Source organism: Paramormyrops kingsleyae, chromosome 21 (assembly GCF_048594095.1).
Source record: "Paramormyrops kingsleyae isolate MSU_618 chromosome 21, PKINGS_0.4, whole genome shotgun sequence".
In the NCBI taxonomy this organism is placed as follows: Eukaryota; Metazoa; Chordata; class Actinopteri; order Osteoglossiformes; family Mormyridae; genus Paramormyrops; species Paramormyrops kingsleyae.
Window position 1 is genome coordinate 19,030,938 of NC_132817.1, and position 547,231 is coordinate 19,578,168.

Below are 547,231 nucleotides of genomic sequence, written 5' to 3' on the forward strand. Positions count from 1 at the left end.
CCCACAGACACAAACCAAAATCACATGGAACGCCTCCCCAGAAGAGTGACAGGTGTTATAGCTGCAAAGTGGGGACTCCACTTTGATGCCTATTGATTTAAAAAGGGACATCAAAAGTTCTTGTAGATGTAATGGCCAGGTGTCCCAATACATTTGTCCATATACTGTGTATATACAGTATAACCCTATTGTGTGTTATATAGCCTAATCGGGAAAATTAACAGTAGGTTAAGCAATGTATAGTCACCTCATTAACATGCTGCATATCAAATCAGTATTCAGTAGCAAAATCTTTGCCGTCTTGTGGCAGTGAGTAAATGACCTCATAGACACTTTAAATGTTATTAGTGTTGCTGCTGTGACAACGCAAAACAATGTGTCAAATTTTATCTATCGCTGTACCTAATATCACCGATTCATGTGCCACCTTAAGGTCAAATGACATTGGATCATAAATAGGAAATTAGAGGAATAGACTGCATTTATCCATTAATATTTTCACGCAAAAGTAACTAGTGACACACTCATTGAAATTTCAGTACTAACTGCGTTATTTGGAAAGGTAATTAGTTACATTACTCGTTACCACCATAAGTAGTGCAATTACAGTAATGCACTACTGTCGGAACGTAATAGTAATGTTACCACCAAAACTGACAACAAGCCTCTGTGTTGGCTTGTTGTGTCACATATGATTTCAAATTATCATGGTGTTGAAGTCCAGGCCTTAACTCTGATGCACTGTTTCAGTAATTATACACAGGGACTGCAGCCAAGAAACTGGAGTTACAATAACGATAAATTCTGGGTAATCAATATCGAGTTACATCAAAGACTTTGGTGAACCGCAAGTCAGTCTCCAAAATACTATTCATTGCTGATCAGTTTCAAGTTACAAGATTCAATATTTGATTGTCACGTACACAATCACACACTGTACTGTGTAGTGAAATGCATTCCCACCTGCTTCCTGGATTGTTCTTGAAATTGGGCTTGATTATTAAAACACCCACAAGCATATTACACTTAAACAATTTATTTTTGCAACTGCGCAATTATACAAACATATACATAATTTATCAATAGGCCGTTTCTCACGGTTAAGACGAGAGTCCGCTCATCTGCGAGATGGCCTAATTGTCAGGAGTAGATTTGATGCTGTTGTCAATGAGAGTCTTGTCCACCGTTTCGTAATGAAACCAGGGCCCGTCCCCTCTGTGACGCATGTGTTTGCGAACTTCCAGCTGTGTCAACCTAAAGAAAAACAGACGAATGGATCATGAAGAGAACAGACCCCTAAGCAAACCTGAAGATCTTCACTTTTAAAGTCAACAAAACACAATGCACGTTATTCATTTTTAGTGCCTCTGCGGTCACACACCTCATGTCAGCCTTCTCAGCCTCAATCTGGATCAGCGCCATCATTTTCTCATAGTCCTTCTCGGGGGGGTCGTAGAAGGTCCGAGCGATCCAGCGTGTGATTGGGTGCTGGAGAGGTGAATTGACACATGGCCAAATCAGAATTCACATACACAAGCATCCTCTCTGGGCTATATAATAGATACATCTATAGCAAAACTGACTCAATAAAAATGAACACAACAAATATGCCTAATCTGAATTACGGAGACATTTTTTTTTTATTTTGTTTATCATAAAAGTATATCTTACTTCAAACTTGCAAGCAACAAGGTTTTGATTTTTTTTTTTTTTTTTTACTTTTTTTAGTAGTGGGACATGGAAGCTAAAATACAAATATTTTTTTTTAACTTAAGTGTCAGACATACCTTATAATATTCCCAATGCTCAGGAACATAGCCCTCTGGAATCTCAGCTAGCTCAGCCTCCCCTTAAAAACGATTTATAAAATCACGAATGCAATTACTGCCACATGCAATACAAGTTAAATATAAAGAAGGTTCAGACTAATTGGATTAATTATTAATTAAAACTTACCAATGAAAATATTTACATATGCAACGATTGCTGCAACTGGAATTCCAGTGAGTAAAATGTAGTATTTCTATAAAACACGAAAATATGCAGACATCTATGTTATACACATATTATAACTTCACATTATACATACATTACACATTACTTGTACATCACTTTGGACAAAAGCGTCTAATAAATACATTTAAATGTAAAATTACTCAAAACATTACTGATTAAGTTTTGCTTTAAAAACCTGCCTCTTCTTAAACAGCATACAAACATCAAGATGACAAGCATGTATACAGTAGACCCACTTTACGGTAAATATTTTATTTATAATCTTGAAATTCGTCTTTAAGTGCTCGCAGAATGTAATATCCTTCCCCAGATAACAATTACATCATAGCCAGAGAAGCAATTTTAATACTTGCCAAAAGGTGGAGGAATCGCCTATCGTAATAATCAGTTGGCTTGATGACAAACATCTGTTTTCCATGGCTCCCAAAACGCACCGCTACTGCAAATCAAACACTTCGAATTGTTTTCAATTCTCCGTATCAGAACAGACACATTTTCATGCATAGATACATAGACAGACAGACAGGTAGATAGCATAATCGCAAGGCACTTCATCATAGCAAATGTATGGCATTTGATTTCAGTTACGACTGAACAAGTATGAAATGTAAAAAAAAGTAAATCAAACAGGTGTTGCATAATTCTTGGCTGCATATTACGCGTAAAACTACATGACCTGTTTAGTCAATAGTAGCTAACTGATCATTGAGTTCAGTGCTTCCAAGGTCAAGGCCCAAAGTAATTTAAATCCTAAAAAATAACTACATACACACAGAGGATACATATGACTTATACCTTTATCGCGCTCCCTCACAGTCCTAGTAAGCAAACCGCTTTTTGTAATTCCAGGTTTGAAGGGGTTTATTTTGGCCGCAATAGCGGCTGCAGACCGGAGGACGCTCATGCCCACCATTGCTACGGAGGGCAAGGAAGCGGAAATAGCGTCACATTACACTATAATTGACGAAACAAGTCGCCATATTTCTTAAGGGGGGAAAATCACGTGACAAAACTGTTTTATGTGTTTAAATGTACGATTCGTTTTTTTAGTTTGTATATCAATACAAAAAACTGTCTTTAATAAAATATTTCTTCTGGAGGGAAATAATTTCGTTTAAACAATTACCACCGTAATCACTACCCGTTACGGTGGTAGTGACGTGTTATGAGTAAACAATAGAGCAAAATATTTTATTTCAAAATACAGAATACTTTTAAACAGCATAAGCAAATGAATGAAACAGAATTTCACTTTTAATAAATTGCTTTTACTTCTCAAAGAGCAAATGTCTAATTTTTACATACTAAACAAAATCTTATTTCACTTGAGCATTTTTGTATTTGGTACAATGTGGACCACCTCTTTCTATGTGTGTAAATTGCAATAAAGCATTTGTTGCAGGGATTAAATAGCTCCCAGACCGGAATATTGTTGTAGTGTCATAACTCATACCTGTAAAAATATACTATCTTTATAAATTAAGTTACCATCTGCTTGACAGACAGACTGGGCCTAGATACACGTCTACATGTTAACACAAATTTACTTTGCTTCTGGGACTTCATCTGATACTGAAAGTTAGAAAAAAGTTCTATCAAAAATAATGGTACATCCAATAGAACTTTAACAGCCACAAGTTATATCTGTATGAAAATAGCAAGAAACTATATGAATCATTTTGCAGGTGTATTCACCACAAAGGATTTCTAAATGAAATTACAAAAGCTGGAAATAATTTGTACAGAATATCATTTAAAAAAAAATCTACAAAACATCAATTGTTTTTCCTGAGTCCCCTGAAATCGTCTAGTTGGTGAGTTGTCTGGAAGGCTTTGTGGTATAAGATCATGGGCACTTTCGATCCACACACTGTTTGCCGCCCTCTTCGTATTCCTGCTTGGAAATCCACATTTGCTGGAAGGTCCCCTGTAGACGGAGAGGGGGGGGGGGCACACCATCACTGCCCTGAGAAACCTTTCCCCAGCAAAGCATAGGATTCATAATAACTAACCTTTACCAAAACCCAAGGTCTCTGTGCTAAAAATGTAATGAAACAACATATGGCAATAATGCGGGCATATGGTTAAACTATTTGCATGTCATAGTGGCATCTTACAGTATAGTTAGCGTGTCACCTAATCCATGACACACTGAACTACTTCAGGTTTTACAAACTGAAAGGCTCCTGGTTTCGGCTAATTAGTTCAGTTCTTCTTGTGCTTTGACTGGTTTGTTTGCTTGATTGAATGACTCATCCAGCCAGTTCATATGAACATTAGTGACATGCATGATTATAGGAGACTGACCAATCAGCACACAAGAAGATCTCAGTGCTTAAGTGAAAGCCAGGTCATTCTAATTAAACTGGTAGGTTACAAATCCTGTCCTAGCTCAGACTGTGCCCCATGACATGGATTAAGTGATCACGCTACGTAGAGGTGATTTTACCACGGAGGAACGCCCTGCTGGTCAGATGAAAATGTTATTTGAACTAACATCCATCCATCCATCCCCGCTTATGAAGGTCAATAAAATTAATTTAAATTGTAAAGCTATCAATGTGTAATAATTCATTAATTACTAATGTACTTATTATTTTACAAATGTATTTATCTGGATGAATGACTGGTTCTTCTGTGAGAGATAATGTCCAGCCAGGGTCTTTGCAGAAAGCGACATGAATGGGAATCTGAAAATGTCACCCGTGGCGGTGTGCACAGCGGGAGGTCCAGACTTCACAGGACAGGGCCGCGGTGCTTACCAGGGATGCCAGGATGGAGCCGCCAATCCATGCGCTGAAGCGCCGCTCTACTGTGGTGTTGTTCGCGATCAGCTTCAGGCGCATGCTCTGATTGCAGGGGCGAAATGACAGGCCCTGTGTTAAGTTTTATTGTCACATGAGCTCCGAGAAACACACAGTGTAATTCTTAGGCTACAGGAGAAAGGACAAACTGCAGTGTGATAATAAATTATTATTATTATTGTTGGGTCTTTCAGAAGACAGTGAACTTATTAACGAATTATGATGACATGCATTCAGTTCTCCGATTGAGAATCGAATGGACAGGAACCGGGTCTTGCACTCACTGGTGGTGTCTTCTGGGAAAGCTCTCTGTTGAGCCTGTCCGTGAAGCCCTGGATGAGCGTATTGCCGCCTGTGACTATTACACTGCCATAGAGGCCCTAGAAGATGGTGGAGGAGTGAAGTTTCATATCAGTTTCTGATACCATAACCAGCAGGACCGTACTGAATATTAAACAGAACCTTGTTACACTTGGTCACCTCCTTGGCCACTCACCGGTCTTATGTCAATGTCACACATCCCTACACTGGTGGTCACCACATGGCCCACGCCGAGCATGGTGTTCCCCGACAGACCCTGCAGGAAGGACGACAGGCTGGGTAATGACTTAAAAGGAGCGACATGGCGAGGCCGTGATCAGCCAGGGATTTCCTGGGGGGGGCTTACCTTGGCGTTTGAAGGGTCAAAGAGCCCTTCCGGGATTTTCAGCCTCTCGGCACCAAAGTCACAGTTATAGCCATTGGGAAGCTCATAGTGAACAGTCGGCATCTGGGCTGCCACTCTGTGAGGAAAGTCACATCCATGTTTGCATTTGTTCCTAAACACCCAGGACTTATTTACCACCAGTTCACTAAAACACAGCTCAGCCCAGGTAGCATTTCAGTACATCAAATAACATTTTATTAGAACAAATGGTGGAAAGTTCAGGTCCAGAAACTACAGATCCAGTCCAAGGTTTTGTTTCAACCAATCAGTTGAGTACTCTGTCACTGTGACTCTTTATACTCAACTGATTGGTTGGAACAAAACCTTGGACTGGATCTGTAGTTTTTGGACCTGAACTTTCCACTATTTGTTCTAATAAAATGTTATTTCCACCTATGGTAATATAATGTAAATTATCTCATGAGATTATTAAATGTTTTAGAACTATAATTAGAGGTAGAGCAATGCAAACAGCAACCCTGTACTAGATAAGCAACTGGATTCAGATGGATGGACAGACAAATGGATGAACAGCATATGTAATGAAAGTGGACTCACTGTTCATCATAAGGTGAATCAGAGACCTGCAAAACTGAGGCCTGGAAATCCTGGATCACAGTCTGGATGATCAGCCCAACCCAAACGCATGCGTGTCAATGAGAACACCCAAGAATTAGGCCAGCAAACCATCCAAGGTTGTAATTTATCATAAGCATGTACTGTGCCAATGTGGCATTAATGTTGACCAGAGCAAAATGTGCATGAGGTTCCCACTTACATTACACATGTAGTTGTGCCAGGAACGGGTGACTTGAGGTAGCCTCTCTTTCTTCTTCCAAAGAGGCAGGGTCCCTTCCCGTACTGCCTCCTGTGAGGAATGCAAAGGTTAACCGATTATTCTCAGAGCTGATGCAAGAATCCCACGTGGACAGAACAATCAAAACTTTAATCTTTATCGTCTGGCCTGATAAGATCCAACTGTCCCTTATTATGGGACATTTTTTCCCCTCCAAGCACCATTTTTAAAGCTTCCTATGCTTAAAAGAAGTCTTTTATTTTGCTCTTTTACCTGAGTGGGTTCTTTGTCTGCTTGATTTCCTGTCATTGTCACTCCCCTCTGCATCTATTTCCCCCTTCAAGTCTTTTTGGCCCCTAACGGTGGTGATGGCTAAATGTAGCTTCATGAACCATTTGCTGTATTTTTTGACGCCACCAGATGGTGTTCTTGGCTTCCTTTGAGCTCATGTTTTGAACAGACAGCACCATAGAGTGGGGAGAGAAAATACAGCAAGTGGTTCATGAAGCTTCTTTTGGCTACTTAACCAGAACCAAGCTTTCCCATAAGGTCATCCCCCTTTTTTTGTCTATCAAAACAAATCTGAAGTTGAACTTGTGGCCTAAATTTATCTACGCCAAGATGGCACAGTGCAGAAATCATGTAGCATACCTAGTACTATTCCCTTTTAAAAACAGCGCCCATGGGAAATTTGGGGATGTCCCTATATTTATGAATGAACTGGACTGCATTTTATCTGGTCTCACCTTGGAAGCGATCATGTAAGGCGGAATGATTTCAACATTTAGCTCCTGAAAGAGCTCCCGGCATTGCATGCTCATGAAATCCCCAGCAAGGGGCGACTTGACAATGCCTGAAAAAACAAACAAGCAATCTCACTCATTATTCATAACACTAAATGATGACCTCATACTAAGACACAGAAACAAAAAAAATTACAAATTTAATTTTGTACATTTCAAACATTTTGTTCTATCAGATGATTTTTCCTTGCAGTAAAATTCTTTCGTCTCTTTGCCCGTCCTTCATCCCATTCTTTAATTTCACTGCAGTTCTGACCCTGATGGATGAAAGACTGAAACTCAGCCCTTGAGGCTCCTCCGAGTAAATGGGCCTTAATTAGGTCCCAGACTTGTTTTTCCAGTGGGAAGGAGCACAGCGGAAACAGATATGGTATCTGCGCGGTTTCGCCTTTCTCATTAAGCACCCCGCTTCCCAGTTTCGTCCGCATTAACAGAGCCTGAAGGACAGACGTCTCAGATTCTCTTCGGAGTTAGAGCAACTGACGCCACCTAAAGATAGCCCATCATAAAAATGATGCGGAATTCCCAAGTTGTGACAATCCTGGAAAAGCATTACGCCTCAATGACATTCAGACTGTATTACTGACGGGCAAAAGAAAAGCAGAAAAATATCACCAGACTCCCCGTACTTCAGTAACCCTATAGGCACATCTTTAAAGGTGCAAAGTTGCATATCGATTAAGGCATCATAACGCCGATATTATAAGCAGAAAGGACACCGATGGTTTAAATATAAGTGAGGCCGGTCTGGAAACGAGATAGCCTATTAGGAGAAGGAGCTTGCCTTGTTGAAGGACATATCCGTCATGCACGGGAATGGCTGTTGTGTGAGTGGCCCCACTGTCCAGCACCAGGCCTGTGGATCGACCATTGGCGAATCTGAAGTATCGCAGATTAAGGAGCGACAACGTGGCTCGGACTTTAAGCACTAGTAGTTGCGCCAGAAAGACCTAGCTTTTAATTATGAAGAAGCAAATTCAAAACCTACCCCATCGGGGGGAGTGTGTGGCTCAGTGAGCTGGACTCTGTGTCTGTGATCGGAAGGTTGCTGGTTCAAAAGGCTGCCTGACCCTGCGCTGTCACCCCCAAGCCTGCTCTCACCTATATATGCAACTGTGCATCTCAGGGAAAGCAAGATGGAATAGGCCAAAATATGAAAAAGTATCACTATTCTATTATTCATCATAGTGTAAAACTTTGCTATCAGTGGTGGGGCCAAGTCAAAGATAATCATCATAACGATAATCATCATAACGATAATCATCATAACTGCCCAAATTCATCAACCTATAGAGTCATCAAACACTTCATAACCAAACAGCTTCATGTAGAGCCGTGTAGAACCGGACAGCTGGTCCACCGTAATCTGCCCAGTGGGTCAGGTGACATCATCACAAGGATACGAAGACAAGACTGCAGTTTTGCACAGGAAAAAAGCAGGGATGTTGTAATGCTCAAACATCAGCTCAGTCAGCTTCTCCCTCTTCGCTCTTGAGTTCCACTGTTTTGGGAACAAAAGAAGATAGCAAAAATGAGTCAAGCTAGTAAAGATACTAGGTTCGGCAGCATGATCACTGCCTGATATCAAAAACACTGTCATTTCTTCTATGTTTTGAATACTCACAGGAGCTTCTGACATGAGGACTGGATGTAGGCTGGGCTCGGACTTGAAATGCATCTTGTAAGTGTGATCTAAAATTGCTTGGAAACCATCCCAGTCATCAACTGTGGACAGAGAGAGAGAGAGAGAAACCAGTTATCAGTAAGTACTGTAACTCACATCGATACATGGTGCTTAGGATGATTCCCGGGACCAGAATGCTCTCCTGCAGGACTCGTTTCCCTAATTGCATCTTCATTCCATAATTTTCTTTTGTTGAATAAAAAGTTCTCTGCTCTTAGATGGTTTGTAATAACCTGAAAACCAACAGTCTGAGGACTGCAATAAGAATCTCACCAATAGTACCTATGAGAGCAGGCGCCAAATCTTCAAGTTCCCGCCCAATCAGCATGCTAGTGAGGTGACATGCATAGTTTGCATACAAACTAAAGAACCACCCCTACACTCTAACAAGCTAAGGATCGACACTTTGGAGGATCTTTGTGAAAGACAACATCCAGCAGTTTCTTGGAATATCACAACTGCAATAACTGGCAGGACAACGCAGTTTTGGGAAAAGCAGTCTCAAAGGATGCAAACTTACTGATGCCATTTTTCAGGGGGAACGCAACTTCCATGTTGTCTCTGGGAACCCACAGCTGGTTGGTGTCAATGTGGTAGATGGTGCCACCTGGTTTGCTTTGGTCTCCATCTGTTTCCATTGGGGTGCTGCCATCTTCTCGGTCTAACGTCATCCCAATCGCTGTGGGAAAATCAGCCTAAGGGTGCAAAACATCAGACACTACCTATCTTAATAGTTTGTAGCATTTTTAACATGATGAGGCCTTAAACAACAAATATAGATAAGTGATCGACTAACATTAACAAAAAGGAATGTAATTATCAGTACAGATATTATTTTTGTTTTACACATATCTGAGATTTTACACTATAACCTTTGGCTGGATAAAGGCCAGTTCATACCGTGAGCACTTTGGGTCACGCAAGGGGGTGAAATGACATCAGGGGTTGGCTGCGGACGGTGCGTGTGTAACCCAGATTTTTAAGTCTAGCGGACAACTGCACGTGTGCAATACAATTGACTAGGTATATCCAGTAGGTGGCATGTATATAAACTTTGTCCTGTCAATTTGTTCAGTTCAAAACAATAGACATCAGTAGTTCTGCAAGCCATGTCTCATTTATGTTTGTTCAAGATTAATGATATTTCCGAACTATGACTTGATTAGTATTGCTTTCTACACAAAAATCACATTTTATCACAAGAATCGAATTGCACTTTCAATGAGAAATGTGACTGGGCAGAGGTGAATAGTAAATATTAAACATATTTACTGTCTGTATTGTTTGTATGACAAAGCCCACATCTTAAGTAGTTTTACAAAAAAAAAAAGTTTTTATCGTTTTAAAAACCTTAGATGACCTGAAACTAGCTGTCATAAATCTTATCTCTTCCTACTTTTGCGTAAGCTTCATTTGGGCCAAGAAGACGACATCTGCCCCCGGCAGGTCTGGAGGAATATCCAGTACGCATGCGCCGACCGCGACCACCTGCATCCCCAGCCGGGCAGCGTACAAAAGGCGAAAGTAAAGTACGAACTAGGCTGAAGTGGAAAGGTTCATTCATTCATTTTGTTTTCTATGGAACAGTTTCAAGGGGATACATTTGGGTAGTGACTGTAGATACGTGTCTCTACCAATTTTATAGGAGTAGCGTGTGTGGGTTTTTTTTTGGGGGGGGGAGCGGGATGGTCGCTAACAATTTTGAAACCAAACCTACGCCCTTAAGTACTTATTACAAAGACGGTAAGTGTGAACCCAATGTTTTCCACTAAAATAATACCAAGCACATATAGTGTATTGCATACTGTCTTACCTTAGGGCAGTCCTCGCCTGCATAACCAGCCCTCACGCTGTATGATCCGATGTCAAACACCAGAGCTCCAACCTCATCTGTGGTTAGCAAGATAAATCACATTTCAGCGTATAACAACTCGATTATTAATACAAGATCACAGTTTTATAAAATTGTGTTCACAAAAGGCGTTACCAGTTACATGCGTTTATAAAACGTTTACTGGGCAATTATAAGTATCTGTCTGCATCAACAATATCTTCATAAACACATGCACATGTCAGACGAAGTGCAAAGTATCAGCGCATCTATCAAAAGCTACAGGTTTAGCACCATCCTTAACACTGATCACAATTGCCTCGTCGCATTTGTCTTTAACATTGTTTCTCGAATTGGTTTGTTTGAGAAAGTAGACGTAAGATATTTAGCCGGAAAACTCATAAGACTACCAGGAGCGATGGATGTGCAGGTAGTCGCAATGATTGCACACAACTGAAAAACACCTAATGTGGCCTCATATGTTCATAGCGAGCTTTACCTCACCTCCACCATACACTCCTCCGCTCATCCTCGCTGCTGACTGAGTGTTAATAAAACCAGAGAAGTTATTTAAACACTTATACGGCTACGCAAAGCTATACAACCCCCGGCCAACAAAAGGAAGTCCTGCCCTGAACTCATTCGCAAGGTGGTGCTACCTAACCCTGAACATCACGGCTAAACGCCGACGTCTGCTCATTGGACAGAAGTGTCGCTCCTTCCTGCTTGTGCGCGAACATGTGGGCGTGCCCTGAGGCGTTTCTACCAAGCTTGGTTGAGAAGCAGCACAGCGTTTTTCGTTCACTCATGATGTAGTGGCTGTCGTTGAGCATCAGTCTGAACTTAACAGACTGTCTTAACATTCAGTTATAGTTTGTAAGCCTCCCGTAAATGTAGATTATGATGACTAAATATTTTTTTTAAATCTTCAATATCATAATAAACTCCCATTAGCATTATTTCACCGAGGTAGAATGATAAAAATACTTTTTTTATTATTATCAACAAACCATAAAACAGTGTTAGTTAAAAGGTAAACCCGTCTTTTGTTGCAATGCGAAATAATGAGAAATGCAATTTAAATTGTGCATACCTTGCATGAAATATCAGACCCCTATGATTTATGTGGATATATGTTTGGGAAATGGATAGAAATGTAAGTGCATTATGCACTGAGTGCATATAAAGTGATGTTCTATAATATAACCAGTATTGACATTAAGGAATCATAACGACACATTTCCTGTCACTTTGAGAAATTTACAGTGACTCCCCCCACCCGCAACTTCACCGTCTTGTAGTGGATCAGCTGTCAGTTTGTTGCTGCTCCTCGTTGCGCCCTCTTTGCACCCACACGTTGGAAGAAGCGATGCCACGTCCCCCCGGCTTGCCCACAAAGGGACTACACTGGGATGGTTACTTTTCCAAATCCCCAGTCCAATGCTACTGGAGAAGGTTAGCGGTCACGTGTTTAGAGCGGATCAAACTTTCCGAATTTCGTGTAATGTAATATCTGTCTGTCACATTTATTCAAATTAGTCTCTAGTCAAAGGAATATAAAATCAATAAACAACAAGCATTATTATGGCGACTGTCATCACTTAGCCGAGTCTTATTTGATCGTAGTGTGACCTATGCGATAAAATAAATTTCTATTTGACTGCAGCAAATGCTCCGTTTGTGAAGTGTTGTACAGGTTTTCTGTAAGTACTCCATTTTTTCCTGCAGTCCAAAGACGCGAAGTTAGGTGAACTGGCGTTGCAAGATCTCTTGTCATGTGGGATTGTGTGTGTTTGTGCACTGTGAAGCATGCAATTTATAACTCCCTATCAAACTCCGTCAAGTGCTGGTAATGCTGTCTAATACGTCTACGAGGCATCCTCTGTGTCTGGTGACTAGACGTGCCAGCTACTTGCAAATCAAATCATTTACATAACCTGGTCTGCACGTGTGAAAAATTACATCCAAATCAGACCATTACTACTGGGTGCTTAACTTTTATGTCATTGGGTGTATTTAAATTGATGTCTATAGATGGCTCCTGGAGTTTTAATACATGTGCTCTGTGACGGACTGTCATCCACAGTGTCCTCTGCCTTTTGCTTCCTGGGTAGGTTGGATAGATCGTTATTTTTATGTCTTCATCGAGTTTAACAGATAACGCTAATGTGAAAATCCAGTTACGCTGGATTCTGTTTGAACATTCCAAGCAAATTCAACTGTTTCACAATGCTTTTTATATATTTTGGATAATGCAAAGTTTGTGGATATAAGTAATTATTGTTTTTTTTAATTATTTCTACTGCTGTGATTCTTTTTTTTACATTTCATATCTGATACTTTAAATATGAAAAAGAACTGATTGTTTTGTAAAACAAATCTGTTTATGAATAACCCAATATATAATTCAATATACTGTATATACATATATATGGTTCTGATATCTGAAATCTTGAAAGATATTTTAATTACTAAATTAAAAATAATAACCCTAACCATAAAATAGGTTATTTTAAAATAATATTCCCATGCCATTATCTAAATGTTTGTAAATGAGAGCTACAGAGCACTACGTGAATTATAGAACTTTAGGGCAAACGCTCAGTTCAAGTACAGCTGCTGAATGCTGGTTATTAGGTAAACATTTAATCAGCTGTAGTAGATTTATATCTAGCTGCTTAGGCTGACATTTTCTTCCAAAGCAACTTAAAATGTTGACCCCTTTATGGAACCGGACATTTTCCTGGGAGAGTTCAGCTTGAGTACCAAGGCCACTGAATTTGTGCCCAACCTTAATGCCAGTGGTTGCCATAATTAGGAAGGAGCAGGTACTGAGGATGGGAACTGGGCCAGCCAGTGCCAAAGGAACATGTAGGTATTGGATTCTCACCTTTGTGGGAGAGAGAGACAACTGGAGAGCTCAACAAACTACTGTCTTTAATCCCCTAAAATGAAAGTTCTGTGAGCAACAGCATCCTTTACGAAGAGTAGCCCACTTTTCTGTAGCTTGTCCTTCCTACATTCTTGACGTCTTTGTTGGGGTTTCCTAGGCAACAGAAAACCACCCAAGGGGATACATATGTTACATAAGAGTTTTTTTTTTTTTTTTTTTGCTATTTTGGCTTTCAGTGTGATTTCAGTTGTAAGCACATCACAGTTATTGATTTTAACAAAATGATATTATGTATAAGAAATCAAATAATTGCAAATAATGAATAATTAATTATACATGAATATATATATATATATATATATATATATATATATATATATATATATATATATTATTTATTTTTATTTTTATTTATTGTCCAGTGTTTGAGACTGGAAATTTCAGTTATATTTCTTAAGGTTGGGGTTAATGTGCACCCTTTGTTTGTGATTTTTTTTTAAGTACAATTGGGTTTGAGTTAGAAAGAATTATTAATATTATTTTTACATTTGTGTTAAAGAGCTGATTAAACACTTAATATAGTAAAGATGGCCAGTTCAAAATAAAAAGACTTATGGCAGTAATCTGCATGGAACATGGTTCCTGACACGAATGTGATGGGTTCTGGTGTGATGGTACCCTGGCCCGTTAAGTGTTCCATGTTCCTGTGGAACCATCCTATCTACAATCAATAGGAGCAGCTCAGTCCTGTAGCAACACCCAAGCTACAGGAAATCCAGGGATATCATTTTGATGCAGATATTATTATGAGACATAATCATGGAATTATTCATGTAGTGAAATCTCCACCCTTAGAGGGTCTCATTTTACAACGTGACATTTAAACAATGGAAAGTGTGCTTTGTGGACCTGAGCAAATTTAACAGCTGCGTGTGCCGCAAAGGTTATCGGACAGCGAGCAATGGCGAGACAATTTAGATGCATGCATATAGCTACTAAGCCGATATTTATAGCGTCCTCTGTGTCTGTTTTAAGAAACCAAGTTGTTTTGATTGTTTAAGAAATCTACCGGCAAGCTTGATTCAACTAACTCTTCCTGGCTACAGTTTAAATTTCACTGGCACAATATAATCAAAGTTGCTCAGTTATTGTCATTTCAAGGTTTGGAAGGTTACCAGAGTTTGGCCAGAGTTGTAGTTGCTTGGTTAATTTAGTCCTTTTTTATAGAAAGGAAGTCATCTAGCTATGCTCTAGATTCTAGTGCACCTTGACTTTCCCTAACCCTTGAAGGCATATTTAATTTGTCAGACTGTCATCAATATCAAATTTCACACATTGTTTTTTTTTATTGTTTAATAAATATTTAACTCTTTGAGTACATTTTAATAGTAGATACAGTCAAATACAAATAGCATAACCTATATATAGATCTATATCTGCCAAGATAGATAGATTTTTTTAAGACTGTTTAAGATACAATGTTTAACAAATTATCTTTTGTTAAATGAATTTAAAATTGCTAACCACTTGGACTAAAAATGGGTTAGTGTTTGTTTTGTGTTGTATTCAATGTTCATGTTTTTGTTAATGTAAATTTTCAATACATGCGGCCTACATTTACATTTATTTACATGCTAGATTCTCTCCAGCATAACAATGTGAATGATGTGTTGTTACCATGGTGACAATTAGCTGCATGTTGCTATGTAAAAGATTTTGGGTGATATTTTGTTAAGAGCATGATAAGCACAAAGGGAGAATGTTTTGTATGTCATTCATTACTGCAGAAAAAAAATGACCAAAGAAGTATTACTGTGTTACCAGAAGAAATGTTCTATAATATGTAGGTGTTATGGAAATTTGTAAATATGAAAACATAATACAATTTTAAAAGATGTGAATTGTTTTATTTATTTGACACTTCATGATGATGACATGATTTGACAAAAAGCTGAAAGTTTTGAACAACATTTACGTGGCAGCATTTAATAATTGTCTGCAACATATTAATGATTATAAAAAGGTTACCATGTTACAATGAATGAATAGGCCAGACCACAACCTCACAGTTGTTACTTTCTTAAATATGATTTCAGGTTGACAATGAGGTCCATTGAACCACTTTATTAAGCTGCTGAGCACAAGGCGTGCTCATCCTCTCCCAGTCTCCTGGGTTTATACTGTATGTAGGTTTGTATGTCATCTTGTTAATTATACATTGTTTGCCTCTAAGGTATTTTTAAGGAACAACCTTGGGAAAAAAAGTGGTTTAATTTCCAAACAAATTCTATCCAAACCCGTGCGGTTTTCAGTCAGAAAATGGGACAGGATTTTTTTTTTTGGCCTTACTGTCTGTGAATTAAAATAAAATGAGTCTCACCCCTGTGCCATTTGAAAAGGAAACCTGCGGATGTGTGACTTTCATCTTCTTCCCATTGATTGTGGGTCTTGCAGAGATAAGGGAAAGCCTTTCCCACTGTTCACATTAACAATTCAAGAGTTCCTAACAGAGTGAAAAAAAACCCTATTTTAAGGCCCCATTTGCTTACTAATCCTTCTAAAGCAGACAAGAGTCTGTCTGTTTCTTTCCAGTAAGTGATGTTTTTAAGGAACTTTATTGATTGTAAGTACTGATGTGGTAAACTGGTTTCAGTAATGATCCAAGGCAATTACCTCATAGTGGATTTCAAAATAAGTACTTATGAGTGGTGATAAAATATTTACATCCAAATGGGAAATATTCAATCATGTAACTCCATTTGAAATCATACAAATCACAGTACAGGAAGCTATTTGGTAAATGATTGTTTCCCTAAAAAATAACGGTAAAAAACATAATCAAGATCAAGCCAGAACACAACACGTCACATCAGCAGTGGAACCAGCGCCACGAGTGAAGGAATGATGCACAAGTTCATCTCTGATCGTAAAATGATATCTAGAGGTTGACAATGAAGGTATTGCAGATTCCGGAATTTCAGCGAGGGTTGATTTAGATGGCTGTCTGTTCTGACAGACTCGTGTTATTTTTAATTCATAAACCACAATCTTCCTCTAGGATGTGCAACCCATAGTGTTAATTAATATTACCTCCTGTCCTCTCAGCAGCTGGAGTTGCAAGAGGATAGCCTTCATTAACTTACTATACAAAGTTAAATAAAGTAGTGAACCACATAAGAATTCAAATGTTTATTGGCTTGCTCAAAAATGCAGTTTTAATTTCACAGGCACAATATACTGAAAGTGGCTCAGTAATTGCTATTTTAAGGTTTGGAAGGTTACTGTGTAAGTATTCAACAGAATGAAGTTAAATGGTACTATAAGGTGGTTTTCACAGTACATGGTACAGGGTAGGGTACAGTGCACTGTAGATCAATATTTTTTATTTATGAGAATAAAATAGCTTAGATACTGTAATTATGGATATTACTGAATAATCCGGCATATGTATAAAATCAGCTTTCATTACATTCCCATTTGCTGCGGTTCAGTGGTTATCACTTTTATCTCACACTTCCACCGCTGGGGGTTCAAATCCCACCTACCTCGAGTGTGTGGAATTTGCATGTGCTTCCCATGCTGCACAGGGTTTCTCCCGACATTTCAGAGTGTGTGTGTGTGTGTGTGTGTGCGCGCCATTGTGCCCTGTGATGGACTGGCATCCCGCCCAGGGTGTACCCCAGCCTTGCGCCCTATGCTGCCTGGGATAGGCTCCAACAACCCCGACCCAACAGGAACAGGGTGATTCAACAAAATGTGACATTTACATCGACAATTCACTGACGAATAACATAAGGATATAAGTCGACGGTCGTCCCCTTTAAATCATTTTCATTGTTGATGTTAGGGCAACACTGTTAGGATGTTCCATTACTCTGTAGGTGTGTGTGATTGCGAAATAACACTATTATTTTCGGTGTTTCTTGAAAACAAACATTTTAAATGCTAATCAAATGATACACTTTTTTATTAAAAAATGCAATACGTCTGAATATGCAAGCACTGTAATTTGTATTAAGCAGCTATTACGTACGTTTCCTGTTTTCCTGTTTGCTTTCGTTTCGATGAGGCGGCTGACAGACTATACCATGTATACAAGTAGGTTAAATAAATTTGTTTTAGAGGAATTATTGTACCTTCTGTTACAAAGACAATGAAAAAAATTAAACGAGCACATGTTGCTATTCCAGCTTTTGTGCTCATAAACCAACACTTAGTTTAAAGAGCAAACTGTTATTCTCGTAAAACGTCATGCTGGGGATGACACCCCTCGTACAAACTGTTGCCATGTTCCCAGTTTCTGTATGGGTGTGGTGATTTCGGGCGAAGACTAAGTCAAGTCCTCTTACTTTGCTGGCAGCACCTGTTAACCTGCAAGTTTCCCTCATAATATCTCCTGCAGTATATTTTTTTCAATTTTCTTTTTCGCGGACCATGTGTAGAATTTGAAAGTGGATATATAATCTACAAGTCGGAAAAGCAGAGAAAGGGGACTGTCCAAAGCACAGTTCAGGTACGTATCTTGCTAGGTAGCTAGCTAACGTGTTTCTTCGTCGTATCTTGATGTTATTCGGGCTTAGCTTATCTTTCACTTGATTATTGCCTGAATTGTATCGACTATGTTCACGTTAATTTCTGCTGCATTTCTATGGGCAAAGAGAACGTGATTGTGGGAGAAGTTTTCGGAAACATCTGGCCGTAACGTTGTCTTGCAGGCAATATTAGCTAAGTAAACTAGCTTAATCGTTCGCAGAAAACTAACTGATTGGCGGCTGGTGGAGTTACCACAGCTTCGTATTTCTCTTTGGTAGTGCTTGATGTCTTAATATTGTGATCGTTTTATGCGCTAGTTAGTCTTAAAAGAGTTAAAACAGAGCTGTCTGTCTTGTCAGACGGTAAAGTAAGTGGTCCAGTCTGGCTGTGGGTATTAGCACGTAGCCTACTAGTAGGTACTCAAGTGCATAAGTCGGAGCAGTTAATGAACTAAACTAGTCAGGCGCACTAGTTAGTTAACACTGCTCACCATAACACGACTTTCAAGGTTGCTGACAAATTCATTTTGCAATTTACTCAGTTTGCCACATTACTCTGGTGACGTTAAGTGGACTCCCTTGATATGCGTTACCTTGTTATTCGCCTTGTTTAGATATGTTACATATGTTATTTATGGTACGCATGTCTTATTGAAATTCCCTGTTATACGCGCCACGAGGTCATTTTCGTTCCCGTCTCAAGTCCACCTTGGATTTTGATTAGAGCAAAGCTTTTAATAGCAGTTTGCTATCATTGACGGTCTTTTAATTGATTGCAAAATCTTTTTGGAAACCAGAAAAACAATATTATTAACGGGTCACGCTACACAGTTCATTGTAATGTACTGCTTTGTACATGTCGATTAGTTGGTAGAGATACCCCAAATATGTTCACTTGTCTTTGCCATTAGCCGTTAATTCGACATGATGTAAATCACGACTTTTAAGTGTTTAAAACGTGTTTCATTAGTTCTTCATCCATGGGAAGAACTGGCGAAATTAAATTTATTTATTTGTTTATTAACGTTTACAATAAGGCTTCATATATATACACTTTTAACTTTTGATTAAATGTGAAATTGGCAGTTATTAACTGCTAATTGGCCAGGGAAACTGAAAATGATCTCCCAGGACAGCCTGAAGGTGAGTCCGAGATGGAATATTCACATTAGTTATTGCATAAGTAGGCTCTGGGGTAGTGAGGTGTTGACCAGAAAGTACTATGGAACAACCAAAGTTAAATTGCGTGGGCTCCAACAGTGAGTAATTTATGGACAAGTGCCTTCAAGGAAGGTTTCTTGTTAAATATGAGGAAATTTGTATAGGTGCCGCATAGTTTCACAAGGGGATAAGGTGATGTGTCTATCATTATTGGAATGTCCCAGCTGTACAGGATGTTTAAGGGTTTTTTAAAAACTTGTTTCTGGTTGCTAACTGATCTATAATGAAATGTGAATGGGAGGGTCTTTCCATGCCATAGTTGTGTGTGTGAGTGATCTAAGAATTTAATGGATTATAGTTGTCTTGCATTATTTTTGTCCCATGGACTGGGATTTTTGGAACGATTGTTTCAAACCTGCAAATAAATAGAATATGAAAATTGTCTTAATGCTAATGAGCAACCCATTTTTTATACAATAGCACAAACTGAATTTAAATCCATTTACGTTCCAGCATCATATATCACGTACTTAATGTAAATGTGATATTTGTAGATGAACAGAAGTGCAGACTTAATGGAAAACCTAAAAAAATATATTCTATTGGGGTTTTTGAACTATTTTTGTAAAACACTGTTAAGCTCTGCAGTCATCCCTTAAAATTCTAATGTAATTTGTTCCCTACTGGACCAAGTTGTGTAGCATTTCCCCAACGTTAATGAAGTAATGATAAACATAATAAATGGTGATTAAGTTAAATAGTTGACCGCTGTAATCTCATCTCACATGACTCTTCATCTGAAGGTGAGGTGAAATCAGACTGTTCCGGGACCAGGTTTGGTCTTGGCGTAAATGAGTGTGTTGGACTTTTCAGTCTTGTCACTCTGAGGATTGTGCTGCCCTCTGTTGTGAGTTCTAGGTGTACGCGTCTGCAGTTTGTTTCATTGACTAATTTCAATCATATAGCATATTCAGCGTTTCATATTTTCACATGGAAATTTGAATCGGTTTGAGTGCGTGGCAGCTCCCCTTCCCTCAAACCCAGATTCTGATTCAGCCCCTAGAGGTGTGGCACAGGTGTGAGGGGAGCAGGCAGATTGCAGTGAATGATTTGGTTTTTTCTGTGTTTCTCTCCGATGTTGGGGGGGGGGGGGGTGACTTGCTTCCTGTTTTCGCAGTGGTGCTTAAAGCAAAGGGCATCACATCTCTGAAGCTTCAACAGAAAGGAACAAAAACAGCATGACCCATTTGTGGAAGGTCACACCCAACCCCCCCCCCCACCCCGGGAGAACAGGGAGGAGTACAGTGTTACTGGGTAATGGGGAGCAATGTCTGTGGTGAATGGACCTGTTAGGGTGGCTTGCTTTTAGACTGTAAATGGATATGACAAGTAGCATCCTACTGCTGGATCCATGTGTAAGCACCTGAAGATGTTCAGTTTTAGGCACTGATGGGGAATTACTGGTTAACAAGTTTTTGTTTGGATTTTGTGTCTTATTATATACCCCTTAGATGGCTGCATGATAGTTAGTTTACTATTTTGGTTGTAGCTTGATAAATTTACCAATTACTAGCTATCTTGGAAATTTGGTTTTATTGATCATGCTTAAGTCATTTGCAAATTATTGACCATCCAAAGCAGTTGCCATAAACCGTCCATCTGTATGACCGTTCAGGATGTTTTTTGTGGTGGTGGATTATTTTATTGCCTTAGCTCATGCTTTTTATTTAGAGCTGTTTTTTTTTAAAACAAATATATCATGCTTGATGTTTTACTGGGCGAATTTGGGCTGCGCATTTGTCAAGGCTATGGTCGTATGACCTGCCCGCATCTGTCACAATAGAATCTGGCAGCGTGTGGCTCCTGGTGGCTTGTGCCAAACAGCACCGCCTCATGCCGCTCATGCCAGCTGTGTGTTGGGAGAGTGCAGCCTTCCTCATGTCGCAGCCGCCCATCTTATCTCCGCGGCATCTTCACAGGAAAGCACGTTTTCACCCTGTGAACTAACTTGTCAGTGCCATTTGTGTACAATACATCTTTAAAAAGTAGTTTTTGTGTGGGTGTAAAGTTAAAACACATTCGTTTTGGTATAAGGGTTTTTCGCTGGCATGGGCAGTTTTCCAGTGCCTTCACCAAAAGTCTTTCCAATGTGTAAGAGTGTGAAATGTGTGTTTGAGTAATACTGACCAGAGCATCATTTTTCTTTTTTTTTCTGAAGGGTTTTCATATGAACTTGACCCGTTCATTTAAAACTGTAATTTGATGGGTGGGGATGACATGCAGAAGACATGGAAAAAGCAGGCTAGAAAAAAATTACATGCCGTAATGGCAGCTGCTAGGAGCTGATTTGTGGAAAACACAACTTTTCAAGGCGCTTGTTTGGTCTTGGGAACATGGAGAAAATGCAGTGATTTTTTTTATTTTATTTAATTTTTTTGAGGAACAGGCCTCAGGTAATTTGAGAACTGCTGAAATGGTGATTCTATGATTGTTCTAAACGTACAGTCACGATGGATGAAAGTTTTTTTCATTTACGCAGTTATTTGAAATTCTTCTGTTAGAAGATCCTGAGGTGTAAAATATGTATTCTAATGAAGTAAATAGGGCAGTTGATGACTAATTAATGTTGTTGGCCATGAACTTTAGGCCGGCAGTGATGATTTTAGTCAGCTTGTGGGCTTGGCCCTACTGGCCTTCCGCTCGGAATCAGTTAAGCAGGAGAAAACCCCGCTTCAGTCTCAGAGCCCACAGCTGATGTCAGACAGGCTCCATAGGGAGGTGTGCGTCACTGGGAAGCCAGAGAGCGCACTGCCACACATTCCTCAACACCCCCCCTCCCCCGCCAGATGCCTTTGGGCCCAGGCTGACGACCCCAGTGCCCTCCCAGCTTTGGCAAGCTGCGGGAAGGTCAGTCGGCCCCCCTCGTCAGAAGAGGCAGCAAAAATAATGTCTACAGATGCCCGCTCAAACTCCATGAGTTATTTCCAGTAGTGTTCGATGTCTTTTAATATTGGCAAGCACTTGTCTGGCAGAAGAATGCCCCACCTACTAGCCTCTCTTTCTCCCCCTCGAGGCCTTGAATTTAGGTCACATGCTGTACATTCCTCCACTGTTAAAGCTAAAGGAACTGCTTCGTTTCCCACTTAATCTGAAACACAACTGACCAAAACACAGCCTTGATCCCTCGTGTGTTTTTTTTTGCCCCAAAGGTGAAAGTGACTTAGTTTATTGTCTTGAATGGTCACATTTTCATTGTATACAGAGAGCATCAAACAGTAGGATTCTGAGTATGGTGACTGAATGGAACATTAACTATTAGTTGGCTTTGTGATGCAATGTCTTGTTGATATGTTTAACCTTGTTTCCCTTTTCTTATGAACAGGGATGAAGAGCTGTGTGTCATGTCATAAATAGCTGAGCTTTTTGTTACCCTTTGTTAAAATGTCAGACAAACAGGATTGTTTCTGTTCCTTTGGGATGTTTTTGCTTGTCCCCTTCCTCTCCTCTGAAGTATCTGCCTCTCTGTGTCACAGGTGTCAGCTGGTTTGCGGACTGATCAAAACAGAAAGGGACAATGAGCGAACTGGAACAGTTACGACAGGAGGCGGAGCAACTGCGGAACCAAATCAAAGTAAGATGGGGGCGGGGGCGGTTCCGTGGAATAAACACCCGCCCCTCTGAAAGAGCATTGCAGATATTTAGTTCTGTTGCAAGATTGACACCATCTCCACCCATAATCTGTCTGTGGGATTGTCATGGAGTGGATCACCTAACACTCACAGTAGCATCCATTCCAGGCCACAAACGAACTTCGATCGCTCTATTGACCGACGTCTAAGCGAACTGTTTTTGGTTTTGTAGGTGATGAGCTCTGTTTCAAAATGTGATTATCTAGGGCAAATAACATCTTCTAATTAAATGAACATAGCTGCAGTTCATCATGCTTCGCGGATCGCTGCGCTGCGTGCCTCATGAGGGCAAACGTGACATGTCTGTGTGTCTCCGCCGGCTGCACGTCATGCCGACTGCCTGATGCACGTGGCAGGTCTGCTGCAGAACATCAGAAGCGATAACTGAGAAATTCTGGTCTCTTATAATGAGGACTTTCTTGCTGGGAGATAAATGCTGGGCGTTATTTAATCCGGGATTTTTTTCCTAGTAGTTCATTGACATGGCCAGTTTTCCAGTGCTATAACCTAATGCCTTTCTGGGTTACAAGAATAAAAAAATCTGTTGATATGCTGCTACTTGCTCTTCACACACTTCCTCTAGGATGTTTTCCTTTGTACTGCTGCTAATGATACGCTCATGGGAGTTTTACTTACGCAAAAATGTTCTGAGGGCTGTAGGAAAAATGTTTGGTTCAGAGATAGAACCAATCAGATTGTAGAGGAGGTGGGTCCAAGTAACTAGAGGAGGCGGGACCAATCAATTAGGAGTCTTGATCTCACCTCCTCTACAATCTGATCAGTTCAGAAAGAGAACCAATCATTTTTCATTCTGCCCTCAGAACATTTGTATAAGTAAAACTCCCATGATGCATTGCTGCATATCACCTATATGCAGAATTGGAACACGACTGAATTACTTGACGCTTGTTCTGTTAAAATAAAGGCTTTTAACATTTGTCATTCTGGGGACACTTGCATGCTTAACCCATTTCCCTCCTTCTCCAGGATGCACGGAAAGCTTGCAGTGATTCCACCCTCTCTCAGGTATGTGCGGGCCATGGAACTCGCTTTCTTTGGCTGGGGATTTGATGGGATCTGCAGCCGCCGATGTTTGAGCATTGGCAAAGGTGTGGGGCGCAGGGTCGCTCCGCGCCGGCCGGCTCCTGTGACACGACTACACTTAGAGCATGCTGAAATATTTAAAGGCATGTACTGGCCAGAGAGGCATCTCGAAGGAATGGCTAAATTTGAATTAATTATTGATTGGGAACGATGCCCCCTGGCATCTGGAGTGTGGTTTTACCAAAGCTTTGTTTCTCCTGCCTGCAGATCACCGCCGGTCTGGACTCAGTTGGGAGGATTCAGATGCGGACAAGGCGCACCCTTCGAGGTCACCTGGCCAAAATCTACGCCATGCACTGGGGCTCTGACTCCAGGTCAGTATGTCAGGTGACTTATAGTCTGATCTTGGAACTTGCGACTTCAAGCTTATTGGACGTTTTTAAACATGCTGCAAATAGGATAACAAATGATATCTCATTACACGCAGGCTACTATTTTCCATTCCACAAATAGCTGAAAGCAGACCATTCCAAAAACACACTTCAAGAGGATATGAGGGCCTCTCAGATAACTGGATGGGTTCTTGGAAAGGCTTGCAGTCCAGGCTTTGATATTCAGAATCTCCCACCATGGTGGGCGGTGCTGGCAGGCCTTTTCGGCCAATGAGGAACCTCGTGTTGTCTGTGAAACTCAACTGAAACCCTGACCCACGTTACAAAAGAGTTAATTACATGGCACCAGTGCCTTGTACGTGGCATAGTCGGTGTTTGTCATGTGAACTGAAATGCACCATGAGAAATGTGTTTGTGTGTCTGTCGAACCCTTAGGCTCCTCGTCAGCGCCTCTCAGGATGGAAAACTTATTATCTGGGACAGCTACACGACGAATAAGGTGGGGGTACCACTCGACATAGTTTGCCGTAGTCCACAGTAGCGAAAGCAGTACTGGATTTGGACAGATTCTGCAGCTCTCTTCAGTCTGACTATAATCTCCACACATTGGAGATTAATTAGCTATGAAAATGATGAAGTGTGTAGCTCTCACAAAGCCCTGCATATTAACTAGCCCCCCAGGTGTAGGATTTGGGACCTGCTTGATGCTTTGGCCAGCATCCACTCGGGTTGCATTTTTACATTTTACACACGTTCGAGGAAAGGCCCTGGTTTCTGGGTTCAGTTTTCGCAAGGCCTCGGGTGCGAGAGCCTCCCTCCAGAGTCCGGCTGGCCAACGCAGCCTGTTGGCTGTCCTCTAGGTTCACGCCATCCCACTGCGCTCCTCTTGGGTGATGACGTGTGCCTACGCGCCTTCCGGAAACTACGTGGCCTGCGGGGGCCTGGACAACATCTGCTCCATCTACAGCTTGAAGACGCGGGAGGGCAACGTGAGGGTCACGCGGGAGCTTCCAGGGCACACAGGTAACGGGCAGCGGGCCTCTTCAGTTCTGATGGATGATGATGATGATGATGGTGTTGTGGTGTGTAGGTATTGCCCTCTATAATTAGCTCATCTAGTCGAATCAATGTATTATGTTGCATTGCAGCATGGAATGCAAAGCTCTGTAATCTGCACAACCTTTAAGTAAATTTATCACGCATGTTTGGACCAGGTTTCTGCGTCTGACGGATGTGATGTGATTGGCTGATCCGTACGAGCTGTAATGGGCACTCGTTCAGATGAGCCAGTTTTAGCTGCCCGATGGGTGTCGCTTCCTGCCATGACGAGACTTAAGCGGCATTAAGGAAATGTAACAGTAGCAAATCCGTAAGCGCATTAGCGATATTGTAATTAAATTATAGGGCTTGGCACATTGTGAATGGTTTTTGCAGGATGTGAATGGGACGTTGTCCAGCTATGGGTTTGAGTGGCTGATAATCAGAACCATTAGCAGCTGGAGCTTCCAGAACCGATGCAGGAAAAATATGATAAAAATGTTCTTTTTCCGCGGATCAGTGCCCCGAAAGAATTTAATGACTTTCCTAATTATACCTTTGAAATAAAGTACTTTTTTCACTGAAGTAGTGCGTACCTACCATATATCCTGTTGTAATTCTTAGTGTTTATGTACAAGTAACATGACGGTCCTGCCTTGTGCGTTTTCAGGATATCTGTCCTGCTGCCGTTTTCTGGACGACAATCAGATAGTTACCAGCTCTGGGGACACCACCTGGTGAGTCTGGGTACTTCCCGCAAGGGGGACCTGTTTATGTTTCATAAGAGGAGACCGGTTTCTTACTATGCCTTGCTGACGACCTACCGCATTGTGCCCCGAAGTGCATTATGGGACATCGAGACGGGCCAGCAGTCGACCACCTTCACGGGCCACAGCGGCGACGTCATGAGCCTGTCCCTGAGCCCTGACTTTAAGACCTTCGTGTCGGGGGCCTGTGACGCCTCCGCCAAGCTGTGGGACGTCCGGGACGGCATGTGCAGGCAGTCTTTCATCGGCCACGTGTCCGACATCAACGCGGTGACTGTGAGTATGCCAGAAGATGGGGGGGGGGGGGATTCATGCCAGTCTATCATCACAGCCAGTCCCACATAATCATGTGGAGTGGGGGTTTGATTAGCCTGAACTGGAAATAGTGCCTGCAGCCTCTGTATTGGGACATCATGACTTATTCATGTGGAAACAAGTTACGCCGCTAGGTTGGAGAAGGTCTTTGGATTAACTGAGGACATAGTGCTGTCTCTGAAGGACCTTTCACCTCGGGCTCCTCCCCCAGTTCTTCCCCAACGGGAACGCCTTCGCCACGGGCTCGGACGACGCCACCTGCAGGCTGTTCGACCTGCGCGCGGACCAGGAGCTCATGATGTACTCCCACGACAACATCATCTGCGGCATCACCTCCGTGGCCTTCTCCAAGAGCGGGCGCCTCCTGCTGGCCGGATACGACGACTTCAACTGCAACGTCTGGGACACGCTGAAAGGAGAGCGTGCAGGTCAGTATCGGCGGCGGGGGGGGGGGGTCTGGTTCCTCATCCTCACCTTGGACAGTAGGCTTTTTTTTTTAACCAATGAGGTGGCTGTTTATTGTACACTCCTTTTCCTCCTCCAATGTCTTTGTCTAATGGCCGCCTTCTTGCCCCCTAGGTGTCCTGGCTGGTCACGATAACCGTGTCAGCTGTTTAGGGGTAACGGATGATGGAATGGCTGTTGCCACCGGCTCTTGGGACAGTTTCCTCAGAATCTGGAATTAACAGGACCGAGGGTGAGGGATTCGGGTGGGGGGGGGGGGGGGGGATGGCGTGGCAGCGGGGGGCGGGGTCAGTGGTCACTGCTCCAGGCCACAGCTGTGTGTCACGCTCTTTCTACCTGTCCAGGTGAACGTTTTTTTGTACTCCCGTATGACACAAAGCTTTCAGTATATAGTCCAGTCAGCTGAAGAGGTGATCTTCAGAGAGGCCCCATTGAGTTTTTTGTTTTGTTTTTTTTTGTTTTTGCAGGGGCAAGTTTAACATTGTTATTCAGCCACTCATTGTATGACGTGTACTGCATTGTATCGGCATATATGCCCCGCGTATATATGCACGTAGAATGCAGAGGTATTGTGCGAAATCCCAGTCGTCTGGTTCTTTTATTCCTGTCCATTTTCAATGTGCGTAATGTATTCAGTACTAGCCAATGCCAACCATTTGACATTCATATGCATTATAAAACATGCAAGCATACTAATGTTGCAGTGATTTTACGTGAAATATGATATTAATATCAGTATTAATATTATATTTGGTGGATATTTCCACAAAAAAGAAACTGTTTTCACTTGACCTGCAATGGTGCACTGTGGTTGTTAGACCGGTTCCCAGGGAGATTCTAATGCTTCTCGGTAATTTTCTCGTTAATTTTTATGTTGTGTTAAACTGACGCTGTTGGTTTTTTTTTTTTTTTTTTTTAACCTCCTCCCACCCCCCCTCGTCCTCACGTGTTTCGTATTTCATCTGTATTCCAGTATTGCCCATCCCTTTGTCTCAAAACGCCACTATGTTTGCGGAGCAGGATGGCGACCACACGGCCTCAGCCGCAGTTGAAGGTCATGTCATGCAGATGTTGCATTCAGAAGGAAAATCATCAGTGTTTTATGCAATAAAGCTTCTACAGCTGGAGGTTTGCCGTCCCCCCCCCCCCCCCCCTTAGTTATATCTGTCAGTCTGGTGTCTGGCTGAGAATCACCAAAAAACACCCAAGGCTATGACTGCCACCCCCTCTCCCCCCGAAAGGACATATTGTAGCTTGAGAGATGAAAATACCCATAATGCACTAGATACACTAACCTCTCTTGGGGGGGACTCCTTGGGGAGGCGAGTAGCGGGGGCAGCCTGGGGCTCACAGCCATATGCAGAATTTTTTTTAAATGACAGGACATGGCAATAATTCACACCAAATTAGAGCAGAAGATGGAAGGCACTATTTGGGAAAGTGTGCCAGCCTGTGGAGGGACCGTACATGTTTGACCCCCACCACCTATGAAAATACATGTTCTCAACGTGGCCTTGTGTGCAGGCCTGCATGCTGCGTACAGCAGGCCGCCTCTGGTAGAAACAGGTGGGTGCAGCAGAGAAGGCCTTGCTAACCGGGGGACCCTCGCTTCAGACATAGGCTCCTGTCGTAAGGCTTTGACAGAGATGCTGCCTTAAGGCCTTGTGTGCAGGCCTGCATGCTGCGTACAGCAGGCCGCCTCTGGTAGAAGCAGGCGGGTGCAGCAGAGAAGGCGTTGCTAACCAGGGGACCCTCACTTCAGACATAGGCTCCTGTCGTAAGGCTTTGACAGAGATGCTGCCTTAAGGCCTTGTGTGCAGGCCTGCATGCTGCGTACAGCAGGCCGCCTCTGGTAGAAGCAGGCGGGTGCAGCAGAGAAGGCGTTGCTAACCAGGGGACCCTCACTTCAGACATAGGCTCCTGTCCTAAGGCTTTGACAGAGATGCTGCCTTAAGGCCTTGTGTGCAGGCCTGCATGCTGCGTACAGCAGGCCGCCTCTGGTAGAAGCAGGCGGGTGCAGCAGAGAAGGCGTTGCTAACCAGGGGACCCTCACTTCAGACATAGGCTCCTGTCCTAAGGCCTTGCTGGAGACACCGCCTTAATTGCCTTTAACAGCCTGAATTCCAGAATAGTGGTGTCGCTGCTGGACTTGGGCAGAAATGCACACATTACACGGAACACTCACACATACACAAGCCTTGACTTTGGTAAACCATATATATGTGTACTCTGTATACTTGTACTGCAGTGTTAATGCCACTCTCTATACGTTGTGTGTGTTTACAGACAGTGCCGACTCACTTAAATGTACATGCCTTTCGGAGTCTGCGTCTGCCTAGTTTGTGACGTAATCGCTCGAAACCACACTCTGCCTTAATATGAGGTTCCCACGCCATCTGCTGTGTGCTCAGTTCACCACCTCAGGCCTGTAGCCTACCTGATCCTCGCACAACTCTGCCCTCTGCTGGCCATCTGTGAAGTTGCAGGTAACAGTCTTTGCAAAGTATTTTGCATGATCCATTAAAGTTGACAGGCCATGTAAACTATCGCCCCCCACCCCCCCCAGAAGAGATTTCCCTTGCTCAAATACAACCCTTACCTTTGTATTAACGGCAAGTCCTCAGTATATGTTGGTGTTAGGGAGTCATGGTGTTAATTGTGCCATATAAGATACAAGTGTATTCAGATTGACCTGGGGTGAGGTATTGAACTGTCAAACACTAAAGACATGGAGAGTGAGAGGATTATACAAGAACCATATTTGCCCGGAAGTAGTTGGCTTGTGGCAAAGAAGTGTTGGGCCATTTTGATATGTTAGTATCTTGCGTTAGGATTGTTCGCTGCAGTCAGGACGAATTTATTGTATTTATTGATTACACACAAGTCTTTACAGTCATAGTGATTCACTTGAGATTAGTTTTAGCTGTATTGCCCATTCTGCTTCTAATGAATGTTCCTGAAAGCAGAATATGGCATTCCACAAAGGATGTCAGTGACTCACGTTTGACAGTTCCGTGCTGAAAGTATTTTATTTTTTCTGTGATGTGGTATCTGTTTTTCTCAAAGTATGGTGTCCTTTCTTAAAGAAAAGACTCTAGTGTCCTTTTGGAATTCCTAAGCAGCGACTCAGCATTGCAGACTGCCGGGTCCCTTTCGTCTCAGCTTAGAAAAGTGCCACAATATCTGATGAAAGCGTAGCGTGAAGGTTACCTGCCGGCTCTCTCATGGTGCCTAACCGAATAACGTGCCTGGCCACAGCGCTGCTCACTTCTCCCTCTCCTTTTGTACCCCCCCACCCCGTATGCATCAGACATTTCAATTGACCATTTTGGTGTTCCACACCTGCCAGTTTGCGTTCGCTTTATTGATTTGTGGCTGGTTGTGCAAGTAACTTGCAATTGGAGGGCAGTGACCATATAGACATGGAAAGAGGGCATTTTACCATAACTATATTAAATCAACAAACGCCAAACAAGCTCCACATAATGATATTGTTGGTGCCACTAAAAGGTTCTCCCTGAGCAAGGAATGCTTTTGGTAAGCAGTAGTTCCAATGAGAAGATGCTTTTGCTTTTTGAATGAAACAGGCTGTCTGTCATTGAAGAGTTCTGCGTCAAATGCAACAGTGTTAGGCTTTAAGGAGAATTAATGGTTTTGATTTGAATTTGTCTTGCTAGGAGCTGGGGCACCTATTCTCTTTAACTTTCCTGTGTTCTCCACTTTTGATTTCTTTGTACACACACACACGCACGCACACACGCACACTAACATGCTCTCATAGAACTTCAGCTCCAGGCAGCAATAATCCTGCAATGTGGTCCAAGTAAATTTTAGATGTCATGTGATTTTTTTTGGGGGGGGGGAGGCCTGGCAAGTGAAAGGAAGATTTACATTTTGTCCCATTTCTGGCTTTACATAATTCCTTTTTTCTCCTTCACAAAACACATTGACACTTGACCTTTAGTAATAATCCTTTTTTTTTTTGCTTTTATATTTTCTGTTCTTTTTTCCCCTCCTTTCCTTTTATTTATTTTTATATTTGAGCCAGTCAAATCCAGGGACTTGGTGCCATGAGTTCTTACAATGCTGTTGTCAGTTTATAATCACTTGCTATGATTTTTTTTTTTTTTAAGTCTTCACACCAGTTTTTATTTTGTATTTGTACAGTGGGTCAGTGATACTGTATGTTGCTATGAATTGATATTGTAACCAATAAAATGCTTTTAACCAAGACTGTAGTGTCACTACGTAGTACGGGCTATTGAGTTTCACACACAAAGATCTGGTTTTTGACTGAGGCCTCATAGACTGCGCTGGATTCCACTATAATTCTGCTCGAAATTCTGGCAGTGTTCAGTTTGACGTTGATTGGGGGGGACCAATTTTAAAAACACTTTATTTATAGGTTAAATGTGGGACTTTACGTCGCACTGCTGAATTGTTTTCCATGGTACTTGTTGCTATGGTAATACTCCTGTAACAGTAGTAGCTGATGGTCTGGCATGTAAAATCTGAGGGCAAAAATGCAATGGACCTGTACCAGAGACTCAGCCTGCTTTGAACGTTTCAGCATAGTTTTGATGGCCAGCTGGACTCCTACAGTTAGGATTGCATGAAGTGGTTAGCACTGTTACCTCACACCTCTGGGACCTGGGTTCCATGTGTGGAGTTTGGATGTTCTTGCAGTTTATCATTTCAGCTTAGTGGTAGAAACTTCTTTTGATCATGGAAATGGAGGCATGAAACAGACAGCTGCTCATCACTGGACTTTTTAGGGCTGTCAGTTTTTAAAAATTAATTGCATACCTTGGCACTTGATTGTATATCCAATCGTTGCAAGATCTAAAAAAAAGTTTTTGTAGTCCACTTATTCAGTACAGAAATTTTAAAACAACAAAAAAAATGTTACATGGGTGAAAAACAGCTATGACAAACAATTCAATCCACAATGTCCACCAACAGACTAAATATCTAAAACATATTTGGCAATCATAAAAGGTCCATTTCTTACCTGAAAATAGTGTCACAATTTAAATGACATTAAGTTAACCAAGACTCTTGTTGGACTATGATGAAACTGCCCATCGTGACATTTGAAAAAATTGTCCAAAGGTTTAACAGTTGAATGATAGTCCAATTTCCTATAAGTGTGACAAATCATACCTTCCCAAAAATAAGGCTGACAAGTGATTTCTTTTCACTGAGCCAGTTGCTTAAACAGACAAACCGGTCAACACTTTCAGAATCCAGTACGGCTCTTTTCTCCTGTAGAGTTTGGCCTGACAGTGAGAAAAGTGTCTCGCTAGGGACAGCTGAAGCAGGGGACGCCAAGTATTTTTGGGCAAGATGTGACAAATCTTCATAGGCCCCAGAATGTTTTGCCCACCACTGCAATGGACAGTCCTCCATCTGAATGATGGGCTCCGCTCTGTAACGATCCAAAGATGTGCCAGCGGCTTCGTCCGCGTCATCCTCGGAGTCAGATCCATAAACCAGGAGGTATCGCTTCCTCTTAGGTGGTGGTGTCTGGAGAATTGTCTTCTGCAGTCTTTCCCGTATGCTCACCCAAACCTCATCCCGCTCCGATCTTGGTAAGCATTTCAAGTCTTTGAATCGAGGGTCAAGTGCCGTTGCTACCTTCAGCCAGGGTAAGTTGAGGGTGTCTTTTGTCCTTGACAGGTCAGCAGTGAAGCTTCCCTTAAATCTGATTACATAGTAAGGATCATCATCTGACACCTTCATCACGTGGAGCAGATGACACAGGGCAGGCAAGACCACGGAACAGGACACATACCATTCTCCGCCAAGAAGATCTGCAACATACCTGCAATGTAAGCACAAAATTCAAATGTGCACGGGATACCTAAAAATGGCAAGTCACGTTTGCAATATGCAACTGAAATGCAATTAAATGTATAAAACACAATTACAGTCCTAAAATGCAAACTGAAAAAACACTCACTAGATTTTTAAGGTACTGTCAGCATTAATAATATTGGTTATGAAATTCGAACTTACTTGCAGGGTTCAAGAAGTTTTTTCAGCACCTCAATTTTGTCAAATTCACCATCAGTCAGCATTTCTGCAGCGTTTTCTCGGGCGGCAGTAGTTGCTTGCAACGCATTCTTGTTTCTTAGCAGCTGTGTGATCATTGACAGAGTGGAGCTCCATCGCCCGGGCGCATCCGGAACGAGCGTCTCTTCTCGCTGTCCCATCTCACCCTGCTGCCTTCTTAGGTCAGCGGCATTAGCCAGACTCCGCTTGAAATGTCCAACCAACTTCCTACATTTTTCCAGCACACTCTGAACGCCACAGTCACGAAGAGCAGTTACGATGGAGCACTGCATACTGTGCGCAATGCATGGCATGTGTTCGTAGGGGATGAGACCGGCCGAAGCCCCCATATTGCCTACCGTTGATATTTTCCCGGTGATTTCCCACTGCGATGTGATGTCAGAAATTTTTTTAGCACAACCTTCCGCAAAACTCTCATCAACGAGCATCACTCCTAGTGGAAATGAATTTAACGCCCACGAACTGTCTATAAAGTGAGCCGATACACTGAGGTAGTCATGGTTAGTAACTGACGCCCAGCGATCACCCGTCAATGCCACCGCTTTTGCATTCCTAAGCTGCTCCAACTTGCTTGATTTTTGATTCGCGTATAAATCCTCAATCCGTGAAGCGATAGTTTCACGTGACGGCAACGTGTAGGTAACGTCGGAGCTGGCCAGTCTAATTGTATTAAGAAAGCCTTCATCCTCCACAATGCTCAAGGGTCTACAGTCACAAGCGATCCATCTCGATATTGCATCCGCTAATGCTTCTGCTTTAGCACAAGACACGGGCTGACTTGTCATGTATTCATGAATCGTACCCTGCCACGCACTGTCACTCGACCTGCCTGATTCTGCACCAGCGTGTTTTACTTTCAAGTGATAGTACAATGAAGCGATGCTCCTAGGATATTTGAATTCGGCCGCACAAATATTGCAGATTGCAATATTTTTGTCCTCTGTGCCATCAGGCAATCTTTTAAAATGATACGAAACGCGCACCAGTCTCTCTTTCCCTCTCCTCTCCCACCGTACATTACCACTCGATCTATCCGCTTCTCCACCAGCATGTTTTGCTTTCAGATGATAGGATAACGACGTTGTGCTTCTGTGGTATTTAAATTCGGCTGCACAAATATTGCATATTACAATACTTTTGTCCTTTGACCCATCTGGTAATTTTTTAAAACTGAAGGAGCCACGAAGTATTGTTTCTTTGCCTCTCCTCCCGCGGGAGCTGTCCGTTTCTGCTGGGGTGTGTCTTGCTTTTAAGTGGTATGACAGCGAAGTGGTGCTTCTGCGGTACTTGAATTCGGCATCGCAAATATTGCAAACCACGACACCTTTATCGTCTGAGCCGTCCGGCAGCTTTTTAAAACGAAATGAACCGAGCAACAGTGTTTCCTCGCTGTTCTCCCCCCGAAGCACACCGTCACCCGGCCTGTCAGTCTCCGTCCCTGCAGCGGCACGCGCCGTTTCCAAGTGACAGGATAACGACGGCGCGCTCCAGTCGCACTTCAACTCGGCAGCACAAATATCGCTAATTACGATGTTCTTATCTTCTGCGCAGTCTGGGAAATCTGCAAAACTAAACGAGCCAAGCAACAAGGTATCCCCGCCTTCCTCCTTAATCGCACCGTCTTTCGACCTGTCCGCTTCTCCACCGGCATGTTTCGTTTCCAAGTGACAGGTTAACGAAGTAATATTCCGGCCGTATTCAAATTCGGCAGCACAGAGATTGCAAATAACGACACCTTTATCATCAGAGCCATCTGGCGATCTTTTAAAGCTAAATGAACCAGGCAACATTTCCCTGCCTTCCTCTTCCTTAACAGCGCAGTCACTCGGCTTATCCGTTTCTGCACGGGCATGTTTCGCTCTCAAGTGATAAGATAACGAAGTCGTGCTCCTGTGGTACTTGAATTCGGCGGCACAAATATTGCATATTACAATATTTTTATCCTTTGAGCCGTCTGGCATTTTTTTAAAACTAAATGAACCAAGTAACAACACATCTTCGCTTTCCCCCTCCATCAGCCTCCTCTTAAGACGGCGAATGTTTAGGCCGCAGATGTGAATTCTGGGATTTCGCGCGTGAGGATCGATGCTCTCGCGCTGTTTACGTCCAGCGTAACGGGAATTTCGCTGCACTGCGACCGATTGCGCCCCTGTTACTGGTTTGGCGTATTGTTCTTCGTGGGGTCTTGCTAAAGATTTACTCGGAACATAGTTGCAATTGACTGCACAGCGCAGATGGTGGTGGGTGAATCTGTACAAATCAGTAAGAAAAGAAATAAAAGTTCTACGTCATATATCCCGGACGCGCTGGTCGTTGCCCCCCCTACTCCCAGACGTTCAAGTAATTGTAAAATATCAGTATAAAAAATTTAAAAATGCGGTAATAACACTATTCAGGGTATTACTTTCTGTGCGCAATGGTCATCAATTTCGCTGTCAGCAAGAGAAACGCACGCAGGGAAACTTTGTAGCGCTGGAAAGTAAACCATCTTGGTTCCATCGTATTTTGAGGATCACGTGATCGATGACACACACGCCATCCCCTCTTTCCACGTGGGATCCTACTAGAAGTGAAGCCGCGCGCGTTCTATTGGTTTTGAGCTGCTACTCTAGATAGAATGAAAAATTTTACTTCTTCCAGGGGGGAATACATGAAATTATTATTTTGTTCTTTTTTCTTGTTGTTCTTCCTTTTCTTCTAGATAAAAAAAGACCGCCAAGAGCGAATACATGAAATTTCAACCTGATAACACCAGGAACGAATACTATAAATCTAAATCTTTGTTCATACTATTCTCCCACAACGGTGCGTTAACGCAATCTAAGAAATTGATTTTAAAATTGATGGTAACGCATTAATGCCTTAACTTTGACAGCCCTAATGCTTTTCCTTTTACTTATTTGAATTTACATCTTATTCGATGTACCATTTGTATGCTTTAGTTAGTTTTAGAAGTTATTGAAAGAAGCATTTTGTGTCTATCACTGACTTACATATACGTAGCTGCCATTCAGGTAAAATCTGTTCAAGTTAGATTAGATTCGACTTAATAACCGGCAATTCACAAAATGTCACTATAATAATAATTCGTATAATGATAATATTCTATTAAAATACACTAATGGCATTGTTTTCAGATCGGCATGCTTTAGGAATCGCCCTTGTTTTCATCGCCGTCTCTCCTGTACATAAGACCATAAGAAATTTACAAACGAGAGGAGGCCGTTCGGCCCATCATGCTCGTTTGGGGAGAATTTAACTAGTAGCTCAGATTTGTTAAAACCTTATCTAGCTCTGATTTAAAGGAACCCAGGGTTTTGCTTGCACTACACTACCTGGAAGACTATTCCATACTCTAACTACACGCTGTGTAAAGAAGTGCTTCCTCAAATCTGTTTTAAAATGTTCTCCCAGTAATTTCCACTTATTGCCACGAGTTCCGTTCTGTAGTAGGCCTATCAAATATCCTATGGAAGCCCGTTTCTATGGAAGCCCGTTTCCGCCACCCGGAAGAGACTGTAGACCCTGAAATATGACTTATGAGGTCGGAATTCTGACTTTTTGTCTCAGAATTCTAAGTTTTTATTTCGTAATTCTCTCTTTTTATCTCAGAATTCTGAGATAAAATGTCAGAGTTCTGAGATAAAAAGTCAGAATTCCGACTTCTTAAGACATAATTCTGAGATGAATGTTTTTCTTTTTCTCCTCCGGGTGGCGGAAACGGGCTTCCATATCATTCCAACCATAATACTTTTATTATCCCGGAGGAAATAGTTTGTAGTTTTTGCATAGTTCATGCAACCGGGAGTTCACGTCTATTCAAGATAACCATTATTAGAACGATCATTCTCTTCCTTATGTTGTTAACTTACACAGGGAAATGCAGTTCTATATTTCGGTAGGCTATCTAGTGAGTTTAAGGCTACAGAACTTTAACACAGACATACTGTAGCTCCCAAAGTTCACAACAGTCATACAGGAAGTGGCTGTTACTCTGGCACTCTCTGAATTCTGCGGCTGCTATTGTAGACGCGTGTATCTGTATTGTCTGTAAGCATTGTGTCAGAGCACTCCAGCACTCTCTGGCACTGTGTATCCCAAACACAAGAAGTTTGTTCCTGCTGCCCTGTTTAAAGGGGGGGGGGAACAAAACTGAGAGAAAAGCTCCCATGATTCACTGCAAAGCCAGTCACCTTTCTAATCTAACAGAAAACAACCAGAGTTCCAGGCGTCAAAATCAGCAGAAATGATCATTGGCAAGTATTTTAGGTCCGGTGAGGGTTTAAACTTTAAATCCCTTTAAAAACTCTCTTTCCTGAGAGTATTTTGGTTAAATGTAAAACTGTATCCTGTTACATCTGAAAGGGATACAGATAACAGGCAGAGAAGTTGTGGCTTCTCACATCTCTTCTACTGTTTTATTGCCATCACAGAATGTGGTACCAGACATATGATTTGGACCACAGAAGGAAAAACGTGAAAAGGACTGATTGACAAGGTGAGTTCCCTCTTTATGCTTGTGGTCAAGAAAGAGTTTTGGATTCATTTAAAAGTTATTTATGTCCTGTGAAACTGTCAAGCTTTGATCAGAATACCTTGATCTCATGTGAGAGTATAAATACTCTGGGTGCCCAATCTAGCTTTAATAAGCATCCCTCTATCCACCAAAGTTGGAGATGATTTAAAAAAAAAATTTAGCACTGATGTTAATACAGGCTGGCGTTCATGTCAGCAACCATACGTTGAATATGTGGGATGTGGCAAAAAGGTTCAGGAAATGATTTGCTAAGCTGTGATCAGCTAACTGTCAGCCATTTCCTGGGCAGAATCTCCAGTGATCTATAATCGATAATGTGCCACATGAGACCCAGCTTAACCCCTCAATCTTTTGCCATTTGAGCTTAATCCTGAGTCATAATCATGTGGATGGGATTGTTGTCCTCCTCGAGGACCTTGAACTGATCCAAGACCTGCTGGATCCTGTATTTTTTCAGGTCCAGTCTGCACCAGGAACCCATACTCTCCTCATGCACTATGGTAGACTACTGGCTTTCTCTCCTGTCCTTGTTTTGGACCGGGCCAGCGTGTGAGTTTCCGGGGACTGCTGGTGACACTGTGGTCTCTTTAAGATTGAGAGGCAGGGTCAGGAATGTGAAACTGGCACGTGGTGGGACTGTCCATTTATTTATACACACTCCCGGTGTGACAGGAAGGAAGACCAGCAGTTTTGCTGCGGTATGTCCAGAGATTTCTGACAGTCGCTGTCCACATAAGCTTGGCAGAAGTTTCTCATGTCGCGTCAGCATTGTTGTTTAAAGAACCGATTACAGGCCGTTCCTCTTGTTTAGTGGAAGTTTGCCAACTTGCTAGACTTAGACTAGACGTTTTCTATGTTAGGCCTTGTCCTTATATGCTTGTTTGAGTGACTGCATGCATACTTTGTGACCTTCCTGTGACAAGCTATGTCATTATGCATTAAGTCGATTCAGGTTCCTGGGAACATTATTATACTGTTGTAAGGAATCTATTGCAAAGTCTGTCACAAACATAGTTTTGGCAAAATTATGAAAAGCAAAATGATGTAATACAGTGTAGGCATACACAGGCATTGAAAGGCAGCTCAGATACAAAACCAGTATACTTCTTCACCCCCCCCCCCTTTAATACTCCTTAAGTCCCTCCCCAACAAGCAATTTTTTATGCGTAGTGAGTGAATTTGCGTCATGTCATGGCTGCCAGACGAAACCTCAATTCTCTTCTGACTTTCTCCTGATCAAAACTTGCTGCCTATATTCAAATCCTTAGCCAAGTACACTGGGTCAGTATTAGCACCTTCCACTGTAACATCCAGAATATTCCCAGAAAGTACAACGAATATAAATACACTTCTGGCAACACTATGGGAATGTTTGCCCTGCAATAAACCCAGGATGTTAAATTTGTCAAATTTGAGCGTTCAGTCATTAAGCACCAACTTTGTTTTCTACCCAGGTCTTCGTTCTTTGCAAGGGTGTATTCAAGGGAACAACAGAGAGACCTGATCCCTTCAGAATACTCAAATTGTTTTCTTATTTGTTATCAATAAATGTCTGAATTTCATGCAAATCTACAGAATCAGGAATATGTTGCAGTAAACAGCTTCTACTCATTTCTTGCTGTCTATCTCCTTCAGATGGCCTCTAATGACCTTGACCCCTTAAACCCCCCTGGTAGCCCCCAGCCCGGTGACCTCATTGAGATCTTCAGACCAGCCTATCAGCACTGGGCTCTATACCTAGGTGATGGTTACATCATCAACCTAACACCAGTGGGTCAGTACCATTGAGCTGTTTGCGCTTTGTCATTCACGTCCACTGTCCCAATGCTCATGGGAGTTATACTTACACAAAAATGTTCTGAGGGCAGAACAAAAAATGATTGGTTCAGAGAGATGACCAATCAGATTGTAGAGGAGGTGGGTCCAAGCAACTAGAAGTGGGACCAATACATCTGATTGGTTGGTCCCACCTCTAGCTTGGACCCACCTCCTCTACAATCTGATTGGTTATCTCTCTGAACCAATCATTTGTCTTTCTGCCCTCAACATTTTTGTATAAGCAAAACTCCCACGAGCTGTCCCAGCATGTATTTCAGCCTAAAGCGCTCGATATTCTCTTCAGACGAGAGCCAGGCGGCGGCCATGTCCAGCGTCAAGTCCGTGTTTAGCCGCAAGGCTGTTGTCCGCATGCAGCTGCTGAAGGAGGTCATAGGGAGTGACTCGTACCGCGTGAACAACAAGTATGATGACAACCACACCCCTTTGCCCATTACTGAGATCATTGACCGAGCTCAGATGCTCATTGGCCGGGTGGTGTCATATGACCTGCTGGGCAGTAACTGCGAGCACTTTGTTACTTTACTTCGCTATGGGGAGGGAGTGTCTGAGCAGGTAATTGCTATTGTCTGCCACTTTCTTCCCTGTATCAAACAGCTGATGCCCCAGTGTGTAAGCGCATGTTTTTGATTTCGCCAGGCTTCACGAGCGATCGGCGCAATCACCTTGGTGACAGCCGCTGCCAGTACCCTCTCCATGCTAGGGCTCATCAACACCCGCTCACGAAGCAGGCCTTCCTGACACGCCCCCTGGCCCATGCCCCACCCACCCCGCTGGCCCATGCCCCACCCACCCCGCTGGCCCATGCCCCACCCACCCCGCTGGCCCGGCTGATCCCAGCATTTTTCCAAGGCAGTCTCTCTCAATCCGGTCCTCAGGGACCCACAGACGCTTCACGTTTTTGCTCCCTGCCAGCCAGCCACACTGGAATCCACCTCGAAGACCAGTTTGAGAAACACTGCTTTATGCTGCCGTTAAATCCAAGAAGTCAATCTGAAATCTACAAAAGGAGAAATATGTTTAAAATGGGGGAATCTCCGGCCAGAAGGTGGTGTATTGCTCCCTTCCAGCCAGAAGGTGGCGTATTGGTGAAGGACCTGGGCTCACAGTTGCAGCTGAGAGACTGAGACCACAGTGCTCATTCAGTGAGTAAATTTTAGTGTTGCACATTCAGATGTGTGATCATACTTTTAATATTACATTTTAAACTGCAATATAGGAGAGTCTCTCAGGGAGCGGTGAGGTGACCATCTCATCGGTGTGTGAACTGTACATATATTAATAAAACCAATTACCAATTATAGTTCCACTTCTACCTTGTTAATCATAAGGAATCAAATACAAAAAAGCTTCATAGAAAAGAAACAGCATCATGCTTCAGAGAAGTGATTTTTTTTTTTTGTAAAATGAATTTTGCATCATTAGATTAATGCACTGACAAGTCAAAAAAGATTAAATCTGCCAGGCGTTTGAGAGATATGAAATTGTGGTTTAAACACTATGGATTGTCCCTGGACCTGAAATACTTATTTTTTCCCCAGAAATTTGTAATTGCATGATAACAAACATACCTCATATTTTTAACAATTTATCTGTACTTTAGCTGTAAAGCAATGCAAATAAAGCGCATTTGGAGTGAAACGTGATATGTCTCTCTGTAAATGACAGAAACACTGTATGTGTTCTCTGGTGCGGAAGTGATTTTAAAATTGGTCAGTACAAATTAGCAACTTCATGTTATTAATTAGCATCAATATTGGTAACCAGTGTTAGTTTTACTCAGAATGAGCCCCTGAAATTTCCATTCTGTGCAAGTGCTTAATTACACCACTGGAGTACTTGGACTAATACACATGATCCTCTCTGTGTTTATGCCGTTAGGTGTTTCTGCAAACATTGCCATAAACCAGACTGCTGTATGTTCAAATGCAATATAAAAACAGACAAAAATATCTGCCATGATAAATTCTTTGCGCAGTCAAGAAAAAATCAGGGCATGCAACCACTTCAGAAAGTCACATTGAGAAATCTGAACTTCTGCTCTAAAGTACAAACGCTCTAAAGTACAAATGCAGTATGGGTTAAACATGGCCCACACCTCTAGTAGAGCACCTTACATAAGGTAAATAAAAACACACCAGTACTACTGAGACACGGTCTTGCATTAGCAAAAGACAGAGGTCAAAGGTTACAGTAAGTTCTGAAGTCTCTCTCCCAGTTCTTGTCTTTCTCCTTTTTCTTCCTCTCGGCCCTGCGGCTCAGTGTGGTCCCTCGCTCAGTGCGCCCCCTGCCAGGGGCCTGCTGCACAGCCCGCGTGTCCCCAGCCTCGAAATGTGTCACCCTGGCCCGAGGGCTCGGGCCATACCCCAGGCCTGCCTGGTCCCTCTTCAGCACGGTGCGGATGGGCCGCTTGGGGCCTGTCCCCCCGGGCCCCAGTCCGGCCCCCGGCTCCCATCCCTCCCGGAGCATCATGCGAAAGCCGGCGTTGGTGGGAGGCAGACAGTAGTGGGGCGTGGGGGGTGGCCGGCGCAGGCTGAACTGGTGCAGGGTGGAGCTGCAATGCCGGTCCTCGCTCTCGCTGTACTGGGTACCACAGTCTGAGCACCAGCGGGGCTCTGGGGGCGGGGCACTGCAGACAGGCAAAGACACACCCACCCACACTCATTAACCAATGAGCTGCACTGCTTGGACACCAACTGAATTCATGCACCCACCCATCCATTAAACTAGGGATTCCCAAGTCGGAGTTATGTTATACAGTCTTATGTTAAAAACAATATTAACAAATTCCCCATGTTTTACGCCTGTGACTGACCTGTCTGTCCTCTGCCTGTCTTCCTGGGCCCGAAACGTGTCCAGCTCCCACACCACCTCTGTGTGCCCAGCCTGATCGGCCAGATCCCGGGCATCCCGGCCCTGGATGTCCACCACGCCCACCCAGGCCGCCCCCTTATGGAGGAGGTACCTCACTGCGTCTAGGCGCCCAGCATAGCTGGCGCACATGATGGCGGTCCAGTAATAGGCATCGCAGAAGTTGACATTGCAGCCCTTCTTTCCTAGCAGCTCCCTGAGCCCCGCCAGGTCCCCCTCCTGGGCGCATCTCAGCAGCCGGTGTCCATCCCTCTCGGAGGGAGCGGCGGCTTGCGGACGCCGTCTTCTCGCTCTCCTCGCGGGCGCGTTTCCCGTGCCGCTGCTTCCGGTCTCCCCATCCCCGCCTTCCTCTATCAGGCTCTGGTAAAAACGTTTAGCCTCTTCCCCGGTTAGTGCATGCCCCTTGTCCGCCGGCTCCTTCACAGTGTCGCCCGCGGGCCACGCGGCATACGGCTCCTGCGCCCGAGTGAAGGTGATCATGGCCGAACGGGTAAGAACACACTGTCCCACTTCATGCTACAAAATTAGCCGCACAAGCCATCTGAAGGGAAAGGAGAAAATGCTGTTAGAAACTAAATGTTAGCCCATCGTCAACTAAAAAAAACTCAATACCGTAACCATAGTTGCCAACAGACGCATAAAGCGTCACCAAAACTACATATCTATCTTATCGAGCAATTTTTTCAAACTAATACTTGTAGATAAAAAAAGATGTGTGTAGGGCAACACCTTCCAGTTCTTAAAATGACTTTAATGACTGACAACGCTAAACACCATGTTGAAGCACTTTAAGGCTTTAAAATTTATAAATAGCGGGGCACATGCCTAGACTAAGTAGCCTACTTATGAATCTCGGTTTCCAACTTCTTCTTTATCTGCACACCATCAAGCTGATTTCAAGTATAAGCAACATTTCTCCATTTTCAAAAACCGAAATTTAGAATGCGATTAATTACCTTCTTTATACTGAAGAGCACCGCCATGATCTGTTTACCACCTTCCTCATCCCTTTCATTTATGAGGGTATAAGAGTCCGACTGAGCGCATTACTGCCACCAACAGCATCGGAGGACAAAAGGCAGGCGACGGTGGAACCTCATCACTATAGGATGGAGGAGAGGAATGTATGGGTGGGATATCAACAGGGAAAAAGAGTGGATTAACATCCTTCACATGTTGTGCTCGATCGTTCCCCCTTTTGTAGTGAGAACAATGAGGGGATCTGGCGGAAGGCCACGATGCACACGATGAAAACGGGTTGTTACTTATAGGTTGTGAAACGCCTGTTAATATCGATTGAAAAGTTCAAAACAGCAGCGATAAAACGCTTGTTACATTCTAAGTGTGAATCAGATGCACGGTAACACTTATTTTCACGAGAAAAATAAATGTCAATCTTTTTAAAACGTCTAGGTCTCGTTCAAATCTAAGGCTAAAATAGCGTGTGTGTGTGTTTGTATATATATATATATATATATGTATATGTCCAGCTCAGTCATATATGTATGTATATGTATATATATGTATGTATATATGTATATGTATATATGTATATGTATATATGTATATGTATATGTGTATATGTATATGTGTATATGTATGTATATATATGTATATGTATGTATGTATATATGTGTATGTATATATGTATGTATGTATATATATGTATATGTATATATATATATGTACATATATATGGTTAAAATAGTGTAAATAGTGTTGCACCACGGAGCTCAGATGACACTTGCCTCCAAATAATTGTATTAAGAAGATGTGCTTCATGCTGGGGTCGGTGCAAATGTAATGAAGTCGGTGAGGGGATATATTTCTATATATGTACTTGATGATGGGAGCTGCAGAAATGCAAAATCAAAGGGGATGCATAACACCGCCCCTGATCAATTTAACTTTTAATCCTATCGGGATAGGTGTACATGTTATAACGTGATACTGTTTCACGTTTTAACGTGATATTTTCACGTTATCACGCGATACGATTTCTCGTTTTAACGTATTGTTTTCACGTTATAATGTAATATTTTCACAATATAACGTGATAGTGACAATATATTTTTTTTATGTCGTGGCAGTAATACGCTTCCATAATAGACTATTTGAAAAGTGTTTCTTCGCCAAACCTTCACCTTCCAGTCCGAAAATCTGTTACTTCCCAAGTGGTTCATTTATAATGGTCAGAATTTTATTGATCAATAAGCAAATGTAAAGAAATACAAAACATACATTTGCAGATTAAAAATGAAACAAACTGCTTATTCAGGTAAAGGAAACATAGCTTTTAACATTAGCATTTTGTTTTACATTCCAGTTCTTCATTGTGTCTCTTACATTCTTTGACAGCTGCACCCCATCAAATAGGACTGTGCTATCCCAGACTGCTCCTCAACGCTGTTTGGTCTTGCTGGTGGGGGCGACTGACTTCTGGATGCACTACCGCTAGTCTGGCAGCTTGGCCAGTAAGGGGATCTGGAGATTCTGCATCAACCACAAGTGCCATGTCCACCCCATCGCTGTGGGTGAGCGATGAGCTCTGTGATTTCACACTGTTGGAGGCTTAGGAAAATTATATCTGCATCGACCTCATATGAAGATGGTCTAAAGATGTTTGTCTAAATTGCATGTGATGACATGTTCGGTTTCCTCACACGACCCAAAAAGACATTGCTTGGCAAGCTGACGTTGCTATTTCTTCCAGAATATGTGCATATCAGTATAAAAGTCACACCAGCGTATGTAAAATCAGAATCAGTAACATTTTCATTTTTAACAAAAAGGCTTCACAAAAGTATAAGAGAAAAATTCAAACATTACGATGATTTTTTTTTTAGTTAACGTGACACGTTAAAATATTTCATAGCCGTTCGTTTAAAGGATCGTCTGATCAGCAAAATATATTAGAAAAGATAAATTTAAGGGTTTAACTTGGTTTTATAAATCATTTACAGGCACAGGCTTACAGTTTGAATGGGAAGATATACACATATCATATACACTGATTGACAAACTTCTAAGGCGAGTCATAAGACGATTTCACATAGACATATAAGCCTGTTTTTTCAAGAGGCACAGATACACATGCTTGCATATAAATTTCTCTGTAGTCCTGTGGCAGTCCCCTGTTGTGTGTCGGTGTGTGACTTTAGCGGCTGATCTGGGGTCAGCATGCTCACACCGCGCAGGCATTCTGGCCGGGGTTCACCGTCAGGTTGCTTATGTGTCACCACCTCTGGTGACTCCACCCACTTATGTATTCACTGGGAACAAGGGAACGACAGTTCAGTTCAGCGACAGTTGAAGCTGATTGGCCTTTATCAGACCCCGAGCCCCTGAACAAACCTTTCTCTTGTAGAGATTAGTGGAATGTGTTCTATTGGGATTTGAGAACTAGTGTTTCTTAATACCTCCTATTAATAATCAGTTATGCATTCATGATGGATTAATAAAGAGTTTTCATATACATTTACATATACTGTAGTATGTATATTTGTTTGTCAAATCATTTCCCCTCAAGGATAAGTAGTCGATGTAAAGCAGGGGTGGGCAGTCTCACCCGCAAAGGGCCGGTGTGTGTGCAGGTTTTTGGGATAACCTGTAGGTCAGCTGTTCAAATCCAGGTGTGAGGACTCTTCAGCCAATCAGTCCTCTAATTAGTAATCTAATTAGGGAGCTGCAGTGAAAACCAGCATACACAGCGGCCCTTTCAGCTGTAAAGATATGAAAAGGGAAGTACTGACCGCATTCCTCTGGAAGCTCCAAAGGCACGTAGTTACGGCGGCAGAGATGGACAAATGCAGCTGCCAGCCTGCAGGGGGCCCTGTCCTGGTTACAGCGGCTCCTGTCGCACACAGCCAGGAACTGCAGCGGATCCACCTGAGCAGAGAGTAAGAAGAGTTAACAAGGAACTGGAATACCCTTCGAAAACAGACAAGCTGCATGCAAATGGAGGCAGGGGCTGAACGCAAACTGGGCCACAGTGCCGCCCTAAGAAGAGCTTATAGTTAACCAACTACAATTGTGTTTAATGATTGAATTATGGGCCTGATTGGTTCTATAATATTGCGCAGAGAGAAACAGGTGCTGCTTAAAGGGGCAGTTCACCCCCAAACTGAAAGGGGCGGAAGATCGTCTTGTATCGTCTGCGCAGTGATACGATTGGTGTGAGGAGTCTGGTAGAAGGAAATAGTTCCTACATTGAACTGCTCACTAAAAAGTCTGCGGATTATCTTGAGTAACTGGGCCGTGATTTCTGGCAAGAGGCATTGCTGTTGAATTATTCAAATGTATTTTTCTGGTGCCTTAACCACCACAGAAAGAATGCCATTCACTCCCATCATATTCGAGTGAAGCCCCACATTTCTAAGCCCAAAATCCACAAAACTAGAAAACTTCCAGCAGAACAATCTAGATGGAGAAACCCCCCCCTGAACCATATCTTTTTCAGTTTTGGGATGAACTGTTTCTTTAAGGTGTGATGCAGTGGGACGTACCACCTTGAAGCAGGCATTTAGGGGGGAGTCAGAGGCTGAGAACAGTGAGGCACAGCCTGGGGGGCTGGGGGCCAGCTTAGCATTGGTGGTGTTGGAGCAGGACCCCACCTTCCCAGGGTCACTGCGACACTGAGGGCGCACCTGCAGGCAAACCGCACATACACACGTCATGTTACAGCCGGGGGGAGTTTGTTGTTTCTCAGAAAGTCACTTAAGGGCCCCCTGCAGTATCTCCTAAATATGGAACGTGGTTATTTAATATTTACTGTGGTGGCCAACAGGGGGCGCCATGCAAATGTGTGGTTTCAAGTCAAGAGTCAAGATTTATTTGTCACATACATACAACATGCAGTGGAATGTATCTCTGTGTCACCCTTATGTGGCTGTGTAAAAATAGAAAGAAATAAAAATAGAAAAAGGTAAGAAGTAAAGTCGGAGTAAAAAAGAGAAATTACAATATATAAATACTAAGTAAGGAACCAAGTATATAATCTAAAATATACAGTGCAGATATTCGCAATATTTTAGTCATGATAAACACCACCGCTGGTCACACCTGTTCCGTACCCTACCTGCCAGCTCTGGATGAACTGCTCCTCACTGTCTGCTTGAGATCCATCAGGAAGCGTGAGGTCATTTCCTGCTTCGTTGTCATTGGTCCCCAGGAGACCCACAGAAGCCCCTGTATGAACATAAACATGTAGCACCCAGCAATTCCAGAAGCAACAGACCTGCTCTGGAAACACACAATATTAGCATTTCTTTCGCATAGCTGCGATGTGGCAAACCACTTTGGTGTTCCCATAAACGGTATGGCAGAGTAACAGAGAGCCAGAGATCAGAATTCCAGTTCCACGGCTGACGTAAGTTTTACCATGGTGCCAGCTGTCGAGAGTCAAACTGCAAACACCATGTGACTGGTCACATGACACCACTGCTCCATCCTGATTGGATACTTCAACAAGGTTGGAGTCTCTTCTGACTGTCACGCCATTGTCTGTGATCGATTTGTCTGTCACGCGGCAGTTGGTATGCACCTATGAAGGATAAATTAATCTCTCTCTTCTGATGTACAGTAATATACCTAAATCCATTAGGGTTACAAAATATCAGAAGTAGCTATTTATTGTACCAGGGATCATTCATTTAAAATTTGGAAAGAAAGGCACATTCATTGATTGGCCTGTGAGAGTTACCTGTCCACCGGACGGAATGCTGACAGTGACATTGCTCATTTCCACTAGAAGACTGCGCTGTGTCACTCCATTTGGGCTCAGCAACACAGTGAAGGAGCCACCAGCCGCATCACGGGCAACCAGCAGCGCGCAGCGAGGGGGCAGCTCGTACAGACGGCCGTCGAAGGACACCACAAACTGATCTGAGACCAGCAGAGCCTGGTCTGGGGAGCGGCAGAGAGAGGTTTACGGGGGCGAGGTGGAGAGAAGAGAAAAGCCTCGAATCACAGGAGTCAGATTTCTGCGCGAATCTCTAGGGTAGTAGAGATTAGTAAGATGATGGCCGCCAGGAAGATTTCACAATGTGCCCAATGCATGTCTACGTCTAGGAATGGGTAAAATGGGAAGGAAATGACAAGTTCTGCCAGGTACCCAGTATAAGGCCACTTTATTATTCCTACGAATAGTAAGTACTACTCACACATAGCAACACAAGTCAGCTGGCATCTTAGAATTTTAACGTTTCTGGCCAAAGGTACAAAAGAAGACCATCTAGAGACTTGAGTCTGAAACCATTGTATTGTCCTTAGCTGCCATGCCACCTGCTGGCCCAATTGCGCAATGAAGGGTGACTCACGGCCGAAGGGGCTCTCCATCATCTTCCTCTTGAGCCGATACAGTTCGGCGGCAGGCTGGAGGGAGGTCAGGGCCACCACAGGTCTCAGAAGCCACTCCTCCAGAAGGAACTCTACCAGTCCGGCCTCCCCAACGTCGGACCAGGTCACCCTGGGCAGCGGCACCTGGAGAGTCACCTCACAGTGGCTGGAGCAGCCGACACACACACACGCACACACACACACACACATGCACACACACGCACACACACATGCACACACGCACGCACACACGCATGCACACACACGCACACGCACGCACGCACACACACACACACACACACACACGCATATGTTAGTCAGCTCAGATTAGTGGTGTTATTCAGGTTTGTCCCCTGCATAATTATATAATTAACCACACATGCCCATTGTCAGAAAAAAGCAATTTGTACTTTTGCTTGTCAACCTTCAAGGGTCTGCCAATTGTTCCCTATAGCTGTAGGTAACTGTAGCTTTTAAGGTATAGAAATGGACTCCCAAGGTACAAACAACATTAATGTACCCCCAAGAGTCCACCTCCCCCCCGTTTGACCACCTGCTTCAAGTAGTCTTGTTGGAAGGACTATCTTGTTCGACAGTCAACCGACGTGGATAACAGATCCAGTAGAGAGATCCAGTAGAGAGATCCAGTAGAGTACCTGTGTGAGAGCCTGTAAAGTGAGGCCAGCCGTCTTCTGACCCCAGCCAATGCAACTGCCAGCCTGGATTCTACCCACAAAGCTGTCTGCTGGCTTGCCTGAAGGGCACACGTATAAACACAGAGAAGGATCAGAGAGAGCTCATTGTCCCTCCATTATCATCCAGGGACCGTGCACCTACGTTCTTCTTCACGACACCATCTTACCATGTCCAGCATGGAGGTGATGGTGCCCAGCACGGCCTTCGTCGCCCTCTGGTGGTGCTCCTCCAGAACTGCAGGCAGAATCTCTACCAGTCTCCGTGCCCAGAGGGCCGCTCCATCTCTCCAGGCCGTGTCGAATCGACGGCCCGTCACATCCTGGTAGGCCCCAGCCAAGGTGGCCAGTGGCCCTGTGACAAGACAAACACCAAGGAGGAAAGCAGCTTCCTGTTTTAGGTACTCAACTTCCTGCTAAGCACAAAATGCTCTTTCAATGTTCAGCTTATGTTGAGGCACGCTTGTCATTAAGAGCTTTTCATTTTTGTGTGCAAAGAGAAGCAACACAAATTATTCAACAGTATGATAAACAGAAAAGTGTGATTTCCAGATGAAAGACAAACAACACAGGGTCAGAAAGGAAAAAGGTACACATACATTGACCACCCATTTTCTGTAGCTGCTTATCCTACTCTGGGTCGCGGGGGGTCCGGAGCCTATCCCGGAGACTAAGGGTGCAAGGCAAGGAACAATCCAGGATGGGGTGCCAACACATCGCAGGGCACGCTCACACACCATCCACTCACACACACCATTCACTCACTGGAGTGAGGGCCGTTTAGCACAGTGATCAGCACTGCTGCCTCACAGCCCAGGGACCTGGGTTCAAATCCCCCATAGCTCCCTGTGTGTGGAGCCTGCACAGTCAGGTAGTCTGCACACTGCATGTGGACTCCCAGACACCCTCGCCACACACAGGGCCCCCCCTCAGTAGCCTAAGAAAACAGTACCAACCAACCCTTAATGAGAACTTACAGTGAAGCACCAGAATCTTCACAGACCAACAACCCAACTGGGCTCCCATCCAACCACTGGCCAGACACAGTCCTGCTTAGCTTCACACAGACTACCCAGTCCAAACTGCATGCACCACAGTTGCTCACAGTTTAAAAGACTGATCACTAAGAATATGAGCTGGAGCCTAAAGAAAGCAAATACATCAGTTACCTACAGGGGACAATAGGAGGGGGGTGGCCGGATAGCACAGTGATCAGCACTGCTGCCTCACAACCCAGGGACCCGGGTTCAAATCCCTCATAGCTCCCTGTGCGTGGAGCCTGCACAGTCAGGTAGTCTGCACACTGCATGTGGACTCCCAGACACCCTCACTGCACACAGGGCCCCCCCCAGTAGCCTAAGAAAACAGATGCCCACTACTTTTTCCAAAAGATACCAACCAACCCTTAATGAGACCTTACAGTGAAGCACCAGAATCTTCACAGACCAACAACCCAACTGGGCTCCCATCCAACCACTGGCAAGGCACAGTCCTGCTTAGCTTCACACAGACTACCCAGTCCAAACTGCATGCACCACAGTTGCTCACAGTTTAAAAGACTGATCACTAAGAATATGAGCTGGAGCCTAAAGAAAGCAAATACATCAGTTACCTACAGGGGACAATAGGAGGGGGGTGGCCGGATAGCACAGTGATCAGCACTGCTGCCTCACAACCCAGGGACCCGGGTTCAAATCCCTCATAGCTCCCTGTGCGTGGAGCCTGCACAGTCAGGTAGTCTGCACACTGCATGTGGACTCCCAGACACCCTCGCCACACACAGGGCCCCCCCCCCCAGTAGCCTAAGAAAACAGATGCCCACTACTTTTTCCAAAAGATACCAACCAACCCTTAATGAGACCTTACAGTGAAGCACCAGAATCTTCACAGACCAACAACCCAACTGGGCTCCCATCCAACCACTGGCAAGGCACAGTCCTGCTTAGCTTCACACAGACTACCCAGTGCAAACTGCAGGTACCACAGTTGCTCACAGCTTGAAAGACTGATCACTGAGAATATGAGCTGGAGCCTAAAGAAAGCAAATACATCAGTTACCTACAGGGGACAATAGGAGGGGGGTGGCCAGATAGCACAGTGATCAGCACTGCTGCCTCACAACCCAGGGACCCGGGTTCAAATCCCTCATAGCTCCCTGTGCGTGGAGCCTGCACAGTCAGGTACTCTGCACACTGCACACTGCATGTGGACTCCCAGACACCCTCGCCGCACACAGGGCCCCCCCCCAGTAGCCTAAGAAAACAGATGCCCACTACTTTTTCCAAAAGATACCAACCAACCCTTAATGAGACCTTACAGTGAAGCACCAGAATCTTCACAGACCAACAACCCAACTGGGCTCCCATCCAACCACTGGCCAGGCACAGTCCTGCTTAGCTTCACACAGACTACCCAGTGCAAACTGCAGGTACCACAGTTGCTCACAGCTTAAAAGACTGATCACTGAGAATATGAGCTGGAGCCTAAAGAAAGCAAATACATCAGTTACCTACAGGGGACAATAGGAGGGGGGTGGCCGGATAGCACAGTGATCAGCACTGCTGCCTCACAACCCAGGGACCCGGGTTCAAATCCCTCATAGCTCCCTGTGCGTGGAGCCTGCACAGTCAGGTAGTCTGCACACTGCATGTGGACTCCCAGACTCCCTCGCCACACACAGGGCCCCCCCCCCCAGTAGCCTAAGAAAACAGATGCCCACTACTTTTTCCAAAAGATACCAACCAACCCTTAATGAGACCTTACAGTGAAGCACCAGAATCTTCACAGACCAACAACCCAACTGGGCTCCCATCCAACCACTGGCAAGGCACAGTCCTGCTTAGCTTCACACAGACTACCCAGTGCAAACTGCAGGTACCACAGTTGCTCACAGCTTGAATGACTGATCACTGAGAGTATGAGCTGGAGCCTAAAGAAAGCAAATACATCAGTTACCTACAGGGGACAATAGGAGGGGGGTGGCCAGATAGCACAGTGATCAGCACTGCTGCCTCACGACCCGGGTTCAAATCCCTCATAGCTCCCTGTGCGTGGAGCCTGCACAGTCAGGTACTCTGCACACTGCATGTGGACTCCCAGACACCCTCGCCGCACACAGGCCCCCCCCCCAGTAGCCTAAGAAAACAGATGCCCACTACTTTTTCCAAAAGATACCAACCAACCCTTAATGAGACCTTACAGTGAAGCACCAGAATCTTCACAGACCAACAACCCAACCAGGCTCCCATCCAACCACTAGCCAGACACAATCATGCTTAGCTTCACACAGACTACCCAGTGCAAACTGCAGGTACCACAGTTGCTCACAGCTTGAATGACTGATCACTGAGAGTATGAGCTGGAGCCTAAAGAAAGCAAATACATCAGTTACCTACAGGGGACAATAGGAGGGGGGTGGCCGGATAGCACAGTGATCAGCACTGCTGCCTCACAACCCAGGGACCCGGGTTCAAATCCCTCATAGCTCCCTGTGCATGGAGCCTGCACAGTTAGGTAGTCTGCACACTGCATGTGGACTCCCAGACACCCTCGCCACACACAGGGCCCCCCCCCCAGTAGCCTAAGAAAACAGATGCCCACTACTTTTTCCAAAAGATACCAACCAACCCTTAATGAGACCTTACAGTGAAGCACCAGAATCTTCACAGACCAACAACCCAACTGGGCTCCCATCCAACCACTGGCCAGGCACAGTCCTGCTTAGCTTCACACAGACTACCCAGTGCAAACTGCAGGTACCACAGTTGCTCACAGCTTAAAAGACTGATCACTGAGAATATGAGCTGGAGCCTAAAGAAAGCAAATACATCAGTTACCTACAGGGGACAATAGAAGGGGGGTGGCTGGATAGCACAGTGATCAGCACTGCTGCCTCACAACCCAGGGACCCAGGTTCAAATCCCTCATAGCTCCCTGTGCGTGGAGCCTGCACAGTCAGGTACTCTGCACACTGCATGTGGACTCCCAGACACCCTCGCCGCACACAGGGCCCCCCCCAGTAGCCTAAGAAAACAGATGCCCACTACTTTTTCCAAAAGATACCAACCAACCCTTAATGAGACCTTACAGTGAAGCACCAGAATCTTCACAGACCAACAACCCAACTGGGCTCCCATCCAACCACTGGCAAGGCACAGTCCTGCTTAGCTTCACACAGACTACCCAGTCCAAACTGCATGCACCACAGTTGCTCACAGTTTAAAAGACTGATCACTAAGAATATGAGCTGGAGCCTAAAGAAAGCAAATACATCAGTTACCTACAGGGGACAATAGGAGGGGGGTGGCCAGATAGCACAGTGATCAGCACTGCTGCCTCACAACCCAGGGACCCGGGTTCAAATCCCTCATAGCTCCCTGTGCGTGGAGCCTGCACAGTCAGGTACTCTGCACACTGCATGTGGACTCCCAGACACCCTCGCCACACACAGGGCCCCCCCCCAGTAGCCTAAGAAAACAGATGCCCACTACTTTTTCCAAAAGATACCAACCAACCCTTAATGAGACCTTACAGTGAAGCACCAGAATCTTCACAGACCAACAACCCAACTGGGCTCCCATCCAACCACTGGCCAGGCACAGTCCTGCTTAGCTTCACACAGACTACCCAGTGCAAACTACAGGTACCACAGTTGCTCACAGCTTGAAAGACTGATCACTGAGAATATGAGCTGGAGCCTAAAGAAAGCAAATACATCAGTTACCTACAGGGGACAATAGGAGGGGGGTGGCCAGATAGCACAGTGATCAGCACTGCTGCCTCACAACCCAGGGACCCGGGTTCAAATCCCTCATAGCTCCCTGTGCGTGGAGCCTGCACAGTCAGGTACTCTGCACACTGCATGTGGACTCCCAGACACCCTCGCCGCACACAGGGCCCCCCCCCAGTAGCCTAAGAAAACAGATGCCCACTACTTTTTCCAAAAGATACCAACCAACCCTTAATGAGACCTTACAGTGAAGCACCAGAATCTTCACAGACCAACAACCCAACTGGGCTCCCATCCAACCACTGGCCAGGCACAGTCCTGCTTAGCTTCACACAGACTACCCAGTGCTAACTGCAGGTACCACAGTTGCTCACAGCTTGAATGACTGATCACTGAGAGTATGAGCTGGAGCCTAAAGAAAGCAAATACATCAGTTACCTACAGGGGACAATAGGAGGGGGGTGGCCAGATAGCACAGTGATCAGCACTGCTGCCTCACAACCCAGGGACCCGGGTTCAAATCCCTCATAGCTCCCTGTGCGTGGAGCCTGCACAGTCAGGTAGTCTGCACACTGCATGTGGACTCCCAGACACCCTCACCGCACACAGGGCCCCCCCCCAGTAGCCTAAGAAAACAGATGCCCACTACTTTTTCCAAAAGATACCAACCAACCCTTAATGAGACCTTACAGTGAAGCACCAGAATCTTCACAGACCAACAACCCAACTGGGCTCCCATCCAACCACTGGCCAGGCACAGTCCTGCTTAGCTTCACACAGACTACCCAGTGCAAACTGCAGGTACCACAGTTGCTCACAGCTTAAAAGACTGATCACTGAGAATATGAGCTGGAGCCTAAAGAAAGCAAATACATCAGTTACCTACAGGGGACAATAGGAGGGGGGTGGCCGGATAGCACAGTGATCAGCACTGCTGCCTCACAACCCAGGGACCCGGGTTCAAATCCCTCATAGCTCCCTGTGCGTGGAGCCTGCACAGTCAGGTACTCTGCACACTGCATGTGGACTCCCAGACACCCTCGCCGCACACAGGGCCCCCCCCAGTAGCCTAAGAAAACAGACGCCCACTACTTTTTCCAAAAGATACCAACCAACCCTTAATGAGACCTTACAGTGAAGCACCAGAATCTTCACAGACCAACAACCCAACTGGGCTCCCATCCAACCACTGGCAAGGCACAGTCCTGCTTAGCTTCACACAGACTACCCAGTGCAAACTGCAGGTACCACAGTTGCTCACAGCTTGAAAGACTGATCACTGAGAATATGAGCTGGAGCCTAAAGAAAGCAAATACATCAGTTACCTACAGGGGACAATAGGAGGGGGGTGGCCAGATAGCACAGTGATCAGCACTGCTGCCTCACAACCCAGGGACCCGGGTTCAAATCCCTCATAGCTCCCTGTGCGTGGAGCCTGCACAGTCAGGTACTCTGCACACTGCATGTGGACTCCCAGACACCCTCGCCGCACACAGGGCCCCCCCCCAGTAGCCTAAGAAAACAGATGCCCACTACTTTTTCCAAAAGATACCAACCAAACCTTAATGAGACCTTACAGTGAAGCACCAGAATCTTCACAGACCAACAACCCAACTGGGCTCCCATCCAACCACTGGCCAGGCACAGTCCTGCTTAGCTTCACACAGACTACCCAGTGCAAACTGCAGGTACCACAGTTGCTCACAGCTTAAAAGACTGATCACTGAGAATATGAGCTGGAGCCTAAAGAAAGCAAATACATCAGTTACCTACAGGGGACAATAGGAGGGGGGTGGCCGGATAGCACAGTGATCAGCACTGCTGCCTCACAACCCAGGGACCCGGGTTCAAATCCCTCATAGCTCCCTGTGCGTGGAGCCTGCACAGTCAGGTACTCTGCACACTGCATGTGGACTCCCAGACACCCTCGCCGCACACAGGGCCCCCCCCAGTAGCCTAAGAAAACAGACGCCCACTACTTTTTCCAAAAGATACCAACCAACCCTTAATGAGACCTTACAGTGAAGCACCAGAATCTTCACAGACCAACAACCCAACTGGGCTCCCATCCAACCACTGGCAAGGCACAGTCCTGCTTAGCTTCACACAGACTACCCAGTGCAAACTGCAGGTACCACAGTTGCTCACAGCTTGAAAGACTGATCACTGAGAATATGAGCTGGAGCCTAAAGAAAGCAAATACATCAGTTACCTACAGGGGACAATAGGAGGGGGGTGGCCAGATAGCACAGTGATCAGCACTGCTGCCTCACAACCCAGGGACCCGGGTTCAAATCCCTCATAGCTCCCTGTGCGTGGAGCCTGCACAGTCAGGTACTCTGCACACTGCATGTGGACTCCCAGACACCCTCGCCGCACACAGGGCCCCCCCCCAGTAGCCTAAGAAAACAGATGCCCACTACTTTTTCCAAAAGATACCAACCAAACCTTAATGAGACCTTACAGTGAAGCACCAGAATCTTCACAGACCAACAACCCAACTGGGCTCCCATCCAACCACTGGCCAGGCACAGTCCTGCTTAGCTTCACACAGACTACCCAGTGCAAACTGCAGGTACCACAGTTGCTCACAGCTTAAAAGACTGATCACTGAGAATATGAGCTGGAGCCTAAAGAAAGCAAATACATCAGTTACCTACAGGGGACAATAGGAGGGGGGTGGCCGGATAGCACAGTGATCAGCACTGCTGCCTCACAACCCAGGGACCCGGGTTCAAATCCCTCATAGCTCCCTGTGCGTGGAGCCTGCACAGTCAGGTACTCTGCACACTGCATGTGGACTCCCAGACACCCTCGCCGCACACAGGGCCCCCCCCCCAGTAGCCTAAGAAAACAGATGCCCACTACTTTTTCCAAAAGATACCAACCAACCCTTAATGAGACCTTACAGTGAAGCACCAGAATCTTCACAGACCAACAACCCAACTGGGCTCCCATCCAACCACTGGCAAGGCACAGTCCTGCTTAGCTTCACACAGACTACCCAGTCCAAACTGCATGCACCACAGTTGCTCACAGTTTAAAAGACTGATCACTAAGAATATGAGCTGGAGCCTAAAGAAAGCAAATACATCAGTTACCTACAGGGGACAATAGGAGGGGGGTGGCCGGATAGCACAGTGATCAGCACTGCTGCCTCACAACCCAGGGACCCGGGTTCAAATCCCTCATAGCTCCCTGTGCGTGGAGCCTGCACAGTCAGGTAGTCTGCACACTGCATGTGGACTCCCAGACACCCTCACCGCACACAGGGCCCCCCCCCCCAGTAGCCTAAGAAAACAGATGCCCACTACTTTTTCCAAAAGATACCAACCAACCCTTAATGAGACCTTACAGTGAAGCACCAGAATCTTCACAGACCAACAACCCAACCAGGCTCCCATCCAACCACTAGCCAGACACAATCATGCTTAGCTTCACACAGACTACCCAGTGCAAACTGCAGGTACCACAGTTGCTCACAGCTTGAAAGACTGATCACTGAGAATATGAGCTGGAGCCTAAAGAAAGCAAATACATCAGTTACCTACAGGGGACAATAGGAGGGGGGTGGCCAGATAGCACAGTGATCAGCACTGCTGCCTCACAACCCAGGGACCCGGGTTCAAATCCCTCATAGCTCCCTGTGCGTGGAGCCTGCACAGTCAGGTACTCTGCACACTGCATGTGGACTCCCAGACACCCTCGCCACACACAGGGCCCCCCCAGTAGCCTAAGAAAACAGATGCCCACTACTTTTTCCAAAAGATACCAACCAACCCTTAATGAGACCTTACAGTGAAGCACCAGAATCTTCACAGACCAACAACCCAACTGGGCTCCCATCCAACCACTGGCAAGGCACAGTCCTGCTTAGCTTCACACAGACTACCCAGTCCAAACTGCATGCACCACAGTTGCTCACAGTTTAAAAGACTGATCACTAAGAATATGAGCTGGAGCCTAAAGAAAGCAAATACATCAGTTACCTACAGGGGACAATAGGAGGGGGGTGGCCGGATAGCACAGTGATCAGCACTGCTGCCTCACAACCCAGGGACCCGGGTTCAAATCCCTCATAGCTCCCTGTGCGTGGAGCCTGCACAGTCAGGTAGTCTGCACACTGCATGTGGACTCCCAGACACCCTCACCGCACACAGGGCCCCCCCCCCCAGTAGCCTAAGAAAACAGATGCCCACTACTTTTTCCAAAAGATACCAACCAACCCTTAATGAGACCTTACAGTGAAGCACCAGAATCTTCACAGACCAACAACCCAACCAGGCTCCCATCCAACCACTAGCCAGACACAATCATGCTTAGCTTCACACAGACTACCCAGTGCAAACTGCAGGTACCACAGTTGCTCACAGCTTGAAAGACTGATCACTGAGAATATGAGCTGGAGCCTAAAGAAAGCAAATACATCAGGGGACAATAGGAGGGGGGTGGCCAGATAGCACAGTGATCAGCACTGCTGCCTCACAACCCAGGGACCCGGGTTCAAATCCCTCATAGCTCCCTGTGCGTGGAGCCTGCACAGTCAGGTAGTCTGCACACTGCATGTGGACTCCCAGACACCCTCACCGCACACAGGGCCCCCCCCCCCAGTAGCCTAAGAAAACAGATGCCCACTACTTTTTCCAAAAGATACCAACCAACCCTTAATGAGACCTTACAGTGAAGCACCAGAATCTTCACAGACCAACAACCCAACCAGGCTCCCATCCAACCACTAGCCAGACACAATCATGCTTAGCTTCACACAGACTACCCAGTGCAAACTGCAGGTACCACAGTTGCTCACAGCTTGAAAGACTGATCACTGAGAATATGAGCTGGAGCCTAAAGAAAGCAAATACATCAGTTACCTACAGGGGACAATAGGAGGGGGGTGGCCAGATAGCACAGTGATCAGCACTGCTGCCTCACAACCCAGGGACCCGGGTTCAAATCCCTCATAGCTCCCTGTGCGTGGAGCCTGCACAGTCAGGTAGTCTGCACACTGCATGTGGACTCCCAGACACCCTCACCGCACACAGGGCCCCCCCCCAGTAGCCTAAGAAAACAGATGCCCACTACTTTTTCCAAAAGATACCAACCAACCCTTAATGAGACCTTACAGTGAAGCACCAGAATCTTCACAGACCAACAACCCAACCAGGCTCCCATCCAACCACTAGCCAGACACAATCATGCTTAGCTTCACACAGACTACCCAGTCCAAACTGCATGCACCACAGTTGCTCACAGCTTAAAAGACTGATCACTGAGAATATGAGCTGGAGCCTAAAGAAAGCAAATACATCAGTTACCTACAAGGGACAATAGGAGGGGGGTGGCCAGATAGCACAGTGATCAGCACTGCTGCCTCACAACCCAGGGACCCAGGTTCAAATCCCTCATAGCTCCCTGTGCGTGGAGCCTGCACAGTCAGGTAGTCTGCACACTGCATGTGGACTCCCAGACACACACCAGTCACTCACACACACATACCTACAGGCAATTTGGTAACTCCAGTTAACATCAGCCTGTTTTTGACTGTGGGAGGAAACCAGAGTACCTGGAAGGAAACCCCACAATGACATGGGGAGAACATGCAAACGCCACACACAGAGCCGTGGCAGGGACTCAAACCCAGGCCCCAGAGGTGTGAGGTAACCCTGCTAACCACCCCACCATTGCACATACCTTATTCCCTCCTGACATTTACCTTTTAAATGTAATATAATTTGCCTCCAAAAAATTTCCTGGATCTGTACAGTATATGGGTGCCCTGGTTACCATCCCCCCCGATCTAGCAATGGTTGCCCTGGTTACCACCTCCCTTATGTACCGATGGTTGCCCTGGTTACCACCCCCTGATCTAGCAATGGTTTCCCTGGTTACTGCCCCCTGATCTAGCAATGGTTGCCCTGGTTACCACCTCCCTTATGTACCGATGGTTGCCCTGGTTACCACCCCCTGATCTAGCAATGGTTTCCCTGGTTACTGCCCCCTGATCTAGCAATGGTTGCCCTGGTTACCGCCTCCCTTATGTACCGATGGTTGCCCTGGTTACCCCCCCCCCCAGGTCTAGTGATGCATGCTCCGATCCCAGCTGTGGCCCTCCAGGCCTCCGAGCAGTGCCTTACTCTTCAGCTCCTGCTGGACCTGCAGGGACACTCGGTTCAGCATGCCCAGATAGCGTGGCACAGCGTCAGTGAAGGAGCGCCGTAAGGGGCCCCTCCTCCAGGCCCCCCAGATCCCCCCGGGCCCTTGCGTGAGCAGAGCCTCGGCCCTCTGGGTCACACGGAGGGGCCGCTCGCTCATTTCCTGAAGCAGCACGCTGTCCCGGGACTACAGGAACAAAGAATAGATCCCAATTACTTTCTCATAGTCCCACAACACCAACATATCTGTAGAGGATTGTCAAAGAGAAGGGAACCATTTTCAGGAAGGAAACTACTGTGAATAAAATAAGCAAAACCATTCTGAGACGGCTGAGGACCAGTGGAAGTAGTTCAGAACTTCATGCATAAATAAATGGGTTTAAATCAATAGTTATCAATTCATCATAGCTCAATAATCCTGCTCTCAGATCTCGATAAGCATTTAGAAGATTGAAGGGTGAAAAAATGAATAATCCTGTACCTGGTGCCTGAATTCCACAAGGAGGCGCTGTAGGATTCTTATTTTTTCCAGCAGCTTGTTCTTTATGTGGGACCCCAGAACTCGTACCCTGGCCTAGGCACACGTTACATGACCATTCAGAAAGGGCCCTACATTGTTACACGTGAGATACATTGGTGATGAGAGTTTATATTTAATATTAATATTTGCATGGTCAATAAATGTCAATAGAAATGAACTCAAGGCATAGAATCTTCAGCATGTCTCATCAGCCGTACCTCTGCCTCCTGTAGGCTCTCTGCACAGCCTTGGGCACCAGTTGTCAAGCTCTGATTGGCTGCCCTCACAGAGAAGGATGCCAGCCTATCCCGCTTGGCCATACCCTCTCTCCTTTGCACCTCCAGTGTCAAACGTCGTCTCCCCTCCAGACACAGTGCTATGGTCAAGTCATCGTCTAATGACGCTCCTTCATGCGCAAGTGTGAGCACACAGACGAAAAACGTTACGACTGTTACAAATAAAATGGGCAATACATTTTCAGTACCTAGAATCTGCTTGTTAAATCAGTACATGAGCTTACTCCAGCATTTCTTACCATCACTGTACCCCGCAGCAGTCTGCAAGCATCTTCCCTCTAGTGCCCCCTGCAGCCAGAGGCGGTCACTGCGGTCCAGTCTGGCTTGCACGAGAAGCCCTGCACCCCGGCGAGATGAGAATACACTGCCTCCCAGCTCGAGAGCTCCCTCACCCAGCTGCAACTGCAGCACATGTGCACAAACGTCAATGAACACATGCCTATACATAGACGCACAGAGAGTCATGCATTCAGGTATCTTGACATACATACATGCGTGTTCTGAGGGCCTGACTACATGCAGAGAGCTCCAAGGTGCGAAGCTTGGCAAACCCACCTCGGTATGCAGGGAGAGGTTGTTGCGTTGAGGGATGGAGTCGTTGGTGAGGACCAGGGTCAGGCTGCTGTGCCACGGCCGGCCGGATACAGACAGGCGGGTCTGGGTGTACAGCAGCTGCCTGCCTGTGCTGATGCGGTGGTATCCGGACACAGCCCACGCCTGGGACAGACACAGGGACACACAAAGACATGGTTCACCGAAATGAGAAAGTAGGGGGTTGCATTGCATTCTGGGATACGTGTGCGGGAATGAAAAGGGGTATTTTTCAATATGCTCTTCTATCCATTCTTGTGTCCTCATATACCAGTATGATGTCATCTTCCATCGCCGAAGTACAGATCCAATACACAAGTACAGAAGTACGGAGGACGGTAAAAAATCCCCAGATTGGAGGTTTGGAGGTCAGGTGACCATGATCACATGGGACTCACTGGGTGTGGAGGACACAGACCCAGGAGCAGGTGATGCTCCAGCTGATCCTGGCCATTAGTGTGGACCTGGGCAAGGAAGGTGTGGGACGAGCAGGGCAGGGGGGAGACGTTGTCGGCACCTCCCTCCAGCTGCAGTGTATGTACGCCCTTGGCTCCTCTCTGCACCAACACACACAAATAAAACAAAACATTTTATTTACATGACCTGAAGCCAACCTACCAAGTCATACTTTTGTAAGTATTGCAGGAGAGGGAATCACCTGGTACTTCATAGCCTGCGTGATCCTCTTGTTGGCCCATTTCAGCTCCGCTGCCTGGGAGTAAGAGCTGCCCTCCCGGGCCATGGTGGCACATCCTTCGATGTCCACCAGGGGGAGCACTGCCTGCATCTGAAACGCAGGAATTCGAATGAGTTCTAACTGCTGGAAAAGAATGACCTTTACAAGAAAACAATAAAGGAAGAATGACATAAGCATGAAAATATAGTTTAGCAGGTGCCAATGGGTATTTTTTAAGTCATGGCATGAATCATATTGCATATAGTTCTAGTGAACTAAAAAAAGTCTTATTTTATTTTATTTTTTCTAGAGAGAAGTTCTACGGAAATGAGGTACCTGGCCTGGTGACAGCAATAGGCAAGCCTGCCCTCTGCTGGAGCTTCCATGCAAGTGTCTGCTCATGGTCAGGGTCGCATTCACAGGTCGTCCGTCATTCCAGGAGAGCAGGGCCTACCAGCACCACACAGAGCACATGCCATTATTCCCAGTACCCAAAACCCCAAAAAAACTGCATTTATAAATCCTAATTTAATCCTGGTTCTGCTGGCGGAGGCTACACTGCGAGGCAGGTTGCTTCCAGGCTCAACGTTTCTGACAGCAGTACGCAAGAACAAGGCGAAACAGGAGACACTGGGAATGACCAGAAATCAGCCAGAGATGACCGTTAACTTATTCAGCAGTGCCTCATAAATCAGAGGACGACCTCAAGTGACCTTCAAGAGTGATGAGAAACATTAAGTGGTATGAAGTGCACTGCTAGGACAGTTCATAACAGGCTCCTAGAAACAGGACTAAAGACCCATAAAGCAAGAAAGAAGACCTTCATCAATGAGAAGCAGGGAAGAGCCAGGCTGCAGTTTGTATATTTTACACAGACGCATGCGCATAAATTGAGACATGGGTGAAACTGAAAATTCTACTGTGGTCTCTTAGTTTTTTTCCGGAGCTGTACAATGGACAGAATGCTTTAAATAGCTGAATATGACTTTTGCATCAGGGTTGCAGTCATGTGCCTTGATAATGGTTTCTGATTGGATGCGTCTCTCTGGGGTGGAGGCGTGTCTCTGGTGTATGTGATACCTGGTGGCTGCTCCCCTGTCCGTGGGCGAGGCTCTGCGAGCGCGTGTGAAGGTGGAGGTGCGACAGGGTCGGAGTAAAGGGCTGCCTCAGGTCCACTGTACCCTCCCAGAGCTCCTCTTCTCTGCTCCATGAGCACAGCACCCTCCCCTGTGGACAGACTTCGATGGCCTTCAAAACGCTATTTAAAGGTCATAAAACCCATGAAAAATACAACTAAACTGTCCACCCACAATATGTTGTTTCCGCTGACGTATGAACAGCCCTGAACTAACAAGAACAAAGTGAAACAAACAGTCCTAAACTAACAAGAATCATAAATTAACTGAACCGATTTTAACTCAGAACAATGGATTAAATGAACAGAGCAGAACTAATAAGAACAATAGACTGCACAGATAAAATGGAAGGCACTGTGATTTCAACAAGACTGACGTGCACATGCCTCACAAATTCGTTTGAGCCAAAGGAGAACATCTACGAGAGCATCCATTAGAATTGTCTCTCACCTTTTCATTTCTTTCCTGTCCTGTCCAGTCCAGAAGGACGCTGTCCAATCGTCGATGGGCTGAGCTATCTAACCGAACATCCAGACCGCACTCGTGAGGCAGGGAAGGAAACCCGTTGGACACCTGAACTGAAGCGACAATAAACATTCTGCTTTACTTGTGGTCTGTAGGTTTGTTTAGTCCCTACTCCATTAAGATGTTGTTCATCTGCAGGCTTCCATCCTTACCTTGCAGCTGATGGACACCCCTCTTGTATTCAGGGGGTGTGGCGTACTCTCCCGAGACTCTGATCATGTGACCTCCCCACACAACTTCCTGTTGCAGACTTCCTGTCCAGTTTCTACCCTTATACGTCATCCTCACCGCCATATTTCTGGGTATGGACCTCAGCTGCAGGCAAAGATGACCCGCTTAGGATCAATGGCCAGCTTAGGCTGGGGCCATTCTACGGTTTTTTAAGGTGGGGGGCATAAGAGGGACCATAATTCATGCAGATGGGGCAATATTATCATCATCCAATGGTATCTTGTGAATCGGTTAGTGACTGGGGAGGGGGCACTTGGAGGGCCAATCAGCACTGAGCTGGGGTCCAGTGCCCCTGTAGCTCCGCCCCCTGTATACACTGCTAACATGGCACGAAGAGGAGTTTTGTGAGAAAATGCAGGGATGATGGATGGCGCACCTCTGCAAACGAATGGTTCAGCTCCAGCGCCTGGCTGCATCCGGCCCCCGAGAGCACCAGCCGGCCTGCGGCACGAAGCTCCGAGCTGCCTGCTCGCACCTCAGCCAGGGCCTGCATGCCAGCACCGCTGTGATTCAGCTGTTTGGGGACAGGTGAGAAACGCCAGCGTCCTGGCCCACTGCTTTCCCGCTTTCTCTGGACACAGATTCTTCTGTTTTTGTCGCCAGTAACCAGACCAATGAGTCCAATACAGAGTCTTAAAATGCAGCTGATATGGCCTTAGAATGTGCGCTACATGAGTGGCTGAGTTTTGGTTTGCCCAGCTTGTTAAGCATGTGAAGCTCATGGGAGATTTGTTGGCACAAAAAGATTCTGTGGGCAGAAAGAAACATGATTGGTTCAGAGAGATAACCAATCAGATTATAGAGGAGGTGGGTCCGTGCAACCAGAGGAAGTGGGACCAACCAATAAGATGTCGTGGTCCTGCATCCTCTATTTGCTTGAACCCAACTCCTCTACAATCTGATTGGTTATCTATCTGGACCAATTGATCTTTATTCTGCCCTCACAACATTTTTGTGCAAGACAAATTCCTTGGAGCGAAGGGGAAGGGAGACCAAAAGTATTCCATTAAATAGTGGAAACTAACTAGTTCTGTGATTTTTTAAATTATAGTACCTGAGTTTTGGCTTCCAGCTGTGAAGGCAGGAAATCCTGCAGCGCAGGCATGTTCTGCTGCATCCTGATGTTCAGTTCCTTCCTGGAGCAAAGGATGGCACAAAAAAAAGGTGCTGAATCGAGGTCGAGAGCTTTCTTTGCGGGATTGTCAAGTCAGTCATCGATAGATGAGGCCAAAATAGACCGAGCCCCCGACCCTCTAACCCCCCTGTTACCTGGAGGACACGTCATGTCCGTGTGCCGTGAAAGCCAGCGAGGAGTTAGTCTTGGGGTTTACAGCCAGAGAGCAGCGCAGCTGAGAGTCAGTGAGCCTCCCCCAGGCCTTCACCTACACAGTATACATACGCAGATGGAACGCATACATACGCAGATAGTGCAGACACATATGCAGGCAGCATGCAAACATACATGCACAGACAGCACAAATGCAGACGGCACGCAAGCATATGCAGATAGTGCAGACACGTATGCAGGCAGCATGCAAACATACATGCACAGACAGCACAAATGCAGACGGCACGCAAGCATATGCAGATAGTGCAGACACGTATGCAGGCAGCATGCAAACATACATGCGCAGACAGCACAAATGCAGACGGCACGCAAGCATATGCAGATAGTGCAGACACGTATGCAGGCAGCATGCAAACATACATGCGCAGACAGCACAAATGCAGACGGCATGCAAGCATATGCAAATAGTGCAGGCAGCATGCATACATACATGCGCAGACAGCACACATACACATGCAGACAGTGCAGACACATACACGGACAGCACACACACATATGCAGGCAGCAGACATACACACACCAAAAGGCAAACAAACAGGGAAGGAGAGAAAAATTCATTTGTAATAATAATAATGCAATATAATAATCAATAACATTTATGATTAATTAATTAGTTAACTATGACGATTATTACAGGTAATATCTTAATCATGCTGTGGTCATGTGTCAGTAATTACCACTATTATTAATTATTGCTTTAAACTCTGACATCTAAAGTCTGTTTCCCGGAGTTCACATCACCTGTGTCCCCCACGCAGCTCACCTGAAGGGTGGGGGTGTCCCTCCCCCCGCCGATATGGAGGACAGCAGCCCTGACCTCGCGTCCTCCCGTCCCCCAGCCGGCCATCTCCCCGGCAACACGGACTCGCGTGCCATCACAGTAAACATCCACAGATACCTGCTTCTGACTGCCTGGGGGGGCGGGGTGCAATTTAGGGGAGTTAACCACTTACACCATCTCATCCAGGATGTACCCCACCCTTGTGCCCTGGATGAGACCCCATCCTTTGCCAGGAGAAGCTGATTGCAGTACTTTCCCATTTGGAAGTGTTCAAATGTCCCTTTAGCCTTAACAGCAGTCACACAACAACAGTGCTTATTTAATGCCTTATAACAATTAAATACAGATTTTAGTAGTCCACCATGTCCTTTTTAAAGCTTTTATCCATAGGACAAGCAGCAAATAAATAAAATAGTAAATAAATAAAATAAATAAATGACATAAAAATAAATGACAGATAAAAAAAAAGACAAACATAAAATAAATAAATAAAATTAAAATAAATTATCACCTCCTCCAGTTCACATCCACTAGCTCACATCCTTCAGCTCACATCCTTCAGCTCACATCCACCAGTTCCCATACGCCAGCTCACATCCACTATCTGACATCCTCCAGTTCACAACTACCAGCTCACATCCATCAGGTCACATCCACCTGCTCACATCACACCCTGCTACAACATGTTCCTTGTGTGGAATTACCTTGGTGGTGTGCGGTGAGGGCCGCACCCAGGCTGTGGGGAAGCCCTGGCAGAAGCTCCCGGGGGGCAGTGAGGGAGAACAGAAGGCCCAGGCGGCCCCTGGACAGGCTGACATTCAGTGCGGAGGCCAACAGCTTCTCCCCGTCCACAGAGAGCTGCACCCTGGACTGCAGCTGGGGGAAGTGCCCCTGCACAGAGCACAGTGCCTGCAGGGGGCAGCAAGGAGTCATGCTGGAGATTCTCATTGAAATGATGATTTTGTTATGGGCTAAGCAGGTGCTAATTGAAATGTCTGAATCACAATCATTACTATTATTTACTCATAAGATGATCTTCTTGGCCTCTTTACCCAACCAAAGTTCAACTCACAGCCTTCAAATATTTTGCCCACCATGCTGCCACTATTAGCAAAAAGTTACATTTTAGAACATCCAGTTAAGTAACAATTGGAAAAACAAGGTCAGTGTGGGTTAAGTCTTCTGTATTACATCAGTCACTGCCTAGCCTAGACCAACTGGAACCAAAAAATTAACCAATGAGGAGCGAGATGAATCTGCCACTGAGTCCTCTAGGACAGGAGTATAATTACAGACATCTGGTAACAAACCAGTGTTTGTTACAACATCACATAAAATTCCCAGCCAAGTCTCAGAAGCTCATTTCCTCCTGTCACCAGGACCAAGTGTCCTCTACATATTCATGCTGCATGTAGCTCCACGGCTGTAGATTCTTGCCACATACCTCCACAACCTTGGGAAGGCCTCGCTTCTCCAACCAGGGCCAGCCGTGCTGCAGTGATCCGGTCACTTTGGTGCCTTCAGACGTGTCCTTCAGCTCAGCTCCCAGGCTGGCCAGTTGTGCCCCAAGCTGGGAGAGCACCGATAGGTTCCTCACCTCCCCGAGGCCCAACTTGGCCTGAGGTCATAAGCAGAAAGAGCCAAGTTCTCTGACGCTGATTCAGGTCGACGAAAAGAGCGAAAGAAAAAACAGAGAATACTCTTGGCAGTTTTATTTACACAAAATTGTAAGAATGAAAGATGATTTCTTCAGAGAGACAACCAATGAGATTGTAGAGGAGGTGGGTCCAAGCTAGGAAGGAGGAGGCAGGAACAAGATCTAATTGAGATCTGAATCTTTTTTCATTCTGCCCTCAGAACAATTTTGTTATTTTGTTGTTGTTAGTAAAATTCCCGTGAGTGAGGAGAACCTGAATGCTGTTGTTCTTGGGTATCCCAAAGTCCCTCAGGGAGCCGACAGAGTGATTGAAGCAGTACATCAGTCTGACCCCTTCCTCTGTCTTCTCAATACTCAGATCTTCAGTGATCTGCAGGGATCCAAGTGGTTACATGTCAATGTGTTCTGAGTACAAGACAATATAACCGGCTGCATAAAATGGTTTCTCCATAACACCACACCTGTTGGCTGCCTAAGATGCAGCTGAGAGTCTTGTGGTAGGAATCACGCCCCCTGTCAGAGTTAAAAGACAGCTTTGCAGTGGGAGGGACCCCAGCAACCCGTAAGAGGGGCATGGAGTGGTTTAGCAGGGCCAGAACGTCCAGCTTGTTCTAGAACAAGAAAAACACAAGCATTGCATCTATAGCTCTCATGGATCCATTCCATTTCAATAACACTTATGTTAGCTGAAGTCACTTTATCTACTGATTATTCAGTTTAAGGATAGCCATTTGTAACAGCATGTCAGAACTGAACCTTGTGCTTTTACACATTTAATTCCATTTGCATACTTTCTGTGTTTACAGAGTTGCCAACTTCAGTCAACAGGCTGGCGTGAGATTTTCAATTCGAGTCCGCACACACACGCACACGCATTTACATATATGTAAGTTTTATTACCTAGTGAAACCTGTAGGGTTTGCAAACTACTGTAACGGTTTTGATGTAGCTAATTTTAGGTTTATAATGGAGTAATAGACTTGCTGAAAGATTTCTTGCATGAGCGTGAGACTCTGAAAGCGTGCGTGTCACGCCAGATGCATGAGAGTTGGCAACACTTGCTTTCATAACAATAACGATGCCAATTTGGTAATTGCTGGTAATCCTGAGACAGTGCAGTCATAGGAAATGTGAGAATGGAGGGACTCCAATACCCCAGCGGCTTTGGTGGTCAGAAGAGCCTGCAGTTTCCTATCATCTGCAAACAGGGACAGATGCGAGTCTGTGATCTCCTTGCTAATGGCCAAGGATCCAGATCCTTCGAGCCTGGATGGAGTGCCCAGCTCCTATGGGAGAAGCAGAGTGCCTTCCTGATCATTTTTGCAGAACTTTCATGGCTAAAGTGACCTTTCAGTGATGCTTAAGTGACTAGGAATTCCAAGTCTGAAGCCTGCATATCGTTTACACCACGAGGAACATGCTTTGAAAGGTGTGTGTGCATTTCTGGGCTTTGGGCCTCATTTTTGGACATGGTGGGACAGAGCCGGTTAGGGACGCTGGGTGGGGCCATACCCTCAGGATCGTGCAGTTGTTCTGCAGTAACATCAAACCCTCCAGCCGGCTGCCTCTCCGCAGGCCCCCGGAGACGGCCAGGGCACAGAGGTCCAGCCGCAGGGCTAGCTGGGCGTCGTAGCGCATCGGGGCTGCTGTCGCGACCACCAGCAGCCGGCCGAGCCGTGGCAGGGACCCCAGGGCGGGTAGGCTGTGCTGCAGCACGCCCTCAATGCGCAGCCTTGGGCGGCACTGCGCATGCAGCTCAAGGGATGCATGCTGGCCCTCCAGCAGCGCCTGCAGCTGCGCCTCCACTGCGCAACCGTCCATTAGCAGGGAGCCGTTAAACTGGGCCTGAGCGGGGAGGCCGAGGCCCTGTCGGGGGGGAGGGGCGTCACCATGGTTACCATCTTTATATTTAACCTTGCAATTCCAGTACTGACATGCGCAACGGGAGAAGACCAGTATAGATTAAAATTTCAGCACTGCAGAATTTTGAGATTATTTATATCAGGTTATTATTCCAGCAATTCCTTCAATATAAATGAAACACTGGCAGCTCTTGGCTTGCAAAACCGACTCAGAAACACCCGAGACACATAGAGTCAAAGGACGCAAAAGGGCGACATACATCTGTAAGTAGGTTTTCAGTGAAAATACTGTGTTTAAACTTTATCCTTTCATTGATCTATGTTTTCTTTTGTATGTATTACTAGTATTTTTTGATTTCTGTGTTTTTCACTATAAAGCGTCTTGAATAGTATGGGAAGGAAAATCTGACATTTTTGCAAAATTTGAAAAGCTTTGTGGGACACATGATTTGTCCCACTGGAGAGCTGCTTGTATATGAATTATTATAAGATAGTAATAATATACCAATATGGTTTGGGCCCATAACTCTTTTAATCCCTTTTAATCAATATTGCAGTAAAATGCACGTAAATGGCATTGAACTGCATGAAATATAAATGTAAATAATTTAAAAACTGAAATATGAAACTTGTACCTCCAGAAGTGGACACGCAGACTCAGCGGCCCAAACCCACTGGCTCTTCCCTCCAGGGCCCACATCTCTGCTGGCTCTGATCTGACAAGAGCCCACCTTCAGCAGGAGAGTCTCATTTCTCCCGGGGCCTCCGGGCACCAGCAGGGCCACCCTGCTCTCCGGGGGGAGGCCCCTGCCACGGAGCCGGGAGAAGGAGTGCGTCAGGGCGCCGGTGAAGCGCTGTGAGGGCTGACAGGCGTGGCCCAGCTCCAGGGACAGAGCCTCCCCGTCCACATGGAGGCTGGAGGAGAGAGCCGACCGGCAGGGGGAGAGCAAGACGAGGCCGGAGAGCTCCAGGGAGCCGGGGAGTCCGACATCCTGCAACACGGATCACACATCCATCTGAGACACAATCAGAGGTGGACATTTCAGGTCCAGAAAGTAAAAATCCAGACCACGATTTTGTTTCAACCAACCAGTTGAGTATTTCTGTGACTGTTACTCTTGATACTCAACTGGTTGGTTGAAACAAAATCTTGGTCTGGATTTTTACTTTCTCCACCTCAGGTCACAATGCAGGCTCTGCTTACAGCTTCCCTGCACACTTTCCACTTTAATATTCCCTACTTTTCCAGACTGCCCAAACAACCATCTTGCCCTGCCAGGAGACACCACTGGATGCGATTAGACACCAATGCTTCTATCCAAACAGCCCATGTTACAGCTTTACACATGTAACAGCTTTATACATGTAACAGCTTTACACATTACAGCTTTACACATGTAACAGCTTTACACATTACAGCTTTACACATGTAACAGCTTTACACGTTACAGCTTTACACATGTAACAGCTTTACACATGTTACAGCTTTACATGTTACAGCTTTACACATGTTACAGCTTTACACATGTAACAGCTTTACACATGTTACAGCTTTACACATGTAACAGCTTTACACGTTACAGCTTTACACATGTTACAGCTTTACACATGTAACAGCTTTACACATGTTACAGCTTTACACATGTAACAGCTTTACACGTTACAGCTTTACACGTTACAGCTTTACACATGTAACAGCTTTACACATGTTACAGCTTTACACATGTAACAGCTTTACACATATTTTATATTTTGATTTCCATTCATATTTGGGATCCTTAGCCAACTAATCACAATATTTGGGACTAGCAAGCCAAGCAGGTAAAAATCCTCTATTTTTCCATTGTGAGCATTCTAAATTGCAGTGTAGCCTACATCTATATTTCTTGTTGAAGGTTAATCGAGCGCAAACCCCACAGACCTCTCAGTCCTTAGTTGGGGATGGTGCTCTTAAATGTTTGTTCTATGCACATTCTGGCCAGCTCATATCAGTGACTTAATGAAAAATGTTAAATAAATTCAGACTTAATTCCAATTTCCAACTCAAATTCCAATTTGTTGAAAATTGTTGATCGTCTGAAAATGCCTAAATATTTACTTTCTTTCCTTCTTCCATACTTATCCCGATACCAAAAACCAAACCCCACACCTTTCCATTCTGTATAGGAACTCTAAGGGAAACATCTAAGTAACTGATGACATTTTATAATAATTCCCCCTGTCAGACACAAACCTGTCAGTATGACACTGATTACTCAGAAGTCACACAGACTGCTGGATGGAATAAATCCCGTTAATCCCAGATTCCAGACATTCCCACTGGCCTTTCATGCACACAGTGAAAAGAACTGTGACATCTGGACTTAAATACGAGGATTGAAGGCTGGTTAATCCCATTATTTTTCTTCCTGAAATGATACTCTTTCCTGATTCCTCCCTCTTACCGTAAACACAGTGGGGAGCAGCACAGCTGAGTACACAGGTCTGCATCCTCTATGTGTGTGTGTGTGTGTGTGTGTGTGCAAGCGGGTATACCTTACCTTATAGGGACACAATGTCCCCACAACATGATGAATACCTGTTTTTCTTCCCCCATAAGGGAGTACTCAGTGTCACCTTGGAAGCCACCTTTGAATAACCGGCCACATCATGCCATAGGAACCTTAAGCTGACCCCACGCTTACCCTTAGGGCTTGGCAGTGGTTGGTCCAGTTGGTGGCCCAGCTTGATCCAGTCTCCCCCGGTCCACTAATGGGTTCGGCCCCGAGCCGGGCCATGACCTCACACGGCCCCAGCACCACCGTCAGCAGCGCTGAGGGCCGCCCCCCCGAGTGGGCGGACAGGGTGAGGGTGCCACGCGGGGGCACACCCAGCAGCCGCAGCGGAGGCAGTGAGTGCCGGACGGCGGCCCGCAGGTGAAGCTGAGGGGAGCTCTCCATCGCTAGGCTCAGCTCCCCCCTCTCCCCGGGCCCCCCCTCCAGCAGGGCGTCCAAAAGCAGGCCGGGCCTGGAGGTGGTGAGGGACCCGTTCATGGAAAAGTGGCGAGGGATGGGAGTCTGTGGAAAGCGGGGAGGGCCGATGAGTGGCAACATGGGCACCAGCTGAGACAAAGCAGCTGATTTAGGCCATCAGAGCACACATGCAGAGCGATGCAATGCAGAGCAAGGCAGAGGATTGCAGCGCCAGGGAGAGCAATGCAGAGTGAGGCAGAGGAATACAGGGCGAGGCAGAGAAATGCAGAGTGAGGCAGAGGAATGCAGAGCGAGGCAGAGAAATGCAGGGCAAGGCAGAGGAATGCAGGGCGAGGCAGAGAAATGCAGAGTGAGGCAGAGGAATGCAGAGCGAGGCAGAGAAATGCAGACCCAGGGAGAGCAATGCAGAGTGAGGCAGATGAATGCAGAGTGAGGCAGATGAATGCAGAGCGAGGCAGAGCAATGCAGGGCGAGGCAGAGAAAGGCAGAGCGAGGCAGACAAAGGCAGAGCAATGCAGAGCGAGGCAGAGAAATGTAGAACGAGGCAGAGCAATGCAGAGCGAGGCCGAAGCAATGCAGAGTGAAGCAGGGCTACGCAGCGCGAGGCAAAGCAATGCAGAGCGATGGAACACACTACATAATTGGCATGCTGTACTGCCTTTAAAAGAGTGTTCAAAAAAACTTAGCAAAAAGAAAATTCTAATACACTGGTGCAGAACATCAATTTTTCTATAAATATATAAACTGTTAAATAAACTATACATCCACAGAGGTCAGATTATGCCCTGTGCTGCCTGTGATTGGCTCCAGAATGATAAGCGGATGAAAGAGGCGTAAATGGAGTAAATGGAGTAGATAAACTATATACAATGTGTAACTTGACTCATAGAAAATTATAGTACTCATTAGTACTCATTGAAGAGGAGTCATTTAGCATCAGGTAGCGGAATGAAAGGTTTTCTCGGGCTGAGTATCAATGAAAGGTGGGATTTCTGAGGGGGATTCTGGGAAACATGTCCAGGAGCTCCGCTTGTCCATGTTTCCGCTCTACCTTCTACCTGTAGCTTCTGACAGCCCCTCTGATGAATGCCCAGCTCCCAGGTCTTCCCGCAAAGGGCACCGCGAGCGGAGATGGCACAGTGCCCCCCGGTGAGCTCTGCGCTCCCCCGGCAGCGCCCAAGGTCCAGACGGAGGCTCGTGTCGTCCGGGATGCCGGCTGCCCTGAGCCGTGACAGGTTATGGCGGAGCCCGGCGTGGGCATGGGTGCGAGGCCCCCATGTGGTGGAGAAGTCAAACTGGGCGGAGCGAGAGGCCAAGGTCAAGTGGACCTTCCCGGATAATGAGGCCCGATCCATTCTGGCCGAGCTGTGGAGACCCAGCATCGGGGGTACAGCCTTCCGGAGAGACACCCAGTGGTGCCACAGAGTCCAGTCCAACTCCGCCCTGTTCTCCAACACCAGCAGGTTGGCTTGGGAGTGCAAGGAGTCCTGGTTCCTCTCCAGGTCCAGCGATGCCTGGACGCCATTCTCTCCTACCCTTCCCAGAACCACGGCAGTGGTCTGGACCCCCCTCGTCCCTTCCTGCACCCGCACGCATGCAACTCTGAGCCCCCAACAGTGAGCACGGGCTACCAGGCTGGTAGTGACACCGTTCCAGGTGGCAGCGACATCGGCCGAGAGGTAGCAATGCCGCACCGTGACGGTGCCTCGGCTCTCGGCCAAGCGGTGGCCCCCTGGGCCGGTGTATGAGGCCAGACCTCTCCACCCGAAAATAGGGGCCACTCTCAGCTCCCCAATCAGGTGGACCCTCTGTCCGCTCGCCAAGGCACTCAGTGAGCACCGCCAGGAGCCGGTGTGAGGTTCAAAAGCGGCGTGTAGCTGGGCCTCAGCTGGCACACCCAGGGAGCGCAGTGCGGCGGAGGAGTGGCTTGCGGAGACCGTCAGCTCCTTCCTCCTCCTGTCTCCGTAGCAACCCCCAGCCCTCAGCGACTGCCTCCCCAGGCTCAACTCCAGGTTAAGGCAGCGCCGCGGCACTCCCTGCTGACGAGAGGCTCGTACCTTGATGGGGAAACCCGCCACGACTCCAGAGCATCGGGCCGAGAGCTGAGCCGCCGCGGCGTGTCCACTGCAGTTCATCTGTAAAAACAACGGCCCCCAAATGAGTTTTATTTGGATAGAGCATGGAGTCACGGCCATTTTCACGTGTGATAACACAACCCCACGGCCCAGGGGCAAAGCAGGGCCAGACTCAAACAAATCCAAACAGAGAGAACATGCACATCACACATGCAAAATGGAAATAGTCAGAAGTAAGTGGCATTGCAAGCCATTTTGCTCTTATAATGATAGTATTTGAAAACTAATGCTGCCATTTGTGTTTTCATGTATTAAAAACACCACTAGAGGCGCCCAACTCACCTGAAACGACTCTGGCAGGACTCCATCCAGCCTCCTGATGTCGTGCCCCAGTGACACGGCGAGCCTGGCATTGCTGTCTGTTCTTCCCACTTCGATGTGCAGGTGTCCCCTCTGGTCTTGCACGAGGACGGTCAGCCCCGTGCTCACGACACGCGCTCCCACCTGCCAGGGAGTGCAGGCACGCTCCAAAACTAGACTGGACAGCTTTGTTTAACACCTGGCTTTAGGCATTTCGCTCCTTTCTGCCACGTTTAACTGAGCCAAGTTTAATTAGCTTGAAGCTCACTGTAAGTTTCCTCCCTTAATCGACTCATACACACATTTCTGAAAAAATTATGTGACACAGTGACAGTGAATACCATGGGCAGCTGACATTGTGAGAGTCTTGGAACTTGGCACTGGTGTGTGTGTGTGGGTGTTATGCATATATTATATATTATTTTGACTTTGTGGGGACCATTTTTCAGTCCTCAAAAGGGGAAACTTAAATGTCAAAAGTGTTTTGTTTGGTCATTTGTGGTTAAGGTTAGGGCTGGCTACTGTGGGTAGGTGTTATGGTTGTTATTGCAGGTATTTGGGTTTTGCCCATAGAAATGAATGGATGGTCCCCACAAAGATGGGTACATGTGTGTGTGTGTGTGTGTGCCTTTGGTTGCCCTGTGATGCACTGCCATGCCACCCAGACCTTGTCTTACAACTTTTCCTATTATTACTCTTAACATTATAGACATCATTAAAAAACATTATAGACATCAAATAGGCTGCACTACATTCATGTCCAAATTCAAGCCTTTTACATGGTAATGATGGATAAACACAACCTAGGCACAGGCAGCCAGGGCAGTATTACATGTACCTCACAGTGTCCAACGGCACTCATGGATGCAGGAACACCTCTCTCCAGCAGGGCGGCGCTGTGGTGTTGCAGCCTGGAGGACAGCTCCCATCGTGAGGACCCGTGTCCCCTCCTGATCCCATCCAGCTCCGCCTGGAGGGCCTCTGAGCCGGCCTGCAGTGCGGCTGCCATGGCAACTGCCCGCTCACCCCATGTCCAGCTCGCCTGCGCGCTCGCGTCAGACGGAATGCCTGTTTCCATGACGTCATAAATGTTTCACCGCATTTAAGGAAAAAGGTTGGAAACTCTACTGTGTTTACTTCAAATACTACAAAGGATAAACAGCAATCAGACATATCTGTATGTTACTATTTCATTAAAAATAATTTTATATTATTAAATTATTTTATTAGTACATGTTTTCAAATTTTAAGTATTTTTAATTAAATTTTATTTTTATTGTATTATAATTTTAATGTAGGACAAATCCCACAAAAGCAAAAACAACTAAAAAGGACTGAATGAACAAGGACTGAGTAAGAAAAGATGATGTAACTGTAAGTCTTTAGAGCCAAGTCAGCATCTCATTTACAAGGGATAAGGGGGCGGGCATGGTGGGGTGGGGAAGGTCGGGGCGGGGCTGTCTGTACCTTTGGCTGAGAGCTGGGGGGAGGTGTGTGACAGCAGAGCATGGAGACCCCCCCCATGCGGACCTCCCCTGCTGCCACTCACGTTGACGTTCACAGACTGCTCCCCAGCATGCATGTGTAGCCACACCCCCTCAAAGTCTGCCCCCGCCCCCGGCACGCCTCTCTTCGTCAGGTTCCGCCCCGTGGAGTCGGGTCCTGCCCGGCAGTTCAGCTCCAGGCCGTACGTGGCCTCACCCGCCATCACAGTCAGCCGACCTGGAACAGACACACAGCAGGCAGCGCCTGAGACCTTCCTGCCGCCCGGCTGCTGTGGCAGTTTTTTGAGAACCTACAAGAAGCTGGTAGGTGGAACACATGACTAATGTTATGGGCCCACATCCCAATCATAGCTCATGGGCTCCACTGGTCAGAAGGCAAAACAGATTTAGTGGAATTAGCATTTGCTTGCGTAAATTTGCATTGCAAATCCATTCCATTTCGCTATTCTGTAGTTCTTTTTTTAAGTAGGAGTTTGGAAAGTTTCAAGTTCAGAATTATTGGGAATGCTTCAATACATTACGATGTGCCATACTACTAAAAATGAATAATATAGAGATTATACCCTTTTTTCCTTCATATAATCCATTGGCAGAACACTGGTATTGGTGCATTTTGACCAATCAGATGGTGGTGATGCAGCCAGCTGGGTTTGTTCAGCCCTGCTAGTAACTAGGGCCATGTTACAGGTCGGGTATGGTTTGCATACTTTACAAGGGAAAACTACCAGCATGCGGTACCGCTCGGGTATAGCGTGGTTCTTGGTTGCAGTGGAAAAGCGACATACATGTAACACAAGTACAACACGTAGGAAAGATAGCAAAGTACTGACTGAAGTGTGACCTGAAGAACACCTGATTAATGTACTCGGCTGTTTATACTGCCGTACAGAGGAGAAACGCCGCAACTGCCTATGTTATCAAACAGATGTTTTATTTCATGACAAAATATCTTAGTGCAGCAATGTTCAGTTTTGAAGAAAAACCCATAATTTACTGACCTACTATACAGGCAAAAAACACGCTGAAGCCCTTCTAAGTTTTGCTTTTTCTGCGTTTTGCCTTCGTAGGGCGGTAAATCGGTTAAAATGAAAGTCACTTTTACTAAAATAAACAACAACAAACAAACAACAACAAACAAACAACAACGATAAACAACTGATTAACAACAACAATAACAATGATGATGATGATGATGATGATGATGAGGAAGCAGCCAGGTACCTTCAGTGCGCTGCTCCGTCTGCCTTAGGGTACCCTCCATACCCAGTGTCTGGGGAATCGCCACCAGGCTGGCCAGGGAGTGCTCCAGACCCCCGCTAACGGAGATCCCGAACCCGGCTCCATGCCCCACAGCCCCACTGAGCTGGGCCTGCATAGCTCCGCCTCCTTGCACCGCTGTGCATGCCGCTGACAGCCTACGCAGGTGGGGGTGTTCCACAAAGCAGGATTTCTGATTTAGCTGGGTTAACGTAAGCTTGAGGTCATGTTCGTCCAATAAGAGTTTAGGTAAGGAGCATTCCTACTGACAATCATGACATCTAGCATAAGTTAACCTAGCTAACTAAGAAATCCCGCTTTGTGTAACACCCCCAGGCCAGGATGTGGCCAACTGGAGCAGAGCAACAGAGAAATAAACCAATGAACTATGAACAGCATTAGCCTGAGTTCCCACCCTGGGTGCTACCCAGGACAGATGAAGTCACTGACCTGTCCTCAGAGACATTGGCTGACAGCTGCAGCTGGAGGTCCTGAAGAATGGGCAGCAGCTTCTGGTGCAGGATCGCCCGACCTTCCAGGAGCCTGGTGTCTCCTTCCAGGGTGTGGAGCAGGTCGGTTTCCAGCTTGAATCTCTCCTCCTCATCCGTCTTCACGGACACGGAGCTGGCCATGTGACCTTCTGCTGACAGCTCCGCCCTGGCGTGAGCCTGGGTGCAGATTGATGGTGGAGTCAACGAGGTGTGAAGAAGGTCCTTCTCCACAGCCTCAGGTGAGCGAGCAGCAGTGAGGCGCCCTTCGCTCAGAGCTCTGATAATAAGATCAGCTAATGATTGTATCAACAGGAAACAGTGGAAGAGAACAAGGCGTTAACCTGAACTTTGCGGGGAATTCTGGATGGATATGGGAGACTGAGTGATGAATACAGTCCTAATTCACTGGATGATCCATTCAGCTGCACAGAAAGCTGTAGAGTAATAACAGACTGATATTAAAGTCTTGTTTTCCCCACCCCATGGGCTGTGAATGAGTTTAACTTTCAGTGATGCGCTAGGCGGTGCCTGACTTACCTGGCATTCTTCCAGGGGGCTGATTATGGTCTTTCCTGTTGCCAGGTAATCAAACGTGTCATCATCGGCAGGCTTCCAGTATAGACCTCCCTCCAGACTAATAGATGGAGGGATCCGTAGCTAAAACAGACAGACAACATCCATTACAGGAGTGCTTTGCTTATCATTTGTGACAGCTGCTATTAACATAACGTGAATGAGTTTGGTCGTACCTGGAACGCGTGAGTGAAGTTGACCTGAAGGCCATAGCCTTGCTGTAGTGAGTCTGACACATTCCAGATACGTCCTAGAACAAGCAGCCGCTCCTTCTTATTAACCCGCATGGTTCCATGCACTTCCTGCTGTGTCTGTAATGAGAATAGACTGTTTCGACACGACATTGAATAACAATGCACTGTGTGGCGCCGGGCCTGTGATCTGAAACATATGCCATTCTAGACCCTAATTATGGAGGGGGCGGGGGGGTTTCAGCCAACGTATTTATTTTCTCAGCCCCCCTGGAAAATTATTATTCTAAATCCATTTAACGATTTTGCAACACATTTTTTTGGGAGCTAAATCCCCATGAGAGTAAAATCCTAATATCACCCCTGATCAGAAGGTCACCAATTCAAATCTCATCGTCGGCAGAATGATGTCACCACTGAGCCCCTGAGCAAGGCTCTTAGCTGCTAGGTGCTTCAGCAACAGTTTGACCCTTTTCTCTTAAATGTACATCACTTTGGGTAAAAGCATCTGTTAAGTAACTAAAAATGCAATCAGCAGCATCCCTGTAACAGGTAAATAGATCGTAGCAAAGGTCAGAGTTGATAAAGGTGATCCTGGGATTTGTGTCTGCATAATCATGAGCTCTCAGAACCCATAACATCGAAGCATCATCAACACAGACTTTCACAACGACTTAATGACAGTCATGGGTAAATGAAGCTTCATGAACCATTCGCTGTATTTTGTGACTCCACTAGATGGTGCTCTTGGGTTACAGCAAATGGTTCCTAAGTTTAATTTGGCCATCACTACTTAGTGATGCAAAGAATCATCACACAGCGTTTTATGGGGTCCAGATATGTGGCACATTTCCTGACCAAACAAACGTGTGTGTGATAGAAGCAGGCTGAGGTTTGGTTCTCACCTCATTGCTGTGAAGAGTCACACACAGCTCGGAGTCGTGGGGGATGACCTCAGAGCTGAAGGGGTGAGAGAGGGCGGAGCACACCTGGACCAGACACACATGCACACAAGCTCGGTTAGTACCTGGAACAGATCACCAGTCCACGTCCAGTTCTAAACTCCTCTGTTGTAACTTTGAGGGTAAGAATGCTTGGATGTCTTGCTGTGACTGAATTAAAGCGTCTTCACATAACAACACTTGCTATTGACGCTTAGGTTCTGATTCCCTCAGTATCACGCCTAGCCATCGCAGAAGGGCCGCGAAGCCCCGTGTAGCCGTAACCTGCCCCCGGCGCGTGACTCACGAAGGGCCTGGTCGCCTGGTAGCCCAGGGTGAGGACGTGGATGCACTCCTTACTCCGGCCGAGGTTGGCTCGGGACTCCAGGATGTAACGGGCCCGTTGTAAGTCCACGGTGAAGACCTCCTGCAGGAGCAGACTCTGCGGAAAGTGCAGGAAAGGCTGCCTGGGTGGGGGGAGAGGAGGTGTCAGGAATAGGGGTGAAGCCTGTCGCTCAGGGGATGGTGTCTCTGGTGCTTCCTGACAATGCTGAGCATGCCCGGTGACTGAAAGAGAGTAGGGCTTCCAACTCTGCAATAATCACATAAGGCTGTTCCATAAATATACAGCTTTTATTGAACTGAGCAGTAAAAAAGCTATTGCACAGCGACAAACTCACATTGCTGAACTCCCCCCACCAACCTGCTGATGGGTTCAGCATCAGTGCAGATCTATATTGATACGCTATTCAGAAAATCCCATCCTTTTTCGCTGCAATAATAATAAGCACTTTGTACCATACCATATATACCACTGTATAGATGAGCATTTTTCTTACTATTCATCACACATGTATATACTGTACAGCTATTTTTAGTACTTTTGTGCTATTTTACACTTTCGGATTAGATGACAAATTACCTTTTGTTGTCTCTGTACTTTAATGCCAATAACGTTAATTCTAATCTAATCTAAAGATCTGGGTTTTTTGGTGAGGGGGGGAGGGGGTGACAAAGCTTAACTAGACCTGAGTCGCAGAGTTCCTTGTTTCTGATACAGCTCCCTGCTCCGCTTCAGTTCCTCCACACCCCCCTCCAGCTCAAACTCCACTGCCGCACCCTGGGGCTCGATCAGAACCATCTTTATTGCCACCAGCCTCTTCCTCAGCCTCTGCAGCAGGGACAGAAGAAGACAAACCCATTTTGTAGCTCATCTGTTTTGTGTGTTACTGCTTATGTTAGTGATGTCACAGCCCTATAAATGTTGCAGAAAATTCCCATAAACGACCACTTGGGGTTGTTCCTAGTTAAGCTTCTTCCTTGGGTAAATATTCATGATTATACGATAACACAAACCTAGGAGACCTGGGTGTACAAATCCATAACTAAGAACATCCCACGTCAAAGCAATAGTTCCAGCATTCTGGGCTGTGCTTACCTTGTCCAGGGTGTTAAGGCTGGCAGAGAAGCTGACGTTGTGTCTGCCGTAGCTGGAGGCTAGCTGGAGGGCCTTCCTCTGCTTAGTCCCCTCCAGGGAGAGATCCCCCCTCAGCACTGGGGTCCAAGCTGAGCTCAGGCTGCCAGAGACCTTCAGGCCCTGCTTTCCCAAGAGGCCCCAACCGCTTGTCTGAAACACACCAGCAAAGGGAATCCATAGCCTGCTTCCTGCACTCCAATCAGCAGCCCTGGTGCCTCGGTGACTGATCCTTGACTCACTGTTCACTTTGGCGCTGAGCATTTGCCTGGAACGTACCTTGAGGTAGGTATCCGTGGGTGTGTGGAGATGCAGCCGGCCCTCCCGCTCCCGGCCTTTCTCCCGGTAGAAGCCCTCCAGCACCAGGCTCCGCAGCGTCATCCACTTGCGGGCCGTGACTTCGGTGCTGAACTGCAGAGCGCGGCGCTGAGGCTGGTTGAGCTTGTGCGCCATGTAGACGTACAGCCAGGGCGTGTCCATGTTGAAGGTGCCTGTTGGTCAGACCAGACATCTCATGACCTCATCAGAGGCAGCAAAGACCATTATATACTCTGTCCAGAGTTTTAAAAGGAAAGTCTGTTGTCCAAGTCTGAGCGATGCCATATCCTGTCTGTAGTTTCAAAATAGTTACAAAATTTAATTTATCTAGGTTGTCTTGCAGTTTGCGGGGTAAATGATCCCTAGGGGCTCGTAATGTAACATTTTATGTATTTCAAAACACTGGACCACTGAGAAGTTCGATACATTGTTGGAAACATTATTTTATACAGCTGTGCATAAGAAACCTTGTTTGAAAGCAAAAAGGAGTCATTAAAAAATGTTTAATGGGACAAAAAACAATCAAGCAAAGTCGGGTCTTTGCAGCAAAAATGTACAGCAATATGTCTATATATAGAAGTACAGTTAAGGTCCGGAACTTGCAGGGCCTTGCATCAGTGCAGTATCTGAGGGCTGATCTCATTACCTTCCCATTTCCACAAACGGTTCCTGGAGTAGTCGCGCCAATGGAGACCGGCCACCAGGGGGAGCTGGTCATTGTAGTTGACTTTCAGGTGGGTGCTGCTCTCTACTCCGTTCTGCCGTAGGTGCGAATGCAACAGTTGTGTCCTGTACTGTATGTGCTTCTCCAGAACCTGCAGGCTGAACTGGAAGTCGGGGGGGGGGCGAGGGAGACTCACTGAATCACCTCCATAGTCGGATCTAGTCAACTGCAAAAGTCCAGCTAGTTGGGCTGAATCTTAACTAAATGGGAAGACATGGAAGCTGTTGTTTACAGGAGATTTGAACCCCTTCTTACAAAATTATTCAGAATTTAAAATAAGTGGCTAGAACCATTCATGTGTGTACAAAACACCATGATTGTGCATTCACATTACTATCAACAGACAACGAACCTGAGTTTAAGCCTTGATCAGGCCAACATCCTTGCTAACATTTTTTTTTAACCTTTTCTAGGAACATTTACCGAATGTTATGATTAAGGTACAGAAATATTAAAGTGTCCAGTTTGTTGATGTTCCCAGAAAATTATCATAGTACTACAAGTACGACTAATACAAACACAAATAAACTGCATAATAGAACAGTGACTGATACCATCGCTTTACACCTCAAAGGTCACGGGCTCAAGGCTGGATGGCACATTGGCAGTATACACATACAGCACTTTTATACAATATTTTTCATCATTAATTGCATTAATAGGATGTCCAGGTAATAATCGTATCATGCTGACACTGACAGAACCTTTATCAAAATGTAAAACATGGAAATAACGTTCCATTAATGTTACATTAAGGATGTTCTCTACTGACTTCAAGAAGATCTTCACATAACATTGGCTAAAGTTCTGGGAATGTTCCCAGTGATGCCACCAGTGTGGATTCTGGGAAAGGCTGTACCTCCAGTAGGTAACTGGTGAGTGTGTGTCTGGACTCGTTCTTAAAGGACTGGCTAAGGAGGACACGCCGTTTATTGTTGATCTCATTCCAGTGCTTGCCGTAGCTAAGGTCCAGTGATGACTGGATCTGACCAGAGGCCTCCTCATGCTTCAGCAGGACCTGTGAGAGAGCAGCAGAAGGGCAGGGGAATCCATCACAAGGCTCCTGAAGATGCTTCTGAGTTCCAGTTTTCCCACATTTATCCGGTTCGTTGGACTCCACAATCTGATGAGGCCGACCGTGAAATCCTTAAGCTACCTGCGCCAAATCTTAATTAAACCAGTAGTACTGGACAGAAATTATTCTAATGAGACTTCAATCCACTGTAAGGTAAAGTTGGTAGAACCATCTGAGTGTGTACAGCATAGCATAGTTGTGCATGTGCATTACTGTCTACAGGATAATCTGCAGATGTGGTTATGCAGACCGACAGTAAGACTGACGCTGCCAGGAAAACACAGATCATTTTCCTAAATCTGGTGACTGGTTAATATTAATTGGGACCAAAACAAAAATTCAGAATGGGTTCCCCAAGTCCATTCTCTTTCTAAGGTACATCCTAAGAATTAGCTGCTGTAAATATGTATTTCTACCAAAAACAAACCCAAGCAAAAGGGAGTTTATCGGTGAAAAAGCAACAAAGTGCAAACGAAACGGAAGTTATCCTGAGCGTTCATGACAAAACCTGAGTGCCTCTGGGAGAGAAGCCGGGATGTGAATGTCATGCAAACCAGAGCCGTTCGGAAGGTGTCACCTTGTGGTTGAAAAATGTAGAGTGAGAGCAGTGAAACTCATGCTCTGCCATTAGCTGGTAGGCCTGGGTCACCTCCCCCGTGTTCCTCACGGTCTGGGCCATGTGACACTCTTTTTGTCGGCTTTGTGCATCTCCTGCTGAAGGGTTTAGACACCATTGCACTGGCTTCCATTGCATTTCATTATAAATCTTACAGTCATGTGACCCATCGGCCAACACAACAAGCTCTGTATAAGCAATTGGACACAGTTTCAATATGGAGCTCTGCCCAAGAGCTTATATAACTGCCATTCATTCAGCCATTCTTACCTCTAAGACCGTATCTGAGCTTCAAAGCAGAGTTCCACAGTGAGGCGCTGTTCTGTATTAGCCCAAATACTTGGGTCCCCACCAAGCCAGGAAGGAAGAATTCTGCATCCACAGAGTACTGCTTCTGCCCCTGATCCATCCTCCACTCTACTAGCGCTGTCAACAAAACCAGATTGCATAGTACCAACACCGACATGCCACAGGGATGCATTGCTAAGGGAAACTCTCAACTTTGGCCTGTTTGATACCAGAGAGCGAAGCCGTTTCCCGGAACACATTCTTCAGCATGGCCGCCAGGCTTATCTTCCTGCCCAGCCCACGGGTGAGGTTAGCAGAGAGGATGATGGGATGCATGTCGGCCGTCACTTTGGCTTCCAGGTGGGACAGCAGTCTCAGCTCCGTGGGTAGGGCCTGTACTTCTGTCAGCCCCTGCAACAACAAGTTGCACTATGGGTAATGCAGCCACGATGGTGAGTGATTTGACCCAGATATTTTAACAAAGACCTACAAAAGTCATGTTACAGCATTTTTATTCTAGCATCCATAAATCCTTCTTTTCCTTCATTGCATTTTCTGCGTTATAGATGCAGAGTGCTTCTCACCAATGTTTACCTTGATATAGTAATGGTGTACATTGTCGACCAAAAGTTCCACTTTCACAACACGCATACTTTTCACTCGATCAATTTTCCCTGCAAAAATATCACAAGAGACAGGTGTTGGTGCGCGATCTGTCAATCAAAAGGAACATGAGGACGGGCCGGTCGGTGTGGCTGACCTTGAATGTGGATGGTCTTGAGGGGGTGGCTGACTTTCAGGGCCAGCTGCTGGTTAATGGAGCTGAAGGTCAGGTCCAGGGACAGGTCTCTTGGGACAGTAGACTGCGGAGTTCCCAAGAAAACATGCAGATTGGCCTCCTTGGGAAACCAGGCACCCCTCTATAAGAAAACACAGCTTGTTTGACCATCGTACTTCCATGGAATACTCAAGTGAAGCTATATATAGTCAACAAAACCATATGATGATATTATAGAACAGAGAGACTATGTTAACTATGTTGGGAAATTCTCTTTGGCTCATCTTGCGCTCCATACAGTTGAGAAGAAGCTGGGGGGGAATCACAGTGAGGGGTCAGAAACTTTGTGGTGCTTAGGGAGCTGGGGGTCGAGGGCTTTGGACTTAGACCATTTGGGTGAGGCTGGGCTTGAACTGGTGACTTTTTGATCACAGGCACAGAGACTTAGGCTGCTGAGCAAAACCCCCCCCCCCCCCAAATACCACGTAATTATATCAATCATGTCACTGTTATACCAGATCTTTCCGCGCTTCCCCATGTTGTAGTTACATTAAGAGTAGTAACTATCCGGTGTACCTGCTGAAGCAGAGAGTAAGCAGCCTCCAGCAGGTACTGGTGCAGACCTTTGTCCCGCTTCACAAGCCTGAGGGACAGCTGAACCGGACCAGCAGGGGGCAGCACTAGCCCACTTGGAGATGAGGGGTAGGAGACCTGGGAGCAAAGCTGCCATCCCAGTAGCTTCCACCCTGGCAGGAGAAACCAGTCAAATTAACAGAAAATCTAAAACTAATAAACTATTAAAACAACCCCCCGTTTTAAACTAACCACAATTTAGAATATTCAGAATTTCCCACACTAGATCTATCTATGGGTCATGGGGAATCTGGAGCCGATCCCGGAAGCTACGGATACAAGACAGGAATCAACCCAGGATCACACACCAGTCACTCACACACCAGTCACTCACACACCAGTCACTCACACACCAGTCGCTCACACACCAGTCGCTCACACATTCACACCTATGAGCAATTTGGTAAGTCCAATTAACCTCAGTATGTTTTTCACATGGGTTCTCTTATCACTGCTATGCAGACGACACTCAGCTTATCCTTTCCTTTCCTCCCTCAGACACTCAAGTCTCCACTCGGATCTCTGCATGTCTGGCAGACACCTGATCTTGGATGACAGCTCATCAGATGAAGCTCAATCCTAGCAAAACTGAACCTACTGAACCAGAATCAGATTGATGAGACTTCAAAGCACTTATGTAAGTTGTTGTGGTTGGGGGCGTCTACAAAATGCTGTATATATAAATGTAAATGTAAATGTTTTTGGAGTGTGGGGGGAAACCAGTGGTAGCCAGAGGAAACCCCACGACCCTACACAGGACAAGCGGGTACAGAAAATGGATGGATGGATCTATCCATTATACTAACATATTTAATGGCACGTTTGTAGAATATTGTGCTTGATCTTGTGCAATTAAGAAGTAGGATAATGAACAGGACCCACATCTTCTACATGCGTACTCACAGTCTTGCGGGGTACAGATGCTCTTCTCTGTGTGGTCACGGGACCCTTTGACCTCCTCCCTGCTCTCACCACTTATACTGTACGTCCTGGAGCTGTGTAAAGAACCAAACACATCTTATATCAGTCGGAGTAAAAACAGATATAAAAAGACCTTTCATACGTCAAATGAGGGCTGGTTTTGTAGGGCAGCGTTTCCCAGTCCGGTCCTACGGGAGCCACAGACAGTCCATGTTTTTGCTCCCTCCCAGGAGTTGGGAGGTAGCAAAAATGTGGACCGTCTGGCAGGGATCTGGGAGGGAGCAAAAACATGGACCAACTGTGGGTCCCTGAGGACCTTATTTGGAATCTCTGGTGTAGAGGCATGTAGGTAATGGGATAGCTTTTGAATATTGGGCAGTTTGTGAATATTGGGTAGACTGGGTAGGTTTTATGTTGTTGCCACATATAAATACAGCTCCACTCACCTGAAGTGGATGATGTCCATCACCTCTTCAGGAGTGTTAAGTGACACCTTTAGGTCTTGGCCTCTCTGGAGCTGAACACCACCATCCAAGCTGGTGGAGGTCTGGAGGCCCATGGACCACTCCACCCCTGCCCGGCCACAAACTCCCTCCAGCCCCATCCGGGCTGAAATCCCTACATAGGCACTGAGGGAAATGGGGAGAGATGAGTCATGCTCAGACCCTTAGAGCAGATCAAAAGCACTGGGTGATAATCATGTAGGACACACCTTGGCTTGATGTAGCCAGCGATGGAGAAGTGTGACCAGCTTTTAAGGCTGGCGCTGCCCTTGAGCCGGAGGCTAAGCGATGCGGACATGTTGAGTGCCACCTTGATGGGCCACCCAGAGAGTGAGGGCAAAACCAGCTCCACTGTGGCCAACACAACCCTGCGGTGGATCCGCAGCTCCTGCCCCTACATGGAGAATCAGCGTGAGAGGTGCATCATATTTTATGGATCCTTATGTAGAGAGAGGGAATGGACTGGTATAGTTTAGAATTTTTGCAGTTAGATAATTTTACTCAAGAAATTCATTCAGGGGGTGACATGGTAGTGCAGTGGTTAGCAGTGTTGCCTCACACCTCTGGGATCTGGGTTCGAGTCTCCGCCTGGGTTACATGTGTGTGGCTCTTACTATTATTAATCGTGCATATCAACTTACAGGTTCATCCCATTTACATTGATTCTACCTCCAGCTCAGTGATGCCAATCATCCTCCTACCTTCATCAGCCTGACGGCCACTTCTGCGAGGTTGAGGGACATTTGCTTCACCTGAGCGTGGACGTCGTCGCAGGTGACGAAAGCCAGCTCATTTCCGAACACCTTGGCACTCAACCCGCAGCGCAGATCACCCTTGAGCAACTGACGTCCTGTGAACTGAAACATGCATCTTATCGATCCTCCCATTAATAACTCTGCACGTCATACATTGTACACTACAGTTCCACTGCTGTAACACAATACATTAACATGCAGTTTTTATTACTGATAACATATACATCAATAAATACCAACCATGCATTTATCATCATCATTAAAATGTCATATACTTTAGCGCAGGGTTAAACTACCTCCTCCCAATACACAGCGTTCTTTATTGCTGAATACCTTGTATATGTGTTTTGGGAGCTGGGAGGGAGCAAAAATGTGGACTGTCTGCTGGGTTCCCAAGGACTGGGTTTGAGAAACACTGCCTTAGTGTATAGTTTGAGCACAGAATTGAGTATTTCTACTTGAAGTGGATTCCAACGTATACACTAGATGATTAAATAAGTAACTGGAGCAACAGTGGAATAAAGTTCTGAAATCTCTAATAATTGGAAGTGTTTCCACAATTTTGGCCACTAGTATATGTATTTATTGAAAAAATTGCTGATCCTGAGATTTTACTCAGCATGTGTAATTCTACAGACTCTAGTCATCCTTCTGTCCAAGTATATGATTTTCATTGTCGATTGGAGTCTAAGCCTTCATGAACACTCACCATTGCTTTAGCCTGTCTAAGGCGACTTGAACCAGCACTCTCACAGCGTCCATCTTCCCCCTCCTCCTTGGGTCGGCCAGCATCCTCCATCGGCTCGCTGCTCCTCTTCTCCCTCATTGAGGCTTCCGCTGAGGTTCGAGGGCCAGAGTCTCCATCCGATGGGGGTGATTTGCGGCCAAACAACTCTTTAAGCATTGGCTCCATGTTTTCTGCACGAATGTCAATCTGAAAATGGAGAAAACAATAACCATCAAGACTCCCAAAGAGTCGATGACCATCACGGACCAGAAAACTAATCACATTTCCAAATGCAACTTCACATTGAGTTTTCCATTTTGATCATTAGCAAATTTCTTTCTTTTTCCTGTGTACAATTACCTCCAACAGGTTGAAGGCTCTCCCCAGGATGTGTATGGTCAGGTTGGCCATAGCAGAGCGAGGAATGAAGGAACTGGGTGAGAACACCAGTGCCCCCTCAACATTGGTAGCCCCAAACCCTGGGACACAGGAAAAGTTCCATCGGTCTCCGCATGTCACACTGCACCTATCAGGTTTAGCTTGCAATCAACGACCATGTTGCTGAAGCACAGATTCTTCATTAGTGCAGTTTTTCTGCCTGCAAAACAGCCTGATGTGTAAAGTCCTACAACTAAGTTAATCCAGAAATGAGAATGACCTGATAGCTTTGCTATAAAGCTTCTAGAATACATGGGGAGACTACAAGCCTTTATTGTGCACGTGCATTTACAAGAATTAGACTACACATCTCCGATGTCATGGCTGTGCATGCTCTATGGTGCAATGCGTTGCATGTGTATGTAAATTTTTGTCACCTGTGTCCATGGTGGCATCCATGTAGGACGAGTATTTCCAGGACTCCCCTTCAAACTCCTTACTGATGATATCATCAGGCAATGCTTCCATGAGGTCCTGCTTCAGAGGGTCGTCCGTTTTCTGTATCTGAGTCAGGTGGCTCCACACATAGGAACCCACTAGGAAAGACATTTGGCCCTTATTGATAGTTGCGTAATAATTCAAGGTGATGTTTCATAAAAAGGACTCATGTTGGGGTTGTGTAGTGGAGGTTCATTCCAAGGCTACTGGCCCCCTACAGTTGGCACAAACCTTGGCTAGACCTCTCATCCCTTAGTGTTGCTCTCACTTTGCGAAGCACATCCCGCTCTGGGCACCTCATCAGCTGCTGGTACGCTGCGATCCGGACCTCCACGTCTTCCTGGGGCGAGCGATATAGCCGCAGGAGTGCCTGCCTCTGAATGGAGAGGAGCCGCGATTGGCCACGTAGACCAAAGCTTCAGCTCTTAATTAACATCAGCTCTGACTGGTGGATATCTGAGAGCATTTGGACTGACCTCGGCACTGCAGGGGATGCGCCGATAGGCCTGGATGGCAGCGAGTCGCAGTTCTATGGGGACGGACTGGTTTTGGGCACATGCAGCCAGCTCTGGGACAAGGGTGGCTGCAGCTAAGCCTGCATTTCCCACTGCTTTTAGCACGTGGAGCTTCTGCTCATGGTGGAAACATCATGGAAGAGACACAATCACAATGCTCATTATCATCAGCTTTACGGATATCATCACTCTTACCTTCACCATCATCACGGTCATCAATCTGACCGTCAACGTGATCGTCATCACACCACTATCACCATAATCACCTCCATCATCATCATCATACCATTATCGTCATCATCATCAACATGATCATCATCACCAGTTTAACCATCAGTATGATCATCATCACACCATTATCATCAGCTCTATGGATATCATCACGATAATTATCTCCACCTCCATGAACATTATCATCATCATCACCAGCTTAACCATCAACATGATCATCATCACACCACTATCACCATCATTACTGAAATTAAAAGTAGGGAATAAACTGTATGTCACGCTTCCAAGTGTACCTCTGCGAGCTGTGGCTCTCCTCCCTCCCTGGGATGGTCCTCTAGCATCTCTTTCAGGATCTCCATCAGCTGCTGGACCTGAGGCATCTGGCTGCAGGGCGACGCGGCCGTCTGGCACAGCGTATTGACCAGCGCAGACACAGCCAGCAGAGCCCCTGAACGGGTCTCCGGGGACCGCAGCAGGGCCTGGGGGGCACAGCACAATGCCAGCCGCAGCCCAGCCTGCCCACTTAGACCTGGTTAAGCCGTCAGCACGTGCAGGACTAGCTAACCTAGCTAGATTCGGCAGGGACACTTCAAAGAACAGTATGTTGACAGAATCTTCATAGCGGATGTATTGACAAGGTTCCCAATATATTCACAGCTGCGACAAACATTCATTTGAGCTTTTTATACTGCTGACAAACTTCTATATTCTACATTGTAAAAAAATAAAGAAATACAGTTTCCTGGAAAGTTATTTATTTATACTTTACTTTTGCAGGTTTACTATGAATACTATGAAACACGATGATGATCTCAGTGGAGAACACCAATAAAATTCTAACTTCATTCTAACATAACATCCTGGGAAGAAATACTGTAACCACTCTAGCTGTTTTATCTTTACGTTTCTAGCCGTCGTACTTACGCTGGCGGCGGAGAGCATGTTGGGGGTGGGGCGGGGGATGAGGGCAAGGGAGGACAGGAAGGTGGACACCCGCTCGGGCTCCAGCTCGCCTCCCTGAAGGAGCTCTGTCATTAGGGAGACGCACGCCTCCGAGCCGCAGGCCGGCAAGGAGTCCGCCAGGGGCTGCCTGAGGTCGAGAGGTCAAGTGATAGCGTGTTGGTGGGCGGACAGGAAGAGGGTAAAACTGCTGGTACAACAACGATCCGAGAACAAAGGGCTAAAACTCCAAGCTCAGTGACAGATAGCTTAAGGGAAGTTAGTGATAAAAAACCTTTCAGAAATGTTAATGCAGATCCATTACCATAACCAGAACAGGGTCACATTTAGTACCAGTAAAGACAGGAGAAACCTTGAAGTTATGTAGTAAGTATTATCTTGTGAACAAAGAAAGAGATGGAGTGCTGTGACAGATGACCTGGCCCCCACAGTCCCCCCGACCTAAACCCTACAGAGCTGGTTTAGGATGAGCTGGATCGAAGAGTAAGAGCAAGGCAGCCAACTTGTGCCCATATTCAGCGGAAACTCCTTCAGGACTGTTGAAGGTGCAATACAGGTGGCTTTTTTGAAGAGATAATTCTGAGATATTGAACGCCTCTGTTGGTCATTGTAATATTTGATATCTACTTTATTGTATCAAGGGCTATTACAATAAGGTCAATAATGTAGCTAAAATGATGAAGCACAGGAAGCAGAAGGCAGAGAACATGCTGGATCGGGACCTAAAGGAGCACATGCACAAAACCACATTGTACGGGCAAATCAGAAACACCATCACGATAAGAGGAACCTCCAAAGGGGCCACTTCAGATGGACAGTGACAGAGCCAGGGACAGGAATCAGGCCCTCAGGACGGGGCAGTGACAGAGCCAGGGACAGGAATCAGGCCCTCAGGACGGGGCAGTGACAGAGCCAGGGACAGGAATCAGGCCCTCAGGACGGGGCAGTGACAGAGCCAGGGACAGGAATCAGGCCCTCAGGACGGGGCAGTGACAGAGCCAGGGACAGGAATCAGGCCCTCAGGACGGGGCAGTGACAGAGCCAGGGACAGGAATCAGGCCCTCAGGACGGGGCAGTGACAGAGCCAGGGACAGGAATCAGGCCCTCAGGACGGGGCAGTGACAGAGCCAGGGACAGGAGTCAGGCCCTCAGGACGGGGCAGTGACAGAGCCAGGGACAGGAATCAGGCCCTCAGGACGGGGCAGTGACAGAGCCAGGGACAGGAATCAGGCCCTCAGGACGGGGCAGTGACAGAGCCAGGGACAGGAATCAGGCCCTCAGGACGGGGCAGTGACAGAGCCAGGGACAGGAATCAGGCCCTCAGGACGGGGCTCATACAGCCACACTGCCACCCACTGTGACACCCATTAGCACAGATGCATGACCTAATTATACTCATTACAAATTGACAACCGTTTAAACTGACCTTTGACCCCAGAAGTGCACTTTTAGCTCTATTTGTGCCCTGGAGGGTCACTTCTGGGTGGACATGAAAGCGGGTTAGGGTTAGGGTTAGAGTTAGGGTTAACCCTAACCCGGGAACAGGGAGATCCTGTTTATACCTCCTCTGCTAGAGCGAGGCCTGTGCTTTGCCCAGTGCTGGGGGTTGGGAGAGGGCGGCTGCATCAAGCCCGTAACAGACCCCCTCTGTCCTCCTGTCGCCTGGAGGGAGAGGGCGGCTGCATCAAGCCCGTAACAGACCCCCTCTGTCCTCCTGTCGCCTGGAGGGAGAGGGCGGCTGCTGCACGCGCAGCACTGCGCGTTTTCCTGCGCTCGCTGGCCGCATCCATGAATTTCCCTTTAAGGCTGCTCATAGGAGCGGGGCCCTAAAAAAAGAACCAGTATTTCTATGGCGGGTTGGGAATGCCTCGCCCAGAACGACTGACCAGTCATCGCGACACTTGAAGGACGCCTCTTGCCAAAGGTCCTGCAGTTGCTGGTGGGAGAGGATTCTCAGCTGGAAGACCAGATGTAGGAACTGGTTCACCTGCTGGAAGGGGGTGGGGGTGTGGCGGTAATGCGTGTCAGCAAAGACCAACATAATGCAAACATAAGCAAGACCCCCGAGTAGCATACCTATATAGATTTAATAATAATTACTAATAAAGAAGTAATGAAGCTTCTGGGCTGGATTAGTACAATACGTCTGAGTCCTCAAAGTCTTAATGAGCTCACCTTGCCAGCAATCCCTACGGTACTGTCAGATGTCAAAGTTGCCAGCACCTCTGTTTTTTGAATGAAGTTCTCAAGAACTTTAACGCATGACTAAAGCAGCCAATCTGGACTAATACCCTCTAGGCAGGCTCCAGGCGGCGTGTTTGTTCAGGGGGAAGAGGCCCTCGGCCGGCCAAACCTACACATACAAGAGCTGGTCTCAACTGCGCCACCCCCCACGGCTGTAATGTCAACAGGGCGCGGGCCCTGACAGGCCCTGAGCTACTCATGGGGAAGGCCACACTCGAGGACTGGCTCAGCTTCTCTCCCGCTTCCAGGCGAGGCCTGCCAGATCTAAGGGAGGCTGTACGAGTTGAAGGTTACACTGACTAAACATCCTCTTTGTGTGCATAAGGCTTATATTTCACACACAAACACACTTTTCTCCTCAGTCCAGATCAAAGGCAGAAGATTTAAGAACAAACTTGAGTTTGTCCATATTTAATATGTGTACTTGTCTAATGTGAATGCATCTAATATCATGTGAGTTTAAACAGGTGGGTGACGTCTTTCCTGCAAAATCATGATATTTGGTGGTTATTTCATATATTTGAAAACTGACTAGCTATTATACATTTTGTTTCTGTCAGTCTAGGTTACTACTTACCTGCTGCTGGTCCAGTTTGGTAGTGCAGAGCCTCCTCACTGTGTCTGTGACGTCTTGCAATTCTGGAGGCTTGGCTTGCCCCGGTCCACTTGTCTCCTCTTCGAACCATAGGTCGCTGGTATATACCTGTGTGTCTAGGTGGGTGAGAGCAGGAGTACATGGTGAGGGGTCTTAATCCCCATGGAAACAGGACACAAACGGGTATGTGATTAAAGACCTCAGTCCCCATGGAAACCTCAATTTCCATGTAAATGGGACATAAACAGGTATGGGGTTAAAGGCCTCAATCACCATGTGCTTCAACCCCCATGGAAACGGGACGCAAGCATCTTCACCTGGACTCATCAATGCCACCTCCTGGACTCTCAGCAGGCTGAGGGTGGACGTCGACTGTACGAACGCGGCAGCTGGGCGCCCGGCCAGCGGGGTCAAACGCACGGTCTCCGTGCAGTTAACTTCCTCCATTGCTGCGTTGCCATGGCGCTGCACACATTGCACCTTGGAGTCCATGGCCTGCTCCTACCATGGGACGTGCACGGCATTGTTCAGGAGACATCTAGCCCAGCCTCAATAACCATGCGCTAACTGACCCTAAGGAACTTCCTGCTTTCTCATAGCATGTTAAAGCCATTCAGCGTACAGTGATTACACAACCAAGCAGCACATTGTTAAGCTACGCATTATAATCAGGTAGCCTACAATAAAATGACAATACATACCACACAATAAAGGAGACAGCCCATAATAAGCAGGAACTATCTGCTTCTATTATTCAGTCTAACAGCCCATTACAAACAGATACAGCACATTCAATACTATACTACTACACACTATAGTGAAAACATAGTACATCACTACACAAATTTTTATTCTACTGTTCTATTCTACTATTCTACTGTGACACAACCCCCCCAAAGCCCAAACGGGCCACCAGGAGGCAGTACTAACGCTGTCCAGAGACAGGGGGACAGAGTGGGGCCAGACGCCGGCCAGTCTGTGGTGAAGGCAGCGCCGAAGGTCTCGCGTTTTCACCATCGCAGGGCCCCTCCTCTCGTACCGGCTGCCGCAGGTGCCGTAAACGTCCGTCTGACCAACGAGCAAACCAGGCGATCACAACAACGGCTATTTATTCGACATCATGTGTTTATAAAAACACCAGCGGGAGGCGAAGGAAACAAACACAGCGGTAATTAATACGTTCTGTCTAACAACAAAATGGAGAATAAAGTAAAACTGTATAAAATCTATTTTTATATATAAAAACCGTCCAAATACAAGTAGCACAAAATCCCTCACAAAGAAACAACTACCACGTCATAGATTTACTTAATAAAAGTATATATCTGCAGTAAAAATCTGAATAAAATAAACAAGATAATAATATGGACCATGAAGGAACAGATAAAAATGAACGGTGCCACTTTACAATAAGGCTACCCATATAAAGGGTTTATGAATGGTTTATAAGCAGGTTATTAACTAGGTTATAACACTTTGTAAATCATTAATAGACAATTATAAACAAGTTACAACACTGTTTTCTTTTTATTAATGAGTTACTACCATTTACATGTGGCAAAGGGAGCCTTATTGTAAAGTGATACCAAATGAACATAGTTGTGGCAAACTATGGGGGGGGGGGGGGTGTATTGGCTTTTCGAACCCTCGACCTTACTTCCTTGACTGTTTCCTGGGGTTCTCCAGTATGGGAGGTCTGGAGCATGCTCAGTATGGCCCTCTTGATGTTCAGTGCCCAGGTCGCCTCCCCCTCCCGGGGACAGACGTGAGCGATCTTCCCGTCCTGGAGGGAGAACATCAGGGGGCTCCTCTCCAGCGCCTCCCTGGGAACACAAACAGCAGATGGGCCTCGGCCCCTGGGGGGGACCTGCGCGGCCCGCTGCCCCATCCAGGGTGTCCTAAATGTCAGCCATGTCACTTGTATATTATCTTTCAGGAGGCCTTTTTCTGTGTTTTACTCTCATCACAGCGTGGTATGAGGTTCAGGAGAGATCACATGTTCTTTCATCCTTCTATATGTCTTTTTGATTCCGTTTTGGTTTTTCGAAATTACAGCTGCCTTACAGCTGCCTTACAAAAAGGACCAATTTGACATGACTTCTGGCGCATATTGTGATTGCTGCTTTGGCCATTTACCTCTGTGACAGCGTTAACCCCCCCTGTCCCCAGTGTCATTTTCTGCAAGTGCGCTTGATCGCCGTGACAATACGTCCTTCCCAAAGAAGCCGAACCTGAGGCATTCTGACAAAACACATAATCCGGTCCTCTTCACTGCACCACTGGATAAACGGTTCTGCATTAACTTTACCGCAAACTTTTCATGCGCTGTGCTGAGTTGTCCCTCTGCAGAGAAACCTTCTTCATCTGTGAGTTCCTCAGCTACAGATAAAGCAAAAGGCGAAATAAGTCCCTAGCCTGAAATTAAAGGTGCAATCACTAGTTTTCAGCACTGCGATCACACGCCTTTCTGGCAGGCACAGTATGTCACAGAAAATCCTCATGACCCTGTAACATGAGCGCTTTATGTAATAGCCACAAAAATCTGTGGAAGAAAACTGTTAACATTGCTTTTTTTGTGAGGAGGGGATCACAGGCTCTGTCTGTGATCAGATGGTTTTCGGTTCAAATCCTGTCCTCAGCAGATGCCTTCATTTGGGCCTTGATCAAAGCCCTTAAACTCCAGGGGAACTAGGACCCTAAGCTTCGCTCTCAATTGTAAACATGTATGTGTCTGTCTCAGACGCAAAGCATGATGGGTTATGTCAAAAGAAACATTCCAATTGCTAAGGAACAATATAGCATTATCTCATGGAATTATTGCGTTTGGATGCAGAGAAGGAAGAATGTAAGGTCAGGACGGGTCTGACCTTCATGATGAACCGGCACTGGGGAAGCACGTCGATGTCGAGCAGGCAGTCGAGGGCCAGCCCGCTGCTTTCCGAGGCCGAGCTCGGCAGCGAGCTGGTCGTCACTGCGCTGTACCTGTAGGTGTACCTCATGCCTCGCTGGTAGCGCAGCTCAGAAGACACTGTAAGCAGGAACACACTGTACAGTCAGGTGCTGTATTTTAACATCACGCTGGAGTTTAGCATCACCGTCGTGTCATACACAGAATGGGCATTTGATTGACATGGAGTGGATCTGTGCACTGGGTCTGATATACTGGATCCTTGCTGGAACTGACACTGTCAATCACGAAAGACCTTACATAAACATTACTTCAGAATAGAGAAAAAAAATAATACTTAATAAAAAAATACTAAAAAAATAATAGTAATACCAAAAATACTAAAAAGTCTAGAAGACCAAATAATGATTTGGACCAATATAGTATATATGTAGAATTTTATGCATATTCATATATGTGCAATATATGGTTATATACCTGTGCATAGATGCGCGCATAATTTTTAATATGTATTTGGTAAAGCTTTACTTTAACTGTACTTTCATAATGCCTTTATAATGCATTCATAGAACATTCAGTGCACCTTCATAATGCATTCATAGAGCATTCATAAGCAACATGGAAGTCTACCTTAACATCATAGCATACATAACATATCCCTAACATCTTAACAGCTTTCATATGTATTGACATATGAAACATATGTAACAACCATTATATGAATTGAATGTTATACGAACCACTATACGAATTGAATATTATCATTCAGTGTTTGTTATTAATGTCATTTAAAACTGTTATGGTACGTATGGTACAGGTATACTTAAATGCTACTTATGAATTATGAGGGTGCACTGAATGTTCTATGAATGAGTAATATTCTACAGTTTATAGTAGATTAAATTTTGAAAAATAGCCTAAGGTATGTACTTGATTTCGCCGGTACAGGGAAAACTGTGTGTTTCTACAAAACATGATGACTGCTCAATAAAATGAAGACTGACATGACCATTTAAACTACGGCATTAATTTTTGTTTAACTTTAATGCTGACCATGTCCACATAGTATAGCCACAATACAACAGTCACGCACAGTCCCACAAAAAGTCCCATGCACTGCAGTTACTAGTAAGTGAGATAAAGCTCATCATTTATGTGCGATGAGTCTTATCATTTTAAATTTTCTAGGTGCTATGAATGAATAATGGACAGCTATTGCACCCTAAATTGCAGGGTAGGATACATTTAAATCATGCAGACAAATTTTGTACATGCACATGTGTAACAAGGAGCACAGAATTTAAACTGAATAACACAAAATATAAGCAGAACAGGAGTTTCCTCTCACCAGAGCAGCCGGCGTTGCAGGACCGGTCGGCCTCCCCAGGACTGCACACACCTGACAAAACACAACATCACAGCAGGACAGCCATTGCGGACAGCAATAACAAACCATCGGAACCTTAATGAGAGCCATCGACTTGCCCTCAGTCTTTTTCTCTATCTGTGTTTGCATAATGTGGGAATTTTTTCTTGTGACCAAATTTTTATTAGAGATTTTTTTTAAATAAAAAACAAGACGGAACAGAACAGAACAAACGCCCCCGACCATAATGTGGGAAATTAATACCTATGGATCTTTATTAGGGACAGTAAAATTATTATTATTATTATTCTATAATTCTACATTTTGTGACCTGGAACAGGACAAACGCTTACAGAAGATTGATGGATGGACAGATTATTGTTATTAATTTTGGATTTGTTGGTCTTTGTAGATGTAGATTTTTAATATATACATTCACAATCACTATCTTAGGAAAATACTTAAACAGCAAATGTCATGTAAATGGTAATTTGACATAGAATTGCTCCGCTGTACTTGATGCACTGGTCTGTGAGCAGTGTTATGCCAAACATGCCTATTTATTCAGGTTTTTTAAGCAAGACAGTAAGTGATCCGCAGAGACACAGCAAACGCAACGTGACAGGTACTCACCACTGAGGATACTGCTCAAGAAGGAGAGAAGTAGAAGTCCCATCAGTGACATAGCTATGGGAGTGTGGAGGCAGCTGTACCTTCGGTCTGCAGCTCCACATGAAAGCAGGCAGGGGAACAAGCGCCAATGGAAGCAGTGACTTGTGAATGGGCCTGCCTGTCTGCCACACCGACCTGAATCCAGCATGCTGCATGGGCCTCACCGGCCAATCAGGGGGCTCGGGAGCACCGAGGGAGCGGGTCAGCTGACCGAACAGTGAAGCTTCATCTGTGCCAATCAGGAGGCCCCTTAACCAGCATGAAAATGATTCTCAGTGTACTTTAAAGTCAAGTTTAAAGGGGATCTGCTTGATTCTTTCATGTTATTAAGAGACCCCCAACTTTGAAATGTACAAATCCTATAGCTTTGCATACAGATCATAAGGGAAATGTTTAATTTGAAGCATTTAATTAACTGTTATAATCATCATGTCATGACAGATAATGGCAATACCTATGCTGACTGTCACAACCCAGAATAAAATAAAACTGGTTACTGGTTATGTGCTAAAATGGGTGATTCAGATGAAGTGTAGCCACACAAACAGAGTTGCCAACTTTGGTCAGCTGGCTGGCTGGGGTGAGATTTTCTATTTGAGACCAGGCTGCACACGCATTTACATGTATGTAATAGTTTTGTTACCTTATAAATAATCTATAGGGTTTGCAAACTACTCCAATATTTTTGATGTAGCTAATTTTAGGTTAATAATGGAATAATGTAGATTTGCTGTACGATTTTGTGAGTGAAAGTGTGAAAGCATGAGCGACATGCCAGATGCGTGAACGTTGGCAGCCCTGCATCAGTACCCGCCGTCACTCTCATCAGGGCGCCATGCTTATCTGATACGGCTTTTGGTGATTCAGGGGAGTGCTGACACACTCAATTTACAAAATTACTGGCAGGGAAAAATAAACTTCAGCCAACTCTTACTGCACAACAAAAGATACGTCACGTAAGATTGTATCCAGGCTGACGAACATGACATTCAAGCAGAAATGTATTTTTATTGTTCTGTGTGTGTGTGTGTGTATATATATAGCTTAAATATATTACATATAAAATCTAAATACTCCATTTGCTTTTAGTGATGAAATAACCTCATACCACTTACCTGGAAATGAAGCATTATTACTTTATCAGTAACCAGTAAAAGTTACCTGAAATCTTCTGATGAAGTTGTTATGATCATTAGCAGCTGGGCTAAATATGAATATTGTTAGCAAAAGCAAATATTTATGTGAACGTTACCTTAAAAAGTGATGAATCAGAGTAGGACGGTGATTATGAGCTGTAGAAAAAGGTCTATATGCATAGTGCACTGACTACCTGCCAGAAAGTCAGGATTAATAGAGTGAAAATGCATCATTTTAACCACTATTGATGGTGACTCAAGGATTCTATTAGTTTGTGTTACAGATCATTCAAATGTAAAATTAGCCTGAATTAATAAAGTCGTATTAATATCGGTCACTTGGCGGGATAGTAAGATCTTTGTGGATGGCCCAGTGGTGTTACTGGAAAGGATGCTGGATGCTTCAAAAGCAAAATGATGGTTCTTTATGTTGTATTTACATACATTGGACTCAACTGACATATACAGTATGTCTGCAGAATGACCCCAATAATTAATCATAAACAGGACATACTATTCATATTATCATGCAAGTATCTTCTAACCACTTTTACTGGTCAAGTCTGGATCTTTTCTCTGGACACCAGGGTGGGGTAAACACTGCATGGGATGCCAGTGCAATGGTGAGCACATACATGCACACTACAGGCAATTTCACGATGCTAATCAGCCTAACTGTATGTTAGTGTTTCTCAACCCGGTCCTCTGGGACCCTCAGCCAGTCCATGTTTTTGCTCCCTGCCAGACAGTCTACGCTGTGAGCTGGGAGGGAGCAAAAACCAGACTGTCTGGGAGTCCCTGATGACTGGTTTGAGAAACACTGTATGTCATTCAACTGCATGAGGAAACCCATTTGACTCATGGAGAACATATCAACTCCGTACACAAGTTGCGGAGATAGGATTCAAACCCCCAAAGCTGAAATTGTGAGGAGACAGTGCTACACACCGAGTTACCCTACCAGTACACACACACACACACAAGCACATGTAGGGTAAACATATCCTTATGGGGACCGCTCATTCATTTCAATGGGAAAAATGCTAACGCTAACTATGACAACCTTAACCCCAGGAAACCGGTCCCCATAAGGGAAAAAAAACGGATATTTATCACGTTATGGGGACATTATGTCCCCATAAGGATAGGTAAACCCGCTCACACACACACACACACACACACTGTTGTGCCGAATGGGATAAAGGACTCAAGGGCAGGTGTGGCCGCAAAACAAAGAGGGGTTTTATTAAACTCACAAAAAATGAAACATGAAGTAAATAAACCAGACTGCGAAGGATCAAAACAAGAGGGAAGGAGGAAGGCAGGGCACAGGCAGCATGAGGGTTACGACGTCAATGTACCGGACCAGCGAGGACGAGACGAACAGGCACTTAAATACACAGATTAACATGGGGCAACAAGCTTCAGGTGTGACCTATTATGGGCACGTGAGGGAGGAGACAGAGCGGTCAGACGGACAGTGCAGGCAGCACGTGTCATTACTCGCAACTAGTCAGGAATATCACTGATTAAGAAGATTTGACCAAGAGACCAGATTCTATTACTCTCTCCTCAGATTGAAATTTGACTGGCAGAAAATGCACCTTCGGTCACAAAAAAAAGAAAAAGTTTCTTCATATTTTAGTATTTTTTTTGCCTGACTCTACAGGCGACTACAGAGAGTTGGCTTTCAGGACCAGGAAAAGCCACTGAACAGATATTTATTCAAGCACAGTTACAGGAAACATTTCTGTTCACAGAAAAAAAACACGAGGGAAAAAGTGCATGTAACTTAAACAAGAAAAAAATGTATCTGAGTGCCGAGTGCAAAGAGACTCAGAGAAAAGGCTGAAGTCAATCGGCACAGGGGCCCAAAGACGCTCAGACCAAGATTGTAGGCACCTCTCTGGAGTCACGGGCCCCAGCCACAAAACTGCCACCCAGCTACACCCACAAAACCAAAGCCAGTGGGAAAGGGGTGACATCAATAACTATCACTCAGTATAACACAGAAGGCGTGAGAATCAAAGGAATGGAGGCAAAAAGGTTCAAACGAGTAAAATGTGGAATGTTGGCATGGAGGAATGAAAATCCATAACTTCACCTGACCATATCGATGTTAAAAAACGGTGCAGCGGGCGGCATCTTCTTCCAAAAGATCTATTATAGTTGCACCTGACTGAAAGACATTCTTGCGTTTACCTTATTTTGCCAACAACTGTAAACGGCACTGAATCAAAAAAAAATTCGAATAATAATCACCAGATGGCGCTGACGGCTGTATTCATCCTCAACTTTCATGGTCCTCCAACGTAAATTGCATTACATTCAACAACACCCAGTTGTACGATCATATAAATCTGCATGCGTTCACATATTAAGATAATGTACCAATACTTAGTTGAATCAGATAATACTATTCCTATATTGTTATTAATAATGTTATAGCTATCATTGTTTCAGTAAATCACATTCTTTTGGATCAATTTGAAAAGATTGACTATCTGCAGTGGAACCTAACAGTTAAATTTGAAGGAAAAAAAATATAAACCTCAGGAGACTTTTAGCAGTTTTACATTTTAATTGTTATTATATTAGTTAAAAAATAATAATAACTGCCAAGTTAAACGTGGGATTAGTGCAGTTCTTGTAGTACTGTAATAATCGTCGGAAACAAAATTTGTTCCATTTCTCTGGCTTGAAAAGCTGAGATTCCCGTCGAAACCACGTTTTAAGCACGTTACAGAAAAACGGTAAATACAAAGCAGACGTTTTGCAAAAGTGTTCAGCCTTATCTGTCCAGAACATTCTGAAATACTTGCGTGTATTTTATCTTCTGGGGGAATGGCATGCGGCCAGCCCCGTCGCTCCGTTTTATCGTCCCCCCCCCGGAGAAAGTCTCCAGGGCGTGCCTCCACCTGCTCGGTCACGCCACGTAACATGAGACGGCAGCGGCGCGCGCGAGACGGCGTGAGACATCGCACACGTTAGCCATTAATTAATCACCCTGGAGAGACGCTCGGGGCGAGGGGGTGCTTACCTGTCTTTTGGCTCTCTCTAAAGAAAAGGAGAACTTAACGGAAAAGGACCACAACTCTCAGGTTGGTTTAAAAATATATGTATATTTGAGGAACCCATTTTGGCAACAGAATGCCCACTGGTACTGAGGCTGGTGATGACGTCAGGTTCGCCAAAAGGGGGCAGACAGGCCAGCTGTCTGCCGGTGGTGGCCTCTGTCACCCCCACCTCAGCCCAAGTAGGGTGGGGGTCAGTTCCTGCTGAAGCGCTTTCAAACACCACTGAAATTACTAAGCTGGTGGACAGGTCCTCCAGATGTGGACCTGGGCCCAGTGATCGTCCATGGATCGTCCTTTGGTCTTCCCTGGGATGTCCTCTGGAGTCTGTAGGCCAAACCCTTATGTGTCCTTGTACCTGGAAATAATGAAGAGGTGGCCAGGTCACAGAGGATGCCCCACACATACTGTATCTGGCTGAAATACAATAAGATTGAATGCAGGAAAAATGCAAAATATGAATTTTACTGATGGCGATAAAGATACCAGAGAAGGGTTCATGTCGGGTCACGTTACACACATGACAGATGAAATTAACACCGCTTCCGCATGCAAATATACCCCCCAGGGCGTAGTGCGTCACCACAACCTCTAACTGTTCTCTTGTCGGTTGCATTTTCAAACTTGTTCAGGTGACGGGACCAAATATGTGTACGTTAGGGAAAAGGAGGAGTGAGGAGCAGAAGGAGGTCACGTGACAAAAGGCAGCCGTTATGGAGCACGCCCTATTGCATGCTTTTCTTTAAATGATTTTCAACAATCGGTTGGAGGAATGAACTGCTCGCTACGGAAGAGGGGTGTGTTGACCTTCAGACATCTCTGGGGGGGGGGGGGGGGGTAGAGGCAGTGTTGTAATTATATACAACCTAGTTTCCAAAGAATTTGGGACGTTGTGTAAAATGTAAACAAAAATAGAATGCAATGATTTGCAAATCATATAAACCCATATTTAATTGAAAATAGAAGACTGCATATCAAATGTTGAAACTGGGAAGTGCTATTGTTTTATGACAAATATATGTTCAGTTTGAGTACTGTTTTTATTAATATTCTACGCAGAATCCCAGCAGAAACAGGGTTGTACATTGGACTCAACCGACATGTATCTGCAGAGTGATTTTAATAATACATCTTACCATTCATGCAACTTCTAAGCACTTCTACTGGTCAAGCCTTGAACTGATTGTTACTGAAGTTACTGAGGTGTTACCTATGCAGTCAGGGCCGCACAAAGGCATGGTTGTCCCCGTCTTGTGTGCCTATTATATTTCCTTTATATGTCAAGTAAAGTAAGTAGTATTTATTTATATAGTATACAGACGCTCCTCTACTTACGAATGAGATACGTTCCGAATGGCCGTTCGTAATTTGAATTATTTGTATGTCGTTATTCATATACATATACGTATATCATTTTAAGGGTATACACAAGTACTAAGAACTAGGATGCTGGGAGTACGCACGCTACGCTGCTGCGCGGCGGGAGTAGCGGCCAGAAGTCGTACTAGGCGGAACTGGCGCACAGAAAAAAAAAATTGATGTTGCGGACAGGAAACGGGAGCCCAGTGAACGTAATTTCGACTTACAGTCCTCTTCGTTCGTATGTCTGAAAGTTCGTAAATTGAAAGTTCGTAAGTAGAGGAGCGTCTGTATTTAAAATAAGCCCGAGCTGACCAAAGTATATCATTTGACAAAAAAAGTCTGATTCCCGTAAGGTTTCAACTGGTTTCAGGGGCACTTACTCTTCTGACAGGGAGAAATGGGGCAAGGCGCCCATGGAGCTGAGCTGCTCCTCCAAGGCCACGATGCGTAGCCCGATGTACCCCGAAGACAGCAGGAGTAGCACCACCCTGTGGGCGTGAGCAGAAGTGCTCCAGTCAGGCCAGACACACTCTGCATGTTCACTTTTCAGGTAACCAAACCCATCAGACAAACACAAACAATCCTCCCTGCCACAGTCCAACTCCTCCCGCTTCAGAACAATCCGGAAAATCAACATACTTATACGGACAATCTAGAAAGAAATCATCTCTAGAACTATTTCCAGTACATACAAAAAAGTATGTACAATATCATTCAACACATCTGTCTTTAGGTTTTAGCCCTTGTTTTCATTTCATGTACGTTGAATTGAGTTTAGTAAATTTACAATAACTGCATAACAGGATCACGTGTGGTAATACCTGATACTACCCGCATATAACTGGTAACTGTTGTTGGGCAGCATCATTAATAATCATGAGTGTTGCATTTTTCTTTGTGGGACCTTGCTTTTGGGGTTGACCAGTGAAAGTCGATAATGACAGTCCATAACCAAGGAAGCAGAGTAAATGACACTCACAGAATGAGGTAGATGAAGACGAGGACATTGAAGTTATTGGTCTCTCTCTGGACTAGAGCAGATTTTACCCTCTCAGTCATGGTCCAAACCCAGGAATTACCTGTCCAGGGAGGAATGTTAGAATCTATTAGTACCTTATTACACCAGTTACTGTAGTAACCTCATAAGACAGGTATTTATTTGGTGGTTTTGTAAAATACTTGCAGCCGTAAAAGTCATTCTTAATAAACAATTTGCAATTCTGAACCAAAGCAGCTACCCAAGTTTCAGTTTGCTTCCTGCCAATCACATAACCTTCATGAATTATTTTGTTTTCATAAACAGCTGCTTTGGTGTAGACAATAGGTTTACTCAGAAATGATTTGCAAGAGCTTTATTTACGCAACTGACAAAACTGGACTAATTTTTTTTAATTTGGTGTCACAGGTTTGCACCATCCCTCATTACTCAGACATTAATATTAAATGTGAAGTCTGACACTTAGTCTTGTTTGTATTCTGTGAGTATCTGGTGTTTCCATCTCTATAGTATAGCAAAGTATAGCAACACATTTGCTATAGCAACAGCACTACAAGCACATTGCATGGGTATTGTTTTGTGCGTGTTATTTGTGTACTATATTCTTTGCCTGAATGTTAGAGTAGCATAAGTTGTGTGTATGTGAGTGTTGGATGCCGTTTTTCTTCTACTCCTGAAAACCTGAGCTTGACTGTGCATTTGAAGGCACTTTCACTGTTCTTGCCTCTTTTCAAAGCTTCCGCGTTTTGTCATCATTTTGACAGAAAATATTCCAGAACTTAGCCTTTCTTACCATATTATGCCCTGTTTTTTTAGTTCAGCCGGAGAAGATAGACTAGTTTCACAGGAAGTGCATGGGAAATTCCCACAAGTAAAGCAGTACTGTGTCCACATGCATGTGTGCATGCTATGTACCTCTGCTGTCATCTGACGAGCTCACTTCCTGCTCCCGGCTGCTTTCGCTCCCATCTGACACCGTGTCTGAGGATGGAACCAAAACCATTACATGACAACAGTGCCGTGCGATTCCTGTCACAGAACACCTGACAGTGGAGACCAAGAAGGGAACATGGTCACTTATGTATCTGCATGCAGACCCACAGATTAACTACACAACAAATGCAAAGTGTTTTTAAAATGCTTTTTAAAGGAATCTATCATCTTTCACCACAGATTCTAGGGTGGTGTTTAAACATAAATAAAAATATAGTAAAAATATAGTTGCTCTCAAATTCATCCAGCAAGCACTGAAAATGAATATTATACATAAAACATAATTGTATATAGAAGCACTTTCTTTTTATTATTTTTCTGACATTATTTTTAGTTTTAAAATTTAACGGTAAATGCTATTCATCCAATTTTGCAAATGTGGGATTCCTTGAAAGTAGATCAAAATCATATTAAAAAATCCATCAAATCTAAATGTCTTAATCATTATTATTGTCATTGCTATTCCCCACAACCCTGTACTGTATAAGCTATTAGAAAATAGATTGATGGTTTTTCTTGGTGCTTTTGCTTCTGGGCGTGAGATGAGGCTGTATGTTTTGTGTGTGTTTTCATGTTGACTAGCAACTATCACATCCCTGAACTTCACCCAGGGATGCCAAGTTTAGTCAGCTGGCTGGAGTCTGAGACAAGTCTGCACACACATGTATATGTATGTAACAGGCTTATTACCGTGTAAATAGTCTGGTGGGTGGACAAATGGCAACACTTTTGTAATGGAATAATATAGATTTGTTGTACGGTTTTGTGCGTGAGAGTCTGAAAACGTGGGTGTCATGTCAGGTGTGTGACAGTTGGCAAATGCTGCTTTACCACTGACTCACCTCTGTCCAATCTGGTCAACCCCTGTTGGGAACTGGAGTTTTCCTCTTCCACAGGGAAAATATTGTCTTCTACTCCAGACAGACTGAGGGGCTGTGGAACACGTAGTGGGAGCCCATCAGTAGGTGAAATATCATTCATCTTCAATGGCTGCTAAAGTGCTATAAAAAATAAATAAAAACATTGACGGACACGGGCTGGCTTACCCCATCCCGGATGCTGTCAATGCTGTTCTCTGCAGACGACACCTGTGGGCTGTTGTTGTTACTCCCAGTCTACAGACCAAAAGAGACAAGGATGCTAGTGACCCATGATCAGAACAAACCAATGTCACAGAGACTGGGATACTAATGACCAGTGACTATAACAGCCTGTTGCTAAGTCACAGAAACTAGGATGCTAATGACCCGTGACAGTAACAGCCTGTTGCTAAGTCACAGAAACTAGGATGCTAATGACCAGTGACTATAACAGCCTGTTGCTAAGTCACAGAAACTAGGATGCTAATGACCCGTGACAGTAACAGCCTGTTGCTAAGTCACAGAGACTGGGATACTAGTGACCCGTGACAGTAACAGTCTGTTGCTAACTCATAAAGAGCAAAGACTGGATGCTAGTAACCTGTGATTAGTAGCCTGTTGCTAACTCACGGTGAGCAAAGACTGGAATACTTGTAACCTGTGATTATTAGCCCGTTGCTAAGTCACAGAGAGCAAAGAGTGAGATACTAGACCTGGCAGGGTAGCAAACTTTGGTCAGCTGGCTTGAGTGAGTTTTTCAATTCGAGACTAGTCTGCATTTACACTTATATGTATATAAGATTTTTATTACCTTGTAAATAGTCTGTAGGGTTTGAAAACTACCCAGATGCTTTTGGTGTTGCTAATTTTAGGTTTATAATAGAATAATATACATTTGCTATAAGATTCCTTGTGTTAGCATGAGAGTCTAAAAGCGTGAATGTTTTGCCAGATGCATGAGCGCTGGCAACTCTGAACCTGTAATTATTAGCTTGCTGCTAATAACCTGTAATTATTAGCCTGTTGCTAACTAAGTGAGAAGAGGGCCTGAGATGCTAGTTATTTTGGTGGGTTAATGCTCTGTCAAAGCAGTACACACCTCCAAATGAAGACACACAGAGCAGACCAGCTTGTAGCAGGATTCCCGGTTCCGCAGAGACACAAACAAGTACTGAGAATCACAAAGACAACAGGATTCAGTCAGCCATCAGTTTGTAGCATGTATCTAACATGAGTTCTGTAACTGTTACTTATGCTAGCACTCAATCTATTATGAGTCATCAGAATGGCCACAAAAACAGTCATTATTGCTATATTGTTCAGAGGGATTTGCTGTCGTATAAACAGAGACCTTCTCGCCATCCATGGTTCGAATGGACAAAGCGTTCGGCAACAGCAGGGCCGTGTTCTGCTTCTTCACACTCCCCACTGCAGCCACCGGAACCACCACCTTCGATTAATTAACGTGACAGACAATTCAGGAATTTAGGCGACTGGATGTCAAGGCTGGATATCTGGATTTTGCTCTGTCCATGATCAGATGACTGGATTACAACAAGTCAGAGTTCAAGGTTCTACCTTGGTGTCCTTGAGCAGCACTGATGAGTGGAAACACACATGGTTCTCAGACACATAGAGCTTGCCATGGTAGAGAACCTCCTTCAGTAGGGCACAGGTGAAGGCTGAACAAAATAAAAAGGCCAGCATTGTGTTTGCCATCAGAAAGCACATCGTAGCTGCTGCCCTTTGCACCTGACTATCACAGTCTGGGTTTAAGCTGTTCTATTTTAAGCCTTTGCGTGGTGGATGGAAAAACAGTGGCCTGTCGGTGGTCAGCTCACCTTGAATCAGGTTTTCATTTTCAGAGATGTCTCGAAACAGCTTGTGGAATGTTTTGCTGTGCTTTGTGATACTCTGTGAACAGAAAATGAAACATATGAATGAAGTTTGCACCAGGGCAGAGTTTTCAAATTAGAGGTACCACCTTCCCTTGAAATACAGCAGTGATAAGCAGGTGGCAACGTGTCAAAATTGTGACAATATTGTTCTTTATGAAGAGCCGGCTGTTAATCATTTAGTAGCAATTTAAACTGACATACATTGCGAGTGGAAGAACCGTCTGGCTTCTCATTGTGTGAGTCTGACTCCACTGTCAGAGACCTGTAGTAAGACAACACAGGTGTCTGCCATAAAGACTACGTTTCACATCATTTGGACCATTTTTTATTCAAAATAAAAGAAAATGGAAGAAAAAGGAAAAGACGTAGAGGTGGAAATTTCAGGTCCAGAGAACAAAAATCCAGACCAAGATTTTGTGTCAACCAAGCAATTGAGTACTATGTGATTGTGACTCTTTCTACCTCTATAACCTATGCATAACTGATTGGTTGAAACAAAATCTTGATTTTTATTTTCTGAATCTGAAATTTGCAACTCTGAATAGACATCAGGCTTCTGCAGTTCATTGACGTTTTTCATCAAAAGTAAAGCCAGAAACACCAAAATGAAGGAAGACTGATAGTATGCCCCAGAAAATCGTAGGCAAGGCAAGATATAGACAAAGTCTGTGAAGGTGACCCATGAGTGGAGCCCTCAAAGACCACTGACCTGCTGGGGAAAAACTTGGAAGAATTCTTGCTAAGGTCCTGAACACCCAGCTGGGATTCCTCTAGGCTACAGGTCTTCCTGGGTTCAAACACCTTCTTACTTTTGCTCTTCTTCAGCTTCCCGCCATCCACAGTGGAGCTGTAAAGAAATAAACACACGTCCATCTTGTCATCGTACACAGGATGGCCAGTTAATCCATGTCAGGGAGGACACTTTGAGCTAGGTCAGGATGTCTAAACTACCTTTTCAAAAAAGCACCTGGATTTTACTTAAGGACTGAATTCTTGCTGTTGCTGATTGGTTAGTCTCCTATGATCATGCATGTATTACCTAATGTCAGTTAATGCGAAACAGCTGGATGAGTCTTTCGAACAAGGAAACAAACCAGTCAAAGAACAAGAAGAACTGAAATATTTATCCAAGCATGGTAGCCTTTCAGTTTTAAACAGAGCTGGAAGTTCAGCCAGACAGTACAAATCCAGACCAGAGATTTTGTTTTAACTAACCAGTTGAGTACTCTCTGAATGTGACTCTTTATACTCGACTGGTTGGTTGAAACAAAAGCTTCGTCTAGATTTGTACATTCTGGACCTGAACTTTCCACCACTATTAAAGTACAAATCATACACCTTGTCATAGCTTCTGTGCCCTTCGCATTCAAAGGACACTTTTACAGCGCACCAGGTCCCGTATATTTGGTACAGCACTGTCAGCACTTTCCCTTTTCCATTGACCATGCACTATAATGCCCCTACAGTCTGAAGGTACGAAAAAATCTGATCTCAATGTAGTTGACTAGCGATGTAGCTGAAGAATTGTGCGTACATAACATGCGATGTTTTAATATTGCTCATCGTCCGGCCATATAATTTACTAGAGCCATTTTTTTAATTCAATACTTGGCCTTGTGTTGTGATGTCATTCAGCGCCGGTACCAGTTTTTATGGGGTGGAAAACCAACACCTTGAAGTACAAGAAGTATGGTAGCTAGTGTGGGGCAAAAGCGCCCTTATTCTACTCAGAGCTCTGGACCTCTGTACAGGTGGGAGGAGCTTTAGAGCTGGACCATACATCAGCTATCTCATGGTAAATGAACCAATAATACTGCTGCCATATCAATAAGTGCAGCCAATGAAAGTGAAGGACCGGCTGATCCCTTCATCCTTCTTCACTGTCCTTTACTGTTGAAGCCGCTGCAACTCACGACCTTCGATTGCACACCATCTCGCTGTCCTCTTGAGTCAGAGTGGGAACTCCTTGTCGGCATGGACAACCTGGCACTTCGAGCTGATGTTTCCCCTCACATGTCTCATCCTAGCACCGTGGAACCGTGCCCAGAATCAGGACTCTGGAGACGTCAGGTTAACTCCGCGAGCGGTTTGCCAACGTCATCGCCTTCAGATCATAGTAGATGCGTGCTTGTTAGGGGCCGTGTAATGAATGAGAAGGGTCTAGAGGGCAGCTAGGGTTACACTAGAGCTGAACAAGCGATAAGCCAAAACCCAAAAAGAGAACAGGAGAAGTGGCTGTAATGCGAGTGTATCGTAAAGCCGCCCCCTTTCCGGTAACAGGAAAGAAAGAGAGTTCTTTAAACAGCTAAAACTCCACATTTATCTTTAGTCCTTGTTTAAAAGGGAATATTTATAGACTCTTATCATCTCAAGTAGTCGCATTATCATTAGTAGTTATATATTAAATATGTCTTGTTGGTGAAGCCACATAATTACTTCAAAATCCAACAGATAGCTTTAAAATTTTTTTTTACAATTTTTATAAACTGAGAAAAAGAAATAAACAGACCATGCCAAGATAAATGTTTTCGCATATATTTCTCTCACCAGAAAGAAAAGCCATCACATGTGCATGCACACGCATGTTAGGAATTTTGTCGCACCTGGTAGGCCTACCTCCACCTTGCTCACCTGAAGACACGCTGTCCTTTACCCGACCAAAAACCTACGGCAGCAGACATCCTCATTTCACATCGGATCAGAGAAGCTCGTGTATTTTTCTCTTCAGCTACACGCCTTCAACTTCATGTTCAGAAGCGACCAGACTGGGCACTACCGTTTGGTCCTGACCCGAGACAAGTGTGAATCAATATGCTGCAGGAATGCCAGGGTGGATCAGAATCAAAAAGCTTGACCTGGTGACCAACTCTTTCTGGACTCCCCCCCCCCAAAAAAAAATCAGCTTCCAGGTATCGGTCTCTGCAGGGAGTGAGCGTGAGGTGAGATGGAACAGGATTTCACATCACCTACCGCTGTGACATAACGCCACCCTCCCAGCAGGAGTGGTTGGCTCGACACCTTTTGTATTCATTGTGAAACTCTCGAGTGTTGACATGCACAACAGGCTCCTCCCTGCTATCCACTGCGGGCCAAACAGTGTGAGTCATTTCTGACACAATGCAATGACGCCTGTGGCCACTCAGCAACACTGCAGAGGGTGATGGTAAGTGTAGTCCAATGTCATCAGTTTCTGGTTACGTTTGCTGAGCACTGAAATACATTTCCCATCATGCCTCTTGATTTCCAGCTTCTCCAGGGCCCATTAGCTTTGAAGGGAGAGGCGATGGGGGCGGGGGGGAAGTTACCTGAGCTCAGCAGAGCTAGACTAAAGGATCCGGATTGACTGGATCTACCAGCCTGCTTCTGGCTGGTGGGCGGAGCTGAAGCGCCTCACGTGTAAACGGTTGACAGAACAAAAACAAAACATTGATGCTGGATGGGGCCACGTACCGTCATGTGCTACTTCCTAGTCACTTAGAAACTTAAGGGACCTGAGTGATTTAATCTTTTCCTATACAGTGGCATCACAAACAAAGCATACATACCTGTAGCATGCAAATAATCTGCTTTTCTTCTTTATTCTGGACTGAACAAAAATATATATAATCCCTCCATTCATCTAAAAAATGTTATGTAAGCCTACCAGGTGTGAGACTATGATTAAATATTTAAAAATGGGCACACCCCTTTGCCTTAAAAATGAAAGGAATTATTTTCCAGGAGAGGAAATGAGGAAGGGAAACATGTGACCACAGTTCCATGAATCCCCGAATGCTTTGAAAGTGTGATCTCAGTCTGCTGGTGCCACTTTCTGTGGAACATATGCAAACTAACCTGCTCTCTTTCCTACCAAAGCAAATCAGTGAATCAGACTGGGTGAGAAAGGATAACAAGAGGCATGACCTTTCCTCTCTACTAATAACCTCTCTTTTAACCGAGGAAAAAATTTCCAAAACACACGCAGTCCACAGGATACATCATCAAGAAGATTTCTGTGGATGTAGTGAGTTTCGGAAATTTAACAGACGCTTTTCTTTGGATTACATGAGAACTGGGTGAATTGTGATTCCCAGTACAGTAACATGATGAGGAAGTCTGACTTTAGGTCATTGGTGGTCTCATCTCAAAAGCAACAAAAAATAGAGTGAGTGAGTTTTGGCAATTTGCAACCTGTGTGTCTGTCTGTCATTGCTGAATGGTGACAAACTGGATTGAATTTAATTCTAAGCAGTAAAGACCGGTCAAAAAATCATGATTATATAACAAACAAAGCACATTTTATCGGACTGATATTGTTGTTTAATTAAAATCATTAATAATACAAGTGACGCTAATTTAGATAATGTGACTAAACTGGAGAGGTGACCTGGATTTGTCCGGGTTGTCGGGCAATCATGGCCGTGCGGAGCTACTTACAAATTACTGTCCAAGGAGAATTTCCTGCAGATGACCCTCTGCTGACTCATGGCGCTCTTCCGTAACCGTGCAAAGTTTCCCTCTCCTCTCAATGCCTGTGTGTCTGTGCACTTCATTCACCTCCTTAAGAACTTTGAGGTTGTTGGCTGGAGGTTACAGAGGTGGAGACCCGCCCAGAGTTCCATCAGTTGTCCGTCAGGTTGCCACGTCGAGTTCCACCCTGGACCTCCACCCTGTGTTAGCAGGTTTCCAGCCCAGTGATGGAACTCCTGGGTGCGCTAACTCCTGATAAATGCTTTATCAGATGTGTGTGCCTTGCAAGATCTCCATCTGAAGAATGATATCGCGTTCAAAGTGCTCACTCATCTCGTGTCATGTGATGGCAGGAGGCCCAAAGAGCACTGTACCTGTTTCAAATCCATATTATATTCAATTATTATTTCTCCTTTTTATTTCTTTTCATATCCTTTGTAACAGTTGCACAGTCTATAGAGAGTTCAGGATACATTTCACTGCATGTTGTACCTGTATCACAGAGTGCATGTGACAATTAAAGAATCTTGAACCTTGAAACCAAGGAGAACATGACAGGCTGTGGTGAGCTTGGGAAGTGGCATATGGTAATGTTGGAGGGCATTATTAGGGGTATGACTGGTAACCTGAGCGGGTGATTGGCTGCTGCAGCAACCTTCCTGCTGCATGTAACAATCGATCATTCATTTGAAAGGGAAAAGAAAAATAAATGAAGGGAAAGAGAACATTCAACACAAAAAATTGCAATAACTGAGCCATTAGGTGTTATCTCGCAGTATATATGTGTAGACTGTTAGGGCACATGGAGTATTTTACCAGTAAGAATGGGCATGTTTTGTTGGGGTAGGTATTGGTGTAATGGAAAAGACATGGCAATGATATAGCAAATGTGTACGGGGAGTTAGAAATGAGAAAAAAGAAGGAAAAACTAAGAAAATGAACCAAACTGGTAAGAGAGAGAAAAGGGGAAGAGAAATGAGTGCTGGTCCCCAGTTGGCCAGCCGTTATCTGCAGTATCCTTGCATTTGAATCTTTAACCTTGACCGACTCCCCAAGGCAATCTCGAGTGTGCTGACTAGGCATCGTTTTCTCTCGAGTTGAACATTTCTCTGAAGAAGCACTCGGCCTGGTCCGTATGCCGGCCCCATTCCCTGTCTGGTTAACAAAAAGCTGCGCACCACACTTCAGTGGTCTGGTTTGTTCTTCTGAACTTGTTGTGTCCTGCAGTTAGCTTGTGGTTGACTGTCACCTGAAACCACAGCATACCAGCCCAGTCAATGCAACACCTTCCCTTCCATAATTAACACCTTTAATGTTTCTTCTGGGCTCATAATTCCAGGAACCTGCAGATGGGTGTTCTGGTTAATTCTAGTGTCAGGTTGTTCAATGAGGACCCCTCTTGTTGTGGGCAGTGTGGCAGTAGATCATGCCAGCAGTGACATCTCAGAGTGTCACGTAACGCAAAGTGCAGGACTGAAGAACTATATCATAAGGAAACAGGGACACAAGGCAGTACAGGAGAGCAGCTTCCTGTAATTTACACTATGAAAATGTTTTAAAAGTGCCATGTTGCTCACTGTCATTTTCCAATGAAAAAAAAAAACATTGCAGACAGGTAAAGTGGGTCCAGTATGGCGCTCAAATCACAGACATGCATGACCAGGCCGTTAAAATCAGGTCACACCTCAAATTTCTTGAAATATGAAAAGCGACGTGTATCGTGGCTGAAAACTGGTATCTCCGTGTCTCCTAGCAGGTCTGGTGGGTTCATCTCTGCCCCGTCGCCTCTCTTCATGGCTGATTTGGAGCATTGGCCCTGCCTCTCCAAGTTCCGCCATCTTGGTCCTCATGCTCTTTATGCATATAGGCCACATGGGGCTGGATGTCCTGCAGAAATGCTGTCTGCCTCCGGAAGAGCTCCCGAAAAGGAGGGGGGGAGGGTAGGGTGATAACGATAAAAGTTGTTGACAAGGGGGGGGGGGGGGGTCCCTGGATCCGAGAAACATCATCTGCTGTGTCCCCTTTTGTATCATAAATAAACTGAGGAATTTGCTTAAGTTATCACTTAGTCACAGTGCAGGATTGTCAGAGGAACATAAGCCCACTTTTGTTGGGAATGCAAAACCACCACTGTTGACCCCAGTGAAACCACTGATGTGAGATACTGGTTCAGCTTATTTTTCTCCTGTTCTTGAATGTACAGTCATTCCTAGTGGGTGAATTATGACAAAATGCTATTTTTAAAAACAGACGTGGTATTTCAAAACATGACCTACACAGTTTTCCCCCACGGACACAGATGAGTCTCCATGTGTGGACCAGGTTGGCAATCCCTCATTCCCAGGACTCCCCCACTGCGGAGGGTTTTTACACCAGCACGTGTCACCCACCCGCTTCTAGTCACTCCTCGTTCTGAGTGATGTGACACACTTAGACGATGGTGTTAGTCTGATGTTCGCTCATGATGAAATACTCAGCACATACCCCACATCTCACACAGGGGTGATGTGTGGTTAGGATGCTGTGTCAGATACCAGAAGGGTGCCAGTTATTAAACTGATTTCACCAGTGGGCCCTGGAGTAAAACCCTTAATGCCCAATTGGTCCAGTGTCTAACCCTGCCTTTTCAAATGAGTGTCACTTTGGATGAACAACCGAATGAATAATGTAAACTTAACAACCAGCCGATGTAATAAAGGGTCTGTGTCACTTTTAAAAGAAGGATCCCAGGACTTAAAGTCATTCAAAGGCAAGATGTGCTATAACCAACAGGCCCAGCAGGTTACAGGATCACGTTACAGTAGCAGGGGGTTGCTGGTTCGAGTTCTGCCTCCACCATTCCTGTGCTGTTTGTTCATGGTATCACGGGAAAACTGAGCCTCTTCTGTGTGTCATGAAATCAGGTGGAAAAATAATGATAATAGTAGTGTTCTTAATTAAGATATGGCTGCTGACAGCTTTCAGAGAGCGAGCGGGAAGATATGACACAGCACACAGTGAGCAAAAGTGGTGAGCGGGACACTTAAAACGTACTCGCTGCTCAGAAACGGGTTCCTGCTCTTTCAGATGGACACAAGGTGTGTGCTTACCGCAGTTGTGTGAACTAATTTTAAGTGTTTCCATATGTATTCTCACAAACTATATCTATCTTTGAGAAGTTCCATGCAGTACGTCCCATAACACCGACACACCTTACAACAGAGTCTAGGTGCACTCCTGTAAATCGCTTGTAGTAAATATGATGTATGTGGGACAGGACTAACCTAACCCTAACCCTAACCCTAATCTAACCTCACCGGATGTGCCCGCTTGTTATTCCCCTTGCCAACCACTTACAGTCATCTTTACTGTACTTCTCTGAAGGCTGATTATAAGTGAAAATTCATACACTGTAATAGTCAGTTAAATGCATGACAGTAACCTGATCGCCTAACTAATGGTCTGTGACAGCGACTGTGAAAATGTCAGGAAGGTACAGTGTCACAGTAATGGGCAACAAAGGAAACGCCCAACCGAATTCATATCCATTAAACCTCGGCAAATTAAACCTCAAGTTATAAAAATGTCAGTACCTCATGGATTTCACTTGAGTTCATTTTCCAAATTAAGAGGATGACTCCATTGCAGGTGTCACCTGCGATGTCATGCCCAACAATGACTACTAACTGAGAACAATTCACTGCACCTGTTTCAAAAGATCCATTTGAGCCTCTTCTGCTTTCAGCACGACACACGTGACCTGCTCTGCCCTTTACTCTGCTCTGCACTTACGGGTAATTTCTGGCACGGTGAACCTGGCACCAGATTTTCAACAATCTGACTAATATTCTCCTTTTCAGAAAAAGGAAGCAAAAGCTGAATTTTACCACCTTTAAACCACAGGTGCTCATACTGATTTCACAGAGACAGCATGCCCTGAAGCAGAGAGGGAACATTCACCATCGCAGAAGATTCTCCTGGTCTCGAACCTCTAGCATCACGTAAATGGTAACTGTGGCAATGCAAAGCCATCTCAATCCTACCTGGGGCAGTCCAGCGTAAGAGGTGGCTCCGGCGCGTCCACGGAGGCCTGCCGATGCCACGAGGCCCGAACCCTCTGCATGTTCGCCGGGGCCGCGAGGACGGAACATGCGACCCCTCCTGGTCCTCGCCGGTCAGGGGAGGGGAGGAAGGAGGAGGTCGGGGGGGCGTGTTAAGTCTCCCAGCTCTCGCAACTGGCACGGCATACAGGCGGGGTCTTGTAAGACTGCAGCCGTGCTCCGTGCCCACGCGATCAGCCCCATCAAGCCATGTTACCGTGGAAACAGCACAGCGTACTGCATTGAGTGGGAGAAGGGAAGGATTGAAATGCGACCCTCCTTGCTAAAACGCGCAGAAGTATAGGATAGGGGCAATGTCTCTGTACCCGTAATTCGGAAGATCATCGGTTTGTGCCTCAGCCTCGGTGGAATAGTCACGTGTCTGGGCCCTTGAGCACGGCCCTTAACCCCTAGCTCCAGGAGCGCTGCATGTTGGCTGACACTGTGCTGTAACCCCAAGAATTCCAGTGGACTTCTGCAAATGGCCAATGAAGGATTCATCATCATCTTTATTGACAGCAGTCATCTTTCCCAGTTGACAGGCAAGATTTGGGAAAGAACCATCACGACCACAGACTGCTCTTCAGGCCGTAAGATTAAACTAATATAATATTTCTCAGTACGGTCCGCGGGGACCCCCAGATCCACGTTTTTGTTCCCACCCGGCTCCCTTCGGGGGGGAACCGAGAAATGGGGCAAAGAGTAGATCAGAGCTCAGAGGAAGATTTATTATACAACCACCACAAAGTCGATTCCAATTTAATAAACATAATACATGTTAATATAATCATTTATACAATCAAATATATGATTGAGGCCTTTTAACTCCCACTATCCATGAATCCCCTTTTCATAAATTGAAATCAGTGTGGTAATACTGCTGTGACCTGGACAAGCGTAATGGGAAGCGGTTGGACAGACGGATGCGATGCAGCAGAGCGTTGCCGTTTGTGGCATTTCATGCAGCAGCTGTGACTACCACCTAGAGGCCAAAAGAAGAACTACAGCCAAAGAATTGCCTCACATCTTCCCAGAGAATTCCTTAATAGAGAATTTCACAGCATTGCACCCTACACCAGGACCGACAATATTAAACCATTTAAATACTGTACTTCTAATCAATGGGAACATGCACATCGACTAACCCTACTTAGTCACTGCCAGTTTAATAAGGCTTTGTCAGTCTGTTAAATACGCCATATGCATAGTTTTGTTTGAGATGTTCTAGAAATCCATGTCAGAAACGCTTTGCCATTTCATCCAGGCTTGCTGCCTCCCCTGCTGTATAAACAAGTTTGGAAGATGGGTTGGTGGATGGATAATCGTGAACGGCAATCGTTGCCACCATCCATATCCCCTTCCTGTACCCCAGTCCAGTCCTCAGTGACCTGCAGACGGTCCACATTTCTGGTCCCTCCCATCTCCCCACCGGATAGTTCACATGGACTGTCTGCAGGTCCCTGAGGTCAGGGTATGGGGGGGGGGGGTATCCCACACGGGACGAGGCCGGGATACATCCTGCATGGGATACCAGTGTTGCGATCCAACTCAAATACAATATACAGCAATGTGGTCTGCTCTTTGCCGCAAGCCATCACCTGGCTCAGTGATTCACTCATGAATACAAACCCCCCCCCCCCCCCCCCAAGATGGAATTTCCCAGCTGACCCTGCTGACCTTAGCTCAGCCCCTGTGGTCGTTCAGAGGATGGAGCAAGCCAGCTCCCAATTCCACTCTGAACAGATACTGCTATTTACGCCAAACCACTCAGCTCTTTAGGAACTTTTTCCATAACCCAGCACTTACAGCAAATGAGGACTTCAGCAATTACAAGAGCAGTTTTCATCAAGAGTCAAAATGGATGAAATCCACTCATACGTCCAGCTTGACTTAGGGGCCACTCCGAAAGGACCTGCAGCCCCTGTTTAAATTGCCAGTTGTCCTGAATAGGTTAAATAAGAAGCATCCTTTCTGCACGTAGCGGATACGAATGTGTCTCTGAAAAACACTCCAAAGATGCAGACATATCCGCAATGACGTACGATTGATTTTGTGTAGTTCAACATAAAACAATATAGGCTCATCAATATAATCAAGCTCAACAATGTAACTTATGCAGGAAAATTTTATATTAGCGGATTCAGACTCTAAATGCCATTTGGATTTTGTTCATTTGTCGATACAGGTAGTTACAGTAGTTTAATAAAAAAAACATAGCCACTTATACAATTCATCTACAGTCAGTTGTATCGCTACTGAACTCAAAGCATTTTCCTCAAATTAGGACAGAAAGACTTTGGTTGGCTTTCAAACCAAATTATCCCACTAACCACATTTCTGGCATAATAATCCAATGACAAGGATGCAGCCCCCCCCCCCCTCCCCCTCCTGAGATGATTTACTGTACAGTCATTTGCCACAGGCCTTCACGGAAAGGACATCATTTACAAGCACAGGCAGACTATATGACATCTACACAAACTATGCAATTATCCACAATATTTCTGCATTTTTCTCTCTGAAGCCATATTTCACCAACTTGTGTTAATTGGCTGCATCAGTGTTTTAGTTTTCGAGTGAAAGTCGGGAACTTTGTGTTTGATGGAGAGTCTATCAGTACCTGTCCTTCCCGAAGATCTTTATGGTTCTGGCTGCCCTGTCGTCTATTTTTCGCAGGATGGCCATCACTCGCATGCTGCTGTTGGCCACCATCCTCCCTGGAGCTCCTCTTCCCCCACCTCTGCCACACATAACCTCCCCATTCAGTCGCTGCATCGCGCGCTTCTCTGATGGTGCATGACGCTCCCAGTCTCTGTATATTAAATGAGCCTGAGATCGCTGACCAGTGGCAGGTGCAGTGTAGCTGAACCCAGACACTGGCACCGTGCTCTTTTCCTGAGCTATACCCTCTTTTACGTCACAAGTCAACCACATTGGTTGCTTTTGGGCAGTTGCAAAACCTTGGTTTTGACAGCTGGATCTTGTGAAGGAACCATTTTAGGGGCCAGGGGTTTGAGAGATATCCACAAGCCTTGGTGTTTCAAGCTACTTTGCATCTCCTCTTGACATCACCGAAATAAGTGCATTCACCAACAACCTCCAAAGGTAATTTTAAAGGGCTGACAGAATAATAACCAATAGCTGTTGCTTAAATCCGTCGGAGGAGCAGGCTGTACAGTAAGTGTTTCGGAGCTATCAGTCAAAGGAGAGAGTTGAGATTGAGATAATTTAAATACAAAAGTCTGATTATTTGGGGATGAATTAAATTTTGGAGTAGGACCTGTCTCCACCACACCCCCCCCCCCCCTATAAGAAATATGGAAATTTTATATTAAAATTAATTCTTTATTTTGACTGGGTTTAGTGCAATATGGTGAGCCGGGGACCTTCCATGACTTTCCTTCCTGTCTTGTCCTGTATCCCACTGCATGGGGTGAATGAAAGATTCACTCAACAGACAGTCAGGCCGTCTCATGCCACAGGTGCCCAGGAAGGCTGACGGATGGCAAAGCAGTCGGGATTAATGTTGAATATTTAGAAGTTTCCACGCACGAGCGTCCATGTAGGTGGGGCAGCTGAGCCCAGCATGCAGGCCAGCTTTCTCCCACGACCCCTTGTGCTTATGCAGAAGCTACTTTGCATCTCCTCTGCATGTCCGCCAGCAGATGTTAGCAGCATCAATGAGCTCTGAAACAGGACAGACTGTAGGTCAGTTAGGACAGAACATACTAAAATTACAGATGATTATTTTACTGTACATAATTAAGGTTATTAGGTACCTGAAAATATGTTTCCTAAACTATTTGTGGGTAGAATGTATAATCAATATTAAATTATTCATAATATAATTAATCTTTAAGGAGTTTACTTTTCATTATGGTCATTTGGTTGTTTCAAGAATAAAGGGGTGACATTTTGTTTATTTTAAATAATTTATTACTGTTCAACTGCTATTTTTAAGCGTATGTCTGGGTGCTTGCATTCTCTCTCGGTGCTTGTATCTGCTCGCGATTGCGTGGCTGTGTGTGTCTGTGGTTCAACTGACAAAATGGAGAAATGAGGAGTTTCTACTTTCATGTCGCAAATCTGGAAGCACACTGTGGCGCTTGGTTGTGGCTTCAACTGTCATTCACAGCGTAATCCCTTGTCTATTTCTGCTTCTGGTGTGACGTGTACTCAGTGCACAGCACAACGTTTAGCACAAACGCTCCCCAGGTTACAATAGCCCGTGTTACGATATTTACGATGGGTAAATGTTTTTCACTTTCAGTACATTATTCAATAGAGTGTATGAGATATTCAATGCTTTTTTTGTAAATTAGGCTTTGTGTTAATGATTTTGCACAACTGTAGGCTAATCTAAGTGTTCTAAGAATGTTTAAGGTCGGCTAGGCATTTTTGGCTTAGGGTATTTTCGCTTTATGATAGGTTTATTGTAACATAAGCCCATCGTAACCCAGGGAGAGGCTGTACATTATCTGGAGTCATATTACCCTGATATTACCCTCGTCTGATACTACATCTTGTGTTTAAAAGCCTAACAGATGGACTTCAGTAGATCCCTGGTAGCTAAACTGGAATGGAAGATTCAGTCTTGGTTCTCATGGAGATGATGTTAGCATAAGTGAGGCAGACAGATAAAACTGCACATCAGAAATAAAAATTGAGCAGTCACAGGTTTGTATGCGTGGTTTCTTGTTAAAATGAATAATGAGTATACTGCATGTAACATCGTAAATATTTCCGGGAATTTGTAATCATACTCCACAAGACAGTTTTTTTTTTCTTCTTGCATAGTAAGCTTGAGAACATTCTGAAGAAGAGAAGATGGAATATAGGGAGAGGATTCAATATGGCCTGGATACTAGGAGCATGAAGGCGACATGGATAGGGGTGAGAAGGTTCGAATGGTGGCGGCAGGGTGCATCAGTGTGACACGGTGCCCTCAGCCAAGCAAAGAAGCATCTTTAACGTCAGCAGTGAATTAAACACGATCTGGTTTCAGGGAGAAACCCAGCCAACAATTTTAGGTTTGCAGAACGTTTTCAGATCGTTACGAGTCCTGGTTCCTAAAACATTCAAAATGTCAATTTTTCTGGAAGTTCTAGGAATGTTGTCGAATGATGTGTCTACAAGGTTCACACAACATTCTAAGACCTATGAACTAAATCCATAGTCACTCACAGAATGGTATGAGGCTCTGTGGGTTAGCAACTGTACTTGCGATCATAAAGTTGCTGGTTCAAATCCCAGAGTTGTCAGACTTTATGACTGGACCCTTGACCAAAGCCTTTAACCTCGAATCACTACAGGGACTGTTAGACTGTGGATGAATGCAGATGAAGGTCACCACATTTGGCTGGATAGCAATTACCATGCAAAACCACAGAACTCGTTCGGTTCAGTCATACATCGGTAATATTCACGTTATGATCTCTTTACAAAACTGTGTAGAAACACTGCCATCTGGCGGACATTTTTCAGACAACATGTTTCATGGTCAAGTCCATGCTGTTTAAAAGGAGCTCATGCTAAGAAATAAACTAGCAGATAAAAAATTCTGACTGGTCTGCGTGCACACACAAAAAGCCAGTGCTTTTGTACGGATAAATACATGTTTCTACCGGGAGGAAATTTAATGTAAATAATGGAATGCAAGGAAGGAAGGAGTTTAAATAACTGACCCAGGAGTAACCCTTACCCAATTTCGGGAACTGCTAAGTATCTTCTAACAACTGACCTCGTAAATGGCCCTTAAGGTATTTTACATTATCAAGATGAGCAATTACAATGTCGTCTTCTTTTAAATAAATGCATGCACAGGAAGTGTGCCTTGCTTCCTAAAGCACTTCTTGTTTTCTCTAAATATTGCGGCAGTCAGCTTGGAATACTTCTGTACGAGGCTATGAAAAGATAAGCCTGCGTCACGACGAACTAGCAGTAGTGTAATTTAGTAACAATGATAATAATAAACCAGTCGCCCATCTTCCGAGCAGGTCTCCTGGGCGGGGAGAACTGGGGTTATGTGGCATGGCTGCACTTCTGCCTAAATTTAGTGCAAAATGAGGAAATGGATAATAAGGATAATGACAAGAAGAAGAAGAGGAAGAACAACTACAGAGAGCTGGACAGGGTGTTTCTGTCTCCCAGAAATCTGTTTAGTTTCAGCATTCAGCATTACTAACACCCAAGAACAGTGTCATGGGGCAGAAACCCAAGTCATGTGGGACCCTAAACAACATCACCAAATGGTACATTCCACAGAGAACGTCCATCAAGACCCCCCTGCCCCCCCAGGTCTAAATCCGGAGCATTCCATTCCAGTCCAGATAAGGAGAAGTATTGAGCAACCAGCCGGTCCTGAGAGGCACATCCACCCCCCCGACCCCCCATGCTCATAGAACCTCCCGAGCAACGTAACGCTGAATCAGACCTCCCCATTCATCAGTTTTGTTTTAGGGTATGACTTCTTCTCCAAATGACCACCATCCCTTTCCGTTTTGACCGGTAGAGCTTGTTTACCGGCACATCCTTCTCCCCGGTGCAACTGATGGAAGTGAACAATGGTAGATCAAGCCAAGATGGCCGATCAAGCCAAAATGGCGGCGTACCGCGTCCGGCCTCGCCAGGTCACTCCTGTGACTCTGCCCTGTGGGGGGGGGGGGGCACTTGGGCCCATTCATTGTACCTCCATACTGACGGTGCCAATTTTACACGGCACAGTGCTGGCAATCCTGGGAGTTGAACTTGACAGAGCACAGGATCTGAGCTATGCAGATTAGCATTCTGCTTTGGATTTGAAAGAAACAAAATGACATTCCCACAGGCTGGCTGAGTCACATGCCATATAAGGAGAAGCATTGAGCTGATGTTAAGGACCTAGACCTCGATCCCTCACCCCAAACTCCACTGAAGCTGCATCATCTTCTGTGGGTGATCACACAGAGCACCGGGCCATCATTTTACACATTCATCTTTTACTCAACGCATTCGATGAAACGGAGCCACCCACAAGCATTCCATTTCATTAATCATTTGTACAAAATGGAGCACGCTAGACTGCTTTGTGACATCAGGATGATTTGTCGCAGACAGTGTGGCAAAACATATTTTAGCCAAGCTGAAAGCATGGAGGAGGTGTAGACCAAACTATCAAAGATTAAAGCAGAGGCTGGCTGCCAAACATATCTTGTAACCTCGCATTTATCTTTGGATACAGATCTCCCGTTTTTCCCCCTGTGGTTAGAAACCGTGGCAGTCCGTATATTTTTAGGAGAAAAAAGGCCACGTTTCGGACAACGATAAAGGGAGTAGTTTACACACAGCTGTCTCCTGAGGTATACAGTAAAGTTTGTGTCATTTGCACACATGAGAGAACTAATTAAACACTGGGAGTGTTTATATGACCCTACAGCAGATAAATAAGTACAGGACTGTATAAACACCCTCAGTGTTAAATTAATAGTTCCAGTTGTGTTCATTGTAGTACGGGTGATGTTTATCGGGGGAGAAGCTAGGGTCTGCGGACCTGGGGGACTGGTGCTATTAGCATTGTTTAGCTGCATAAAGAATATCATTCACATCGTTATTAATTCTTTATTATTTTGTCTACTTATTGTTATAGCGCCCAGGGGGCACTGTAAAAGAGGGATGTTTAGGATGATTCTAAAATTCTGAACATAATTGTGTTGGTGTAGGTTGGGGGCCCAAAATCTACCAGTACCCCACCCCACCCTGACAACGATATTGCAAGAATTTCTCTGTATTCCCCGAAGAAATTGCAGGAAGTTTGTTACCCATTTCTGAGCTGCCAACTTTGCCAACTGACTGGTGTGAGATTTTCAATTAGATACAAGTCTGCACACGTATTTGCATGTATGTTTGCAGTTTTATTACCTTGGAAATAGTCTGTATGGTTTGCAGTCCTACTCCCATGCTTTTTATGAAGCTAATTATAGGTTTATAATGGAATAATATTGTATTGTTACAAGCTTTCTTGTGAGAGTGAGAGTCTGAAAGAGTGAGTGTCACTCCGGATGTGTGACAGTTGGCACCCCCGACATTCCAACGCGCACGGCAGGAAAACCGTCTGCTCACTATCTACCTTGTGGCTTTTGAAGTGCTCAGCGTGAGTATAATTATGTGGTTACCTACAAACTGCTACAAATGTTTACACTCCATACGCTTAGAGTGCAGCCTTGGGTTTTGTCACAGCGACAATGCACATAAATGCTTTAGAAGCGAAGGGGTGTGTCGTTCAAACCCTGCAAATAAACAGACTGAGCATTAATGTGAGATCAGCCATTTATTTCCTGAACATCATCACCGCTCCCATTTAAATACACACAACTGTTCCACCACTGGGTGTCTTCCATATGGTTTTTAACGTTAGACTGGTCAGTATAAACATACATTTAAAAACAATAACAAATACTCATGACTATGAATAAAATAATAAAACTTTATAAACAAATAGAATCTCTCGGCTCCTTCAGTTTGGGCCACTTTCACCATTAAACATGTGGTCCAATTACCAATAGAGCCTAGCTGATTGCTGCTTGTTCTACAGCTATACATGGAACGCTGACTCTTCTACCACAGAACCCTTGTTCCGTAGATACTTCAACCTGGAAGCACTCAGGAGCAACACTGCGGCAGAAGGAATATACAGCCTGAGGACGTCTTGGTCATGGTCAACAGAGCGTTAAGAGACGAAGTCCAGAATGAGGAACGTATCTCTGCAGCCTTCCCAGAAAAATTTGTAAAATTCCAGGCAATTGGTCCAAACATGGAACATCTAAGATTCAGATTAAACTCATGAAGTGGGTGGGAGACGGCCGGGGCCTGAGCGTTTCCTGGAATCCACAAAGGTATGTGACGCCCAGCATCTGCTCCTCATCTTTCCATCAGCCGTGACCCAGAATCCTGGCCCAGCTGTGCAGCCGTTGCAGGCTCCGCCCCCCCACACAGTCCCCAGACCAATCAGACGAAGCCTTTCTGAGGAAAGCTTGACTACCTGTGGCCATTACATGCCCTGGAAACCAGCCTTGTCTCGCTTGTTCCTCCAGAGCTTCTTCAAGAGCCACGCATGCAGATACAAATGTGCTGCTTCTGAGTCCAAAATACTGTCGCTTTCATTACGTTGCTAATCGATTGTCGAATTGTTTTGCCTGGAGGGGTGGATGTAACTTATACTGTACTTGATTAAACAGTAAGTTAATGAAGTAATTATAGTTTAGCGGCAGAGATTAATGGCAGTGTCCTCCTCAGAAGTGAGCAGGACAAATCCATTATGGTGCGACATGGTGATATTCGTCACATCCAGGCAGGGATCACTGTTAGATGTGTGAACTCTAAGGGCAGGAGAAGGTGACGAAGCGGGTACATGTCAAACTAGAGCCCTCTGGAACAGCAGCGGACCATCTTCAGCACGGCCTGCCGGACCAGGATGTAGACGGAGGGGTCCAGGATCTGGTTGCAGGAGGCAAAGCGGATCCAGAGTAGCAGGTGTTTATCCTGGACGGGCCGACCGGACAGGGCTGTGTGTGTGGTGAACACCTGGGAAGGGGGGGGGGGGTCAACCGCCAGCAAACAGACACACACAAACAAAGATGCGTGGAAAGATGCGTGTTGAAACATGTGGACGTACACGCAGACAGACAAACCCATGGTATGATGGTTAGCACTGTGGTGACCGGCAGTATACCCACACACATGCGACCAAGATGAGTCTGATCCGGATCCGGGCCAAATGTGCAGAAATCTCCGCAGATCTGTAAACCGGATCTGGCCCGGTGTCTTTTTGCAAAATGGACCAATACTGGCCTGAAACCGCTTTCTGGATTTGAAACAGATAAGGGCCCATGTGGGCCAGATTTACATTGAATGTTACCAAATCTGGCCCCTATTTGCACCAGAGTCAACAGTTAAATTCAGATGCAGTCCAAAATGGGGCAGTGAGAGGCTCTGTGGGTTAAGTCTTTGTGCTTATAAGCAGAAGCCCCCCCCCCCCCCCCCCCCCCACAGCAGAACAAGCTATGGAGAGCAAAATGTGGTGTGAGGAAAAGCAAACCATTATACCAGTACTTAGGCAAACCATTATACCAGTACTTAGGCAAATAAAGCATGTCTCTGCTCCAGAACCCTCCCTTAACCTATGCGGCCGGTGAGTGACTCAGCGGGCTCCAATGGCTCAGCTGAGGGAGAGCTAGATGGGGTAGTTGGAGAGATGTGTAGCTGTGCTTGTGGGCATAAAAGCATTTATTAAGGTGTGTGCTACAGCATCACAAGTTAGGATTCCGGAGCAGAATTTAAGTTGTTACTTGCACAGCTGGACTGGAATGCTTCTCTCCTGCCCCATCTTGCTTCCATAGCTTGGAGGTCAGACGACAGGCGGCGGGGGGGTTAAAGGCCTCACACAGGAACCCACAGACATGCAGCCATTCCATCAAGGCCAGGGCTCAAACCAGCAACCTTCCGCTCACAAGCACAGAGACTCAGCCCACTGAACCACTCACCGGACCCACATGTTAAGGTAAGATCCTGGAGCAGAACTGGTCAGCACTCAGTCTGGGGGACAAAAATGAACATTTGGCCCAGATCCGGATAAGACTCATCTTGCTATGTGGGAAGTCCCTTTAACTCCCAGCTGCCCCACGGATTGTCTGGCCCCCGCTTTCATGAAAATATATATTGCTTTGAATATTTAGCTCTTGCTAAATTTATGAAGTACACAAATAAAATGTACAAACGTACAAGCACATGGTCCCAGTATCTTCACACATGCATGCAAAGAAACACTTGCAGAAACTCACATGGAAAATGCACTGTTTTTGCAAACATCTTTGTGGGGGATTTTTATACTGACATGATATTGCGCAGTTAGAAGCTAAAGACACCTGAAATAAATTGCCATGTAATGGACACTCCACACTCTGATGAGTCACAAATGCTTCTCTGAGCTATGACTTCCTGTTACTGACTAAGCTGAATAGAATCTGAAGGTTCAGTTACCACCAGCTTTATTTTATTTATTTAGCAGAAGCTTTTATCTGAAGTGACACACAATTGAGATAGCAGGGTCGGCCACTTCTTGGAGCAGATGAGGGTTAAGGGCCTCCCTCAAGGGACCAACAGTAAAATCACTCTGCCGACCGCAGGATCTGAACCACTGACCTACCGATTACCGGCAGACTCAAAATAGCATGCAAAAAAAAGAAAGAAAAACCCTTAAACTTTTCACATAACTCCAGATTTTTTAAGGTCTTGGTATGAGCCACAAAGCACCCTAGAAACACCAGTTAGCTTAACTGCATATTCATGAACTGGAAGAGTAAACTTGGGTAACAGCAAGAACGTGCCACCTCTGCACACACAGAGCAGTGCTGGGATTTCAATCTCCAACCTTCCATTCCATTCATTGCAAATAACAAGAATCTGGTGTTTAAAACAAATTCCAGTACTGACAGAATTATTGTATCAGCACTGTTTAGTTCTGAGGTCTGTTTAATATTGTATCAGCATAAAAGCTTCAGAACTGTGAACATCCAGTCCATTGAAGATCTCCATTCCTGTTTGTGTATCTTCTGTAGCAGTAAAGCCTGTAGCTGTGAGACCATCAGTCTTCTTGTTTGATTTCCACTGACTCCAGGTAGGAGGCCAGCAGAGCCGAAACATCTGGATTATCTATGAGAAGATGACAGCTCTTTGACGGCAAGGTCTGCCGGCACAAATCCTACCCTCCTCCCCCAAATACTGTAAACAAACTCAGACACTATGTTACAGCTCTCCGTCGGAAAGCGTGTGAAGGTGGAAGCCCAGTGCAATAACCCAGGAACTGTTTACCCAAAGCAGGGAAAACAAGTCCATATTTCTCATGTGGATTTATAATAGATGAGCAATGACAGAATTGTGGCATGACATGGTGGCACTGTGGTTAAAGCTCTGGGACTGTGGTTCAAATCTCCGCTCCATGTGTGTGGCGTTTGCATGTTCTCATAAGATTTCCTCCAGGTCCCCCCCCAGTCCAAAAATATACTAAGGTTAAGTAGAGACTCCAAATTGCCCATAGGTGTGAATGGTGTTTGTTCCCTGCGATGGGTTGATGCCCCATCCTGGGTTATTCCCTGCCTTGAGCCAGTAGCTTCCAGCATAGGCTCCAGACCCCCACGGTACTTTATAGGACAAGCAGGTATAGAAAATGGATGCAAAATTTTATATAGTGAGCATATGTAAAGACTGCATGCCTCAGTTACATTGCTCAAAAGTGCTCAAACAGAACCAATTGCTGGGGAAATGTTTTCTTCTGGCCAAAACCAATCATTGATCGTATTAACAATAACAAAAAAAAACAGATATGCCATAACGTTCTGTGGAAAAAGTGCACCCTTGACTCTAATAGCTAATTGCCCCCTTTAGCAGAAGCAACCATAAGCAGGTGTTTCTTTTAACTGTGTACCAGTGTCTGACATCAGCTGGGAGAAAGTTTCTTCCCACTGCTCCATGCAGAATTCTTTGGGCTGTGTGCTGTTTGGGGGATTCTTGCACATAAATCCCATTTCAAATCCTCCACGGCATCTCAAAGACATTCACATCTGGGCTTTGACTTGGCAGTTCCAGAACCCTGCATTTCGTTATTTTCCTTGGTGGATTTGCTGGAATGTTTGGGGTCATTATCAAGTCGTAAGGTACACTATTGGTTGAGTTTCAATCTTCTGACAGATGGTGTCACAGTATCCCCAGGGACCTCTTGGTACATGAAGAATTGATAGTGGATTCTGTGATGGTCAGCTGCCCAGGCTCGGATGCAGCAAAGCAGCCCCAAACCATAGCATTACCACCACCATGTTTTACAGTTGGTATCGGGATTTTCTGGCCAAATGATGTGTTTGGCAATGTGGCCAAATAACTCTATCTTTGCCTCATCAGTCTAAAGCACATTGTTCCAGAAATCCAGGTCTTTGCATTGGTGTTCATGTGCAAACTCCTGCCATAATGTCCTTTCTGGCCAACAAAGGCTCCCTAATACAGGGGTAGGGAACCTAATCCAAGAGGCGGTGCAGGTTTTTCAATCAGCCAATAATAAAACAGAGGTTCTCAACTCCAGTCCCAGGGACCCACTGTTATTGGCTGATTGCGAGGTCATCCCAAAAACCCACACCGGCCCTGCATGGATCAGGTTCCCTTCCCCTGATCTAATCTTGTGTGCAGCCTCTGTCTAATGGTGGCCTCGTGCACTTTGATATCTACTGTGGCAAGAGCTAAATGAAGGTCCCCCTGAGGACATCTTGGGGTTCTTAGAGACGTGTCTCAGCATCTTGCTGTCATATTCGAGCACCTTACTGGCTCATTGGCCTTAGCCTCGGTGCCTGTGATTGGAAGGTCATCGGTTTGAGCGCAGCCTCGGGAGAATAGTCACGTCTGTGGGCCCTTGAGCAAGGCCCTTAACCCCCAGCGTCGTGGGGGCTGCTGCAGGTGGCTGCCCTTCGCTGCCAGCCTCGCTCTCGCCAGCACGTGTCTAATAGAGAGCAAGACGGGGCAGGAGAAAAGAGAATCTCCCCCACATGGGACCAATAAAGTGTCATTATTATAAACTCACACACTTACAGATCTGCCCTTTACTTTTTTCTTTTTGCTTTAGCATAGGTGGCATGATGTTAAATGTAGGTAAACCATCAAAATCATATGCTGTCTTTCTCTCTGTCCTCTATGCAGCTGGTTACTAATAGTGTGCATTTCCAGTTCCGAAACCAAATTTGCAGTTATCGTTGTTTCGATATGACCAAGTCACAAATGTCCATGAATCCAATAAGCCATGTTGACTGGGTAAATATGAATAAGAAGGATCCTGTTACATTGTATAATAGAATAATCTTATACATAATAGAAGATACATTGTGTGATAGAAGTGGGTGATATTATTGCCATAATGTTAGTTATTCTAGTTTCTAGTCTCTGTGGAGATTCTGAAGTACATTTATGGTCAGTAAAACAAAATCTACCAATCTTCCAAATGCTTATTCTGGTCAAGGTTCTAAGAGGGCCTGGAGTCCAGGCAGAATGAGGAACAAGGCACAGGTACACCAACCATTATAGGCAAGAACATGCAAACTCACACACTTATACAGGAATGGGATGGAATTTGAATACTGGAGGAGTGAATGTGTAAGGGAGCAGTACTGTCCCCTAAAGAATGCAGAACTTGAAAATGGTATAAAAATAATGCCTTTCACATACTCACCAGCAGGGGGCACCAGGAGACGGTTGCAATGATCATGATCCAGATAAGCTGAATCATCATCTCTACTTCAAGGTTTCGCCGGCGATGATTGGCATCCCGTCCACAGCAAATGCGTAGCAGCGTCATCACACTGACCGTGTTCAGGACGAAGGACGTGGCCAAAGATAAGAGTCCCACCAGGGAGTAGCCCAAAGAGATCATCAGGTCTGGGGTTTGGGAGCTCATGTTGAAGAAACACCAGGATCCTGGGCTCTGCAGGTGGTAACTGCCCAGCCCGATTACGGGCAGCAGGCTGACGGCGCCAGCAAACATCCACACCAGCAGCACGGTGAGCAGAACCCGGCCTTTGGACATGCGGGTGGAGCGGGAGAAGGGCCTCCAGATGCCCATGAAGCGCTCCACGGCCATGGCCGCCCCCAGGAGCAGCGGGCACAGGCCGTAGAAGACCATGGACATGCCCATGAAGTTGCAGAGGTGGCAGTGCGGGTCCACCTCAATCCAGTTGAAGCCCTTGGTGTGGTAGAAGGTAACGACGGGACTGGTCACCAGTAGACCTGTGAGGTCTGTCACCACCAGGCAAGAGAGGAAGATCAGAAAGGAGGAGCGGGAGCGACTGTGGGTCCGCCGGTACGCCCTGATCAGGACGATTAGGGCGATGAGGTTGGAGCTGAGGCCCACAGCAGTGAAGGTGGGGGACAAGTAAGGGGAGACGATAGAGTGGTTATAGTGGATGGGTGGTTGGTTTCTTGAGAAGCAAAGAGGAGTCGTCTCATTGCCATAAGAAGTCAACTCAACCATGATGTCAGCTGATGGGCTTTTAAAGTTCTCCAGATGATAAGAGCAGGATGAAGGATATGTATCACCCTACAAAAGACAAACATTGAGAAGCTCTGTAGTTCTGCAGACAAACTACTAGACTTTCCTCAATGATGGAATGCAGTTAGAAGATATTCCTGAGGAGGATCAAAACATAAAAACACCCTGAAGTGTAGAATGCCTGCCCCCACTTTAAAAAACATATGACTTTCATGGGGGGCAGCGTGTGGCTCAGTGGGCTAAGCCTCTGTGCCTGTAATCAGAAGGTCATGGGTTTACGCCCAACCTCAGCACATCTGCAGGTCGTTGAGCGAGGCCTTTAACCCCCAGCTCCCTGGGCGCTGCTATGGGGGGGGCTGCCCTTCGTGACCAGCTTGCTCTTATCTACAGCACGCAAGTTGGGGGGAGGCAAAAAGAGAATTTCCCCACAAAGATGAATAAAGTATCTATTATTATTATTATTGTGGGGAGCAAGATCTGCCTTCAGTTGCAAATGCAGCAGCTAATTTATAAGTTACTTATAAATATGAATGGTTACATGTCAGCACTCCGCGTTAGAGCTGTCAATCACTGCCCCATGTCAGTAAATAACACTAAGGTTTCTTTAGTATGGTTTCATAAAGCCAAAGAATACAGTACACCACTCTGCAAAAGTCTTACGCAGTCAAAGGAAATGTTTACGGCTATTTATCTGGATAGTGAATGTAGATTTGCTCAGTGAAAAAAGCACAATTTAACATTACAACATCTGCAAATTAACAGTAACACAATGAAAAGCTAACAAGAATTTCTGCTGCTCTCCAAAAATTTACTCTTGTTGGATAACTAGGTGAAAACTGCCTTGGTTCCCAAACCAAACCATGTATTTGTTACGTTTCTGAACCAGCTCAATTAATTAATGAATTAATGAATTTACTTATTTTTAAATACCTCAATGACGTATCAATCACCCAAATGAAGTATGTTCATGGTGGAGGACAAAAAAAAGCTTGGATGTATCAGATGGTTGCTACAAATACTGGGGTGACTTCAGAACTCAGCTTAGACACAATATCATAGTTTTGCACCAACATGAAGACCATATGAACATCGTTTTCTTTGTCAAGACTCTTGCACAGTGCTGCATGTTTGAAAACTGAACCATAAAGTCTAGGGGACCTTTTTGTAGTTGTTATTAAAACACTTTATGTAAAGTCATTTAATAATGAAAGTTTGTTAAATAATGTAACATCTGGATAGATGGTTTCTGTGTTTATTTAGCAACATTTTTAAACAGTTTATATTTGGTATGATGTTATTTCAGTGTTGCGTAACCATTATTCTGTCCACATGTATGGTACAATATGATACCATTGTTAGCCCTCTAAAAGGTTGTAAGAAATACGTCAGTGGTATTAAGAAATGATGTTTAACTCATGCGCTATTATTTGTAAACAATAACAATCTCGCTAGTATCACCGCACAACAGATTCCCACTGTGAAAAATACATATTTCAGAGTAAAATCTTATCATCTAGGAGAAATAAGCAAAACATAGTTCATATGGCAGAAAAAAATAAATAAAATGGGAAAAAAAGTCATTACCACGCAGAGAGAAAATAAACGAGAAGTCCTTGAGGACGGGATGAAAAATCTGAAGAATTCCACTAATTTTGCGATCTGTCATCAAAATAAACAAGCTTCCTCCTAATAGTCTTGTGAAAATCCCCACTTATTGTATTTTCCTCAGATTTCCATACATAGCTCATCTCCCAGTGATTCTGTGCTGCAACACTGCATGGTATCTTTCACAGAAGTCACATCCGAACGCTTAATGCAACACTGCATGGTGTCTTTCACAGAAGTCACATCCGAATGCTTAATACAACACCGCATGGTATCTTTCACAGAAGTCACATCCGTATGCGTAATGCAACACTGCATGGTATCTTTCACAGAAGTCACATCCGAATGCTTACTGGGCCGAGCTACTAAACGGACCAGAACTTAATTACATTCTCCGAGATGCTATCAAGCCACAAGGGCTAAGAAAAGCAGCCTGTGAAGCAGCATGAGTGTAACGACTCTTCCCAGGTGACCAGCAGCACCTTCAGAACTTCATCTTAAAGTGAAACAGAGATTTTACCACTATGTAGCTTTCAACAGTAATCTTACATTGACAGTGTGCTGTTTGTGTATTGATGGGGTAGCATTTGAAAGAAAACCGTTTTAATAAAAAAAATCTAATTTATAAGAAATGAAGAGTATGATGACGGCAGAATAGTAAACAGAGGAGGAGATTTTACCCTAGATTGCTCCCGTCTCAGGTTGGAGAGCTACGCTTTAGCCTTGGCAGGGTCTTCTGAAATGGCTTCAGCCAAAATTTCACCCCCCTCCTGTTTAGTGACAGAAACCAGCTGCGTCTCCAGTGGCACAGCAACACAAGCGGAAAACAGATGAGTGCTCCAGAATCCAATCCTTTTTTGACATTCATTAACCAAAGGGGTGGAGGGAAAAAAACATGTGGTATTGGCCTTGGGGACAGCGCTAAACATGGATGGTGACCGGCTGGTCCTGCAGACTTGACTCAACCGTGACTAAATCTTCTTGCCGCGTGCTTTACTTTGAGATATCGTTTCGTGATATCCTGCTCTGTCCTGACTTGCTTATGCCTTCGATTTCTGCACGTTAAGTTTTAGCCAGAAACACTGAGATTGAACGCATATGCTAAATTGTTTCAAACTGTTTCCAGGCTTATGGAAACTGCAGCATCTCGGCCGTCCAATGAGCTGGGATTAGAACATCCTGTCAGACAGTTTTAAATGGGCTGAAAAGTGTGAGTGACCTCAGAGTTTTTGGGCTTAAATAATGTTATGTGTCAGCAATCTGATGGAGTCTACAGGTCTGTATTGATAGCGTTAGCATCAGCGTTAGCATCAGCAGATCACAGGATTGTACCCATTGAGTCCATGACTGATAACCCAACACACTTAGCTCTTTTATCTACTTTGTCTCGATCCAAGCTGTTCCTATTAATCTGCCATGTTTACAGTTGGGTTTTGATCTCCACAGTTATTGTGCAACAGGGTGACCTACTCTACAATGCCCGTCACTTTGGAGTCATAAATGAGCTATGTTGGGAGTGTCAGCTCCCGACCAATCTCAAGCGTTGGAGTTCAAGTAAATCACCTCGATAGAAGGCAGGCATTGATTAGCACCACATCACAGCCAGATCTCAGAGCCATTTCTCATAATACCCCATCGTTTCAAATCGCCTTCTTGGCACAAACCAATAAATATTGATATGAAAGAAACAGATCTAAAGAGAGGTGTTTTGTCAGCTTTCATCGATTCTGGACTGACATCAGATGTCTCAAGTCAAGCTCAGTATCTGGGAGGCAGAGTCTGAATTCTCTAGTTAAGCGTCAAATTGACTCCCAACTTTGAGTCTCGTGCCAAGTCTGAAGTTGGAGGAACGGTGCTTCAGTTACTTCTCAAGGCCAAATGAACCCCAAGAAGGCCAACGGAAGCTGAAAGTCATTTTTTACAACAGTAGTTATTTATCATTGTCCTCAATATGTTACTGAGTGAGAATGTATAACTCAACTCTAATAAATAATTTCAGTAAATAGTCATAATATTGTATCCTGAGTTAGGCTATAAAATAGTAGATATCCATAAATACATTGTCATAAGTGCAAACAAAAAATTATGTTGTGTTTAAAGTGTAAGACATGTTTTTGTACAGAAAAGACGGCCCAATTTAATTCACCAAAAAAGAACTCTTCCAAAAAAGGCATTAGACGCAGTAAGACAATCTGACTTGGCCCAACCCATTAAATAAACTTTTAAAAATTCCCCAACAACCCAACACTATTGGGTTCTGACATACCCAGATTTGGCTGATCTATTAAAAGACTCATCTGGGATATAAACTTCATAAAGACAGGTTTTTATTTTATTGTTTCCTCAGATGCTTGGATCCGAAAAATGGCAAGTAAATTCATACTCTTACGTTACACTACTGCACTTATGTCCAATAACAAACGACAAACGATGTGCATCTTTATCAATACTCATTTAGCTACTTATATAAACTATACAGACTACTCATATATTCATGCAGCGTGTTTTGAGTTATGTGTTATTAGTGCACAATCTTACAAAACTATTCTATTGTATAAGTAAGGTTAATTTAATTCAATGAATTTGTAGATAGGCTAGTGACTGACATTTTGAAGGTGTTTAATTCCTTTGGTTAAATTTAGGGGAATGTAGTATTTTTTGCAGCCCCCCCCCCCCCCAAAAAAAAAAAAAAAACATGCAAAAAAAATGCAGTGTGTGGCTGGTAAGAATACTCAGTAAGCTTTGATGGGGACGGCAATCCCAAAAGCCTCACTGTGACTTTCTGGCCTGTTGGTGATGTGGGTGTGGTCTCTGCCCGTCCTGTGGAAGATCAAAGCTCAAGCTATGGCCAGCCACAGCGGAGACACGATTGGATAAGAGCCCACATTAGGTAGTCACTGTACCACGATGTAATCATCTAAGGCCGGGCACGTGCCAGGCCCGCGGGAGGGCACTCGCACCAAAGGTGGCAACATCAACCACGGCACCACACAGATCTCACAATTCTTCCGATCGTCTTCCAACTGCCTATCCTGCACGAGGCTGCGACAAACCCGCAAGTCATCCCAGGAAGCTCAGGGTCGGGGAAAACCCTGGACACCATGCCAGGGATTAGTTTACTGAGCAGTCTGAAGGTGAGCATTAATCAGAGGCGATTTAATGCACAGGCTCACCCAGGCTGAAGCACAGGGGCCTCTTATTGCTGCCAGCATCCCGGATGGCAGCTACATCATCAGAGAAAATAATAGCAGGACCCCGACCATGTTAAAGTGGCTCTGGCATTAATGTATTAGTTCTCGCGCCACTTTTGCTCCTGTGTCTGTCTTTGCTCAACATCACAAGAAGCCACTTTAGCATGCGATGCCAATCGACAAATCATACCTCCCCCTACAGTGCTTAAATGCACTTCACTAAAAATCCATTATTAAAATGCAGTTTTCAATTAGTCATTTTTGTATACACTCGATTGAATGTAATTCATACATTTTCCGAATGATTATAATTATTAGTGTGACACACATCCATTTACAATTTGTATAAAAACCATTAACACCCAGGTATAGATTTGTCACAGAAAAGCACATTGTATGCAAATGAGGGATTTTGTTGTTTATGCAGTTGGTTCATGAAATTTATATAATATACAATTTAGTGATTTAAATACAATTACTTATTAAGCTACAAAGCTGCTAGACTGGTAAGAAATTTACTGCAGACATATGTTTAGTTATTTTATGTGTTGCCATCAAAAAAAGCGAGTTTTTAAATTATAGTTAATTATAAACGAGTCATTATTGGTTGAACCAAATAACTATTTCCTGAATTAATTCCATACATATGGTTCAAAAAACGTTCAAAAGTCAATAAAATTCAAATAACTTGTCTGCTATGTCTTTAGTAATAAAGGATGCACATTCAGATTTGCACACACATACTCCTGCAAGTTGACAAAGTCCAGTAAAATCAGACTTTTACATCATAATGTATATTTATTTAAACCATAATGGTCAAACTACAGACATCTCCGGTTTCATGGGTACAGGATTTCTACAGCACTTAATATAATATAATGTAATACTTCTGCATATAACACTTTTGCAGAAGTAGATTCCATTAGCTTTTTGGAAATTGGTTAGACTCCTAATCATACTTACTATGGTTATCGTCATTCCCCTTAAAGTAATATCTACATTTTATTTTTTTGTGCGCGTGTGTGTGTGTTTTTAAGAAAAATTTAAAACACTGTTGTGCATTTCCTATGATTTACCAGAAAATACATAAGGTGCCGTCACATGAGGATTCTAACCTACACGTATTTAATTAAAATAGCTTGCCGTGTCTTGTACTCACACGTTACACTACTGCAGCCTGTACTGTGCTACTTTCTTTTTTAATTGTTTTATATCTCGCAGCTTTGCAAATACGACTGCTGTGTTTTACAGATCTGACTCTTTATGTCTGCATAATGGCGACACAGACACTGCCAAAGTGCTCAGGGTGAGTTATAACTCTCAATGTCACATGCTGGTTCAGCAGGAGACCCACATAAACCCAGTTTGGGACCAGATCAGCGATGTCCGTCCCTTTTTTCTGCAAATAGCTGTAGTACTAGCTGGAATAACTTTTGTAAGATAAACTGCACTTTGGTTTCCCCTCTCAGTGGTGCTCTGGGTGTCTTGTGCCCGTTTTGTTTTCAGTTGAAGGTCAAGGTTTAGATGCAGAAGTTTTACATTAAATAATGCAAACGCAATATTTACAAAACATGGTGAAATTCATTTCCTGTTATTCGATGGATGTGGGAGGACAATGAACGTTTGATTAACTAGCAAGAAAAGAAAAGGTGAGAGTTAGGGATAATTTACTTGTACGCTTGTACGGGAACTCCACAGTCCAGCTCACAGCAAGCGTTCTTCCTCTTTGAGAGGTACAGGATCCATCCATCTGTCCCCCATTAACCTCCTCACTCAGCTCCTTGACCAGACACTGGGTATCTTCTGTGTAGACCGCAGTGACCCTCTTCAGGTGGCCTCTAGGTGCTACAAGGTCCATCCAAACCACAGCTCTCCAGCTAATTTTCAGATAAGTCAGAAAACTGATGAGTCACACCTGATCTCATCTCCTTTGGAAAGGGCCAGTCAGTCTCAGCCCTGGTAGTGGCCCATCTCAGCATGTTTAGAACATCTTTGTCTTCAATGTCCCTCTTCTGAAATCATCCTGCTTCCAATACTGTGGTTTGTAGAGCCATAGTCCATCGCTGTGTATATTTATTTATTTTTGTATATTATTATATTATATATTTATTTTAGGAGTAGATCACCACTTTGAAAATGAAACAAACGGCCTATTTAGAGTTAAGGGCTAAATGAATTTTGGACCTGGTGCTAAACGTGACTGGTCCATCTGCAGAAGAACGGACTGAGACTGTGGGGGGGGTGGCTCCTGAGCAGGACGGCGGTGTCTTTCGCTGAGGGACGACTATCAGATGGAAAGAGTTTGACCCGTCCCGAGACACAGAGCTTGCTACAGAGGGGCGCCTCTTTGGATTAGAACTTACTCTCCATTTTAAGGCCAACTGACACAGAATGTAGATCCAGGGATCAAAGATCTGGTTGAGGCAGGCCAGGCGCAAGCAGAACAGCAGCAGGTTCTGGTCCCTGGCTTCCCCAAACACCGTGCTTTGCAGAATGAGTATCTGCACAAGGAAGGGAGATGTTTATCAGACAGGTGGACTCCCTCGTTCCTCCCTTGGAGGACCAGTTATGGTAAATCATAAAACCGAATAGCTGCTTTCAAACTTTTTGAGATGCAATCGAAATATGAAACATAAATTTCTGGCCCGTTCACAGATAGATTTTTTTTTTCCCAGTGTGCACAGGGGCATAGTTACAAGATCTGGGTCCCCAGATCAAATGTCCCCCATCCCCCTTGGGCTACAGTTACCACATTGATTCACAACATTTTGTTGATAATGTCCCGTTTAAATGCACCACAGGCAAAAGGTATTCAGTTGAGACCCACTTTACATTTACAATGCAGTCGTATAATAATTACTTATACTTGTTAGCTTAATGCTGCTTAATGCTGCCTCTAAATTATTCATATTAACCCTCGCAATAGTGTTACATTTCTGTGAATTACATCATATTCATTTTAATAGTTTCATTGTTTGATAGCATGTACACCTGTAGCTATGGCTGTTGCAAATTGCAAATGAATGTCGGTGTCTTTGGCTCAGAAAAGGCTGGTTAACGCCTGGTCGTTTGTACAAATATATAATAAAAAAGACTTTTTCATTATTTTCACCAATAATGATTTGGGAAGTTTTGAGGGGGGGGTGTTCGTAGATGTAAGTAATCTGAACGGTGGGGAAGGGGGGGGGGGCTTAGAAGATTTCACCAATGTGGGGGGGTCCCTTAGCAGATTTATTACAAATGACTGGTTACGATGGAGTTTTATCATGTTTTTTTCATTTACATTGACAAACTCACAATCACACTCACCAGAAAGGGGCACCAACAGACAGAAGTGATGACCATAATCCAGATGAGCTGCATCATCATCTCGACCTCATGGTTCCGCTGCCGTCGTGAAGTGTCCCGTCCACAGCAGATGCGTAGCAGCGTCATCACACTGACCGTGTTCAGGACGAAGGACGTGGCCAAAGATAAGAGTCCCACCAGGGAGTAGCCCAAGGAGATCATCAGGTCTGGGGTTTGGGAGCTCATGTTGAAGAAACACCAGGATCCTGGGCTCTGCAGGTGGTAACTGCCCAGCCCGATTACGGGCAGCAGGCTGACGGCACCAGCAAACACCCACACCAGCAGCACGGTGAGCAGAACCCGGCCTTTGGACATGCGGGTGGAGCGGGAGAAGGGCCTCCGGATGCCCATGAAGCGCTCCACGGCCATGGCCGCCCCCAGGAGCAGCGGGCACAGGCCGTAGAAGACCATGGACATGCCCATGAAGTTGCAGAGGTGGCAGTGCGGGTCCACCTCACTCCAGTTGAAGCCCTTGGTGTGGTAGGAGATAACGACGGGACTGGTCACCAGTAGACCTGTGAGGTCTGTCACCACCAGGCAAGAGAGGAAGATCAGAAAGGAGGAGCGGGAGCGACTGTGGGTCCGCCGGTACGCCCTGATCAGGACGATTAGGGCGATGAGGTTGGAGCTGAGGCCCACAGCAGTGAAGGTGGGGGCGAAGTGAGGTGAGGCGATAGAGTGGTTATAGTGGAGAGACCTGTTTACGGGAAAGCACACTGGATGGGAGGATCCGGCCATGATGCTAGTAGGTAGATTTTTGGGAAAACTTTCTTGCATCCCTCCAGAAGATGACTCTAGAGATACATATACTGATCAACATTTCATATTTAATAAAAAAAAATAATAATAAATTCTGTCCTTTAATAAATACTAATTTTTATTAACCGTGCAGAAATACTTTCTTCCTTGAAGATGAGCAAAATGTAGGGTGGAAAGACTTCACATCACACCAAAATCAGCCGCGAAAGTCCTGCTCTTTCCTGACTTACTTGATAAAGATTAGTTAACATAAACATAATTACTGAGGAAGAAACTACAGCTGTTATCATCGTAAACCAAATACAGTTTTAAAACAATTACGTTAAACACAAGTGCAACTAATTAGCGATAGCAGGAAGCTACAGATTGAACCTAAACACATTTGCTAGGTTGCCGGGCCACCTTAAAAACTAGTTTTTGGTACTTACTGTGCTCTTTCACAAATTTCTTGTGTTTTCCAAATGTCGACAGATGACAAATCGGATAAAAGGACGACCGTTGTGATGAATTAATTGTCTATTTCTCTGCCTCGCAGCGAATGAACGCTCAGCAGCATAACCCAACACCAGCAGAGACAGGGTCTGCAGTGATCCTTGCCTTTCTCCTGAAGCAACCAGTGAACGTCTCTGGCTATCTGAGAGAAGCACCGCCTGTAGAAGAGACCTTACTTTCTGGAGTCCTGGCCAAAAACAAAACTGTGATCCGTCTCCTGGCGTAGGTTTGGAATGCCGTAATATCCAGAAAATAAACAGGAAGTTGAATTAACTATAAGGAGCACTTTCATTTTTTTTTTTAAGCTAATTTTTTAAGCTTTTCAAAGAGATAATAAACGATTGGCTTCATAGGCAATACATATGTCATCTAAAAGACAATAATTGGTCCTCAATTAGTGTGTCCTCGCGCTCTGTCACTGAGTGGCATAGAAGTATTCTCCAATGACACCTGCATTTTATCTTGTTACATTTCCAGTCACTCTATTCTTTAACTTTGAAATAAATAAGGGAGACACTGAAAATAAAGCCAAAGCAGATGTTGACGCCACGTTGTTATTACGTGGGCTGAGCCGGTAGAGCACATGCTAAAGTGGAGCCCAGTAATACTTGTTACACTGTTTACATGAGTCTTAACTGAGAATGAACATATGAACATGTACACCCTTGTCAGGTTCCTAGTCATCATGAAGTATTAGCTCACACAAATATACACAGAGAGTGACTTTGTTCCGTGGATCAATAAAATATGTGCCCTTCTGGCATGATTTCCAGCCAGAGAAAAATACATAAATACTTAATAAAGCCAGGCTTTTCTGTTGCAATTCCAATGGTTTATTCTCCCAAACCTGTGTGAATATTTAGAAAAAAAAAGGGCCGGTTCATCTATTTTCTGAGCACAACTGTTCCTTTGTGTGTTATTTTAGATGCAGACCTATTTGCCATTGTCTCCACACACAAACCCCAAATGGAAAAGGAATGGAGTGATGGTGTGTTTTCTAAACTGGGACGGTAAACTGGTCAGTCAACACACAGGAAGTTCGTCAGCAGATTGTTTTGAGAGAAAAAAAAAAACATGTGCTATTAGGAAATGAACTGCTGCCTCGATAACACGAAAAGATTAAAATTAGCCGTAGTACCCGAGCCATGGCTTCGATAAGCAAATCAAGCCTTAGTGGAATTTTCAACCTTGATATTTTAAGTTGGGTTCATAGCCAAATATGGGAACTACACTCGTGGGATCAAAACCTTACAGCTTTTTTCCATGACAAGGATTATTCTGAAAACTTTGAGCATTAATGTTCAAGGAGTACATTTTTTCTTGCTTAGGTAGGACATCTAAGAGACGACCTTTATCTGATACAAATATACATACACCTTATTTCTGTCTATCTATTTGTCTGTCCGTCTGTCTGTCCATTGGTGTGTCAATGTCCTAAGTCCTGTCAAGTCTCTCTCCCTTCCTGTTTAATTTAATTATTTATTATCAATTTTTTTATTTTTTGTGTTGTTTTGAGGGGGGTGGGGTTGTGTGTGATTTTCTTTTTCTTTTTTTTTTTGTTGTTTTGTTTTGTTTTTGTCATGTCTTGTCAAGAGTATGTGGGTGGGTGAGGTACAACTTCACTAAAGTTTTGTAACTGAAACTGTCATTAAAAATAAAGTTGTCCTCCAAGAGGCTGGGCAAATAAAAAAATATATAATAAGAGACGTCTGAGGGCTCTTAACCCCAAATGCTCTGAGGATAGTAGCTCACCCTCGTCTCAGACCCCACGTTTACTGTGTAAGGAGGTCCATAAAGCTTCTATATAAATTTCAGGACCATATTCATCACCCTTCCTCCAAATTATTTACTTGCAGTCAATCTTGTCTATAGTTTTTCCTCTTTTATCTTATTGTAATTTATTGTTTTTATTTCTTATGTCTGTAAGGTGACCTTGGGTTCTTGAAAGGCGCCCTGAAATAAAATGTATTATTATTATTATTATTATTAAATAAACCACACTAACCACACCAGATAGTTGTCACTAGTGATGGTCAAATGAGGCTTCATGAACCACTTACTGTATTTTCTGACCCCAATATATGGTGCTGTCTGTTATGGTTATGGTGTTTAGCTTGCCTCAAAGCAAGCCATGAGCACCATCTAGTGGGGGCAAAAAATACAGCAAATGGTTCATGAGGCTTCATTTGGCTATCACTAGGTGTCACCAGGGGGCACCCAGGGTCGACAAGACACTCAACCATCATCTTGTCAAGGGCACGCTAAATAAAAATTCCTCAAAAAGCTTTTCATGAGTCAATTGAATAAAAAACTTGGAAAATTATGCTAAATGTATAAGCCACAACACTATACACTTTTAAGAACCATATGATAGCCTTTTGGCAGAGCATTGAGGGAAATGAGATAATCCTGTCTTCTGGTCCCTTGTATAATATTGGTAACAAAAGCTCAACAGGGGCCTGTATTATGAAGCAAGTTAGCCAGATAATTTGTTGGATTTAAGGTAGCCCAGCAAGAAATCCTCATAAGGATGTTTTACTTTTGGAAATTTTACTTACACATAAATGTTCTCAGGGCCGAATGAAAAGTGATTGGTTCAGTGAGGTAACCAATCAGATTGTCCATGCAACTGGAGCAAGGGAGACTAACCAATCAGATGTCTTGGTCCCGCCTCCTCTAGTTGCTTAGATCCACATCCTCATACAGTCCCATGAGCTTCATCAGACCCCCAAACTACAACACAAACATTATATTTATTTAGCAGAATGGACTGTTTTTATAAGGGGAGCTACTTCTACAAAGACCCGGGGGTAGGAGGATCTCCGGATTATTTTGCCAATCGATGGAAATTGGGAGTTAAACTAGAACTAGAACTATCAACTAGAACCGTTTTTGTGATCGATCTGTCAGTGATGACAGCCACCGGATTCTAAATCACAGCCACAGAACACACACAGAAACCTACTGCTCAAACATCCCTGCTGTTAAGGTCTTTAAGGTGCTCAGCAAAAACCCAGCTGACGCCAGCAGCAGCCATCCCCAAGCCTTGGTGTCCATAAAAGGAAAGCAGGCATTTCCTCAGTCTTCACAAAACACCCTCTTCTTGGTAACATGTCTTCCATGTTATTTTTACTGCCCAATCCAGTCTTTTGAGCAAAGTGTGCAAGCAGTTTATATACCTGAGACAAACGACTGCTTTGAGAATGCAGAGAGCTATTCAGCAAGGATAAACAGAGTGCAGAGAAATGCATTTTTGACATACAGGGTCAGAGATTGTATCTTTTTTTATTATAAGAGCCTAAAAAAGAGAGAGATGCTGTTTGACGGCTGGACCCAGACACAGTCTGGTTCGCATCCAAGCAATCAGTCAATGCCAGCTCCCACTGCACGCCAAAAGGGACAAGGCGTTAACGCTGGCCATAGTCTGTGGGGTTGGCAGATGACACGATCAGAGATTTCAACATCTTGGACCTCTTGCAGGAAACAATGAGGGAAAACAACTACAAACAAAATGTATAACCAAAAACGTCCAGGCGAATGGCAACGTCGCACGCAAATAGTTAGGCTTACAGGAAAATCTGCAACTGCAAACATATGTGTGGTTGGAATTATAAGACTAAACAAAAACCATCAATAATTCAGCCGAGATCCCCTATCAAGCGCAAAGATTTTGTATTTATAATAATATTAGTGTATTTTTAAGATATGGCTGAATGGTGACCTCTACTGTGCGCACTGACATCTTGCAGGCAGAAAGGACTGTTTTCCTCTAAGCATTGCATGCTTCTAGATGAAGACTCAGGCATGCGGAAGTGCTACGCAGGAGATCAGGTGTCGCGGGCAGGAGAAGGCTTACGTCACGTGTGGCCTGCTTAGCCACGTTAAGGTCGCCATTCAGTCTCAGCTTGGAATGTTCTGGTGAAACTCAGGGTGTAGTAATTGTTATGAACAGATTCATATCAACTGTAAATTTACCCGACAAACATAACTATATATAAATCTTACAACATTCCAAAGACTGATAGCATATGCACCAATTTTGTGTAAAACAGTGCAAACGAGGGCACTTTTGCACGATAGCTAATACTCTGGACTCGCGGGTGCAATAAACTTTGTGTATGATGACTGGAGACAAATGCTGAAATTTCCTAAACTAGTGTTTTCTTTTCTACATTATCACTGTAGCGTACCCCTTCTATCAACCAACGATATAAGGCGAGCGGCTTGTCTAACAATGTATATTTATATATCTATACAAAATAGGTTGTAAATATAATGGAAATCGTATTGTCAGCGCGTGTGTGTTTATTGCAGTAGCGAATATTTTTGAGTCATAAAATATTGTAATTTCCTTGTGATCACAGCCGGTAAAAGAAATGTCGCAGTTACTGTTGGTCAATATTTATGTTATTGATGCTTGTTTTAATATAGGTCGCTGCTGTAATGTAAAACATCGCCTGCATTTATGTGCGTTTGCATTTTTAAAACTTGAACGCTCACGTATTTATTCAGGCGAGTCTCTGGTATGATTCCCTTTAATACTAAACCTTAGGATTAGCTTAAAGAAAAGAGAGAAAAAAAAACTTTTTGCGCAGGAGAGTATATATAGACATGAAAAGAAATGACGACACGTCATTATTCCCACTTTACGCTTTAAGACAAAATTGCGGACAATTGTCAATGACCACAAGATGGCAGAATAGTAATAAGACAAAGTACAATCAATGCCTAGTGTTGTATATAATCAGACCAACAGGATTCCAAAAGTGATTATATGCCTTACATATAAAAATTATATATTATATAACACATTAAGAGTGTGTCCATCTTTACTGATATCTTAAATTCTGTTTCCAGTCACATTTCAGTTGAGTAATTTGCTACTTTACCATTGGATTCAATATGATATTTTGGTATAGCATTACAACAGAAAAGGAATTATTAATGTTATTTGAAGTTACACATATCTCAGTTTTCCCTTCTTGAATTTCAGAACGTGATGCTCGACTTCCTGACCTTGGAATGGTAAACATGCATAGATCTTAAGGAGTCGGAGTGTGTCGATGCCAGCTAAAGAACAAAGAGAAACTTCAGTCAGAAGAAATCCCACTGAACTCGCTGAAAATTTGCTCTTTTGCTCCTTGGGTAAAAAGGTCACATGGTGATAGAAAGGCAGCATTGCTTGCCCGGAAGGCATGCCTGATAATATCATTATGGGATGGCTCTTTGATGCATCTGACAGCCCTGTCCCTCATGCTGTGACTTTGCCTAACTGATAAGCACTCTGGTCAATACTAAAAGAAAAAAACTGATTTTTAAAATGCTGCAAACCGGCACAATTTAATCGCCATATCAACAGCAAGCAGGCACTGTCCTCATCCCCTTACTCTCGAGAGATAAAGTGGTATAGTCCTCTCTTAGTAATGGACATATTCGATCTCCTTCTAAATATGATCAATTTGCAGAAGCCTTTAGGGAAGAGAGTTTTTGGAGAGGATGGAACATTCGTGTTGGCTGTTTAGTGTCTATTCCATGATGCCATCTTCCACATCAAAAAGTCTAAGACCAAGTGAGAAAGTCTGCTGTCAGAAGCAGGCAGCAATCCCACCCAAGCGGCAGAGAACATCTTTATAACAAGCAGAATCAGATTTAGATTCCAAAATAAAAATAGACTTCAAACTTGGACAACAAACTCGCGGGGGATATTTCTACCCTATAGAATAGGGAATAGATTTTGCTGAGAAGCCCGCGTTTCAGATATTGCCAGTCTATTTTTAAAACATGCAAAAAAGAAGAAAAAAATCCCTAATTTTTAGGGACATGGGCTTTGGATATTGGAAATGCATATTTATGAAAGGAAGTATTGTGCAAAAATGGTAACAACTGTACAACCAGTCTTCTCTTAAATTGCATCCAATAAAATAATCATTCAAATAATTCAAAATAATCAAAAACAACACCCACTACTTCTCGCTTAATAATGTTCTGGCATTTTGACAGTGTGGATTTCGACAGGCTGGACATTTTCCTCACAGTGACTGTTCTCCACTTAGGTGCAATTACAGTATTCCCAAGTTCCATGGATATTTTTATTTCTTGGCTTTCCATCGCAACAACCTGATGAAAAGTTATACCATAGTGCAGACCAGCAGATATTACTGGATGATATTCAGTCACTAATTCTAAGTTCTGCTTGTGCAATACCGCCACCTACTGATGAAAGTATGTGCTGCATTTATCATCCTTGACAAGTGAACAAACAAGACGCGATGATGGTAGGCAGCTTAAATTCGCGCCAGCAAATTGTCCATGCGTCACTGCACCTTCTGTTCAAACTGTATATACCAGATGTCACGAAAAAAAGTTGTGCACAGATATTTCTAATTGCGTAGTTAGCAGAACTTGAACTTGTTAGTGTGTATTCGACATGGTTAGTAGAAACACAACGGGGTAGCTGTTAGTTTGCGATCTGTACATAGCAGATAAAATTGCCTGAGGTTTATAATGAGTTTATTGCCTAAAATGTATACGCGCTTTCGGGCATCCTGTATATACAGATATAAACAAATGTTACATTAAATCAATCACGAAAATATTTTACACTGTTGCTTACACAACGAGTCAGCAAAAGGAGGCAAATGAGAGACATTGCTCAAGTTTTCAGACAACCTTTTCTTTAATATACAAAGTCAACATATCTACATAGAGAGAGGTTTGCGACCAGCTATTTGTTGAAGTTAGACCTCACATGAGGAACGTGTGTCTCTTGGCCTGCTCATGGAGTCAAATCTCGACTTTTAGCTTTGTTTTTTCCTGGTATGGTAATTGATGTTGATATATTACACCCCTCCAGCGCCCCCCCCCCCCCCCCCAAAAAAAAGCTTAATTCAATGGTCCGCTCTGCTACTTGTACAGGTAAAATATACTCATAGTGCAACAAGTCCCCTGTCCCCCCCCAACTCCCAGGATTCTTTCGTATACCAAACCCAGGAGTCTGCAAACCGCACCCAGCTTCAAGGCAGCAAGAATTTACAGCCTTTCACTGGCCCTCTGGGTCGCTCTTTCTCAAAAGGGTTTATTTTATGATGTTTTTCTTTCATTTTTACTCGCCGTCTCATATTGATCTGTTCCCTTTAAGAAATGAAACAAAATTGTGTTTTTATGTATGTATTTTATTGAGACTATGTATCGATGCCATATAACAGAGTTGGCTACAGCGGGGCACGGCTGTGAGACAGAGGACCTGTCGAGGAGCCTTTTTTATGGTCAAAGTCACTCACAGGGCTTCGCAGAAGCAGCTCTTCAGCCGCAGGGAGCTGCAGGCTGGGTGATCTGCTGTGTTTACCTTGGGAAATGTGTTATTTGTTGAGAGTGCATTTGAAGCAGAAGGATCCAGGTCCTTCTCTGTGCTTTCGAGGCCTGGAAACAGCCAATCAAAACCCAGCCTGGATAAAAGAGCAGTCTGGAAGTGACCACATTTTTTAAAGTTAACTGAGTGAGGTTGCTGGAACTGGTTTGGGCTTGTTTCTGAACCTGGTTCATGGGGACCCCCAGCCGGTCCACATTTTTGCTCCCTCCCAGCTCCCGGTGGACGTGGATTGTCTGGCAGGGAGCTGGGAGGGAGCAGAAATGTGGACCGGCTGGAAGTCCCCAAGGATCGGTTTGAGAAGCACTGGTGCAGGGGGAGTTTGAAACTGGAGTTTGAAGTGGACTGGGCCCTTAATGGATGCTTGCTTGGGGGTGCAGCCTGGTCATGGGGCTGTGGTTTGTAGAGGAGTGACTGGGTACAAGATATAAAAATGAGTCATGAAACCATCTCAGCAATTTTGTTGCCGTGATGTGATAAGAAATGAGAGGAGGTCCGGAGAGAACTTCCAGAGGCTTCCTTGGGCACACAGCCAGGCCGAGCCAGGACAGCCGGTGCATCCGATCGGTAACTATGGTGGCGCAAACAAACAACCCAGGGACGGATTACACCAGAAGTGCGGCCGGGGACTAAGTGGCCTGCGGGGGGGGGGGGGGGGGGGATGTGAGGGGGGTAGGCACCGAGCAGAGACGCTGACATTTCATAAAACATAGGGCCAAAACCACACAGAAAGCAGGCGTGGATCGTTCATTTATAGATGTTGGAATCTGGGCCGGTTATTTGGCTACTTGATACATTACTTCTGCTAAAACTAAAAGTAGAAATAAAGACAGTATAAAAACCACTTGAATGAGAAATAGAAAACTCTGCGGTGTACATATTCATCATGTACAGCAGGATTAGTCAAGTACAGCAAGAATTTACTGGTTATACTCTAGTGTCTTATATTCAAAGTTTAGTAGATCAGTCCATCTACCGCTTTAAAAAAAATGCTTCCGCTACCATGAATATGAATAATTACAACTTCACCTCCAGCCGGCGCAGCTCTACCCAGCGGCAGATATGGAAGTGTCACTGGTGGGTCCTCGCCAGATCAACCTCCCTTCAATGTTTCCGAGGAAACACACGATATTTCCCAAGGATATGAAAACAATAAACAAAACAAAGAAATAAAAAAACAAACCCATTGTATCGTCTGTACATGAGCCGCTCACGGTCTAAGAAGTATAAAAACGAAAGAGGAAAGGCAAAATGTGTAGTAACATTCGGGTTGATATACATCATCTATGATCTACGTTTATTTATATATGTTATGGATGTGGGAGCATGTATATATGCATATCTGCGTGTATAGATATCATATACACACAGAGAGAAATATATGCACACAGATGTACATTACACATCTCTAAAGTGAAAAAATAGAATGCCTTCTAACATATGATCAAATAAGCATTTATTTATTTTTCCCACTAACGTAAAAAAATGCAACATTCCTGTTAAGAAAAAAAGTAAAATAAAAGTTTGCAAGGTAAAACGACAATAATAAAAATAATACATAATCAACGATTCATAATGTTAACAATAAGGCTTTTTTTTTTTTTTTTTGGAAATAAGAAATTGACTCCTGTTGGCTCCCCCCGCGACTGCTACTGAGTACACCTATCAATAGGGGAGGGGGGGAAGGTCAGGGGGTAAAGGTCAGAGGTCAGGGGTCTGTGGGTATGCAGTGGGGGTGCTGTGGGGTTCACGTTATCATACTGGTATACATCACAGAGTGGATAGTAACTTTTCTGACACCAGGTAAAGAAGCGGTTTTTTTTTTTTCTTTGTCAATTTTCTCGTCTTTTTCTGGGGTGCATAAATTAGCGGTCTTGGCGAGACCACAAACGCCATTGTCTCCCAGAAGACCTGAACTCCACAGAGACCAGTCTGGCCCGAAGCTGGAAACACAGAAACAAAGAAGAAAGCGAATACAGGCTGTGTGACCGGGGTGGGGGCGCGCTCCTCGCTCCTGCTGCTCCACTACTCTCCCCATCATCTCATGAACGTCCCACTGCTGGGACAGAAGTGTCTGAGGATCTGAGGACGGTTGCAATTTACTTTCCAGCCACGGGGACAGTGAGGACGCAGGCCAACAGCGCTCCCATGAGGAAGTCCTCTTCCATAGCACCCTAAAAGCCGGTCTTCTGGCTAATACCTCCCTGCCCCCCGAGGTTTCATACTGCAGTGGCCCAGTTTGACACAGGCCTGGTGTGAAGATCTCCCAGTTCATATGGAAGGTATGAGAGGAGGTTCCCAGGACTTTTTTTTTGGGGGGGGGGGCATGGACCACCGGATACCAGCCTTCACATTTCACATGGCGCTAATGCTATGCCCCACTACAGTATAAAGAAAAATATGAGCAGCATGTTTGGTTGAGACGGAAACTAGCAAAATAATACAGGTCTACCACTACTAATATCACCATGACATCTTTGCAAAATAATGTTGGCCACCGTAACACAGTATGGGGCACCGGGGGTGCAGACATCCTCGAGATGGCCTGCCGTCGCCCGTCCAGAGGGAGGAAAAGTCCCAAGTCCTTCTCTCTTTGTCGCTTTTTGTCCAGTTAGGGGACAAGCAGTTCTCTCTTATGCACCACTGCACACAGCACAACACACCAGCAGCACGACGTGTAAAAAATACTAATAATATCGTGAAACGTAAAAAAAAAAAACAAAAAAAAAAACAATAAACATGATTGTGATTTCTCAGACCTTCTCTTTTTTCCCTCCAACCATGGAATGATGTCACGGCCCTTTCGGAAAGACCTTGTACGGCGTACCTTCTCGGAATGAGACGTGCTGGCTGCTCAGTTGAGTTTGTTGACAGCCCCGAAATGTCTCAGCTCCATCCGTGCCCTTGAAACGGACACCGAACTGGTTCGATTGGCATGGAATATCTAATAAAAATAATTCGGATTTCATACTTCAGTCCTTCTCTCAGACAGGAGACAATTTCCCCTGCCGAGCCTGACCTACGGTACAGTCGCTGATCTTGGCACTGAAGATAGGCCCGCTGAAGATAGGCCCGCTGATTCAGAAGTCGGAAGGTCCTTGGTAATTACTTGATGAGCGTCTTAGATTTGCTAGGCAGAACTTTAGACCACAATCATATCTTCCTCCGGAACTTACTCAACTAGATCCACCTTCTCCATGACCTTTGGGACACAGCTGTTACCTTCGAGGCCAGAATCTTGAGCAAATGTGGATTATAACTTGTAATCCCTTATCTTAAATGTATACGTATAAAAATCTGAAAATTCTTCATATTGACTAATTGAAATCCCGATAGATTTTAGTTCCTCTACAAATCTCGACTCTGATTTAGGATGAATTACAAGTGATTTCAGTCACCTTTTAAGAAAGCATTGATGTCTTTCTTTTTACTGTTGGTTTGTAGCCGGCTTTTATACTGAATCATTTTGCAGCGTCCACAAGACATTTCAAGTGGTTCAGATGGGATCACTTGAGGTAAAGTTGGGAGTCGGACGCTTAAATCGCTCCCCCCTCCCCCATTGAGCCTCAGCCGGGTTCTTCTTTCAGGTACGTTCCTGAGAAGGTGAAAAGGTTTGTACTTCCTTTCAAAAAGCCTGCCTCCCTGCCTGCCATTGCTCCCGGTCAACTCCAAATAGTACACGTTCTTGTCTGCTTTTTTGTTGTTTCGTTTTTAATTAGAACAGTTAAAGTTTGGGTTTGTTTTCTGTTGTCATCAAAAATTTCAAGCAAGTTTCTATGGCTCAGAAGACTGTAGAGGGGGACGGTGGAATTAGTGATGACATTTTTCGTTTTTTTTTTTTCTTCTTTTACGTTGCATAGTGATCAAAGCTTCCTAGGTACTCCAGAGCGGCCTGGTAGCAAAACTGGTATTCATCCTGTTTAGAGGAGATTAAGAAACACACAGAATGCACAGTGTCAGCACTAGGCTATATCATCACAGTGAAGACTCAGCTCTAACATGCTTTCTTTAGCAAATGACAGCAGAACTATTCATTAAAAGAATGAGGCCAAAGCGCTTCTATTCAAAATCTCGCCGGTGTACAGACGCTGGCTAATTTTTGTTTCCTGTATACTAGACAGAAAACCTACTGGATAGTAGCTCTCCAGGACCGGAGTTGGAGACCCCTGGTCTAGGTGTTTCCATAATTTGGGCCTTGGGTGCCTCACCTCTGTCTGGACCATAGCTGGTCGCTGCGTCCGCAGCATCTTCACCGTCTGGAAGATGTCCACCACACCTTCGTAGCGCATCCTCTCCAGCACGATGCTGAGCGTGATGAAGACGCCGGTCCGGCCAACGCCCGCGCTGCAAAAACACGAGGTTCCGGGTCAAACACGAGGTTCCGGGTCAAACACGAGGTTCCGGGTCAAACACGGGTGTCTGGCACAGCCCCGATATCACTAGCCGATTCTAGGATGTTTTTTTGTTTTTTAAGATGGGGGGCATCGGAGGGGCCGTAAGAGCCAACCTTGTCATTAACCAATTATTTGTTTTGTATCGGTAAATGGCAGAAGAGGAGACACTTTGGAGCCAATCAGCTTTCAGCTGGGACCAGTGCCTCTGTGTCCCCGGCCTTTGTATACACCCTAACTGCACTAGCGGCCACGCCCTCTTGAGGTGGAGGGCGGATACAGTGAAGTCACGCTTTGGTATCAGTGGGCGATTTCTACTGCGATTACAGTGATCAGGTCGGCTCACCAAACTGCTGGCCCACATACGAAGACAAACGGCCACACAGAAAATAACACACATCCCCCATACACACACTCAGACAGACACGCGCATACAGTTCTGCCTGTGTAAACATTCGGGACTATGAGGAAACAGCTGCATATTTCATGCTCGCAAATCTCTGCACCCAGACAGTGTCTGGAATAGGAGGCATGACACGGGTCCTGGGGGGGATTTATCACGTCTGGCAGAGTGTGAAATCACCTCAACCGCGCTTTAGCTTTCTGAGGTTAAGGGGAGAAGTTCTGTTTTTTTTTTTTTTTTTAAAAAGTGATCCATTCCAGGAGAAAAATAAGACAGAAAAATACATGGTACTTCTATCTAGTTTTCTGGTGATAAAAGAAGGCAAGGGGCGGGGCGGGGGGGGAGGTGGGAAACAGGCACCTGGAGACACCACAGCATGGCTAAAGGCAGGTCACATGACCTCCAGGAAGCGAGCGACTCGATGATTTTTATACAACGAGCAGGCGTGTCTGGAGTCAGCCCCCCCCATAAAAGATCATCTCTACACACCATCCTAAACAAACTCAAAAGCTAATCAGCAAGCAGATATGAGAGAGATGAAAGCGTGTCTTCGCTTTAATATGACGCTTTCACAGTTGGAAAAGCAGCCACATTTCAATTATGATATGAATTACATGACTGTAGGCTGGGTTCCTAAGGAAGAGGGAACCATCAGCGGAGCCATAATTCCTACTGAGGGGCCAACCTTATCATTAGCCAATGATGTGCTTTAAATCGATGAATGACAGGGGAGGGGGCTCTCTGAGGGCCAATCAGCTTTCAGCAGGGGCCAGTGCCCTTGTGGCCCCGCCCTCATGTATACCCTGGGCTTGGTTTATCATGGCTGGTGAAAGACGAGAAGCCATTGCATTGTGAGAAGATGCGTGGTGATTGGCCCCTGGTGGCCCGTGTCCCTCCCAGACGGTGACCCTCACCTGCAGTGGACGCTGATGGGGCCATCTTGCCCGAACTGCTCCTTGGTTTTGTGCACCTGGCCAATGAAGTCAATGAAGCCCTCCCCGGATTTGGGCACGCCCTGCTCCGGCCAATCCGTGAACTGGAACTGCCGCACCGTCCTGGACTGGCCATCCTGGAGAGCGCGGAGAGGGAGAAAGAGGCACAGGAAGATTAGGAAAAGCTTCATTTCGGCTCCAAAATGATGAGTCAAAAGTTCTCGCCGAGAGCCTGCAAGTGACAGGGAGCTTCTCCTCGTCCTTCCCCTCGACCGTCCGCTCCGTTTTCACCCTCGTTTGCATAGCTGAGCAAGCAGGAGTGACGAATCCACCTCCCGTCTCTCCCTGTCCTTCCTGCCCACTTAAACCTGTTGTGTCGAATAACTCTCTGCTACGGGAAATCAATCGGGCGCCTTGCGTGACAGGCATCTTCATTTAGGGGGCCGACTTAAACGAAATAATCAGGAGCAGGTCGATGTCTCCCTCCCCGCCCCAAGCTGGCCGGGCTCATCTGGAGCCGGCGACGGCCGTCACCCCGGGGAACCTCAGCTTTCGTGCGTGAGAGGGCGCCCCCTGTTGGTTGTGTCTAGCAGTGTTAGGTAAGGCAAAGTCCCATCGGCACGGGGGACTGGGGGCCACCTCATTTTCCTTCTGACAAGCAATTAAAAAAAAAAATGTGACAGAAAAATCCAGCAAACAAACCAGGGGAAGGAGAGGGACGGGAAGCGGAAGGATCCTGCTGGAGGGAGAATTCCATTGGGGGGGGGGAGGGGGGTGGGGGCATGGCAGCTCTCAATCATGACACGGTCCTCAGGCGCATCTCAATCCGCATCCCCCCTTATCTCTGCCGCCCCCAGACACCCCCCCCCCCGGCCCTCCCTGCCCGTTAACCGCGAGACGATACTGCTCCCAGCACAGACGGTTAATCTCGATTAGTGCTGCCTCACCAAAGCACTCCACCCTTCTTGTCCCCCCACCTGGAGCATAACAACCCCCCCCCCCCCCCACCATGGATACAAGCTACAGAACTGACATATCATAGCCTGCTGTGATGTGCATGAATTTTCCGAGGTAACAACCTTGCAATTATTCCATTATTTCTCTCTTTAATGACCCCAGTTTGCAGCTGCTCCCTCTACAGGTGATACTGAGAACAGCAGTGCCACCCGTAAGAAACACACCCTCCTCTACTCCCACAATATTTTGAGCTCCTTCCCATTTCCTCTGCATTAATGACCCCCCCGCCCAATATAGGGGGGGCAGGGTGCTGAGATGTGGATATTCCTACCATACATCACAGTAATGAAACACTGCATTTAGCATTAAAACACCACTAGCTTCCAGCAGAATACATACTCCCATCTGTACGTTAAGTACTACATTAATTACTGCTGTCTATCACATAGTACAACACTGCAGCATTAAATTACATTTCATTCTACACCAATATAAATCATACATGTCCAAATTAAACACTGGTGTGCAGTGTATAACACGGTGCCCCTGCATTCACTGCAGCCTCGCGGCCTAAAAATCACAGTAAATGCCGGGAGGCTCACCCTGGCGTCGGTGACCTTGAACTCCCGCAGGATGTACTGCGGCATGTTGTACTCGGCCATGGGATCCACCACGAAGTACTGGTACCGGGCAGAACGCTCCGCGGGCCAGTACTGGTGGCACTTCTCCTGGAGGGGGGACAGACACACACACAGAAGAAATAAATAAGGCACAGGAAATGTGGCTAAATCGTTAACGTGTAATATATGAGCATTTATGTGTGTAATGCATGAGCACTTACAGACAATACATTAGCCATGATGCATTAGCGCTGCGACATGTAAAATTAGCAGTAATGCATGTAACACGTTAGCGTGTTTGGCATGCAATATATTAGCACTAAGACATGCGGCATTAGCGGGGGTGCAGGTAGCGCATTATGCACTCACGCGGCCCATCTCTCGCAGCTTGGTCAGCATCACCACGATGGTGGAGTTGTTTTCCCACAGCATCCTCCAGAAGTCTTCGGTGGTCTCTGCCAGGGGGCCCTGTGTGGCGATGTAGGCCTTCTGCTGCCTGAGGGAGGGGCGCACACACACGCACGCATCAGAAAGCAGGCCGGACGCAGGTGGGCCAGGTCAGTGGGACTTAGAAAAGTAAAGTTATACAAACAGCAGGAATGAGCATGAAGGGAATAATGGAATTGTTAACCTAACCTAACAAGGAGCCAGCTCCTGTTACAATGAGTAAGTAGTTAATCTGAAACGTGCCAGTATATCGATGTTCCCAGCTGTGTAATTTAGCTTTCAGGGGAGGGGCTGTTTCTGATTGAAGTCACGTTCCCTTATTTCTATGGCCCCCAAAAACCGTACCTGTACCCGTCGATGAAGCTGCCGTTGATGTAGTCGGACCCCTCCAGGCCGCGGATGGGCTGCAGGCAGACGCGCGTCGTCTCGTAGGGCATGATGTTCACCAGCCGGTTCTTGAACTTGTTGCAGGGGAGGTTGGCACTAACGAATCTGGAGGTGTGCGCTTTGGAGTTGGCCAGGCGCTGCAGGATGACGGGGGGGGGGGGCGGGGGTACGAGGATGGACGTGAGAAATTCAGCAGCATCTCAGCCTGGCAAGAAGTCTGACCCTTTATGTCACCAGCCCAGGTGATTGTTTGGACTCTGTGCGTGTGTGTGTGTGCGGTGCCCTCTGTGCGTGTGTGTGTGTGTGTGTGTGTGGCATGGGGGGGGGGGGGGGGTTAATGACATACTTGGTGTGAGTTGTGCAGCATTCAACAACATTTACATGCTAATGACATGTTACTGAAACCCTTCAGAGCAGTGGATGGATTTCCAAGTGCTCTTTATATATACATTTTCATCATTATAACTTAATGTTGAAAAACAATTAAAGAAAAGCAAGCAATAACCCTTCAGGAAGATGATCCACATTTTTCCAGGTCATTTTTCTACATTTTCTACATAAAAGAAACTTTTCGGAGGCTTCTAGAAGCAAAATGAAACAGGCAGTGTGGGTATTCTTCTTTGGAAGACGACAGGTCATATTTCACAGGACCCTTCACATCCTCTGCCTGAGCAAATCGCCTCGCTCTTAATTCTCTAGAGCGCCGGGCCCCCGCTTCCTGTTTAATGCTCGCCACGTCGGCCTATCTCAGGAAGAGGAGGGGCTTCCTTACCAGGCTGGGGGAGGGAAGATATCCCAAGTCCCACCCTCACCCTCAAAAATGCTCCCGCACACAGATGCACGTGCATACGACAGCAAACCCTAACCCCCCCACACTGTGCTTGACGTGCTCAAGGTGGAGGCAACAAAAATCCCTTCTGTTCCCTCATCAGACGCCCAAAACGCTGCGACATTTAACCCGAACGCGATACACTCATCGGGAGGTTGGGTGACCATCGTTTCCCATTTCAGTTTTATTACTTACAAGGAGTTTAGTTCCCAAACCACGGGCAACAATGCACCCCCACACTACCATGTACGCTAAGCTTGCTAACAGGTGGAAAGTTCAGCTCCAGAAAATGCAAATCCAGGCCACGATTTTGTTTCAACCAACCAGTTCAATACTCCTTGACTGTGACTCTTTAAACTCAACTGGGTGGTAAAAAAAAAAGTGTTGGTCTGGATTTGAACTTTCTGGACCAGAACTTTCCACCTCTGCTTGCCAGTGCTGCCATTAAAAAAATATGCCAGGGGCCAGAAGACTAGCTGGTTAGCTTAAAGGACCAAAGTGGTGTGAAAGGCACTATATAAAAATAAACCGAATATGACAACTATACGGACTAGCTGAAGGTGCTTAATTATAAGAGCGATCACCATGGAGACGGGAAATGGAGGATTACCCAGCAGGCCTTGCTCTTACCTTGAACTCCAGCTCCATGCCGGTGACGTGCTCTCCGATCTCCACCTGCGACAGCTTCTGGATGTAGGAGTAGAGGCTGCGGGCGGGGACTTCGGTGTTGCCGCAGGCCACCGCCTCCAGCAGCGCGTCGTGGATGAAGCTGTACTGATCCTCCGTCTGCACCATGTAGTTACGCTGCGAGCGCATCAGCGTCACGTGTCCGTACACGTCCACCGTCTTCTCGTGCTTGATGCGCTCCAGCATGGCGTCGATGACGATGAAGCAGCCCGTGCGGCCCACGCCGGCACTGCGGGGGTGACGCAGCCAGGGGTCAGACTGACTGCCGGGGTCATGGCTAGGTAACCAAGGTAACCTTTCATCCATGTACCATAATCACTACGGCAACCATCAGGGGATCTTTCATTAAATCACGTTCAGAAATGCTGTTCCTGGATTTGAAGTAGTTTGAGGATTAATTCCAGATTTTCTTATACTGATGGAAATAGGAGGGCCCGTACTTCATATGGCACTATCACTAGCCAATGACACATTTTGAATTGGTGAGTGACAGGGCAGTGAGAACTCCAGGGGCCAATCAGCTTTCACAAGGTTCCAGTGCCCACGTGGCCCCGCCCCTGTGTATACCCCCAGAGTGGTTTGATGTGATGTGGTTCACTGTAAGTGGTTTGACGGGAAGCATTTAAAGGTTCGGGTCAGAACTGAGAAACTCTGTACTCTGCCAGCACCCTATGACCCCAACCAGGATAAATGGGTAGATAATCTGGGAGCAGTACTAAACAAAGACATGTTTTGGTTTGGTTTTATACTTTCTATGTGTGATTTGGGCCCTAAATTCATTCAAATTCCAGTTAATGAAATAAGTTCCATCAGCTACATTGTTTTCAGTTTAAGATCAAATTGAACTGTTGAATTGATTAAAGTTTGAACAATTAGTTTAACAGTGTAAAGTATCCGGTGATTAGCATTAGTGTAATTTCGGATAAGCACAAGTGTGAGATTCCCAGTGTCTGGGTTTGTTGGGCTCTCTTTGTATTTCCCGATTCCCCACAAACAAAAGTCATACGCACACACAAAATGTTTATGACGTAAGGGGACCGGAGCTTGGCCCTCAGCCACAACATCCGCAGCAGGCCGACTGACGCGAGAGGCCTCGAGGCCTGTGGGAGGCCGAAGATAAGAGGGCTCGCACTTCAACTCCTCCTGCCTATTTTGAGAGCCACTGGTGCACACGTGTGACCGAATTATCCGACACTAAGTACACTAAGTGTGGAAGGTCAGTCCCTGGAGGACCACGGAGAATTGCTGTATGTGGTTCCTAGAAAAAACATCCATCCTTGACAAAATTTTGTTTTACTCTCTATGAGGTAGAGGCTCATGGGAATTTTACTTGCACAAAAAAGTTGAGGGCAGAACGAAAAACGATTGTATCAGAGAGATAACCAACCAGATGGCAGAGGAGGTGGGTCCAAGCAACTAGAAGAGGCAGGACCAAGACATCTGATTGGTTCGTCCCACCTCCTCTAGTTGCTCTCACCCACCTCCTCTACAATCTGATTGGTTATCTCTCTGAACCAATCATTTTTCGTTCTGCACTCAGAACATTTTTGTGTACGTAAAACTCCCATAAGCGAGGTAGAGTCCTAATGTTTGGAAGGTTTGTAATCAAGTTATTTGTACATGGCTGATTAGTCTCTAATGAGGATTGGTTACTAATGAGGTTATCTGCTGTGACCCAGAGCCCGAGTACTCCACTGTGGGGTGTAAATTGGAGAAGGCCCAGGTCGGAGCGGTGCCTGACCTGCAGTGGGCGATTATGGGTCCGGCGTCTGGCGGGTTGCAGGTCTTCACCCTCCGCAAGAAGGCCAGGAATGGGGTGGGGTACTCAGGCACTCCGTGGTCAGGCCACGCCGTGAACTGGAACTGCCGCACTTCCCGCTTCTCACTCGAGCCATTCTGGGGGCGGGACAAGACGGACAGATCGCCTCATTGGTCAGCTGGCCTGTCATTAACTATTCATCATTTACAAACTGCAATATACCACCGATGCACCAATACTTTCCAAAACCATGGGTAATTGCTCAATATGTCATACCAATATCAATATTACATACAGTGTATCAATATTGCTCTAATTACTACAGTTACTCTGGCAATTTGCTTGACCTGTCCAAACTGAAGATCTGTTTACTAAAGACTAGCTTAATCTGGGCATGGCTGATTATTCCAAAGCTTATCTGACACAAGCCAGGAACAAATTAATCAAATAAAATGCCAGCTATTTCTACCAAAGTTAATTTGATCATACAACACCCCATTAATTAATTTGATCCAACATAAATTAGAACTGGTAAATTACCCATTATCAGGAAAGAAAGAGAAAAAAATGCTATGAATAGTGGCTGCTGGAAGCCAGATCCTCCAGAAAACAGCAAAGTGATCGATAGTGAAAGCAACAAACAATGGTTAGCATAACCAGAGAGAGAAACACATGGAAAGGCTAACATTTATAACTTTATGATTTGAAAAGAGGTGTGATATATTACTATTATTATATGTAAATTGTATATGGAGACTGGTATGAAGGCATCACTGGGATTATTCACCAGCGCTTGGAGCGTATTTAAAAATAGGCACCAGGGGAGCTATGTGAGAAGTGTTACCAACACCTGGTGTTAAGGAGCAGAACGGGAGAAGGCTTGGAGGCTGACAAGGGAACTTTAACAACAAACACATACAGTTCCTGCTTTCTGAATGCTAACTGCTGTCGCCACTGGGAACTCAGCCGCATCCCCAGCCACACATGCTGGGGGAGCAGAGCACACAAGTTGGAACCCCGGTGCCGGCAAACGATGTGCTCTCTACTGCCCCTAAGTGGCCGGATAGGATATTTCAAGGCAGTCAGCTTATTTGCCGGCCATGGCCCTTCAGAATAAATTAATAAATAAACCCTGTAATTAAAATCAGACTGGCCTCGTTTCCTTAATTATTTTGGACACTTGCCGCCTGTCATCTGTGTGCATTGGATTTTCATTAATTAGCGGGCTGGCTGATTTACTCGAGCACTTTGTTTGGACTACCTGATGCCAGTGCTGGGAAGAGGGATGGTGAAACAATTTGTGGGATCCTAACTGATTTATGCGGCAGCCCGCGCCCACTGCGACTGGTGCTGGGGAAGTGGCTGCTTATTGCATACAGACTAGAGAAACTCGACTCCGTAGCCTAGCAGAGCCCCACGGCTTAGAGCGACCGCCAGATGAGAGAGCGCGAGCGCCGATCAGAGCCGGAGCGTGAAGGAGCGAGAGAAGAAGCGAGAAAAATGGGGGGAAAAGAGCATGAAAGGAGGAGAGGAAGAGAAGAAGAGAGATGTGCAAAGGCAGGTGGAAAGTAAAGGGCGAGGCGAAAGCTGTCAGCGTGAGTGTCACAGAGAGTCAGCAGGCCTTTAGCATGGGGCTAAGCCACCAGTCGCCCTTGCTGATGGATGAGACGCTAATGTTCTCTCCTCGGATGCTTCGCTCGGGGCGCTAGCAAATCCTGCCACAATTTCTCTTTACTGCTAGCCTGCTGGTTGTGATGTTCTTACTCCAGTTAGGCATGAAGCCTTGTCTTCCGCTTACTTAGCTAAGCGATTCTAGCTGAAAGTGAAATATTAAAAGATGATGAACTGAGTATGACGGTATGATGGAGGGGGATTAAGGAACAAGGCCCATATAAGGAAAGAACGTGTGATTATTTTAATCATCACACACTGCCGACTCATTGGTGCTTCCGTAAATAGCTAAGCGGGGCCACATGTAACCAGTTGGGGTTGGGGTCCGTTTCATATCATTTTAGCTCTGGATTATTACACCACTAGAGGGAGCTCTTCTTCAAGATATAGAGTACCAATATGAGCGAGTCGGACGTCTTAACAAAGGTCAGCTGAGACAGTAAGAACGTTACACACAAGGCCGGACAGCAGATGTCACCAGCCAAGGACACTCCATACTTTGCCTCTAATGGCTTCTTGGGAATGTTCCTAGATTGCCCTTTTACAAGGTATTGATGTTCATAAATCCAGTTATGCTGCCTATAAATTCTTGGTTTTTTACTTTATGGTCCTGGCCCTCTGAGATCTCCCAGCACTCCAGAGTTGTCCCTGCACCTCAGCGCCCCCCCTACCTTGTGTAGAGAGAAGGTGCGCAGGCAGAAAGTGGCCAGTTCAATGGTGTCCAACAGCGTCACCTGGATCATCCCGTAGGTCTCCGTGCCACGGCTGGGCCAGTATTGGTCGCACTTGACCTGCGGGTGGATTGAGAGGCTGAGATCAACGTAACCCCCCACCTCAAGAGAACACCCAGAGAACATGCAGACTTGAGCAGGACCACAGTATATGTCAGGAAACAACACAGAGCTCAAAGTCCACTGCAGAGATCAATCAATCAACCAGTCAATCAAACTTTAAATGCCCTTACTGCACCCCCCCCCCCCCCTTGTGGGTGTGACTGTGGAGGGGTGCAGCTCTTGAGGTTCTTCTCGCCTTGCCAGCTGTCATCTCCAGGTGGCGCTGATGCGGCATGACACATACCACTGGAAAAGCACAAGTCTATCGCACCCCCTCATCACTCCGCCTTCATCGCGACCAGCCAATCAGAATGAAGCTGACGGGGGCTTAATGCAGCGCCAAGGCCGCATTACGCCACCAGGAACCGTGGAACAAGTGCGGGGAAGCAGGAGAGGAGGCACAGGAAGTGTCCCAGGACCAGAGAGGGCCTCCCCGGCAGGGCTGACTCACGGCAGCCTCTCGCTGGCGCGTCTGTCTCCTGTCACAAACTGTCAGCTAAATATACTCCTCACCGCAGGCCGCCGGATTTGCAGTCAGTCCCGCTACCGCCCTCTCCTCCCTCGGCTCTCCTCCCTCGGCTCCCCTCGCCTCCCCTCCCCTCGCACGGCGCATTCAAGCTCTGCGCGCCTCCGTTTGTTCTTTCTTCCACATACGAGCGGCGGTTCTAGAAAATTCCGCTACGGGCCACGTCTGCTACATTGGCTGCTCTTCCAGCGCAAAAGTAAAGGTTCGGCGCACGCGGATAAACACGGACTCGCGAGGGGGGACTGGTCACATGCGCGAGATCACAGCCGGGCTGTCGATTTTCCCCAGTCCGACCGGGACGGATGCGGAGCGGCGGCTGCGATGGTCTCTCCGCCATCTGTCACGGTGGCTATATTAGAGCCACACTGCATTGTGGGAGGCAGCCGGGAGATCACAGTAACTCCAAGATCAATATACTGAGACTCCCAACTCCTTTGAAGCCCAACAGTATCTTGCTGCAGCATGGAAGACCTCATAAATTTGTGAAGATCTCACACAAGCTGAAAATGCACCGGAGGAGCAGGTTCATTTTAATTATAACTAGACAAAAAAGTCTCCCCTCTATATTTACATTTGGTTCAGTTGCTAAACTTGGATGCTCTGCTTCACGGTCATTTACTGTAGAAAACGTGCATGCACTATATTTGACTGCAAGTGAGGGCAGAGCCCAAAGGCCATGAGCGTAGGGCCCGGATGACTGGATCCCAGAATCCTGCCCGGATCCCCCTTACCCTTGACTTCTCCTCCAACCGCGTCATCATGACTACGGTGGCCGCCCGCTGTTCCCACACCATCCTCCAGAAGTCGCCGAAGCTCTCGGGCAGAGGGCCCTGCGTGGCGATGTAGGCATTCTGCTTGCGGTAGCCGTCGATGTAGTTGGAATTGATGTAGTCGCTTCCCATGATGCCTGAGGTGGGAACAGAGAGGGCGCGTTCTGTGGCGGCCATTACACTGCCCCTGCTAAGGTACCGTCTGGCACAACCCAATCGCTACTGTGAGACAAAACGCCGAACGCAACCGAAAACATCTAAACTCTTCATGTGGTGAATTCTCCTCTTCAAGAATAGTCCTATGACATCAGCTAAGCTTCCTGCACGCTCACGTCTTCTGAATTGACAGCAAGTCTATATAAATTACCTTGTCTGCAATGACGTTTTTTTTGCTAATTCGCAAATATGCTGTTCATTAGCATTAGTTAGCATGAAATCTACAAACATGAAATTAAGAGCCAAAGGCGGTTGAATGACATTTCAGGGCACTGTCTGCTATTATACTCTTGTGAAAAGTACTCAATCTCATGAGCTCATTGACTCTAAGCACTGACAAACAGTATTATCTAGGGCAGCGTGTAAGAATTTGCTGTCTGTTAATGCTAGTTTAGACTCTGCGGTTGCTGGGAGTAACAATTATGTCTGACATTGAGCACACAGAGACTTTAAGTATGACAGAGTTAGACGAGAGTTGACATTGTTTTTGAAAATGTTAACTCCTCTACCAAAGACACTGAAATTCCTTCTTAAACTGTGTGGATATCCCGGCCAATAGTACTTTGGGGAAATGGAGGGAAAAAAATGCAAAAAGTTAACACCGCCCCCATTTTTGCCTTGAAAACTTCCGAGTCAGAATTGAAGGGTAAAATCTAAGCCCCCAATGGCTCATGCCCTATGTGTAACTGCCGTGTGGCAGGGTGAGGGGGTGTGACGGCGTATCACACCTCCCACGCTATCGATACTGCACACCTGGGGAAACGGGCGTGGGGGGGGTTTGGGGTCGACACTTCCACCGACAACTACAATCACAAGGATGTGAACACCATGTTCACCAGATTTCTATAAAAACTAATATTCAGGACGTACACAAGCTAACATTAAAACCATAATTCATACAGAGGGACCAAGCTTATTTTTTGCCAATTGTATGTCTTGAAATGATGATTGACAGGGCAGTCGACACTCCTGGGTCAATCAGTTTTCAGCGCAACTATGACCCCACTCCCTGTATATACCTCTGACTGGAGGAATACCAGCAGAACAGGAGCAAAAATTTTCCTTAATATAAGAGGCGTAATATGACTTAGACACTCAGGAAGAATGACTGTTGTGCCCCTGATATAGTTGTGCCCAACACTGCCCGTGGTGAAACCGTCCCCATTTAAAATTACAGTTTTTGGGTTGATTAGTTCATGATATTCTAGATACGTTAGTGTCTTTCAAGTGGCCCTCGTGCTGCCTTTCTGCAGAGAGCTGTGTCACCATGAATTAATATGGGTAACAAAGTTATTCAATTGTCCTACTTCTATTACATGCCACGTCATGAAGCGGTTCACATATCTCTGCGTTGCCGTTCGGAAACATCCGGAGACAGACCTTAGCATCAGTCACCTTCGCTAATCACTGGGAAGATTAATATTTCCACACCTATAAGAGACCTTGTGGGGAATGATCTAGCAAACCCGTAGGAAGCCGGAGTGGGGCAGGTGGGCTCACCTTCGATGGGTAGAAGGACGACGCGGGAGTGGTCGTAGGCGATGACGTTGGCGTAGCGGTTCTTGGGCTTGTTCACCTCCAGATTGGAGTGCTCCCAGGTGAACTGCTGCCCGGGATCGATGGACTGCGGGGAGAGGACACACGGGCAGTAAGCACACTGGTGCGCATCCATGTGGGGAACAGAGAGCAGCAGCACAGCGGAGGCGGACTCACGAGGGTGTAATTAAAAGCCCGTCGGTTCCTATTTAAAGTGCTCCCCGGCAACTCGCCGGCTGGCTTATTGCGATCATTGATGCGGGTAGCGAATAACGCCGATAAAAACATGAGTACAGGTGGCAGCTCTTCCCCGGAGGGGGGTTTGGGGGGGAGGCAAATATAGCTGATTGCACAGACGCTCGCATGACAGTGCGAGTGCGAGTGCTTTCGGAATATGAGAACGGCAGATAAAGCCGCAATCTCTATTCCTGAGGAAACGTGGCTTCGCATTACTGTCGTGGGCCCTCTATCACACTGAAGGACCCCCCCGAGGGTCACGGTCACCAGGGATGCAACCGCCTTGTGCGCGGAACAAAGGGCCATGCCGAAAGGTGAAACCGCACGCGGGCGGGAGAATTAAAGGAAAGCGGCTAAGCTGCCAGCTATTAGATAGACGCAGAAGACATAATATTTATCCACCCTGTGGCCTCTTTACCCTGTGCACCTCTTAACTGGCCAGACACTGTAACCTGCTTTCAAAGCACCTGCAGAGACCCGTACGAAGATACCCGTACAGTCAGGGATGACGAGTCCCACACGGTGTCCCCTATTGACCTGTATACGAGGAGCTTTTCGGTTTCTTCACCTTCACCGTTCTTCTGAACGTACGGTTATAACGTGAGGGACTCATCATAACGTGAGGGACGCTGGGAACAGAACACCGCCCTCCCCACTTGTCTATTTCTGACAGAAGCAGCTGTATATTTGTGTGAGAAAATCTGCCATATTATTAAAATAAATTAAAAAATAAAGAAGTTGCCCAACTCCTGTGTTACGAAGCACCACTTCTTGTTTGTCATTTCGCGTTCTCCATCAAAGCATGGATGGAGAGGAAGATGCACCAGCGAGCTCCTCCATTCCCGGCGGGCCGGCGTGCCCCCTGGCTCCCTCCCAGGCTCACCTCGTATTCCTGCGACAGCTTCAGGTTGTCATTGGCCTTTAGCATCTCCGTGTGCTCCCCTAGCTCGGCGATGGGGATGGGGGGGTGGCTCATCATGCCTGCTCGCCGGGCAGGTGGGTGCGGCATAAACAAACAGAAACAGCGATAGTTAGGGGAAGCTGGTGAGAAGCAAAACAGAGAGAGATAATGACTTTAAAAGATACAGCGAGAAGTGAAAACAAAAACAGGGAGGAGTGGGGAAAGTTTAGTGGCTGGGGTTGTGTCCATCAAACAGGGTACGTGGACGGTGACCAAAAACGACAGTTCACATGGCTGTGGGAAGCGGCGCCGGACTCAGCGAGCAGGCCAGGGCTCGAAATCCCCCCTCTATAACCCCCCTACACCCACACACAGCCGACAGCCTGCCACAAACAGACACTAAGGTGTGATGCAAAAGCCCCAGCACAATTACCGTCAAATTGTTTAGGGAGCAACAGCACTTCGTCACTTTCCAGAAACACAACAAGCCCCATCAACCTGTCATTGCATTTTTATTAATTTATTTATTTTTTGCTGGCAAGCTGTGATATAAACTCTGTATTTCCCTGTTTGAAAACAGTAATCATAACTCTTTTAAAAAGTACACATGTTCAATCATTTTAACATTAACCTGACAAAAAAAAAACAGTAAAAGCAAATCTTGCAAAATTATTCTTTCAGAAATTAGAATTAAACTTCTTTCAACACGAAATAAGTCTAACAGCTACCTATATTCAAAAAAAAAAAAAAGCCTTGACTTTCCGGAACGATTCAGTATAACACAATCTTTTAGTAGCTGGAAAATGATAAAGCTGCAGCCTCTCGGAAGTAAACCACCACCCATAAAGAGACTCTCCCTTCTCTACACAACCCAGGCTTTGCTCCTTGAGACTTTTCAACAGAATTACCTACAGGAATTCTCCCACTGCACAAAAGGAACCCAAGTCCTGTCATTTTAATCTGCCTAAGCGGCATTCTACTTCGCTCTGGCATTATAATAATCAATACTCACTCTCGTGAGTGAAAATCAGCACTTCCCAGCAAGGGTGCCATTAAGGAAGATTCTGAATGAGGCCCGAAATTACAAAGCATCCCAGCCTCATTACGTCTGATTTCTCCAGCCGCGGCCTGGGCTACGTGATTGTGAGGGGCGGGGCCAAAATCACTAGCTGGAAAGGAGGGGTGGGAGAGCAGAGATGGAGAGCCCTGGTCTGGGGGGCAGGTCAGTAAAAGAGTTTGGGGTGGGGGGGGGGGGGGGGGGCAGTGAGCTGCTCCGCTTTGGTCAGCCGAGGCCGATCATGCATTCACCGCCACTGCTACAGTTTCATGCATCAGTTCATGGGACACGAGAAATCAAACACCATTTCACTTCACCGACCAACTTGGACACCCCGTCCACAGTGAATGAGTGAATGTTCTGACAGCACATTGTGTCTGTGTGTGTGTGTGTGTGTGTGTGTGTGTGTGTGTGTGTGTGTGTGTGTGTGGGAGGGGTGGGGGGTCCCAGGGTCCACGACAAGCCCCCACCATGAAGAGGAAGGTCAGTGACGCAGGGGCACAAACATCTGACACCTGGCCAAAATCCTACAGTTAAATCCCACTTGTCTTTTATGGAGGCGCCCATCGCTTTCAATCAACGTTTTCCATGTGAATCAAGGAAAGGTTCACGAAAAGTACCAGCAAAATCGTAAACATTCATTATATATATATATATATATATATATATATATATACACACACGGCATATTTCAGCAAAAGGTACATAGATCTGAAATAAAAGCAAACAACACCATATTTAACCGTTTTCAAAATACAGTTTGTTCAGAGACCGAGCCACAGCGCTTTGCCAGAGCCGTAGACGTGAACCTGACCTAGACTGGCCGTCTCCTGTGTTCTGCAAGTTTGTTTTCTTGGACGTATTCTTATCACAAGTTCTGTCAAGTGGAATTAACATCACAAGACGGTTTAAAAAGTGCACTTTAGCAGCCAGATATAAAAGCGACACAGGATACCAAAAAAAAGACAAATATAGACCAAAAAAAACACATCATGTTCTAAATAACAGCCTCTCCCAAGGTCTCAGTTGGCTGAAGCAAAACACTGCAGTAGCTGAGATATTTGAACCTGTAACTGATAAGCTTTGCAAATAAAAAAAGCCATTTTTGAGTATTTTCCAAGTTGAGAAATTAAAAAAAACCCTGAAAATATATATTACCACTTGCAAAGACACTTTGGGAATCTGGGAATAATAAAATAAAAAGAAATATATTCATTCCTTCTTAAAGCTACAGTCATTGTTAACCGCTCACCTTCCAAACAGTAACCCAAGGTCCAGCCACTGGACAAGGGGGGGGGGGGGGGGGCGGGGGCAAGGGCACAGGGGGCCTGTTCCAGTCAGCACAGGGCCAAAGCCTGAGGTCCGTCCAATGGCACATGCACAGTCACACACAATACAGCCATTTCAGAGCCACCAATTGGCGTGACTGCACGTCTTTGGCTGTGCGACATGCGAACTGCACAAAGCTGCCCCCTAGGGCTGTGAAGCAGAAGTGCTGCCGACAATGATAATTCTGAAAACAGAATAATTTGAGGAAAGTGCTGTATATTGTCTATTGAATATTATGTATTGCAATATAATATCACTGGAAGGTCTGTTCCTGTATTCCAGTAACATTCACATCAGCCAATCTCTGAACTCGGAAAAGGCAGTTGCACCAGGAGGCGGTGAGCCACTGCATCAGGAGGCGGCGAGCCACTGCACCAGGAGGCGGCGAGCCACTGCACCAGGAGGCATTGAGCCACTGCACCAGGAGGCGGCGAGCCACTGCACCAGGAGGCGGCGAGCCACTGCACCAGGAGGCGGCGAGCCACTGCACCAGGAGGCGTTGAGCCACTGCACCAGGCTCCCTCATCTCTCTCTACATGACCTGGGGTAATTCGCACCCACAGTGTGAAATTCAAGACATAAGAGGAGTCACCGTCCTCTCCTTGGGACGACCTGGGGATGCCACTGCAGGCGGCCCCATCCTGGGCTCGTCACAGGGTCAGAGCAAGAGCGCTGATCCGTTGTTTGATAGAAACAGTCTATTGTTAATTGGTTTTGTTCATTATCTCTGCATTCAGATAAAAAACTTCATCAATTAGTGTTACGCAGGAGATGGGGCGGGTGGGGCGGGGGCTGTGTGTTTTGGGTTCATGGGGGTGTATTTGGGGAGGGGCATCCCCACGATGTCAGTGACTGCACAGGCTACACGGTGCAATTAGGGGCAGCTAGAAGCTGGTGAAAGCACAAATACCAAACAAAAATGCTTTACATAAAAGGAAATTAGTGTCGCTCTGGTAATACATTAAATAATTCAATGTATCAGAGGGTAATTCAGAACAGAGAGATGCTCAGCCCTAATGCAGAGGAATATATAGAAATATATATATATATATATATAAAAACACAAATGCAGGTAGTTAAGCACAAAGGGACTAACTTTCATAGTCAAAACCACCTTCGTTCAAAGGGCTGCTGAGACCAAAATCTGTAAAACAATAAAAAAAAAAAAAACAGCAGACTTAAAAAGGGGGAAAAAGTCTTTATAAGCACACAGGTAACATACCCAAAAATAAACATAAGAATTAAAGAAAAGCTAGCAGAAAAAAAACAGCCCAAGCACCTGACATATATTCTTTCTTGATTTTCAAAGCGTCAGACCTCTAGTAACAGGGAACATTAAGTGATTTACAGCGACTGCCACCACTGAATGCACCTTCACTATGTTACTCTGGCCTTCCGCTGGGGAGTGAATAGAAGTGGGGGCGCTTACGTAAGGGCTCAGGCCGCCCCGCCTGGCAGACGACCCCCTGTGCCAGCATCGGCAACCAGGAGCATCCATCGTTTGCACATAATTGAAACCTCTTCCCTCAAATGTGGGGCCTGACAGAGGTAATTGGACATGAGGGTCAGAAATCGATTTGAAGCGATGCAAAAGGCCGTCCGGACGAAAAGGAGGAGGGCCACGATTCACCTTTAATAAATCTAGAAAAATGGATGCAGTGATTCGCTGCTGTCCATCACCTGGGCCACAAAGAAAAGGCTCATCTGCATTATGTACGGCGATCCCGTCTGTATTGATGGCCCTGCTTTTCCCTAGAGTACAAAGCAATGGAAGGTTCCTTCCCAGCTCCCTGTCAGACAGTCCACATTTTTGCTTCCCTCCCAGCTCCCTGTCAGACAGTCCACATTTTTGCTCCCTCCTGTCTCCCTGTCAGACAGTCCACATTTTTGCTTCCCTCCCAGCTCCCTGTCAGACAGTCCACATTTTTGCTTCCCTCCCAGCTCCCTGTCAGACAGTCCACATTTTTGCTCCCTCCTGGCTCCCTGTCAGACAATCCACATTTTTGCTTCCCTCCCAGCTCCCTGTCAGACAGTCCACATTTTTGCTCCCTCCTGGCTCCCTGTCAGACAGTCCACATTTTTGCTTCCCTCCCAGCTCCCTGTCAGACAGTCCACATTTTGCTTCCCCCCAGCTCAAAACACTGCTCTAGGGAAAGGACACGTTAATCTCCAATAGATTCAGTCAAGTCTGCTGCTTCACACGCCCCCTGAGACCTGGGTGTCAGGATGTCACAGCACAGGGGACTCGCTGCCTGGGAGTTTGAAGTACAGCCTGTGAATGCCTGGTTCATGTAGCTACATTTATTATTTTACAAATGCAATTTATGAGCAGACACAAGAATACTGATTTTCTAAATTCAGCACCTTGAAGGAGGACAAAAAAATGATAAAAATATCTGAACTAGAAGTTACAAAAAATATTCACCAAAACAATGGAAAAAAACAAACAAAAACCAAAAACATAAAGAACACTGGCAGGAAGATTATATTTTTATTTCAGAATAAATAACCTAAACTTTGCAATATCAGAGATTTTATTACGTATTTTTTTAACGGAGCTGCAGAGAGTGAGCATGTGGTCGATACGGAGAAGAGCAGTAATGAAGGACCTGCTCATCCTCGTCCTTCCCTGAGCAGCCTCTGCTCTTAGCTTGAGAAGAAGCTTCTTCCTGTTCTGTCCGACGGAAGTGGCATAGGGCAGGCCGGCTCCCCGTAGTCATTAACCGGCACTCAGCTAATTCGCTCCATCGCTGTAATTGCTCGTTCCATTTGAGACATGAAGGTCTGGGCGGCCGCCAACACGGTCACGCCTGCCCGATGGCACGAGGCAGGAAATGGGCCTGATTTTACGACGCAAGAAAATTAGCCTGTGTTTGTTAATGCAGAGTATCCTCCCCTTCCTGTTACCCGTCTTCTTTTTCAAACCTCCTCGGGGGAGGTGGTGGATGTGGGTTGGGGTGGGGGATGGGGGGTGCTCGGTTGTGCGGGACCGTCTGCACGGGCTCTGCTTCCCGCATCTCTGACAGCGACATCTCATCCTGCCACGATCTACGCGAATCACACTTTAACTGTCTGTCGCCCAGAACGACCGCATCCTCATCACGGTTTCCCGGAGACCCGACTGCGAGCGGCAAACGAGCATCTCATTCCCGGGCCGTGCAGTCTGGGTTGTCATAGCCTGAAATCCTCGTAAATAGGAAATTACATTAAAATGGCCCATTCTTAATTAAAAAGGACGGGCGGATCAAATCCCGACAAGGCGACTGTAAACGGAGACACGCGGAATGCCTCCCTATTTCACTCTGACAATAACTAATTAAGGACAGGGAGGTGCAGAAATCCTCGTTCTAAGAGCGGCATTCGACACGGATGGGGCAAGGAGGCGGAGCTGGCAAGGGTGGCACTAGCAATCGGGAAACTCAGAAATGAAAGGTTCTGTGATGATTCGGGTCTCCGTGGAAGACTGACAGCCAGGACCGGGGCTGAGGGATACAGCCACCACGACGCAGGAGCCTCTGAACGATGGAATCGGAGAGGGGAGCAAAGACAACACGAGGAGGAGGAAAGACCCAGGGAGCCTGGGAGAGAAGAGACGTCACTTAGCTTTACTTCATTAGCCAGCTAGACTGAAGTTGAACCTGCGGCACAACAGAAACAATAGTGAAAGCATGAGCCAGATGCCTCAGGGGGGCTGGGGAAGGAAGGGGCGCTGGGAGGGTGAGGAGCTGGAGTCGGGCCAGCAGACACAGTGACACGGATGGGATTTTTAACGCGTGGTCGCGGGGCATCTTGCGCATTTACAGCACGTGCTGAAATTGGACGGCTGCTCCTCCAAGTGCACGGAAACATGGTGGTCTGAAGTAATGACCGCCATTAGCTAATGGAGATGTTACAAATGCTCAGTGCCCTGTTTAATTGCACCAAAATGTCCCTTTGAATCAAATTCTCCGAGTGAACAGATAATGGCATTGCGTGATTCAATGGGCCTATAGGAAATAAATGTTCAAAAAAAAAGGGAGGGGGGGAGTTGCAGGTAATTAATATGCAGGATGAGCGTGAGGTCTGAGCGCGGTTCCTCTTGGCTGCTGGAGAAGGATCCGTGGGACGAGGAGAGGCAAACAAGATGAAAATGTCATACTCGTTTTCTCGCAAACAAGACCTTGCTGCTGATAGCGTGGTCACATGATCGCACAGGTGATTTGCTAGATCGCTGCCCGTCTCCTGGGGCTGGCCGAGCTCTGATGCCCCCCACCCCTTCCTGCACTGTCAAGGGAAAGGAGATCCTTTGATGGGATGGGCCAGTGGGGCGCCATGGAGACCGATCGGCAAGACTAGGGAGCGTAACGTGGCCGGAACCACTGGGCCCAGACGAACGGGCGCCGGGGTCGGATGGGCGTGACGAAAGGATGTCAGCCAGGGTGGACAAATGGGGGGGGGGGCATGAAGACAGAATTACAGGCTCAATGGGGGCTGGCATGTCAGGGCTGCGCGAGCGAGGACCACAGTGAGCGCTCAGGGGTCATCATGGAAACAAAAACTCTCTGAGAATATGCACAAAAGGCAAAGGGTGACATCTGCACTGATTTAAGAAAATGGTTTGCTAATGAAATACTGGTAAATGGTGGAAAACCCATGATGGGCAGAGAATTGCATCCCCCTCATGGGTCTCGCTCACGGTCACGGTCACTGTGGCGCTGAGGTGTCGTCCGGCTGCTCACCCGAGGGAACAGAGGACTCCCCCACACGCCACGACAGAGAAGAGCGCCCCCATGAGGATGAGCGGCAAACGGCGAGCCGAGGCGAAACGTGCCTGGGGTTTGGAAGTTGATGCGTCTCATCTCCACGGGGTCAGTAGGGTGGTGTGCAATAATCTCAGCGTTGTTCAGCAGACATTTGGTACGTGGTTCTGAGTCCTTCCGTTTGCTGCTTGGTGGCGAGAAAAAAAACATTAAGTGTTAACCTTTAAATGTCACAAACATGACAACAGAGAAGGTTCCGACGAAGGGAATCAAACACGGCGGGCTCTCGAAACACGCACAAAGCGCGAGACAAGACAAGGCTACACAGGGCCAGGTGTTTGCACCGCTCTGACATTTCTCAATGAGCTTCTGAATGATCAAAAACAGAAAGCAAGAAAAAAAACATTTTCCCTGACCGCTGGATTCCGCTGTCTTTGTAGAACATGGGCGAACGCGATAAAATACAGTGAGCCTTACCTGTCAGGTTTGCTGCTTCCAAAGACAGCAGTGGAATAAATACAGAAATGGAGAAAAAGGACAAAGAGGGAAACGGAAATCAATACAGAGCGTTTAAATTCAAAAGGGAAGCAGATAAACAGCGTGGATAGATGATATGATGGTGGGGGGGGGGGGGGGCGGGAGCTTTTGTGTTGGTCCATAGGGACACCGAATGATCCAGGCAGAGCTAGACTGGCAGGGGGGGGGGGGGGGGCAGGAGCAAGGGCAGGTCAAGGAAACCTGATCGGCTACGGAGATGCCTGGCGTCAGAGATGTGAGGGGGGTTCCTCCTCCCAGCTGCCCAATGCAAGCGGTCTGCTTACACCAAGGTCACATGGTCAAGGGGACAACAGGAGGCTAGGGAGTAGCTACCCAAATGGTACAAATTATCCCGTCAATGGTGATCCGTCACATGGCGTTTATACCCAATATTCCTCACTCGAAATGCATGTCACATTGTTGCTATTAATACGACATACCCATGGTTGGTTCCTTGGACGCTAGATTCATAAACTGTCCATCAACAGTTCAATGCAGAACAAAAGGATCCCCCCCGGGAATAAATTTTGAACTCACTTCTTATATAGCAGAATGGCGATGACGATGCAGATGATAAAGACTACGGCCAGCACAGGCCCCACCACCCAAATAAGGCCGTCTCCGCCCTCGATGGGCTGTGGGTCTATGTCCGGTGCGACTGCCGACTCCGTGAAGGGGCTGGCCACGAACATCTTCTACAAGGCCAAACAAATGCTCCAGGTGAGCCAGAGCGAACATTGGGATGAAAGGAGAACATGGCGTGCCCTTCGTCAGCGGGAGCCAACAGCGGGCAGCTGACTGCCGACTCACTAACCCCGGACGTCGTGTTTAGCTCCGCGAGCAGGAAGAAGACGTACTCCTGCCCGGGCTCCAGGAGCCGGTTCTCATAGCCGCTGTACTCCATCTGGTCGCCCAAGGTGAAGAAGGAGGGCAGGCTGGCAGGCCTGAAGCAGGCAGCAATGTATGGCTTGTGGGGGTCGGCATGCCGGCGCTGCCGCGTGACCCGCGTGCTGCGTTTCTGACCGTCTCTGAACAGCTGGCCGGATGAGATGGAGGCAGAAACAGAGAACAAAAATGTGGTTTTTACTTTGACTGTCTATCACAGGCCTCGCCCACCCTGTCAAATGTTTGGCCCTCCTCAGGAAGAACGGAATGGTACAACTTAATATATCTGGTCGATCTGCTAGCATCCCCTCCAAGCTCCTGCTTGGCAAATTTACTGCTGATCCCCCCAGATAATCCTGTGGCCCATCCAACAATCCAACACTGGAGCCAAGCCTGGTATATAGACACCTATATTCAGGCTTTCTCTAATTCATTTTTCAAATAATTTTACCTACATGTCACAGAAACCTTAGATACTGAGTCAATTTTTTTATATATATTAAATGAATATGGGTTAACCACTACTCTAAATAACTCCAGAGGGAGAAAAAAATATCCATGGAAGACAAATACCCACCTACTGTATAATGACAATGAAAGTAAGACCTCATTGCATAAGTGTTCAGAGCTGAACACAGAAAAAGTCCTTTCTAAAAGCTCACCACTCCGCTCTAGAAGAAGCTGTTAGTTGCTCTAAAGAGCGAGGATGGGACATCTCCAAATGCATACCTCGTCTAGGTCCATCTCTTCAGGGCTCTTCAAGTGTGGAGGAAACCCCCTAAACTTCTTCAGAGGCACCACCACCACGTAGATGTACCTGTATGCACAGCACATGGTCTCGAAGGAGCCTCAACGCTGTCCCCTCATTTCACAAAGACCAAAACCTCTGTTTGACTGTCTTGACCAATACTGACCAATCACAATTTTCCTGGCTTGCCTTGGGCAAACACCTGACAATTACGACCATCGATTAGAAACCAGTGAAGAGGAAAGCTGGCCTGTAAAGCCACAGTAATGAAAGTAGAGGTCTGAGCAGGTGTTGATGTAGGCGCATGAGATGGAGGCCTTGGCTCACCTGATCGAGTCACGTATCTCGAGTGGGGGAAAGATAATGGTGAGACTGGCATCAGTGTCGCGGTTGTGGTCGAGCTCCGGCTTGCGGACCGATATGGAGGGGGCGGTCTTGGCATGGATGCGGTGCCGCAGGCCGCCCATGTTGCCCTCTGGGCTGGTGATCTTGAAGTCGTAGGTAGTGTTGGGCCGCAGGCCGGTGATCTGCGCCTTCCTCAGCCGGGCGTCCACTTCCAGCTTCCTTGTCTTGGCGTCGGCGTCCATCTTGTATTCCACCTAGAAAGGGTGGTACAAACGAGCCGGACACAGGCAACTAAGCAAGCTGCAAAGAAGATGGAAGATGGCTCCTCCATGCCGAGAAGCTTGCCAGGTGAGAAGAAAACATAAAGGAGGAAAACAAAAACAAGATAATTCTTTGTGGCGTCTTCAGATCTTAGTATCAAAGCCCCTAACACATGAACATGGTGCACTGAGGTACATAGAGTCCTTCCAGGACCTTGGCACTCACCGTGAATCGGTACACGCTGCGTGTCTCCGGAAATTCCCAGGTCAGCAGTACCGTTGTCTTAGTCGCCATCTTCACCGAGAAATTTTTTGGGACGCCTGTCAGGAGAAAAGGAGGTAGAGAGAAAAAGAAAAGCAGCTCGATGAATCCCACCGGGAAAAAGAGGCAGCTGGGAAAGAGGAGAGAGGGGCTGTTAGCGTCGAGCGGCGGGGGGGCCCGATCCCTGGGGGTCCCTCTGCAGTGAGCTGGGAGTGGTGGTTGCTGTGAGGGGGGCAACTGCAGCCAGTTAAGACACAGAGGACATGACCGCCGGACATGGACTGATGGAGCACACAGCTGCCCACCGCCCCACCCTTTCTGGCAGTGCCCACCTTTGTCTTACTGCATTGTTCTCATCTGAATCCAAATTGGACACACAGGTTACACCAGAGCTCAGGTAGGGGTGCGCTAGCCTGAGCTTGGATGGGCACGACCATCGGGGATGGTGCGGGGGGGCGCACAGACAGGAAACGAGCATGCCTACAGTCGTCAGGAGTGCCTGTCGGGGAATGCCATGCCGTCATGAGGTAGGTAGTGGGGGTGAGCAGGGGTGGGAGGTATTTAAATTAAATCCAAAATAAAATAAATAAAATCAACTGAACTGAGAAGTAGGGTGTGACAAATTCAGAGCGCCTACCTTGGCATTGGGGAGTGTGTGAGGCTGCGTTAAGTGAGTGTGCTGCCGGGGACTGGACCACGTGTGTCTGACACCTGAACACTTACCTCCCGACGTGACCAGGGGCCGCCCGTGTTAACGAGCTTTTACTGACTGAGGTCTGACTGACTGTTACCTTTAGGTTAGTGCAGTTAGTGTCTCCCGCATACAGTGCTGCTGTTGTTTGTTGTTGCATTTTTCGTGGAGGTTTTGGTGGCGGTTAGTTCGGTTTGGTTTCATAAATTTTTTTCTCCCCCTAGGGAAAGAAACAAGGAATCCCTACCTGTCTCGAAGGCCACCGTACGATACTGGACCGTGGGGCTGTAGGGCCCTGGACCTACACTGGTGTGCGCACGGATTTTCACGTCGTACGCTGTGATGGGCTGGAGGCCACTGAGCGTGTAGCTAGACTCGCTGGCTGGGAGAGTCAGTTCACGGGGGACACTGGAGGTGCCCGCCTCCTTGAAGGCCACAGTGTACTCGGTGATGACGCCGTTGCGCTCCGCCAGCACTGGGGGAAGCCAGAAGAACTGAACCGAGCAGCAGGTGACGTTGGAGCCCTCTGAGATCTGGGGGTAGCCTTTGGGGACCTCCTCCGGGATGGTCAGTTCCCTCAGGGCCTCCTCACCAAAGCCGGAGCGACCCTTAGCGGACAGCCGGAAGACGTAGCTGGCACCCCGGTGCACGTTATCCATAATGTACTCCTGCTCCTGAGACGTGAACTCCAGTGTAGCCAGAGGGCTCACATCCTTGCGTCCAAACTGCAGCCGGTAGCCCTGCACCTCTGAGCCGAGGGTGCCCACTTTTGGTGGCTGCCATCGCACCACCGCCATATTCCCCATCCCTTGACTGACTGACAGGGAGGGCTGGCCGGGGACTGCATCCATGGGGGGGGGAGGGACAAAGAGACAAGAGAGAACAGAAGAAAAACCACAGGGGTTAAGAAGGTTTTTCTTTTTACTGCATACAGGTCAGTTTCTAGCAGCTCTTGGACACCATGTGGCTGGATGGGGGCCTTTTGCTTGACAGCTCGGGCCGTGCCAGGACCTCCAGCGATACTCCATTGCAGTACCCAGAGTGTGAACCTCGCCATAGGCACCATCACTGCGTGGACTGCTTGGAGGACAGCAGCTCCTGTTATCCTTAGCGTCGATAACAGGACTTCGAACATCTACACCCATCGGTTTACACCCCTCTACTGAAAAGATTGGCGCAGCTGCAACAAAGCCTTAAAAAAGATAAGAAAAAAAGGCAGGCTGCCTAATCTGTGCCGACGATGCTTTGTGGTACTGCTTAAAAAATATTACCACCAGGGAGAGTGCGGACAGCAGAGGACAGCGCTTACCTTGCCTGAAGGCAAAGAGACCGATCAAGGTGACAGGGAGAAGAATCCGCCATCTCCCAAAACACACTGACAGAACAACCTCTCCCAGTTATTCCCACACCAGTTGTCTCTACCACTAATTACAAGGCCAGAGGCACGTTTAGCACCAGATGTGGAATAAAGGACTGGTGCTGAATGCACGGTTACAGGCTGAGGGATGGTCTGGGGCTCTCGGCCGGACGTCGGCCATTTCCCAGCTGCTTGATAATTATCTTTATGCAACCTCCCAGTCCGGTGCAGCAAAGGTGATGACACCATAGTGTCACAAATAACCTAGCAATAACGCAGCACTACATCCACCCACATGGATCACGTTCTTATATATAAACAGGAGGATGGTTGCTCTCTGCTCTTTATAACCACTCCCAAAAATGCTCCACAGCACTTTCTACTGGACTAATATATAGGCGATCGAGAGAAGGCACTGGCTGACATTGGAGGACAAATTTAATTGAAATGGCTCCCCACACACCTAATTTAGCTGCATGGAAAAAAAAACTTCCCTTGTTCCCTGGTATTTGCCCGAGGTCTTAAAAACACAGTCACTTTCCAGCACACTCATACAGAATGGACTAATCTGTACCAATCAAGAGAGTTGAAGGCAAATTTGCAGAACAACTGGGTAAGGAAGGGACTGTCAGTTTTTTACATCAACTTCACTTTTTTAACTCTGAAATTTTGAATTTAGGGCTTTGTGCTGTGTTGCTGTGTATTGTGCAGTGACCCTTCCAGTAGGCATGTGATATAATACTGAACCTAGTGGCAGTGACCCTTCCAGTAGGCATGTGATATAATACTGAACCTAGTGGCAGTGACCCTTCCAGTAGGCATGTGAGATAATACTGAACCTAGTGGCAGTGACCCTTCCAGTAGGCATGTGAGACAATACTGAACCTAGTGGCAGTGACCCTTCCAGTAGGCATGTGAGATAATATTGAACCTAGTGGCAGTGACCCTTCCAGTAGGCATGTGAGATAATACTGAACCTAGTGGCAGTGACCCTTCCAGTAGGCATGTGAGATAATATTGAACCTAGTGGCAGTGACCCTTCCAGTAGGCATGTGAGATAATACTGAACCTAGTGGCAGTGACCCTTCCAGTAGGCATGTGAGACAATACTGAACCTAGTGGCAGTGACCCTTCCAGTAGGCATGTGAGATAATACTGAACCTAGTGGCAGTGACCCTTCCAGTAGGCATGTGAGACAATACTGAACCTAGTGGCAGTGACCCTTCCAGTAGGCATGTGAGACAATACTGAACCTAGTGGGCTTCTTCTACTGAACCTAGTGGGCTTCTTCTACTGAACCTAGTGGGCTTCTTCATAGAAGATGTATGAAACATTCCTACATACATTTCTTCTCATTTCCTGAGCTCAACTTATATCAGAGCAATTTACTAGGAAGAGGGCTGTAGGAGAGGTGCTTCCTATCACGCTCATCACTCACTGTTCCTGCTTCAGTGAGTGTGACAGTCATCCTCTTCTCCGCTGAAGCCCTGACACCTGTGATAGGCACACCTGTCACACTGCAGCCTTGTTACAGGCACTTTGAAATCCGGAGCGGCACAGATGCCGAACAGCCTCGCATTATATTCGCTGGACCCGTTCTCAGATTAGGAGGCAGAAGTCCTGAGCTTTCCAAGAACTCAAAGACGGATTACAAGAGCCCCATCAAAACAGCTTGAGGTCTGCACTTTATTGGGGACAGATAAAGCTCTTGTGCGGCTGCTATGGGCCATCCTCTTTGAGCTTACTTCACCAGCCCCACTTCTGAGGTGGCGTGTGGCGGCTTGTGAAGTCACCCCGCATGTCTCGGTGTCCTGTACTCCGTGTGCCTTTGCGCTAATCAGCGACACCTCATCCCACACCGAGTGATTTATGGGTGCGGGCTTGTGGTAACGCTTGATTACATAGGCATGGAGGTGCCATGGACTTATTTGAAGCTATGCTCTGCAATTTACAGAAATGAGAGAGGCTGTGCACAGTTCTACCACTATTTGTCATACACTTCTACATTACTATTTGCTTAGAGACTTACCTCGCAATCTAAAAAGAAGAAACTTTTGTTTTTGAAAAATGTTCCTCCCATAAATATGCACTAAATAATGCATTTTATTATGTAAATATACACTACTGCTTAAACACACCTGACATAGATATCCACATACATAACCTCACTAAGGCTAAGTAATAATGATAAGACCAATGACTTTTGGTACAAACCTGCTCCTTTGGTCAAAACGACTTTGGGCTTGCTGCGTGCGCCATCCCCTTTGGTGGTGTAGGCTGCCACGGTGATGGAGTAGGTGGTGTTGGGTTGCAGGCCCCCAATGATCATCTCCTAGGCAGCACAAAAAAAGCAGCTGTAACATTAAGGTTCAAATACATCACACATCCCAGCATCCTATCAGACCTACCACCAAGCCTTTCATTTACCCCGGTATTACACCATGGTTGTACTGACAGTTCTCCGATGAATTTATACAGACCATAAACAGTGGTTTAAGCTTATTATTTTCAGTTAAAGATGAATCATAATTGCATATGTACATCTGCACATATATTTGATGTCAAGAGTATCAGAAATTACAGCATTTTAAAGCAGTTTGGATCGAGCATGTTTCACTGGTGTGGCACTGCCCAGTGATAGGGGAATCAGCATGCCAGTGAGCTTCACGGCATGCTGGGTGTTAGCCCGTGCGGACACGTGGGTTCAGCGTGACAGCCCCGGTGGGTGGTGTCTCCTAGAAGAACCCGATTGCTGCCTCCCCCCTGAGCATGCATGTAACCGTGGAGAGCCAAGGAGGTCTCCCAGCATGCCGTGGGGGAGGCGGTCACAGTGCAATCCACATGCTCCCCCCTTCAGACCTCCCGAAGTGGAATGAGCCATCCTGTCACACCGTGAGGGATACGGCAAGCACACACACAAACACACCATACACACGGCACCACAACACATAACACACGGCAGTTGCTAGGCACACGGACCAGGTACTACATCCTCTACTGATGCATGTCTTTCTCTTCTTTAAGTACCCAGTCGTGCACAAGTCAGAGTAGCCTATATCCACTATGGGGGTTCCCTTTAGCAAAGGTTTTAAACTCACTAACTTAACATACCCATGTTGAGTACACAGTGTGCAGCTTGGCCATGACCTAGTTTAATAAAATACAGAAGAACACCTCCACACCCACCACAAGCGGGACTATCATGACTCGGGTGAAATGAACTGGGCTGATGCAATAACTGGTCCACATGCCAGCTGCTCTGAGCACGCTCCATACTCACATATTCAGCCGTTTCGTCCGTCTCCCACTTAACCCCCGCAACGAAGCATAGGGGAGCGATGGAAAAAGAAAGGGAAGAGCACAGCATGAGAGGAAGTGCTGGGTGGAGGGGGTGGCGGGGGCACTATGAAAGTCAGAGACTGGGGGGAAGAGGAGGAGGAAACAGGAGCAGGTCAACTGATTCTGACAGAACAGGAAAAGGACACGGCGGTCACTAGGGACTCGTTTGCAGACAGAAAAAGTTTTCCATTGGTTAATCAAACATTCGAGCAGGAGGCAGAAATTGAAACGGAACAGGTGTCACATCTCGGGAGACTCCCCTTAATTCTGTCTTGTTTGTTTTTCTCTCTCAGCTTAGTCATAAACCAAGAAATGCCAGAGCAAAACTTTGCTAAATAAAAAGGGCATCTCTCTCGTATGAGGCAGAGTGCTGGTGTGTCTTTGCATGAGGACCTGGAAAAAGGGAGTGTGTGCAGGGATCGTGTCTGAGAAAAGGCACTGTTTGTATCCCAGGAAGTTCCACTCTTTCCCTTTTTGTTTTGACTTTCGTTTGTTCATGTTCGTTCAATGGATATAGCACGAAGTGGTGCTATTTCAGCCTTGAGAGAAAACTTTATGTTAATAACACTTCTCCTTTAGTTCTGTTGATATAAGCTTTGCTAACAGAACTCTGGAATCCTAATGCATCCATTATTCACTTTGGCAGGAAGTTTGGTGAATCGCTTCATGAAATTAGCCCGCCTTGTAAGTCTACATTTTGTGCACTTATCCATTGTGCCGCTCATAGTTGATGGCATGGAAATGATCTTTTACAAGGTCATCAGAGACAAGAATTTACACACTGGCATTTCAAGCTTTCAAGTGGTATCATGGTTTTGATGTCACATACATTTGGCTGAAGTTGGAGATCCTCATAATCAAAAGCTAGCAGGGATGGGGTGAATCTCAATATGAATACTTAACCATACTTGTGTTCTCGTGTACCCATTTTACATCATCTTCCAACACCGAAGACCAGTTCCAATATTAAGAACACAAGTACAGAGGACGGTAAAAATCCCCAGATGTTGGTCCTGCTCCACCCCAGATATCAAGGATAAATTGGTTGCAAGCTCATCAAACGAGACCAATCCAAGATTGTTCACGGAAGGCAAGTTAGTAAGACAGGTCTTGCCAAGACCACAAGTACGATCTTTGCATTCTTGGTATTGTGAGTCATTTACGAATTCAGGTGGGGCAGAGTCAACCTTTGACCCGGAAGAGCTCACCTGGGCGTCAGCCAGCATGACGTCCTTGATGCGCGGGAGGCTCCGCGGGAGGCTGCGCGAGTCGTCATTATCCACACGGACATAGTGCACTTGGTAGCCCCGGATCTGGCCGTGTTGCCGTCCCGGCACTAGGGAGCGCCACATCACCTTCACTGCCGTGGAGTTGAGCACTTCCACCTCAACACGGCGCGGGGGCGCCCCGGGGACTGCAGAAACGGGAGGGGGCTGTTATTTATTTACATAATACAGACACTGAGGACAGGCATGTATCTGAACATGACACAGGATTTTATATATATCAAAACAAGAAACATCAGCTTATACGTAATATAAAAATATAATAGATAAAATATAATAATGCGAAAACCAGACGTAGCCTCACTTCAGACCTTGCTCTTAGCTCTTGGATCTAACCAACCCAGCATCAACTTCTGGTGCCCCAATAGTTTTGATAAACACAGAATGTGTCACTTAAAAGAGATTTTCCAAGGAAAAAATCCCCAGTGTGGAGGAACTCAAAATATTTAGTTAAAAGACTTTCCCTAACCCAAACACAAGGCCCGACCGTGGCACTACAAGAACATCAGCTCCCTTTGTATGCAGTTCTTTCTATGGTTTTTCCTGACTGAACAACATCCTGATACTCATATTTAGACCCTGTACTGATAAACCAGTTCCCAAAAATTTGGATGATCTGTTATCTCCCTAACAGGTATGATTCTAGGATTTTTTTTAAGGTGGGGTATTCGAGAAGGCCCATAATTCATACAGAGGAGCCAACTTTATCGTTAACCAGTAGCCGCTTTCACGCAAAAGTTTTGGAACCTGGCCTCTGGTTACAAGCCTCAACCTTGAAACTCTCGGGCACTGTTGTTGCTTTCACACCATACAGCAGAACTGAGACCTTTATGTTAGATAAGCATGGGAGACGCAATAAGCTTGTATGTTAAACTTCACACATAATTTGAAACTACACTGCCACCCCAAGAACAATGGAGAATGAGCAAGTTGTTTTGTTAAGCTATTTGTTAGTTATTAGGGGGGAGCGGCCAGAATCAAAATGGGACACAACCTTTTATTTACATTTTATTCAAACAACCCGCGACATATATTTCATTAGTAAATCTGGCTGGCAGATCGATCTTTGGGTTTCACAGAATTGAGAAATGGTATAACGTATTCCGCTAATAAGAGCTGGCAAGTTTCACCAGCACCAGCGATATTAAACAAAAGTATATTAGCTATCGACAGAATTTTCTGATGCCTCCGAAGAACTATAATTGAGTTCCTACAGTGTAAACGCAATGAAAGTTTCTGGTTTGGTTCCTGAAAAAAGTTCCTATGGTGTAAAATATAAATATAAAAATATATAAATGAAAGGCTGTGCTGCATTTTGATCACGATCGATCCCCCCAGTAACTAACAAATAACTAACAAAAGGAGTTATTGACCCTCCGTTGTTTTGGTGTAGTTTCGTATGAAATGGAACGTTCAGTTTAACCTAAAACCTTTTTTGCGTCTCCCATGGTTACTTAAAGTTCCCACTTCCTGTTCTGCAGTGTGAAAGCAACAAGAGCTGCCAGGAGCTGCAAAAGTTCTAGCCCAGGGACCATGTTCTGGAACTTGGAACGGTGTGAAAGCGCCTATTAACCAATGACATGTTTTGAATTAGTAAGTGACAGGGGAGGGGGCACTCTGGGGACCAATCAGCTTTTTACCTGGTACAGGTGTCACTATGGCCCAGACCCTATATACACCCCTGCTCCCTAATTGCCACTATGTAATGTATCATTGGTTGTTTTTATCTGAAATCTGCAGATAATATTATTATTTTTATAAAATTAATATAAAATGTTATATTAAAAAACCATGTACGTTTCCCAGGTACAGGGACGTCGTTGACACCTGGGTTGGGTGTTAATACCACCCAGTGATTTGCCTTCTCAAGTGGGAGGAGCTACAGGGTGGGACATACCATCCTCATCTGTGCGACACAGCAGGGGGGGGCTCTCCGGTCCGGGTCCCTTGTTGGTGAATGCGGCCACAGTGACTTCATACTGGGTCCACTTCTCCAGCCCTTGTAGCAGGAGTTGTCCCTCGGTGGGGGGCACTGGGGGCTCCTCGGTGGGCTCGCCGCCAGCTTCGGCCCCCGCCACCCGGTGGCGGACTGTGTACCCAGCCAGGGCGCCATTCTGGCTCTCCTTGGGGGGAGGCTGCCAACTTACCAGCAAAGTGGTGGAGCTGGAACTGCTGCACTTAATGTCTTGGGGGGGGGCGGAGGGCTCTGGTCAGGTTCGGGGGAGGGGGGGGGGCAGGGAGGAAGGGAAAGGAGGGGGGGGAAGGGTGAAAACAAAAAACAAAAAGATGGGAGAGATAAAGAAAATGATAAACGCAAACAAAACAAAACAAAAAAAACAAACGAAAAGACAAAAAAACAAAGCTGGACTTAAAGAACAAATGCATGAGGAACTCGGAAAATAATTTCAAAACAAACAATAGTGATATAGCGCTCATAATAATGATAATGAAAAGCCTGCCTCGAGTTTTTCGCTCCTTACCCAGGTGCACGTCACCACGCCGTATTAACATTGCTGGGAGACAAAACAGCAAAAGTGCCTATTGACCCAGAATGGACAACCTAATTAAAGCCAAACAGGCTGTGAAATCAATATTAAGCGCTTGGCTCTCACCTGTCTGGTCTTGCCCACCAAGGCCTGATAATTGATTTATGGAAAAGCACCCAGAAATGGATTCAGTCATCCACCTCTGGCTAGGGTGGAGATCCATCTCAGCCAGAACCGCTGGCTTTTCCCAGTCCTTTCATCACGAGGCAAGGCACGGTGGGCCCCACTTATTTGTAATTGTTTAAAAGTCATTGGGCATGGTTTGCTGAGTTTTTACTGGAGAGTGCTCTTCCAAAAAAACACATTACCAGCAGGAGCCCGAATGGGTTCTCGTACAGCCTTGGGTTTAACCATGGGGCTGCCCGCCCGTGGGTATAGTTGACTTTGCCATTTAGTCAGATTTTTAAATTCAAAAGATATGCTTATTTGCGTGTGAAACTGCTAATCTACCAATCCTAGCTATCTACAAAGGAAAAGTAACTTTCATATGACTTTTTCCCCACCCCATATGGGCCTCATATCTAAACAAAAAATTGTTTGTTCTATGCCATTTGCAAATATTAACCATTGCTGACTGCCACTTATTTTCAATTCATTATTATGACGTTTAATCTTTGATGAGAATACGAGAATGCAAAATAAATCAAATGGGTACTGGAGGCATTCCGTCGGGAAACATCAGACTGCAGCTTCAAATAAACTGGAAAAATAAAATATTGCAAGCTGTATCTTCAAAACAAATTATTAAATACGTATAACTTAAAACATGGACTGCTTAATGAAAAATTGTTTGCTGGGCCAAAAAAAAAAAAAAAAATCAGAGAAAGATCAGATACCATGGGAAATCATAAAACATGGGAATAACTTCTGCAATAAACGATAAATAAAATGCAATAAGAAAGCAATCGAGCAATCAACACAGTCATGGTCCGCGTCGATACGTACCTGTCCATCTTCTAATACATATACATAAGACTTTCTTACCAACAACCGCCAAGATCACAGGGAGAACACACTCCCTGAGTCGGGGGGGCAAAACCCTCGCCCCCACCTCAATTAAACTGTCAACTATACCATGTCTGGACCTTGAATGGGAGGGGCCATGCCAGATTAAAGAGCAGATGATTATGTTTTTGCTTCTTGCTTTTGTAGGGGGGTGGGGGGGGAGAGGGTTGGCCCACTGCTTCTGTTCAGGATTAAGAGCCACACTGGTCATTTGGGCCCAGGGTGACCACCCCCACGGAGGGCAGATGCTTGGATCGCGCCGGGAGACAGACCCCCTCCCCCCACCCTGTCTGGGACCATCAAAAGGCTGCCAAGAATCCCATTCAGCGGCTCATTCTGCCGCGTTTTTAACCACGACTGCCGGTGATATTATCTTTCCCTGTCTGCCTTTCATTTGGGGCATTTCAGTGCTTCACTGAAAGAGTTTATTCCCTTTTTTCGTCCCCCAGCGAACACAGGGCTCGAGGATGGAGCAGGTGTGTTTGTTTTAGGTAACCACTGCCGCCTGCGTTTTGGGCCTGGACGGCTGTTTCGTGTCTGTGATTTTGTGTCTGTCTGTCTGTCTGAGTGAGAGGCACTGGGCCACCAGCAGCAGACAACACTGGAGTCCAGTCTTGGCCATCTACGCTGAGCCGTCTCCAGTTAAGGCCCCTCCTCACACGTTTCTCCATACCCCGATAACAAGAAGGAGCCGTCTGCGGCCGTTTTGAAAAAACGCACCGCAAACTATAGGGTGTCATCTCTGGAATTACAAGGAGGGCTCCTTAAAGTATAGTCTTTTCTTCTAATGACTACTTCTGCCTGGCTCTCATCAAATATAATCACACCAACGAAGAGTCGGCTCCACAATGGGGTCCTACCCAGCACTGACGCGCAGAGACTCCGTCTGAGTCTTACTTACGAAGGCCGCGTCGGCTGCCGATTTGCATTTGAACGGTGCTAGCCAATTACATCCAACATACCTGCAGATGTAAATAAATGAAAATAAGAGGGCACCATCCCAGGGGTGTGATAGGAAAGCTGCACCTTTAAATTGAGGCCTTGTGCTCCTCGTGGCCGAGACGCAGATTCTCTGTGCACTTCCACCGCCACGGGATCCTCGGTGACGGAGGAAACGCCGCACGGCTCGTCGGCAAAGCGTGAAATGAATTTATCGCCACGGAATGGGATTCTTATCTGTTACTTCCACCCACATACCTCCCCCCCGCCACCCCTCCTCGTCTCCAGGCCTCCTGAACTGTCCAAGCATCTCCCCCCCCCCCCACAACCCACTGTTTAGGGGGTCTCTGGTGCGCGTGGGCGCCCTGGGCCGCCTGGGAAACCCTCAGCCGGGTGGCACGCGTCTGCAGGCAAGCTGCTGTCATGTGGGGCCACTGCCTGTAAAAGCCCAACAACGGGCCGTGACTGGTCATAACCCAGCAGGTCATGTGCAGGGGATGTACAGCACAAAAGGTGATCCACCAATCGAAATGAACACTGGGAATACCGGACCAATCAAACACCGTATCTACTCCAGTAATTCCCCGCATGGATTCTCTACGGCCCCCATGACAGCAGACCCACCCGGGCTCAGTCTCGTTATCTTGGCTTTCTACACAAGCTCAACATCAACATGTCTTGGGCCAAAAAACAGCTCAAACATTACAGCTCCAAAATTCACAACAAACGTAAAAGTCCAGAGTGCTGAGCAGGACAATAAGGCCTAAAATCCATTTCACTCCCACTCCTAATGATCGTTATCTTTTTTAAACCTCCATTTCAGTTTAAATACATCGGAGTGAACAGGAAGCAGATACTCTCTCGCTGGCACTTATCGAGTCCTTGTTAACGGCATCCTGAGCTCAGCGAGGGATCCGTCACACGGGCCGTGGTGGGATCTGCGCGAGGCACAGGACAGCAGCCGCCTCGCCACGTCGAAAGACAAAGCTAACTAACTTCTGTCATGTTCTAGGCTTGCATTTCATATCTGCCAGTCGGGCTTTAATTACCGCCGAACTGGTGCTGCTTTCCCTTCCAGCCGGTGCTGTCTTCACGGGACGGAAATACACTCGCGTCACGTGACGCGCTCAGAGCGCAGCGACTCGCCGCAAGCCTCTTGTCGTTTCTGCGGGGCTGCTGCTATTCACGCACAGCAGAATCCCCCTGCCCCCCCAAAAAAACTGCTCTATTCCTAAACAGGGATGTCTCAGTCGGCGTAAGCAAGCGCACAAAGCGCTTACTGCCATTCAAAGTATGTCAGACATGACAGCAGTAAATTATACGGGAAATCAGAGAGCGCCATTGGGTCGAGATCAGCCTCAGCAGACTGGACTTTCTGCGCACAGATTGTAAGCACTTACCTCCCAGGCATCCACACTAATTTTTAATTTTTTTTTTTGCTTTGTGTTTTTCGTATTTTGACTTTCCATGAATGGGTGACTTTCCCGACCTCGTTAACCTCCTGACATTTCAACTCCCCACAGGCAGGAGGAGGGACTCTGAAACTACCTCATGGAATGGGTCGTGCCTCCATGAACAGCTGGCTTCGGAGGGGCTGCTTGCTCTTTGCAAGAGAGGACTATAACTGGTCTCCACTGATACTTACTTTTACCTTTAGTTTAATGGACTGTTTTTTCCTGCAATGTTTTTGCTGAGTTCTGAGATGCTGCTGACTGTCACATCAGAACCGGCGGAGCCCAGAAAACATCGGAGTCTGTGTCCTTGTGAGATCTAAGCGGTGTGTGACTCATAAACCAAAGGAAGGAAGGGAAAATCAATAAAAAAAATATATATTTAAATATATATAATAATAAAATAAGAAATTAACTGAAAGCAACTGTGACGGCAAGCCATTCCAGGGAAAGTGGTTGTTTTTGTTGCGGTATAGGGGGTGAAAGAGTGAAAGAGTGAGGTCAAACAAAGAAGGACTTTGGGTTGAGCCAACCCCATTCCTCGTCCGAATGGTCTGCAGCTACCGCAACAAGGGGGAGACACAGAGACGCGAGTATGGGAGGACACGGACACACAGGCAGCGGACACACATGGAGACAACACGCATGGGAAGTGGCAGGCTGGCTGGTGACGGGCCACAGAGCTCCACAGGCCCGCAGCCGATTGGTGGGTCATGCAGCCGAAGCGATCTCATTGGCTCTCTGTGTACGCCTGATTGCAGGTAGAATGACCATGAACCAGAGTGCAAACGAAAAAAAATGTGATAAAAGTGAGTTCCTGCGCTGCCTTCCGGAACAGTGTCCAGTCGCGTCGGCAGGAACAGGAACGTGTTAGAGCGCCGCTTCCCCCAGCCCCAAACCCCTCTAACTGCCATGAATTTCCTTTTGACATCTGATTCATATTTAACAGGGGTTTCTTCTTCCACTGGGAAACCCCTCCCACCCAAGTGCCAAAAAAATTACTGACAGGCATCAAGCCTCTGTAACTGGCTGGCCAACCAATTGCTGCTGTGACTGACAGTCATATTTCACTAGGCCATCATCTGCACCCAATTTACTTCATTAGTCTCCTGATTAGACGTGTTGATGATGACTGACCCTCACAATGATAATCATCTTTTTTTTTGTCGTCTGCCGGACCTGCGTAAATGTCAATCAAGTGGCGTAAAATTGTATTTCTGTCATTTGCATCTCGATCGATGGGAGTCGTTTTTTTAAATGCGAAAATATTTCAATCTCAATGATATTTTATGCTCATATATTGAAAAACAAACAAGAAAATAAAATCAGGCCCAGATTTCAGGGACATCGTTACAGTCCCAGAGGAGGAGCTTAGGACTGGCTCTGATGGTTTTGTTCAACCCTACCATTAAAATTGTGTTTCTTTTTAGGAAGAGTACATTTTCTAATGCCTACTTCTGGCCAGCTTTCATCAAGTATAATCACACCAACGAGGAGACTATTCAGAAGCCCTGTCTTCGTTTGACATTTTTTGTGGACAAACATCTCTTATAAGAGTCTAAACTGTTCAGGGCTTTTCAGCTCAGCTCCTGGCCATAAATAGGATGACTTCTAATGACCTGTCCCCCCGCCCCCCCTTTTCACCTGTCGCCACCCCCCCCCGCCCACTACCAGGACGAGGAAACTCATGGCAGTCGCCGGAGTTATGACATTTCATTATGGCTTTACGATAAAGCAGAAAAGTGGTCTTGCTGTTGAAAAGAAACCAACAGAAAAAAAAACAGACCCAAACCAAAAGCTGGTGTTTGGATGAAACCTTGACATAGTCTTTAAAAAACTGTTACATTACCCGCTCGAGACACAAAAAGGTCGACAGGAATAAGCTTATAGAAAAATCACCAGGGTTATAAGACACCTAAAACCTCTCCATTCACAAAGAAACATGGAGCTATAATCCATTAAACTAAACAATACACTCGGCTTACTCTAATTCATCATCATCTAAACCTCTGCCTTGCAAAAAAAAAACGACATCATCAGTTGAGTCAGTATGCAGGCCATAGCTGCTTCACCATCGTGTATGACATGCATCGGTAATAGCTGTTAACGTGAAAATTATGTTATTAAGTTTAAAATCAAGGAAACATGAAATGCAATCTTTCTTCAGGAGCAGACGTGTTGGAAAGACAATTAACATACTTAAAAAGGCCTGCTTCTACGATCAATCTGTGTTACTCTTCCTATACGGGTGTCACAGACAATTTGAGTAACTGTACAAATTCTTGATCGTAGAATTCGATCAGGTAGCTGGTCAGAAACGAAACCACTTACTGGAAACTGAGCAGCATGGGACGTTTCATGTTGAGTAGGATGTTTACTCTGAGCAAATTATAGGCATCACCGTATAATTCAAAATCCAACACCTTTACTCTCGATCACCCCGCTCACGTTATTACCCAGCTGAAGAAGCAGAAAAATACAGAAAAGCACATACTGGCTTGAGACGTCTTCTGGACAATTTCGTTGGTGAAGGCACCAATGCCTTTGCTGGAGACGGCGGCGAGCGAGAAGGAGTACTCCGTGTTTGCTCGTAGACCCTCCACCACATACGAGGAGGTGGGACCAAATTGCTTTTTCATCTGCAACGCAAGGCGACATCACTGGACAGGATTCCTAATCACTGCTAACCACCCAAATCTAATATGGGCACCTGCATGGTACAGTAAGGTACAGGGACTAATACAGAATAAGAGGTAACGTCTGCATTTAGACATCACAAGGACATCAGGACAAAATCTGCAGCAATGCAATAGTCAAAAGTCAACAGTCACTTAGGAATGTAATTACGACAAGGAGGACTGCTTATGTGGCACGGTACCTGGGTGCCAGACTTGCCCTCTTTGTAAACCAGCTCATAGCTGATGATGCCCTCCTTATCGTAGGCAGGCTCCCAGGTCAACTCCACGCTCGTCTCCGTCACTCTGCCCACTTGAAACTTGGTGGGCTGACCCGGAACTGTAGCGGACCACAAAAGAAGCAACTGGATTGTCGTTTGGACTTCGATAATTAACGCGCAAAGTCGGAAAAGCTGACGGGCTTGGTAGATTAGCAGGGCTTCTAAAGAGGCAGACTGACAGAGAGTGAGAAGCATCAGATCTTCACAGCTTCAGGTGGACTCTTACCTCCCTGCAGCACCTTGACGTGTATGGGCTCAGAGAAAGGACCGTCACCCACAGAGGTGAAGGCCAGGACGCGGATGGTGTATGTTTCGGATTGGGTGAGGCTCTGCACAGTCGTCATAAAACTCTGCTGCACGTTGTGGATATGCCACTGGCTCATAGGTAGAGATGGGTCCATAGTATAGTAGACCCGGTACCCCTTGATCTGTCCGTTGGGCTCCTCTGGGTCGTCCCAGCGTACCATCATAGTGTTCTGGGAAATAATACGGGCATGGACATTCCGGGGTGGGCTAGCGGGGGCTTGTTCTCCTGTCCGAGCCTCCACTGGATTGCTGGGTGGGCCCTGTCCAATGGCGTTGAAGGCCGACACCCGTATCTCGTACTCAGTGTTGGGGTAGAGGCCCCCGATGCTGTAGCGCGTGGTGGTGATGCCATCCTTAGTCTCGAATTTGCTGTCAGGGGCCTTAGCGCGGTACTGGATGATGTAGTAAGAGACGGGATCGGGGTTCCCCGAGTCCCAGGTGATGGTGATGCTGGTCGCTGTGGTTTCTGTAACCACTGGAGTGCCTGGGGGCTTCGGCAGCGCTGTCGTCGAGAACAGAGAAAAGTAGTAAACAGGAAGTAGAGAGCATTCGAGACTTTCTACAATTCCTTGGAATGGACACGTGGCAATATCCCGGTGTGTGTGTGGAGTTTGCATGCTTTTCTAATGTTTCTGGAAGTTTCTTTGAAGTATAATAGAGATATATACATATACATCCATTCCTCATTTAGCGACTACCCCAGTTAGCGACCGTTTGCAAGTACGACGGTAATAAAAAATACATTTTCTAACCGATGCCTGTATTTACGACCAAATTTTGCAGAATTAGAGATCTTTTAAATAAAATTTACGGGGTGTTGTTGAAACGTCCACTTCATGAGGGATTAAAGAAACTGAGTATGGAATGCTGAAGCAAACTCATAGGCACAGTCACGGTCACGCCTAAGCTACTGTGACTTTCACTTACTGACCATTTCACTTAACAACCTGCATAATACTAAGGCACCCCTAACCTCAACCCATAACAGACAGCCATCCTGAGCAAACAAAAGGCTATTTATCACCAAATTCTAAACAAACAGTACTGTACTGTGCATTCTGCATGTTAAATTGCCTTGACATTTCTTATCTAGATCTTTATATAATATACAAACCATCTAAGCTATGCCCCTATATGTACGAAGTTACGGCACGGAATAGTTTAAAAGTCGAATCTCGAAACGCAAGATTCCACGGTCACAAAGACATACCATGCAGATATAACATGCATTTATGCTAACAAATATCACGTATGACTAATGTTGATATTTAATGATTTTCTGTGATCCGAATCATTTTCAGTATTGTTTTTGGCTTACAAGTTGTGTGCGAGTTTCTGCAATCCTTCAGCAAGCTCCAAAAATATTCCTGTTTAATTGTTCACAGCCAACTCACGAATAACCAAAACTGCGAATGTAAAGGGATATATATATATATAAATATATATATATATATATATATATATATATATATATATATATATATATATATATATATATATATATATATATATATATATATATATATATATATACATACACACACACATACACACACACACACCCCACTGAAATGTTCTAAAGGACTACGTCAGCCGTCACAAACCGCCAGGGGCCCTGTCCCCATTAGCCCCGGTCCCCTTACACTTGACAATGATCTGGGCCACAGCCTCGATGATGCCCAGACTGCTCATGGCTACGCAGGTGTAGTTGGCCGACTCGCGCACGCTGTTGAGCTCCAGCACGTTGCGGCCTACAGGCATCTCGTCCTCCGGCGTGAGATCCTCGTCGTTCAGCATCCACTTGACGTAGGGCATCGGGGAGCCCACCGCCACGCAAGTGATATTGACGCTGCCGCCCGGCATGATCTCATGATTAGTGGGCAGGATTGAGAAACGAGGGGGCACACGCCGGACTGCAGGGGGCGACAGAGAGCAGAACAGAGAGAGGTAACAAAACAAGCGGATAAAAATGCGACCTTTACTAAACGGTAATGTTGAATCACCCGACAGCATCTGGTAAATGATAGCAATATAAAGCGAGTATGTGTAGTATTAAATTAAATTAAATCATGGTACAGGGCTAAACGAAAAGAGCTGCTTCACCAACAATAGAGATAAACTATGAAGCAACACTTCATAGCAACAAGGTTCCATTGACCAGTATTGGACCCATCACATCACAACTGAGAACACAAAAATCTATTAGCAGTTTCTCATCTTTTAAAATGTAACTGTTCACTCCTGTATATGACTAAACCTCATCCCAACCCTCATTAGACTATATGTTGTCATAAAAAGGACATTAGAGACAGATACCTAAAAAACAGACCCACCCAAAAATGACCCACAGCAAAACCAATACAGGGGCTTAATAAAGAGAAAGCAAGAATGTAAACAAAAACATAACCTTGTAAAAAACCTTTTGTCAAAACATACCCTTTTATGAGCTATATGAAAGTGTACAGCCTTCAGAGCTGGAAGCTTTGCTGTCTGACTACGGCCACGCTGCACTGTCAACCTACGGCTAAAGATGAGAAACTTTAATCTGATTTTTGTGGTTCAGGGTAGATCGAGTGGACGAAGCCTGTTTAGAATCTGACACGGTTCCATCGAGAGATGCAGCTATCATTTTCACAGACACCATGCAGAGGAGATCAAAGAAAAATACAGGAATGTGAACGACAAAAAAGAAAGGCAAGTTCGAGACTGCGATGCACGGTGGAATATAAGAGAGGGGTCGCTGGCATGCTCGAACAAATATGGTTAGAGAAAGAATGAAAGGCGCAGAAGATAAACCAGAAAGAAAAAAAAATGTGGTGAAATGAAGGAAAATGATGAGTTTGATTTTTATTGATTTATCGTTCATCCGATCAGTGTGACCCAATGTGATGTGAGCACAGTGCCACATTGTAGCCCTGCCAGACGTACGACTACATACATATATAGATAATAATAATGTCAAGCAAAAGAACTGAATTGTCAAAATGGCTAGAGATATAAAGCAATGACTGAAAATATCAAAATAATAATAAAAGAAACAGACTAAAGCGACGAAAAAGGAACAGCTTCGTGGGAGTAAAATGCTAGGTTTACGAAAGGTTTTGCATCTCCATGTCCGAAAGACGTGGATGCAGCTGCCAACCCTACACACAGGAGTAAAGGAGGGAATGCGATGGATGGAGCAGTGGCGGGGTCATGTAATTCATTGGCTTAGAGTTTGTTCAACTCTGAAGAGATCTTAGCTTCACCAGCAGAGATACTTACGTTATGTGTAATTAGGCGATAGTTAAGTCCTATTCTGAAGTAAAACCCCATTATTCCCAATTAGATGTGCTATTTAGAAAGGTGCTTAAGGCATGTAGATGTCAGCAAACTGGTTAATGTTTCAACAACTCAATTGGCCTCTATGGGTTTTCTGTGGGGTTGCTTTGGACAACTGAAGTGGAAGTGGCGAGGGAGGGGAGGAAATGTCACAGAAATTTGGAATATCGGTCTTTTCGGTATGGGGAGTCATCCTAGAGGCGTGATGACCTCATGGAATACTGCAGGAAGAGGAAAGGATGGAGACGGCCTACAGACAGACGGAATGCGTGGACAGACCAAAGACGAGAGACCAGATGGTGGTGGGGTGGGGGTGGGGGGGTGTTTTACAAGACCTAGGCAGCAAGACAGCACACTGGTGCACTGGGGACAGACAGACAGACTCGGAGTAGAGGACCTCGTGGACATGGGAGGGGGGAGGGGGGGGGGGTTAAGAAGAGGAGGATATAAGATAAGAAAGAGGAAAGCAAAGTGGGATTCCAATTGGGCTAAAGGAAAAGCATGGTTCTCCAGGGGCTACAGGTCTCACACATCGAGGCTTGAAATCCAGGATCCACAGTCCCCCTCTCTTGGGGAAAAGGAAAGATAAGAAAAACTCATCATACGAGTGCTCTGACCCAAATGGGACTCACTACTTAATACCCAGTGAACCGGCTTACGTCTTAAAAATGAAAAGCAATGCTTCGCTAAAAACGGCAGCAGACACGTTAACAGCACATGCATGTTCAAGAATCTCCGACGCTTACGGCCAGCCGTCTACGGAAGCCGGTGCCCAGGCTTTGAGGGGTGTCAGGAAATCCAGAAAATAAATAAAACGAAAATCTGGAAGGTGTCAGAATAGGCGTTCTGACCAGCGAAGGTGAAAAGGGCTGCCCATTCGCCACAAAGACATGCATGAGTGTTTCTGTCCTGCCTTATGGAGTGACATAGAGATCGAAGGACACCTTGGACATGTAGAGAGAAACGTCTAGAACAAGTCACGTGAGCCCATACACGTATGCAATTCCCGGGTGCAAGACGGCAGAAGTCTTCAGGCAAACAAAGAGTCAAATGGAACTTAAGACCAATAACCCGATTTGTACCACGCTGCTTGTGCTTTTGCTGGAACATTTATTTTGGAGATCTTTTAAAATATATATTCCGGTACACGCAAATCACACCAGCACAACCTTTAGTTGCTCAGAATAGCTGGAGTAAACAGATTATTCTAACGATCATATAAATGACGGCCAATTGAATTGCAGCTGGAGCTGTGAATGGCAACGCAAGCATTTCCAGTTATAGATTGGTCAAGGCTGGTGGGCGGGGCTGCCAGCTTCAGAGGCTGAGCGAATTGGCTTTCATGGGGCAGGCTGACGTCTTCCTCTAGTGAACGCTCGTGATAAAGGAGGTAATCTGAACGGGTACCGCTCACACCTCAAACCACTAAAAACGACAATAAATATGGTGCTTCACAGGAATTATGAAGGCTATTATCATTGTACTGTGTATCAGGGACACATAATTCTGCCCTTACTAATCATGTTGAATTATTACACCTGTGGATATGCGTATTGGCTTGCCCTATTATTCCTGTGTGGGTCACTAATATATTGCCGCTGAAATGATGATGTGTTCATTTCCAACGCAGAGCAAAGAGACTGAAAATGGGTCCCCACTAGGACAGCGGAGGGGCCATCACAACGGGCCAGAAGATCCACCATATCTTACTGGAACCAAGGAAGCAGTTACCGATAAACGTTCCGCGATTTTGCCTGCGTTTTGCATTAACAGTGGTAGCTTTGCTTTTTTTCGCGTACGTTATAAAACTGGTAATTCCGGGTTTTGCGGTAAATACTGCTATAAGTGAAGTCCGAATCTGGACAGTGGAGGACAGCTGGACCCAGATGACCTGCCATCGTTTGAAATCACGTCGACCAAAATAATCAGCAGGTATGTCTGGTGAGAAAATAAAATAATAATAATAATAATAATAATAATAATAAATAATTAAATACCAGCCCGGCCTCCCTGTGGTCCACCCCACCCACAAAGAAAGACCTTTGGGTGGCAGTAAATACCATTTCAAGCCCCGGTGTGAAGACAGGCGACTCAACGGTCTTAACTGGCGTGGTGGAGAGCAGCGCCCCACTAAGTCTACGTGGTAAAGTTGCACCAAAACGGAGGGTAGAGGGCGGACATTATCGGCCATTTTGGAGAGGCAGCCAGAATGAGCCTGCACTGCCACAAAATGAAGGGGACAGCCAGAATAATGTGCAGCCTTTAGTGTCATCGTGAAGCTGAGGTTACACTCGGCACCCCCCGAGAAACAGCCGCCGTGTGCCATAGACTGGGACACCTTCGCTTTGCAACAGCGTTAATAATTATATTGCCAGAAATTTAAATCGTACAAAATCTCCAGTTCACTTTACTGTCTCCGACTTAGCAGTCATTGAAGTAAATTTGTCGCTGTCTTATTTAAACATGATGAGGCTGTCATAAAGCCTTATTATAGATATTATCGTATTTTCTATTTGTCGTTCAGCTCTCAACAAAATTACCCCGACTGAAAGGATCACTTGGGGTTATATTACACACAAAGGTGGATAGTTCAGGTTCAGAAAGTACAAATTCAGGCCAAGATTTTGTTTCAACCAACCAGTTGAAGACAAAGAGTCATAGGCACAAAGTACTCAACTGGTTGGTTGCAACAAGATCTTGGTCTGGATTTGTACTTTCTGAACCTGAACCTTGAACCTGATCACATGTAAGATGTTACCATGAGCCAAACTAGCTTTATAGTTCACGGAATGTGAATCCACATCAGCTTTGTCCGGGAAGGCGGGCAGGGTGTAACTCAGCTTTAGTTTGTCGACTTCACAAACAGACGCAGCACAAGTCATGCAGGCGGACGCCAAGGGGATCAGACCAAACATCACACAGACGAGCACAGACCTCCTGCACAGCAGCAGATATTAGGTTTCCCGCGAAATTGACTCACAAAAAATACACGTGTGTGTTCAGTAAGGAGCATCTTTGGCCAATGGGTGGGATGCTACATTACTTTAAGAGGAAAATGAAGAACATGATTCTGCTGGCCTCCTAGCTCCGCTTTCAAAGGTAGAAAGATATTCTACCATTTGGTCGCACAGCAGATTTTTATAAGCAGCTGATTTTTCTGAATATAAACTATATAAAGTTTCGTAACAGGGGGAAAACCCAACGTATGTTCTTGTCAGAATAATCCACCTTCACTGGGGAAAAGATGCAACAGGGTATTTTGCTGGTTAGTATGATGATAGGTTATATATGCATATAAAGTACATTTTGTCCCGCAGTTTACCTTTTCTCATCTATTTGTTTTTGTGGGTTGTTTGCACTATGGGTATTCTCTTCACAATTTATGCTCCTACGCTGCTGTATGCAAATCTCCCCCTGGGATCAATATGCATACAAGTATCTGTCCATCTGATGGCACTGGACCGGCAGCGTAAATCACATTTTAGCCGTTATCTCTGAGAAGAGTATTCCAGCCTGGAGGGTTCCGTAGCCATTCAGAAATGCTGTTTCGGTTCTGTTTTAATGGCGGGAATGAGACTGACTGTTGTCTAACCCAACAATGAGGCACTTGTTTAAAGTTCTGGAGCCACACAAAATGCTCCGGTTTGGTAAAACGGGCTGATTGTGCTTCGAGTTCCTACGAGGAACAAAGACTTGCCTGCATTCCTTAGACCTCGGCCCCGGAAAGTGAAGGCAGAGGTTATGTAGCAGGCCAAGCCAAAGCCCTGCCAGTCAGCTCAAGGTTCTCAGAGCGAGGCTGGGGGTGTCAACTTATCATCACCCCCAGATCACATGACTTTCAGACTCCGCCCCCCTTGGAGCTCTCCTCAGCTATCCACTCTTGGCTGGAATTACATTGTCACACTGTGCATCATATAGCATTGAGGACAATTCTACAGACACAGGAGTCATCCTGGCATTCTGGAATCACCCTCTGCAGACTGACATTTAACAGCAGTGCTGGAGGGACGCGCGTCAGCACAAAGCCGTGCCATAACAGACTAAATGACACATCAGATTAGAACCTGTCTTAGGTCAGAATACTCATCCCTCCTTCAAAGATCAATGGCAGGTATTTATTATACAGACAAATCTAGACTACGCTGCGACATACAATTTCACGGCAATATAATCCTCGTGTTAATGTCCCGTGTACAAAGCTGAACAACTACAGGCTATAAAATTTAATGTAGAAGCACTTATGAAATAAATGAAAAACGCAATTCGTGGCCTTAATGGATTTGCCATTTGACTAAAACCTTGATTTGGGTTTCACTTAATTTGGCATTTTCATTTATAAAAAAAAAGGGGTATTATCGTAAAGAAATTTCAAATAAAGTAGTTTCTTTTGGTCAATTTGACAGAGGTTATTACTTGCTTCGCATAAATGTCAAAATCTATTCAGATGCACACGGCCCTAATGGAACTGAATGAATAATACAGGAGTGACTGGGACCACTGTCTGGGAGAAAACGTGAAGCAGACATGGAGCAGAACAACCCCATTTAAGCCAGCGCTGGCTGGACCAAACGTCCAGCCCCTTGGTGCTGCATAAAAAAAAACGGCTCTGTGTCAATCTCATCAACGGTGCTGATGGTCACAAGCAAGCCCGGCTGATTCTTATTCGCCAAGATGGATCAATTTTTTAAAAGGATGACAAGAACAAGAACACTGAAATAAGGACATGTGTGGTTAGTATAATTTGTTTTTAGTGTTTTCAGCTTGTTTTGTGAGTCAAGAAGCATCGCAAAAGTCAGGGGAAAAGGAAGACAAGCACAGCCAATGAGCAAGCCAGCCAATGAGCAAGCCAGCCAATCACAGAGAGACATACTGGATATTTTATATATGCGTGTGTGTTTGTGTGTGTGTGTGTGTGTGTGTGTGTGTGCGCATGTGTGCGTGTGTATGTATGGACATAACACTGAAAATAAATGTGCGGATGTGTGTGTGTGTGTGTGTGTGTGTGTGAGAGAGAGAGTGTGTGTGATACACAGAAAAAAAAACACACAGATAATCATAACCACGTGTACACACTCAAAATAAGTTACTAAAGAGAATCCAGCCAATCACTAATTTCAGAGACGGTGATAAATCGACGCAAGGACGGTGAACAGGAGGAATCAAACAAATTGGGGAAACACGGGGACAACACCCAAAGGAATTCTCTATCAGGCATGCAGGCACAGTAACATTCTCCCATCATGCATCAAGCCTGTTATTTCCAAGTGCAGGGTTTCCATGGCAACGAGTGCAGAGAAGCCTTCGGAGCCAGGCAGTACGAGAGGATGCAGACCAGAAAAGGCCCCACAATGCAAACTCAAACGCAAACAAATCCCCAGTAGAACAGCTTCTTTCATCAATTTTTTCCCCCAAATCAAAATAAATTTGTAAATGAGTATTATTTCTATATTCATCCTGTTTATTGTTTAGTAAAAGGTATATATCTTTTCAATGTTCTCTTTTGTCATATATAATTATTCAGCTTTTTTTTCCCCAGTTATTTTATTTTTTGTTTCTTATGTGGGTAAAAAAAGTGAAAAAGAAAAAACACACCAACCTTCTCGAAGCTCTGAGGGATGTAAAGGGGTTGATGCAGAACACAATGACATGAGGAAAAGAGAAAATAGGGGAAACACAGAGAGAGTAAAAAAGGCCACCTCAAGGCTTCTAGCTGCTACATTTCTTGCTGGACATTTGTTGGTCCTTCGCTCTTTTTTTGCAACCAATAACATCTGGTTTTCAGAGACGTGCCTGTCCCAGTTACTCAGCTTGGGAGCAGGGAAAGTCTGACCCCATCCCACCCCCCTCTCAAACATCCCCTCCCCCCCCCCCACCCGCCCCCTCTTGCCGTGGCCATTATTCTTGATAAGTGTCGGCCACCATGTTCCAAAACAAATGATCATGTCTTTGCCACCTAAAAGAGGCTCCCATGGTGGCCAATTTGCTTTCACGACAGAGAAATAAATAAAACATAAAGTAAACAATAAACTGAAAGACCTCAAAAAAAGAGAGAGACAACAACCAACAGGCAATAAAACAGCAAGGTTTTGTTAAAATTAGCAGCTGAGGTTGTATAAAAGAACACAGCCCATTTGGGTGAATTCCAATCAATTCCAGTTTCATCATCATGTACCTTTGGTTCTTGCGTGGTATTGCTGATTTTGCTGTAGCTACTAATTTCAACTAAGTCCCAAATAAAATACATCTGGTTAAGAGACACTTAAATTGATTTCAGGACAAGGAAAAAAAAAAAAACGAGAGGTAACACAGATCCTTTGTCTAAACGCAAGGCTACACCACAGATTAGCCGCCAGTGATGCTGAACTTCACACTCGCCATAGACTTCAGTGTTTTCTTCAGAGGACTGCGAAAGGGCTCCCGTCCGTTAGCCCGGCACTGTGAGAGGCTGCCCGGAGGTCGCTTGTTAACCTGGGAACAAGCGACCCTTCTATAGGTGTGGGATTCGGCTCCCCTGTGGATCTTGCTTCGGAAGCTGCCTGGATCTCTGTCACGTCGGGCTCACACCGAATGTTCCTGAAGCGGATCCGACTTCACATTTCCCAGTTGGCTACATTTAAATTCAAAGCCAAGCCTCTTACACGGGCTGCATACTAATGCGAGGACACAAACGGTAAAGAAATCTCTGACCTATTGTCCAATAATGTGCCCGTTAATAATTAATTAGACGCAGATATGAAGCATACAAAGAGTGTATTTTTTGGACAGTTTTCCAGGTGTGGAATAATTGCATTCTTTTGCATATCATTCTCCAGCCAATCGAAATCCACCTTACTTTCAGCAAATTGTTGAACCAATCCAAGTAGCCCAAACAGCGGGGCTCCTCTTTCTCCGTGAATAACAAATGCCAGTCTGCTTTCTCCTGAGCTACTGCTTCAGCCACGGGGAATGAACGGCAGATAGCAACGTGGGACCTCGTTAGAAGGTGTTACATTTAGTTTGTTGGTCAAACATGCTATAAGTGACTGCTGGACAAACAACAGTTATATAATTAGTAGTGTTGAGTGGTTTAATTTTGTAGTGGGAGAGATGAGGCACCCCAGCGGCCGGTCGGTGTGCGTTAGCGAGCATTTACAGTCATTTATCGCCAATTTTCCCTCCAAAAGTTTAGTGGCATGGTGACTAACAGCACACAGTGAGCCACCACAAGCCTTGTGCCTCATGTCTCCCGTCACCAGGCTGAACGGACGACCGGGGAGTGATGCAGCACAAACAGCATAAGATCGCATGGAGACAAAGAAGTACGGTAATACAATACAGCAGGCAATGCACTGAGCTTTTGGGTACATTTATACTTAAGGTTACTGGAAACTACCAAGTGACCCAGACAATCGTCCTTAAACGCAAACAGAAGAGAGCATTTACACAGAATGTGAGAAACTGCCCACACTTGCTTTTGGGATCTTTGCGTCTCTTAGTCGCGTGGGGAGGCCCCGGAGGGGGGGCCCCAGAGGGAGGGCCCCAGTACCCGTGAGCTCCGTGTAGCTCCCTACCTCTCACGTATAGGTTGGCGGGGGAGGAGTAGCGAACGCCTTCTTTGTTGGATGCCACGCACTCGTACTTCCCCTGGTCCGTCTCCTCGCTGTTCTCTATCTGGAGGGCACCTGGGAGAGGGACAGAAATGTTGGGGGGGGGGGGGGGTACAGAGCTTGGTATTAGAGCCCTGGGAGTGATAGGAGTCCACGCTCAGGGGGGCGTGCCCACCATGACGACGTGACTACTGTACGATATCAGATGCGGGGGTCGCACGTTCTTCTGCGGGGGCCAGGTGGATGTGAATGGCAGCCTCTAGCAATGCATTCTCACAGCATGTGGCAGAAACACCACTGGATGGTTTATGGGTAAATGTCTGACGGGGAAAGTCAAAGACCTGGTGCAGCTAACGGCGACGGTGCGTAGGTTAGGATGGTGTGCCTGTGATCGGAAGGTTGCCGGTTCCAGTCCCTTCGGAGATGGTTTGACCCTGCTTTCAACTGGATGCTGTCTTGGATAAAAACGGCTGCTAAATAAATATACTATAACTTAGTGAAAGAGAGGTGTTTTGTCTACATATATGCTCAGTCCACTAAAGACGTACTTTACACAACACAGAATCTTGTTTATGTATACTTGCTCACACCACAAGACAATCAATTCCCTCTAACAAAAAAAAAAAAAACCCTCAAGTTGTCAGATAATTTCTCATTAGCGAGCCACGGGCATGGTAAGGTAATTAGGGGGATCCGGATTGTTTGGACCGGTGACAGATTGCTGCCTTCGCCTTGCGTACAGAGAGACTGCTGGCACTCATTAAGGCTCAGGCGGGGTGTGTCGACGCGCCGGCGTCTGGCGGACCTTCTGGCTTATCTCGTCCTTCCCCGCATCCTTGGCTAACAAGGCGTGTTGAGCCGCTCGCTGAGCATGCAGGTCGAGAGGGGACACCGATGGGCATCCAGCGAAACTCGGAGCTGCACGTACACACACAGGCCCACACACAGGCCCACACACATACACACGCTAAGCACAAACACAGCCTTTTTGCAGTATTCCTCTGGCACAGGTTAATCGTACACTTCATCGGTTAGATACCCAGGAATGCAGCTTGACTTATCATAGACCAAAGACCTTATCACCCAGCTCCCATCACCAGATGCACTTAGCTCAGACTAAATAAGCAAACTGTTCCTTACTGGCGATCTTTAGCATCCTTCCTCTGTGTAAATCTATTACCTTCCCCTACTCACCTGAAGTATCTCCTAACCCAATCTTATCGGAGACAACGTGTAACAGTGATAATTACACGCAGCCGCTGTGAACACTCTGCCTGGCATGGGGCAGCAGGCATGACTCACGTCTGATCCGCGCGCCCTGCCCCGAGACCCTGCGGGGAACGGAAACATTTGCCCGACAGATGTGGGCGGCTCAAAGTTTCATGGTGGGAGACGTGGGAGATCCTTTGATGTGCAGGCAGGTATGGGGGCGACTGAGAAGGGGGCCATGTGCACTTAGACGCCCCCTCCGGGTCAATTCAGGGGGGCCCAAGTTTGTGGGCTTGTGAAGTCACCCCCACAAACTGGCAGTGCGTGCCTTTAAACTCAGCGAGGAGCTGGACCGCTATATACTCTGGATGAGTATACTGTAAGTATCTCTAACTAGCTAAATGTTAATGCCGTCGAGTGGACAAATCACAAGATACTGCATCGGCACCAGTCTGAGTCAGCTTCTGCATCTCCATGGCGATCAGTCACCTGCCCCCATGCACACAATTAGCCCCATTAATTAGGGTCAGCTTGGTGCATTTAAGGGGTATATCAGAGAAGATCTGTAATAACAGCAGAAAAGGCCTCATGGACATTTGTAACATTTTCATTGTTCTGTGCTCCGTTTTTTTGCGAAGAAAGTTATTCCTTTCATTAAATCGTGTTGTCCAAGGCCTCCGTTCTGCCCCTGTGACAGCACCTCCACCCCTAAACGGCCTAATCAATATACCAATCAAAACCCTTCTGCAGCCACTGAATAATAGCCAGGCGCCCAGTGAATAGGAACTAATTTTGTCAGTTGATGGACTGATCTCTGCTGACTTCATTACATCCCGATAGCCACGAGCTACAAAAGTACGCAGAAAATGTTTAAGCTGTGGGATGGTGTCCGTTTCAAACTGCACTTTCCCTTCAGTGTATCAGCCCACACGGTGCCAGCTGGGATGGAGGACACGCAGCAAGCTACCATGAACCGTCTTAGTTACGCAGTGTATGCAGTGTACGCAGTTATGCAGTGTACGCAGTTATGCAGTGTACGCAGTTATGCAGTGTACGCTCCCCACTCTTATTTTCTTGTGCATTGTCTAATTCTGCTAAGCCTGTGTAGCGAATATTCCAGTCTCTGTGTTCCTTCTGTCGCCTTTTTGCTTTGAGTTTCACGGTCTGGTCTCAGTCAGCTCCAGGAAGTGTCAGACTGTTTCTCTGTGTTTCTCTAATCCTCCTCTCTCTTACACATAGTTTATTTATTTTCCCTTTGAAGTGGGGAGGGATGTACATCAGCCTTTTCATCGCTGGACCGTACCATCACTGTCCTTTAAGGCATTTATAATCCCCAGAGTGTGATAGTATGCAGGAATTCATCCTAAATAAATGCATGCCATATCCCTGCAATTGCTCCCTCAAGCCTGACCCCCCCCCCCCATATAAATTACAATTAGCTGTGTGTTGTATGTAATTGTGTTTTTACTACCCCATCTGGCCCCCATCTTGCCGAGACCTGCATGCTGTCAGGGAGGGCAGTTGGTCCCATTTTATTGGCTGGGCCAGTGCATTCCCAGTACCCCGACAGGCCTTGCTCCTGACTCCCAGTCTTCCCTATGCTGCTTTCCCATCACACTTAAATATGCAGTACCTAAAACGGGCTACGTCAAAAAATCTACTCGTGGGGGGGGGGGTGGGGGGCATACATATTTCACCGGATGCTCTCACAGCGGCCAACGGTGGTGTTACACTACAACTCACAGAGCAACAGTGGCCTGGGGCGATGTTTAAAATAAGCAGGAAGAGACTGAGGCCTTGCAGCGGAACCACCTGCGGTAATGAAGAGACTCACATGTGTTATGAAGATATACGGCCCAGTCCATTACACGTCAGCGGGGGGGTGGAGTGGGGACACGATTCCACACGGCCCAGTCCATTACACGTCAGCGGGGGGGTGGGGACACGATTCCACACGGCCCAGTCCATTACACGTCAGCGGGGGGTGGGGTGGGGACACGATTCCACACGGCCCAGTCCATTACACGTCAGCGGGGGGTGGGGTGGGGACACGATTCCACACGGCCCAGTCCATTACACGTCAGCGGGGGGTGGGGTGGGGACACGATTCCACACGGCCCAGTCCATTACACGTCAGCGGGGGGTGGAGTGGGGACACGATTCCACACGGCCCAGTCCATTACAAGTCAGCGGGGGGTGGGGTGGGGACACGGAAGGAAGCTTCTCCATGACATAATCAGCTGAATGACAAGAGATGACTCTGGTAATGGCACTGGTGGGAGAGGATTGGCTGGACGCTTTGCCTTATGGGAAATTTTAATGTCTCTTTATAGACGTCTTTCTCAGCCTGTTTCCCAGGGACTCCCACATGGCCCACACTCCCCCCTCCATCTTCCTTGCCAGACAGTCCACATTTTTGCTTACTGGGAGCTGGCAGGGAGCAGAAACGTGGAGCGTCTGGGGTCCCCGAGTACCCGTTTGAGAAACACTGCTTCAGAAGAGCCCCCTCAGCTGACCGCTCTTGCTTCACTTCCTTGGCTCAGAGACAAGAGAGAGTGAGGAGAGACAAACACTTTGTACCCGGTTAGAAATCAATCGTCATATGAGGGGACTGAAGCTGCTTGACTTCCAAATCCAGAGATACTTCACTAGCCAAATATAAATCAGCGGAGAAAGTCTGAGGTTTATTTTTTAAATTTTTTTTAGTGAATCCTGAGGCTAATATCTTTCAAAGTAGCAAAACAGCAATGCAAAAAATGTGGCCTTTCCCCTTTCAGGTGAACAGGCCTCACACACCCAGGTCACTTAGCGTGAATCAGAGTGTGGCATGAGCCCTGCGTGATCCATTACAACCTTATAATCTGCCACTATGTAGCAAACCACTTTGAGGAGAATTCGCCGCTTTCTCTCATTCATGGTTGGGAGCATCATTCACTCTATTCAGTGGGACACACATGCAGAGATGCCTGTGGGCCACACACACACAGCTTATTACACTGGATGACATAAATGCTGTCAGTCACGCGGTTGGCGATGAGCAACAGCATTCCGCTAAACCCACAACCTCCACAGCAGAATACAAAGGGGAGAAGCTGGATTCCTTTGCTGCTTGAAAAGTCCCTGATGCAAGATCTTTGTAGATCTCAGTGCCACAGAAACCATTTCCACTTTGGGGGAAACGTTGGAACGATTCTGCAAACTGAGCCCTCTTTCATTTTATTTGTTGTCACTAGTACCAGGATATTTACTGACTAAGTTTTGAACAGGCAGATTTTCAGACGCCCCACAGTTCATTCTCATGCATCACCCCATCAGCTCTCTTCTGACCGTTATAACATCCAAACAGGGGATGGCAGTCAAGCTGAAGACTAGTGTGCCCCTCCCCCAGACACTCCACGTCAAAGTGCCACTAGGCACCCCCCCCCCCTTTATCTACCCACATCCTCATTTTTCATTCTGCAGTAAATCTGACACACCACCTCTTCTGTCATCATGGCCCCTGCCTGCCATTTTGGTAAGTGACTATTCACGTGCCATTTTAATGCAATATTAAAATTCGCCCCTTCACATGTGCCATTCAAAAACTCAACTGGGGTGAAGCCAAATGAAGTTCACGTCAGTCTCTTTGGTATTCTGAAGGAGTCTCTGGCTTGGGAACAAAAACCTCAGCGGAGCACGTGACCGTGGGTAATGGCACGCGCTGCCCTTCTCGCGTCAGAGGAAGATCACACCCCGCAGTGGGGGCCTAGGGGCAAGCAGCCTAGAAGAATGTTTCACCCAGAGAGATAACCAATCAGATTCTAAAGGAGGTGGGTCCAAGCAAGTAGAGGAGGCAGGACCAACCAATCGGACGTCCTGGTCCAGCTTCCTCTACTTGCTTGGACCCACCTCCTTTAGAATCTGATTGGTTATCTCTCTGAATCATTATTGGTTCTGCCCTCGGGACATTTATGTGTAAATAAAATTCCCACAAGCCAAATCCCCCGGTCCAGTGGACACCTTGGCAACTCAGTGGCTGTAAGGGAAAACGAACACTGGACACAGCACACATCTCACAGTGACACAAAAAAGGATAAAGCACAATCAAATGAAATTATACAGGGAGGAGGTGAAGGAAGTGAAGCTGGGAGGAGGTGAAGGAAGTGAAGCTGGGAGGAGGTGAAGGAAGTAAAGCTGGGAGGAGGCACACAGGTGACAGAAAACGAAAACATACTGACAAAAACGCAAGACACACATCAGACACAGAAATAAGGCAGAGGCAGCTGATCTGTTAAAAACATGAGTTATTTCCATTGTACTTCTGGTTAACTGTTAGGGTTTAGGATTTGTTACTGGTTAGTGCTCTGGTTATGATCTTACCTCGTATAGGAGTACCCTCTGGAAAAAACAAATAAAAAAAGCGAGTTTAGTTGAAGATTTATGTTAGTATTATTTGTTTGCTTAGGGATGGGTTGCTTTGTAAATTACTGCTATCAGTGATTAGGGTTAATTATCATTGACGAAGTGGTTAATTTGACTGGAAACTCTGCTGCTTACCCTCAATGGAACGTAGATGTCGCACAGTCAGCTTCCCACACCCCCTTTGTGTATGATGCAGGAAATGCACGACTGAAGCCTCTATTCACGCCGAAAAGTCATTCTAAGGATGGTTTCCACTTTTTTTTCCCCCACTCGATTAATTCACAGGGTGGCGACACCCTCAGCTGACGGTTTGGTGGTCTCCTTATGGGGTTCTTAGGTCAGAAGACCACAAACAGCTTAACCAATCGTCATCAGATGTGGAATAAAGATTCCGAAGATATTTATCATAAATGTCTAGAACATCGATAGCATCACGCTAAGAAAAAAGCTTCCGGAAACCATGGGCCGCATGTCAGTTGATGATCTTTACCCGGTTCTCAGTAATCCGCGGAGTAATGTCAGGGGTCTCTGAGACCTATGTACCCAGAAGCCTTAGGGCCAGTGGGCAGCCATGTTTTTAGGAAATAATGGCAGGACCTCTCTGCTTTGTCCCAACATTTCATTCCAGGCCTGGTGACCTTCAGGGGCTCTACTTTCATTTTCACCAAAACTGCTGCCAAAGACATGCCTTTCTAAACAGCAGGTCAGAACAAGACAGCTGAGCATTTTAAAGCAACCTTTTCCTTTAAAGAAGGCCTTGTGTTACATAAGAGACAACTGTAAAATCAGGGTAGGTGGTTTGTAAACATGTTAAGCACCAGACAAGTTCAGAAAAAACGCGTGACATTCAGTAGGGAAAGAGATCTGATCACTAACGGCTTTCAAGACATCTCCTCTGAGCTTCAATGCAATAAGTGCCTGAACGCAGAGCACTTCTGAACCAGGCAAGACACACAATATATATATATTTTTTTCTGTTTCTGATCGCAGAAAAATCTCAAAAAAATAAGGCAACAGTTAATTGGTAAGGGTAGAGGCAGCAGTATGTTAATTTAGTCATAGTTAATGTTAGAGTTAGGGTTAGGAATTATTTAAGGTTAGGAGAGGTTAGACTTGACTGGGTACTGGTTAAAGGGAAACTAAAAATGCAGGTTTATGGGGTGAGGACTGTCACCTAGGGTTGGCAATGGGAATCTGGACTGTGGAAGGTTAGGGGACGCAAAACAAGAAGCAAGGGGGGTAGCTTCAAGTAAGAGGGGTAATAATGGTTCATTTTGGTAAAATGAATCAAAGTGTCAGTCCTGTTCTGGGTGAAGTTCAAGGTAATGGCAGCAGATCTTCAAGGGACCTGGATCTCAATGCAAACACTGTTAAAGATAAATCACTCAACCGGATTCCAAAAGAAACAAACTATAAGCGACTTCATGGTGTCCGTCGTTATGTGAAAAATGGAGTCTCGTCGCCAAGCAGGAATATCTCTTTGGATCTATCGACAAGGTCGGAGCCAGAGTGGACGTCCATCACTCCTGCTGCCAATGTCCAGTCTCTCTCATTCCCTGGCCCTGGATCCTGAGGTGATCTTCTGAGTTTGAGCCGATTTGGGCTCTTTCGTCCTCGGCCGAACCGGGTGACTGGTGATGACTCACCCATGAAGACAGGGCACCTTGTTTGAGTGTCATTACTGAAATGCAAACTGGGACAGAGACCATTTGAGTGAGTCTGCGACCTCAGCGTGCCCACGGGGGGGGAAATACCCTCTCCTCATTTATGGGGATAAGGAGACAGTCCCGTACTGCCATCTCACCAAAACAGACCTCTACTGTTCTGTCCCGCTCACTTAAAACCGGTCTGTCATCCGTCGCTGGCTCCTCATGTGGAGACACACATGTGTGCACTTGTGTAAGTGTGTGTCACAAATTGTCTGCCCCCCCCCCTTCCCCACCCCGAGAGCACTCTTCTGGCCAAATGCACTTTTTGCATTAAGGATTCATGAACGTGTAGTGACAGCAAAGCGCCTCGGTTAATCCCCCCCCCCCGCCCCCCCCCACACAGTGGCCATGAAGTTGTGGCTGAAGCCGTTCCAAGGTATTAATGGGAGCCGCGGTGAGCATCTGGACGGTGTAAAGCAGCCCCATCCTCTGCTGTTTACCGATGGATCCCGTGTGGTGACAGGCCAGGCACCCGTGGACCAAAATAACCAGCTGAAATCTGTCCCCCGCTCAGCATCTTCCACACCTCAGCCGAGAACCCGTCAATCAGCGCATCAGCGCCCCCCCCCCTGCCCCCGTCACCACAAAATAAAACCTAAAAAATACCCAAAAATAAAAAAACGAGAAACCAAAGTCCACACCAAATCGCGCCTGGGGATCTTCGCCGTGGTTCCGCTCCATTCCCTTTCCCATGCCCGCTCTTCCTGGGGGGGTTAGGGCACACGCTGACCTGCGCGCTCTCCCCACCCCTCCCTGCTGAAATACGTGACGTTCCGGCCTGGGAAATGTACCGTTTCGGTCGATTGGGAAAGTGAAGCTTATTCAAAAACTGCCAAAATTGCATAATGATAATTAAAAAAAAACTAAAAGCCCGCTCCCCCGGAGAGAAACCCTTTTAGAGCGTTTCTTCTACCTGACCTGGCTCTCGAACTGCGTGGTCGCTCCAGCGGAACAAGGATTAAAGTCTCTGGATCTACTGCCAGCCTCGGAACGTCAGGAGAGGAGCTTGTTTATTTGAAACAAGCCTTATCCTCTTTGGCGTAAAATGGCGCGGGGTGGTGTGGGACCCCGGCCTCTGCAGGCATGGGTCCCAGGACAGATCCATCCCAACTGGGACGCCGTCGAACATACCCTCTCCAGCGCTGACCTCCTGCCGCCAAGAACGCCTGTACATTTCAGGATATTTTTAGGCCTCCTTGTCTCTGGAAAGTTGAGGGGAATAAGAAACAAAAGGTGCGTTTCCAGCGTCGTGGAAACCGGAGAGAGGAATCCCCAGCGGATGGAGGCTGGCGCTCGGAATGGAGAGTCGAGCGAAAAACAGCTTTTGAATTTCCTTCTCACCGGCGCGTGCGAGCGAGGGAGAGAGCGACAGGACTTGGAAGACGGAGTATTTTCTGAAATAACACTGAGCATCAGGGGCCGAGTTGGGGGGTGGGGATGTGGGAGAGCAGGGCTCTGTCAACCCGATAGCTCCTGCTCATTCACAGGCCTCTGGAGATGTAGAAGCACTTCAGGAGAAACCTGGCCTCTTCCAACGGCGCGCTCCCCGAGCCAGGGGGGGTCACGCTGTCCTGGCTTTCTGTTCGGGACATGAGCACCGCTGTTGTCGCTCTAGGTGTCGGCATGACCTCGTGGGGAGTTTGGTCGCCGGTCTCACGGCCTCGGCTGTCCTTCAAAAAGAGCACTGGGTAAAGGCAGAGGATGGAGCTGCGTCTGCCCCCCCGGAAAGAGACGAGGGAGGAGGCGGCCAATCGGACGGGAGCTGCGGGTTCCGGTCACGGATCGCCGTGATCCGCAAGTCTTCGGTGAATTACGTTTGTACAGAAAATGTGACATGGAAGCCTTCTCTCGATTTGAGTTGGGACGGGTAAAGAAGGTGGGCAAAGGAGGTTCAAAAATAAAGGGAGGTGGGACCAACATGCACTTTAAAGCTGGTAAAATGCCATCTGCATTGGGGAGGGGGAGATACTTTTGTGGGCACTTACCAAAGGCTTCTGGAAATTATAAGGAAAAAGGGGAAAAACAAAACGATTCATTTTAGGGGAGGAGTGAGACGGCGGTCATTCCCCTCTCGACAGTCCGCTGGGTTTCCCGATTATGGACACAAGTGTATCTGCTCATTCATTCAAACACTTTAAATTCAAAAATGCCTATTAGAAGGTGATGATTCAACTCAGTAGACAGCCTTCAGATTTTAGTGAGAACATTAGATACTTATTATCATACAAGTATCTTTCAGGGTGTTTTTTTAGTTTTCTGATTTGAGAGATGCTCTAGCAAAATAAAACCTACCGTCTAATTTATATTTATGGTTAGATGCCAGAAGGTCAAAATCAATCGCATGAACTATGAAACAGAGGAAACACATTCAAATTACAAAACCAATAAACTTCATAGACCTGAATGAAATATTATTACTGGCAATGTATAATCTTAATGGAAAACTATAAATGCCTCAACAGATTTCGCATAGTCGCTATTTGACTTTGACCTTTGGCAAAAAAATTAGCCGTGCATCTGGTTGAAATTAGTAATCAACTGCAGTTCTTCAAAAGAGGAGAAAAAGACACATTAACAGAAGCAGGACAATACACAAGACAGAAGGACCCAACCGGGATTGCTGGACACAGAGAGACAGAAAAACAGTAAGGTACAGCCAAATACATAATGGGGGGGGGGGGGGGGTTGGTCCGGACTCACATACTCCATCTGCTGAAAGGGCTGAGTTATCTAAACCACAAAAAACACATCGCCATCATCCCAGAATACACTGAGTTGTTTAAACAAGCTTCCATTCCTGCAGACCCTTCCAGGGCGTGCGGGCCTGCTATGATGTCAGAGCGTGCTACGTCTATCCTGCTTCCAACATTCACGGTGCTGCTGGGGGGCTGACGTTGCTCAATCAGGCCCCAGCGACCAAACGTCCTGAGTCCTACTGATAGCAGCTTATGGCGCAGGTAAGGGTACTGGGTCTAGAGCAGAACCGGGCTGGAAACTAGCTTGTGGAGGCGGCTGTAGACGTTAGCGCAGGTGTAAACTCTGAACTTCCTCAGCCCAGAGGTCTTGAGGTGTCTGACCGAACTCTAATAAAGATGCCGTTGGCGGTTCCACATTAACGCAACGTTGCAGAACTGGCCAGGCTTGGGAGTAAGCTCCGTGTTCCCTACGAAGAACCCGCCTGCTGTGCTGCTCAACTTGGGCTAAAAGGAACCCCTTCTCCTTTCCAAACAGGAAGCTTTTACTTTTCGCTCTTTATTTGCTCCCAGCATGTTTATCTCTTGCGGTGTTACCATCAGATTTCCAAGAGTACGGCACACAGGCCTCTTTTACTCTGTGCTCTTTCTGCCTTTGTTATGTCAACCAAGGAGAACAGAAAGCGGGACGGATAGCGCCGGAGTCGACAGCGGCAGCATCGTGTGGAATACATGCTATCAGTTTTCCATGTCTCGTCATGTATTTAGCTATCAAACAGGGGTGACCTGTGGCCAACCGAAATTCAACAAGGAGTTTTACTAGCCATAGGGCATCGACGCTAACCCTGAACTGCGAGGTATATAATCCGGCTGCTTGAGAAAGCGCTTTGTTGGGGATATCGATTGGCCGAGCACCTGCCAGTCAGGAGAGCCTGAATCTGAGTGGAATACCGGCATTTACCGGGGATTTATCGCTCGTCCCGTTTTGATCAAAGTGAACGAGGGCTGAAATTGGACTTCCCAAAACGCCTACCCACCCGCTCCAGCGGATTAGGGGGTACCGTCGACGCGGCGCACCGCGCGCGTACACGAGAGCCTGGGTGTCACGCTCGGGAGGGCAGGGCTTACCTGATCGCAGCTGTTTGATTCGCCCGTTACTTGAGCCGGGGTCGACTGGCAGGAAGTCCTTGAACCAGGTGATCTCGGGGTCGGGGTTGCCGCTGGCGGCGCACAGCATGGTGGCCGTGCGCGTGCGCTCCACCACCTTCAGCTGGGGGCCCATGTCGATGTTGGGGAAGCCGGGCGGCAGCAGGTCCTCTGCGGGGACAAAAGCGCCACTCTGAGACTTGGAGGTGTAACTGCGACAATCGCTCATCAACGTGTTGCTCCCCTGTGGCAGACAAACAGGTGCCGTCTATCAGGTGTCATCTACGACTTCCACATTTCTCAACCCGGTCCTTGGGGACCTCCAGACAATCCGGGTTTTTGCTCCCTCCCTGCCCCCACACACCTGCGCCGGGTTATTCCTTCTTGATTGACCAGGAGCTGAGAGAGATGGAAAATGTGCACTGTCTGAGGGGCCCCGAGGACTGGGTTGAGAGACACTGTATTACATGTAAGTAGCAAAATTCCTCTTCCACTACAAAGACATTTCTCACCCAGCTTGGTGTTTTCTGCTGCCTTTTCACCCACTTCACCACCAATGCTCAACACATTTCCCGAAACCGCACCTTGAAACCCAACATGGCAGCAAGTCCACCTGTTTGAGAAGGACTTCCCCGATGAGAACCTCACCCCCGGACAGGAACGCTGGAGATCTGACCCCGCCTAAGAGCTCTAATGCTTTGGCCGCTGCTGTTGTTGTTATTTTTTTTCCCCGGCATTGGTAATGGAGCTTATTATGTCCATTACGCTCACTGACATCACTCCTGGTGGTGGTTCACCAGGGTGTGATTCATCCCAGACCCGCAGTACCGATTGTCTCGTCGGGCCAAATTGCTCTCGGCAGAAATCCGCACCATCCAGTTAGAGGTTCAGATTTAATAGTAAAAATGACTCCGGGTGCCAGTCCTGTAACACCACATCTGTTAGGGCTGTCCACTGCTCCACGCGGCCATTTAATCATCGTTCTCCTAGTGCTGGCCTGTTTGCTGCTTTATGGCCTCTGAGCTTAAGGTTTCCAAACCTGAATTATCTAGTTCTAACACAAGCCTCCATAATTCTGCAAAAAAAGGAGAAAAAAAAAACTCATTGCGAACTCTCTGTAACCACCGTTGCTGACCTTATAAGCAAAAGCTGTCGTGTCTGTTTCAAGTGGGCTTCTTCCGGTGCCTTCCGAAGAAACTTAGCATATCCAGTCATTTTTTTATCGCCACATGCGACAAGAACATTGGAACTCTTTTCCATGTTCTTTGAATATTTATTGCGCTAAACACGACATGCAACAAAGTATGTGATGCACGATCTGCAACATTACACGGCATAAAAATGAAGGACTGTACAATACAGTAGCATTTTTGCAAGACAAAGTGGTATGTTGGGAAATATATTTTTGGTTTCCTGTGCATTTTGGCGGTTCATCTCATTTCTGTGAAAATCACCACTGCTGCAGACAAGCTAGTGTACAAATGAAAAATATGCTTGAGATTTTTGTACCTTTACAATCACCCCCACAAAAAATATAAGGCCTTACTTAGAAACCTCAGACATGACACTTAATAAATGCAGCCGAAACACTAGAACCTCTCCAGCTTCTACACACAATCGTTGATTGATATATTTCTGGTTTTCCATACAAATTCACACACCTGAGCCTGGGGTGAAATCTAGCCTATTTTTAATAATCTGATGACAAGCTCTCAATGGTTAACAATTGCCAATAAGACATATCAGTGGCACTTTACTTAAAGCAGTCATGTATCATGTATTAGATACCTTCGTAATGCATTATAATGCATTCATAAAATAAATACGGCTATAACTTTTTATAAATAGGCATTATAGCCATGCACATGTATAATGACTGCTCTAATCTATAATGCACTATTGATAGCTTTATAATAGAGTAAAAAGCATCCTTAATTTTTATAGTGACCATTTTAATGCATTATGAAGGTATTTATAGTTCATTATAGATGAGAGCACATTCATAAGGTGTTATAAACATGGCTATAATGCGTTATGCCTTTTTATCAATAGTTATAGCCATGTTTATAATCCTTTATGAATGCATTATATAGTAAGCCCTTGGACATTCACACGATTACGTTCCAGAACCCATCGCGAATGAGGAGGATTCGCAGATGTTTGGTAGAGTTACTAAAAATGGTAATATATGCTTATTTCTATAGTTTAAACCCTAAATATGCTCCCAAAACACTTTAATTTCATTTAAAATTTAGCTTAATACATTACTTTTAAAAACAAATGTTTGATCTAGAGTACAATATCGCCTAACGGATATTTGTCACACTAGCACATTTACAGTACAGTATACTAATGTTACCCCTAATCATTCATAGAACACGGCATTGGCTGCCGTTTTTCTTTTGCATTTACAGTTAGGTAACATGAGTAAACAAACGGGACTGTAAACTTATTGACAGAAGTCATATACGTAACCAAGGTACAATTTAATAAAATACATAAGGGAACGTACAGTACAGAGTACTGGTATTCAATCAATTAAAAATTACGTAGAGACGTACAGAAATAAGTTGTAAAAATACTATGTGTGCACTAACCACGAAAAAGAGAGAGAGAACAAAATATATACACACATTAAAAATATTTAATAAAAAACTCACCAATGATGAATATTGATTTAAGATAATGATGATTATGAATTAGCGAATGGGATTTGCATCTTGTAAAGGTACAGTACAGTATGTACATAAGAAGGAACGTTTCCATAAGAAAGCCACGTTTTTTTAAGGGATTTTGTAACTGATTTATATTGTATGTCTTGAACTTTCCCCCAAAAACACAGAATCCTCATTAACTAAATTTTTCTTACCAATTTTACACTTAATAGCATGAAAACTTATAAATCACTATGAACGCTTCTGTAGGTTTTTCGAAGATCGCGAAAAGTTCGGTTCCAATGAAATTTTTACAGATCTGTGAATTCGCGAATCACGAAGCGCGAATGCATGAGGGCTTACTGTAATACGTTATGAATGCATTATAATACATTATGAATGCAGAATGATGACTGCTTTAATTGTTATTAAAATATCATAATTTATTTCTTAAAAATGCAAGCCAGATACCATAAAGCTTTAAAAAAAAATCCTGAAAATGTTTACATGAACACAAAGCTAACCCTATCGCCGTGTGGCTAGTTCCTGGCCAATGTTTATCCGCCATAACGAATACGGCCCCCTTCCAGCGTACGTTTCCCGTTGGGCTGGCAGCCATGCTTCCCCTTCTTCCCCTTTTACGATGAGAGGCACTGCATGGGCTCCTGTCTGGCTGGGATTAAGCAGTGACCTCTCACCCCAATGGCACGCTAGATCAAAACATTAATTATCCCTAATTGCGATTCTCTGCGTAAAGGCTCTGTGCAAGCGACAGGTGTGGACCTTCTAATCAGATCGGCACTGGAGACGCCATGGGCAACCGGATCCCACTGCAAGGTCACAGGCGCGGCGGTAAGCGGGCGCAGCAGAGGGTGATGCCCGTCCATATGAGGTTATACCACTCACAGCTTATCCTGAGGAGTGGTACAACCACTGGTACACTGAGGTAATGCTTAGGTAATCGTCTCATCTGGTTATGGGCTCACGACCCACTGACATCGTGGCACCGCTGTAATTAATGTGCTGCCACTGGCTACGTGGATCCCGCCATGACGTCGTCCCTCTGCCAAAGCGATTACCCAGGAGCCTCCCTTCCGTGTTGGTGGTCCACCAGGGGCGGGGTCACAGGGGCACTTGAATGCTGATTGGCTCCCGCAGTGTCCCCTCCACTGTCACTCACCGATTGAAGACATATCAATAAGCTTGGCCCCGTGGTGTGTATTATGCCCCCCCCCTTACGCCCCCCTACCTTAAAATATCTTAGAATTGGCCAATAACTATTCTTCAAATCAATGTCGCTGCTTACAGAACATGCTGCAGATCATCTGAGACCCAGTGAACCTCCACTGTCACAGGCAGTCAAGGACAGACCAGAGGCAATTCTAAAATGTGGCCCTTAGGGGCTCAGTCCCCTGAAGAAATAAGGGATGCCACCCCCCTATAATTAAATATGCCGAGAGGAGGGGGCACATTTAATCACGTAGAAAAATCTTCTGCAGGCGCCACTGTCCACCACCAGTGGGCACTGTGTTCAAAATCGGCAGTGTGAGACCTTACGGAGCCCAGGGGAGCCCAGGGGAGCCCAGGGGAGCCCAGGGGAGGTGCCAAACTGGGGGTTTGTTAGCTTTTACGTGGAAAATCAGCCGGATTTCATGCAAGAATAGGATCAAATGTAGTAAACGATGACGATTGAGTCGAGTGTCATTATCTCACTGCAATTACGCTGCCCGCAGAAGATAAGTAGCTCAGGACCCTGCGGTTTTCTTGGGGCCCATGCCCCCCCTTTCGGACGGAGATCGTAGGGCGGGAGGCAGGGAAGGGGCTGGAGCGGGCGGCTCTGCGACCGCAGCATTCCTGCGGAGGAAGATGGGGTGGCTGCGTTGTCACGGAAACGGGCCTGAATGCGTGCCCACCCTGGCACAAGGTGGCACTCAGATGGAAAATACGGGGAATCAACAAAGATGCGGAAACCCTCCTGGGGGGTTGTGGTGGGGTCGGGGGGGGGGGGCTGCTCTGAGTGTCACTCGCCCCTCTTTCTCTCCAACCCCAGCATCTCTCACTTCACACCTCCCCGCCCACCTCCTCTGCTTCCTGTCGCCATCTGTGTATAGGTTGGGTCTGCTGCCCTCGAGCACGCGCTCCACCAGCAGGACGGGCAGGCGGCCTCCAGAATCTTCCGTAACCCGTCCCCCGTGGCAACAATTAGCATAATAAATCAGCCTCCCCGGGCAGCGGCGGTTAAAGTGCCAACCCCCCGTTCCCGTCCTGGAGTCGAGGGCGGCACTGCCCGGCCACCGTAATCCACCGATCACTTTACATGTGCCACCGCGGCTGGGGCATGGCGAGTGGCACGGCTATTTACTGCCCTAAGGGCGCATGTTTACCAAATATCAGTCAGCCACACGTTTCAATCTACACATTATTCCGGCGAGTTACCTAAAGACGAGCGCAATCGGGCAGATGGCGAACGCATTCCGGAAAGTCGCCCGCTCAGCTCCGCGTGGCCGAGGAGCAGAGACGTGGGTGGCGAGTGTGAACGAGGCGGACTGCGTAATTCGCCTGGAACCGGTCCCATGCCGTCAGCGTAGAAACGGCCGCCGTGTTCGGCCTGCCGGCACCGCCGGAGGCCTGGCCGCTCGCCAGGGCCTGATTTATCACCGTCGGAAGCGTCCACCTTCCCCTGTGGGGGGGTGCTGCGCGGGACGGGGAGGGGGGGGGGGGTCTTCTCCTCCATGGAGGCCTCGGCGGACGGGGAACGTTTAAGCGGAGAAAACAAACAGCCGCCCGCGGGCATTATGGAGCAGAAAAACAGCTCAGCCCGGCACGTCACCCGGGCCTGGTAATTACGCATTGCATGAGTACGCTGTCAGATTACGGGCAATTTGCGGAGAGGGAGGGGCAATGCAGATGGGGGGGCGCACAGGTATGGGACAGCTGTGATAAGACTGGGCTGTCACTGTGTGACTAACATCAGAGCCTGGGGGGGCATTAGACATTTTAAGCCCCATGAAAGCATAATAATAATAATAATAATAATAGATACTTTATTAATCTTTGTGGGGAAATTCTCTTTATGCCTCCCCCCAACTTGCTCGTTGTAGGTGAGAGCAAGCTGGTCACGAAGGGCGCCCCCCCCCCCCCATAGCAGCGCCCAGGGAGCTGGGGGTTAAGGGCGTCGCTGAAGGACCCGCAGTCGTGCCAAGGCTGAGCTCGAACCGGCGACCGGGCTGAATCGGGCAGCCCGCACACCCTGCAGCGAAACCTCAGACACCTTCACTCCCGTGTTAGATTTGTCCCACCCCTTCCTCCCTATCTAACCGACAAGCCCCACAACCCGCAAACCCTAGAGGCGCCGGCTCTCAGTAAGACCAAATGCTTAGTAAGCCGCGTCGAATAAAAGTCACGAGCGAAGTGGCTAAACTGCATCATGGGGGGGGCAGGGGGGCCCTTTACGAGAGCCGCTGTCCGTCCCGTGTCCCCCCACGTGTCTGACTGCGGCTCGGAGCCATTACACGCCGTCACCCTGCACATTTCTGCAGAATGCAGCACAATGAGTATGCAGCGCCCGTTTAACAGGATTTATTAGTTTAATTACAAGTATAAGAACAATGTGCCTTTTTCTTCATCCACAATTACATAGTGGAGCATAATTGCATAGATGCAGAAATGCCATTAGAGGGCCCATTAAAAACAATAAACAGAGAGCTGGTGCCGCAGTGTTTGGCTCCGCCTTCCTTAAATTTACACGAGCAGGTCAGGAGATGCCGGGCAAACTCTGATACCCAACATAGGACAGGATCGCGCCGGCGCATCGATCTGCGCAGACGCTACAGCAGCTAACAAAGGGGCATTACAGCAGTGAGGAGCTGAGTCTGTGAGGCTGTGACGGGTGGGGGGGGGGGGGGGGGGACACGGCACTCCTCCCCGGCTGAGCCGAAGGATCCAGAAGGTGTGGAGAGCGAAGGATGGGATGTGGGATTAGCTGGTGAAATTACTTATCACCTGACTACACCCCACCATCAGCAGGGATTTAAATTCCCATTAGTTCTGACCCTGGTCCACCCCCCGCCCCCCACCCCTGTGTAAATGATCCCGGACCAATGTGTGGGCCCCATGTACCCGGCTGTTAGGGTCGCACATGATCCCGATGCCGGACCCCGCAGCCAATGGCGTGCCTGGGTTACCAGGCACCCCCCCCTTTCCCCCCACCGCTCCGCTAAGCCGCCAGCCCTCCATGCATCGATGCTAATTTTCCAGCTAATTACCACCCGGCATCGACAGACTGGGGGTCAGCCACGGGCTGGGGTTACGCGGGGTGAGGTCAAGGGGCAGCTGTGTGTGAGAAAAGGTCATGCACAGCCCCCCCAACCCCCCCCGGACTGGCAATGGTCACTTTAACTTATTATTATAAATCTGGTTATTGGTACCTTTTAGCTGCCATATGTATTATGTCGCATTATGCTACTGCTGTCTTGCTTCTTGTTTACATACATACACGTTCCATTCAGAGGTGGAACTGTACACTGGGCCCTGGGGCGAAAATGGACCATCCCACCCCCCCCCCCCTTTACAAATTCACACCTAGGGTTTGCCTACGCCAACTGCAGCAATTGCAGATTATAACATTTAAGGAGTCTCCAAACAACGTACCCATCATGCACTGCAGTAGTTTGAAAATTCCACAAGCATGCTTTTTGTTCATTAAATACACACCTCGACAACATAGTTTGACTACAAAACATCACAAACTATTACATTTCAAAGTAGTATTGTACCAAATATTTTTTTGTGTTTTGGCTCCCACCATAATGAGACTGTATAGATAAACTTGAGTGATATACAAGTTGCATGTCACAGGCTTTTATAACATGTATGAATTCAGCACCTTAATCATTTCATATATTTTGCATACATGTGAGATTTGCAGTTGGAAGGGGCCCCTTGACGGTGCTGGGGGGCCCGGGCCCTGCCTATCAGTCCTCCCCTAGTTCCCTTATGTATATAAACCCTTGTGTCTTACTTTCACATTTTTGCACTGTCCCGTGTGTTTTGCACTTCAAGCCTTGTGAAAACCCTCCCCCTGCTGTTGCGTGTTGCATGTTGTATGTGGTCCGGGTGAAACGTTATTTTGTGCCACTGTACACCTGTATATGAAAGGCGTGACAATAAAGCTCACTTGACTTGACTTGACAGGGTCTCAACACCCAGGAACATGAGAAATATCCCATGGAAGCAGCAAAGACAAGGTTAATCGCATTCCCACTAAAACTCTGTGCATTGGAAGGAGGGGTATGAGGTGTGAGACTTAATCCCAGCCACCCAGGCTGGGTCTAGGCCCAGCACCAGCTGCCACTGGCCTCCCTACATGATAAAGTGCTTTCTTACAGCACCGCTCAACTGTCCGGAAGAGTTCAACTGCAATGCTAATCAGCCATACTCTGCTAATCCCCGTCTGTCACTGCTAACGCCCCAAACCTTCAGTGGCAGACAGTCCGCATCACTCTCTAAGCTCCTGAAGCAGAAAAATGCAACTTCAGGGTGTTTCTGTGCTACTTTACCCATAATCCCCCTCTCCTTGTTTTCCTGGGGTCATAGGCAGTCGAGGTACAATACGAGGCCGGCGTTTAATGGACGGCGAGAAAAATCGCTGCGTTTTTAATCTCGGACGGTTTATCAGGACGCACGGCGTAATGGAGTCGGGAAAAATGAAGGCTGTTGCCCCAACTAAATGCAGGTCAAGAAAAATAAACAGAGGAGAGAAAAAAAAAAACAGGCTTGTGCACTGGGAAGGGATAACGAACGCGGTGGTGCCGACACCCTGAGAGCGGTGGGTCCGTCCCCCTCGGAGGAGTGACAGAAGCACAGCGAGGATAATGAGAGAGGGATCGCACCCCGGATCGCTCCCCGAAGCTGCTGGCGAGATAATAAAACGATTCTGAGTGAGGGAAGGGGTCAGCCCGGCCCAATTAAAGCCGCAGAAGGCGATCCAGCCCAAGCGCACGGGGAAGGAAGCCAATTAGCGGCCTGTCTGACCGAAGCGCCGATCCTACCGGGCGCATAGAACCCCCCCCCCCACACAACCTGATGCGGTGGCTTGGTGACACGGTGCTACTGTGGACCCTACATCGTATAATTAAAACACTTGCTTCTTCCTATATGTCCTATTACATCTGGGGTCCCCTAATCCCAGCTTGGCTGTGCAGCCAAACTTCTGGATTTATATGTGTGAGTTTATAGCTGGTTACCTCGACTTCCAGAGCAGCCCAGCACCGCAGGCCAGAACCCAAAAGGGAGCTTCTGGGTACCAAAAGCGCGCATTTATGTAATTTACTTGATTAGAGTGAAATCATTTAGCTGACCACTGGACTTTTATTTGCATTAAGGCGCATATTGGATTTGAATATGAAACTGAAAGGGAGGAACCATGTGAAGGGGGGCTGTTTGGATCTGTCAACCCTCAAGGTGGAAGGAAATTGATGGTCCCCACACACACACACACACACACACACCTATACTCATCTTTGTGGGGACCATCCATTCATTGGACAAAACCCTAATCCCAACAATGACAACCTTAACCCCCACCCAGTCCTAACCTTAACCATAAGCAACCAAACAAAATACAGGTCGTTTGCCATTTTTAGTTTTTTGACTGCAGTCACAGATTTTTATAAAATTAGATAAATAAATGGTCCCCACGATGTAATATATACGTGCCTACACACACACACACACACGCTGCAGGAGGAGCGAGAGGATTGCTCGCACCCGGGCCTCTGCAGACCACGCCGATGCCGCAGTGACGCCGGGCTAGGAGCAGATGGACAGGAGGCGATCCCGCAGGCACCGGACTTGCGTGAACAGCGCAGCCGGCCGCGCCCTGCCAACCACCCCCCACGTCGCGCAGAACAGGCCTTCTGCGACTGCCCTCATCCTGGGCGGAGACCAAGGCGGGCACTGAGCGGCTGCCAAGCCTGCCGCTGAGGTGGAACCGGGCAGATGGCGGGAACGAGCCAAACGCTAACGCACAAATAAAGCAGAAACGCGGACCGGGCCGCGCTCCCCATAGGCAGCATAGCATCACGGGCCTGGCGGAGTGTGACCGTTTCAGAGTAAGGAACGCCGGTCCGAAACAAACCAGCAGATAAGCATTAAGGAAAGCTGGTGGCATCGGTAACGTATAAATACACAAGCACTTACTAAACGACCGGTGAAGAGACCGGTTGCTAAGCGCCGTAACGGCAGGTTTTAGCGTTTTTTGCGTTTACAGATGGCTGTTTAAAGCTCCACCTCCACCGTGCAGCTTTACATTCTTCCTCATTTTGGACGTATGACAGGCTGTTCCTTCCTGTCCTCCTGTTCAGCGTCTGGTGCCAAGATGTCAGTGAATTCCTAAAAGCGGCTTTTCACTTTTGGGAAAGAAAAAAAAAAAGACGGAAAAAAAATCGGAGAACGAGCAGAAACTTGGAGCCTGTCGCTGTCCAGCGGCTCCTTCTCCCAATACCAGCCAATCAACATTTGTCTCTTATGGGCACAGACATGTTGCCCTGAGGGGTCATGGGAACAGCCACGTTTCTGCCCATCTATGCTGGGGACACTGACGGCAGGGGTGGGGCCACAGGAGCACTGACCCCAGCTGAAAGCTGATTGGCCCTCACAGTGCCTCCTCCCCTGTCACTGGTACGCTGAGGCAATGTCTCATCTGGTTATTGGCTCACGACCCTTTGACATCGCGGCTCAGCCGTAATTAACGTGCTGCCACTGGCTGCGTGGATCCCGTCGTGAGCTTGTCCCTCTGCCAAAGCGATTACCCAGGAGCCTCCCTTCTGTGTTGACAGTCCACCAGGGGCGGGGCCGCAAGGGCACTGGCCGCAGCTGAAAGCCTACTGGCCCCCACAGTGCCCCCTCCCCTGTCACTCACCGATTCAAATCATCTCATTGGCTACTGGTAAGGCTGGCCAATCAGCATGAATCATGGCCCCGCCTACGCCCTCCTCCCAGAATCGGCACTGACTGACGGAGGCCTGCCTTACCTCGGATGATGGAGAGCTTAGCGGTGATGGTGACGTCGCCCTCGCTGTTCTCCGCCTTGCACTCGTAGGTGTTCTCGTCCCGCGGGGCACGCAGAGGCTGGATTCGCAGCACCGCCCCGGCGCCCTCGTCGAACTCGATCGTCTGTCGGGGACACATCGGCGGTTTTACACCGCGCGGCGACCGACCACCAAAATGCCGACGAAGTCCACCACTTTCCCAGCAGGTTAGCTAAATGGCCACATGGCAGCACTATATTAGTGGAAATATTTGAACTAATTATAACTACAGTAGTAGGATAATAGTAGTAATAATAAAGTAACAATGATTTTAATCATAAGAATAAATAGAATTCTTGACTTGAAGTCAAGGTTGGTCTTTTCAGCTAGACCAAGACAGGAAATTATAAATAGCTTAAATTAAGTAACTTAATACAATAAAGTATAGTTATAAAACCATCTATCCTACATAACTGCTTATCCTGGTCAGGGTTACGGGGGGCACAGGGTACAGGGTACAGGGTACACCCTGGAAAGGACCATCACAGCCCATCACAGGGTACATACACAGTCACACACCATAGGCGATTTTAAGATACCAATTAGCCTCACTGCAGGTTTGCAGGTCTGCAGGAGGAATATGGGGGGCTAGCAGGACACCCACACGGCTCAGGGAGACCATACAGGCTCCACACACACACAGCATTCGCGCCCCCAACCCTAGGAGTGTGAGGCAAGAGCGCTGCACTCTCAAGCCACCACAGTGCCCCCTTGGGGAACGGCGGTGAAACACACAATCTTTCTTTGTCCAAAACGATGCCACAGCGTCGATGTCGGGGACGCAGGACGGGACATCAAACAACGCCTCCAAGTCCGTCGCATGTTCTGCGCTTTTTTTATTTGCTTGTTCCATCCTGCAACTGGAAGTTTTAATTAAGGTGCAAAGTGCGTCAGGCAGGGTATGCTGGCGGCGGCGGGCATCTGCGCCCGGGCACCGCGGAGCGGGAAGCGGCCGTGCGGAACGGAGCAGCTGCTTGTTCGTTTGTGAGCGCGGGGTAGAGGACAGGAGCGACCTGGCTGCGGAGACGCGGCAGGCCTGCAGACCGGTAACCGGGCTTTGTGAGCGCGTGGTGGAGGACAGGAGCGACCTGGCTGCGGAGACGCGGCAGGCCTGCAGAATGGTAACCGGGCTTTGTGAGCGCGTGGTGGAGGACAGGAGCGACCTGGCTGCGGAGACGCGGCAGGCCTGCAGAATGGTAACCGGGCTTTGTGAGCGCGTGGTGGAGGACAGGAGCGACCTGGCTGCGGAGACGCGGCAGGCCTGCAGACCGGTAACTGGGCTTTGTGAGCGTGTGGTGGAGGACAGGAGCGACCTGGCTGCGGAGACGCGGCAGGCCTGCAGACCGGTAACCGGGCAGAGGTGAAGCCCCCCCCGTCTGCAGCCGGAAACCGCGCGTGCAGTTCCTCACCTCGATACGCTGGGAGTTGACCTTCTTCCCTTTCTTGATCCAGTTCACGCGGGGTTTGGGGTCCCCTGTGGCCTGGCAGACGAAGGAGACCACGCCCCCGGACACGCCGATCTGGTCGACGGGCAGCTTCGTGAACCGCGGGGCGGCTGGAGGAATGAAAAGAGAGACAGGGAGAAGGAATAAATAAAACGTGACACTTGTGAGTAAAAACGGCACATGGGGCTACTTTGCCGCGTGCAGCTGTGTCATCGGTTTGCACGGGGGGGGGGGGGGTGTGTGTCCCTCGTACCGCAGTGCATTAATCACACCCGCTAAGCGGTATACAACGGGATACTGTAAACGGCAGGACGTAGCTATAAGCGTGGGCTGGTGCATCAGCATAGGCAACGTGCGCTGGCACACCAATGCTGCAGTCAATAATTTAACCCTCCAGCATAAATAATGAAACGCAGGAGCTCCTGACCCCACTTTAGGGCACAGGCTGATAAGGGGGGGGGGCAGGGGGAGGGGTGACAGGTCACGAAAAGCACTACGGGTCAGAAGCGCGCAAAGCAGCATGTGCCGCTCTCCATGACGCCGCTCGCGCACGACGCTTAAATTCCTACCTGCTGTTCATCTGATGGCAGAAACTGCTTGAGTTAGGAGAGAGAGTCGGATTTTCCGGACTAGATGGGGTTAGTGTTGCCTTTTCTTTTTTGTTTTAATTCTAAGGGTGAAAGGTCAGCGAGCAGCCCAAGGCAAGCTCACAGCGGGGGCCCCGAGCACGGCCAGGACGCCTGGATATGTATAGGTGATCAAACGGGAGGTGAAAACGGAGCAGATTAATTATTAACGGTCTGCAGGCAGCACCGGGTTCTGGCAGCGATGGTGAACGTGCAGAGTGCCTTGTGTGGGGGGGGGGGGGGGGGGGGAGGGGGGTCTCGCACATGCGCAGTGTCTCTGCAGACTAACTCCCCCCTCCCTAAACCGGGAATACTTCAGAACCAGCCGGCCCAGTTCCCATCTCACCTCTCAAACAAACAAACAAACAAATAAATAAATACATAAATAAATGGGCAGCGAGGCGGTTCAGGGAACGAGATCACATGATCATCTCTGTGACGGCGGCACCGGGAGACCAAACGAAGCGATCCCCGCACCTCTGATCACATCGTCCGTGTATGCTGGCGGAAACAAATACATAAAAATAAACACCGCATGCAGCAAGCAGCAGAGATCCTCTCTGATTTCCTGGGGGCATCTATGCCTTTTTCCTGCTGTTTGTATAAAAAAAAATCTGTAACTGAACCAGGTATTTAACCCTGTGTGTTCAGACAGCAACTCTGCTGGATTCACAGGTGGTGAGGCTTCGTCCCCCCCACCCCCAAAACCCCTGGACTGGAGGCGGAGAGGAGAAGCGACCTCTCTGACCCCCACGCCATCCCTGGCCTGGGGGAGCAAGCCCTGGGCCACCTCCCCAGCTGATGATACAAGTTTCAGAGCTGGCGGGGGTCCACGTTTGGGGGCCGGACCAGGAACCAGGACTCCCGCCAAGTCTGGAAATAAAGTCAACATGTCTGGGTTTGTGGGGGGGGGGGAGGGCAGGGTCCACTGTGCAATATGAAAGACAGACATTGACTCTAGCGGGGGGGGAACACAAATCTGTCTTTTTACTATTTGTCGGGCCGTCCATCAAAGGAGGTCCCGCCTTGGTACTCCTGTGAGGGAGTCCAGCCCGAAACCGCCGACTCCCAGTGCCTTACTGAAATTCTGAATTATTGGGGGGAGAAAAACGATTTGGCCACCAGTGCAGTTGTCAGATGGCTGGGGAGCGTCAGCAGGCTGGGCTCCCGTGGCCCCCGCCTTGGTGCAGACGCGCTGCCACCTTCAACCTCGCCAGATGCCCGGAAAGGGGGCGACGGCATCGTCGGGGCTCGGTACTGAGGGAGCGCAGTGCATGAAATCAGCACAAAGCAACAGAAATGCGGGTGAAAAGGGCCATTTCATGGAATTCTAGCTTCTCTCAATTATATTTTTTTAATCCCCCGACCCAGATTTCAGAGAGAGCCATCCTCATGCACCTCGAATTAGATGAATTTTTTATTCAGTGGGGATTTTACAGTCGTCTGAAGCCCCAAAATGGGGAATCTGGACCAATGCAGAGTTAGAGGAAACACATATCACAGGAGCGGCAGATGAATGATGATGAAAAGATTGTCCTCATATTCATGCTACAAAAGTCTCTATGGGCTGCAGACTATTGTGGCTCCCACTCAGTTAGCAGCCCAGATCCAAGCAGAGACCCTGACACACACACACACACACACACACACACACACACACACACACACACACACACACACACACCCCTCGGAACATGGCACTCTGCCATCACATCCGGACTGGGCTTTTTGCCCTCATGTCCCAGAGGACTACATGGGGGCTCGCACAGCCTGGCCTGTCGCTATGGAAACCACCCCCCCCACACACACCTTCCCCTCCTGCTCACATGTTCTCCCCTCAGGCTCCAGATAATCTGCTGCTGGGGGGATTTAAGGGAGACAAAGAGAAAGCAGAGAATTTGGGTCCGGGGACTATAGTAAAACATGGAGGGGGGGGGGGCGTGCAGTAGCCTTGCCCCGTGAGGGTGGTTTCTAAGATTCACCCCGGCCCCCTCCCCGGTGAGGCGAGGCCCTGCTCTCACTGAGGCCCCGCCCCTTACCGCATGCTCCCCTTACCCCCCCCCCCCCCCCCCCAACCACCACATTTGTTTTCAGTGGCTGTTCAGCCAATCAGCGCTATGGGGGGCCGCTGCTTTTCCTAGCGGGCAGAGGGAACATTCTGGGCTCTGGTCACTAATTGCTGCAGGTTAGGGGTTGAGGGGAGAGTGGCTTGTGCCCCAGTCTATAGCCAAACAATGGCAGACTTGGCGGAAGACCCTTCCCTCTGCCAGCCGACAAGGACAAAACTTACCAAAGTTCATACCGGACCGAAAAGCCAGATTAGCTGTAAGCAGGTACCATTATACAGGCATCACTCGACTGACCCAAGTCATCCATTCTACACTTCGGTGCAAGTCAAATTTTAAGCAAATCAGACCATTCAAGACAGATGGCTGGTAATGCGTACGGAAAAAACAAATCAACTGAAAGGATAAACTTTTCTGTTTATGAAAGTCAGTTTTACGCAAGTCAGCAGCTCCCTGCATTCACGGAATTGAGCAGAAACTAACACTTACGTTTGTATTCGGATTTTGGGGACAGAGACGATACATTCTGGGGGGGTGAGGGGAGGCAGCACTGACCATGTGACGATCACCATCGGTCCTGTGTGCTAATACGACCGCACGTCATTGCACCTCATCAGGCGAAAAAGAAATCTGTCTTTCTAGGGGGAATATGAGGAGCTTTTCTTGCAAGGTACTTTGAAAACAAATTACACATGACAAAAAAGGAAGGAAAACGTCTTGAATACGAAATTTTAAGGGTACGTCTTTCAGAACCGTGACCTTTGAGAAGCAGAATAAAAGGCAGAAATTCCACAGGTGAGCACAATCATACAGATCGTCATCGAACCCCCACGGCCGGTGAATTCCACGGCTCGCCCTCTCTCATTAGCGCCAAACGAGCTGCCTTCGAACACGGGTAACGTCTAACCGATGTGTCTTGACTGAATATCCGCATCTCAATGAAGCCCAAGGCGCAGCGTAGATTTGAGGACGCGTGTGCGTGTTTGGCTGATTTTCCTCCAATATTACTAGGAACAATACTGAGGAAATGACCGCTGAATTACTGCCTCAGTGAAACGGCAGCTCGCGCACAGTAAACAGTACAGGCAGAAGAAATATAATCATTTCATTCATCTATAAATAAGGGGACTATAGCCTGCAGCATCAAGACTAACAGCACAAATCAGTGCACCAGCCAGGTCAATAAAGAGTGGATGCCGTATTGTGAAACCGCCAGCGATTCCTGTAAAGTGATTGTACAGATAACATTGAAACATGACTGTACTATTAACGTAATGTGTATAAGAAGAGCTGCATCTCACTGGGAAAGGAGGGCTGGACTCCTTGACGTTTTCCAGTTGCCTTATTTTGAGATGCAGCTGACCTTGACATTGTTAAAATGAAGAAGAACCATGCTGATTTAAAACAGGGCCCTTTAGTTACCTCTGGCTTGGAGGAACAACCTAGGCCAGCCTCTCTAACCTGAGCTGAATAGTAAGTCATGTTATTAAATCTTTAAAAGCGACTGGAGAAGGACAGAGAGAGAGAGAGAGAGAGAGAGAGAGAGAGAGAGAGCTCAGAAATGTTCACCTTCCTGACTCAGAGTGAAATAAATTATTAAGGTTCAGCTCCCACCATTTCAAGCTTTAGTCAATTACAATTAAGGGAACCTCGCAGGACAATCTACCGACACGCACTTTTAAGCATGTGGGGGGAGCATAAATCATAAATAAGTGAGTAAATAAATATTAAAATACTTCATTGTGCTTCATTAAAATGGAAATCTCATGCATCAGCACGCATGAGGGGAAGAAAGCAACCCTGGATGTAGTACCTTATGATGTCTGACGAAGGGCGCCAACGCATTGCAGGTCCTCGCAACGCGAAAGCTCGCTGCGCGCATTTATTTATGCATGCCCGAATGGGCGCATTTATGTAATTATGCATGTACGGTGCGTGTACTCGCAGCATTATTTACAAGCATTTTCATCGCAGGGTAATCGGTGAAGGATTCGGTCCTGCCTGGGGTGGGGGGGGCGACTGCATAGGAGAGGGAGATGCAGGGCTGCGCGGGACACGGAACGCGGATTGGAACGTCTGCGGCTGTGGGTAGAGCGGTCCCCAACGGCGAAGGAGGAACACTCCGCCGAGGTCACAGACCTGGGGAATAAGCCCCGTCCAAGCCCCCCCCTAGCAGGAAACGCAGCGTGGACAGGTTGTCCGTGGGAGGAGTGGGGAGAGCTGTAATCCCATAAAAAAATAAAATAAACCTTAACTCTCTAGGGTACCTCATCCTGTACACAGCAGGACATCGGTAACACCTCCAACGATATAGGGCATACTGACAACAAGGCCCGCTGTCGGGTGGCTTATCCTCCGAGTGAGATTGGGGGGGCGGAGGCTGGGGGGGTGGGGGGGAGGAGACCACTTTCAACCAGAAATGGCAGAAAGGTCACTAACATACAAGCTGTAAGTAGGCAGTGATGATAAGCCCAGCCATCGTGTCCGAGGTAGTCTGACGAAGTGTGAGGCTTTTGCCCGATAGCAGGCTGCAGGTGAAGGAAGCGAGATGAAGCAAAAGGGGGGGGCGGGGTGACTGAAGGTGCCAGGCCATCTAAGCTCCAGGTCAGCGAGGAGAAACGGCAGGACCTCCGGATGCCAGGAAGCCCCCGGAAGCAAAATGGAGCCCTGCTTTCTGTATGAAGGCTTTTCTGAGCCCAGTTTCAAGGAGGAAAGGAACAGAGGATGAACCCACATTCCCAGGATTTCAGAAAAATATACGGAGGTGGGGCGGCCCGACCGGCGATGGGGCGGGGGGGGAGCGGCTGGCAGGCAGGTCCGCGAAGGCGGCGGGGGCCGGAAGGCAGGCTTACATAAGGCATGGCAGCTGGACAGGAAGAGGAGCACCGGGGGCAGCAGCGAGCAGGCTAGACGGCAGGGAGACCACATGATCTCGGGCGACCTTCGGCCCGGCTGGAGAGCCGAGCCCCCACGACGAGGATGGCGAAGGACGCTTCACACAGGACGTCTCGGCACTCTGCAGGGGGACAAGAAGAAAAACATCAGCCGTTATATCGTCACCCTGTGACTAGCATCCGGAACACTGACTAGCGGCTGACCCTGGCAGCCCGGAACCCTGATAGGGGTCAGAGCCGCAGCGGCCGCGCAGGAAGCCGCGCAGGAAGCCGCGCAGGCGCTGCTAACCGGCCGGGAACGATCGCTCGGCAAGCCGGGAATATTACAGGATGTGGCTCGGCATATCCGCGGAATTGATCATTAATCTCTGGGATCATGCAGTCCTTTGCATAACCTGTGCTGGCCTGAGGGGCATTGGGGGGGGGACTACAAAATAGCTAAATTAATTGAAATGTAATGTGAACTTTAAAATCACTTGCAAATTAGTTAATGAGAGGGGAGGGGCAATCCGAGGGCCAATCAGCTTTCAGCTAAGGCCAGTGCCTTTGTGGCCCCGCCCCTGTATATGCCCTCTATATCATGGTTTCTCAGCCCGGTCCTCAGGAACCACTAGACGGTCCACATTTTTGCTCTCTCCCAATTCCCTGGTAATTGGGAGAGAGCAGGAACGTGGACTGTCTGGTGGCCCTGAAACCCTGCTCTATATACCGAAGGATGCTGAGAAGGCCAAGGACCTTCATGCCATCTCTGCGGAGATGTTCTCAGCGTGACTCTGCCGCTACCACGAGCTTGGTGAGTACAGCTGAGGACCTGGTTCTAGACGGGGGTGGGGGGGGGAGGGGGTGACGGGGCAGGTGACACACGTGATGGCCACCTTGCTGAGGCAGCTCCTGAATAAACAGATTCGCTCCATACCATCTCCCTGCCACCATTTCTGACTGCCATCTGTACACCTGCTCTGCATTTTATTCGTTCTAACTCAAATCGGGGGAAAAAAAAAAAAACAACATACACGAGCCAGAACACAGGTGTCTGTTACATGTGCACACGCACAGTACGGGCACGCAGATAAGCAGGTGTAACGGGTCGGGCCCTCCTGAGGACCCCGGGGGCCACGTATTTACTGTACGGGAGCCCGGCTGAACGTGGGCGAATCCAGCCCAGGCGGACATCTTGATGAAATAACCATCTGATTCCCGCTGACAGGTTCGCTCGCTCAGAAAACAGCAAGGGGGGAAGGTGGAGGACCTGGGGGGGGGGGGGGCAGGAAACCAGCGAGGCACCCTGAGGTGGCGTGGTTAGCTTTCCATATTGTGGTGTATTTTTAGAAGCAGGTGGCCACGCGGGGGGGGGACAAAAGGGCCGTGGAAACAGCTCTGAAAAGACAGCGGTTTGAAAGCGCTGAAGACGGAGTGGAGGAACCCAGGGCAGAACCCGCAAGGGGTGCAACGGAAAACGCATCCCCTCTGCGTGACTCTGCCCCTGACTTTTAGAGGCAGCACAATCGCTGATAAAAGCCAGCTGGTCATCGTCAACTGGGGGCCACGTGCCGCCGTCACGCTGACGGACTCATCGTCGTCAATGACTGTCTGTCAGCCCCCATCCCAGGAGGACAGGGAGGGTGGAGCCGTCTGTAGCTGTGTGGCTGGTATGCAGAAAACGGGGGGGGGGGGGGCACTGTCAAAAGGCGGAAGGCAGTGGAAGCTCTGAGCATGCCTACGGCGCTTAGCTCGCAGAGAGAGAGAGAGAGAGAGAGAGGGAGAGGGAAAGAGTGGGAGGAAGAGAGAGGGGGAGAGAGAGAGAGACAGGGAGGGATAAAGGCTCCGCCCCCCGCGAACCCACCCCTGCACATCTTCTGTGTTCCGATACACCCCTTTATATCCTGAGTGCAAAACAAAAACGGGAGGTGAGGCTGGAGTAAGGAGAAGCTCGGCGGGGGGGGGGGGGTCCGATTGTCCTTCAGAACCCAGAGCCAGCCCCTCTGCCAGCCCCCTCCCCCCGATGAGGCCCCGAGTGACATCCGAGCACAGAGCACGCAGTCGGCTTTCTGACACAGCGTCGGACTGTCATTCGCCGCTGTGCTCGGCCTTAAAAGCGACGGGGATTAGCGCTCAGCCGCCAGATCAAAACTAATTACTTATGAATTAACGACCGTGCACCCTAGAACAAATCAATTAACTGCAACTGTTTTTTTTTTTTTTACATTATGCTACACAAATAGCGGAAAAACACGGCAGACACGAGGTTATGTTTGCCTCAGACAGAACCGAACGTACGCCGCGAAAACACGCCTTCGCCTAGATCGGTGACTCACATGCACATCGGCATGCAGTGAACAGCTGGAGCAGAGCTAATTAATTAGGAGCACAGCTGGAGGCGAGAGCTTTGGCGCCCCCTACAGGCGACGGGGCTGGGGTGCACCTGGGAGCGCGGTCGGTGGGCGAAACCGTGGGGACTGGGGGAGGAAGCAGGACGGGAGTGTGTGTGGCGGGGGTAAGGGCCGACCCAATGGCACTGAGATAATGATACCGTCAAAGCTTCTGCAGCACCTGCACCTCGCAGGGCAAAACAAACGGGACACCCCCCACTGCATAAGCCCCAGGCAGGGAGGGGTGTGATTACTGCCATATTTATTATGCATATACATCATCTGGAGGCACAGTGGGTCACACTGCCACCTCACACCTCTAGGGCGGCGTGTCTGAATTCCACCCCCGCACTCCTCGTGTGTGCTTCGCATGGTCTCGCCATGTCATACGCAGCCCACAGACATGCAGGCAAATCCATGCCCTTAAACAGCCCCTAGTGGGTGACTGCGTGTCTTGTGACGAAGGGCGTTCCCCTGCCTCATCCCCGCTGCGGATGGATGGATTTTTCTAAAGCCCGTCCAGTCAACACGCCATTTTCTCCGCCGATGAAAAAAGAAAAAAAAAAAAAAGCGTTGTACCCGTGTACTCGCCATCTGCTGATTTGCCGGGGAGGGGCGTACGGCGATTAAGCAAGGTGATGGCAACGTGGTCAGCGATGCGCGAACGCTCCGCCGAGGCGCCGCGCGATGGGGGGGCGTGGCCAGCCACAGTCAGAAAACAGCGCCTCTATACTTAGCTCCCAGCATGCATCAGTGCCCGTTTCAATCAGGCCCCCCCCTCATGCTGAGCATGGGAAAACAGATTAGAGAAAACTATGGGCTTGATGAAGGCCCCCCTCCCGCCTCACCCACACTGGCTGTGCCCGCCAGTCATTTGACGCCTTTTAAAAATATAATCGGCAAACAGCAAAACATCAATTATGCATAATTTATACAGCCGCGGCGCGGATGCAGGAAGCTGGGCGCCCCATTCAGGAAGGTACCTCCACAGGCGGGGGGGGGGGGCACACAGGCTCATTCACTTTAATGAGGCAGCCTAGACTCATAAAGCGCTCTACTCCCGAAATCAAGGTCAGTCCCTGTGCCGCCGAGGTAGCAGACGGGATCAAACAAATCAAGAAAACATTAGAATTCAAAAATCCCACATCAGTCGCGCACAGAGATAATCAGTGTGCTGCAGTGAGGAGACCCGGAAAAAACTGCCCCTCTACACCAAGAATTACGGCACGTAGTGCCTATCAGAGGTATCCCTGAAGCGTCGGGGGTGCACTTTCTGTACCTGGGTTTTCCTTAAACCCCAGAGCACGGTGGCAGTCACTTCATCCCAGGCTCCTAGGCACCGACGGCGCCGTTTGGGACCTCAGATATCGTCTCTGGCCTATGGACATCTCACCCATAAATGAAAAGAAATTCAGCCAATCGGAGCACCTGTCAGGTGCGTGTCTGTTTGCACGCCATGCTGCTATTATTTATCCCACGATGGGGTCAATGTTCCTGTGACATCCACAGGGTTTGTACCAGCCTGCAGGAAAATTACACAAAATGTGTTTCCCTTGACCAGGCAGACCAGAGAAAGGTCTAAATCAGGTGATGGATTACAAAAAAGAATATAATGAAAGTGGAAGCCGGTATTTCATCACAGTGCAACGCATAAGTAATAAGAAGAGAGAGAGAATGAAACAGGGCTACAAATTTAAACTGGCAGCCCAGAATGTTCTAGCGAGTTCTAGAAGATCTTAATGAGGCTTCTGAAACTTACTCACTGCTCTTTAAAGTAGGAAATACTGCAGCAGTGTTTGAATGATGCAGCATTCAGCTCATTGGAAGACGGTTGAATAGTCAAGCCAATACAAAGCAGCGACCGCCTAGAAGCCCCGCCCCTTTCAGTCCCCCCCCCCCCATCACAGAAAGGGGAAAAGCAAAGGCAATGCTGGGATGTTATGGAAACGGCAGCCTGGCAGCTACCATATGCCTGTAAATATCCTGAAAAGGCAGCTAGCAGGAGAACGTTTGCCGGGGGACGGAGTGGGACAGCGGCCTGGCATTTACACCTCAGTCACTGGGCCCTCAGCGGCCCGAAAATGCCAGGCTAACGGCAACCCTTTGGCGGGCGAAATGTCAACAGAATAAATGGGTGTCGTCGCCGGGAGCCGTGTCAGGCAGCAGCCACGCTATCGAGCGCCATTCCAGGCTGAGCTGCAGCTCCAGCGCCATCAGCAGCTCCGTCCGCCCCCCCACTCTTTTGCTCGCTGCACCAACGCGCACATGTGTATTTTTGTACGGCCCGTCAATCCAATCGGGGGCCGCGGACACCTGAACTTCCGTGGATGTAGAGGCATGTATCTTCAAGTCGGTGTCAAAGCCTCCGTCTGCATTGATAGTCGGCAAGGCGACTGCTCGTGCAGCAGGAATAAATAAAACGAAACGCACACACACAAGAAAAACATCCACAGAAGATTGTGTGGGCTGGCATCCGGGGGGGAAACAAAAACAGGCAGCCACAAAGAAACTACGATAAACATATCTCTAAAGCTAGACACGCTGGATTTTGTGAAAATCCCACTGCCTGGAAACATGAAAAGATCAACGATAAATAAAGTCAGTCTCAGTCTGTGCGCGACTTCCACGAAGTGCGCCCCCTTCAGGCCAAATCCCACCCTTTCAGAGCAGCGGGATTAAACTGCAGGCCTCCAACAATAGGCCTGAAAGGCCTTCATTAACATTCCATTCCCCCCGGCGGGCAGCGGCCGGCTAAGTAGGGCCTCCTCATGTTTTTGTTGAGCTGTGCATTTGTGTGGGTCACGGCCCAGCAGACTCCTTTGCAACAAGGTGGGGGGGGGAGAGGGGGGTGAAAGAAAGGGACAGCGACTTCCGTGGGACTCCTCCGGGGATGGGCTTCTCGTGTCGACGTAAAAACGACGGCGACGACGCCCCAGTGAGCCCCGCCCAGCTCGAAAGCACCGATATCTTTGCCCAACTAATGAAAGATCCAAGCAGCGCCCCCCCCCCCCCACCCCGCCCCCGTGTGAGCTGCTGCGTGCTGAACTTCACTGGCAGGCAAACACTATTACAGCCAAGCAGCTGTATCTGCGTACAACCAGGGCAGCCAGAGCAAGGAACAATTTACGCGATGAATGCGAAATAAAAATCCGCAGCGTCTTTGATGGAACACGACGGACAGGCTCCATATTTTCACCCTCTTGCCTTTTTGGATCCGGCATCTTTGAGGGGCTGAAGTAGCGCCGTCTCACTAGCACAATACCTCCATATTCAAAGGCACCATTTTAGGAAGTCCAGGCTTGAGAGCTCAGAGCACAGAAGCCCCTGGCTCAGAGGAAGGTATTCAGGGGGGAACGGCACTCTGCCTCTGATGGGGGCGCCCGCTGGAAGAAAGCTGAGCTTCCCAAACAGGCAGCATCTCCTTCAGGATTCATCCCTCCCCCCCCCCCGCCACCCCCCATGTTCTACACCATCATTTACAGGCATCCATGTGAATCCTGAAATGAGGAAGCCCCGTGAATCGGTCTGTCACACTCCAGCCCTCACGTACTTCCATGTTTTCAGTGTTTTTTTTTTTGTGGGGGGAGGGAGGGAGAAGGGAGGTAAGAAGATTAAAAGGAGAAAAAAAAATCAGGTGATATATCTGGCAGATGTTTCTACTGCTCTCATCCTTCATGCCAGAAAAGTAACTCTGTGTGGCAATTCGAAGCTGGAGTATAGCAGGGGTAGGCCCATGGTCTGGGATTAAAGAGCAGTAGGTTACAGGTTCAAGTCCCAGCATTCAACAGGCTGATTTATTTCTCTAAGCAAAACAAGTCGTTTTTGGTAAGAAGCACTATAAAAGTCAGCTCTATTCTTGTAGAGACGCCGTGTTGCTCTTCGGTCAGCCATGTTTTGGGAAGCTTGTTTTTCCCGACAAAGGCTTCCGAAGGAGCAGGAATTCGAGCGGGCGGTCGGGGCGGTTCCTTGGCACTTGCGAGTCAGATGACTTAACTGCGGGGTGCTACAGGGTTACACAGTGGCCTTTTCAAGGACTCTCCCACAGACAAACGGGAGCCGGGGAGGCACAGTCCATGCCCTTTTAGTGCCACCCCATAATAAGGGGCCATTGTGAGCGCGCTCTGCAGAGGACAGAGAACAAGGTCACCGTTGTGGCCTGTCACCACTGCGGCCATCGAGAGCCGTGTGACCGCCCACCCCACTCCCCCCCCCCCCAAACCGCTCCCGACTGCTGAACTTGGACGGCCGCTCTGTCCCCACTTATCACCTTGGCACAGCCACCCACAGAATGACTTCAGAAACAGGGGTCAGAGGTCAGAGGTCAAGCAGCTGCTAAAGCTTTTTACGCACCTCCCCCCCCCCCTTTTTTCACTACGTGGCATTCCAGAGCCGACAGAGACCCGGCCTGTTCCATTTTATTTTTATCACAGAGTCTTCACGAGTCGCAACATGCCGGCGCTCTTCCTTCTGTTCCGGACCACGCTGTTGCAGCTCGTCGGTAATGTCCAGGTGTCCAAACATCATGCGACTGTCTTTCCCTTGCGAGTATCATGCTGTGGGGGTGCTGTGTGGCTCGGTTTGTTAGGCATCTGTACCCTTGATCGGAAGGTCATTGCTTCACATCCCATCCTCGCTGGAATAGTTACGTGTGCAGTGGCCCATTCACCCCAAGAAATGCTCCAGCAGTGCGGGGTAGCTGGCTGACCCAAGCTTCACTCCCACTGGTGTGTGTCAGTACAAGGGTTGTGGGTTCCAGTCCCAGGGAGTCCACATAAATGGAAAGCTTTTCCTTTACTGTAAATCGCTTCGGATAAAATCATCAGGTAAATGTATGTAATATGTGAAAAGCAGCTTTCCATACTAATGCAAATAGAAAATAAAGCATAATTTCAGTTTTAACCACAATGTGAAAAGTCACTCAGTACCAGAGGTCATGAAAACCTCTCCGAGACGGCAGGAACATGACGCCGGGCGGATTATGAGGCTGGTGACGAGCAGAGGCTCTCCGCAGGCGGCCCCCGAGCTCAGTCCCAACAAAGCCGTGGGTTTTATTAGCCGAAGAAACGTGCTGTATCCAGAGAACATTCTGGGGAAGGCAAGGGCAGGTTTATGAAAAGGAATGCAAATCGTTTTCTCCGGTCCACCTAGATCGTATGGGATCTATTGCAGTGCATTTCAGGAATAATAAGAAGCAGAATCCCATGTGAGGGTGGTGGGGGGGGGGGCATTCTCGTCTTTCAGAAAAAACAGGGTCTCTGATGGAAAACTGGTAAACAGGTTATTGATTCCTGTAGCGGTAACTGAGCCTCGTTTAGGCACATGCGTGCGCGTGCAGTTTGGAGCGATTCCGGACAGCTCCCAGACACCCAGAGCGTCAGCAGCACACCCCTACCCCTGTAAAAAGAAACTAGCTTGCCAATAAGCATCAGGAGTAGGATTGTGGCACCACACAGAGTGAAGGTAAGAGGCAAATGGAAGAAATGGAAAAGCCCGGAATGCTGAGAGGCCACTTCCAAACGGCCCCTGACTGCCCCAAAGTATCCAAGGCAAACGGGACAGTCCCCCTCAGCAACGCCGGCACACAACCATGGTGGGGGGGTGCTCTCAATTCAGCCTGCTGGTGGGCGGCGTTGGCTCCGTGGCCAAAACAAAGCGAAGCCCGTTGTCCCGGGGGTGTCTCTTGTTTGCTAAACCGGGCATCCATACGAAGGCAGGGCCAGTCTGCAGCACCTGGGACGGAGGCGGGGAGCTTGTGGCCCGAGTGCCGTCAGGGAGGCCCAGCAGGAACCGCGCGGGTCCATATGGCTCAGCGTGGTCTGGGGCGCCGTGCGCACGCGCGTGTGTGTGTGTGTGTGTGTGTGTGTGTGTGTGTGCGCGCGAGAGCACATGTGTGTGGTTATAAATGGAGGCGGGACCTATAAATAGCCAGTGCAACCCACCCTGACTTGCCCCGCCCACTTCCCAGGCTATTCCCATCCCCGGAAGGACAGGCTCACTCTGCCAGGCCTGCACCATGACGGGGGGTGAAGGTAAAGGACCTCCTGCTTTTCGGGTCCTGGTGCCCCCCCTTCCTGAAGCTCACGATTACGGCCACCCCCCTTATTTAGCCTGGCATGCCGCTCAGATCGGGCCTGAGAACCTTCACAGCTGCTAAGTGTCCCTCTCTACTCCAGTCAAAAACTTCCAAGGAGTTGGGGCATGCCTTGTGCAATGTGGAAGACCCTGTCCAGACAGCCAGGGGGGCTTTACCTCAAAGTACCTCCTAAATCCCCCCCCCCGAGCTCTGTCAACATCTGGTGCCGGGAACAGCGTGTGCTCTGACCAGCGTCTGAACTCGCCAAGCCATGAGCCCTCCCTGGGATCTCTCCGCGCCGGGTTCAGTTCATGCCAATTAAACTTCTACAGAGTCTCTCCCAGAATGGACACTACAAAGTCCTTAAGATAAACATCAGGCAACGACGTGATGCAACACTAAGGTAGAAAGCAGCTGTAATGAATACATACAGCCATGAAGGACGATCATACTAAATGTGGAAAAAAACAGATGAAAACTGAAGGGAATGAAAGAAAAAAAAATGTTCTGATACACACAGAGGAGGTGAAAGGGGAAAAAACGTTCAAGAACCTCTCCACTTTCTGGCAGAGAAGTGGCACAGAATTTGAGGAATTTAAGTGTTCACGTGGCAAAGGCAATGTTCGGGGGGGGGGACTGGAGCGAGGTGGGGGTCTGGCCAGTCTTCTGCTGGATCGGTTGATGATATAGCAGCTGGGTCAGACAGTTTCCCGAACTGCAGAGGAGCGGGACCCACAAGGTCAAGCCTTCCCGGTCCCTCCATCCATCACTGCACGTCACGAGAGCGGCTCAAAGACCAACAAGCAGGACCATGGGGATTGGGGGGGGTCACGTGTATGCGCGGGGGGGGTGGGGGGGGGTATGGTGTGTCTGGAATGCTAACAAACATGGATTTGGATGTAATCCAGCCTGTCGAGCGATCACCGCACATTTCAGAAGACACCCAAATGAGTAAGTAAACACCTCAGGAAGTGTGGCGTCTACCAACCACAGCCGATCACCAAATCTAGGCTGAGAGAGGTGTTGGGATTCATGTCAGTGCCAGCAGCTGGGGGGGGGGGGCGGGGGCGTCGACACAAGGTGAATACTCACTTTCAAGCTGCAAGGCCTCCAACCTGGCACCCACCTACTGAACCAGCAGGTTGTGTTTGTAAAAAGGCATCGTTCAGACACGCGGGAATCAGCGGAGCGAGAAAGCTGGAGGTGCAGTGGGTTGGCCGTTAAGGGGACGACTGTAATGTCCCACCCAGCCTCCCAACGCTGCCCGAAGTAACGCAAAGCAGCTGTGGCTCGCAGGCCCGACCCGCCCAGACCGCCAACACTGCCCCCTTTGTGTGCCGGCTCCCGCCCTGCCTCTTCATCTCCCCCAACCTGAACCCCTCTCCCTCACTTCTCAACACATTTGGCAGCGAGACTCTTCACCTCAAAGGGGAACTATTAAAATTAATGCTCACATTACGCTGATGTTCCGATAAATTACGGATCAACTTCATTGTACGTAAACAAATCCTATGTCAATCATTTTCAAGACGTATGTCGGAGATATGATGCAAATTTAATCATGCTGAAGAATATGGATGGGTGACTGCAGGTCAGCCGCAGGTGAGGCATGGATAGAACAGCAGTAATTACAGGTTAGTGTTGCATGACAGCCATGCTTGATTAGCTCGTCCAATAAGCACGTCCAAACTCCTAAAGACACCAAAGGACGTGCCCACACACACCAGACTTCCTCACAAGGCCAGATGCAAAAAATAAGTAACATCAAGGCTGGACAGTCCTGATGTGGTGCCCATATGTGCTAATAGTGGGAGTATTTGATTAGAACCAGCCAGGCATTTGTGTATTTCCATAATATGCCTTACAGATCCTTCTGAAACGTTCCTTACAAAACCTTCCATAATGTTTCTTTCAGATGGATCCTTCCATAACTTTTCTTACAGATCTTTCCGTAACATTTCGTGCAGATCCTTCCATAACTTTTTACAGGTCCTTCCACAAGGTTCCTTAGCGAAAGGTTCTTCCGTAGCGCTTCTTACAGGGACTTACAGGTAGTTTCATAACATTTCTTGAGGACAGCTTATTCTCCAACATTTCCCGCAGACCACAGACCGGTCCTGAGGTCTGACTGCACCTGGCCGTTTGGCCCAGCATGCTGAAGCCGGACAGCTCAGTGCCGGAGAAGGGAAGCTGGGAGATTTGCGATACCATCAGCCCAAGCAAGTGTCCCCTGTGCACCCCCGCCTCAAAACACCCCAAAGAGGCACAGAGCCCCCCCCCCGACAGTGGGACATGGCTTATGTGGTTGGGGTGCTGCTGCAAGCACCAAGCGTCTCAAACTCTCAATTAATTTCGACCCCCGGTGGCTGCGAGTTAGTGGGGGGGGGGCCTGCAATTTGGCTCAAGAGGGAGTAAGGCAGGTTAACTCCCCTGTCTGTAATTACCTCCCCCCTCCCAAAAGCATCTTTACTTACACTTCTCTTGCTAACCACGCCAAAAAAGAAATGTGGCAACATATAAACAACGGTAATGCATAATTAGATGCATGTCATGTACGCCTCTCGACACAAAGGACCTTCTACTACGCAGCTTCATCACGGGCTTGTGCCTTTTGCAATGCGCACGAGAAAGTGCAAGCGTGCGGTAATACACTGAAATTAGCGAAAACATGCGGATTCACTGCATTACGTGTCAAGATAAGACGCCGCACGTACACCTCCGACTCCCTCGCCATGGAGCCCAAGAACAGAAACAGCTCAAAATGTCGGGGAAATAAAAAAAAAAATAATTAAATCACCAGGCCAGGTTCCTGTGGAGGATAAGTTTATTCAGGCTCTACCCAGTACATTTCAGCTTATTCAATGGGGGACCAGATAAAACAGACAAAAACCAGGAAAGTAACAAAAGAGAGAGAGAGAGAGAGAGAGAGAGAGAATCCAAACAAAATCAAATGATGGGTTCTACAAAAACCAAAGTCCTCCTTCGTGGTGTCACCCGACGCCCTTCCTAAAAATAGAGGGACTAGCAAAGACGCCCAGGACTCCAGCGGAGCATGAAAACCTCGCAGGCTGCCACCTGCACCGCAAGCACGGAGCCCTGAATCAAATATAAATCAAAAGTCCGTTTTAATCCTCTCTTTCGCTGAAGCTGTAAAGGTGAACGGTTCTTCTTCTTCCAGCAGCAGGTCACATTTTAATGGCTTCGGGGGGGGGGGGGGTGTCTGGCCCTCGAGAGCCGAAGCTCTGAGCAGAACGGGCACCGTCCCCGGGGAAGGCTGAGGATGCTGAGGGCACCCTGGGCCCCACCGCGTTTCTGGGAGAGATAAGTGATGTGTAGCAGCCCCAATCCGAGACCCGACCTCCCCCACAGGGCCCACAGTATAAACAGTGTGCAGCAAAGCCCGGAAGCAGCGGCCTACCAGCCTCCCCCAGGAGTGCTGGACCTCCCACCACCCCGCAAAGTTCCATCCCAGAATCCCTGCAACCTAACACCCAAATTGCCCTACCACGGGGAGCCGAGAGACTTCTCGTCTGCCTCTGGCTCTCCGATGCTAGGCTGCTAGCAAGAAGACGCTAACGCGGCTCATGGGCCGGATTCTGGGAGAGATGCAAGAATTTCAGCGCAGGAGTAGGGGATTTTATGGGTGTGCATCGAGTGCGTGCCACCTGCTTACCGTCAGATCTGAAGATCAGTCACGCCCCTGACAGACAACACGGAGAAGAAAACAGCAACGACAACAATAGAATCTGTCACTGGAGGAAATAACCTTCGGAACAGGCAGAAGAGGGGAGACGTACAAAGAGCCGGTGTTTGCAAATGCCATGTTATCACCTTCAGCACATGTGTGGGTGTGTGCACGTGTCTCATCATGTACCAAACACCTGGGTCCAGGTACAGGCCTGTCACCCCCCTGCAAGAGAAAGCCTGACATGTGGGAAGTTTGGAATAATCTACACAGAGGCGGTGACACAAATCGTCCCTCGACATTCAGACATGGGCGTCCGAGCGCCACGCCAACTCCGAGGTCGCTGGTGTGCTGGCCTCCACTTTCCAAGCGGCAGTGATCCAGACTAACCAGCCCTAACTAAGTCTCCGGGGATACTCAGGTTAGCGGATAAAATGCAACTGGCTGACTTGTCAGGCTCATTGTGCATTACACTGATTTCTGGAAACACAAGGTTACAGAGCCAGTCGATTTCAGCCCTCCGATAATCACCGACGGCATAACGAGGATCTAAGAGCAGCCTTCAAACAAAACCTTTCAAAATCTTTTTTTGAAACAAAGTACAGAAAGTAAATAACCTTCTTCTCCCACCCCCAGACCTTTCCAACCTTTTTTTTCTTATATTAATAAAAAATAAACCAGCACATAGGTCCTGCCTGGAATCTTCTATTAATTAACAGCAAGGCTACTGGATTATTCACTGAGAATTTAACAAATAATCTGGAACTCGTCCAGGAGGATTCTGGGAGTCCATAAATATTCAGCGGCTGAGGGCAGCCACTTTTGCCCTTTCAGATAAAAAGGAAAGCGTTATGAGCAGAGGAAGCAGCAGAGCCCTGTGGCCAGTGGAATGCGGAGGGGCGTGGGGGTGCGAGGAGAGTGTCACGGGACTCTGCATCAGTAGGTGTGTGTGAGTATGTGTGTGTGGCGGAGACAGAGGAAGCGGCAAAGTCCCCGCACGTTCTGCGGGAGCAGGGACCTAAAACCAATCACCTCCTCAGCAAATTTCCCTCCCTTTATGAGCCAATGCCTAATTAGACCTGGTGTCGATAGGTATGTGGGTGAGCGGCGGCAAGCGCTGGATCGCAGGGCCACTTGCCTGAGACACAGGAGGGTTGGTAAACACGCTCCGCGATAAAAACGCCCCATGATAAACACGCCCCGCGATAAACACGCCCCGCCTACGTGCCCGGCTCCCGTCAGCCTTGCGACGCCGGCTGCTGAAGCACACATGGCCGACAGTAGCCGGGCCGCGTCTCAGCCGGCAAGCGGAGCGCCGTTCCAGGTGCGTTTCAGACATTAAAACGTTTGTTTCAGAAGCAGCGGTTCCAAGGGGCCCATCTTCTTCATTAGTGATGCTGCATATACTTTCAAGTCAGCCCCCTGCACTTAAACAAAACCCAACATGCAGGAATTTGAGAAATAACGGTGACCACAGGTGAGGTACTGGAGCAACACGAGAGTCTGAGAATATAAAAAGGAAAATAAATATAGAGGGTGGGGCGGGGGGGGGGGGAATCAATAGGGCTCCCTGAAAAGATGCACAAAAGGTGCAATTAAGCTAAATGTGTTTTGTTTACGCAGCAGCCACAGCACTGTAACTTACAGCTCACTCCCGGGTCCATGGGAAACTAAAGCGCTTCAACTTCTGAGCTGAAAAACTCCACACACCGAGTACCAGGAATTCTCCATCCCACACCCTTGTCTTTTTTTGACCGTTCAGCAACATCCCTGGCTGGGCAGCTGATCTAGGGGCTTATGCTGCTTAAAAAGGGGGGGGGGACACTTGCACTTGATCCACACAGTCCATTTTCTATGGTTACCATCAAGAATTTGGCTCTTCGGTTTTCATCTCCTTCCACTCGGACTCGGTGGTGCACCGATGCAGATTTCTGGAGCAGTGGAGCTTGCGAGATGCCCTTCTATCGCAGGACTTATTCCACTTCAATAGTGAAATCAAACTCTGCCAGCTGTTCCAGTTTAAACTCCATGGTTGGATTTGGAGGACAAACAAAAACAACAAAACCACAAGAAGGATGGGCTGGAAGTGGTTTGGACATTCTTGCAAGGCACTTAAATGTCCTGCAAGCTGTTGCCAGTTGCGGAACTGAACAGGCTAGCTTGCTGAAGGACATAAAAACACGTTATCTTAACCCTTTCGGAGTCTAATTGGATTTATCTGCAGCCCGAATCTCAATAGCTACAGACAAAGAAGTGAACGTGACATAAACAAGAACACACTGTAAGTCGAAAACTCGAATGAAATTTAATGATACTGATTCAGCACAAAATGCTTCCACAAAACTCAACTGACATGTCGACTCAATGGCCATAAAACAATTTAGTGTGAACCACCTGCCACTAATGGCCGGTTATTCATTTTATAAAACATGCCCGGGCAGCCTGATGTCAGCAGCACGTTTCCACAACTGTACATCAGGCCAACCACTGCTAAATATTCACATATAAACATACTTAAACACACAATGCAGAGTGATAGACTGCAGGTATCCTGGGCAGATGGCTGTCACTGGAAATCCGAAACAACTGGGTGAACACAACAATGAATGCAGCATGAAAAATAAGGAGAATTTAAGCAGCAATGCAGCTGCGGACACTGGCTTTGAGCGACATATAGAAGTCCAGAGACAAATTTCCCCTCATCCATGTCTTCCACTAACCTATAAGCTGATAATCTGTGACCTTATCAAGTGTGGATGGACAACACAAGACCAGAGACATCTGAAGAGCCACCTCTCTCTACACCTGGCTTTCTTCCTCCCCCCCAGGCCCCACCTGCAGCACCCCCACGCCTCGGCTGTCCATAGTCCGTGCCAGAGAGAGCACAGACCCAACCGGGGAAAGCTATGACACCCGTGAGTTGACAGGTCAAGCGAGAACGGTGATGTAAGCAGACGATCTGGGGCAAACCTTGACCGTGCGAGAACTTGCAGCTCAGATTCAACATTCAGAGTCACGCATCGGTTTGTGCCACACGTCCATCAAAGACAGCCTGGCCGCAAGTCATTCAGAGACACGCAGTCTGAATGATTTAACCATCTAGCTGGTATGACAAGAAGAATAGTGAATGTGACTTGCTCTTGTAATGCCCCTGATTGAAGCTGTCCTGGTTGCCGGAGCTCCTGTCACCTACATAACGGGACGCTTTCCGTCACGCACGGCTGTCAGCCCATAAGTGCTCGATCACACAAGTGGAGGGACACCCAGCCCGATACGAACTAGCAGCGTGTTTTGCACCACAGAGCACGGCGGTTTAGGCCCTGATCCACGCCATGAACCATATGAGACTGGTTAGAACACTGTGTTATCATACAGTCAACATATCCTAGAGAATAATGTTTTGCTTGACAAAGTTCATAAATTTAAAAAACTCTTTTTTAAAAAGTAGTTTTAAACCGTGAAAGGCTAAATAATAGAGTACTGGCTAAAGAAGCCCAATTTCCTCTGCAGAGATTTATCCAATGGACCTAATACTTAAGAAATAAAATGTATTTCGTGTTTGCAGCCTACAGGCCTTAATAAACCCTTAATAAGCCCTTAAATAAAGATACAACGTGATTCGATTGAGGAAAGCCCAGAGAACACGCTAGCCAGGCTACGCCTAATTTAGGTAATACTTCTAAATCGACCTGGCGTCTGAGTATTTTCTTATGTCACGGTTGCGTAGTGCTGCTTTCATCTCATGAAATTTGGATGCTACGCCTTGAGATTAGCTGGTCCTACTGCAACCAATCATTTTAACAAGGCTAGGATTGTCGCCATTACTTTTTACGACATCACCATCTTACGGTCTGGCACCATCTCCCTGGTTCTAACGGAAACACAGATACACACTCGTTCGCCATTGTCTGTGCCCAGCTAATCTCCGGCCTGCTGAGCACAATTGCGGAGAACCAGCATTGCTGGAGGGACATCATGGCCTCCGATAGACACAAAGATATGGGCACAGGCAAAGGAAGTTAGCCAACCACTCCAAAGGCCTACGGACAACAAAGCAAAGCCTTCCGATATCCCCCCACTGCCATATGCGCACTGGGAGGCCGCAAAATGCTAACCACAAGAGGGGCTTCCCATTCATCCATGTTCCACAACAAACTGCAAGAGTTCAAGCAACCAAACTAAATATCCTGTCACTCCACAGCAGGTCTTCTTAGAAGCCATCCAATTAAAACAGCAAAAGTAAGCCAAACACTTACCCTTAAATCCAATTCAAATTGCTGGTCAGAATGTACATAAACAAAGAAATACTTTAAGATCTAAGGTTACCATTGGCACCAATCTTATAGCCTAAACGTCACTCGATAGTTGCCACAAATCCAAATTTCCTACAAGGCCCTGAAAGAGAATCTCTCTTCGCCGTTGATTGATCACAAAAGAAAACAGTTGACTTTATAACAGTTGCACTCCCTCCGGGTTTCCATTCAGGATGCGAGCACTCCCGGCTTTCGAGTAAAAGAGCGGCACTTAAAAGAGGAAAAAACACAGCCGTAATGTAACGCTAATCGCCAGGCAAGAATCCTATTAAGTGAAGAAAGAAATGAAAAACAATGAATTGTCATTCATACATCTTTTAAAGTATCACAGGGGCCCAGTAGACAGCAGGGGTGATTCTAGGATTTCTTTTTTTGAAGGAGAGGGCATAAAAGTGGCTATAATTCATATACAGGGGCCAACCGCACAATCAGCCAATGATACGTTTAGAATAGGTGAATGACCTGCGGGCCAATCAGCTTTCACCTCGCCCCTGTAGCCCCGACCCTAAGTATGCCCCTGGTGAACTGACAGAACAGGACACCTCTGACCGATGGCCCCTTACTGTCAGCTTAAGGGGTTGTCCAACAGACGATGGGAAGGGCAGTTCCTGGTTCCCAGTCACTACAAGGGCACCCCCCCGCCCTTACCAAGAGGACACGATGTAAGGGGGTTAGCTGCTCCAAATTTGTTTACGCACTGCTTGGTGCAAGACAGTGCAGTCATTTATAAAGGGTGGCTTTTCTTTATCGCTAACCCCACCCACTTTGCTTAAAGTGACATCACTGGCACCTCCGCAGGAACCGAAGGGCACAGCAGCTTGGCTACAGCTACGTGCCAGCAAAGCCAATCAGGCGCGGTGTGGGCGGGGCCAAAGCGGACACCTCCCACTCTGCTTTTCCGGAGTGCCGACGTCGGTCGGCAGAAGCGGCACATTTCAGGGAAGGAATCCGAAAAATATTTGTGCACAAAGTCCGTAACACAAAGCAGCCTCTTGATATGCAACAACAAATTTGCATTTTTGTTTCAAGTGTCGGCACAAAAGGGCCTCCCAGTCTCACTGGCTCTCGTTACTGTACCACAAGGGTACAATGACTCCCAGTGCCCCTTTCTGCTCACGGCTCTGCAATTAAAACCCCAGGACAGAGGCTGGGACTCATTACCGCACCTTTGTCTGGCATGCAAATCACCTCAGTGGGCCCCATCCACCTTCTCCTTCCCCTCCCCCTGTACCCCCCCTCCGGGCAGTTTTTGGGCTCATCCCTCCCCCAATGGTCAGAGGTGCTTGGGACTACAGATCTCGCACCATCTCTTCCCCTCCCAGCCCCCCTCCCCCCAAGCCCCTGGTGTCTAAAGTGACAGATTCCTGGCTGCATGATGGTATACCTTCCCACTTCCCAGCATGCCTTTGTGATGACAGGCATAAACACATGCAAAAGAATGACATCATCAAAATAGCTAAGAAGGAGAAGAAGAAAAAGAAAAGACATCTGTATCCAATGGTGGTCTTTTGCTGCTGGGGGGCACCGACAGTTATTAAAATTAAGTGAAATAAAAAGGGGCCAGACTGTCCAAAAGCTGTGCCGAGTGTTTGTCCCACAGGCCCAGGTGCACGCCTCATCTCGCAGAAACGCACGGCATTGGGCGACACACTTTTTACCTCATTAATGACATCACTTGGCCATGAGACTCCGCCCACCTTCTAGTCAAACCACAAGGGCTTGGAAATAAGGGGGCCGACGGGAGGGGCGGTTCTTCCCCGTCTAACCTGTTTGTTTTGCTAGAAAGGGTTAGCCAGTAGCTAAAGCCAAGTCGGACATGTACATTGTGCTCAGTCTCCCACCCAACGCCAGCAGAAATCCAGCTCGCTCATTCAGAAGCACAAATGCATGTTAAGAAGATAATCTTTCATTCGCACTGTCACACTGATTATTTCATGCTATGCGCCTGTGAGGTTTCGGCGCTTTATTTCCTCGTGAAAGATCATTCTCCTTCCCAAGCGCACCCGGAGCTCGACAAAAGGCCGAATGCGGCGGCTTGGAGGCTGTGCTGATCCGGCCACGGCCAAAGAATCAGAGGCACCACGGTCAGGCTAAGAAAGCAGGGTGAAGGGAGAGATGGCGGCAAAGGGAACCAGAGCCGAACCGGAGACGAGCCACAGATTACACCTGACAGGAAGGACAACTAAGAACGCAAACACCTACTTCCTAATGGCCCAAATTGGCTTCATAAGGCTAAAATAATCACTCCACAAGCATATGAATAATCTGTTTAAAAATCTGGAGCGGCTACATACAACCAGGGTAGGTGGGAGGGTCTTCAATTTGTCCTCACAATCCAGAAATATGTCGCCAAGTGAAATAGAATCTCTAAAATATGCGTAGCATGTTAGCGTATCCATGCCGCAGACTGGCATCCTATCGGTGGTGCCCCCCTGCCCTCTGCCGCCTTGAGATTGGCTCCAGTCCCCGTGTTCCTGTACTCGATAAATCGATGCTGAAGACGGAAGGATAGATGGGTCTTTAAAAAGCCTTGTAAAGGCCTTTCAGCCTCCTTTTCTTCCTGCCTGAAAGGACGAGCGCGATTTTTCCTCTTTTACGTTCCCGCCGTACCGTGCTTCAGTGAAACTCAGGAGACTCCTAATAATAATGAATGAATTTTCAAGGGGACGGATAACGAGATCCGGGACGCTTCTTCTGGTGTTGCTGCTCAACAAGGGGCCCAGAAAGACGAAGTGACACACAGGCTGCATTAGACCCAGATTTTTTAAAACATACTCCAAACTGATGAATCACTGTAACGTTTCAGACACGTGATTGTCGAATGATGGTTGAATCGACAGCGTGCAGCTTATCAAACTGCTTTGGCAGCCTGGTACAGGGGTACCAGAGGAACGACGTGTGCTGGCATCGTCGGCCCCGTGAGGAAAACGTATCTTTTGGTTATTCGTTAACCACCAGACTTGATGAAGCCCCCTGCATCCATTTCCAATCCGTCAGCATGACGGGGTTATCTGCGGAGAACCCACCCCATGGCTGCCAGAGAGGGGCCATTCGGTAATGCCGAGAGGAAAACAGAGGGGGCGCCAGAGAGGGGCCATTCGGTAATGCCAAGAGGAAAACAGAGGGGGCGCCAGAGAGGGGCCATTCGGTAATGCCGAGAGGAAAACAGAGGGGGCGCCAGAGAGGGGCCATTCAGTAATGCCGAGAGGAAAACAGAGGGGGCGCCAGAGAGGGGCCATTTGGTAATGCCGAGAGGAAAACAGAGGGGGCGCCAGAGAGGGGCCATTCGGTAATGCTGAGAGGAAAACAGCCAGAGAGGGAAAACGAGCAGCCGGATGCCGCTTACCCAACACAAAATAATTAATTCAAAGGACACATAACCTGATGTGTGTTTTTCTCAAATAAAGATATATCTTGTTTGGGGGGGGTTGTAGTCTCGCTTTCAAAGCAGTTGCCAACTGGGCGGGGGGGGCGTTGATGCCTATCTGCCCTCCCCCATCCCAGAGAGTAATGTTTTCAATCTCGCATTACACACAATTACTCAGAGCCATCAATTATGCCCCTTCCACTATACCATCCCCCACTGCCACATGCCCCCGCCTCCCCCTTACCAGATGTTCACTGATTCGCGGAAGATAACAAAGGGGTGGTGTGTGTGTGGGGGGGGGGGTTCAAATTAAGGGTCAGACGGACTCCCCTCACCCCTGAGCACTCTATCCCCACACAAAAGCTGTGGGATTAAGCGCATTTTGCACATGAAAACCAAACAGCCAGGCCCAGCCGCGCCACAACCCTCCACGCCACCGACTGCCGGGAATGACGAATGAGGAGCTCTCCTGCACCTGAGCCCCCATAACCCCCGCGTCCCTGGGCGGCCTCCCCCCCACCCCACTGACACACGTCGTTGGCCTCCTCTCCGTGGCTGTCGAGAGGGCGGGTCACTTTTAAAGGCACGCAATCACAGATCATGTATGCGACCGACAGGGACAGTCCAGTGTCTCCAATTTACAGATTAAACTCTTTATTATCCACCTGATTCATGGGCCAGAGACCCTAAACGCCAAATTAGATCAAACTTTTCAAGTGTCCAAAACGACACACTAAGATTCCATATATGACGACAGGTAAAGTTGGGGTTTAATCACCTTTAATTTACGTTCTATTTACCCCCTTTAACTCTCACCACTAGCTGTACCAGTATAACTGTCCATGTCACACAAAAAATATCTTGAATCGTAGCTTTTTTTCCCCTCACATCAAGCCCTGCAATTTCAAATGCACAGCCTTACTTAACATTAATAAAATCAAAGCTGGAAAGGATGAAGCCATTAGTCCAGTTAAGGGATTCAATGTTTTGCATCTTTTGGACTTTTTGAAAATCGAAAGCTGGTTTCACTGTAGCGTTGTAATCTTTTTTTAATCTCCCCGACCCTGAGCCGCTAAGGCCCCTGTTCTGAGTGCAAAAGACGAATTAACTCAAAGATCAAATGAATTAGTGCAGCACCGATAACTTAATGTAATGCACTTAGAGTGCAAAAACAGCCGCATCGAGTTGCGACTGCAGATTTAAAATGCAGAAATGGTCGTTTTTCTGGTGGCAATTATATTTTTATGTTCTCCCTTTAGGAAACAAAAAAAATAAGAAACCGGGGTCCCACAAGTATGTGATTTGTCCCGTCGTATAAACCTGCTGTCTGAGCCAAATGCCAAAAGCAATGGGCCAATCACAGATGGCAAGCGTGACCCTGCGCGACATAAAAGGGGCCGCGGTCTGGTCCCGAACGCCAAACGGTCATAATTCAGGGGATGGGCGGGTTCCTCGCCTGACAAACTTACGTTTGCAAGCTGCCCTTAAGTGCCTTTAATTCTGGACTTGCCACCTGGTAATTACCACCGATGAACCACGGATTATTGGCAGGGGGAAGGGGGCATTGTCAAAGGAAAATAATCGACTGGTTTGGTTTTAATCACAATTCACAAAGACGCAATTCTAGACTAGCTGTTAGATGCACAGCTGTGGTGATAAGCATCACCAAATGTGCCTCCGTCCCTAAAGCAGGCTTTCATATTGTTTGTTTGCCTTTGAGAAACAACCTGAAGCGTATCTTTGGTTTAAAAGCTCACTTATCATATGGAACAGTCAAGTCACACGTCTGGAAAAAAGCCTGGAACGGGGAGGAGGTCGCCCAGGGCGAACACGGTTCCCTTTTGGTCGCTCATGCGTGTTATAAACGAAAAGCGTGGGGGGTAAAATACAAAACCAGATCAATCCTGTTTAAATTTTGCAACCTTGGCTTTACCGTCTTCCTCATTCGTGTCCGGGAAGATCTATGAGCCCACAGGTTTTTAACCACTTTTCAATTTATTTCATAAACTACAGATTTTTTATTCTTGTTAAGCATTGGAAAGTTGAGTGAAAAATTATAAATGAAAATATAAGTCAAATAAAGCATTTACTTTATAACTTATAACCAGGAAAGAGTATGTGTGTCTGACATCATATTAATTGATTGTGTGGTGATGGCAGAGTCAGATTCTAGGCCGTCCTTTAACTTTAAATGCATTAATTAACCGTTTCATCCTGTGAAACAGAGCAGTATTTAATGTCCCTTGTGGAAAGAAGGCTTAAAATTTTCTTTTTTACTGCTAGAAGAGGTTACTTTGATTTATCAAAAATATGACATTTTTTTGCTAATCGAGGTACTCAAATGGTGAAAATACTGTAAATGTATGTGATGGCAAAAAATATTGAGTGTATTTTTAGTCAATGTTACGTGATTAACATGCAAATATAGAAAATCTCAGTGTGTGCAAAAGCTTCTGACTGGCAGTGTATATATACATTAAAATCTGATTGCTTGGCAGCTGGCCAGCATTTATATTGGGCCAAGCTCATGAATATATTTGCCTGAGCCATCTTGGCTCCCCGGTCGGGCTGGGCCAGATTTCCACCCTCCAGGGTTATGCAGGTTGGAGATCCTGCACCCACAATTCTGCGGCGCCACACTAATCGCAGCGATAGGACACGCCAACCGCCGTTGCACTCTGGCAGCGGCAACGGCGAATACGCGACGGGCCTCTGACCTGCGCGGCAGAGACCCGGCGAGCGTAAGAACCGTAAGCGACTGGGCTGCCTCTCCTTGGGTGCTCGTGTCCTTATTTCACCAGCGGAGAAATCGCAGCTGCCGAGAGCCCTGATTTAGCAGTTGGGATAAATGAAGAGGAAGAAATACAATTAGCCCAGTAGAGAGATCCTGTGGCAGACCGACGCTTGGTGAAAAGGGCACTGAGGATGCCGGCGGGACTGTCGCCATGGCGCCGCCAGGGTCGCAAGACACCACCCCCCCACCCCCCCGAATGTAACGTTGCATCCATTGTCTCAACAGTAAATCAAATGTCACGGAGAGAGAGCTGCTTCGACGGTGGAATGATTCCGCCCAGGATTCAGTTTCAGCCGGCGATTGATTAATCACTCCAGCTGCACTTGAGCCTTGTTTGTGTTTCCTCGTTAACAAGCTAGCCCCCCCCCCCACACACACACACACACACACACACACATATACATGGTAGCAATTAGGAGACAATATATGGCTGGCATGCAAGAGACCTGGGACTGGCCCCCGACTCCCTAACTCCCGCAAACATGCCCCTCGAACCCGGCTCAGGTGTTCTGCAATCCCACCGCCTCCCCCAAACCACGCCTGTCCATAAGATGCATGACATGCGTCTCACATCGCTTCCTGCAGCTCTGCGGGGAAAAGAGGGGGCAGGATCAAGTACCTCGCTGATCCCCACCGTTCACCGGCGTGAATGCGAGTCAACCCTCAGCTCGCGTCGGCGGCCTTCCGCCATTTGTGGCCAAGTTCGGCATGAAGATGCAGAATGGGGTTAGCTTTAGAGGCACTGGATCTAAACAGTGCATCACATTAGATCTAACCTTGACACTCAAAAGCCACAGACTCACAAGAGGAAATCCCATTTCCTGACATACTGAGATGCACAGCACCAGATACACATAAGGGCTCGACCTCACAGCAACAAAACAAAGCATGCAAAAATATTTTTTGCATAATGACCTCCTTTTCATGCTCGACCCTCCTACTCTCCCCTGTCATAGGGGTAATACTCAGTTGTTCTAATGTGATTGGTACACCGCCATGTCCATAATTTTTTCTGGTTTAGCCACTAAGGCACTTAAGCATGAGGAAATAAATGATTCTTGACGAATAAGTTATAAAAACACAAATTTTGGAAAAAGCACTTAGTTAAGTTACATAATTAGCCTAACTGCACTTAAATAAGTCTCCACTCAAAGAAAAAAATGAACTTTGCCCTAAACAGCAAAATACACCATGTCCCAGAAGTCTAGTATATGCGCTGCTAATTTATGGAAAGAGGCAAGGCATCAGCCCTATCTATCAGTCCTACTCAGGAATAATGGACTGCGAATGACACCGATCGCACTAAACATTAAGCGCGGCTGCAAAACGCGACGGGCTAGCGGTTCTGCGCGACCGAAAGGACCAGCTACTCTGCAACACCACAAACGAGCTTAACAACACGGTGGCCATTTAATGTTGAGTGAACATTCAGTGACAGGCCCTAGTGCGATGGGCGGGGGGAGGGGGTACTGGCTACAATGCAGAGAACCAAAAGCTCGACTCCGCGTGGGGGCTGTTGTCAGCTGGACGACTGAGGTCTTTGGTTTGAAAATTTGCATCGGTCTGGCCAATCGAAGCACGGCAGTGAGAAAACATAATGGCAGTTTTCTCCCGAGTAATACAAAACTCGATGCTGTGATGTGTTCCCGCACCAAGCAATTATTTTATTTTCTAAAGCTCTTCCTCAAATACCGTTCAGTTACCCTTTGATATCGAAAAGCCTGGCCGAACCAAACTCGCATCTGCTACATCTCTCTCAGTGTGGAGCAAGATTGTACTCTAATGGAATCCCCCAAAAGAGTTCTGAAATCCTCTCCTTTGCTGAAGCAGCCAGAGGGGACAGTGGAGACGCGCGCACACACACACACGCACACACACACACACACACAAAGAGAGAGAGCGAGAGAGAGAGATCTGCAATAGCTGTTAGAAAGGGCTTTTTTCCCCCAAAACTCAAGACGCCAACAAAGACCCATACTTTCCTTCTCATATGCTTTTGATGTAAAAATCTGTCGAAAGCGGGTCCGGTTTTTCTGTATGCATACCAAGTGTGTCTTACCTTCTACTTGGCGATTGATTTAGCTGGAACCTCGATGAAACTAAGAAGTGCTTTTCAAGGACATATTTGCATTAGGCGTCACACATCCCAAATGCCTCAGTATCAATCAATAAATATCTATTTTCAGAAAGTGATGCAGTCGCTCAAAAAAGTACAAATAGAAAGTCTTTCATAAGTAGTCTGATGTAAGAGAAAAGTAGTTTTAGCCATTTAAAAAGAAATATTTCAGGCATGTTTTTTTTTTTACTAATAAAGCACGTAATCGGCAGCTGATTTTTACTCCAGTGTCCATCGGAGATTCCCCTGTCCGAATATTAACATTTGTACGCCGTTCACACAGACATTGTGTGCCGTAAACTTTATTTTTTTGACCAGCAAACCTAACTGGCATGCTTGGAGTTAAAGATCCCATTGATTAATTGGTTTCCATTCACTGTGTTTAAATAGAGCCCCAGAACGGTCGCACATTGCTTTCCGTCGCCTTGGAGAGCTCATGCAGTACCGGCACCCACAACGCTGCTGGAGATGGGAAGGGGGAGTTCAACACAACAAGAATGCATGTATTACTTGGGATCCAAAAACATCCAAAAAAAACACTATTATCCCAAGGCGTGTGTTCGGTAGAAAGGAAAGCTCGTTGAAGCTGTTGCTTACTAAAAATCCAGGTGGTGCTTATATAAAGCGACGTGAACTCCGCGTGCCCTCTGGGCTGCACAAATACGCGTCTGATGTCAAACCGCAGTTATATTTAACAGCATAGTTAGGAATGACCTGGGCATATAATCCCAGGATACTTCCATTCGTGCAAAATCAACAAATTAAGCACGATTGTAACAATGATAAGTATTTTGAGGCATTATCGGTCAAACTTTGAAAGCAATATTTTTAGCAGACCAGCCAACCAAAGATCCTATGTCTCCGGGGTACAACCTTCAACGCTTTGGTTTTTATTGCAGGGGCAAGTTTTCAAAGATAAAGTGCGGCTGAAGTTCAAAAGCCTGCAACAACCGATTTCAGATCCACTGAAATGTCAACAATGTATATAACGCAAGTATGCAGCCTTAACTTTGTTCATTCGATACTCTTAAAAAACTAGGCTAATTAAAATAAGACACGGGATACAGGGGACGCAGATACCCCGGAACAAGAGAAATGGGACTACTCATTTAAATAGCTTTTAGACTAAAATGAACGTGTAAACCGGACCAGTTTCTCAATTTATTACAGTGAATTCGGATATAATACACATATAGGCAATGTTTGGTTTATATAACGGTACTAGGAGAAATGATGTTACACGTAGAGGTGTTTACTGCTTGTAATATTTTATAGAAGAACGCTCGGTATACAAAATATAAATTACACAGCACACAATATGTCTTCTTTATCAAATTACTGACATTGAATTAATTACCTCGCATCGATTACACAAAAATTTCTATCTGGGTTACCTGAGATTTTTTTTCTGTCGTTGGGTATTCTATTCTAAATAATTCAACTCTCCTTATTGAAGTCAGAACAAAACAGTAGGAGAAACGTACTTACGCAGTAGAGTAGTTTGTACTCTCTCTTTTAACGGGGCCACATGAAGGAAATTAATTCTCAATTATGCTGCATCCATGGTAAAAAAAAAAAAAAAAAAAAAAAAAGGAGAGAATATCCAAGGCTCGGCACCTATATGTGGAGGAGAAAGATTCGCTGCATAAGGAGAGACGGCGAGTCTTTGTTTAAAGTGCGTTTAGTCCAAAACCCAAAGCAGCCCCACATGCGCGCAGGCTGTAACACTGCGCTGCGGCTCCCCGATCCAAACTCAGTCTGTCCACAAACTACCTTCCTTTCTTTTTCCCTCACTGAGGGGTGGAGAAACGTGCGCGAAATGGCCCCCTTTGCTCCCCCGCCGGGGATGCCGGAGCGCGAGGCGCAGCCTCTCTGGTCACGTGATGCCTCGCTTGAATGACACTCCAGAGTACAAACAGATGAGGGTCTGGGGCCCGGACCGTTATTTGAAACCATGGAGATTATTATGGGACTGGGAACCTGGGGCTCCGGCATCAGCACTGCCCCCCCACCCGCACCTAATACAAATGCATACACGCCACATTATTTGCTATTCAGTCATGAATATGTGCCGCCTCCCCCCCCCCGCCCCCACTGTCACCACTCCGTCACTCAGTACACTGACCAATAGGAGGACACCAATGCTTATTTCGTGCGGACAGCAATTCTCTGACCAGCAATTCGCTCCAGCGTAACAAGCGGAGACAGTAGATCCCGAGGTTCTTCATTCACAAATACAGATTTTTTTTATTTAACTTTAAACATGTTACACTAAGCAGAACACCAAAAGTTACTATTCGGTCCATCAGAGGTGTCAAAGTTGCATTCTGGGTACAAACAGTCTCTGACACACATGTGGACACCGGGGGCTGACCGTCTCCTCCGACTGTGTTGCAGTGAGGAACAGTAAATTTGATCACGCCAGGCCAATTACAACACGACACAAAGTGAAGTTAAATTAAAATCACAGGGACTGATTGTGCTGTTGGTTTGTTTACTGTTTACTGTAGTTTAGACTGAACAAAATGAGGAGGGAAAAAAAACAACAAAATCTTATGATAGCCCAAAAAAAAATGGTAGGTGTAAGACCTAGCATCTATCTGATCTATCCTGAGAGTGTTAAACTTGCGTAACTCAGAAATAGTTGTGTTAGTGAAGGAGTAAACTCTGAGGCAGAATAGTGGTTGTCTGTTCAGCCACAGTATGGCGGCGGGTAACTTGTAAATGAATAGTGCAGCCACAAGTCCCCAGTGTGCAAGCCTGCACAGGGCTACACCAGTGTCTCCTCACGCAAACGTGAAAATTTCCACTTGCCTGGGCACTCATGTGGCACATCCGATTCAGCTCCTCCCCTTCTGTTTAAAGCCCTACTCTAGACAGCAGAGTGACACTTTAAACAGAAACGGGTGGCGTGGGGGGGGCCGGGGGGAGGTCGTCCGTTTAACTGTCAATTAAAAAAAGCCCCACTCTGCTTTATGTTTGCTTTGACCAGGCTGCTTATTCTTGGTTGCCTAATTTAATCAGCCCAATAAATCTGGAGCAGGGAACTGGTTTTCTCTCGTGACAGAAGGCTTTAAAAGGTAAATTTCGCTTGGGGAAGAAATCACAGTTCGTGGACCGCCCTATTGAGAGATGTGATTAAGGGGTGCTTTCACTTTGACGTGTGCGATCCATAACAGCGTAAGGAACCAGCTGATTCAGCTGATGGGCCCTCGGTGCACATCGTGCCCACATGGAATACAGACGGCAGCACCTGCCTTCCCAAAAATGTTGGGAAGTAAAATCGAAGTTTGAGAATGAGAAGAGGGTGTTTTGCACAGTTTGTTTGTTCTGCACAGAGCCGGTGCTACACTTGCTGAGGAATAAGCTATTTCATGTTTTCCTTTCGGAACACATCCCAACCCATTTATGTATGGTATACCTTAACACCCCCCTGCCCCCCCCTCCCCGACAGTTAATCCCGCTGTATGTTCCCTCTGTACCCGGGATAGAGTCATCCTCAGAGTCTCTGGAGGCCCCAGATAGAGTCATCCTCAGAGTCTCTGGAGGCCCCGGATAGAGTCATCCTCCGAGTCTCTGGAGGCCCCGGATAGAGTCATCCTCAGAGTCTCTGGAGGCCCCGGATAGAGTCATCCTCCGAGTCTCTGGAGGCCCCGGATAGAGTCATCCTCAGAGTCTCTGGAGGCCCCGGATAGAGTCATCCTCCGAGTCTCTGGAGGCCCCGGATAGAGTCATCCTCAGAGTCTCTGGAGGCCCCGGATAGAGTCATCCTCCGAGTCTCTGGAGGCCCCGGATAGAGTCATCCTCAGAGTCTCTGGAGGCCCCGGATAGAGTCATCCTCCGAGTCTCTGGAGGCCCCGGATAGAGTCATCCTCAGAGTCTCTGGAGGCCCCGGATAGAGTCATCCTCAGAGTCTCTGGAGGCCCCGGATAGAGTCATCCTCAGAGTCTCTGGAGGCCCCGGATAGAGTCATCCTCCGAGTCTCTGGAGGCCCCGGATTCAGTTATCCTCAGAGTCTCTGGAGGCCCCGGATACAGTCATCCTCAGAGTCTCTGGAGGCTGCGCGTGCTCCCGTCGCATCGACTGGGTGTCGCCCTTGAAATGCACCTGGCACCCCAGTCTCAACTATACATTACGGAAGCGTAAACGGGGCCAGGGCTCCAGCGAGAGCAGCTCTGATAGGGTTTAGAGTGACAGGGTTTCTCTGCCCTCCCCCCTCCCCCCCACTAAGGGCTGTGATTTTTCTTTATTCCCCGTGACAGACAAGCCCTGGAAGGCGTGGTGGTAAAATTCTCTCCACCTGGAGCCTGTTACCAGTGCCCCCCCCTCCCCCAGTGTGATGGAGTGCTTGTCACATGGTGGATAAGGCCCACTGCACAGGCTTATGTCGAAACCACACTGACTCCATGTGACGGCAGATCTCCAGCGGCTACACTCTGCACTTACCAATGAGCTGCACCCCACCCCCCCAGACGAGTAAATTACCAGCTTTTCCTCCCCCCCACCTCCCACCGCCTTTCTGTTCCCTTTTAAACTGCCGAACAAACAGGCTTGATATCAGCTGTGACAGGAGCCTCGACGTGTAAACAGTGATTTTTTTCAAGCTGCCCTGGTTAAGGGGGTAAGGGTGGGGTGGGGGGGGGTCTATGTCACAAAGTGCTGAACCCTGAATAAGGACAGAGGGCAAAGATTGGTCAATAAGTAACTTAATTTGACATTCCACTGGACCTACGCATCATAACGTCACTCGCATAACCCTGTCACCCCCCACTGCTCAATGTTAGCCTATGACCCCCCCCCACCACCGCACGCACCCGCTAACGGAACGTTCCCCATCAGGAGGCGGAGTCTGTGGTTGTCATGGAAACGGGATCTGACACAGCCCCGCCAGCAAAGCCACGTGGAACGTTCATTCATTCTACTTTCCCTCCATCCCTCTCTCCATCCATCCTCCTGCTTGTCCTCGTTCTGTCCATCGGCCAGACGGCTGGCCTCGTATCAATGAATTGGACTAAAACGCACGTCAATGACGTGTGAGAACATCCCCGCTAATGAGCTCACGCATGCCGCGTTTCGACCCGGAGCGTCCCCCCTTCTGCTTCCTCCCCCTCCCATGTTCGAGGGAAATTTAAACTCAAAGATTTAAAAGCTTACCCACTCCACCCCACCCTCTTTGAGCCAGAAGCCACGCTGGGGGGAGCCTCCGGCAGATTCACCCTTCTTTGGTCAAAAAGCCGTCGGCCGAGAAGCTCAGTGCCGTGTTTAGTCAAACACTCCCTGGCTGAGCTGTCGCCTGGAGCTCAGGAGCGGGAACGGGAGCACGACGGTACAGGAGTATGGGGGTACGTGCTTATCCTACCTCCCACCCCAGCACCCCCCCAGGCTGACTTGACGCAGGAAGCCATCCTTGTTCCACATTTTAATGCATAATACTCCATTTAAGTTTAATTGAATCACATCCGTGTTTGGAATTCTGCGGTGCAACAGTAGCTTTGTGCAAACGGCCCCAAACCGATCATTCTTGCCAGCAGTCGTCTAGCATTACTGCCGTTCTCCCAGCTGAATGCATTAAAGGGTGAATCCTTCCGGACGCATAATTAACGGGCGCACCGTCTGTGTGAGAAGACGCAGGCGTGGGAGACTCAGTACCTCCCCACATGTTTCGTCTGGCTTTACGTGGAAGGAGCTGTGGGAGGGGCCAGGCGGTGGCTCCGCCTCCCCCAAGCAACCAATCACAGCAAACGCCATCTCAGACGCTTTAATTAAACAGAACCCTGGCCCACCCATTACCCCCCTCACCAGCCATGTCCACCCCCCCAGGAAATCTGCCCACACAGCACCATTCCTGCATTCAGATCTAAACTGTCCCCCTCAGGAAGAGGCTGGGCATCGATAGCCAGGGGGCGGGATTAGACAGGGACCCCCCAGAGCCAGTCATGCGCCAATCAGTCTCCAAAACACTTCAGAATACGCTTCCGATTGATTTTTATTATTCCGATCACAGCTCTTCATGACGCCAGGAAAGAGCTGAGAGCTTCCTCCATAATTCAGAGCAACAAACAAACAAACAAATAAATAAATAAAAGCAGAGTGATGAGTCTGCATTACTACACCACTAGATGCACATTTTAGGATGTTTCCATCGTAATAAATATGTATGTTTTTAATGCCTTTGGTAGTAGAAAATTGATTCCCTGGTACCAGTTCAGCGATTGTACTGACTGTGTCTCGGTCAGCCCTTTGCCTAGAGCAGCTCTACTGGCTGCTGGTGTGATCTTCACTGACATGGAGAGGGGCAGCCACCGTAACACTGGCATAAAGGCCAAAACAAGGACATTTACAGGGACATAAAAGACACATTTTTGATTCCCAGCCACTATGAAATTATTTATGAGAGGACAGTAAAATGAAATTCATTAGCTAATTTGTCTCCCAAGCAGAGGTGAATAGTTCAGGTCCAGAAAGTACAAACCCAGACCAATATTTTCAAACAACCAGTTTAGTATGTTGTGACTGTGATACACAAAATCTCGGTCCAGACTTATGGTCTCTGGATCTGAGTTACCCATCTCTGCTCTTAAGTCAGACGGAACTGCCAGAAGAATTTTAAAATGCGCTCTAAGGCGGAGAAAATGCATCCCGTGACACCAACGGTGAACCTGCATAGACATTATGCTGGCCAGACAGCGTTAAAGACGACACTGTTCTATAAGGTGAGGTGATCTCATGTCCGGCCTGTTGAAGGCTCAGCAGGCTCGCTTACCTGAATGCTGGCAGGTCATGGCTGGGAGAATCCCTGTAACTCACTCCTAACCCTAAAGCTCCTGGATTTTATTCTCCATACATAGCAGATGCTCCCATGGCAGAAGAATCATCGTATACAGGACAAAATAGAGGTGAGGTGACCTCTGACACTGAATGCACAGCCCCGGCCACACACAGGGGAGTGAGACATATGCAGACACAGTCACTGCTGTAATAATTCACCAGGCCAAAGCTGGATAGCACTCCCTCGTATAATGTTCCCCTCAGCCCTGCGTAACCCCTCCATACCACACCTCAGATGTTGCGCCTACATATGGAGTGAGCACCTTCTCCCTGGGGCGGATGGTGCCCGGAAATCTCCACTCTCGTCGTCAATGTAATGGTAGGAAGACTCAGTGGTGATGATTTCAGGTCCAGAGAGTACAAATCCAGACCAAGGTTTTGTTTCAACCAACCAGTTGAGTATAAAGAGTCATAGTCACAGAGTACTCAGCTGGTTGGTTGAAACGGCATCTTGGTCTGGATTTGCACTCTCTGGACCTGAAATCTCCACCTCTGAGAAGACTATTATAATGTGCAGGTCAGCTGGGAAACGCTCCTCTGACCGTCGAGGAGTTTTTCTCTGATCCGACTCCCGTCGTGTTTCGCCGGATCGTGCTTCTGACCGGCCTTCCATTTATGGCCCTGGCTCCAGAACCACATCCCTCCTCCTCATTGGACCTTAAATGACTCCACTGGAAACATTTATAAACAGTTCCTGTCCTTGTTGGTTTACCAGGAGCACCACAACTCAGTGTTGCCAACTTCGATACTGCTTTACGTCTCCTTTGTACGGCCCAGCTTTTCCTTCATTGGCCAATTCTGTTTTCTTCTCAAGATTGTAGGCCCTGGCCAACTCCCTCGTGACAGATCAGTGGCAAAAATACCAAAAAAAGAACAGTTATTGAGTGATTGATATTTTCTCTCTCATCAGTGTCTTTGGGGGACGGACTCTAAAACCGGATCCTGCAGAAATCTATCAAGTTAACCTGCTTTGACATATAGGTGATGGAGTATTTCTTCCTCAGACTCGACAACGGCAAGCTGCTCATAGCGAACCCGGGACAAATATCAGCATGCGTTTACAAACTAAAAGTGAGGTCTCACTCAACCATGGAGCATCTAAGAGCTTCAGATGACCCTCTGCTCAATACGTTAAAGAAATCAGACACGCGGGAAGTGGCTTTGACTCAGTAATAGCCTTGTGACGTCAGGCAGACTCGCTGCATTGGTGTATTTCATTCTACAAAAGGCCCCAAATTGGATATGATCATGCAGCTATCCAGAGAATATTGTGGAATGAGAGCTGGCGTTCACGTCTACGACTGAAAAGTGAGGAAAACAATGGCAGAGAAGCACCACTTACCCCAGTGATGTTTTCAGAAACACTTGAGCTTCATGTCTCCTTTTTTGGCGTCTTTTTCAGTAAGATCACGTTCACCTTAAATCAGAGAGTAAAGATGCATCTGTTAGAAACAAAGACTTCTGCACAGATTTCCTTAAGTTTGAGCCAGTTGATAAGACACCATCCAAGAAGACGCCTAGTTTCCATGCAATGCTGGCTTGCAGATGTCCGGCTTGGTAACAGACCCAACTGATTGATGCACAAAAGAGGATGTAAATACAGAGTCATCTTTCTGGGGACTAGTGGGTCACATGAAGAGTCTGATTCCGCTCAGTATATCAGGACTCTATATATTTTCCACATCACCTTTATTTAACGATTTCCATTTTTCTTTGTGTCACTCTCTGCATTTTCTAGGTTATTGAAAACAAAGGGGGAAAAGAGGGAAACTTACAAAAACCTGAAAAATGAGAGTAATAATTCTAACTGCAAGGGTCAGCCCAATACACAAAGAGCAGGGGCTGAGCGTTTCCGTCACGTGTGTGACTCTGTGTCAGCTCCCGCCTCTGGCATCTGGCCTCATCTCTCTGCACCGGCCGCAGACAGGGCCCGGCAAATTCCGGGGGCATCGTTTCCAGGACAACCAGCCAGCAGGTGTACATCGATTCTTCATTGTGACGGGGCAACTTCGCCACAGGGTCTGGCCAATAGGAGGACAGAGTCTCGTAGGAGGCTACTTGTTTTTTTTTTGTTTTTTTTTGGGGGGGGGTTCACGGGTGGTACCGTTAATCTGTCTGGGCCGGTCTGAACTGCACCACATTGTTTAGTCAAGACAGTACTGGACCTTTGGACCATCACACCTGCAAAACCTGCTAAAATTAGAGGCCGCTGGTCTGTACGGGCTTGTGGTGCCGGGCTGACGAGTCGCGCAGCTGGAAGTGCACGTTCCCAGCGAGGGACACTGCGGCATTCTACACCACACAGCTGTACATCACTATGGGGTTGTGTGTGTGTTTGTGAGCACCTGAAATCTGCTTTAGCATTAATCTGAGAGAGAAAAATGCTAGTATCCCCAGAGTTGGAAGCGTATGAAGGATCCCCCGACACCTACTCCCTTAAGTTGGAGTCCTTCCTACTTAGAAATACGAGCTTTCCGGAATAAAGGATGAGACCAGGGCTTGGTTTATGACTCCAAAGTAAATGTTTCCTCCAAATAATGTGACAATAATATTAATAATAATGAATTTTTTTTGTGCATGCTCTAAATAAGCTAATTTTAAAACGGGTCTTAAAATAGGCTGCTACCTCACGCCCCTTCCCCCCTTTCTTGGGCTTTCAGTTTCCTGTCACTGTCTCCCCGTAGGGCACAGGAAAAGGTAGAAAATGAGCATCAGTTATCCCTAACAATCACCCTTTTCCATATCAATTCCGACCGCGGATGATGGCAGCCCGCCAGGCAGCCGAAACAAGCGCGGCGGCGGGAGCCTGCGTCTCAATCCCCCGCCCCCCCCCCAACTCACCCCAGCGCGGATTCCCCCCCCATTCTGACTACCACTTCAGCGCCAGCCCTCTCTGTCTCGAGTTTCATTAGCGCCCCGCTTTGTGCCGATAAGTGCGCCAGCCGCCATTATTTCGGGCGAGCTCTGCGAAGCACAATAATAATTACCGGCGCGTCTGGCCGCCTGCGCTGCAGCCTCCCCGAGCGGGGCCGGGGTTTTCATTCAGCGTCCCCTCCCACATCGGGAGCTCATACCCAGCCAGCCATGGGGCAGGTGCCTGGCACCTTCACTGGTAAATAACGATAGATCAAATAATAATTTCAATAATGATGATTAAACTATTCCCTGCAACCCTGTCCGGAATCAGTTATAAGACTGATGGATGGAAATTCGGGCTTTTTTTTCTGGGTGTCCTTCGCATGCCTCTTGGTATGGGAACAATACTGGTGCGATTATGTAAAAACAGACTGGGGGTGCTTTGGTGGCAATATGGCGTTGGAAGTCAGTCACAGATGTGCCCTAGCCAACAGTGGGGGACAAAGTAGATTAATTAATCATCAATGGTTACATGTCATCCCATATCGGGTGTGTAACCCAGTCTTGTGCCCTTTGATGCGTGGGACAGACTCCAGAGCTTGCCCAAGACAACTGGTTAGAGGATAGATGGATGTAGGGATGGATGGTCACATGTTGTTCTAGGCGACCCTCGGATGTCTGGCATTTCATTTTGCATGGAGCACATTCAAGGCCGGTCTATGTAAGCTGAGCCTCTTCCTGTGTGTTTTTTCCACAGACAAAATGAGATGGGAGATTCATGCTGGTTTGAGGGACGATGGAAATAAGCGGAGACGTGACATCATTAATAAACCTGACCAATCAACCTTTCCCCCCTATTTGAACTGAAACGTAGACCAACTTCCCTTAAAAAATGAGACTAAAAATAAATGATCAGGAAATGCAGAAACAAGCAGCTATTAAAGGTCCACTGCAGGCGGGAGCCAGCTGAGGAAGCGTCTGTCAAGATAAAGGGGAAGCCATTTGGTTTATTACTGCTATCATCCGCGGGTACGAGATGAGGACCCCGGACCGCGCCTGACCTGGGCAGCCTCGGAAGGGAGCCCGCAAAGCCAGGATCATCCGCTTTAATCCGCGCTCATTAGGATGAGCCCGAAGATAGCCCTGCGCCAATCCGCCGCACCCGCCGTCATGGACACGCCGGGCGGGGGGGCATTTTATTAAAACTGGTTTATAGGATCATTACTCAACCCCGCTCGGTAAATGAGACTCACACACGGGCACTTGGAGTGATACCAGTGGCGATAATCAAAAATAGCAACAGTAAGTATTAAAAAGCACTGAAACCGCTCATCCAACTGTGTATTAAATAAAATGCAAGGTTTTATTTTCTGTCATTTTTAAAATTATTTTTTGACATGCTACTCTATTTTGCAATAGCGCTCTAAAGGTTTTTTCATTACAGTCATTTTTATGATTGCCCTAAATCTGATGGGCAAAATGTATATTTCCGTGACCTTTCTAGTGTCAGTTACACCCATGGCTACGTGCTGTGAGCCTGGATTTATGGCAACTCTTACTACATTTCAGTTCTAAAATTCTAACTTTGAATTAATATAGTAGCCTATTCCGCCTTAATAAGAGAATATTAAGGATCGTGTATGATGGCAGCTTCATCCTTATGATCTGATCCAGCGACGCAATTTTTCACCAGACGGGAGAGTGCATGAATGTGCACGCGCACGAGCGTGCAGAACACGCACACGCCAATGCGCGTTCCAGTCAGTCGGAAGGCGCAGGGGGGGTAGTCGGTTTGCGAGCAGGACCCTCTCTGTTCATTTCTCATTTCGACCAAAATAACTCCCGGCAGGGTTTTGTAATAAATGACAGCCGTTGCCGCGCGCCGCGGATATCATCTTTACTCCTGCGCAAATTAAAAATTAAAACTCATTCGGCGAGGTGCCCGGTGCGACTCGCCAGCTCGTGCGACTGGGGCTGCTGGGAGATGCGGTTCTAAATCACGCCCGTATCTCCGGCTCCGGTGAATAATGGTGCCGATCCGGCACGGCTCACCCAAGGAAGAAGATGTCAACTTGAAATTCCAGTTGTAATTGATATATGTGTCATTGTGTTTTAGCGCCTTTCCACCTCCATTCTGAAAGCACCCAGTAATTTCCTATTAGGTCCACAGCTGAGCTTCTTACTCATTTGGAACCAACGCAGCCCTGTCATAATTGCTCTCTCCCGTTACACGCTCTGCAAGAACCGCCGCTAGATGCAGATGAGCTCCGGTCACTGCGCTTCCATTTAAAGACACTTTATTTTTCTGGCCCCCTTAAGTATCCTTTCACCGAATCATGCCGTGATACGTCAGACAAAGGTATACAAAGCCCACCTCGTCGATACCGAAGATCGTTCATGGCGAAGCATACATGTAAATAGGTAATTGGTTTATCGGTAATGTATTTACAATGCCTCCGTCCAGGCAGCACTGTCCTGCCACAGATGACACGTAGGCTTCTCAGTTACCCGGCCAATCAAATTTGAAGCCGGAGCACTGAAATGGGAAGATAGTAGGAAATGAGTCGACCAATTAGCTGGGGCCCTAAAAGACCCAATGAGACTTGGGTTTCTGCGCTGGCCCAGTGCCCATCTGACTCATTCAGGCCAGGGATCACCGAGAAAGGAAGGAGCGAGGCAACCGTGGAAAGGGAGGGAGGGAGAGTGGAGAATTTAGGTTCATTCATCATACTCTGTGCAGGCTTGTGTTCAAGTCAATGCCTGTCTAGCCCTAGACTTTTTAATTCATATATTGCACAAGCTGATATATGGATAATTAAATACTGGGAATATTAAATTAGAGGACTAAATTATACATGTACACAGTATTAGTGACTTGCTTTGCAGCAATCCAGAATAGCACCATGAAAGGAAGGGATGTGTTTATGCAAAGTGAGCTACAGTCCAACTCTTACTATATATGGGCGTAGATATTTAACTTTGCTCAAATGTAGAATAGCAAGACTCCCCAGCATCGTCAGCCACCGTCCTTCGATAAAAGCACCACTTTTCACAGACAAAGACACGGAGAGCCAGTTTGCCAACATACAGCCTCCCCTCCCCAAGTGGGCCAGCGCACCCTCAAACACTTGCCGCCACATAGTGGCAGGGACAGGAATTGCATGGCATGACCTACCACCCCCATCCCCCCCCCCCCCGCCAGATTCCCACAAGAAAGCAGATTCCTCAGAGGGAGAGGAATGCCGGCCCTTGCGTTTGCCATGGCGACAGTCTGTGTTTAACCTCGCCATATATAGGTTCTGGGCGGTGAATTTTCTAGCAGTATGCAAACAAAGCAAGTTTTACAGCTACAAATTAAACCCCACTCATAATCCCCCCCCCCCCCCCCCACCTTCCCGGACACTAATCATAAATTAACTGGTTTCTACCACAAAGCAGGATAATAATGCAAACGTGAAACAAAGCTTTCATTCTTCATAGCCACTATGCTAAACGGAACAGCAAGCGAGGCACAATATATTTTTATAATTAGAATTAGGTATTGGCTGTTTTTTTCTCCCTCGCAGCCGTTTTCTGCACGGCAGGGTTTTTTGGTATTGTTAATCAACAACAAAAAAAGAAATCTTTAATTAACCTTCCTGCTAACTAAATGAGAGCTGGAGGACGCTATTTAATACCGCTTTGTGCATTAATCCGGAAGGAAGGCGTCTATTATTTGGTCCTCATTAGCATTTTTGTTCTTTGCGCTGCCTTTCAGTTTAATGGGTTGCATGCGGCGTCACAGCGATGAACGCGGTATGGCGAGATGTAAACTGTGCATTTGACTACTGGGTGTGGCCCTATTGTGGTACTGTTCGGAAATGTATTTAGTCTAAAATCCATCCATTAGTCTGCTCCTCTATACCTGCTTATTCAGTGCAGGGTCATAGTGAGTCTGTCCTAGAAAGGACAGGGTTGATGGGATGCTTCTCTGTTGCCGGGTGAAGACACACACACATACACACACACAATCATAAGCTGAAGGCAATTTGAGACACAGATTCATCTAACCACGTGCCGGTGGAGTGCTGAATAAAACTAGGTGACCAGAATCGTTGGAGGACCAGGGGCAGGAATCGAAGGCCACAATGCTAACCACTAATGCTAACCCTTAGCTTAAAATACTCAACCATGAAATAATCCAAAAACACAAGTTTCTAGATAAAAAAAAACAGCCACACAGCTCACTGTAATACCTTTGTGTGTACGTCTCCTTAGCTTTTTGAGAACCATCTGTAGAAGCACACTAAGCTACACAGTAAAGCACGTTAGACCTGCGGTTACACCTTAATGTATACCGCTAAAATGTACCATACACACTGACGGAAAAACACCAGCTGGAATGTTATTGGTATCAGGTGAACCAAACACCGAGGCTTCGGGGTAAGTCAGCGTATAGAGGAACGTCAGCGTATAGAGGAACGTCAGCGTATAGAGGAACGCGGTACCTTGGGTATCAGCAATGCTAGCTGTCTCGGGCATCTCTGAAGCGCTTTTATTTTTTAAATCGCAGCATCGCTGGATTAATTTTATCAAAAGGCCGAATACACTCAAAACACCAAAGCCGTTCCAGGGGGTTGGCGGCTGGTGAATTAGGAGAGGGAGCAGAGAGAAGATCTCGAACAAGCGTTTTCACACGCCCCTTAGATAGTCCCTGAGCTGCAGGTTCGAGCCTCCACCTCTGAGTTGGAGGTGGAGGCAGCTCCGGCATCGCAGCTGAGAATGGTAAAACTCTTTCGAGCAGTCAAAGCGCTTTACAGTTCATGCCTCACATTCACCCATTCATACACGCATTCACACACACCAGTGGCGGCCAGGAAAGGCACCAACCAGCTCACTGGGAGCAATTGGGGGTTCAGTGTCTTGCGCAAACACACTTCGATGGGGTCAGGAGGACCCGGGGCTCGAACCGGCAACCCTCTGGTTGCCGAACGGTAGCACTACCTCCTTTTCAACCCTAAAAAAGCAAGAGATGCGTGATCACTTTGTACCTAGATCCCATTCAGAGCATGGACAATAAATACATATCTCATCCTTGACCTAAATGATATTCAGTTAAGGGTTTGCAGTTAGCTTGTTAGAAACAGTACTGGTAAACAAACTTCGAAAGAAAAGCATTTCAAACAGAATGCATAAGCTACAAAACTCGCTCTTGGCCCGAACCACCTCCATACTTACTTAATTGTGAAATACTTGTATTTTTTTCTTTGTTTAATCAACTGGCCACAAACTTCCGGACAGCTGACGTCCCTTAAGTGCTGACAGGGGAATGGTGGTAAAATTAAGCCAAGCCTGGGTGTGTACTGCGCTCGAAGCAGGTCAGGGGCAGAGCTGCCGTGACGAGGTACTCGACCATGGTGCAGTGGTGTGAGAGTGTGGCGTGGGTCACCTGCCCCCTTTTCCAGGTCAAAGCGTGAGGCTTCCTTTGTCTAGGCGAAGATGCCTCATTCGCCCTGCTGGAGCCCCCCAGCCACTGTTGAAGTTCAGTAGTATGGCCCCCACCAAAGTCTCCAAGCTTTAACACACGGCCTGACCTTGCAGACTCCAAAAATGGTGCACCATTAAGTGAAATCCCCCCCCGCCCCAACCAAGGATTTAAAGGCGCAATGATCCGATTGCTCGAAAGCCATTGGAAATTAGCTTTTATATGCCACTTTTTCTGGGCTCCTTAATAAGTCTTAAACCCATAAGTAACATTGTTCTGAACTCGGCCCTGTAAGCCTCCGAGACCACATGAGAAACGGCAGCGTGGCGAATTTTACAGAATGTCCAAAAGACTTATTTTTAATCTGTGTGAAATAAGCAAAATCTTTTTTTAAGAGTTAAGCAGAATTTGTTTTCCATCTGTGAGCTGATGCGCGGACCATCTATTCCCAGAGGCCAAGAAATATCTGAAGGCTGAATCCATTGCAGGGGGAAAAAAAAACTTTATTTGGCCCTACATTGTCCATCATCTGTTCCCAAGCATTCGTTACGCATGTCGCTGACACAGATCATTTTAACCTCTCACCTGACCAGCAGATCAAGTGATACATAAGCTCTTGATCTCTTGTGTCACTCCTGTTCTACTGAAAAGCCAGCAAGATTATGATGCGTTTCGCTCACACTGATGGGGAACTCGCACTGGTCCAGCCGCATGAGGAGGGACCCTTTCTCAGTCTCCCCACTGAGACATGCGAGTCCAGAAGGAGCTGAGTCCACCGCAGACGCGAAGGGAAAAGCAGCAGGCGGCCCGCTTTGGAAATGCCGTCTTCCGTAGAGATTTATCGATCCCAGGATCTCATCGAGGCTCCTCAAAAAAAAAAGGGCTGGCGGAATCAAATCCGGGAACGTGCAGTTCTTGTTATGTGCGCGTGTGTTTTTCGTAAACAGTAACAGTTTTATTCCGAAGATCCATAAGCCGGTGGGTTTCGGCGAAAACAGGCCGGAACAGAGTCGGCGGACAAATTAACGCAGTCAGCAGATTGTGTCGGCACGCCGTGGCCGTGGCAATCTTCGATCCGACCGGACTGTCTCCTAAAATGAAATGCGTAACTTTACCGATAGCATCCGTCCTCAGCCGCGTCAGCCTCCTGGTCCCCCTCCGCACCTTGCCAGAGTAATGAAATACAGACTTGATGTAGCTCCCCAGCCTCGCTGGCGGCAGGCGGGAAAAATATGGCCGCACTATATGTCGCAGGCTTGTCCGTCATCGTAACAGAGTTTTGTTTGTGACTTGAACAAATTTGTGAGTGCCACAGATAACAGCTTGATAAATGGTGCATTCCACCTCCTGCAATAACCAGCACGTCCCTATCTGCTGTACTGCCTCCCGGACACGTTAGATTGTATTATGCGATATTATATCACAACACAGCTGAGCCTATTTAGAATGGGCCATGTGACAAGCAGGCAGGGTTGACAGCGCACTTCAACAAGAGAACAGTACAAATGGGTTTCCCTAATCCCACTTTGAATGCCCCCCCCCCCCCCCAACTTATTATCGTATATCAAGTGCTTCCCTACGATAGCGGGGAATATGTAAATAGAACGGTGTCTATTGAAACATGGTTATTCTCTGAAATGTACATTAAATGCAGCCTAACTTATCTCAGCCGTTAAATACCGTTACCGATCTCCACAGCTTCAAATGTGCAAACGGACAAGTCAACTCCGGAATGCATGGGCATGAGGACGGCCTGGCACGACTGATGATGTTAGGCTGGGGAAGGAGACACCAACACCGTGGAGATTTTGGCGTAGCGGGGAAATTCCTCTTATTGGATATCAGACCACCCACTGAGAGGCCTCTGAGAGAAAATGTTATGGAAACACCTGTGGTTGATGAACCTGCTCTTGAACAATTGAACAATGCCTTCTCGCAGTGTTCTTGTCATCCTGGGTATTCGGTCGGATGGTTCGCCTTGTAAAAAGCCAGATTTATTCTCCTTAATGAGTAGGGTAGCAGCGCCTGACAGTGATCTATGTTGAGATGAAGACATTTAATAGCACAAGTTTATGTTGTAGCTTATGTGGCCACAAAATACAGAAAACATTATGGAAATGGCCCTGCTTATCTCTCGGCTCTTAAGCCCGGATATCGACAAAGTCTCAATGATCTCTTTGGTCATGTCTGGTTTCACTGACGCTCCCGCTGTGTTTAAAACTGACAATGAGCTTTTAGGAGAAACGGTCAGATCCTGTGTAATACTGACCTGATACTATCAGTCATAAGGTCTGGAATGATGGTAAGGGGCCAGGAACATACTAAAATAGTCTAGAACCTGAGAATCAAGAAGAGATATATATATATTTTTTAGCTAACAGGAGACGACAACCCTCACCCCCCACCAATAAAACCAGAGCTTGAACAACTGGCCAAAGAGCACAGATCAGTAAAGCAAGCTGTCGTTGTCAGTCCCCACCACATTTCACGGTCCGAATAAAACATTCCCCCCCTCTCCACGTGGCCCTAACCCAGAATGACAGGCGTTTGCTATCACTTGCTAAGGACATATTGCAATTTAAGAGATGCCAGGATTCCTTCATGAACCAAATGAACAGGAACGGAGGAGCAATCACAGACAGGCGCAGATGGACACAGTGGACTCGCTGTCAGACAGTCGATATTTTCTAAGGGATCCCCCCGCCCCCTCTGGGGGGGGCAGGCGTGCAGTCTCGGGCACCACAAGTCGGCACCATCACAGCTGGTGACTGGACTCGGTCTAGGCTTGCATAGATGCGACACATCCAAAGAAGCCACCAGAAACAAATTAATCAGCCAAAAATATTTAGCTCAATATTGAATATTCGACGTCTATGCATTGATATCGTCAGCCAAAAGCTCCAATCAGGCAATGGGTAACGGTATAACACATCTTTACTGGGCTTTAAAAAAACTCACGTGATTCATGTCCACTTGACTAAGGTTACTTTGTCTGTGCCCTGTCCCACAAAAGAGTGAGATCTTTGCCATATGAATCACAGCAGATCCACACTTAGGAACCAACGTCATGGTTGCATCAAGGATAAGAGATTTTTATTTGTTGTTGTACAACTGGGTTACACACGTACGATGAAATTTAGCAGCAACTTCTGCAACATAAATAACATAGATACCTTCATATGTATTTACATATGTAACACAACGTACCCTGTATGGAAGGCGCAGTGCCTTCGAAGGTCTGAATTCCTCGTTGGATGACTGACGTATCTTTGTTCTATGCCATGTTTACATGTGCTCACATGGAATAAAGATTAATAATAGCAGACCATCTGCCCTGGACCCCCCACAAACCCTCCTCATAAAGAGACTGCAGTCAATGAAAGCATTGACCAATGTGGTTCCATTATAAATTGCTACTGGGAATTACCTCACTCCTCAATATATAAGGCTGCAAGTCATCCTGCTGCAGCCAACAAACTCCCCCACATCCTGCGCTTCCACCCCCAGCTCTGTGCGCATTTCAGTTCCGTGCAATGCAGTACACAAACTGCAAAAAGAAAAAAAATCACAGCCCATATGACTGCAGGTAACCCTAAACTGCACCACTGCTTTCAAAACAAACAGCGTGCACTGACTCTAAGGTTCATTAAAAGACGGTCAACGCCATCAACTGAAGAATATCACAGGCATTCAGAGAGGATGCTTTGGGGACACCGCGGGCAGAGCGGGATGAAGGAATACAGGCCACGGAGACTCAGGTGAGCACCTTCCCTGAGAAAGATTCCCTTCTAAGCACAATGGAGATAAGGCCGTCTTTGAATAATTAATTACCAGACCGACGAAGAGTCAGGATAACCTGCAGTAATCTGAAAGAACATCAAACCGGGGCTTCAGGCTGGAAGACAAATCCGTACCACTTCACTCACAGGCTCCCTCTCTGCCTCTGCCAGCGTAAAAACTCCTGATTGGCCGAGCTATTCTCAAGCTGAGGCAGTGCGTGGCTCAGCAGGCTAAGCCTCTGTGCCTGTGATCAGAAGGTTGCTGGTTCAAGCCCTAGCCTAGGCAGAACAGTCACATGTCCATGAACTCTTAAGCAAGGGCACTGCATGCTGACTGACCCTGTGCCATGACACCCCCCCCCCCCCAAGCTTGCTCTGAACTGCATGTGTGTCTCATTGAGGACTAATGTCTTACAGCAGAGATTCTCAGTCTGCTATAAACTGTCCCTACTGGAAGGAAGCAAAAACATGAGCTTTCTGGGGAGCAGTCTGAGAAACACTGGTTTATAACAGTGAAAAACCTTAAATGGGGGTTGTGTAAAAGCAGTGTACCACACGCAGTGCAGCAAAATACATAATCATTATGAGCAACAAACCATTCTATTAGACATCTGGACACAGGAACATCAGAAACCATTGCATGCTCAACCACAGAAAACTCTACAGACCCCTTAGGGCCGCTTGTATAAAGGTCAATACTGCTATAATTTGGTCTCCCATTGCATAGGCTGATCTTTTACATCAAATTTTAGGTTCTTTCGATTCACTATGAAACGGCTTAGAGATGCGCTGGCCCTATTGATCGAGAAAGAGTAGCAGTGCTGAATTAGCATACAAAGCAGATGAACATTGCTGTGGATGGTCCATTATGTGTGTATGCTTCATCTGAGCATTAGCCTGTCTGCTCATATAATGAGATCATGGATCCGGCTCTGTGTCACCAACACATCAGACCCAACATGGCTGCTGAAACCCAATGTGCCAAACACACCCCGAGTTCCCAAGTCAACTGTGACAGTCTGGCATGGTACTAGATCCTGAGCCAAACTTAGTTAGAAGACTCCCTTTGCGAGTGAAAGCTGGGATCTGACTGGAAACACATTAGCCAAGGCAGAAGACCCAGGAGTAGGGGAAGGAATGTACCAGTGGAATAAAACCAACACAGCGGTCTGTTACAGTAGCTCAAACCAACCCAAAAGGTCTTTCATACAAGTCCAGTTAGTCCGTTTAATGCGCAGGTGGAACCAATAAACCGAGTTTGCTTTTCTATCGTTAACAATCTCTATGTTCATTATCAAGAAAAACTGAATTCTGTTTGCTGCTGGCTTGTTTAAAATCCAACAATGGACACCAACCTGAGAAACTAGAATTTAGGGCATATTTAAAGTAAATATCACAGACTAAATATAATGAGCTCTGTAGTTTAACTGTTTTAGCAGCAACACTTTTTTCGTCATTCATTTATCCAAAAGCCGTCTGAGACTGAGACAATTCTTTAGGTCCTCTAAACACGAACAGGAAAACCTGCAACGTCTGGAAAGCACTTACTGAGTAAATGGCAAGAGACTGACACTAAATGTGGCTGGCAAGACTGAACCATCCTTCATTCTAGAGAGTCCACCTTAAAATAGAAACAAATCCCATAATATCAGAAGGACCAAGGACAGATACATTGACTTGTCGGTATGGTCTCCATTTGCCACCAATGCCCGTAAGAGCAGCTCCATCATTCTATAGCAGGACGAGGACCAGTGGGATCTTAAGAGAGACACATTTACGATCGATCACACTTTAACGGAACAAGGTCACTCGCAGGTACGTCAGTGTGGTTCTTCAGTCTCAGTAGCCATTACTGGCAAATCCAGTTCATCCTTCCATTTGATGTATGGTTACGAAATGACGAAATTAAACCTGTCAAAACAAGGGTAATGATGCCATACCCTGGGTACGAGCATGGGTCTCAGAGTTATGCAGGCAGTTAGGGGACAACATGGAATGGTACCGTGAAATTTTGACCTTGGGGAAGAGGATGCGGTGGTGAAATGGGGCAAAATGGGGCTGGAGGGGTCTGGTAATGCAACACCAGTGACAGCACAGAGGTGACTGTCAAAGAACTTCCACGGGTACAATCAGATCCTTTATGTACCCTGGTATCTCAGAGCCAAACCCATTATGATCTGCTTTGTCTCCTACCCCATTCTCTATCTCGCTCACTCTCCGAGAGTGTATTCTTCCTGCTAATGGATAGCAAAGTCTGAGGGAGAAACCACAGTCATTTAAACATTAATGCTCTTCCTGATTTTTTATTTATTTTTTTTCCTGAAGGCCAGACTGCTGGAAGACACAAAGAGAGGGGATATTGTAGAAGCTCAAGCTCCTGTACTCACTCAGGAAGACTTAAGCGGTTGAGAAAACTGAACTGAGACTCAAAATGTGAACTTCGGAGCAGAAAACTTATTGTCTGCTGGACTGTAAGGTGAATGAGTGACAAGTCATCTTAAGGAGGTTATCTTGGAGAAAGGAAGCTTAATTATTCAAATGTGAAGATCATAAGATTTGATACATTCATCAATGGGCAAGGGAATGGAGAACAATACAGCACAAAAACATGCTACACTAAATGTGATTTCAGTAACACTTTCTATAAAGCATTATAAACATGGCTATAAATATTTATAAAAAGGCACAACACATTATAGCCATGTTTATTATGCATTATGAATGCTTTATGAAGCTCTCACCTGTAATGCTCTATAGATACCTTTGTAATTCAGTACAAAGCATGCTTAACTCTTATACCCACCACTATAATTAGGTATGTGAAGAAAAATTTAAAACTCAACCAAATTAAATGCCAATGGTACCACTGGAAAGAGCTTGAATAAACAAAGACAATGACACCAAAATCACTCAGATATCTTAACAAATAAGGAAAATATTGGCAAAAGAAGTTCGCTAATTAGCCCTATTTTTTAAAATGGAATGTGTGTAGAAAACTGTGACCAAATACCTAACTTTTTATATAAAAACGCTTGTAGTTTCCTTAATAATCAAGATATCTCAATGAAACTTTCAGGGAAGGTGTATCTCTTTATATTCTTCAATCTGAAAGAATAATATATATTCCAAGTATGTCCTTAGTCTGAAATAAAATTGATACAAGGTGAAGACTGGAATGGTGTATCAACAGGCGCCGCTGTTGGTTTAGGTCACGTGACCATGTGAATATCTCTTATCTTCTGCTTAATTAAATGCGACTCAGTGGATATAATAATCTTTTTCACATCTTAAGATATTTCCCTAATATCATGGCATATTGATGCAACAAATCACTGATGAACATACAGCAGATTTCAGGATTTTTAGCCCGTGACGATCCTGTATGCTGCCGGTCCTGGTCAGTAAACTTTTTTTCTGATCCATAGAAAGCTATGAAACTGCAGGATTAGAAAGATGAAATGATAAACAATATGTCAATTTAGCTTTCAAAAGCGTCACTTAATCCTTTGAAGTGGTTTTTGTATGTTGAAATCGAGTGCATTTTTCAACGTTTCCGGAAAAGGTCTAAATGTACACAGAATTGAAAAATTCAAAACGGAGGACGAAGAGGGGTTCCCCATCTATGTTATCACTGGGAATACCGCGGAATTCCGCAATGCGATACAATAAGAATGCGTATTTTCCGGGGTATACCCAGCGCTCAGATGACCCGATGGTGGAACAGGAATCTGGAACAAAAAAGGCGGCCATGTTGGTCGCGCACTTCACATACCTACTATAATGCGTTATGAAGGTATCTACAGTGCATTACAGATGAGAGCTTCATTGGAGCTTATGAAGTATTGCAATAAACACTATAATGCCTTATGATTGCCAACAGAAGATGCTGTAATGCTTTATTAATTCTTAATGAATAATAATGCATTATGAAGGTATTTATAGAGCATTATAGATGAAAGTTTTTTTTAAGTCAAGTCCTTTTTTTTGTAAATAAGCCTATAGTTGGCTGAGGTCTAACATGCTTGCTTCGCGTGACATCAAGGACCGCCAGTACACCCAGATAAAGTCTAGAACGGAGCACAGAGATCACTGTAGTAAGCCCCACGGACCAACCAGATGCTCGCCCTTCAGGTTACCTTGCCGGGAATCCGCTCCCTCGGCGATGTCCGTCCGGGTTACACTATTTGGCCGTCTTACATTATTGCGTGTCTGAAATCCAATTCCAGTGAGCCGTCGAGCCTTCATGGGAAAATGTGATGCATACGACTCGAAACAGTTAAAGACAAACAAGCACGTTTGATCTATGTGGTTATATTTCGCTGCGCTGAGAGCGGATCTTGACTCTATCGCCTGGGAGCTTTTACACACGACCATAAATTACGGCAGAATAAAAAACAGGGAGCAGGAAGTCACAGCTACAAGGCCTCAAAACATCATATCAACTATACCTCCCCAAAACTGGTAGAGGGTAAGACGGTTGGGTTTAATACAGTCTGTCAGGTACAAGATGCCAATCGGCCTACAATTAAGCCTTTGTCCATTATCCACCCATCGTTGCATCCATCTTCCATACCTGCTTATCCTATGCCAGGCTGGGGGTGGGGGGTGGAACCTATCCCAGGAGCATTTAGCCATTATCGTACATGTGATTCGTGTTTTTTTTCTCTCCATTGGTCTTAAGAATTAAAGACATTGCTTCTTTGGGAAAACTTACAAAAAAACCTGGATTCTGAGTGTCATGTGCTATTTGGGGAAAAAGTAGAGACAAGGTGGAACTATTACCCCGGCTAGGCTAAAGCCACCATTGTCACCTGTGTGTGCATACAGCTGCGGCTGGCTCTCTTACATATCAAATATACTAGACTGCGAAACAACTGACTTCAAGGTAAGCTAGGCATGAATATTTAGCAGCATCGGGAACTTGCACATATGACAGATGGCCGAGATTATGCAGACTTCTTCCCTGTCTGCCAGTAGCCACAAAGCCGGAACTTGAACATGAGTTCATATTAGGCAGATGGGTGAAAAATCTAAGCCAACTTAAAGTCAATCATTCCTTCCTGTCTGTGGAATTAATGGGCCAACACATCTTTTCTTTTCTGAATAATGCTCCTTAGTCACTGTTTTGAAGGGGAAAAAAAATCATTATGTCACCCCTTAGAAACTTTGTTTTGGAGCTTCATCTAGGAACCTAATAGGACTGAAAGGTATCCCACGGCAACTGAAAGATAGCCACAGCTGCAATAACCAGCATACTCAGCTTTCTAATAACACCAGCAGGCGAGAGCAGCGTTTCCATAGCAGCCCCCGGAATCCCCGCTGCCCATCACCAAGGTGTGCCTCTGCGTGATCTTTCACTACAGCATCCACTCCCCACCGATGGAGAAGTGAATCCTGCGGCAGCCATCGCCTTACAGCAAAACCGGGTCCTGCTTGCCAGCAGCCTAGCGAACGCACCATATGACCGAAAGAGGAGCGTCCGCGGTCCATGGTGGCGATGCAGGGGTCCCGAGGACTTCTAACGACTTCGGTCACGACACCCTCAAGGACGCGCGCTAGCCAGTTTTGGAAGCCAGCCTGGGAGCACTTAGCTGGGTGGTAATAAACACCTGACTGTTTGTCATGTCCTCTTCACCCAAAGAAGTGACAGGAGACATAAACAAGCTATAACTAGATGCCACGCGACTCTCCATTTATGCACCGACTGCTCAGGTGAACAAAAAAGGAGGCGGAATCCAGGAAAGCAGCTCAGGAGACAGAACCAAGCATGCTTAAGGCATATTTGAAGCCACGAATACACTGTTTCTATAATGAAAACCCAAGTTACAATGCATCAAAGTCTTGGTATATTATTAATTGTATTTTTGATACTGAATTTGATTCATTTGCAGCTCAGATGGATCTGGTGGTGCGGCTTACACCATTTTCACAAACCTACTTAAAGCCCTTTCCTTATCGTCGGCCTCTCCTCTCTCTTTTGGAATTCCTTTCATCCATAGCTAAACAAAGAGCTTTTATTTATCGGTCCCCAGAAGGAAAAACATACCTGTTTTTGCCTCACAATGCTTTATAGACAACGTTGCCCCCCTTGAACTCTCCACTGCAGAACCGAACCTTTGCTCATCATTTTATTACAGCATAAGACCTAGCATATATGTTCCTTTTTATTCATCATTCTGCAATACCCCTTTTTCACTTCTACCCTATTCTAAAATTACACCTTCACTCAATTCTGCCCTCCACTTCGGGCTGGGCCATATGCCCTAAAAATTATACCATGATATTTTCAGAGATTTTCACAATATCAATATTTATGTGGAAATTCTAAAATTCATATGTAGCAAACAGTAAAATATGACAGGTGGTTTTGAGTTTGCCTGATTATGATGACCAAATAGTTTTGCTAATAGTTATGGTGGGTGTGACAGGTATAATGATAAATTATGCCAACAACAGACTCGTGCCTTGACAGAAAGTAGCGCATTATAAACAATAATTATGCAAAAATAACAAGTGTTTCAGCTGTACCTACTCACGACATTCAAACTAATGACAATCACAATGTGATATTTTATCGACGTATTGCCCAGCCCTACCTACACCTAGAACCATCATTCCACTCCACCCTCACTCACATCCACCCTGCACCCTAATCCATGAATAAACTACACCCACACAGACCCTCCCCCCTCACCATTACGCTGCACTTTCCTCCACTAGCACCACACGCTCATGTAATCTGCTAGCCTGCACTCTTCTCTTCTGTCCCAGAACATCCCTATAAAGCTACGTACCATAACACGCATCTCCACCAAAATGCACGCCATGTCGTTGACTCAGTGATTTGCTCGTCCTATAATTCAGTCTAACAAAGCCTTCTACTTCTCCATAATTATAAACTCTCATTGTTCCGAACAAAAGGCACACTTTTTTCAGTCTCTTTCTCCTAAATTCCAATCCACCCCCCTCCCCCAAATAGGGATGTTCAAGTCTGCTATAAGCACCAATTACTGTGAAGCCATTAGCTTGTTAATCAAGCAGAAGCAAGATAATTGCGACAATCCGAGAATCAATGTCACTGTACGTACACAACAAATCCTACAAGTCAGGGCAAGGTGGGAGAAAATTGTACAGCAATAATTAATTATCGCGCTGCGTTCCTGTCTGTTATCATTCATACACAGCAACATTAACAGGCAGTTTAACATAAACTGAACTGGATTGGTGCCCTTGGCTGAAAAAAAAAAAACTAAAAATGCAACAAAACCAAATACTTTCATGGTTTGAGGCTCTCCATGTGCACATTATTTCTGTTAATTCCTCATTACTTCCTGTAAAGTATTAATCCGATACCGATTCCCAGTAGGGATCTCATACAGCTTGCATTGCATCCTCTGCTTCATCATTACCCAAAGCTGTCCTCCACCCCCCTCCCCCATCCATTTCTGCCCATAATCGTTTTATTGTCCTACTCTTTCACATCCGTTATCCATCGTCTAGCTACCAATTATTATACAAGCTTCCATTTAGCTTCCATCTACAAATTTATGTATCGCATGACCACCATTCAAACATCTCAATGTTATCCATTACTCGTCTCTAAACACACAAGCAATGTCCACCTGCTTTTGGATATATATGCATGCATTTAAGTTTTAATATACTTGCATACATGAATGGCTATGTCAACTGTAACACATTACCCTTGATCTAGACTGACTATTTCTATACATCATATAGCATCCCTCTATATCAATTAACCAAATTATCATGCACTACCAGTAAATCTACCATTTAAACACAAAATATTTGTCTATATATCGATACAGGATGCCCAACACATATACTTTATATATCTGAAAAATGTCTAACAATAACCTATATATCTAGACAGCATGTAGATCTATCCATCACCTATATCTTTATACAATGTTGCTAATATATTTCCCATCTATGCATCCATGTATCTACCATGTATTCTACCATCTACCATAAACTCATTATCTATGTTGCTCTGCCATTCGCTTCCATCTTCCACGTATCCCTTATATCCAGCCTCATGTCAACCCAGACAGACTGCTGTGCGCCTGTAATTTTTGCCTTGAAACTCCTGATTACCGTTTTTGAGACGGTTTCCCCCCAGTTAGCAAATTCCCAATTAGCTAAGTACCTGTCTCCGACATTAAGCTCCATTCATCAGCGATCTCATCAAGCGGCTGATGGCTACATTCGCCGCAATCTAATTCCAGAAACGAAAACAGACAGGCTTTCATCTCGACCACAAACAAGACTCAGCGACAAGCAGCATAATTAGCAGAATACGTGTGAAGGAGAGTAGGGGGACTTTGGTTAAATAATGCTGTTAAAAATGAACAAGAGGTAATGGATTCCTTCAAAAGTTGAAAAACTCACTCGTAGGTTCCCTTGCCCTAGCAGAAGTCAGTCTGCAAAACCCTCCTCCTTCAGAGAACTCTGCTAGGGAACGTGTCTGTTTTAATGTTCGGCAGAGCTGAACTTCAGTATTACGGAGCTGTAATACCGTGTTTTGGCCGTATTATCAACTGGAGCAGTTTGCTGGGCCTCTGTTCATCGATTGGGCAGCTGAGCCGTACTAAGCAAGACCTTTCACCCTCTTCTTTCCATTACGTCTTTCCTGTCCGCGTTGGTTTCAACTGAAAGCTTATGAGATTTTCAGTGAAAAATATTGCCTTTGCCATCTACTGTCCAGTTCCATTCCCCCCCCCCCCCCCCAAAGAAAGGCCTCTGGGAAATCTAATTCCTTAGATAAGACAATGTGCTCAACTCCCCTGTCTGGATGCACGGAAGCCTTAACCAATCCTGCCAGTCAATATAACCATCCATCGCTGTACATCTACTGCGTAACCGTGGAACACGTCAAACCCATTAACTTGTGAGACCTCTTGGCACTGGGACCTATGGTCCATCACTCTACAGACTCAACCCAGTGGAGCAAGTCAAGGCTGAAACTATTCTAGAGATGTAGCTGACAGAAGAAAATAAATAATAAATGTATAAATACACACAAAAACATATACACTGCGCCATAAAATTCTTAAGAAGAATTCTTAGCAGCCTTTCTCAATCCGGTCCTCGGGGATTCATGGACAGTCCACATTTTTGCTCCCTCCGTGCTTCCAGCGCACCTGCACCAAGTATTCTGTGTTCTTGATTGTCTGATGGTCCAGTTCTGGCAGCTGGGAGGGAGCAAAAATGTGGACTGTCTGGGCGTTTCCGAGAACTGGGTTGGGAAATACTGATACATAGTAAAAAACTACCTTGGATTGACAGGCAAGAACACTTTTATTGTGCTGATTTTTTCCTCACTTTAATTTGTAAATTAAATTGGATAGTAACATTACCTTTGTTTAACAAACTTGAAGTATGAAGAAATACATACTTGTACTTCCTTATGCTCTGTGTAAAATGCTAGAGCCATATGTACCAGAACTCTTGCGTGATAGGGTGTAATTTAACACCACTGTGTAAATTACATACTGCCTGTCAATATACAAAACGACTACATATAGATTCTCACCTGTAGACGTTTACATGTATTCATTTAGCAGACGTGTTTGTCCAACATGTGTCATACAAGTGAAGAATGTCTACATGGGCAAGACTGTTCGATACATCTGGTAAACATAGAGTTGAAATTTACAGAACAAAAAGGACATGGATCGCATAATCAGAAAGTGACAAGAGATAAATCGGTACATAGTAATTAGGGTGTCCCACTGTTAGAACTAAAAGTTTTTTTTTCCTTTAATACTGATTCATTTTAAAGTTAAACCTTTTTCATTATATTTATTTTATTGTTTAAGATCTGTTGCATCAGTGCTCAGACTCTTAAAATACAGGGCAGAGTAGCTCACACTCCGGCAGGTGACTCACTGCCTGTAGGAGCGCCCTGGGAGATGGTGGGATACGATGCAGTGCCCAGGGTCTAACGCAGAAAATGGCACCAGTGAGAGCCAGCTGATACCCCTCCGGGGGCAGAAGGCGGCGGTGGGGGTTACCGAGTCGCGTGGGCGGGGTGCGATTCCGGACGCCAGAGTGATAGATTTGAGGAGGTTATTGAATCCAACCGCAAAAGTGGTGTGGGTTTAACTTTCAGCAACAAATTTCGAGAGGTGTAACCTTTTAATCACTTGTGCAGCATATTGCGTTTCATTTATTTCAGCTTGCGGCAGAAAACGGTGCATTGGTTTTGACAGAAAGAAGTGCTTCCTCATACCTGATACCAAAAGGTCAGACCTTTTGAGGTTGGATTGAATAGCCAGCTGTTAAAGGGATAAAAGTTACCTGTCAGTGCCATCATCAGCAGAGCTGCCATGATTTTATGCTGAAGAGCAAGGCTAGATTTCTGGATGAGTAATTTTAATAAGGAGAGACACCGCTGTGACAGGTCAGCCTTTGCGGCACATAAGGGTGATATGAACGGAATCTCCCAAATGACGCGGCGTGTTGTGTTAACAGGCCGAGGCGATTATTAACATGTCCGACAGCCGTCAGACATCAGTGTCTCTGAATGAAACGCAAATCGGTGCTCAGTTTCCGAATCGATCGCAAATCTCACAGCGTCTCCAGGAACAGGACTGGGAGCAGCGTACCGTCTCCATTGACGACTACTGCCAATGCATTATTACAGTAGATATTTAATAAATTGTTGTTCGTATCCCATTCAGGCGTCTCCTAATCCGTTGCTCAGCTTGGATAAGTGAGTGCATAAATACATAAATAAATACACAATAGATAGATAGATAGATAGATAGATAGATAGATAGATAGATAGATAGATAGATAGATAGATAGGCAGGCAAGTAAGCAAATGCACATTTTTCGTTATGCGTCTTTTGTAGTTATAGCGCGTCAGACAAACTCCCGATATAGATTTTGACACGGCTTCTAACCTCAATGTCAGTTCGCCGCTACTGCCGGATAATGACAGAATTTTATGTAACAGTCCAAGATCCGCACTTTGGCTCGCGCGTTACTCACGACCGCGCTTTCCCCTCATTTCCAAGCTTCCTTCTCGGGGTGAAATACGACAAAAAAAAATACTTTTTTGATATTATCTTTGCATTAAGGATGCACTGAGTTAACCGCCCATTGTGCGAGAACACAGCGCGCATTCCCTCGCTTTCTTGCCTGCCACACGCCCAAGAATATTATATAGGCCTATTTTACACACACACACACACACACACACACACACACGTAGCCTATGTATGTATGTAGGAAAGGTATATGATTTAATAGCCACGACTTGCACACACCATATGGACTGAGGCACAGGCTGCCACACCTGTAACCAAGCCAAAGTCTATTGCAATTCGTTACCTGCAGTCCTATATATTGCCACTCGATTTCATTGCGTGATGACGCATTCTGTGAGATTATTACATAAAGTAACGGTGAAGTATTACATTAACACTAACCTTGCTTCGCTGTCGGCGAAACAAAATGTCAACTTAGTTAAATTATCCCGGATGAAAGCAACAAAACTGTAGAAAGCGGGGAGCCTAAACGTGACACTTCATTTTAATGTCCTTAAAACAGGTACTTGAGTATCTAGCAGTATCTTGAGTATCTTCTGCATCACCCCCTCTCTACTTTAATAATATTGCATTATTTCATTTCAAGTATTACAAACATGGCTTTCTTCAGTCGGTGAGTTGCTTGCTCAAATATTGCGCATTGTAAGATTCATTTAAGAGCGCAGCGGCAATGTGGCCAAACGCGATGCTGACGATGTTCTGGACATTATCGGATCTTTCCTCGCAAAGTATACCACGCTATGACAGTGTATTAGTAAAAAAAAAAAAAAAAAGGTCAAATACTACTATGTAATATGCTCCCCTCTGCCTTCATGTAAGATCTGTCCCAGGATGGGTGCCGACCAAACCATGTTTGAAAAATCACGCGATTCATCTTGATTGTTATATGACTGAAAATCGTGAAATTACGTCCGATCGCATCAAATCAGCAAAATTCTATTCGCTAGAATAAAATGCTTGAGTCCAGCTGTTACTGCGCGCAGACGGGAGCGTCAGGCTCGCGCCGCAGGCACAGAGTGTGACAAGCGCCTGCCGAAGTATCCAGCGGCACCGTCGTTTTTGTTTAAATTACCGGACAATTTGCAAGATTATGAAATCACTGGCATGTTAAATAACAATAGGTTTATCGAAAGCAAAACAAGAAATACAATATCCTACCAAAACAGCTTACTTGAGATTGAACAATTACATCTCCCCGTCACCAGCATTACATCTAATAAGGGCTTCACGACGCTACTGATTTTACCAAAAAGTGATTTTAATGTCTCAAAATACAATTAAATAATTATATATCAATTAAACTGAGCAAGAGAGGGGAAATCAATTCCTTAAGTGTCCTGCTAAAAGTAATGCAAATCAAAAGCGCATTTAATATAGGCTACTACAGCTAAAGCAGGGATCATTCTTCATTACATTTCAAAAGTTAAGACTAGTAATCATCGAAATATTGCGCAGTTGAAGACTGGCCAACCACGACAATCAAAAACTCCATTTACAAAATAGTAGGATTGATACCTTCAGGCGGAAAATCACGTTTAAATCACTTTTCAAACGATGTTATCATATAACCACCTGGCAGAATGACAGAGGAATAACCGACCTTATTTATCCAATCAATGGTCCGTAACAAATTTAACTCTACGACCAGTTAAAGCAGCTATACGGTGCTTATGTGCTGGTAAGCGGAAAGCTGTATATTTCCCCAATGCTACGATTCAGGTTTTTGAGTATGAATCTAAAACTAACAATGAGAGCACGATCATCTCCCGCACTGATGCCACGGCCGGCAGGTACATTCAACGCAGCGCTCCGTTTATTTCCCAGCCACCAATAAGACAGTGAAATACAAACAGCGATTAACCGGAGGCATTAGTCCGATCTGCAGCTGAGTGCGATCCTCATCTTTACCTCACGGCAACAACATTAACTCGATGCCATCAATGTAACGCGAGCGTTGGATACACCCGACCATAGACCGGACTTTCCACAAAGATCGCGCCGGCTGCAAGCGGATGCCCCGGCTTTATTAACGTTTACTGCTCTCTCGTTTTTTGTGCTTAAGCATCGAGGTAGCTTTACCACTCACCCATAAACTGAGGGTTGCGCCCCACATCCCGAGAAGCGTGGCACCGAGTTGCAGCGGGTGCGGTTCCCCAATGAAAAAGCATATCAGATGTAACCCTGCGCGCATGTAATTCGCCCCTACAAGGCTGTTCCTTACCTTGAGGTTAAGGATGCTCCTTATTAATTATTGTTGTGCATATACACATCGCTAGTCACGTCGTCCTATGAAAAAAAATCATTTATCACGTATAATAATCCCGCATATATCGGTTCTGCCGAAAATCCAGGCTGCCGGGTTCGCCTCGTAGAAGATACGCTTTAAAATCCCCCCCACAATATTGGTGGATGCTGTGTGTGTGATACCACAGGACCGCTTCTCAGTTCCGCTTCTAGAAACCACAGCTGGCTGTGCTGGAAGCTGAAGGGTGATGTCATCGATACCCCCCACCCTTCTGTCCTTGGCCCCCCCCTCTTTTTTCACACACACATAAGTGCGCACGCACACACACGCCCCCCCACTCCGTGCTGACCCCTCCCTTGCATCCCTTGACGTGATGCAGTCAGGTCTCTCGCCGCGTCTCCGGCAGCATCCGCAAGCGCGTGTGTTTTTTTAAATGGACACTCAACGCTGTAAACGCTAAATAAATCATACACGTCACAAATATAATTTGGACTAATCGCTCTAAAAATGCGTTGAGCTTCTGTTGCAAGATTAATTCAGCCATCCGTGAGATGGAGGAAGGCAGGAAACACTTAAAAGATTCAATTACAGGACAAATACAAATATTTGTCTTATAAACTTACTTGAATACATATTGTTGTAAAAAAAAAAAGGTACTGAGCATAAAACCTTAGAAAAGTAGAAATGTGGTCAAGACAAGTTAAAATGAGACAGTCTGGCTGTCGTTGAGGTTTATTTGAAAAGCCACAACAGGGTAAGCCCTCGGACAGAGAGGAGTTAGAGCAGGGGTATCAGACTCCAGTCTTGGGAGGTCAGATCCCTGCACATTTTTGCACGTTTAACACACCTGATTCAATTACTTGTGCTAATTACCACACAGCTCTTGAGCTGAATCATTTGAGGTGGAACAGGGAAAGAACTAAGCTACACAGGGCTCCGGCCCCCCAGGACTGGAGTTTGACACCCCTGGGTTAGAGGATATCTCCCAGGAGAGTCAGTAGGGGGCGACAGTGTGACCTCCTCTCAATCAGTGAGTTTAAAACTAGGTGAACATAATTTCACTTAATATGTACAAACAGGTGCATGGACTAAAATGCAAATTTAAGTACAACATTATATATAAATGAAATAAGGTGTTAATGACAAGCCAAAATAGCGGCAAAGTAGGTATTTAGCACAAATGTACTTGCCTGTTTTTTTGTTCCTGTCAAACATAGGAACACAACCTAGAATGATAACAGAATCAAACACAGAGCTGCCTCAAAATCAAGCCTTGTCATGGCAGATAGAAGTAAAAGGTCAATCTGGTCATTTGTTATCTCTCACTGTGTCCTGCAATTGCGAAGGGGGTCATTTGACTTTAAATGAGCAAAATGAGAGGTGGCTGGATGATTCTGAGTATATGGAGACATTGATCCTACTTACACCCAAAATTCCCTCAAAGGATCTTCACCTCAATTATTGGTATTAGGTAATATTGACCCTAATTCTGCGTATGGAAACCAATTTGTACAAATATGATAGGCTGGTACCATATGGTCTGCAGCTGCGTTCTGCCAATCACCTCCTACTCCAGAGCTAGCAAGCGGCTATTTGTTTAGCGTTTTGGCTTCTCAGCACCATAAATATAGGGCAAGTCTGTTTTTCCAGTGTCTGGTAGTTCACCACTTGTGACGCAATCCTATTTGAGTACTACTATTGGCTGTAAAAATGTGGTCCTAAAACAAACACGTTCAAAGGAAACTCAGTCAGCGACGTGACGGCGATTCTCAGAGCGCCTGACCCTAAATCGCCGCCGTGCTGTCTAATGTTTGTTTGCTAACTGGGCACCCAGAACCCTTCCAGCTGTTTAGGAAGGAAGACATTAGACATTGGAACAGCCAGTAGCCAAAACCAAAGCCAGGAGGAGCGACGGAGGCCAAATGGACTGTGTCAGTAGCACTGCTGAGGAGCCATAGATGGCAGCAGAATGGGACAGTCGCCTCATTAGGTTAAGAGGATTTCATTCTAGATGAATGTGTGTTGAGTCAGCGGCAGTGGATTGAATGATAGACTCATGAAACATATTTGTTCTTCTCTACATGCTGGAAGGGAAAACAGTGCCAGCAAGGGTGAGGACTCCAAAGACCCAGATGGCCTTCCTTTATCCTCATATAAGGGGCAAAGAGGAGCTCTTTAAGTCAGCCCCTCTATGAAGATGACACACTCCGCAGACAACATTAGTAGCTAATTAGCCCATAGGCTAATCTTAAGAGCTTTGGACACGGGCCTGGTCATTTTGTATGACCCTGAGGCCCTGTGGCATATAGAGAAGTTCTAGTCATAAAACATTGAAAATAGAGAAACGTCCACTCACATATAACACACCGTAAATTTGGGGGTGGGGGGGGCACCCCTCCGAAGACTTCTCGGATCAGGGGGCGAGCTCGTAATTTTACTCAGAAGCAAACTCATCACGTTATTAACTGGCTATGTGACATATCAGTACCAAAGCATCCTTCTTTGTTTTTTTGGAGGGGGGGGGGGAGCGTTAAAACCTGTTATTTTACTACAAGGATAAATGTGTGCCATAGCTACTTCCAGGAGGACAGAAAATTAATCTTACCACACAGCACAGTGCTTTAGTGCCATAGTAATGGCTGCGTTAGGATGTTTACGTCACATCGACGGGCAGATATAGGAGCCCCGAGCTGTTTTTGCGTAGCTGCCTTTGCTTACATGAGTAAACGCGGGGAAACCTGAAGATACTCAATGTAGTTATGCTGTAAAGATTCTTTTAAAGACTCCCAATATGAATAGAAAATGAGCAGAACACAAATGAAAGAAGGAAACACTAATGTATTATGTGTTTAGTAGTCCTACTCATTTGCGTGACACTCGTGTGCAGCGTCAAGGTATATTCATGGAAAATTCTTCCTGTCACGTGAGAACCTCCGTGGAGATACCATCGGCAATGTGAACACAACCTTCAGGACCGCGTGGGCCTTTGGGGAACGCCATGGAGAAGCCCCCCCCCCCCCCCCCCCCCCGCAGCTTCCGTACAGCATGCAGATTCACCCGAACACCCCGTTTCCGCACAGCTTTTTCCCATTTGTGACTTGGCTGTATCTATTTTCCAATCTTTCTATATCTCAATTTTCTAATTTCTCCGTCCTGCCAGCGTTAGACGTCTCAGCGCTGTCTGCTCGCCCCAAGGGCGCTCGGCTGAATTTAGAACCTGACGAGGAAGCACTTAATGAGGACCGTTGCTATGAAACAAAGCTGGCGCTGGTTGATTAATTGCTAATTCAAGCCTGATGCTAAAACCCAGTGTCCTTCCACGTTGGTACGTATCTACATGAGGTAATAGCAAGCAGTTTTCCACCAGCCGCATGTTTGAATGGCACAACGACCCCCCCCCCCCCCAGACCGTACAATTATGTTTCAAATCCCTCTATCCACTGTTATTGTATTTTTTTACTTTCAAGGAAGCAAACTGAGAAGGTAACCAGGCTGAAAGGGGGGGAACATCTATAGCTGTCCATCATATCACAGTGCAGCAGGGGTGGTGTCATGCATGGGACTCTGCCAAAAAGGGGCTACCCCCCCCCCCCCCCAACCCCAGTCAACAACTTTTACTGTCCTGTCCCTCCCCCCCCCACCCCTCCGGTCAATAACTACACCCTCACAGAAATTAGAGTAGCCTCTGGCATCTCAAATAGCCCCAGAGCCCCTAATCATGTTGACGTGCCCCTTCAGTGCACAAATTTTGAAAGAACCGTATGTGTCTAATCGTTGAAGAAAATCCATGCACGGATAATTGAAATTACAATATTCATAGAATTTTTCCATACCTGCCTATGCAGGATCCCAAAAAATCTTGGAGCCATTCCTGGAGAAGGACCACAGGGTTGACAGCAAAAGGACCCCCCCCCCTCCCAATGAAATGCCATTCTGTTCCACACACCATGGTCAATTTCGTGAGGCCAATTCGCCTAACTGCATGCCTTTCACTGTAGTAGGAAATTGTACCCAGAGGAAATCCAGTGAAACACAGGTAATACAGTTAAGGAGGAAAAAAACATACAAATGAGGAGCCATGAGACCACAGTGTCAGTCACCGAGCCTCCATACCACCTCATGTTATATGTCATAATTCATCTATAATTTACACGCCTAAGAATGGTCCCCTAAAGTTACAGGTTTCAGACAAACAAAAGCAAAGCTTCACAATAAGACATTAAGATTCTGTTTTGTACCAGAAAGGTCACTGACAGCTCGAACCCATAAGTGATGGTTCACATATTGTAAGTAACTCTTTGTTTGTTTTTTCCTGGAATTATCAGGTGTGAAATAACTCTGGACTATCAGGGAACAAGATCTGACTGCGTGTCTCTATGTAAGCAGACAAGGTGCTTTGTGGGGTTTGCTATTCAAAAACCCCACCCTACTTGAAAGTGTTGTCTGCTGCAAGAACAGAACATCTCTGGTACTGAACCTATATATCTACGTGTTACAACTGTCACCTCCATTGCTGTCCACAAGAAGCACGGCTGACAAAATATTAACCAATCCTCTATACTTCGGGCTGAACTTTCAGAGCCCCTGTTATATATGCGAGTGCCATCTTGCACTAATTAAACACGATTTTGCTCGCCCAGGGATCGCACCTGCGTTGATCAGTAGGCCGTTTGTGGGCTTTGCGTGAAGAAGTCGTGCTTCTAGTCTCGACCAGCTCATCACATGCTCGAGTGCCTGGACCCAGCGATACACCCACAACTTCTGTCACTTTCACCTGCCGTGTGTAGCAAAAAAAAGAGAAGCACCTCCCGATATTTAGCGAGAGCGATATTTACTGAGCGCGCTCCGTACACGCAGGAGCAGCGTGTTAGCCGCCCTGCAGCTTCTGCGAGAGAGAGGATCCCACTCTGTTATTTGACACCTGGTTGCATTTAAAGGTTCCCATTTCCTGTGGTAATATTCAAATAGCGCTATTCATTACATTTGCCACCGTCCTGCTGTTTGGTCGATCCTTTATATACGGCATTAACTGTTCACTTACTTTGAGCAGGAAATCAATGCATTAAGCGGAAGGCCTTACCCGGTTACAGAGTGCTGGACAGGTCAGGGTCCTCTACAGGGAATTGGTGACATGATGTGTAATTACTTTATGGCTCATTTTATGGCACCGGACATTGAATCAAAGCAATTTCTCTTTGGTCGGTAGGCGCCGTCTGGTCCCTGTACCCAGCTACACAAACATCTCGCATCATGTCGCGTCAGCACCCGTATCCAGACCCGAAAGGCAAACGTGCACGGAGACAGGAGTCCACATCTCACCCGCCTTCCTTCCCCGTTCTGTCATTCTATCTTCTGCGGAAGTCGGCATTTGCCTGAAGAGGGTTGGGGTAGGCGTTTGTCTCTCCCCTTGGGCACCCCCTAGGGGAGTGAGGGTGTCAGCCCACGTGTACAGCGATGGGGATAGGTCACGACGCAATTCCATCCTGATAGTTCTCGGAGAATTTGAATAATGGCAGACATTGACCTTAAGTCACTGCTGCTCACAGCACAACACTTTTAATGGTGTTTCCCCTTCAGTGGAGAATACTACCCCTACTGTGCATGCTGCTACACGCGTAAGTGGTACCATATTTCACAGCACAAGTATGTAATGGCTGGTTATTTCCGTTGATTCATTAGCCTAATTGCTAGCCTTGAATATTGTGCAGCAGGTAGCATTGTTCTCTCACAGCTCCTGGGCTGTACAGCTGAATCAGCCCCAGATTCAGTATGCGAAGTCTGTATTGCCCTTAGTGTGTGAGAGTACACTCAGTGGTCAGTTTCTTAAGCAACATCTGCTTATTAATGCCAACAGCATGCCCCTCCAAACAGTGATTCATGTCACTGAATGCATGCTGCACACTGGGTCCAGAGGTTCAGTTACTATTTGGCTAAGCATTAGAATTTCTAAGACTCACGATCTCAAACGCGGTGTGATCGCTGGTACCTGGCGTGGTGCTTTCGGCATCTCAGAAACCACAACCTTCCTAGGATTTTCACACGCTATAGTGAGCTTGCAGAGAATGGTGCCATAAACGAGGACAACAACAACAAAACGTGCAGTCGGGGGGCAGTTTTGTTTGCAAAAAAAACTCCTTGCTAATGAGAGAGGTCAGAGGAGAATTGGCAGATTCATTAAAGCTATCAGGAAGGTCACAAGTGCAAAAGTAACAGCTCAGACACACAACTCATCCATCCTTTAAGCGGTCCTGGTGGCAAAAGTCAGTCCCAGCTTAGTTTGCCTAATAATGTGGCCATCAAGAGTATGTGTAAGTGCTCTGTGATGGACATGCATTTCCTGCCTTGAATTCTTCTGAAATTCTATTCAGTTCTGAAATTGAATAGTTGGGTAGATTCTGTTTTTGGGGTCTTACTTGCTGCCTGGGTGGTACACAGATTAACATAAGCACTCAAATAACAAACACAATGAATAAGCACAATCATCCCTGCAGTGTGCATTTCGTACTGGGAACGTGACCGGGGCTGATCTGCTGCATGTGTGTTGCATTCCCCTGTGGTTTTACCTCACAGCCAATAGGCTTGTATCTAAGTAGACTGTGGAATCCTCTTCCATTTCATGTATCACTGTCACATTGACAGGAAAGCATCCATTGATGACATTTCTCCTTACGTTGCATTTTAAGGGGGCACATTTCACACCACAGTGCTCTTCCTGGTATATAACAATTCTGCACTGCATTGTGTACAATAGAATTATGACTGAGATTATTCATGTATTATGTATCATCATCCCATCCAAGGTATACCTGGCTTTGCTGGGTCGTGCTCCACACTCACTGCAGCCCTGTTCTGCATAAGCATAATAGATTGTTGATAGATATGTTATATTCAGAGGTGGATAGTTCAGGTCAGCAAAGTAAAAATCCAGACCAAGGTTTTGTTTCAACCAACCATACATCTTGAGCTACACAATCAACAAAATCCTGGTCTGGAATTTTGCTTTCTGGACCTAAACCATTCGCCTCTTGTTATACTCTTTTAAACTTCATTTTTGAAGTACTAGTATATGTGTTGCTGGATTTTTGTTGTTGCCGTGGGTATAGGTGGAGAAGTGTTGTGATGTGCTATTGAGGTATTGTCACTACAGGGCCATAAATACGTGTCGGGTAATAGCACGGTTATTACTGTGGTTACACAATTCTAAAAGCCGCCATGCCACGTTACTCCCTCCTGCCTCATTGACCTTGAAGGTGGTTTTTGGGTCATAAATGTGTCCTTTAAACAACTTAACTCATTAATGCGCTTAAGAACTTAAAATAAAAACTCATAATCCCTTTCAACAAGCCACATCTGTCCATTCTTCTGGAAGCCCGTAGGTTTCTGCCCAGGCACCTGATTACCCTTTCGGGTCCACATTGGGACACAGTGCTGTATCCCCCAGTCATCTCAGCTGGTTTTACACCGGCCGCTTTCACTGGATGCAGAAGCACTGCACTCTTTCCAGACATACCTTACATCTACTCTCTTTATGCTATCTCATTTTCCATAGGCCTGCCTTTACCTCGGCAGCCATTCCTTCCTTTATCCACCAATCACACAATGAAAACATCGATTATATCTCTGCTTTCAGGGGAGTCGACTTCCACGGCAAAATTCACTCTTCAGATGCGAGGTTTGGAGTCACAAGACGAAAGAAAAACAGCATGACATTTCCCTCAAGGAAGGTCTAACTGCAGCATGACGAAAAAGCCAGCCCATAATATGGGGTCTCATTATGCATCTACTTATTCCTGCCGAAGAAGTGAGGTGTCAGCAGCGGTTACCCTGGGCTGTCAAAAACTGGCCCCGTTGTGTCAGCTTTGGACTGCATCTCCCAGAAGCACCAAGGAAGCAGAAGTCTATCGAGAGCATAAAAGGAGCGATAAATGCAGGAACTGGTCACTGTGAAAAGCCCATCCAGTATGTGAGGGAGTAGGAATCCACCCAGTTATGAAATTAAATAAATCAGACTTAGACTTCTGGGCCTGCTTTGTTCAGGAGAGATGTGTGATATTATCTTTGACTAGTTCAGACGATTAAAAAAAAAATCAGATTTAGGGAGAGTATTTCTTGTGTACAAGCCATTTTCAGACTGATACTGTGATTCCTTTTAAGTTTCTCTTGCAGATGATGAGTTTTATTCATACACTTTTTAAGTAGAAGGTTAGGTGAAGCAGCAGAAATATATATGCAAAAGTGATATTTATCGAGGAATCAGTCGTTCCTGTTGTCCCATCCATCAATCTTCTAACCATTTTCCCGGGTCAGCAGGTATCACAGTGGTTTGTAATTTAAGCAGCATGATGTGTACATTAAAGAATACGTGTTTTTTTGTTTGCACAGTACTGTGGAGAAATGGTTTTGGGGATTTTTTTGTTACTGTATTTTTTTGGTATTGTGTTTGCATTTCATGAAGTATATTTATGAATCTAGAAAGAATAGCATGGGCTTCTAATATACAGTTAATGCTGTTTGTATGAAAAGCTTGAAAAATTGGCTTCAAATAGCTTTTCTGGGGAAGTTAATGGGGTTCAGCAAGGTACCTCGCTATCTTGAAATCGTTTTTTCAGTAAAGAACTAAGAAATATAATGTGTTATACAACAACTGAACTACTGAAAAATATGTAGGTTGGTGTACAAGAAGCACATTCATTTGAATGTTTAATTATTTTAAAGCATTTATATTTAATTTATTTAGCAGGCAATGCACAGTTGAGTAAGCAGGGTCAGTCCCTGGAGCAAATCGGGGTTAAGGGTCTTGCTCAAGGGCTCGACTGTGATTGAACTGCTGACACTGGGATTTGAACCAGCAACCTTCCAATGGCCAGCACAGCACCCCAATCCAATGATCCAAACACTGGGCAAAAACACGCTTTGGAATATTGTGGACGTGGATCTGTCTTCTTCCGTACAGGGTCACGAGGAGTCTGTAGCCAACCCCATCCAGGCAAGATCACAAGGAGGAGGAGCTTGTGTGAATTTTACTTGTGTGAATGTTCTGAAGGCAGAATGAAAAATAGAGGCGGGACCAATACATCTGATTGGCTGGCCCTGCCTCCTCTAGTTGCTTGGTCCCACCTCCGCTCTCTGAACCAATCATTTATCTTTCTGCCCTCAGAACATTTTTTTGTGTAAAACTCCCACAAGCGGTTGAGGATCACCCAGGAAAGGACACCAGGCCATTACAGGGTGTTCATAAAAAAACACACACACACACACACTAACCTGCTATGGGCAATTTAGAAATATCAATTCACTTGATGTGATGCACTCTTTCTATATATACACTCAATGTGTCTGAGTTCTCTGTTCAGACCTTTGTCATTTTGGCCCAGCCCTCAACTATTCCTCAAAATGAAGAATGTTCTGATAAACTCCATCAACCATATAACATTTCTGTTACCCATTCCAAAACAAGACACCCCTACACATGTCACAATGCATACATCACTTTGTTACAGATTCCTTTTGGAATGTGTTGTTGAAAAAAATGGAAACATTCCAGAATTTCTTTGGGATTATCAATACAGGTGGTTAAAAATCAAAGTGATGTTTGTATTTATAGGGCTACCGCTGTCACTTTGTCATTATTTGTCTGAAAAAGAGGAACTGCGATGGGGAAGGTGAACATCGGCGATAAAGGACTGGCAAGGGTTTGTCCTCGAGGTCTCCTCCAAGCTCAAGAGCGTGTTTAATGCTTAACGCTGCAGCCACTCTCGGTTTTTGCCAGACATCGTGCTAAGCAGATGTTTCAAGAGGGAATAGGAGCCGACTCTACCGTTATATGAAATGAAATTAAAGAATCTCCAGCAATTTAGCTGCATCCATGCCTGCAAATTGCTTGATTAAAGGTTCCTATAAATGTCAGATGGCAGAGTTATGGAGAAATGCCATTTTTTGTATGTTGCCCATGGGGTTACTCGAGCTGAAAGTGAAACACTGAAATAATAAGTAGCTAGTTTACAGCAAGCACTACAGTTGCTCTCGTCTGCAATAGGTATATTTAGAAACACATTACAAATATGCACTTAATAGTACTGGATTTCTTAATGACGACAGAAATCAAGGTCAGTTGAGTAATCTACTGGAATCAAGCATAAAAAGAGAGACTGAAAAAAATAGCCAAATGCCATGGTAAGTAAAAAGTACAGCTCTTATGTGGGTGATTTTTCACGATAATGATCACTCTGGTTTAGGTAAGGACCTTGGATGATGGAGAAGAATCTCTGAATAGGGGATGTGACACTGGATACATGCATACATAAAGTCTGAAAAGCTGAGGCGCACCACAGCACCGACAGTCCAGTTAATTGCTCTTTGGGTCCATAGGACAGACTAAATAAATCGCTATTTAGGGACCTGGTGGGAGGTAAGGGCACCTTTATAAATGGCACCTTTATAATTTGAATGGAGCCCCAGTCTGGTCCTTAAAGATGTATATTATGTAAAAATAGCTGGGCAAATTCAGCAACATTTCTGTGGACTGTCTATTATCCCAACACTAGGGACATTTACAGGGGTGGGGCCACAGGGCTAATGATCAGGTTGGCCTCTCTTATGCCCCCTACCTTAAAAAAATGCTAGAATCGCCCCTACCCTACACTTTACATCTGAAACGTTGATAACCTTATAATCAACTGCCATGACAACTAAATTCTTGAGCTACACAAGATTACTATCTGCTCTTGCTGCAAAAATTATGTCAGGAGTCAAGAGACGTTCAAAAAACGAGGCGCTGTCAGCATTTAAATATGGGTCATTTTTAAAAGGCACTTTGTGCGGACGACGGTCTAATCTACAAAGAGATCTGCAGATAGGCAATGTGAATGTATTGGTACACATCAGTTACTGTGATACCAAAATGGTATTTTCATGAAGGTTAAAGACATTGTTATCCAATCAGATGCTGGACAGGGGTCACATGGGTTCTGGGCGTCCCTGGCAACAGAGGGCACAAGGCAGATGTTACATTCTGGTGAGGATTTCAGCATGATAAGGCACATGCAGACACTCTACAAGCGATTTAGACACCAATAATCCTAATATGCCTTCGGACTGTGGGAGGAAGTGACTGAGGCATATGAAGAACATCAGAGCTGTTTTGTTTATGTTCACTTTTCAGCTACTTCTACAAAATTATGACTCCTGAGTTTCATCCATAAATCCACCTGTATCACAAACGTATACTCTGCAAAATCTGTTTGCCTTCACTCTTGGTTTCTGCAGCATTATGAGACCCAAGCTCTCATCCTGTCCTGCCTCAGGTCATGTTTGTGCTCGGTAAAATGAAGAGTGACATGAAAAGAGCATAAAAGAGCACATTCACTTACAAATGTCTGCAAAATCCCCCCACCTGCTGCTCCTCATGGGGGTGTCGAAGCTTTGTCGTTTTTACTTGGTCTTCTTTGTTCTGTGTGTGCAGAGACTCAAGGTCCATTGCATGTTCTGCTGCCCTGAGTGACCACCTGCATCCCACAATGCAACCTGATTTCCCTGCTCGCATGCTGCACCATTGAAAAGTCAAACTGACATCATAAGTCAACTCGTGCTGATACAATTAGGGCCCAAATTGACCACCTCTTTCAGCCTTTCCGTGAAAGATAAACTTCAACAGGCTTTGTTAAAGGGAAACAAAAATGAACGTCTTCCAAGGTAATAGATTTTATCGACCGGAGCATGACACGGTGAAATTTCAAATCGTGTTAATAAGCCAGTGCTGATAAGTTCTTCATAATAGTGTTACAGTACTGGAGTTTAAATTAAAAAGCAAGATTAATAGTTTTAGGGGGATTCTCATTTGACTCAGTTGTTTGAAAGAGGTGCAGGAAGTACCACAGAAAAGGGATAATATGTGCGGACTTTAAAGACACAGGCGGGAGTTTGCACACTAATGGGGCAGGGGTGACATTATGCTCGTGCGAGGGGGTGACACTTTACACGTCCCCTCCTTACACTTAACACGTCCCCTCCTTGGGAGGGAGAAAAAAGGAGCTAGAAGGGATTGTGGTTTGTTCCTCACTACAGTCACTTAGATTTTAATATATTTTAATCAACCTCATTATCATAATGAGCAGTGTGTAGGACTTGGCTGGAAACATGTCAAAACATTCCTCATGATGGATTTTCGTCGCCACGATGAGACCAGAAAGCACCCAGCGATAAATTACTTCACAGCACTGAGGCTGTATTTTATATCTCATGAAGAAAGAAAGAAAAAGCCGAAAAATTCCCTCTCATCTCATTCAAATCCGGAGATAGGTATAGCATAGTCTGGGAATTAATCTGATCTGATAACCTGGCAATTCTGACAGGATTTTCTTTTGATTCGGAGAAAACAACAGACCGGAGGATATTATCCGACGGCAGCACAATAAAGCGTATTTGTCATGGTAGTTGACATCTGCCTCTAATATGATGTTTCCCGCCAGTCCTCTGATCTCCATCCGATATAAACATAAGCGTGACGTGCATGGCAGATTTTTCTTTATCAAAAGTCTCTTATGATCTGTAGGGCGCCGAAAAATAAATAGAAAGAAAGTCATTGGGATGCAAGTAGCTATGAATCAAAATAATACTAAACAATCCAGGAAATGGATGCAGGCATGCCGTTGGCCGTCACTCTCAATGTGTCACATGAGGCTTTTTCTGATTTGACTAAAGGAATTTTGCAGTATTGTGCTCCAGTGCTCCTTTAAAGTAAGAGTAAGATCCAGTGCCTAAGAGTGTGGACTTGGTCTCACCCTTATGATGTTTCCCGATTCATCCCAAAAGTGATCCAACAGCCACTCCAAGCCTGATGATTGGTTCAGAGAGATAACCAATCAGATTGTAGAGGAGGTAAGTCTAAGCAACTAGAGGAGGAAGGACCAAGACATTCAGTTGCTTGGACCCACCTCCGCTACAATCTGATTGGTCATCTCTCTGAACCATCATTTTTCAAATCATTCTGCCCTCATAGCATTTTTATGTAAGTAAAACTCCCATGAGTGAAACAAAGAAACTTACAAAGCAAGACAAAACTAGTTTTCTGTTTGGGCTTTTGTTGACATTCCAGTCTCCAATACTCCCCCATAGTTTGTTTTTCATCATACAAAAGCACTAATGTCACCTTTAAAGGGCATCTTGAGTCCCTCTGTGAAATTAAAAAAGAAAAAAATATATATATTTTTTATAATATAATAGAGGAATGTTTGTGTAATATACTGAAATATTGAATGAGCTTTTCATTTCTTAAAAATATGAGTGCATTTGATCAAACCTATTTGAATTCAGTCCCTGAAGTGTTACTAATCAATACTACTAATCAATACTACAAGTATACTTCTGCATGAAATGTGAGTGTGGCATCACTCTGTATTTTGGACAAGATATGAATTCACAGTACAGCTCTTCATTTATTATACTTAATTTATTATATTTTTTTGTTTTATGGATCACGGCAGGGAAAAATATTACCTTCTATGGTGAAACTGGTGAACGGATTCAATTCTTCATCGAGATAGAAAATAGAAGAAATGATTCTGTTCACTGCGGGTGGTGTCGATAAGACCTCAAAGACTCTCCTTAATTAGGCCTAGTTTGGGAGACAATGTGCACAGCCGGCAAGTCGAGTCACATAGATGTTTGAGAGGTTTGCTATAACGCTGCAATCAGTTCAAAATTAAGCTGTCAGGGTGCATATCCCACTTGACCTAAAAAAGGGGGAAAATGGTTGCTACTGGGCAATTATCCCCCAATTTCCGCTGATTCCTCGGTTAACGATTCTGTGCCTGCCACAGACTGGCTGATGTGCCCGTTGCAAACTTACACAGCCATCAATCAGCCGTCACTGCACTGAGGCTAACATGGAGCCACGCAGTACAGCAGTGCCCAAGCCACAGGACCTGGGGCAGCAAGCAGCTTCTCCCAGGCATCTGACAGGCTCCAAGGGTCCCTCATGCAGCAACCATCCGAGGCACCCTTAGCCAATCATCCGAGGCACCCTGAGCCAATCATCCGAGGCACCTTGAGCCAATCATCCGAGGCACCCTTAGCAAATCATCCGAGGCACCTTGAGCCAATCATCCGAGGCACCCTGAGCCAATCATCCGAGGCACCCTTAGCAAATCATCCGAGGCACCTTGAGCCAATCATCTGAGGCACCCTGAGCCAATCATCCGAGGCACCCTGAGCCTTCCTTCAGAGGCTGAAAAACGCTATCGTGGGACTTCATCTGAGCTGCCGCAATCAATGTTGTTATTGTTCTAAAAAGCTACGGTAAACAAATCCGGGGATAAAGCTTGCTAATAGAAGTAGCCGAATCTAAGTCTTTTTGAAAAGCGAAATGAGCGGAACTAAATAATAATAATACAATTAGATGCAATTAAATCAGAAGACTTATTTTTTCTTTAGCAGTGGCTATGGTAGGATGCTTAGCCATCGTCTCGGCCATAGGCCAGAGACATAGCAGGGAACAATAAAGTAAATTTACACAAATGAGAATACATTACAGTACTAAAACCACAATAACAATACTCAACCCAAAAACCCTACTTGAACGTAAACTGAAATTTAAATAAAAATGAAGGCAACCAAAAAATAAAGATAAACAATCAAAATGATAGTGACAGCCAGCCCACCTGCTCTTGAACAATGCTTCATCCAGATAAACTGTTCAGGAGGCCCCATTGGTGTCACGTGTCAGGTGACATTCTGCTCCATTTGTCCTGCACCCAAACTCCACCCCTAGCCATCATCAGATCCTCTAACCCACATTAAGTGCTTACTATGCTTAGCTAGTGCCTCCTGGCACCATGCTGTCCTCTATAGTTCTTCCAATCCCCACAAGTCCTTCCAGGTCAGAGGGGTGAGGAGAAAAGTGCCCAAACACAAAGAGACGACTTTGCCTCCGGCTCCCTTGCAGTAACTACGGCTGACAGAGCTGTAAAGCACCTCAGACTAATTCTGCTGTGAAGGCATGATCTTCTCATTATTTATGCTACCATAGCCATGGAGTCATTTCTTCTACATCGTCAGCTTCTATATGATCCCCTTCGACCCCTCTTTCCTGCTAATGTACAGTACAAGTCAAAAGTTTGGACACGCTAAGTCGCCTACAAAGGAGAGTGATAGTGTCGCTTCACATGACCTGGCAACCTGAACTAAACACAATAGAAATGGTTTTGGAGGAGTCTGACCCGAGATTGAAGGAAAAGCGCCCAATGAGTGTTCAGAACAGTAGGGTCAGCCAGTCCCTGAAGCAACTGGGGTTAAGGTCCTTGCTCGAGGGCCCAGTGGAGGCATCACTCTGCTGACCCTAGGATTCGAACCAGCAACCTTCTGAGCCCCAACTCACAGAGGTGCCCCCCAGCATATAATTTTTTTTGATACTTTTTTGGTCAGTGCATACTCCATATATGTTGTATTATAGTTTTGATGTCTTTATAATTAAAATGTATTGAATAGTACAAATAAACCTTTTTATATGTAGCTGAGTCCAGACGTTTGACTGGTACTGTATGTAATTTGCAACACAATATTTTGTCTGCCATGGTTCCATAGGAACTGTAAACAGAGTAGATTGCCCAAGGCAGAAGGATACACGGGCTGTGGAGTGGAAGGCTTGTATTGCAAATTGGGTCTAATACAGGCGATGATTCATCTACCAACTTTCAACCTGCTGTCAAGTCAATCTAATTTTAACAAACTTAAAACAAAAACTTCTCCAGACGCATTTCTTCGGCTAAAGCACTTGGCAAAAGTTTGACACAAGTCAGACATGGAAACCATGCAGAGAGATATGCATATCTGAGGAATATTCACGTCAATGTATGATGCCATGACAGATTAATGAATTCCCAGCATACAATAGCACATTGCTCATTTTCTCTGGATCACGGTGAAACAGGGATGGTTCAGGTTGCTGTTCTGCAGCAAACAGATGCTCTTCTTGGTAGGACATTTGATTATATTCCTCTGCATAGCTGAGTCTCCACTAGCTGTCAACTCGAAGATAATTTCAGGGGGTTTTTTTTGCCTTCTTCCCCACCATGTGGCATTTCAGGAGCTCAGCTACTAGCTGGATAGGCTAACGCTTTAGCCAGCAGGACATCACAAGATGCTCATTAGTGAGCAACAGGCCCCAATTGGACAAAATGTGAATTTAAACCCTACTATGCCTCTCCTAATATTCTATCACATTCTATACCAGCTCTTTCTGCAGATATAACCCCACCTTCTGGTAACCACCCGTGTGACGGGGGCCTTTTCGCAAGCTGGGACCACACTAGGTGATGTAATGTTTGCAGTCTGGAGCAATGGCGGCGGGATAAACAGATTTCGAAACCCCCAGAGGGGTACCAAGAGATAAACCTGGAAAATCGCTACTAAAATGTCACCCCTCCGGTGCCCCCACCGCAGTACATTAAGGTCATGTGATGAGTGGCGTGCCATCGTGTCACCGCCGGTGTTCTCAGTGGCCCCCACGCCACAGGTATGTCAGCCCCGGTTAGACGGAGCTGGACGCCATAGCAACGCAAGCCCTGCTGAACAGTCTGCCTTCGTCCCTAAACCTTTTCACAACTTCCAGCATTTGTCTCTGCCTCAGAGGACCACGGCTCTGTTTGTATGCTGGCTTTCATTCCGGCCTTGTCCCTGCTATTAATCGCTTTTTTTTAAGTCGCTGGTCTTCTGTATTGTTCATATCCAGAGATTCCCTCAACATCAGTAAGGTAAAGATGCAGTATAACAGTCATGTACTTACGATACTTAAATGTATTTAATCATCTGTGGCATAATAATTTCAGTGTGTTCCCCAGAAACTTGAAATTATATACCATTACAGGATGATACATGAAAATTACGCAATTTTGATTCAGCAAAGGTCTATATGTACGCTGCCCTTCAGGAAGTCTTACCCATCAGCCATCAACCTTTGAGCCAATCAGATATGAGGTAAAATTATAACGCCAATTTGAATGGCCTACTTATACCTCCGCTTAATCTTCTGCCTTCTCCTCTCTACTTACAGGGATGGCTGACTCACCCGAATCTCCTACCAAGGGCCCCAGCTGGGCATCAGCCTGTTCCCGACACTTGCGGAGTCGCCGTGGAGATGCAACGCTTCCTCTGGCCGCCTTGCACTCCGCACGCCGAGTTCCGTTCGTATCCACGGCGACGGGCACACACCTGAAATACCAGCGTACGGCTACGGATGCCTGATTCCATTCAAGCTCGGCGCCTTGCCTTGTTCTCGCGTCCCCCTGTAGACTTCTACCAAGACAAAGACAGCCATGAGTACTTCTGAAAGATCCCAATTAGAGGGAACCTTTGTATGGAAGGGGGGGGGGGGGGGGGAGAGAGAGAGTCAGACATTCTCCTCTCCTCTTCAAAATGCTTAACGAAAGCAAAAGACAGTAGGAACAATCAACCTTGGGTCTTGAATCGAGGCGGAAACAGTCAAGGTCGAACACCCTGGGTTTGGGATATTTCATCAACAGAATCAGAAATGTTGGTGCGGCATGGTGGTGCAGTGGTTAGCACTGTTGTCTCCTACCTCTGGGACCTGGGTTCAAGTCTCTGCCTGGGTTACATGTGTGTGGAGTTTGCATGTTCTCCCCATGTTGTCGTGGGGTTTCCTCCAGGTACTCCAGTCTCCCCCCACAGTCCAAAGACATGCTGAGGCTGATTGGAGTTACTAAATTGCCCATAGGTGTGCGTGTGTGAGTGTGCCCTGCAATGGGCTGGCCCCCTGTCCTGGGTTGTTCCCTGTCTTGTGCCCATAGCTTCCAGGATAGGCTCCAAACCCCCCACAACCCAGAAGGATAAGCAGTTTGAAAAATGGATGGATGGAGAATCAGAAAAGCACACCCAAATCTCACAGACAACTAAAATAGAACAGGATTCCCAGCCATCTTTAATGTTTTGGAGCCTCATCAAACTCCAATGGGCATATATGCAAAGACAAAACCGGTGCAGGGAACAATCTCTTCTGGCAAACTCACTACGAGTGCTAATACAAATGGCAAAATTAATATTTTAATCTCACAGCGAGAAGCATGAATGAAAACTCAAAATGCTAAGGAAACATACCAGTACCAGTCAAAAGCTTGAACACACCTATTCATAAAAGGTTTAATTGTACTATTCTCTACATTTGAACTGATTAAATTGGAAGTACAAGATTTGCATGGCAAGTCCAGGTCACAATCACGTGGAATTTTTCAGAACAACCCCCCCCCCCCCTCCCCAGCAAATTTAGCGAGCGGAACTACCTGCTATGGGGAAGATGGATGGATGGATGGATGTTCTAAATTTAAAAATGAAATACTGTTGCATCACTACCAAGCTGCCCTTCTTGTCTGGCCGTATTCACCCTAAAAAACAGCCTCCTGTGAAAGTCACAGCTCCGTGGCCCCGTTTCAGTTCGTCGTGCTCTAGCCAGCAGCACTCCCCCCGCGCACTGTGCTCCCTTACCCCCCCATGTCCGTAACCTTGCAAGTGGATACCTGGCCGGCCCCCGGCAGCACAGCCAGCTCCCCCCCCCACCCTAGGTAGGCTGGACGCACAGCTCTTTGTTACGGCTGCAGTAATGGCTGCAAGTATCCAACAGCCATCATTACCATGCAGTCAGGAGGCCCTTTGAGAATATTAGGCTGCACACAGAAAATGACTTTAAAATCTCCCGGGTTTTCCGGATCCGCGTTCATCACTCATAGCCGAGGGTGTGATCGAGAGCTGGAGTGACTGACCTGGAAAAGCGCTTTAAAGGAACATAGCAAGCATGTCATTTTCCTAAGTGCGGAAAAGACCCGGTCACCCCCCCCCATCCCGTGGTGGCCCGGCACAGAATGATGTTTTCTTTTATTTGGAGTCGTGACACTTATAACCGGTGACACACCGCACACGACCACATCCAGACGCTCTGCACGTCGGGGGGATGCGGGGGGTGGGGGGGTGGTGCGCATGACTTAATTGCCGTGGCTGAAAATCCATCCACCTCAAAACTGAATTATGGCCAATTTCACAAATTACCACACGTCACGTAAAACCATAAAATATGATTATTTTGCCCGCACCTGGCAGCCCAAGTCCAAAGGACAGCATTGTTAGATCATCCTGTCACCAACGCCCCCCCCCCCCCACCCCCACAACCTCGCCTGACGGTGTAACAACCGCCAATGATTTATGCTAAAAGGTCTTTGATTATAAGAGTGAACACAGATGAAGGACAGCAAGCTTTGCATAGAAATGGCTGTTTTCCCATCCGCTTGATGGTGATTTAGATGGAAGACCACACCGGCTCTTCCTAACCGCTCTCTCAAGGTTGCTCATCACTGGTCCAGACAGTGAAATCTAAGATCTGCGCACAGACAAAATGCAAAGGTCTTCTTAGCCTTTATTACATTACTTCTGCAAGGAACCTTGCCAACTCGCGGGAAAAAAAGGGTCTTTGTCTGAGAAATTAGACTTTGATAGGGGTCAAAGTTTACAATTTATATATATATATTTTTTATTTGGTGGATGAAGGGAAGGTAACGGTCATCAGGGAGAGATGAAAGAGTGAGGAACAGAGAGAAGCAAATGGCAGAACCTGTGATGAAATGAAGACGAAAAACTCCAGGACGAGAGTCCACAAGCTCCAGACTGTGGTCAGCTAAAGATCTCCGCTCCGAGGCATTGTGGCAAAGATGAAAGTATTTCTGAACACTAATTAAGTTAGCCAAGTCACAGGCTTCAGTACTGCAGCTCACAAACACAAATCTGATAAATATACAGCATGTGTATGTTGCTAAGTTACAGTCTATTCTCCTATTTATACATCTATATATGTAGAACTCAACGCGCATTGTATTTTAATTGTGGTACAGTACGTTTCCCTGGTAATCGCGATTGGATGGTGTTAAGACACATTATGTTCCGCTTTAAGCCAAAGAGAAACATACAAAAAAGAACAGATTAAAAAAAAAAAGAATGAACCAAAAATCCCTCACAGCAATCTGCCAGACACGGTGAGCTTGACAAAATATTTCTCAGTCCATGTTAAACAAGCGAAATGGAAACAAAAACGAGTAGCAGATAAGACCAGAGGGCTGGTTTAGAATTACATCTGCGTTGCCATGCCGGGAGTTTAAGAAAGGCGGGTAAAAATCACTTATTCACAAATAAAGACCAAAAAATGGATGAGTATTTGTCTTGACACACTTGATCTGAAAGAGTACATTGAAATGAATTACTTAACATTTGGATTATGAATGAAAATGCATTAGCACCCATCATGGAGACTGTGCTGTTCAGGGACAAGAGTGTACTGTAATGTATTATGAATTTGCAGTTCGCTAAGCTTGTCCTGTGATTGAAAAAAAAGCACTTTGATTATCAGCATGTCTTAAAATTTGGTTTTATGTAGGTAGGTGCTTGTCCAAACAATATCCCAACTTCCTAAGTGTCATTTGTACTGATTTGTGTCACCCCTGACTGCTCCAGGTTCACAGGAAGTTGGGGGAGTTTTTTGGTGAGTGCAGATTACTGCCAAACAGGAGTGATTCTAGTCTGTTTTTTAAGGTGGGAGGACATGCGAGGGGCAATGAGGTCCAACCATATCATTAGCCAATCATGTGTTTTGAGTCTGTGAGTGACAGAGGAGGGGCACTGTAGGGGCCAATCAGGTTTCAGCTGCGGCTAGCATCCCCGTATACACCCCAGCTGCCATTGGTGTCTTTTTCATGCACAGCAGTGATGGTGCTGCCCACCTTAGGCACCCAGCAGGTCAGGAGTCATTCAACCACTATTGTAGTCATTCAGCCGGAGCCAAAATGGCTGCCTAATATAACAGCTGAACCAGCAACTGCACAATACAAAACTACTTGTTGCCGCAAGTTGAAGAGTAAATGTGAACTCAGATAAACTATGTTGCTGATTTCCTTTTGAAAAAATATAATTAATGTTTCCTAAGGAATCCATATAAACGTATTAATGTTATTGAACATTGATCATTCACTTGCTCTGCTCTGCTAAACTGTGAGACTAATAAAACTATTCATACAATTTCTGATGACAATCACAAGTGGTATTGATTCTGTAGGAAAGAGAAGATGGCTTATATCTTTTAAAGGCATTTTATTTATCCTCGTGGTTTGATTTAGGCTTTTTGCTCACTGCTGTTTTGTTAGTATCTGTATGTGTTACACCAGAATAAGGCCATTATGTATTTACTGGGACCAGTTCAAAAATGGTGAGTGGAAATTGGTCAGAAACCAAGCCAGGAGCCTACATGGTGTCAGAGAGTGAACGAGAGAGACAGGGGGGAGAGAAAGGATTTAATGAGCACAGTGAAGCTCTGAGCCGGTGTGCGTGTGTGTGTGTGTGTGTGTGTGTGTGTGTGTGTCTGACAGAAACACGGTGGTACCTTTCTGTGTACACGCCGTTCTGATCAAAGACTAAGGTTAGCGTCGCCCTCAGATCCGATGCCGCCTTCTGCTAATGAAGCGTCATGTGACTGATGACAGTCTACTTAGCGCTCTAAGCGTGTCACACAGCGGCGTCGCGGAAAGTTCCAGAGAGCCCTACCAGCTCCGGGGTACAGTGCAATAAAAGGAGGTAGAGATGTGGGCAGACGGCACCTCTGCACAGCCGCTGAATCGTGGTGTCTCTCCGAGGAGGATTCTGGGATGGCCTAATTGGATCCGGAGTGGGCTCTTCGTCTCCGCGGTCAGTGGCGTGGACACCACAGGTGAGGAAACATACTTCTGTTCCTGCCACTCGTCAGGAAGGCCACGGAGCACGGTTTGGGGTGGGGTCAAATCCTGTCAGCTAGAGTGACACATGGGTGGCTGCTGTGCCCTCCGGTGCTTCCCCACCTTGACAGCAGTGGCTGGTTGAGGATTTAATCGGGCGCCGGTACGGGGCGATTAGAAAGCGAGCAGCGAGCAGTGACTAGCGAAGGGGACAATGAAAGCACTGATGCTATGGATTCAGGGGTGCAGGTAAAGGTTCTGAGCCCCTTGACAAAATGTCACCTTGGGCTCCCCGGTCAAGTAAAATTCAAGGATCCCTGTAGGGTGCTGGGCCCCCTGAATCTGCCAGGGTATCCATGCTCCTACTGTGGCCCCTGTAGGGTGCTGGGCCCCCTGAATCTGCCAGGGTATCCATGCCCCTAATGTGGCCCCTGTAGGGTGCTGGGCCCCCTGAATCTGCCAGGGTATCCAGGCCCCTACTGTGGCCCCTGTAGGGTGCTGGGCCCCTGAATCTGCCAGGGTATCCATGCCCCTACTGTGGCCCCTGTAGGGTGCTGGGCCCCCTGAATCTGCCAGGGTATCCATGCCCCTACTGTGGCCCCTGTAGGGTGCTGGGCCCCCTGAATCTGCCAGGGTATCCATGCCCCTACTGTGGCCCCTGTAGGGTGCTGGGCCCCCTGAATCTGCCAGGGTATCCAGGCCCCTACTGTGGCCCCTGTAGGGTGCTGGGCCCCTGAATCTGCCAGGGTATCCATGCCCCTACTGTGGCCCCTGTAGGGTGCTGGGCCCCCTGAATCTGCCAGGGTATCCATGCCCCTACGTTTTTCGCCACAAAAAAGGTAGCTTTAACCCTATCCACTCCTGGACCTCCTTCCCAAGAGCACGGGGCAACACTTTCAAAGAGCTCTGCGATTCCTCCCGATGCTTCACTCTCATTGTGAGCAAAAGCACCCAAAGACCAGCTCCACACCCCCCCCCCCCCCCCCAACTGTCTTCCGCTGTAGACCCGCCCTCGGTCCTCCTGTCCTCCTGTGACATCTCGGTCTTCTGATGGGATTATGTAAAAAAATACAAAGCAGATGGATGCAGGGCTGAATGGGAGGGAGTAGATGAGAGGGAGACAGGGAGATTTAGAGCTATGAAAGGCAAACAGATTTCAAGAGAGGTCACATTCATTAACCATTCAAGAAACCGAAACTCTCCAAAGGCATTACTTAAGGAAAAGTAACACTGCACACATCATCTGATCTCTGTTAAAGGAGTAACTGGCCTTTTGGGTTTTACTTAAAGAAAAATTCTGTTTATGTAACGTATAGTTCAGTGGGTTGATGGCTCAAGGCCCCTGATTGGCCCATTAAAGTCAGGTGAATAAAATAACTGCCATCTGGCCAATCACGTTGCACCACACCCAGCCTTGGGCCTGTAGGATTTTGACCCTCTTAGTAATGAAGATGTCGCACACGAGTGCATTTCACCTGCCACTCACCTGCTTTAATCAAGGACACAGTGCACGCCTGTTTTGTTTTTCTTTGATCGTAATGAATTATAGCTACAGGATGAATCATGTGTGGAATCGGGGAAGGAGGGGACTGGAGGGGGGGGGGGGGGGCAGCTACAGAAGAGGGCATCCTGTGTGGCGCGACACTGCGCAGACGTAGCCGTGCGCACGCCCCCACACAACAAGGCGGCGGGCGGCTGACGTAAGTGTGGCTGCGCAAACCCCGACGGGCCAGCCGTCACCGGTGCAGACGGCAGAAACGGAAGCATCCAGAAGGTTTACAGCCTCTTGCGCAGCGGAGACGGAGACAGAGGGAACATGTGGGCACAGTGTCGCAGCAATGTCTCCTAGTTATATAAACCATGATAAAAAGGGCGTGGCATAGAGAGGGAGGGACGCCAACGTAATCTGACGCCGAAAACGTACAGCCGACATCGAGGCTACTTCTGAAATTAATCCTGTGACCTTCTGGTGATGTTTCAAGCTTATCTGTTAATCAGTCTAAGGATGGATACAGGAAGCTGCAGCAAATCCCTTAATTTTTGTAAGCGCATTGTAGATTGGGGTAAATCTCATGGGCTAAATAAAATTTGCACACCGGCATTAACATGAATTTAGTTTAATTGTATTCAGATGTGCAGGTGTCTGAAATTGAATGAAATTGCTTCGTACTGATGCGGTTGCGGGGGGGGGGGGGTGATCTTCGGTGCGAGGTGTCGGCTGTTCCTAAAGGGATCAGCATCCCCTTCCACATCTTGCCCCAACCCCCCCCCATCCGGGGAAGCAGCTGGACTCGCTCACCAGTGTCTCACCCCCCAGCTGTTCCTCAGTTTGACTGGGCCCATCGGGGGTTGGGGGGGGTGATGTGGAGGCGGCAGGGGTGTGCGAGGGGTGGTGTCGAGCACGAATGGCGTGGAGCATGCGGAAATCAAGTTAAGACTGTCAACGGCGTGGCGGCGGCCGCCCGATGTGGGAAGGTGTTACAAGGCATTATGATGTATGAGGCTTATAAAGGTGCATAAAACGATAAACGGTAATAAATTACAAGCCCATAAGTCGCCCACTGCTATTTTACTGTTTTGGTCTCATTATAGTTGAATACTCCATTTGGTTTATAGCGGCGGAGAACTACTGAATGCTGTCTCGGCGGTCCGTGAGCACCCCCCAATCACCCCCCACCCCCACCCCCCACGGGGCTGTGGTCCACGCTGCATCTTCCCATCACCCTCCAGTTGGGGGCTGCCTGACCCCCTCTGCTACCACTGACGGGCGAGCCTAAAGTCTGTCCCTTCACGGCAAAATCAAACCATCGCTTCAAGCCTAACGAGGCCCATAGGAAGAGCAGATCAGGAAAGTTTACATGGATGTTAAACACTATACAACCACACTATTCTGATATGAGCATTTACAGTTATATAGACATGTCCATCCATCCATACATCCAACTATCAAACCATCATCCATCCATCCAACTATCCATCCGTCCGTCCATACATCCAGCAATGAATGATGTACATTACGTTACATTAATCATTACGAATCTGTGAACTATCCCAGAAATCACTGGGTCCAAGGTGGCCTGTATAGGATGCCAGTCTGTCACATACGTATTTTTATTTACTTTCCAGCAACACAGTGCTATGAAGGTTGCTGCTGCTGCATTAAGCACTAACGCACCACATCCTCTGCCACGGAAAAGTTATTATTGTGATTATTTCTCAGCCGAACTCCGCACAATGTATCCCAAAGTAATTCAATTGCACACCAACGGCCATTTATAGAAGTTGGATATTGTACTGCGTAGGTAATGTGTCCTGGGAGGGGCGGGCCGCCGCGAGTCGAACGGGGCTACGAGCGCGACATCGGGTTGGCGGATAAACAAGCATCGATGTTGGCTGGCCCCCGCGAAGCCGTATCCAATGGCAACCAATTACGTGCCGTGGGGTCAATCGACACCTTGCAGCCGACTCCGCCATTCCCTCTACCAGCCTGTCTGGGCTGCGTAACCTCTTCACCGGGGGGGGGGGGGACAGAAGAGAACGGCTCCTGAGTGCCCAAAGGATGTCAGACTCACCCCCCCCCCAGGGGGACACTTTCGGCACCTCGCCACTAACAAGGTTATAGGCACTGATGACTCATAACCTCAATGGACTGGTTGAGTTGTGACAGTGGGAACACTGGTTTTTGGTGTTGGGAGACTGAAGCTCCCCATCTCTTTCCTATCCCATCCCCGTTTGATCTCTTGATGACAGGAATCGGTGACTTTGCCCCATTGGCTGTCGTGTAAAGTAAGTTCTCCGTCTTTCACAACTCTTTTATGGGTGATTAATTATATATTTTTATTTATGTTTGTTTGTTAATTGATTAATTAATTTGCCAAGTGTCATCCCTGTGAGGGCTGCGGAGAGGATCGAGGCCGAGAGGGACACCCGTACACCGGCCTGCCCCCCCCCTTACGTTTGCCACGCTTTCAGCCCCTAAGACTAACACTGCTGAAGCCAGCTGGGTGTCATGGCGACAGAGATCCACAGTAAAAGGCACCTCGAGCCCCTCCCCCAGCAAAGACGCCCCTTAGAAGGAGCTCTCACAGTAGCACCCAAAGTGCATCCTGGGATTTTTTTCTAACATTGTTATATATTCTGATGGTACAGACACAGAGGCAAACCTGTCGGGTTGTGAACTGGGATCAAGTGCTTCCAGCTCCCGTTTACCATCCCCACCCCCACACGAGAGTGCGTGTCTCGGGACCAGAAATCCCAGTCCGATCCTAAAGCTTCTGGCTGCAAGAGTGAGCTTCAGATGCTCATCAGACTTGGGCGCGAGATGAAGGAGTGCTTCTGTGGGATCTGCTCAGCAGTGGACAACCTGCCCTGAAGCTGGTAACGTCGATAAACCTGATCACTTCTTAAAGATGTCACAGGGAACCTAAGACCATTTTTACAGACAAATCAGTTCAAATAAAACAAGCCATTCAATTATATATAAACATCCATCTATTCATTCGACATACATTCCCATTATTCCATGGAGCATAAGGGCATGAGACAGGGGACACCCTGGATAGCAGTTAAAGCATTTCAGTAACACTTTATTTGATGGGGGCACAAATACTTCTACTGAAGTACAAATCATGAACAAAACATGAATATTTGCTAGAGATAAAGGATACGTCACGATTCATTAAAGAGATCAGTATTTCACTTGTGTTATTCATGACTTGTTCCTTCAATAGTTCCTTAGTAGTTCCTTCAGCAGTTCAAAAAAGTTGACAGAAATGACAGATGTAGTAAGAAATATAGTAACTGATTGAGAAAAAACAAGTCACTATTCATTAATGATCAGTATATAAAAAGACTGACCAAGTTTGTGGCTAATTAATACATAAGTAACAGTATAATACTATGTTATTTGTGCCCCGTTAAGTAAAGTGTCACCAAAATTTCTATATAAATTTTTTGTACATCTTCCAACTCCTTTCTTGATAGACAATCAGCAAGGAAATAAGCTTTCACTATAGCTACATTTTCAAAATCGCTCTCAAAATTGCTCAACAATTGGACGATCATTCACATAGCATGCTGTTAGAGTGCTGTAGGTCTTTTAGAGATGAAAAACAAGAATGTAGTACTAACTAGCAGATTCCCCTTGAAATAACATCCAGTGATTTCTGGAAAAGGAACACTGCACTTCAAGAAGAGTGTATCCAACTGTAGTGTACAGCAGTTGTACCTAGTCCCTGCAGTTGTTGGACGCTGTGCAGGCCTGACGGTTCCGGGGGGGGTTCTACCTCATGTCATCTTACCCTGTTCCAACTTAGTATTTAAGCTGCCCATGTGACCTGGTCAACTTGGCACCCAACAGCGTGTCACATGACAAGATGGCCGCCCCAGGAACTGCCAGGTGATGACAGAGACGGAGCAAAGCATCAGAATCAATAACGTTTTTACATAGTGATGCACGCTAAGTGGCCTTTGTGGGTTTCCTATAATAGCAATGTCAGACCCTGCAGTCAATTCAAGTTAGTAAAAGTCATCAGTTTGAAATTAGAAGGGATTGTAGGTGTTGGAGGGTTGTGTAGGCGTCTGCTTTACAATGCCAGCAACTCCATCACCACTCGGGCCTAATCTGTATCCTAGTTGGAAAAATTCCCATCGTAACTGAATCTCGATTGTGCAGGACAAGCCAAATATGGGCAGATGCAGAGTCTGCAAGCCGTGACCGGAGAACCAGAGAACAAGCACTGCACACGCCCCCTTTTGTGAACCAATTCCACCTGCCCTTAGGCACCTCCTGAGTACCATGGTGGGATATGAGCGCACTCCAGGCCTTCAGAAGTTAAGTGAATGAGTAAGGAATGAAAGGCTTGTCCGTCTGCCCCCCCCCCCCCCCCAGACACCCACACAGAGCTGCGTGGTGGAGGTAACAGTGGCCAGATGCCCAGGCACTGTGTGTGCAAAGCCTCATAAGAACTATATGAAACAACGACGTGTGAGTAGAACTCATAAAGGTAAACTAAGAAAAATAGGAACATTTCGTGAAATCTAAACATATCTCTCCATAGAAGGAGAGGGTGGAAGATAGTTCTGCATGAGATATCATCGCTATTTAGGTCACTGACTAATCTGTGTGAGTACGTAGACATAGGAGGCAGGCTTTATTCGTGACAGGTATAAGAATTACAGATTTCAGACTATACTTTTTGAAAAAACTTAGATACTTTGCAAAACATGCACAACTTCAGGTTCTTTTGATTTCTCAGTCTGGAATGGCTAATTTATCCAGTGTCACACTTGGAGGTGAGTCCTCAATCCACTGGTAGACCTCTAGGTGCCCAGTCGATGCCAGAGGTTCGTGGAGAGTGTAGAGAATGAGAGGAATTTGGCCAATTTGTATTCTCTGAATCTGCTCGACCCCATCTGCTGACATGGCACATCAGAGATCAAACATTGCTCCCCAAGGCAACTTAATTTGACTGAAGGACCCTCGTGCTTCTACAGTTTACCCTTATTAGAGTTAAATGTTCAACGATGTGAATGGAATCAACTGGGATTTTCTAACAATATTCTCGCATGTCTCATTGCAAAGAAAAAGTTCTGAAATCTTCAAAGACTCGTGTTTTGATTCTGTACTGTACCTTTAGTGGATAAATTAGTGCAATATTTTCCCACTAATTGGATTCCCTTTTGATGTGTAGTTCAGATATTGAATTATTGATGTAATTATCCAATCTACAAATCACTGACCCAGCTCGACTCCAGAAAATAAGTGTTAGGGAACAGAAAACTATACCGTAGGACTTTGAGCACCGGTCCTTTGGGGTACAGCTCACTATTCAGACAGGAACTGAACAGATGCAGAGCCGTCTGATGGTTTGTCTTCGCTGAGGCCACAGAAAGGTCAGCAGCTCAGTGTCAACAAACCCGAAAGGAATCCCCATCTACCAAGAACCACACAGTAATAAACACGTTTCACCTTTCTTAAATGATTCGCCTGCCCTCCGCCACAACAGGGGGTTGAGATGTTGTGAGTTTCTTTGTAGGATTTCAGTGGCCATTGGGTGGTTCTGCAATTAAGCAGAATTAAGAGTCGGGAACTTGATGTGGCCATACTTATTACATACAGACAGATTTGCCACAGTAATGACGACGGATGATTTCTGCATATAATGACATCAAGTTGATTTATTGAGACTTCAGATCCTTTCCAGCGGAAAGGGCACTTCTGGTGCATTCCTGGCTCCCCTTTCGTCTTCCACCATCTTGGGCTGGCAGCGACACACACATCGAGTGGGAACCGGCCCAGGCAGATGATATTAACATTCGCCTTGTTTAAGGAGTGCAGGAGGGGAGCCTGACAGCTCTGGTATTTGTCACCCTCCAGACACTTGACTGTAGAACAACCGCGGGGAACCCTCTGATTGGGAACGAGCAATTCGTCATGTCAGAGGAATGTAAATATTTCCTTTGTGCCGAGCGGCCGTCTCGCGGGCTTCCGCGGTGCTGCATAGGCATCATTCTGCATTTCACACTCCAACCCAGCCGGAAGAGCCCGGAAGCTGCACTCCCTTACTCGCAGCTGATGGAGGGACGACAGACCATGACATGAAAGCTCGGGGGTGACCGGAGAAGATGTCGACAGCTCATGAGGCAGGTAGATCAGCGAACATCTCCAGGGTGCCAGTCTTTGAAGGGAGTCACTCATCGTTTTAGAACCACATCTCTCAATCTGTCCAACTTGACACGAGCTCCATGGAACATGCAGAGACTAAACATCAAACATAACAACAACTTTTTTTCCCTAAAAAGTGCTGAACTCTTAGCAAGTGAAGGTCATTTCCTGCAGAGAACAACCCAGGCCAAAGAATATCAGCTATATTCAAAGACATAATGAACAGCTTGATTCCTGAGAAACACGATCTCCAGCCAGACCGAGTGAGGACCTCCAACTGCAGGTGGCCTACCCAGGGTTTCTTGTAACCTAAGCCTACATTTACTCAATGACCTCTAGCTACAAAGAGTGTTCTCAAGGCTAATGCTAACATACAGGGAAGAAACAGCTGAAGAAGGCTACTTTTAGGATGAAATAAGAAGTTGCTGGTCGAGAACCTTCAGTTGCACAAACCGAGACACTGCACATGTGCCTTTGTGTCTCCCATAGCAACGGTGAGATCATCGCTGTTTCTCAACACCTGTGGGGTCCGCAGGTGGCAAAGGACTGTCTGACCTTGAGGGGGGGGGGGGGGATCTCCACCACAGCCTAGCTCTGCAATCACACACAACTTGGACAAACACCAAAATCCTGGAGCAAAACTATCCACAGGACATGAAAACCTACGCCACATCCAAATCATGCTGGCCCAGAGATCTCTGATCAGGATATATTTATATTTGTAACCCACTTGCACTGACGTCATGCTCCTGAATTACTGTGCATTGTGTAACCCTGAGAAAACAGCCAGGCTTACTAAAAGACAGAACCGGAAGTAAGGGAAATATCTGAATTTATATTACTTTGAGTAATAAAATGACTTTGACTAAGATTCACACGCATACATCTTCCAAAAAAAGTTACGCTAATGGCTATGAAGTTTGGTGAACGGGTATTTCCGAGTGACCCCACAAATCCAGGTGTCTCTCTTCATAGTTGGCGAAGTCAAGCCGCTTGTGTCTTTTACCCAGATGCCCCTGGCCTAAAATCAGTGATGTTAATTTGAGCGATGAAACGTCTGTCCTTCTGAAAGGACCCTTGGGCCTTTCCCATCAAAGCCACGCACAGAAATATGACTGGACAGCAGGGCCACTGGCACGCGTTCCAGCTGCCCCCCTCCCAGGCCCCCATGTGCCGCCTGACGGATGGGCGTCAGAACAAGCTGCACGCTGCGTGTGGCCTGGTTTGTCATGGTGCCCAGTAGAACAAACTCAAAGCTAGGTGGGGTGTGGGCCCACAACTGACATCACCAACTGGGTCTTTAAAGCCAAATTGTGCGCCCAACTCATTAGTCATCTTAATTGGGATTTCTCCATCGTTACCAGGGGAGGGTTTATATTCTCTGGGGCACTGCTCAAGAAGTCGCTCCCTCCCAGCGCAGTGACTGTTTTTAACCAACAGGAGGCTCCCACTCTTCAGGGGCCTCATGCAGATGTGTGTTTCCACTGGTGCTGAACGCCTCCGCTAATGTTAGCACACAGCCTCAAAGAAATCCCTCTATTCAGAGCAATGTTTTTTTAATTATTTCTCAGGATATACATTTTGTTCATTGGCAACCCTGCAGAGTAGCTGAGCCCAGCCAGTGAATCTCGTCTTTCTGGGTCCCCCCCCCATCTTTGGCCAACTTCGGTCAGCTGCCTGGAGTGAGACAAGTCTGTTCGAGACACGTCTGCACGCACATGCGCAGGCACATGCGCAGGCATTTACATGTTATGTGACGGTTCTACTACCTTGTAAACAGTCTGCAGGGTTTGCAAAACTACCCCAACATTTTGATGTAGCAAATGTTAGGTTTATAAAGGAATAATATAGATGGGCTGTAAGATTTCTCACGTGAGCGTGAGTCTGAAAGTGAGAGCGTCACGCCGGATGCGAGGCAGTTGGCAGCCCTGCTTTGTGTTGTTCCTATCAAGGACACGCAGAGGAAAAACAAAACTGCAGCCGTAGCCACAACTTTCCATTTGATGCGTCGGCCTCCTGTCTATGGTAACTTCCTGTTAGCACTGGGACGTCGGCTCAACATAACCAGGAAAGTGAGAGACTGGGTGTCAATCGCCTTCTGGCAAAATTCAAGCTATTAGTGTTGCAGAGGACAGGGAAACAGAGTGAGCCAGAGTTTGGCCATGATCCTTCGCATTAGAAGCGGGATTCGGCGCAAACGGACAGGCTGTAAGCTCTTACCCATTGTACACTGAAGGTTCATAAAAATATGGTGGCCCAGCTTCCGTGGATCCATTTAGCCTTTATAGCCCTCCAATGACCTGCTTCTGTGCCACTCACATAAAGCGTGACGCTAATTTACTGACGCGGCAATCGCACGCTTTGTTTCCCTTGACGGCGGCTGGCCACGTGCCGGATCGTTATCGCGCGTGCAGACCAGGTAAAGCCCATAGCCAGGCTTAATTAGGCCGCTTCAGGGAATCGCCCTTTATCTCTGCTGGAAATGCTGCTTCTCCCGTTTGCCGCTCAGTCCGCAGCAGTTTCTGGTAATTTGGAGAGAAAGCTCTCTAATTGTTCGGGGATTGTTTGTTAATTGTCGAATCCTTGGCGGCCGCCTCGTGTTTCTCTATAAAGGGTCGGCCCCGTTTTGTGGCCCTGCCATGCTCCACCGCCCTCTTTGAACCTCCTCGCCCAGCACGACCCGAGTTTATTGCCACAGGTGGCCCCCATTCAGTTAACTCGCCATATAAGTGACCATGTGACCACGCGGGCCGCTGAAGTCACCGCTAAATGCAGCGACGGGCCGTTTGCTGATAAACAAGCCCCACACCTGTGTGCTCAAAGCACAGGAAGCCGTAGTTATGATTAACCAGCTGGTGATTTTGGTCAGTGCAGCTGCAACCGCACCAGTTATTTTCCCCTTCATGAAACAGGACAGATACCATATGTGATCCTGCTAGGCTTTTAAATGAAATCTTACCTCATTTTAAATTACAGATTTAGGCAGAAATACTGAGAAAAACCTGTTTTATTGCAATTTTTTTATTCTGTAACTGATTACCTAATAAATGTTACATCACAGCAGATTTTTGATAATAAGAGAATATGATCAGGTCCCTCTATACTTTCAGATAAGCAGACTGACACAAACCAATTGACTTCCCTGCAAACAACGGTCCTCTACAATAAATTCATAAGGCGCTTTTATCCAAAGCAGCATACATTTGAAAGGAGGAGCAAACGGTCCCTGGAGCGAATGGCAGTTAAGGGCCTCGCCCAGGGGCCCGGCGGCGACATCACTCTGCGGACGGGAGAGTGCGACCCGGCGGCGACATCACTCTGCGCACGGGAGAGTGCGACCCGGCGGCGACATCACTCTGCGGACGGGAGAGTGCGAGACGGCGACTTTCTGATCACAGGCCCAGCATCCTCAGCGTTAACCCTGACCAGCATTACTCACAAGGACCTGCTCAGAGGGAAGAGCCATGGGAAGGTGGTGAACATCGTGTGTCTGCTTCACCACACACACACACACACACACACACACACACACACACACACACACAACAAAACTGTACTCACACCTCTGTGGCGACCGTCCATTAATTTCTCTATGGGCAACACCCTAATCCCAACAATAAAAAACCTTAACCCCTACCCAGCCCTAACCTTAACCATACGTAACCAAACAAAATACAAGACGTTTGGCTTTTTTTTTTATTGCAGTCACAGATTTTTATAAAATAGAAATTAATGGAGATTCGCCATGAAGATATGAATACTTCGACTGAGCGTGTGTGGTTCAGGTATACATTATGAATGAAAGTTACATTTAAATAGTGCTTTTTCAAGCACTCAAGGCGCTTTATGGAACCAATGGGGAGCCACTTCAGCCCCCACCACTTCAGCCCCCACCAGGAGCATGTGACAGCAGCCATTCCACGCCAGTTCACTCAGTAAACAGTAGGTAAGGTGGAGAAGGGGCAGGAGAGAATTCACCAGTTAGATACAGGGGATGGTTAGGAGGGCAGTTTTCATAGGGCCACAGTGGGCAATCAGGGTACCACTCAGTTTTGAATGTTGCCCTGGGACCTTTTATGACCTCAGAGAGTCAGGAACTCTGTTTTACATCTCATCCAAAGGACAGTGTCATTTTTACAGCACAGCATCCCCATCACTGCACTGGGGCACTGGAATCCACACTGACCACAGGATGGGCAAACCTGTTGGGCACAGTGTCCCCATCACTGCACTGGGATACACACTGACCACAGGATGGACTAACCTGTTGGGCACAGTGTCCCCATCACTGCACTGGGATACACACTGACCACAGGATGGACTAACCTGTTGGGCACAGTGTCCCCATCACTGCACTGGGATACACACTGACCACAGGATGGACTAACCTGTTGGGCACAGTGTCCCCATCACTGCACTGGGATACACACTGACCACAGGATGGACTAACCTGTTGGGCACAGTGTCCCCATCACTGCACTGGGATACACACTGACCACAGGATGGACTAACCTGTTGGGCACAGTGTCCCCATCACTGCACTGGGATACACACTGACCACAGGATGGACTAACCTGTTGGGCACAGTGTCCCCATCACTGCACTGGGATCCACACAGACCACAGGATGGACTAACCTGTTGGCCACAGTGTCCCCATCACTGCACTGGGATCCACACAGACCACAGGATGGACTAACCTGTTGGGCACAGTGTCCCCATCACTGCACTGGGATACACACTGACCACAGGATGGACTAACCTGTTGGGCACAGTGTCCCCATCACTGCACTGGGATCCACACAGACCACAGGATGGACTAACCTGTTGGGCACAGTGTCCCCATCACTGCACTGGGATACACACTGACCACAGGATGGACTAACCTGTTGGGCACAGTGTCCCCATCACTGCACTGGGATACACACTGACCACAGGATGGACTAACCTGTTGGGCACAGTGTCCCCATCACTGCACTGGGATCCACACAGACCACAGGATGGACTAACCTGTTGGCCACAGTGTCCCCATCACTGCACTGGGATCCACACAGACCACAGGATGGACTAACCTGTTGGGCACAGTGTCCCCATCACTGCACTGGGATACACACTGACCACAGGATGGACTAACCTGTTGGGCACAGTGTCCCCATCACTGCACTGGGATACACACTGACCACAGGATGGACTAACCTGTTGGGCACAGTGTCCCCATCACTGCACTGGGATACACACTGACCACAGGATGGACTAACCTGTTGGGCACAGTGTCCCCATCACTGCACTGGGATCCACACAGACCACAGGATGGACTAACCTGTTGGCCACAGTGTCCCCATCACTGCACTGGGATCCACACAGACCACAGGATGGACTAACCTGTTGGGCACAGTGTCCCCATCACTGCACTGGGATACACACTGACCACAGGATGGACTAACCTGTTGGGCACAGTGTCCCCATCACTGCACTGGGATCCACACAGACCACAGGATGGACTAACCTGTTGGGCACAGTGTCCCCATCACTGCACTGGGATACACACTGACCACAGGATGGACTAACCTGTTGGGCACAGTGTCCCCATCACTGCACTGGGATCCACACAGACCACAGGATGGACTAACCTGTTGGGCACAGTGTCCCCATCACTGCACTGGGATACACACTGACCACAGGATGGACTAACCTGTTGGGCACAGTGTCCCCATCACTGCACTGGGATCCACACAGACCACAGGATGGACTAACCTGTTGGGCACAGTGTCCCCATCACTGCACTGGGATCCACACAGACCACAGGATGGACTAACCTGTTGGGCACAGTGTCCCCATCACTGCACTGGGATACACACTGACCACAGGATGGGCTAACCTGTTGGGCACAGTGTCCCCATCACTGCACTGGGATACACACTGACCACAGGATGGACTAACCTGTTGGGCACAGTGTCCCCATCACTGCACTGGGATCCACACAGACCACAGGATGGACTAACCTGTTGGGCACAGTGTCCCCATCACTGCACTGGGATACACACTGACCACAGGATGGGCTAACCTGTTGGGCACAGTGTCCCCATCACTGCACTGGGATACACACTGACCACAGGATGGGCTAACCTGTTGGGCACAGTGTCCCCATCACTGCACTGGGATACACACTGACCACAGGATGGACTAACCTGTTGGGCACAGTGTCCCCATCACTGCACTGGGATCCACACAGACCACAGGATGGGCTAACCTGTTGGGCACAGTGTCCCCATCACTGCACTGGGATACACACTGACCACAGGATGGGCTAACCTGTTGGGCACAGTGTCCCCATCACTGCACTGGGATACACACTGACCACAGGATGGGCTAACCTGTTGGGCACAGTGTCCCCATCACTGCACTGGGATACACACTGACCACAGGATGGGCTAACCTGTTGGGCACAGTGTCCCCATCACTGCACTGGGATACACACTGACCACAGGATGGGCTAACCTGTTGGCCACACCTACACCTCATCCAGCAGCAACCCAGCTGTCCTAGTTGGTTCATATCTTTATGGTGACTCTCCATTCATTTCTATGGGCATAACCCTATTCCCAGCTATCACAACCTTAACCCCTACCCAGCCCTAACCTTAACCATAAGTAACCAAACAGAACAGAAGACTCTGGGCATTTTAGTGTTTTGATTTCAGTATAAAATCGAGGTTTACATTGTGGGACTGAAAAAATGTCCCCACAAGGTGAAAAGTTACATGTTTTCAGCATATTGTGAGGAAACCTGGTTCCCGTAATGTAAAAATCGCAAAAACACACAGAGACACACAGACAGACACAGGTGTCAGTCGAAAGAGAGACGTCTGTGTCAGGGAACAGTCGATCAGGACAAGGAGAAGCTGCCATTGAGCTGAATGGGAAAATCAATGCTGTTGCCTTGTATTAATTACACATCCGCAGCAACAGGGATGGGACCACTTGGGGGGGGGGGGGGGGACCCAGAATGTGGGAGATGATCTGTACCACCATATGGGAAACCTCGTCACTGCTTAGACGCGATCAATGCACAGGGTCGGGCGTATCTGTTCATTTCTGGGGGTGGGACTCTTGTGGCCCCGCCCCCTCCAACCTCACACAGGGAGGATATACCTCACTTGCGGCACAGAAGCCATTGGTTTACAGGAGGGCTGTCTATAAGTGACGGCTCAAAAATCTCCTCAAATCATGGGCTATATAAAAATAACAGGCTTTCCCTGAGGTAGCCCTGCCTGTGTGCCAGTGGAAAACTCTGAGAGTCTTGAAAACCCCCAAAGGTGAGGAAGATAGAAAACTTAAGAGAGAGTGATAGGAACTCCCAGCACCTAAAAAGCGCACTTTGGGAGATAGCCAGCCATCTGTGTGTCATCTACTTGACTGGCTTTTTTCGCAGCTGTCCGGCACTAATACCGCATTATGCAAAATGGTGAATCTGCCGCCGCTGTCTTCTGAGGTCAGTTCTGGGCTTTGATGCATGTCTGATGCCTGAAGAAATCACTTCCTTTGGTTTAATACCCAAATCCTTATTTTCATATGACCATAGGAGTATGTCAGTGAAGAGACATAGGCATGTAGCAATTACCATACTGCCTCACTAAAATAAGCATTAAAAAAACAGACATTCAGTGAAATGCAAGTATGAAATGTTATCAGCTGAAGTCATGTTTAGTAAAAAAAGGCGTCTCCCAATTCGGTCTGTGGGAAGTGGCGGACAATCCACATTTTTCGTACCTACCGGGAGCTGGGAGGGAGCAAAAATGTGGACTGTCTGACAGGGAGCTGGGAGGGAAGCAAAAATGTGGACTGTCTGACAGGGAGCTGGGAGGGAGCAAAAATGTGGACTGTCTGTGGGTCCCAGAGGACCGGATTGGGAAACTGTGTTAAAATGTTGGAAAGGTTGAAAACCAAGTGAACAGAATACTTGAAATATTCGAATATGTTTTGTATTGCAGAAATGATAGTGACCCAGGCTTGACTTGTGCAAGCAAAAGCGTGACACCCAGGTGGTGCATTACAGAATATGTGGAACTGACGTGATTCCAGCACAAGTCACTGTTTTTCAGGTTTTAGGGTTAATGTTCAAACCATCCTAGATCAGCAGTTAGAAACACCAGCTGAGGTGACATATTAAAGTTAATTTATACTTTCAGCAGCTGAAATTTAACTTCCTCCAAGCCACTTGACTGAGAACCTTAAATGTGCATTCCAATCCCATTATGGACCAGAATCTTTTTTTTTTTTAAATCCCTAAATTCAGGAAGATCTATATGCAGTACTTGTATTACACACAGAAATCAAAAAGACTCGGTGAAGCTTTGGGGTACATTTGGGAGCCACAGAAACCAAATCAGTAATCCCACAATCCCCTGTTGAAACCTTGCTCTCCGTCACTTGCCAGACACACAGGTATCAAATCCAGGAAAGACCGACACAGTACCTTAGAGAGCTGCTTTCTCCCCATTTGGCACTTAATCTAAGGCATCAAGCCAATGCAGCTCATTGGCTCGAGGAAGATTCTCAGTGTGACTAGAATAGATCCCATTGGCTGGAGGGAGACTCTCAGTTTGACTAGAGCAGATGCCATTGGCTGGAGGAAGACTCTCAGTGTGGGTAGTGCAAATCCCATTGGCTGAAGGGAGACTCTCAGTATGACGAGAGCAGATCCCATTGGTTGGAGGGAGACTCTCAGTATGACTATGGCAGATCCCATTGGCTGGAGGGAGACTAGTTCACTATGACTTGAGCAGTGGCCTATACAGTAAATGCACCGCACACAGGATCTGCAGTTATGTTACCCACAGCAGCAATTTGACTAGAATCAATTTCAGAGAAGGATGAATGCAAATTGCTTAATCAGTAAGAAAGAGATAAAACAGGAAAAGAAATCAATATTTTATTGTTGTTGTGGGCGCAGTAGAGCACTTTATGTTAGAGACGAAAGATTCCACATAACTGCACCAATCATGCTCTAATCACAAGAAATACCTGGCACCAAGCTAACCAGGAACTGCAATAATAAAAAGCCTTCATTTGTTACCAGAATTAGCAAATGTGCACACTCCTTCCACTCTCCTTACATGAGATACAATTTTGATGTTGTGTTCAGACACAGTATTAAAAGTCTTTGTTTGAAAGGGACTTTAAAAGTCCTGAAATTTCCCAAGACATTTTTAAAGAAACATATTGCTGTGTTTTTGTCTGAAAACCTGCTGCCAGCTTGCGCAATTTAGACAACACAGAACCTGCAACCGCTTACAATAACGCCTAATGCAGCCCAGGTAAATTTGGTGAACCTTCTTGTGGATTTGAAGTGGAATCAGGAGATGTGTTGAAAAAATAAATAAATCAGTTTCCTTTTCTTTTGGCTTTTTTATCCGCTGAACTAATAATTTTGTAGCTGTTGGCTATTTAGCGAAGTAAACAGACCTTGATTTTGGGAACGCTCTTGGGTTTTGTTGAACTCTTTGGGAATGACAGCCTTTGAAAAGGCCCACAACTCAGCCAGCTGCCTTGCAAATTCCCAGTGGACAGAGAGTACGCATTCTACACCAATGTCCCAGTACCACTAAAGCAAATTTTGGTAAAGGTCAGAATAGGAGGTGCTTGTTAATTGCAGCCTTCACCATTCTCCTTTTGCTTGTGGGAGTTGTACTTGCACAAAAATGTTCTGAGGGCAGAACAAAAAATGTTCTGAGGGTAAAACGAAAATGATTGGTTCAGAAGGATAACCAATCAGATTGTAGAGGAAGTAGGACTAAGTAACTAGAGGAGGCGAGACCTAGATATCTGATTGGTTGGTCCCGCTTCCTCTAGGTCCTTGGGCCCACCTCCTCTGCAATCTGATTGGTTATGTCTCTGAACCAATCATTTTTTGTTCTACCCTCAGAACATTTTTTAAATTAGAAAAGGACATTCACTTTTCCTAGAGGAGCAAAACTGTAGTGATGTCTAATGGAGCAGGGTGGCATGGTTATGCAGGGATTAGCTGCTTGTTGTCTCACACCTCTGGGGTTTGAGTCTCCGCCCATGGCTCCATGTGTGTAGAGTTTACATGTTCTCCCCATGTCGCCGTTGGGTTTCCTCAGGGTACACTCTGGTTTCCTCCCCACAGCCCAAAAACATGTTGAGGTAGAGCTATCAATTTTTCCAAAAGGGTGATTGGTGTGTGAATACCCTCTGCGATGGGTTGGTGCCCCATCCTGGGTTGTTCACTGCCTTCTTGGATATGCTCTGGAGCTCCCCCCGCCCCGCCACCCTGAATATGAGAAGTAGGTTCAGAAAATTGATGGATGGATCTAGTGGACCACAACCAGTTGAGCAGCGACACCCTTTGTTAGAAAATGGGGTGTGGCCACCACAAAAGTGGGAGTCATGTGACCAGGACTCGCATGCTGATTGCTAGCAGGCATCATCCCGCCTACCTAAACACGCCTAAGCCTTTTCCTGTCCTCATCCTGTCTCTTTGCTTCTTTTTAGTTCCAGTTTTCTTTTTGTATTCACTTCTTGTTTGCTCTCCATCCTAACCAACGCTATTTACCTTAAAATGGAAACCGCTTCACCAAATAAAGGCCATTTTACCTGCCTCATCTGATGCTACAATATTTGCTGTGCCCTCCCTGCTTCATATCCAAATACTCACATTCTTGGTGATATAACATGAAAATTGACACAGCATGCAAAAAAGATCTCATCTGACATCACAAATGGAGACCCACACAACTCTAGTTACATAAAAAAGATTCAAAAGCTGTGAGATCTGCTTCTTGTGCGCCTAAACAGAAACAAAATACCTTTATAAAAATCTTAAGTAAATTACTGTCCCTAAATTAGTTGGATCTAAAACATAGATCTCTGCAGGCTCTCATAGAGATTCCACTTTGCCTCCAAGCAAAGAATCCCAGGGAATCTTGTATGGAGAACATTATAAGATCTAATGGGCTTCATCCCACTATCTCCACTGATCATATGTCTAACATCAGAGTTGTTATCTGAAGGATCTCATATTATAGACATTTTCTTCCAAAAACAAGCTTTATACCTAAAATATGTTAGCTCAATGTTTAAAAACATACCTCTACAAATACTTGGCATACATTCCTGAGTTGTCAGGTGAAAAATAATAAAAAGAAGAAATTAAACAGAAATTAAATAACATATATTTTGTTTGGCTCGCTACTGGAGTGTGGGTTGTCACATGCACTGCATGAATAATCAAAACCCCATTAAGGGAGAGGCTGTGAGTATCTCAGGCGCTATTTAATAGGACAGTTAAATGCTAAGGAAGCATCACTGGGCCCATCTGTTTCAAGGTGCCTCTGCTGCCTCAATCCCACTGTCCTGGACTCTGCCTCAATCCGCCAGCGCACCCCCCCCCTCCCACGATGGAGTCATTTTAGCTGATCCGCTCGTCTGAGTGGGCGGCAGACACAGCCAATCCTGTTTATTAATATTATTGCGACCATGCCTGCCAGGAGCCGCTGCTGGTGAGCTCAGCTTAATGCCTCCTAATCCCAGGCCTTCTGGCATATCCCTGGCTAGCCCCCCCTCCCCCACACCCACCTACTACCACCCCCCCCCCCACCCCAACCACCCACCGTCCTTTCAAAACCTCGCACCTGCCCAGAGCTTGCTGCAGCCCCCTCAATAATTCACTGCTCTCGGTGTCTTTTTAAAAATGTTTTATTCATGTTCTCAAGGAATGGGTTGCACCTAATTTAGACTCCTTATCTAGTTGCTAAGCAGTGATGTCACAGTGCTTCTAGGCCGGTACCCGTCTGTTGCCATCCAGCTCAGCAATAAATAAATAAAGTAACAGAGACTTTTCCCCTGCTAGCCAAAACAAAGGGGTATCTCTGCCATTTCTGCGCAACGCGCCGACACGGTCAAGACCGATGGAAAATCCAGTCCCATTCAATTAAATTATGTCTGATGGCTACTGTGCAATTGAGTGAGCTAACAATCAGGGGGAAAGTTAATTTGCTGCAGAATTAATTGAGCAATCCCTAAGCTTTGCTTTGCTGCCAAATGATTTTCTAAACTGAAGAGAACACCCCAGAGAGGATTGAGCGGCCGGCAGTGTATTTAATGCAGGGCCGGTGACCTTATTCTCCCCCCACAAGCTCCCCTCCCCCACCCTGAGTATCACAGGCAAACATTTTCTGATGTGTTGCTTTGACATCGCCAAAAATAGAGCCGCCGTTAAATGATCCTTAAAGTATATACTATTCTCAATTTGACAACGTATATCTGTGTGGCCGTCATCTGGGGACTCTCTTTCCTGGAAATTTACTACTGCAATCCATCTTTTAGCCTCTTATTCTGGTCAGGGTCCTTGGGAAGGTGGGGCGGAGCCTGGAGGCCATGCCAGGCGGCACAGGACACGAGGCTGGGCTACGGCCTGGATGGGAAGCGAGGCCGACTCCTGTCGCACAATCATACGCTACAAGCAATTTGCAGATACACCTGATTCACCTAATTGCATGTCTGTGGACTGCGAGAGGAAAGGCCTGCAACTAACTGGGTGGATTTGCAACCCCCCGCAAACACGGGCCACAGGTGTCGGCTGCAAGGCGATCGTGCTGCTTACTGGGTCACTCTCAGAGGCTCCTCATTAGGAAAAGTGAATTCAACAGGATGCTGGCAGACATAAACCTCGGCAAGCCTGTATTTCATTATTGCGAGATGTCTAAATGACAAACCAGATGTCAACAAATTACATTTAAAGATATAAGCTACTTAAAAATGACACAGTATTAATCTTAGAGTATTAGACCTAGGCCGGATCAGTAGAAAAATCATATATGTCAGTGGTTCCCAACTGGTGGGCTGTGAAACCATTTTCAGTGGGTCATGCATGGGCAAATGACCAAGGGGTTGGGGGGGGGAGGACAACCCCCCCCACTCCAATAATCATGTCTCCCCCTTTTTTTTTGTAATGTCATATTTGCCACAGATGATGCACAATGTTGTTCCAGAAATCTTTATTTTTTAGATAGATAGATAGATAGATAGATAGATAGAAAGAAAAACATAGGGTTGTGACTGATGAATAATGTGCGCCCTCAGGCTACACCAGCCGAGAACCACTGATCTATGTGACATGTGCAAGATAAATAACATTCCAAGCATTACAATGTCAGCTTAGTACCTGTGATCAAGTCTGCATGCCGACGAGCGGCACTTATATGAGACAATTTCCCAGTAGAACCCATCAGCGCTAGGAAGTGTTAGCACAGTGATGACTCCTAATAGTTCGGTATTACACGGCTTAACCCGAGCAAACACGGGTATGGCTTTAAAACCTCAGCTTGGGAATCATTACTACGGGCTTCCAAACACACCTGAGTGAGTAACATGATAACGTCATAGTTTTAAAAACCGATGCCCTGAATGGAAGTGCATCCTAAAACATGGTGAAATGTGTGAAATAAGTAACTAAGGAATGTCATGAATTTTACTCAGTGACGAGGCTGGTATTTCTCCTTTGTTTGAAAAATAGAATGAATAAACTTTGCTTTACCAAAGAGACTTGAGAAATTGCGTTCTCTTCGCCGGGTTCAGGACCTCTCGATCAGCCCGTGTTTCTCCAGGGCTAATTTGCAGTCCGCAGGAACCCACCCGTGTCGGAGATGGTGAGTAAATTACGCAACCGCGTCGCACACCCGCGTCCTAATGGCGCGCCAGATCGGGAGCATCCGAGGCGCATTTACATACTACACGGGGTAACAGCTTGTTATTGGGAGACGCTTCAATTCATTAATCTGGAGAAAACGACATCAGGCACCAGGCATAAAAAATTCAACATGACATAATTGCGCAATTAAGTTTTGATGTGATGCATAAGTCATAAGTAACGATCTCGGGTTTTCACGCTTTCACTCGCCGTACGGTGCCCATTCTGCCACCTTAGGAAGCTCCCCTTTCGGCCTGACCCCCCCTTACTCCGATCGTTTCCACGTTAACCGGATTTTGCATTTATCGTTTGTTCCCTCTTAAAGCAAGACGCCGATTCCTCTTATCTTTAATAAGATTCAATAACGCTGCAAGTTGTGGGAAAATCTCCTTAATCAAAATCCTATTATTTATACTAAGCTTGTATTGGATACAAAAAGGGAGGAACTTTGTGTTCAACATTTCAGTAGTCAAAAAACGAGAAGAGGCAGGGGAGTACCGTGCACGAGGTCCTGATTCGTCATATCCAGAGACATAGCAGTTCTGTGACACATGCGTCATATTTCAGCATGGATTTACTCATGACGTTTCTCACTGAAGTGTATGAAGTATTTTCATGCCATGTTGGTATGTGCTCAGTTATCTCATACATATTATCATACATCCAGTATGTATTTAGAGAATTATTTATACAGTTATATCCCATACAGAATGGAATTCCACGTATTATGAACTGCCTGGTATTCTGTAGATAGTGGACTCCTTGGAATTCAATATTTCAGGGCTCACCTGGAAGTATGTCGATAATGGACTGCTTGGAATTCTGTATATTGCGGATCCCTCGGAATTCAATATATTATGAATTGCCTGAATTCTTTACATTATGGACAACTTGAAAATTTACATCCACGAACGAACAAGTATCCAGCCTGCTCCCTAACCCAGACTCCCAAAACCACGTGTGGTCCAGGTCCTTCTATTAAAACCGTCGGCCATTGCCAAGGGTGAACGGCATTGTTCCGGCGCGCGACCCTAACCCTTCTGCTCTGTTCTTTCTCTAGATGCCTGTATTACTCTTTAGATGGAGAGGAACGGAAACATGAAAGCATATGTTGCCTCTTTCCAGCTGGGACACACACAGATGTCTTGATCAAAGAGTCCCGCGGTGGGTGGACGGCTCTCAGCCCATGGCTGGCTCTCTCGGAAGGCTCTGGCTCGTTTGCCTGATCTCTCTTCCGGGTCGAAACTCACTAGCGAACAGAAGAGAGCAGTACCTTTCCCGCAGTCACTGTCCTGGGGGATAAGTACCTAGACCCAACACACACTCTGCGTGCAAGTTGCTCATTGCACATTGATAATTACTACATGCTGCTACACAACACATCTGTAAATCAATTAAAATGTTTTTGTTGCAACAAAATGCGTTCCCTTGAAATATATCTCGTCCTCATCAGCTGACAAAAGAAAAACGTGCCTGTGTGGAGGCCGAGATCTCAGCGGGCGCCCTGAAGACGCACCGGGTTCTCTTCAGCAGTGCTGACGTCCTCTCTCGGTTCTCAGAGCTTGGATGGACTCGCGGCGGAGGGTAAACGGCGTGTCAGAAGGTGGCGTCACTCGGCCCGAGGCCCGTGGCTGCGGCGCTGGACTGCTGCCACCCCTCCAGTCGGCAGGCGGGCACTGGGCGGGCACTGGGCAGGCCTCGCTCGCCGAAAATGACTCATTTCATCTCCGGAACAAGAACACCAGTGATCTGGAACCTGTGTCTCTCTGCCGCTTTTGACTGGGTTCACAGAATCATTATTTGATTTTCCTTGAAAAAAGTGCAATTTAAGCTAACTAAAAGAGATTTCTAGTACATATAATACGGCATCGCCATAGAAACACATTCATCTCCTTCATTCATTGTTCGCCCTATGGGTTAGACCAGTTTAAATGAAACACATTTTAGGACACGTTCCATCCTCTACATCAGAGTGTGGGCTGACTGTCCAAAACAGGCTTTTATAACTGTAACCAAGAGTGGCATTAAAGATTAGCGGACAATTCTGGGACACAGCCTTTGCCACAAAGAAAATGCGTAATGTGCCGGCAGAGGGGAAAGAATGCACTTCGGACAGTTTATAGCTTAAAATGGAGCAGTAAGGCAGGCATTTATTTCTAAGTATAGAAAGCTAATTTGTTTAGCAATTTTTTATATGATTTTGAAAATACAAAAGGGAATAAATAAATACTGTGGTACAACAAAGCCTTGTGCCATTTGGAGACAGCTACGTTCCAGATGAGTCATTGGGCATTAATGTATTTACATGGATGGTCTTGTCCTTGCATGCAAAAGCCTTCATCTCAGCTGCCAGGCTGCATTACTTTGAAACCCCTCTCCCCATCACCCCCGGGGGGAGATGTTTTTTTTTTTTGTTTGAGGGGGGGGGGGGTGTGTGGCTCAGTGGGTTAGAATGTTGCTCCTGTGATTGGGGAAGGCACTGGTTGAAACACCAGGGTCAACGGAGCAAGGTCCTTAACTCCCAAAAGCTCCGGGGACTGTCTGGCCCTGCGTTCTCAAAAATGTACATTGCTCTTGAGAATACTGTTTGGTAAAATGAGAGAATGTAAATGAAACAACAATCTTCCTGCCCTATGCCCCAGAAAAGGCCCAAAAGTCCCCCTACTCATATTGCAAAGGCAGCTGTGCGCATGCAGCTGAAGATTTGTCATCGGGATTATTTTGATTCTCTCTGCAGGTGGTCTTCGAGGGCCGGAACACTGACATCGGTCACATCGCCGAGCATTCAACAGGCCTCCTTCAACCGTCAACACACCACACTGGAAAGCAAATGAAATCGAAATCCAAAAAATGCTCCTTGTGCTCAGCCGATTCCAAAGCTGCCCAAAGGAAATGTGATTACGAACAAAGAACAGATCCTTTGTCTGACCAAAATCAATTGCTTAGGTCAAAAGGTTTTTTTTTAATAGTGTGAGTCCCCGGAGGATAAAAACACAAGATCTCTTAAAACCGTCAGTATTTTTTGACCTCAGCACACACACCTATTCTTAGAGGTTGTCTTTCAGTTAATGGCAACTGCTTAATTTTAAAATTACAGTAGAATACTTCATATTGACTTTAACTAATCTACTGTTACCTTTAATCTAATATTTCTCAAGAATCACAGACGTCTTAAAAGAGCCCTCAAAAGCAGCTCGCTAGGAAGTGTTTGAAATTATGAACTGTGATCCACAAAGAAAACATAAAATGCTGATGACATATGTTGCATATATAAAAATGTTGCTTATAAAACTCTTACTTACAGGCATGATGAACAAGCAGCCACACAGGACAGGTTCTGACATATTTAAACACGGGGTAAATGTGCAGACGACACAAAACTAGACAGCGTACCAGACAGGGAGCATGTACCAGGCAGGGGTTCGAGAAAGACATTTAAATAGTGGGCAGACAAATGAAATGCAACAAGCGGTGAAAATGTGGAGATGTTTACTCAGAAGGTGGGAGCACGAGGTATGTGAGGGACAAGGATTTGACAGCGGCCAGGCATATGGAAGTCTCTGGCGTTCAGATTGATGGCTCCATGGCTACATCACATCTCTGCAAACATCTATCTCCCAGCCACTTATCCAGTATAGGGCTGTATGGAGGGGGGGGAGGGGGGATCCACAGACAGTCCATGCATTTTGTTCCCTCCCAGGAGCAAAAACATGGACTGTCTGTGGCTCCCCGAGGACCAGATTGGAAAACACTGGAATAGATCATAAGGCAGCAAGGAAACCCTGGACAGAAAGAGGTGGGTTTGTTGTTTCTCATGTTTGTTGTTGGGTCCCGTTACGAAAATGACTGAGCCTCTCCTAGTGTCGTGACAGTCTGTGGCCATCAGGGTCCCCCAACACAAATGTGTGCTTTTGAGCGGGGAGGTACAAAAGGAATCCCCCAGAATATACATGCACGCTGATACACACCAGCACCGTGACGATGGTCTGGACGAGCGAATTAGCCGGACTGCGTGTCTTTGGACTGCAAGGGAAAATGAGAATGAGAATTCCTCAAGGATGCCCACACAAAACGGGAAAAGCACAAAAACCCCCATCCATAGACATGACGCTCACTGAGCCACTCTGCAGCCTGGTTGGCAACCAAGACAGACACGACACCCATGTAGATGTCTGTAAAACACAGAGATACAAGCTCAAGGACATCGCGCCCAAGATGTACCTCGCTTTTGTAAGCCCTCGCCTCTGAGGCTCTGTCACCTCACTTTTTCAAAAAAAAGATATTGCTGCTTCAGTCAGAGTCAGAGTTCCCAGGTTAGGAGAAGCTAATCTCTTTAGTCTGGAGCAAAGATGATGAGGGCCAGTGTTACCAAAATAAGCAAAGCCTTATGGGTAAGAGAGGAGGACACTGCATAGAAATCACCAGGCCACCGCTGGAAAATAACTGAAAACTGGTTTATCAGAACGAGAAATATTTACGTCAGGGGTGGGCAATCTTACCCAGGAAGGGCCGCTGTGTGGCGGGTTTTTGATGCAACTCCCTAATTAGATTACTAATTAGATGACTGATTGGCTGAAGGGTCCTCACACCGGGGTTTGAACAGCTGACCTACAGATTATCCCAAAAACCTGCACACACACCGGCCCCTTGTGGATAAGATCGGCCACCGCAGAGTTACGTATATGTTGGATACGGAGTGTTTAGGATAGACGTCCCTGTGGAAGAATGGAAGCAGTTATTTTAAGTCCAATTTAACGGCACTTCCTTTAATGTTTATGCGTGTGTTCATCTCCCCCTGAACTTGATGTTGATCATGTGCTCATGTCTAGCCTTGCATTTCAGTTTCCAGTTTTTGGGCTTCTGGTAAGTTCCTCATGGGAATGACACCCCAGATGTGAACCGCGGTTAAAATTCCATCGCCGTCACGGTTTCGCAATTCTCCGTAACACGTTTTAGTAAATGAGGTGCTGCTGTATAATGCAGTTCAAGAACAGGACTAAAGACTTTTTAAATAATAAAAAAAACATTGGCTGGTCAGTGTAACAAGCAACAACAGATTTTATACCTTTTATATGTCATCAGTGGGCTGCAGTGAAAACTGCACTTACTGCTTTGAATTTTTTTTAGCCTGGTACCTCGATCTCATTATCGTGTGTCTTCTAATAATTCTGGGTGCGACAGGGAAACATTACATAACTTAGTCAATTACAGAAAGTTATACAACAACCTGTGATTAGCATAATATTTTTCCCCGAATTAGGAAAAAAAAACACTCCTCTCTTCAGTATTAGTTCATACAAAGCTATCACAGCACATCGATCTCAGATCTCAGACACCCCCTGTGGATGCCGTAATTATTCTCGGTGGAACGAGGACGGCCTCTCATGTGAGAATTACAGTATTTAAAGGCAGCGCTGAGAAGAAGCCCTGTGTAATTTCGCTGACACAGCCCTTCCATGCTTACCTCTGAACATTAAGACTGCGCTCAGGATAAAATGAGAGTTTTAGTAACTTCAGAAAAGCAGCTGCTTGGAATGGAAGCTCTAGATGGCCGCTGTGAAGGCGTCCCCCAAAGACCGGCCGAGTGCTGTGACTCTCCGTGGGACACAGCCATAGAGCAGTGACGCGTTATTTGCCCCCGTGGGGAAGCTGCCTTTCCCCCTACTCCATCATGCTCACCATGAGACACACAGACATAGACACAGGTGAGAGCAAGCAGGGTCACCCAGCGTGCAGCAACCCTGGAGCTGGGGACCCGACAGCCTGTAGCCAGAAATAAACTCTGTGCGGGATCCGGCCACCATACCAATTTTGCAAATGGGGGGGGTTTCATCCTCTAGGGGGTTCAAACCTACATTTCTATGTGCATGATCAGTAACAACATTTCGAGTAGGGGTTCATACTCATTAGTGTAACACATGGCAATGAAGGTATCAGTCTGCCGGGCCCAGGATTCAAGCCAACAACCTTCCGGTTATAGATAGTCTTAACCCACTGAGCCACGTACTACACCAACATTGCACACTTACCACTATTACGCTGGTCTGTCTAAACACCCGTTACCCATAGGCACAGTAACTACTTTCTCTCCTGTACATTCCAATACAAGATACCTAATAATAATAGACATTTTATTTATCCCCGTGGGGAAATTCTCTTTTTAAGCCTCCCACAACTTGCTCCTTGTAGAGTAAGCTGTCTGTGAAGGGCAGCCACCTGTTGGGGCACCCAGGGACCTGGGGGTTAAGGGCCTTGCTCAAGGACCCGTAGACGTGCTGAGGCTGGGTTTGAACCAGCGACCTTCTGATTATAGGTACACAGGCTTAGCCCGCTGAACCACACGCTGCCCCAATCCCACCTTCACTCCCACTCCGCACAGGTACGTAAATGAAGCAGCGGACAGCGCATTAGGGCATTGTAATCCATGCCTTTAAGGCGGTGCTTCTTGACCTTCTCCTCGGGGACCCCAGACAGTCCGTGTTTTTGCTCTCTCCCAGCTCCCTGCATTGGGTTGAGAAACGCTGCTTTAAAACAGAGGTGGGCAATCTTACCCAGAAAGGGCTGTAGGGTATGTAGGTTTTATCCCAGAAACCTGCACACACACCGGCCCTTTGCAGGTAAGACCGCCCACCCCTGCTTTAATGGTACTGAGTGGGTCTAGAAGATACAGACAACCTTACAAACCTTGAGGAATTTAAAAGAAGAGCTAAGAACATTTTGTTACACCTCAGATGTAATGCAAGAAGTACAAAGGGTTTTTCTTTTGCTGTGTTAGGCCCTCGCTGTCTGAATCACCCGATGTTCCGGAATTATCTGTGCATGTTGCTAATCTGCACTCTTACTTTGCACATCGGAGGCTGACGTTGGGATTCGCTCATCTGCTCACCTTAAACGCCCTGCGATGAGCTTGCAGCCGCCATTATGCATGCAAGCCGTCAGTGAGGCAGGAGGCTGATGAAGCTGCCGCAGGCTCATTCCGAGAGATGTGCTTCCAACAGAAGAGCTTCTCTAAGGTCAAAGGCAGGAAGCTGTTCCTGTAGGGCCCCAGTTTTGGCCCTTCTGTAAAGTGAAGTATTTTGCATTAACGCAAAACAGGGAATCAGGTATTGCAGGGTAGAAAGATGAATATACCAGGCACTTTATGCTGTACATTCCCTATTTAATATTAATATATTTGATGTATTCATGTGTATTTCACATTGTTTGCTACTTTTTTGTTAACTTTTTTTTAATTTTTACCTTTTGTTAAATTTTGTTTTATATTTTATATTCTTATCAATCCTGCCATTGCTTTCAATTTCAGTTTTCTTTAGGAGTAAACAGGTTAAGATTTTTTGTCACACAGACACTGCATATATGACAACTAATTGCTTGAATCTCTCTAGTTCTATCGGATGTTGTGGCCTCTGAGGGTCAGAGTTCACAATTCCAGAAATCTCCTGCATAAAAAACAGCCACCACCCCCCCCCCCCACACACCCCACCCGCTTCCACTCTACTGCAGCCCACCCCACCGCTGAGCCGTTCATGTCTGCAGTTGACCGATGGCAAACAGCTCAGACTGATTCAGTTGCCGTGGCATTTCTCCCTGTCCATGCATCGCAGTCTGTGTGACATTGTGGGGGTGGGGGGGGTGGGGGGGGTATCGGCGGTACATAGAAGTAGCCATATGTGCAGGCAGGGCCGTTTGCCCCTACAGATGGCCATCTCCTTGGCACAGCGGTCAGTGGCTTCTGACTAAGGAACTGTCCCCAAGTCTCTCTCTCTCTCTCTCTCTCTCTCTCTCTCTCGCTTTCTCCCTCTACATTTACATTTCGTCATTCATCCAGTCCTCTCATCCAGAACGACTTTATCATGGTGGCAGGCTGCATGGTCCCTCCCTGCTTCATCCCCGTGAAGGCTGGAGGGGAGGAGGAGTCCGAAGCCCCGGGGAGGGGGGGGGGGACCACGCCCCGGACAGGACGCCATTCTGCCCACACACGCGCCAGCCCACACACAAACATTAATCCAGCAATTTCAGGAGAGCAAACACAACCAGGGGAGAGATGGGGGGGCGGTGGCACAGACACTGGGACAGCATTCAAACTCCAGATGGCCAGTCTCAGGCCTGGAGCTGTAACAGCGCCACCACATGGCAGGACGGCTCAAATGCAATTAATGATACAATTAATGGATCTTTAGTTATGAAATTTTAAACCACACTTTAAGGTAGCGAAGTCCTACTTAAGGGTGGGGATTTTACCTGAGCAGCTAATTAATTACTGCCTACACTGGATAAGCCTTTCAGGAGAATCCCGAGATCCTACAATCGTCAACGTCTGCTAATAAACCAAATGAAGCGACGCAGGAACCTGCCCCCTCTTTGCCCTGGCCTTCTGCCACGCCGGGAGGAAGGCAGAAGGGTGACGGATCCCCGCGGCTCGCCGTCTGGACCCTGCCCGTCCGCGGTGCCCGTCAGCGAGGCCGTTAGCTTCCGTGACAAAGCGCGCTGCTCCACTTAAGCGCTGTTTGATGGGCGGCGGAGGGGGGGGGGGGGGATGCACCCATATGTCAGTGTATCTGTGAGTCCCCCAGCACTGTAACTCTGAACCATTCGCTTGATGTTTTGTATCCGTCTTGGAAACAAAGGCGTTGCGGACCTGTGCGGCGTGAGACTGAAGGCGTCTTTGAAGCCTCACATCGTCCCATTGCGACTTTACCAACGTCTTCAATGAGGTACATCATACAGGACAAAGAGCCAGTAAAAGACAAAGGTGAGTCACATGGGTTTGTGACACTCAAAGTTCATGTCGTAACCCTGGATTTGCAACACAGAGGCAGGGAAGTTAGTCATCGCTCTTCATTGAGAGAAATGTGCCACTTTCGCTGCTTCCATAACAATGAGTCCCAGTCCAGGAGAGCAGTGAAAGAATTCTATCAGACATAATGATTCACTCTTGTTCCATTCAATTACATCTCATGAAATATTTAATGGAATCCCTCCCCTATTTGCAAGGGGCAGGAGAACAGCTATCTTGGGGCATTTACATGTCAGATCATAGTTAATCTTCATTACAATTCCTAACTGCTGCGTCATTGCTCGAGGCCTCTCGTTGGCTACCTGTGAAGCGGGTGCTGTGATCCGATTGGATGAAATCAGGCACTGTACAGTACAGGATAAATGCCATCAGCTAAATCTGAGGTTCATGTAGCATTTCATTTGTTTGCAACGTCCGTATGTTAGCAGCATAACTCGCGATACAAAGAAGATGCATTTTTAATTATGAAAAATGACACTGATTTGTCACAAACTGTTTTCAGTTAGTTATGTTGCAACTGAACCATCAGTGCGGGAGTTTAATTTAGTTTAATTAGTCTGTGACTTCACTCTTGTGCTGGTTAATATAATTATTAATTAAATATATTTTGAATGCCTTTTACTTTAAAGAGTTGCATTCCTCACCATGCAGAGAACACAAGCAAGGTTCTCATTCCTGAGAGGCACCCCGATCGTCTTAGAGTGACAGGAAGCACACACACACATAAAGCTAATCCGGTTAGACACATCTGGGACACATCTGCCGTACGGTACAATCTAAAGCTATACTACACACATGCCCACAGGGATACTCAGATAGCCAGCAAAGAAGACTCGAATACTCACACACACTCATATGCACACACTTACACAAAGTACCCTTCATTAAATACAAGCTCATACTTTATCGAGACTATATCCATGCTATATTTATTGTGCTCTAATGTCACCGGAAGAGTCGACTCAGCCTTCTAAATGCCAAGTGCCTAGAGATATCTGGATGTCCTTTGGCATTTTATTTTATTTTAATTCTTATCACACTACAGGAAACAAGTAGTAAACAGAATCAAATGCTAGCTAACCACGTAAAATCAGTGTAGCTTCACCGTGTAGACAACAGCACTAACTGAAATATGAGCAATATTATAATTATTATAATATTTAAAATCTTGCCACATAACGGTTAACGTTAACACTTATTTTTAAGTCTAAATTTATGCCACATGCATCGAGCGAGGCACATGCAAAGAAAACTAACCGTCGGTCAGTATAACTACCCCCCACACGAATGCCCTGTTTACAACCACACACAAAACAAGGTGTAAGAGTTGTTGTTTAACAAGACAATAATTTTTTTTTTTTCCCACCGAAGCCCTCGTGGTAAACATTGTAGAAATGTGTTATGGCGCTCGCACACGCAGTAAGGTGACATTTCATTTGCACGTCACCATGGTGAACACAAACCTGGGGAGAAGCTTTCGGCTTTGTCTCCCGGAGGATTTGCTACGCGTCGGGCCTGGGAGATTTCATCACCCTGACAGTCGTCTATGAAGGAGAGGCGCTAATTGCTGCGGGATCACATGCTCTCCTCCCGGGACCTCTGTCAGCGGGGCGCTGCTGGGGAGGTGGTGGGGGGGGGGGTCTTTCTTCTCTTCATCAGAATGAACAAACAGCAAAACAAACAAAGGCTGTCTCCCTCCCCCGCATGAATGTGTGATAATGAAAACAAGGCCCACGCTATCGAACTACTCGCTAACCGGCAGCTGTGCTCTGCATGTCAGGGTTTCTGCAGGTGTCCGCCATTAAGGTGATGTCACAGGCGTCCGCCATTAAGGTGATGTCACAGGCGTCCGCCATTAAGGTGATGTCACCTTACGGAGGCAGGGCAGCGGTCTGGGGATTTAAAGGTGCAGGTGGGTGTGATTTCCTGCTGATGCTGATACTTTTTTATTATAATCTCTAGCTGTGTATAATCTCTAGCCTACAGCACAGGTCATATAAGACATACAAGTCAAATTTTTTTATATAGTTTGGCATAGGCCACAAAACTATATACTGTATAAAAACCAGCTAAATCTGAGTTTTTCCAAAGCAAACAGATAAATCGTCCCCAAGTAACTCCCTCCCCCCCAAACACCTGTTCAGATGTGATCTGTGCATTGCGTGTTCTGTAGTTGACACTTGCATGTACACACGTGAACATTTCACATGCATGTCGTACCTATTTCCTCGTATTGTTCGGTCAATGTTTGACAACGAAGAGGCCTCAGGTGAACTGTCTTCACTACAAATAAGAACTAAATGCTCGTAAAGCACATCAGAAGCACCACTACGGACAGAAATAAAGCCGGCTGTATTTTTCTGCCCGGCTGCTGGTTAAAACGACGACGCTGCTGCTTCGAAGACTTGTGCTAATGGCAGCGAGGCAGGCCCAGAATCCCTCAGGTTTAGTATTGTTTATTACTATTGGTGACACCGGTGGGAGTAGAGGCAAAGCCCCACCCCCCTCGTAGAGTCCCTCAGAGGCAGGTGTGCCTCATGGCACGTAATTGGGGCAGAATTTTGTTTTATAGCGTTACCCTTGTGTGTAGCACTAAAAGAATAACAAATGGATCTCTATCCCTTGGGATACATCGCATAGAGATGCACCCTCACGCCAAGTAACCCCGCATGCTGGTATTATTGTGGATCCTCCATTATCGAACGTTTTGAAAGTTAATAAATGCACCGTATGTACAAGCATGCCTCTGCTAATCTCAGTTCAATCCTGATGCAGAGAAGAAAAAATAAGACTCGATTGTACACCTATAGTACTCACGTCGCTGCTTTCATGGAATTATCGTAGAAATTGCGGAAAATAACGGTTCCCAGGCGTGTGCATGCGGTTTCATGTGAAGGTCCCACAAGGCTTTGATATGTCTCTCTCTCTTTTTTTTTCAAGGCAGCTGTAATGGTGAATCATAGGATCAGATTTCCCAAGTCTTCAAAAGACAATAATACACACAACATCCGCTGGCCTCAGTCTATACTTTCAAGAGCTTCCAAGGTCCCTGGAGAGGCGTTGATTGAAGTCAAGAAGGAGCATGTAGGTGACTAAAATAGAGGATATACGACCTTAAAAATGGCCAGAGGATGTGGGGATGAAATCCACTATCTGCGTGTGGTATATGAACGCACAAGCCGGTTTTATGTACCTCATACCTAGAGCTTTACCCTAATTTTCAGAAGCTGGGTTTGAGAATGCAAAGACAGCTAATGACTTATGGGAAAAGAAGGGGGCCGAGGTCTAACTAAAAGAAAAACGGACAAATACACAGACCGGGTGTTTGCCGGCAGGTGGGAACCAGGAAAATCGATAAAGCTGATTCCAAGAGGGGAGAATGGAGAAAAGGCCATCAAACTTTTTCATTCAGACGGGCCCACAGTGTACCAAATCATGGCTATCCCCAAAGGACAGACAGTTATTTCCTCATATTTCGACTAAGAACGAAAGTTCAGGACAAAGCGAAAACCTTTTGCTATGTTCCGGAATCATCCATGGTCAAAGTTTAAAGCTTAGGCCCAGGGACAGAAATTGAATTGAGGCGTTGAGCGGGGCCCTCACTGGGTGCCCCACTGCATTTCCTGCGGCACCTGGAACTCAGGGCACCGAGGGAAGGGCTCAGTAAAGAAAGAGGGCCACTAGAAGCTACCGAGTGAGCGATCCAGTGGCTCTGAATTACTTCTTTCACAAAGCTCTACAGACATACCCTATTGTGGTCTACGTTAATACCATGGCATTTCATATCTCCAAGGCTGTTGTCAATGGCAACCTAGAGAGCTGTCGACTGTACCATATCCCAAGGCTGTCCATCATCCTGATCACAGCGTGCCAGATTCTCGTGGATGCCGCAGTCCGTCTGGGAGTATCAGATGAGCGTTCAAAATTTATGTTTAACAATACGCGGGATTAGATTCTTCATTCTTTCGCCTAAGAGTAATATTACCCTCTAATTTCTAAGAAAGCCGTAATGTATCCCCTACAAATGATAAACGTATTACCCCTGTAATTTAGCACTAAAGCAGGTAGATATAATTATATTAATGCTGTAATGCTAACGCAGGTTAAAAAAAAATGCCAGGATTGAATCAGAAAATGCGGAAATGAGATTTTCAAAATAATCTTGCTGTGGTTACCGCATAAACAACTCTTAGTTCTGAGATGTTTGTTTCTTCCTGTGTGTGTCGTCTCCTAATCTCATTTTTAGCATGCATTTATTCTGGAAAGGCTGCTACTTTACTGAAGCAATAAGAGCAGAGCTTTCGATTTGCCTCTTTTATCTCCCGCACATGGCTCAGGGATCATGCTTTTGTTTATATGTGTCAGGCCCTTGTCCAAACTGAAATTTTAACAGATGATATTTGAGATATTTGTGAAATTCATAACCACAAGCTTTATTTGCCCAATTCTGTTACTGTCCCAATTCCTGGAACTGGTCATGTTTACTATATTAATGTATAAGACATGAGAAAGACAGAAAAACCATGATTAACGGTTTCTATCTCTGGTTCCTTGGGGACTGTTTCAGAGGATGACTGTGCCTTGTTAGAACTTGAGTTCCCCATAACCGAGATCCACAGTATGTCTCCGTTTCACTTCTGGGCTAATCCATCACCGCCGTGCCCTGGGTACGAGAATACTTGGGTACATATCAATCGCCCTATCAATAGCCTTTGTCACATCCCATGCAGGGAAAAGTCCAGAGCAAGCATATTTAAAATTGAATTTTATCCTCAATCGACTTTATGAAAGGCTCACGTCTGATCTATGTCCCTAAATGCAGCCAGAGTGGCTCGGACACGTAATCCTGCCCCATCGGGCCGCCGACGTCCACCTGACAGCGCTCGCTGATATCCGAACCTCAGCTTTATCTCCCTCAAAGTCACAGGAAGTCGACGGGCCAAGCAGAATGCCAGAGCAGTGAAAGGCGGAGTCTTTGAAGGGATGCATGGCTGCGGCCACAGATGTGTGCCTTCCAGTTGGTTGGAGACGGGGGGGGGGGGCGGGGGCATAAAGTCATGTGTACTTATCTGCTTTGTTAGAAGTTCTTGTGTAGCTCCTGGTCCAGTACTGCTCACACTTGTATCTGGGAGTTCATTGGAAGCTCAGCCTAGCTGCACTTATGCCTTGGCGACTGCTTGACAGCATAGAAGTTTGCAATGTGCGGTTTGCCTTACTTGTACAACAGTGTCTGCTAAATGTGAAACGTAGATGCAATGTTTCCTTTTGAAAAACTATAGATATAACCTTGTTTTTTTTTTTTTTTTTAAATATATATAATTCAGGCCTTTATTAATAAAGTTTTATCAGTTTGCATTTAATTATTTGTAGGTAATTTTTTCATGATTTTTCCCCACTGCATTCTTAATGATGCTCCAAAAGTTACTGAGGCAGGGACTTGGGTGGTCGCCCCAGGTCCATGGTCCATGTGTTTCGCTGCAGTAGCCTGGATATGTTACAGATAACGGGACAGCATCTGTGTTCAGAGTGTGTGGTGGCAGGTAAGCCAACATGCTGCAAATTCAGAAAACGCACGTGAAACAAAAAATGCTGCAAATACGCGAGACACAACACAACGGAAGTTTCCAGGAGGAAAATGAAATAAGATGGATCATTATGGCTGGGTGGTATATTGAATGTTTACGGTATATCAATACATTTTCAAAATGAGGAATAGGATGACACAATGCCATTTATATCGACATCACTTTTATTGTGTGTTAAAATTAGGGCTCTATTAAAGATTTTGACTGGAGACCAATAGTATTCCTTTGTAGCTGTAAGCAAAACGGGAGCTTCGCTCGTGACGTTGCACAGAATCCAAGAATTCTCAGGTAGAATCCAACTACTCAGCATCTGACAAGGAATCATTGATATTTGGTTAATTTCATATTAAATCATTGCCAAACTACTAACATGTTAAAAATATTGTAAGTTGCAATACTTGTTTTATTTTGTTGAAGGCTAATACCTTAAAATAAAGATCTTCACAGATATTAAGTAGATTGTCATTGTTTTTTAGAGCAACTAAGAGTTGTGATTTAGCACATAACTATTACACTGGCTGCTGATGTGCTGCTCTCCAGATAGCCAGATGGAGTTGTTCTTTTCATGATGTTAACTGATGAATTCATGCTAATTTAATTTTAGGAGTAAGAGGAGACCTGAGCATCATCACACTTCTGCTGCAGGTTGAAGGTAAGACCTACATGTATCCAAAACCTTCACGTCTCCACAGGTCACCCCTACGTTGGCACAACCGATACATATTATAAGATGCAGACGTAATTGGAACAGATGCACCTGACCTGATGTGAAGGTTCCATTTGTGAGGTGGGCCAACCAAAACAGGCCAAGAGTTGCTGCTGTACAGTTTCTTGTGCATGCCACTGACGGATACCCATGGGTGACCAATCAGAGGCCATTGAACCCAACCCCACCCTTTCAGCGCTCAGTCCAGGTCATCTGATTTTAACCAATGTATCAAGACCAGAAACCATGTATAAGAGCAGCACTAATGAAGATCAGTAGAACAAAAGCCCCACAGGGAGTTAACAGTCAATGATTCAACACATATCCATAATTAAACAGAGTTTTTTTGACAATATCAGCTTGAGATGCAGGGCTTCTTGTGCTCTTGGGGTGCCAGATGGTGTAGCTGTTAAATAACTGGACTTACATGATTGATGAATGAAGTCCTGGAAGGGTAGAGCACATTTTGTCCAGGCAATAGATAGTGTAGTACTTAAGTCAGGGGTGGGGAAGTTGCTCCATGGGGGGGCTGGTGTGGGACCGGGTTTTTGGGATGGCCTTTCAATCAGCCAATAATAAAACAGTGGTTCTCAACTCCAGTCCTGGGGACCCACTGTCATTGGCTGATTACGAGGTCATCCCAAAGCCCCCACCCACAACGGCCCTCCATGGAACAGCTTCACCTTAAGGTCTAGTAAAACAGTAGTTACTAGTTCAAGGCCCAGGATGGACACAGTTGTTGTATTTTGGAACAGGAAAGGTACCGAAAAATTTCTCCACTAAAATATCAAGTTACATAAAAGGGTAAAACTGTAAATATCTTTGGTTAAAGGCGTCAGATAAGCAAAAGGAATATAAAACGCAATGCCTAAAAAATTCAGCTGTCTGAGTGGGCAGACTGGTAAGCTATGCATGTCAATGATGACATAAGCATTTGTTATTTGTTATAACTGCAAAGTCTAAAAACTGCGCAGATGCATTATTGATCATTTGCTGCTGGGTTTGAGTTTGCAGCTGGACGAGCTCACAGTAGGTCCGCCGGGAACGGTGTCTGCCCGCGGTTTGGAAGTGGTGACATTTACATGTCTGGTCGGTTCTGGTTGACAGCAGGGTGTTTAGTATGTGGGATGAACGTGACATTTGGGCAGATTAAGGGGCCGTCCGATTCTGCTAATCATTGTGTAAATGGCAGAGCACAGATGCTACAAACACCCAGCCTCCCGCCCTCTTTCTCCTTCAAAAATCCTCCAACATAAACTTAGAGCTTCCCTGACACATCTGTCCTAGTAGTTGGTTAAATTCAGCTGAGGGTCACTTCCTCTTTTGTAAAGAATTAGTTAAGAAGGCTGCAGGTAAACAGAACATGGCAACAGATGGTCTTTCAAAGAGACACGGTCAGATACTGCTGCGAGTGGGAATCTTGAAGGAGTTGAAAAGCAAAGAGCGATGTATTTTAAGATTAAATAAAATTTTAAATGCGTATTAAACATTGCCTCTAAGCACTGATTGGTTCCAACTGACAACCATAAAACACTTAAGCTTTTAAATACACTCAGTGGCCACGTTATGAGGAAGTCTTTGTAGTCCCAGGTAGGACACACTTAGTCTTTATGACCATTTCTGTGGTTGGCATGTTGCGTGTTCATAGAAGCCTTTTATCTTTTAGCTTTCTAGCAGTTATTTCTGCACTTGTGGCTTTCCTGTTAGTTTTAATGAGTCTACCCATTTTCTTCTGACCTCTCATTAACAAGGTGTTTTCAGAAACACGACTACCACTGACTGTGGGGTTCTTTGTTTTCTTTGCGCCATTTTCAGCTTTAAATCAGTTGCTGGCCCTGGGCGCTCTGGCGAGATTCTGACAGGCACTATAGGACGGGACGGGCCGGCCCGAAGTCTGACAGGCGCTATAGGACAAGCCGGCCCCGAGTCTGACAGGCGCTATAGGACGGGACGGGCCCGAGTCTGACAGGCGCTATAGGACGGGACGGGCTACCCCGAGTCTGACAGGCTCTATACGACGGGACGGGCCCGAGTCTGACAGGCGCTATAGGACGGGACGGGCCCGAGTCTGACAGGCGCTATAGGACGGGACGGGCCGGCCCCAAGTCTGACAGGCGCTATAGGACGGGACGGGCCGGCTGTGTACATGATTGGCTGTTTGGAGCAGCGCGCTATTGGCGCGAGGAAACAGGAATACAAATGAACAGACCACTGAGTGTGTCTTATATGTGTGTGTATAAATATCACCATATTCATACATACATATATATACATACATATTATATATATATACATACATATATATATATATATATATATATATATACACATACATACACACACACACACACACACATACATACATATTTATATAAATATATGTGTATGTATATTTCGCAAGGTAATATATATATATGCGCAAGTGGTAACCCAGGTGAAAATTAAATCTTTAAATCAATTTATCTATCTATCTATCTATCTATCATTCAGTTCTTTCAAAAGACAATAAAAGCAATTTACTCAGAGGTACAAACACAGAGGCAATATAGCTGAAGTAAAAACACAAATAATAATTATTTGGAGCACCGGTGTGGTGTAGTATTATCTTCAAAGTTAAATGGGAAGAAGACATTAAACCGTGAAAGTAATTTTACAGTTAATGCATTATAATTATAGGGCTCCACATTGCTGGTTTTAAACAAAAAAAATAATTAAACAATCAATTCATTTAATTCCTACATGTTGAGCCCATTTTGCCGGAAGCGTGTGTTCTTCAGCATGAAAGACGCCTTTTCCTATCCATCAGATTTTCGCTCTCTGGACTTGTCACGTTCTTTAAGGTGCCTCAAAGTTTTTGAATCCTGAGTTGCCCCCTCCCTCTTCAAGGGGGCGGTCTGCGGCTCAGTGGGTTATGACTGCGCTAGGCGGTTCAGACCTCAGGGACGCCAGAGTAATGTCACTGTTGGGCCTTTGAGCAAGACCCTTAACCCCTAACTGCTCCTGGGACTGGTTAACCCAGCTTACTCAATTGTATGTCCTTTGGATAAAATACTAAATAAAAAAATGCATGTAGAAATCAGGAAAGATGCTCAAAAGGCCATCCCAAACTACATATAAAAATACCAGTGAGGAGACCTCTCAAAAAGAACAATGTGAAACTGAAGGGTGCACTAGCCATTATATTACAAATGTCTTATAAGCACAATTGCAGTCCTTGGTGTCACCATTTAAAATGGAAACGAGATCCCCAGACTCCCCGTTCAGGTACTTGCAAAGACCTGTTGTCTCGACTGGACTGGTTCACTCGAGATGAATAGAAACCGGAGAATTAACCAGTCATCTGTGAGAAAAATCGGCACATTTAAAGCTTCCAGTTCAGTGAAACACGCTATTATGTGGTCTCCCAAGAAAATAGAGGCGCATAACCAAGAGGAGCCAGCGGAGCAGAGGCAGCGATGTGCAGAAAGTGAAGTGAACAGACTTTCTCCCAATCGTGGCGGGAGAAGAGAGACAGAGAGGTGTCATCGCAGATGCAGGGAGACAGCAGGCTGAGATTTTCACACGGGTTGAGACGGCTGTGTGAGTTGGCTGCTAACAGCCAGAGGAGTTATTCGTGTTCATGGACATTATCCTCATGTTAGAACCTGATTTTACAATTGAGGATCTTTGCGATTTCAATCATTCAGAACATAGAGTCCTGTGGAAAAAGTCGATGGCAGTCAAAGAAAATGTCTAAAGCTGTTTATCTGGGTAAAAAGTGTATATTTGCTCAGGAAAAAAAAAAATCAGTTTAACATTAGAACATTTTGTTAACATTTTGTTAACATTTTGTCCGCTTATCACTTAATTTGTACTTTTACCCCTGTAGTTGTGTACACACAGCCCCCCCCCCACCCCCATGTGTTTTATGTTGCACTGTGGTCCCATGGAAACAGCGTCTCGTACCACTGTATACTTGTGCATGACTGGCATGACAAAGTCCACTTGAATTGAGAAAATATTCAAATTAATACGAACAAAAAATTTTTAACTAAGAATTTTTTTCTGTTCTCTGATGTCTATAATACCACTTTGTGAAACCCCTAAGTTAACTAACTCAAAACAAAGAAGTTGATTAGGTATCGATTAGCCCAACGCAGTATGCTAGGGGGTAACCTTAGGACGGGCTATGAAACGGTTAAGCTAACACTCTTTGTGTTGCATATTAAACACAAACAATCCACATTAAAATCCACTCATTGTAAATCCTTTAAATCGTAAGATTAGGTAGCGCAACAGAGTCCTTGTGCAAGCAACATGCCAACGAGAAGATTTACAGGTCAGGAACGCAAACAAAACATAAACAAGGGGGGGGAGGGGGGGGGCGTTTTCTACCTGAGGCATCAATGGCTCAAGGCCAGATGTTTGATTCACCTACAGGGGAGCTGGAGCGAATCACTTAGCGTGTTTTCCATGCGAGGACCTTACACCAAATTACTTACTGCATTTTTCACAAATAGAAAATGTTTTCACATTTCATCCCATGCTGTGTGAATTACAGAGAGCAGTTGGCAGTTTTACGTAATTGCCTCAGAGTATTTTGACATCTAGACTGCACTCTATCTTTTCTAGCAGCACAGACTCATGGGAGGCAGAGCATTAGGACCCAGAATGGAGAATGGAGTTTCTGGGTTTTAAAGCAACTACCAAAATTACACAATGTTTTTATGTTGGATACACGAACTGGCAGACAAAAAAACTGAAATAATGTGACAGGTGTTAACAATGAGATTAGATTAATTTGCAGAGCACACGTACGTTTGAACTCTCCGTAGACCTTTAGCGGCTGAATTTCCATAGATTAACAAAATGTTATCTGTTAATAATTACTGCAATCTGTTTTAACACTGTCCCCTTGTGTTCGGCAATTACACATTGGCTGTTGTTTTTAAAGTTTCCCTCCAAACGAGCCTAATGAATAGTCCAGCTCTCCCTGCAGATGTCACTGTTGGGGTGGGGTGCCTGCAGATGTCATAAAGCTGAACACTTCTGGATAGTTAGCAGGTTGTCGTCACACTTTTCTGCACTCGTAGGCTCCGCTCTGAGGTGGAATTGGCCATAAATTGCCCAGCATCCCTGAAGGCTGCATCCCATTTGCGTTGTCTAGGTCTCCAGTGCTTGTTTAAGGACGCCACACGCGTATCCAAGCGAGAAATGTAAAGCAAGTTCAGACTTTTGCAATTCCCAGCTGAACAGCTACAGAATACTGTCTGTACCTGGCAGATGTCATCCATTTGCCATTTAAGTACTTATGGAGAAGCAGCTGCAGTCTGCAGTCATGACGGCAGGACCACCTCAACGGCAACTAGGGCGGATAAAACCAGAAGTGCTCATCTCACCGGACAGGAGCAAATAGCTCCAACTGAATCGGCTGCTCAATATCGCAGAAAACAAGCTGCTCAGTTAGTGCCAGGAGAGTTAATACCTTCACACACATTTGTCCAGTCTAAGAGGTCAAAAGCAGACCCTGCACCGTTGTACCACTGAAGTGACAGCAGGTGATGAAAACTCTGGAATCCATCCATCTTCCGGGCGCTTTTTCTGGCCGTGGCTGTGGGGCAGCCTGGAGTGTAGCCCAGGCAGCAAAGGGCACAGGGCTAGGCTACATTTCGGATGGGATTCCAAGCCGTCACAGGGCCCCATGTACCCAAAAGGGGCAACTTAGAGAAACCCATCTGACACAAGCAGAACCTGCTCAGCGAGAAAGCCTACGTCTAAATGTCTGCAGCATTGACACCGTATCCTTGTGTACAGTATGAATTATACAGATACATAGATTAGCCATTCCGCAGGGAGTCCCCCTCATTTCCGTTCCCTGGCTATTTATTCCACGTCAGCCGAGCATCAATTTTAACAGCGATTCTAGGCTGGGGCATCATGTCTCCATCGACGCAGAAGCTCACCCTGGCAACAGCAGCCTTCAAATTTCTCCGTTTCCGTCCTCTCCTGTGCCGGAGTGTATCAGACCGGCTTCAGTCGCTGGGGTCTGCCCACTAAATCTTATTGGTACAGGGGTCACAGACAGTAAAAAAGACAGAGTTGAGGAATTGCATTTACTATTCGATGATCAGATTAAATGTAAGAGCAGTGTTCTTCAGACTTTTATTTGTGCTTTCGATTGTCTATATGGTTTATAAATCTTTCAGCGTAATTCACCTATTCATCTTTGTATTTTGTATTACTGGTAAAATCACTGCAAATGGTCCATGGAATGAAATGAATAAGATAAATTGAACATGCTATGGATTTGTATTATTGTTAGTGTAGGTCATCCCTTTATTGTGAGGCACAGACTCCCCCCCCCCCCCCCCCCACTTGGCTGACCTGAACAGGGATAGCCAATGAGATAGAGGTCCTGCATCCAATCAGCATGCACAGCTGCAGCAGGCTACCTGCACCCCCCAGCCCTCACCCCCACACCGTTAGCACTGCCCCTGTAGACCACCAGGCGGTGGTCTGGTGCTGATATTTTTCCATTGCCTGAACTACAATGATAAGATGGCGACACCATTTTTAATCCTATATTTCAAATACTTCAAAAGAATGCTTACAGTTAATGATATTAACACCATAAATGCTACTTTAGAATGATGCAGCTAATGACACATTAATTGTGATGCGAGTCTTTAGGGGGAGAATTTCAGCAGCATCCCACTTTTGATACGTAATTCAATACCTATAAAGAGATTGGCCATTTAATGCCGTCAATCACTGCTATAGCCCAGTCTCAAACACTAGTACAAATGCTGATATGTGTCCAGGAAGCCTTGCAACATTCAACAACATTCAGCTGAATATTTCATTAATTGTGTCCCGTTTAGGCACCATTTACCCGTTTCATTCATGTCATGGCCCCAGTGTTGACGTTCTACCTGCTGTAAAATCTGCCTGAGTGCTGATCACATGGAATTTCCCACACCAATGTGGCTGGAATCATCAATGGCCAAGCCCTTATGTAGCTCTGCTGGTATCTCATTGTGGTATAAACCACAACCTGCTTATCGAGAAACAGATTCTGCCCCATTGTCTGTGCAGAGAATCCAGTACAACTCATATGCAAACCACATCTTACATCACTTGGCATCTTCTGGAACATTAGAACGTGGGAAATAAGCATCATCTCAACCAAGTGCAGCCTCTACAAAGTGACTTTAAACCATAATTCCCGAACCTTTAAAAAACACATGGGACTTAATCGCAGAGTCAATCTCACTAATGAGCTACTGGATCTGGCTTTGAATTTTTGCCCACTGTATTTTTGGAAACGACAGGGAAGATACAGTAAAGTAGAAACAAAGAATCATCTTCTGTAAATTTATGAAAAAGAGTCTATTCATGTTCTTCCATCCACTCAGATTCCTTACTAAGAAAAAGCCAGATGCTGTCTGATTCACAGGGAAGTGTCTTCTCATCTTACAACTACTTTGAAAAATTTAAGTGTTGATGGAACTGTCCATTGTTTGCTGTCTAATAGATATTGCTGTGTTAACAATATATAATTTACTTGGTGGAATTACATTTAAATGTGATTACTATGCCAAATTCTTAGTAGGAAGGTAGTTAGTTCAAAGTGGGCAATTAGCTGGGATGATTTTAAGCTACAAACAAGTGCCTGTTTTCTGAATTGAATGGGTCTGTAAGGAGGGGTTCTTAAGGTAAATTAACAGGCAAGTCCATGATACGTGATTAATTGCTAAGAGTGCAAGAGCTCTAATTTGAGCTTCTGCCCTAATTGCGAAAAATGAACTGACAGCACGACGTTATTGTCTAAGATAGAAAATAAGGACATTTAAGCCCTTTTCTTAAAGCCCCCCCCCCCCCAAAACTCCATTTCACATGTAGATCAGAAAGCTTGCACAGTGATTTCCTGATTGCAACGTGATTTCCGGAAAGGTATTTAATAAAAAAAACGGCATCCCAAGTCGGTGAGGTCGGGCGCTTGGCAGGGTGAATGTTTTCGCCCCGTGGGGGGGCACCTGTTTGGCGGAGAGCGCTGGAGGACGCTGAAGCGATCGCCTCGGCTCTCCCTCATAGCCGTATGGGCGGTGTTGCGTAGGCGACAACTTGTAAGTGAGAAAACTTACCAAGGCGAAGGGAAAGAGGGAGGAAGGAGAGATGGGCTATTTTAAATTCCAATTACATCACTTCCTCTCCTTCCTAGAGAAGATATTTGGAACGTGGGCTTGGAGGCCACAGAAAGATTCCTCTCACCCCATACCACTGATTTCCAAAGCAGTATATAAATATCCCATGAAGATGAAGAGATATTCACAGAAGTTTACAAAGAAACAAGATCTACGAAGGTTTACTGGTGCCGAGATAAAGTTCCCAGACATGACTTGATCGACAGGGAGAGCAATCAAATGAGTCCTCATAGCTATCAAACAACACTAATGATCGCCAGACAATCAGTCTTCTAGTAATGAAGGCCTATCTCATCATCTCATCGCATGAAGATCTGAGCTTTAGAGAAGAATGGAAAAAGATAGGGCTTGTCTGATTGAACAAATCTCGAAGCCATGACAGGTTGCTCTGGGTGGTCATATCAGAGTGAGATCCTTTACAAAGTAAGTCCATCTGCCATCAAAGTATGCACCCATGCTTTTCTCAGAAGCCTCATAACTCAGATTGCCAAACCCTTTCATTTCTGTAGGTCCTTGTTGGATTTGTGAAGGACTAAAAGATGTTGCATGTAACTAAAAGTCCCCTGAAGCCCAGGTTTGTATATGTGAATGCAAAATAATATTAAAGTCTCGATTACTGTAATCAAATGGAAGAAGAGGCTCTTTTTTTGCGACTATAATTTTTTGACCACCATAGCACTGTGTCTGAAACCATTCCTTCTACAAGGACAACTGTGACCTTCAAATACCCATTGGGTGCAGAGTTCTTGCGGGAAGGAACACCAACTGTGCCTCAGAGAGCGAGCGCATTGGGCATAGCGACGATGTCGAGGGCCCCACTGAGCGGTGACTAGGAGCAATGCACGTTCTTACAAGTGGTCTCAAAAGCAGCAAAGATCACCTGAAAAGTGCTCGGAATTGAACCCGTGGGGAACGCAGGCTGCGGCCCGGTCCTGCCCGAATGTACAGACCATGCCGCATTGCCCCATATGCTGCCTGCGGGAAGGGAACGCAAACCTCAACACAGCCATTCCAGGGGAGAGGAACATCTGGCCATTTACTGCCTCTTGTTGTAATTAAGCCCTGAACAAATGAGCTGCCAGTTGACGGCAAAGAGGGCCGACCCACGCAGAAATCTACCCACCAGCATCTGGTAACGGTACTTACACATGGCATTGTAGTGTTTTCAGTAATCCCTTTGGTTTTATTGAGTCTTACACTTATTCGCTCTAAGATAATTTCACTGACTATGATTGCTCTTCCAAATGCACTGACAACTAAGGTTTTGGTCTGAGGATCTTGTGTGGTTCCCTGATGGTGGGTTGAGAGGCCGAACCACATCTGATTCCATCTCCACCATCAAGATATGTCTCAGGAATTCCCCTATGCCCCTGACAACACTCTACATTAGCTTAATGTTCTTAATGGTGCACATTCTGCTCACCGAGTGGTTGTCTGGTTCTTGCCTTGTTAGAAGTTGTCCTGTCGCTCCTGCTCCCATATTGCTTACACTTGTACCTGGGAATTCATTGGGAGCTGAATCAAGCTGCACTTATGCCCATTCGATTCCTTGACAGGATGGATGTTTGCCTTGCGCTATTTACCTCACTTGTATATCACTTCAGACAAAAGCATCGTTAGCCATAGCTGTCAAGTGTCCCGTTTTGGCCGGGAAACTACCGTATTTTACTCCTCTTTCCCGCCGTCCTCCCGTATTAGTATTTTCTCGTAAATCTCCCATATCATAAAAAAAATGGGATGAAAATAGTACACAAATAGTACTACACTCTTACTTAATGTATTAACCAACCAGAAACTAAGTGTTAGTTACATACTGATCCCATGTTCATTCATCATTAATCAATCATAATGGTTGAAGTATTACATGCAGTTACTATATTTGTTCACGATTTGTACTTGAGTACTAAGTTACTTGTGTCCCCTCAAGTAAAGTGTTAAAGCATCAACTAAATAAAAATAAGTGTTAATGTAAATGGGACCAAGACCAGGCCGACAGAGATGATACAGCGGCGTGGTGATTAGCACTGTTGCCTCACACCTCTGGGACCAGGGTTTGAGTCTCTGCCATGGCTCCATCATTGTGGAGTATCCATTTTCTCCCTGTGTTGTCATGGGGTTGTCTCTGGTTTTGCCCCCCCACAGTCCAAAAATATGTTGTCAAACTGCCGATAGGTTTGCCTGTGTGAGTGTACCCTGTGATGGGTTGGTGTCCCATCCTGGGTTGTTCCCTGCCTTGTGGCTGTAGGTTCTAGGATAGACTCTGGACCCCCTGTGATCCTGAATAGGACAAATGGTTACAGAAGATGGAGAGATCAAGGATCAACAGTAAGACTTCCAGGTGACCAGTCCCAGGACGTGCTAGTAAGGCTGACATAAACACTCTTGGTTTTCAACAATTTTACCAAATAGCAAACTGGAGTTTAAATTTGATCCTTCTCATTATCAGGTCCTGTTGCTTCGTGCATTAACATCAAAAGCTATTTCTCCTACAGAGCTTCACCTTCTGGTGATCTTGTGGTGCCTCACAGCAGGTTATAAAGACATTAAATACACACCAGGACACAGAAACATTTCAATCACCCGAAACATTAAAAGAAAGAAAAAATGAATAACAGGAATCCAAAGTGTTAATAAAGTCACCCTGAAGAAAATGACTTAGTATCTACACCAAATAGTAAAATAATAATAGGTTTCCCGGAACAGGTTATTCTTCACTGGTGTTAGTGTTGTTCAGACAACATGAACATCGTCATTTAAAAAAATGGGGCAGAGGTGGAAAGTTCAGGTCCGGAACATAAAAATCCAGACCAAAATTTTCCTTCAACCAAGAGGTTGAGCATAAAGAATCACAGTGACAGTCACTCAACTGCTTGGTTGAAATGAAATCTTGGTCTGGATTTTTACTTTCTGGACTGGAACTTTTCACCTCTGGAAGAGATGAATGAAAATCTACCGCCTGAGGACCCTGTGGCCGGCTACAGGGCTGCCTGCTGCAGCTGAAATCTCACTGCTGGTTTAGCACATGCACTCTGGGATGGAAAGGATCGCCTTGAGGAATCGCATCATGTTTCCTTTTCTCCGACTTACAATCAAGCCAATCATTCGCTTCAACGGGCAAATTTGTTCTCGTTTCCTGGTTTCGGGGAGACTTAAAGGCGTCGACAGGACCTGTGAATGTCAGGGGCGTCACCAGATCCTCCGAGTCAGACTTTTAATTTGTTCAATTATGCAATTAATTAGATCATTTATGGCTCAACTGAAGCAAAACCCGGAGGTCTCCACAGTTTCTGTGAACAGCGGTTCAGGGCTATAAAAACTCAGGGCTCGACTTGTTCAAGTGCGTCAAGGAAGTTTTCAATATGAATCGGCAGTAAGTATAGCGTTGTGTGAAAACAAGCTGCTTCCCTGTCTAGGATGCAGTGGGTCACCGTTAAGACAGGTCTCGCTACCTTTATTAATTCAAATAAAGACAGAAATAAATCATTTAAGTTAGATTTCGTTCTTTGCTATCGATTTACAGGCCGGTGGAGAAAAAAATAAACATGTTTTAACAAGCAACCTTTGTGAGGTTGGCAGTCCTTCCAATGTCTGCTTCAAGTGCGTGAATCTCTGGATAAAATTAAATAAATTTTTTGAGAAAAAAAAATACTAAAATCCACCATGGAAGGGTAGATGGTGAAAAGGAAGGTGAAGGTGGTGAGGTCTTGTGTTTTTTTTTTTTTTTAAATTATGTTCACCTTTTCATTGTTGACTTCATACATGACTGTTAAGCCAGTGTGATGATGTTCACAGCTCGTACTGTATATCGTAACTGACAGTCTTTGCCATCATGTCATGGATCATAATCGGCCATAGAATACAAAGAGCTACATGTTAGAAATGCCAAACGCATCCCCAACAAAACGGTCAGATCCCTGTGTGAAGTGGAGATCCTGTGAAGCTTGTTAGAGGTATTATTAGGGGAAAAAAGCATAAAATATATTATGCATTAATGTATTCATTTAAATTTTATATCTGGTTACAATAACTTGGAGGTCAAAAGGAGCTTAGAAACAAGAGTAACCAAGACGGATCATTCAAAGGCTGGTTCATTGATACTTGTTTGATGTAACGTGAATATATCCTCTACAAGCAAGTCATTAAAGATTTAGGCTTAGTGACATCACAAAGGCTACCATAGCAGTCTCCTATCCGTCCATCCCAAAGTGTCTCATCTTGAAGTTCCTGTTCAACTTCCATCTGAGAAGCTCAAAAATATAATAGAACCTTATTAATAGGACCACAGCCGAAATGGGTCCCCGTCATCGCTCCGTTTCGGAGAATCTGCAGAAAGCACCGACCGCAAATTGGTCACTGTGTTTCCCGGCAGTTCTGTGTTAAAAGGTTAAACCAGACACAGGCTCAGGGAAAAGCTAGTTGAGGTTAATGGATTCTGACTGGGCAGCCCAATCTGCAGAGGAGTGCCTACGAATAGCCTTCATTTCAAAGAGCCATCTCCATCAGCTGAACTCATTACCTTGTTTCCCCTCCTCTTGACTTCGTTCCCCGTGCAGCGAACCATATTATGATTTTGTACCTGCAGGCCGAGGAAGTCTATACAGGGCACTAAACTGGATGGCTCTGTGTTGGTCTGCACTTACAGTCATACTGATGAGGCCTTTTCAGCCACATTTCACTGGGCGTTAGTGTTAGTGTTAGTGAAGGAGGTGCAATGGTTTGAATCAGGTGTGTAAAATGAGGGGAAGCCCAAAAATGTGCAGGGCTCCGGCCCCCCAGGACTGCAGTTTGACACCCTTGGTCTAGGTGGTAGCAGTGCGTCCATTAGAGGAGCAAGTGGGGCGTGAAGGATGTGTAAAACTGACCAGACGGGAGATCCCTGCTCTTATCTGGCGTCCGAAAGACGAGACTCCCACTCCATGCTTGAGAAATACAGCGCGGCCAATTTGGCTAAAAGAGCAAGTCGCCAGTAAGAGCTGAATTAGCTACGTCAACAGGAGAAGGCAAAGGGCTCCCTTAAATGTGTATAATGTATTCAAATAAACCAGAATACAGCATTGTAAGGGTCCCTGTGCCGTGCCATTAGTGTCTAGTCAACAAAACAAAGAAACAGTTTTCCACATTTTGTTCCCTTAATTAGCTAGTCAGTCATTTGACTGCTACTGGAAATGGACATGACCTTGCGGAAATTAATCAGGTCATATGTAAATGATCCCAACAGTGCAAAAAGGTACTCAGGATTCAGTCTGTGTTCTCTTGTTTTTGAACGCTATTCCCCAACAGGAGCCCGGGTTCTTAATACTTTTGGAGCCCTCGTATTTCAAAGTTCCGTGGGACGTGCGATGGCACATCAGCTCAATGTGCTTGATGTGGGTTCCTCCGTTCCGCAGCACAATGGCGCGATTGTGTCTAAATGAACATCTGTGTTGTCATAGAATACAGTTTCGCGAGCAGACGGTAGTGTCAGTAATCTACAGATGACACAGTGTTTGCGGATAAGAAAGAGACCCACCTCAGCCTAATTCCTCGGGACTGACATCCATACTGACAGCTTCCCCAAATAGAAACTTTAAGGCCCAGTTATTTAATACCCCTGGGTGTTTAATAGATTATTCCAAGCTTCCTTCAGTCTATGTTATTCAATTTTGCATTTCTAAAAATCTGGGAATATTAGCATAGCTTATTTATCTGTGTCTATAATATCACCGACCAGCTAATTATGAAGCTGGGGGTGGGGGGCAATTCCAAGGGCCTCCGAGTGATGGGGGGGGGCCTACAAGGATTTGGAACATAATTAGATTGGTTGGGCTTGAGGGCCAATTACAAAACGGTCTGGTGGTGCCCCTGTTTACGCAAAGTTACGAGCCTGAGACTAATGGGTGAGAAAATCAACCCATTTCGCGTTTGTTAGGTTCTAAGGGTTAAATACATTTTAAATACGTTACGCAGGTTAAATACGTTACGCAGGTTAAATACGTTACGCAGGTTTCCACTTACAATCCCAAAATATGCGAAGTGGTGAATGGCGTCTGTCACTTGTCTGTGGTGTGTGAGCCTTGTGACAGACTTGCATCCTTTCAAGGCTGTTGGCCTTCGCCTGCTGTGCATCTTGGGATTGGCAACCAGGCTTACCAACACCCAATACTGGATAAGTGGTGGATGAATGGAAATTGTTTCAGAAAAAAAAATGCTAGTCTTTTGAATCTCATTATAGCCTGATTTGAAGAAGCAGGATTGTGGATCTGCTTAAAATCAGTCCTGCCACTGCCCTGTAGCCCCTGTAATTGCTGAAAAGGGAAACCCCACCACCATTAAAATTTCTGCCATGTGCCTTCTCTGCATCACATGATCTGCTTTTCCCAACCTGATTGGAGCAATTCTCATAACCACCAGGGAAATCAAGGGGAGGAAAAAATAAAAGTAATGATGCACAGTATGGTGGTTCGGAAGATCACACTGCTGCCTCACACTCCCGGGGCTGGAGATCTGCATCGTGTGTGTGTGTGTGTGTGTGTGTGTGTATTACATGCCAAATGTCCCCAACAATGAAATTAAAACCTGTTTGACGTTGTGCGGACCATTTTAGTTCAAGTTTCAGGTCCTCACAAAGATCTTTGAATGTAGTCCAAAAGCTAAAAATGCCCAAAGTCTCACATTTTGTTTGGTTACTTATGGTTAAGGTTAGGGCTGGATAGGGGTTTAGGTCGTCATAGTTACTTATGGTTAAGGTTAGGGCTGGATAGGGGTTAAGGCTGTCATGTCAGGATTAGAGTTTTCCCTATAGAAATGGAGAGTCCCCACAAAGATATAGTTACAAACCTGTGTATGTATGTGTGTATGTGTATCTGTGGTCCAGGGATACATTACATTGTGGGGACACAACCCCCCCCATCTCCCCCTGGCACTCCTATGTGTCAGTCTAGTGTGTCAGAACTCACAGCCCATGATTTAGTTGTTAGGATTTAATTACACAGTGACAGCTGGGTTGTCTGAGTCAGTTGGGACAGAAAGGAACCTGACACAACTCATTAATGATTCCTAATTAGGGAGCATTGTCAATCCAAAACAAGTCCATCTTGATTTTACTCAGCAGGGTAACAGTATTTCAAGGTACATTTTATGCCCCCCCCCCCCACTGTCTATTTTAATCTCATTTCAATTGCTTTTAAAGTGCATGGAACCGATTAGCAAAGCCGTAAACACTCAGCATAAGTATGTGCACATCCTGCCAAAAACTAACAGAATGCGTCCCTTTCTTGGGTGATACCTGCACCACATTTTTGGGGGATGCGACCAATTACGAGACAGAAGAGCCAAACCGATGCTTGTGCGTGTGCATCCGACCCAGTCGGTCTCTCCCCGCTTCTGCGGTGCAGCATATGGTACGGCTGATATCTCATTCGATCAACATCAGATTTGGGAGCCCTTCCTTCTGAGCCAACGGTGCACTTAACTGAACACGGCAGAAACATTTCGGTATGCTGCGTCTTATACTTTTATGGTAGGCAGCGGAGTACTACCAGGCAAGATAATTCACCCACATTAAGACTCAAAACACAAAAATCAGACAAGTGTGGTAATTTAGACGGTAAGTGGTCTTGTCATTCACAGCTTGCATTCAAGGAGGGCCAGGAGTGATCTAGCACTTGAAAACTCCAAGCCCCTCCCTGAAGTTGAGCCAAGCTGCATCAGATACCTTCAATACTGCCAGCAAAACACTAAATCTTGATCACCTCTTCTCACAAACTAAAAGAGAGTCAGCCAAGGTGCACAGTAAAACAAGGCAGGGCCCACAAGAGGACTTAAAGGGATGCGTTGCAAACAGGGGCAGAGCCAGAGGGGCACTGACCTCAGCTGAAAGCTGATTGGCCCCCGGAGTCCCCCATGCACTGTCACTCACCAATTCAAAACATGTCATTGGCTAATGATCAGCATGCCCCCCTTTTTCTAAATTATGGCCCCCACCATAAAAAAAATCCTAGAATCGCCTCTTTCCATAACATACCTGTGACTTTCCAGACCTGGGGGAGGGACGGAGCTGCACATCAGCTGTCCGTGGTGCATGTAAAACCAGCATCCCGGCATGACCAGCTCATTACTCTCACAAGTGACCTGACTGCATTTACATTTTAAATATTTAGCAGATGCTTTTGTCCCAAAGTGATGTACAAGTGAGGCTGACAGCACATTACAAACATACCGTACATGCAGGCAAGCAGTCAACTAGGCATATTGTAGATGCAGCAAGGTAGAGCTTCTGATGAAGTTCCAGGTGCAAGTATGAGCAGAGTGAGAGCTATGCAACACCTTCTAACAAAGCAGGAACCTAAAAAGACTATTCAAGGACCAGAAGTGCAGCATAGAAACACTCAGGGAATTAGGCATCGTCAAGGAATTCGACGAGATGCAAGAGGAATCAAAGACAAGATGCAACAGCAATCAAAGATAAAATAACGGCTACGTACAAAAGGTTCATTCCCAGGCTGGATGCTGGTCACCCTCTGCAAATGGGTACCGTTGGCATTAATCATTCCGAGCCTCAGAGCTCGCTGCCTTCCCCGTCTCGCTGCCTTAGCGTGTTCACATGCTAATGTCAGTTACGCCGCCCATTCATCACGACGCAAGACGGCGTTTCGCCTGCTCTGCCCTTATAAGCGAATTCAGGCAGGGATTCCTGCTCGCTTCTGTAGCCCCTAGAAGGTCAGGCGAAGAACCGATCACCCCACCGCACCCCACCCCAATTCATGACTTCAGTCAGTGCAGGGCGCAGCACCTGTCATACGACTTAAGAGGATTAGCCTTTAGTCAGACCTGTTAGGCAGAACTGAGATGAGGACTTGGGAGAAGATGCATGTCCTGACTGATTTTACAATAAAGGGGAAGCAGGCGCCGTAAGCCTGCTGGAGTGGGATAAGCAGGAGGTCTCCACGCGTGGAAGCTGCTCGACGAACAGGGACCGGGTGCCGGGTGCCGGGAGAGCGATCAGAACGGCTCCCTGGGATTAGCTGACTCCGGACTCCCTTTAATCACCACTGCTGATCTCCGTCGTGTGATTATGGAGGAAAAGCCGCCGTTTGGCAGTGAGGCACCAAACCCTGGGTGGCCCCCAGCTGCATGAACGGGGGCCTGTCTCAGAACCCAAACGGGTCAGAATCAAAGGGAGAGGAACCCCCCCCCCACACACACACACACACACACACACCTGTCAAGTCACCATGACAGGTCAGATACCTTGATCTCCAGGGGTCTGCATTGGATATCTGGCTCAGGTTTGTTGGGGGGGGGGGGCGGGGGTTAGGGGCTGTTTGAAGTACAGATTATGGGTGTCATGGAAGCAGAACGGTCACGCTTCTTAACGTAACACGGACCAGCTTTTTTTCGGACTCAGCAGATCTACTCCGACGGTTTGCGGAGCATTTACTAAAACCGCTTATGACCTACTTACTGTGCATTAGTCATAAAACGTCACGTACAGATTTCTGTGCACCGTCTAAACATGAAAGCATCTCGATACCATCCGCAGCAAGAAGGGCAGCTGAGGAATGTGAGGTTACTCTTCTTAATTATATATTAAAAAAACATCACATACTTCATGTTGAAATGTGTGTCAAAATTATTTATAGCTATGATTCTTACCCTATTTACCCCCCCCAAAGCAGTCGATTCACCCCCCACCACCTGAACAATTAGGCCAGGCAATCACAGGCTTGATGAGCTGAAAAGGTAGAGTCAGGTGTGCAGGTGCCCAAATAAAATTTTTAACAAGCGGACTTGCAGGGGTGGTCCCAAGACTGGACTGGGAACAGCAGATTTATGGCCAGTACGATCACACCAAGGCTTCCTGCAGATATAGAGCTAAAGGCACAATCTCATTACCATACAGATTCTCTCTTGGGCACCGCTGGGGCTTTAAGGCAATTACTTACATCTGACATCAAAAGATGCCTCCGCGTCTCTACGCCTTTGACCAGGCTGAAACAGACGGTTCCGCGGCTGCGCCTCGCCGTCCCAACAGGAAGAGGGTGGCAGCCTTTTTGCATTCTTCTGTGCAGGAGCTGAATAAAAGCGCAGTGATTAACGCCTTCATCAGCACTGGTAGGAGGTAAGCAGAGCGCCAGCTCCGTGTGAGAAATGCTGGTGGCCGCGAGTTTGGGTCAGGCTGGGGGGGTCTCCAGCGGGGGGGGTCTCCAGCGGGGGGGGGTCTCCAGCGGGGTGTACTGCGAATGCTCTATGAGTGCGAGCAGAGACGCTAGAGGGTTCTAGAGAGAATGCGCCCTGTGACGCGTGTACCTCGGAAACCCTAGTCCAGTGTTTTTCAACCCAGTCCTTGGGAACCCACAGACGTTCCACATTTCTGTCCTTCCCAGCATCCAACACCAAACAATCAAGAACACTGATCAGCTGGTACTGGTGGGCTGGGAACTGGGAAGGAGCAAAACTCTGGACTGTCTGGGGGTCCCTGAGAACTGGGATGAGAAACATCGTCATAGGGCCCCGTTTTCACTCTCCACCCAAAATGCCGACATTAATAATAATGATTAACTTATTGATCCCTGTTTAGAAATTCTCTTCTCGCCTATTGCATCTTGCTTTCCATGACACACACTTATATACGCTAAAGAAATCTTGGCAGCCATCTGCAGAGGTGCCCATGGAGTTGGGGGTTATGGGCCTTATGCAAGGGTGCACAGACATCTGCCAAAGCTGGGCTTGAACCAGCGACCTTCCGATCTCGGGCACAGAGGTTCAGCTTGCGGAGCCACACACCGCCCCCTACTGATGAAACCATTCTACAGCAACCTGGCGCTAGTCTGTCAACCTTTTCAATCTACGTAGACATGAGTAATTCTCTCAAGTAGCTGCAGAGTAAATCAAAATTGAGGCGGGAGGTCTTCCTTCAGTGGAAATGCCAAGTCTTTTAAGGGAACAAATTGGGTGAAACGGTCAACGAAACTCAAAATCAGAGGGAAAGGGATGCAGAAGAGAGGGAGGAAACAGAGGGAGTGGGAAGAGAGGGATTAAGGCTGGGTCTGCCTCTACTACTAGGCAGTGGGAAGAGAGGGATTAAGGCTGGGTCTGCCTCTACTACATGTGTCTTGAGAGAGAAAGAAATGCGTCCAAGCACAGAGATAAAGAGGGGAAAATTCCAAAAGATTCATTCAGAAAATGAAGAGGCCTCGCCGTAGCTAAATTGCATTCTGAGCAAAATGAAATGATGGAAGGCAGTCAGAGCCAAACCATGGCCAAAGGGCAACATCACTGAGAGGCTTTTAGTGGATGAATCTGCTGTTTTATTTTCTCTCCCCGTTTCATTCTCCTTGCCTGTCAAGCTGCTCATAAACCACTGAGTGTTTTTTTTTTCCCTCCACAGTGACATTCAGCATTCAAGATGTGGCTAATAGACATGGGGGCGGGGGGGGGGGGTGCAAAAAGCTGAGAAAGTAGCAGGGACACAAACATATCATCTACTGGACTACGGCTAAGCCTCAGAGTGTGTATTTCAGCATTTTGGGCATCCGGGGGGGGGAGGGGCGCAGTGTGTTAGGCCTCTTTGCCTGTCATCAGAAGGTCGCCAGTTTAAGTACCACCTGCAGCAGAATGTCCAGCTGCCCAATCCCAGAACCCAAGTCCTCAGTCTCAACTGTGTGCATAAGCAGCTGGATACTTCCAGGGTCAAAATTTCTAAGACAGCAGTATCAAGAATAAAGTGGAGACACTGGGAACGAGCAGAAACCAGCCAGGTAAAGGGCGGAAGCGGCTTTCTAATGCCAGAGATGACCGGTAACTTATCCGACAGCTTCTCAAGAATCGGATGATGACACCAAGTGACCTTCAAAAGGAGTGGGAAACATTAAGTGGTATGAAGTGCACTGCTAGGACAGTTCATAACAGGCTGCTGGAAGCAGGATTGAAGTCCCACAAAGCAAGGAAGGAGTCCTTCATTAACGAGAAACAGGGAAGGACCAGACTGCATTTTTCAGGTCCCCACAAAGATCTGTGAATGCACTCAAAAAAATAAAAATGCCAAAAGTCTCATATTTTGTTTGCTTACTTATGAATAAGGTTAGGGCTGGGTAGGGGTTAAGGTTGTCATTGTTGGGATTAGAGTTTTCCCCACAGAAATGAATGGAGAGTCCCCACAAAGATATAATTACAAACCTCTGTGTGTATATATATAAAATGTATGCATGTATATGGATGTATGTGTCTCGAAGGAGAGCAAGTTGCAGAAAGAGGAATTTCAATGTACTTATACATATAGAGCTTCATTTTATCCTGTTCTCCAGAGTGCTATGCATTTGTCTTGTGTTCTAATGAACATGCTATCAGTACTGTTGGCGAGTGCTAGTTCCGTTTCCCCGTCAGAGCAGGGGAGACAGACCAGCCGGGGATCATGGGCACCCAGAGCCTTTGAAGCCTCTGCAGCAGAGCCGGTTTTGCGCATGCAGCGCTCATGCAGACGCCCTTTCTTCTCCCTGAATGCAGATGCATATCACGCAGTCAACTGCACAAATGCCCTGAGGAGGGAACACTTAAAATGGCAAAAGCGCACACAAAAGCACACACACACACACACCTCAGCATCCTGAGTGCACATTCGCTTGTGGTAGCAGAGACTGTGTAAATACTTCATAAAGCACCTAACATAGTTTCCTTTTTGGGAGAATCCCCTCCATGCAGCAGGTTCACCTGAACCCACTATACTGCGAGACGTGACACCACACAGGAACAAAGGCCTGAGCAGAAATGCCCTTTTACAGCAGGGGAAGATCTTCCCCACAGGTAAAGCCCGCAAGCCTTCACAGAATCCTGTATGAAGCCAGGCATTCGGATTCTAAATCTACCACTGGCTCCTTTGCATTTCCTGCTTATCATAGCACTGCTATGCCCTGTACGTCGTCCCATATCCTGATGGGAAAGGGATTATCCAGATCCATGGAATAAAAAAAGGTTTTCCCAAATCTTTAAACCAATTCAGTTTGCATCACTTATAACTTTATTTAATGCCTCATTAAACTTTAAAATCTACCCCACCCCCTGCACCCCTGCTGCATACATTTCTGTCTCATGTCATGCGTATAATTTTCAGTAAGCTTAATAATCAATAGACATAAAATGTGGTTATTATTTAGCAATAATGGTATGCATGCATATTGATTAAACGTGCACGTCTTTAAAAGGACACCTGTTTTAGTTATTAGGTGATTTAAAAATTATATTTTATAGTAAGGTAAATTATTTACCCTAAACTTACCACCCCAGTTTCTGATGTAGATGTAATTACTTGTGAGGGGGTGTTAAAAATCACGGTTCACGTTTCTCTGGAGGAAATATTTTTAGCCTTCTGCTGAGATGACGGAAGTGACCTCTGATACGAGTCTGAGGAAAGTTTTTCCACTCATTACTCACGTCTGTTATACAATTGCACAAATGCTTTCACAGGTAACTGTGTGCTACTAATTAATTCAAAATGCAAATCAACATCAAGCGCTATTCAGTGAAAATTCAAGGTTAGGGGTAATAATTGCCTGTTCCTTCATTGTGTTTGGTGAATTAAAAGGCAAGATTACACCTAATTCCTTTCAACATGCTGTAGAATAATTTCAAATAAGTAATGGCACCATCATAGGAAAATAATTGTTTTCAGTTTGTTCTAATTAGAGTTCGCTCGAAAATAATGATTAAATTCAAATCATTTTGAATTTTGTGTCTAATATTATTAAACATTACCTGCTCAAATGAAAGGGAAATTAGCCAATAAGTAAAACTTTATTTGGTTTTATCGTATCATCTGGGATCACTTGATTACATTATTGCATCAGACATTGTTAACTGTACAGAACCATTGAAATTGCTTTGTTCTCCTTAAGAGAGATATCTAATGTCCTCTTAAGTGTGAGTTATCAGTGATGTAACTGTTAAGGGAATCAGAGTCAAGTTCTAATCCTGCTTTAATGGGTTACAAGTGACTTTATTTGAACGCTCTGCAACCTACATCAAAGGATGGAAGCTTTTAGGTGACTCCCTGAGCCCCAGACGAGGTGACAGTAGCAACAATACAGTACCTGCCACCTCCTGATCTCTCGCCTCCATCATGAAAGATCCACATGACCACTGAGACAAAAGAGCCGCTGCTCATGCCTGCTAGGCCGCCTCCCTCAGGGCCTGGCGCGGTACCACCAGCGAGGTGTGTGGGCACGACCCAGGGGGCTAAGAGTGGCCTGAGTCACTCGCCGCTTGAGCCTCTTCTTCCGACTGGCGGCCGTGTTCGTAACGTCAGCCATAAGGGGGTCATGCCAACGTCTCCTTCGGGCAAATCAGGGCACATCAAAAACATCACAGTAGACTTAAGCATTACTAGGTCCAGCTACAAGTGGCAACCTTTAGATTCCGAGTGCTGTACGTAAACGAAAAAAAAACTCACTGCCTACAATTTCTGCCTCACAGGCCTCACGCTTACACATCTCCATGAGAGCACTGTGCCATACCATAATTTAAGTAACAGAGATTAAGTAACATTCTAACCATTTGCTGTTTACACACAGAGGAACAGAAGGCTGATATTATTAGAGGAGCGAACATTTCAGCAGCGACGCAGCATATGGGGCAGGTAGGTGTGTCGGAAGATTGCTAACGCTCCACGGCAATTATTTTCGGTGACGGATGTGGACGCACTCGCACCCCCCCCCCCGCCCGCCCTCCCCGTCCCCCAGCATTCCTCTCTGAATGAGGTGTACTCGACACCACGTCACAGAGCACAGTCCACAGGGGGAAACTGATTGAGTTTGAGAGGAAGAGTCGTGCATCCCGACTTGCCTGGGAGAAACCGCAAGGAACACGCGCTGAAACAGGCTCACTCCTTTCTGGCAGAGAGTAATACTCTAGTCGTGTGTGTGTATGTATGTGTGTCAGATACAAATTACATTGTGGGAACTAAAGACTTGTTATTTTGACATGGGGGGGGGGGGGTTGCCCATAGAAATAAATGGACGGTCCCCACAGAGATACGAATACAGGTTTGTGTGTGTCTGTTGTTACATTTTTAAATTTATGTAGCAGATGGTTTTAACTAACACAAAAATACATATTTTTGAGAAAGCAGGACTTAGAGCATCCCTGTAGCAGCTGGAGGTTAAGGACCTCACTCAAGAGACTTAGAGTGTCAAATGATATTATGCAGCAGAGCCTGGGATTTGAACCAGCAACCTTCTGATCACAGATTCACTGAGCAACACACCAGCAGTTTACGGTTTACAGCATCTTACATGCATGTGCATGTAGACCAAAGCAGATACAGAGGCAAAACAGTAGGAGGTAGCAACTCTGAAGACATGGTAAAACAAGTGATCGGGCTAAACCGTGAAAATGGCAGTAGTGAGTAAACCCTGTTACATCACGATTTCACATGAGTGAGCATGTAGGTCGGGGGGTGGAATGAAATCAGTCATCTCTGGCCAGGCATGTTCGATGTCGTTTGTGGGTTTGGGGTGGTCAGGCACCTTGGCGATGCTGAAAAGGCTCGTCCTCCCAAACACCTGCTTTCCTGCTCTCTCTTTAAACCCACAAGTCAGATTCTCCTATAATTAGTGTCATCAAGCAGACACTTTCTCAACTGTGATGAAAGCGTTTGCACATGGGTGTCAGGATGCGGCCCATTAAAACAATCCCTGTAGGGAGATCCATTCTGTCTGCATATCTGTCACTTTGACTTTCCGCCAGGCTGGAGTTCTGTTGTCACGTCACATCAAACCGGCAAGTCGTGGCTGAGGTTTGCCCAAGAACCTCCCCTAAGAGGAACAGCAGTCAAACAGGAGAAAGCAAAAGGGCTTCTTGCACTTAGTCTGATATGACAGCAAGGGCTCCATGATCTTACACGCCCCGCCTCCACTAAAACACAACTGTACACATTTGGCATCCTGCCACGCTGAAGTCAAGGACAGGCGTCTTGAAGTTTAGACGACCGTTACTCGCGGCAGATTACAAAATAACCGAAAAACTACTGGTAGCTAGGGGGCGGTGTGTGGTTCAGTAGGTTAGATGGCTGTGCCTGAAATCAGAAGGTTGCTGGTTCATATCCCACAGCTTGCAGCTCTTGGGCCCTTGAGCAAGATCCCTAACCCCCAATTGTGCTGGCTGGTCCAGCTTTCTTAATGGTACATTGCTTTGGATAAAGGTGTCTGTTAAGTAAATAAAAGGTATTTCTACTGGGCTTGAGGTGGCCAATGATGTCCAGGTACCAGTGCATCACCTGTGCCCCCAAACTACTGTCCGCGGAGCCTTCTATCAGGAAGCACACTTAGCGGTCTGCAAGCAACCGGACTCCTGTCTTAACTCAACATCCGGATCCCCAGCACGCTCATGAAATCCATCTGCCCCCCCTCCCCCCCCACTCAAAAATACAGGGAGCAATAAGCATACAAAAGGAGTGGGAATTTTTAAAATTACTTATGCGTATGAAAGCGCATGTTCTGCAAAACAGCCGGAAGAATTGATGACGTGAAGGACTCTGAAATGCAATTACCAGAAGGTTCCAACAGATAAGTCATAATTTCTCAAACATGCCGGAGAAATGAAATGTAAGGGGGAAGCCTTCATTAATGTCAGCAATATCAACAATCCCTCTTGAGCGCTATAAAGAGCTCAGCTGAAGTCGCTGTTGCTCAGCAATGCATAGACAAACTTATAATTACACGGCTGTGTGACTTCTATGTGAAAGGCCCTTAGTAATTATTTTCCATGCATAATTTTTAATTGCCACAAATCCATTTTTCGTTAACTGGAAAACATAACAGCGGTAAAAAATGTCTCCCTGGCTGTTTACCTCAAGCAGTGACCATGGCGTGTGGTCAATGTCACTGAGCCGTACAGGGCGAGGTCTGCACCTCCCAATGACCCGGACTTACGCCGAGTTTTAATCCCAGACGCTTATCGATACGAGGGCGAGCCATCGCGAGTAAAACCTGCTGTGCCTTTGTCAGCGTTTCTATTGAGACCTTAGCTTGGCTACTTTGTTAAGAATTTGTGGTGCCGGTGATGAGGGGTTTATGGATGGTATGCAAAAATGCCCTGAATGTCACAGCTAAACGTGTTGCAATGAGCAAAAAAAAGCTGTCAGGTTTATAGTAAGTGTATGTGCAATTTATACTAGGTAACCCTGGTTAATAAGCACACTGGATAGTAATGCTTTTGTGGTTTTATGAGAGACAGCTGGCAGGAAGCATTTACTACATTCATGGCCCCCACCAGGGTCCTGGGGTAAATCCACCATTTTGTTCAGGGAGGGTAGTCTCAGGCCGGCAGACTTTATGCTACCCATTCCACCCCCCCGCCACACGCCACACGCACCTCCACTCTCCCATTTCTTCAAGGAAGCGTGGATCTAATTTAAGTCCCAGAGGATCATACCACCTGCCTTTGATCTTCTGTACTTGATGGCTACAAAGTGAGGGGGGGGGGAGGGTAGCAGGAGAGGGACGCGGAAATGGGGGTGCAGGTCCATTATAATGAGAATCGGAAGCCTACGTTGCTGCCTTTACGTCGTCCAGCAGGGGGCGCCATCTGTAGTAAACCACACTTTTCAGAACGCCCCTGCCATCACTCAGGTGCTGATTTTGGCCCCGAGACGGTTTTGGGGGGGGGGGGGTGCATCACACCCACGGTGACAGTGTCTCTCCCGTACTCTGACACTGTGTTCAGAGAGACGGCCACAACGCCAACAGCAACGCCGGCACTGGACTTCACTTAACGCGGCGCCTCGTCACAGTGCCGCTCACTCCAGTGATAATGTGCCAAATGAAGGCCGTTATACGTCCATTGCTGTAAATCGCCTCGGCGGCCCGCTAAGACACTGCAGATAAATGACAGCACTTTAGCTTCTAAATTTCTGTCCATTTCTCATTAGGAAAGGCGGGGATGCAGTACGCAGGGAGACCGCAGGGCCTGGCAATCCAGACAGGCAGGACGGGGGTCAGGCGGCCCCCCCGGGCCCGAGCGGCCGAGGCATCCCCCCCCCCGGGCCCGAGCGGCCGAGGCATCCCCCCCCCCGGGCCCGAGCGGCCGAGGCATCCCCCACCCTGGGTCCGAGCGGCCGAGGCATCCCCCCCCGGGCCCGAGCGGCCGAGGCATCCCCCCCCGGGCCCGAGCGGCCGAGGCATCCCCCACCCTGGGTCCGAGCGGCCGAGGCATCCCCCCCCGGGCCCGAGCGGCCGAGGCATCCCCCCCCGGGCCCGAGCGGCCGAGGCATCCCCCCCCCGGGCCCGAGCGGCCGAGGCATCCCCCCCCCGGGCCCGAGCGGCCGAGGCATCCCCCACCCTGGGTCCGAGCGGCCGAGGCATCCCCCACCCTGGGTCCGAGCGGCCGAGGCATCCCCCCCCGGGCCCGAGCGGCCGAGGCATCCCCCCCCCCGGGTCCGAGCGGCCGAGGCATCCCCCCCCGGGTCCGAGCAGCCGACGCATCCCCCCCCCCCGGGTCCCTTCAATTTAAAGCCCACATGGTTGGGACTGTAAGGCTTTTGACGGACTGATTATGAATTTTGCCACCAGCCGCATTCGACCATGACTGCAGACAGGAAGAAGATGCTGCAAGTTAAATGACAAACAGTCACCAGGAAAACAAAGCCAGAGGCGCCCGGATAAGACGGTTCATCACTTTAGCCTGAAAGCTGCTGAGCGGCGTCTCAGGGGATGTGGGGGGGCCGGGTACCTGTCTCCGAGGATCTCCCCGGGTTACGTTAATTCAGGCCAGACCTGTGACCAAACAATTTCTGCGCCGTTAGCGGGGGCTAACGGCACAGAAAGCGTCCGCCGACACGGAGGGGGCGCGACTTTGCCGTCAGAGAGGACAGTGTTGCAGATTTTCCGGCTTCAGTTCAATCGGCACAATGTACCCATTTCCCCCCCCCCCACATACTACTATCCAAACTCCCTCTATGGATATTACATAAGAGGCCCTGGATGGCCGAAGCATTTTAAGATACATTATTCGTCCGTGCCAGGGGCCATTCTTCCTCTGCCAAACATATTTCGTTTTAAAAGATGGAAAATGCTAATTGAATGGTTACAGAAAGGGGGAGAGGACAGCCTGCAAATAGGAAATACGGGACGACGCCCCCAATTCCTTCCCTGTTCAGTCAGGTAGGGCTTAAAAATCACTGTTGATCAGAGTGGGATTAATCCAAATTCGGACAAAAACTCTAAAAGTCTCATCTCACTTTGCACCTGATCTGTGGCTGTTTAATTAATCCATCCATCTTCTGTAAATGCTTGTCCTATTTAGGGTTGTTGGGGTCCAGAGCATATGGGTGCAAGGCAGGGAACTACCCAGAATGGGGTGCCAACCCATCACAGGGCACACACACACACACACACACACACACACCATTTGTTAACACACACAAAAAGTGAAACGCATACATCTCACAAACTTTTCAACAGCTGATTATACATGGGTAGGCCTTTATAAAATATACAAACACAAATCACAACATTACAATTTTACGAGCAGAAGTTTCAGTCCATTTGATTTTATTCAAGGCACTATCGACAGACACCTAAGAAATGTGGACCTCTCAAAAACCATTTGCAACAGTTGATTGTACAAGGATGGGCTCAGTATGTCCTTCTATTGAACAAAAGCAGACTAAAGCAGTGTTTCTCAAACCACATGATTTGCTCTGAGAATCATATGACTGTTTCTCAAACCAGTCCCTGGGGGCCTGCAGACGGTCCATGTTTTTCCTCTCTCCCAGTTCCCTGGGAGTTGGGATGGAGCAGAAACGTGGACTGTCTGGGGGGACTGGTTTGAGAAACACTGGACTAAAGCATTACTTTATGTTAATATATCATGTGATTCTCAGAGCAAATCATGTGACTGGGAATGCAATCTTCATTGGAGGAAAGAAGATTGGGTAAGAACAGGCTAGACAGGAGACTAAATAAGTAAAAACTGTTATTTGGGGGGTGGGGGGGTGCTGATGATAGTGGAGAGAGAAGAAGTACTTGCTGGGTAATGAGGGCTTCTTCCAGGTTACTGGGGGGGGCGATAAATAATTAGAATATGCCCATCTATACACATCATACACATTGTAGAGAGCACCAAGCCCACCTGCTCTCACAACATGCATCATCATTTCCGAAATTTAGCAAAATCCAGCCCTGCTAAGTGCTGAGTGCTGCTATTTCTGATACATCCATTATAGGATGTTATAATGTTTCTATAAATATATAATCACCGGCTTAATAACCAAGGGAATTATAACAGGTGTAGAAAACCATTAATTTTCTGTCTTCATTTCCTTTCTGCGAGAAGTTTGCTTCCTGCGATGAATGAAGCACCTTTAAATGCTGCTGGTTGAGTTAGATCTACACACACAGTATGTGAGGCTGGAAATGCCACGCTGGAGGGTCACACCTCTCAGGAGAAGCACGTCTGTGACTGTGTGTGTGTGTGTGTGTGTGTGTGTGTGTAGGCTTTGTATATATTACACTGTGGGGACCAAATGTCCCCACAACGTGATTCAAACTTGTTATTTTGACATTGTGGGGACCATTTTTTCGGTCTCTGGGTCTTACCGGATGCCATTTTGGGTTCCAACATCCTGCTCACTGCCTGCGCACCCTAAACAATACCCATTGGGCCGGGGAGAATGGGGAGGGGGGGGGGGGGTTCCTTAGTAGACATTGACTGGATACTTTAATAAATAGCATTCCACGAATGATTAGGCCAAAGGCACCTTTCACAGACAGCTGAAGGTTACTGTTAGAATTCACACAGTCATGTGTCCCCCTACAACCCCCCCCAGATCGCGATTGCACAAACCGAGGGGCACATGCAGTGATACGGATGAGAAAGAAAAAGCGAAACAATTCTCAGCCCTGCCTAGGAGAGCGTGTTTGTCCTCCTCCATGCGTGGAATTGTGGAAACAACGAACAAAGCCCATCTTTTTTTGGCCCAAAGTGGGCTGGATCCCACACATCCAAACATTAAAAAATAAATATAAGTAAAATGACATTTTTATGCCCCGAGGCAGAGAAAGCCTGTGATGTTGGGCGCAACAGCCATTCCATGATTTGGCATCCCCCCACCCAAGAAAAAAAGAACGGCTTTCAGCGTCTACTTTAAAGACTTGCCTCTATTCAGTCTCATCCATAGGTTGCATTATTTAGCTGCTCTGTATCAATGTTTAATGAGCAGGGTTCTTGCCCTGGAAGCATCTGGTGACTGGTCATCTCTACAGAGGCCTTCATGCGCCATGTCTCATTCGAGCCGACTCCCGGCATCTGGGCACGACAGAAACGCGCTCCGACCACCGTCGCTCATCCCTCATCATCCTAACGGTTGATCTGGGCAGGTTTTAATCTACCTCACGAAGGAAGCAGCAGATCCTCAGGGGGTCAATGCAAGTTCTAAAGTCACGGCAAGTCAAACCGGAGACTGTCACACTCAGCCAGCTGCGGTCCAAGCCTGGAGCGCTGGAAGTACGGGCGCCGTGGGTGATCTGGCACCCCCTCCTGGCCGTAACGTCATATCGCGCGATGGCTCAGAGGTGACTTTATGATTATTTTCCAGAAAGACCACCATTGGTAGTAGTTGATAGCTAGTGATAACACACAAGAACTTCAGTAAAGTCTAGGGGGACGTACAGGAATGGGAGAAGTGGTAATACCACAGATACCATGGTAATCTGCAGGAGTGGGAGAAAAAAAATTATTATTCCCATGGTAACAGCGGGAACGATTTTTCCGGTATTCCGGCAGGGATGGTAATACCACATGACGCACGGCAACATCGGGGTATATGCATCTTCTTATAAGTGCTATATTAATTATCAGTCCTTTTGCTCTGTTAAATTATTTGATCTCACCCCAACACCACCTGTTTGCAGTGTCAACAAGTAATTTAATAATTAAAATATTTAAAGGCAAATATGGACATGTTTAAATTTTACACTGCAGTGCGGACGTGTTGGTGCACGCGGGCATGGAGAGAGGACGCTTTCGGTCATTGTGACTTTCAGCCCCCTGAGCTTGAACCGTCTCCCTGCACCGATGCACGCTGCTCATGTGGCTCCTCAGGTAAGCTGCCCTACCGGTGTCGTCTTCAACAGCAACCCGGACAGATTTTATGTGTCACCTTAGCTGTAGTGAAACCCGTTACTTGGGTGATTAGAATACCAACTGAGGGAGGGGGGGGGGGCGACTGGAGGGCACCCCCTCAGAAGATGCTGCCTTGGGTAGCAGCCCATCTTGTCCTTGCCAGGATCCGCCACTGCACTCAGGTCCCATTTGGGCTTCAGAACAGCAGCGTCTCAATGCTGATGGACGCAAACCCGGCTACGGGCCGGTGGAAGCTCTTTAAGGGTTAAGTGCAGATTCTTCCGGAGCTCGTGAGCCGTAAGGTCTAACAATCTGTGTCTCGCTGCAGCCCAGGATCGATGCCACATGGTCCAGCGACCCCAACAAACACGCATAAATAAAACAGCGGCTCGACGGTGCAGGCATGCCGCCCGTCTGCGGTGCCCGTCTGCGGTGTCCGTCAGCTGCTCAGCCAGCGTAAAGCTGTGCGAGGTACGACATGCCGGATTTACAAGGCTGGGATGATTAGCGCGACGGTGAGGTAATGGGACGAGGACGGCCTGCCATCCACGTTCAGACATTTAACCATCCTGGGAGGACATGCAGGTGGGCTCCACCCCCTAAGCTCTACTCCTTTGAGCTCCACACTAAGCCCCACCCCTAAGCCCCACCCGCTATGCCCCACCCCTAACAACCACCACTGAGCACCATCCCCTAAGCCCCACCCAAACATGACCCTTTAAGCCCCACCCAATAAGAACCATGCCAAAGCACCATCCTTTTAAGCCCCGCCCCTAAAAACCATGCCAAAGCACCACCCTTTTAAACCCCCCCTAAAAACCATGGCAAAGCACCACCCTTTTAAGCCCCGCCCCTAAAAACCATGCCAAAGCACCATCCTTTTAAGCCCCACCCCTAAAAACCATGCCAAAGCACCATCCTTTTTAGCCCCGCCCCTAAAAACCATGCCGAAGCACCATCCTTTTAAGCCCCTCCCCTAAAAACCATGCCAAAGCACCACCCTTTTAAGCCCCTCCCCTAAAAACCATGCCAAAGCACCATCCTTTTAAACTCCACCCCTAAAAACCATGCCAAAGCACCACCCTTTTAAGCCCCACCCCTAAAAACCATGCCAAAGCACCATCCTTTTAAACCCCACCCCATAAGAACCATGCCAAAGCACCACCCTTTTAAGCCCCGCCCCTAAAAACCATGCCAAAGCACCACCCTTTTAAGCCCTACCCCCTTAAGCCCCATCCCAGTCCACCAGCCCTGGCACTCAGAAGCTGGGAGGTTGATGTCAGTTTTGCTCCTCCTCCTTATTCACTGAGAGGAAGCCCAGGCAGATAATGGGCCTCAGCAAGTCAGAGGAACAATGAGAGGAGGCAGTTTAAGGCTTGCAGTGAACCCATTTTGACAGTGATTCCCTCACTGTTTTTCTACTGCCACCTACTGCCAAATTTCAAAAGCCCCCCCCCCCCCCCTTCTGTAAGCACAAGCTGCTGGAGATCAAGGCCAAGACGATCCGTCACCCCCACCTGACGACCAGAACGAGGACAAGATCGCCCACAACTGAGGGACAGAACATCACCTCCCAGCAACACCGACTCACTGCATTATGGGGGCTCCCACTAATCGCACCAGTGACCCCAAATAACCAGCCGGCGAGACCTGGGGACTTCGGAGCAGAAACAAAGCAAAAAAAGATGTGTGAGACACAAAAGAAGCCCCCCCAGCACCGGCAGTGCTGTGAACCGTGTGGAAGAGAGACTCACAGAAAGAAGCGGGCCTCCACGGGGGGACGAGCAGCGAACAAGAGGCAGGGCGGAGCCATTCTGCTGGTCACTCCCGTCACGCTTTATTTACACTCAATCGCCATGGCAACATTTCAATTTCCGTGCAGCTTCACAGGTCACTTTTATTGTAGCTCAAGTTACATTTTTATTCAATATTTTGCTGTTGAAACAGATTGTTTTTCTTTAAATGGTGGAATCATCGTTCTCAGCTCCAAATGAACTTTGGTACCTATCTCACAGACAGACAGACGCAAAAGTGTTTCAAGGAGTCCAACATCATCTAATAAAAGTCAGTAAAACACATAATTCAAGGGTTCAAAACATGTTTGTTTTTTTTTTCTCCCCTGACGGGATGGACAAATTCCAGCCATATAACATTTGTGTCACTCCATTAAATTGGCCCAAATTAATCTCTCACATACACAGTTATATTTCATTCTTCCATTCTGTTCCAAAAAGGTGAAGGGAGAAAGAAATACAGGTGTAGTCTCGATATAATGACTGTACCCAGAGAGAAGGCGCACAGTTTGCCCTGACAGACTGTCAGCATCCTACAGAATCCCAAGAAAAACGTGAGCAGGAGACGAGGCGACGTCACATGACTCAGCCAGTCAGTCACCCGGGAGACAGGCCTGGCTCCCCCAATCGATCCCTGGACTTATTTCGGCCGCATATTATATTGCGATGAGTCAGAGGCAGTTTTGGGGAAATGACGACATCGCTTTACCTGTTGCTGTACATGGGTAAATGGCCAAGGCACGCCGGCTCACCAGCACGTGCTCCCTCTCCCAGCCAGCAGATGGCTTACTGCATTATATGACATTATGCTTTTTCCACAATGGTATTTTTGGGGCAATAATCGTAGGAAGTAATCATTCTCCCCTCCATAAAAGGACAGGGCTGAAGTGGTGTTCGGCGAAGAAATGTCGATACTTCAATCCTCCCTCCAGGCAAAGTGGGATCACCCGGCTCTGGATGATCTCCCATGCTGAGGAGCAGCATTCGGAGCATCTCATAAACACACACGGGGGAGACACCATTCACAGGCTTCCAAGGCGGCACTTGTGTGCTGGAGACCGATAAGTCGCCAGAACTCCCCCCCCCTCCCCCCGCCACTGCTTCCTCAGGCGCTCTCTGGAGGAGCCGATAGCAGGCACACAAAGATCCGTAGTGGGGAGGAATAAATGAATGAATATCTGTGAAGGATGGACAACGGTTGGGAGGCACAAAAGCCCAGCTCATCACCGGGGGCCGCGGCAGACTAGGTGTGAGGGGGGTGCATCATCCAGCCGGGGGGGTGGACAGTGTTTACTCAGCCCAGAGCTGGCTGGGGACCAACACTTTAAAGGACAATAATAATAATAATAGTAATAATAATGTTTTATTTGCCATTTACACAAGCATGTGCACAGGCACATCGAAATTCTTTCACACAAATCGGAATTCTTTCATTTTCACTTATCCCATCTTCTCTCCTTTAATACACACGCAAACTAAGCTTGGGCTTAGAGCAGAGAGTCAGTCTCTCATCCAGTGATTGGGGAGGGGGTCGTTCCCCTCAGTAAGTTTTCCCGATTAGGGGTAATGAGTTTGCATAGTCGTCGATTGCCAAAAAAAAAAAGGGTACTTCGAATCAGTCTAAAGGGCAGGAGGTGCCAAGTTCAGGTTCAGGTTCAGAAAGAACCAAGACCAAGATTTTGTTTCAACCAATCAGTTGAGTACTCTGTGACTGTGACTCTTTAAGCTCAACTCATTGGTTGAAATAAAATGTCTGGATTTTTACTTTCTGGACCTGAAATATCTACCTCTGCTAAAGGGGCAGCTGCCCAAGACTCTGAGCCACACCCCTTCCCACTCCCAGGGGGTTTGGTTGTCCATGTAACCCCTTCCTGTGCAGGACGATGGCACAAGTATGCGGCGGGGGCTCAGGTTAGGGGCCCGGGCAGGGGACAGGACAGAGCTAGTGGAGCTCAGGTTAGGGGCCCGGGCAGGGGACAGGACAGAGCTAGTGGAGCTCAGGTTAGGGGCCCGGGCAGGGGACAGGACAGAGCTAGTGGAGCTCAAGTTAGGGGCCCGGGCAGGGGACAGGACAGAGCTAGTGGAGCTCAGGTTAGGGGCCCGGGCAGGGGACAGGACAGAGCTAGTGGAGCTCAGGTTAGGGGCCCGGGCAGGGGACAGGGCAGAGCTAGTTTAGCTCAGGTTAGGGGCCCGGGCAGGGGACAGGACAGAGCTAGTGGAGCTCAGGTTAGGGGCCCGGGCAGGGGACAGGACAGAGCTAGTGGAGCTCAGGTTAGGGGCCCGGGCAGGGGACAGGACAGAGCTAGTGGAGGTGCCAGGTAGAGGTGGCGGGAGGGGGCCTGACATAGCCGGACCGATGTACTCGTCCCTGTGGCACGATCACCCCAGCCCACGGCCCAGCCCCCCCGAATCACCTCAGCCCCCCCCCGGGGCCAGGGCCACAGTGCATATTAGAAACCGTCAACCGAGCTCTGCGGAAGAAATATTGAATCTGTCCAAATGATCCCATAATTATGCATTACATTGCTGGAAGTGAGAGATTAAGCAGGAGAGAGAAGGAGAGGGACCACAGTCTGACAGCCCGGGTATGAATTCCAGCCCAGAATCAGCTCTCTAATTAATCATGGGCTGACAGAGTTTTATTCACATGGTTTATTACGAGGGAGAGAGGCCAGTGACTGCGGTGGGGTAGGGTGGGGTGGGGGAGCAAATTAGCACACAGTCAAGGAAAACAAAAACAGCTAGAGCCAGAAAAACATCACAGCTGGGCGCATGGCCCTGCCTAGCCGCAGCTCGCGGATGCTGGGAAGGCCTCGAGATGGAGAGCCAACCGTCAGCTCTGCTCCGTGAGAGGGAGGGGCCATGGGTAAGGAAACAGGAAGGCGGGGATAGGAGGAGGGGCATCAGCGTGGAATACCCTCCCAGCTAGCCGTAATAGGAGATAGACGCGTCGTCACAGCGATGACCGGGGGTTTCGACTGGAACGCGAAGCTATCACATCGTTTATCCATTAAGTAACAGAGACATCGGTTGTTGTGAGGGGGGAGCCGTGCTGCCATGGTAACACAACGGTTTCAGCAGTCCTCCGTGGGGTAAGTGGTGCAATCCTTTATTACAAGGCTCAGATCGAAGCTCAAACGAAATGCTTCTATTAGCCTGGAGAATTATCAAGGTTTAGTTTTTTTTTTTTTTTATATAAAAGTAATTAAGGATAATGTCATGGGACTTAATCCATTCCCTCTTGCCTCTACCAGTAAGATTCCATCTCCATGTAACTGCCATGTAATTCTCCCTTCTACCAAGAAATACAGAAATGAACAAAAGATTCTAGACACTTTGGGCTCAGACACAAAATCTTCGAGAACAACATTGTGCTTCCTCAACGCTACAAATACTGTAACTGTGTATTTCGCTCTACCAGGTGGATTTCCCCAGGAAACCAGCACTATGGTAAAAACAGGCATCATTCATCCATCCATAACTGCCATTTCCATGCAAACTTCATACATGCAGCCACAATCAAACCCGCAACAACGGTGTGTACAGCACAATCAAACCCGCAACAACGGTGTGTACAGCACAATCAAACCCACAGCATTGAAGGGTGCGCCACAATCAAACCCACAGCATTGGAGGGCACGCCACAATCAAACACACAGCATTGGAGGGCACGCCACAATCAAACACACAGCATTGGAGGGCACGCCACAATCAAACACACAGCATTGGAGGGCACGCCACAATCAAACCCACAGCATTGGAGGGCACGCCACAATCAAACCCACAGCATTGGAGGGCACGCCACAATCAAACCCGCAACAACGGTGTGTACAGCACAATCAAACCCACAGCATTGGAGGGCGCGCCACAATCAAACACACAGTAGGGGCAGACATAACACAATCAAACCCAGAGCAACAGAGGACACACCACAATCATCAAGCCAACAACAAATAGCAAAAGGAGGGCACTCCACGATAATCAAACCCACGGGAAAAGGAGGGCACGTCACGTTAATCAAACCCACAGCAAACGGAGGGCACTCCACGATAATCAAACCCACAGCAAACGGAGGGCACTCCACGATAATCAAACCCACGGGAAAAGGAGGGCACGTCATGTTAATCAAGCCCACAGGAAAAGGAGGGCACGTCACGATAATCAAACCCACAGGAAAAGGAGGGCACGTCACGATAATCAAACCCACAGCAAACGGAGGGCACTCCACGATAATCAAACCCACAGGAAAAGAAGGGCACGTCACGACAATCAAACCCACAGGAAAAGGAGGGCATGTCACGTTAATCAAACCCACAGGAAAAAGAGGACACGTCACGATAATCAAACCCACAGCAAACGGAGGGCACTCCACGATAATCAAACCCACAGGAAAAGGAGGGCACGTCACGATAATCAAACCCACAGCAACGGAGGGCACTCCACGATAATCAAACCCACAGGAAAAGGAGGGCACTCAACGATAATCAAACCCACAGCAAAAGGAGGGCACTCCACGATGATCAAACCCACGGGAAAAGGAGGGCACTCCACGATAATCAAACCAACAGGAAAAGGAGGGCACTCAACGATAATCAAACCCACAGGAAAAGGAGGGCACTCAACGATAATCAAACCCACAGGAAAAGGAGGGCACTCAACGATAATCAAACCCACAGGAAAAGGAGGGCACTCCACGATAATCAAACCCACAGGAAAAGGAGGGCACTCCACGCTAATCAAACCCACAGGAAAAGGAGGGCACTCAACGATAATCAAACCCACAGGAAAAGGAGGGCACTCAACGATAATCAAACCCACAGGAAAAGGAGGGCACTCAACGATAATCAAACCCACAGGAAAAGGAGGGAACTCCACGATAATCAAACCCACAGGAAAAGGAGGGCACTCCACGATAATCAAACCCACAGGAAAAGGAGGGCACTCCACGATAATCAAACCCACAGGAAAAGGAGGGCACTCCACGATAATCAAACCCACAGGAAAAGGAGGGCACTCAACGATAATCAAACCCACAGCAAACGGAGGGCATGCTGGTATCCTCTGAGCTGCTTGTTATTTATTAATGGACAAATCCTGTAAGGTGATGTGCCACAACTACAAGGACTCCTGGATATCAAAATGCTGGCTATGGAAGACCAGCCTGTTAGCTGAGCTTCTGCTGAGTCCTGGTCCTGTAAGGCAAAGCCCAGTTCTCGCTCCGCATCCCCTCATTCATAAATTACAGCGTGCAGAATTTCTCTGCTGCCGCTCTGGACCCACTTTAATAAGCTGGTGCCGAGCCACATCACTCATGCCCTGCAGTTTGACCCAGAATTTTAGTCAGAGCACAAAAATAACCCAAAAGCACTGAAAGTCCTGGGAGAAGCCCTGGCGCTTCACTGCCGAACCTCGAACTGAAACCAAGCAGTGAGGTATGAACAGCTAAAGAAATCATATGGCTCTGAGCTGTACAGGTCCATATGGACGCTGAACTCGATTACTGCGATGGGAAATGCGATTCATTTTATGCAAACTGGCAGGACTGATGAATTCCTTTTTAATCAGTACATTGAGTTTGATTGTTAAGTGAACCGAACGGCACAGGGTAAGGACATCGTCAGTTTACCAGCAGCCACACCACCTGTAGTTCAGACATGCAGATCCACCTGAAGCTACGCAGGTTTGGGCCTGGCCAGCACTTCCATGGGACACCAACTAGGAAAGTTAGGTGGCTGCTGGAAGAGGGGCACTGTCAGAAAAAAGGGTACAGCCCCAATGATGCAAAAATGTTCCTCGGAATCCATTCTTGTACCTTAAAAAGGTACATTTACTTACACCTAGGGTACAATTGGCAGACCCTTGAGGGTACAGCACCAGTGACAAGTAATTGTACCCGCAAAAGGTAAAAATTGGTACTTTTTTCCTGAAAGTGTTAGCCCATCCTGTGGCCTGTGTGGATCCCAGTGCAGTGATGGGGACACTGTGGCCAGCAGGGGGAGCCCATCCTGTGGTCTATGTGGATTCCAGTGCCCCAGTGCAGTGATGGGGACACTGTGGCCAACAGGTTACCCCATCCTGTGGTCTGTGTGGATTCCAGTGCCCCAGTGCAGTGATGGGGACACTGTGCTGTAAAAATGGGGGCATCCTTCAGATGAGACGTAAAACTGAGGTCATGACTCTCTGAGGTCTAGGCATCTTTCGAAAGAGTAAGGATGGTACCCTGATGTCCTGGCTAAAATTGCCCACCGTGGCCCTATGTAAACTGGCCTCCTAATCATCCCCTATATCTAACTGGTGAATTCTCTCCTGGCCCTTCACCACCTTAGTTCTGGTGAGCGTACTGGTGCAGAATGGCTGCCATAGCATCATCCAGGTGGGAGCTACACAGTGGTGGTGGTTGAAGCTGCTCCCCATTGGCTCTGTAAAGCACTATATTAACGTAACATTCAATGTCGTTTGCACGTTTTTGCGTGCTGGTGTCCTCCTGTAGTCCAAAAACGCCCATGGGGGGTTTATTTACACCAAAAATGTTATAAGGGCAGAAAGATAGATTGGTTCTCTCTCTGAACCAATCATATTGTGGAGGATGTGGGTCCAAGCAACTAGAGGAGGCAGGACCAACCAATCAGATGTTTTGGTCCCGCCTCCTCTAGTTGCTTGGACCCACGTCCTCTACAATCTGATTGGTTCTCTCTCTCTGAACCAATAATTTTTCGTTCTGCCCTCAGAAAAACCCCCACAAGCTCCAAAAATACAGATGAATATATTCATTCCCACACACTCTGCTCCTTGGACCCCTTCTTTAGTACCTCACGTACATCCAAAAGATGAATGAGAAAGATACAAACCCCCTCTCCCCAGGACACGCACTGGCAACAGAAAGCCAGCAGAGGTTTGGCATCCCCCCCCCGAACAAATAACAATAGCACGCAAACTCCAAGCCGTCAATTATGCATGGAGCGGTGGGAAGGACTCAGAGGGGAATGGGCGCCCGTCAGCCGGGCTGAGAGGCGACAGCAAAGAGGGGCGCCATTTCTTTGTAGGGAAGATATCGGTGAAACGAACACAGGAAGACAGCTGCCCGGCCCACTCGCATCACTTCCTGCGTTCTACAAACAAGCCGTTTTGACTGCTCACACTTAAAAAACATACATTTTTTTTTTTAAAAATCACAGCGAATGTGATGCTTCATTTCAACTGCTCATAAATTCATATTTATTAGCTACTTTTAATTTCACACATTGCTTTAACGGACAACCTATTAAGAATAATGCACCAGTTATGTAGCTTCGCTTAGCTCTGCGATGCAGAAAATTAGAATCTCCCGCTTCTCTTACAATTGGAGAATACAAAGAACAAAGGAATCCTCATATAGTCAAATATTTCATTATGTGTACATCCAAGGACAATGTAATGTGTATGCAAAGCATATTCTGAATTTAAGCCTGGATTTTATTTAACTGAATCATGCGGCTTATTGTTGCATGTTGGCTCTGCTGCTGCATGCATGCATGCAGAGGCAGGGGAAGATGTATAAAATCCCCCCCGCAGCTTATTATCCAGCCAGACACATATGGCTTTAAAAACCCCTTTAATTAGTGCCTCCTTAATTCTACCCTGCTTGCATGTCATCACTATTCTCCCATAAATAAATAGCTAAACAGCTCAAAACTCATTTATGATGCACAAACAAGAAAGGTGAGCCCAGGGGTTTGGTCTCACACTGACTAGTGTCACTACAGCACCCACTACTGGCCGGTCGTGAGAAAAACACGTGCTGGCTCACAGCCGCCTGGCCGTAAGAACTGATGGAGCGAAACCAAAAAGGCAGAACGGCAAACCAACGAGCGGTTAGCATAAACAGTAATTGGCAAGAGGCAATTAAAGTCCCTTCAGCTGTGCTGAGCGCCTGCAAACCAAAACAAACTGCACACGACGGCTGTTATTTCAGATGGGTACAGGTTATCCAACAATATAAAACACTTACAATAAAAGCCACGTTAGTTCTGCATGACCCCGGACATGCTGTGACAGTTTGAGGACGTTATAACGCACGTATTATGAACTATACGGAAGGACAAGGCTGCCAGCAAGCTGAAAAATTGAAGAGGGGATTTCATGGTAAGCACGTGCCCATTCCACGAGAGCAGTGAGGAGGCAAAGCAATATAATGTAGAATATGAGGAATGTTTCCCAAAAAGGGCCAAATATGGAAACGCTTATAAACACAGAACTGTTTATGGGCATCTGTGACAGAGAACTAAAAGTTCCTATGACAATTAATAATCACATTGCATGAATGAGCAAGCATGAATCATAAATCATAGAGGGACAGAAAACTGACTTCTGTAGCGTTTGTTCAGACGGCTCCCCAGTAGGCAGAGCTCCGTTATTGTGAACACAGGCGGGAAATTAGGTGACCATTAAATGATAATGACTGCAATTTATAAGTCAGACTTAATGGATCTGCTCTGAAAACATGTGGGTATAAACACCACGCCTGAGCAATTTCCATGCAAGATCAGTGGCATCAGTGGCCGGGATACGCAGCCTTTGCGTGCAGCCAGTCGGGAGGTGTTCTCCTCCGCGGCAGAACACCTGAGGAGGGTCAGATCTTAGCTACGTATCGCTTCCTGCTTTCACCACAACAGAATGTCACTTCTTCACGTTTCGACTAACTGCAGCTGCTGTATGATGGAATCCTCTTTGGGAAATGCCATGTGCTATTCTCAGAAAGTCCGCCAACCCGGTCCTTGGGTATCCCCAGTCCACGTTTTTGCTTCCTCCCGGATCCCCGCCGGAGCAAAAACGTGGACTGTTTGGGGGTCCAGAGGGCCAGGTGGCAAAGACCTGACTTAAGCCAGATATGAATCTGAGATGTCATTTGGACCTCTATCCACTCTCCTCCATGGAAAACCATATATCTATTTACTAATCCATTCCTTTACACAACTAAGCTGTTCATTTCCTTCACTAGAAGGTCCACATGATCACTTGTGGCGTTTCCCGTCAGATAGACCTGAGGCTCAGAGTCAGGTTCTTTTGATCTATGTTACAACCACATTTTAACAGTCACAAAGCCAACATGAGCTGGCAAAGAAATTTATTTTATCTTTCAATAAGAGTTTGGCACAGGGGAGATTCAAGGATGACCCTTAGGTGGGCGTAACTGCTAAGAAATATGAGATGGAGTTGCTATATTTAGAATAATAATTTTCAGGATGGGCGAGACAAAAAAGGGCCTAGAATCATCTATGGTTCGGTAGCCGTTACTTCCTCAGAAATTCTTCAAATATTACACTGTTAGGGGCTAAAGTCAGTGCTTGTACCCAACAGAAGAGTTTCTGGTTGGGCATCAAGAAGCCAATATTGGAATATTTCAAGATGTCATAAAGGTCAGGAATCAGAAGCCACTATTGGAAAGGAAAAAAAGAAAAAACAAAACCAGCAGGTACCTTTTCTGTGGAAATAAATGTCCAGTTTAGCGAATGGGACTGTGTCTGTTCAGCTCTGATGGGCGGTGACTCGACGGCACCTAGGAAGACGTAACCGTTGAAGAAAATTAACAAGCTACAAAGCAAACGGCGGCCACCACTGCAGACACTACATCTCCAGCAGAGTTTTACGGGCTCAATGGACTGTGATATGGACTGGATTAATATCCAGGCTGTAGGGGGAAATGTGAGTGACGCTTCTCGCGGGAGGCTAACTTGATTAGAACGTTGATCCGGTTATAGAGGAGGCCATTACGCTGGATCTACATAATCTCGAAATTCACGAACACACTGTTTGGCCCAAAACTGCTGTATTTTCCCCAGAACAAAAAAGACCAGCAGTGGCAGCAGGCCGACTAAAATCGCCCGGCACTCAACAACGTTATGAATCAACGGACAAATGGTTCTTTATGGCCCGCTCTTCGGCTGAGTTATGGCACAGCTGTTGCCCGTGTGCACGACAGGACTGCAAATCCAATCAGTCGCCCCCAGGCTTCGTTTTTCTCTCACAGAAGAGCGGCTGGCTGTCGTTGAAAGAGAACTGGCAGGAGTGCCTGAGTGGCCAGAACAGAGCTTGTTCAATGGTGAATGTTCAAAGAACACTTCCTGCTGTCGTATCCCTATGCAGCTACAAGTCCCTGGCCTGGCCTTTACAATAGGCAAAAAAGGGGACCCTGAAGTGGATTGGCGATAATTTCTCAAAGCCACAATGCACCATGGGAAATGTAGTCCTCTCCTTGCAGAAGAACCCCAAGATGTACAGGTAGCCAGCAAGAGTCTTTTCTCTATTTCCTGAATATTACATCACTGCGTCCAGCACACATTCTCGATTTAGCCTGAATATTGAGATAGTGATAAATATGCCTTTAAGTAGCTAATAATTACAACAATGTGTGAATAGCCTAGTTGATTGAAATATCAGGTTTTCAATTTCTATGTCAACCCACCACCCACAAACCATGGAACCTAATATCTAACTCCCATCTAACTGATTACAGTTCGTAGTAAATGTGGCATTTGCTATTCTGGATCCTTAGCACATTGATCAGTGGACTGCAACAGGTAAATAAAAGGCAGGAGGACACAGGTCAATGAATTCTGCACACAAGGTATCAGAGCTCAATGGGGTACAAAGAGAGGCTGGTGCCCCCTACTGGCGCTGGCCTGCCCAGACACCCTGTGCCATAACATGCAGCTTCACAGGCAGCTGATGCCCGAAACCGGCTCCATCTGCTGCAGGAAGCAGGGGGTGGGAGGGAGAGCTGAAGATACAATCTGGGTGACTTTTCCGGTGACGTCACCGTCACCGGCTAATTGACCCCCTCCCCCCCCAGGCGGGGCAGCAAGTTCACCTGCCAGCTTGCCAGAGAGGCAGGAGAAATCCACAAGCAAAGCCAGCAGTACCAGGAGGGCAGATGATCTCCAATCACAGGGCTGCCATTTCCTGACTGAATTCCACTCTGCATCAACCGCCAGCCTCAACGCTTCCTTGGTCACATGACCTGTCTATTCACGCCACAGATAAACGCTAAATTAGCCGCAGTCGTCACAAGTATTCTTTACTCAATAGCAGAGCCAGACATCAAAGCGTGGGTGTACTGGCAAAAAAAAAATCCAGCGGGCCAGTCCCATGACAATTCACTCGGCGACAACACTACAGACTACAGATTAAACCAGTTTTTAAATGACCCATGGAATTACTCAGATCGAATGAACAAAGAGAAAGAAAAATCTATTTGCCTCCCAAAAGCACTTCTCCTCCGACTGATCGAACCACAGTGACACAAACCTGTCAGATTGAATCGTTTCATTGTACATTCAGTCCCCAGGTTACAAAAACGAGATCTGTTCTTTAAGTCGAATATTTAGGGAAGTCGGAGGAATAATGATACAGCATATAAAAATAATATTAATTACATACAGTACGATACCATATTGTACGAAAAGCTGACAAACAACACAAAAGTAGTGCATGCATTCGTTAACACAAACCACTGAATTTAATCCAAATTTTTAATATAATAGGCATTATGCAAGTCGGACATTCGTATCCCGGGGTCTCCCTGTACCGTATCGCTCGCCGTCAAGGCTGAATGGCTGGGCCCAGGCCTACCTATGAACCACAATACAGCACAGACCTACCACATCTCTAAACGTTCCAAATAAAAATGTTCCAGAAGCAATTAGCATCCATTCTGGTGATGACATACAATTATTGCGAACTCTCGTTGGGAAGGTCCCGGTCTGGGCCCCTTCAGCGAGCACCTCCAACACATCGGCTCCCTGCCAGCTTACTGGCAGCCCAGTACCCCTGTGGAGAACATCACTGGGAGCTGCAGCAGCAGAACCATCACAGTCGGCAACTTCCACACTGGTTTAAAACATTCGGTTAGACTTTGTGCATCTTACAGAAGATGCTTCCTATCCTATGGAAAATGCCCGGAGAAAATTAGGTACGAAATCCCTTCCTCTCATGTTGAAATATACTGCATGTATTTAATTTTAGGTTTGGCACAATACCAAGGCGTTATTGCCATGACGACAACCATGTTTCCTGAGGGTCAAAATGACTGAATTACAATTATCCAACGATCTGCAGGAAAGTGGACATTATCATGCTTGCCAGCCCTAAATTTAAAAATTGAGAAATATAATTAATTTGCAACCAACACACCCTTCTCTAATTCGAAGCCACTCTGTCCCAGATGAAAGGGGTCAACAAGACCTGATTTGCAAATTCAATATGAATTAGGGTGCAGGACGAGATCAGTGCAAAGTGCTCTTCTGTGCTGTCTGAAGAAGCACCAGTCAGACGATGTTCAAGAAACCTCACAGCAGAACCGAAGAGGCCCCAAGGGCCTTGTGGCAAAGAGCAACCAGAAGAGGCAATCATAGTCAAATTACCCAAGAGCACTCAGGGATCTAAACCCACTACAGTCACCTCAGTGGGAGGGTGAGTACAGGTGACACCAGGGGCGTTACTAGGATCTTAAGACATCGGGGGCTTATCTGTCCCAGGGCTGTCGTGTTGAATTCTCTTACGACGGTCGCAGCATAAGGAAGTTTCTGGGAAACTCGACTCTGGACTGGGCCTGTGGTGATGCATGGAACTCGCAGACAGAGCATGATCGGTAAAACACCTGAGCTAAGCAAATCATTCGGGGCTTATTTGGATTCAGCTGGGGCTCCAGTCGTGAATGTCCCGTGCTCCTGACACGTCTGGGTGATACCTACAGGAGGGAAGACAGCGCGTGCGTTTGCACAAGGGCAAGGTCTGTTGGGTAGCTGGAGACTGCTTGTACTGAATACCCTCAGAAGTGACGCACACGTGTATGTATGTAGCCAACACCATAGTGAGTAGAGACCATCATGTTTAGATGAATACCCAAGCATGAGGAAAGAACATGCGTTTCAAAGACAGATACTGTTTATGGCGACAGGCAAAGCATGCATTACCTTTTTAGCATATTTAATTCTTAATGAGGTCAAGGTTCTGACACACAGCCACACACCCCCACACACCCCCGCACAGCAGCAGCCATCATTTAAGCAGAAACACCTGGTGCTCATTCAGATCCAGACATTAATTAACAAGGAATCAAGCACTAATTGTTCAGGCAGAGCCTATCAACTAAACAGGTTACTGGACACTCTTGAACATAAAACCAAAAAAAATTAAATAAATAAATTATACAAACAAGCACTTTGGGGCATCTTCTTGTGTAAAAAAAGTATTCATTTGGATCTGTGCAGGTCAAGTATGAGGGAAAGCCAAGCTAAGCCTTTCGGCATCAATATGGCCATCATAAGAGCTCATGATATTGTGGCATCTTCAGAAGGGAAGAAGACAACCACCACACACTCGGCTCCCGGGAGCTATCAGCCAGCTCTGGTGAACCCACGGAGTCCTCGAGTGAGCGGACCACATATCCGCAACACAAAGCCAACAACAGTAGGGCTAATTAACAGAACAACCTCAAAAAGTGTTGGTGCGGAACATGGATGAACAGCATCACGATCGAGATTTAAGATGCAGGGTTTTACTAAGAACAGTGTATAATGAACTTCCAAGACCAGAGAACGCATGTGAAAGGTCTGCGGATTATGTCTACAGGCAAGCTATCCATGTGGCACAAACATTTGTTCTGCTGAACATTATAAAAGATTTTTTCATTCCGGCAACGTTTTTATCCTCCACTCCTCATATGTGCCACCGTTGCCAAGACAACCCAGGACCAGGCCCACTTAATGAAATAAACTTTAATGACCTTTTCTGTTTTACTGCACACATGCAGCAACATGCTTACAGAATCAGTCACAATTTCTTGCGCCCAAACAGGACGCTCTTGTCAAATTTAAAGCGGGTCTTTGATTCCATGTCGTAAAAATGTTGGATGTAGTATTGCTTTGCATGACTGATGGCCGTTCATCAAGGGTATGGGCACACTGCTGCCGCAAGAATGGGCCTGACCACAGAGATATGCATCGATGGTCCTCTGGCTCAAGGCTTCATTGGACAATACATACAACAAGCATTTAGTTTATTGCCCTCAATAAAGACAATCTCTGCAAACAGATGTTTCCATTTGTTAGCTGTGCTGTGGTTCCACCCTCAATAAAGACCAACATCTGTTACCTCACATCAGGTTTTAGAGGATACACAGTAGTTCTATGCTTAATGAAGATCAACATCTGCTAATGCATGTACAAGTTTTCAAGGCAAAAAAAATACCATTTTCTGTGCTGGCAATTAACATGCATGCAAATCTTTAACAGCCAATTGCTTACTCACCATTTTGAATCAACAAGAAGACCAAACCAAATTAATCTAATGTCAGACGCCAGTACTATACTGAAAAGCGTGCAGACTTTCTAAAAGCCTTTCAGAGTTTCACAGCTGAAGCTAATGTTCAGGGTCAAGGGTTAAATTGTTCACACCTGAGGTTAGCGTTCCGGGTTATGGGTCAAATTGTTCACACCTGTGTTTCCATCCACCTGGAAGCACCTGGGGGGGGGGGGTAGGCAGTCTCCTTTCCACAGTGATTTAAGAGGAATCAGATGTAAAACATCACTGTATTCAGTACATTTACACAAGTGTTTTCAAAATTAGTTCCAAACTAATAATAACAGTCACTTCATTTAACAATAGCATCCAGTATGCACACAACACATTTTCAAGTGTGAGTAATACGTATTAGCTAATTATGAACATTTACATCACCATTCATATATATTTATCTCCCACATGCTTTTCTCCAGAGCAACTTGCAATCAGTGTAAATAAGAAACACATTAAGCAACATACAAAGAGCTTCAAAATACTCGCTAAGTGCAATAATGAAATCATTAGTCTATGATATGGAAGTGCAATAACACGAAATGAAAATATAGCTTGCAATTTAACAAACAAAAGATTGTCCTAAGAGCTCAGGAGGCCCAAATAACCATATACACAAAACAACACGGAAAAAAGAAGGTATATATACTTACAGCAAGGCTAAAATAGCAAGCAGAACAGCTTCTTGAATGCAATCTACAATAGTTCAGGGATGACTATTCAATATGAGCTTTGAAGCTTTTCTTTATGAAGAGAAAAACTCCTGCGGGCTGCAGTCTCACCATACAGGATCCAAGGTTAGGAACATACCGGTGTGCTAAATTTACCAGAAAAATCATGGCATCTGATTGGTCCTGCACAATGCAAATGATACATTAAACAAACCCTTTAGGTGTGGAAGTACATTGATTGCACCTCTCACCAAGATAAGAGGAATGAAGATGGATGGATGGATGGATGGATGATTAACACTTTCGTAGCCATGAATGTGGATGAACCGAAACATTGCATTAACCAGAAAGACACAGGAGTCACTGTGGATCAAATTTGTCTGCTAAATGGAGAATAACAGATAAAAGAACAATAATAATGATACTAATTATAGCAGCAAGCTACTGTAACACTGTCTTCTCCACAGGTCTGTGCCAGCTTGTAAACATACTGTATCCGCAGCCTCTGTTACCCTAAATGTGCTCCTGCAATCCTTACATTCCTTCAGCCTTGGAGACCAGATGGTGGGTTACAATAAATCAGAAAAACAAGCAAAGGAGAGAGACCATTGTTTGTCTTCATCACCTCATCCCTCCTTCTATAAACCCAATTACTTTACAGCCATTAAAAGCAGTTACCATTTCCAAAGTAATTACTGAGGACTCAAACTAAGCTGATTCATTTATTTGAATGGTCTACCTCTGCTTTTATGGGTGGGGGGCGTTAATACCCATACATTCTGCTTCAGACTGGGCTCAGGGTTCCCAGTATGTTTTTGTGCAATTTCTCTAAGCTGCCATAAGGGACTGGAGGACTGGCCATTATAGCAAAAAGGTTAAATGGGAAGAGGAGGCAGTCTGAAAATACAAAAAGCACTCTACTCATTCGTAAGCGGTACTTTTTCTGTCCGGTATTTGGTCAACAGTACTGAGAAGGGCAATGTTATTGCTACGTGTTCAATGCACAATATGCATTCCTGCCTGGAAGGATGCCACTGCCTGGTAGTAGTGCATGCTGGGAAAAAAAAAATCAATGTTTATGTATCGAGAGTATTACTCGGTGTTGCCATAACGAAACGGAGGTAGGGTTAGGGTTATAAAGAGCAAACCAGATGAAAATGATAAGTAGAGAAAAAAAGCAAAGCAAAATGATAAGCTTTGGGTTTAAAATATTTATCATTATCATTATTGTTATTGGCCATTGCAAATCATCCTGTGCAGATAATATGCCGCCCCCCCACGCGAATGGGCACAACTGGCATCAGGGACGGTATTCCGTTTGTCTGACAGAAATGACAATTATGGAAACCTGTTAAATTTCATGTTCCACGTCTGATACACAGGGACAGGATGGGCGACTGCTGGCACAGTCCTGAAATAGGGCCTTTGATGAAAGGCTGAAGCTTTTCGCTAAATTGCGCCCCATGAATACATTCATGCGATGTTTTGCTTATGCAACCCAGTGAAACCAAAAAAAAAATAAAAAATAAAATATTGCCGAGTTTGTCGAAAGCCGGGGATGAGTTGAAATCCACGGCAACTTTCGCAGCGTTCCGTTTGTAAACTCTGCTCTTTTATACACCTGGGACATTTTCACTGAAATGTGATTCAGGGCATATGCTGTGTTCAAGGGTAGAAATACTGTACTGTCCTTCATTCAGAAGTCCGGGACCCTGACCGCTATGATAGCCACTGGCCATTTCAGGATTCAGGATCGCTTAATTCTAGCCTGCCATACACAGGCAGCACCGGGCCCAGGGAGCTCATGTCGTTGGCTCTCTGCAAGCATATTGCCATCTGTGAGATACAGTAGTGTGTTTTTCAGTACTGAATCCATGAGATATGACAGTTTCCTCACAGTCCAGAGAGCACCGTCTGACATCGCGAAAGTGGCCCTTCGGTCCAGTGCTGTGGATTATTTCATAAGGCGATCGCGGACTCCCCACTTTCAAAAAAAAAAAGCAATCAGAGAAACCTTCTGCAATGCGGACGACGCACGACAAAGCGACCCCTTAACATGCAGGTCGGCTTTAACACTGAGCAAACACCTTGGAAAATGACCTATCAGATGGCGACCGTCAGCGGCTAAAATAATCAGGGACTACTTACAACTAATATATGAAAATTAATTTTTGAATAAAGCATGTGGACATTTATTTATTCCTGGTAATACTTCTCTTTTTTTTACCCACCAAGAGAGCAAACTCAACACTAAGCATACCGATTAGCATTTAAAAGAGCCCCATTTTTCATACCCAAAAGCTTCTGCAACTTGCACCCAAATGCAGAGGCCGAACACTGCGAATAGCAGCCCAATAATGGGTGGAAATTAACCTGTCTGGTGAGAAAGGGGAACCTCTGAATCAGCCAAAAGACCTGAAATACCAGAGCACTCAGCTATGAATGCCAGAGAAGGCCACCAAAATGAATCGACCGTCAAAGAGCCCCCATAAACTCGCCCCCGGCCATCGCTCCACCCCCAAGTCACCCCTGCACCCGGCACGCTGTGCAACAGATGTTCCCTGTAGACATCCGTGGGGGCCGGGATCTCGTGACGATGCCGCGTGTAACGGCAAGGGGCAGAGATTAATCATCCCGCATCTTTGACACGCATTTCGGGGAAGATTCTGTGATGAAGCAGCACACAGAGACTTGTTGCCACTTTCAGCAAGAGGCAGCAGCCCCCCCATTCCAGGAAGCATATCAGAGACCACACTTTAGGCATATTGATTTCACAGAGGCAGATGAGGGCCACTCGGGGGAGGGGAGTTCATTCACTCTCAACCCCCACCCCAGCCCATTTGGCAAATTATATTGGGAAATACCATCAAAATTAAGAATTTTCTTTTAATTGAGTGATCAGCGGTCATTGCTGACACACCACAGCACACAGTGCACAACAACAAAATGTGTCCTCTGCATTTAACCCATATCTGACGTAGAACAGGGGGCAGCTAATTCAGCAGTGCTTGGGGGTGGGACCTTGCTCAGGGTACCTCAGTGGTGCCTCGCTGGTCGGGGATTCGAACCTCACAAGTGCGCTTGCCTAACCATTAAGCCACCACTGCCCAATACCACATGCTGTATACCGCGGTATAGTAGGTATACTAACTGCACGGTATGGCGGTATTAGAAATGAGGCACCATCCAAGCCTGGTGCTGACTGGGTTCCAGCAGTAAAAAATTTTCTGCCACTGGATCGTGGAATGACGGATTTCCAGGACACTGCGCATCATTGGCAGGGGTGAGGGAGACTCCTGGGACTCCCAGCTGAGGGGGGATGACTGATGTTTATCATCACTCGCTTCCTGAGTTAAGGTTCTAGCCCAAAATGACAATAAGTTTTGCCAGTAAAATACGGCATAAACCACTTTCAATACAGGAAGATGATCTGGCCGATTGGCAACCTGTGAGATTTTGGCAAAATGACTTAAATACCCCTGCTGTTTCCTGTGTCTGTGGTACCATTAAACTAACAGAAAAACGACAGTTAATTGGTTATATATAGAATCACACACATCTAGTAGGCCTAAATTCTACAAAACAAATGGGGTTTGTTGCTTTGGAATGAAGACCAACTATGTTTTTTTAAATTTAAGTGACCGTTGTCATGGAGATGAAGTTCTCTTGGAGCCACGTCACTCACCTGGACAGAAGCTGCAGTTTTATGCCAAGTTTGACAGTGTTGTGACAAAGTTTGACAGTATTTCTGGAATAAATGACAAAGAAGACAGATGATGTGTTTCCTAATCAGCCCCTTCCCATTTCCAGGGAAGCACTAAGGTCACTGCTTCCTTTGCATTTGTCCAGCAGAATATGAATATATTAAATTTAACAGGGTCCCAGCAGGTACAAGATCTGCTGTAAGATTCCGGTGTGGAGCCATGGATATAAACAAGGAAAACTTAGACACTATTACTTGTCACTATTACTATAGTTAAACACTATTAGACACTATTACTATTCAGCAAGATAACACTTCATCTTATATTGAGGAATCATGGCAGTTCATTCATGTCAATCAATTTTATTTACTAACAATTACTAGCACGTATGACTAGTATTCTGTTTAAATTTGATCCACCCACCCCAGCAGGTTATCAGTTACACATTTTCATTTTCCTTTCCTCAAACAACTCAAATTTTCATTTTGAAACAGCAGATGATTCGGTTCAAGAGCCGCTGAAGGCAGAACCAGCATCAAGCATCATCCAGCTGAGTCGCGCTGGTGTGTAACCCCCCCCATTGCGGCTAAACACAGCTGCAGCGAAATGCTCACAGACTCAAACACCCGAGAACAACATGTTACAGAGAGATACGATTATTATTATTTATTTATTTTTATTTGCATCGCTGCTGTGGGCCACTTTGACACAGACGGTGTGCGGGAAGGACCAAAGGAAGAGCTGGATCCCAGCCCTGGCCCTCATCTTCCTCCCTATTTCCCAAACACTGCTCCTCAGGAAATGAAAATGATTTGCCATTTATAGAAGTTCGAGACAGACAGACACACACACACACACAGACACACACACACACACAGGTGAGAGAGAAGGTTGGGCATATCCCATCATGCTCTCTTTTGAGACGCACATATACTGGTGAGAGAGAAGGTTAGGGTCTGAGCGCAGTGAAGCATTTTTTTATAGGAGTCGTACAGCATTTGAAAAGGCAGGGGTTTGAAGGTATTTCCCATTCCTGACAGGTGGTTCTCAAGCAGGATGGGGGGTGGCTTAATGAGCAACCCCCCCCCCCCCTTTTCCCAGCAATAGACATAGAAGATGGCCTTCTTCAGAGGAGTGTCAGCTGAATGCCTGAGCACTGACTGAAAAGCCAAGGAGGAGGCCATTAATATGAAAGAACCTTTTCCTTCCCTTATCCAAATTTTTTTGGGACGGATTCTGTCTTTGACATTTGTGTGAATTTCAGCATCCAGTTATTCCTGCAGAAGAAATAGATCATTGTAGCCCTCTTGTCCCACCTCACCCACCAAAACCACTACACTGTCCATTATGTTCCCAATAAACAAAGGACTGAATATTACTGTAATACCCACTAAACAGAATTATCAGCTACAGTACGCTTATTGTCTGTGTGCCCCCCCCCCCCCATGCCGCAACCCCATGATCAATCCACTAAGACTGAAACAAAACAAACGGTGCAGAAAGAATACGGCAGCACCTATAATCAAATATTGAAAAGCAGTGAAATACTGATGCAGACAGCTTATTCAAATACTGCTTCTTTTATGTTGTTTTTCTTTCTTTTTGTTTTATACATTTTCAAGTTTCTTATATAGATGCCTCAGTGTTTTCCAGGACCCTATGATCCCTAAATATTACATATTTAGGGAACTTGTGACAAGGCCTGTTAGGTCACAGCCGGGGTCATGGGGTCAAACCCTAATCATAACCCTGGGAACATGAGGCCTGGGAACACAGGATGGACCCCAAAACCTGCTTATCATATACAGCAACTCTACCAAATAGTACCTGCAATTAGGGCCGGCTGCACTTTTTCAGGGGCTCCAGGTAAAGCTTTCCTTGGGATGCCCCCCCCCCCCCCCACCACCAAAAAACTGGTGATCACTTCACTTCCTCCGCACCGCAGGTAATTTGGGGGTCCTGGCAGCTGCCTATCCTGCTTATAGCTATAGCTGGCCATGTTTCTGCCTGCACATAAACATTTTAATTTGATGAATATTGTTTTATTTCTTTTTATTACTTTTAAATTTGTGCAACTATTCTTCTTTATAAATTATATATAAAGATAAATAATATCGTATATAATTTTTTTTCATGACATTTTTCATGGATCTGGCCCCAACCTCCCACTGTATGGCACTGTTACTACATGCTGCCATTCATTTCATTAGCTACTTTATCAGCATATGTTTTGTACAGTTTTGTACATCCTGTGCTGTTTTACACCGTCTGTATCGTTTAGTGTCTTTGTAACCAAGTGAGACTCGAGTGCACCTGTTGCACACGGCCAATAAACTTCTTGAATCTTGAGATAGTCCAGTAGCCCACGCAGAGAATGCCAAAACTATGATTTATTTTTATTTCTTAAATGTCAGGCTACAGCCAGGTGATATACAGAAGGGTTTGTGATTTAACCGCCACACAACATCCTAACATATTTAAACAGCTTGTAAGCTTTACACTGCAAGGAACTGCCGTCTGGTGGAAGTGAATTCGTTCCTCAGCAATGCAATAACACACATTACGGCGAATATTATTATTGCACCCTGGAGTGTCCTGTTGCTTTTATAGAATTGCTTTATACAGGCTGTATAACTTCAGACAATTATCAAAACAGCACAGAACATTAAATGCATTCCAAATTATATCTGACAAATACAGAAAGACATTCACAATTCTAAGCTCCTCGTTGTGTTTAGGAATAAATGTTAATAAAAATGTTAATGTCAATGTTAATACCTTTCTGCTCCAACTTGGAATTTCTACATACAGACAGCCTATAATTACATCGTTGTGATTTCCTTGGCCATACAGTTTCTTATTATTGTCTACTATTATTAGCCACAAAATACTTGCTACATAATTAAAATAAATTGCAGTGTTTATTCAGGAGAGTGATATTTCGCAAAGTAACCTGGGGAGTCTTTTCTGTCACCAGAGAAGTGAGACAAGGTCTCCCTCCGTAGCTTGATCTCCTTATTCTGTACTAAAGGTTACTGTTGAGCTTAAAGAACCAGTGAAGCACTGTGGGTAGAGAATTAAACCAGTGAAGTGATGTGTGAGGGAGGATCTTTTTCCCCAGACAGTGTGTAATGGCAGTAGACTCAGTTGTCAATGATACACTGTATCCCAGCAAAGCCCTATACTCAGAAAGTGGTGTTTTTCACTGTCATTGTCACTGTCATTCAGAGACCCCCACAATCATTACCCCTGAAACAGGCACAACTGTCAGTTTCAGTTAAGACCATGATTTCCGGCTGCACATTTCTGACAAAATGGTAAATATGTAAATGCGTCAAACAAAGGATCAGGGCTCACAAGTGTTGCATGATTTCAGGATCCGCACTCAGGGTCCCACGCAGCATGACTATCTTGGCGGTGGAGACCTTGGTAATGTGAGAGGAGAATAGCTAGACCCCATCCATCGTCTGATCTGTGTTGTATGCCGACTGTTAAAACGCTCTCAATAAACGTTGCGTTTGGGTTCTATGCCATCTGCTCCCTGCTTCCTGAGCTACATGGGGAGACCCTGTAGACCAGGGTAAGGAACCTGATCCATGGAGAGCTTCTGTGGACCCATTGCGCCACACTGTTATTGGCTGATGGCGAGGTCATCCCAAAACCCCGCACCCACCTCCATGGATCAGGTTCCCTACCCCAGCTCCGTACAGCAGTGATGTGCAGAAAGGCTTCTCTGAATACACAACTCATCTACACTTAGAATGGTTCTAGAAGCAAAAGCGGGTCCTACCAGGTACTAACTCGGTGTTCCTAATAAAGTGGCCACAAAATGCACAACAGCTGTACTGTAACCTCAACCTCTCAATCCTTCAATCAATGTATTATTGCTCTGAATTATGTATATAACTGCATATAAGTGAATGAGAAATGCGAGTTTCTTTGGACTGAATTGTCGCCTGAACATAATATAATATTTCCTGCATGGGTGATAATAAAATTGACTTCTTCAGGTCTTGATTCCCACATCTATTTTTACCCAGTAAAGAAATTCCATTATCCTTCCTTTCCAGCTGCTTTCACGTTTTTAATTACTAATTTTAATAGATTTTTTTCCCAAGCAGACTATAGTTTCCTGGCTGCATCCTCACTCTCCAGTTGCAGATTTTTTTATGCCCTATAGTTTGATCTTGTTTGTCAGCTAGCTCTGCAATTCTTTACGACAGACATGAATTGATGGGGATATATAGGGATTCAATAGGAGTTTTAATAAATCGTTATGAGAAACACTAACCAGAAAATAGGGGATAGACAAAGGCTGAGGTGTGTTTAATCTTCTCTGACATCTGTTAGGGGAGGGAGGCAGAGAGTGAAATGGAGACCAGACATTGACTTAAATATTGGTATCCTGATCTAGTGTTGTCTGGTCCTACACACAAGGCTTCAATAACATTAAAGTTAAACTAATAAACCTTGTAACAAAATGCCTGATCTAATGTGATTCACAGTAGCTGTTCATTTATAAAAATCACTCCAGACAAGTTCAAATAAAAGACCAATCAAAGTGATTGAACTTTTTAACATACTTTTAAAAGTGATTCAATAAATACCAGAAACATTTCAGAATGGACCTCTTCAGGAAAACCAGTCTAATACTGATTCTGCCAGACATAGAAAAAATCTTTTGGTAACACTGTACTTAAAACAGTCAAATAAATGCATTATACATGACTTCATAAAGTAGTATAAACATGGCTATTAATGTTTATAAAAAGGCATAACACATTATAGCCATGTTTATTATTCATTATGAATGCTCCATGAAGCTCATCTATAATGCACTATAAATACCCTAATAATGCATTGTAACAGTCGGTATAAGCATTAAGGATGATTTGTACTGTATTATGATGGTATTTATAGTGCATTATAGATGAGAGCTTCATAAAATATTCATAATGCATAATAAACACAGCTACAATGTGTTATGCCTTTTGTTAAATAGTTATAGCTGTGTTTATAATACTTTATGAATGCATTATAATGCATTATGAAGGTACCTATAATGCATTAAGTGTTACCACCCTGGTCAAACAGGTGAAATAGACAATAAAATGTCACAGATTTCTAATGTTTTACTACAGTCACACAGTGCTTCTAACAGTATCTGTTAATTTCATCTCAAAGTTTGCACAGATGTTGCTCATTACCACTGAGATGCTGCCAGGGTCACTAAATATAAATCAATAAAGACTGGAGAATAAATACAACTGTCCAGGCCCCTGAAATGGAATATTATTTAGAGTTTGCCATAATTATCTTATGCAGCCTACAATATCAGTGCTGATTGAGATATTTGATAAGGCGTACATTTCAAAAATCTCAAAATATTGGTGTCATATCACTGCAAACTCAAAATAAAAATCATTTAGCCAGTGTTTCACGCATTTAACATACAAACATTTATTAAAATCACATAATACAGTGAAAAAACAGCATCTGTTTATAAGTAAAATTATATTAAACATTGTATCTCTTAAACATAAGCAAACCAACAGTTTTGGTGTAAATGCATTAGAATTCATAGCAGATTCCTCGTGGTTTGCAGGCTTCCCTGCATCATCTACATATAACTTGAGTAATTCAGGCAGTGACTACACACAGTTGAATTTTACCCGCCTGTGCGAATCACTGATTCCCCAGCTGGTGACAAAGTGTAACACCTTCATCCATAACAATGAGCTCAGACACACTTGAAGAATTCATCATATAATGACCTTTAATATAGTTTCACCTTAAAAAACTTACACCCAACCAGTAAAGCTCACTGGCAAGATGAACTGCGTTCAGTTCCAATACACTTTCCAATGAAAATCCAAATCCTTTCATCCTCTGACACTGTATCCTTCGGGTTTTACCTCCAGTGCATCTCGTATGTAAATCCAATTTTTTGTCCGTCTGCCGCGGTGTTATTTTCTGTTATTTGTTAGTCATTGTTATTTATTGTTGCCCCCCCCTGCACCTATTGTCTTGTATTTATTTGGCACTAAAGGTTTGCAGGAATCACACAAATAAGAATTCCACTGTAATATGTTCACATGACAATAAATTCAGAAACTAAAAAACATTTATTTTTAGCATCACATTCTGTTTTTCAGAATACTGACTCTGTGTACTTTTTAAAATCTTCTTGCACCATGTTTACTACACTATGTGTGCTGTCTTTCTACATCGTCTGTTTGGCACTAAATGTATGTTTATCTGTGACTTGTGCACTATCTGTGCACTATCTGAGCACAGATCTGGGTGCTACAGTATAAGTATGTTCTTGATACTGTATGCACCAGAATTTCCCCCTGGGATCAATGAAGTTAATCTTCATCATACTAAATCACTACTTTCATTTCCAATACACCATCAATGAGAATTACAAATAAACTCCAAAATACAGGATTATGTAACTGCAGTCTTTAATAGAGAAATTTTGCAAGTTCCAAGGATATAAGTGCAGATTCAGTCTTTTTGTCTGTGTGAAGCTGTGACTGGTAACTGCAACAACTTTATCAAAAGTCAGACAGCAGTACAAGCTGGTGTTAAAAAATATTTTTTGAAAAAGCGGTATAAATGGAGAAATATGAGCGCAATCTTTCCTACCTATATTAAAATTACCTTTATTAGAATGCACATAATTTTGTCTCAGTCTAAATATAGACCTGTTAATACATTTATGGTCAGAGGACTAACTCCATTTTGCACCATATAATACATATAATATTTTTAGTAATATTTTTGTATACAATTTTTAGAACCTCCAAGTAAAACTGAAGTATTAATTAACATATCTGCAAGTTTTGTTTTTCTTGTGATGCCTAACACGGTCTTCTAAGAATAGCTTTATCAATTTAAAGTTAACATGGACGTTATATACTGCAAGATTTATTTAAATCAGAGTAGAAACACTTTTTTTGACCACACAGTCCAGATACCCCAAAGAAACAATTTTTGGCACCTTTCAAACTCTTTTGGAACTGTCAAAATTAATGTACTCTTTTGTTCTCAGCACATTCTAGCACTTTCTTTTTAAGTGTGTGCCGTTTCACTTCAAAATGTTCTTTTGACTTTTTGATCCGAAAACATCAAAGGGGCAAATTTCAACTTCTGTCGCTGATTATGGATGCTTCAGAGGTGCTTAACAAACGTGCTGGGCTAATCAGTCAATCAGCACGGCATGACTTGAGAAAATCAGGTGTGAAATACCGCTTGAATAGATGACTTTTTAGTCTTTTTCCTGAAGAGTGTCAGGAGGCGGGGGTCATCCCAGCATCCATCCATCCATCCATCCATCCATCCTTACCACAGTGAAACATCAAACAGCTTAAATTTCAGTTAAAGACAGTGACACACTTCTCTGACCTTTGAAGTTCATCTTGTGTTTCTTATATTGTGTAGGCGGATAAGAAGCTAAAATGAGAAAAAATTATATAAGTTTGTAAATAAATATATTTTGTTTCTCCCACACAACGAACTCTCGCTAAAAATTCTTCAGCATTGGTGATTTGCTTTGGCTCCTAAAAATTGAGATACATCCACGCTGAAATCACCATAAACCAGAAAAAATTAGGCAAACCATTTCAGCTTTAAAAAGACAATACGGTCTATACATTAATATTAAACTAAATGACATCTGCTTATTTGTGCTTTTGTCCTTTAATTTGTAGTGTTTACCTAACACTGTAAACATACAACCAGGCTGTTCAGTTTATGTGTGACCCTTTCATCTGCATATTAGTGTATACGAAACTGACATCTTTAAAAAATTATAAAGTCTTTAATCTGATGTCACTTAAGCATGAATTTACAAAAACACATCATTGATAAACAGTATATAATAGCTATGGTGTTAATTATAAGAACAATTACTCATTCATTTAATTTTCTATTACTGCATTGTCCTATACATTCATAATTCTCAATTAATTTTACACTTTGAAGCGTTATGGTGACATTCATTGCTTGGATTATTTTTCAAATTGCACTGTCCACATTATCCTAGGCCGGGCTAGCTGCTCTGAAACGTTAAAAGGCTCCTGTCCACTGCCAAAGGGTAGCTTGGGGAATGACAGTTTAAGTGTGGGTCAATCCTAAAATATCTGCTGGAGACTTTCTCCACAAACGTGCAGCTGCAAGATACGAGCCAAAACCACCAGACATGAATACGGTATATGATGATCCTCTCACCTTCACCTGCCCAGCTTCCCGGAGCATTAAGACTCCAGGTCAATCCATTTGACAACATAAACACTTAGTAATGCTAAATTCGACATCTGTCCTCCGCAGTGTAAAGTGTGAATACAGGGGTAACATTTAGAAAAGTGAAAAATTCATAGCCTGCTTTACGTTTTTTAAGACGCAAAGTATTGGAATGAGATACAACACACGATAACAATTTGACCCTGAGCGATTCTGCCTGTGTGAGAAATTATCCAATAATGTCTGCTCGTTCTACTTTTGGAAGACTGTAACACCCATCGACAGCCCAAGTGCCACTGTCATCTTCCCCAGAAATATGGTCATTTGCATAGTTTGAAAGTTTTAAATGACTGTTTGATTTGGCTGGAATTTATTTTACTGGTGTTAGTTTAATAAATGAGGTTTTACATTTTTTAGTGTTTTGCCAGCTATGGGGACTACATTAATATAAATTGGAAAGAATGCTAAGTAACTGCATTTAAACAGTCTGCATGCATCGCCCTTGCTGTGTAATAATCGAATGCCATTGTTTCTCTTGGTGCTGTTCAGTTATGCTGCAAAGTTTCAATAATGCCTAATTTGTCCAAAATAGGATCAATGTTCCTTCTAGACTGTTTAGAATATACTACTGTCTTATAAATATAAAGTAGGCAACATAGGACACAAACTTAATATACACCCGGGATAGGGCAGCTGTATGCTCAGGCTCAGCTCAGCTCAGGCTACATACGCACACATACTGTCATACAAAGACAGCAAATACCCTAACTACACGTCTTTGGACCATTGGAAGTGGACTGACAACAACACAATAAAAACACAATATAGTCCCTGTTCCACTTCCAAGCTCAATAGTAAATGTTAATTATCTGTTTAAAGCAACAGGTACCACTGAAATGGCATAAGCAGAAATATCTTAACAGCAGACTCTCCACCATTAATCAAAGATGTCTGGCAGATCTCACTCCTACCTGCTGATTGGTAAATCCAGTTCCATGCTGCAAAAGAAAAATAACATGGTCCTTGTAGGGAGTATGGCAAAAGTAACAGGTCGAATGGTCCTTGCGTTTCACAATTATCTGCTTAAAACCAAATCAGAAAAATATCTGAAATGATCCGGCTGAGTTTATGTAATCTTTACGGGTATCGCTTTGTAGCAATCAATTCACTTGAATTCACATTTTATTTATATGATGCTATTATTTATATAATTTCTTCAATTGTAGTTTAAAACTTAGAATTCTCAGGCATAAAAATTAATGGTAAATTGTACATCAAATTATTTATTTATTTTAAGCTGCTTGTGATATGACCAATGAAACCGTCAATCCATCCATCCATCCATCGATCCACCCACTTATCCTGAACAGCAGCCAATGAAATTCGTGGAAAAAAACAGATCTGAAAACTAACATAAGGTGACATATTGTTTCCTTGCCTATTTTCTCTGTTTTTGAATAACAGGCCTATGACCACCACATTCATGGAAATCAGAGGTCAGAATTCTCAGGGTGAAAGTAAATGTCTTGCCATCGGCTTGAAAAATGTGTTTGTTTATTGTTAAAATGACAACTGTGCTCCTGTATGTAGCCCATGCTGGACTGCAAGCGCAAGCTATGTGAGCTACAAATTCCACAATACGGCTTGTTGAGAGAAGCTGGACAATAATTATGTGGAACACAGACTGCTGTAGCCCGGGGTTCACAATCAACAATGACAGAGTAATTACAGAACCCAGAAGAAGCTACTTTGTGGATCAAAGATGCGTCTTGAATGAGTCAAGTGCAGCTGGTCTCATTTACATAATTACTGTCTGCAACTTGTGGATGCATTTTCTTTGACTGTGCAAGTACATTCGCTATCATTTCCCTGCATTTTAGTAATAATGATGTAATGCATTATTAAATAGTATTGAGATGAATGCTAGGATGACGAAAATGTTTTGCCGTCTTAAAGCAATAAACTGACATTAAAATAGTGAGACAATGTTAAGGAAATGTTGAAAGTGAGTAGGTATTTAATTAAGACAGAGAAATCTCACTTTGAGAATACCTTTGTTAATGGTACTAAGGGAAGCTTGTGAAATCATTAGGTTCACTGTTAGCACTGTGCTCCATCATATCTGCTTCTTTAGGAACAAATAACAAGCAATTACATTTACAGTACAACAGCAAATGTGCTTTTACATTTGGACCATAGTTGCATATATTATCTGTAGCACATGTGATTCGCGGCTATTTTGTATGCAGAGATATTCTGCAATATCCCCATATTCTTGGGCAGAAGGGTGATGTGAATATAAATTGTTTGCAGTGTAGATGCAGCAAATACAAACAAAGAGTGAAATTCAGCAATACTCGCCACCAGTGAGGAGTCAGATGTTCTCCTGCCCCCCCCCCCCCCCATCTGTTTTGGGTGCAGTGCTGCATCCCGTACACTGCATGGGCATCACTGGAAGGGGCTCCCCCTGAACCAGTGCATGAGCTCTGCAATAATTGGGAACTTTCCCCTGAGGCCAGTGAAAGAGAAAAGAGAGGAAATGCCCCCCCCCGGAATCGAGCATTTGGGGAGGTGAAGCTGGGGTCTGATGATCTTACGTAAATATTTCAGAAGGACCCACCCCCGGCATGTTTCCAGTTCTTTAGTAGACCAGGGACAATCGTTGAATTGTTTCCATTTTCATTTATAAAATGGATTTTTTTTTTCTTTCAAAATACTCTTTTACTAAACATCAGTGGTTTGGGGGAATCTACACAATGCAGGATGATCACTGTGTCCCTTCAAACAACTGACCCCACTGAACAATTAAAATTATATGCACCCCTCCCCCAACTCTGTAAGCACTCCAGTGGTGAGAGGACACATGAAACAGACAGCAGGTGTGTTGTTTAATGAAAAGACCCTCTTCAAGGTAGGAGCTGCGGGCAGAAAACCGACAGTTAATATAGTAATACAGAGAGGATGCAGCCTTGCTTTAACTGCATTTTAATGATCAAATTAAATATTTGAACATTTTTCTAGCAGTTCTGTTTGGTGCTTGAATCCTGTTTCTGTCCATTTGCACAGGTGAATGCAGGTAATTTCATAATTACCGCTGAGTTGATTATCCTTAAATAATCGAGCGACGTACATGTTTCCGGTCATAAACAAAAACACTAAAATGGGAGAAATCTTTTAAAAATTGGACTTTTTTTTTTTTTGGAGAGTTTTAAAGGGATAAAAGTTGAAGGATTATTGTGCAGAGTGATAATATGCTTGCTCAAATATTTCTGCGATTATGCAATCAAATTTTCATTGCACGTATGGATTGTTCGGATAATTTAATCAGAGAGTGGCCTGATCTTGCACAAAGGTATTTATTAGCCATGGTGATGCTTAGAAGAAATTGCTGATGATAGCACAAGGTCTTGAACTGACCACTTTCTTCCCGTCTATTTTTTAAGCCCAGTATTAAATGCCGCACACATTTATTCTGATTTTTGTGCTCACTTAACACCATTTATTTGGTCTTTCTCCCTTGTAGTCAATGTATCTAACCTCTGCATCAAATGGCATTATCATCTGTAGTGCAATATAATATTTCAAATGCATTCTATGCTAAATATTGTTATATTCTTGCCAGTTTCATGCACTGGCACACAGTATAAAATATTCATATTGCACATGTACATTTATATGCTAAATAACGTTACTCAAAATTTCCCATTGGATTTAGCAATGACTAAACCCATCAATGGTAAATGAAGCCAGCTACGTTTGTACCTTATAATTCACGGGTTGAGTACAATGTGAAGTCACAGCAAAGGACTGCATACTAAGACACTAAGCCAAACAGGAATCATTCATTTTTAGTCCCTGTCCATGCATCTCAGCCCTGGTGAACTTTTGCATCACCAAAACCTACATTTATTAAATGTGTCCTCTAAAAGACGTGAAATTTTAAATTGTATTACTTAATGGTTACAAGTTACTAACCTTAATACCAATGACATATATTATTAATACTGTGTATTACATTTTAATCATTTCTGAGAGATGTAAATTTATTACAGCCTGTTACATTGGGAAATACCCTTTGCAATGTATATTCAGCTTTTCCAATAAGTACAATCATTTTGACTATGGCATTTAGATAATTGTTTTGTGTGATTTGTATTTAGGAGCTGTTAATTCACTGGTCAATTACAGATAAAGAAAAAGCCATTTTAATCAAATACACCATGCTGGTTTTAATACATCACCCGCCTGTGCAGATATAGTCTATTACCTTTGATAATAAACAGGAGATTGGATCATTTCCCTCAGTTTGACTTTGAAAACTTTTCATGAATAGTTTCTGCCAGTTTCAGGACACTTCCCGAGCAACGCAGGTCCATTTTTAGACGGTTCTGTTCTTTGTTGCCTGTAACAGATGTGACACTTTAGCCCGTATGGCATTGGGTCTCCACCCACAAACCTGAGACAAGCAGTCCAAGTAAATTAGTGATCGTGTTTGCCCTTGTGCGAGTGGAAGTGCGGCACCTGAAATGACCGCATTTTCCTTCCAAGATACCCCTTGTACGCCCTAAGTTTCATGTTCAGGTTTTAGGTCATTTCATGCCTAATCCTATAACGTTTGTATGGAAAACGAATGAAGGCTGGACTTCAAGATCCATCTCGCACCGTCCAGTTTTGTATAATCAGTTTAACATCTCTTCGATTTAGCACAGAGTGCTGCTGGGAGTTCATTAATGTATACATCCTTCTTCACTATGCAATATTTGATTCTAATTATATATAAGTACTTATATATTATATTGCTGTTTACATATATATGCCACCCATTTACAGCGTGATTAGCTGCCACTTTGCCGTGCAGCTCTCTCTGCGTCGTTCACGCATGTCTCCACAGGATACCAGCTCTGAGTGCCATCCTGTCAGCTGGAGTAACTGTACGGTCTATATCACCAGGGCAACAAATGTGATGGAGCTTCAAAGTCTGAATTTACCTTATTGGTCACATGTATGTTTGTATGGAGCCATATGAAGGGTGTTGTGTGGCTCAGTGGGTTAGGACGCTGAGATCAGAAGGTTGCTGGTTCAAATCTCATGGCTGGCAGAGTGATGTCAGTGTCAGGCCCTTAAGCAAAGCCCTTTACCCCCAGTTATTCCAGGGTCTGTCTGACATACATCAAGGCTGAGCAATTTTATCCAGAAATGGCCGCTGTGTATGCGGGTTTTCACTGCAACTCCCGAATTAGATTAGTAATTAGAGCAGGGGCCTCCAACTCCGGTCCTGGAGAGCAACTATCCAGTAGGTTTCTGATGAGCCACACCTGTTCTCAGGTCAATACCAGGAGCAGGTGTGGCTCATCAGAAGCCAAGTGGGACAGAAAACCTACTGGATAGTAGCTCTCCAGGACCGGAGTTGGAGACCCCTGAATTAGAGGACTGATTGGCTGAAGATTCCTCACACCTGGGTTTGAACAGCTGACCTAAAGGTTGCCACAAAAACCTGCATACACACCGGCCCTTTGTGGATAAGATTGTCCCCCCTGATTTAGATAAAACTATCCGCTAAGGAAATAGAATGTAATTCTGAACACAAAATGGTATCACATTGTTATCAATGAAATCCTCACACTGTACACATGGATATTTCAAACAGTGTTTTTCTAAGCCAAGTAACTGGAAGATAAATCCAATATTTAGCTGAAGTGGTACCGCAGTAAGCTTGGAATGGGGGATTTCTGGGAAATGGCGTCTCTTAAATCACTCTCCTACAGTGTGAAGGTGCAGGTAAAAAAATAAATAAATGAAATCCTCTACTAAGGCTTGTACAGTGAGTGCCTTACTGCTAAACAAGCAAGTTAGGCATTAAATTGTTTTCTTTTTTGTAAAAATTACAATGTAAAAAATCCCACATAAATGCACAAAATGTCTCTTTGAACAGCCAACAGCACATCTGACCCTACATGTCCACCAAAATCGGTCAAACCTCCACACTGTGTGAAGATCATGTTTCAGCTTTGAATTGTATTTTTTAAACATAATATGCAATTGTTTTCAAACTGATTTTTCCACACATTCGTTCTGAATTAGGAATTGTAGATGCTGGTTTACTGCGGCCTCCGTCCTCTGAGTTTATTCAGCTGTTGCATAATTCCTCCTTCGGAAAGACCGAAGTGAATAAATTATTTCACAGCCAGGTCGCTCTCACACCAGCATAACAACAGACCAACAGGGAACCAGGGAAACAAGAAGCTCAATCCAATGAAATGCATGTGCTGTTTGTCCGCGATTATCTGCAAAGGTGGGAGCCTGACGCTCTGAGCAGACCATCCAAGCAGACGTCAGCCGTTATGTAACTTTGCGACCAAGCGGTGTGACGATCGTGAAGGAGACTCTTCGACTGTCACAATGGGGAACGGACGAGGCCCCCAGTTAAGCAGGGAGATCACGCTATTGCAACCGCACAGACAAGCACTTATAGTTTGCAAAATGCCATAATTTCTGTACATGAATGTGCCAACTAATAAACAAAAATACATACACTTACATATGCATGTGCATTGTAGAGTCATTCACCTTCCCTCCCTCTGCGATATCCTTCAGGAATAATAACGTACGCATATATGTACTGCATGTTTGTATCAATCTATCATCACATACATACACACTGTTCATTCGTATCATCAATCTATTGCAGCTTTGAGCTCATTCATAACACAGAGGTTGGAAGGGTCTAATGCTCATTTGAGCATAGATCATAAGAATGATAAATCTAAGGCTCAATCTGAACTATCATTAAACTGGACATTGAAAAAAGATGCAGGTTCAAAAGTCTAGTGAGGTCACTAATGTTCAAACAACAGAACCACACACTTGTTTTTTAGCTGGGGAAGATTCCCCTGAGGGAAAGGCAGAAAGAATTTTGTAAAGCGATCACTCCAGGGCCTGCAGCCAAAATAGATTCCGTACAGAACATTCCAGAACATCAAAGTGTCAGACATACCCAAACTTACAAATCAAAGAGTTTTAAAATCTAACAAAAATTTCACTAGATGACAATTGCCAGAATAGGGTTCTATTCCTTATGCGTTTGCACACATTGTGCTATATCAGTTACATATGAAACCACACCTCTGTCTTCACGGTTACACGGTTACATAAATGTCATACATCTGCTTTGTTCATTCGGCTGAACATGAATAACACATGTAGGTTTGTTACGCCGCAGAAACCATGGTGGGAATTTCGCTGTTAACACCCGAGCACACCTACCTCTTCAGGATACAGTTTGGATACGAGCACTGCGACCTACTTCTGCAGCTCCTGAAGACCGTGTTATTGCTTTGCCGTCTGCCAGAGGAACCACAGACGCCGAATGAAAAACAGTCAACGTAGATTCACCAATTCCTCGGGAGCAGGATTTAGTCGGCTTCCAATTTCTGACTCGGAAGTCATGCTTTGGATAGGGTCCCAATAACAATCTTTTTTTTTTTTTAGAAATGTTTACAAGAATAATAATAGAACAACAACTAAAGCATGGTGGGCCTGTGAGTCGCACTGTCACTTTGCGACTAAAAGGTCATGAGCTCAAAGCAAGCCAGTACATTGGCTGTAACGTTCCATGAACGTTACAGTAAGAACGTTCTCGGCCAGCTTTGAGAAGACCTTCCCGTATCGTTGGCTAAAGTCCTGGGAACGTTCCCTGTTAGCTGGGTACTTCTCATGTAAAGAAAAAAGGAGAGAGAAGACATTTTTTCAGCCTCTGATTTCAAACATCACCTGAAACAGCGCCACCTGGAGGTAACATATGGTAATAGCTCATAATCGCACTGATTTCCCTTCCTAGATTTTAATTTCTCCCTAGTACAACCATTCCTTCCATCAGTTTGCAATAACAGCACTTGCCTATAAGAAAACTGATATTTTAGTAGCTTTAAAGGCGCATTTAGGTAACAGGTTTTACTTTTCTGTCTTTCTAATCGAATAAAGCAGTTCACGGTTCAGCTGAGGTCTCTCTGTAGTTCCACGTGCCGATCCGCCGTGCTGCATCTCGGGTGGCCGGTACTCTGTGTCTCTCCTCCAAGTCACACTCTACAGAGGCCACGCGTCCGAGGGCTCGCGGCTTGGAGGAGCCCCAAACACAGCCCGGATCACTGCAGTAAAATTATCCAGAGGATAATCTATGCAGGCTGCTTTAGCTAAAAGCAGCCGCTAATCAGTGAAATGTCAACGGCGTGTAAAATGATGACCAGCGGAAGAACGCGTGCCAACACTGGATGGAAGCTGCCAAAGACCAACCACAAATCACGGGCTTTTATAATGTAACAACATGCAGGCTGGTAAGGAGAGGATCTTTCCATCGAGCCTCAAGTTTACAGCAGCTTTCAACCAGGCCTGTGGATATTAATACCTTTTATTAGTGAAAGTCGACCAGCCTGCTGAAGACCCACCTTTACAGTACGTCCTCCGAAAGCTAGTCCCGGCCTCTGAGAGCAATATTATACCCATAATTACTCACAAAGACATAGACAAGGTGGTCTGTTAAGATGCAAATGGCTTGCATTGTGCATTTCATTACAGGGGAAGTGACAACCCTCTAATATTATGATAACAGCAAAGCATTTCAAAAGGAGGCCGGCAGAGCCAGCAATTTGCATGATGAATTTGTGTTAAATGCCTGCAGTGGTTGTAATCATGCAAAGAAGTGAAATTATTTTCATTTGCAATTGTCAACAATTAGAGTCACATAGGATGTTTTGTTTTTTGCTTTCAGGGGCATTTATCTGGGGAGTCTGTGCATTTTCAGTGTGTATAAATGGACGCTGTGGTAGGTGATGTTCCTTCATACAGAAACATGTCCTGATACAAGCCACTCCATTTAAACATCTCCGTCATGCAGAACCAAGTTTCACTGCCGGCGCCCCCTGTCTGAGGCGGCCGCCTGTGCTGCTTACTGGGTTGACCGACGCAGCCGTAATGGACACGAGGGACATAACGTTTCCTATTTTCCTGGACTGCAGGTGGCGCAGTGGTTAAGGACGTAGCTTTGTAACATGCTTAACCCCGATAAAAAGGAGCATCAGTTAAGCAGCTAAGAGGTGAAAGTGAAGAAGCGGGACACAGGGAGGTGATTAGCGGGCGGTGTCCCGCTTTCAGGTGAGGGGGGGGGCGGCAGCGTGACAGGTTCCCAGAAAAGCCCCTTACACTTCAGATACCAGCGGCAGTGAGCTGCTGATGGTCATTTTTACAACAGAATTACAGGCTATGCTCAGTATGTACTGACAAACCCACTGGGAAGCGCGGTGCTGCCGACCCCCCCCCCCCCCAGCTTGGAGCCCTACTGTGTGACAGGAATCTGCACGCAAGGCTGTGTGGGGGCCACAGTGATCCGGGGGGGGCAAGCTTAATCCCGCCAGCATGCCCATTTTTCACTGGCCGCTGAGGAACAGGTCTGGCCTACATCGCCATCAGCGGGCTGCATGGTGCTTCGTGGGGGCCCCAGAGATGGGGAGGCATATGTTACCCTGTGCTTGTGAAGATGTAAACCCCCCCCCACCCCCCCTGCACGGGGGTAGTACACAGGCTGCACCGATGGCCGGAAGGTGTAGATATCCTTCAAAAAATACATAGAAAAAAAAACATGACCACTGTTAACCAGCCTAGCAGTGAAGGGATTAGGGAGGCAAAGGAGCATTAAACTACAGACAAGCGAGGGAGCTGCTGACCTGCAGAGCAAGATCTCCAGATGTCTGCAGCCCAAGGAGTGGAGGGCAGCAGGAACCTCCAGAGGGGAGGATTTTAACAAGAAACTGCAAAAAAACACTTATGAGAAAATGCTTTGTGGAGTCTATGGATGTTCAACCAGGGAGACTGGCACATCTATAATCGATCAAATTTCTTGAAAATGTACTTGCAAAATAATTCATACCTGCCCACTGCCTTTGGCACCACAGTTGTTAGGGCACCTTCTGTTTCCATCCCCAGCCCTGAACTGGGAGGGGGGCTCCTTCAAATTGGGTCAACCCATGTTGAACAAGGGTGAGACCACTTGAGACAGCAGTGCTATTTTTTTGCCAGTGAAGAGCTACCTTTAAGCACCTCTTTGTTCCAGCATGTATCAGTTCAAACAGACACATTATCTCTTACGTGGGCGGAGACAATTAACCTCACTAAGCGTGCTCTGTTATCCATTGGTCGGCTCACATGTCACATGTCGGTCTCACTTCAGATGTTCAGGTGTCTGCAGCTGAGGTGGATTCAGGCTGTGGCATCTTTCATCTGTCATAATTAATATGTTCAGTAGGAGTATCTAAAGCGTCTCTAGGAGCAAGGAGATGGATCTACTCACCAACCCCCCCCCACCCCCCATCGTAGCACATGGACCGTGTTCAGTGAGTAAGCACGCACACACGCACACACGCACACACGCACGCACGCACGCACGCACGCACACACGCACACAGGCATGTGAGGTCATGAGCGGATGGGGGGCGAGACTGATGGGATGCATGTGGATTTTTTTTTGTGGATTTTTTTACCCACCCTCCCTCCTTCGCTCGCCTGCTCACTGCCGCCCCCGGAAAGGTGGTGAGATACCAGTCCTGACGCAGCCGCAGCCAGGTCCGACTCTGCGGGGACCGCAGGCTGACTCACCCGCTCGCATCCGCCCGGGCCCCCGCCTGATGAGCTGGCACCCCCACCCCCTCCGCACACGCATGGTGGCGGCACTGCACGTGTCTGCGCTCAGCCCATGCCCCCACGTGCCACGCCAAGAAACCGCCCGTGTTCTTCATCTGAACGTGATCAAAACATCCTCTAATCCTTCCTCCGTACACAACTGAGGCGTCTCCTCCGGTAGCGAAACATCCTGGGCGCCTCTTTTCAGGTTTACCGTCCTCGGACGGGAGGTACGGCTCTCCCAGCTCCTCTGTAGGGTAACTGGCATCAGACGCGCCGGGGGACCGGTGCTGTGACCTCCCGAGGAGGCCATGCAGGTGCGGCAGCTGCGTCTGCTCGGGGGTGAAGGGAAAGCAGGGCCGATCGAGCCAAAAAAAAAGAAAAAACCCAGGAGTGGCTGGCTAAAGGAGTTCAAACGCAGCCACTGCCCAGCACTCTCTGGGCCGGCTCTACCTTGTCCGAGACCCTCGGCAATTATTTGGGAGACCCCCCCCCCCACCAAAAAAACTGATGATCATTTTACTTCCACCACAACGCAGGTAATTTGGGGGCCCTGACAGCTGCGTACAGAGCCGGCCCCGCGGAAGTTAAAGTCAAGTCGAGTCAAGTGGCTTTTATTGCCGTTTCAACCATATGCAGTGATACAGTACATAGTGATAGGAGACAGCGCTCCTCCAGGACCATGGTGCTACTTATAACACTACATCCACACAGGACTACATGAAGTGCAAGTGTGCAAAAAAGTGCAGACACTGCAAAAACAGTGCGACACAAGACAGTGCAATAGAAGAAATAGAAGAGATGACAGTAAGACATGTCTTAAGAGTAAGAAAGGCTAAGTGTCAAGTGCAACAGTGCAATAGGTTGTGCAAAAAGTTATTGAGGGAGTGGACTGTGCAAAAGTGTGTGTGTGTGTGTGTGTGTGTGTGTGTGTGTATCAGTCCAGTTCAGGAGTCTGATGGCTCGGGGGGAAGCAGCTGTTGCACAGTCTGGCAGTGAGGGTCCGAATGCTCCTGTACCTCAAGCGTGCGGAGAACCGTGAAACTCACCACGCTTAAAGTCGAGTCAAGTCGAGTCAAGTGGCCTTTATTGTCATACCATCCATATGCAGGGATACAGCGGCACAAAACTGCCTCCCTCCAGGATCATTATGCAACGTGCAACAGCAATGATGGGGGGGAAGGTTTTCACAGACCTTAAAGTACAAAACGAAAGACGGGGGCTGAACGCAAGGATTTATATACATAATGCAAGGTGTATGTACTGTATGTAAGCGAGAAGTAAGACAGCACCAGCATAATGGAATGTAATAAATATACCAGCTAAAAGGTAACAATAAATAGATTTATAATAAGACAATAATAAAAAGATTACACCTTGTTCTTCATTTATGTGTTATAAACTTCCATGACTGTAAAGCCCTCACCCATACCTTGGATGGAGAGGATAGATAAAAGGATAGATAATAGATAGAAGTACTGTACCCCCCTATTCGTCTACCCGCCCAAAGTACCAGGACAATCACCAAACAGGGATGCAGTTTACCCAGCAGTGATACATCCGATATGACCCCTCCTGACAATGCAGGAGCCGAAGGCCCGAGTAACTTGACGAGTCACGTCCCATTGCCCCCAGTAACCTTAAATCACGTCCCATTGCCCCGAGTAACCTTAAATCACGTCCCATTGCCCCGAGTAACCTTAAATCATGTCCCATTGCCCCCAGTAACCTTAAATCACGTCCCATTGCCCCCAGTAACCTTAAATCACGTCCCATTGCCCCGAGTAACCTTAAATCACGTCCCATTGCCCCGAGTAACCTTAAATCATGTCCCATTGCCCCCAGTAACCTTAAATTACATCCCATTGTCCCGAGTAATCTTAAATCAGGTCCCATTGCCCCGAGTAACCTTAAATCACGTCCCATTGCCCCGAGTAATCTTAAATCAGGTCCCATTGCCCCGATTAACCTTAAATCACGGCCAATTGCCCCGATTAACCTTAAATCACGTCCCATTGTCCCAAGTAACCTTAAATCACATCCCATTGCCCCGAGTAACCTTAAATCACGTCCCATTGCCCAGCGTTTCGAACCAGATGCTTTCAAGCCATTCGGGGAACCTGTCTTTATCTAACGGCTTTCAGAGAGAAAGAATACAAATCATCTGAGAAGAGGAATAGAATAAATGGCCAATTATAATGGCATGTGCAATTTACCGGCAGGGATCAGAAATTAGGCAGCATAGCGTATAAATATTTAAAGATGTTAGTGGTTAATAAGTACAGGGCCGTTCCCATCAGTTTAACCTTGGAGAGAAAAACAAGCGCTTAAAATGTATTGATGAATAGACTGTAATCACCCTGGCTGCCCGACGAGCTACATGCAGTGTGTACCGAGCATCCTATTGGTTTCTCAGAAGATTTTCCCATAAGTCAGAGCTCTCTCCAGGAACGGGAATTCCCTTTTCCCCATAATTCATGAAGGAACAAAAAAAAAAAAAAAAAACACGGATATGAGCCTTTCCTCACTACAGATGGTGAGCGTTCACAAGGAATGGTAATTCGGCGGATGCTGGTTCTGCCTGTCTTGCTGTGCTTTACCCTCCATGTTGGCCCTTAATTACCAAAACAGGATATCCTTCAGGTCCTAATAGCTGCTCCTTAAGAGGAGAGAGTCTGACACAGAAGCAGTGCCAAGGAGACGCCAGGCAAGGACAGATGGCACCTTGCATAACTGGAAAAAGTCCACCGTCTTACCGTTTCCTCCCTATTTGCATTCCTGTACATACAGGCAGATATTTACCAGACTGCACATGAAGGGGAATACAAAGCAACTGCATTAGAACAGAGGAACAAAGGGCTCCTGATTCTGGGGGCGGGGCTTGCAGTGCAAGGCTAGCCAATCATAACGGTTGGTCCCAGCTACTCATTCGCCGCCTCAGGGCATCACAGTAATGACTGTGCAGAGGAGCTGTCTGGGGGAGGTAAATTTAGCCTGGTCTCCACAGCACACCAGACTCTCAGCAGTGCTCTGTTCGCGTTCGCGCTTGTGGCAGCCGTCCTTGGCCAACAACACCATTTGTTTTTTTGCGAGTTTTGACAATCGTGGGGTGTGGGAGCGAATTTTTATTTTCAAAATAAGATAATAAAAGAGCTAAAGAGAGGCCCGGATGATTAATGACGGCAGAGGAGAGACAGAAAACCCCAGTGATAATCTCAGGACCTTATCTTGCGCTAATTAGGATTTAATTTACTCTTGTTGTTTTTGTAATCGCTTGAGTTTACAGTCCAAGAAAAGCGTTAGAATTTATATACTCTTGGAAAACTGATGGAAAAAATACTGGGTTTTGTACATAGGTACTCGTTCTGTAATTCCCTTCAAAACAGTTACTGTTTTTGTTTTTTTTTTTTGCATTTCTTCATCTTCAGCACCATATGCAGGCTCGCCGGTGACTGGTGTTTGAGGCAGGTCAGTGTTAATCAGCGAAATACCGCCTCCCACGACAGATGCAACGGCCAAAACGATAATAGCTGGCAAAGCCCAGCGAAGTGTCATTATCCCTCGGCCTGAAACACCGCTGATGAATTTACATCTACGGAGGAATATTTCCATATGACGGACGTTTTCCAGAATCAACTGAGGCTCGAATGTCTTTGCACGTTGCTGGGGGAAAATGGCTCGACAACATTTGTCTATATGATGAAACAGTCTTACACGGTTTATGATATAGATTTTCAGAATAATGAAATTACCTCTGCGTGTAAAATAGGTCCAGCGGAAAACGAGGGACACGCTTTTATCTTGACGCTGGCAAAGGGCAAAGTCCCATCAGTGCCAAGGGAGCATTGTTGTTTCCCAGTTGAAGATTAATGACGTTGTCTGCCCCTCCCTGGAAGCCGCAGCTGACAGAAGCCGGCGTGTCCCGTTTGATTATGTGACCGCTGTATTATGACACGTAGCGGTGCTAATGGCATCCATTCGTTCTCATTACCGCCCCTGCAATTGCCCGCACCACGCTGGCGTCACCTATCATCCCATATGTATGGGAGACAAAGACAGGCAGGCGGCTGCTCGCTAAAATGCGAGGGAGCTAGAAATAGCACCAGTGCAGTCCGCATCCATGCACGGTGTCAGAATCCATGTATTTTAGCATACGGTACAAAGGCTTCATAGACCATGATTCAAGGCCAGTCCTGTAACGCTAGCAACTACTAACAAATCATGTGGGATACGGATGAGCCTGAAGGCCTGGAGTCCAGGGTACTTACTCAGCTCCCAGAATCCTCAGCTTAAAAATTCATAAGGAGTGACACGCATCACACACATCCTCCGCCTTCGACAAGCCATAACTCGCCAAAATGCCAGAGCCAGTGTCCAGGTCACGTCGCCCCTCTTTATTGGCTGAGAGGGAATTGGCATTTCAGGGGGAAGGAGATCCACGCAGCCTCGGGGCTGGTTTATCCCGGCCTGCAGGCCCCCCCCGCCATTTCGAGAGTGGCTTTCACAGGTGACTCACTGCACTGGCCACGCTACAAGGCCCAATGGGGGGGGGATTATGTGCTGTGATCAATCCCTCTGCTCTCTTCTGCCGAGGATAATGCTTCAAGATGACGTGCCAGAATGTCACTGAATACATTACCAGCGACACCGGTGCGCACTCCTCCCGTTCAGCGGCTGCCACCGACATGCCGTCCGTAACATCCCCACGGGATCCCGGATGTTCCTTCTTTTATGTTACGTTAATTGTTTTTGCGCGACTTTAATGGGAATTAGAATTCACCTCTGTACCAGTCAGGGCTGCTCTACCTTTTCAGGGGCCTGAAGCAAAGCTTTATTTGGCAGCCCTTACCAAAAAAAAAAAAAAAACTGATGATCATTTCACTTCCTCCACAACGCAGGCAATTCGGGGGCCCTAGACAGCTGACTGCTCTGCCTATTGAGCCGGCCTCGCGGATGCTTGTAGCGCGAGGAGGAGAAGCAGCGATGGCCGGGGGTGTGCACGCAGAGGGAGGGGTGTGGGATGGCTGGTGTCGTGTCACTCTGCTCCGCAAGCAGCCGTGCATGCACGCCAACCACGCAGGAATGACGGCAGCACCCGCGTATGCAATGAAGGGCAACTGCTGCTTCCAGGTGCCTCAAACTCCGGCACCGATTCAGGGAATGCTTCTTGTTAAAAGACGAGGGACTTTGTTAATACCCCCCCCCCCCCCTTGGTCTACAACTACACCCTCATAGAAAAGAGTAGGGGGGCCTCTGACCATGATAATGCGCCCCTGGAGTCGGAGCGTCAGAGGAACCTGCAGTGGACGTGGTTCTCTTCCCTTGGCATTCAGGTCAAGACACCGAACTTAAAGACTACATGGATGCAGACCGTCAACAAATCATGCAATGGCTAATGCGAGCTTCCGTCCAGCCTGTTCCAACTCTCCAAGTCTGTCCTCAGCCTAGACAAAAGCTCGTTCATCTCCTCAGGTCTCCCAGACAAAATCAATACCGGAGACAGCAGGGGGAGCATGGCACCCCCCCATCAGCTCGGCAAGCCTCGGACCCGTGACCGAGCCATTAAGGTAGCTTCCCAGTGCAGTCATCGGCACCACAGACAATGTCACTGGCGTGTATCAGCAGAACAGGGCTGTTATCTCAAACTTGTCACTACGGCTACATCCTCAGCAAAGCACTCAATCACTGTTCGCTCCTGAGAGGATTATGTCGAAAGGGAACCAGTCTTTACCCTCTGAGGCCATGTTACCTGATGGCTTGTAGCCGTGGCGACGCAGTATGGTGCCTCTGATGAGAGGAGAACTATCATGTCCAACTTCGAAGCCATTCTAATCTATACTTCCATACTTCTTTGTCCTTAAGCTGTCTGGGGGCTTATGGCTGAAATTGGAGAGTGAATAGTGCACATTCTGAGGTATGAATGCAAGAGTTATGGAACAGGAGCCCTGACACTGGGACCCCCGGCGAGTTTGGGACCCCCGGCGAGTTTGGGTCTCCTCATTTTGGACACCCCCGCTCCCAGTGCCAGTCGAAGCCCATATTGCACACTCATGCCCCTCCCCCAGCAAACTTGACCACCCAGTTTCAATATGTTTTGAAAGTTGTGTGCCGGCAGGAGGATTGGGTTGGCGCTGGTGGCTGGCTAAGTCAGCACCCCGTCAGAAGATGGCGCCTTAGGTGGCTGGCTAAGTCAGCACCCCGTCAGAAGATTGCGCCCTAGGTGGCTGGCTAAGTCAGCACCCCGTCAGAAGATGGCGCCCTAGGTGGCTGGCTAAGTCAGCACCCCGCCAGAAGATTGCGCCCTAGGTGGCTGGCTAAGTCAGCACCCCGCCAGAAGATGGCGCCCTAGGTGGCTGGCTAAGTCAGCACCCCGTCAAAAGATGGCGCCCTAGGTGGCTGGCTAAGTCAGCACCCCGCCAGAAGATGGCGCCCTAGGTGGCTGGCTAAGTCAGCACCCCGTCAGAAGATGGCGCCCTAGGTGGCCGGCTAAGTCAGCACCCCGTCAGAAGATGGCGCCCTAGGTGGCTGGCTAAGTCAGCACCCCGTCAGAAGATGGCGCCCTAGGTGGCTGGCTAAGTCAGCACCCCGTCAGAAGATGGCGCCCTAGGTGGCTGGCTACGTCGATTAATGGGTGGCTCACTTGCCCTTCCACAAAGTTCTCAGTGAATAATTAGCAGGAAAAATGTAAGTGAAGCCATTTGCAACACTTGCGAGACTAATATGTTCTGGCAAAAGCTCAACAAGAAGGAGCAGCCAGAGCCAACAATCTGTCTCTGAATGTGGACAAAACAAAAGAGCTGGTTGTTGACTTGAAGAAGTAGGAGTGACCGCTGAACATGGACGGCTCATCCTGTGGAGATCGTCAAGAGCATGAAATTCCTTGGTGTTCACCTGGTAGAGCAGAAACACTGAGCTACGCCAAACCTTAGTATATGAAACAGTTTACAAAATAACAAAGGGGTTTGGAGTAAAGCATTTTCTACAATTTCTCCCCAAAACCGGAGCTGGGTGTCTGTGCTCGCTGCGCCCCCCGCCATTCTTTGCCATCACCGCCTCCTCGCCATCTCCCCCAGCCCCCGCTCTCAAGGCATCCCGATATACATTCAGATCTGGCTTCAGGGCACATTCTGCTCTGCCGGTCGGGACCCGCACCGGTCGGCGTGACAGCTGTCGCGGGTGGCCCAGGAAAGACAGCTCAAGGTACGCACACAGAAACGCGAACAAAACGGGTAAGGGACTCAAAATAAAATACGCAACCCAATATGCCTCATTAAAATCTCCCAGCTATACAAACAGGCAGAAATACTCCAGCTCCTCATCGCTTTGAGCGGGAGAGTTCGCCTAACAGCAAAATCAGTTCCGGAGTAAACAGGGCACGTTGACTTGTGTATTTCTGCACTCACAATGACTGAGGCTCGTGTTTTACTGAGCAATATATAAATTACAGCAATCTGATGGAGATGCCCTGATGTATCTTCATGTGTTATTAATGTTAGAAGGAAGGAAGGAATTCAGATGAAGGGGGGAGTATGAAGTCATACCCACTCATTTGTTTGCTTTTGAAAAACAAAGATACCACCTTCTGTTTAAAGTAAACATGACTATAATTCAGGCTTTTACGAAAGTCATAGGTTTGCATTAAATTATTTGTAGGCCATTTTTTCATGATTGTTCATCACTACATTTTTTTTATTAGAGGGTCAAAAAGCAGACAACAAGGTGACAGCAATTCGTTGTAAAGACAGAGCAGAAGAAATATGCAATAATAAAATACAATAACAGAACCATTAGGTGTTATTATGCAGTGTACTGTATATGTGCATACTCTACTTTTCCCTCAATGGTGGGCAGGTGTTGTGTGTGAGCATGTGTGTGTTTGTGTGTTTTTGTGTTGGGGAAGATAAAAGTGATAGATTGGGAGGTAGAGGTGGAGAGAGGAGAGGCAGGAGCGAAAGGTAGATTGATAGGGGGGTTGTCAGGTAAACCAAGGCAGGCTCATCACAATATTCCTAATGAAACCCCCCCCCCCCCCCCAAGTTCGCGGTCCATGGATGCAGGATATTAGATCATTAAGCCTCTAAGACATTTGCCAGTTGAAAATAAAATTAAATCCATCCTGTTTTACCTGTTAAAGGAAAGTTTAATTTTGAGATGTAAAAGGCGCTACGGAAAGCGATTACCCGCTCGGATGAAGCCAGCCCCGTGCGATCCAGGAAGTACGTCGGCGATTAATTGGAGAGAAAAGGCAGAGTTGCGGAGGACAAATCGTCATCCGGGGTCATCCGGGACACGTCGATGCCTGAGATGTTTTTTTGCAGCTGACCGGTTTCCGCAAGCAGAGATATAATTACACACTGAACAGAAAGCTGGACCCTGACGCTGCCTCATTCCCTTTCAACTTCATTTCCATGCTAAACAGCTTTAGGGATCGACGGCCTGAGAGTAGCAGAAGTGCCAAGAGGCCTGCATCCGCACAGGCCTGGTAAACCTGCAGGAAGGTAAGAACCGTGATTACCATGTAATCCAAATCTCCGCACTGGTGTGTGAACATGAAGGAAATCCCAGCAGGCTTGTGACCAGCCATGAGTACTGCACCTGTGTAACCATATCAAAGACCTCCGATGTCCTTGGTTTGAAAAGTTCCAGAAGTTTCTTAAAAGCAGATAACACGCTTATCCATGTCCCGAGGTGCTGGCATACGCAGAGTCCGTTGAAAACTTGTTTGACTCTTTCAGTAAATAGTCATAGCTAACTAAGAGAGGAACAGTGAAGAGCGACTTTTGGGTCACTATAAGGGGCTTAGAGATGAGAAAGTAATGCTCGTTTTTCCACTGGCGTGCCAAACTGGGCTCCTGAATCAAAATGGATTTGTTTTCTTTCCCATTATGATCGGGAATCTGGATCACAGCGTTAACTGTACGTGGTGACTTTAGAAATGTAATTACAAACTGGTCACAGGGCTACGCTACTTGCTGAAGCACTAAGAATGCTAATAGCTTCCATATACTGACAGACCTGAAATAACAGCAATAATCTTAATAGCAAGAAAAGCACAAGTGGCGGCTATATTTATTATTACTTCCATCCATCCATCCATCCATCCATCTTCAAAACCTCTATTGCACTAGATGGTTGGGGAGTGTATCTTGTGGCACGACGGGAAAACACCCCTAGACAGGATGATAATCCATTACTTACACAAATACACCATGGGCAAGGCAGGGACACCAATTCACATGACTATGTTGCTGGGGCGCAGAGCAGAGCTGGAAGCTTCAGATCCAGAGAGTAAAAATCCAGACCAAGACTTTGCCTCTACCGGCCAGTTGAGTACTCTGTGACTGTGATTCTTCGTACTCAACTGGTCGGTTGACACAAAATCTTGGTCTGGATCTTTATTTTCTGGACCTGAAATGTCAACCTCTTGCAGAGAACCGAGAAGAAACCTACACTGAGCAGGGAGAACATGCAAACTCCACACTCAGGGAGCAGGATTCCAATCCCCACCTACGGATGTGTGAGGAAACAGTGTCACCCAAGCTACTTACTTAGTATCTGTTAGAAGTAAAGTAGCCTTTACAGGATTTTTTTTCACAAATTGTACTGGTAGATACAGACATACAGAATATTACGTGCACACTGCAAAAACTAGAAGAAATTATTTCAGAGTGACAGCTCTAGTTTCCATTGGATAGATCTATGCTGAAGCAGAGCTTTTACAATAAATACTGAAACCTGCTGGAACAAAGACGAAAACTGCAGATTAAAGTGCAGACTTTCATCAGCTGACAACCTGATTACCCAATCAAGGAAAAGGAACATGACCCTGCAGAAAGTGACCCCTGGCCAAGATCAGGGTCCTAGTATGGAAATGGAAACCACCACATTTACATTTATGTATTCAGGAGATGCTTTTGTCCAATGCGACATACATGCAACGCAAATCATACTGGGGCAGCGTAGGTGCAGGTTCACCTTGGCGGAGCTTCCTGCGAATGAGCCATGTCACACTTTGCGACAGGAAAAGACAGTAACGTTAAAAACAAAGCTGCAAGAGGCTGTCATTCTCATCTCTCCTTACCTATCTCATCACTTGTGGTGCATCTGTAAAATTCCCAGGACTATGACTGTCCCTCTGCTGGCCTGAGTTGACAATCAGCAGGAATTTCCAAACCAGGTCTCTCATAAATAGGTCTCTATTTAGGGACAAAGCATTTAATCGCTGCACTCTTTAGCAACGTTTCCCCATTCGTTGCTTTGGTCTGTTCCATGCATCTAAAATCAGCAGTGGCGTCTCTCTCCTCTCCCAGCGGGGTTTTGGGAAAAACACGCTGCCATTATCCATTATGGACAGCTAAAGAGGACTGGGGCTGCTTGCATGCAGCAGGTCCCCGTTTTGTGTCACAGCCGAAGCCGCGGCGAGCGATTTCCTCGCCTGGGTGGCATTATGTCACAGACCTGAATCAAATAAACACATGAAGCAAACAAAAAGAAAAGAAATAGGGAAAACAGCTGTTTGTTATGGCCTGAGAGATGGGCTGAACCAAACAGGGTGACTGCAGGGGAAACTGCGGTTTACCCAATGTTTTTAATCTACTAAATTCTAAAAAACTAATTTCCCCTATTATAGGATTGGATATTTATGATACCAAACATTTTAGGTTCCCCAGGAACTCCACACCCCCTTTACTCACCATGCTGCCCGCTGCTGCTTCCTGCCAAGTCGTCCCCCCACCCCAACGAACTTGGCGTAGCCCAGATACCGTAACGAAGGACCGAAGATGAGATATAACTGTCAAAGAGAGTGACTGAGGAGATAGAAACTTTTCAACCCGGCTTGGAAAAATCTAAAAGAATATGTTTTCCATCACTCAGCATTTTATAAACTGTTGTTCGTCTAGCTCATGCCTTTATGCCAGTCTCTTTGAAATGGATCCCAGCATTGATCTAATTTACTTTACCTTTAAGTTAATGTCTTAGTATAGAATACATTAGTGACAAACTTGCCCTCTGTTTCATGCTTTTTTCAGCCAGTTCACTTTTAGTTTGAACATGTGCACACAAGCTTTTCCAAAAACCAATATCTAAGTTAGTAGTAACCGTTTGACTCTTTGTACTAGTTATACCACAATGCAAACATACCTATACAGCAATCAAGGGCAAGGAGTATTAAGAATTTATTATTAAAAATTTAGTATAGTACAGTGTAGTATAGTGCAGTTCAGTATAGTACGGATCAGTATCAATCTGAAAATGATTATAGATTCAAAGACTTGCCCTATGCGGTGTCATTTTTAAGGTATCATGACGCTGATGCAGACATATATGCTTACTAAGCTACACGGCAGCTTGCTGAGGAAGTAGCAGCGATGGCTGCTCCCAGAACTATCACGCTTTTAACCTCCATGAAGCCCTTTGCAGGCATTACTCTTCCTGAAGGCATTATTTCTACATCCCTTGGACTCCACCGAGTTCCATTACAGGGGGTGCGATGTGCCTGCCAACCAATTAGTATGACATGGGAGACATTATGTGACTCAGTGTTAACTAGCTTTTATTAACGGCAGTAAAACTACCTATGGATGGGAACCCGCCCCCCCCCAACCCCACCCACCCTTGGATATTCAAGGTTAAGGTGATTTTGGTATCTTTTCCAATTTAATGATGAACGCTGCGGTAGAATACATTCCAAAGTATGAATTTCACCCCGCATTTTTCCCCGGCGGTTTGAAGTCACAACGCAAGCAGATGACAGAGTGAGTAATGGAGGAGAAGCCGAAATTAATCTCTCAGGGCCATAATGTCCCGTCACATTACCCCTCTGCTCGAGCCCCCAGGGGAGCATTTATAGATTTTTTTTTTATTTCTTGTCTTGGTAAGAACATCACACGAGAGGACATGTGGCCGGCGCACACTATGGACATCACGAGGAGAGGAGCTGTGCGATTCCAGGGGCAAATGGGCCGGTCTGGAGATCAGCATGCTGGAGCTAACTCACCGGCTCTAAAACCCAGCCAGTAACTCCGGATTTCTGCTCTGCCGGACAATTTGCCCAGTCCTTCTGTCGACCAGGGTATGGCTTTTGTGGGTCAGAGGTTCAGCTCGTTTTCATCGCACAGAGATTTAATTAAACCTCGAGCTGCTGGTTCTATTAACTGTTGAATTCACATCAGTGAAGTTAAAGGTATCATTAAAACAATGTTTCAGGAATGATATAAGGATTACTAAGTCATGGTTTAAAGATTACTAAGGACATTTCTTACATTATAGTTAAAAAAAAATCAACAATTACAATCACAACGTGACCTATGCTGTATGGATGGATGGATGGATGATTATATATGTTCAGATTTTGGTAGTTAAACAGTATAAATATATTTTATAAGGACAGATAATAATAGTTTTTTGTCTTCATTTAACAAAATGTTGTACAAGAAGAACAAAGACCAATATGAAGTCCTCGACTAAAATGTTCACTCCAAACAGTATAATCTGTTCAGCAAAGAGGTAATTAAAGCCAATTACTTAAAGGCTCTTTGGGAACAAATGCTATCATGCTACTCAGCACAGCAGAGCTAGTAAAGAAATACAGTATATAGAGTATGACAGCAGTACTAATATTAATACTATCTGCTTATGTTCCAACTGGGAATCCAACCACCTCGTCACCTGACTTTCGGGAAAAGGGTTGAGTAAGCCATCAGATTTAGCCATCAGAGAAAAGTCAGGCTTAGTAGTAAACAGATTTATGAGTGAGTACCAGTCGTCTCTCCCTGCACCTCGGACGAAGTAAATATATAAAACGCCTGTTCAGAAATAGTTCCTCCGCACCGCAGTCCCTGTCCTGCAGAAGGTAATGAAGCAGGCAGGCGTTACGCGGCCATTGGCACATTGTGCGTTCGGCCTGCCGCTTGGGGCCATGCGTCTCTCCACCGGCGAGAGGGAATCAGTGAGTCACAGCACCCACGGATAAGCCCTGCCCGTCAGGCTTTCAGCCCTGGGTCCGGATCAGTCCCAGGCAGGGACTGACCAGAAGCAGGAGTCCTGACAGGATGAGGCAGACCAAAGGAGCTGTCGGAGCTTTCCATCCCGTCTCCGAATGACGGCAAGTACATCAGAGCTGCAGGCCTGAATCGACAGGGATGTAGAAGGCCTCGTCAGCGGCCTATGCTGCTCTGTGACATATCCCCATACCTTCCTTAGATTACGAAAGTTTGGTTACTCTCTATCGCAGGGTTATTCAACTCACGGTCCTCGAGGTCCGAGCACTGCTTGTTTTCCAGCCTTTCTTTACCTGTCAGTCAGGTGTGAAGCCTCTGACCAATCAGAATCAGTCATTATTAAACAACTACCTGGGAGAACTGAAAACACGGCCTGGATTTGGAATCGAGGTCCAGAGTTGAAGAACCCTGCTCTATCGTTAAGGCTGTTACTGGGTTCCGGAACTCACATAAAACATTCAGCTTGTACCTCTAATAAGTGATGCAACACACAGCGTTAATTTTAAAGTTATAATGCACTACTATTTTAACTTTAATCACATTTCAACCAAGGAGACCTCAATAGATAGTTTCGACACGAGTGTTTATTTGATGAAACAATTTAAATGAGCATGTGAACAGTGAAGCCCGTCTCTTGGTCGTCGGCTCCTTCGACTCTGAAGTAGACAGATCTGGCTGGGCGACCAGGCAGGAGGTGAAGGAGCCAAACCCCAGACCAGGACGGGGAGCCGAAGGTGGGAGAGGGGAGGTGGTGGGTGAACTGAATAGCTGCAACGTCAAGGAAGTGGGTTAGACTTACTCTTTATACAAAACCTGGATCGTTGGACACGCTTGCATTCATTAGTTCTCCTTGTTTGAACTTTCGTATTCACTTTCATTAAGTGTTAGTTTTGTCATTTCCGTAACTCTTGCCCTGGACTTGATTAAATACTTTTGTTTATTAACAAAAACCCATTAATTACCCCAAAGGAAAATTTGACAGTTTAAACAATTAGGTTGTATAATTTGAGTATGTCTTCAAACTTGTTTTAAAAATATAACTGGACAGATATAATTCAGGCTGTTTTTGAAATGATGTATCAGTTTACATTAAATTATTCGCAGGTAATTTTGCTGTGATTGATAAATTGCTGCATCCTTAATGTTAATAAGGTTCTGTAGTTCATGGCTAAAAGTGAAACCCAAAGTTTCAAACCACGCTTTTCGAAGAATATTTAGAACCGAGTATCTCATTTCTTTTACATTTTGTTATATCCATTTATTAAAGACCTGCTCGCTTTGGTGTACACCACCTGTACAGAGCCTGCTGTCTCATGCCGATGCGGTCTTTTATTTTTGTGTTTTGAAAGCATGATTGTGATCCTTTTCATCTGACTCCAAGCTCCGGAGCACACTAATCACCTTTCAATCGCGCACCCACCGATTCCACGTTAATACTCCAAAATCCGATGCCAAACAATTAGGTTGTATAATTTGAGTATGTCTTCAAACTTGTTTTAAAAATATAACTGGACAGATATAATTCAGGCTGTTTTTGAAATGATGTATCAGTTTACATTAAATTATTCGCAGGTAATTTTGCTGTGATTGATAAATTGCTGCATCCTTAATGTTAATAAGGTTCTGTAGTTCATGGCTAAAAGTGAAACCCAAAGTTTCAAACCACGCTTTTCGAAGAATATTTAGAACCGAGTATCTCATTTCTTTTACATTTTGTTATATCCATTTATTCAAGACCTGCTCGCTTTGGTGTACACCACCTGTACAGAGCCTGCTGTCTCATGCCGATGTGGTCTTTTATTTTTGTGTTTTGAAAGCATGATTGTGATCCTTTTCATCTGACTCCAAGCTCCGGAGCACACTAATCACCTTTCAATCGCGCACCCACCGATTCCACGTTAATACTCCAAAATCCGATGCCATTGTGAAGAAATTGATTACCGCTCAATTAAAATAATCAAATGACGGGTCTCTGCTCAGGGGTGTCATCTAATAAATAAAGATTTGCTCTTTTAATTAAAAGAATTCGCTGAGACGAAAAAACAGAAACTTAAGATGAAAAATCCTTTGAGGGAGATTTTCGTTAAAAGGAATTAGAGAAACAGGACAGCTTTGATCGGGGCTGCAATGTGATGTGACGTTTCTGATTCTGACATTCAGGGAAGGGCCGATGTCATGAACAAAGCAGAAAGTAGCTGTGATTAAGGGAGGAGGCTTCCGACCTCCATCTGTGTGCACTCTGCACTGGTTCTCTCTCCAAAGCTTCTGCACCAACTCCACCATGATACATCACACTCATTCCCTGAAGCTGAATGCACTTTCTCCTCATCACTTATGAAAGCGGCTTCTGGCCAGAGCTAAAGCGCGAAACACCTACCAAGAGCGTCAACGGTGCGTCGATTCCGACCCCGTTGCTAGGAGACAAAGACACAGGTGCATGTACTTTTCACAATGGAAAATAGAATGCCAGACTCTCAGTCGAGTCCCTTCAAACAATGATTCTTCTGACCACCTGGTACTTTGGTCTTAATACCTCAGCAGGCTGCGTGGTTATTGTAGACACTCACAGGGTCCCACACTACATTTGGCTCAGAGTTTATGCTCATCCAAGTCCACCCATGACCCAGTAGCAGTAATAAAAATGACAGTAATTAAGGATTTGGGGGCCAGATGAGAATCTGTTAGCATGGCTAGCTTGCTATAATTTGTTTAATCATTTAAGCATCGAGTCGTGCATTTATGGGAACCAGGCTTGAGATCGACTAAATTGTAGTGTCTCTGTAGCAAATGCTACTGCTGATCTACCTCTAGAAGAATCACATTTTCATCTCTTTTTTTCCCCATTTAAATTGGAGACACCAAGGCCTCATCTTGCTGGAAAGAGATAATCGAGATTGACAGGCTTAAATATGGCATTTGAGAGAAAGATGAGCAAATCAAACAATAACCTCCCCTGAGAATTCTGCTTATTGCGAAATGGAATCAGTTGACATCTCTGTTCTGTCTGCACTCACATGCACACCCAAAAATCCACTGTATTCTATACATATGAACACACAGACAATCATATATAAGACCGGCTGCTCGCGTACAAACTCACACACAGAAATTCTACCCCCACACACACACGTTTGTAATTATCTCTGTGGGGACTCTTCATTCATTTCTACTGGGAAAACTCTAATCTCAAAAAGATGACCTTAATCCCTACCCAGCCATAACCTTAACCATAAGTAACCAAACAAAATACAAGACTTTTGGCATTTTTACTTTTTTGATTGCATTCATAGATCTTGGTGGGGATGTCAAAAAACAGGTTTTTATTACATTGTGGGGGACATTTGGTTCCCTACAATGTAATATGAACCTAATCCGCCCCCCCCCACCCCCCCCCCACACACACACACACACACACTGGCACATGAAGCCCAGTCGCTCTAATGCTTTTGATTAATGAAGACTGGAGCTCAGTCTTCTAAGCACTTTGAGAAATCGGTTTAGTGAACTGGAAGATGAGAATTGTTTCACTGAAGGAAACTCGGCAGTAAATATCAGAAGAAAGTGAAAATACCGTACTTCAGCGGGTAAATCACATGTGGCACACCTCCGGGGAGTCCCGATTAACCCGATCATTAGCTAAGTCTGTACGGCAAATGATTGATATTCAGTTTTTGCACCCTTACGGAAAAGCTTATAACAGGGCATTTTTGATTAACATCCCGTATGTGATCATATGCAACACGATGACTGACAGGTCAACCAAGGCATATGACCTCTGCAGGAAACGGTCAATACAACTGGCCAAAATCGAAGGAGAATATAAAAATGCACTGACCAATGACAATTCTTTGCACGTGTAAAGAACACAGGGGGTATGCAGTACCTCAGTGGTGGAGATGTTAGCGGGGGTGGGGGGTGGGGGGGGGTTAAACACCATGGAGGTGATAGCATAAGTAACAGTGGCTGTAGCTGCAGCTCAAGGAAACATCTAAAAAGTGCTCTCAGCTGCCGAGATTTCACCCCATGGATATCAGTATTTTTGTCCCCCATCTCCAAAGTATTTCCCACCCACAGGAGAAAGATCGAATTCGCTGTATTTCCACGTAAAACCAATTCGCCCTCAGATTCCAGTCTAATTCTCCACCTACTAATCTTTTAAGAATAAAGCCATGGGGAATGTGAGCGAGGTATAAAAATTTGATAAATCAAACTGAGTACATAAATCGGATGTTTGGAGAACGATTGCTATGGCAACTGCACCAGATAATCTATTGCCTCCATCAATTAGTATCGGGGAACATCGTACAGTTGGCAAATGACTTTAGCAGTGACGGTAATGTCGTCTTGGGTCCCCCGGGTGGCATAATGGAGTGATGAGGCAATGAGATAGCAAGTTTATGGCTAGCAGCCAGTTACTTTCAAGAGCGTGTCCGTGGCGACAGAGGTTACCATGGTGAGCTGCATCTCTTTGAAGGGCATCACTAGCGCCAAGACACAGCAGGGCTGATGGTTGGAGAGGCCGTCCAACACCCCTGCCATCGGCACAGTATGTGTGCTGGAAATTCACATCATTTCTGTACCACCCACCCCCACAGACGTAAAAACGAATAAAAGCAGCCACTCCAAGTACATCGACTGCAGAAACCGCCCCAATCACAAACAGGCACTATCCACAAACACTCGACCCTCGCTGTGGAAAGCGTGGCTCCTAAGAGACAACATCCCATAGACCAGTGGCTCTATATCCTCCAGGGAGGCTGTTAAATCAAAGGGCAACAGGTAGCATGGTGACTGAGGACACGTCGGTCGCAGGAGGGGACCGGCTACTGCATTCCTGAGCAGGGAACCTAACCTTCATTGAAATATGTAGCTGTGTGAATGCTTTCAATTACTCTAAGTACATGTGATGAATTAGCTCTAAGAATGAAAATACTACTACTACTGGTACTATTATTATTATTATTATTATTATTATTATTATAAATGAGTATGAATGGTGTGTGTGCCCTGCAAAGGGTTGGTGACCCATCCTGGGTTCATCATTACCCGCCTCGTGCCCATAGCTTCCGGGATCAGCTCCGGACCCCCCGCGACCCAGTAGGATAAGCGGTTTGGATAATGGATGGATGGATGGATGGATGGATGGATGGTCCATCTCCGTCTGGGGAGGTTATAGTCCACCATTCAACACCCAGCGCTGATAATTCTGATGAACACACACTTTCTCGTACATGTCTTAATGATGGTTAAGACGGGATAATTTACCCATGATTACCCTTTCACATGGTTCAAAGATTCTTAAATGGAGGTGTGACCAGTGTCACAGGCCACAATGCGCTTAACTGGCCAACATTAGAGGAATGATTAGAGTTCATTCACTCATTGTACCGATGCCCCCTTCCCTTATTCAACAGCCCACTCTGGGATTCGCATTTCCAAAACTTGATAGTCTTTTCACCTCACAGCTAGATTACCGGCATATCATTATTCTTCCATTTTTCCGAATCGGAATTACATGAGAAATGGAGAACCTCTTCTGTCTGGCAATTCTGCAGGATCAAAGCCTTCTCTTAACGGGATACAAAAGGAACACACTTCAGTCCCTAACATGAGCCGAAGACACGGATCACTGTGCAACTGTCTTGCAAAAAAATAAAAATAAAAGTATGGATTATCGAAAATTGGATCATACTTGTGGCTGGACAATGTTCACGGTCAGGTCAGTGAAGTCTTTAGCACGATCGTGGCCAAACCTTGACTCCTTTTCACATGTTTTACTTCCCGTCCCAATACAGTCCGTGACGTTTCCAGGAAATGGTCGATATGTATTTCATCATCGATTAAAGATTCACAACAAAACAATGATGCAAGTTGCCGCATGGATCCTGTCCATGCAAAAGATGCTGACTCCTTTCCACGATTTAATCTCATCTCAAAGCCCTGTTTTCATTTCGCTTTGACTCCCCTCGCGATGGGGTTCAGCTCCACCTGCCCTACATTCTCTGCCATTTGCATACAGAATTAGCCGTTGAGCGAGCAGGTAGCCAGCCGGCATGTCAGGCGGCTGTTTATCCTCAAATAGGTCAGCGTATCAAAGCCGTTCAGAGCCACTGATGCGTTTTTAATGGAAGCTGACAATACACCACATCTATGAGAAAAGAGTAGCACACAGACCTACCCCCCCACCCCTATAAAATAAATCACACTATTTTCAGAGCTCTACGCTGACACGCATACATGGCAAGTTGAGGCAGATCCATATCGCTCTGGATTTGGCAGCAATCAACACCTTAACTTCAGAGGCACCATGCCTCTGGGAGGATTAGGGAAGTATTGATTGTCTACACGGGGCCGTTTTCCCGGCAAAACGGTAAATGCCATCCTGAGCTCAAGATTTATGGGTGCGGAAGGAAGACGTGTCAGATATGTAGCCTAGTGCCGTCGCTGCTTCGGCAAAGGGGCCATCTTGGATTGCCAGCCGAGATGTGAGGAACATTTTCAATACAATGACCATACAGCCCCCAGCATGTCCTTCGCTTGGTTCTTCTTCCCGATGCCCCCACACCCCAAGCTCTTCCTGCACCTTGCCGACATTTCAGACATACAGACCTCTGCATGCCGAACAAAGAAATTGGTCCCAGAATAATGAATGGATGAGTGAATGATTGTGACATTTATATAGCACTCTTCAAGACAACTCAACCAATGGGAAGCCACATCTATCACCACCGTTTCTATCACCACCACTGTGCATCACCTACCTGGATCTGCACCATTTCGCTCACCAGACAGTAGGTAAGGTGGTGAAGGGGCAGGAGAGAATTCAGCAGTTAGATAAAGAGGATGATTAGGAGGCCAGATTTGAAGGGGCCACAGTGGGCAATTTAGCCAGGGCAACGGGGCACCACCCCTACCCTTTCGAAAGACGCCCAGGGCTCTTTTATAAGAACATAAGAACTATACAAACGAGAGGAGGCCATTCGGCCCATCGAGCTCGCTTGGGGAGAACTTAACTAATAGCTCAGAGTTGTTAAAATCTTATCTAGCTCTGATTTAAAGGAACCCAAGGATTCAGCTTGCACTACGTTATCAGGAAGACTATTCCATACTCTGACTACACGCTGTGTAAAGAAGTGCTTCCTTAAATCCAGTTTGAAATGTTCTGACCGCAGTTAGGACGGCAATTTTACATCTTATCTGAAGGGTGACACCATTTTACAGCACAGTGTCCCTGTTCACTGCACCGAGCCATTGGGATCCACACGGACCACAGGAAGGGCTCCCCTGCTGGCCACAGTGTCCCTGTCACTGCACTGGGATCCACACAGACCACAGGATGGGCTCCCCTGCTGGCCACAGTGTCCCTGTCACTGCACTGGGATCCTCATAGACCACAGGATGGGCTCCCCCTGTTGGCCACAGTGTCCCTGTCACTGCACTGGGCCATTGGGATCCGCATAGACCACAGGATGGGCTCCCCCTGCTGGCCACACTGTCCCTGTCACTGCACTGGGCCAATGGGATCCACACGGACCACAGGAAGGGCTCCCCCTGCTGGCCAGAGTGTCCCAGTCACTGCACTGGGCCATTGGGATCCTCATAGACCACAGGATGGGCTCCCCCTGTTGGCCACAGTGTCCCTGTCACTGCACTGGGCCATTGGGATCCTCATAGACACCAGGATGGGCTCCCCCTGCTGGCCACACCAATATCTCTTCACAGTTTAACTGTCAAATTAATCATGATAAACCAGCAACACCTGGGTACCAATACTTTATCTTTAAAGAGGAACTTTAATACCTTGGCCCAACTCGTCACAAAAATGTGCATATAAGAAGACGAGAGCTAAATCTGAGATCTTTTCCTCCTACGCTTCCACCTCTCCTCAATGTCAGGCCACACCCCAGCCCTTGCATCATTACAAAACACGCTATTCTCATCTCGAAGAGCTCGATCCAAAATGTGCATATTGTGTGTCTTCCGCATTACCAGCTGCATCTCTTCTACTTTCCCTACATCTCTAGGTCTTTGATTTTTCTCTATGTATTCAGTTTGCTTTTTTTTTAGTGTTGTTTCATCAGCAACAATATCCCAGCATTAACATCAACATCAGCATAAACATACCAACATGCATTCATGAATATTACTTTACTGTACCAATGCATTTACTCTACTATACTAATGCATTACTCTACTGCACTAATACACCTACCCCAGGACAACAGTGCTTAACCCAGTTATGAGTGTGTTTTGTCACCTGTAGTGTTTCAGGAATATATTCTCATGTAAATGAACACAAGCGACCGTTCTAACAAAGCCGATTTGAACCTGGGAGTTGAACTTACCGTGAGAGGTTTGTATTACCCCTATAACTTTACAATTTCAAGATGCAAATCAGCTAAACACCTTCAGCCGATTTATCATGGGAGCTAGAGAAGGTGATTCAGGCAGTTATTTTGAAGCAGAAGCCTAAAACAAGTAAGTAAATTAGACAAGGAAGTTGTTCCAAAGTTCAAAATCAGAAGAATTGTCAAGTTATGGCCTCCTTCTGTTAACCAGCCTTAAAGAATTATTAATTGGTCTATCATAGAGTACTAGAAGCGTCGAGCTACAGAATGCAGCTTCACCGCTGGTTTGAAATTACTACCCTGCCGGCTCCCCGCAGTAAAGAGTGCTGCTGGGTGTCAATACAGCCACTCAGGGCGGTTTAAAATTGCTGCCTTTTCTGTCCCTTTAGTGTGACAATCGCAGAAACATATTACCCAGCGTACCTCACTGCATTAGTGGAAAAAGCAAAACAAGCCCAGGTATAGTTGTGGGCGGCATGTTTTCTACCGCAGACAGCTGGCTATTTTAGCCCCCGTGCAGCTGCATGCCAGATCTGCACAGCTTCGACGAGACGAACATCAAATTGAGCTCGAACCAGAAATTGACAAATTACTCCAACCTGCTTTATTACAGAATTAAATGGAATACATTATGAAACAAAGAGCTGTTCACGGGCTCTCAGCTATACTACAGGGCGCGAGGTTTCCTCTTTAATGTATTGTTTTACTCTGCTGTCCCTGGCTTTAGCAGACAAAATGAGAATAAATGAGTTTCTCTTAAGTGAGATGTAAATGGGAACTCTAGACTCGGAATCCATTTTAAACCCCAAGCCTTTTTCCCCCCTCCTGTTCCTCTGGGTATCTTTGGCACATAAGAGGAAACACGGAATGCCAGGTACCGAAAAATCGGACCGGAGGCTTCCCTGGACCCAGGGGACCGCCCACAATTGATCAAAACCCTCCCAGCTGACTAGAGCACAAAATCAATGCCACTGTGTCAACGGCAACTTTCCACCTCTTGTAAAATCGAATGAGGGCTACGGCATTTCACAAAGCCAAGGTTTTGGACTTACGATAACCTCTGGGCACTGTTCTTGCTCGACAGCAACCACATAAGTGAGGCTAGGGAGAACCGTCTACCCCAACCGAGTTATTACTGTAAGATCACGGAGCTAGCCAAATTACATTAGCAATGGAGTATAACGGCATCACGGAACAAGTGGGTGGTCCTTGTGCTACCCATATACAAACTGAAGAGGCAAGTTCTGTGGGCTTTGGAAGTTCATCGTTGGATTATATGAGGATTGAACGAGTTCTGGTTCCCAATACAACACACAAGGGAAAAGTGAAGCGTAATTTGAGTAGGCGAAAAAAAGCCAATCTGTTAAACAGGATTCACTCAGGAACTATGCGGGAATGGGAGTATTCTGACATACCCGGGTCGTCCGTCTATCACGACTACAGGTTGTTGTTTTGATAAATCCTGTGTCGGCGGCTATGCACACGCTGATAATGGTGTTACTGAAGGTCACTTCTGCACTCCAGTCTAACAAACCGCCCGACAGGGCCAGCCTCCGTCGCGTGTGAAGTGGTCAGCGATAGGCAAATAGCGAAATGGCAGCGGGACAGACAGGTACTCAAGACAAACGCGGCCCGCAGAGCTGCGATTATCACGGACGCTGCACTTGTCAGAAGATCCCACGTTGACAGGGTCGACACTCGGAGCGATCCGGGCAAGAGTATGCAAAGACGAGTGACGTGTGCGGTCGGAGATTCCACACATTTCATGGAGGAACATGTTCACCCCTTAGAGGATTCATAAGAAAGAAAAGAAAAAAAAAAAAAAAAAACTGACAGACTGCTGCATTCTGGCCGGGAAACATTTTCACAGAACATTCAGAGGAAGAGTTTCACTAACTAAAAATAGCTACAGCAATAAATAAATTATATAATACAAACACTGGTGAACGTTATCGCCCAAAGGCCTGTGTGGTCATCACGAACACTGTCAAACCTCCATTAACTTTTGCAGCCATGCAGTTTTCTTTAAACAGAGTAATGATCAGCCCAAAGTGCAACCTTTAGCTATACATAGACAATAAAACCGATAATGATGAGTCTAAAACGACTTAAATATCGTAAAAGTATGACAAAGATGTCATTTGCAAATTCTCCAGCAACATTGGGGGGAAAAAAAAAAAAAAGATTTTTTTGACCGCAAACCAAACATGCGTGCAGGCGATGCAGCATCCCGGACGTTTCATTCCAAATGTTTGAGTCTTTGTCATCGAGCCAGACCCCTGCTGGTGCTGTGCTCACTCTCGTGCCACGAACACACACCCAGCAGGTGCTTTGTCATCCTGACGCAGATGGCATCACTTTAGCGGATGCTGAACTGCGTGATGCACGACTTCAAGAAACTGTAATCCTTTCCAAAGACACTCGGGCAACACTTTCTATGAAGGCCATGTCTACAAAAATCTATGAGCACATTTATAACATATTAAAATGCATTCATACACCGTTAGAAACATGGCTATAAATATTTATAAAAAGCCATAGATGTTATAATAATGACACTATTGATCCCATGTGGGGAAATTCTCTTTTTGCCTGCCTACCTCATCTCACTCTCCATGACACACAGACACATATGTAGGTGAGACCAAGACTGGCAGCGAAGGGCAGCCACCATCAGGGATGCCCATGGAGCTGAGGGTCAACAGTCTTGCTCAAGGGCCAACAAACATGTCACTATTCTGTCAAAGACAGGCTTGAACTAGCGACCTTCCGATCACAGCACAGAATCGCCGAGCCACACATTATACATTACAAATGCGTATTATGCATTGTGAGTGCTTTATGAAGCTCTCATCTATAATGCACAATTGACACCTTCATAATGCAGTACAAAGCATCCTTAATTCTTATAATGCATTATGAAGGCATCCATAGTGCATTATAGACGAAAGCTTCATTGGAGCTTATGAGGTATTATAATCAACACTATAATGTCTTATGACTTTCCATAGAAGATGCTGTAATAATTTATTAATACACTGTTCATTATAATGTATTATGAAGGTATCTATAGCGTATTATAGATGACAGAAGTACTGTGTCCAGGTGAATTTCTACATGCTAAAATCCCAGCAGGTAATTCACCCAGGTTTCATGCTACTGTGATGTCACTATGCGTAATGCATTTTAATACAAACTCTAAACCAACAGAAGCGACGAGTGTCCTCATTAGGCATCCAGTCCTTAATTCTTCATCATATTTCATAATAAAGAAGTATTTTCCAACCGTCATCCAGTCCCGCCCTTCCGATGGCATCAAAAGAAGCTTTGGTGAGGCGTGCAGACTGAGTAGGAGGCGGTAAAGTCTAACTTAGTTGAGCCTCAGTGTTTGGGGTGTTGAGTTAATGATTGCCGGGGCTTAGATGGCACTCTGCCCGCATCTGAAAATAAAAAAACGAAACGTACTAATGCTAACAACTCCCAGGTTGCAGAGTTTCAGTCGAGTTCCAGGCGAAACAGAATCAAGCCCTGTCAAGATGTCAGTGTTATCTCATTCCAGGCGTCGTACCAGCATTTCCAAAGCTCCCTTTCAACCACCGGAGCCGCACTACGCAGAGTGCCTCTCTCGTTAGCCTTAGAGCCCAGAGACGGCAGACGAAAAATCCTCACTTCATTCTTTTTGCTTTCCGAGATTGGAAACTGGAGTCAACATATCAGCATCCCAAATGGACTCACAAAGATAAGAATGGTGTCGAAACGACAGAATTTATACATTCTGTGTTCATTAACTTCTACCGTGTAACTCCAACAAGATTTTTTTCCCTGGTTTTCAGCTTAAACTTTCTTAAGAAACACTAAAAAGATGTAGTTCTATTTTGAATAATGGTTAACATCCAGAAATGCCTGTTATACAACTGTCCCAGAGCATGAAAAAAGGCAGCAATGGAATCAAATCAGTTATATATCTGATACATCTGAAGTTGACCATTCTGAGCCATCAGACCCAAAGGAACTTTCCTAACACAGGTTAATTGTCGCACTGGACAAAGCCAGGAGCACACCTTCGCCTTCACCATTAAGATGTGGATGTAGTGCAGATAGATGACATCATAGGGGAAACACAGCTTCAAATCCCAGATAATGACCATCCACTGGCAGCGTAAACCCAACGGCGAGCCTGAAAAGCTTCTCTGCAACTAATCCATTTTAGAAGGAGCTTTTATTCAGTGACATACGTTTGAGAAAGTAGAGTCACTGAATTCACTCCCCTGATCACGGGATTTGAATTGCTGCCCTTCCGATCACATGGGCACCAATCCGTCCTAACCCACCAAGGCACACAGACTATTTCCCATTACACCACGCTGATCGGATGATAAATTACCAAGATTAAGAGAAGTTCATTCAGACACAGACCAGTTGTGGTGCACTACAGTATGTGTATTGAAAGCTTATTTTAACAAATAAATATAAATATGTGTACTGTAGATACCCGTCATAAACACAGCTAATACAAGGAATGACATCAGTGTCAATGAGCACAATCCTGCTGTCTCTAGGCACTAATACAGTTTTTAATTAAAATACATAAATCAAATAAAAATGTACTACATGTATCTGATCTGGGATCTGTGCATCGCTACCCTGCTGTCCTCATTAGTGAGTAGTTGGAGAGAAAACATTACAGCGAGGCAAGCAAATGCAAATGTGGGGGGCGAAACACTGACAGAACAAGCCCATTTAAATAAGTAAGTAAACAAACAAACAAACAAACTGGCAACCCTCACATACATACCATACCATGAGGTACCATGAGTCCCTCTGTTCTGTGCACTGCTCTGGGGGTCAGTTATGAAGAGCTGATGGATTCCAGTTTGGTTATTTGAATTTCATCTGAAACGGCCAACAGAATACACAATGACATTCAGATATTAAATGTATCGGTTATTTGGAAGTCAATAACGTGACTGAAAAATGGCTCAGAGGTACAGCCATCTCATAAGCTTCTCTTTATGTGACTTTTCAACTAATCAATGATACATAAAGAATAACGACAAAAGAATACTGACAGATACAGTTAAAGCAGGTTAAGTGTTCATAAATTACCTGTCTTATGCTTAATTAAGGCATTGTTTTTATTTTCAGTGTTAATTGGCAAGGGTGTTTGGCAAAAAAATGGGATTTCATGTTATTAAAATGCATGAAAATTCATGGAATGTCGTGGAATTAGATTATATTCCCTTTAATTCCATTTCAAATGATATCTGTGTATCCTAGAGGCTTTTTGTCTTCTTAATTAAAAAAATTTTATTCATGAAAATGGAGTTTCTCTAATGGAGTTTCTACAATCATGCTATCCTGTCATCCACAGTGGAGTCACAGAGCGAGCACCAGGGGTCTGTCCCCAAGCCTGCCCCAACGTTTCTGCAGTTTGACAGGGACGAGCACCAGGGATCTGTCCCCAAGTCTGGGACAATGTTTCTGCAGTTTGATAGGGACGAGCACCAGGGGTCTGTCCCCAAGCCTGCCCCAACGTTTCTGCAGTTTGATAGGGACGAGCACCAGGGGTCTGTCCCCAAGCCTGCCCCAATGTTTCTGCAGTTTGACAGGGACGAGCACCAGGGGTCTGTCCCCAAGCCTGCCCCAACGTTTCTGCAGTTTGACAGGGACGAGCACCAGGGATCTGTCCCCAAGCCTGGGACAATGTTTCTGCAGTTTGACAGGAACGAGCACCAGGGGTCTGTCCCCAAGCCTGGGACAATGTTTCTGCAGTTTGACAGGAACGAGCACCAGGGGTCTGTCCCCAAGCCTGGGACAATGTTTCTGCAGTTTGACAGGAACGAGCACCAGGGGTCTGTCCCCAAGCCTGCCCCAATGTTTCTGCAGTTTGATAGGGACGAGCACCAGGGGTCTGTCACAAAGTCTGGGACAATGTTTCTGCAGTTTGACAGGGACGAGCACCAGGGATCTGTCCCCAAGCCTGCCCCAATGTTTCTGCAGTTTGATAGGGACGAGCACCAGGGGTCTGTCCCCAAGTCTGGGACAATGTTTCTGCAGTTTGATAGGGACGAGCACCAGGGATCTGTCCCCAAGTCTGGCCCAATGTTTCTGCAGTTTGATAGGGACGAGCACCAAGGGTCTGTCCCCAAGTCTGCCCCAATGTTTCTGCAGTTTGACAGGGATTCTGGGAGCCAGCTGCAGTTTTCCGGATGACTCTATATACCATCAACAAATTAAGAAATGCACCAGGTTCATTCCCTCCGAGCTCCACTGCCAATATCCTTAACTACGTAGCCATAAACTCCAAAATGCCCCCCCCCCCGAAAACATACTTGGCAAAGGGTATTTCCCTCTAGCATGCCAGGGGCAATTTTTGGATACGTTAAAGACAGGGGCAAAAGACGGGTCATAATTCATACAGAGGGGCCTTATCATTGGGCAATTATACGTCTTGAATCAATGAGTGACAGGGAAGTTTGGCATTCCGGGGGCCAATCAGCTTTCAGCTGTGCCCCTCTGGTCCCGCCCATGTATACACCAAGGCATGTGCATCCATTACCTGTGAGTGCTTTGCGCTTAAACTCAATTCACTCTACCTGACACCCTGCTCACCCATCCCAGCGAAGTGACAAAGGAATGTAGAAGGTGCTAGTCACATGACCACCCCCCCCCCCCCCCATGAGACATAGGTGTGGTTTGGGGGGTGAAATCAGAGTTACGAGGGGAGGCCTTACTCTTCGATTTGGAATTCAGCAGTGTTGCGGAAGCATGGAGTGTCTGTTCTAATGAGAAAGTATGTTCATTGATGCAAAGAACACAGACACTCGGATTATACATTTCAGAAGGCAGGGGATGGAGATTCATGTAAAAAATATGAACTTGTGAGGGCTGGTCTTCCTTAGACTATTACGACAAGGACCCAAGTCATCACCCTCCCTCCTCAAGGGCCCTACCAGCCGGCCCTCCCATACATTCCACGCCACCTTTAAAAAGATTCACAGAGGCACCCATAGGAGGCGGAACGGGACGGCGAGACAAGCTGGAGGAGAAAGGGTGTCCGAGCAGCACCAAAGCAGCTCAGCAGATCATGTGAGTGAATCTATTCATGTGAGCCAAGCACAGCGCTCTGCAGAGTGTGTGTGTGTGTGTGTGTGTGTGTGTGGGGGTTACATGCATGTGATGAAAACATGTTATTTTGACATTAGGGGACCATTTCAGTCCCCAGAAGGGGAAACTCAATTTTTTTTTAAAATCTGTGACTGTAATCAAGAATCTAAAAATGCCAAAAGTTTTGTATTTGGGTTGGTTACTTATGGTTAAGGTTAGGACTGGGTACGGGTTAAGGTCGTCATCATTGGGATTAGGGTTTTGGCCATAGAAATGAATGGGCAGTCCCCATAAAGATATGAATACAGATGTATGTGTGTCTGTGTGTGTCTGTGTGTGTGTGTGTGTCTGTGTGTGTAAAGCAAGTACACTCCAGCTTTCCTCCCCCCTTTCAAACGCTCCTTTGATTGGTCCCCTCCTCTCCTCCAGTTGGTCTTTTCCCTCATCCCAGCCCCCCTCTACCATCTCCCCCCCCCCCACCACCAACATGTACCCCACCTTGCCACCTTTTCACGCACCCTCCCCCATCTCCTTTCAGTCTGGCTCCGCATGCCGTCTTCCTGCTCGCTCCTCAGAGATACCCCGCTCCCTCGCTCTCAAGCTCGCCCCCCATCCGCCACTCGCCCCCGATCCGCCGCTCGCCCCCCATCCGCCGCTCGCCCCCGATCCGCCGCTCGCCCCTGCTGCCTCCTGAATTCGGCTTGCTGCAGCTTAATTGCGGCAGGCGATGGGGGTGAGAGTAGGTGATCTCTACGTGTCTTCCTGTCTTTTACTCAGCTTCGTTTCAAAAACATTGTCCCTCAAAAAAAAAAAAATATCTTTGGGCACCTCCCTTCTCTAAAGAATAGCATATACTGCCATCTACTGCCACAAATAGGAATTTCATACCATTGCTTTACACGTAGTTTATTGCACCTGTATTTTCTGTCACAGATCAATGTATCTTATTCATAAGCATCTCCTGCACTTTCAATAAGATCAAACTCATTCACAGCGTAACTGTTTGAAAGGCAGACTTTCATTAATATACAAAAAACATCCTTTAAACCTGAACCTGCTGTTCTTATATCAGTATGTGTTATTTTTACTTGGAGATCAGAATTGTCATTCTCAAATGGTGAAGAAAATTCTGGTTTGTTTTCCTCACTGTCTTCATTAAACCACAAGTTCCCTGGAAAATCCTGACTAATTATTTATCAAAATCATTCATCTTTGCCAATCAGGAGAAGAAAGATGGGTGACAGGATTACCCATTTCCTTCTGCACACGAGGTCAGAGTTCAGCCACAGTCAATATGACGGCACACGAACAAATGAGTGCCAAAAAGGTGTGACCTTTGGGAGCTGATTAGGGACCCCCATCAGTTGTGTGGTCCCTTCCTTCCAGGGTTCAAAGAGCAAATGAGAATGACTAGTAGGCCTTGGACCAGACCAAGTTAATGGTTAGCCACAGGGGTGATAAGTAGAGGAAGTGCAAGAAAAATGTAAATTGAGAGATATTTTACCCCATGTACAGGCACTAGAGCTGAGAGTTGAAGACAAGGGCTAGGCTGTTGTTGCCTAGCAGCACATCTGAGGTACAAATGGACCTATAGACCACTGCAGTGTATTTAGAGACCTCACTGCTATTCTTATTGGACCAAGCACATGTCCTCTGCGTGTCACAGCTTACACCCTGCAAATGTGCTCCTGTTTGTGTAACTCCATGCCTCTTCTGCAGGGCCAAACAGCCCCCTTTCTTCATACACAGTGGTCAAGGCCATGTCTGATGGAGTGCTGGATGTCTTCCAGCCTGTGATTGGATGCACTGAGCCTTTACCAGGGCTGTACCTCTATGTATAATATTGCAGTGTACAAGTTGGCAAAGTGCAAAGTTCCAGCTCCAGTCTGCACTGCATTTCAGATCCGGAACGTGGAGATCCCTTTACAAAATGCCTGCAGTGCAAACTTCCAGCTCCAGTCTGCACTGCTTTCAGATCCGGAACGTGGAGATCCCTTTACAAAATGCCTGCAGTGCAAACTTCCAGCTCCAGTCTGCACTGCATTTCAGATCCGGAAAGTGGAGATCCCTTTACAAAATGCCTGCAGTGCAAACTTCCAGCTCCAGTCTGCACTGCATTTCAGATCCGGAAAGTGGAGATCCCTTTACAAAATGCCGGCAGTGCAAACGCTGAACCGGGGGCTGAATCTCAATGCCAAAAACACAAAGACCGTACTTGTGGTCTTGGCAAGACTGGTCTTGCTGACTTGCCTTCCAAGAATCAATCGTGGGATTGGTCTCCTTCGGTGAGGATGCAACCGATGTATCCTTGATATCTTGGGACGAAGAAAGACCAACATCCTGGGATTTTTACTGTCCTCTGTACTTCTGTTCTTAGTATTGGAACTGGTCTTTGGTAATGGAAAAAGATGTAAAACGGGTACGCGAGAACACCAGTACAGTCAAGTACGCATATTAAGATTCACCCCTTGGCTTCCCAGCCGTTTCCATTAATGCAAAATCTTAACACAGTTTCCTGTTGCGAAACTGCTCCATTGTCCACCAGTCCTTCGTAAATATAGCAGTATTCGGATGCTCTAAAAGATTCATCTCTCTGACGTGGGGAATTCGCAGGGAACGGGGGTTACCTATCGGTTCTGATTTCCCAAGGGACTGGGAACAATCCAACAAGAAAAACCACAGTTTCGGCAACAGGAAACTAAAATAGCTCATGTTGACTGTCGGGGCCCCCAGCTTTTCATTCACAATCGAGGTGAAAGAGATGCACACTTACAAGTCAAGAGGGTGAGTATGATTATTACAAGGAACTGCAACGGCAATGCTGATTACCTGACTCTCTTCCACCCTTAGACAGAGAATTGACCCCTTTCTGACAGATTCAGAACCACAAAGAAAGAAACATCAAAGAGGCTAAAATAAAGAACATATTCCCTTTATGGACAACACGTTTGTGAGCTGTAGTTGCAGGAAACAACAAAAAACAAACATAAAAAAAGGTTTAGTAGCTGTTTTGATAGAGGAAGATGATCTCAGTGTTCAAAGCGAATACAACAACCCACAATAAAGAAAATACGTGAAACTGTCTTCTGTATAAGGCTTCATCACGGATGAAATTGCTCCAAAAAGGTCACGACATGACATTTAAGAGGAAAACCATTTAAACCAGACGCTTTCCCATGCTATTGCTAAATAGTGACTCTGTTGGGTGGCCACTTCATCAGTGCTGTTGGGCTGAGAGGAACTAATCAATTTCATCGAGCTGCTCTTAATTTCACATGCATCATTTCAACACAGGGTCAACAACACAGGAGCAGCCTTGCTTTTTGGGCGTTTTTTTCCCTGTTTTTTCTCGTCCTGCCATAGTACTGAATTGTGTAGGACTTTTTGCTTGGACTGAGAGGACGGGCTCGAGGTGTAGACTGTCCATTGGGAAGATCCGGAATTTTCCTGGTGGGCCTGTTATTAGGGCTGGCCTCTTTTCCGACCCCAGCATTATGTACCCTAAATACCAGTGGTGCCCAACCCATCGGTCAATCATCTTGGTGTTTTTCCAGGTCGATAACAGGAGATGATTAATGGGTAATGAGATCTGTGAAATATACCAAGGGGACCTCCACGTTCGGCAGCAAAATTCCGGCCTGCTTTTTGCTGGCAGTCCACCCCTGACGGGCTCCGTGGCCAGCAGCTAGTTAAGCGGCTGTTTGTCAGCCACCGAGGAAGTGATGTCACAGTCCCATGCTGGACGAGAAAAACGGTATGAGGAAGCGCTTGCAGAAAGCGGGGCAGGAAGGCGATGTGATCACAGGTGGGTCTGCAGAAACATCCGGCATAGCTGGGCGTTTTAGAAGACAGGAACAGACAGACATGGTGGGACTTTCTGCAAGGCACAAGAGCTTGTAGCTACAAGGGCTGGGATCATATCTGACAGCAGTAATCTGGCCGTAGGGGTAAGATATACTGACTGAAATCTGGTGCAAGCCAGAGCCCGTCATGGTGTGAAGTCCGCGCCTTTCAACGCCATCACACATGGAGGAAATCTAACCAGGGGCATACAGGGGTGAGGCCACAGGCGAAAGCTGATTGGCTCCCAGAGAGCCCCCTCACCAGTCACTGAACAATTCAAAACACATCACTGGGTAATGATAAGGTTGGCTTCTTTGTCATGAAACAAGGCAGTTCGGGCGCGAGAACGAGGCATGGTGCAGCCACCAATGGTGAACAACCCACTTTCGGCTCAAAGGACAAATGGGGTTTATTAACTGAACTAAAAAACACAAGAAAACACTAAAAAAACAAAGGACCTCGATGGGTTAAAAGTAAATGGGGATAAACAAGACTAATTACAAACGGGGCAGGTAAGCAGAACATACATCTAACACCAAACATTAACAATTGCAATCAACAGAAGATTCAAAATCAACGAACCACTGAAGAACTAAACTGAGGAACTAAACTGGATAACAAGACTAACACAGGACAGGTGAGACTAATTAACAAAGACTGGGAAAACAGGCCAAAGACGAAACTAATAATTAAATCAAGGGACTGGGAGGGGAAAACTAAGGCAGACAGAAACAAGGAAACACAATCTAACACGGGGGAGTGAGAAAGACGGGTAAAACACAGGGGGAGTGAGAAAGACGGGTAAAACACGGGGGAATGAGAAAGACGGGTAAAACACAGGGGGAATGAGAAAGACGGGTAAAACACGGGGGAATGAGAAAGACGGGTAAAACACGGGGGGAATGAGAAAGACGGGTAAAACACGGGGGGAATGAGAAAGACGGGTAAAACACGGGGGGAATGAGAAAGACGGGTAAAACACGGGGGGAATGAGAAAGACGGGTAAAACACGGGGGGAATGAGAAAGACGGGTAAAACACAGGGGGAGTGAGAAAGACGGGTAAAACACGGGGGAATGAGAAAGACGGGTAAAACACGGGGGAATGAGAAAGACGGGTAAAACACAGGGGGAATGAGAAAGACGGGTAAAACACAGGAGGAATGAGAAGGACGGGTAAAACACAGGGGGAATGAGAAAGACGGGTAAAACACAGGAGGAATGAGAAGGACGGGTAAAACACAGGGGGAATGAGAAGGACGGGTAAAACACAGGGGGAATGAGAAGGACGGGTAAAACACAGGGGGAATGAGAAGGATGGGTAAAACACAGGGGGAATGAGAAAGACGGGTAAAACACAGGGGAATGAGGAAGACGGGTAAAACACAGGGGGAGTGAGAAAGACGGGTAAAACACGGGGGAATGAGAAAGACGGGTAAAACACAGGGGGAGTGAGAAAGACGGGTAAAACACGGGGGAATGAGAAAGACGGGTAAAACACGGGGGAATGAGAAAGACGGGTAAAACACGGGGGAATGAGAAAGACGGGTAAAACACAGGGGGAATGAGAAAGACGGGTAAAACACAGGAGGAATGAGAAGGACGGGTAAAACACAGGGGGAATGAGAAAGACGGGTAAAACACAGGAGGAATGAGAAGGACGGGTAAAACACAGGGGGAATGAGAAGGACGGGTAAAACACAGGGGGAATGAGAAGGACGGGTAAAACACAGGGGGAATGAGAAGGATGGGTAAAACACAGGGGGAATGAGAAAGACGGGTAAAACACAGGGGAATGAGGAAGACGGGTAAAACACAGGGGGAATGAGGAAGACGGGTAAAACACAGGGGAATGAGGAAGACGGGTAAAACACAGGGGGAATGAGAAGGACGGGTAAAACACAGGGGGAATGAGAAAGACGGGTAAAACCAGAGCACAAAGCAAGAAACCAAAAACAGAAAACAAACCACAAAATCACAGTAACTAGAAAATCTGATGATACCAATGAAACACTAGGGAACAATACAAAGACAGAGGGGGTGGAATTCAGTCACAAGGCAGAGGGGGTCACAGACAACCGCATGCTCAACCAGCTGAGCCATGCAGCCGACAGGGAGCTGGGGAAAACACAGACTGACAACAGGAGCTGACCCTGACACTCTTATTATGAATTATGCCCCCTGTTGTGCTCCCTACCTTAAAAAAAATTCCTAGATTTGCCCACATCAACCACCAGCTAACTGGGAACGGAGTGCCGCCATTATGTCTCTGGGGGCAACCAATCAGAGGAGGGAAGGCAGGGTCCATAGCTCTGCTTGGGGGGGGGTCCACGAGTCTCTCCTAGCACCTCTAATGGGGAGGAGCAAGGGGGGGGGGGATGTTGGTGAGCATAGCCCAGTGGACGTAGGTAAAGTCTACAGCAAAATTTCATGAGAGAACAAAGGTAAAGCGCAGAAAAAAGACGAGAATGACCAGGCTGGGTCAGAGAAATAAAGCTGAAAGCGGACAGCTGAGACAAGCCCTGCAGGCCTGGTCTGTAGAGAGGGCCAAGAGACATCAGATCCTGCCAATGCACCATCTCCCCCAGCCGCACACCCCCCCACGGCATTTGATAGAGCTCCAGGTAAGTACCACTGGTCTGAAACTCTAAAATGGACTGCAGCACTATAAATACTCCCAACAGTTATTGATTAAATGCTTTGTCCCAGTAATGAAAGTGATAAATCTATTGCTAAAAAGACATATGTGCGGCTTCCAAATGGACCGGAATTATCTTAAAAAACAGAGGAGATGTTAAAGGTATGCAGATGCCGAGGCGCATATGTCTGTTTCTGCAAAACAATTACACATCACATCATTTCCTTGTCAGTCACACAGCGCATTCGTTGATCACATCCTGTCTGCTGCGACTTTAACTGAGAGATCGGCAATGGCTCAGGGACGCTGAACTGATGGTCACCTAATCCGCCACATATCACTTACAGGGCTCCAGGATCTTTTTTTATCAAAAGGTGTCTTTGGGGAGATCCTCGGCGAAGACGAGGTCGCGGCCCAAGTCAGTGGGAGTCACATCAACGCCCCCCCACTGTCGCGGCCGGAGAGGATGACTTCACACCGGTGAGTCCCGTGATTAATCCAGCAGAGACAGGCAGGCTTCCGGAAGGACGGCAGTGACGGGACGACGGGGGATGAGTTTGATATATTTATTGTACAGCCAGCTTTAACCAAAATGACATGCAGCTAAGAATGCAGAATCAGCCAGTCCAGGGAGCAAATGGGGGTTAAGGGTCTTGCTCAAGGGTGAAGACACACTGCCGGCCCAGGAATCTGAGCCAGTGACCTTCAGATCACACTTCCAGCATCCTAACCCCCTGAGCCACACACTGGCCCCCCCACTGCAGCAAGTGCCACCACAGAGTGAAGCAGCACAAGCTCATATTCTGAGCCACAACGGCATACAATGTATGGATTTATACTATCAACAAGGGCATTTTTCAGCAACCCCTGTAACGAGACCGTTACGCAACGCGGGGTCTGCTGCTCTCTGATACTGACACGATGTTGAGCAAGAAGCCACAGTGATGTATGGCTGTGATTACCCCACACCAGGTCCCACAGACGGATTACTCCTTAGAGGACGTGGGAGGCATTTGTGTTGGTAAAAGGGATTACGGGGCTGGCAGACGGAGAACGGAGATGCTCATTCGTCGCCAGCCTCACTGGGAGTTTCTGACAAGACAGGAGACTCTCTTTGCACTAGCCCAGTAACCCCTGCCCCCTCGATTGGATATCTGTTGGTCTAACATGCATTTAGCCCCAAGCAGCCTGAATATCAAAGAGAACCCACCACCCAACCCACCCACCCACCACCAGCGTTCTCCCCAGGGATGTAAAACATCCGTCACCAAAAGCAGGGGGTCACCTTCACCCCAGGAAGATGCAAAAAGGACAGAATTACCTACTGTGTGTTTGGTGAGAAGAGCTGCAATCCCAGAAGCCTTTGGTTTTTTTTTTTTTTTTGGAAACGCATTACCTCACCGACCGAGATCTAACGTTACAGCAGAACTGCAGAGAGGCGGCGTCAGGAGCTGGGATGGGTGACAGGGAGACAGAAAAAGTGTGCGTGTCTTCTGTGTGCCTCTGCATGTCTACAGTGTGTGTATGTGTCTTCTGTGTGCGTCTGCATGTCTACAGTGTGTGTGTGTGTGTCTTCTGTGTGCGTCTGCATGTCTACAGTGTGTGTGTGTGTCTTCTGTGTGCGTCTGCATGTCTACAGTGTGTGTGTGTGTCTTCTGTGTGCCTCTGCATGTCTACAGTATGTGTGCGTGTCTTCTGTGTGCGTCTGCATGTCTACAGTGTGTGTGTCTTCTGTGTGCGTCTGCATGTCTATGTGTGTGTGTCTTCTGTGTGCGTCTGCATGTCTACAGTGTGTGTGTCTTCTGTGTGCGTCTGCATGTCTACAGTGTGTGTGTCTTCTGTGTGCGTCTGCATGTCCACAGTGTGTGTGTCTTCTGTGTGCGTCTGCATGTCTACAGTATGTGTGTGTGTCTTCTGTGTGCGTCTGCATGTCTACAGTGTGTGTGTCTTCTGTGTGCGTCTGCATGTCTACAGTATGTGTGTGTCTTCTGTGTGCGTCTGCATGTCTACAGTATGTGTGTGTCTTCTGTGTGCGTCTGCATGTCTACAGTATGTGTGTGTGTCTTCTGTGTGCGTCTGCATGTCTATGTGTGTGTGTCTTCTGTGTGCGTCTGCATGTCTATGTGTGTGTGTCTTCTGTGTGCGTCTGCATGTCTATGTGTCTTCTGTGTGCGTCTGCATGTCTATGTGTCTTCTGTGTGCGTCTGCATGTCTATAAGTGTGTGTGTCTTCTGTGTGCGTCTGCATGTCTATGTGTGTGTGTGTCTTCTGTGTGCGTCTGCATGTCTATGTGTGTGTGTCTTCTGTGTGCGTCTGCATGTCTATGTGTGTGTGTCTTCTGTGTGCGTCTGCATGTCTATGTGTGTGTGTCTTCTGTGTGCGTCTGCATGTCTGTGTGTGTGTCTTCTGTGTGCGTCTGCATGTCTATGTGTGTGTGTCTTCTGTGTGCGTCTGCATGTCTATGTGTGTGTGTCTTCTTACGCATCTCTGTATGTGTGTGCTTGTTTCTGCATGTGTGCATGTGTCACTCTGTATGCGCATGTGTGCACTTATGCATGTCTGTCTGCATGCGTGTGTGTCTCTGTGTGCGTGTGTGTCTCTGTGTGCGTGTGTGTCCCCGTATCTGCTTATGCGTGTCTCTGTATATGTGTGTGTTTCTGTGTATGTCTGCATGTCCTTGCATGCGCGCCTGTTACCCCCGGAGCGATAACTCCATCCGCAGATGCCTCCTCGGTATTTGCGATAACACAATTTATACAGTTCAGGAGGTTCAGGTCTTATCGAGGAGCCGGGTGGCCCCCCTACAACTCTGGGTGTCTGTCTGTGTGTGTGTGTGTGTGTGTCTGTGTGTGTGTGTGTCTGTGTGTCTGTCTGTGTCTGTGTGTCTGTGTGTCTGTGTGTGTGTGGGTGTCTCTGTGTGGGTGTCTCTGTGTGTGTCTGTGTGGGTGTGTGTGTGTGTGTGTCTGTGTGTGTGTGTGTGTGTGTGTCTGTGTGTGTGTGTGCGTGCGCCCATACCAGGCCCTACTGCCCCCAGACCACTCTCCTCTTACCGACTGATGCGAGGAAGTGAGATTATTCACGGATACACATTACAGCTGCTTAGAAAAGCCTTATCCAAAGGAGATGATTATCCACGCAAGATGATTCTCCCCATTTCAGCAGCTGCATTCTCACCTACAGTGATTTTGATTCTCAGGTACAATGGTAAAAGCCTACAAGCATATTTTGATGAAAGGTCCAATTGCGTACCCACTACTCCCCCCCACATGTGCTCCTGTTGAGTGGGGGGGGGGGCATATATAACAGGGAGCAGCCCAGTCATCCTGGATCAGGCACAAGTAGAGGAGGAAACATTTTTAAATGGGCCAAGACCCAAAGAGGTAAGAGTAACAGACACTGAGCCAGAATTAGACCTAAATTAAATTTCCATAAAGCGATGAATTATTCTCAGTATAATTAATACTCAAAGCACCGATCTTTTTTTAAAAAAAATCCTGGTTAGGCACTAATATAGTTCATAGTCATCTGAAGATAGATTCCTTGCCCTGGAGGTAGATTTCTCAGTCCACCAGGAACACATGTATGAAGAAAAAGTTTGGTCATCTGTGTTGTCTGTGTTTTACAGTCATGAGAGAAGAACTATTTTTACCTTCAAATGGCAAATTGTTCTTTGCCACCTCGCTCTACCACCAGGTAATTACAAAACAGTAAGTATATATAGTTGGGGACAATAAAAGTTTCACCAGTCCAGTTCAGATCTTCCAGACGGTGTTGTCCCTAAAGATGCAAATATGTTCTGAAACTGCACGTTCATATTCCTCTTTCTGAACGGCAGATGAATGATGGATCAACAGCTACTCACTCGGAGAGAAGCTCCGAAAAATGGTTCCGAAGCTATAGACATGGACTAACACCCCCCGCCCATTTTGTTTTTTTAACCACTCACACCTTTTGGAAATAGAAGAGGCCACTGTGATAATTAATACATACTGACTGCCACGGTCACACCGCCTTCCACCCGCCGTGTGTGGCTCAGCCAGGCGACCTCAGGCTGACCTTGGGCTCGGTGGTTGTCGCTGGCTTGCCTCCGCGTCGCCCTGCACGGCTCCTCCTGGCAGGGAGGGGGCGCCAAGCTGTAAAACCCGACGTGATGGCAGGAGCTTCCTCTCACTCTCTATAAATGACAAACTAGAGGCCCAAGTAAATCCACAATACAGAAAAAGGTCAACTTGGTCAATGCTGCAGCAATGGAATTTTTAAGAGGGATGTTTGATAAGGCGTTTTTATAATAGCCTGTATATTTCACCTTTATCCATCAATCCATCCATATTCCAAGCAATATAGGGTAATGGGGACCATGGAACCTATTCCAGGAAGTACACTGGCACACAGCAGCACACCTCAGATGAGATGCCAGTCCATAGCAGGGCATATATTTATTATTGTCATTATTTTTAGCAGACTGGGAAGGGGTTAAAGACCTCGGGGATCATATCCTGAAGAATTACAGTTCATTTATCAGGGAAGGTCCAGTTTAAAGTGAAGCACATAAGCAGAAGATCAGAAAGACTGCAGCAGAAGATCAGAAAGACTGCAGGCTCCGGTCGGATCTCACCAAGAGCCCCTCCCACACAGAGCAGATCAGCTGGCTCCCGAATCTGCGGGGATACTGAAGCACTCCGGGTCCCGAATTGTTTTAAAGTCGCCACCATTGACCCAGTCCTCAAGAAAGATAATATCACAGGGATTAACGAATGCAGGGCAAGAGCTCCGACATCGGTGACCATGAAAACCTTGGCAGGACTGAAGCTGCCAGCTGCCACACCTCCCATTCTGGAAGCTCCGCAGTCTTCATTCAGTGCGTCTCTCTGTTAGCTAAGCAGTACCTTCACCACATCCTCTGGCATTGGGATCCCAGCACCAATGTTAGCAGGATCCTGTTTGAGGACTCCAGCCCTGCCTTCAACTGTCCCAGATCTGCTCCACAGCCAGCTAGTCCAGCTGGCCAGACATATCCCCCCTCCCTGGCAGACGTCAGCGTGCAACTGACTTACTAACAGGGAAGGGACAGAATGTGAGGCTGGGACCCCCACCTGTCAGATTCCCACCTAGGGCCCTGTTCTCTCTCCCCTCCTGTTCTCTCCTCACACAGACGACAGCAAGTTTAAACACAAACCCACGAAAATCCTAAAACATGCAAATGGTGCAGTGATGAGACCTTCTACTGAAGAGAGGTTGATGATCTTGTAGATGGTGCAGTCATTACAACCTCAAGCTCAACACTATTAAAATTGTGGAAATGGTAATGGACTTCCAAAGACATCCCGCATGCCTCCCCATGGAAGTCAATGGCCAGACTTCTGTGGTTGAGTCATTCAAAACTTCACAGACTACCAACACTTTGAAGTGAGACATTTGCATCACCCCCATCGTCAGGAAAGCTCAGCAGAGATCGTTCTTTATGCGCCAGCCCAGGAAGCTGAACATCTCATTTCCCATCATCTGTCACCGCCTGGTTCCCCTCCACCTCGCCCCGCTGTGGCAGGTGGTCTGCTCCACTGGCTGTCGGAGACCATCTATGAAAGACCTCGGCTGCCAGGCTGAAGAAGCGAGCTGGCCATCCACGCCAGCAGGCACCTCCTCGCCAAACTGCCCTTCTGAAGTCCAGTGCTGCTCAGACAACATGCCGTCTGCTCTACTCCTCAGCTGAAGCTCTCTGGCTCCTCAACAAACTCAGCTAGGCATGAATCCCCACTTAGAACTTTCCTTCCCTAATTCACACCACATCCGTTCGGTTCTGTCCTGGGGTGCACTGATTCCGCAGCATCGATGTCGTTTTTGTTGTACTGTTTATGCTGCTACTTTGGGTGATACTTGTTTTGTTTGCACTATGCTGCACTGCACTACTGCTGTGTGCATTGTGTTGTATAGTTACTTGCCTGACAGTTATTCTTAAACCTTCATCTTGTTGAATTTGCCCATATTGCATGCTGTATATTTGTTTAGATTATTGTATTACATCTATATACAGCTATTGTCAAGTTCTTGTCTAGCACCAAACGAAACCAATTCCTTTGTGTTCCACATACTGTACAGGCAATAAAGAGCACTGGGAATTATGTCGCTCAGTTACACCATTACATAAATAGGTAGAACTTGTCAGTCATTTTCAATAAAATCATCAACTTAGAAATTAAGTCAATAGATTATCCATCTTATTTTAAGTCACACTCTTTTTAAAAGAAAATAGAAATTTTAAGGCTAAGTATGAGCAGAATGTCAAAATTACTCAGAAACCGCAAAGCTGAAACTAACCCCTTACAAAGCAACTAACACAACATAAAACAATTCAGCCACTGCACATGCAGAAAGTGAGTGTTCTGTTAGTCTGATAAAATATCAGTATATGAGCTACAGAAACAGGAACACAGCGCATGGGCCTCGTGAAAATATCATCATACAGAACGACTCCTTTTCACATTTGTATTCAGTTTTATTGAGAAATATTGTCCTCTGCCACATGCAAGTTGGAAACGCAGATTTTGCTCTCCCCGTTTCACCATGGCAACGGTGACGATCTGCACTGGCACAATTCTGCGGCGTGTGTGCACCCGCAAAGGTCCGCGCGCTTCCAACACAGCCTGCCGTCTCTCGTGGCTCCCACTACTTCCTGTCACATGGGACTCACCACCCCCCACCCTGCCCACTCGCCCCTTCCCCCGAGTTTGCATAAGTCTATGCAAATGAACACCTTATTCTGTCAAGAGACCAGACAAACGAGCGAGTGAAAATCACGCTGGGCCACCTCAGACACTCTCCTCCAAGGCCAGCCCACCTCCCTCTCCTGCCTGATATTGGGCCGGAGTGATTGACATCATAATGGGCTCCACTAAAATGTGATAACGGGGTAATTAGAATTTAATCATTCCCTTTCCCCTTTTCCTCTAGGCCAAATGAATAAACATGACTTTGTACAAGACTATGACTGGTTATACTAAGGTGATAAGCCTTCTCGCTGTTTGCGCATAATTATGTGTGTAATGTACAACCTTTCACAAAGCCAAATAACCTCATGCAAAGAAATTGACATATTCAGTCAAATTACTATGGCATAATTGGGATAATCCCACGTAACACATTCTACCTCGTTAAGGCCGCCCTGCGCTCCTTTCAGATTACAGCCTCACTCCAGCATGCTCAGCTAGCGTCAGATGTTTGCGAATAGCCATGGACATCTCTTGCAGGGGAAAACTCCTAAAGAATTCCTTCAGATCTTCCGAAGGCTTACCAAGAGCATGTCTGGTGTGAATGCCAAGTGTAGCAACAAACAGGATGTTCTACTTTGGAGCCAACAATGTCGAGGGGTCCCACACTTCGTTACATTAGCCTCTGAAATCCAGCCCAACAACCTGCTCAGAATCTGAACATTGCCACAGTATCTATTTTCTGTACACACGCTGCTTTGAAGCCAAAGGACGGGCCCTATTCAGTCACATACCGTGGTAGATATTCTAATCAAAACATTTAGCTAGCAGTCCTGTTTTCACGATGCACAGACATCCCAGCTCTGTAGAGGTCCGACATTGTTTATGTGATATTGAGACCCGGGGCAGACCCGCGATATTGCTGTTCATCTCGGGAGATTCTCTCTCGGGGATGAATGTACGGAATAAATTCCGGCTGTGTCGCTACGCGGACTCAGCAACACAAAACAAATGCCCACAATATCTTTCGCACCTCCGATCATATTACAGCTGCTTGGGGCACAGGACTGCTCATAACAGACTAGAGGGTGTGGGGGGGGGCGGTGTGGAGGTAAATAAAAAGCCCTGAGATGGGTGCTTGTGTTTTACTGGGCAGTAAACCATCAGTTCACTGTGGGTCAAAGCTGTTCAACATCGAGGGACTAATACCCCCATGGGGGTAACTGGAGACTGTGGCCCCAAAAGTACAAAGAACATTAATGTCTAACGAGCTCCACTGGTACAATAAAAGACTTGGAGGGAAAGAGTCTGCACATGAAACTACCTCCCAGTGTTCACCGGAGAGGTGCAGAGCAGCCTATGAGTCCTCATTCCTTTAATTTCAAGTAAGTCATCAAAATGTCACAGCTTTCGAGATCGTTGTGGGCACTGTATCCCACTCCTTGCCGTAGTGAGCTAACTCATCATAGCTAACTAATTGCTAGCAAATGAGATGGGCAAATTCAATAAGAAACAGCTGGAGCATGACAAATGTTACAGCGTAATGAAGAACAAGGTGGATCCGGTGCTGCAAACGCGTGGCGCTGGTCTGGTGAGATTTGTCTTTGTACTGCTGTGCTGGCAGATTTCTCTGATGAGGTGCACTATAAAATTCCATTAAACTGTCTATCTTTAGAAAGGTTTCAATAGAGTATTAAAATACCTTAAATTTCAAGTTCAAAAGAGCACAGATATCTTAGGTTTAGAAGCCCTGACGGAGACAGGAGACAAGCCTGGGCAATCAATTGTCTAATACAGGCCAACGGGTCTGCAGAAACGGCCATCGACTTGTCAGTGGAAACATCTGGCAGTAGTTCAAGCTGATGCTTGTAACATGGAACCTCAATCCTTGCTTTGGCCGATAAAAATTATTTTGAGCATAATTTCAATGTGGGGGGGATGTTACAGAGCGGTCAAACCATAGTCCAAGATAACAAAAACGAAAAATATATAGGCAGGTGGTTTTCTGCTTAAGCAACGAAATACGAGACATTTATCAATCTAATTTAAAGCAAATAAATCCCCACGACCTGATGTGTAAGTACGTTTGTAAATGAAACAAATAAGTAGGGCATAGAAGGAGAAAAGCGGGCCTTGGCAACAGCAACTGTGAAGAACACTGTTGCTATGGAAATGTTGGAGTAGCTGAGATCAATAGTGAGCTCACAGGCAAGATATTCAACGTGAGATGATGGCCATTCGCTTTGGCCCATGGTGCCCTTGAAATATGGTCCTGGCAAGGGCACAGAAGTACCCTTTTTCTGTGGATGGCCAGCAGAATGTTTTTGTGAGTGTGAGGCCACATCTGAAGCTTCCCGTGTGGCCATTATCATGTCTGTGAATCTCTTGGAGAGCAATATGGAGAGCTACACCATACCATGCAATACTATGTACCGGGAAAGTTAAAGGATAAGTCAAGGACACAGAGGCTACTTCAAAAAGCAACACCACCATCACAAATACTGGAATTAAGGAAAATGATATGTAAACAGGCAGGAATAAAAGAGAATTTATGTAGAAGACAGCCAAGGGCAATATTAAGGGCCTGGTTTTGAAACAAAGAAGGTTTTTGAAAGGTCAGATCCTTAAAGGTGTCGGTGTCTTTCAAACAATGAAATGAAGTGAAGAAGAATCCACAAAGCAGAATTTATAGAGCAATTCGACATTGCAAAAACAGTTTCTGGACATGATAGTAAGGCAACTGGGTTCTCCTGCAGACTTTGTAGCCACAGAGAAGATTCAATTGTTGGGGTTCTGTACTCTGCTGGTTTCATATGCCTATCTTTGCATTGGAGGGTGAGAGTCATGCCTTTTGGCAAAACCCAGATGCTAGAGACTGGTCCCATGAGAGCATCCTGACCTTAAACTTAAGACAATTCCCCTCAAACCAGCTCAGCTGGTTGGGTATCTGTGCTCACGATTTGAAGACTGCCAGTTCAAGCCTCAGCAGAAGTCGCATGTCCATTAGACCCTTGAGCAAGGCCCTGAAACCCCTGGAATGCTCTACAGCAGTTTCCCAATCTGGTCTTCAGGGACCCACAAACAGTCCATGTTTTTGCTCCATCCCAGCTCCCAGTAGGGAGGCAAAAAATGGACCGAATGCCAATCCCCAAGGGCCGGATTGGGAAACTCTGCTCCAGGGGTACTGGGTAAATGGCCCGAACTTGAACTCAGACCACAGGATTTACTCTCAACTCTGTGTCCCAAGGGAGAGCAAGGCATGACGTGGCGAAGGATGCATGACAACATACTTGTACAAACGGCAAATAAAGCACGATTTCATTTTGTTATAATTACTTTCAATGATTGAAGTAACTATTCTCCCTTTGTTTAAAGCTGCTCCTCCTCTTTCAAAGTCTCTACAGCCCAAGAGGGAGAAAGTTTGTATCGTCTGAGCTGGGGAATCTGGCCATGCTGCACATCATTTAAGCGCTCGTTTGTACGTGGGATGAAAGGGTTTTAGGGGAGCCAAAGCTCGTTACGCACACCAAATCCCCAACGCTCCTTACAATTAAGCCGCGCTGCTGTTGAGCGAGGTCATCTGGCGTGATATATATAGCAAATGAGAGGGAATTGGCGGCGTCTATCTCATTAGATGAGTTGCAAGGTGATCATCTGTGGAAGGGACCGGGCCAGGACATTTTGAACAGGCAGCCGCAATTACACAGGTGTGTTGCTAGATGGCGACCTCATGGTTAAGAGCTTGTGATTCAAAGGTTGGAGGCCTTAGCATAACATAATGTCAATGTAATTACAGTCATTTATAGGGAGTGTTGGTGTAGAGACCCTAGAGACCCATGACCACAACAAAAACGCCACTCTGAGGAGAATCAGAACTTGGGCCTACAGTGACACAATGCATTCCAATATAAATGGGGGGGGGGGGGGGTTCTGCAGTTGTGCCGCCCCCCATGCCTAGCATTTAGTGTTCATTGAGCGTTTCCCCACACCAGTGTGCAAAATACCCGTCAATATTCGGGGGGGTCCCCATCTCCCTATTGTTGCGCAATACCGATCTTGAGACCCCCTTAAAATTTTGCTTTTGAGGCTTTCTGGGGGTCTCATTGGTTAATCGGGGGTGTCGGACCCCCCCGGACTCCCCCCTGTATTTCGCACACTCCTCCACACCCAGTTCTCCCAGAGTAATAACAGTACAACCTCATAAATGCACAGTATTATTTATTTAGCCATATCTTCTGTTACATCCATTCTATTATCATTTCATAAATGCATATACCTCTACAGCAGTGTTTCTCACCCCGGTACATGGGGACCCCCAGACAGTCCATGATGCTGCTCCCTCCCAGTCAGTCTACACACGGACCAACTGGGGGTCTCTGAGTACTGGTTTAAGAGGCATTACTCTATACTACATTGTAAGCAGCAAGACAATACGACGGGACATCAGTTCTGCTTGAGCTGATGTTCGCATTTAAATATCCTCCGTATAGACATTGAAACTCATAGATGTGCAAATTACCTGTTTTTTTTGTACTTCTGAAGCGTTTCTGAGCTGGGTCTATGTGTCTCTGTTTTCTGATCTGAGGTTCATGGCAAAAAAACAGCAGAGCAATATTATGTATTTAAATTTTATTTTTTTGTAGCTATAAAAATGTACATGTGCGCATGACACCAGAGTTGGGCTGTACTGATGATGTTTATCCACCGCGAGCTGGGAAGCGGTGAAAATGCGGACTGTTTGGGGGTCCGGATTGAGGAACACTTCCCACAGCACCTAGTTATTCGTCTACCCTGATGCTTGTCAGTGCCTTTGTCTTGTTTTGTGCTGCCTAATCCTATTGGACATGATGTCTTACTGACTTGTTGATTTGATTCAGTACAAAAGGCAAATACATAATCTTGATCTTTATCCCACAAAACTTCATCATCATAATTTCGCTCTAGCATTATGATCCAGAGTACCACAGCAGATCGCCTTAATTCTCCACATTTAAAAATACTCCACATTCTTACAACTGTCCCTCTTTCACCTCTCTTTTTTTTTTTCCTGGTTAGTCACCAAATCCCACTCCCCCCCCAAAGTCGTAGCACAGGGGCTCTCAGTCCTAATTATCGCCCCCGCATCTTGGGCCTGCGGTGTCGCCCAGCCTGTGGGGGGGGGTGTCTGGCATGGATGGGGGGAGACAACTGTAAATGAAACACTTTCTACACTGCCGACCTCCCACCTGGCCTCCCGCTGTCACGGCAACAGACTGGGGGAGGAACATGTCCGTGCTAGCGCTTCATCTAAACGCGCGAGATGGATGCGAAACTGACCGGGATGATGGGGGAATGAGAAAAGAAAGAACAAAACGTCCTGTGCTCAGTCATGGCGTGCTCACGGCTCCGGACCGTTCCCACAAGCGCCGGGACGCTAATCACATTACACGCCGTGCTTCTGATGGCTAGCGTGAGGCTAAGGCGTGTTAGCGCGCTAGCTCCACCTGAATGCTAATGCCAAAGGCAGCACTTCAGCCTAAGCGGCGGGTAGCAGATGATGTCATTGGCAAGACCTGCCCGTATTTATAACCACGGATACAGCCTTTCATGTCTATAGGAAATTAGCAAAGGGAATCTGTAATTCTGGCCCTACTGCCTTGGTCTTTCATAATTACTTACGTTACTTTTTAATTCTGTCACCACACCAAGGTAAAAAAAGAAAAGTGTAGAAATGTGATAGATAACCTGTTAAAATTAAGCCCCCCCCCCCTCCATTTTGTAGCCGACCAGTTAGCAACTGGATACATTTCTCCCCATACATCTAGCAAGTATTCTCAAACTGCCCGGGGGGGCAAACCTAAAAAAAATAATTTGTGATATTTTGATACAAATATGTCAGAATAATTGATGATATTGAGTCGTGACCCCCCCCCCCCCCCGATAAATACTACCAAATAATAATGTGGTTTTTTTTTGTAACTGCACTGAAAACACAGGCTAGAAGTCTTCAACCTCTACGATGGCAACAAAATGGCAGTTAGTCACCGTCAGATATCGACTCCGGGTCACTTGTCTGATATCGTCGATTACTGATAATATCGTGATATTACCCAGCCCCAGTATCCACAATACAGGACTCAGAACACAACCTACCCTGTAATACTTGGCCATGTCACTACCAGGTGTCTGTGAGCTGGACCCCCCCCCCCCCCCCCCACCGCCCGCCGTGCCATATAAGAAATAAAATCAGTTGTCAGCGTCACGCAGTACTGGTCAAACCCAGACGTTTGCTGTGTAACAGATGTTTGCCCCGCTGATTTGGTAATTCAAACAAAAACCCTTCATCTAGAACCTGCATTTTGTCATTTCTGACACTTCTATAAATAGGTGTCAAATGCTTTAAAAAACAGCCAATTAGACATACGGCTGGGGGCTGAAAAAGGCAGGTGGCAACCTGTCCTGTATTTACAAGACACAGTAGGATATAAAAGATGGTCACAATCAGTAAACAACTGAGTCTGAGCAGAGAATTCTGGGAGGGAAAAAAATCCTTTTCCTCTATCAGGGATTTAAGAAAAAAGAGGTTTGGTAACAGAAGCTAGAGAGCAAGGTATATAGTGTAATTTGAAAACAACAGATCAGAGTGCTGGAAAATGTGAAATATACACACTTGGATTTTCCTAATTTGATCCATCTGAATGTGCAGCTCACACTCAGAGTTGTACCCATGGTGAATTGTGATTAGAGTCCAAACAGGCAGATTTGCAGATCCCAGGTCTCCTGGGGAGGCCGGTAAAACGCTCAGAAAGGTGTAAAGACGGGTAGGGAGGCAGGGGGGGCCGAGGCAAAACAAAACAATCCAGCGGAGGGCTGAATTTCCCCGAGCGTGAGAAGTCTAATGCAAAAATCAGCACGGCTCTCCGTGTTTTCACTGAATTCACAAGGGAAAAGGCAATTTAAAGCCTGGAAGGCTTTCAGAAGCATATGAAAGAATACATCTCCCCAGACAGCAGAAGTTCTTAACAATCACAGTAACCCCACCCCACAAAACAATTCTAAAAAACACACGTATGATGGTTACCTACAGTCAGCTATACTGGCCCGATAACTGGATTCTCTCTATTGTTCATCCTGCTAATCAACACGAGGCTGTGTGGTTTATCAAGGTAGGTAGGCGGTAAGTTTTTGATAAGGGAGGAACGAGGCGCTGATACCCAATATAGCTTCGACACAGCAGGTGAGGGGAAACATCTGTCAGCTTCTGAGGACCAGTTTAAACACAGTGGGACTCTGGCGGTTCCACTTCCTTTCCATGTGGTTATGGATGAGCTGGTGAGCACAAAGCCTTGGTGCAGAGAGGATGCCGGTAATCAGCGGAGAGGGATACGCCCTTTCCGCTGTGGGTCCACATGGCACTCTGCAGCCAGACTCCATGCCAGGGGACAACAGGTTCCTCTGCTAACCCCATGCAGCTCTATCCTGCTAGCGACACAACACGAGGTGGTATGTGGCTCAATGCGACGGGCCTCTGTGCCTGGAATCAGAAGGTTGCCAGTTCCAGTCCCATCCTTGACAGAATAGTTGCATGCCTATTGGGTCCTTAAACCCCCCCAAATACTCCAAGAGCACTAGATAAATGGTTAACTCTGACCCCACGCTTTGCTCTCAACTGTACATATGTATCTGTCTCAAACTAGAGCATGATGGGATATGTGAAAAGAAGCATTTCCAATGTACCTGTACAAATGGCAGGACGCAAGGAGCAGAGAACCCAGAATCTGAGGTCACTTAGAGGAGACTGATGCAGACACAAGGCAGACCTGTTACCGACAGAGACTGACTCATCGCTCGTACCGCCCATCTGCCCTGGGACCTGCGGTCGGGGCGGCATCTCTAACATGCCCGTCGACGCCACACGGCGTGACTCTGGGGCTCTGGGGAGGAGTCGAGTCCGCGACATGAGGACACCGCTCGTCTCCTCGAGGAATCAGCGGGAAAGAGCAGGAATATGAGGAGTGGCGGCGAGAGAGCTAAAAATAGAGGAGGAATCCAATCAGCAGCCCTGGAAATGAAAACGAAACAGATATACTGAGCGGGAGAAGAAAAAAAAATAAGAAAAAAAAAAAACAGTCTGTGATCCATCTGTTAGAGGATGGGCTGGTCGACTCTCTCCAGGCTTCCTTTTAAGCTGTTCCCAGCTCTTAACATATACTCCAATTCTGAAATTGTAACAAAGACACGGGAAAATAAAGACACGGTTTGTGCACTCTCGCCGGCAGAATCCGCACCCCAGAGTGTGGCAACGAAAGCCCACAATCTCACAGCCAGGTAGTCTGCTCCTCAGTCTGGAGCCCTATGAGTCAGCGAGGAAACTAATTATTAGACGGGGGATATCAGGACACATCTCTGCCTTTTCCTGTAAAGCAACCAGGCATGACTATTTAAGCTTGCGTGGCAAGGTCAAAGTAGCAGTCGGTGTTGTAGGCCACTGTGCATTTGTAGGCTTCCCAGTTGTAATATCACACCTTAAATTTATTTCAGCGTAATAACTATTACAGAAATGTGGTGACTCGTTGGTTAGCTCAGGACTTCCATCTTACATCTCCAAGGTGCAGGACCTGTCCAGACTCTTGTGTTTTGGGAGTTTTGGGCCGTTTCCCCCAATGCTCATGAAGGTTTCCTCCTGTGGTCCAAAGTCATATGAATTGCCGTCTCTAAAATGCCTGTAGTGTGTGGATGTGTGGAGGTGAATGGCCGCCCAGGGTTTCTCCTACTCTGTATTTCTGGCTTGGCATATAAGGGTAGGTCTTAATTCAGTAGCTACGTGCTCAAGTACATTTAGAACTAGTGATGTGAGAAACCACACTTAAAAATCCATGTGGGGTTACAGTACACTATCAACAACTGCCAACAACATTTTGTTTAATTTTCAAAGGAATCGTGTGCATAAACCTTGCAAATGCCTTGTGATGATACCGAATGGCTGCCATATATTGAAAATCGCTGCCTTTTCCTTCACTTGGCACTCGACTGGCAATATTAGGTCATACGAGCTGCAGAGCTGAACCCGGACAAAGTGCCGGTTTCTGAGAAACCGCCTGGACAGGGGCCCAAAAGCAGGACATGTCCGGGGAAATCCGAACATATGGTAACCCTAAGCCAGCGGGGAGGGAGCGAAACCCATCTGTGACCCCAGGTCTCACTTTTCCCATTGCTGGAAACACAGAGATATTGCAGGACAATTTTAACTTCTGCATGCTGGTACTTGGCAGATTTGCATTACATTGCTAACAAAGAAGTTCCATGAACAATACTGGGATTGTACTGAGCCTTGAAAAGGAGAGATTATTTACTGTAGGATGTTGTTTCACAAAAGGTTTTTTTTAGCTGAGTTTCAGTTAAATTAATGCCCTGTGATCCTAACAGGGATTTGTGGCTACAAGATGGGTGGATAAAATGAAAAAATATGGAACTACATAAATTCAACCTTAAAAGTGTTTTTTTCGGAACTACCTCTCCTTGATGGCAGGGTCTGGGTGACTGGCTTCCCCATAGTCTGTGACATTTGAAAGTCACTGATTTTGAATGTAAGACACCATATTCTGTAATCAGGCAGGTCATTTTTTGGGTGGCAATTTTTATGCTTGCCTGGACAACTGTCAACCAGGCCCCTGTGTTTCATCAGCTCTGCTGATTGTCCTTCACAGCTCCTTCATGCTCCCTGCCCTGCGCTGTTAATACACGCTAGGCTTGGTACAATACTGGACATAAATACTCAGTCTGCTATACCTTACAGGAGTATAGCGAGGCAGAAAGCACTATAAACTCATCTGTCTACTAGAGAGTACCGTACTATCGTAAAATTCATCGAGAGACGTCTGAAGCAGAAGTGGTCACATCTTACCATGAACACGGCCTGCGACAAGAACTCTCTGCTCTGCCGCTATAGAGGTTTAGTTAAATGTGTGCGATATTGTGTGTTATGTGATACAGTACACGTGACCTCTCCCCTACAATGACCGAGGAAAGTTCAGAATGACTTATGTCCTCATTTCCGGGTCGAAACCCGGATGTAAATTGCTTGAAAACCAGTAGATTAAAACTCCACACTTCCCCCATTTCCTCCAAACAACCTTTTTTCTCCAGTGAGAAAGTGACAGTTACTTTGACAAAGACTCTAACGAGCAACCGGATGGCCATGGCTTTTTGGTTTTTTTGGTTGAGATTGATTTACGCTCTCCTGGAAAAAAAAGAAAAGAGTGAACCATGAGAGAGTAGAACAGAAATGGAATAAGACCATTTCATCAGACCAGCTTAAACACATAAATGTGGCCAAAAGAATGTCGACACCAGCAGGTCCAAAAATCTAAGGGCATTAATACGAAGTTGTTCAGCCCATTGCTACAATAGTCTCAACTGTTCTGGGAAGGTTTTCCATTACTCACTAACCTGAAACTGCTTTCCAAAGTCACTAACCTCTTCTCTACAACCATCCATTCTGCTACTGCTTTTTGGTGAAGGAGATTGCATGATTGTGCGCTCAGTTATACAACTGTGTCAGTAGTGGGTGTGGCTTAATGAATCAATTCCTCTAATTACTAGGGGTGCACACATACCTTTGAACATTCAGTGCATTGGTAAGGATGCTGAGGACCAGCTGGGAGCTGAGATTGAACGAGGAGCTGGAAAGCAAAGAGCAAAGCACCCGAAAGACACGTTTGATGGAGTCTGAGTTTTCTGCCGTTTCTTCACATATAGGGTCGCCCATTAATTCTTTGTTAGTCTCCAGCACCTCGTGCTCACCATCAGTCGAGGAGTGAATGACAATTGCATGTACAGTAATAACCCCAGCTTGCCAGAACCTCCTGCCCCTTTCGTCTGGTCTGCCCACGCGGGAGACCCCCACCTCAGAGGCTGTCAGACGGGGTGACTCGGCCGTCTGGGGTCCGGTTATTTACAGGGGGTTTAAGTTTCCACTTTCAGTGAGCTGATGAGATCATCTCTTACTGCCCACCTCCCTCAGTGTCTCTGCTCCAGCATGGGTGACCGAACAGACGGAGAACCGGGCTGAAAATTGAGAGGAAATCACAAACGAAAAAGGAGGAAATTACACCAATGCATGCTGAACCAGATAAACTATAAAAAAGAGCAGTTCCTGAAGTGGCGTTTGAAAAGCTGATTACTTTTTAGGTCCCAAAGGCCATGAGATGCATTTGCCTTTGGCTGAAGTCACTTTAAATGTATATCAGTTTCCAATACGGCGCCTCGTATTGGGTTTAGGTAAACAATTTACAATAAATGACAGATTCACAGGAGAAACCATCGGCTCCTCTTTCCATTTCATCAGGAGCAGGCTTTTCCGAAGCCGCAGATGAAATTCGGAACATAAATTACCTGTTCTATCTGAACACAAATGAACGGCAATTGAATCAGCAATCCTCTGACCAACCGCTTGTGAGGGAAGTTCGTGTTTTTGTCCAACCCATTTTCCTTACGAAGCGGCCGCAGCTAGTGGAGTGGCTATAGAAAAACAAGCCAGACAACCAGGGTCCTTAACGAGTGAATAAAAGTGCACTTGTACTCAAAGCCGCTAAACAAATGATATTTTTCCTCGATCTGCAACTATATTATTTGTCTTGCTGACAAATAATAATTGTTCTCAGAAGGGATGTCATTGGCCTGGGTTTATTTGGAACCCAGAAATGTAATATTCCTTCTACTGACACATTTTGCAAGCAGGATATCACAGCCATCAGGGGTAAAACTGAAATAGCAATAAGAGCATATTTCATTTTAAAAATTAGATCGCTGTATCGCCTTATTCTATTTTTAATTGGCAGTCTCATTATAGAATGGTACTCAGTAGTTATAACTAATAAATAATTAAAGTTCCCTTCTACAGCCCTGCCAAACACTTATTTCTACATGTCGCCATGCGAACGTATCGTGATGGAAGAGAACTGGGATTGCGAAGCTGCGATGGATCGCTGCACATATTTCAAAGCCGATTCATGACCAGGGGCAAGACAAGGATGTAGAGCAAGTGGGACTTCGACCTGCTTCTGAAAGTGGCAGCAGAAAAGGGGGGGGGGGTGGCAGTCGGCTTGCAGAAGGAGGGGGGCGGTGAGTCAAAACCAGCTGTACATTTGGACTCTGCCTGCACCGCTGTGGCCCATCAGTGGTAGAGAGGTGTCCGTCTATAGATAAAGGGCTGGGAAAAAAAATATCAAAAATTCGCACCACTAGGGATCCAGGGAAACCATTGAACAAGTCACATGACCAGATGCGTCCCTCTGTTCCCGTTCCCCCTGCCATTCATGCCAAAACCTGGGGGTGTCACTAGCGAGTCTGATTCACCTGTCTGAGCCATAGCACCCCAATTCCCACCACTACCATCAGCCATTATTGCAGCAAAGACGTCACTATTGACCGGGGTCACATGCAATCATTTAATGTCACTGCTCCGCTCACCAGTACCGGTCACCACCAATCTCCAGTAAACGAACAATGACAAGCAGGTCACTCTCAACCACCCAGGGTCTCCCAATAACTTTTGTCACACATCAGATTTCACACACACACACACACACACACACACACACACACACACACACACACACACACACACACACACACACACACACACACCTCCTCTGATCAGAAAGCCGGCCTTTCCCAAACCCGGCAGCGGAGGGATTATATCTGACATTACAAGTTCATTACCATAATTGGAGGCGGACCTCGTTGACACCTGAAATAAGTGCTTGATGTTTCTGGCAGGCATCTGGGATTGAGAAACTTTGTGAATATTTTAGAGAGTCTTTTTCTGGACTGTCAGTCTGCGTAGTCCCCGGGTCCGAGACCACCGGTGTCGGGTGTCACCCAGACGGCTGCGCAGAGCGACTCCCCCGACGTCCCGTTCCCGCTACTAGGAGCTGAGGCGGGGTGGCAGGAACGATAGATGCAAGTTTCCATGGAAACGACGCAGGCACTGCCAACAAACGACTCAAGGAAGGGAAGTTTAAAAAAAGGACGGATGGAAAGCAGCAGGAACATATAAACCACTGAATGTAGTAATCATTGTGTTTTCTTCTCGGTAAGAGGTTAAGTTCGGATTAAGATTGTAGTAACAGCAGCAAGAACCCCAGCTCCACTGGGTGTGTCTCCGTAAGACCAAAAAAGTGTTTTGTTTTGTTTTTTTAATCTCCCTGCAATGTCATTAGCCAAGATGAGCAAATCTGTAAAAATCAGGCAAGGTTAAACTGGTTCTCTTTTATAAGTTGACCTGGATTTTAAACACCATATATCCTGCTTACAGAATAGTCTTTACTTTTTAATTACAGAATAATAAAAGGCATTTACCAGAGTTTAGGATGCTCTGAAACACAGATCTACCTTGGTGTCACAAGTCTCTAAATAAACATTCAAACCGCCCCCCCATCCTCCCACCCCGATTATAATTAACAGTGATTCTATGCTCACCGCTATACTCATTAAAATCAGAAGCCAGTCAACACTTGAAAATGTGAAAATCTGTTTATAGATATGCAATCGGTTCAGTAAACACACACACAGGTTTGCGGCGAAAATGGCGGTCTTCTCTTTAGACGCCCGTCTGAGCCCACGCAAACCCTGCTCCGAGACATGCGAGAGTGAGTCGTCGCACCCCTGCTTTTCGGATGCGCAGACAGGCAGACGGATCGGCAGATCCGTCACTCGCCGAAAAGGTCAAGGGAGTTTGCAGAGATAAAGTGAGACCTGCGTCGCCACAAGCTCAGCGTGTTAAAAGGCTTACGGGGAGGATAACGCAGGAGAGTACGCAAATATTACAGCTGCTGTTAACCGTCATCAGCAAGTCCGATGAAATGGAAATGGCAGCCAATCAGTCTGATCTGAAGGATGGAAGCTTTATTTAAAGATATGTTTACTGGGCTATCCCTTCCCGTGCGATAGCCCTTCAGTAACAGGAGGTGCGGATGTGCCTAATTTATCTGGAAAGCTCATCATGCACGGAACGTGCTGAAAATATGCAGGATAAGCATCCCCATTCCAGGCACGGAATGGGGACCAGGCAAGGACCGATCCATCACGGAAGGCCTATCCTCACATCTTAATAAATGCCGGCACCCTCGATACGAGACAGCAGAGAGCGTCTCTAGCGCCGTAGGCTAGATGATGTATGGGACACGCCGGGGATGCTTCTGCTCACGTCTGTGTTTGTCTCAGTGTCCGTGTGCGCACATGGATTCGTGCAAGAGAGCATGAGCGCAATATCAACGCAGAGCACGCCTTGCATGGGGCTATGGCCCGTCAGCCAAACAGCGTCATTAAGGGCAGAAGGAACGAGAGATAAATCATTGATGGAAGCCTGCGGCCAATCCCCAGAGGGACTACGACAGCCGTCTCGGAGAATGACAGAAAAAGGAGAGTTAGGGCAAAAGTGAAGCGACGTCTTTGGTCCCCAGGGCCTCATCTCACTGCCTGGGATCTAACATGCGATCTGAAGCGTTTGTGTGACAGCTCTCTTTTACTCCCTGTTATCCTGATTGACTGCAGCCATTCAAAGCTGCAGATTCAGTTTTACGTGGAAACTTGCAAAAGTCCCAAAATATAACAAACATATTACACAATGAGAGATTACTGGACATGTTTTATCTGTACAGGAGGCTGAAACTGTTTGAGCTGCAGGGCTTTGTTGGCAAGCATGGAAACAGCATCCAGAAAAAATAAAAAACTCCAAGAGTTAATGCATGCAGACATTAGCTAATTTAGTTGGTGTACCTACCCATCATGCAGTGCGTCATGGTCTCCGCCTTACTGGCCCCTCCATTGGGGTTATCTGGTGAAACAAAGTCCACAGAAACCCTGAATGGATGTTTCTCTGGCACCCCTAAGCAAGATTAAACTCTCAGCAAGATGGTCACGCGGGATGCGATCTGCGTCTGAAGAATGAACCGCGGGAGGGAGTAGAGTGTCCTACACTACTAAATGCCAGTAGAGGGAGCCACTACCGCCCCAGGGGATGCAGAGTGATGATGAAAGAGAACACAGATGCAGACTCACTTCATATGGAACGGTCAGAATCACAGCACTGAGTTCCAAGATGCTGAACAGAACTGCACCTTAATTCAGTATCAGAGCTATTTCATTGCAAGACATTAAACATATAAAAGACATTCTGTTCTTAAAGAACTCAAATCCAGGGGAAGGTATAATGCCTTTGATGTTTTTCCTTGAATCCTTTAGGAGTTCTTACCATGGAGTCAAAGGCAAAATCTGATTTTTGTTTCAAAGGAAATTACTGCACAAATACCAAAACTATGTTACAGTTTCGGATGATATCTAATCAAATGACATCACGTTGACCTCTTGGTCAGACCACCTACTCCAATATAATAGCAAGGGTCACATTTTAACTCAAACCACACATAACACAATTTTCATATGACAGACCATAACTGAAATGCATTACTATTAAAGCTATAATGAAAGGCTACTTTTTAATTAAATGCTCCTCCTTGCACAGATGGTTTCTATCAGATCAGGAATCTGGATCTTGACTGACCCCTAATGGATGGACAGAAGGACAGGTCACCTAGAACTGAGGTTACTGGTTGTCTCAGTCAATGTGGGAAGTTTTGGTCTCCGTCTCCTAATAGCATCAAGCACACAGCCTGGATAAAATTCACTATTTGCTAAGAAGATGATCTTGTGAATGTGTTTGTTATTGCAGTGTGCAATGTGTTTGTTATTGCAAAATGGCTCTCAGTATGTTCAACACTCTAGGGGGTCTTTCTCAGTCTCACAACACAAAATCATATATACAGTCTTGGTCTCTGGGTCTCAGGCGTTGATGAGAGGACATATGTAAATTTCACCAATCCGCCTGTTGTATTTTACAGTTAAAGAGGGGCTAGTCATAGCTGATCATCTAGGTCTTGATACTGCTAAACCAGCGTTGGTCAGGGAGTTGATCTATATCTGCATCTCAAGGGGTTAGAGGAGGTGCATGCAGGCACCAGAGTGTTCACCAGCATCACCACCAACTTACTGTAGGCCAACTGTTTTATGGCAAACCAAGTACCAGGGCAGATAGAGCAGCATCACGCTGTACACAATGTTCTCAGGTTCTCAGCATTGCATGGACAATTTTCTAACAATGCAGATTCAAGCTAATGGATAAATGCACCATCCAATATAATCTGAGGTTAATCACATAACAGAGACATTAGAATCCAGTTCTCCTTATAAATCACACAGTGGTGTTTAAAGATAAATTAATGGGCTCCACCCTTATTAATATCCCACTGAAGACCTCAGATTACATCTTAAATACTTTGAGTCCAGCATATGTGAAGGCAAACCTATCAGTCTTATGTCCAAATGAAATAAGAATTCAAAGAAGCATGGACACTGCGGTATAAGCCACAGCATAAACTGCACTGTAGGTTACCAGTTACCTGCAGGGACGATGCAGTGATCCACCATAATCAGCTCTGGGTTCCTCATGGCATCCCTTTGTGATGTGGTCTATGGGATATGGGACATGAACACGAGTCAGTGCAGGATACACCCTGTCTTTCAAACATAATTCAAGATCTTTACTGGCCGTATGCGACAGGTGCAGTGCAATGTTTGCCCATTCAACCACACTCAGGTACAAAAGTCTAAAGACAGTGCAAAACCACACTGGACAGAGTAAAAAAAATTTGGTCTCTTTCGGTGAGGATATAACCGAAGTATCCTTGATATTTGGGGCAGGGCAAGAACGACATCCGGAGATTCTTACCATCCGCTGTACTTCGTTTCTTAAGTATTGGAACTGGTCTTCGGCAGTGGAAGATGATGTAAAATCGGGTCCACTAGTATGGTCAAATACTCATATCGGAGGTGTAGCTGGCATTCCAACTGTAAATTTGAAACAACGCGAAACGAGAAGATAATTGGGGGGGGGGGGGGGGTGGCATGAGAAAAGAAAATGTGTAGATGCTTAATTTTGTCATGTCACAATTTCCAAACGCATCATTCAACTGCACTCCATGTGTCGATAATCACACTATGCCTCGTCCATGAAGTCAGACAGGCCTCCGCTGACTGTAAATGATCACTTCCAGGCCGCAGTTCCTTTACCGGCTACTGTGGCCAGGGTCACGTCTCCAGTGAGTCTGTGCCAATTGTCGACATTCTCAGCAGGCTGGACGGCAGTTAATTACACTCACTAAATCCCTCAGAACAGTGCATGTGTATTGTACACAAGTTATCTGAAGACAAATGGAACACATTAACAAAGGCACCAAGAAAAGGGGCCATCACACATAATTAATTACACTTTTCCACTGAGTGTTTCAACATAATTTGTCACTTTCGAGTCAATCTCAGAAGTAAACAAAGGGTGCTAAAATGAAACCTTATGATACTCGCAACAGGCCTATTACAGATTTTATGAGACTAGTTCTTAGAATCGACCTCTAGACACGTAATTCCACACGAGACACCACTAATGCCGTTTTATATAATGAATGGGTACCAAAAACTGCTACGCACACTGCTTTTCTCCCATCAAAAAAGAATGTCTTCTAGTACTAAAGATCTGTATGTCCTGTAAGAATTGGTAGAACCAGGGTTGTCTACTTTCACATATCTGGCGTGACGCTCATGGTTTTTGACCCATGCTGAAGCAAGACACCTTACCATAAATGCATATCATTCCAATTAAAACCTAAAATTAGTTACATCAAAAGCTTTGGGGTCGTTTGTAAGCCCTACGGACTATTCACAAGGTAATAAAACTGTGACATACATGTACTGTAAGGGCGAGTGCAGACTTTTCTGGAATCTAAAATCTCACGCCAGCCACCTGACCAAAGTTGGTGACACTGGTAAAATAGGTGGAACCTTGCAACCGTCGGGAGAAAACACTTCAATACTTTAACGAAATGTTTCTGTGGTCAGCTGGAAAACAGGTACTAAAATTGAGGATGCACACAATTGGTTTGCTCATAACATCTGGAGGATGGATGGAATAACTGGTCTGACTTTCATATTTTATGGAGACACAGAGCTAATATCCATCTTTGGGCATGGACCTGCGGCACCTCTGAGCCATTCTTTATGAAAACAGCAACATTAGAGTAGCCTGACATTACTTCAGGCATTTCCCCGCCTTATACCCGATAACCAGCACTACAATGAAACAAGCCCTTCTGCTTAAATCCCCAGCTCCGATTCTAAAGAAATCAAAACGCTGTAATCTTTTTTTTTTGTATACAAACACAGGCATTCAAGGCTGCTCGCCACACATCAGCCCCTCAGCGTGAAACCGCAATATTGTGGCCGCCGCCTCGTCCAAGATTATTTCAGCCGTGCGTCCGACGATAAAGCTTCCTTTTTAATTAAAACGATAGCGTAACAGCCGTGTCCGCAGATCCTAGACAGTCACTGGTAAAAGGGCATGCAATCTTTTAGGTGTAGGCGGCCGGGATATAGGCATTACAGCCATTAATATACATGCGGGTCTGACAGACACTGATCCCTGAATTCCTTCAGCTACACACTGGCCACACCTTTTTTAACACCGTCTCCATTACTGATCGCAATACGACTGTTTTTCTACCGAATGCACATGAGAACTCTGACATAAGGAAATACCTTTTTGTGGAGTATAGGATGATTTGAATATGTGCCATTATGTAATTAAGATTTTACCATGCTATTCATTTACTAAGGAAAAATGCCCAGAAGGACACAGCGATAATACTGCGATGCCAGCAGATAGAGAACACACCGTGTGCGGGAAAATAATAAATATGGCGTTTTTTTTCACGTGGGACTGTCTCTCCACCACCTTATACCCACTACTCACGGTGCTGGCCGTCCCGACTACTCATACTTCACACGGTGGGCGCAAACACAATACAATTTACGACAGTTAACATTAACGCAACACATAACATTGACATACTGTACAGCACAACAACACAATAAATGATAAATACTCTGAGCTGTTTACGTTATTTACACCGCTGGCACCGGTCCAGCATGCTGCCCGATGGGGATTCGCAGCGGAAAAGACGGAGAAAGGGGAAATAATTTGAGCTCTTTTCTGCGACACGAGTACAAAACATATAACACTATTAGCGTGAAGAATGACATCTGCCGACCGCTTAGGGGTGTACAGGGCAGTAAACCTGGCCCTGAGGTTTATATTCCTGATCAATCAATCAAAGTTTACTATAACACGTTTTTTTCATGTTGTAGTAAAGTACTCTTTCATTTTCCTGAGGAAGTACTTGAAAAGAGACGAGAAACTATTATGGGCGAGAAACTAAAATACATATTTAAAATTAACCCTACCTATTAAAAAGATTCAACTGAGTAACCCTACTGGAAGATTAAATATATAAATAGCTGAGATGAATTGTAAAAACTGCTGTGAATATAGTACAAATAGAAAGATATTCATTTACAATTAGTCTCTGTAAAATATTCAGCTGTATCAAATGCTTAAATTTAAAACTGCCATCCATGTAAATAGCTTTAGGTAAACACGTATGTAAGTAAATCAAGATTTCAAATCAAGAATTCTTCAAATGTAAATCACACCCATTTAAAGGCATCAGCCTTTCAATTTACCTCAGATCTAGCGGGAGAAGGCGTTACTGTTTAGCTTTACGCACCACAAATCTGGCAGCGTTAGAATAGTGTACTGTATATATGAGGCCTGCAGGACTCTTAGAAACGCACTGGGTCTTAAATTATCACACTTGGTTGCAGTGGGCGTTTCTCCAACCATATGGAACATCCCAGCCACAGTTCAGCTTCTTGTGTGGGAATCTTAATGGGCTCCAGCCTTTGACTGGCTTACTTATACAGATTTCCAGTGCTCTGCAGATGGAGAAGATGTAGGCCATTAGTCACTGATTGGGTGAACCCGCAGCCCATTAGCTTAAACCAGGAAGTTGTGGTAATCTCACGCACTGTGAGTTTCAATGACTTATTTCTCCAATACAGATTAGACCTCCAAAGCAGGCAACCTGTCTATCTGCAGTTTGGAGGGTTCATCCTTGAAGAATGCAGGTTTATTGCACTACAAATACCCTCATCTCTGCAGTGTTCATGCTAAGTCCTCTCTGAAACTCTGACGAAAATACACAATGAGAACTCGATGTCATGGTAAAAATGAGGTGTTGGCTTTCCTTGATTAATAAATTACACAGTCTGACACGTATTGCTTAGGTATGACTTTAAAGTTCTATTGTATACAAAACCATAGTGATTGATTGGCATTTCTTAAGCCTTGGATAGTGATTGGTTGGCATTTCTTAAACCTTGGGGCGGGCCAAGCTTGTGATTGGATGAGCCATATTCACTCTGGCCTAACGGTGGAACTGAGCCTGAGCCATACTTCCTAATATGCTCCATCCTCTTCAGCATTTGCCAAACGATTCTATGTATGAACAGCCAGTTTAATTGTGATTGGTGCTGGAAGCACATTTGGGCTGTAAGCCGTAGTTGACTTCCTCCATAAAAACGGCCCACAGCTGTGCACATGACGTGGGAAGACGACGGTGATACAAACAGAGTGATTTGTCAGCAAGGCTACGGGTCTTAACAATGTTGGCGGTGCAGCAAGCTGTACCGGTAAACTGCAGCCCAGCTGTTGTGCTGGCGCTCAGCCACTGCTGATTTGACAAATCACATGACGCAAGTGCTGGGAATGATCTACTCTGGGTTACATTTTAATCGTCGCTTGTGATCGTGGCATAGTAGTTCAGTTTGGAGTTGCTAACTGCTAAAGTTACATAGACATGGCCTCCCTGAGGATTATGCATATGTATTAAAAAACAAAACTCAGTCTGTTCTTGCTTTACATGACTGTGTATTACACCTCTGCTCACTTCCTCCACCAGCCACCTTGAAGATGGCTGGATGGAAATCAAGATGTGGGTGATGCAAGACATCATGTATTTCTGCATAGATCCGGCTGCCGATTTGGAATCAGTGGAAAGAGTGCCACCTAGTGTCAACTGGGCAGAAAAATAGCCCCAGTAGCTCACCTATAAGCCCCCCTTCCCTTCAGCTGAATCACGCGTCGGGTTTATGGCTGACAGTATCCACGATGAGGGGGCAGAGCCACACACTCTACCGTGCCTCTCCCATTTGTTATTTTTTTTCCGAGGTAGGACACATAGGACCAGCAAGGAGACAGAACTGTGCTGGCGGACGGCAGGTTAATTTTATAGAAGTATCTCAGTTGCTTGATATGGACACTGTTTTGGTGGCCCTCAAAGCCCCCCTTGGGGTCCCCCAGCCATTTTCCCTCTAATTCAGCATCTGTCCATCTACTAACTCCTCAGAAAGCCAATTAATGAATTCTTAGTTGAATCAGGTGTCCAGGTGGCGGACAGGAACAAATGTGCGGAATAGCCGGGGGGGGGTGTCCAAGAAGTGGTGGAAGAAACCTGTTAAGATTCAGACCGAATGCTGCCCACGAGCTCAAGCTTGGCTATTTCACAAAGTGCCACTTTTACATTTCTACATCACACGCACTTGCAGCAAATTATAAAAGTTCTGTTTCCAATTATCGTAGTGACAGGCAAGATTACAGCAGGCAAAATCGCTCCTTTCCTGCCCAGTCCTTGTCTGACTATGGCCCCTCTATCAGTTACTTCCAAAATTTCATGTGACAGAAAGTTGCCCTTTATAGCTGTGGAGTGACCTCGTAACACTTCCCAGGTTTCCAGCCTGCCTTCAGTGTGATATAAAATACCAGGACTGCCGAGGCTGATTTGCATACAAACGAGGGCTTTTGTCAGCCATTCCCCCCTTTTTTATCTTTGCATTGGTACATCCCGAGGTTTGGGCAGCTAGGCAACTGGCTCCATAGCTAGTCTACGGCCCCTAGACAGCATGTCACCTAAGCTACGTTAATGACTGACAGCGCCTAAACTGCATCGCATTACGGTGGTGAGGACAGCAGCCTGTTATGGACGGAAACAGTGCAGAAACACTGCAGCTTTTCTTCAGGTATGGCTATTCTGCATATATTAGGATTACATAATACCTTTATTTCAAATAGAGCAGAATGGCAAATATTAAGGTTTGTTTAAGCAAAGGCAAACAGCAACTGCCTCTTTTTAAAAGACAAGCCATCAAAGTCTCATTTAGCAGTCAAACTGGGTGATACACTCTGTCAGTAAATCAACTAAACCTCATAAAAAAAAAAATTACTCATTCAGCGAGCACACTCGCAGGTCCCTGAATATCTCGACGTGCTTTTTAGTCGGTGGCTCTCTACATCAAAGGGCGATTAATGAATTGGATCTTCGGTCATGCTTTTACTGAGGGCCACTAATAATCTCTCCTCGGGATGGGAAGGGATATCACTGTCCCCTGCCTGTACACATCAACACGGTGACTCGGGCAGGCTTGGGAGAAGCCTGAGAGAGGCTAAGCACTGTGTCATTCATATTACCATCCGAAGTCTAAAGGGGTGCCTGTGTAAATGTTATATGGTTCAGCCGCAGCACCAGACAGAGTCTGTCGCAGTTGTATGCAAATGAGATTCGCTCGAGGAGCGTATGGGAGGTAAATTAAGGGAGACGGCATGTAAAACACAAAAGTAATTAACTGTAATTTCCCTCTATGCGGCCGTTAAACATCTGCTGCACTTTGGATGAAAATGGGATGCAGGCAGGATACAGGCAGGATACATTTGAAACACAGGTGGGATAGCGGCGGGATACGGGCGGGATACGGGTGGGATACAGGTAAGATACAGGTAAGATACAGGTAAGATACAGGTAAGATACAGGCGGGATACAGATGGGATACAAGCAGGATACAAGAGGGATACAGGCAGGACATAGGCACAATACAGGAGGGATACAGGCAGAAAACAAGTAGGACAAGGCAGGATACAGGTATAATATAGGTGAAACACAGGTGGGATACAGGCAGAATACAGGCAAGATACAAGCGGACCCCAGGCTAGCTGACCAGCTGCACATGAAGACGACGATTAATGCGTCTTGCTGCTGTCTGCGCCTTCTTGGCATCAGGCAGAGCCAGGACACCCCTTTTCAGGGCCCCTTGCCCTAACACACAGTACATTCTGATCAGATGGGGGACCTTCTGGTGGCCACTGGGCCCTAAGCAGCCTCTTAGTCCTCTTATGCCTTGGGCTGGCCCTGGCGCCAGGGGCTGAAGTGCCGGCTCTAATTTCAGGTGAATCCTTGTCCCTACACTATGGCAGAGACGGACAAAATGTGGCTGATCTGAGTTTTTTTCACAGGGCCTGGGAGGTGAGATGTGACAGGCAGCGAGAAAATTCCCCAGTCTGCTTATTATCATAGCCAGTCTCACAGATGCACAGTCGTGCCGTTGTCTGAGCCTTAACAGCACCCATTTTCTCTTTTATTTAACTCGAGAGGTTTTTATAGCTTTATAAAGTGCTGCTTGTAAATGTGCCCTTTATTTAGGTCCTTTAACAAAGCCGGTTCTCTAGTCACTTCATCTGGAGGTTTCCATGGCGAGGTGCCGCTAATGAGGAGAACCTGAATCTCACCGGCTAGCTGCTGGAGAAGATGCATCTCACCTGATCAGCCTGGTGATGCGGCATTTGAGGGTTAGATAACACGCAGAATTATACTCACGGGGGGTGGGAGGGTATCAGATATCAGTCATACAAGAGAAAGCCAAGAGATGGACTTGGGTGTGAGGTCATTTTTCTCCACCACATCCTTAATGGGTGCAGGTTCACTGGTACAGGAACTGCATATTCACTCGATGTGAATCTTTGTGTCTGGTATATTGCTTTTTTACTGGTATTCAGTAATCATTTCATTACTTAATTATGAATGTGTTTCTAGTACTCAAAAAATTGTACTTGGTTAATTTATTAAGCGCTTGCATGTCATGCCTTCTAATAAGAATCATTTTGGATGAATCGGCATTCAATCGGCATTTCAGTTGGGTGTAATTAATTTCAGAGACAGATGGAAGTAAATCTCTTGGCCAGAGCTGGGCCTGCTGGAATGTGGTTCTGGTGCCCAAAAAGCAGGCTTTTATCTTGCTATTTATAGCATAAAAAGATGACCTCAGTCAGAGATATTCGCCTGATGCAGGAACACAGGCATCCAAAAGGTGAAGCAGACCCACGTTTAATAAGCTGCCGCACTTGGCTTTCAGACAGGTCACATGAGACCCCATTTACCGCTGTGCGCAGCCTGGGAACTCCAGTATGGCTTGTTCATGCCTGAAAATGCACAACGTTGTGCACATGCATGTGTATACCAGCTGTTGGCTGGAGCTGACCAAGGCTGTCCCTCCTCGTACATGGAAACCTGTAGTACAAGACTATTCAAATCACGGCCCTCGAGGTCCGAGCGCCACCGAGCTTCCAGCCTTCCTTTACCTGCGGGCCGGGTGTGAAGTCTCTGTGGCCAAAAAAGGCCTGGATTTGGAATCGAGCTCCAGATTTGAAGAACACTGCCATAGGATATACAGAACCTGCCATAGGATATACAGAACCTGCTATAGGATATACAGAACACACACACGCTCTCAATCTTTAACTGAAAGGAGAAGCATAGGGTCTGAGGGGATGTGGGAGGAAAACATGACCCCCAAATATTTAATTTGGCTTCATACATCCCCTGCCAATGAACAGACCTATCAAACTCTCCTATGCCATTAAGTGAATGGATATTGAACTGTACTCAAGCCACGTATGTTCTACTCATTAATAAACAGTCGCTGTCTGTGTGTAGTTATTATAGGATAGATACTGAGGATTGCGCCTTGGTGACACCCAGTCAGCGAAAACATAGAGATGTGGCTTTGAGAGGGAGGGGTGACAGAGCGATCCTAAAACTCACCTGGGAAAGGAGAGAGACGGAGCGCGGCTGATTGTTCTGGGTATTGGTGCCTGTATAATTAGATGTGTGTGTGTGCGTGCGTCTGTGTGCGTGTGTGTGTGTGCGTGTGTCTGTGTGCGTGTGCGTGTGCATGTGCATGTGCATGTGTGTGTGTGCGTGGCACACATGCATGTCACTGATTTTAAAGTCAGCCTTGAAGGTCAAATGGAAAAAGTACATTTGAAGATAGGCTTATAAATCCGAAATAAAATTTTACAAACGGCGTTAACATAAAAAGAGATGCCCCAGGACAAGTTTTAACAATGCAATTACCAGAGAACGGGGGGGGGGGGCTTCCATTGGTGGGAGGCTGAGGAATTCTGCACAGGCTTCTGTCTGAGTCCCAGAGCCACGAGTCTCCCATTGAAAGATATATTACAGCCATAAAGTGCAGGTACTGCCCCGTGTGCCCATTTCAGGCCAGTGCAAGCTGACGTGACAGACCTCCCCAACAACAACAGCAGCAACAAAAATGATCCGCAGCGTCGCTTACATTGTGCTGTGTGTTTTGTACTTGGGAATTTCGTTCGTTCATTACTCTATGGACGAGGCAGCCGGAGGGGAGCGAGCGGGAATAGGAGCAGTGGAAGAAGAGACGTAGAAAATGGGTCCAGCAGGCGAACAGGGAGGATGCCTCCTCACACGCAGAAGGCGCTAGAAGTGAGGGGGCCAGGGGGCCTCGTTTCATCTACAGCTCAGGTATCGAGCGAATTCAAATGCCGACGGCGTCGTCGCACTGGGTAGCCAAGCTCCATTTCCGGGCGACGTCGTCCCTGTGAGTTTAAAGCAAATCCACGTTAATGAGGGGGAAGCTTCTAGCAGGCAGGAAGGCAAAAAAAAAAGGCCCACTTCAGAGCCCGGCTGCAGGAAGTCCTTCCACTTTGATACATACAAACATCAGTGTGGCCCGCCATCCCTCCATGGGACTCTCAGCATCCCCAATTCCAGTTACCATGGCGATGGATATCTGGGTGTGTTTTCCCAGTCCCTTACAATCAAAGAAGGTGGCAGTGATATGAGAAATGAGGCTTTGATAGTCACAGCGGGATGGATTACCGTGATTCGTCAGCCTCAGCCCACCCACCTAGACGGGAACCGGTAAAGCAGCCAATATGAAGTAGTTTAAACCAATCGGGGATCGACGGTGTGCCGTAATCCCAGTCATTGTGGGCGCTGGAGCTTCGTGACAAGATTCTCAGAGCTTGGGCCGGGAGCGACAGATGGGAGATAACAGAAGTTAGTGGCGCGTCGCTCGGTGGATTAAAACGCGGCTTCGACGACCCTCTAACTTTCAGAGCTGGGCTCGCTGCCGATGCCAACATCTGCGCTGCCAGTGACCATAACGAGAGATTCTGTCCTTGAACCCTCCGCTCTGGCTCTGGATCAACCCAGGCCCGAGACGTGGAGCTTTCTCTCTGTTGACGCACACATTCCTGGAGTGGGTCGGCTTACTTGTTTTGTCACGTAAAGGTAATCCAAAAAACGGGGTTGGCACCAACATGGCGCACATTCCACACACACTGAGCCGCGGCTGGATTCACAGGCTCTGTTTCTATTCGCCCTGGAAATAAACCAGATTATAAACACATAAAACGGAACTTAGCGTTTTTTTAAAGGCTGTCACATCTGGAAACAGATCATTTCTTTTCTCAAAAAAATGCTAATATCTTTATAAGAACCGCAGAAATTGGAGAAGTACTAGCTTTTTGTCGCAAAATACAATACATGATCCTCTTAGTATTTTAGTCAGTATGTAATTGTTTCAAAAGGGGATTACGCAAAGCAATTACTATCAATCAGCTGAAGGAAACGCTGAATAGCGCTGATAACCTTAGCATGCCCGTGTAAAAGGTTTATGGGTAGTTAGCAGATATTAAAAACGTTGATGGCATTATGCTTCCCCACACATGGCGATCAGAGGATTCTGCGCCCCCCCCCCCCCCAGCGATCTCTATCAGCACTGCGAAAGGAATACAAACATCAGCACAGGTGCCCGGTTCCCCCCAGGCCAGAGGCTAATTGGGTGCGGAATGAGATTTTTAGCTGCAGAATGAGAGGCCGTGGCTGATGCGGTAGGGGCTAATGGAAAAATATTCCAGAAAACATAGCTGGGCTTCTCATCTTAAGGCGGGAGGGCAGAGCACACCCACTGTAGCAACAGAACCTGAGGAGGAAGGCCAGACTTACCAGCCTTTCTCCATCATCTCCCTTCTTTTAGGATCTCATGAAGGATTCTGCTATTGAACCTTTCAGCCGAGGGCAGAGGACACCCACGAACAAAGAGGTGCATCCACATGTATGCACAGTGTACCTTCAACGCGTCAGTAACACACCTTGGAGGTGAACCACAGCCTTTGTCATGCTCATAGGACGAGGCCACAACTTGGTGGTGATTAATTTCTGTTTTCTAGGGCAGACGCGGAGCTACTTGTTTTCTCTAATAAACAGGATAGGATTGGAAAATTTGAGGTTTTGCAATCACTTGATAGTAGTGGTCATAACATGGTTAAATCCGAGGTTAATTTTGGTGTCCGAAGAGCAAAGTCCAAAACAAAAATATACAATATTAGGAAGGCTAACTTTAATGGTATGAGACTGAAACTAAGAACTGTAAACTGGATGGAGTTAAATAGCAAAACGGTTGAAGAGGCATGGGGATTTTTTAATAGCACATTATTGAAAGTGCAAGAGGACTTTATACCCGTTTCCAGCAAAAGTAAATCTAGGAAACTACAACCAAGGTGGTTTACTAAGGAAATTAAGAATAAAGTCAGGAGGAAAAGGGCTCTGTTCCACAATTGGAAAATAACTAATGATGTCGGAATAAAACTGCAGTATCCAAGTCTACAGGTTGAGTTAAAAAATAACATTAGACTCGCTAAGAGGAACATCAAAGGGAAGATTGCACTGGAGGCTAAGGATGACGTTAAAAGTTCCTTCCAATATTTTAACTCTAAAAGAGCTCTCAAAGCTGAAATCACTAATTTGCGGGACAGTATGGGTTTTGTAATTGAAAATGAAATTGATAGTTAATGAGTTTAATGATTGTTTTGCACGGGTATTCACTGTAGAGGACACAAGTAACAGACTTATTACTAATCCAGCATCACCTATGACTAATATATGTGATGTGCTACAAAGCCTAGCTAAGCTCAAAATAAATAAATCACAGGGCCCTGATGGCATCTTACCTATAGTTTTAAAAGAGATGAGGGATATTATTTGCTGACCTTTTACTTTACTATTTCAGAAACTATGCTGGTATGGTACCTTCTGACTGGAAGCTTGCTAATATAACACCGATATTCAGAAAAGGGGATAGAAGTAATCCAGGGATAGAACTATAGGCCAATCGGTTTAAGTTACATAACTGGAAAAGTAATGGAAGCTATTATCCAAGTGAAAATGGTAGATTACCTGGATTCAAATAACATTCTGCAGGACAGCCAACATGGATTTAGGAGAAGTAGATCTTGTTTAACTAACCTACAGTTCTACAGACTTCAAGGCCTTAAAGTCTCCCCACACAAGCAAATGCCTCACTCACGGTCACTGGCTTTGCTCAGTGCTGAACAGGATCAACGTTGTGGTGAGGAATCCACACTCCAGCTACTAAATCAACACAAACTGAATCGGACAGCCACCCCCACGTGGCTAATCAGGAGCAAAAACAAACAGCTAGTACAGGACTACACTTACAGATGCCGGGTCAATTATCGTGACAGCATCGGTGGGGGGTGACGGAGGATGTAATCGACCGGCACACATTTCGGTATCCGCGGCTCGAAAAGGATTCACGTTGGGAAAAGAAATGGACATGACCTCTAGGCTTCACTTCACATTTTAATAGCTTTTTTTTAAACTTATTCTGCAATGTATGACAATATGAATGGACAGAAAGGTACATGTTGGTTTGACCTTTGCGGGGGTTTCAAAACATTATTGCAGATTAGTGTGAACAGACCACCCCCCTCCCACAGTTAAGACTCAACCTTTGATTTTTTTTTTGTGAAAAGGTGTATATTCTGCTTGTTAGTTTGTAAACTTAATTTGTAAAGGTTGCAGAAAAGGCCACGTATAAATTCTGCTTCACCAGTGTAATAGACTGTTAGAACAACAATAATGCTCTAATTGAGGCCGAAATGCCGGACAGCACCACCGGGGGCTCTGTGGCCGTGACAGAAGAGGGTCAATAACCGGAGGGGTGGGCCTGATTGATTACAAACCTCCGTCCGATCCATTTAATGCAATCAATGCTGGGAACTGGCTGGTCTTTAAGAGCTACGGTAAGGCAAGCCACCACGAGCGGGCACTCTGGCCAGCAAGTCAGGCGAGAATCTGACAAAATTTACCGACTTGTAACGGACTCTCTCATCGCTGGTCGTGTGAGCCGAGAAAACAGGAAATAGATGCAGCGTGTAAGCGGATATGACACAGAGTCAGACCTACTCCTGTTGCCGTTAGAGGGAGGAAAATAGAATGTGGGGAAAAACAAGCACCAAAAGCACCTTTCTCACCATTTTCTTTGTAAAACAGCAAATCAAGGTAACCATGGCGATGCTATGGTTTGCCGGCCAAAATTTCTCACGGTGACATGGGGACAAAACGGCTGCCACACTCTTGAACTTCAGTCCAGTCAGTAGTCAGGGGTTCCCGTAGCACCATTTACAAAAATGGCTTAACGGTAATAATAATAATAATAATAATAATAATAAATCACGCAGACTGTGAAGTGTAGCATTTGAGTAATAGTCGTGCCGTACATATTAAACATTTCTCTAAAGCAGTCTAACATCACTTCATATTCAAAAATTTCTACAGGGCGACGAGAGGGGAAAATAAAATTAAAACTCAGAGAAATTACTAAATAATAAATAGATAATTTCATTTTAAAGAATTGCTAAAAAAAAAAAAAGCTGATTTCCAGTAAAAGTGATATACACAAGTCAGGTAAACGTCAGAAAAAAACCCAGTGAAAACAGTGAATTCACATTCTCAGCTGTTATGCTATTGCAGTTTGTGTACTGCTGTTGCATTAGGTCTTTATACAAATTTTTTTTTTGTCTTTTTACCTGAACTATTAGATGCTTAAATACCAAACAAAATCACCCTGCATAGTCCCCCTTCCAAAAGCATGACAGAAAAAAATATAAGTTCTTCAAATAGTTCAAACAAAAGCATCGTCCACCTGGGTTTTTGCAGTTTACTGTGTATTTTGGCATGTTTTCAAATAAAAAAAAAAAAAATGCAAAATGGTTAGCGACCCGCTAACATCACATCTGAATGAGTCCCTTTTATTTCCTGGTTAGAAACAGAGAGAGAGAGACAGTTAGAGAGGTACTTCGTTGATGCTCTGAGTCTTGTCCGTTTACAGAAGACACGCGGGCGAGACAGAAAAAAAGGTCCGCGTTCAAGCTTCTCCCCAACAGTCGACGAAAAACGACCACGGCAACAACGTTAAGAGTGACGACACCAACGACGATGACGACTACGAAGACGCAGCCAGGGAAACGGAGGACAGTGGAGGTGGGATTCCTCGCACACGACCACTGAGTTTTTTCTTTGTCAGCTTTATCAGCTGAAGCACCTTGTCATATGTCCCTTTTTTTGAAGGGGCGGGGGGATCCTGCCGAAGCAAAGCGTCGGCGGGCTTGTGTACTCCCCCTATTGGTAGATGTGTGCATCGGCCTGAGGGTACTGTGGCTCCAGAAGGGACTCCATGAAGGACATGTAGCTGGGGCCCTGGGTCTGGGCGTCCAGAGGACCAGCCTGGGCGTCCGGGGAGCCGTACGCAGCTGGGGGAGTGAGGCCGGACTCAGCAGTGGCCGCAGCAGCCGGAGGCAGAGCTGATGTGCATGCAGAGAGGCCCCCCAAGGGGGACACGGGTACGGGGGGCTCTGGGGGGGAAGGCAAGCGGGGTCTCTTGGCTGCCTGCGCTTCATCGCCCGACAGAGATGGGTTCGAGGAGGCAGTGGCTGCGACCGTCAGGGACTGGGGAAAAGCAAGAAAACAGCACAAGTGTCATAAAAAGGCCATTACTGCAAGACAACGAGCCCAATTCCCCAGCAAGCAGGCACTATGAAGGCTTCTGGACAGAGACTCAGGCGTAATCCAATACTATCAGGGTGGGGGGGGGGGTTTAATTCAACCAACTGTCTTGTCTTCTTCTAAACCATTTCCGAGCTCTTAATGGTAAAATAAGAGCTGGAAATCATTCTGAATTCGGCCACCTGGGACTGTAACTGGATAAGACCTGCCCTTACCCATAATGCCTTGGTTTCAAAACGACCGATCACAGATGACATGACAACATTCTCATTTCTCCATTTCTGTAGTTACACGCTATGAAATAAAAAGGGGAGCAGAATAGCCAATGCCACCCCTCCCCCCCCCCCAATCTGCACCCTCAGCTTACCAGCCGAGACTTGACTCTCTTGGGCAGTTCCTGCTCTAGAAGATGGAGCTCGCTGCGTTTCAGCATCAGCTGCGACTTGTCCTCAAACTCAACCTGGAAGAGGGCGACAGGTCATCAGTCAGACAAGGACATTCACACATGGGCTGTACAGTGACCTGGCGTGTTTGTGACCCTGCGCCAACTGCTGCATGTGATATTATTAGCATCAAATTACCTCCTGAATACAACTAACTCTCAAAACAGAGCCCAGGACAGGAAACACTTCAGGCACATCTAAGCTGTGTTACCTGATGTTTCCCTTTGCGTAAGGTAGATTTAAGCTATTACCCTCTGTGTAAGGCATATTTAGGCTGCGTTAACTTGTGTTACTCTTTATTTAAGGCACATTTAGGCTGCGTTAACCTGTGTTACCCTTTATGTAAGGCACATTTAGGCTGCATTAACCTGTGTTGCCCTCTGTGTAAGGCACGTTCAAGCTGTGTTAACCTGTATTACCCTCTGTGTAAGGCACGTTCAAGCTGTGTTAACCTGTGTTACCATCTGTGTAAGGCATGTTCAAGCTGTGTTAACCTGTGTTACCCGCTGTGTAAGGCATGTTCAAGCTGTGTTAACCTGTGTTACCCTCTGTGTAAGGCATGTTCAAGCTGTGTTAACCTGTGTTACCCTCTGTGTAAGGCATGTTCAAGCTGTGTTAACCTGTGTTACCCTCTGTAAGGCACATTTAAGTTGCTTTACCCTCTGTACATTGTATATGACAGGTTCCCTGAGGCTGAAGCACTCCTTTATTGCCCCCCCCTCTCTCTCTCTCAAGAAAGAGTAAACGGCATCTTTCTGACTGTAGCCCAGACACGGCACATGAGCACAGACACGGCACATGAGCACAGACTTGTGGGACCCACCTGGTACGCCTTCTGCATGTGGGTCCTGACGAACTTGCCCCTGCGCACACAGCCATCCACACTCTGCACGCTGATCAGCTGACCTTCCTCTGGGGGGCCCAGACACAGGCAATCCTGGTCCTGATAGTGGGGGAGGGAACAACAAGCTGTTTAGTTGCCCAACCAGATTACCGAGACTGACCTACAGCACACACTGCTGCATCATCTAAACAGCTAAAAGTATCACTCACGTAATAAACCAATACTTCTGTAAAAGAAATTAATTTAATAAAACATTTATTTCCCACCTCCTACCTGCAAAATATATTTTAAAAAATAGTCGGTGCAAATTTGGCAAACTTTACTAGCCAAGCAGCCAAGACGACCCACTTTAAATTATGGAGCTGGTTGCTCTCACAGAGAAAATCAGAGCATGGAAACTTCCTCGTGACTTTCCGCACTATCGGAGGACTCGCGGGCGGCCTGACGGGCGACTCCTGGAGTCGTGCCTTGAAATTCATTATCGGACTTAGGGAGACGCTCACGTCTGCACAGGAGCCAGAATAACCCTCCTTCGTTATGCACGGACAGCGACCATAAATTAAATTCTGTGACCTTTATGGCTAATCTTTTGCACCTGAAGCGACAGCTACTGCGATGAGGCTGAACTGACAAGGGGATGACGGTTTTCCAACCTTCTGGAAAACACCAGTCTATTACTACACGTTTCAGAGACACGTGAACCTGTTTTACTGAGGAGCGTACTTCAATGCGACCCCATCAGCGACAGAAAGGGGGCGCTGTATAGAGTAGACAGGTCATTTGCTATCGCAGTAGGAATTCAGATTTCATTCACGGAGTCTTGTCCGGGAGGGATGCTGACCAGGATGCTGTCGGGGTAGACGTTGTCACTGTAAGAGCCGTCCTCAAAGTTGATCTCGTAGAAGGTCTGTGTGGCCATGCCAATGACCCAGCAGGGGTAGTACCAGCCATCGCGGTTCCGGCCGACGATCCTCTGACCCAGCAGGAGGTCTCGGGAGGAAAGCCGTGACCTCGTCGAGTTTGATGCCCCCTACAGGCAGGAATGTGATCAGTCACATCCAATGATGCCCACTTCCTGTTAAGCATCTAAAATTTGTGTTTCTGCTTCAAAGTGATTTGTACAACTAAAATGCAAAGCGAACAAAAGCAAAGTCAGCCCCCAAATGCCCTGCCTGTCAAGGGCCCCGTCCACCTCTGTCTGGAACCGACGAGCTCACCTTGGGACTGCCAGTGTTGTGCTTGTGGCAGGTGACGGACGCGACATAGGGCCAATCAGCAGGCTGCATGAGCACTCCGGCGATGTGTGCGCAGGTCACATGGAAGGAGGTGGAGCAGTTCTCGTAGGAGCACTGGATGCAGGCACCACGGGTCTGTTTGGTGCTCTTGTGGCAGTAGACGCACTTCTGCGGGGGATTGGGGGGGGGGCACAGATCAACGTCATGGTAACCACCAACAGAGCACCTTCGCAGTGCTGCTACTTATACAGAAAGCAATTTTAAATAGTGACTTTCACAACAGAGTCACCCCAAGGTGACTCTACTACAACCTACTACATTCATACAGAATGGTACATGAAACTGGGAAAAACGGAAGACGAAAACTCTCGCTAAAAGTGTAGCCTGGTCTGGAAATAACAAAAACAAGCTGTGTGTTTCATACCAATTCGTGCAAGGGGCTCTGTGTGGTCACACAAGAGACAGGAGACTGGATTCAACTCATTTTCACTGCTTAGTTTGTGAGGCTTTTCGCAGAACAGCCTGTTGTTAATTTACTCTAAGGGCCTATAGTGGCTGCTGTTACTTAATACAGTAACACTAATTCCTTCCCACCTCCTGTGTCAGGTCGGGGGGGTATTCTCTCTGTAATCCCGTAAATACTTTCAGGGCCTGAGAGCAACAGGTGCCTTTAGACAGGTGCCTTCTAAGATTCCTGTGCAGGTGTGTTTATGTGTGTGTGTATAGGGGGAGTGGGGGGGCACAGAGAGGAAATGCCCCGCCACCTATGACAGAAGAGCTCATTCAAAGAGATGACCTGATTGGCCAACAAGGAAGACGCATACTAACACACAACCTCAAGCCCCCCCGTGCAAACACAGCTGTTTTATTGCCGGCGCAAAGCAAACACTAAATCATCAGTAACAGACTAAAACAAATCAACTGGTTGTAGTGCTTGTGCAAACGATTAAACCATTAGCCGTCATTAAGGATAATCGAGGCTTAACAGATGGAGCGAACCAACAACGCTTGCCAGGTCAACGCAATAATAAAAGTCTGCACTGGCTGTCTCACTTAAAACCACATACTGCAGCAGCATCTTTAACACGTAGACTGGTTTCGTTGTCTTTTGGGTTACAACCACAGAGGCCGGATTTCACATCCACCCCCAAGTGTGGCATTTAACTGCTGTTTCTGCCGTCTCAGAAGCACCCCCTAGTGGCAGCAGGTTATACGACACGCACGGCGACACAGGGACTAACCAGGTTCTTCCGCAGCTCGGGGATGGCGCTGACGTCCACCGGCTCCCTCTCCAGGGCGTTGACAAAGCGTGCCTCGGGGACGGCGATGGCACAGATCACGTGCACCCACCTGCAGGGAGTTTCCAGGCGACAGGTCTGTGTACACGGGTGGACGTGGGACTCTACAGAGCCAACAGCCTCTCCCATTAACAAGCAGCGCAACAGAAAGGCCCTCAAATCTCCACCCAGGGCCTCCAGCTCATTTACAGATGTGACAGCCGTCCCAAAAGGAAAAACACTGCCTGATCGCAACATTAAAAATTCAAGATTGACAAAGCTGCCGTCAAGACCAAGAGAAGCCATTAGCATCCTGTTCATGACCACGTGGTTTCAGTAGCACAAACTACACGAGAGCTAACACTGAGGTATGGGGGGGTTGTTGGGGGCACTGACCTCCCCTCGGTAGTCTTCTTCAAAGCCCCTCCTCTCAAATTACACAAGCAGCAGTCCTGGAAAGCCAAGCAGAGCCAAGGTCAAATCCAAATTTAAAATCCGGTTATGAAACAGAAAGAGTTAAGGTAAAGGACCATGCTTGGGGGTTTACTTACTACTGTCCATGCCGTAGCCACACAGCGGGAACACGTCCAGTCCCCAGTCAGATCATCTGGCTGGACGCCGTAACAGCCTGAGGAAGAGACAGCACTCGGTGAACAAGCATGCTCTGAACATGACACTGCCCCTACAGGCCAGGAGGTGTTACAACACCAACACCGCCATCAGCAGTTAAGAGACCGGTCACATCGCCCTCCCATTCGACAACGTGACAGTCCAAGGAGACTCCAGACCTAACAAGGCCTTACCAACAAACCTACACAATAAGCCTGCTTACTGGTGGAAAAACAACAGTCTGGGATGTATTCCAGGTGAGTTCCAGTCGCTCCTCCATTAAGAGACATAAGCAGAAAACCTGACGCACAAACTGGGAAGATTTAAAATAAATATTGAAATTCTGAGGAAAGGAGGAGGAACCTTAACAGCTGCCTTTCTTTGGCAAACACCTACAAACCAGAGGAGAACAGCACGAATCCACATTATATCCTCTGCTCCTTTGATTCCGTTCCCATTATCGGCATCCCAGGCACATTAGCACGGGCCACACCTTGTCCGGATAACAAATGCTTCCTCCCCCCGCCCCCCTTCCTGCCTCCCGTGGCTCAGCCCAGTTCCAGAGTTAACAAGAGAACTTAAGATAAAATTTTATTCAAGCCTGGACTTTCAGCAAAAAATTGACCGCGCCCCCTGCTGGGGAGCCTTCACCATTGCGCCACACAGAAGCAACATCCAGTCTCCAGCAGCCACGCGTCTGTCCTTCCACCATATAGACCAAGGTATATCATGCAACTTCCTGCTGTACATGAGGCACACGGGTATAAAGCAGCATGGTGTTGCTATAGAAACTCACGCTGCCCTCAGAATATATAAACGAAATAATCATTATGAAAGAAAAAAAAGCAAAAGACGTGTCGCACACAGAGCAAACGGCAAGACTCCCGCTCCCGATAAGGAGGCGGCTGAGGTCCGGGAGGAGGTCAGCAGGAGCGCCACTGGGAGCACACGCTCACTGCAGAGCCGTCAGGCTGCTTCCATCAGCGGCACGGAAGCCTACAGAGTCAGCTTCTCCACATCGCCAAGGAAACGGGAGTATGCAGGGAGAGGAGCCCGCAGAGGGGTGAGACGGGCCACGTCACTCCCTGGGGATCCTGACGCAACACACCCTTCGGAACGGGGATAGGCAGTGGCCATTGTGGGGGGAGGTGTCTTTGCTGCCAGTTGATATCCAGACTATGTCCACCTCTGCTCTTCAGAGCAGTGAAGATGCCACCACCTCAGAGCATGCCACTGCCCACACGGACGGAAGGGGCCTCGCCCCCGTAGACAAAGGCGGCCTCGCTCCCGGGAGCGAGCGGATTGGCTGACTGGGCATGCGGCACTGGTCGGTGGGGAACTGGGGTGCAAGACGGGCCAGAAATAGTCCAGTTCCAAGCCTGTGTTATTTTTCTCCCGAAACACCTCCAACTGCAACGCGAGTGTGGCTTCATCAGCCGGGGAGGGGGGGGCGGAAAACGCGATTTACATTTTGATCTGACGCACAACGTGAACACATACAACCCCGCGTGCCGGCGGAAGCTTCCAGGTGTGCGTCTGTGGGTGTGTGGGGGGGGCGGAGCCCGACTCACTGGCGTGAACCTGCAGGCAGCAGCTGGAGCAGCACAGCAGCACGCTCGTGCCGTCCTCCCCGATGTGCGAGTTGGCAGGCAGCGGCTCCATGTTCTCGGGCCCCGAGCTGAAGCACACCTCCGGGACGATGGGGCGGGTCCGGCTGCCGCTACGCGGGGGCTTGATGTCCGCAGTAAGGGCTGGGTCCTTGTGGGGCTGAGGGGGGGGCAGTTTACGCACATTTTACTTAGCAGACATATTCATCAAGAGAGACACAGATTCTCAAGGGTTAGCCTGCCCCCTAGAGCACGTGGGGGTTAAGGGCCTTGCTCAGGGGCCCAGTGGGATTCAAACCAACAACCTCCCCTTCCGACCAGCTGAGCTATGCACCTCCCTCGTCTGCATTTCTTAGACAAAATGTGTAATTATTTAGCATATGTGAGTGAGTCTACTTAAGTGTGTGTGTGCGTGTGTGTGCGTGTGCGCGTGTGTGTGTGCGCCTGTGCATGTGTGTGCATGTGTGTGTGCATGTGTGTGCATGTGTGTGTGCGTGTGCACCTGTGTGCATGTGTGTGTGCGTGTGTGTGTGCACCTGTGCATGTGTGTGCACGCACACAGACTCACCACTAAGTACGGGGAGAACAAGGTACAGATGGCACAATACGGTTCGATGGTGGCCACGGCCGCGTTGAAGCGGCGCTCCGCCAGGAAGTTGGGCGACCGGTTCTGCCACAGGTGACACTGCGTCACTGCCTTGTCCTCGCTCTGCTCATTTTCGCCCCCTCCTGGCAGAGGCGAGAATAGCTCTGGAAGAAAAATAAGAGGGGGATAGTTAAGCAGAAACCTTTTGAGGACCTGTCATGAAGTCACCTTTAAATTTCATGAAAACCCCCAAAGCAGGTCCTGCTTCATGGTACCGATGCCCAATTATACCGGAATAAAGGCCAAAGTCTGTGCGCTTCCCGCTGGAATCACTGTCTGAGCGGCTCCTTATCAGGCCGTAATTGAGTTACCCTTAAAAAGGCCGCCCATGTCACTTTATTTCTAAATCAGATTATTCAACTAAGTGCTGAAACACAACAGAAATCAGCAGGTCCCAGAATCGGGCTGCACATTCCTGCCCGACAGACCCTCGGTATTAGAAATTATGGGGAAGTGGCCTCTATTCACTCAGCGGAGTCAGGAGAGAGGTCTCCCCCGTAACTGAGGCAGAAATGGGTCACAGCAGGTCGGTTATTACGCATTTAATGCGAACGCAACGGTCTGGCCCAAGCACTGCCTGCAGCTGGGCTCACCTTCATCACTGGAGGCTTCCTGCTTGACGATGGAGAGGGGGGAGCGCCTCGGGGGTTTGCTGATGGGGTGTCGCCGGCTCTTCTTCACCTCCACGCCCATCTTCATCTTCGCATAGGAGGCTGGGCTGGCCTGTAAGGGGCGCACAGACCGAAAGGCACGGTCTCTTACCACGAACAGCCAATCGGGTGGCCGGCCTCCCCAGGGGAGGCGGGACGTGCCGCAGGGTGGGCTGTGACAGGTTCACGGTATTCCGGAGCCATAAGGCAATAGGCCAGCCCAGTGAACGCTGGCACGTCGCTAAACATTCACTCCCGTCTTAAAGGTACAGACACTACAGACGACGGGGTCATTACACAAAATTCACACAACATAAAATTTTATCATTATATTGTTACTTGTAACGTTTGGCTCATGCCAAAATACCAGCTTAAAATAGAGGTGGAGCAAAGTGGGCTAAAAGGATATTCCCGAAAGGAGGACTGCACTGCACTCCTCATGCTTTAAGTAACTTTAAGGCGTCATAAATCTCCAAGGAGCAACTAGATTCACCTGGATTATCTTCTCAGGTCTGCCCCCTGCTGGCTCATCGTTCTTGGCGAACTGCTCGAAGGCCTCTTGGCATGACATGCGCTCCTTATCAAAGACCACCTTCTTGGGGGCGGGCACGACGAATACCGTGGGCACCACAGACCGGGTCTCATCCGTCTGCATGTCACCCTCGCCTGCGGGCGGCGCTGTTGAGTCCTCCCCAGCCTTGGCCAGCTTCTTCTTTTTCTTCTTCTTCTTTGTCGTGCTGGGACCTGGATCGGAAATGGAGGCCTGTTTTCACATGGTGGTAAATGGAGGCATGGTCGAGCCCGAACCCGATCACCAGGAGCCCCCGCTCACCCGCCGCTGTGGCATCGCCACCTGCCTCCCCCGCTGCCTGCTCCACCTCCTCCCTCTCCATGGCCTCCAAGGCGGCCCGCGCCTCCCGCTCAGCGCGCTCCCTCAACCTCTGCGCCTTCCTCTCCTCCACCTGCCGCATGTACTCCACAGGATCCAGCTCGATGCCCTGCTCCGCCAGAACCTTTACCTCCTCCAGGTTCAGTCTCCGCAGCTGCTTCTTCTTCTGCAAGGCCCTGGGGATCAGGAGAGGGACATGTGAGGCCAGCGATGGAGACAGGGACAGGGGAACAAGTACAGAAAGACAGACAGGGAGACAGGGAGGGAGCGGGATAGGAACAGGAAGACAGGGGGTTAGGAACAGGGAGACAGGGAGGGAGCGGGATAGGAACAGGAAGACAGGGGGTTAGGAACAGGGAGACAGGGAGGGAGCGGGATAGGAACAGGAAGACAGGGGGTTAGGAACAGGGAGACAGGGAGAGAGAGATAGCGAATGGCAGAGGCAGAAAGGCTTAAATTATGGCCGTATGGCAACATGCAAAACCAGTGTGTGAACAACAGATCGACACACTGGTCAGTACTACCGACACAGGGGGGCAGCACTGAGCCCTTCAGAGAGAGTTTATGCTACTTTTACACTGGCTTCCATTTAGAGCAGGCCAGTTTAGTGACAGGGCCATGTTGGTCTGACTTCCGTAACCTGTAGTTGGTTTTGACATGAACCTGAATAGATCTAAGGTGCGTTTTGGAGGTAAATCAGACCACAGCCAGAGATAGATTCTGAGGGGGGAAGCAAGGCCAATTTTTTAAAGGATGTTCTCTGATCCCCCCCTTGTTGTTTAACCGCTGAGAAGGAAGAACAAAAATATCACTGGGGCTCATTATTCAAACCCCCATGTGGTCTGGTTCTGCATCCCAAGCCATTACACCTCCCAAAGGCGGCTTTATGGAATGCAGCTGGCAGCAATACAGGACGTCAGGCGGCCCGGTCCTCGTCCTCACCTGCGCAGCAGCTTCTCCCGGTACAGAACCCGGTTCTGCCTCCAGCGCTCCAGCTCGGCACTGGTCAGACTGGTGGGCTTCAAATGGTCCAGCACGGTGACGTCACGGCCCTGCTTCCACTGCTCGTAGCGGTCGGGCTGCAAGCAGCGAACGAACACGTCCATGGAGATCTTCACCATATCCTTGCGGCAGGTGCACTGCAGGAGAATAAGGGCACCAGCACTGTTAATGTCGAGGGGGGGGGGGGGGGGGGGGGAGGCGGCAACAACTGGTCGCTACTGGTGCAGGCGAAGGTCCACAAGCAACACCAACCATAAGTACCAGAGCAGACATTGCCCAGTGTCTGCCCGGCCAGCAAGATTCACGCTGTCCTTCAGGAACCTTCTAGTCCACCGCTATCCAAACGTCAAACTTAAAATCCACGCTTAAAACTGCCGCCTGAGCACCAAAACCAATTTTGCAGCCTGCCCTCATCCCCCTCCCCCCAAGACGGGCAGGGAGCCTGTTCCGTTCCGTTCTCCAGACCATTAATCTTCCACTGCGACTTGCGAGAGCGATGAGTTTCTGCTTGCGCCGTGGGCCACTGCTATTAAACTATAAGGGGGCAAACTGTATCGGCAGCAGAAATTAAAGAGAAGTTGCTATTAAGCAGCACGGTGCTCCAAACTTCGATGACCAGTAATAACGTGTCACTGCCCAATCCGTACCACACGTCCTCAGCCACCATGCCAACAGCTCACACTGAACACGTCACGCATGAAAGAGACCCTGTGATAGAGACATGTGACATAACCTGACCGATCAGCAGAGCCGTCTAGCAGGAAGTCATTCTGTTGGTTCAATATCCCACTGTGGCCTGGTGCTTACAAGCAGTCCGTGAAATGAACTTGACGTAGTGAAGAAAAATATTAAAGCGATCAGAATGGTTCATGAAAATGTCATGAAACGAAGCGGTACGAATCAGGCATCCACTCAAAAAACGCCGTAAAGTGGAATGCTGGGCATACGCAGATATGCAAAGAGCAAATCAGGCATGGACAGTTAGATATTTCACCAAGCAAAAGTTACCCGCAAATTTTGTCGGGCCCTGATCAGCACTTCTGGAGGCAATACAACAAATCCATTCAACCACCTTAAAAGGAAGCAATCCGGCACAACTTTGTTTAATGTTAAAAATAAAGTTTAACTGAGGATTTAACTACCATTTTTAAAACCATGTCTTTAACGCAATTTTGTGTTTTAAATGGCACTTAGGCTTGCTCGAGTCTGGGTATTCTAGACAGTACACTTAAGAATTGGGGAAAAAAAAGGACCACAATTCAGATCGGGATCGCAGTTGTGCACTTTAAAGATCGCGATATAACTTTTCGGGAATACAGTAAGGGCATATGGACTAGAGTTTAGATTCTCTGCCCGAGGCCGAGCCCAGACTTGACCCGACCCGACCCGTGGGCCGGGTCGGCCCGATATTTCCTGCCACTATCTTCGGGCCGGGCCGGGCCGGGCCATGATCAAGCATTTGTGTGTGTTTTTTTTTTTTTTTTTAAATCATTACTTAATTAGCCTAATTGGGTGGAGAGCTATGCCATAATTATAAATGTAGCTCCCTCCCGTAAGACACGAGCACAAGAGTCCTTTGCATTTAACTGAGCCGACGGTTTATTCGAAAGACAGTGGCTTCGTTATTATCATCATCATGGCAGACGTGAGAACTAAATACAGATACGGAAACACAAAATCAAGCACATTTACTTACAATATTAGCTAACAAACATTGAAATTCAAATGAAATATAAACATAAATAACAATAAAGACAGCTTAGAGAATTCATATACAGTTAACACGAACCTCAGTTAGCATTTACATGGCTAAATACAACAAACTTAACTAAAACTTAATTAACACATACCTCGTTGGCTGCTTACGGAAGGATTTAACCTTTTTCTTAACCCTTTACTTAAAGTTCGATGCCGAGCACACAAACTGGTTCCAGCAGCAAACGAACTGGATAAGTGAAAACGTGCTTTTCTTCTAAACGTGTCTCAATAATTGCGGACATCAGAACAACAGTTCCGCTATTACCTTAGTTCCGTTACTTTAGTACATGTTGTTATAGGCTTAGCATAATTAAAAGGTACAAGAACAACAATAAGAGAACAAATTTTTGTTTAAAAATATTCTAAAACTTATCATATTTATTAAATATGCCATCCAAAGTTAATTACTTGTTCATTTTCTGTGTTTATCATTGTTCACGTTTTTTTTTCATTCGGATCTATTTGCGATCCATTCTGAATAAACAAACAATGCAGTTTACATGCTTCGTCCTTGTTGCATTTTTCATTAAGATAAATCTAAACTAATTTCTGTAGTTCAAACAACTTAGAATTGTAGTTGAGAACGTCTGTTACAACGGCTCACGTATTAAAAAATAGTCGGGTTTAAATCGGGCTCGGGCTCATAATTACAGTTAATGTGTCGGACCGGGTCGGGCTCGGACACAAGGTGCACGGGCTCGGGTAGGATCGGGTTTAATTTTTTGGGCCCGATCTAAGCTCTAATATGGACTCCTCTGAACACAGGGGACAGCATGTTCTGTCTACCTCTCTCTCCCCCCCCCCTCCCCCCTATCGCTTGGAAAGAGGGGAGCAGCCCAGCGAGCCCAGCGGCAGTCACCTGATTAACCTGCTGCACCAGGCCTTGCCTAGGCCCCCCCCAAAGGTACCTCCCCCCTCTATAAGTACCAATTAACGACACCAAGCAGCAAAGGGAAGGACAAGTTTTCGTCGCAATCCCCCAAACGGCACACGACCCACCCTGGGCAACTACTTAAGGTGGGAGGGCGGTTCGCGGGGGGGGGGGGTCGGTTGCTAAATGTCCACCTCTCTGCACAGGCCGTCCTTAGGGCCAGCCAGCCCTCCAGCGCAGCAGCTAGCAGCCAATTCACGGAGGTTCGAGGCTGACGAGACCCAAGAGAACCATCTGTCTGGACTCTGTAAGGGCAAAGGGTCTCCGGACGACACCAAGACAGAGACAAGCTAAGAATGGAAACTAGAGGATGGGGGGGGTGACTGGAGGTGGACTGCAAGTAAAACACACCGGTTCCCCTGTATTAAATAGTCCCACTGTTCCCCTTTAATGCTTTTACACTCTCCTGCTGAACCCAGTATGATCTCGACATACAACTTCCATACATCAAAAGCGGCTTCAAAATAAAACCTCGTCGCGCCAACAGCTCGGCGGAATTAATCTAAGCATTTCAGAGGGAGCAAATATCTATAGATCATGGCAGCATCGTAGGCAGCGCTCGTGAACCATGCGTCGCGCTCGTGAACCGAAACGAGATAAATTAAGCACCCAATCCTCACTGAATGGCGGGGGCATTTAAATAACTCAGGGCTTTGTTAAAACCTACAAAGGCAGAAACCCCCCCCACCCACCCCGCAAATCAGGCGACTCATTCCAGATCAACCATTAGCATTAGCATGTGTGGCATGTAACGCAGCTCTAGGGCCAAAACATTACATTCATCACTGCTGAATTCATACAAGTATCAAGGCAGAACGACGAGTATTTCAGGGAGAAGAAAGAAACTGCGGAGACTTGCAATCATACAGGATTTTCGGAGACTTCTTCAACTCTGAGGTAATGACATTACAGCGCAAGATTTGAATAATCTGTGCTGAAGCATCAAAACCCTTCAAGAGAACCCCCACTTCTGCAGACCGACGTGCATCTTCTCATGCAAACGGTCCAGACTCGTCCCTTAGCGGCATACAAGTGTAATGAAGTCGAGAGCGAAAACAAGACGGCAGCTTGGAGTCAGCAACTGGGAAGCAATATCAGACGGGAGACGGGAGGCCCCATCAGACGGGGGGCCCCATCAGACAGGGGGCCCCATCAGACAGGAGGCTCCATCAGACAGGAGACCCCATCAGAGAGGAGACCCCATCAGACAGGAGACCCCATCAGACAGGAGACGGGGGGCCCCATCAGACAGGAGACGGGGGGCCCCATCAGACGGGGGGCCCCATCAGACAGGAGGCCCCATCAGACGGGGGGCCCAATCAGACGGGAGGCCCCATCAGACAGGAGGCCCCATCAGACAGGAGACCCCATCAGACAGGGGGCCCCATCAGACAGGAGGCCCCATCAGACAGGAGGCCCCATCAGACAGGAGGCCCCATCAGACAGAGGATGGGAGGTTTATGAACTTACAGGTTGTGTAAAAGGACGTTAAGTGACGTTTCACCAACCAGCTGAGTACTCTGTGACTCTATACTGAACTGGTTGGTTGAAACAAAACCTGGGTCTGGATTTGTACTTTCTGGTCCTGAACGTCCTACCTCTGTCTTGTAATGGGTTACTTTAGTGAGTAACCTCCACAGCACTGTACATAACTGTATAGGAATTGTGTGCTAATGAGAGTCATCATTCCCCACCTGAGTGGCCATCTTTCCGTAGTCGATCCAGCGCAGAGTGGCGAAGTTGGTGGACTCGGCGCAGTTGAAGCCGTGGTTGAAGCCGGCGTGGTAGCCATACGGAAACGTTATCATGAACTCTCCCTCCTCCTGGGTGATCTGGACCAGACAGATGGAGACACATCATACGTATGGAGACAGAAGTTTTCTGGATGACACAGACTTGATCGGAATGTCGCCGGTTTAAACCCCACGATCGGCAGAGTGACGTTACGGCCGGGCCCTTCAGTGACATCCGTAACCCCAAATGCTCCAGGGACTGGCTGCCCTGTTCTCAAAAATATACATCGCTTTAGATAAAAGTGTCTGTTAAATAAATGGAAACACACATACTTAGGCAAACGAGGATTGTTGGGGGTGAAATCTATTCAGCAGCGTCTGTTCTAATGCTGTCTCTCAAGCCGGGGGGGCAGTGATGTCACCCCACCATGCCCTCCCAGGCCCGATTTGTCCCAGCTGATGATGTTCATGCTCAAGATCACGATCGCTGACCCAGAGTCTCAGACACACTCTCCCCAAACAAATGATGCTTCCAGGGATCTCAAAGCCACTGAACAGGATGTGTTCTCTCTCTTTTAACGCCCCCCCCCCCACCGCTGCCCCGCCAGCCACCCTACCACAGAGGCTCCGCAAGTCTCTCTCCGTCTGCCAGCCCTCATCACTCGAACCCAAACCTCCGCTGGCTGCGTTTCAGCTACCTGCCCTTGGGCTCCATTTCACACAACTGAGAGCCGCATCGATTCAGCTGTTAACGAGTCTAAAGGCGCAAGACATAGCAGGTGCAAATGTGGCGAAAACGCTCTGGATGTGAATCTCAGAACAACTGCGCGCTGGTTCTGCTCATAAAAGAGGATTTATTTTCAATGTTCAAACCGTAGATCAATAGGCTGTAATCTCACAGTCTTAAGGTCGACTAGGCAGTTCAAGTAAGAAGCTGTACGGTGTTACCACTGACAACTGGCCAGATCAGGGCGTGTGTGTGTGTGTGTGTATATGTGTGTGTGTGTGTGTGTTTCCATCGCCTCCCCCCCACCAAAAGTTTTATTAGAGAAGAACGAACAACAAGAACCACACCATGCAATCCTTCCCAATCTCGTCTTGGATCACTAATACCGCCGTGTGCCCCCCCCCCTTATAGTGGCAGCGCAAAACAAAAAAAAAAGAAAAACAAAAATCACATACGAGGCTTTCCTAACGGCCACAGACAACCCCCCTCCCACACCTTGCCTATTCAGCCTGAAGCCATACCCGGTCAAATGGGATGCCGTACTTCTTTAGGATGGACGGGGAAATCAGCGTCATCTTGTGGCGCAGGAAGGCATCACAGCCTTGGGAGCTTCCGGGGAAGAAGCCTGTGATTGGGGGAAGGGACAGAGTAACGCCACCACATGACCAATCAGGTATTTTCCATGAGACACAGCTAAACAAACTTTTTTAAAAAATGCTTATTTGCATGCAAAAACATACGCAAATTAGTTAACCCAGGAAAATAAAGCTAGACTGTTCGCTAGATGGACTGACAGTAAAACGGACTCTTTGGTTGCATAAAGTGAAGACTGGATTCACTGGAGAAGATGCTGATGCTGGGAGAGGATGCTGGTGGCTGGAACTAAGATGGACAGAAGATGTCGCGGAAATAATCAGTATAGGCTTTCAAGAGGCTGAACTGCTTTCAGAAAGTCAGGCCTGTTGAAGCCCACCGGGTCACGGACAGTCAGGCACGACTAAACGATGACCATCCACAGACCGTCAACAATGCAGAAATGACCACACCTTCACAGTCAAACAAATATTCGAGACCTCGGACAGTTGTTGAATTGAATCTGGTTTCAATTTACTGCTCTAGTATGACGTGTTTCATAAGCATCAGCGTTGCTGCCTGCAGACTCAAGCTACCTGAAGTGGAGGAAGGTTTAGTTGGGTTTGACGGTTGAAGTGTGTTAGAAGTCCAATCAACAACTGACCCCATTCAGCAACTGACCCCATTCAGCAACTGGTCTCCCCTACTAATTTTTTAGTAGTCATCGGTTACAGTAACTTTGGCAACGGTGGAGGAGAGGGTTTAAGAATGCGGGGGGGGGCAACAATTAAAAACAATGGTCAGTTTATTGGAGCAATGAATGAAGCTGAACTAAATATTGGGGGTCTCCACGTGACAACCGTGGCTCCGAATGGGGTCGCTACGGTAACGCTTTAAGTAACCAGTGACATAAGGGGCCTCCGGCTGTCATCTGAGGGGCCCCTACCGGTCCGCGGATAGAGCCGTGCCGCTTCTCGGAGCTCCGCCAGCTCACCCGCGTAAAGACGCTGCCCCGCACGGCGCGGGCAACCACCGGAGGGTAAAGGGGAGAATAAACGAAACGCGACTGATCGGCAAGCGTGGGAGCGGGTGAGGATTAGGAGAGCGTAGCCAGCAGAGCCCTTACGGAGAAGGGGGGGTTGGTTATTAATCCTCATTAACGTGGGAAACACGCTGCGGATCACTCCCCCAAAGTGTTATTAAGCTCTCGCTCATCTCTCAGCCACAGCCAGCCGTGCTCCCGGGGAAACTCCGAGAGACGACGATATCAATAACGGGGGGGAGAGAGAGGACAGCATATCGCCGTGGAGCCACATCCAAGGCCCCCATGTGTTTCCAGGCACACGAATTGCAGCCTGATACAGGAACGGATCAAAAAAATAAATAAATACCAGGTTTGCCCTAAGACACAGCATCCAGGAAAGGCAGCACCGGGAAAAGCCAGGAGGCGGAGCCTATGGCATCCCAGAGTTAACCTGGGACACATTTTCTGGCGAGGTCAGCGTTTCTCAGCCCAATCCACAGGGACCGGCACACAGTCCATATTTTTGCTCCACCCCAGCTCCCAACCTCAGGACGCCGAATACCTGATACAGGGGTGATGGGAGCTGGGAGGAAGCACAAATCTGGGCCGTCTGGGGAAACGCTGAGCCGCGTATCGAAGGGGGATGAAACCGTGGGCTGCAGGGGTGAGTGCAGTGGCCACAGAAACGGGCTGAATTCTGGTAACTGATAGAAAGGCTCTCGGACTCCGGGAGCACGCTCCCCCCAGAGGGGCTCTCTGCGACCGGCAGTCTCGCTCGTCGGTGCGCTATTTATTACCCCCCCCCCCCCGAGTCCCGGCGCCACGCACGGGAGCCAGACGGTGATGTCACAGAGCCACACACCCCAAGGTTAGATATTCTGCGCTTAGATACCGTTGCTGCGGAAACGGAATCTGAACGAAGTGGAGCGTCTCCTCTGAACCTTCAGCATGCGTGCCCCCCCCCCTTTGATGAGTCAGCAGACTCGGATGCCTTTTCTTCCCGCCGTTCTTTGTTACTCCGGATTTTATTTATTTATTTATTTTACGGAAAGGCAGCCCACCCCAAGGTTACCCTGGGCAGGAGGAGCGAGACCCCGAGGCGTCGTAGATGGAGCCCCCCCGCACTGAGGGAACCCCGATAGCCGCTGGGTAGGGGGGAGACATCGCAGAGACAAATTATTCGCCAGAGCAGCCCCTGAGGAAGGGGTTGGGGTAAAGCAATAAAGGGGGCCGAGGGGGGGCGCTCACCTTTGGCCAGCCGCTCCAGTCGCTTGCCATGCTCTGGGGGAATGGTGTACCTGGGCGGGGGGCAGAGGGCAGAGTCAGTACGGGTGGGGGCACCAAGGATCAGATAAGGCAGAATCTCACAAAACAAAAAGGATCGAGAGATGGAGACGGCAGGTGGGAGACAGAATCCCGCCCCCAGATGAGAGAGACAGACACGCACATGCAGGGCCAGCAGACGGACGGCGAATCCAAGGGAAAACAGCCAGTGACACCGTACCGCGCCAGCTGGCCCCAGGTGACAACCATCACTGTAAATCATTTTAAGATACATCTCATTAAAACAATAAAGCCATCAAACCAGAAAGCCGGTCTACCACGGCGCCACAAAGCTTAACATTTAACTGCATTAGCGGCATAATTACCGCCGTGATTATTTCATCTACTACCCCAACCTCAGCCCCAGCTCACAGCCCCGATTTAGCGGATGCAAATTTTACCCTTAACTCCGCAAAGCCCTTTTTACACTCCCTGAATTTAAACGCACGCCCACACCAGGGATGTGGAGACGGACACCCACTGCCATCAACTGGAGGAATTGTGAACAACAGGGGAAAAAAATAAATAAATAAAAATCTTATCGATACAGACGCACTGAGCTGAACAGGGAGGGGAACCAAAGGAAGAGCATCAACACATTAACAGCCAAACATATGCACACACTCAAAGTGTTAACTGCTACATGTGGTTCAGTATAAGACACTGGCAGTCTGCATGTTACCCATCACTACATAAGGGGGGGAAAGGTGTCTAAAGCAGGGGGCCTCAATTATTTGTCCCTGAGGCCCGAAATTCCAGCAGCTAGACAAAGCCAAGAGTCACTGCGACCAAAACAAAGCCAACAGAGGGAACCTCCATCGATAAAATCTGCCAGCTGGGCCGGCAGTTCAACTGCGTTTCACCCCGGATGCAGAGCTCCAGTTGGGTTCCAGGGCGGTTCCAGCTTCACAGCCAGTGATCTAAGAGCTCGGCCACCAGCTTTTATACGGCTTAAATTAAGCATCAGTGCCTAAGGAGCCTCAGCGGGCGGCAGCTACTGACTGTGTGTGTCTGTGTGTGTGCGTGCGTGTGTGTGTGTGTGTGTGCGTGTGTGTCTGCATTGCTTGTTATAGGGTCACAGAGTCCCCAAAGTCTCTTTTAATCACCAGGCTCACAAACTGCACACTCACTGCGTTAAGCAGCATGACCGAGTCCCTCGCTGGAAAAAACCCAAAAGCCGCATCTCACTGGGCGTCTGAGTCTCTGCATCTTCTGTTCCCACAATAAACTGAACTTCGACAGGCCTCTGCCGGAATGCCACGATATAGATTCCAAAATATATCCACGCCGGTGACATGCATCGAAGCACCAAAACGAGATAAAACACGGAAAAATGACAGAAAGAGTAAAGCCAGCTGAACGACGACGACAGCACCAGACAAGTGTGGCTCAACGTGAGGGATTAATGCAGCTGAAAAAGGCAATAAGCAAGTTATCCTGTGAACCCCCCCCCCACCCCACGAGGAAGAATCACAAAAATATACATCTCTGCTTGCTGTCAAGATCCGTAGCTCAAAATTAATCAAAACCGCCCCGGTGAGCGGAAGGACGAACCCAGCATATGAATGTGTGTCAGACAGCTGTGCAGGGCTGGGGCGCCGGGGAAAGACAAACAGCAGGCCAAGGAGGGCAGGAGAGGTAATGAAGCGCCGATCGAGCCACATCCTGTCCGACACACACCCTAGGCCTCAGGGCCAATGTACAGCCTCAGCACCATTATAACCGGGGTATAATGAACAGTGTTTAGAGCATAATGATAATGTAATAATGGAGACTTAAAGCATGGCCGCTAATCTGAAGCGAGGGGGGGTTACTCTGCTTATGGCTCGGACTGAAACATGTCCCTACACACACCTGCACGGCTGCTAACAGCTTATTTATACAGAGGCCTCAGTCTTTGTTGTGGGCGCTTAAGCATGTCTGGGTGTATATACGGTGCACTCCATTCCGGTGTCGGTCCCTCTTTAAGCAACCCAGGCTGATTGCCTATGGCGCCATCTTCTGGGCGGATGCCAACTTAGCAAGCTGGTTTCACAAAGCGTCCTACAGGGGGCGCTGATGGTGAAGCTTGCCTAGGGAGTATCATGGGATTCCACCGGTACTGCACCGGACTAGGAGTTGGGAGAGGGGGTCCAGCATATCTCATGGAACTGGGGCATTATTAATACACATTATGAATCTGAATAATCTATATACGCATAAAAGAATATATCCATGACTTTAAACAACACACAAACAGCTGCAGTATTTGACACAAGAGTGTTTTTATATTCAGTGAAATCAGACCGTTATAATGTAATTAACTAAGGTAATATTCATAACACATAACTTTATAAATATATAGCTTTATAAACCAAGAATCACATAACAAAAAGTGCTCAGTATTTACTGAAAAGTTAGCAAAAAAAACATGAAAATTTTGCTAATTCCACATTAATTTCAAACTGCATGGTAAGGTTAATTAGTGTATAGTACTGCAAGAATATAATATTAATAATCAGTTTAAGGGTTGCCATAACAAACAAATGAGGGCATTATGGGAAAATGGCAAAATCTGCCCAGAGAAGCAGACATCTAGTGGGTTAAAAAGTTATGTCACAGATCACATTTTTTTTTTTTTTACCAGTTTCATTCGTGTTGCCCTTTCAAAGTGCATTCCCAGTGCATTCCCAGTGGAATGGTGGATTTCACTGGTCAATAATGTGCGGTGGAAAGGATTTAAAGGCAGCCTGTTGAGAAAATGAGAATTTTCTACCCCCTTACCCTTCCCAACACGCAAAAACCTTGGTCAGTTAAGTGGATGAGGTAACAAAACAGAGGCTAGTTGCTGTGCAGTTACTAAACACAAATGACACTCCATGGAGAAGTTACACAAGCATGATTAAAATATCAAAAAGAAAAATAAATGCTTTAGACAATCCTATGCCCTTAAGGGGTAATTCTTTTCTAGTGAAAAATTGGACAGAAAAATGTGGACAGTGGCTCCCCCTACAGGGAACGTGCAGTAATTGTAGCTGTCTGCTTTGGCCTGTCTGTGTGGATCCCAGCTAGTCTTCAGAAGAAAAAAAAATACTGACTATAGACAATCTGGCAACTCCAACTCACCTTAGCATATTTTTGGACTATGTGCGAAAACACTTTTCCAAGGACAAAAAAACGGTTCAGTTCCAGTTCACAAATCTATTTTTGAATGGATCTGTGCATTTCCACCAAAAGAAAAACAGGTTCCAGACCAAAGAACGGTTCCCGTCCAGAACCAAGAAATGGTTGGTAACTCAATGGGAACTGTGATAACATCATGAATGGGTGTGTACAATTCTTCCAACAGGCATGAAACAAACATAGAGGTCTCAAGAAAAAACAAAGTATTTGGTTTTGATCTGGACATCAATCGAATTCCAAACTAAATGTGAAAGTACTACACAAAGGAAATGTAAACTGCATGCTGAGTTAGCAAAGGCTGGACATGTGAAAACGCGTCATCAAATAAGAAAAATTAAAACACCCACTACTGATGACGTGACAGTGCTGACTGCTGAGACTGTGGTCCAATTTCGGGTTGGCATCTGTTTCTGAAAGGAACTGTTTTGGGAACCGGAACAGAACCAATTATTTGCTGGTGGAAATGCACTACCAGAGAACCCGAAGGAAACCCCATGAGAGTTACTGACCATAGTGGTCATCAGCATGCTGCTGTGGGTCTGAACCACAGAGGGGACTACAGGGACACCCCCTTGAGTGTCACACAGGGGGCCTCGCTGGGACTTCTGGATAACTTTCACATTACATGCGTACTTCCTTAACCGAAATGCTACCCTACTCACCTCCACCTTAATCAAGCCATCAACTAGGCAGATAAACACCACCAGGAGGTCCAAGGCCCCCAAACAGTCCAGCGTGGCCATTTTTAATATGCCGCGAAGGCGTCTGGGCACGTAGGAGGTGATGAGTACGGGGGAACCTGCCAGAGGTCCCCCTCACAACTCCAGGCCGAACACGGATGGAAGGATTTCGCAGCCATCTCCAGACGGAGGCTGGAATATGTCCCGCGCTAATAATCCGTCTATAAATAAAGGCGGTGTGGGCGCCCAGGCATCCGAAAGAGGTCCAATTAAAAAGCCATGGAGGTATCCATGGCAACCAGCAGCCCAGCACTTGGGCGAGAAGGAGAGCGGTGTCGGGGCACTGACATGGCGACGGACGAGTCGGCGGTGACTGGTATCGGACACTGCCCACGCCGTCCCCGCCAGCCGACCTTCTCCACGCAGATCACGCATAGAGACATCGGGCACAAATTAAGAGTATGGGAGCACTTCCAGACAGTCCTTAAATCCATTCCAGGGAGTTTTTACCCAACCAGAAACTCCAGATGACAGGACGCAAGTAGGTGGTTCGATTTGGAGGGGCGCCGTGGTGGCCAGCAACAGTTATTACGGCTGATTCAGTGAGGCAATCACGTCACCCACCGAGTTTATAGTGGATATACCAACCCACACAGCTGCTAACCAATCACATGCCGGCACCTGCCCTCCACTCTCGTCTCCTCGTGAGGCGACTGTAAATTTATTCAGGGCCAAACAGATAATCTTGCATCACCCAATGAAAACACCCAACTTCTTAAAGACAGACATTGTGAGCTGGCGTTCTAAATGACACCAAATTATGCACAGATGCCATGGAGACGGCACGAACTCAGCAATGCACCTTTTCTGAATGCTATCTATTAGCGGTTTGCTTTTTAACACGGAACGCTAAATTCATCTTTTCATATCTGATCTGCATCGTGCCAAGTTGCTTTGAACAAGGTGCACGTGTGCAGGCAGACACACAAAGTGGTCTCTGTGAGTTTGTGGTCGGGGGGGGGGGGGATGCATTGGCAGGAACCGAGGGGGAGGAGGGGGGAGAAGCAAGAGCAGATGGCATGTGAGCAAAGAGTAGGAGCGGAAAGCAGGGACAGAATGAGAAAGGGGCACAGAGGGGGGAGTGAGCCGCGATCAGGAGCCCCCGCTAGGGGCCAACCTGCTGTTTGCACACACCCAAGCGGCAGAACTGCCAAAGGATCCATCGGGTCCAGAAAAACAATCACCCTCTCCGACATAATTCACTTAACTACTCGAGTAACTGAAAAATGGTTTATCTGACCACCTGGGGATATTACATTTAGTTAATTTTCCCCAATTCATTTAGAGAAATATTTTAAAGGGATCGAGCGGCATGCATGTTTGCAACGTGCTTCACTTCGGACAAAAGTTCTGCCAAGTGTGTAAATGTTTTCGTCTGACAAATCACAGAACAGCTACACAATAACGTGTGATTCTTACAAGCTACGACTGCACAGAAGAACAGATGCAGGTGCACATTCCAGACGGGACACCAGAAGCAGGGAACAGAAGAAGGTGTGGAGGAGGAAGAGTGAGGAGGCACCATGTGGATGGAGGAACAGGCCGACTGAAGGGTGGCTGCAGATCTGGAAAACGCAGCACACCGGACTTCCTGGTCACTGTAGGGTACGTGGCCATGTGCCCCGCTTGGCTTACCGCCATCTCACTCGTAATGCGCACACACACACCATGTGACCAAATCCCACCAATCCTGAGACACTAACAAAAGGAGACTCATGTTCTTACTGCTTTACGTGACTAAATCCCCCCACTGGGTTTGTCACATGACCTGGTTACGGGACCAAATCGGGGCACGAATCTGAGGCACATCACGCACATTAACCTCATAACTAGTTCCTGCCTGATGACACTTCACGCCCCTCCATACAGCACTGATAATAAAGCCAGACGACGAGTACAGCTAGAAGCGACAGCGTCACATGGCACTCTAGCGACCCCTACTGGCTCCTCACAGACATTGGTCGCATTCCTCCACCAAAATCCTCACGCTCTGTGTCATTGTAAATGCAGAGTTGTAAGCTTGTCTCAATACTGTAGAAAAGGCAAAACTACACACTGCCACCAGTCCAGTAGCTGGACAAAGCCCCTGTGCAGCATCACATTAGAGTCTCACAGCGGATGGGTACATCCAACGCTAAAAGGCGCAGGCGATCTTCAGAGAAGCGATCCAGCAAATGGCTGCAGGCCAAATTAAGCAACACGATTCAGGCCTGTTATCAGGATACACAGGAACAGAGGAGCCAAGCTAATGCAAAATAAAATGTAAAATGGAGACTTCACCTGAACCAGGGAAATACAGTCGAGTTGTCAGAACAACAGAATCACCTCAGAACATGCACAGTGAGGGGCGTGGGGGGGCGGAGCCAATTCACATGCCACAGGAGTCTGAAGCCAAGGTCCACAGGACTACAGAATACCTTCTAACTGCAGGCCATCAGGTTTGTGATGGACTCTCACCCATTGCCCCCCACCCCCAATTTTGAGATATAATCAACCCCTAACCAATGAGGTGCTGCTCTTTTTCCTTGTCCTAAGCCCCCGCACACAGGAATGCTCAGCTACCTACCACTTGCTCATCTCCTCCTTTGCAGTTTTTACATTCTGTCCACACTGCACTGTTTCTACCCATTTACTGTTGTGACCAGCTGGAAGGACATGCAGAGTAAGACTGCCATGCCATGGGGGGGCTGACAGTATACTCGTGAATCACAGACGAGAGAAGAAAGGGGGGGGGGGGAGGAAGAGATAGAGCGAGAGAGGAAGGTGGAGAAAGTCTGAAAGGACAGAGCTGAGAAAAGTGACAGATCGCGAGGACATCTCAAAGGAGGACAAACTAAGAAGGAAAGGATGATAGGAGAAGAGGTGAATGACTAAAAGGAGGAAAAGAGGAGTGAAGGGGGGGGGGGGTCACTTACCAGGACTTGGGCTCCCCGAAGTGCAGGTAGTTGATGCTGTAGAGGTCCATGTCCTCCGTGTGCCAGGCGAAGGTGGTCTTCCACATGCCGAAGTAGAGGTAGGGCGTGTTGACGCCCTCGATCACGATGCCGCACTCCTGCTCCACCATGTCCAGCAGGGTGTTCAGGTGGCCGATGTTCCACTCTGAGATGTCCTGTAGGGACAAAATACTGTAAACACACTCTCAGCCAACAGGAAGAATAGTACAGGTCAGAGAAGCATTTAACTTTTAAACAATAAATCTGGTGGTCAGCATTGGTTAGTGCTGTTTTATAAAAATCAATTTCTGACATGAGACCCTGACATGGCACACGTCAGGACATTTAAAGAATGGAGTACAACATTTCATCAGCAGATGGCGACAAAGCAGCATAACTGGCACTCTGACATCAGCTTCTGCTTGGAAGGTGAAACAAAAGCTTCAAAAATGTAGACAAACATGATTTACACTGAAAGTCAGCTGCCGAAATGAGCTGTAACTGACCGATTCTTATGACAAATTTTACACAATATTACAGATAATTACTAATGATTTAAAGTATATATAACTCCGATCACTGAAGGAGTTGGGGAATAGCGCAGGCGGCCAGTGGAAAATAGCAAACATTCACTTAAAATTACGTTAATTGGTTAAATTTCTTGTAACCTGGGATCTACGGTACACATGACCCAGTTTTGATTAAATCTGCAGTAGGACAGTTTTTTTTTTCCACCCAAACAGAAAACACCAGTCTTCCCATTTTTCCTACTGGTCTGAGCCACAATGCAGTATATTCACGCCTACCAGGACAGCATGACCCGTCAGCAATCCGTTTTTATTCACTGTACCACAACAGGCTTCACTGGCCGCCATGAAGGGGGGGGGGAGGGCACAGTGACGATTTCACCCGCAATCCGGCAAATACCCAGCCGAAATCTCATGCCATCTTAGAGCAACGAGAGGCAGGAGGTGTGGCCTGCTTGGGTTTTCCGTGAACCTCCATACCATGGAGGGGAATGGCGAGTGACATAGCGCAAGATGACGTTAGATCACTGGGGGCAGAACAAACGCACTTTACCCAAACGGCGGGATCCCCAAACTCACCGCGTCGTACAGGGAGCCACTGATGTCAGCACCATAGATGGGTGAAACAAATGTCAAGTTTTTCCAGTACTTCCTCTCCAGGTCATCAAAGTCTTTATGCCGGGGGGTACAGTACCTAAGGAAAGCAGACCGGTCAGGAAAACTCTGCAAACAGGCCTGCGGTTGTAAGATCCTCTGGTCTAAACACCCATGGGATGGAGTCGCGGCTCTGAGGCTGGGGAGGTGAGTGCACAACCATGTGGAGGGTACAGGAAGTTAGTTTCAAGGAGAAATTACATTTATACAGAGGCAATTCTAGGGACACCGGGGGCCCTAGAACTCCATGGGGCCCTCCGACAGGCACCCCGGCCGACATGGCAAAACTTATGGCCATTATTTTAGCGCAAAGTCTAAATTATTAATATGAACAAAGAAAACTTAATAAACGCAATTCATTTATTTTCACATTACTGTGAAAAACAGGATACACGAATAAAGCAGATTTGTCGTAGCAATGTACTATGTGCTCGGCCCAGCTGGGGGGGGGGGGCAGACAATCGCCTGCCTTGCCTGTCCTTGTCCCCATGCATTTATATTTTTGCAGAAACAGGAGAACCTAAATTTATGGTAAACAAGCACAGGTCACAAAATGAGGTTCATTTCAAACGTTATATCTTCCCTCAGTACAGTATAAGCAGAATAAAATGACAAAACAACAAACACAAAGGTAATAAAAGCTAAAGGATGCTGGCCTTTCATCCCCCACAATGCACTTCTGCTGCTGCGGGCAGCTGGAGGGAGGAAGTCAGCTTGATGGCGCCCGCTGACCCAAGCAGATGGCAGCTTCAGTGCCTGGTGCAAAGTGGCAGGGGGTGTGGCCTACTTCCAAGCATAGCCCGGCCTTCTAGGCCTCACTTTTTACACTGATCCCCCCCCCTGCCGGATCAACAGCCAGGGTGGCGGGGGGGAAAGCACATCTCCAGACCACCTGTGTCATGACCGGTGACACCTGGAGCACAATCTCCTTCAATACGATGTCACACGTGCCGCTCGTCCGGCAGGCTGTCCCTGAACCTGCCCATCTGAGGCTCCCTCGCTGACAGACTCGGCCATTTACCGACAGCTTGGAGACCCCCCCAGTAGTCAAACAAACGACGGTAGAGCCTCGCAGAAACCGGACTCCCCATTCCCAGCCACTCACTTCTCGCTGTTGGCCAGCTTGCGGTACTCGCCCACAGTCATGCACTTCTTCTGGATGTTGTACTGCGTGAAGAGACCCGACTGGCCGGTCACCACTTGCATGATGGGCGCCGGAATCACCATGTCCTCGATGGACTCGTAACACTGGCGCGGCTTCCACTCTTTTGGAGGAATCACCTGCACAGGTGGGGAAGGCAGACAAGGCTACATCACCATACCATAGCTGTGTTAAAGACAACGTCCATTAGAATTAGTCATGGTGTTGACCCCTGAATGCTAGAAACTAGCTTTTGATTACATGGCGACTTAATTTTACATTTAACCCTAGTGATCCGGAATTAAGGCAGGATTATCATGCGCTGTCGTTCTCTAATTGCTTTAAATGCAATAGGACCTAGTGGTGAACCGATGTGGAAATTTTGGCTGATAGCAATAACATAAATTTTTGCCTAATATTACCAAAAGTGATAATTGGCTAACCTCTGGGCTCCACAAATCTGTAGTGAAACTGACATCAAGTGCTGGCGATGTTGCTTCTTAAGATCCCATGAATGTGTGAGGCAAGCACATCATTTAATGCACGCAGTGAGACTTCAGCAAAGTAGGGCCAAGTTGGGAGACTGCAGCGAGGTTCTAAGTGGCGAATGAGCCGATGGAATTCCTCGTCCTCCACTACGGAAAATGGCTGATTGAATTGGACGATCATCTCCATTATTTTAGAAGTTACGTCTTGAGCTCTGGTGCTGCTAACTTTGGATAAACTAAAGTCTAAGTATCGGCCAAGACTGACACATTGGTGCAATGCCGACGTCTCCATTCTAAACAAACAATCAGCCAATATCAATGTTGACCGATAGTTTGTGCATGCATTTCTGTAAGGACCCAATGGGATACACTGAGAGATGGGTCAAACCAGTCAGTAACCATTAATGTGCACCAACCTTTACCCACTTAATAAGCTTCCGTCTCTTACTGCCCATCGACAGAGTTGGGGACTTCATTTGTCCTGTTACAAGTTTCAGGTGGCTGTATACTTCAAACAACGCCCACACAAAACGAAACCGAACACATAGGCGAGAGCAATCTGTCACATATTTCAAACGACGCTGCCACCTTATTTGTTCCATGTCACGACACAACCCTAGGGGGCGCTGAATGTCTGTGCTACAGCAGACCCACATACGGAGCGCAAATAAACATATTGCGGCGAGTGCGCAAGTCGTTTTAATGAAGAAGATGACAGCTCGTTTAAAGTGCCAGCTATTTTTTATTCACTATTAATTCAATATTAGTAGTGACACAGACAGGGAAGCCAACAATTTACATGATACTGACGGTTACATGCTAATGAAACACACATTCCACAGCAAACATTACACGGTTACGACATTTACTATTATCAGAAATACACGAATACACATATTAATTTATACTATTTCAAATGCGTTCCAGTGCAAAGCATGCTGGTAACTGCATGATTAGTCTTGCTGATCAACTCATTGGTGTCACATTTATGACAGCCAATCGTGGACAGTGGGTGGGATCAGAACAACCGAAAAAGTTTGCCGCGGGGACCCTGCACGGGCGGTATGCCGAAAGGGTGTTTACCGCGGTTATCACACATCATATGGTGTCGTACTGCGGAAACGACATCGATATCCAGTGCTTTCGTTTGAAGTACACGGCCAGCTTTAGGGTCCAAGCCTTCCTCAGGTAAAACAGACCCCCCAAGCACGCCCTCGGAACAGGTAGACGTATCAGTACCTTGGCCAGGCCAGCGCGGTGCGCCCCCTGAGATTCCATGTACGTGATATACTTGGCGAAGTCACGGAACTCTTCCATTGTGGGCCGGAAGGTCAAGATCTTGCAGCCCGGGTTCTGCGCCATGGGGTTGTCCAGCGACATGGCCTCGGGGGAGGGGGGGGAACTGCAGAACGAGGAGAGACCGACCGATGGGCGGGGTGTCACCTGAAAAGAACTCATGAGAACTCAACGGCTGCTCTAAAGACGGTTCTTTGTTGTTTTGTGGGGCAGCCTGGTGTTTAAAGACGTCAATGGCTGGTAACCCAAGGTGACCCTGATGAAGGTACTTCAGACGTTTCAGAATTCATGATGGAAGCGGTATGTTAATCGCTTTGGGTAATGTGCTAAATAAATGTACATAAAATATGAAAATAAGATCAATTAACGCATTTGCAAACAATTATCAGCATGCAAAAGCCAATGGCATCTATTGAAATATATACATGTTGAAAAATACTCAATCCCAGCACAAAACGCCTGGCACACCAAACCTGATTTAATCAATTTAGCCCCACAGGATCAACACCCTTCATCTAAGTGAAAAGTCACTTTAACGACATTAATTACACCCACCAAGGTCTTTCAGTACCCCGAAGGAACAAATCTGGAGGGGTAAAAATGGTGGTGGGGGCGGGGGGGCAGAGGTCGCCTAGGCAACAAGTAGAGACTGTTTCTTTGGCGTGGGGTAAACACAAGTGCCTTTGAAGCCCCCACTGGAAATTTCAATCCCTGAGCAGGGCTATGCTAGGCTACAGCCCAAATGCATTTATTTAATAATCATAAACAACAAGTTGATTTATTTAATTGGATGATACTAATGGGTTCCACTCACCATCCCTGGATGAAAGCTGGAACAAAATACTATAAACTGTCTATAAATAGCAGCTGTTCCTTTGTGCCTTCAATCAAAGGGGAACAAAGAGCAGGGGTGGAACTACAAAGGGCACAAAGTCAATGGTATGCGAAGCCCCTACACAGTGCGTTTACATGTACAGCTAAGTCGAGATACGGTTATAGTTCGACTAAACCATTTAAATCGGGCTATGGTTCTTGTCCCAGTATACATGCATGGGAGGGGAATCGATTTATTGCCCAAAGTATGTTTGACTCAGATACAATAGGTGCCGATATAGTTCCTTTCAGCTTGTTAGTATTGGGCGTTTTCCAGTTGACCTATTTCGACATGTGATGTTGGTATTAATACCGCATGTCGTTGAGTTCTACTACAGCCATTTTTCGAATTCAGTACAAAATACCCCACTTTGCGTTGTGATGTCGTTCAGCGCTGGTACCAGTATTTATGCCAGTGGAAAACCAACACCCTAAAGCATCGTACTTTTCGTACCTTCTTGAAGTACCAAAAATACGGTACCTGATGCGGTGGAAAAATGTCTTTTAGTCGAGCACTGAATTGCGCAGATTTACAACAATGTACAATTCGTACGTGCTGAATGTCTGCTGCTACGCTCCAAGCGTCTTCTGTGTACCTGGTTCTTCTGTTACTTCTGGGTCAAAGCGGGGGGGGGGGGGGGGATCGATGACAACTGTGGAGCATGCGATGAGTGCCTAGGCCAGTTTGCGTGCGATTGAACGTTCTGCAGTAAATTGATTCCCAATCGCATTAAGTGGGTGACTTTGAGAAATTCGATTTAGTACGAGTTCAGTCGGACTAACATGTATACGTTTACTTTAAAAGTACAACACAACTATTCGATTTTCTTCGTGTGCATGTAAGCATACTGACTGAGTGGCTCTTATCTGGATTGTGCGGATCCCTCCACAAGGCAGGCGGAGGGGATTCACCCGGACACAGCGGCAGCAGACGTTCCACACAACCAAGAGGTCGCGCCTCGGAGACGGTCGACGGTACTGCGAGGGCAGCACGCACACCCGGGGGCTGGGGTCCGGCCGCGGCTCAGCGTCCTTCCGCCGGTGGGGGGGTGTGAAAGCGTCCCAAGCTGCTCAGCTGCTCCCGCATCACATGGACCAGCTATGGGGATATCGCACAAGACCATGAGGATGGTGATGCAGGTGAATGTCGTATGAGGATGGTGATGCAGGTGAATGTCGTATGAGGATGGTGATGCAGGTGAATGTCGTATGAGGATGGTGATGCAGGTGAATGTCGTATGAGGATGGTGATGCAGGTGAATGTCGTATGAGGATGGTGATGCAGGTGAATGTCGTATGAGGATGGTGATGCAGGTGAATGTCGTATGAGGATGGTGATGCAGGTGAATGTCGTATGAGGATGGTGATGCAGGTGAATGTCGTATGAGGATGGTGATGCAGGTGAATGTCGTATGAGGATGGTGATGCAGGTGAATGTCGTATGAGGATGGTGATGCAGGTGAATGTCGTATGAGGATGGTGATGCAGGTGAATGTCGTATGAGGATGGTGATGCAGGTGAATGTCGTATGACGATGGTGATGTAGGTGAATGTCGTATGAGGATGGTGATGCAGATGAATGTCGTATGCTGCGTTCCATTTGAGCTCCTAACTCAGAAATTCAGAGTATCTGGTCGGAAATTTCAACTGGAACAACCCCTGGCATTCCGACTCGTCAAGTTGGAAGAATCCTGACCTCAGAATTCAAGATGATTGCGCCTTTTATCAACAGAAGTTAAAGCTGTAGCTTTGTAGTCTTTGTTAGCATTTACGCCTTATGTGTGGCTCATTAAAAATACACACATACACACAAAATTGTCCAACTGCTATCTGTGGACATGTGTTATGGTGGTTTTATGTGCAACATACTGCACAATGTGTCATTATTAACTGGTATTGCTAACAATGGCTAACAATGAACCTGGCAATAACTGGCGCCTGTTTTAAAAAGCAGGATTTCTCGCTTTACCGTATAATTTGTTGGATTTAAGGTAGTCTGGGCTAAACATAACTGAACGAAGATATCAGCCATTTAAACTGGGGTACTTAAATCAGACAAACAGTCCGGCTAAGCAAGAAATCCTGCTTTGAGCCACAGGTCCCCGGTATTGCTAAACGGCTTTCCGACTTGTTTTACTGGAACGCAGTGTGACATCATTCCCAGTTCCAAGTTCCAACCTCCGAGGTAAATGGAACACAGCAATGTATTACGACGTTACGGGACACCCAATCAAATGAAATACAAAAATGCAGACCGCAGTATTATTAACGGAATATTCATATGTCTAACTCAGCCAAAGTTTGGGCAGCATGCAAACACACTGACTGAATGACGAGTGCATAATCATAGTCATCCATCCGTCTATTTCTCTATACTACTGGCCGTGGGCACTTTGTATGGGATGCCAGTCCATTACAGGGCTCACACATACGAGGGATAATGTGCAGTCACGCGTTTACATGTATTTTGTACTTCGGGAGGAAACTGGAGGAACAGCGGACGTGTAAACTGTACATTGATGACCTGGAGGGCAGGGATTAAACCCAACACCCGTGAAGACACTATATGACAATAATACTAAAGTATTGGGACATAGCTTCACCACTGAATTCAGGTGTTTTATTCAGAGTCATTGCCACAGGTGTTTAAAAAACAAAGCACCCAGCCATGCAGTCAGGTTTCCAAACGATTCTGAAAGAACGGGTCGAAGTGAATGGATCACTGAATTCAAACGTGCTCCAGGTCACAGGATGCCACCTTTGCAAGAAGTCAGACCCTGACATTTTGTTAGATATTCCACGGTCAACAGTAAGTGGTGTTATTGCAAAGCGGAAGTGTTCGGGAATAACAGGTCAGCCAGGAAGCGGCAGACCACGTAGAGTGACAGAGCGGCGTCTCCCAGCGCTGAAGCGCATAGTGTGTAAAAGTCGCTAACGCTCTGTTGACTTAACTACGGAGTTACAAACTTCCTCTGGCATTAACCGCAGCACCAAAACTCTGCGCCAGGAGCTTCATGGAATGGGCTTCCATGGCCGAGCAGCTGCATACAAGCCTCATATCACCAAGCGCAATGCCAAGGATCGGATATAGTGATGTAAAGCAGGCCTCATTGGGCTCTGGAGCAGAGGAAACTGTTCTGTGGAAGTGCTGGGCGGTATGACGGTTCATCCAGTATGCCGGCTTTAATTTTCCATACGATTTGATTTTTTTCATATACTGTCATGGCATAGCACAGCTGAAACAACAGCTGTGATGCTTCAATATTATATTGTTAGTGGCTAAAACAGCTATATATCGCTGTGCAGAATGTAATGAGGGGACCCCTGTTAATAAGAAGGGTGCGCACAGTTAACAGCTATAACATTATAACAATTCTCCATATATAACTGTCCAACTATACAGGATTTACAGCTCCTGCTGCAGTCTGTGGCTGAAAATTTGGATGACGTGTAATATAATTATGGCTGCAAATTAAATGCATATTGGTAAGGCAAAGTCCCTAATACACGGTAATTGATTTAGCACAGTAATAATTATTAAAATCATGCCAGTTAAGCAAACGTTATCAAGCTATATATATGGAAATATCAATAAAACGTGACTTGAGCAATATACAGTTGTTAAGAAAACCACCCCTTTTTAAAAACATTTAACGTATTTTATTGATGCGATCGCTTGCTAACACCATGAGTGTGAACTTGGGGGGGGGGAAATACTGATATACCATGAAACTGCCACAATCTTAAAAATACCATAATACAAAGTTTTGGTCATACCACCCAGCAGTATTCTGTGGAGTGATGAATCACATTTCTCTGTCTGGCAGTTTGATGGGCTAGTCTGGGTTTGGCGGATGCCAGAAGAAGGTTAGCTGCTTGACTGCACTGTGAATTTTGGTGGAGGAGGGATAATGGTATGGGGTTGTTTTTCAGAGGGTGGGCTCAACATACAAAGACATTTTGGACAATTTGATGCTTCCAACTTTGTGGGAACAGTTTGGGGAAGGCCCATTGCTGTTCCAGCATGACTGTGTGGTTTGGTGTGGAAGAACTTGACTGGCCTGCACAGAGCCCTGACCTCTACCCCATCAGACACCATTGGGATGAACTAGAATGGAGATTGTGAGCCAGGCCTTCACATCCAATACTCTTCTGGATGATTGGGCAACGGATCCCACAGATACACTCCAAAATCTCGTGGAAAGCCTCCCCAGAAGAGGGGCAGCTGTTATAGCTGCAAAGGGGGACCAACTCCATACTGATGCCTATGGATGTAGAATGGGACGTCATAAAGGTTCCTGTAGGTGTAAAGGCCAGACGTCCCAATACTTTTGTCCATATAGAGTATAAGGACGCTGTGTTACCTTCTGAACCATCTCTAATTTTATTATAATACTGAAAATGCAAAAAAAGGTTGTATTATGACAAACTAGATGCTGTTGGAATGATGACAATGCATTCACTGGATGGCTGAGTCACCCCCTTTCACCCATGTAATCCCAACTCCTCCCACACACCCCCGACATCTAGTCCCACATGCTTTCCCCACCTCTCCAAAAATCTTAAAAACCCAACTTCAGGTGACTTGTCTCAAGGTAATCAAATTCACTAGAGCAGCTTCTGTGACTGTCCTATCATGTGACACCACTAAGTGCTTCAATTTTGATGCAATGTCTGTTAAAAATGGAAAAAGTCCCAGATCATCACCTATACAATGATCTGAGAAGTTTGAAAAAGATCCATCAAATAGAGTTACTCTGTTCACAAGATCAAGTGTCTTCTGCATCTGCTTCCTTTGTTGCCACCTAGTGCTGCTGCTTCTATTCTGGTGTGATCCATCTCACAATGACATCAGTTGTAGATCATCATCTACAAAATGTTTTTTTATCAATATATAGTTAATTCCATCAAACCATTCTTGACATCAGATTCATAACGTCAAGTGTCTTCCGCAGTCGTCTATCCATTTGCTGCCACTACGTGGTGTTACGTTGATTTTGGCGCGATTCGTCTCAAAAATAAATCAATTCCAGTCTTTTATCCTACACAAAGTCCCTGTGGAATACTGTCAAATACTTTTTGAGTTAACACACTAAAGGGATAAGTGTCGGCTTCAACAGCAGACCAACCAAACACCATATACATTACCCATCCAGGTAATGCCATAATCAGCCAACCATGACAGTTGGCTCACTAGTAAATACTACTTGACAAAACTGCTTTACTGCCACTAAAAACTAATAAGGTGAAAACAGTGTCATGGGATTTATGGTTTGGTTCTGTTCCAACAGAAAACAATTTAACAGAAGTTGTTTGTGAGCTTAGCCATTTGCAAAGGCTGGGTTTCGATGCATCAGTATCATCAAATATGTCCTCTTACCCAGAAAACAGAGCCACGAATGCTATTTAAGCTAATTAATGGGTGATGCGTCTGTGCCAGAGAAACATCATCAATACAGCTCAACTCTAGCATCATGCGCATATGTGCACTTCTATCGCTACAAAAAAAGAAATACATAAAATTTCTTAGGTGTTTTTTTTTGCCATATGCCTCAGATCAATCAACAGACACACCCCAGAAACACTTTAAAGGTATAGGGGGGGAAAAAAACAATGTAACAGGTAATTTACAAATCAGTTTCAGTCGATACAGAGGATATTTAAATGCAAACATCAACTTGATCAGAACTGACGATCTGTCTTACTGTCGCTAACAATGTAGCATGTTGTTTAAGTTAATATGGTCATATAAGCACAGTGTAAAGCCGCATATTGTAATGTTTTGGTGTATATATTGGGGAACAAATATTAACAAATTAAATTAAGTGCCATCTCCCAAGTTCCTAAATTTCCACACAGTACATGCAGTGATGTTTCATGTCCAAGTGCACACTGTTCACATGGGAGTGACGAGACCCATTTCAATTAAACCACTCGGCCAATGCACTTAGCCATCTACAGGCTGCACCCAATACACACATACATAACCGAAAGCTAAGTGGCACGGCTGACCTCAAACGGCCATGCACAGCTCAGGCATGAAAAGCAAGCAGCTCTCATTGTGTGGCCTCAGCTGCCATAAACCTGGCTTCAGATCCCTGGCCATCAGCTGTTGAGTTTTTCCACCATTGTAACCATTTTCCAATTTATGTGAGCACATCTACTAAGCTCATTGCATACAGATGTCAGAAATGTTATACAGTAAAACTGGTCTAAGTCGCCGGCTTGTAACTCGTCAATGTGCACAAGTTGACGCTCAAGCAAAAGCCCAGATTTTTCCTAATGATGTTTCCTTTAAAATTCCTTGTGTAAATCGCCGCTTGTAAGTCGTCAAATTCCCTTAGTCGTCACCTAAATCCCGGTCCCGAACAACACAAATGAATGGATTTTCCTACCTCTAAGTCGACACCCCAATCGCTGCATTCCCGCCGCCTGCTTGTCACCACGGCAATGTAGAAACGGGGAATCCCCACCTATCGCACTAGTCGCTCCCTGGATGCCGAGGCCGTGATGAGTAGAGGTATGGTGTTATATTTACTAGCCGGTAAAACGGCGAGATAGACATAAGTCGCCGAAGTGTCGACTTAGGTGTATCTCGTCAATTCTCCAAGTCGTCACTTTTAAGCTGGTCCCGCGAGTGTCAACTTAGACCGGTTTTACTGTAGTTTCAAATGCAGCCAATTTAAAGTTTGTGAAGCAAGCAACCTATCGGAATCATTACATATAAAGTTGTTTTATGTATAAAGAAAGTATCCAGAGAGGGACATTTGTTTTCACACAGCCCGATTTTCAGATTGCTAAATCGCATGCCCTCGCTAAAGATTCGACTGCCTGAATTCAAAATGTTATCTACTATTTATTTACTCCGCCTGCTTGAAGCTGATGTCCATAAAATAACGATGTCTCATATCTACAGAAACAAAATGACCTGCAGCTACCAATACGGGATAACAAAATGTCACCGATGTCCTTTTGCTACCATTATTCTGGAAAGCATGGCGTTGTTGCACACAAATCCCTTTAGCAATGCATTTATATATATATATATACAGTGGCACCTCGGTTCTCGAATTTCTTGAAAGTCGAACAAATCAGTTTGACCTAGAACTCGATCTGAATATCAGAAGTCGAACCATGAACGCTGACCTAATATAAATTGTACGCACCAGGAAATGTCATACTACAATGCAATTCTTACTTGAATGCCTTCTTCACAGACTGGACGATTAACCAAATAAAGCAGCGCAACATTACAGTAACTAACAATAAATAAACCACTAACTTACGTGTACTATTAGAGCATTTATGTCATTTATTTAAACTTTATTTTACCACGTAAATTAACTGAAAACCAGTTCTCACTGCTTTACGTGATATTCGGGAGAAATAGCAGATTACGTATCGGAACTGCCTGGGATACAAACGTCATGCGTGTAACCAATAAGGGCAAAGGTGTGTCGTCACGGAGGCGGTTCCAGTTTGTGCAGCCGGGTGAGAGGTCGCAAAGCATCTAACCATAATGCATTGCGTCAGGATCAGAATGCGTTGCTTTAAGCCAGCGCTGTAAGCACGTCGAATGCACCCAATGACCGGACTGGGGAAACAAACTGAAACGCGGACTTAATACAGAGGACTAATGACAACAACCAGAAACAGCTTATCACATGGGGATCCCACACGTGGTTAACGAGGGGGCGTGGCACACGGAAGGAGCGGACGATCGGGGCAGGACTGGGGTAATGTTGGGATAAGATCTTTATCGTTTTGGGAGCCATTAAGAAAAAAATGCTCTTGTTTTATCATGTTCATTTTGTGCTTAAATTTATATATATATAAATTTGGGGGGCCGGGGACCAATTAATTGGATTTCCATTATCTCTTATGGGAAAAATTCGATCAGAACTTTTTTGGGATTCGATCCGGAGTCCGGAACGGATTAAGTTCGAGAACCGAGGTACCACTGTATTTGCAAGTATAGACAAACTCTGACAGATGCTTCGACTCCACATTTCCACAAAAGTCCTGTCGGCACATTCCAATAATAAACCTCCTTTCGGGCTTTAAACAGTACAGTAAAATCTTTATTTCCTTCAGTACTCTACAAATTGAGGACATAGAAAGAAGTACTGTAATGCATATCGACAACTAAAGAAAAAAGTCGTCTTTCAGAAGGAACCGAAACCAAAATCTTTTTTTCCAAGTCACTATTTTCCAACTAAGAATCCGAAAAGATCCAAAAAAAAGTTTAACATAACTTCAGCTTTTTCCATCACACAACTTGCAATTATATTACAATTCTGACAGTTCAGCCAGTTTACGTAATAGCAGACCGAAAAAAAAACCAAGTACTCTTATTAACGCATATTTTAACACATCGCGCCCCGAAAAAAATCCATGTGTGCAAAATTGAGTTAATATCTAAGTCAAAGTTAGGAACACAGGAATCATGCGACTATTGCAAGCTGGTAACACGTCAGTGATGGGGGACTTACTAATAACGATCAAGGTATAAGCCACCCCTCCTCTGCACTGTATGATGAAGCCGAATGCCTAAAGCAATTTGCTCGACATGGTTATCGCTCTGTATAGGAAAAGCAGCATACTGCCCTTTTATACCCCATGCTCCGAGTCACGTAGAACAATGCCCCTGATCACGCTTCGCATGCAAACCAAGTTCACTGTCGTACAACGATGCATGTTTATAATGTACATATTTCAGTTGTCAATTAATTGCACTTACACCGTATCCGGCTTGTCATCATCACACCCCCCCCCCCCCACCTCCAACGCGATAGCTCGTTCAAGCGAACAATTACCAACCAACCCACTGCATATTAGCAAGACTTCTACGCATTTGGTTTTGTTCGACGCATATTTAACAGAGCGACTTTATGAAAACAAGACACATGTATTAGAAGGAGCACAATTAAGATGCAAGTTCATCGTGTGTTTAGGTAAATTTAAAGCACCCCCCTCCCGACAACCATTTCTCTAGTAAAAGTCAACAAAACACCACGACGAGCAGGAACAAAGACTGTTTTAGAGCTTAATATGCAGGGTAATGTTTCCGCAGAGCGCGGTGCATGCTTCACGTCGCATTTACCTCTTGCTTTGTGTCTGTCCTGACCTTTATATATTTCGTATTAGATTCCTCTCGCTCCCTGAATCCTCTCGATCGATTATCTGTGAATACGGGATCTAGCACGGAAAAGCTCGGCCTCACCCCCACTTTTAAATATCCAATTCTGTGATTGGCTAGAAACCACCGGTGCTGGACTACAGCCTCGCTAATTGGATTCCCGGTTTGATTGACGGTACACTCCATCAATAGGATCCCCGGAATCGGCGAAGTCGTCATAAGACGACCCTACAATTAGATATTTACCTTTCCCTGTCCGCAGCTTGGTACGAGATACAAATCTTAGCCTTTGGGTTATAGAAATGAAAAATATTCTGCCCCCCACCGGTAAAATCCAGATGAAATAGCACTACTCTTCCCATACATATATTGACAAAAGGAGCCGTAGGAAAATCTGCAGTGCATCCGTCCGGCGTCGTATGGAGGCTTGCCACAGATGCCGTGTTTCACGCCCGCTCCGTCTGTGACGGCGATATCCAGCTTCCCAGCACGCGAACGTGGAGTACGTGCGCTTCCTCACAACACCATCTTAATTATGCACTGTGGCGTGTTTGCTACTACCGCACGGAAGTCGGGTGAGGGGCTGCGGGTCACAGGATACGGTGGCCTACGTAATAGACAATCGTTGCAAGAAAAGTAGCATTTTAAAGAACGTTCAGTATTGCGAGCTAATGTATACACTCCGGGCGGTTGGCTGGAGACTGGACGATTTCATGTCAAAATCAACCTCAACGCGTACAGGATACCCCAATGCACGCATATTTAAAATCTAAATAACGTTACGGTACACTATGCCCACAAATGCATTGATTAGTCAATACACCTAAGAGGTTGCACGCTAAAATTGCCAGCTGACCATGGAAAAATAGCTCTCAACAGTGTGAAGAACTTAAAAACAAGGACGTTTTGTCATCTAGAGGTCAACCATACTTAGAGATTTGGAGGCGGATGCACGGTGATCCATGAAGCAGGTGGATGCCCAAAGACTCACCCAGAGCTACACGGCCACTTGTCGGGGCCTGCTTTGCACAGCAAGAGATGCATACAAAAAGACTTCAAAAATTTGTTTTATTTTGCCTTTCATAAAAAAAAAAAAAAATCTGCATTAAGTAGAGGCAGAATACAAGAACAAACTAACGAAACAAAACTGCTAAACTTGTGCTAAAAATATACAACTTCTGAAAATTTACAAAAGTCCAAGTATGCATAAAATTCTGGGAAATAAAAGGCATTACTAACACGAGTTGCTAGCTGCCTTTGGCTTATTGAAGACAAATGTTTCTGAAATTGCAGAAATGGTAAGAAATCAGGTTAATTTAGAACCTATGAAGTTCAAACAATTTTTGTATATGACGCGTGATAACGGATTACACTGTATTCCGCTATACATTTAAGCTCACACAAAACAATGCACTGGCCAGTTTAATGGTACTGTAGTGAGGAAAAACCCGTTGAAATTGCTCTATGGATGACAGATTTAACACAGCAAACTACAGAAAAATTAATACATAAGATATGGGTGCCTTTGGGGTAACTATTCTAAGACTTTAAATATATAGCCTGATATTCCAAAGAAAATAAAAGCCTGAGGAGTTACTATAGCAGGTCAAAAATTATGCCAGACTGAAGTGCTGACTTGAAGCTGCTTCCCACCATTTCATACGATAAAATTTAACCCTATAGGTGACCAATTAAACATGTTTTAAAAGGCAGAGGTCAATCCTCATGCTAGCAGGCCAACACAGGACTGACTGGGTTTGAATTATCAACCAATGTTAAACATCTAGATTTTATATATATAAAACAGCGGTGGGGGCATCTTTGTCACCCAACTACCAGATGAAATTGTTCATGTTCAATATATTAAAAATCAATAACTTTTTCTTAATTGCTTACTGCTAAACTACAACTCAAAGTTCATGTGGATTCTGTCCGAGAAAGGAAAGCAGCAGTTTGAGCAGGGCAGGAGGCCATCACCGGCCACTGCTGTATCCGGGAAAGAACAGGTTTAGAATGGCTTGGAGGGACTTGTTGACAGTCATCGGGTTATTTTTCCCCAGGTCGTGCCTGCAAGCTGGGCATGTGTACACTTCTGCCTTGAATGAACGCTGCAGGCATTCCTGTAACATGAACCGAATGCACAATATTTAACTTCGATTGCCCTAAACATGCTTTACACATAAAATGCAATGAGAAACGAGGCTTTGAAAATAACAATGGGCAGGATTAGCCCGCAAAATCAGTCACTGTTCACCCAATTAACATGTAAAACACCATAGAAGTAGAAATGCAGACCAAATTTGCAGTAAATGGAGACCTGATCCATGAAACTGACAGCTCACTCACCCTACACACGTTGTGTTGACACTCTGTAGTGATTGGCTGATACACCACCTCCTGGCAGCAGATGCATAAGAATACCTCTTCAACTTTGTTCAGAAATTTCTACAGGCACAGGGATGGACAGATAAGGTTGTGTGCCCACAAAGTCATGTTATACAATCTGTTATATTTCAGCATCTCGTGTACATCAGGTGTAGGCTGAACATACTGGCCCCTGAGACAGGCTCTGCATGGCTTCATCCCACAGCTTCTTGTTGAGCTCATCCCCCTTTATCAGAGCTTTCTGCTCCGCCGTTAGCTTGTAGGTCTCCACTTTCAGCTTCTTTGGAGAGCTCTTGGCTGGAGATTGCTTTTCCGCTACGAGACGACCATCACACATGCGGCTAAGCCAAGCTTAACGTAGCAAAGCAAACAAGTACACAGTACCACACAATGCTTAAAAGGTAAATTTCTCTAAAATATGCCTAACATTCCTTTCACGGCTTCCAAATTTTTCACACACACACACTCACCACCTTGAGATTGTCGTTTCCTCTTCCCTTTGCTGGGTGTGTCAGTCACATCTTCCTCCTCCATCTTATTCTCCTTCTCCTTCTCCTTGGAAGCCACTGCCTCCAGGTAACCCTCAGGATACTAACCAGGGAGAAAGGTGAACATGAACAGTTTTTGATTCCGTTTTCTGATAAACAAGACCAGAAAATTCCACATTGTAGGTATTTTCTTCTTCTACCAGTGTTAACATTTAAATCGGGCACCATATCACAAAAGGAGGAGTCTCTATAGTGGAATTTCTCAGCTGGAAATTACATCCCAAAGAATGTCAGTGTTCCTTCAACAAACATTTAGAAGATGTTTTTGTCTACAGTGATGTAGATGGTCCATCATACATACATGGCTGTCAAGCAACCAAAAACTTAACGATGGTGTTCGAGGAGATGTATACCTGCATGGTGAGACCCAGCTTCTTGATCCGGTCCTTGCCGTCTCGGGTCCAAGGTGCTGGCTCATCGTCATTACGCTTCAGAAGATACCTCCACACCAAGAACCCAGACTTCCCTTTTTCAGGCCAGTACTTCACCACCTTTAAGGAACACAACTGTTAGCAACCTGAGGGCACAACATGGAGGATAAAGGTAAAAGCACTCACTCACTCACCTTGTAAATGCCGTCATATCTGTTGCCATCCTCAGGGCAGTATTTGCTGTGCTTTCGTCCTTTGGAGCTACGCACGACCCTCACTGGTTTCCCCGCTTTCCAGTTCTTTGCCTCCGCTCCATCCTTGTCGTTAATCGCAGCATTGCAGTTCAGAGCCAAAGCTCTATACATCAAGCGACAAGATCAAGACAACTGTCCCGACAGCAATACACCTGGAGCAGCACCGTCTGTTTGTCATGAGGCGATGCTCAGTTACCTGTTCATGTTGGTAAGTTTCTGGTCACATGACTGCTCAGCAGTCCTCTTGTTCCCTGATAAATCTCGTCCACCAGAACCAGTGTAGGTAAACTCATTTCCATCATCCTTCAAGGAAGCGGTAGGCAGAGGGAAGAAATTCATTAGTAAAAGCCAAACTAACTGGCACTGAAGATGCCCACCATAGTAAAGAGAGTGTAGTCAGAAAGGTTTGGGGCGACTCAACCCACCACGTCATCCTCGTAGCCCCCGGCCAACACCAGGGAGTAAGCACCGTCGTTGCTGCGGCCATGGATCCCAGCCACATGGGGTCTGTGTACCCCTGACTCACTGACCTGTAAAACACACCCGAAAGAGACCAATGAAACATGCGACCAGTCAGTCTCAGACATCATTCATGTTGAGCTGTGGCTGCCCAAGGTATACATTGACTCCAAACATGCATGCAGCTGGGGCAGGTTTGACAAATTTCCAAAACCTAGGAAACAAGACGACTATAATAGCGGGTAATCTCAAGACATAATGGCTAACCTGTACTCGGAATTTCCACAGAGAGCCAACCGGGACCCCGGGCACTGGTCCATAGTGGTTAGAGGGAACAATTGTGCACTGTTTTGTTCGGCCAACACAAGCCATACCCTGGGATGAAAACGAGAGAAGGTTGAATGGAGAGACTCAACACACAAAGCACTTTTACAAGGGGTATACATGACGCCTGGCCATTAGTCCACTGCATTCCTCCCGCACCGTGTCAATTATTCAGGGAATACAAATCTTATGAGGAAAAATGCTGGGCGGGCAAAAAAACAAAAAACAAACACCGGTGTGTTGAAATGACGTACTCCATACCTTCCCCCAGTCCCTTTGGCTGGAGGAGCTTGCAGAGGCCATCTTTGCTTTCTTCTTGCTCTCCTTGAGCTTCTCCCCAGCCAACACCACCTCATTCACGTCATTCCGACAACTTGGGCAGTACCTGCAGGTAGCCAAAGGAGGTGAAAATGAGCTAAGCCTAGAGCGGTCATATCCCAGTCAACTAAACGTCTACATCTATTAAACTAAGCAGACATACGAGAGAATAAATAAATAAATAAACAAACACTGGCAAGGCCATCATCCAAGAGACTAACCAGTCCTCGTCCTCAGGTATGGTGGTAAGCGGTGGATTGAGGCAGTACATGTGGAAGGCCATGTCACACTCGTCACACAGCAGCTGCTTGTCTGGGTCCTGCTTTATGCCACACACGTAGCAGTTGCACATACGGCAGTTCTTGGCCGGGTTGTCCTTGCAGTGCTTGCACTCTGGCCCATTCGACCCTGGGAAACGTAAAGGAAACCCTTAAATCTAAGAAGTGTGTGTGTGCGTGGGGGATGTAACAGACTCCTTTCTACTGAAGACATTGAAACCGGGCCTACATTCACCTTGTGTTATGTGTGTAAATCAGTGATTTACAAGGGGCAACTCAACACTTGGCCTTAACACTTGCATGTTTTTACAAGTAACGTATACAAAAACTATACAGGGTTCAACTTAAACTTCAAGCTCACGTCATCAGTTTATACAGCTGATCCAAGGGTACAGCAACACTTGCAGCGGAAGCCCAATTTCATAAACAATTATGAACCTACCTTGATGAACGTTGTAAGTCAAGATCCATCACACGCGATAAGCCTCAGCCACACTATTATGAAGCGACTTACTTTTCAATGGGCTTTCACACGCCGCTCCCGACTCATCTGTATTCCCAGGCTCCTCTATCTTGTATATTTCAGTCACAAACATGATGCGGCAATCGTTCAGTGAATCACCAGCATCTCTGCAAAAACATAAGGTCATACCATCAATTCAACCCAAAGCCAGAGCACACAGCAATAACTCGCATATGGTCAGAGTCTGAGGAAAACCATGTCCGCTTTGACTATTGTGACTTATTACTGTAGACAGAATCTGTCCATTCTCCTGTCTACTCACAGCATTCGATATCTTATACACCAAAGAAATGATGTTTCATGAACTCTCCTATTTACATACTATGTTTCTACTAGTTAACATGTGCAATCATGATGGTCATTTGCATGGATTGCTTTATACCGCTAATTTTAACAATGTTGATAGCTAGGCAGCTTACCGACACGTTAATTTTGAAGATCAAGCACTACACAGTGACATATGCACCTCAGTGACAGTCCACGCAAGTACATTTTAAACACCATTCACTGATGGCTATTTTTGGTGTTAAGGGTGTCATTAAATTATTGTTACATCTATTTTGTAAAAATTGGCTGAGAAAATGCTTTTTTCTTTCCGGTGAAAACTGGAGATCTGTGTTTATTGGACGATGATGACATGCACATTGTACATGAATTCACAGCAAAACTCCACAAATAATGTGGAAATGTTACAGTATACTAGCAAGTCATCTGGAACTAATGCTTAAATCAGGTGTAATTAAAAGCCCAATAGGAATGGCAGCTAACACACAATACGCTACCAGGACCTGATGCAAGAGGAGCAAAGTGTGTACTGTGAAGAAAAGACCAGTACCCGAGCAGAATCCTGCCAAAGACCTCGCGGGCCGTGCGCGTCTCCCGCTTCCTCTGGATCTGGGCATCGTACCAGTAGCCACGCTCTTTGGGCTCGTCGGGGTTGTAGTTGACCATAACCACCATACCCTCCTCCAGCTGATGCCACTGGTACACGGTGCGAGCACGTGGACGCACATCTTTACCCCGCAGTTGCACCACACCATTTTCTGGGTAGCTGGAAACAAAACCACCTCGATATGAACACTCAGAAGAATGAATGACAAATGCTCCTGAAGGCTGTACAGAGCTGAGGTTCCTTGAAAGATTGCAATGCTTCAGAAAATGTGCCATGGTTTATACCCTGGGTTCAACAAAACATCTAATCTCATCTTAAATTCCCAGCTGACTGAATCACATCTTAAACATTCGCTGAATAGATTCCAGATGCAGACGGCATCTGACTCACTCTTCGTATTTGACGTGGTAGAGTATGTTGTCCTCATCCGACTTTCCCTCATCTCCGTCCGATGGGGTCCTGGTCTCTCTCGTCACGTTCATGATCTGGGCCTCAAACCAGGCCCCCATATTCAAATCGCGGGCATCTACAAACTCATTTATCTGAAACGCCATGAGATGCACGACATAAGGCATGTGTACCAAAACAGACGGCACTAGTTCTGTCCAAACTAGCTTGTCTTCCCATACCCTCCCAGCAATAAAGTACCAGTTGAATTTCAGTCACATGCTTTAAGCTAATTGTTTTGGCTACATTCAATGTTCACATATCGAATTTTACACAACTCACATAATAGTGAAAAGGTTTCAAAACCCTTCCACGCTTCCTTTTTCATTAGGATGTGGGACTACTTTACCATTCACTGCGCTCAGCCCCTGACCAAAGCAAAAATCTAAAGTCATAATGACAGCCCAGAAACCGAAATCCAACCTTCAGAAATGGGTTTCATTTTTTGCCTTTTACTAAAAGGCATGTGATCTGCACAAAAATGTAAACATTTGCATACAGTGTATATACACACCAAAGAGTTAGAAGAAACTCCATTGCTTTATGCTGTTGTACACCAAAACAGATTTAATGTTATCTACCAGTGAAAACAAAGGATGGGTATCATTAAGATTTTAATGGTACTTAAGAGAAAAAGTTAAGAAAAAATTAACATGCTTTCTTATATGTATTGTATGTATTAACATTAGCTTAATAAATTAACATTCTTCAGTAGCAAACGGCAACATTTAACAAGTCACTGTCAATGTGATTACTGAAATGCAAAATAATTTACAACAGCAATGTTCTGAACAATTCACCATTATAAACTGATTTTATGATTAATGAAATGTAAAATAAATGTAATAATGTTCATTTAAGTGAAAACCTGAATGCAGGACTTCTTGACTGTACTGTACTTTACTGTGTGGTAAGCTTAGTTTGTCCAAATCACTAAATCCAAGACGACATGTGATACTCACACCATTTCAGACTGAATTCATGAACACACCCATAATAATGAGTTGGGTAATGGTTACTTTAGTCATAACGCCATATTAGTATAATTTAGTTAACTCTGTGTGAGGGCTCCGCTAGGATACATAACATACCTGGGGCAATGACAGATAACCTACGAGCCAGGCAGTGGAAAACTGCACTTCTCCGTATGCATCTGATGGACTTTTGCTAAACGTTTAGATGGATTGCTTGCGTTTTCGCCCCTTACATGTAAAACACTTGTTGCACTTGTGATGACGCCGTTAGCATCTACCCTAGTGAAATGTCACCACACTTTTGAACATTTAGTTCTGTCTGCTATGTCACTAAAAGCGGGCTCCGTGTGTGCGCTACACGTCGCTGCGCATGAGAGAGAGAGGAGAGAGAGAGCAAGAACGAGTAAGCTACCCCGCGCCCCGCCCCTCACACGCAGGCTCCAGGAAATATGCAAGAAAACTTTCAGGTACCAATAATAAATAAATATTTTCTTAATTTCTTCAGTACCATAAACCTAACCGATAACATCAGAGCTCATTAATACTACAGTCTTTAATGATTTACCCCCGGGGCCCATTTAATACTGGGTCTCAGTACTTATCCCTAGTGAAAACCCTTCACATGCACAACTACAGTTTGTACTGTAGACCAATGTTTCTCAACGCGGTCCTTAAAGTCTCTCAGACGTCACACGTCTTGCTCCCCCTCAGCCCCTTGACAGACAGTCCACATTTTTGCTTCTGGGAGGGAGCAAAAATATGGACTGTATGAGGGTTCCCAATGTCCGGGTTGAGAAACACTGCTGTGGACCAAAACATCCTGTAACTTGGCAAGAGTTTCAGATACAGTTAATTTAGCTTTCATTTGTGTCATACAGAGTTCTTTTAACCCATTTAAATAGAAGAAACATTGAGAGGATTACAATTTTACACCAACTACAAAACAAAGGGTATATTTGTTATTTAACTCATCTCTAAACTTAAGTACTGCAGTCTGAGAATGTGTCAAACATTTTTTGTTCCATGTATACGGGCTACAGTGCCTGCCATTCTCTACCTGGCAACACCTACAAGTTAGTTACGTTGACTTTCAACGCCATAACAACCAGGGCTATAGTCAGTGAGCAAATGGACAGTAACAGATTGAACAATGAAAAACGTCAAATATAATAAAACATGTTTAACTGCTGAAAGGAGTGGATCTTCACCTGTAAGCAAGTAACACCTACAAGCCAGTGAAAGTTTCATACCAGTGTAGAAATGCAAGTGAAATGTTTTAATTCATCAAGATCACTTTATACGATCTTATTACAGTTCCTTTTCATGTTGGTCTTCAAGACTATTTTGCAAGTTACCGAACAGTACAAACAAGCTAAATACTCTAATAAAAGATATGTCCGTACAAGGTAGCAAAACCGCAAAGAAAAAAATATTACCAACATTAAATTCTTTTTAGGGACCAACTCTTCCATATTGTCCACGCCGCTATGTCACCAATTCGGGATCACGCTGCATGCGGCATATTGTATGTCGGCAAGAGGGCATGAAAGGGACAACCTACTATTTGCCACTACTGGTTTATTGGTGTGTCGAAACAGACTTGGCTGACAAAACAACTTCAGATGCCTGCGTGAATCACCGAACTCCAACCGACAGAATGTGCGCTGTAACGCGATACTAATGATCTCTCAATAAAGGCAGATCGAGGCGACGGTGTAATTGTTCACAATCGAATATCGTCAAATCGCACACCCCTAGCTCATCACAAGCCAAATAACTTGGTGAAGTCAGGCACACCGGATCACTGCATTCAGAAGCTGAACTGGAATATGGCGATCCCCACCTTATATAGACCGAAGCCAGGGCACACGAGTTCGGGCAGCTCGGCCTGCGCCGAGGCGCCTGCCAGCTGGCCCTCTGTCTCCCCATGCGTAGAGCTCTTGTCTGACTCGCTCGGGGCTGAGCCACAGCCTGAATCAGAGTCAGAGAGCTCCGCCTCTTTGTCCTTGGGAAGAGCAACAGGGGGCAGATTCTGCCTGACCAGCAGCTGCACGATGTCGTTCAGGCCCACGTTGTAGTCAAATATAGTGTGGCCATCTTCCATCTGGAGGGCAGAGGACAGCTAAACGGTTAATACTCTGCTAAGAGGGAGGAGAGGTGACGGTAAGCCCCTCTGAAACGTTAACATTTCTGTCCTCCGTACCTGTTTGCCCCTATAGAAGAGCCTCTGCACAGATGGCTCCACCTTGAAGGCCTCGGAGATCTTGAGACGCAGTTCATCCACCTTGGTGAGTTTGGACAAGGAGTCAATTCGGTGAGTCACCTTGCCATCCATGGTACGCACCTGGATCCACATCCTGCAGCCCTGAAACAGAGTATCAAAGATCTGAGGGAGAAAACGCTACTGAAGGGGAAAATTTATGATTTCACAAACGCTGGATGCTAGGAGTTCAGAACTCTGATTTGGAGCATTTCCACACCAATATTAAAAAAAAAAAAACTTCAAGAATTTCAGATTAATTAGAACAATGCAAACACTTAAACCATTATATAAAGTCACAATAAACATAGATTAGATATGGCTGAGACACGCCCACAGTGTTTACCACGCACAACACGGCAACATTCATAAAACTGTTTTCGGCACAAAGCGCACAATCACAAAGTATATACAGCAGGCTATTAAATTTAGTAATAACCCCGTACTCCGTTCCAGGCACATAAGGGCCAATAAGAAACTGTTTTAATCAGCGGCTACACTGAAAAGCTGTTTTGAACCACCCAATTTTCTGAAACGCCATCTGCCATTGTGAGTCAAAGGCACAGTCTTGTAGCACAATACAACCCCCCTGAAGCACACAGTGGCAGGTTTCCTGAGTCTTCCTCGGCACCGCCGTAAGGAAACAGGAAATGTTCCTCTGGTATATCAGATCACTTAACGCATTCAGAAGAACTGGTACTGAGGCTTTCTTCTGCAGCCCTTCATCTGCACCTTTAAGATTTTCACTCCTGCAGTCCATTTATATAAGGTGATATGTCAGCTCACACCAAATTAAAGTGAAACTACCTTTAACTCAATTAACTTTTTGCAATAAAACAAAAAAAACGTTAAACGCCTGTCAGAATGCAAATTGGGCTTTAGTGGAAGTAGTGAGCATGTGAAACATATGTATTGTACCAAGGATCAAAAACAGGCTCATTAAATGTTATGCAATACCAGAAATTCTCTCAAAACCCGAAAACCCAGGACGACACCCATAATTATTAGTGCAATGTATTAAATGGACAACTAGACAAATAAAAATAGGCAGGTTCATTGAACAAGACTTGGCTGGGGAGGCGTGAATATGAAGAAATATAAATAATAATATTTTTTTTAAACAATTTATGTGTTAAGTGAGCCTAAGAGATTTGCAAGGGGCAGTGGTTAAGGACAGCTAACAGCAGCCGTATAAAAGACTAGACAAAGTTAAGAATAGTTTCAAGCCCATGACTCGCTCAAAGAACGGTATGTACCGCCATCTAGCCTGTCCTCCATTTAAAATAAAATATCATGCACTTTAATTACTCAACGTCAAACGACCGTTTTTGTTGTCACTGGTCTGGTGTCAGTGTTTAAGAACAAAACTCGCCTCTATCCATTGATGACGCCTAACGAAACGCGTGCTGATGCCCAACGGGTGCAATCCAGCCAAGCAAAGCACACTTTCCACCATTTTGAAGGCGGACTTCTCACACCGCCCAACAAGTGCCTCCAGTTTCACACAACGCCGCCTCTCGCACACCGTGTTAAGCCCAGACTTTTATGTGATCGCACGGCTGAAAAGCGGGGATAGGCGGACCGGGTAAGGGTGAGACCGGCCAGCGACCCAGCTAAAAGCAGCGCGTTTTAACTTTAGCATTTTATACCGCAAATACCCAGTTAGTACAATAGGCGCAAGGAGGGCTTACGCCTTGCGAGCATCACCGACCCAACGAGAAGTTAAAGAGATGTCCTGGGGTGCGGTTATCGTTGGGTACTAACCCCAGGTACCGAGCCACATTACCAATAAGACAGGTTCAGCCATTTATATGAAAGATAATGCTCCCAGAAACCTCTATAGCTAGCCGCCTAGCTCATTTTCTCCCAACTTCCCCGACGTAAAGGCGACTGTTTACACTTCCCCGATGGAAAGCCAACGTGTAAGTTAAATTCGGTCCGTTTGGATCCCATTATTTACGTGAGACCCAGGCTACCCAGGGCACGCAACAAAACACCCTCTCCACGTGTTTTGCAGAGTCCACTTAAGGCTAGTCGGCTTAAAACTCGGCGAGGTTGAGAAACAAAACCTCCTTCCTTACTTTGAAAGACTTTCTGAGATAACTTTTTGAGGCCGCCTAGTAGATTATTGACATTTTAAGAGCTATTCTGCATGAGCCATTTTTGGAATTTTAAAATCTATCGTTACATTTTTCTTCTTAAATCAAAGTTCATGCCTTTAGATAACTCACAATGCAACTATAGCGACACTAAAATTAACAGATACATAATGAAACATTACCTGTGTTCAAGCTCTTCCAAAAGCAAACAAATAAAATATATAAAATGCAGATAAAATGTATTTTAAATTGATGCGTTCCCACCGTGACAGCGTTGTTAATAAGAAATGAGAAGACTTGAATCAATGAGATTCTTCAACCGTAGGTGTCCCCGCCTGGTGAATTGGTTTCGTATAGCCATTGGCTAGTACCGCTCGCAATATCACGTGTGATAGGCTACAGACCGCGTCAATCAAAGCTCAGACCGGAGCTTCTGCTCAGCGCGCGAAACTTTGGTCTCGCGCCTTGGCCGATTTCCAAGAGTTTTCCGCGAGAACATGCAAATGCTCACAACAAAGGATGAACCCGAAGTCCCCAGAAATGTGAGGAAGTCGCCTGGGAGGCTGTTCTCTGATAAGTGTGACTTCCGACATGACAATTATAAAACGCAATATTAAGATGTTTCCTTCGTGTTTGGCCAAACAAATGCGTTTCTGTAATGACAGTTATAACCGAACGCAATCAGCACTATGAAATTGTAAACTTGGATTTTTAGGACGTATATCCTTTCTTTATAAAATGTCATCCTATGTTTTGTATTTCGCCAGTACACACCGACACAGCTGTCGAGTGTTCCCTTCTTTTCTACTAACATCCCGCCTCTTTGTAAATGTCACTGTGGGAGGACTTCAGCCGCGCTCAGCCGGCAGCTGCTGCGGGTGCAGTGGCGCGCGCTCGTGTTTTGCTCAGAGCCGCAGCTGTAGTTTTTTGGCGGGATAATTCTCTGCCAAATACTACAGAGAACGAGCCACAGGCTCCGCCCTCTTCCCTCGGTGGACAATACATCTGACGCGCGGCGCGGCGCGGCTCGTCAACTGTCATTTAGGAAAAGCAGGGAAACACTGTAACACTGTAATTAATATTATATCACATTATCGATGTCTCCGTAATCAGATTGTTTCTTCCACCCCCCCCCCGTTTCTGCAAAATCTATATATCAAAAATATATACGTATTTACATGACATTACACTGCAATACTGCGACCTACTGCTAGGAACCAAAACTGAAATTTTCCACTTGCAATTTTACCTGTTTAAACAACTGAAAGCTTGATGTGTTACTTATTTTTCTCAGTAGTATTACCATACGACTCATTGCCAGACTTGAACGAATATCCTTCGCTTTCGTTTCTTTGCTACCAGCGACTATGTAGTATTTACATTTAATGAACAAAATATTGTTCTTTGTGGGGGCAAAATCGAGGATTTGACGCTCAAATACATGACATGAGCTTTAAAAAGCGTTATTGTCTACTTTGATAGTTCACTGCTCCCGTTCAGAACTCAAGTCTCGCAAACTTTCAGAAAACATTGATGGTGCCTTTGCTGACTTCTTCTGAAAGTATGGTTAGTATGTATATGCACACGGGGCCAGACATAGGACAGCACCTACAGCTTTTCGCCGGAATTTCCGCTTAACTTAAGATCATAAATAGTTGCATAAAAAAAACCCTGCGTGGTTCGATAACTTTCGTCTTTCTTAAACCATTAAATAATATATAATCGGACTGTATCCGTTCTGCGGCACCTTGTAATTTATCGCTTTCCTTGTTTTAATGAACTTAAGTTAAAACACGGATAGATGGCTGTTTCCTAATTAATGTTGCCGGGATGATAGCTGGCATGAAGATGGCAAAACACCGTGACACAGAACCCTTGCATAGTATAGTTACTAATATGGAACGGAAGCGGTATGCGTGATGTGCTCTTCAAACCAAACCATTGATTTATTCATGTGTTATACAAACCGACTTTGTACACACCGACACACTGTAAATGTTGTGGATGTCCATCCCTCACATTCCAGTGTATTTTGTTTGTTAAAAGTTAAACCATACATTTAAATAGTAAGACGACTGACTGACCATTGGTTACCAATAGAGGGCATTAAAGAGCTTTTAGTTTTAAAGTTTTTATCTCTTTAAACTTTAAACATAGTTTTTATGTTTTAATGTTATACTTGTCTTGTTATAGCGAGATACTTATTGTATCTCGTTAGAACAAGAAACTGGGCATTTTTTTCTTTTATTATAGTGGCAGCAATACGCTGCCGTAGTCGGGGTTAGCAGTAGGCATTCGTGGCATCCTAAAATCTGTTCGGTTATCCATCTGTCCGTTTTCTGTGACCGCTCGTCCTATTCAGGGTCGCAGGACTGTTCAGCTCTTATTCATCCAATGCGTATTTTATAAGGCATTACATAATATAAGAAGCATGATGAACAAGCATCAACAAATCTGTAGCGTTTCCCAGAAATTATAATGCAGGGTGTATACTTCGTGGAATACCACTCTACTGCAGAATGCAAACAATAACGTGCTAGAAAATGCTATGTATGCAGTACAACAAAGGGGTTCTGTTTGGCACATTTTATGTGACGTGAAGAAAGGTGCTACAATCTACAACCAAGGGTTTCCTGAGGGCAAAATTTATTGTTTAAGAGGAAAGTAAATTATTCCGTTGTTTCAGCTTAAGTTACACGTTAAACTTAATTCCATGGAAAAAACACAAAACAAAAGGACTATATATCATTTGAGGCTGTCTTAGGTAAAAGTACATTGCTTTTAGTCAATCAAGACCTCAAAAATATTATAGAGATTGTGATGAAAACAGGTTATATATTATGAGTGTATGCCCGTCAGGGCTGGAGTCCGTCCGTCGGCCCTTTCCCATTTGCCTTTTCTCCATTTGGCCACCCGTTCCCACTGGCCATCCCCGCGGTGTTGCCCTTGTGGCTGATTATCTGTGTTGCTGTGTGATTATTAGCTGTAGTTACCCCATGTTAGTTATTGCAGCTTCCCTTGTTCCTTCCAACCTTTAGTCTTGTTGTTCTTGGTGTTGTTCTCTGCTTTAGTTTAGTTTTTACCCCTCGTGGTCCCTTTTGTTTTCTGTTTCTCCCTTTCTGTTTCGTGTAATAAAGCCCTGGTTTTTTTGGACCCGCTACATGCATCATCTTTTCCTCGCCATGCCCAACAATGACATTCTGCTTTGGGGATCAAAAGGAAGTTAGTTGTGTTTACTGATTATTATGTAGGCTATATGGGAAACCACCAGTAAGTAATATTAAATACAGAATCACAATTTACACCAAGAAGCAAATAATTAAGAAATCAGTGTCTGGAGGGAACTATAGGGAGTGTATTAGCTAGATAGATGGAATTCTGTGGTATTCATAGAATGTAGAAGGGGCTGTTTTCCAATTACACGCCCTATTGTACAGGATCCATATCACCCGAATATTCCACACTATATTAAAATACATATTTACAGCATTGTTGTTGGCAACTGTTGTTATTTTTGTAGCTTGCCACACATTAAATCATTCAGCCTCCTTTGTGTGTCTTTAGAGCATGCATTGTTCATGTGATCAACTGCAGAGAAGCAGTTTGTTTCAGTTTTGCTCTTACTGAAATAAATATAGGCCTAATTTAAGAATCCAGTATAGTTCTGTAATATATTTACTGCCAGGACAGTATAGTCTTTGCCTAAGAGCTCAATGTGAATATTGTAACTTTTACTCCAAACGTTGTGGCTCTGCATGGAAATGCTTATATATGTTACACTGAGATAACAGCAATGTTATTCTTTGCAAACAATGACACAATGTGGAACATAAATCCATCTTTACTTCTGCGAAATGAAGTTTCTTCAGCTTAGCAGCCACAACTGTTGCTGTTCACCAAACTCACAGTAAAGAAAATGGAACATGGGGCTTCCAAGGACAGAATCTCTGTTATCGAATCTTAGTTTTCATAGGGATTATTGTATAGGGTACAATTATTCTATTAACAAAGGGATGAAGAATATTAAAGGTATTAGGGCCATCTAAAAGGGGGGAAAAAATGACGAAGTCAAAAGTTTTGAGATTAAAGTTAAAATAAACATTTGAGAAAGTTAAGTGGTAGAAACCTGTCTGTAGGAGGAGAATCCTCAAGATGACACCAGATGTTTCACGTTCAACTGCTTTCTGGGCTCATTTTGCACAATAGGAAGGCTTTTGTTTGCTAGGAGAAGCTATCTGTAGAATTTATTTTCAACCTTTCAACTTTATTCTCAGAATTTTAACATTTTTTGTGTCGAAAGTTTATTTTAATTCCAATCTCAAAATGTTCATATCTTTTTTGGTGACTTCCATGCTCATCTGTTTTATGGCAACAGAATTACAATTATTGGGACTCAGATCTATCAAGACCAGAACCACATGCGACAAAAATGGCTTCTTCCCTTCAGCAGTTGAACTTATCCACAAGCCCCCGGGCCCCCAGTGACACAGTCCCTGCCTCTGTCATTCCCCCACTTGCTCTACCTATTTTCATCTACTGGACATCATATGTGTTTTCATACCTTTATATTCCAGCATTCAATATACCTCTGATGCCTTTAATGTCCTTATAATTATATTATATAGCTTGTTCGATTTCATTCCTTTATTCTAGTTTATTTCTGCCTATATATTTTTCTTAATTTAGTTCTTGTTCTTCTACGTTATTTGTGAATGTAAGCACCAATACTCCCAAAACAAATTCCTAGTACATGCAGTTGTACCTGGCGAATAAAGTCAGTTCTGATTCTGAATAAATGTAAAGAATTCGCTCCAGCTGAAAGGGAGATTAGCTGAGTTATTAACTCCAAGGCCGCATTTTATTTGCACCTGCTGATCTGCGCTGCTTTCCAAATTAATATTTAATGCGATAAACTGACTCAGTTGTCTTCAGGGCCTATTGCCTTGATAATAACCAGTAAAACTGGTAAAATAAAAATAAGCAGTTAACCCAGCCAGGGGTATGAAATAGATTTTTTTTTTAATTGTGGGACATCCCAGATGCATTCTTAATGATATGGTGTCTCTGGGTAACCTCCATGGCCCATATTATTAAAAATAATGGGTAAAATTAATTAAAAGAAACATGTGTTGGAGCTGTTAACTAAGGTGGAGGTAGGAAATTGATTTTGAACCATGCAAATTTAAGGTCCCCGATTTAAATGGACTTTGTCTTCCCTCACTTACATTTAACCCAGACTACCTTAAATCCGACAAGTTATCCAGCTAAGCAAGAGAGCCTGCTTTCTGTGAATGGCTTCAAATGGCCTGGCAAAAGTCTTAAAGAAATAAATGTATATTTATATATTGTGCATGCTTCTCTTTAGTGACATTGTGTTGTGTGAATTGGAAGTGGATTTTGGTTTTAACTGTTTCTGTGGTTTGTTTTGAAGTGCTGTGTCTGTTATG

General features: G+C 46.2%; 13 protein-coding genes and 2 long non-coding RNA genes across 52 annotated transcripts; 3 read left to right on the plus strand and 12 right to left on the minus strand.

The window, feature by feature from the left end:
* Nucleotides 1–1,020: 1,020 nt before the first annotated feature.
* Nucleotides 1,021–2,976, minus strand: ndufb5 (NADH:ubiquinone oxidoreductase subunit B5). Of its 2 annotated transcripts, none has more exons than XM_023840929.2 (6): nucleotides 2,812–2,976; nucleotides 2,370–2,452; nucleotides 1,957–2,023; nucleotides 1,788–1,849; nucleotides 1,382–1,488; nucleotides 1,021–1,254 (listed from the first exon to the last, which is right to left on the minus strand). In XM_023840929.2, exons 1-6 carry the CDS (start codon nucleotides 2,927–2,929, stop codon nucleotides 1,134–1,136), a joined length of 558 nt encoding a protein of 185 aa, XP_023696697.1. In that variant the 5' UTR covers nucleotides 2,930–2,976; the 3' UTR covers nucleotides 1,021–1,133. The 2 variants fall into 2 exon arrangements, with proteins under 2 accessions (XP_023696697.1, XP_023696696.1); XM_023840928.2 differs by having other exon boundaries at nucleotides 2,370–2,455; nucleotides 2,812–2,972.
* Nucleotides 2,977–3,252: 276 nt separating this feature from the next.
* LOC111858810 (actin-like protein 6A) lies at nucleotides 3,253–11,322 on the minus strand. 2 transcript variants are annotated; one of them, XM_023840926.2, is made up of 14 exons: nucleotides 11,145–11,322; nucleotides 10,623–10,699; nucleotides 9,330–9,504; nucleotides 8,750–8,850; nucleotides 8,529–8,626; nucleotides 7,910–8,004; nucleotides 7,069–7,175; nucleotides 6,305–6,394; nucleotides 6,085–6,146; nucleotides 5,488–5,602; nucleotides 5,317–5,397; nucleotides 5,105–5,200; nucleotides 4,779–4,865; nucleotides 3,253–3,943 (listed from the first exon to the last, which is right to left on the minus strand). In XM_023840926.2, exons 1-14 carry the CDS (start codon nucleotides 11,167–11,169, stop codon nucleotides 3,863–3,865), a joined length of 1,290 nt encoding a protein of 429 aa, XP_023696694.1. In that variant the 5' UTR covers nucleotides 11,170–11,322; the 3' UTR covers nucleotides 3,253–3,862. The 2 variants fall into 2 exon arrangements, with proteins under 2 accessions (XP_023696694.1, XP_072560410.1); XM_072704309.1 differs by having other exon boundaries at nucleotides 8,529–8,850.
* A 6,505-nt stretch (nucleotides 11,323–17,827) lies between these two features.
* Nucleotides 17,828–31,169, plus strand: LOC111858794 (guanine nucleotide-binding protein subunit beta-4). The gene is made up of 11 exons (XM_072704517.1): nucleotides 17,828–18,046; nucleotides 22,760–22,857; nucleotides 23,903–23,941; nucleotides 24,227–24,333; nucleotides 24,787–24,850; nucleotides 25,212–25,374; nucleotides 26,060–26,126; nucleotides 26,231–26,432; nucleotides 26,683–26,899; nucleotides 27,051–27,168; nucleotides 27,910–31,169. The coding sequence occupies exons 2-10, from the start codon at nucleotides 22,801–22,803 to the stop codon at nucleotides 27,155–27,157; spliced, it is 1,023 nt and encodes a 340-aa protein (XP_072560618.1). The 5' UTR covers nucleotides 17,828–18,046; nucleotides 22,760–22,800; the 3' UTR covers nucleotides 27,158–27,168; nucleotides 27,910–31,169.
* LOC111858795 (E3 SUMO-protein ligase ZBED1-like) lies at nucleotides 30,800–35,509 on the minus strand. The gene is made up of 2 exons (XM_023840882.2): nucleotides 32,955–35,509; nucleotides 30,800–32,760 (listed from the first exon to the last, which is right to left on the minus strand). The coding sequence occupies exons 1-2, from the start codon at nucleotides 35,024–35,026 to the stop codon at nucleotides 32,094–32,096; spliced, it is 2,739 nt and encodes a 912-aa protein (XP_023696650.1). The 5' UTR covers nucleotides 35,027–35,509; the 3' UTR covers nucleotides 30,800–32,093.
* A 1,258-nt stretch (nucleotides 35,510–36,767) lies between these two features.
* Nucleotides 36,768–40,162, plus strand: plaat1 (phospholipase A and acyltransferase 1). Its single transcript, XM_072704518.1, has 5 exons — nucleotides 36,768–37,267; nucleotides 37,445–37,509; nucleotides 39,184–39,322; nucleotides 39,671–39,939; nucleotides 40,024–40,162. The coding sequence occupies exons 3-5, from the start codon at nucleotides 39,184–39,186 to the stop codon at nucleotides 40,123–40,125; spliced, it is 510 nt and encodes a 169-aa protein (XP_072560619.1). The 5' UTR covers nucleotides 36,768–37,267; nucleotides 37,445–37,509; the 3' UTR covers nucleotides 40,126–40,162.
* Nucleotides 40,163–40,961: 799 nt separating this feature from the next.
* gpank1 (G patch domain and ankyrin repeats 1) lies at nucleotides 40,962–43,351 on the minus strand. The gene is made up of 3 exons (XM_023840874.2): nucleotides 43,212–43,351; nucleotides 42,200–42,796; nucleotides 40,962–42,013 (listed from the first exon to the last, which is right to left on the minus strand). Exons 2-3 carry the CDS (start codon nucleotides 42,733–42,735, stop codon nucleotides 41,566–41,568), a joined length of 984 nt encoding a protein of 327 aa, XP_023696642.1. The 5' UTR covers nucleotides 42,736–42,796; nucleotides 43,212–43,351; the 3' UTR covers nucleotides 40,962–41,565.
* Nucleotides 43,352–44,433: 1,082 nt separating this feature from the next.
* Nucleotides 44,434–103,429, minus strand: LOC111858789 (uncharacterized). The gene is made up of 74 exons (XM_023840877.2): nucleotides 99,293–103,429; nucleotides 98,642–98,692; nucleotides 97,253–97,413; nucleotides 96,694–96,764; nucleotides 96,043–96,208; nucleotides 95,316–95,453; nucleotides 94,703–94,886; nucleotides 94,368–94,501; nucleotides 93,433–93,536; nucleotides 91,511–91,676; nucleotides 90,880–91,065; nucleotides 90,317–90,469; nucleotides 90,072–90,216; nucleotides 89,780–89,938; nucleotides 89,325–89,443; nucleotides 88,947–89,171; nucleotides 88,184–88,339; nucleotides 87,692–87,876; nucleotides 87,426–87,608; nucleotides 86,962–87,053; nucleotides 86,002–86,171; nucleotides 85,408–85,567; nucleotides 85,242–85,321; nucleotides 84,878–85,058; nucleotides 84,630–84,785; nucleotides 84,321–84,457; nucleotides 83,528–83,686; nucleotides 82,591–82,771; nucleotides 81,906–82,117; nucleotides 81,591–81,779; nucleotides 81,181–81,323; nucleotides 80,460–80,619; nucleotides 80,117–80,200; nucleotides 79,197–79,331; nucleotides 78,985–79,104; nucleotides 78,789–78,881; nucleotides 78,407–78,624; nucleotides 77,921–78,114; nucleotides 76,662–76,916; nucleotides 76,033–76,262; nucleotides 75,177–75,338; nucleotides 74,817–74,894; nucleotides 72,472–72,843; nucleotides 70,423–70,779; nucleotides 69,438–69,791; nucleotides 69,080–69,211; nucleotides 68,387–68,536; nucleotides 68,179–68,295; nucleotides 67,713–67,886; nucleotides 66,973–67,177; nucleotides 66,251–66,399; nucleotides 65,409–65,521; nucleotides 65,194–65,275; nucleotides 64,516–64,653; nucleotides 64,061–64,223; nucleotides 63,834–63,961; nucleotides 63,328–63,474; nucleotides 62,584–62,697; nucleotides 62,230–62,358; nucleotides 61,970–62,128; nucleotides 61,536–61,697; nucleotides 61,220–61,382; nucleotides 60,903–61,090; nucleotides 60,646–60,738; nucleotides 60,147–60,351; nucleotides 49,454–49,638; nucleotides 49,248–49,345; nucleotides 48,573–48,757; nucleotides 47,957–48,159; nucleotides 47,635–47,797; nucleotides 47,333–47,442; nucleotides 46,761–46,901; nucleotides 46,008–46,143; nucleotides 44,434–45,527 (listed from the first exon to the last, which is right to left on the minus strand). Exons 1-74 carry the CDS (start codon nucleotides 99,477–99,479, stop codon nucleotides 45,517–45,519), a joined length of 11,688 nt encoding a protein of 3,895 aa, XP_023696645.2. The 5' UTR covers nucleotides 99,480–103,429; the 3' UTR covers nucleotides 44,434–45,516.
* A 140-nt stretch (nucleotides 103,430–103,569) lies between these two features.
* LOC111858803 (uncharacterized) lies at nucleotides 103,570–121,039 on the minus strand. Of its 3 annotated transcripts, none has more exons than XM_023840895.2 (13): nucleotides 120,800–121,039; nucleotides 110,361–110,498; nucleotides 109,853–109,913; nucleotides 109,595–109,667; nucleotides 109,332–109,435; nucleotides 109,105–109,203; nucleotides 108,853–108,924; nucleotides 107,940–108,008; nucleotides 107,736–107,826; nucleotides 106,816–106,881; nucleotides 105,883–105,982; nucleotides 105,284–105,391; nucleotides 103,570–103,899 (listed from the first exon to the last, which is right to left on the minus strand). In XM_023840895.2, the coding sequence occupies exons 1-13, from the start codon at nucleotides 120,952–120,954 to the stop codon at nucleotides 103,884–103,886; spliced, it is 1,152 nt and encodes a 383-aa protein (XP_023696663.2). In that variant the 5' UTR covers nucleotides 120,955–121,039; the 3' UTR covers nucleotides 103,570–103,883. The 3 variants fall into 3 exon arrangements, with proteins under 3 accessions (XP_023696663.2, XP_023696665.2, XP_023696666.2); XM_023840897.2 differs by lacking the exon at nucleotides 120,800–121,039 and adding an exon at nucleotides 114,068–114,186; XM_023840898.2 differs by lacking the exon at nucleotides 120,800–121,039 and adding an exon at nucleotides 112,283–112,684.
* Nucleotides 121,040–121,212: 173 nt separating this feature from the next.
* LOC140581458 (uncharacterized) lies at nucleotides 121,213–129,951 on the plus strand. The gene is made up of 4 exons (XR_011984523.1): nucleotides 121,213–121,284; nucleotides 126,797–127,686; nucleotides 128,553–128,713; nucleotides 129,830–129,951. It is a non-coding gene; the product is annotated as an uncharacterized lncRNA (long non-coding RNA).
* Nucleotides 126,466–135,654, minus strand: LOC111858804 (thromboxane A2 receptor-like). Of its 3 annotated transcripts, none has more exons than XM_023840901.2 (3): nucleotides 135,520–135,654; nucleotides 132,419–133,282; nucleotides 126,466–127,737 (listed from the first exon to the last, which is right to left on the minus strand). In XM_023840901.2, exons 2-3 carry the CDS (start codon nucleotides 133,214–133,216, stop codon nucleotides 127,573–127,575), a joined length of 963 nt encoding a protein of 320 aa, XP_023696669.2. In that variant the 5' UTR covers nucleotides 133,217–133,282; nucleotides 135,520–135,654; the 3' UTR covers nucleotides 126,466–127,572. The 3 variants fall into 3 exon arrangements, with proteins under 3 accessions (XP_023696669.2, XP_023696668.2, XP_072560197.1); XM_023840900.2 differs by lacking the exon at nucleotides 126,466–127,737 and adding an exon at nucleotides 128,699–129,864; XM_072704096.1 differs by lacking the exons at nucleotides 126,466–127,737; nucleotides 135,520–135,654 and adding an exon at nucleotides 128,699–129,864 and having other exon boundaries at nucleotides 132,419–133,306.
* Nucleotides 135,655–138,808: 3,154 nt separating this feature from the next.
* On the minus strand, nucleotides 138,809–142,827 carry LOC111858793 (thromboxane A2 receptor-like). Its single transcript, XM_023840880.2, has 3 exons — nucleotides 142,566–142,827; nucleotides 141,340–142,172; nucleotides 138,809–140,531 (listed from the first exon to the last, which is right to left on the minus strand). Exons 2-3 carry the CDS (start codon nucleotides 142,153–142,155, stop codon nucleotides 140,181–140,183), a joined length of 1,167 nt encoding a protein of 388 aa, XP_023696648.2. The 5' UTR covers nucleotides 142,156–142,172; nucleotides 142,566–142,827; the 3' UTR covers nucleotides 138,809–140,180.
* A 6,454-nt stretch (nucleotides 142,828–149,281) lies between these two features.
* Nucleotides 149,282–291,192, minus strand: LOC111858790 (receptor-type tyrosine-protein phosphatase S-like). 22 transcript variants are annotated; one of them, XM_072704166.1, is made up of 36 exons: nucleotides 290,919–291,192; nucleotides 266,863–266,937; nucleotides 233,934–234,097; nucleotides 228,354–228,499; nucleotides 226,888–227,029; nucleotides 216,183–216,371; nucleotides 205,007–205,117; nucleotides 195,779–196,048; nucleotides 194,056–194,637; nucleotides 193,752–193,888; nucleotides 193,368–193,512; nucleotides 186,830–187,138; nucleotides 184,855–185,060; nucleotides 183,588–183,614; nucleotides 182,522–182,639; nucleotides 179,198–179,791; nucleotides 178,224–178,318; nucleotides 177,720–177,991; nucleotides 177,374–177,461; nucleotides 176,574–176,795; nucleotides 176,297–176,454; nucleotides 175,700–175,711; nucleotides 175,294–175,406; nucleotides 171,580–171,627; nucleotides 168,080–168,177; nucleotides 166,924–167,047; nucleotides 165,169–165,344; nucleotides 163,750–163,869; nucleotides 161,390–161,544; nucleotides 159,592–159,877; nucleotides 158,091–158,269; nucleotides 157,668–157,794; nucleotides 157,281–157,406; nucleotides 155,704–155,858; nucleotides 154,204–154,339; nucleotides 149,282–153,911 (listed from the first exon to the last, which is right to left on the minus strand). In XM_072704166.1, exons 3-36 carry the CDS (start codon nucleotides 234,007–234,009, stop codon nucleotides 153,843–153,845), a joined length of 5,811 nt encoding a protein of 1,936 aa, XP_072560267.1. In that variant the 5' UTR covers nucleotides 234,010–234,097; nucleotides 266,863–266,937; nucleotides 290,919–291,192; the 3' UTR covers nucleotides 149,282–153,842. The 22 variants fall into 22 exon arrangements, with proteins under 22 accessions (XP_072560267.1, XP_072560265.1, XP_072560266.1 ...); XM_072704164.1 differs by having other exon boundaries at nucleotides 175,294–175,409; XM_072704165.1 differs by having other exon boundaries at nucleotides 175,700–175,714.
* Nucleotides 291,193–432,429: 141,237 nt separating this feature from the next.
* On the minus strand, nucleotides 432,430–480,283 carry LOC111841011 (uncharacterized). 3 transcript variants are annotated; one of them, XR_002837576.2, is made up of 6 exons: nucleotides 480,096–480,283; nucleotides 477,253–477,371; nucleotides 476,924–476,993; nucleotides 475,249–475,302; nucleotides 444,990–445,087; nucleotides 432,430–432,614 (listed from the first exon to the last, which is right to left on the minus strand). It is a non-coding gene; the product is annotated as an uncharacterized lncRNA (long non-coding RNA). The 3 variants fall into 3 exon arrangements; XR_011984544.1 differs by lacking the exon at nucleotides 444,990–445,087; XR_002837577.1 differs by lacking the exons at nucleotides 432,430–432,614; nucleotides 444,990–445,087 and adding an exon at nucleotides 468,438–468,525.
* An 8,927-nt stretch (nucleotides 480,284–489,210) lies between these two features.
* LOC111841055 (lysine-specific demethylase 4B-like) lies at nucleotides 489,211–530,179 on the minus strand. 7 transcript variants are annotated; one of them, XM_023806538.2, is made up of 23 exons: nucleotides 529,899–530,179; nucleotides 521,367–521,612; nucleotides 519,584–519,746; nucleotides 517,821–517,996; nucleotides 516,641–516,755; nucleotides 515,517–515,710; nucleotides 508,625–508,674; nucleotides 506,301–506,404; nucleotides 505,014–505,151; nucleotides 500,571–500,767; nucleotides 499,572–499,804; nucleotides 499,233–499,483; nucleotides 498,683–498,812; nucleotides 498,012–498,193; nucleotides 497,408–497,603; nucleotides 495,779–495,855; nucleotides 495,624–495,679; nucleotides 495,192–495,300; nucleotides 493,933–494,118; nucleotides 493,557–493,745; nucleotides 492,695–492,814; nucleotides 491,796–491,888; nucleotides 489,211–491,371 (listed from the first exon to the last, which is right to left on the minus strand). In XM_023806538.2, the coding sequence occupies exons 3-23, from the start codon at nucleotides 519,722–519,724 to the stop codon at nucleotides 491,045–491,047; spliced, it is 3,264 nt and encodes a 1,087-aa protein (XP_023662306.1). In that variant the 5' UTR covers nucleotides 519,725–519,746; nucleotides 521,367–521,612; nucleotides 529,899–530,179; the 3' UTR covers nucleotides 489,211–491,044. The 7 variants fall into 7 exon arrangements, with proteins under 7 accessions (XP_023662306.1, XP_072560304.1, XP_023662305.1 ...); XM_072704203.1 differs by lacking the exon at nucleotides 529,899–530,179 and adding an exon at nucleotides 529,617–529,728 and having other exon boundaries at nucleotides 521,426–521,612; XM_023806537.2 differs by lacking the exon at nucleotides 529,899–530,179 and adding an exon at nucleotides 529,617–529,728.
* Nucleotides 530,180–530,706: 527 nt separating this feature from the next.
* uhrf1 (ubiquitin-like with PHD and ring finger domains 1) lies at nucleotides 530,707–542,115 on the minus strand. 3 transcript variants are annotated; one of them, XM_023806547.2, is made up of 17 exons: nucleotides 541,967–542,115; nucleotides 539,629–539,790; nucleotides 539,269–539,529; nucleotides 536,395–536,546; nucleotides 535,948–536,163; nucleotides 535,104–535,219; nucleotides 534,533–534,719; nucleotides 534,255–534,378; nucleotides 533,937–534,044; nucleotides 533,636–533,740; nucleotides 533,407–533,513; nucleotides 533,151–533,313; nucleotides 532,939–533,076; nucleotides 532,508–532,628; nucleotides 532,204–532,352; nucleotides 531,999–532,097; nucleotides 530,707–531,772 (listed from the first exon to the last, which is right to left on the minus strand). In XM_023806547.2, exons 2-17 carry the CDS (start codon nucleotides 539,779–539,781, stop codon nucleotides 531,626–531,628), a joined length of 2,346 nt encoding a protein of 781 aa, XP_023662315.1. In that variant the 5' UTR covers nucleotides 539,782–539,790; nucleotides 541,967–542,115; the 3' UTR covers nucleotides 530,707–531,625. The 3 variants fall into 3 exon arrangements, with proteins under 3 accessions (XP_023662315.1, XP_023662314.1, XP_023662313.1); XM_023806546.2 differs by lacking the exon at nucleotides 541,967–542,115 and adding an exon at nucleotides 541,058–541,142 and having other exon boundaries at nucleotides 532,511–532,628; XM_023806545.2 differs by lacking the exon at nucleotides 541,967–542,115 and adding an exon at nucleotides 541,058–541,141.
* Between the last annotated feature and the right edge of the window lie 5,116 nt (nucleotides 542,116–547,231).

Excerpts from the sequence above, each read along its gene's own strand:
- ndufb5 (XM_023840928.2), bottom strand. The coding sequence starts at position 2,929 with ATGGTGGGCATGAGCGTCCTCCGGTCTGCAGCCGCTATTGCGGCCAAA. Across the intron at positions 1,850-1,956 it reads ATATGTAAATATTTTCATTG|GGGAGGCTGAGCTAGCTGAG; the intron begins GTAAGTTTTAAT and ends ATCGTTTTTAAG. Across the intron at positions 1,255-1,381 it reads GCTGAGAAGGCTGACATGAG|GTTGACACAGCTGGAAGTTC; the intron begins GTGTGTGACCGC and ends GTTTTTCTTTAG.
- LOC111858810 (XM_072704309.1), bottom strand. The coding sequence starts at position 11,169 with ATGAGCGGAGGAGTGTATGGTGGAG. Across the intron at positions 8,851-9,329 it reads CCCCCTGAAAAATGGCATCA|TTGATGACTGGGATGGTTTC; the intron begins GTAAGTTTGCAT and ends CTCTGTCCACAG. Across the intron at positions 7,176-7,909 it reads CGGATATGTCCTTCAACAAG|GCATTGTCAAGTCGCCCCTT; the intron begins GCAAGCTCCTTC and ends TTGTTTTTTCAG.
- LOC111858794 (XM_072704517.1), top strand. The coding sequence starts at position 22,801 with ATGAGCGAACTGGAACAGTTACGACAGGAGGCGGAGCAACTGCGGAAC. Across the intron at positions 23,942-24,226 it reads GTGATTCCACCCTCTCTCAG|ATCACCGCCGGTCTGGACTC; the intron begins GTATGTGCGGGC and ends TCCTGCCTGCAG. Across the intron at positions 24,334-24,786 it reads CACTGGGGCTCTGACTCCAG|GCTCCTCGTCAGCGCCTCTC; the intron begins GTCAGTATGTCA and ends TCGAACCCTTAG.
- LOC111858795 (XM_023840882.2), bottom strand. The coding sequence starts at position 35,026 with ATGGAGGGGGAAAGCGAAGATGTGTTGTTACTTGGTTCATTTAGTTTT. Across the intron at positions 32,761-32,954 it reads AAACTTCTTGAACCCTGCAA|GTATGTTGCAGATCTTCTTG; the intron begins GTAAGTTCGAAT and ends CTTACATTGCAG.
- plaat1 (XM_072704518.1), top strand. The coding sequence starts at position 39,184 with ATGGCCTCTAATGACCTTGACCCCTTAAACCCCCCTGGTAGCCCCCAG. Across the intron at positions 39,323-39,670 it reads CATCAACCTAACACCAGTGG|ACGAGAGCCAGGCGGCGGCC; the intron begins GTCAGTACCATT and ends TATTCTCTTCAG. Across the intron at positions 39,940-40,023 it reads GGGAGGGAGTGTCTGAGCAG|GCTTCACGAGCGATCGGCGC; the intron begins GTAATTGCTATT and ends TGATTTCGCCAG.
- gpank1 (XM_023840874.2), bottom strand. The coding sequence starts at position 42,735 with ATGATCACCTTCACTCGGGCGCAGGAGCCGTATGCCGCGTGGCCCGCG. Across the intron at positions 42,014-42,199 it reads GACAGGCAGAGGACAGACAG|TGCCCCGCCCCCAGAGCCCC; the intron begins GTCAGTCACAGG and ends GCCTGTCTGCAG.
- LOC111858789 (XM_023840877.2), bottom strand. The coding sequence starts at position 99,479 with ATGCTGGATTCAGGTCGGTGTGGCAGACAGGCAGGCCCATTCACAAGT. Across the intron at positions 87,054-87,425 it reads ATGGACATCATCCACTTCAG|CTCCAGGACGTACAGTATAA; the intron begins GTGAGTGGAGCT and ends TTCTTTACACAG. Across the intron at positions 64,654-65,193 it reads AGCTGGAAGCCAAAACTCAG|CTGAATCACAGCGGTGCTGG; the intron begins GTACTATAATTT and ends GTCCCCAAACAG.
- LOC111858803 (XM_023840895.2), bottom strand. The coding sequence starts at position 120,954 with ATGCAGCGACTGAATGGGGAGGTTATGTGTGGCAGAGGTGGGGGAAGA. Across the intron at positions 109,436-109,594 it reads AAATGAAAACCTGATTCAAG|CCTTCACCTGTGCCCTACTG; the intron begins GTGAGCTGACCA and ends TATTTTGTTCAG. Across the intron at positions 108,925-109,104 it reads GAACCATGGATGGCGAGAAG|TACTTGTTTGTGTCTCTGCG; the intron begins GTCTCTGTTTAT and ends TGTGATTCTCAG.
- LOC111858804 (XM_023840900.2), bottom strand. The coding sequence starts at position 133,216 with ATGGTTGAGTTGACTTCTTATGGCAATGAGACGACTCCTCTTTGCTTC. Across the intron at positions 129,865-132,418 it reads TCTCCTGGTGCCCCCTGCTG|ATAATCCAGATGTTTCGGCT; the intron begins GTGAGTATGTGA and ends ATCTTCTCATAG.
- LOC111858793 (XM_023840880.2), bottom strand. The coding sequence starts at position 142,155 with ATGCAAGAAAGTTTTCCCAAAAATCTACCTACTAGCATCATGGCCGGA. Across the intron at positions 140,532-141,339 it reads TCTGTTGGTGCCCCTTTCTG|ATACTCATTCTGCAAAGCAC; the intron begins GTGAGTGTGATT and ends TTCCTTGTGCAG.
- LOC111858790 (XM_072704160.1), bottom strand. The coding sequence starts at position 234,009 with ATGTGGTCTCCCTGCCGTCTAGCCTGCTCGCTGCTGCCCCCGGTGCTC. Across the intron at positions 183,615-184,854 it reads TCATGCTGGCTGACGCCCAG|TGGGAGACGGACGAAACGGC; the intron begins GTGAGCTCTTCC and ends GCGGGGGTTAAG. Across the intron at positions 176,796-177,373 it reads AAGAGATGGACCTAGACGAG|CTGTTCAGAGACGGTCAGAA; the intron begins GTATGCATTTGG and ends TCATCCGGCCAG.
- LOC111841055 (XM_023806535.2), bottom strand. The coding sequence starts at position 530,014 with ATGGGAAGAGTAGTGCTATTTCATCTGGATTTTACCGGTGGGGGGCAG. Across the intron at positions 498,194-498,682 it reads GGAAGCCTCCAGTGATGAAG|AGCTATTCTCGCCTCTGCCA; the intron begins GTGAGCCCAGCT and ends TTTTTCTTCCAG. Across the intron at positions 492,815-493,556 it reads TCTACCCCGACAGCATCCTG|GACCAGGATTGCCTGTGTCT; the intron begins GTCAGCATCCCT and ends CCCCACTATCAG.
- uhrf1 (XM_023806545.2), bottom strand. The coding sequence starts at position 541,141 with ATGGTGGAAAGTGTGCTTTGCTTGGCTGGATTGCACCCGTTGGGCATC. Across the intron at positions 539,791-541,057 it reads GGCGTCATCAATGGATAGAG|GGCTGCAGGATGTGGATCCA; the intron begins GCGAGTTTTGTT and ends ACTCTGTTTCAG. Across the intron at positions 536,547-539,268 it reads CTGGCTTCGGTCTATATAAG|ATAAATGAGTTTGTAGATGC; the intron begins GTGGGGATCGCC and ends ATGGCGTTTCAG.